This window comes from Euleptes europaea, chromosome 12 (assembly GCF_029931775.1).
Source record: "Euleptes europaea isolate rEulEur1 chromosome 12, rEulEur1.hap1, whole genome shotgun sequence".
Classification (NCBI taxonomy): domain Eukaryota; kingdom Metazoa; phylum Chordata; class Lepidosauria; order Squamata; family Sphaerodactylidae; genus Euleptes; species Euleptes europaea.
In genome coordinates this window covers 64307931-64884371 of record NC_079323.1, presented here as the reverse complement: position 1 = coordinate 64884371, position 576441 = coordinate 64307931, and the positions used below count along the sequence as shown (strand labels likewise).

At 44.5% G+C, this 576441-nt stretch overlaps 11 protein-coding genes and 2 pseudogenes across 16 annotated transcripts in view; 8 read left to right on the top strand and 5 right to left on the bottom strand.

Moving 5' to 3' along the window:
• Window positions 1–19102: 19102 nt before the first annotated feature.
• Window positions 19103–59542, top strand: LOC130485130 (cystathionine beta-synthase-like). The gene is made up of 15 exons (XM_056858241.1): window positions 19103–19278; window positions 27594–27700; window positions 34542–34676; window positions 37034–37113; window positions 43104–43235; window positions 43616–43685; window positions 43886–43977; window positions 44085–44210; window positions 44658–44742; window positions 46929–47034; window positions 48229–48303; window positions 50700–50834; window positions 54636–54744; window positions 55892–55976; window positions 59358–59542. The coding sequence occupies exons 1-15, from the start codon at window positions 19103–19105 to the stop codon at window positions 59540–59542; spliced, it is 1698 nt and encodes a 565-aa protein (XP_056714219.1).
• A 20015-nt stretch (window positions 59543–79557) lies between these two features.
• On the bottom strand, window positions 79558–113872 carry PKNOX1 (PBX/knotted 1 homeobox 1). 4 transcript variants are annotated; one of them, XM_056858335.1, is made up of 12 exons: window positions 113753–113872; window positions 100267–100368; window positions 95111–95241; window positions 93635–93806; window positions 92090–92260; window positions 91703–91780; window positions 89694–89793; window positions 88956–89053; window positions 87900–88028; window positions 85469–85545; window positions 84049–84218; window positions 79558–80013 (listed from the first exon to the last, which is right to left on the bottom strand). In XM_056858335.1, exons 2-12 carry the CDS (start codon window positions 100315–100317, stop codon window positions 79802–79804), a joined length of 1389 nt encoding a protein of 462 aa, XP_056714313.1. In that variant the 5' UTR covers window positions 100318–100368; window positions 113753–113872; the 3' UTR covers window positions 79558–79801. The 4 variants fall into 4 exon arrangements, with proteins under 4 accessions (XP_056714313.1, XP_056714314.1, XP_056714315.1 ...); XM_056858336.1 differs by having other exon boundaries at window positions 95111–95238; XM_056858337.1 differs by lacking the exon at window positions 91703–91780.
• Window positions 113873–174485: 60613 nt separating this feature from the next.
• WDR4 (WD repeat domain 4) lies at window positions 174486–204791 on the top strand. The gene is made up of 11 exons (XM_056858240.1): window positions 174486–174595; window positions 177894–177956; window positions 178710–178856; window positions 179742–179898; window positions 181476–181588; window positions 184821–184881; window positions 186364–186462; window positions 189583–189647; window positions 192340–192523; window positions 202593–202662; window positions 204613–204791. The coding sequence occupies exons 1-11, from the start codon at window positions 174486–174488 to the stop codon at window positions 204789–204791; spliced, it is 1248 nt and encodes a 415-aa protein (XP_056714218.1).
• A 26185-nt stretch (window positions 204792–230976) lies between these two features.
• On the bottom strand, window positions 230977–330339 carry PDE9A (phosphodiesterase 9A). 3 transcript variants are annotated; one of them, XM_056858116.1, is made up of 19 exons: window positions 330256–330339; window positions 309259–309329; window positions 304084–304161; window positions 302996–303039; window positions 276866–276920; window positions 274526–274596; window positions 269173–269257; window positions 255169–255250; window positions 253840–253914; window positions 250654–250740; window positions 248910–249014; window positions 247442–247524; window positions 243514–243670; window positions 242167–242280; window positions 240348–240452; window positions 237494–237622; window positions 236841–236936; window positions 232193–232273; window positions 230977–231412 (listed from the first exon to the last, which is right to left on the bottom strand). In XM_056858116.1, the coding sequence occupies exons 1-18, from the start codon at window positions 330322–330324 to the stop codon at window positions 232223–232225; spliced, it is 1557 nt and encodes a 518-aa protein (XP_056714094.1). In that variant the 5' UTR covers window positions 330325–330339; the 3' UTR covers window positions 230977–231412; window positions 232193–232222. The 3 variants fall into 3 exon arrangements, with proteins under 3 accessions (XP_056714094.1, XP_056714095.1, XP_056714096.1); XM_056858117.1 differs by lacking the exon at window positions 302996–303039 and having other exon boundaries at window positions 330256–330333; XM_056858118.1 differs by lacking the exons at window positions 274526–274596; window positions 302996–303039; window positions 309259–309329; window positions 330256–330339 and having other exon boundaries at window positions 304084–304099.
• An 18516-nt stretch (window positions 330340–348855) lies between these two features.
• SLC37A1 (solute carrier family 37 member 1) lies at window positions 348856–393277 on the bottom strand. The gene is made up of 20 exons (XM_056858239.1): window positions 393190–393277; window positions 391034–391115; window positions 388738–388864; window positions 385156–385234; window positions 374710–374845; window positions 371522–371598; window positions 369380–369546; window positions 368906–368943; window positions 368335–368418; window positions 367848–367994; window positions 367504–367594; window positions 366083–366145; window positions 362532–362617; window positions 362191–362239; window positions 361358–361431; window positions 359167–359245; window positions 355373–355470; window positions 353040–353092; window positions 352022–352208; window positions 348856–348861 (listed from the first exon to the last, which is right to left on the bottom strand). Exons 1-20 carry the CDS (start codon window positions 393243–393245, stop codon window positions 348856–348858), a joined length of 1779 nt encoding a protein of 592 aa, XP_056714217.1. The 5' UTR covers window positions 393246–393277.
• Window positions 393278–413796: 20519 nt separating this feature from the next.
• RSPH1 (radial spoke head component 1) lies at window positions 413797–437803 on the top strand. The gene is made up of 9 exons (XM_056858677.1): window positions 413797–413877; window positions 414942–415055; window positions 415146–415251; window positions 415636–415726; window positions 417432–417567; window positions 419202–419267; window positions 434449–434623; window positions 436398–436520; window positions 437742–437803. Exons 1-9 carry the CDS (start codon window positions 413824–413826, stop codon window positions 437801–437803), a joined length of 927 nt encoding a protein of 308 aa, XP_056714655.1. The 5' UTR covers window positions 413797–413823.
• A 3387-nt stretch (window positions 437804–441190) lies between these two features.
• On the bottom strand, window positions 441191–468011 carry UBASH3A (ubiquitin associated and SH3 domain containing A). Its single transcript, XM_056858533.1, has 14 exons — window positions 467893–468011; window positions 465875–465928; window positions 464343–464529; window positions 458486–458684; window positions 457978–458147; window positions 455156–455364; window positions 452630–452747; window positions 451521–451629; window positions 451010–451132; window positions 448706–448798; window positions 446217–446361; window positions 444585–444691; window positions 441739–441845; window positions 441191–441328 (listed from the first exon to the last, which is right to left on the bottom strand). Exons 1-14 carry the CDS (start codon window positions 468009–468011, stop codon window positions 441191–441193), a joined length of 1878 nt encoding a protein of 625 aa, XP_056714511.1.
• Window positions 442665–442936, top strand: LOC130485358 (protein S100-A6-like; annotated as a pseudogene).
• Window positions 468012–471610: 3599 nt separating the features above from the next.
• Window positions 471611–507832, top strand: TMPRSS3 (transmembrane serine protease 3). Its single transcript, XM_056858132.1, has 14 exons — window positions 471611–471628; window positions 476499–476643; window positions 477032–477043; window positions 480561–480668; window positions 484464–484580; window positions 485562–485685; window positions 488679–488804; window positions 496115–496158; window positions 497659–497824; window positions 501217–501386; window positions 502811–502906; window positions 503544–503686; window positions 505575–505727; window positions 507775–507832. The coding sequence occupies exons 1-14, from the start codon at window positions 471611–471613 to the stop codon at window positions 507799–507801; spliced, it is 1449 nt and encodes a 482-aa protein (XP_056714110.1). The 3' UTR covers window positions 507802–507832.
• LOC130485019 (dnaJ homolog subfamily A member 1-like) lies at window positions 493176–495240 on the bottom strand (annotated as a pseudogene).
• A 12490-nt stretch (window positions 507833–520322) lies between the features above and the next one.
• LOC130485126 (trefoil factor 3-like) lies at window positions 520323–537296 on the top strand. Its single transcript, XM_056858238.1, has 4 exons — window positions 520323–520389; window positions 522187–522333; window positions 535196–535342; window positions 537233–537296. The coding sequence occupies exons 1-4, from the start codon at window positions 520323–520325 to the stop codon at window positions 537241–537243; spliced, it is 372 nt and encodes a 123-aa protein (XP_056714216.1). The 3' UTR covers window positions 537244–537296.
• A 4135-nt stretch (window positions 537297–541431) lies between these two features.
• On the top strand, window positions 541432–563985 carry LOC130485125 (trefoil factor 2-like). The gene is made up of 6 exons (XM_056858237.1): window positions 541432–541553; window positions 542415–542532; window positions 545075–545221; window positions 557808–557963; window positions 559478–559599; window positions 563962–563985. Exons 1-6 carry the CDS (start codon window positions 541500–541502, stop codon window positions 563983–563985), a joined length of 621 nt encoding a protein of 206 aa, XP_056714215.1. The 5' UTR covers window positions 541432–541499.
• An 11564-nt stretch (window positions 563986–575549) lies between these two features.
• Window positions 575550–576441, top strand: part of LOC130485124 (trefoil factor 2-like) — a 5580-nt gene continuing 4688 nt past the window's right edge. The window contains exon 1 of the mRNA XM_056858236.1: window positions 575550–575679. Coding sequence (XP_056714214.1) covers window positions 575550–575679 — 130 coding nt within the window. The remainder of the gene's footprint in view (window positions 575680–576441) is intronic.

Sequence of the window (576441 nt, the reverse complement as noted above, 5' to 3'; positions counted from 1 at the left end):
CCCACCTTGAGTTCCCACCCTGGGGACTGATGCTTATCGGCCTGGTCTTTGTATTTGCGCTTGGCCCTTTCCAGGTTTTTCTGCAGCCAGGGCCAAGTGGTCTGCACTACTTGTACCCAATCTTGGACCTCCTGCACCCCCTCGAGTTCAGGAGTGATGTTGGGGGAACCAAAGGGCCCAAAGTCCTTACCATAAACCACTCGAAACGGACTGAAACCTGTGGAGGAATGGGGGGCATTATTATAGGCATATTCAGCAAAAGGTAACAGGTCTACCCAATCATCCTGGTGATAATTGACATAACACCTGAGATAACATTCAACTACAGCATTGACACGTTCGGTCTGGCCATCAGTCTGGGGGTGATAGGCTGAAGAAAGTCCTTGCTCTTCCACCCCCATGACTTTCAGGAAGGCTCTCCAGAATTTGGCAACGAACTGGGCCCCTCTGTCGGAGAGGACCTTTCTCGGGAACTGGGAACCAACTTCAGCCTCCTATAATGAAGCATAGCAATGACCTGCTTTTGAGAGAAGTGGGGACAGAGATACCTGGGCAAGTCACCCCTTCCCCTGTTCAGCAGCTGAGTGGCAAATAGCTGTCAAGTTCTCCAGCCAACCTGGACAATTCCCACAAAGCCACTCGCTCAGACTGACAGGTGAGAAGCAGGTAAACTTTATTTTAGAAGCAACAGGTACAGCTAAGGCAACGTGCAGGTTCAAAGCTGCTAATGACGAGCCAAACTACAATGCCTACACTTAAAGCATTATTTCATTTTTTTGAAGTGCTGGTGTCATTCAAATATTATGACAAATAGAGGTTGTCCATTGGGTGCAGTGGAACACAGGCAGGATGGTGCTGCTGCACTCGTCTTGTTAGTGGCTTCCTAGAGGCACCTGGTTGGCCACTGTGAACAGACTGCTGGACTTGATGGGCCTTGGTCTGATCCATCAGGGCCTTTCTTATGTTCTTATGTCCATGTCAGGCACTCTGGGAGGGATGACAGCATGGTATAGCCCTCTCTCAGATCTTGGAAGCTAAGCTGGGTCAGCCCTGGTTAGTATTGGATGGGAGACCACCAAGGAATACCAGGGTTGCTATGCGGAGGAAGCCAATGGCAAACCACCTCTGTTAGTTTCTTGCCTTGAAAACCTCATAAGGGGTTGCCATAAATTGGCTGCGACTTGACGCCACGTTACACACACACACACACAACAGGCACTAACGTAGCGTGTTGCCAGGCTCATCTACTTGACTTGTTCCTCCAGTGGAGCACAGAGTGGATTGAGTGCTTCTGGGTTTGCAAAGCCTTTAAAGCTCTAATTTGTTGTGGTGTCTGAATAAAAGTATTGGGCAAATTGGCATTCATCTCCTACCCCACCCCCAGATTCTAAACCAGGATTAAACTGAAGTTTAGAATCCTAGTTTGTAGGAAGAAAATGAGTTTCCGTTCACCCGTGCATCTGAATTTGGATGTCACAGTAACATCAACAGCATTCAACACCCGGGGGGTGGGGTGGGGTGGGGGTGAGGGGAGTATGCATTCCTGCCATTAGCCAGTGAGTGTGCCTAATACAAACTCATGACTTCAGCCCGTGTTACGTTTTAGAGAGGAATCCTATGCAAAGTTCCTCCAGTCTGGGCTACAAAGTATATCCGTAGCCCAAAATGTTGCTACAAGGAGAAGTCAGGTGTAGTGGTGGATCTACTATGAAACAAATGAAGTTTAAGCTTCAGGGCCCCGAATCCCGGAGGGGCCCTGAAGCAACTTTTTTTTAATGACTGGGTTTTTTTCCACAATATTGATGTTTTTTTTTTAAGTGTTTGTTATTAAAATAAGGCTATTTTAGTGATAGAATCGTAAGCCAATGGGTTGAAGTACTTAATATTGACCTTAGAATATGCTCTAATACCCATTTCATATGGCCTCAAAATGTCCCTGTCATTGGTCAAATTTCAACATTTTCTCGGGGGCTTGCAGTGCCCGAAACCCCCAGCTTTAAGGGCTCACTGAGTTTGCCAGAATCTATTCATACCCTACATTTTGGCAGCTAGATCCTCAAATCCTTCGTTGGTGTATGGCTTAATAGTTTTATACCTCAGCCCTTCAGCTAGAGACAATCACAACCATAAAAAGATATCTGAATTCTTAATTCAGGCTGCACTCATCTCACTTATGCATTTTAACACCAAAAATAAGATTTTCACCTCTTTATCCTAATGAGCCCCCTCTGATAACCTACCTCTCTATTAGAGAATGAACCAATACACCTGCCACAGAACAACCCCACTGAAGAAGATAACAGCGGTTACCCAGACCTCATTGCTGGTGGGAAGGGGCTCACTGTATGGCCCATTTTCAAGGACACCACCCCACCACCCTGTTCTCTGCCATTTGGGCCTCGAGGTCCTTGCAAGGGCAGCAAGGCCCTATTGTTGCTGGGTGTTAAGGGCCCCCCATAACTATTCAAGCTTCAGGGTCCCAAAAGTGTAGGTCTGCCACTGGTAGGGTTGCCAGGTCCCTCTTCGCAACTGGCGGGAGGTTTTGGGGGCAGAGCCTAAGGGGGTGGAGTTTGGGGAGGGGAGAGACCAATGCCATAGAGTCCAATTGACAAAGCGGCCATTTTCTCCAGGTGAACTGATCTCTATCAGCTGGAGATCAATTGTAATAGCAGGAGATCTCCGGCTAGTACCTGGAGGTTGGCATCCCTAGCCACTGGTCAGGTGTCATCGCATGCTTTCTGTATACAACCTCCCCCCTCCCATTACAATTACTCAATGAAGAAGCCCAGTGAAAAGGAGGATGGGACAGATTTTTTTTCTGGTCATCTCACAAGCGTTTATAGGTTGAACTGACAGATTAAAAAGTTGTCTGCCCTCTTTCACCTAACTGCTTGTACGTGAAACAACATGGCTAAATTGAGCACAGTGTGTTCTGTTCTCTACTTGCTCTGTAGATAAGTAGAGGACTTCACCCTACAACAATCTTTTCATAATAAGTATACCCTTAGAAATTAGTTCCATGTCTTCACCTTTGTTTTCTGTTGCCCCAGAAGGTCAGACCAGAACCAATGGGTTGAAATTAAATCAAAAGAGTTTCCGGCTAAACATTAGGAAGAACTTTCTAACAGTTAGAGCAGTTCTTCAGTGGAACAGGCTTCCTCAGGAGGTGGTGGGCTCTCCTTCCCTGGAGGTTTTTAAGCAGAGGCTAGATGGCCATCTGTCAGCAATGCTGATTCTGTGACCTTAGGCAGATGATGAGAGGAAGGGCAGGAATGTTTGCATCGGTATTTGGCTCTCAGGGCCCTTTCTTGCATGCCCAGAGTAGTGCCGATCACCACTTTAGGGTCAAGAAGTAATTTTCCTCCAGGCCAGATTGGCCAGAGATCCTGGAAGGTTTTTGTTGTTGTTGTTGTTTTGCCATCTTCTGGGCATGGAGTAGGGGTCACTGGGGGCATGGAGGGCAGGTAATTCTGAATTTCCTGCATTGTGCAGGGGGTTGGACTAGATGACCCTAGTGGTCCCTTCCAACTCTATTATTCTATGATTCTATGATTCCCTTATTGGCTGGCCGGGGAGAGAACATTTGAAAAGATTACATCACCTTTTCCTAATATTTCAAGAAACTGCTAATTCAAGCTGTAGTTAACATAGAAAAGGAAATTTGAAATTGATTGCCAAAATGACCAATTTGACAAACATTTTAAAATCATTCTTTGATATGGGCAACGTTTTATCCTCAAAGCCTGAAGGCATTTTCACAAGCAGTGCTAAGAAACCTTTTGTGGGTTGCAAATCTTGCAAATGTTGTTAATATGGGATATAAGTAGAAAAGAGAAGCGTTCATATCTCATGCATAGTTTGCTTGATATATAGTTCAACATTTAAACAATAGTTTTCAGGAGTACAACGTGTTTTTTTTTAACTTGAAACATTTCTATCCTGCATTTAAGTGCCCCACAAGGCTCCATCTTGACCTCTGTGCTCTTTAACATCTACACAAAACTGCTGGGTGAGGCCCATCTGGAGATTTGGGCTGGGTTGAGTGACACTCAGCTCTATCTCGTGCTTCCAGCCAGTCCTCAGAAGGCCACAGGAACCCTGAACCAGTGCCTAGAGGCAGTTTTTGAATGGATGTGGGATAATATACTGAATATAATATACTGAAGGTTAATCCTGACAAGATGTATGTACTACTGGTGAGCAGAAGGTCTGATTTAAGCTGTTACCTGTTCTGGCCGCCCAATGTTTTAAATTGTTTTTATGTATATTTTAGCTCTTGTTTTAATTATTTTGATGATGCTTTTTGTTGGTTTTTATGGTTTTAAAAGATGTTTTATTATGTATGTTTTTAATTTGTTAGTCGCCTTTGTGGTCTTTAAGAGGGCAGAAAGGTAGAGCAAAATTTTTGTAAAATAAATAAAAATAACAATTTGTGGAAGTGATTAGGGTTGCGCAGAAGTTGAAGCTGTTCCGATTGGAACTGAAAGGGCTTCGTCTAGATCAGCCACTCACTGGAAGGCCAGCACCTCTTTAACATATGGTTGTGCACACTTGTTATACCGAGGCATGGTAGTGTATCTCGATGATATCCTTATCTATTCCAACTCTATGGACAAGCATGTTGCTTTGGTGAGGGAAGTGTTACGCCTCAGAGACAACCAACCAGCTCTATGCTAAAGCATCCAAATGTGAGTTTCACCAAGAACGATTGACATTCTTGGGTTACATTATTTCGCACCAAGGTCTCACCATGGACCCTGCCAAAGTACAGTCAGTAATCGATTGGGATCCGCCCTCAACCCGCAAACAAGTGCAGCAATTCCTAGGCTTTGCCAACTTTTATCGAGGGTTCATTCCCAATTTCGCCCAAGTAGCACTCCCAATCACTGACCTACTTAAGACTAAGGGAAAGGGGACTTCGTCCACGTTACCCACAGCAAGAATCCTATAGACTCCCCAATGCCAAGCCGCTTTCGAAACCCTTAAACAACTGTTCACCTCTGAACCCGTGCTAAAACATCCTGATCCTGAACTCATGTTCATAGTACAAGTGGATGCTTCCGATGTAGCTATGGGAGGTGCTCTCTTACAACAGGGTAAAGATGGTTTATTACACCCCTGCGCTTATTTCTCCAAAAGGTTTGCGCACTCTCAGCTGAACTGGCCCATTTGGGAAAAAGAGGCAGCCGCTGTCTACCATGCCCTCACTACTTGGAAGCAATTCCTTGAGGGTTCCAAGGTTCCCTTTGAAGTTTGGACAGATCACAGAAATCTGGAGGCTCTCACTGGAACCCGAAAACTGTCCGCGAAGCAGCTCCGCTGGGCTGACTTCTTTGCTCAATTCCGTTTTGTGCTCAAGCATGTTCCGGGGAAACAAAATGTGCTGGCAGATGCCCTGTCCCGGCTTCCCCAATACCCTACCAAAGTAGACCGCCCCACTGAATCGCTCTTTTCCCCTGCTCACAGGGGAGTACTCCCTACTCTAGCGGTCCAAACCAGGTCACAAACCCGACTCCAATCCCGCTCTGAGCCAGTCGGAATGAACACTCAAGGGGGGAGGACTTCTACCAGAGACTCAGGTCTGACTCCCTCTCCTGCTCCATCCGCTCCTCCGACGCCCAAGCCCCCGGTCAAGCTGGTTGTTCAACCCCCCTCCTCGCCTCCGGTCTCCCCTCCAGCTCAGCAACCTGACCATGTCCCGCCCACCTCACAAGGTGAAATGGATCTACCTGCCTCTTTCCTAGACTCTCTTCGTTCCCAATACCAAGCAGAACTCTCAGCTCAGACACTTCCCACTTCTCTACTGGAACGGGGTGGTTATTGGTACAAGGACTCCAGATTATATGTACCTAAGGGGTTACGAAAGGGAGTCCTACAACTAGCCCATGGAGCCAAAACCGCAGGGCACTTTGGTTTTTTGAAAACGCTTCACTTATTACGCAGGCAGTTTTGGTGGGCGGGCATGCGTGCCGACGTGGACTCGTTCATCCGCAGTTGCCCGATATGTGCCACCGTTAAACGGGCCCAAGGAAAACCCATGGGACTATTGCAACCGTTAGAAATCCCCTCCAAGCCTTGGGAGGTAATTGCTATGGATTTTATGACTGATCTCCCTCTCAGCGAGGGGAAAACTGTTTTATGGGTTATTACCAACCTGTTCTCGAAACAGGTGCACCTCGTCCCGTGCGCAGGTATTCTTTCCGCCCCAAACCGGCCCGCCTCTTTGTGTCACATGTCTTCCAATGTCCCGCTGTTATAATTGATCTCCATGCAACAGAGATCAGTTCATCTGGACAAAATAGCTGCTTTGGACTCTATGGCATTATACCCCACTGAAGTCCTTACCCTGCCCTCCTCAGGCTCCACCTCCAAAATTCCCAGGTATTTCCCATCCCAGAAATGGTAACCCTATTGAACATATACATACAGTGGAATGCAAAGAGTACGTATGACCCTTCCTTAAACGAAGTCTGATCTTTGATCTTAACATGTATGTGTGTTCTTAGCAGCATGCGACTCTCCAGGGTTCCAGACAGACAGATGTTTCCCAGCTGTATTATGTGCAGTGCCAGATTTACGTATAAGCTAAACAAGCTATAGCTTAGGGCCCCACTCTCTTGGGGGCCCCCAAAAAATTTAAAGGAAATAATAATTATTTCACTATTACTATACTTCTTCTTAATTGTATTTCAGTTCAACAATTACTTTGATAAAATACATATTTTGTTATGTGCAAATGGCTTTAGATACCTATTAGGTCCATAAATTACCATATAGAATATATTCAACACAAAAAACAGTGACAATTTCTTGTTGACAAAGGACAGCTGGACATATAAAGGGCCCCATTACCTTCAACAGCTTAGGGCCTCATCAAACCTAAATCCAGTCCTGATTATGTGAGATTTCTTCACTGAAGATTCCAAAGATTCAACTAAGGACTTTCTACATATAAAATATGTGTTCTCCACTTAAACAATGGCAAATCATAGGATGAAGTGCAGTCATTTCCTTGTGTGTGTGTGTATTTCACTCTACCAATGAAAAACGTTATGGCCTGGATCCATCAGTAAATGGTATGCTTCCTTTGTGTTACCAGGAGTTGCATGTCCTGATTCATTAATGCTGTAGTTTGGCGTGCAACTAGATATGAAGAGTTAACAGGGGCAGAGACAGTTGAGTGGGCCCATTTTCTCAGAAGAAGGCAAAGTGTTAAACATTTAAGCATCTGTGTCCTGTCATAGCTGAGCAATGAACAACGGTATTTAGAAATAGGGAAAGAGCTTACTTGTTCATATAACATTAGTTTACAGTATGTAGAATTTGTACTTGTAGAAACATTTCCACCCCCACTTAGGCTCACAATTGAAGATGGATTGGCTTTACACAGTGAGGCAGCTTATCCCTGGGGTATTCTTCACGGTGGATTTTGCTTCGGTTTCGAATCGGAGCAAACAATAAACGGATTTAAATAGCTTTTTCATGGCAGCGCAGATTCTCCCCCCATCCCGAGGCATTTTCAATTTTTCACGGGAGAAACAGCGCACTTCTCTGTGCTGCTTACGTCTGCTGCCGCTCATGACTCACCGCTCCAAATCCGCCTAATCCCGCCCACTCTTCCCATGATCCTGTGTGTGTGTGTTTGGGGGGGGGGCATCCCGAGAGCAGCAGATCCAAGCCAAAAACCCCATCACCCTTCTGAAGAGGGGCAGCCAGTCTGCTTTGGGTCTCCCTCCTGCCGGTGCGATGCTGTTAGAGTGGCAACTCCCCCAGCCAATCACTGTTCTTGGGGGAGGAGAAAGGAGACGTCCCGGGGAGCGAAGCAAACATTTTTTCATGGGCATCCGAGCAAGAAAACGCTTTTCTACTGGAAAGTACGGCTCAGAAGTGGTTTGGATTGCCTCTCTTTTAACCCGGCTTATTTTGCTCAGGGGGGGAAAACACGGATCTGCAGTGAATAACCAAAATTTGCCTCCGACGCAAGTCAGCATCGAAACAGCAGCAAATCTCCGTGAAGAATACCCCAAAGTGATTTAAGTCCAGAGAGTGTAGCACTTGTGAGCTCCAGGCCTGGGAGCGCAGCTGCCCTCCAAGGTTGTTATGACTGCTTGCTCTCCATTGGTGTGATAACTGTAATCTATCGTGGGAATCAGGCTTGGCTTGGTATCCAACTGGGCCTTTGGTTTTCTGTATATGTTCCATCCTGCTCGTTCCCCTCCCATTAGAGTCCTTGTACCTTCCCCTGTAAGTTCCTGCTACTCACCTTATGCTTCCCAAATAAACCAGTTTCTTAGAATACCCTGTCTGGACGTTTGGTGATTGGGATTCAACAGGTGAACTCAGACCTTACACACTGGTGTATGTAAATCCTGGAACAGTTATCTGCACTACAACTGTAGTTCTATTGAATTATATCTTGGAGTCTTTGGCCCTGCTAGAACATAAACACAATGGTTTCAACAGCAACCTAGGCAAAGCTGGTGACCACCTATAGATGCAACTGTTGGAAAGGGCAAGTTTCATTTTATATGTGCAAAATGTTTGCCTGGAGTCAATAATCTTTGGATCGAGTTTACAATAAAAAACAATGAGGCAATCTGTTTCCCCTTTCCACTTGTCAAATACATGAAATGAAAGTAAAAAGTAGGTAGTGGTACTTTTGCCATCAACCAAAAAATTGCCATGATTTTACACACTAAATTGTATGCACCAGAGTAAATAGAGGCTCTGGTGTGTCATTGGTAGGAATTTGCTGCCCCCCCTCTCCCACATGAAAGAAAAATATTCTTCAAAATGTGGGACTGTAAAGAGTACAGTTTCATGTAAACGTATGCACTGTTGGGCGTTACAAATGAATACACAACCCTGTCGGTGTATGTGTTTTCTTTTTCAGGCAGGCTTCAGAAAATCATACTAAACAATGCTATTAAACAGCTTAAGGCGTTGTAAGGTCTGAGTTCACCTGTTGAAACCCAATCACCAAACGTCCAGACAGGGTATTCTAAGAAGCTGGTTTATTAGGGAGCATAAGATGAGTAGCAGGAACTTACAGGGGAAGGTACGAGGACTCTACTGGGGGGGAAACGAGCAGGATGGAACATATCCAGAAAACCAAAGGCACAGTTGGATACCAAGCCAAGCCTGGTTCCCATGGTAGATTACAGTTATCACACTAACAGAGAGCAGGCAGTCATAACAACCCTCTAAATAACACAACCTTGGAGGGCAGCTGCGCTCCCGGGCTTGGAGCTCACAGGCGTACATATACAAAGTGTTCCATTTAATCTTAAATAATTGTACTTCTCTGATTTATGAGGAGCCCTATGAGGAGCAGTTAAAATGCTTAGAGCTGTTAAGCTTGGAAAGAAGGTGGTTAAGGGGAGATATGACAGAGGTCTATAAAATTATGCATGGTATGGAGAGAGTGGACAGGGAGAAGCTTTTCTCCCTCTCTCATAATACCAGAACATGGGATGATCTGCTGAAGCTGGAGGGTGAAAGATTCAAAACAGATGAAAGGAAGTATTTCTTCACACAGATAGGATGCTGCTGGAGTAATCTTGTTTGGGGGCTTCCTAGAGACACCTGGTTGACCACTGTGTGAACAAACTGCTGGACTTGATGGGCCTTGGTCTGATCCAGCAGGGCTTTTCTTATGTTCTTATGATTTCAGATTATGTCCATTATGTGCCTCATTGAAACTTTCTAATTAGGTTTGTTTCCTTATCTCCTGTGCTTTCAACAGCTGCGTAGCAGTAAAAATGCAGCAGGCAAAGCTTCCCTCCATAGCAACTCTGGGCTGAGAATCCTTCAACTCTGGAATTTATGCCTACTACTCTGCAGTTAAAAGCACAGGAGCCCTGCCAGAAACAGGTGGCTGCCATGTTTCTATTGTATGAACCTCTCTAAGCATGTGTTTTTTGTCAATGAAAAATATGCATCCACTCTCTTCATGGAACACCAGGGACAATGTGATAATTAAGTGTTTGAGTCACATTCTCTCATTTCCTCCTCCACAGCTACCAATCCTGCAATATGTTAAATTTACAACATCAACTTGGGGTGTAACAGTAAGATAAGAGTTATATAACCTTTTAACACTAATTTTATTGTTATCTATCATGAGATTGATGTGAGCTGCTTTTGTGGACAGAGAAAGTGTGATGGGTGTTGTAGCAACGCATCCCCCAGGGCCCTGGAAAGTCTGCTTACACATTTTTCTATGAATACTGAAAAAACAGACACAAAAAAGTAAAAACTAATACCAACCTATCAGACTGAAGAGCTTTGTCTTATGCTGAATTATATTTGGAGTTGCCCACATTTCATCCAGCCTCTGCAGCTGTTCCTTTAAGAACAGCTTGATGGGTTGACATTAGCAAATGCTAATGTTTATTCCCACCTAGAAAAACAATTAACCTTTTAATTTCTGCAGGTCAAGTGGCCTTCCCCTGTCATCTACACTGTACCCCAAGCAAGCTGGGGCTATAGGGGGCAACCTTGGGAGAAGCGTCCCTCCCCCTCCTTTTGCCGACCAACAGCCGTCAGTCGGCGAGAGGAGGTCCAAAGGACGCTGCAGCACCCCTGCAAGCAATGGCCCCAGGAACACCCTCAGGGAGGGCCGTCCTATGCCGCGCCTCCATGGTGGGGCCCCGGAGCTCCCGAGGTCCACAAAAATGTCCTCAGGGGCTGCATACGGCCCCCGGGCCTGAGGTTCCCCATCCCTGATCTAGACACAATACTCGTATTGATGCAGCCCAGAATTGCATTGGCCTTCTTAGTCGCCATATCACACTGTTGACTCATGTTCAGTTTGTGGTCCACTAAGACTCCCAGATCTCTTTCACATGTACTGTTGTCAAGCCAACTCTCTCCCATCCTGTACCTGCGCCTTGTGTTTTTTCTGCCTAGGTGAAGTACCTTACACTTCTCCCTATTGAAATCCATTTTATTACTTATGGCCCAGCTCTCCAGTCTATCAAGGTCATTCTGAACTCTGACCCTATCCTCCCGGGTATTAACTACCCCTCCTAACTTGGTGTCATCTGCAAATTTGATTAGCATGCTCTCTATCCCATCATCCAAGTCATTTATAAAAATATTAAATAGTACCTGTTAAGTCTGCATGCTTATATGCCCCCTTGGCTGCCTGCGGCCACTCCCCCCCCCAGTCCATGATTGGGGGGGGGGGAAACCCCAGTAGCCAATGGAAACATACAGTTCAGGAGCCTTGGGGAACACCAAGCTGCCCAGGATTTCCCCTGATGCAATTACAAGAATCGTTACTCCCTTGATTCAATCACACACACCCATGCATACATAACAACAAGGAACATTATTCCCTTGATTCAAACACACACACCCATGCATACATAACACCCCTCCCTCCCAAGTCCAAGCACCCCCCACCTAGCACACAAAGTCCTTGAGGTGGCTTAGGTGCGACCGAGCCCGCTGGGAACGGCGTGGCACTGGAGTGGGAACCGCGGGCTGCTCTTCGGGCGCTGGATCGGCTGTGCTGTCGGGGGCAGTTCCTTCTCCAGCATGGCCTGTGGGAGGGTCCATCATGCACCCTGGGGACTGGTCACTGGGGTATGGGCCTCCGATGCCATGGCTCGCTCGCTGTCTGGGCTGTCCGAGGCAGCTGGGGGCGTTGGTGTCTCCCGGACGGCAACAGGGTCGGGCAAGTCCACCAGGTGGTGTTCCAGTTGGTCTAGGTGCCGCTGCAGGACTTGCCCTTCTGGAGTGGCGACCCTATACAATACCGGCCCCATCGCCTCCTGGACTGTGGCTGGGATCCAGGCTGGGCCAGCTCCATAGTTGCGCGTGTAGACTGGGTCCTCCTGCTCCAAGAACCTGGGGGCAGCAGCAGTCTCCCGGCCTGGGGGCCAATCTGACGTCAGGTCCGGGTGTAAGCAGTCAAGCAGGGTCTTAGGCCGGTGCCCCATCAGGAGTTCTGTGGGACTCTGACCCGTGGCTGTGCAGGGCATGGTGTGCTGGGTCAAAAGGAAGTCTGCCAGCCGGGCGTCCCAGTCCCCATAGACCAGTCACCCCAACACGTCCTTGGTTGTTCGCACTATTCTTTCCGCCTGGCCATTGGTGGAGATCACATGCCGAATTAGGTTCCCTGCAATAAAGTCCCAGAACTCGGCAGACGTGAATTGGGCCCCATTGACCGAGACCATGTTGTCCGGCAGGCCGTGTGTGGCAAAGAGCTGGCACAGCACCCTGATGACCACCCGAGCAGTCATGGAGGTGTCGGCCACCACCTCCAGCCACTTGGAGTAAGAGTCCACTACGATGAGGAAGGTTTTGCCTTTGAATGGCCACGCGAAGTCGATATGTATATGGGACCATGGGTCATGTGCTGACTCCCATCGTTAGACCGGGCTGCGCGGCATCTCGGGCTGCGACTCTTTGCAGGGCTGGCAGCGCTTGACCCACTCTTCCACTGTGGCGTCGATACCGGGCCACCAGACATAGCTCCTAGCCAGCGCCTTCATGCGGACGATCCCCGGGTGGCAGGCATGCAGAGCCTCCAGGACCCTGGTGTGTAGTTTGGCTGGGATGATGACCCAGCTCCCCCAGAGCAGGCACCCTTTGTGGACAGACAGCTCGTACTGGCGGGCGGTGAACAGTGTGAATTCAGCCTCTGGCCGGGCCACCGGCCACCCCTTCCCCACCCAGTTGAGAACCCGGGTGAAGACGCGGTCCTTCGCGGAATGGGCGGCGATGTCCGAAGCATGGAGCAGTGGCTCGGGCAGGGTCTCCAGCAGCAGCACGTTGTGGGCCGGGGATGGGTCGGGGTCGGACCCCTCAACAGGCAAGAGGCTGAGGGCATCCGCGTGACCGATGCTCTTGCCGCGTCGGTGACAGAGCTGGAAGTCGTACGCGTTGAGGAAGATGGACCACCAGAGCATGTGGGGGGACAGGATCTGCGGAGTCTGGTGATCCGGTACGAACAGGCCCAGGAGCGGCTTGTAGCCCGTGACGATGGTGAACAAGCGACCATAGACGTAGTCGTGGAATTTCTTCACGCCAGCCATGACAGCGAGCGCCTCCTTATCGATCTGAGCACAAGGGAAGCCAGGAGATGGCTCACAATGGGCCATCTGGAGGGCCTTGTTGCGTGCTTCTGGAGGGCCTTGTTGATGGTACATTTGTAGTGGGCACAGATCCGGACCTCGCCGTTGGCCTTAAGTGGCATGACGATCGGTGTCTCCCATCTGGCTTTCGGGATGGCCTCCAGGACACCCTGCGCGATGTGGCGATCCAGCTCTGTGTCGATCTTGTCCTTGAGAGCAAAGGGAACCCGGCGAGGCTTGAGGCGGGTGGGCGCGATGGATGAGTCGAGTTGAAGCCGGACAGGCGGACCCTTGTAGCATCCCAGGGGAGCATTCCACATGTCCTCAAACTGTCCCCAGACGGACTCGAGGTGAGCCTGGTCGATGTGCCTCACTCCGACCAGGTGGATTCCTAGGAGCTGGAACCATTCAAGACCCATGAGACCGGCGCGCTGCCCCTCGATGATGATGAGCCGGAACTTCTGCGTGAACTGCTTGTGGCAGACATGGACGGTGGCGATGTCCCAGACCGGCACCCTACGCTTTTGGAAGACCACTTTATTAGGTGAATGAGAACAGAACTGACTTACAGTGACCAGACCCCTGCTTATATGCCCCCCTGGCCGCCTGCGGCCACTCCCCCCCAGTCCGTGATTGGGGGGGAAAACACCAGTAGCCAATGGGAACATATAGTTCAGGAGCCTTGGGGAACACCAAGCTGCCCAGGGTTTTCCCTGATGCAATTACAAGGATTGTTATTCCCTTGATTCAATCACACACACCCATGCATACATAACAGTACCGGTCCCAGGACACACCCCTGTGGCACCCCACTGGTCACTCCTCTCCACGATGAAGTTGTGCCATTAATGAGCACCCTTTGGGTTCGGTTGGTCAACCAATTACCAATCCACCTAACAGTAGCAGTGTCCAGCCTACATTTTACTAGCTTTGTTTCAAGAAGATCATGGGGGACTTTATCAAAGGTTTTACTGAAATCAAGGTACACTACATCTATAGCATTCCCTTCATCTACCCTACTTGTCACTCTTTCAAAAAAAGATATGAGATTAGTTTGGCATGACCTGTTTTTGAGAAACCCATGTTGACTGTCAGTGATCACGGCCATTCTGTCTATGTGCTTACAGACCGTCTGTTTAATTATCTGTTCTAGTATTTTACCTGGTATTGATGTCAGGCTGACTCGGCGATAATTGTTTGGGATTTCTTTTTCCCCCTTTTTAAAGATGGGGACCACATTTGCCCTCCTCCAGTCTGCTGGAACTTCTCCTGTTCTCCATGAATTCTGAGATTATTGCCAGTGGTTCTGAAATCACTTCAGCTAGTTGGATCCAACACCCTTGGATGCAGTTCGTCCGGCCCCGGAGACTTGAATTCATTGAGAGTAACCAGGTATTCCCGTACTATCTCAGTGTCTATACTATGCTGTAGTATAGGACCATCTTCTCTCATACTATCCAGCCTTCCAGTTAAGATCTGCCTCTCAAAGCCCTGCTCTCTGTGCCCCCATCTTCAGATGAGAGTCAGGGCATTTTCTGAGGTGGCCCCTTGCTTTTGGAACAATCTCCCCTTGAGGGTCACCTGGCACCTATTTCACTTTCTTTAGGCAACAGGCCAAAGCACATCTTTTTACCCAGGCTTTTAATTAGGCATTGTAATCTTATCAGCTTCCTTAGGGCCGGCTTCTGTTTTATGGATAGTTCTTATGCTGTTTATTTCCAACTGCTTGTTTTTAATATTGCAGTGCTTTTAATTGCAAGCCTCCTCCAGGAGGGCACTGAAGAGGCAGCATACAAATGTCTTCAATCAATCAATCAAATGGTCTGGTGTGCTGCCATTTGGCTAGGGTTGCCAGCTCCGTGTTGGGAAATACCTGGAGGTTTTGGGGGTGGAGCCTGGGGAAGGTGGGGTTTGGGGACGGGAGGGACTTCAATAGGGTCTATTGACATTAGAGTCCACCTTCCAAAGTGACCATTTTTTCAGGGGAACTGATATCTGTCACCTGGAGATCAGTTGTAATAGCGGGAGATCTCCATCCACCACCTGGAGGTTGGCAACCCTATATTTGGCACACATGCCAGCGATTGCCAACCTTGGACTAGGACCCTTTTTGGCCTGTTTTTCTAGGGACTTGTTGTCTCTCGTGGCTGCAGCCCTGTCTGTCTAACTGTTACCACTTTGCTTTACCCCACAACTTTATTTGTCCATAGACTGGTATGCAGCAAGTCACTTCCCTTCAAAAGTAGAAGCCATATAATGTTGTACCCCCAAAGTTTTCGAATTACAGCATGGATTAACCCTCTAGATGTAGCACTACTTAGAAAAGCCTTTAACTTTCATTGAATCCTTTTTATCTAAGCATACTTGATTTCTGTTTTTCTTACAAAGCTATGGTCATTAAGCACGCGGAAGGCACATATCCGTAGCAGTCTACATAATTTGTCTCTCCTCCATTTTATCCTCACAACAACCGTGTGAGGTTGGTTAAGCTGAGAGTGTGTAGCTGGCCCAAGGTTACTCAGCAAGCTTCCTTGGCAGAATGGGGATTTGCACCTGGGTCTCTCCAGATCCTAGACCAATATTCTAACCATTATACACCACCCTGTCTGCAAGGCAACATTTAGTTCTTCTAAAACACTGGTTCCCAACCAGGGGTCCATGGACCCCCAGGGGTCCGGGAGAACTAAATTAAGGTCCACGAAACAAAGTTATAAACCCATAATAAATTAATATTTTCAATTAAAAGTTCTCTATTATAAAATATATATATTCAAATATTATTCTAAGTTTAATGTTTAACTAACAGTTATGATTAAAGTTTATTTTCAAAGTCTCGGAATTTTTATTTTCAAATTCTCAGAATTTTTATGTTGAACCTTGGGGTCCCTGCACGGAACAAAAAAGTCCTAGTGGTCCCTGGTCAAAAAAAGGTTGGGAACCACTGTTCTAAAAGGTGTTGCACTAATTATAAAAAATCAATAAACTAAACTATGCTTCTTTATTTAACAAAACATTCTTAAATCAATAACCACAAATAAACACATATGGCACTTGTCTGATCATTGTCACTCAAAAAAAGATTGTACACGGATCGTGAGTAAACATGTGATGCAAGAGAAGCCAATCACTGCTCTTTGCTCAAGACAGCTGATTGGCTCCCTGAAACGTAGATACAGATATAAGTGAGCAGTCAGCGGCTTTTGAAGCAGGAGCTCTGCAAACACCTTGAAGGGCAGGTGAGTATTTCTCTTTTCCAATAGCTCACTGTATACAATTGCCTTTTAATGGGTTAGGTAATATTTGTTTTGATTTTATATATATTAGCTGAAAGTTGTTATTTTGATTGCTATTTGTTCAGTGTCCTGCATATGTACAGATGGGTGAGATTTTAAGATAACCATTTTCAGTTCACGTAATTTAAAGATAATGCAGAGATTTTTATATTGCACTCAGAGCAACTTAGAAGAAGCAACTGGAAAAGTTTTCCTGGACAAATCCTATTTTTTATTATGCCAAGCCATTTTTATCTTTCATGTAGTACAACTTATGACTATTTATTCACAAAACAAGGACACATTTTTCCGCTTAAAGGAGACATACTAACATCTCCTGATTCAAAAATAGTTGCCTTCTATTATCACCAAAGCAACGCAAATATTAACCAAGGCCTTCTGTGAAAATATGTAAATCTGTGTCCCAATCTTTGGCCTTTGAAAGTTGGTGAAGTACAGTGGCAGGAAATTCCTTTTTCAAATCCCTCCAGGGCCAGGAAATTACTAGGTATTCTTTGGCAAGCTGCTGACTCTTAGCCTGACCTCCCCCCCATCTGTAATATGGGGATAACAAGACCCATCTATTTTACAGGTTTGTTGCAAAGAATGAAAAGTAGTAAATGAGAAACTTTTTAAACACAAGTTCTGTTGGGGTTGCCAACCTCCAGGTACTAGCTGGATATCTCCTGCTGTTACAACTGATCTCCAGCTGATAAGAGAACAGTTCACCAGGAAAAAAATGGCTGCTTTGGCAGTTGGACTCTATGGCAAACCCCACCCTCCCCAAAAACCTCCCACCAGTGGCTGTACAAATGCTAAGCATTTCCTCCCATTATTTTCCACCTTTGTCCTTCTACCATATCACGGAACATCTTGTGCTGTGTGTTTTAAAAATAATGTTTTTTAGATGCAGTCCTATGCACCCCCATTGTGTAAAGTAGAACTTTCTTCAGAATAAGTATGCATAGGATTACACTGTAAATAGCTCGATTACCTTTTTAAAAAATGGTTGAATATCATCCATCTAAAGTCCCTCCTTCATGAACAGAAGGGAACTTCTGCTCAAACAAGAGGGGTGTGATTTTTACATCATACATTATGTATCTGTTGTTCCCACCAGATATCAATTAGATTACTTTTCTGCATCATTTAAAAATGAACCTTTCCTTTGGGAAGTTTATAAAGAGCAGTAGAATGCATAATATGGCAAATCCCCCACTTCTCTCTGAACACAAATACATAAACAACAATTGGCAGGAACTTTACCCTCAGGTATCATTTGAAATTGCAACGTAGTAAATGTTTTCCTCAGAGGACAGACTGATAACCCAGAGCAATAATCAGCAAAGGCAAAACCGATCTAAAGAAGATGGTAAACCCAAGAAAACTGAATGCTGTGCATGTAGCAGCAACCAGATACCATCCTTTTGTTGTGTTTTTAATTTACTGTGTATCCTATGTATACTGTGTGTGCATTAAGTACTATCAAGTCACTTCCGACTTACGGTGACTCTATGAATTAATGACCTCCAAAATGTCCTGTGGTTAACAGCTTTGCTCAGGTCTTGCAAACTGAGGGCCGTGGCTTCCGTTAGGTCTCCCTCTTTGCATGGGATCAAATATCCCATGTGTGGGCCTGTCCTTTGCATATGAATAGAAGTCACTATGGTACATCCCCTGTGAGATTCTTAACTCCCATCCAAAAACAGCAGGAACTGTTCCTTACAGCCTTCCCCAATATATAAAACACCCAGTATGTAATTTTAAAAAACTCCTTCTGAAAGCAGCAGAGTGCTTACATTCAGAAAAATAAACAGGAGGGTGTTCCAGAAGGGTCTATGCATTACATATGTATCAACCAAGCATTGCAGAGTTCTAGGGACCTGGTAAATCCATTGTTTAAAAATTTCAGGCAATGGCTTTGATCTTACTTTGAATAGATTCCTAAACAATATTCTACTATTAGTGGCTGGAATGTGCGAATATTTTACTATCATTGGCTTGAGGGCAAAGGTGGGTCTCCAGTCAGAAATCCTCAGCTCTCCATGGCAGGACTGAGTGCCCCCTGGCCGTCTGGTTAGTGGGATGGCCATCAGCACTTCTTCATTCACACTGCAGTTTGGGAAAGGTAAGAAACGACAGCGTCTTCTCATGTTGTCCTTACCTTTTCCAAAACAACAGTGCAAATGAGGGGAAATCCTGCCTCTTCTTTGAGCCCTACGGAAAGAGCAAAAGATTTGGGAGAGTGATGGAATATCTCTGTCACTTGATGTGTGGTATGGATAAGATAAAAAAAAAAACAGCAGGAGTCACCCCTCTTGTTTCATGGTTTCGGTATCTCAGTGCAAAGAAGAGAAATATCTGCATCTCCCCCAATGCCGGAATACTTGAGGAGGGGAAGGGGTGGGGGTTGTTGGTGAGCACACACGCACACAAAAAGGCTGTCTGGCAAGCCACGCCCATATGTGTGGACTTTTAGCCCTAATGTTCAGTCCCAGGATCAACCAGCTGCACTGATGTAACAATGCTGCTCCACACTTTCCCCACATAGTCTAAATTCTGCATTGTAAAGGCAATAACTGCGGCTGTGTCAGGGACAATGGCTGAGCCACAGCTGGCTCCCCGAAGTAGCATCAAATAAGCACACTCCAACCTGTCCACCCTGACCTATATGCAAGAGTTCAGGAATTGAGAAACTGCTGAACAAAATGCTTGGTTTTTCTTCTTCTCTCTTTTTAGTTCACAATGGCGTGTGTTTTCACATCCAACAAAACAATCAGAGTCTGTCCTTTCCTCAATGGGGATGTGGAAAACCCAGAACCTAAAATTAACAGCACCTGGATTCATCCCAATTTGCCCAGCAAATGTACATGGAGACCTGGAAAATCCATCTCGGAATCTCCTCATAATTGTGTGCCTTTGTAAGTAGCAGCCATGTTACCTGTGCAGTCAGAAAATGTTCTCTCCACGTTGACCTGTACCTCAGACTGCAGCAGTTCCTTTGCCTATTACGTTGATCAAAGAGGATGTTCATAATTGGTTCTATGAGCATTTTTTGTTCAGCTTTGGCTTAGTGTTGCAGCATGATATGGATTCCATGGGGCTGGTTATACATCTGTGTTAAGCCACTGTACAATCACATGCACTGGTGTGAACTCCCTGGCTTTATTCAGACTCTTAGGGCTTGTCTCTATGGCAGTTTGTCATGTTCCTGTGTTCATGGTGCTGGTGGAATGAGATCATGATGCTAGCGGTAACATATGAGGTCATGGTGCTGGTGGTAACACTGATAAGCTTCTCTTAGGTTGTTAACATATGGGCATTAAAAAAAAATTCTCCCTCCTCTGTAGCGCCTTCCAGTCACGTGTTCAAAAAATTGAACTGAACTCATGGACCGATAAGGCACACTGGCGGGGAGAGAGAGACGTGGGGTCTGGTCTGCCTCTGCGGGCAGAGGCAGGAAGGAGCCGCCATCGCTTTGTCTTCCTCCAGTGGAGGTGAAGGGGAAGCTGGCTACCCCAAGGAGCCTGCTGCCCAAAGTCCCACCATCAGAGGCAGAGGTGTAGAGGTGGCACACGCTTCCAGCCGCTGCCTCCCCCCATCACCTTTGACTTACAATCGCCAGTTGTAAGTCAAAGGCAACAGGTGGAAGCAGCGGCTGGACGTGTGCACCGTTGCCGCCGGAGGAAGCCGCTGCCGCCGCACCTCTGCCTCTGATGGTGGGGCTCTGGGCAGCAGGCTCCTGTAAGGTGGCCTGAACCCCCTGGTTGGTGCTGGGGGGAGGTGCAGGAGTGGGGGGGGGGGAGAGAGGGGCGCATGATCAGGGAGGGGAAAGGAGCTGCTGCTGCCACTATCGGGCTGGCCAGTGGCCTCTTCCCACGGGGAGTCAACCCGGATGCCTAAACGCCCCGAGAAGCTCTCGCAGTGGCTGTGCCACTTACGGTAAAGTCACAACAAACCCGAAATCGGAAGGCACAGGGAAGTCCCAGAAGTGGCCGAGTCGATCATGCAGGCCGGAGACGACTGGGTGTGTTGACTTTTGAAGTTCACTACATGCCAGGAAGATTTGCTGGACAAAATGACCATGCGTGGATTAATGGTCTTAGTCTGAAACAAATAGTCTGTTATTCTTGGAAATTTACATGAGAGAGGAGTTCTACCAACCTAATTTAAGTTACACTGGGGGTACAGCAATATACAGCAGTGACTTGGTGTTCCTAAAGTTTACAGAGACAACAGCACTTGCACACAGCAGGTTCTTGTTGCAAACAGCTTTTGCCTCCTGTTCTTAGTGGAAGAACAGTAGCACCACAAACACAGTCGCAATTTGGGGTGTGAAATCCTCTTAGCTGGAAATAAATATCCAATTTAGTAACAAATTTTTCCAGCTAATGTTCTAGGCATTTTTCAAACCCAGTTATTATTTATCAAGTTACAAGGATCATACACTCCAGAAAGTGTAGAGAATTTTCTGCCTGGGACTATGTGACTTGACATAGACCAGTACGTAACTTAATGCTTCCTGCAATAAAACAAGTTAATGATAAGCATAAGTATCCGGAAGTCATTTCATTTGGCTTGTTTAAAGATAGGTTTGTCTCTTATGAGAATTCTGTGTGTTTAGCACACTATGTCCTAGAGAACAAGGACTCATAAATCCCCAATCCTACCTATCGAGCCTCAAGTTTTCAAACTTTTCATGGAAACACTTCTATTTCAGAGCTAACACTTCTTGATAGCACTTAGAATCACAGAATCATGGAAGGGACCACCAGGTTTGGAAGGGAGTTGGAAGGGACCACCAGGGCCATCAAGTCCAACCCCCTGGACAATGCAAGAAATTCACAACTGCCTCCCCCCTCCACACCCCTAGTGACCAGAAGATGCCCAAGATGCCCTTCCTCTCATCATCTGCCTAAGGTCACAGAATCAGCATTGCTGAAAGATGGCCATCTAACCTCTTCTTAAAAACCTCTAGGGAAGGAGAGCTTACCACCTCCCAAGGAAGCCTGTTCCACTGAGGAACCGCTCTGTTAGAAAATTCTTCCTAATGTCTAGACGGAAACTCTTTTGATTTAATTTCAACCCGTTGGTTCTGGTGCGACCTTCTTGAGCAACAGAAAACAACTCGGCACCCTCCTCTATATGACAGCCCTTCAAGTACTTGAACATGGTTATCATATCCCCTCTCAGTCTTCTCCTCTTCAGGCTAAACATACCCAGCTCCTTCAACCTTTCCTCATAGGACTTGGTCTCCAGACCCCTCACCATCTTTGTTGCCCTTCTCTGGACACGTTCCAGCTTGTCTACATCTTTCTTAAATTGTGGTGGCCAAAACTGAACACAGTACTCTAGTTGAAGTCTAACCAGAGCGGAGTAAAGTGATACCATCACTTGTAGATGTAACTTAAATAGCACGGGCATTTATGAAAAAGGTGCTAGGATAAAGATTTGAGTAGGATGTGTAAATGCTGGGCTGGTTTATTGCTCAAGTGAAAGTGCCTACTCTGATGCAGCCTTCCAGGAGCAGGACAAGCTGTAGATGTACTGGCAGTGGTGGGACATGTCACCTGGCAGATTTCCCCTCTCCCTGGTCCTGCTCGAGGTGGCAAAATGTCTTTAGATGACCCTGTACAAATCATTCAACTATTCAGTTCTGCACATAAGGACTGAGGGATTCGACTACTCACCAGTTGGGCTTCATGTTTATTTATTTATTTAAGGCCTTTCTCAGGGGGATTCTGAGTGAGTCAATACAATCAACAGGATGGGACATTTGATAAACAATGAAATGGGATTTGGGTTGTAGAACCAACCAGAAATCTAAAAAAACAGAACTGAAGCAAAACATAAGTGTTAAGATGACACATTAAATGATGCAAAATCACACAATGGGAACCAACCCACAGTAAAATATACACAGTTGTACAGACCACAGTCCCCGATAATTTATCCATGTAACTTAGTGAAAAACCCTCTTGATTAATTCAGTTTTGTACGGTTTGTGGAAAGCCAGGAGAGCGGGAGCCTTACTGACCTCCTCAGGCAGGCCATTCCACAAGGTGGGGGCCACAAAAGAGAAGGTGCATGTACTGGGGGCCGTTGTGGATTTTGCCCACTCAGGATGACTGCCAGCTCCATTACTGGTTGCATAAGCCATAAGCAATGCCTACTAGAAAAAAATAATAAAGTGGAAAAAATGAATAAAAGAAAAACAATAGAAAACTAACTAACTTCTGTATGCCAGCCATTTGACTACACACAAGGTTTCAGGATGTAAATTAATTTGAGAAATCAAAATTTTACATTTTTTTGTTTCAGGTCATCCCAGTTTTAATTCATGAAAAACATTTAAAATAATGGCAAAATATAGTCAATTGTAGTATATGGTTAGGCAGAACTCCTGGGGTTTGATAGGAACATTTAGACAATTTATAGAGGAGGTAGTTTTAGTATGACAAACAAAGTTACTATTACAAAATATTTTGAGTCAATTGTTAAAATGGTTGGGAAAAATCTAATAGTCACACAGAAAATGTTTGTCTTCATGACAAAACATTGAGTGATCAAATTTCTTAAACACAGATTTGATAATGATAGATTTCATAGAAAACTTTGGGGAAAGGTGGCATCAGGATTGAAACTACTGTTGTATTTTATGAATTATGATCAGTGACTGACAGCCCATTCCTGAGGGGAAGGGCTGCACCGGTGACTGGAGGCAGTGCTGCTGCGCTACCTCCAAAGGAGGTCCCCCCACACACACACACACACTGAAGCCGAAACCTTGCCCTTACCTGAAAAACCCATGCAACCGCTCCATTGGGTTGCACGGGGATACGCCAACTCATAGAATTATAGAATCATAGAGTTCGAAGGGACCACCAGGGTCAAAAGGTGGCGTATCTCCAGGTAAGGGCAAAGGGGGCATTCCTAAGCCGAAAGGGCTTAAGAGGCTGCCTAAAGGTGGCTCCTCCCCTGTCCCGGGATGGGAGCACCCCGGGAACGTCCCTGGAAGTGGTTAGACGCCAAGGTTCAGACGCCAAGGCTGTGCCAGCGTCCCTGGGCAGCGCTGCCACGGCAGCACCGGGAGGATGGTGTGCTGCCCCCATGTTGGCATCCGCGCCACCCTGGGTGGCGTAAGTGGCACGGGCGCTGGCGCAGGGGGTCCGGATGCCAGTACACCCCTTTCTGGTCTCCTAAGGACTTTCGTCCTTTTGGCTCAGGCATGGGCTGATAATAAAGGAATGTTTCATTTTTTGGCTTTTCAATGGAATGTTCCCCCATAAAATGCAAAACTAAATAAATTAAGAAATATAGACAGTCAAATGGTAACAGTGCTTGTCTGAAGCTTGTGCAGTTTGTGAACACTAATCATATACTTTGTAAAATAAAAAAAACAGTTCAACTTTTTTGAAAAACTGGTGTTCCAAGTGGATCAACATGGAGAGCATCAATAATGTATCAGATGCTATTAGATAGTGGCATCAGATAGATTAAAACATTGTTGACAGACAGATTTAGGACTAAAAATAGTTGATAAAATTGGGAAGTCTGTCTTTACAAAGGGTATGATAAGATTGGTTACTGCATGTCTGCCAGTGTTAACAAATAAAGTTATATCAAGGAAGCATCTGACGCTGGTTGGAATACAAAGAATAATTAGAAGTTAAATAAATATTGGAGATGGTGTGGGGATTCTAACTTGTGGGATTCTAACTTAATTTCTATGTTCTGAAGTTTTTTTAATTAAAAATTGTAAAGGTTTAATTTCAAACTAGAATGTTGATAAATTTATGGTACTAGCAATTTTAAGTATTTTCTAAGATAAAAATAAGAACACATAATAGAAAATAAATCAATTAATGGCTGCTGCTAGAGTAACTTCTGTGGACATCACAACTAAAACTCTTTTTGAAGAATGGGCATGAGAAGATACAATTTCCCTCAGTTATGGGGAAAAAAAGTCATTTCAGCTTAATCCCCAAACACTTTTCCTTTATCCCTTAGAAGCTCCTTGATCCATTGATCTTGAGCAGCATATATCTAATGTTTGAGGGCTATAAGGATTGATCCCAAAACACCATATATCTAATTTTGAACAGGGCCTCTGAATGTGGATCAAAACATCTGGAAAATAGAACCAGGGACAGGCAGGGGTGTTTTTTCTATTTACCTAGGAGGGAAAAAAATGAAAACACATGATGCACATAAGCACAAGTTGCAAAATTTATCAAATAGTATATATATTTAAGCCCCCTTTAAGCTTGAAGCACAGGTCAAACAGCCCTCCAGCTTCCCCTTTGATTGGCAAAGGCAGAGAGGCAGGAGACTAAAGAACATTGTGTCAAGAAACTTCGGTTCAGAGTTCAATTTCTGATTGTTTATACAGACACACCTCTTCATTTTCAAAGCATGTTGGCCAATAGCCAGAAACCAGCCCAATAAATTCATCTATTCAATAAGCGTCCCCCGCCCCATATACTTAACAGGTTAATGAATATACATTTTCTGTTGTACCTGCCATTTAAACATGTACTGAGATAAGAAACAGAATTTACTCAGTGGCTATTAATGTTGTTCCACTGGAATCAAGGCCAAGGAGGCAAATTGCTCTGGTAAATGATAGCAAAATTTGAACGGTTGAAAAAGTAAAATTGATAACTTCTCGCAAATTAGTGTTGTAGAGATAATTCTCTCTAATATCAAATCTTGTCTTGATAATTCTGTCTGATATAGGCTTACCAGGTCCCTTCGCTCCATTGGTGGGAGCTCTTCAGCAGTGCACAACGTGCCTACGTCACTTCCGGGTTTACTCGGAAGCGACGTGGGCGCTCTATCAATCTCTGCCGAGGTTGCTAGGGCGTCCCCGTCGTGCGGGCGCGCATGCATGCATTGCCGGCCCTCAACTGGTCAGTGGGCAGCCCGGTGGATTGGCAGGATTTTACACGCCACCACCGGGCACCTGGCAACCCTAGTCTGATATAACAGGCAAAGTGAACTATACTCCATTGAAGTTAATGAAACCATAGTTTATAGCAGCTGGCCTTCCATTCTGGGATGCAATATGTAAGAGATGGGCAAAGGGCTAAAGTTTACCTTGCTATTATTCTAAGGAAGTGATCCTTAATGCAGCCCACACAGCCCACAGGGATGATCTATTAATTGGGTAGGAGTGCCAGGCTCCCGGTGGGGCCTGGGGTCTCCTGGAATTACAGCTCATCTCCAGACTACACAGATCAGTTCCCCTGGAGAAAATGGCTGCTTTGGAGGGTGGCTTCTATGGCATTTTACCCCACTGAGGTCCTTGTCCTCCCCAGGCTCCACCCCAAAATCTTCAGCAGTTTCCCAACCTGGAGCTGGCAACCCTATGGGCCCTGCCCCCCGCCGGTGGCCATGAGGTACCCGCCAACCCTAAAATTGGGGGGGGGGAGATTTTAGGCATTCCCTTCTCCCACCTTGCTCATACTGCTCATCCCATTCAGGGAATTATGGGAGCCCCCTTGAGAGCCCTCATTAATACTGCATCTTACTGGATAAGTAGACCTTCCAAGTACCAGACAGCATCATAGCAAGAGGGTTACATGCAATTGGCTGTGAAAGACCTATGGATGACATTTAGGCATTTTTTAATCCAATTTTTTAAATGCGATACTGTTCCACTGGTATTGTCACATTGTCTTGTGACTAATCTTTAGCAAGCACAAGTATGCCTCGGAAATATTGCAGGTTTGGTTCCAGACCACCCCAATAACGCAAATATCACAATAAAGTGAGTCACATGGATTTTTTTTTGTTTCCCAGTGCATATAAAAGTTATGTTTATACTATACTGTAGCCTATTAAGTGTGCAATAGCATTATGTCTAAAAAATGTACTGTAATAATTAAAAAGGTTAAAATATTGCGAGAATTACCAAAATGTGACACAGAGACATGAAGTGAGCACGTGCTGTTGGGATAATTGTGTCGATAGACTTGCTTGAAAATGCAACATTTGCAAGGTGCAATAAAACGAGGTATGCCTGTATCTGCACTTACTCAGTTTATGGTCAACAGTATGTGGAGGGGCAGGGAACCTTTAGATTCCTTCCAATCTTTACATTCTTTTTCCATGTAATATGCCTAATTGCATCATATATGGGGGGGGGTTGGGAGAACTCATTTTTGTAATGAGCAAAGGGCGTGGGTGGGAATTGCATGCTATTATAAAGCATAAGTAGTCCAAGACTGTGAATAATATCATTTGATTCTTTATGATGAGTAAGAGTAGTCTTCGGGTAAGCAGTTGCATAGGCTCTAAGGGCCAAACTACATGTTATATTTTACACACATTTGCTATGGAGACTGACAGGCACACTGCAGCTTCAAGTCCTCAATGGCAACTCAGTATTAATAATTCTGTTTTGCTGGAGCTAAAAACAGGATCATATGTAACCCTGTTACATATGAGTAATACCAAAAAGGGAGTTTTCCCATTCATGTACAAAGAGCTTTTACCGTATTTTTAGGGTTGCTAACCTCCAGGTAGTAGCTGGAGATCTCCTGCTATTACAACTGATCTCCAGCCAATAGAGATCAGTTCACCAGGAGAAAATGGCTGCTTTGGCAATTGGACTCTATGGCATTGAAGTCCCTCCCTCCCCAAACCCCACCCTCCTCAAGCTCTGCCCCAAAAACCTCCTGCCGGTGGCGAAGAGGGACCTGGCAACCCTACGCAAAACCCTGGCAAATTTTACCACATTTCAGATTAGAGGAGAAAGCTTTTAGGGCAGACGGCATAACTCCAAGAAAGTTTGAGCAACCTCTCATTTTATAAATTAAACATGATTTTATTTTCCCTCAGCACCAATTTATGCATTGTAGCCATCTTGTGGAAGCTATTTTAAATGATCAGCCACCTATGTGCATCAAACCATTCACAGGCCATGTCTCAAACACCCTTCCCACATCACCAATAATCTCTCTTTTTTGGATTTTTGTGGTAAACAGCCCGTTTTGTATAATAAACAACTGTACAGAAAGCATTTATTGCAGTGTGGTACAATTTGAAGTGGAAACCCTACTCCTAGACATGGTTTGGATTGTTATAGTAACCAAGCTGACTCCTGACACGCAGTCTTTGATGCACACACATTTTGCACAGCACCTAATTTTTAAGCACTTTACAAAGAATAAACATTGTAGCTGTTGTTTCATCAAATTTCTTGAGTTTTTTTTCTCTTTCTCCTGTGCAGACCAAAAGAACCAAAGATTTTGTCAAATATTTTGGAGAAAATTGGACATACCCCTTTAGTTCGGATCAACAAAATTTCAAAAGCCTACGGGCTTAAATGTGAGCTCTGTGAGTATTCTTCCCTCCCTTCCTTTATCACATTTTCTGTGCTGTGTTGCAGACATTAATATAGAAGTGATGAGGTAAAGTACCCATTTAAGCATATAAACAATAAAAATTAACAATTAGCTGATACATGTGAGGGCCATCTGGTTTTGGCTCCTATCTGTTTCTATCTCTCCCTCTTTGAACTCGTACAAGCAGTTCGCACCTCTGTGTATCTTCCTGAGTTCCCCGCCTCGTCCTTCTTGCCCAGGTGCCACCTCTCCTCCCCTGCTGTGCCTTCTGCCTTCACTCCCTCGGGCTGACTCCGGCCTTGAAATGCAGATAGCCCTCACTGTCTCTCTAGGACTGTTTGATGTTTTATGCTGCACCGGTTTGCCTTGTAACCTCCCATGTCTCCCATGCGTGTGAACCTTCCTGCCCTGTAGTAGATAAATACTGTAACCCCGATAAGCTAGTCACTCGCAACTTTGAATCCATGAGCCTGTCTTCTCTATTTGAAGCCTTCAATAAATCTTTTGTTTCTGCATCCAAGTCTGAGCAATTGATTTGGCGAAGTTTGCCCAACTAGCTGGGGACTCTCACATTAAGTTGCGAGTCCTTGCCTCTTCGTTCTGCATCTGTACCCTACGGGACAGCTATGTCAGCCGACGAGGAAAAAACGACCCCTCCGGCCTCGCCGGATGGAAGCGGTGCCCCGGACAAGCCGGCCCCGAAAGACAAACCGGACCAGAAGGTGCCAGGTGCGCCCCGACCGGGCCCAGGACCGGGCACGCGTCCCAAGACCACCTTTAACACTTGGCTGGACTCGCCGAAAGGTTGGTCGCTTTCCCGGACTGAGGCAAAGCACCGCCGCTTGGCCTTAACGGGCACGGGGTTCGAGGACGACCCCGCTCGTCGGGACGCTCTGATGGATGAGGAGCGGAGACAGTGGCAGGAGGAGCGCCAGGTGATGGTGGAGCGCATAGATGCCATGCAGCTTGTGATGGAGGAGATGGCCGCTGCCATGGACGCGCTGAAGGTACAGCCCCCGCCGGGTAACCCTCCGGATGGGACACCGGCGGCTCCCCCCGCGCCTCCTCCCAGCACCCCGGCCCGCCGGGACTTGAAAATCACGTATGATGGGTCGGGGGACCAGTTGACCTTCTTCGTGGTCCAAGTGGACATTTTCATGCGGGAGCAGGGCAGGACCTTTACCTCCGAGGAGTCCCAGGTCCAGTATGTGGCCTCCCTCCTGCAAGGCGAAGCGGCCGCGTGGATGGTGTTACAGTACGAGCTCCGCTCCCCTGTGCTACGGAGTTTGGATGACTTTATGATCGCACTCCGTAACCGGTTCGAGGACCCGAACCTGGGGGAGCGGGCCAAAGCCGCTCTGATGCAACTACGCCAAGGGGCCAAGTCAGTGGCGCAGTATGCGAGCGAGTTCCAGTCTCTGTCGAGTCGGATTCTGGACTGGAGTGAGGCTACCCGGGTGCAGTTGTTCAGGGAGGGCCTAAACCCGGACCTGCAGCATTGGGCCTTTATGCAAGGCAACCCCCCTGACGTTGAGGGTTGGGTGCGCCATGCCGCCGATATCGAAAATCGGAAGCAGCTCCTGAACCTGTCCAAGCAACGTTCCGGCCGCGACTTCAAACCAAGAGGAGACAAGGCAGGTGGGATCCGGGACCCTCGCACCCCAGGCGGCAGCGGCCCCACGCCAGCGGAGCGCCGCAAGCGCTTCGAGGCAGGGGTGTGCCTGGTCTGTGGAGGAAAGGGTCACTTTGCCTCCCAATGCCCATCCCGCTCCGGACGCCCGGCTTCCATTCGCCCCGTCCCGAGCGAACCAGAGAAAGCCCCCGCAGAGGGTCAACCGCGACGCCGAAGCAACGCTCCAGGACGTCGGAGCACCCCTTCGGCACTGCACGCGCACGCCCTGGGTGAGATCGCCAGTTTGACCGGTCCATCGGGACCCCGGATTGCCAGTGCAACCTCTGACTCCGCCGAGTCACGGATTACAAATACCACGTCCCCCTCGTCCAGCGAGGAGGAAGAGTGGGATGTGCCGGCAAAAAACGCCGTCGGTCTGCTGTAAGGGGGGCTCCTCAGCAGACCGCACCGACCCTCGTGCAAGGAGCTCCACCGATGGTAAGCGCCCAGGAAGATAATGTTTATATTCGGGTTCACCTCTCACTACCCACGGGGGGCCCAGTTTTAGAATTCCCCGCGCTCGTGGACTCGGGGTGCGCCCGCACATTGATTAGCGAGGAGGCGGCCCGGAAACTGCAGGTCCGCCGCAAGCGCCTCCCGGGTCCCCTTCGTTTCTCCCAGATGGACGGGAGTGACTTTAAAAAGGGGCCTGTCACTCACCGGACCACCGCGATAGACATGACGGTAGGGGAGCATTGGGAACGGCTGTACTTTACCATTGCTCCCATAGTTGCCCCTGTAGTACTGGGAATGAACTGGCTACGGGGCCACAACCCTTCTATTGATTGGGTCAAGCGGACCCTTACCTTCCCTGAGGATCCCTGCGCCATGCATGACAGGGACCGCATGACCGGGACCCCGGCAGCCGCCCTAGTGGGTTCCCCAGGGCCCGTTTCCAATACCCCCAACCTACCCTCGGAATACTCCCAATATTCGGATGTGTTTGATGTGCGGGAGTGTGACGAACTGCCACCACACCGGGAGACCGACTGTGCGATTGAAATAGTTGGGGACGGCAAGTTGTCCAAGGGAAAGGTGTACCCCATGAGCCCCAGTGAAAAGACAGTGTTGCGGGACTACTTGGACACTAACTTGGCGAGGGGCTTCATCCGCCCCTCCAAAGCTCCGTACTCCGCCCCCGCCTTTTTTGTCAAAAAGAAAACGGGAGACTTGAGACTGTGTATTGACTTTCGGAGGCTCAACGCTGTCACGCAGTCTAACGCTTACCCCCTCCCTCTCATTCCAGACCTACTGGCACAATTGAAGGAGGGCCGGATTTTCACCAAACTGGATTTAGTGGAAGCCTACCACCGCATTCGCATAAAAGAGGGGGACGAACCAAAAACGGCTTTTTCGAGCTGTTTTGGCATGTTTGAGTATTTAGTCATGCCGTTCGGACTTTCTGGGGCTCCGAGTGTGTTCATGCAGTTAATCAACGAAGTGTTACATGATTTGTTGTTTCGGGGGGTGGTGGTATTTCTGGATGATATACTCATTTATTCTGAAACCATGGAAGAGCATGTCCGGCTGGTGCGGGAGGTCCTCCAGCGGTTACGGGACCACAAGTTATATGCCAAAGTGTCTAAGTGTGAATTCCACCAGCCTTCCATTACCTTTCTAGGCTATGTAATCTCTCACCAGGGGTTGGAAATGGATCCCGGAAAGGTTCAGGCGGTGCGAGATTGGGAACCCCCTACTACGCGCAAACAACTGCAGCAGTTCCTGGGGTTCGCCAACTTTTACCGCAATTTCATTCCCAACTTTGCGCAAGTGGCTCTTCCTCTCACTTCCCTTCTGCGCACTAAGGGAAAAGGTGCCAATGCCGCCTTGCCTTCGGCCCGACTGCAGTGGTCCCCTCCCTGCCAACAGGCTTTTGAGGACTTGAAGCTACTCTTCTCGTCCGAACCGGTCCTGGCCCACCCGGACTGCACCAAACCGTTTGTGGTCCAGGTGGACGCCTCCGATGTAGCTATGGGAGGGGCCCTCCTGCAGCGGGACGAAAAGGGCGCTTTAAAGCCATGCGCCTATTTCTCCAAGAAGTTTACCCAGTCCGAAATCAACTGGGCCATCTGGGAGAAAGAAGCCGCGGCAGTTAAGCACGCCCTCACTGTGTGGAGGCATTTTCTGGAGGGGGCAGAATTCCCGTTTGAAGTGTGTACCGATCACAAAAATCTGGAGGCTCTCAAAGGAGCTAGAAAACTCAACGCCAAGCAAATACGTTGGGCCCAATTCTTTGCCAAATTTCGGTTCACCCTCAAACATGTACCCGGCAAGGAAAACGCCCTAGCCGATGCCCTATCCCGACTGCCCCAGTACCGCAACGATTTTGACCGTCCTGTGGACTCTTTATTCACTCCTGAGCAAAGGGGAGAGATCCCGGGTTTGGCAGTCTCCACCCGGTCTCAAACCCGCCACCCCAGCGGTCCCTCGCTCAAGGGAATCCCGGAAGCTTTCCAGCAGCGCCTCCGGGAAGCGTCCCTACAGGAAGCAGAGCAGCAGACGCTCCCTTCCGGTATGGAGCAGTGAGAGTCCTGGTGGGTGCAGGAAGGGAAACTCTATGTCCCAGCCTCTCTTCGCAGGGAGGTTTTGGGACTGGTCCACGGGGCCAAGCTGGCCGGTCACTTTGGGTTTGTCAAGACGTTGCATTTGGTACGGCGGCAGTTCTGGTGGCCGGGCATGAGAGGGGATGTGGAATTGTACGTTCGCAGTTGTCCCACATGCGCCACCGCCAAAAACGGGGGGGAAATCCCAGGGCTTCTGAAACCTCTGGAGATCCCCACCCGGCCATGGGAGGTGATCGCCATGGATTTCATCACCGATCTACCCCCCAGCAGGGGCAAGACCGTACTGTGGGTTGTTACGGACCTCTTTTCCAAGCAGGTCCACTTTGTCCCCTGCGCTGGGCTCCCGTCGGCGCAGGGGTTGGCCAAAATGTTCGTCGCCCATGTCCTACGGCTTCACTCGATTCCTAGGAAGGTCCTCTCCGACAGAGGGGCCCAGTTCGTTGCCAAATTCTGGCGAGCCTTCCTGAAGCTTATGGGGGTGGGGGAACAGGGTCTCTCGTCTGCCTACCACCCGCAAACTGATGGCCAAACCGAACGGGTGAATGCCGTGGTCGAGTGCTATCTCCGATGTTATGTTAATTACCATCAGGATGACTGGGTGGACCTGTTACCCTTCGCTGAATACGCATACAACAATGCCCCCCACTCCTCCACGGGGTTTAGTCCGTTCCGTGTAGTATACGGAACCGACTTCGGCCCTTTCGGTGCCGCCCCCGTCTCCCCCGAACTCGAGGCAGTGCCCGAGATGCAGGAATGGGTGCAGGCGGTCAGTTCCACTTGGCCCTGGCTACAGAAGAACCTTGAACGGGCCAAGCGGAAATACAAAGAACAGGCTGACAAACACCGGTCACAGGGATGGGAACTCCGGGTGGGGGAACAGGTTTATCTTTCCACGAAGAATCTGCGTTCCCTCCGACCCTGTAAAAAACTCAGCGACCGCTACGTGGGCCCCTTCCCCATTACTCGGGTGATTAACGAGGTAACTGCGGAGCTGGACCTTCCCAAAACCCTTCGCGGGGTACACCCCGTTTTTCACATCAGTCTGCTCAAGCCGTTCGTCTCCGCTCCCCAGTTCCACCCCCCTTCTAAACCAGAAGTGCCCACTGTTGTGGGTGGGGATACCCACATGGAAGTGTCCAAGGTCTTGGATTCCAAGTGGAAAAAGGGAAAGCTGTTTTACTTTGTTCGATGGAAACATCTAGGCGCCGCGCACGATGAATGGGTTGCAGCCCCCCACATGGCCGCCCCCCGGCTCGTACACGAATTCCATTGCGCTTATCCCGAGAAGCCTCGACCTCCCGAACTCGCGGGAGGGGGGCCTTAAGGGGGGCAGAATGTGAGGGCCATCTGGTTTTGGCTCCTATCTGTTTCTATCTCTCCCTCTTTGAACTCGTACAAGCAGTTCGCACCTCTGTGTATCTTCCTGAGTTCCCCGCCTCGTCCTTCTTGCCCAGGTGCCACCTCTCCTCCCCTGCTGTGCCTTCTGCCTTCACTCCCTCGGGCTGACTCCGGCCTTGAAATGCAGATAGCCCTCACTGTCTCTCTAGGACTGTTTGATGTTTTATGCTGCACCGGTTTGCCTTGTAACCTCCCATGTCTCCCATGCGTGTGAACCTTCCTGCCCTGTAGTAGATAAATACTGTAACCCCGATAAGCTAGTCACTCGCAACTTTGAATCCATGAGCCTGTCTTCTCTATTTGAAGCCTTCAATAAATCTTTTGTTTCTGCATCCAAGTCTGAGCAATTGATTTGGCGAAGTTTGCCCAACTAGCTGGGGACTCTCACAATACATAGATGAGGTGCTAGCATATGATCCAACTGTACCTAGTTACCAGGAACAGTCCTGATTTTCTGGTACACGTCTCTAGTAAATCACTTTCTCTACACAAGATATCACATATATTGAAATAACAGGGAGAGAATCCATGTGCATACACTTCCTAGTAGATGCCGTGCTCATGAGCCAACAAATGCGTAGCCATGGGTGGGATGAGCATACATGTGCCAGCTCCCCCCTCTACGCATGTTGAATTCAACCCATCTAGTAGCATATTCTACTTTACCCAACTTCTATTTCACCCATATTTCTTGCCTTTTGGGGATGCCTTGTAAAACTGTGTGAATTGCTTGAGTTGTCAGTCTTCATGGTTTAGCTGCCCTTCCCAGAGAATTCATTTTCCTCTCATTCTACATTGCTGCCTCAACAAAAAACAATTTTGCACAACAAAACCTCATGAAATAAAGCATGCAAAATAGAATTTTGCTTATTTGCACATGGAAGTATTTTGGAGTGTTAACTGAACCCAGAGGTATGTTAGATTTTGGATACTTCCCCTCTCAAATGTATTGTTGTAAAAAGTCAATGATTTATTATTACCGGTACTTTTTTTCTCCACTGATTGAGAGTGACATCTGGTGGCTGTCTGAAGCCTCAACTTCACCCAGAAAATGTTTCCGTTTCATGCTTGACTACAACTGGATCACAGCCTTGTCTTTTAGACTGTTTCTAACAATAATTTTTCCTCTTGGGAAATCTGATAACAAAAATAAAGATGTACATCTCTAGTTCTAATTTGTGCTTAACTTAAAATTTCAGTGGCAAAATGTGAATATTTCAATGCTGGAGGGAGTGTGAAGGACAGAATAACTTTGAGGATGTTAGAAGATGCAGAAAGAGCTGGCATTGTAAAACCAGGAGACACGCTCATTGAGCCCACGTCGGGAAATACAGGTGTGTAAAAAGTTTTAAATGCAGGTAAAAGAAAATAGCCTTTTCTACAATTGTATTTTTAGGTGGGATATTATGATGGTATGGTGATAAAAAGGAGGGAATTTTCATGCATACTCTGGTTGTGTTTGTTTGTTTGCTTGCCTAAATCCCTTTTTAAAATCAAGAGAGATATGGGATGAATGGTGCACATAGCCTTAGAGGAACTTTTAAATATTTCAACATAGCAAAAGTTCACAAAACGAGGGGACATTGTTACAAGGAGAGATTAGCAACTTTTTAGGAAGAGCTCTGTGACTACCGTACAGCTGCCCATCAGTGGCAGTTAAGAAGTAAGGGCTCAGCTGCAAAATAATTTTTAATTTTTTTGACCTCTAAGGGGCTACTGGACTCAAATCTAGCTATCCTAAACAGAGTCCACTGAAACCAGTAGATGTAGAAAGGGATATTTCTGCTGAGAATTGTGCTATTTGTTATCTGCTCTTTTATTAATTTTATATTACTTGGTTTGGGTTTTAATTAGCAGCTATTGTATGAAATTTCTATGTTTATTTCTTTTGCTGCTTAGTGAGTATTGATTTTATTGTTCTGTTGATATGTGTTCTTCTTAGCCACCAGTGGAAAGGCAAGATGTACAGATTTTCAAGTAAAGAAATAGAATTAATAGAATTAACAGAGTTAATAATAAATAGAATTAACAATAGTTTCTCCTGGAAAGTAGACTAGCTTGAGGTTTTGTGAGGCCCTTGGCAACATCCCATCCCATGGCCTACTGCTCAGGAAACCTAGTGGCAATTGCACTCAGAAAGAGCTGTGGTTACAGCTCACTCACCCTCTTGTCTCCCTTATAGATGGCAACCAATCCCTTTAGGGTGTGGGCCTTGTCTGGTTGTTACTGCTGCCCAGAGAGAGAGATAGAAGGCTGGTCCTACAGCCATTGTCACTGCCAAAGTGATGAGTGACTGATGGTGGATTTCTGTACACTACGGTCAGATACAGATCCTTTTATGCCCATTGACTTGATCTGGAGAACCGGGTTTGATTCCCCACTCTTCCACATGAGCAGTGGATGCTAATCTGGTGAACTGGATTTGTTTCCCCACTCCTACACATGAAGCCAGCTGGGTGACCTTGGGCAAGTCACATTCTCTCAGCCTCACCTACCTCACAGGGTGTCTGTTGTGGGGAGGAGAAGGGAAGGTGATTGTAAGCCGGTTTGATTCTCCCTTAAGTGGCAGAGAAAGTCGGCATATAAAAACCAATTCTTCTTCTTTGTCAGGGGGTCTTAAGCAGAACCTTCTCAGGCTCCCGCCTTAGAAAGGTGGGATCTAAAAGGTCAAATCAACAGTCTCCTTTGCACTTTGTTCTTCTTTTCTCTCCTACGTACCAGTGCGGCCTGTTTTTCTTCCTCAAAAATCAAGGGCACAGATACACTTTGCCAACTTGCAAAAGGATAAGTTTAATATCTATGTAGATTTGTCTGACACATAGAATAGGTACAATTTGCTTCAGGAAACGCTGGCTTTTTTATTTTGTCTCTGCTTTGCTTGTGAGAAACAGGCTGTTTTTAAAATAAACATAGTTGTATATTATTATCCAGTCTTTGTGAATGCCCCTTGCAGTGAAAAATAACTATTCTTTTATGACTCTCAAGGACTCTATAGTTTGTTCAGGTCAAAGAAGCATGGGAGTTCTGTTCTATGAACACAGGGGAACAGATCATGAGCTTGTAAAGTGTAGGTGAGCTCTAATCCTGTCTTTAGCTCACAATTTTCTAGTTATTGTTTGTGCTCTGAGCCCTACTAATAAATGGGCAGGGCTTGAAATCAACCAATGAGAGCTAATAGCAAAGCATCCTACTTTGGCACCATCCTAGTTCTCTCTTCCAGTGCTCATCTGGTGTCCTATAGGACACCCAGCACAATAGATCTGTGCTCCATCTTGTCTATCCACAGCAGTGTACACTGGCACGGGAAGGTAAGTGAACTGTTTGTATTCTGATATGTTTCAGATTTTTCCACACATAACTTCATGAAGCTGCATTACAGCATTCTCCCACACAATCTTAAATGCTTAGGCTTACGTATTCTTATGTAATACTGATGCAACATTGGCTTTTACCATTATGATATTATTTTGACGCTAGCATGCTTCTTCCTGAAGCTCTCTCTTTTTGGGGGAGGTCATACAAGTCGAAGAGCCTTAGTGAGAAACCTAAGAAAGGACAATTGATTACATTTATTTAAGTGGTGGTTTACAGGCTGATCTATTTAGAAATACAACATTCACACATCTGCTTCTCTTTCTATGGTTGAGTAATTACTATTTGTGTTGCTTTGCTTCTCTCATTCATTCACTAGGAATTGGGCTGGCCTTGTCAGCTGCAGTAAAGGGCTACCGCTGCATCATTGTCATGCCAGAGAAAATGAGCATGGAGAAGGTGAGCGTCCTGTTCAATTTGACATGGAGGGCACAGCCATGGCACATGTCTGATTTGTACCAGCTGAGCTATCACGGTTTCAACCCCATTCCTTCACTCTGGGAGTTCTATTTCATGAGGCTGCTGGGAGATATCTGTGGATTATTGGCTTCCTAACAGAGTTATAGCATCCATACGTCCATAAATAGAAGAGATGTCTTTTTAAATCAGTTTTAAAATAGCAGTGTATATATGAGATTTGAGATTACAAATGGAAAATGAAATATATTTAGTTGGTGCAAGGACTATGCTGAACTATTGAACTGCTGAACTGTTGAACTCAGCTGTGCTGAACTGTGTTGAGCTTGAGGCTTTGCTCCAGGCTCCGTCATCTGTTTCTCCTATTGGACTTTGGCCATCCAACCACAGACTGGCGGGGTGTGTGTGTGGCTCCGGGTGGTTGGGAACCATATATAAGTTGGGGTGTTTTGCAGTTAAGTTAGTTTCCTCTTCCCTGTTAACTGAATAAAGTGGTTGCTGTTGGAACTCTGTCTCCGGCCTCCTGTGTAACCTATGCATACATAATACAGGTGACGAGGATGGGATTATTGAGCTGGTTGGCAGCTTGGCTAGTTCCACTGAGATCACTTCCAAGGCCAAGCCTTGGACGAGCTGAGATCACAGGCAATACTATGAAGGGAGACGCAACACAACCCACGATGGCTACTCAGGGCCTCGTTGAGGAGTTCAATACATCCACCCCTGATTTGTGTTCTGTGTCCAGAGTGTGGAACTTGATTTGTGTTCTGTGTCCAGAGTGTGGAACTCAACAAGATACACTCGATGGAAAAGATCTTGTTCTACTTGAAGGTGAACAAGATCACCAATGCTGATCTTAGGTTCCACAATGCAAAATGTTGGGCGTGTGGCAAGGTCAGCCACATTGCCAGAGACTGCCGCTCAAGGAAACCCAGGGGCAACACAAATTTTCCCACCAGGGAAGGCAGTGAGCACCAGCCAGCTCACTCAGTTGTTGCAGGGTACTATGGCAGTCAGGGAGCACCAAGCAAATGCCGGGGCACTCGTCAACGACTCATCTAGAGTGTGGAACTTAACAAGATACACTTGATGGAAAAGATCCTCGTAACCATCAAAATACAAGGCATCCCATGCGAAATGGAGGTTGACTCGGGGTCCACCCTCTCCATCGTCTCCACCAAAACATTCAAGCGTCTTTGTGCAAACGGGAGCACCTCGCCTGCAACCAAGCAACCTCGTCCTCACCAATTTCCAAAAGAGAAGAGTCCCCGTCAAGGGCATCGCCCAAATCAACGTATGCTACAAGCACTTCTCAAGTACCCTTTTCCTTGAAGTCATTGAGGGACAGTGTGCCAGCCTCCTGGGGCTCGAATGGTTCCAGGCCCTGGGGATCCACATGGTCGGTGTGAAGCACATCGACCACTCACAGTTCGAGGCTGTATGGAAGGAATTCAAAAGGGTCTGGAATGCACCATTGGGCTGCTACAAGGGCCCGCCAGTTAAACTTCAAATCGATCCGACCATCACATTAATGTGACTCAAACCCCGTTGAGTGCCCTTCGCGCTCAAGGAAAAGATTGATGCCGAACTGGACCATCTCATTGAACAAGGTGTCCTGAGCCAGTTCCCAATGTCAAGTGGGAAACACCTATCATCAAACCGCTGAAGTCCAACGGCAAAGTAAGAATATGTGCTGACTACAAGTGTACTATCAACAAAGCCTTTCAGCAGCATTCATATCCGGTGCCCATCATCAGTCACCTCCTCTCACCCCTGGCTGGGGGCAAAGTCTTCGCCAAGCTCGACCTCACACAGGCATACCAACAGCTTCCAGTTGATATGGCCTCTGCTGAAGCTCAGACAATCATCACCCATAGGGGGCGTTCCATGGAAACACCCCCAGTTTGGAGTCAGCATGGCACCAGGGATCTTCTAAGGCCTAATGGAAGATGTCCTGAAAGATCTTCCAGGGGTCATTCTCTACTTCAGCAACGTCCTTGTTGCTGGTGAGTCCAAGGAGGAACGCATTAATCGTGTTCGTCAAGTCGTTTCAAGGCCACCGGCCTCACTGTCAAGAGAGAGAAATGCCAGTTCGGTCTACCGCAAGTAGAATTTTTAGGATTCCTCATTCATGCTTCCGGAATCCACCCAACTCCTGCAAAGATCAAGGCCATCCACAACGCACCATCTCCAACCAAGACCAAGCGGGAGCTCCAGGTGGTTCCTCGGACTCCTGAACTTCTACCATTCCTTTTTGCTCAACAAGGTGTCCATTGCAGACCCCTTGCACCGTCTCTTTGATAAGATGACACCATGGTCCTGGGGGCATCGGCAACAGTCCACCTTCAACACTGTGAAGCAATTCTGCCATAGTCCAGTCTTCTGGTCTACTTCAACAAACGGAGGCCGGTTGTTCTGAACTGTGATGCCTCATCATGTGGTATTAGCGCCGTCTTGAGTCACAGGTTGTCAGATGGCCGGGAGGCCCCAATCGCCTACTACTCATGGACATTGTCTCTGACAGAAAGGAACTATGCCCAGATCGACAAGGAGGCGCTGGGAGTCATTGCAAGTATAAAAAAAAATCCATGACTGTGTCTACGGTTGCCCCTTCACCATCACCACAGACCACAAGCTGCTCCTGGGCCTCTTTGTTCCTGACCGGTGCCACATTGACCAGCTGCGGCACCGGCTTGTGGAACCCCCAATGGACGAGGTGGCCCCAGAGGCCTTACCTGAGCCTGAACTCAGGGAGAGCCCCCCAGCGGCTCCAACGCCAGTATATGGTCCAAACTCCCCTCTAGTGAACATAATGGACCGGGAGATCCCAATAGAAACCATAGGACCAACCATGTCATCTCCAACCAAGCCTACAGTGGTGGCCGCCAAGGGGTCACGCCACTCTCAAAGAACTCGGTCTCAGCTGAGCTACCTGTGGGACTATGTGTGCTGAAAGCATGTACGCTCGTTCTTAGGAGAGAGGGGTGTAATGTATTTAGTTGGTGCAAGGACTATGCTGAACTATTGAACTATTGTACTGCTGAACTGTTGAACTCAGCTGTGCTGTACTGTGTTGAGCTTGAGGCTCTGTTCCAGGCTCCATTGTCTGTTTCTCCTATTGGACAGTGGACTTTGGCTGTCCAACCACGGACTGGGGTGTGTGTGGCTCCGGGTGGTTGGGAACTGTATATAACCGTGTTGGCGAACCTATGGCACGCGTGCCCAACTTGGCACGCGGAGCCCTCTCTGTGGGCATGCGGCCGCCCAGATGGGCAGTGGGGGCTTTGAACCCCCCTTTCCCGGTTCAACCCCCCCTTTCCTGGGCGGCTGGGGCTTTGAACCGCTCCACACTGCCTGCAGGCAGCGTGGACCAGTTCAAAGCCTCCCCTTTCCTGGACTCTGGGCTGCGGGGGCTTGGTGTTGGCACTTTGGGATAAATAAGTGGGTTTTGGTTGCAGTTTGGGCACTCGGTGTCTAAAAGGTTCGCCATCACTGGTATATAAGTTGGGGTGTTTTGCAGTTAGGTCTCTCTTCCCTATTAACTGAATAAAGTGGTTACTGTTGGAACTCTGTCTCCAGCCTCTTGTGTAACGTATGCATACATAACAGAAAACATTATCTTCAGGTCATTTCTACAGAAGATAAACGCTTGCTAATACTGAGGCATTCGAAAATGTCAAAAGATTTGTGAGATAATAACTAATTATGTTAAGTGGACTGATTAACTGCTGCCATTTTAGCAGCTGATGTCGCAGAGGGAGTCAAATAGTTTTTCCGAGATGATGCCATTTTCTGCACTGGAAGAGGTAATAGGTAGAGGGGGGAACTCCTCAGATTGAATGAGTATATAATTGTATAGAGAGCCAGTGTGGTGTAGTGGTTAGGAACGGTGGACTCTAATCTGGAGAACGGGGTTTGATTCCCCACTCCTCCACATGAAACCTGCGGAGTGACCTTCGGCTAGTCACAGTTCTGTCCAAACTCTCTCAGCCCCATCTACCTCACAAGATGTCTGTTTGTGGGAAGGGAAGGTGATTGTAAACCACTCTGAGTCTCCTTAGAGGTACAGAAATGCGGGGTATAAAAACCAACTCTCCTTTTTCTTCTTAAAATAACTGAAATCCTACCAGAAATTTAGAAGTGTTTTTCCCTATTTGTGATCAAAATCTCAACCTCAAAGTGGCATCGTATTTGACACTGCAGAATTCTGAAACCGGACACAAACCAGAATTCCTAGGACAAGCCGAGTCTCATTCCAAAATCACCATTTCATTCTTTATGGAATAACCTATAGTGTAAATATGTTGAGCATTAGGTAGCGAGCTTTGTTTCATTTCAGACAGGCAAGTGTTAATATTGAGGTTAACCAGTTCAAGGTATGATGTAACCTGTAATACGTTAATCTAGCATTTGGTCAGTGAAGAGCATCCGTTGGAGACATGCCGCTTGTCACATACACAAGCAAATCTGCATTTTACTGTGCTTTCCATATATCCTTTGTTTAGTAGAGAAAGCACCGTCCTAGTTAACTTTTGACCATCAACCTGGAAGGATGGAGGGACAATTCTACAACTTAGAAATGTCTCGTGTTTAAGCTTAGTGCCTGCCAGAAGCATCTGGCAGTATAGGTAACTGTAGAGATGTAGAAAGAGTTTATTTGTTTTACTTCCCGTGAACCCTATCCCTGATTTAGTGAGTAAAGGTTGTTTGACTAAGACAAAAGAATTTTGTCTATTTTTGTGCGTGTGTGTGACTCACTATATTTTCATTAGGCCATAACCAAACGATCCAATCCTCTGAATCGGTAGCAGATACTAAGAAGTAAGGTTCAATTCTAACAAAATAACACTTGTTGGGATTCTACAACATTGTTCCTTTCCCACTCCTCTCCAGCCACTCGGCTGCAGCGCTCACTTCCACTGCCATTACAACTTATTGTCAGGCCTGCTTTCCACAGCTCTCAGCAGCCTGTCAGATTGTGGCTGTTTTAGTTTCGATTCCACCAGGTGCCTGTCAAGGTCGAACTTGCTAACTACTGAATTCCTGTTCCAGCGCTATCTCCCGTGGGAACGGCTCCTCATTAGGGGCCCGCCTTGACCCGTTGTGACTAGTACTTTCCCTTATAGGCCTGCACTGTGCTCCCAATTGCCATTCGTGCCAATGTACCTGTAGGCTCTGCATACCTGTATGTTTTCCAATAAATCAGCTCTCTTTTGGACTCCTTGTCTGTGGATGCTGTTTGTGGGATTACCATGGGGACAAGTGCTTACACTTATGCTTATTCAATAGCTCTTTGAAAAATAATGGTCCTGCAGAAGTGCTGGTGGCAAAGGAAGCAAGCGCCACAGCAGAGGTCATTCTCCACAGCATCCAGAGAGAAGCATGTGAGAAACACAGACATACAATCCAAGCCACTGTCTTCTTGTTCCCATAGACACACATTTTGTGACGGTGGCCTTTTATGCACGGGTTGTTTCCTTCACCGTCAAGCCCCAGCCTCGAGTACTTTGGGGCTTTGTTTTCATTTATGCATGTATTTTCCAACCTTTAGAAGTCACCTCCCTCTCCCCTCGTGTTTTCCCTATGTTTTGTGGATGCTGTTTTACCCCAAGTTTAATGTCTGCCTCAATTTGGGGTTTTCTTCCCATGCCCATTCTTACTTCTCCCTCCCACTTTTGTCTTTCCCCCTCATCCAGTCCCTCCCCTTGAAGCTGGAATACTATGAGGCTTCCTGCTCTCCCATAATTTAAAAGTTATCTTGTTTCTGTTTCGGATTTTGTGCAAACCTGGGGGTTGACCCAGGTTTGTATAAACATCCCCCACCTCTGTATCTGACCATAGTGTACAGATTTACTGATCCACATTTCGAGGTGCTGGTTCAGTGTCAGATACAGAATTTAGGTTTCATGTTTTAGGGTTGGAATTGGAGCAATGCAGAAAGTTAATTAAAGAAGTTGTTTTCCTTTGTACAGGTGGATATCCTGCGTGCACTTGGGGCTGAAATTGTAAGAACCCCATGCACCAGGTTTGATGCTCCTGAATCAAATGTCCGTGTTGCTTGGAAACTGAAAAATGAAATCCCAAACTCACATGTTCTGGACCAGGTAAATGTATTTGTTTCATTCCTTGTTGAATGGTGCATCCATGTATATCAGTTTTTGTGAAATGAATAACTCTAAAGAAAGGGAGCTGTGATAGATAAAATTGATCATCTGTGTTCAGAGGCAGTGTACCTTTTAAAAATAAATGTTGGGGATTAACAAAAGAGATGGCTCTGCTTGTCAGCTTCTTAGGGACATCTGGCTGGCCACTGTTAGAGTCAAAAGTTCTAAATCAGATGGCCCATTGACTTGACCCAGCAAGATATTCCTTATATTTTTATGAGATATTTTGTTATTTATTTGGCGGCTCTTTACAAATATGCATTTGACTCCTACTTGTTTATCAGTGACATACCCTTTTCTCTGTGTCTTTACAACAATAGTACCGAAATCCAAGCAACCCACTGGCACACTACGACACCACAGCGGAAGAGATTCTGGAGCAATGTGATGGTATCATTTCAACTGTTTTTTCCCAATATAATTCATTAAATATCCTTCTTAGTGATTGTGCTATTATGCAACACCCTGGTTATTGTTTTCCTGATCAATAAATCAAGAAGTTTTCTCCCAGTGTATACAAGTATTTCCTTTTAGAGCTCTGGAGAAGGTGTGTGGTGTGATCATTACTGGTTTTTTCACTTTAACTTCAGGCAAAGTTGATATGATTGTGGTTGGAGCTGGTACAGGAGGCACCGTCACTGGTATCGCCAGGAAGATGAAGGAGAAATGTCCTGAATGCAAAGTATGTCTCAGCCCCAATTCAGACACTGAATCAATATTTATTTTTAATTAATTTCCTATCAATTCTATTTTTAAGAATCTGATTGATACATTTATTTTCCTTTACAGATTGTTGGAGTAGATCCTGAAGGCTCCATAGTTGCTCTGCCCAGCTCACTGAACACAGCAGAGGATGCGACAATGGAAGTGGAAGGGATTGGACACGACTTTATCCCAACTGTCCTTGATAGATCTGTAAGTGGCAAAGTGATAAAGGTCAGGAGACAGAGCTGAAATTTCAGCTTACAGGTCAGGAGATAGAACCGTCATTTTATGTTTCCACAAGCTGAGACTGTAAGCTGAAATTTGAGGGCAGACTTTCAGGATTCTTTTTATTTGAAATCAGGAATGATCAATCTCTGGATCCTTATGAGACAAACAGCATTTCTGAGAATTGCTGATTCTTGGCATTCACCAGCCATACAAATTAAGATAAGTGTGGAAACATAAAATGACGGTTCTATATAGAAAAGCCTCATTGATAGGTAGAATTCAAATCCTAATCAGAATAGGTCAAATGGAAGAAAGATTCAGAAGTGTCTAATTTCAACTCTTTGAAAACTCTATCTGTCTCCAGCCTGTTATATTGAGTAGAGGTGCCTGACTTGAGTGCCTTAAACATTTTTTTTGTTTCTGTTGTAGGTGATAGATCAGTGGTGCAAAAGTAATGACACTGAATCTTTTCTTATGGCTCGCAGATTGATTAGAGAAGAGGGGTTGCTTTGTGGTAAGCATTGCTGAACTGATGCTTTCATTGATGCTCAGAACAAAAAAAAAGTAAAAGACAGTATTCAAATTTGTGTTTGTGCTCTGAGCATCAATCTAAATGAAGGAAATTATTTCCTGGGCTGATATAAGGACCTTTCCACACAATCCTTTCTTTAAACAATAAACCAGTGTTGTTATTGGCTTGAATACAATCCAGAAGACTTTTCTCTAGGCAATGTTTAAATTGTACAAATATTATATTTAATTAAAAAAAATCTAAGCCCATAAAGCTCAGCATTTGGTCACTTGGAAAATTCCACAGTCCTCCTCCCATCTAGCATTTCCATCGATATCCTGAGTACTGAATTAGAATGTAGAATTGCATGATGTTTGCTGGGTTGAATGGTACATGTGGTATAATTAGGGCAGAGAAATAGAACTTTCCGCCTGCACTATTTTTGTGACTTTCTAAATGTACTATTTTGATATTTTAAAAAAATATTCAGAGACTGGATTGTTACAGAAGAAGCAATAACATAAATGCTGAGTATTTAGAGTACAATGTTGAGGTATTCAACTAGGCTGAAGTGGGATCAGTTGTTTAATCATTTCGAAAAATATTGCAACCACAGAAGGCTGCCTCCTTCTCTTGCATCAATGGCCCATCTTTTCAAGAATCTTTGCTTTAAGCTTCAACTGTAAAAAGAGTATATTCTGTTCTATGGTGTTTTCTGATTCTCTGTTGTTCAGAAGACTTTAGTAGTAGGAGCAGCAGAGCAGGCTAATGGCATATCCCTTATGTCAAATGCCAGTTTGGTTCGAGGTCTTTTACATGCAATAAAACCAGGGAAGAGGATGTTCTTTGTACTTATTCTGATTTGGGACTATACTCATGGACTAAAGCAAAAAACAGGCCTTCACTATCCAGATGTTTAGAGAATAGAATTGTCCCTAAAATTAGATATGTGGTCACCTACATACAAACACACGAACCAATGTAAACATTAGGATCATGTGTCATTTTATTGGTTGGAAACATTATGTCTCTGTTTAGCTAAGCATTTATGTAATGAGCCATAGGGTGATGTTTAAAAATTGTTACATTCTTTATCAAGGACTGATTAAAATTTGACAGCTGCAATGTATAGGCTGAAAATCAGCAATTACCTGTTTAACCAAGTAGCATTTAAAAGGTTCTTATTCTGTGCATTGTCCTCCATCAGTGTGGCATTTGTCTGTCAGCATAGTTGCTGTCTGGGCCATAGAATATTTCATAAGAATGGGCCACTTGGTGTAGACCAAGAAACTTCAAAATAGTATGCCAGCTATTTGGACTGCCTGCATGGGTAAGTGCTCCTTGGTGACCACCATGATCAGGTACAGTAGTGGGCACTCTCACTGCAACCCCTGCACAGGGAAGCAAATCACCTTGTGCTGAATCAAAGATCTCTGCAGAGGTACTCACAGGAACGCTCACTGTCTAGGGAACTTGAGAATTTCAGTTACAACCAATGGAACTGATAACAATACACAAGCCATTCAAGGTCACATAGGCATAAAGGTTTTGAACAGGGCAGTGATCTAATGTGTCTATAAGTCCTATAAGACGTCAGGATCTTTAGTTTCTACTACCCTGATCCTCTGCCCATACACAGTGTTTGGGATTTGATGGGTCTAGGACCAGCAAATCTCCATGATTGTATTCTCATTGGTGATATACAAGCATCATGTCACTATAGAAAAAGTCCCTGTGCTTTCTAGAGACATTTCACTTATGAATGTAACAAAATTGTCAACATTTCCCCTCTTATCTTCCTGCTGTCTCTCTCCCAGTGTCTTTTTTCCTTTTCAGTCTGATCCCAATACCAGAAAGTTAGTTCAGGTGGGAGAAAATGCCCATCAATGTGTGATAAAGAGGAGGAATGAATATTCAGACTCTCCACGAGGCCCTTTCTACTCTTTACCTCTGGTCTCCACCTAATATATAAACAGGGCAGATCTTCATTTTAAAAGCTGGGTCTGCTGGCATCACATCTCGTTTAGCCTTCAGAAGTACCATGTAGTACCTTTGCTATACGAGGCCTTAGTTCTTAGAAGCCCTTTAGAAGAAACAAATTAATATTCCCCCATCTGTAATCTGTTCCACTGTTCCCTGTTGTTTCATTCCATGCGGGGTTACATGTCTGCTGACTTCTTTATGTACAGGAGGAAGTTCGGGCAGTGCCATGTCTGTGGCTGTGAAGGTCGCCAAGCAGCTAAAGGAGGGACAACGCTGTGTTGTCATCTTACCTGATTCTGTGAGGAACTACATGTATGTTGTCTTTTGTTTCTGCTTCCCATGTGTGACTGCTCTTTGCGAACCTGCAAAACGTATGCTGCTGCCTACCCCTCCACTCATATTACCAATAGTGAGGAAATTTGTCTGTAGAGAAGTAAGAAACTCCCCCCACCCCATTCCCATAAATGAGTTTGATGCTGGTCTAATCCCACTGATACCTGTGTAGAATTAGACCAGCATAAATGATTTGTCATTAGGTAAATGATTCCTCTGAAAAGAAAAGACTACTACTGTCAAATTATTATATGGAAAGTGTTGCTTTGAGAAGTCTTTGAGTGTCATATCAGCTGTTACTAATTTGAGTTCACAAAAGACGCTCAAACTAATGTTGTCTAGAATGACTCAATCTGAGTTATTATCCAGTTCCAGGTGATTATTCAAAGCAGGGTTAGTATCTATCCTCAGATAATCAAAAGCCACTCAATGAATGTCCACCAAAACTATTAGCTACCTAACCATTTTAGTTTTATGCTAAATTTTTGAAGTGGCTTTGAAATCACAGAAACCTCTGTAATATTTGAGTCTATGCTGTTGCCAGTTCAGGATGCACATTCCATATTTATGCAGATCAATGTGGGAGGGGATCACTTGTTACACAGAGATTGTGCCTTTTTGAGCACACTCTCCTTCCTGGCTGCCTCTAGTTATAATAAAATACAACTCTAATTAAAATACAACTCTAGTTCTAATAAAACACAGTATAAAAGACAAAAAAATATATATAACACATCCTGGGCTGAGGTCCATTAGATTAGTCCATCAAGGCCAAGGGCATCAGCCAAGGGCCGAGAGCCCTTTGGCTTGTACTCCTTGGCCGCGCCCAGGCTATAAATACCAGCAGCAGGAGAGAGAGAAACATTCGGGCAGGATGTCACAAGCTGGCAACCATCTTCCTATAATTCTTCTTCCTGCTGAAGGGAACTTAGTTCTCAGCTTCACTGCCAGCCTATTATTGAATGCCACAATCCATTCTCTGCATTTAAGACATACCATATGCATTCATTTTTTAATTTATCTCTGTTACATTGGGTGTTCTGAGTGTCTGAAGGTCAGTTAATGATAGTAGAGGTTGGCTGAAATAAAGAGGTAAACTGATATTGTAACGGGCGGCAGGGGGGTGCTTTCTCATGTTGCTTGATGTCTCCATCTTCTATTCTCTGACTCTAGGTCCAAATTTTTAAATGACAAATGGATGATCACAAATGGATTTCTGAAAGAGGATGTTCAAGACCATTATCCTTGGTAAAGTTTAGAATTACTTCACTTATTATTGTTTCCTAATAAGAAGAATAAGTAATCTGAATGTCATGCCTTTGGTCATCTGAAAAGCCATCTAGGCCAGGAGTCTCTAACATAGTGCCCATGAGCACCATGTTTGTGGCTTCCTAGAGGCACCTGGTTGGCCACTGTGTGAACAGACTGCTGGACTTGATGGGCCTTGGTCTGATCCAGCAGGGCCTTTCTTATGTTCTTATGAGCACAACAGCACCCGCTGCCACCTTTCCTGGTGCCCATCAAGTGTTTTTAGAGAGTGGATGGGGCCAGGTAGGACTTTTGCCTAGCAAGGCTTTTGATTGGCCATTGGAGATTTGATTGGTTATGCAGTTTTTAAAACATAGCTTAGGCAACAGTTGCCACCACTACACAAGTAACTTCACTGTGTGACTTAAGGTAAACGGTGACAGCCATTCTTTGGCTAGCTCCTACTCCTGTGGCAGCCAGTTTGTGGCTGACCCACCACTCTGTGTCAGAATTCCAAAGGTGCCCACAGGTTCAAAAAGGTTGGAGACCCCTGATTTAGGCAACTGTCTTAGCATGTGTGGATTGAGAGGTTAATGGTGGCTGATTTTATTTGTGTGTACCAGAGATAATTAGATGCCTGAAACCCTTGCCATGGTATTTTATGCTGTATTTGTATCTCAGATTTCTACTCAGGAAAGTGTACAAATGATACACATAACAATATAAAGAGACTCATAGCAATCAAAAGATACAAAAAATGAACATTTCTAAATCTTTTAAATATTAATCCCATTCCCCAATAAAATTAACATAACCCCCTGAAAAGAATAGCAATAAAAAACACATCTAAAAACCATACCCGCAACACTAAAAGCACAATGAAATCACAGAGAGGTGGGGATAGATAGATAGATAGATAGATAGATAGATAGATAGATAGATAGATAGATAGATAGATAATTTGCCGCCCTTGGCCAGATAAAGAGGTGGGGAAAGTGTAGGCAAAGAAAATGAGAAAGAAAAAGCAGGCAAAAAAAAAAAAAAACCTCAGAAGGCCCTTTACAACAAAGGATACAAAAGGTTAGCACCAGTTGACCTTAGGTTGGGCAGGGCTTTATGGTTTGGGTATTGCTATAATTAAATCCAGAAGTACCGTATTTTCCGGCGTATAAGACGACTTTTTAACTCAAGAAAACCTTCTCCAAACTCGGGGGTCGTCTTATACGCCGGGTATCATCTTTCCTCCCCGGCCTCCGCTTCAGCTTCCGCCTTTATGGGCTTCCCTCCCCTCTAAACCCCCCTTTAGCCCTGCCCTCCGTGGGCCGTCGGCTCAGTCCTCCCCTCGCCTTTAGCCTCGCCCTTCCCTCGCCCCCGTCCCCCTCTTCTTCCCCGCTCCCTTCTCCCCTCGCCGACTCCCCCCAAGAGCCACGTCCTGCTGCTTCGGGCTCCCACCCTCCCGCCGGAGCCCGGGGCTGAGCCTTGGCTACAGCCGGCGTCTCTGGCTGCGGGGCTCCCGCTGCCCGGGGAGGCTCCCTCCCCGCCTCGCCTCCAGGGTTTGCGCCGGCCAGTCCGGCACGCGCTCCTCCATGCTGGGAGGTCGGCCCCCGGCTTCCTCCCGGTCCTCTCGCCGGCCCCACCTCCCGGCGCGCTGCCAGCTTGTCCGCACGCTCCCGCCTTGCCTCCAGGGTTTGCGCCGACCGGTCCGGTCCGGCACGCACTCCTCCATGCCGGGTGGTCGGCCCCCGGCCTCCTCCCGTTCCTCCCGCTGGCCCTGCTTCCCGGCGCGCTGCCAGCTCGTCCGCACGCTCCTGCCTTGCCTCCAGGGTTTGCGCCGGCCAGTCCGGCACGCACTCCTCCATGCCAGGAGGTCGGCCCCCGGCCTCCTCCCGTTCCTCCCGCTGGCCCCGCCTCCTGGCGCGCTCCAAGCTCGTCCGGCTGCCCCCGCCCCCTCTTTCTCCCGCCCCGGTAAGTGGGGTTGTTTCCCCGGGAGTTGAGCCGCCCCAGGAGGACCGGGGGTGGCCGCGGGGTTGGGGCGCAGTCCCGAGGGCCGGCCCCAGGCCGTGGACTCGGGACAGTCCCAAACTCTATATTTTAACTATAAAAATGGGGGGTCGTCTTATACGCCCAGTCGCCTTGTACGCCGGAAAATACGGTATTTAGGAATGTATCCAGATGGGCCTTTTTGTGAGTCCCGCAGTGAACAGGTCTGAGGTGAAGGATCACTGGAGATAAGTTGTAATTACAGCGAAACTCTAACCCCTCTCCCAATATTGGCTAACCTAGTAGGACAACATTTAAATAGCAAAGGCTCCTGGGAATAAGCCCCACTTGCTTTTTAGTAGACCTGTTTAGGATTGCTCCCATAGACTCTGACTGCTGTTTGTTTTTTGTAATAGGTGGTGGAACATAAAGGTGCAGAAACTGAATCTCTTAGCTCCTCTGACTCTTCTTCCAGATGTGAACTGTCAAAAGGCAATCGAAATCCTCAGGGATAAGGGATACGACCAGGCACCAGTTGTTGCAGAATCAGGGCAAGTATCAGCTAAATGCATATAGTATCATCAGTCTCATGGATTACTGTACTATTGAGGAATGACAGTGACAACCAATATAATTAAAGACATCTTAAATAAATATTTTAATATTGGCCCAATACATAGGATTGCCAACCTCCAAGTAGTGGCTGGAGATCTCCTGCTATTACAACTGATCTCCAGACGATAGTGATCAGTTCAACTGGAAAAAAAATGGCTGCTTTGGAAGGTAGACTCTATGGCATTACATCCCACTGAAGTCCCTCCCCTCGCCAAACCCCACCCTCCTCAGGCTCCACTCCCAAAATCTTCCGGTATTTCCCAACCTGGAGCTGGCAATCCTACCAATCCAGCACCATAGCACAGTGCTGTAGGGTTGCCAGCCTCCAGTTGGTGACAGGAGATCTCCTGCTATTCCAACTGATCTCCCGGTGACAGAGATCAGTTCACCTGGAGAAAATGGCTGCTTTGGAAAGTGGGCTCTGTGGCATTCTACCCCATTGAAATCTTGCCCCTACCCAAACTCTGCCCTCCTCAGGCTCCACCCCTAAAATCTCCAGGTATTTCCCAACCCAGACCTGGCAACCCTACAGTGCTGACATGTAGAAAATCCCAAGAAACTTTAGAGAGCCACCCCCCACACACTACTTTTACCTGTGGTAAGGTTGCCAGGAGTGAAGGCAGCATGGTATAGCCCAATCTCGTCAGATCTCGGAAGCTAAGCAGGGTCAGTCCTGATTAGTATTTGGATGGGAGACCACCAAGGAATACCAGGGTTGCTATGTGGAGGAAGGCACTGGCAAACCACCTCTGTTAGTTTCTTGCCTTGAAAACCCCACAAGCGGTCGCCATAAGTTGGCTGCAACTTGACAGCACTTTACACACACACACACAAGGTTGCCTGGTCCCCCATTATAGCAGGAGACAACCCACCCACCCCCGGCTACCTGTTCTTATGCTCGCTGGCACCTGAAGCGGGCTCAGAAGGAAATGCTGGGGGGTGGGGGAGATTGGGATACGCACTGGCATCGTGCCAGTACGCTGACATCATTTCCAGTGTAAACCAAAAGTGACATAATGGATGCTTTAGACTTTACAAAAACTCTATGGAAGTGACGTCAGTACGCTGGCGTGACGCAGGCGCATGAGTCGTCACCCCTTGATTGCTCCTGGGGGTTGCCAGCTGCCACCTGCAACCCTGACCTGTAGGAATGCTCTGGCATGCACTAAGTGCCATTAGAATAAATGAACACCTCTTAATATTTCTCAGACCTCATTCAGCTCTTTCCTTCTGATCAGGCCTTGTGTATTTAAAAATGTGAATGGGTACATTGCCCTCAGAGAAGAAGAAGGGGTGCCTCTAAGGATCACACTGGAACAAAATGGGACTGAACTTTTCTTAGCCTTGTTTTGCCTCTTAGATGCCTACTCCCATTTGAATCTATCCAACCAGCCATCATTCAGAGGCCCTGATTCGGGCGTCCTGACCACGCAAGACTAGTTAAGTGGCAACCCACGAAAGGGCATTTTCTCGGTCACGGTGCCAAAACTTTGGAACTCCCTCCCCAGGACAGTTAGTTTGCCTCCTTCTATAGTGGTCTCTTCTGCCAGTGGATGAAGACTTGTTTTGTTTTGTTTTGTTTGGCATTCCCGTATTAACTCTTATTAGCCTTCCTCCCCGTTTGTGTGTAATATTTATTTACTTGTTTATTTATTTACTTATTGTTTATTTGTTTACTTATTAAAGGTTAATACCTTTCCTTTCCTTATGGTTCATGTGCTTATGTTTTATCTAATTGTTTTATATAGCCTCCTTGGGATGATAGATGTTGCAGTTTTCCAAATTAAAATGAGTCCAGGCTGAAGATTCTTTCAAGAAGTAAAACCTTTACCTATCTTTCAAACACACATAACTAATAACTAGGTTCGGTGGAGTTCTCTCTCCTGGAATAAGCAAAACATAAACGAGAAGAAGAAACTTCTAGGTCCTAATTAGTTACTAGGCAACATCACCCTTTAGACTTTAGAACTGAATTCACCCTCTAATTACCTCTCCACTTCTTCAGTGTGTGATGCTTTGCTATTGTTATTCCAGCACAGAGAACCTGAGTTGTGTGGAAAGGAAGCATAGAAAAGTTTAATTAAATAAATAATAAAAATATTGTCAGAAAAACAGAGGGGTGCATGGGGTTCCAGAGGGCCAATACATGTTTCGAAATCCACGAGTCTGCCATGTAAACTGTCACAAAGATATGTGCTGGCCTGGGAGTTCTTTGCTGGGATATTAATTCCCCAGCATGTACAGGCCCAATTTGGATCAGGATCATGGTGTGTAGGAAGAGGGGGCTTATGTCAAATGGCTCTGGGAAGCCACTATTTTCCCCACTTGGAAACTTAACAAGTACAATAAGCTTTCCCAAGAGGGCACATAGCAGTTCTCAGTCTGAATTGGATCTTGGAATTAAGTTCCCAGCTCAGAACTCCCATCTGTTGACAATATACAGGCCCACTATGTGGACTTGGTAGTATGTGAATTAGCCCCCAGGCTGCTCATCACAGCAGTGGTTTCTCTCAACCATAATTTCTGGAAACATAAGCCTTTTATGCATGGTTACTTTGTCTCAGGATTCTCCCGTGATCATCTCGGTTCTCCATTGGGGTTATGCATGATGTTCTCCTCCTTGGGGGCTCAGCTCACTTCTGTTGCACGACTTTCCTGGATTTTCCAATCCCTGTTTTATCACTCTATGAGGTTTTGTTCCAAGCTTATCTCAGTTACCGGAAGGTGCATAGTCAAGTCGTGGGTCGATCTTTCCATGCCCAGATACAACCCCGTTCTCCAACTCCTCCAGCCAGTCTTCAGCCATCCCCTCGGCAATGCCCTGGGAAGCCATACCAGAGATGGAGGCGGCCATGTAGCTGCCTCCTTCTCTGGGCACCCTTTGCCTTTCCCCCCCCTGCTGGTCTAATGGAATAGCGATATATCTTTAAATAATCTAAAATACTAATCAAATCGCAGAGAGAGGCAGCAGAGGCTAGGATCATTTGCTCGCTCACCCCCCCCCCATGGGTAACTCATCACCCAAATGCTGGGGGGGGGGGGACAGCGAGCGCCCAATTCTAGTCTCCGCTGCCTGTCTCTGCAATTTTGATTAGTATTTTAGATTATTTAAAGATATATCAATATTCCATCAGCCCAGCAGAAAAAATGGTGGAGGGTGCCCAGAGAAGGAGGCGTCTTTTCTAGTCAGTTTCAGGAAGTGTTCACAGACTCCGGGTCGAACGGAAAACTCCCCCCCCATAGCATCTTTTCTTGTCAGTTGTAAAGTGTTCACAGACTCACAGATCAGCGGAGAATCTCCCTCCCCCTTTTTTCTTTTCTGTGTAGAGCTGTATTTTTAAGGGGCGGGGACTCAGATGCTTATGGATTTTGGCTGGAGGTTCTGCAGTACTCCATTTTGCGAAATGGGTTGTGAAATGGCCACTCGTGGGTGGAGGGTGATGTTTTTATCACAGTAAGCACTACAGCCAATTACAAAGCAGTGTTTTCAAGGGGCGGGGACTCAGACACTTCCAGATTTCTGCTGGTGATTATGCAGTGCTCCTGAGACTCCCAGGACTTTCTTCACAACAAACCATACCATGCTTAAGGTTTTCAGATCTTGGGGTAGAAAAGTGTGAGACAAGAGAGGGACGATCCAGGGACATACTACCCGTGCATAAAAGGCCATAGTCTCTGTAGCATAAAATTTAACTGAATTAACTTCATATTTTCTGAGTTTTTGTATTTTCTTGTAGACTCATCTTAGGAATGGTAACTCTCAGTAGTATCCTCTCCTCACTCCTAGCAGGAAGTGCCCAGTTCTCAGATCCTGTCATCAAGGTCATTTATCAGCAGTTTTCAAAGGTACTGACCCTATGGGTACCGGTAGATTCCTACAGAATCCAAAAATGTGCTTGATTCCCCCTGCGAGCCTAATCCCAGGGAAGAGGATGGGGATGAGGGGCTGTGGCTCAGTGGTAGAGCATCTGCTTGGCATGCAGAAGGTCCCAGGTTAAATTCCCGTTATCTCCAGTTAAAGGGACCAGGCAAGTAGGTGATGTGAAAGACCTCTACCTGAGACCCTGCAGACCTGCTGCCAGTCTGAGTATACAATACTGACTTTGATGGACTGAGGGTCTGATTCAGAATAAGGCAGCTTCATGTGTTCATGTGATGCAGGGGATAGGGATAAAAAATGTGTGCGAGAGAAGAAGGGACATAAGAGAAAGAGATAAACCAACTGGTCAGAAGCCAAAATACTTGCTAAGAGCAATCAGGTACTTCTTGTGCCAGACCCATATCAATGGGAAGACAATCATTGTGCTTCCATTCAAGGCCTGAAAGATTTTATACAATATGGTCTGTATGTCTAAACAGCTTCAATGCATATGATGTCTGAATCAAAAAATGACTGGCTGTGCACAGAGTCCAAGTACAGCTGGGTATATAGAAAATGTGAAGGAGTAGGTATTGTGTGGGGGTGTGGAATGGCCTGATCTCATCAGATCTCGGTAGCTAAGCTGGGTCAGTACTTGGAAGGGAGACTTTTAAGGAAGACTCTGCAGAGGAAGGCAAGGGCAAATCACCACTGCTTAATCACTTGCCTTGAAAACCCCACCAGGCATAACTATAAGTCAGCAGCAACGTGACAGCACTTTGCACACACACACGCACACACACACAAGTATCGTGAGCACATTGGGCAATTCAGTAGGCTGTCATTCTGAAGCAAGATTTGCTGTTATTCTTACATTCAAAATGTCCTCACATGGAGAGTGACTTTGCTGCCGCAGCCTCTCAAAGGAGGTAGCATAAGAATTGGGTTTGCCATGCTGAGGCCCCATTAGAGAAAGCGGGGAGATGAGCAGTCTCAGCACCCAGCTATACATGACTTTTCCCACGCAGTTTTGGCAATGCGGCTGCTATGTGTGAAAAAACTTTGAATGTATGAACTGAGTCCTAGACATTTAATTATAACATGAATTGTTTTCTGTTTGGAACTTCTTTGCAGATTAGTTTGGATGACACACTTGGGAAACTTTCACATATCTTGGAAAATGATCACTTTGCTATAGTTGTCCATGAATTGGAGCAATGTAAGTGCAATCCCTCCCCCATATTTTAAAACAAAACAAAGCAAGAATGTAATCATGGTGACTTATGGTGGCTGCTACATGTTTGTCTTTCATCCATTACATTTAGGAAGTGGTTGAGGATCATGTTGAATGATCTATCAGAGAAGGAGGTTTTTTTAGCTGTGGAGCCTACAGAGAATGCTACATGATACACAAAAGGCATTCTCAGATAATAACTGAAAGTATAAGAAAACACACAGAAGAGGGAGTGATTTTTGGCTACCTAGTTCCTAGGGTTGCCAGCTCCAAGTTAGGAAATACCTGGAGATTTTGGGGGTGGAGCCTGAGGAAGACAGGATTTGGGGAAGGGCTTCAGTGCCATAGAGTTCACCTTCCAGAGAGGCCATGTTCTCCAGGTGAACTGATCTCTGTTGCCTGGAGATCAGTTGTAACTGCAGGAGATCTCCAACCACTACCTGGAGGTTGGCAACCCTACTAGTTCCCCAGTTGTTGTTGTTGTTTTTTTTGGGGGGGGGTTGGTTGACAGTAGGATTACTAACCTCAAGGTGGGACCTGGAGTTCTCCTGGAATTACAACTGATCTTCAGACTATACTCAGATCACTTTCCCTGGAGGAAATGGCAGCTCCACAGTGCGGACTCCACAGCATCACATTCCTGCTAAACTCCCTCTTCTCCCCAAACTGTCCTCCCCAGGTACCACTCTCAAATCTCCAAGAATTACTCTAAGCTGGCCTTTTTCCTGACCATAATAATAAAAGTCAATAGAAACATTGCTATTAAAATTGGCATCCATTTTTGCATCATTGGCATAAAAATAACATATGATGTATAGCTGCTGAAAAAATGGCATAAAATAAGCAAACAAGTGTCCCTTTGACTGCTTTAAAACAATGCAGTAACCACTAAACCACAAAATTGTGTGATGAATGATCAGTCTCTCCAATGATTGCTCACTACAAGTACCAGTCTTCTGAGTGGGAAAAGGTCAAAAGTTCATTTCCCGGTTGGAGAAAACCTTAAATCCAACCAGAACTCTCAATGTTGTCTCTTAAGAACTTTATTTAAAACCACTCTAGGTACTCTTGAACATATTAAATAAACCAGAATCACAATTATACAGAAAAAACTAGCATATGTAAATGAGGTTTGTATAAAAAAATGCATGTTATCCCTTCTGCTACCTAACCTGCATTTAAAGATAATGTGCAGTTTCTAAAATTCTTACTAAGCCTTGCCCAAAAAAGTCAAGACAGTCTCTCTGCAACTCAGCTTTGAGAAATTTGGGGCTTTTTTAGGGGTGTGGCTATCTTATATAGATGAGAGCCCCGTGATGCAGAGTGGTAAGCTGCAGTACTGCAGTCCAAGCTCTGTTCACGTCCTGAGTTTGATCCCGACGGAAGTCGGTTTCAGGTAGCCGGCTCAAGGTTGACTCAGCCTTCCATCCTTCTGAGGTTGGTGAAATGAGTACCCAGCTTGCTGTGGGTAAAGTGTAGATGACTGGGGACGGCAATGGCAAACCACCCCGTAAACATAGTCTGCCTAGTAAACATCAGGATGTGACATCACCCCATGGGTCAGAAATGACTTGGTGTTTGCACAGGGGACCAACTTTACCTTTATCTTATATAGACCCAATGGCATGAGCTTCACATGACTTTCTTAAAGCATCTAATTTGTTTCTCTATAGGCATAATGTTAGACATCTCTGAGTATTCCAAAGAATAATTGTTGCAAACTTTGTTCCATTTGTTCTGGAGTTTATTATGAACATAAAGGCATTGATTGATTCATAAGTTACACTTTTTGAGGCTGAAACTGTAGGTTTGCTGGAACAGTGGGAAAAAATGCATGTTTGAGGATTTACACAAGAACCTAAAAGCAAGCTCTCATGTTTACTGTGTCAAAACATCCTAAACATGGGGATTCAGGGTACAGCCCGTCAATTGCTGCGCTCCTTTCTCCGAGGTCGGGGACAGAGGGTGGCGCTGGGGGAGGTGGTGTCACAGCGGCACCCTTTCGTGTGTGGGGTGCCGCGAGGAGTGATCCTCTCCCCTTTGTTGTTTAACATCTACATGCGTCCCCTTGCACAGCTAGTTTGGAGTTTCGGGCTGGGGTGTCATCAATATGCTGATGACACCCAGCTTTACCTGCTCATGGACGGCCATCCGGACTCTGCCCCAGACACACTGGCCGAGTGTTTGGATGCTGTGACTGGTTGGTTGAGAAAAAGTCGGCTGAAGCTAAATCCAGCTAAGACGGAGGTCCTGTGGCTGGGCCGGGGTGGCTTGGGGTCGGGGTGCCAGCTCCCAACACTTGACGGTGTGCAACTGACATCTGCACCCGCCATCAAGAGTCTGGATGCCTCCTTGTCTATGGAGGGCCAGGTCACAGCCGTGGTCAAGGTGGCTTTCTTCCATCTCCCGCCCTGACTTAGCCACGGTGATCCATGTGATGGTCACCTCTAGGCTAGACTACTGTAACTCGCTCTACATAGGGCTGCCCTCGAGACTGATCCGGCAGCTCCAGCTGGTACGGAATGCGGCGGCGAGACTCCTTACAGGGGTCTTGCTCCGAGAACATATAAAGCCAGTGCTCTGCCAACTGCACTGGCTCCAGCTGGAGTATCGGATCAGGTTCAAGGTGCTGGTTTTGACCTTTAAAGCCTTACACGCCCTGGGACCCTCGTATCTTTGGGACCGCCTCTCCTGGTATACCCCCCGAAGATCTTTACGGTCGTCTGATAACAACTTACTGGTAGTCCCTGGCCCTAAGAGTGTGTGGCTGCCCTCCACGAGAGCCAGGGCCTTTTCGGCCCTGGCCCCGGCCTGGTGGAATGCTCCGTCTGGTGACATCAGGGCCCTGCGGGACCTTAAAGAGTTCCACAGGGACTGCAAGACAGATCTAGTCTTCCAGGCCTATGGCTGAGGATAGCTGCAAATATCATCTGCTGGCCTCCCTATTGCCCCTCTTCCTGTTATATTGTTGATGTCAACGGAGGGGTAACCGGCTGCAAACACCCAGCAATGTGAGTATGGTTAGGCGCCATTTGCAACTTTGTAAGTTTGTGTTTTAATTGGGATTTTAATGTTTTAAATTTAGATTCTTATTGTTGGTGTAGTGATGTTTTTTATATGATGTTACCCGCTCTGAGCCAGCTTCAGCTGGGGAGGGCGGGTTATAAATCACAAAATAAATAAAATAAAATAAATAAACAATGGTTTAAAGTTACAATCTGCAACAGGTGAGTTCTCAACCATGCATAAAAGAAACAAGAACACCAACAACAATCCTTAGCTTGGGGCTAAATGGATGTCTCAAGTATTAAGGCCTATTGTAGATTTCTTTTAATATACTATCTCACTTTCCTTCCTGTGTACCAGACAATGCAGATGGCAGCTCCTTCATGAAACAGATGGTGTTTGGTGTGGTCACAGCCGTTGACCTGCTCAGCTTTGTCACCCAAAAGAACAACGCTCTGAGGGTGAACAATGGAACACTCAATTCAGTGTCTTCTGGAAAAAAATTGTCCCTAGCAAAGTCAGAAAAAATGGCTGAGGACTTTTAAAAATTTAATTCTGGTCTAGTTTTCCAATATGGTTGTGTTTTCCATGTTAATTTGCCTAACAGTTCTTGGTTTATCATGTTTCATATAATTCTAAATGCCACCAAAAAGAATAATTTAGGATCAGGATGATCTGAAAAAAAGTTTTAAATTTAAAATAAGTTTCTATTTTGTCACAATGTTAAAATAAAATTATTGGAGCGAAAGTAGTAGAGGTAAACGAATTCTCCTAAGAAGTCTATCTGCATTGATTTCTATCTGACTTTCTGTGTATGTGTTAATGTTAACTGATAAGCACCTTTGAAATTCTGCTGGCAGAGCAATAAAGAACTACTTCTTATTACTAAAATTGCCTGAATAACATGTTGAGCAAAGGATAATATAATTTTCCAGTATAAGTAGAGTTGCCAACCTGCAGGTGGGGCCTGGAGATCTCTCAGAATTACACCTGATCTCCAGACTACAAAAATCAGTTCCCCTGGAGAAAATGGCTGCTTTGGAGGGTGGACTCTAGGGCTTTATACCCTGCTGAGGTCCATCCTTTCTCAAGCCCTGCCTTTCCCAGGCTCCACCCTCAAATCTCCAGGAATTTCCCAACCTGGAGTTGGCAACCCTAAGTACAAGAGAAGTCTGATCTCATACATTTTTTTTTGCTAGTGGATGTATAAGGTTTTTTGTTTGTTTGTTTGTTTGTTTATAGTCCACCTATTGGGGTTCGGGGTCCAGTTCCTGTAAAGGGATCCCCGATACTTAACTTTCCGCTACCAATTCAGAGGGAATGGATCGTTCCTCTTGAACTATAGAGAATTGGAGATCGCGCACACGCACAAAAGACACAAAGCGTTTGTCTTTGTAATAAACAATCTTTACTCTAACTCAGGGTAGGGTAAAATATCACTGGGATACAAAACAAATAATCCTGTCTACATTCTATGTTTCCTATACTTGCCAAAAGCCTTTTGGCAAGGCACTAAGCTTACTTATGAGTAGGCATCCTTAGCGAAAGGAGAGCCTCTCATCCTGCCTGGTTAGCAGTCGAAGCAAAAGTGTGCAACTGCTTTCTCTTCTAACAAAGAAATCGAAAGCAGTTAAACATGCAAAGTAGTTGTATACGTGACCCTTGGGCACGAGTGCAATGGCCACCAAAACTGACCACTTGGTCAGTTACAATATTAACCCTTAACTGTCTGACATGTAACAAAGCTCGCTATCTAATACCCAACACCACCTTTCTCACAGGGACTCAAGGCAGATTATGCATAGAAATGAATGAATGGTTTATTTGCATATAGCCATAGACCATTACAAACATATCAACAATGCCACAAATATATAATAAAAGGAAAAACACTAGGTTAATAACATGCTAGATTAATAATATATATACATAATAAAACTATGCTAAATTGATGTATACAGAGCAATAATGACTGAAAATTGCAGTCCTGAACGGCTAATAAGACCCAGCAACCATTAAAATCCACTCGAAGGGTCAGCTCTCTTAGCAACCATATTGGACCTTGTTTTCTTTGCCACCAGAGCATACAGAGAGGTCCTATATGAAACAAACCCATCAAAATTTACACATAGTAAGTCAGTACAATCAACAAAATGAGACATTCAGTAACCAATGCATTAGGATTTTAGAAGTCTAGAACCACCAGGAAAAAGAAGAAGCATGGCATAAGTATTAACGTGACACATTAAGTGGTAAAGAGATTACATAATAGGATGCTATTACAATAAGCTATACACAGCAGTATCGACCACAGTCCCAATCATTTATACAGGTAAGTTTGTACACCGGTTTGTAAAGTGCAACCCTATTGCCTGTGCAGAGAAGCCTTAAATAGCTCAGTTTTGCACAGTTTGCAGAAGGACAGGAAAGTGGAAGCTTTCCTGACCTCCTTAGGCAGGCCATTCCGCAAGGTAGGCGCCATAATGAAGAAAGCATGTGTACAAGCAGTTGTTGATTGTGCCCATTTGTAGGTTGGCACCTGCAGAAGTCCCTGCTGCCATAAGCGAAGTTATCATAGTGGAGCATAGGGAGAAAGGCAGTCCCACAAAATAAGAGGGGCCAAGCCAATGAAGGGCTTTGTATGTGATAGTTAATACCTTAAATTGAGCCTGGTAACAAATGGGCAGTCAATAGAGTGTCTGCAGAATGGGAGTAATATGCACGTTCCATCTAGCTTCTGTTAATAGCTGAGCTGTGGCATTCTGGACCAGAAGAAGAAGAAAAGACCTTTTCTGCTTGCTTGGCTTACTCCCGATTTCCACAAGCATTGGAATTGGTTTGGGCATGGTTGCTCCACTCATCTGCCCTCCCTGTATATTTTCACAGTTATGGAGTCAGTTAATTTTTTTCCTGCATGTGCCTTACATCATGAGGGTTTTCAAGGGAGAGTGCTGTTGTCATCATTGTCACCATCGATCGCATCACAGCAGCCCCCCCCCCCTTAAAAAAGAGCTCTAAAATATTGATGTAGCTTTCATTTTTAAAAACTTTTCCCTGGCGGAGATATGCCTTCGCCCTTATATCTCCACAAGGGAAGAAGATAGAGACTTACTTTTTTAAAAATGAAAGCTGGGAATTCAGAGAACCTGCTTACACTGTCATTACAACACTATATTTATATTTTAGGGGCATTTTTTAAAAAAGAACAAAAAACTGAAACCATTCATTTTCAGGGGTGTAGAGGGAGTGGTTTGATGATGATGACAGTCCAATCATTGAAAAGTGGACTGGGGGTGGGTGGGAGTGGGTGGGAGATAAAGAAAACGGACACAAATATTACGAGGAAAAAGCTGGCTCAAAATCGCCTTCCAGAAGAATATCAAGGTAAAAGTAGTTTCAAAAGAACCAGAAAAACCCTAGGGAGGAGGAGGAAGAAGAGAAGAAGCAGAAGCAGCAGTGAAAACTAAAGGCACAAAAATGTGTTTGGAAATTGAGGGGGTATACTGAAGCAGTATGGGGCCAGAACAGACAGAAAAAAACAATTTGGAAAAGACCTCAGTTGATCATGCATATATCCACTCCCTTTAGGCTCTTACACCTAACAACCTAGCACCAGCAGTGGTAGAACTGCCAGCTCCGGGTGACCCCTAAGGAGATCTGCTCCAGGCAAATGCATTGAAGTTCAGAGTTTAATCAGAAAAACAATAGGATGTTTCCAACCCCCTTTTAAAAACACCTAAATAAATTATAGATCAGTTCCTCAACAATAGTTCTGCAAAGGAGTAATTTAAAAACAGAAAAGAAAAAGGTGTTTGTAAGGCTTATCAGTGCAATCCTTTATTTGGTGTCGAGATCTGAATAATTGTTGACTGGGAAACATCCATGTAACTTTCTCCCTTCCCTCTGACCTCCATGAACTCTAAGCCAGACCAGCCAGATGCTGGAATATTGGATGAAATCAAAGATTGACAAAGATCAATATGATTTGGTTTTCAGTAATTTCATTAACAAAATGTATTTTGGTTCTTGTAGGTTATCCGGGCTGTGTAACCACGGTTACACAGCCCGGATAACCTACAAGAACCAATGAACTCTGACTGTGAAAGCCTTCGACAATAAAATGTATTTTGTTTAGTTACTTGAGAAGTTAATGTCCACTTGCCCATCCTTACTACCAGAGAGCTTTTGGCATCACGGTTTCTTCTTTGAATATGATGGGTTCTTCTTTGAATGCTCTGACATGTCACCAACATGTGTTGCAATCATAGCCATCTGGAAAAAGTACCACATTTGCGCTGAAGCAGTACAGTTATACTGAAGGGGCAGAGAATTCAAATGTCTGGTAATTTAGCCTTAAAAACACTGCTTGGTTGTGGCTTCACAATGCCTGCTTTCACATCAGATGGTCATCTGACTCCAGCCTAAGGTAAATAAATTAAATTGCCCTTTCTTGAAACCACATGTCGTATTATTCGTTTCATAGTAATGATCATGGTTGTTCTTTTGTGTGTGAGGCAAAAAACAAACAGAAGTTCATAGAGCAAAACACACAGACACATTTATATTCTTAAGTACGTAATACAAGAACTACTCAAGTGTCATACAAACCAGCTTTTTGTCTCTGGCTGGTATACTTGGAGAATTTCTTCCTGTTTGGCTTCTACTTTTTGGGGGAGCAACCAAACCATGCTCTAGTCTCTCTCCACTTGCCTTTTCCCTGTCCTCCATAAACGCTTTCTCAAACCATCTTTTCTCTGATCTTTTTGGGAAAGGCATAGTTCAAACTCATCATCATGCTGTCTGGATGGGAGCATGCACATTTTCAATAATCCACTCACACAGCTGCCATTTTCTGTCATCACCCCACACCCCCCAACTGCCTTTTTTGTGCTGGACCATCAGAGGGCTTTAAAAAGAACAGCTGGTAATTGCTATAGTACTATAACATTATAGCATTATGGAAATTGCTGGGGGGGTTTAAACTCTCAAAATGCCCTTTGGTGGTGTGATGGAGGGAAATGTGGTTTTAGCACAGCAAAGTCCAGATCTTTTCCTGAAGTTTTTTGAGGAAAGGGGACAGTTATGGGATGAATATTGAATTACACCTTTTATGGAATTGGAATTCCACTAAGCATTGTGCTAAATGCAATAGCCATACTGGCTATCAGATATTGAAGAAGCTATCCTCTGTACTTGGTCTAATCACTTTTTGATATACTCTCTTCTCAATCAAGTGCTTGCCCTATGAACACAGAAACGCTTTTGCATGCATCAAACATGTGCAAACTAGCAGTAGATCTCAGTGAACCAGGCGAAAACGCACAAAGCCAATCCATTGGTGCTCCCATCCATACCTCATAATCAGCACAGGATGGCCTTGTGGATAGGGGAAAAAATCCAGCAGGGAGATCTCCAGGACGATTTATGTAGGCAGGCACAGCCCATAAAACATGGTGTTAGAGTAAGAAGGGGGGAATTGTGCCTTTCCTTGCTGGGAAGCTCTCTTAGACCAAGGGTTCCCTTGAAAGTACCTTAGTAACCAGCTGCCACTGCTCAGGACCTCCTGAAAACCTGTAGACTGACCTGCTGAGAAGGTCCTCTCCCACACAGTACTAGAACAATAACAAAACAACAAATAACTAACCTGTTAGCACCTGTGATAAACCTGATAAACCTGCACCTCTAAGCCCAATCCTTTTGTAGGCATTTTTCCCCTATCGGTTGCATGTATGCAACTCCCTTCTTCCTACCAGGGAATGGCACTGACTCTCCCCAGGGTTCTCAATCTCGAGATTTGGGGGGTCAAAGTAGGTTTCATCTTGGACTCGACAAGATGGCGGCGAGGCGGTGGTGGTGAGATTATCTCCTTCAATAAAACTCGAATAAGGACTATTAGTTATCTAGATGGAAGAGAGTTGGCCCGGTATCAGGTGTTTTTGCAGTGTTGTTTCTCTCCTGCTAGGTGCTGAGAGGGTTGTACGTAGCATTTTTGGAGAAAGGAGATAATGTTGGCTGTAGACAAAACATTTAGCTGTGACAGTTAAGCTGAAAAGTCATTACGGGAGGATCCAGTTAATTATTTTGAGGGAACTTATCAAAATAACAAAATAACCATCCAGGCCTTGTAGGCTTTGCTTACAGCAACTATTTTAATTGAATGGTTAGCTTATCAGCATATAAGCATACTGAAGGTCTACTACGGGGTCATTTAAACATGTAAGAAAAACTGATGAGCACTCTCCACCTGCAGCCAAACAGTTAAAGATTGGTGATATCCCCCTCCCACATACACACACACACAAAAGACAACAACGACGCTCCTGCACAACTTCTTACACACAAGAAGTTCTGTATTCGCAGACAGATGGGATGATTTTGCTGTTACTGATATTGATATTGGTACTTATGGAGTGACAGAGGAAAACATTGTTGGGGTAAAGCCTGAATACCAAAGGAGTGAGGAAAACATGGTAATAGCAAATGACAACCTGGTTGACCTGATTTTGCTGATGGCCAGAACAATGGATTTTTTAATGTAAGGTGCTGGATTCATTGCACTGTAAAATGGACAACTTAATCAGCAAGGTCACTGAAATATCTAGAAAAGAGTCAGTTTTTACAAGCTGTAAGACGGCGGGGGGGGGGGGATTCCTTATCATCTAACCTTACAACCTCACCTTGTGCTAAAGGCATGGCCCAAGCCACAGGCTTAAAGACATAAGAAAAACAATCCAAGCTGCAGGAGAACTTGACCCAAAAGTATGACAGAGGGGTACTCTTCACGGAGATTTGCTGCTGTTTCGACGCTGATTTGCGTTGGAGTCAAATTTTGGTTATTCACTGCAGATCCGTGTTTCCCCCCCTGAGCAAAATAAGCCGGGTTAAAAGAGAGGCAATCCAAACCACTTTTGAGACGATCTTTCCTGTGGACGGGTGTTTTGTTGCATGGATGCCCATGAAAAAATGTTTGCTTCGCTCCCCGGGACGTCTCCTTTCTCCTCCCCCAAGAACGGTGATTGGCTGGGGGAGTTTCTGCTTGGAAAAGAATACAGCCCCTTTGGCTGCCTGCCTGCCTAGAATCCTGGCACTTCTCTCCCTCTGTCCCGGAGGCTGGCGGGCAGGAAGGCGGCACGCCTTCCCCACCCCTCGCCCGGGATGAGCCTTGGAGCTGGGCCCACACCTCCAAGCCCAGGGGGACGTCGGACGGACGGCTCCAGGGGGAGACAGGCGGGGCCACGTTCTGTCTGTCCGTCGGTCTGGGGGTGGTATGCGCTAGACAACTCTTGTTCCACTCCCACCAATTTCCAAAACGCTTTCCAAAACTTAGCCACATATTGTGAACCCCTGTCGGAAATCATCTTGCGCGGAAATGAGTGATATTTAAAGACATGTGACACGAACATCTTTGCCAATTTTTGCGCTGTGGGCAGTCCCGTGCAAGGGACGAAATGCACTTGTTTGGAGAAAAGGTCCGTAGCTACCCAAAGAACCGTTTTTCCTCGACTGGGAGGAAGGTCCGTGATACAGTCCATGGCAATGACTTCCCAGGGAGCCGAAGGCGTCTCCAACAGCTTCAAAAGTCCGGGTGGTTTTCCCACCACCCTTTTGGCTGTAGCGCACGTAGGGCAACTGCGAATGAAAGAGTCCAAGTCCATTCTCATCCCTGGCCACCAGAATTGCCTCCGTAACATATGCAGGGTCTTTACGAACCCAAAGTGCCTGGCTACTTTGGAACCATGGCCCCTATCCATCACCTTCCTCTGCAAAGAAGCAGGCACATACAGTTTATTTTTTTAAACCAAAATTCTCCCCTCAGCAGACTGGCAGACTATTTGCGGCTCCTTTCACTTGACAGGTTTTCACTAAAGCGACCTTAAAGGCATCCGGTAGCCCCTCCAAGGGGGGGGGGCTGTGACACAACTGTGGAAGAGGTCAGTACCCCCTGTGAGGTGGGGGACTCGGAAGGGCAGGCGGCCGTGAAATGTCCCATTCCGCCACAAATTAGGCAAGCCCCACTCTGAAACCGCTTCGCTTTCTCTGTTGCTGGAGCGGCCACCCTCCCCGGCGGCTGGGAGCCGCCTCTTGGGACTGCTCTCTCAGGCTGAGGTCCTGAGTCTCACACTCTGTGCTGCTTTGACAAGTTCAATAGCTGCCGGCGGTTTTCCACTTCGACCGCCAGTAGAATCCATCCCTCCAAATCCAAATCCGGAAGGTTGCCTTGCATAAAAGCCCAATGGAGAATCTCTGGATTAAGTCTTTCTCGGAAATACTGGACCCGAGTGGCCTCACTCCAGTCCACAACCTTGCTGGCAAGCAACTGAAACTCTCCAGCATACTGCTTCACTGTTCTGGTCCCTTGGCGAAGCTGAAGGAGAGCCGTCTTGGCTCTCTCACTCTGAAAGGGGTCCTCAAAGCACCGTCTAAGTGCCACCATAAAGTCATCCAGGAACCACAGAGCGCGGGAACGAAAGTTGAACTGCTGGACCATCCAGCTCGCCGCTTCTCTCTCCAGCAGTGAAGCCACATAGCGCACCCGACTCTCCTCCGAAGTGAAAGTAGCCCCCTGCTCTCTCATGAAGCCATCCACTTGTAACAAAAAGTAGGGAAGCTTTTCCCCAGAACCGTCAAATGAGGCTCGCAGCTCCCTCCATGGAGCTGGCAATTGAGGCTGGGGGGTGGGTTGTCCCGGCGTGGCAAGAGCAGGGGCACCAACGGGCGTGGGTTGCTGGAGTTGCAGCGTGGCAGGGGCAGGGGCACCGACGGGCGTGGGTTGCTGGAGTTGCGGTGGAGCCAACTGCCTCTGATGAAGGTCGGCCACCTCCTGCAAAAGTAGAAGTCCCCGCAACCCCGCCACCTGCTCAACCAGCTCCTGGTTCTGGTGCCGGAGATGCTGGTCTCCGGCACTTATGAAGGCTTGTTCATTGTGTCATTGTGTTCATTGTGGCTTGTTTGTTTTAAAACCTCCTCACTGTTAATTTCATTGGATATTCTGTTGCCCCTACACCCCAGAGTAAAAATGTGAGACTCCAGCTTATAAGAACTTATTCAACCTTCACTTCTTTTGGGCTACCATAACTTTACCAGTGATTGGTCAAATACATCCTGGCACACTCCACACATTATTTTCATAGCATGCGCACCAAAATATTGCCACTATTTCCCCAAGCTGGTCAGCATTTGGATTATGACGATGCTTCCCAGCCCCAAGAGAGTACTCTCAACAGCTCCTGCTAGCCAGCAAACTACAAAAGGTTGGTTTTGGTAAAATAATAATAATAATAATAATAATAAAAACTCAAATTTGGATGTCAGGGTGCTCACCCATTTACCTTATGCTATTTGCTAAAACCTTTACAGTTCCTGCCACTAGAGAAACCCCAGCGTAACACACCTTGTCCTGCCTGCCACCTACAAAACTCAGAGGCGGATTCAGATTAGCTAAAACCTTCAGGATAGTATACCCCAGTTATCCATAAAAAGAAGTTGTGGAAGAGAATATGCCCCAGTGAGAAAATAATTCTTCTGTAAGGCATAATTTTCCATTGATTTAGTGTAGTGTTGGAGCTGCTGGCTCTTCTTTCAGATCAATTTAAATCAAATAGCTGCAATTAAGCACCCCAATTAAGCACTCTCCCTTTGACACTCATAAAATAAAGTAATATTACCAAGTGATTAACCCCCCGCACTGTACTGGCCAATGAGACCAATGCAAAGCAGTTGCGAATGATGTTGTTCAAAGCATGAGACCTAATTGGACACACCATGGCCAAGCAGAGGAGGCAGGAGGTGCAGTTAAGTATCCCCCATCTCTTGGGAGCAGGTGGTTGCCGCTGTGTCTGCATCAGCCTTGTTTTTGAGACTGTCCCTTTCAGGAGCAAAGTAGGTTGGCCGATGTCCTCACAGCAGCCATGCCTGGAGACAGGGGCAGCAGTAACAGAGCACGCAAGCCAACAGGCTTCACTCCACCGGCTGGGCTATGTGACCCTGATTTCTTTCTTGGTTCCCATGTTTAAAGCTCATTAAAGAGAAACTAACTGTGTTAATGAATGCTACATTAGGTCTGTCCCCTCTCCTCTTCAGTATTACTATGTTTATGTAACTTGTTGTACATTTTTAGAAGCCCATTTTGCTGAGGAAACAGGTTGAAGTTGAGGTAGGGTTGCCAACCTCAGAGTGGTGGCTAGAGATCTCCTGGAATGACAACTGGTCTCCAGACAACAGAGATCAGTTCCCTTGGAGAAAATGGCTTGAGCTTTTTTTGTGAAGATGTTATTCTAGTGTTGCTCAGCCTTTACTTTGATAGGACGCAGAGAGAGTCTTAAAAATATCCGTACATTTGAGATTTTCCCTTGTCTTCAGTTTTCAGTCTTGGGTCCACAGGAAGTTGTGTAGGGTTTAAGGACTCCTTCAGCGTCTTGTTACCACAAGGAATTCTGCACAGGCTCTGAGAAACCAGCTACAGCATAGGTATCATGTTAACTTAGTTCAACTGTATTGCTTTTCATTTGAATATCTCTGTGTTGTTGCTGTGTGCTTTCCCCTGTATTTTCCCACCCGCTTTTGAATCTAACCCCCTTTCCCTTTTGTTTTCTCTTTTTACAACAAACCTTTATATAAAGACTTTTGGGGGGGCTTCACATAGTACAATCTGTTCCTCTGGGGTATTTCCTTTAATCTCTCCCCCATGTGTAGGGTTGCCAGATGCCTGTTAATGGTGGGCAATTGCCCGCCAATTAACAGGCCTGCCCGCTGTCCCTCAGCTGGTCGGCGGGGAAGCAGGCCAGCTAAAGGGTGTGGACAATCCACACTCTTGTGCAGTGTGGATTAATTCATCTTAATAACCATAGAGTCCAATTGCAAAGCGGCCATTTTCTCCAAGTGAACTGTTCTCTATCGGCTGGAGATCAGTTATAATAGCAGGAGATCGCCAGCTATTACCTGGAGGTTGACAACCCTGCAGGCCTGCTTGTCTAGGCCAGCAGAAGTGACCACAGCATGCAGACGAGAAGACAATGAAGTCTCTCATGGCAGTTACAATATTGCCTCTGCCCCTCTGTAAACTCTAAACCAGAAAGCCAGGTACGAAAATAACAAAAAGATCTTAGTATTACCAAATATTATGGGCATAATTTAGGAATCATTTTTGTTAGAATAGCAAATGAACAAAAATTGATTTTTCATTGAGCGATTTCATTTATTCATATCTGAATTCTAACTCTGGGTTGGGACATTCCTGAAGATTTTCTGGTAAAGCCTGGGGAGGGTGAAGTTTTGGGAGGGGGAACCTCAGCAGGGTAAAACACCACAGAGTCCACCATCCAAAGTGGGGTTTTTTTTCCCTCCAGGGGAACTGATTTCTGTAGTTTACAGATCAGTTGTAATGCTATCAGATCTCCAGGCTCCACCTGGAACTTGGCAACCCTACTGAATGCACACCTTAGCTAGAAGTTAGGTTAGGGATAGTTCCTTTATATATTACTTTTTAAAAATAATCGGCTGAAAAGAGGGAAGAATTCCCAATATTGGAATACAAATGGTAAAAGTTCTCCAACTGACAGAGTGCATTGCAGACCCAGGGCTAAATGGGAGGGAATGCCGACGCGCTGAAGTTATAAGTGAAGACATTAATGAGCAATTTCATGCAACACAACTTTATTAAACAACAACATACATCATAGTTTATTAGAAGAAGATTGATAGTTTGGAAGGTAATAGGCCACAACTATTATTGGAATTGGCAACAGCTGCGACCCCTTGTGGCACAGCATGAACCATGTGTCAGGTGCCAAGGCCGACCCCAATGCGGCCTGGTGTGCCAACCAGCCCACAGCGTTCCTGCTGAGGGCAACCCTTGCGGGGACCAAGAAAACACCAGGACGATCGTCACTGGGTGTTTACCCGCTGCTTGCCTGAGTTAGGAAAGCGACCCCTCCAGTTCGCTTTTCCCCCCAACTGACACATTTCCATGCCTATCCGCCAAAAAGCTGTGCTGGGCCCCCAGACTCACAGGCTGGTGCAGCGTCCGCCACCACTCACAGCTGAAGCCAATTCATCAGCCCCCCCCCCGATGTTCTGTAGCCAGAGATCCATGCCCCAGCTGGCGAGGTGCACACCGTCCCAATGGTACAATGCCGCCAAGCGGAAAGAAATGCCCCATTGCCGGATTACCGTTCCGCCCAATCTGACCATCGCTCTGCCAACTGCGTTGGTGACCTTTCTCCTTGCCACATCGATACGCCTGACGTTGCGGGCACCTCTGCCTTTATAACAGTTATTTGTGGAGAAACTGTTTGTGGGTTTTCTGGAAGCAAGTAGCTTCCAGAACTGCTAGAAACTGGTTGCTAAACAAGAGGGACTCATGGTCTGATCCACCTGTGAAAGCAAGCTGCTGCAGGAATGTCTTACGTGGATAGGGAATCATACATATAATTCCCCTTCCTAATCCAACGTTTGGACTGCATGAACATAGGTCACATCCCCTTTGGGAAGGTGATGGGATTTGGGGGTAGAACCTGGGGAGGGTGGGGCCTGGGGCAGGGTGGGACATCAGTGGTTATAATACCATAGAGGCCACCCTCCAAAGCAACTATTTTCTCCAGGAGAACTGATCTCTACAGTCTAGAGCAAAGCTTCTTAAACTGTGGGTCGCAACCCCATATGGGGCCGTGTAACTGAATGTGGGGATTGCTCAAAATTTGGCAACGGTAAAAGGTTTCTTTAATAAATGGTAAAATTATATGCATACCAAAGAATTGTGTTAAAATAAATTTATTTATGATTTATTATCAGTAAATGTTTGATTTGCATACACTAAAGCTGCTGTTAGCTTGGGGGTGACCTAACAGCTTGAGGGTGCTGACCTGGACGGCCCCAGGCTAGCCTGACCTTGTCAGATGTCAAAGTGAAGGAGGGGGGAGGGTCGGCCCTGGCTAGTATTTGGGTGGGAGACCACCAAGGAAGCCCAGGGTCGTGACGCAGAGAAAGGCAACACCAAACCACCTCTGAACATCTCTTGCCTTGAAAACCCTACCGGGTTGTCATAAGTCGCCTGTGACTTGACGGCACTTTCCACCACCACAACTGCTCTTTCGGCTGTCAGCTCCTGAAGCAACACAACGGTGTCGTAGCAACAGTGGGGACTATTGACAGAGGAATAACGCCACGAGAATCTTGCTTCTTTCCCACCAGTTTCCAGTCCAGAATATGCGTGCCTGCATGTTTCGTTGTCTTTCTTAAAAGCTTAATTGTCAAAATCAGCTGTGAAAAACAGTGTTCTGTTTTTGAATTAGTTATGCCATCGAATTTTTTTAAAAGACACTGACCTCAGTGCCATTTGACTAGACACTGACCTCAGTGCCATTTGACTAGTACATGTAAATGTCAAACATTTTACAAGAGGACCCTCAACAATATTTTATTTCAGGGCCTACATCTTCTCCACAAAGCTGCTACTGTTGTAGTAGGAGAGATTATTCTGCAGCCATTAAAGCTACCAATTGACTGGGGGCAGGACTTGCTGCCCTGCTCTTACTTGACTTCATTTAAATCCCACCTTTCTTCCCGGTGGGTCCCCAAAGCATCTTACATGGTTCTCCTCTCCTCCATTTTATCCTGACAACAACCCTGCGAGGTAGGTTAGACTGTGAGTGAGTGACAAGCCCAAGGACACCCAGCAAGCTTCCATGACAGAGCGGGGATTGGCACACACATGGATTCCACTCTGTTATTATCCCTGCTGAATTAAAAGACACTGTGGCTTCTAGGAGTAGGCAGCATTCACAAATACACGCTCCCGTACTATCGTTTTTAACTATTTTCCTGAAGTTACACAGGTTTATCCACGTTATCTGTCTCAGAAGCAACGCAACATTGCTAGAACCCCAGCATCTCCACAGCTAAGGGCAGAAGGGAGGCTTTGTTGGCTTTATGGAAACAAAGGAATTCAGTTGGCCATCAAAGCCCTCAAGTGATTGTGTGTTTCTCAAAGCAATTTAACTGGCCAGGCCGGGTCTGGAGAGCGGGGTGTTGGCTGGCTACTTGCTGAACCGACTGTCTTCTGTTTAAGAGCCACTATTGTACTTTCAACTGAAGTACAACATTATTTCTAAAAGGGGGGCGGTTTCTTAGATGCAACAAACCATGTCTGATTTGCTTCACAGACGTTACGTACAAATATGTTCTAAGTTTCTGAAGGTATTAACAGGAAATAAGAAATATCTTCGTTTTTCATAAATGTGTGTGTGTGTGTGTAAAGTGCTGTCAAGTCGCAGCCGACTTATGGCAACCCCTTTTGGGGTTTTCATGGCAAGAGCCTAACAGAGGTGGTTTGCCAGTGCCTTCCCCTGCACAGCAGCCCTGGTCTTCCTCGGTGGTCTCCCATCCAAATACTAACCAGGGCCGGCCCTGCTTAGCTTCTGAGATCTGACGAGATCAGGCTAGCCTGGGCCATCCAGGTCAGGGCTTTTTTCATAAATATGCAAGTTTTAAAAAGGACATCCAGTGAGGTGTAGTAGTGAGTGAAAAAGGTGATAGAGTTACGACACCCAAACCATATTAACAAAATGTACAACCCAGCAGAACAGAAATTTTCGAGCACTTGGAGGGTTGTAAATAGCTTTTCAATCTGTTCATTGCCTCATAAACTGTCAAACTAACTGCATGCCTATTAGTGGTGAAGGAAACACACTTTCTTGTCCCACAGCTGTTCCAACAAATTAAAATACTTGAGGCTTGTTTAGTTAAAGGAATTTAGGATTCACAAGCAAATTAGGATGTCATGGGACAGCCGAGGGAGTTTCAGAATGAGAAGTGAAAAGAGAAGCATTTTATACTCAAAAATGAGCTTTCCTAAGAGGAAGAACTTGGCCATTTAATTGGATGCCACTTCCCTAGGAAGCAAATATCTGTATGGTCTGTATGCCTGAATACTAAGAACTGCTCAAGGCAACCTTTGTAAGCAGTTTGCATTATGGTTCTCAGGGCACAGTGGGAAAGCACATGATGTAGCTAGCTTGCTGAAGCAAAGAATCATAGAGCTGGAAGGGGTCATCTAGTCCAACCCTCTGCTCAATGCAGGATCAGCCAAGAGCATCCCCGACAAGTGTTCATCCAACCACTGCGACTGCCAGTGAGGGGGAGCTCGCCGCCGCCCGGGGCAGCCGGTTCCACTGCTGATCTGGTTGGTGCCTGGGTAGGAGACTGCTGAGAAATGTCTGCTCATGTTGTCTTGAGTTTTACAGCAGAAGAAAGGAAGGATAGTACTGCAGTCAGTAAATGGCACAGGGGTTTGCGTTTCAGAGGGCAAAAGTTTGGAATCCCACAGTAACTGCCTAAAGACAAAAAAAGAGGGCAACAATCTCCTGCTGATCGGATAGCAGCTACTGTGTACCTAGGAAATGGAAAATGCTGGCATATAGAGATGTACCTTAAATATGGAGGTTCTTTTTAATAACCTGTGAAAATGAGCTGCCTCTTTTAGAAGACTGATATTCCTATCTTAATTATTTTGGAATAATACAGAAAGGAACTATTTTGAGCTAATCAGTTGCATAGTCTTTCAATAAAAATGCTTCCGTACAATTAAAACACAAAATTCTCAAGAATTTCACATTTTTCTCTCCTATGATTTGAATATGTATAAAGTAACATGCTGAATATTTTCCAAATTAAACAACATTACAAAATAAAACTTATTCAATGCAATTAATTTTTAAAAATCAAACCAGAATTGATGTGTATTCAGAAAACAGAAGCAAAGAAATCTAGTCGATACAACTGTCCTGAATCAAAGCAATTCCGAAACACACGCTCATTTTGACTTCAGAGATTTCATGTAAAAACACTTCAGTGAATATTTTTGCTGTGCTAAATGAAGTGTTTCCAAACAAGACAGTAAACAACAAAGCTAAGTTTAGCTGACTATTCAGAAATGGCTGCTTAGCACATCCCTCCCTGCTGTTTTATGTCTGGTGAATAAGTGAAGGGCACAATAAGCTGCCAATGTTTGCATCGCCTTCTGAATCCTCTTCTTGTTTAGTGCTCCTCTTGTGGGTTCCCCAGCATTTCTTTAAAAATGGTACTATTACTAACCTTCCCACCATTCTCTTGGACACCCCAGAAAGTATAGCTATTGTTCTTCATCTCGAAGGGTTTTTATTTTAACATTGAGTTTGTGTATTTCCAATATCATCCCTGAAATAAAATTCCCATTCCCCTCCCCTTTTGGCTGTTAATGGTATAATGATTGGGCTGCAGTATTACCCTGCAAAGACATGACATGCCCCCCCCCCCGAGTTTGCAATTCCATAGCACGAGTGCACAGCTACTATTGAGTTAAATGGAAGGATACCCAATCATGTGAACAAGAATGATGGGAATAGTAGCACCACGACAATGAAAATATTATGAAATGCAATAACAGAAAACTTCATCCACTTATGTAAATATATTTGAAAATTGTTATTTTGGCCACGATCCAACTGATTTTTGTGCTGATATCAATTTATTTCTATGGCACATCTGCAAAGTTACCCAGAGGACTCTGCTCTTGTTCTGTGCTTTCCTCATGGTTCACTGTGAACAAAGTTTATGAGAAGGCCTTGCTATGAAAAGGGTGTGCAATATTTGGACCATTTTAAAATCTGATTTCCCCCCAAGACAGATGAAGGTACCTAATATTAAACAACTCTTCCACCCACAACATAATTTCAGTTTAGTGTATTGTATTTAAAATACTAACTCACAGGTGTCTGGTAACTAAGAACATGAAAATAAATGTTTCAATGAAGCAGCTTCTATAAAATTCCATAGAAAGTAGCTTTTTTAAGTTTTATTGTTGAATAAACTAATCTGCACAAGTAGCAGGATCCCCACGGCTTCATTCCTGTGTTGTTGACTAACTACTGCACTTTTTCCAACTATACTTCTGCAGTGGAATAGCGGTTTCAAAAAATCCAGGGAGAAGCTGCACACCCACCCCACCCATTTCTGGACGCATGCTGTTGCAACCGCACCAATCAACTGCAAGCAACCACAGGAACGAACAGGAAGCACCTCCCTAAGTATAGCATCTATTGAAGCCATGGCACCTCCTAACCAAGGGCATACCAGGGAGCTCATTGGGCCTAAGGTTGCCTGTGCTGGTGGGAGGAAGGTCCCTGTGCAGCACAAAGGAGTAAATATCGTTTCCCATATGACTCTCTTTCATACTGCTGGCTAAGGCTGGATTATTTTGCCTTCACAGACTCATGTTAAATCCAAGCTAGAATACCTCCAATGTTCGCATATCTTTCCTAGGCAAGGTCTATGTCTAAGATAGTCCACTTCCCAATGTTTGTTAACAGCCTGGTTGAAAATATTTATAATGTGCTAAGTCTCCAGAAAGTAGTTTACTATGGAATATATCTTAGATGTTCAGAAACAACATTTCATTTTCGTTTTTGTGCAAATATCTTCTTGCATAAAAATTCAAAGCAGGTTTCTCTGCTTGGTCTTTATGAACTTATACCCTAAATTCATATTGCCAAGAATGCAACAGCACCAGCCAGCTGACATCCACATCACACAGAAAATGCTTTGTGCATTATGTTGTTCACATTCCATAGCTTGCTTCAATGATGGTAGCCCCACCACTGCAAGGGTTTGGTAAAAATGTGCAGATTCTGGTGGTGATAGCCCACTTGTGAGTTAAACTTCAAACAACAACACTGCCATATCAAATGAAACTACAGGACAGTCTTGGGATGCTGTTTTCTGCCTGCCTTTGCCCCTGGTCTCCCTGTTGTAGTGAAGAAGGCCAAAATTTTCATTCGCATTACTTTGTCCTTTTAGACATAGGGAAGAGTAACAAGATGTTGCAGTGTATCTCTTTCCTCAGTTTTTCCAATAATATCTCAGGCAGCATTCAGATAAGCTAAATCCCATTTAACTCAATGATTTTAAGAGGGCTACTAGCAGGTTCAGTTGCACATATTTGCAATGCATTTCTTTAGCTCTCTTTCTCTATTACTTTAATTTGAGTCTTAAAACAAATTATCCTTTGAATCTATTAAATTATACTATCATTTTCTCTTTAAAAAACATTTTGTAAACTCCCTTTGGAATACTTCCAATAGCACAGAATAGAAACAAGGGGCTAAAAATCAACTTTCACATAGTTATAAAAGTCAGTGCATTGATACAAATCTATTCTTTAAGGCTTTAAGTGAAGCGTTTCAGAACAACGGCAGCTTCAGGTTGCCATTCTTCTGCTGGCCACTTGCTGTAGTGTTTTCAAGCGCACAGAGTGCGAATGAGTTTTTCCTTTCTCATTTCGCAAGACTATGGAGATCCATTCCAGCCCCCACTGCCTGCTGCCATTTTATCTGGTGCTTGGGATAAATAAGACAAAGAAAAGGGCAGGTACTTTGTAGATCAAGGTAAACACTAAAAAAGCAGAGGGGTTGACACTGAAAAACATTACTAAAGTATTTTTACCCCTTTCGGATGGCCCATATCCTGCAACTCCCTAGGAGACATTAGTGCTAGTGTGGAGAATTTGTGATTTCCCAGTCAATCCACACGGCAAGGTGATTATGAATATTATGGGAGCTATAGGGAGCCCCTAGCAAGTGGAAGCATTTTGGCAAAAATTATGCTCTCACAGTAACATTTGGTTTCAGTCTGATGTAGGCAAAAAGAAAAATCTGATTGGTTCCTTCCAATCTCTTCATGACGACTTCAGAGGTAGCACCCTTCATTAAATCTCTCTGAAAAAAACAGGGTGAACAAAAGAGATCCTTGAATGCTTTGTGGAATTAAGACTTAAATCAAAGCGCATCTATAACATCCATCTGGAGATAGTTCTTTTGACGAAACAAAGATCTATTCCTAGCTTTCCTCCAATGGCTAGTTCTGATATGCCTCCAAGCTATTTTACTTTATGGGGGGGGGGGAGCTTTTGGTAGGGACAACATCACGTCCCACAGGATGCTTTCAGCAAACTCAAAAGGTAAGAAGACCGAAGAAAGGTAACTGTAGCTATGCTTAAGGTTAGCTTATCATCACTATTTTTGAGTGAACTGATACAAAGTCAGTATGCGGCATCAGGATGATCTGAGTACTGTTGTGTTAAGAGAAATCTGTTTTTATATCATCCAATACATTTCCTAAAATAGATATTAAAAGGATTTGAGAAAGAATTATCATTAGCATCAGAAAAACCCATCCCAGCTAAGAGTCTAGTGAGTCCATACAGTTGTCGGACAAGAAGTGTGTACTGCTGAGAATTTTCTCTTGATTCCAGTGAACATTACAGGTTTTGACTCATCAGAGTACTTATTCTTCAAATCTCTTGATACAAGTTCCAAATGAGACTAAAGTGTAACTGAAAGTTAGCTTACACAGAACACAAAGCAATGTTTTACAATATCCAACATCCCATTAAAGGAGCAGCCCCTTCTTATGCCAGTATCAAACCGGCTGTATTACTGTGGGATAGCAGAGATCCATGGGATACAGCACAGGCATGTTTATTCAATCCAGACAGTTTTCATAACCTTCCAAATAGGAGTACTAAACAAAAAATTTTCTCATGCTCAATACAGTCGTCTTCCCAATTCTTAGAGAATTTATAAAAATATTTTTAATCCAATAATCCTGGTAAGGTAAAAATAAGTGTTTTATAGCGAATGATGGACAGCATCACTGGCTACGAGTAGGGCTATCAGGCTACAACCTGGAGATTCTCCCTGTACCTTTAAATTCACCACTCAATCGGTAAGAGACAGCACCGACACATGTTGTCCTGCTTTACCCCAGTCCTTTGGTCTGACCCCTTCTCCCTGCAAGTGCAGCCAGCAGGGTTCCAGGCAGGCCCCCAGCTCAGGCGGCGGGAGGCAGGCAAAAGGACCAGAGGTGGAAAACATGTGGAAGAAGCTGTGCCTCATCCTGCAGTTCAGTAGCAACTTTACATGGGAGCAGGAACCTTGAGGATTCCACCTAAGAACTCTATGAGAGAACTTAAATTTATTTCAAATGCCATACATTCATTACTGGAACCACACATCTCCGCTTCCTTTTGCATGTTCGGTTGCCCACTTCCAACTGGCAGTTTAGTTTTGTTTGTTTGTTTTTAAGGTGCAGAAGCATCTTTCAAATCTACATGACTAACTTCATAAACAAAGCCCATACACTAGTTTGACATGCTTTACATTTACATTGTTAAACCACCAAAAGTTGTCTTTAAATGACAGCACTAATTGAAACTGCATAGTTAATGCAGGAGATTGGAAGTACTTTCATTTCTCCTATGAAGGCAATTTCATACATCACAAAATCGCAGCAGACTCCAAGATGTCAAGACAATAACAAAACTTGGGTCCGATGGTGACCGTATGGCCGGTACGTTTTTAAGTTCATGCTGATTTAAATTTTTAAAAAACTCAGCCATCAAAGCAATCTTCTCCTTGCTGTATGATTGCTGCAACCTCCCCCACTCAGTTGGGTTGATCTGGGATCAATTTTGTGACTGAGAAAGTTACCCTATGAAAATAATTGGGTGATATTGTGATCTTTTTTTAAAAAATTACTAGATTTACATTTTCAAAATTAAAACCAAAAGAACAACACATTTGAAAGAAGTTGCTGCACCTGCAAAGACACTCTTTAAGCTTACTATATGAAATACAAAAAAGTGCACTCTTCTATATCTACATATAAAACATATTAGAAATAAAACTTGTGTAAAATGTTTGCTGTGCAAACTATAAAAAGTCAGTGAGTCCATTGTTTTTCCTAAGCATATAAGTCACAGCTTTTCTTGCTTCCTACTGCAGAGAATCACTGTTATCCAAGACAAGACCACTGATGTTTGTGGTTGAGAGCTCTGCACCGTCATCTTCAGCGCTGTCCACAGATTCGTCCTCGCTCTGCCCTGCCATCATGACTTGTTGAACAGCCAAAGTGGTACCATCTGATGAAAGAGACTGGAGACTGTCTACATTCATGTTGACTGGTGCTGTAATTGTCACAACAGCTCCTAAAAAGGCAAAACAAATAAACAAAAAACAGGTCTGACTGAAGCAACAGTTCACAGTTTGAAAAATGTACTGCTCCTTTTCCCCCTTCAAAACTTTTGCTTCCTAACAAGTATCTAACTCACAATAGAAGACCAGAATCACAGATAAACATATACAAATAAATTACAATAACATTATACAGTTGTAAATGTCTATAGTTAATGATAAATACTCTTGCTTGCCAAAAAATTAAAACAGGGTTTCCAATCTAATGAGAGTTGAATTTTTTTATGCCTGTCCCTTAACCATACAAGTTCAGTCAATTTATATAATTTTATGATTTAAGGGACTTTACCAATCCATTGCGTCAAAGTCAGACTTTTCATGATCTTCCCCCCTTTTAGCTATGATCATTCTGGCAGCTATACATAATTTAGGCACCATACGTCTATGTCTATTGAGAACAAAGTCTGCTACCAAAAGCAAAAGTAACAGTTTCATCTCCTTCACAATCCCCTTTGATTTTCACCATTCTGAATAATTTGGTATCATCTGCAAACTTGGCCACTATGTTACTCATCCCCAATTCCAAATCATTTATAGACAAATTAAATAGCAACAGTCGCAATACCAATCCTTGTGGGACCCCACTATTCTACACACTTGATCTTAGCCAAAAGGCCGAGAAGCGATTGACCCCACTATTCACTTCTCTCTGTTGCAAGAACTGTCTGTTTATTCCTACTCCCTGCTTCTTGCCATTTACCAATTTTTAATCCATAAAGGGACCTGTCCATTTATCCCATGGCTGCTATGTTTACTCAAGAGTCTTTGGTGTGATACTGTGTCAAAGGCCATTTTGAGTTTAAGTATATAATGTCTACCAGATAACTCTGTTCCTCAACTTGTTAACCTGCTCAAAGAACTCCAAAAGGTTAGTGAGGTAGGACTTACTTTTGCAGAAGCCATGCTAATTTTGCCTCAGCAGGCTTTATACGTGTTTAATAATGCTATCTTTAATAACACTTTCTACTAATCTTCTTGGAACAGATGGTAGCCTAATTGGCCTATAATTCCCTGGATCCCCTTTGGACCCCTTTTTAAAAACAACATTTCTTACTTTCCACTCATCTGGCACAGAAGACATTTTTAGTGATCAATTTTATTTATTTACTTTATACACCTTTCTTACTGGGACTCAAGGAGGTTTACAGGATATAAAATAGTGCTATCAGTACAAATTACATATATTGGTTAGTAGATCAACAATTTCACATTTGAATTCCTTAAGAACCTTGGGTGTATGCCATCTGGATATGGAGATTACCGGTAATTTGTTTTCAGTTTGCCTAGCAATCGTAGAATGTAATCTCTTATCACCTCAATTTGACTCAATTCTTTGGATACCCTTCTCCAAAACAGTGGCATAGGAGCATGCCCATTTGCCACAGTGAAAATATATGCAACGAATTAATTCAGTTTCTGTGTCATTTCACTATCTTCCTTGAGCAATTCTTTAATTCATTTGTCATCCAAAAGCCTAATTGCCTCCCTAGCTGGTTTTCTCCTTGAGATATATTTGAAGAAATGCTTATTATTTGACTTATTGTTTGACTTCACTTTTTTAGCAATCTGCTTCTCAAATTCTCTTTTTGCTCACCTTACTGTCGAAATTCCTGAACCCGTGCTCCTCTACTCTTCATTAATGGAAACCTTCCACTTTTTAAAGGAAGCCTTTTTTCCTTTTACGGCTTTCTTGGCTTGGGTCATTAACCATGCAGTAATCTTTTTTAGACTTGATTGTACCTGTCCTAATTTGAGGTGTATATTCTATCTGGGCTTTTATAGGTGTAGTTTCAAATAGTCTCCAGGCATCCTGTAAGGATTTAATTCTCTCTTGTAGCTTCCTTTTGACTAGGGCCCTCATTTTCGCGAAGTTCTTTCTTTTGAAATCAAAATTAATTGTTTTGGACTTTGGAAGCAACTTTCCGTTGACATGAATGCTGAACTTAACAATATTGTAGCCTCTGTTCCTAAGTGGTGAAACAACATCTACACGTCACACCAGGTCTCAATCCCAGCTCTGAACAAAGTCCTGAGATGCCACACCGAGTTTGCTCCATGACCAACTGCTCCAGTGCACAGTCATTCATAATGTCTAGAAAGCTTGTTTCTATGACATGACTGAAGCACTCGTTTTCCCGGTCAATGAGTTTCTTCCCCTAATGTTTTGCAGCTTGACTCTTATCCCTCTTTAGATACAGAGCAATGCTGTTTCAACATGTCTGTGATGGACAGGCAAAGGTCCTGCCCCTTTCTATCAACCATTAATCCTCTCTATGCCTGTTTGGTGTGTGTGCAGAGGAACTAACAGCCAATCAGGACCCTTGGAATGCTAGAGGAGCCAGATGGAAGGGGGGAGCAGAGAAAAAAATCCACAAAACTGTCCATTTGAGTCAGGGACTGAGGCTCCTGAAAGTGAAATTGGAGGGATCCTTTCTCAGGAGACTGCTGTCTCAGAGCCTGGCTTTCACAGAAAGCAGGCTAATATAGTGAATGCTTTAAAAATAGGGTTAATGGCTCCATAGGGTTAGGCTAGGGGGATCCTTTCTCAGGACACTAAATAGGTCTCAGAGTCTGGCTTTTAGGGAAAGCAGACTAACTGAGTGAATTCTTTAGGGGAAGACTGTACCTGTCTCAGAACCTACCTTCTGGGGAAAACAGTGTAAAGATCTGGATTTTCTAGGATGAGCTCACACTTATTCTGTGGGATTCCTGAAGTTGTGGAAAAGCCAAAGATTCCCGTCAACAGCTTTAACTGCTCTCTGCACCCAGTAACTGTCAACTGAAACATTATAACTGAATAACCTCACAAATGTTGTGTGCTCACTTGTAAATCATTTCAAGCCTGTTTTCTGAACATCCTTATTCCCCTATCCCAGGATGTGAATTAAAATTCCTGGGTTAATGCCTTGTGACATCCTAGGGAGGGCAAGGCATTCCTATAATATAACCCATGCAGTAGTAGAGGGAAGGAGAACTCTAGGGCCATCATAACTGTACCAGGAAACAACCCTATTCAGCTCTGGTAAATTCTCTCACGTGTACTTAAATAAGTGCATTCAAAAGCCACTTGGGTTCAATCTATCAGCTGGAAGTTGAGATAGATACCATGCTGGTCATACATCACATCACACTACCTCTATTCACATGTAATTTAAAATCCCAGCCTTCACAATGTCCCTCCCTATTCTGTCTATAGACATGGTATCCAGGGAGAACACTGATTTTTCCCCATTCCACCAGGTTTCGGAAATGCCCAGTATATCTAAATTGTCATTTGGCACCAAGCAATTCAGCTCCCCCATCATGGCCTGAAGACTTCTAGCATTAGCACCTAGGCTATGTACCTCGTTTCCCACTCTAAGGATCTCTATCCCCCTTGGCCCTCAGGTTTTCCTCGCACGGCCCTCATTTACTGTCCCTACTGTCATTCTCAAGTTGGAAAGAATCATTCCAAACAGGAGGCTCCTCAATTCTTGCCAGCTTTCCCCAGGAGGTAGTTTAAAAGCTGCTCTGGAAACTGTTGTATGTGTAAATTCAGGTGCCAGCCAAAGGCAGCCTGAAGTTGCTATCTTTAAAGTTGCAAATCTATGCATCTTACTTTGGAGCAAGTTCTGTTCAGCCTGTAGGTTTTACTTGCAAGAAAATATGCATAAGTTAAGGTTGCAAGCATGTATCAGACCCAGGCACATTTAATTGAACCACTGCACACGTATGCTTGTATACATGATTGGAAGTATAATGCAGACAGGAGGGAAATACCCTGGCTTGGCATGTGTGCATCCTCCTTTACTTTTGGATGAAAAAATAAGGGCAATATAAAAGAAATGGTTGCTATGTTATGCCACTTGTTTTAATGTAGTTTGTACCAAGACACTGCATTCCATGTGTCCATTCAAGCTACATGCAAAATAATTTAACTGGTTTAAGAAGTTCCCTCAATCAGCAAAGACTAAATAAAGACCTTTTTATTTACTTAAAAATCTGCTCACCATCTGACATTGTAAGTTCATTTGAATGCTGAGCTACTCCTGATGCAATGGAGTCTGGCCAGAACCTTTGAACGGGTCGGTTTTGAGCTGTTTTCTTCTTTGTTTTTGGAGTTTCCGAACAACTGGAATCCAACATTGGCTGGAGAATTCGTCTTCTAGCATTGATAAACCTAAATATGGTCAACATGAAAACACCAGACAAAATTAGACCATCTCAACACTAACCAAATCAAAAATAGTTACCTCATTTTAGTATTTTTCATTAACATTTTGAATCATGAGAAGGGACTAGAAGTTTTTTTAGAAGAGGTTCTTGGCGTAATGAAAGTAACTTTTTAAAAATGACAATTGAGTTTCTGTTACTTCTTCATTGGTTTTCTTCTCTGGGTCCTTTCCCCTACTTTTGTGGCCATACAGCTGTACATGTGCAGTACAACCCCCCATCCCCCCACGTGCCAAAGCAAGCTGCATATCACTACTTGATGCATTTAGGTCATTTCCTGTGGCCCCAATTATTTCAGTCTTCCATTTCCCCCCACCAAAAAATAGGAGTTCTGTGGCTCCTTAAAGACTAAGAAGTTTTGATTCCAGCATCAACTTTCACTGCTAATAGCTGACTTTGTCAATATGCATACAAACACAAAGTCATAAAGGGGAAAAAATTGTGAACAACAGGGTGAAAGGGGCATGATGTCAGGAAGTACAGGGTGAAACATAATTATACAAAATTACAATATAATCAAGAAAAATACAAATAATTCTCAATAGCAGTAATCGGTGATAATATAAATTAATTTTACTAAGCTGGTTAACACTTGTAGCAAAGTTGAATAAAATTGTCAGTATGTCAACACAATCCTGTTAACTGAAAGCCAATGCAATGTAGTGGTTGGTATGTCAGACTGTGACTGAGGATGTGGATTCAAATGCTTTCTGTGACATGACGTCCATTGGCCTGGAGGGCGTGTTTTTAATGGGGAGAAGGGTTACCGAGGTTTTATTGTATTTTGTATATTTTAAATTTTAAATTGTAAGTTACCTTGTAATTTCACAGTGTTCAGGAAAGTTATGGTATAAATATTTCAATAAATAAATAAATAAAAAGTGGAGAACAAATGGGATAAAAATCTAAGAAAACAAGCAAACAAAAACATAAATAGAATTACACTTAGTATTACCCATTCTGCTCTGACATGGCCATTGTCTGTTTATACCCAACTCATATAAGACCAAATACATTACAGCAGCAAGCCTTGCAATGGCAAAAGAGTGCAATGGACACAATACCAACCACACCCACTTTTTCACTTGCACAAAAGACCATAGCAGAAGTCAGTAAACTAGTCTCCTGACCTTATTTCTATACGTCTTTTATATAGGTGAAACACTGCATCATATCCAAACATGCATTTTATCTTACCAGTTGTTAACCTGGAGTAATGTCAGATTTGTTTGTGCTGCTATCTGCTTTTTCTCATCTTCTGTTGGATATGGATGCTATAGACAAAAGGGAAAGGATATTTGGGAGGGAAAAAACTCTTATGGCCTTCAGGGTTTTTATTATATCTATAAACATACATTCAAAAAGCAACAATTTAGCATAAAGTTAATTTATCATCTTCTGACCAGCAAACTGATTGTTCCCATAATACATGTCACAGTATACCGGTAATTACTTTTAAAGTGTGTCTTGCTACTTCCCTTGTCTATACTCAATATGTTAGTTTTAGACTAACTACAAATTCTAATTTATTAATAAAATAATGCATCAAAAGTACTGTCAGATTTCCATTTCTATGCAATTATTTTTTTGCTGCTATTAACATATTAAAAACCAACATTTCATTACTCCTCACACCAATCTCATATGAATTCTGAAGCACTATAACTAAAAGATCCATAGGAGCTTGAATGCTAGAAATCTGAAAAGTAACATATCTCAGTATAAACAGCAACAGCTTGTTTCCCTCAAAGTTCCCAGGCATCTGCAATATTTTAAATGATTCCTCTAACTTTAATTTCCTAGTGCTTATTTAAGTATGTCAGTAAATTAATTCTCTTTCTTTGAATTATACTTTATTATTATAGATTTATCCTCTTCTGTTCATGATACATAGATTCACATAGTTCAGAACATATTTTTTTCTAATTTAAGTTTGATTCTGAATTGTCCTTCTATCTATCAATGGATCCTCTTCCACAGGTAAAAGAGCATCCTGCAGAGGAGGAAGGCTCCTTAGGCTTGAATAACAAGCTACCACTAGCTGAGCAAGTGTTCTCTCAAGAGAGTCCATCCTTCGAATGGCAATGCTGAAGAATGTCCTCTTGAAAGCATCCATTTTTCTTCAAACTAAGAAGAACAAACATCTAAAAACCAGCTGACCCATAAAGAAGTCATCAACCTCATAATGAAGTCGACTGCTAAAAGGTGTTTAGTTTAATGATAAGATCATAACCTTATAACAGAAATGTCACCATTATTAACCATGTCCAATTGAAAAAAAAATTCTCACAGCTGCCAGAAGCCCTGCTAGGCAGCATGGTTCATGTGTTAAAACTGGATTAATTACATACTGTTTTACACATGAGAAAGGATGGGTCATATGATAGAGATAAAAAACCTTGATAATATTTTTAATCCCACAGTTAACACACTTCAGAGGTCATATGAAATTTTTGCCTACAATTTTTGTTACAGGAACATTTACTGACATGAAGAGCTGTTAATATAGATTTTTTCCCTTTCATTGATCTTACATTGTATGTCTGATAGCTAAGAATGAACTATGCCTATTAAAGGTTATTGAATTGAATTGAAGCTAAGAATGGCTTCCCTATGCAAACAAAAAAAACCCCACAAGGTAGGGGCTAAATAGGGCTAATTCAAGATTTCTGAAAACCCAGGGGAACACGTTTGAAGAAGAATCTAACTTTTAAAAATGTATTAACAACTTGTTATATATAATGCTTAATCCATTTAAACTGAAAAGTCTGGTATTCAGTCATTCCTCTGTCCAGACAGGACATTTAGGGTTAGATCAAATGAACTGCAAGTAAAGCTCTACTGGCAGAATGAATCCTTCCTAGTTATTCCCACCTTCCCCCAACTTCTATGCTAGAATAAACTGCTCTAGAGGGTCGGAGGAGTCTTGAAAACCAGGGGCTGCAGCACAGAGAGCTGTGGTTTATCCATCTAGGTTGATGATTCCTCCTTACAGAAGCAGAGGTGCCTTCAGAAGAGTTGGGTAAAACTCAATAAGCAATCTACTGATTAAATTCTATATTCACAAACGTTGTTTTTTTTGTATTCATGTTTAAGCTACACAACAATATTTATATGATTCTTCAGGGCCTGTGGGTTCATTCCTAACAAGAAAATGTGACCACATATAATTTGGTTACAAGATTACAATGCACACGATGCCTGGATGTTAGGTTTTTTAAATCACATATAGTTCCCACCTGTACACAGATCACACTCACTACATCATGGGGAATACCTTTCACTCCCCTATGAATAGACTGATGGTAATTTAAATATAGTCTTCAAAAGGCTACTGATTAAGAGAACGCATGATAAATAACTCTAGGCAAAATGAAATAGAACAAAAATACTTCTAACATTTAAGAAGATCACAAGATCATGACATTTACAAAATGTGGGCTTGATTGAAGCCTGATAGAATTAATTTAATTAATTCTGAGTATGTCTGTAGAAGCTATTATAATATTTTAAAGGCTGAATATATGGCCTAAGCTTTTTCTTTCCTTATGTACCAATAATAATACACCAGAAGAAATTCTCAGAACAGTAGTGAACATGATCACCAGTCCCTGCAACCAAGCCTTACCCCTATGTGCTGGAAAAGCCACGACCTCATCACATTTGTAGCATGCTTTGGAAGAACCCCTCTTTTATTTTTTGATGACCCATCATCTTGATGCAAGATGCTTAAATCCTGGTTTAATTGTAACTGGAGCTGCACGAGATTGACAAATAGTGTATAAACCATTAACACAGTAGTATTATGCAATCGTTTAGATTTTTCCATAAAGTTTTTTGTAAAATTTGAAACTTAACAGTTGCAAGAGTTAGCACAAGCTTAGAAGTAGTAATGTCATTAAGAGGAGAAGAAAGCACAGAATTCCTAGGATTGCACCATTATAGACTGCTGGTAGGGAATTGTATGTTTGAACGTTCATGCACGTCAAACATTTCTATCCATGGAAAACTAGCATGATTTCTATCTTTGTTCCTTCCTAATGTGCCAGTTTTTTATATGCAGGGAATATTTTCTACAGGGAAGCATCCAACCTTCCAATCCCATAGAACAAGCGGCATCTGTATATATTAACAGAGGATGTTATTCCCTCTTCCACAACACTGGAGCAGCCTTCAGGATGGCATCCTCTGTTGGTGAAGGATCAAGATTGGTGGATTCCCCCTCCCCCAATACACACACACACTGCAACATTGCTCAAACATGATGTTTTCCCCCACAGGAATGGCTGGTAGTCCTTCACCTATGTGTAAGATAGCATGAATGCATTCAGGGCATTTCTGGTGTTCAGGCAAGGCTTGACTCTGCACTTTGTGGTTCAAGAGCCTGTTATGAGAAGCAGATTGTGGCCTTTTTCAGCTGTTCCCCAGATTGCAGCTCATTTGCTTTGATCCACAGAACCTGGTGGAAACCAGAGAACCATACTAGTCCATTCACTTAGGCTTGCCTTGGGTTCTGTTTCTCGGTCACATTAGCATGACAAGATGTTGGGGAAAAACATACACACACCAACATGGCCAAAATATAATCAGAAGGGTGTGTGTATGAAGGCAGAGCCTGTATGTTGCAGTGGTATAGTACCCTGAGGGGTGTGGAACATTGCTATGCACTCTGGATAGAACAGACCTGTGAATTCTGGATCCTGATGGTTCCAGGTGACAAGGCTTGCGTCACTACTTGACCTTGAGGTGTGACCACAGTCACTGGCTGATATACTGTACCACCTTCAAAACATATTCAAGCAATTATATTGTTGTAGACAATAACCTGGTAAACAAGAACCTGATAACAGGCACTTTTATGCATTAAACATTGTGAAAAGATTGTGATAAGCTAATTCACTTTTCAGGTAAAACGTGCTATAACAATGCAAAGTGACACAAGTAGCCTGAGCAAACTTATGACTTCCTCTTAAACAGATTAATGTATGTATAGCCTTCTTAATGTTATTCACATCACCTCACATCAAACTACATGATGACAATATTATTTTAAGAAAATGGCTACCTTTGCTTTAAAAAACAAAAACAAAAAAACAAGCGGCCCATATCAGAGACTGCAAATGCAAATAGCTTTCCACTAATGGCTCATTTCTCCTACCAGTATTCCAGCTCCATGGATCAGTACCACTATAGTTAGTTTTCAGCAAGAGATGGAATATTTTATTTTTCCAGAAAAATACTAAATACTCAGCATCAACTGACATGTATAGCTATTATCCTAAACATACCATGATACCTAGTTGCACAGCATTATGAATCTAAAATTATCTTCCCAATGCCAATCTTGGGTCATTTTATAACAGACTTGAAAACTATCTGTAATGAAGTTCAACATTTTGAGTTTTTGTTTAGTGCATCTTACCTGCAACAGTTGCCATAGTTACATTTCCCTGCTGCAATGCTGATGCGGGCACCATAATCCCTTGGGGACTGAGCGTACCTGTGATGGCACTTTGAATTGGCTGGAAACAACAACAAAAAGTATATGGTGTTAAAGAACAAGTCCTGGCATTGTAGTTGGCAACAATTTCAAATAAGAAGCATGAAAGAAAGTAAGCCCCATGACCAAGATGATGATGTTTAAAAACCAATGTGATTGAAAAGTCATAAAACTCACGTAAGAAGGAAGGTCAATGGCAGGAATACTTTATTAAATAATAAAATAAGTAACCTAAGAAATATGCTCTCTCTCTCGAGTTACTTAAATGTCAGCTTTCTTCCCAAAAATTGAACCATTCTATGACAAAGTAGAACAGACATGTGCATTATGGTTCATAATTATTAAAGCAACAGAGCTTGTGCCATTTAACACTGACCTGTTATAATCAATTCATTTGTATTTGCAGATTGACTTGAGTCAATGTGTGTGTGTGTGTATAAAGTGCCATCAAGTCACAGCTGACTTATGGCAACCCCTTATGAGGTTTCAAGGCAAGAGACTAAACAGAGGTGGTTTGCCATTGCCTTCCTCTGCATAGCAATCCCAGTATTCCCTGATGGCCTCCCATCCAAATACTAACTAGGGTGATCCTGCTTAGCTTCCGAGATCTGACGAGATCGGACTATATCATGCTGCCTTCCATCCCTGACTTCAGTCAATAGGACAACAGGATTAGACATTGTTATTCTACAGTAATTTATTTGTGTCTTCAGTTTTTTTTAAAAATGGAATACATAAGGAAATAACAAGGAAACCACATACATCTTTAGAAAACCCATAGAACCAATATTCTGTGCGAAATTCTAACCTTTCTAAACGTAATGTATAAATCTTCATCACTTTAAATATTGTTAAAGATTTCATCCTTTTCAATTGAAAAGGCATACTTTCAAACAACTAATATTTTTCACCTTTTGAAAATGTTGTATTTAAAATATTTTATGATTGTTTCCCAGCAATCAAATATCTGGATGACAGGCCTGTAGTTTTGGATTAGTAAACTGACAAGGGGATGGCATCACAACAGGAACTTGGAAGAAATAATTCTAAAAATATACCAGTATCTTAACAATCTTCATGGTAATCTTAATTCCCACTACTGAATTAATAAGCATAAATTGCCTCACTTGCTTCTAAGGGTCATAGTCAGAAGAAATTAAATTAATGTAACCAGATTTGAAAGATTGTGCATTTGAAATTAGAGTAATACTAATGGTGTAATCTCTTATGTCCAAGGAGAAAATCAAATTATTTAAAATGTATGACTTGTACTTTCAGCCAAAAAACAACAACAACACTTAGTTTTTTTGCCACTTAATATTACAGTCACTTAACAGCATGTTTCATAAATAGAGTATATCCATACCGATTTTTTTTACATTCTACTTCCAGAGTATTAAATGAAGAGAGAATGCCAGTAAGGATGACATTTTCAAGAATTATAGAGGTTATACGTGGAGACATCCCCCATTAAAATACCTCAAATAGTAGGACCTGAGACTTTGCAGAGCTATTCCCAACTGGAATAGACAACACTGGGATATTTTTCCCAATGGTCTAACATAGTATAAGGCAGCTTATATGTGCTATATATGTGTTCCTGCATGCCCTGTTCCCCAACACGGAGGCCAGGCCAAGACAACTGACTCCTGAAGTACTTGGCTTACAGCAGTCCATATAGCTCTTCTAAACAGGGACACCTTTGTACATGTCATATAGGCTAGTGAAAGTGTGGAATTTTATTTATAGAATTCTTTTGTGCCTGTGGCGGAGGGCAACCATAGAATGCTGTTTCTGTATATAGATCGCCCCTCACTTGAATGGGGCCATTATCTATAATGAGATGAACAAAGCCAACCCCCAAATTAGGCTAAGGATAACCTGCCAAAGAGGTGTAATGAGAACTGTGTCAATTTTGCTCTACTGCTCACATTTTCTGGTGACTCTTTCCAGGAAGACAGCTGCTCCAGCAAATCCAAGCTATCTTTATCATGTTTAAAGTTGCTGGACTGCAGACAAAGAGTTGACAGATTATAGTCATTCTTTCAGTATTACATTTCCATGTATTTGCCCATGAAGAAACCACACAAGGGAGACCCAGCAATCTTAATACAACCACAAAACCTTAACATTTCTGCTAGATTGCCAGTCACAGAAAATCTATTTGTAAATCATACAGCATACAAGCAAATCTAACTGAATAATTAATACAGCATTTTATATTTGGTTTAATATTTTAAAATCTACTGTTACCTATTCCTTGAAATGGGGCAAGTTATAAAAGAAAGATAATGTACTTCAGTTAACTTGAAAGGTACCTGGGGTTGTACAGGTGAATAAGGATTCCCAGATTCTCCACTCAGAAGAGTCTCACTATTCATTTTAGTTTTCAAACAGGCAATGTAGCGACTACAGAAATCCTTACAGAGCTCATTAACCTTTTCTAGCTCAAGCAGATGAATTCGGAGAACCTGAATTGCCTTTACCATCTAGAAAAGTGAAAGCAGAAAGAACTATGAAACAAACAAATACATATGGCATTTATAACATTGTAATGACTAGATATTATAATAAACGGTTGAGCTATTATTACTAATATTTTCAATGAGGATGCATATATACATTTTTATTTCCTACACTGATTCACCTTTAACATGGGAAAATGGGTACACTGGGTGAGTCAATGTGTGATGAACAAAGTTGTTTACTTCATGTACAAAAATTGGGAAGATGGAACGGGCCCTTCCCCTAGCAGCTCCCTAGGTCTCCAAGAAATCCTCTCTGAGGGGTCAGTAGATCCTTATAAACAAAATGCATCACAGTATTGGGGACTGCCATAAAGAGAGAGAATTAAGTGGAACTGCATTGCTTTTTGGTTTCTGCTGGATTTTCCACTGGATCCAACATAGTTTTTTTCCAACGAGCAGATCTGGTGATTATGCGTATGGTGAAGGAATCTGAAACAGATAGTTTCGTTAAAAGAAGTCAGTTGAGTTAAAAAGCTATTATGGACTAGAGTAGCTTCTGTCAATACCAAAGTACTAACAATTGATACAGATGGCAACAATTTTGTTTGAAGTGCTGCCCTTAAGGAGAATAATCAGTCTCTCTCATTCATTTTAAAGGGGTTTGAATAGATTCTATCATAAGCCTCAATAAAAGGAAAGACAACTTTAATGGAGGATTCTGCCAGAAGCACCTGCAACATCCTGCTAACTCTTAGAAACCTATAAGAGCCACTCGGACGTTTTAAAATTAAAAGCTGAAGGTGATAAACTGCCTGGGTATTGAGTGGTACACCTAGGAACTAAAAGATGTTATTTTATTTTAATCAAACAACCCTACCTGAGAGAACATTCCTATTTCAAGCCGAGATCAACCAAAGAAAAAGCTAGAAATAATGTCTTTTACACTGGGGTCAATATAAGCAGCTAGAAAACAAGTTAAATCTCAATTAACTCTTTCTAGTTTAATTGGTTCTTGTAGGTTATCCGGGCTGTGTGACCGTGGTCTTGGTATTTTCTTTCCTGACGTTTCGCCAGCAGCTGTGGCAGGCATCTTCAGAGGAGTGTTACTCCTCTGAAGATGCCTGCCACAGCTGCTGGCGAAACGTCAGGAAATAAAATACCAAGACCACGGTCACACAGCCCAGATAACCTACAAGAACCAATGAACTCTGACCGTGAAAGCCTTCGACAATATTTCTTTCTAGTTTAAATTTCACAATTGACCTTATTGAGCTTGCCAATTTCAACTGTACCTTTTTCCCAGGCAGAAAAACATAAATTATCTATGGAAAAACAAGTTCAAAACAAGCAGAAGGATTTACATCACTTGCTTCTCTAAAACATTATTTAACTTACTAAATTATCTGTTTCGGGATCTTCACAAAAAAAGGGTTTTCCTTCCTTCTCCTGCTTCCTGACAAAGTTTTCGATATCTACATCAAAGCTGGCAGAGGTTGTGCCTTCCGATCCCTGTGTAGATTGTTCACATTTTTCAAATAACAGTGCTAATAAAGGAAAGAGTGGATGCCTAGGAATAAAAGCAGAAAACAGGAACAAACTAAGTCTGTGAAAACTTCTGTGTACAACTCAGGAAGCTGAAAAATACAGCACATATGAAAAATTGCAGATACAGTAAATTACATTTGCAATTAATACACTAGGGATTTGGACTGAACATACTTTGTAATATCTGGCTTTCTCCTTACTGTGTGTCAAATTCTGCTAAACTAAACCTAGAGTTATTTTTACAGGCCTAGTTGAGCAATACATATTATTTACTAGTTTCAAAGAAATTAGATCGCTCGTACTATAGAGCCTTTAGGACTTTGTTCCATGACCAAAATAATTACAATCTATAACTTAACAAAATAGTATAAACCAAACCTAAACTAATTTTTTGACCATCTTTGATATCAAACACGTGACTAATCAATTTTACTATAAACAGTAACATATAAATATCTATTGGAAATTCAGTATGAAGCATAAAGCCTTAACCAGAGACATGAGTTTCAGTCCTGAGCAATTAAATATGCTCGTGCCCCACTGAAGCAAATGTGACTGAAAGTGCAATCCTATGCAGAGTTTCTCTAGTTTAATCCCATTGAAATCAAGGTTTAGACTGCAGTAACTCTGCATAGGATTGCACTGTTAATTGTGCACTGAAGCTGAATAAACAGAGAACCAAAAATAAAATGCTGTTACTAGATGTTGGTTGCAGACTTGGTTTGAAACTACTTCAGTGTTTAACCAAGTTTTTGAGGTTGGACCCTAACTTTTAAACTTACGTGACTTTCTGGCGCCTCCAGCCCAGCCCTTGCTATCTGTTCCTTAGCAGAATACACAGACGTTCTTCAACAGACTCTGGAGTGCATGCAGCCTGCCACAGTACTCAAAGACCTGGGGCTGGGGCACTAATCAGCATTATAAATGGTGATTGAACGAAGCCTCTCTGATCATTCATATAACCATGCACAGGGAAACACCAACCGAAGAAGGCAGCAGCTCTTCTCAGATCAGTTCAGGGTGATCTGGCAAGAGGGCAGGAGGCAAGCAGTCAACCCTGAAAATCCAATATGAATCAGTGAAGATCTTCTACATTTTTGGCTGCTAACACTACAATCTTAAGAACACTTTCCTGGGAACAATCCCCTATGAATAGACCTGAGTAGGATTCTGAGTAGAACTGCTTACAATTGCTTCCTAAAGGGAGAGCATACTCTCAAAATTCTGGACTTTTGCATGCAGGCCAATTCAGAGTTTGAGAACCACAATGCCTGCTAAAGAGAAAGATTTTACTTTTTGAATATCTAATCTTATCAGCACTTCTACCTGTAAATGGCCTGTTTGTCTGCATCCATCGGCGTCTGGGACTCTACTGGAGAAGGACTCAATCCCCCTGCATCTGCTTCCAGGCAGTTCGGATCTTGCTCAGTTTTTAACTCAGTTACTACTTGCATCTGCTGGAAGAGAGGAATGCTTTATATTACCAACTGCATAGAATCACTACTAAATGATCTGTTTTCTAAGCATCGAGAAATGCAAAAGTCTAGTTAAGTTGCCAGAAGGTTGGTGTGACTTGGCAATTATTCAAAAAGAACAAGCAGTTAACAAAAAACTCTTTTGATCCTTGTAACATGGGGGGGGGGGCGTAGTGATAGTGGAAAGGTCACTATGTTTGATTTCTATTCTTAAGAATAATGTATCATGGAATACAAATCTTTTTAAAAATTACATTAATAATAAAGTCCTAAATGTTGAGATATGCGTTTAAAAATTTTCATGATCAATTAGGTGAATACTGATATATATCTATCTAAATCTAAAGGTTGTTACCCGCCCTGAGCCTGGCTTGCCAAGAATGAGGGCAGGCTATAAATTTTTAAAAATAAATAAATAAATAAATCTATCTATCCATTTGTAAATATTTACAACATTGGTTCTTGTAGGTTATCCGGGCTGTGTAACCGTGGTCTTGGAATTTTCTTTCCTGACGTTTCGCCAGCAACTGTGGCAGGCATCTTCAGAGTAGTAACACTGAAGGACAGTGTCTCTCAGTGTCAAGGGTGTAGGAAGAGTAATATATAGTCAGAAAGGGGTTGGGTTTGAGCTGAGTATTGTCCTGCAAAAGTATTGTCCTGTAAGTATCAAGATAATGTGCTAATGAGGGTATGGTATGTTAATATGGAACCATTGTATCCTGAAGTGATCTGTTAATGTGTGTAATCCAAAACTAATCTGTATGGCTATTGTTGAATGTTGTCTTTGTCTGGAGGTTTTTCAGGGCAGGAAGCCAAGCCTTATTCATTCTTAAACTCTCCTCTTTTCTGTTAAAGTTGTGCTGATGTTTATGAATTTCAATGGCTTCTCTGTGCAATCTGACAAAATAGTTGGTAGAATTGTCCAGTCTTTCAGTGTCTTGGAATAAGACCCTGTGTCCTGTTTGTGTCAGTCCATGTTCAGCCACTGCTGATTTCTCAGGTTGGCCAAGTCTGCAGTTGGCCAAGATACTGCAGACTTGGCCAACCTGAGAAATCAGCAGTGGCTGAACATGGACTGACACAAACAGGACACAGGGTCTTATTCCAAGACACTGAAAGACTGGACAATTCTACCAACTATTTTGTCAGATTGCACAGAGAAGCCATTGAAATTCATAAACATCAGCACAACTTTAACAGAAAAGAGGAGAGTTTAAGAATGAATAAGGCTTGGCTTCCTGCCCTGAAAAACCTCCAGACAAAGACAACATTCAACAATAGCCATACAGATTAGTTTTGGATTACACACATTAACAGATCACTTCAGGATACAATGGTTCCATATTAACATACCATACCCTCATTAGCACATTATCTTGATACTTACAGGACAATACTTTTGCAGGACAATACTCAGCTCAAACCCAACCCCTTTCTGACTATATATTACTCTTCCTACACCCTTGACACTGAGAGACACTGTCCTTCAGTGTTACTACTCTGAAGATGCCTGCCACAGTTGCTGGCGAAACGTCAGGAAAGAAAATTCCAAGACCACGGTTACACAGCCCGGATAACCTACAAGAACCAATGAACTCTGACCGTGAAAGCCTTCGACAATATTTACAACATTCTCTGTATTCAGATATCTACATATCTACAGCTGTAGTCAGATCTGCAATAAACTGTGGTTTGTTTAAACTAGTTTGTTGCCCAAACCCTGGTCATCTAGCCGCTAGATTCTTTTTTTCTTTCTCCCCCTCTCTCCATTTCTTTCTCCCTTTCTCTCTCTCTCTCTCTCTCTCCCCCTCCCTTTTCCTCTTTCTCTGTTTTCCTTCCTCCCTTGCCAATCGACTGTAGGCTGCGCCCCCCTGGCGCCTTGTTTGCTGGGGCCCACCGCTGGCTGCCCTCCCGCCTGGGAGGGGGGAGCAGGGCCCCCCTGCAGGCCTTCTCTGTGTGGGGTTGCCAACCTCCAGGTGGTGACTGGAGACCTGGCAACCCTAGCCTCTCCCCCCCCCACCGGGAGATCTACACCTGGTATGGCCCCCGAAGGATGTTATAAATGTGCAAATGGCCCTTGGTAGGAAAAAGGTTCCCCACCCGATCTAGCACAATGCAGGAAATTCACAACTACCCCCACACCCCGTGACCCCCTACTCCATGCCAAGAAGATGGCCAAGATGCCCTCCCTTTCATGATCTGCAAGGTCATAGAACCAGCATTGCTGACAGATGGCCATATAGCCTCTGCTTAAAAACCTCCAGGGAAGGAGAGCTTACCACCTCCTGAGGAAGCCTGTTCCACTGAGGAACTGCTCTAAATTCTTCCTAATGTCTAGACGGAAACTCTTTGGATTTAATTTCAACCCATTGGTTCTGCCTAATATTGTGTTGGCAATGGCATCCATTGTTATTAATTTTATGAAACAACAGGTTGGAACAAGCACGTTTCCACAGGCACAAAACTCCTTCCCTCAGAGAATGTCCCCCCCTCCCCCGGCAGTAGCCCAAAATGCTCCACAAAATCTTGTTCCTGGGGGACCCGTCTCCTCCAGCTGAAGGACTTTGAGATGGCCATTTCTGGCTGCCATAGGAGAGAGCCAAAAGTCATACTGTGCTGGTGGAAGTCCTTGCACCATGGAAATGCTGTGCTGGATCCAACACAATGACTCTTTAGAAATAGAAAAATTTCACCCACATCAGACTGTGACACCTTATACTGGCAATATTTATAGTGAAGAAAGTAATTTCATTTTCAGCTTTCATTTTGGGTAGCTTCTGCTTGGAAAAGAAACATTGTCTTTTACGCTTAACATCTTTCATAAACATTTCTCATTATCTTTTTCTCATTGTCTGGTGCTATTCCATCTGTTAAGTTACCAGACTACACATGTGTGTGTGTGTGTGTGTGTGTAAAGTGCCTTCAAGTCGCAGCCGTTTATGGCGACCCCTTTTGGGGTTTTCATGGAAAGACTTAACAGAGGTGGTTTGCCAGTGCCTTCCTCTGCACAGCAACCCTGGTATTCTTTGGTGGTCTCCCATCCAAATACTAACCAGGGCTGACCCTGCTTAGCTTCTGAGATCTGACGAGATCAGGCTAGCCTGGGCCATCCAGACTACACATACATACCCAAAATACAAACTCAAGGATTTATCATCTAGAGCACGCTGCTTGGAAGCAAGTTTTCCTAAAATCAATAGGACTTGCTACCAAAGAAATACATATTGAATCAGGGTGCCAAATTGTTATTTTCACATTCAGGTTTTTGGAACATTTTTTAAAGCATCAGGAATTAACTTCAAATTTACTATGGAATGTGTATTGTAAAAGAAATGTTCTCTTTCTCCCCACCATAGCATTAAAATGCAAGCCAAATATAACTACAAATAATCAGATGCTGTAAGTCTATTATACTATTATAACACTTTCACTTAGAAAACATTAAACCTGATTTCAAAGCAGTTAAGCTTTGAATAACCTCAGCTCCATAAACACAATGAATATAAATAATTTTTAAAAATTCTGTATTGTTTGTTTTTCTGTATTTTTTCTGTGTTATAATCCAACTGGGTCCCCAGTGATGAGAAAAGCAAGTTATAACTACATGAATACAACAAACAAGCAAACATAACTCTCTGTGCTGTATTTGTGGTAGTAGTAAAGGAGTAGTAAAGGAGTTCAATTGACTTACTCCTAAATATGTATATTTGAAATTACAGCCTAAAATTAAAACTGAAGAATACATGCAGTGCTTTTAAAATATTGCAAATATTAATTATTTTCCTATGGGTAACATATAACTTGATTTTTAAATTCTTAACTATAGCATGCACTTTAAGTAACTAATAGATTACACCAATAAATTTGCAACAGACCCATAATAAATGGGAAAGAATTTTAGAGTCACCTAAAAGTTTGCTTATGGCCACAGTTACTGCTGACATCTATACTAAACCACAGAATTTCCCCAAAGGTCAAATAATATACCTAGCAAAAACAGAGGAATATGCCATCGAATTGCTTTAATGCTGCAGCCAATCTTCTTAGAGGCTGGTTCAGTCTGAATTGAAGAGACCACAGGGGAGGAAACAAATGCTGGCAACTGACACCAAGGTTTGTTCTTAAAGCCATTATGGAAGAGATGGAATTGGGATAATAAAAGAGCTTCCAGCAAATAGGGTTCCCAATAAGATTTTACAAATACATGGTCAATGAGTGAAACCAGGGATGGGTCAACAACAGGTACAGGCAAGCTTTGACAGTCCAGAGGAGGAGTGCTGAGTTTTTGGCAAGCCACACAAAGTCAACAACTCCGGCAGTGATATGGATATGCAGGTTAAAACAACGTTGAGGTAACGAAGTATCAAAAGCCCAACCAGGTTTGTTCTGTGAACAGAATAAAATCTGACCACCAAACCTTAGAAGCAATGAAGAGGACATAAGGACCTGCACATAATTCAAGAAGTATCAGCAAATGAACTTGAAGCACCTGGTCACAGTGAACTATTCAGACTTATAGCAATGGAAAGTGAGGACTATCCCCTGATAAAAGGGACCATTAATATAGCTAAAATTAACTACAATTGTGAAAGAAATCTCTGGAGAGGGGGGATAGACTGAAGTCAGAAACATTCTTGGGATGGATTCTGCAGCGGTGTTCTGCTAACAATGGCACTTTGCTTCCACACAAGGATCCTTCCCCTGACCCCAAGAGGCACTTCTACTGGCAAAAGGTAGTTGCACTGGAGGAAAGCACCACATTAGCATAATGGATCTTTGGGATTCAACCAGTTATCTGAAGGCAAAATGATAAACTTTGCTTAGCATGCCAGTCTAGTCCAAAAGGAATGTTTCTGACAATTCAGTTGCCTCTTACTTAACCTTCTACAAACAGCGCTAAAAAGAGAATGTACAACAATACAAGTCAATGGCACAACTTGGAAGTAGTTTCAAATGCAAGGTCAAAATACTTTAACCTGCTGCTATGCAGTGCACAGATGTCCTTACCTGTTGTCCATCTTGATAGTTGTCTATACTTAATGCCTGTGTTGCCATCATGGTTACCAAGGGCTCTTATTGGTCAAATCATCATATCTTAATTCAAATTTTCTGAGGGGAAAAACCTACAAAAATGTTAGCATGTTTTTAGTTATATACTGCGAAATACATGACTGAACTGTCAGCACAATATAAGCAAAATTTTGTTGGTGATTCCATTAAATTTAGATGTGTTTTCTATATCCACTCATAAATTTCATGAATCTTCTTGACAAAACCCAACAAGATAGTATTTTTTTAAGTCAGAAGTTCTGGAAACAGTATACAGGATAATTTTTTAATGTTATTCATTTGTTTTTATTCTTACAATGAAGTGCAGGAATGGTCAGAAAAATGTCCAACTGAACGACACTGGGCACTGCCACAGAGTATTGACTTAATAAAATAAAAACACCAAAAGGGATATAATTTATTACTACACTTTTATCCAATCCTTCCTCCAAAGAGTTCAGGGTGCTAAATATGATGCCCTACCTTCCTTTATCCTCAGAACCACACAGGGAAAGAGAGTAACATACCTAATTGGCTTTGTGGTTAACTGAGGATTTGAACCCAGGCCTTCTGCATTAAAAGGCAACATCCTAGCCACTCCTAGTTACTCTCAGGTATATGCCAAAAGTACCCATGGATTAAACAACATACTACAAGGCCTGGGAACTGGAACATTGTTTTTTCAGACTGCACACTCTTAAGGAATAGTTGATACTGGTTACACTTGCAAGACCAGATAGCACTCCTGAATACTCTTACAATATCGGAGAAGTGTTAAATTGCCCAACTTTGGGGGGGGGCGGGAATGAGGGAACACAAGGTCTTTCCTTTGGCTGTTCATTTATATTTACATTTTAGCACCTTTTCACTAAAATGGGACTAGAAAACCAAGGGGTAAAAAGTCCCAAAATGGGGGGGGGGAGGACAGGGAGCCCTGGGTCACCAGCCCCGCAGTGGGATTCTTTCATTTGATTTGAGCCCAGTGGCCATTTTACAGCCAAAGCAGAGAGGGACCCCCACACCAATTCGTTTCTGGCTATCTCAAAGCAGGAGTCTTGCACTGGCAAACTAAAAAGAACTCTTGCTGCTGCAACTGACTAGAGAGGATGCGTATGAGGCAAGGGGGGACGACAGCCAGCTCCATTCCCTGAGATCTTAAAACACTCACTACTAAAACTCACCAAAATGGCTTGTAGGGGAGGGATTGGATGAGACAGGGACAAGAAAAAATGGGCATGGAGAGAGAAACCCAAAGTTAACGCTATGCACAGAAATTGCATTGATCTGTGGCGATTTGGGCTCGGAGCAGACTTTAAATTCGTGGCAAAACATAAACCATGGAGAAAGCGTGAGGCGTGAGCAAAGTGACTTTTGAAGGTTGGAAAAATCATGCATAAATGGCCTAGGTGTGGATGCTAAATGCCAGCTAAAATTGTCCATAATAAAAAGGTCATGGTATTTTTCATGTGGAACGTGCACGTTCTTTCACCAACAGATGTTTTGACAGTTTCACATATTTCCTTGCATAAACACCACCGCTCTCACATCTCCATACCTATATTATTTCATGTCATTCACCAATGGTAACTATTAGGACCCTGTCTAAAACATAGAAATTTTCTGTATGCTTGATGGACAGAAATGTGGAAGTAGGCATCCTTGAGGTCAAGGACTGCCATCCATGCACCTGGAATAAAGAGTTCAATTATAGAAGGTAAGGAGACCATCCTGAACTTTGGAACAAACATTTATTTAAGTTTTTCAAATCGAGAGTGGATCGATTCCACAGCAGTGTCTTAAGTAGGTCCACCATCCTTTTTGTCCACCACAAACACTCTTGAGAAAAATTCCAACAGGGGGATCCATGGGGGTACTTGCTGAACAGCAATCCTTCAACAACAGGTCACTAAGCTGTGACATAAGTATGGGAAGCGCGTTGTTCCTAGCTAGATCAGAAGAGGAGTCCATCTAGTCCAATAATAGCAATTTACCCTACTCAGAAAGACTTTGCTCATGCGACATGAAGAAAATTAATACACTTGCTCACATGATGCTGGAGTGTCCCCATTTCAAACTCCAATGTGACCAATGGATCACTCCTATTTTAACTAAACTACTTGCTACCTTAATAGGTGATAAAATACTCCTTTTTTTGCTGGTGGAGAGAGATCCAAGTAAAACACTGGCAGTGGCCAAGTATCTCTCCACCACATTTTCCTTAAAGAAATAGGGGGGAAAAATCTCCCCATTAACTGCTCAAGACCAGTGGGTCATGGGATCTAGGAAGGAAAAGCAAGAAAGGAAAGCCTATGGCCAATCGTTCACTGGGAGAAAACTATTTATTCAAAATACCATGGCTGAAGTGTTCCATCCCACTTTGTTTTATGTCACAAAGCAAACCTTTGATCAGATTATGATTACTTATTACTATCTAACAAAGGTTTTATAGACTATCAACTATCTTATTTTAAACCAAGGAATAAATCAAGTCAACATACCACATTATTTTCAATTTATTTTACTAAAGAACCTAAAATGTCTCAATTAAAGAAAAAAATTGAAAAGTCACCTTAAGCCCACTTCTGCCTCACAAAGCAGAGGTAACATTATAGCTTCCAACAATTTCATCAAAACACCCAGTACATAGGTCCATTATGGTGTAACAGTTACCAGTTGGATTAGTAGTGGCAAATCTAAGTTCTAACCCCCACTTGGCCATGAAAATCTCTGGGTAACCTTGGCTGTCACTTTCTTTCTGGGCTGCTGTGAGGATAAAACACAGGGGATACCATAGCCCATTTCCACATGAGTTATTTGTCCCGGTTATTTGTCAGTGCTATCGGGATGCAGGTTTTTTTCTGCTTCCTACAATGTCCTGGTGCATTCATACACCTCTCAAAGTTTTCCCAGCTTTTCTCTGATCCTTCCCAAGCCTGCTTTGCAGAAAAGTTTCAAGACAGCAGCAACACCTGTATGGCTTCTGTGTGGGTGGGAAAATATGGACTGTCCTGGTCCTGCCCACAGGGCAGCCATTTCCTCATCCTGTTGGGGGGGATTTTTTGTTTTTAAAATCAGCAATTGAATATTATTATAACATTATAACACTCTGTGTTTCAAGTTCTCTGAATTTCCAGCTTTTCATTTTTTAAAACAAGTCTCTAGACCCTTTTGTTGCCAGAATACAAAGGAAAGGTGTTTATCTCCACAGAAAGGGACCAGAGACTTATTTATTTAAATAATAGAAGCTGAGCATTCAGGGTGCTTGAATGTCTGGTATTTTGCCCATTTAAAAAAATGAAAAAGCCCTGGTGGCACAGGGAAGGGGAGGGAAAGTTCAGAAGCCTGACCCCTGTGTGGAAAATACCAACATATACTGCTCTCAAGTTCTTGGATGAAAGGAGGTCTACAAATGTAGATGGATAAGGCAATTGGTTATCATTTACTTTGCAATAATGTCACATAACTTAAGCAGCAGTCGTTACTTCTCTGTAGCACTGTGAACTTCTGTGAGATGTAGCTTGAACACTGGAGTATAGACTACTAACACTCAAGATTGGTTTCATAATTATACTGTTCACAATTTTATTCACATTTAGTTGATTTCTGATGACATCTTTTGCCAGTACATCGTAGCATTCAGAAACTGGTGTGAACTTTGACAGCTCCTTACTAAGGGGTAACAGAGCAACAGTTTTACCCTAAACATTATGCCAAGAGTAGGCTTCACAACATGCTTCCATCCTGTATCTGTTCTACCTCTGGATAATTTCTCTGCTTATTACTACTATTTCCACTGCATATCACTACTACTGCTGCATATAAAGATCTTCAATACCATGCAGATGGCTAGAGCAGTCATTGAAAAAGCTGATTACCTCATGAGAGGGTGTCTGTCAGGCCTGGCCTGTACAGGAAATGCCAGGCAAGGTCTGACTGAAGATGTTATGCTTACTGCAGGTGCTGGCCAAGGTCAGCTGTAGCAACTGCAAACTTGTGTTTTGACTCTTGACTCTGTGTGAATCTTGCCTCAAGGGGAGGGGGGTTCTCATGGCATCCAATGCTTTTGATTTCATATATACCCTGTACCATGCTCTTAGTTCTCATTAGTGCCATCTTGCTTCTGGCTGCTGTAAACCTATGGATCTTCCAATGAATCAACTCTCTTTTGGACTACTAGTCTATGGATGTTGTTTATGGGATTGTCATGGGACAAGTGCTCACAGTGTCTGAAATTGTAGTTTCACATACCAAACACATGATTGGCACTGACAGAGTTAATAGTTCAGCGGTGGTGGGACTATGTCTGTTTCCCTCCATGAAATGTACTTTTGTGCTCACATACTGCACCCAGAAAGCCAGTCTTAATACTAAATTGTGTGTATGTATTAAGTGTCGTCAAGTCTATTATATTATAATAGGTAATTTCCTATCACCACATAAATATCTATCACTATATAAGACAATATAAAAGAAATTGATTTTTCCCAATTGCATTGTAAAACAGTGTTGCACTTCCCTGTAACTGCTGTCCACTGAGTTGCCTTCTGGGCAGGCACATATTGGGACTGTGCAGGCACAGGCCAGCCACTGGAGGATTTTTTCCAGCTTTTATTTAGCGTTATAGAAAGTTTAGGGGAGCCTCTCCCCTTCAGAGCGCGAGCGGCAGCCATTTTCTTGCTCAAACAATCACGTACTCCAAGGGAGGGGATCCTCTCTTCCCTCAGTTCCCCTGAGCCATCGCGAGCTGAACAGACAACTATACTACTACAATGGAGAGCTCACAGCAGAGCAGGAGGGAGGGAATATGTACCTGCACAGAAGACAACTCAATGAACAACAGTTACAGGTAAGTGCAACACTGTTTTCATTGTCTGTCTTCGGTGCAGTCCCATGTTGGGAGACTATAAAGTTACTCACCAAGGTGGAGTGATGCTCTCATTGGAAAATAGAGTGCAGGACAGCTTTGCTGACTGACATCTCCTGTCTTGTCCACAGCGTAATGTCTCACAAATGTGTCCGAATATGACCAAGTTGCTGCTCTGCAGACATCTGCTAATGGGGTACCTTGAGCAAAGGCAGCGGATGCTACTTGTGCCCTCACAGAATGAGCCTTTCCCTAGAGTGGACATAGTTGCTTGGCCTGAATGTAGCTCAGCTTGATTACAGTTGTAAAGCACCTTGAGAGGGTCTGTGAGGACATTGATTTTCCTTTGGAGGGGCCCGGATAGCAAAGGAATAACTGTGGGGATTTCTGAAATGGCTGTTTTGGGTAAATAATATAATAAAGCTCTCTTAACAACTAACAAGTGTAAAGTTCTGTGTGCATCAGAACTTGGAGAAGGAAAGAATATAGGTAGGATGATGCCTTGTGAAGGTGAAACTGGGAAACGACCTTTGGTAAAAACTGCACTCTAGGTCTTAAAATTACTTTTTCAATATGGAACGTAATAAATAGGGAATCAGTTCTCCGAACTGCCTATTCTCCTAGACATTGTGATAGCTACCAAAAAGGTCACCTTCACAGAGAGAATCGAAAGAGAGCATGAATCCATTGGTTCAAATAGAGCCAGCATAAGTTGTGATAGGACTAACAACAAAGACCATTGTGGAACTATAGGGGGCATAGGAGGATTCTAAGATGTTCTCTTGAGAAACAATTGGGACAACTGATGGGAAAACATATCATGGGAAGCAGAAATGGCTGCTAAATGTACTTTGATGGCACAGAGAGGGCTGAAGTCTTAAAGACAGGAGATACTAAAAAACCAAGGGAAGGGGACGATTATTTATGAGGAAGTAGCTCTAAAGGAAAAATGTATCCATTTACTAACATAAGACGAATTAGTTGCAGGCTTCCTTGTGCTGAGGATAACCCTGGATACCTGCTCCGAAAAACCTACAAAGGAGGGTTCAGTAGCCAGACAGTTAGGTGTAGCATGCGCACCTTGTGATGGAGCATGAGGTCCTTGTGTAATAACTCTGCACTTATTGGTAAGTGTATGTAAATCCCCTTGGACATTGAAAGCAGGGTCTGGAACTAGGTTTGTCTCAGCCAGAATGGGGTCAACAGTATACACCAATTCCCCTCTGTCCAGATCTTGGCAAGGACCTTTGTTGGAAAGGGGGGGGGGAAGGCAAAAAACAGGGCTTTCATCCACTGGAACTGAAAAGCATCCTCTATCCCCCTGCCCTGGAACAAAACTCTCAAGATCTGGTATTATTTCTGGTGACAAACAAATCTACCAAAGGGAAAACCTATTGGGTAAATATAGGGAGAAGATACTTTGTGGCAATGGACTATTTGTAGTCCAAGTAACCCATTCTGCTGAGGATGTCAGGCCTCATGTTGTTGGTACCAGCTATGTGAATGGCGTGTAATGTAGCCCCCAATGAAATTTCTACATAGTCATAGCCTCCCTGCAAAGAGAAAGGGATACTGTGTCCCCTTGTCGATTGATATAATGCATTGCAGTTGTATTGTCTGTTTGTATCTGTACAACCCGTCCTAAGGCTAGAGCTTCAAAGGAATAGAGGGCATAATGAATAGCATGTAATTCTAAGATATTAATGGTAATCCCTTCTCGGAGGATAACCAAGTGTCTTGTACAGAATGGAAACCACAGTGAGTCCCCCAGCCTTCTAAGGATGCATCAGTAATAAAGGTTACTTGTGGGAATGGCTGAATGAAGAGAACTCCAGCTAGGATGTTCTCATCCTGCAACTAAGCTAACTGTTGAATTATATGTGCAGAAAACCTTTGATTTTGTGAATGAATCAGGGGATCAAAATTTCTCAAAAACCAGTTCTGCAATGGGTGCATCCCAGGATGAATAAAAATCAATGATTTTTTAAAATAAAAAAATTGGATTTAAAAAAATTTAAATCGGATTTTAAAACTTTAAATCAGTTTTTTAAAAAATTAAATGCTTTAAAGGCAATTTAATGTGCTAATATTACAAAATTCACATTTGTTTTCCCCCTTAAGTGAGCTTGTGTCAACCCCCCAGAAGGCAATCTTTACTTGAATAACGGCCACTCTGCTCTACAGGGTTAGTTCTCATATAAGTATGCATATACCTAAAGTTTTTATGAGCTAATACAACATTGTACAATTGCTGCCATTTCTGTAATATATTACATCTGAAGTAATAATATAACCAAGCTTGTATTTTAAATTTCAGATTGATCTATGAACAGGATCATTAAATCTGAACAGGCAAGCAGCAGTTCATATTACAGAATGAATGTTAATCTATTTTTAAACAAGCTTTAAAATTTGAAAGTATTTTATGACATGTTAAAGTTACCTTTAAAAATAAAATTTTGAGTAAGAAAGTTTTCCCGAGAAATTAAACATGTTTTATATTCCCTAGTTTAACAACAGTATCTTTAATAAACATCTGATGCCAACAGGCTTAAGGAAAGGTTGAAAACTACTTGAAATAAATTTATTAGTGGAATATCTATAGACTGAGGGGGTTACCACACTTGTATTCCCAGCAATGTATTACGAGTTTGAAAATGTTATAAAAAACATCACTTTAAAAGGGTTTTTGGATACCACGGCTTATAAATGGTTGGAAGACATCTTCACAGCTAAAGGGGCCAAACAAAGTGCGAACAGTATTTTTATAATGTTTTCAAACTCTTAATACAACGGTGGGAATATACAGCAAGTGTGAACAGTATTTTTTATAACATTTTCAAACTCTTAATACATTGCTGGTAATACAAGTGCGTTAACCCCCAATAACTGCATTAAGTATAGCCAAAGAAACTCTTGACCATGGTCTTATAACCATTTGCCTACAGTGCTGCTAGATCATACAATCAACACAAGATGGATCTGCTAAACCAGATCCTAAGCAGTATCACCTCTGGGCCATCTGAAAAAAGTGTAATACTAGCAACACTGCCATTTCCAGGCTAATGGGACCAAGGCACAAATGCCATCCTTCTTCCTGCAAGTTGCACCAAAGATGGGATCAAGCCTCTTATGCCTCAAAGAAATACCTTTGGCTAGTGTGGTGTAGTGGTTAAGAGTGCCAGACTAGGATCTGGAAGATCCAGGCTCAAATGTCCACTCGTGCCATGGAAGCTCGCTGGGTGACCTTGGGCCACTCACATTCTCTCAGCCTAATCTACCTTACAGGTTTGTTGTGAGGATAAGATGGAGGATGTAAGCTGCTTTAGGTCCCCATTGGGGAGAAAGGTGGGGTATAAATGAATTGATTAAAAGACTGCAGTCCTATTTCCCAGAAATGGGGCCATCGCAGGAGTCAGGCCCAGCCTCATCACAGTCAGGAAAAGGACACAGCCACTCTGAGGAGCAGGCCACAGTTTGGGCCCAGTTTGGGCTCACCACCGTGAGCAGCTGAAGCTGGTCCAAGGCTGAGAAGAGGGGCGAGGTGAGGAAAAGCAACTTGTCAGCCTTGCTCCTGGCCTCCTGATCACTGCACCAGCCCACATAATAGACCAGACAGCAGGCCAGTGAGGAGGGTAGTATCAGTTCTCTCCTACGGTAGGAACTTAAACTTGTAAACAGACTCTACATACGTTTAAAATGAACAAATCAGCCATCTTAAGTGATAGGCTATTTACAGTGCAATCCTAAGCAGAGTTTCACCCTTTTAAATCTATTTAAGTCAGTGTGCTTAGAAGGTTGCAACTCTGCTTAGGATTGCACAGTTAGAAATCATTAGATGTTATTGGTAAAAAGGGGTTAACTGGTATCTAAATATTTTTACTGAATAATTCTGTCTAGGCTAAAACTACTGCCACTTATTTTAGGTCCTATTCACGGAAGTCCATATTCATGAGTTTAAAAGTACAATGATCCAGCCAAGGGCTCAAAATCAAGAAAAGGTAGCTCTGAAGCAAGCTCTTCCTCTTAGAGGCTGCACAGGTATTCTCTGATGATAAACAGCAATCTGGCAGTGTTGGATATACCAGTGCAGCAGTATGGCGCTACATCTCAGCTTGTCCAGTTTGCAGTAGCACCCCAGACATCAGTCACAAGAACACTCTTACAATTCTGTTCTAAGCAGCGAGGTACAAACTGCACTGTCAGAAAAGTAAAATGTTCAAAAATATTGAAACAAAACAGAAGTCAAGGGGCTAACATTTATTCCAGTGTGACATTTTGTGAGTCAGAGCTCCCTTTCTTAGATATAAAGAAAACAAGAAAATAATTTCCCTCATTTCTGAAGCCATGGGGGGATTTTCTCTCCAAAAAAATGGAATACTGGGGGGAAACTGAAATCCTTTTTTTTTTTTGCCACCAAGTCACAGCTGAGTTATGACGACCCTGTAGGGTTTTCAAGGCAAGAGACATTCAGAGGTGATTTGCCATTGCCTGCCTCCGCATCACAGCTCTGGTATTCCTTGGAGGTCTCCCATCCAAATACTAGCCAGGATCAGGGCTGAGTGTGTGTGACTGGCCCAAGGCCACCCAGCAAGCGCTAGTGGGGATTCGAACCTGGATTTCCCAGGTCCAAGTTGGATACCTTAACCACTACACCACACTGCTAACTGAAATACATGCAATGCTTACTTGCCTATCAAAGCTAAAGTTGTTTTACTGCTTTAACAACATTAAAATACATCATTTATACCTTAGAACAGGGGTCCTCAAACTAAGGCCCGAGGGCCGGATCCGGCCCCGGAGGGCTTTTGTCCGGCCCGGGGACCAAGGAAGCCAGTCCCCCCTTGCCCCCCTCCCCAGAGCTTTTCTGGGCTTCCTGGCTGTGTACGCACAACTGGAAGCCTCCCTCCCGCCCCAGTCGCCCCCTTCCCTGCTCCCTCTCCAGCCCAAAACCTCTTTCCTGGGTACACAAGGCATCTTGCTGCTTCGCGTGCCGCCCGGTCGCCCCCTTCCCCCTCCCAGGCCCAAAACCTCCTTTCCTGGGTGCGCGAGGCGTCTTGCTGCCTCGCACGCTGCCCAGTCGCCCCCTTCCTGTCCTGGCGTTCCTGTTTTGGCCACAGTTGGCAGCGTTCTCACGGCTCGGGGCTCTCTCTCCTCCTGGGGGTATCCTTGTGGCCTGGAGGTAATTGTAGGGGCCCCTTGGGGGGGGGCTGGGCATATCTCCAGGGAGAAGAAAAAGACTTGTGGCCATTTATGCACAGGAGGTTTTGCCTTGGATTTGCCGCTCTCCAGATGCACATTTTCCCCATCCGAATTCTCAGAACTCAAAAGTAAATTCCCCACCCCCACCCCAGGGGAGAGTTTGGAGAATTCGGATGGGGAAAATGTGCATCTGGAGAGCGGCAAATCCAAGGCAAACCCTTCCATGAATAAATGGCCTTGGTTTTTACATGCCAACTTTCTCTACCACTAAAGGGAGACTCAAATTGCCTTACAATCCCCTTCCCATACCCTCCCACAACAGACTCCCTGTGAGGCAGGTGGGGCTGAGAGAGTGCTAACAGAGCTGTAACTTGCCCAAGGTCAGTCAGCTGGCTTCGTGAGTAGGGGTGGGGAAACCAACCAGGTTCACCAGATTAGCCTCCGCTTCTCACGTGGAGGAGTGGGGAATCAAACCCGGTTCTCTAGAGTCCCTGCTCCCAACCACCACTCTTAACCACTACAGGGGGAATGCCCGGGCTTGTAAGGAGGATGCTTTTCCGGAAAGCCCCCTCGCGCCGCCTCCTCCTCCCCCGAAACAGTCCGGCCCCCAACAGTGTTTGAGAGACAGTGAACTGGCCCCCTGTTTAAAAAGTTTGAGGACCCCTGCCTTAGAATGTAAGTTTGCACTATATGGGATACTTGTGAGGTTTCAAAAGTATAAATGTCTTAGTTTTCTACAACCATAATTGTACGTATACCCAGAGCTGCAAACTGCTACTTCTTATGCTATCTTAGGACATGTATCCTAATCTTGTCATCTGAGAGGCAAGGAAAAATAAAAATTGAAATTAGAAAAGAATATTTTATAATAATAAAAGTATTATTTGGACAGAAACGGTCACTACATGCATAGTTAGATATGAAGTAATACTTTTGATCATTGAAAACATTAAATTGTTTAATAATGTATTATTCAATTACATAATTGTTGCCAATTATATTTAAACAATAAATATCTCCTTGATGTCATGTCAACAGTAAATAAGAATTATAGTTACCTAATGGCATAGGTGGTCTTACATGAAATGTACCATGCTATACATTTTGAAAGGATAAAACCGTCTTTTAAAAACATTTAATTCACTCCAAAAGGGGAAAGACTTCATAGGAGATTTTCTCCCTGTGCTACACCAAATTTCCTAGTGTTTCAATCAGAATTGAAAAAGGTGCTTGGAAAAACATTTTCTAAAAAAAAAAAAAGCCCAGTTATTATTGGGCCTTCCAGTGGTTCCCAACCTTTTTTTGACCAGGGACCACTAGGTCTTTTTTTTCCAGTGCAGGGACCCCAAGGTTCAAAATAAAAATTCCGAGAATTTGAAAATAAACTTTAATCTTAACTGTTAGTTAAACATTAAACTTAGAATAAAATTTGAATATATATTTTTATAATAGAGAACTTTTAATTGAAAATATTAATTTATTATGGGTTTATAACTTTGTTTTGCAGACCTTAATTTAGTTCTCATGGACCCCTGCGGGTCCACGGACCCCCAGTTGGGAACCAGTGCTCTAGACTCTTATACTAATTATTTGTAAGGCTGATCCAAGGAATAACAACATTTCTAACAGAAAGCTTAGCACTGATGGCTTATATAGTTTTTCCTCCTTATGACCTGCAAACTTCTATAACACCTCACTGTTCGGCCTTTTCTACCCAGAATTAGCATTATTTTGATTTCTTATTTTAGCACAGAATGCATATTCCTCCACGTACATAATCACTGCAGACAAGAGAATTGGTCCTGCCGAGGTTTTGATTTAAAGGTTTGTTGTCAGCTTGGTGAGGAAAACTGACAAGTCTTTAGACTGTAAATATCTACAGCAAAAACTGCAGTGTTGTCATTAATACTTTGGAACTTAGTCAAAAGATTCTTGGCATCCTGTGAGTACATATAATTTTGGTTTCCCAAAACTGATTTGATAGGGTAAAAGTATCTACAGATGCTTTAAAACGCAAAATGTGTGTGTGTGTGTATATATATCTATATCTATATATCTATATATATCTATATATATATATCTATATATATATATATATATAATTTATATATAATTTAATTGCTTGGTTTCTTGGCTCAGTGCATGTGAACATTAGATAACACTTTCAGTATTTTATCCAAGTTTTCAATTATCCATTGAATGATGCAGCTTGAAAAGATGTACGGATCCCTATCATCCAGCACAATAAAATGGGTGAATTTGCTTCTGCCATAGTACAAATCCTTCTCCATCACAAGCAGCTCATTTCCCCCGCTGACACACTTGAAAATGCGATGTTTGCCACTAGGACGACGGGGCCTTTTCTCCGCTCTCCGTGAGAAACACGGGAGTCCGGCGGTGCAGGCCGCGCGCCGGGTTCATCCCAAAGTTTTAGCGCCTTCTGCCGTTTATCGCGGGCGCTCCGGGAACACGAGGACACCCGTGCCCGGTTCTCACGCGGGTTCCCAAACGAGCACGGAAAGCCAAGGCATCAGCAACGCCCCGCGTTGATTGGCCACCACGAAAAGGGCACGACGACACAGACACCCCCCCTCCCCAACCCCCCCCCACCCCGTCGACGCTCCTTCCCCGTTTCAAATACGCGTGAGAAGATCGACAGGGAGAGAAGCGCAGCTGGGGGGGGGAGGGGGGGAGGGGGGCTTCTTCTTCTTCTCCTCCTCCCCCGCCCGCCCGCCTTCGCGTCCCCTACTGAGCGAGGGAAGCGGCAGCCGAGGGGCCGCCAGCCCCACTCCGAGAGCGGGCAGAGAAGCCGGGGCGGAGAAGGAGGGAGCAACAGCTGCGCTCCGACCCGCCCGGCTTCGCCACTGTCGGAATGTCCCTGAAGCCCCCCCCCCACTCTTTAAATGCTGCCTCCCCCATCTCCCCCCCCCGCTTCGCCTCGCGCCACATAACAGCTGTTGCCCTTTTCTCCCTCTCCCTCTCTCTCTCTCTCCCCCCTCAACCTACTCCACCCCCTGAGGCGCGCGACACCCGGCCGCCTTCCCTCCCTCCCATCGCGCGCGCTTCCTCCTCCTCCTCCTCAGGCAACGGCCAGTCGGGCGGCTGTTCCAGAAATTTCCTCACTCCCCCCTCCCCTCTCTCTCCTTCCTCCCGCCCGCCGACGCCCCTCACCCCCCCCTCCGAGTAGGTTACGGTGCGGATGCCCCCGCCCCGCTTTTCAGTGTGGCGGGTTCGCCTGTCGCCCCCCCCCCTCCTGCCCCACAGCCCCGGGTCTGTTGGCGCGCCTCAGCCAAGACGGCCGGCCGTGGCGGCGGGCGCGCCGTGATGGATGGCTGGCTGGCTGGCTGGCTAGGAGCGGGTTTGAGTGACAGCGCTTACCTGGGTGCCAATCTTCGTCACACTGACAAGCGGCTGCAGCAATCGGGACCCGCACCGCCACGAGGCGCGTCACCGCGCACACACGGCCGCGTCCAATCGCAGGGCGCGCCTGCCCAGACGACAGCACGCTTCCCGACACGTCTCATCAATATTGAGCAAGGGAGCGGGGCACGTAGCCGCTGGAGGTACGCCCACCTCGGCGCAGCTCTTGCTGGAGGGGCGGGGCGCAAGCCGTAGCGCCGCCCCCTCGGGCCTGGGCGCGCGGCCGCGCCAGCCGCATGAGGAGTCGTCAGGCGGGCGGGAGGCTCCGGCCGGCCGTGGCCCGACGCGCTTTCCCGAGGCCCCTCGGAAGAGGTGGCGGGGCTGGAAGCGGGACCGGGCCGCTCCTCCGCGGCGGCGAAGGGAAGGAAAACCCGCAGGCTGCGTGGCTGGGGGTCGCGGGCCAGGCCCGGGCTGCGCGTGACGTCACCGGGCATCGGCCGAGGCGAGCCCGAGGGACCCGGGGGGGCTGGGCGCGACGGGGGGGGGGCTGGGCGCGAGGGGGGGCGGGAATAATAGCTGGGTTTTTAAAAAAACCAATAGAAGCGGTTAATAAGTACGGCTGCAAAGCCTGCAATCCTATGCACGCGCTTTGGAAGTAAGTATAATTATATTCACTGTGACTTAACTTTTGAATAAACCTCCCTAGGATCCCACCGTAAGCGACTCTTTATTGTGAATCGTGTCTGTCTTTTCTTTCTCGGGCCGCTTTATTGTCTATAAATCTGCCTGTGTAACATTGAATTGGACCCCTAACTATATTCTTTCGAGGGGGAAAAGGGTGGGTATTAATAGCTAAATATCCTTTGCTTGTGAACTCTAAAGTGAGATCTTGGATTTTTGTAGGGAAAGTTGCAGTCCTAGCTGTCTAAAGTCACTCATTGCTCCTTTTATCATGTTTGGAAAGAGTAACTGGTGGAAAGAGATCGATGTGTAAATTCGAAAGAGTAGCAATATGTTAATAGACTACATTAGCAGCCAATCCTGGCTGTTACCGCACTAGGTATTCCCAGCGATGTATTAAGAGTTTGAAAATGTTGAAACTAGGGAAAAGGGGAGAATTGAAGGAATCATTGTGATAATGTACAAGATCTGGGAATAATGGAAGGTTACTTTTTATTCTGATCCAGAATGTAAAACTTTATAAAACATGAAACTTTAGAATGAAATTAATGCTAGGATTAGTATATGTTAACGAAGGATAATAATACTTTATTAAGAGGTAGATGGAGGTGATGGGGAAGTCGTTTTATTTTTATGTTTAATGGTAATTAAGACAACAATTAATATAATTGTGATTGTGATACTATTTTTACATTGTTGTCAAAATTATGGAGAATTTATAGTTTTAAAAAATCAATAAAAACTTATTTAAAAAAAAGAGTTTGAAAATGTTATAAAAAACACTGTTCGCACTTTCTATGTATTCTCACTGATGTATTAAGAGTCTGAAATGGTTATAAAAAATACTGTTCGCACTTTGTTTGGCCCCTTTAGCTGTGAAGACGTCTTCCAACCATTTTTTAGCCGTGGCATCCAAAAACCCTTTTAAAGCGATGTTTTTTACAACATTTCCAAACTCTTGATACATCGCTGGGAATACCTAGTGCGGTAACAGCCCGTTTCACCAGATGCATGAAATAAACAAATGTGATATCTATAGATGAGGCTCCTAGCCAGAGATTGTGGTGGTGGTTCCGAAGGGTAGACTGAGAGGGGGGCAATCATAAATAAATAGAAATGGTAAAAACAAGTAATCTAGGATAGGATGTTTGGTATTTAACTTAAGTGATTCCTAGAAAATAGAAAGTGTCAAATAGTCCTAGATCATCTTTGTGCCTTTGCATCCTTCTCTCCCCCCCCCCAACAAAAAAACTCCCAGTTGCTCATTGAGCAAATAGGTTTTTAAATTGCTTTCATAAGTAAAAGGGCTAGAAGCTACATTCTTCTGCATGTTACATGAGTATGCTGTCTTCAAAAGCTCATTCACAATAATCAGTTTGTTATTGAGGTGCTTCTAAGGTTTTCACTGCTACCAGATTTGAAGTATTTATATGTTGCCATTCTGCAGGCCTTCAAGGTGGCTTGCAATCAGGGGAAAAACTTAGATGTAGTAAATACAATAAGATTTTTTAAAAACAAAACAGGGATATAAAGGTGGAGGGGCAGTGAATATGTTCTCTTACTACAGCTGTTACACATCAAAGGATCCTCGGTGGCCATAAGGGAATAGCCTCTGTCCCCAAAATGTGCCACCCAGCAACCAGGGCCAGATAGTATTGGATTTTTTGTTGTTGCTGGGAGGGGTGAAGCTTTTCTTCACGCAGGCAGAAGGATAGTCTGCATCTCCTGACTGCAGTAGTGAATGATGAAAGCACCGGGGGTGGGGGTGAAATGTCTGCTAACCAGAGGTTAAGATGTTTTTGTGACACTTTAAGACTGACACTTTGCGCTTGGTAAGCTATTTTAAATGTGTATGGGAAGAAAATCCATTGTTCAGCTAATGATATTTTTGTACTGGAGCAGGCAGCTGTCACCCCTGGATGGTTCTTTTGATCTTGGTGAGAAAAAGACAAATGTTGCCATCAGCAAACACCCTCTAAAAAAACCCACTGAGACCTGAGTTTGTATTCAAAAACACTTTTTCTGTATGTACAGTACTGAAGTAACAGAGTAGGCAACATGTTTACAAAACAGACATAACATAACAGCATGTGAAATATATTCAGTTTTTAAATAGCTCACTATTGGATTCATTCCCAGTCACCAAATGCCAGTTCAAATGAAAAAGGTCTGGCATTGCCTTTGGAAAATGCTTGGACTTTGGCGAATCTCCAGAGGAAAGGAGATCAGCAGCAGTTGCTGTGATTGCCTTTCCAGGCGCCCTTGACCTTAGGTTGTATACGGCTGGTATTTCAATGAGGGGGCTCCCTGTTGATCCCAAGGTTCAGAAAGGATGAAAGGAGAGAAAAGCAAGAGAGGGGAGTTTGCACTCCTCAGCTAACAATTGCAAAACTCCATGAACTAAAGAGGTACTGACAAGAATAATTTATACATTTCCTCTTTTATTTAATTCTGCTTCAGCACACATGATCCTCCTGTAATTCTCAGCAAAAATAAAACCAGCCATGCGTTGGAACAGTTGTGTAGCGCTGTTTAACAGGTGGTGCTAACTTCTGCTTTTGTATCTTTCAGTTATAGGGTGAACAGAGAATGTTCAACATTTACAATGAATTGTTTCAAGAGGTGCTTTCCTGCATATGGAATGTATCTTCCATTTGTGGAAGAGTTGTTTTATACCTTGTTCCGCAGAGCAGAATGAGAAAATAATAAAATCCAAAGATGTTCTTACTCTTGTGCAAGCAGAAACACCAGAACTGCAATGGGACCTAAGGCACCACATAAAGCTCCTGCACAAGTGCATTACTCCTGTTTTCTTTCCACTTCCTTTCATAGTGCTTTAGATCCAAACTTATATTTTGAAATGTAGCGGTAATATAAAATTAACTACATTGTTTCACTAAAGCATTCGTTCTTAAGACAAGAAAATCTGATTAGTGTCAGGGAAAGTGCAAGTATTCAGTTTCTCCTCCTCCTCCCTACTATGTTTGTCATTCAACTGTAATCCAGCCAAATCTCCCACTATTCCATCAGTACGTACAAGGGTTCTCAGATTCAGTTTTTAAACTGTGCCAGATTTAGATGGATGGGAGTTCTAGGGCAGTAATGAATTAGAGGCCCTCTTGTCATACAATGATCCTTCTCTTTTTGCTATAGAAAAAAATAATGGAATGCTGGATCTAGATAAAGGAGTTATGTTTTAGCTCTTCCTGTTTCCTGTCTGCTCCACATTGTCATTAGTGATGAAGCCTCCTTTGTGTTTGTGTTAAGTGCAGTCAAGTCGCTTCCGACTCATGATGACCCTATGAATCAATGTCCTCCAAAATGTCCTATATTTGACAGCCTTGCTCAGATCTTGCAAATTGAGGGCTGTGGTTTCCTTTAATGAGTCAATCCATCTCTTGTTGGGTCTTCTTCTTTTCCTGCTGCCCTCAACTTTTCCTAGCCTGGCTGTCTTTTCTAGTGACTCTTGTCTTCTCATAATGTGACCAAAATACAATACCTTCAGGTTAGTCATTTTAGCTTCTAGGGTCAGTTCAGGCTTGATTTGATCTATAAGCCACTGATTTTTTGGGCAGTCCACGGTATCCGTAACATTCTCCTCCAACACCACATTTCAAAGGAATCTACTTTCTTCCTATCAGCTTTCTTCAATGTCCAGTTTTTACACCCATACATAGTAATAGGGAATACGTTGGCATTAGTTAACTTAATCTTGGTGGCCAGTGACACATCCTTACACTTCAGAATCTTTTCTAGCTCCTTCATGGCTGTCCCTTTAGCAGCTGGGTATTCACCATCGTTTTTTAAAGCATTAGTTTCCTGAAAAATATTCAAGTGAAATGAAAAGTATTTTATTTTCTCTATAACCTTTCCCTGGTGTCAGCTCTTGACCCAATGAACCAGAAATCACCACAGAGACAGTCAGAATCCAAGCAGATGGCTTTTACTGGTCAAATAGGTAATACAGTGCATATAGAATAAGATGACAGCTATGAGGGTCTTGCTCGTTAGTTGGCAATATAAGGCTTGAAAAAGGCGGGTGATTATAGAACACGCAAAGCATAAACAGAGCACACTTTCCCAGGGATAGCGTTCCCAGGCATTGGTATGTGAAGCTGTCCTTGAAGTCTGGACGGTTCAGCAAAGGAACAGAGGCAACAGAGAAACCGAGATAACAACCTGACATCCTGCTCCCCTTAAGGCCCCCTCCCATCCTGCAAGGGGGCCGATCTGTCTGGGTAGGCAATGTGAAAGGCGTTGACGAGCTTGGGGGCGGAGACATCTCGTGCGCGAACCCACTCGTCATAGGCAGGGGGGAAGTGTTTCCAGCGAACTAGGTATTGTAAAATTCCATGGTGAATACGGGAGTCTAGGACCTTGGAGACCTCGAAATGTTCTTTCCCCCCCACCATTATGGGCTGTTCGGGAGGCAGTCCCGGATGCCATTGCGGAGAAGCAATATGGGGTTTCAGGAGGCTGATGTGGAAAACGGGGTGCACACGTCTTAAGGTTTTGGGGAGAGATAGTTCCACCGTGACAGGATTTATGATGCGAGTGATGGGAAATGGGCCAATGTACTTAGCGTTGAGCTTATGGCACGGTCGGGTGGAACGCAAATTCTTGGTGGATAGGTAAACCAGGTTACCTACTTGTGGGTCCCCACCGGGGGACCGATGCTTATCGGCTTGCGCTTTGTATAAGCGCTTGGCTCGGGCAAGATTGCTAATCAGCCAGGGCCACGTAGTGCGGAGGGTGTGTGCCCAAGAGGCAATGTCGGCATCCCCCTCCCCTTCCATATCCTCCAGATGGGGGATAGGACCGAAGTCCTGTCCATATATTGCATAAAACGGGCTGAAACCAGTGGACTGATGTACAGCATTATTGTAAGCATATTCTGCAAAAGGTAACAGTTCTACCCAGTTATCTTGGTGGTAATTGACATAACAGCGCAAATAGCATTCAAGTACAGCATTAACACGTTCGGTCTGGCCATCCGTTTGGGGATGGTATGCACTAGACAATCCCTGCTCCACCCCCACCAATTTGAGAAAAGCTTTCCAAAACTTTGCAACAAAGCTACTGCCGCGGTCGCAGATTATTTTGCGCGGAAACGAATGTAGTCTAAAGACGTGACACGAAGAGGCGGGCCAATTTCTGAGCGGAGGGGATCCCTGCGCATGGAACCAAATGTATTTGCTTAGAAAATAAGTCAGTGATAACCCATAGTACAATTTTTCCCCCGCTGAGAGGGAGATCCGTCATAAAATCCATAGCAATCACTTCCCAGGGTTTGGAGGGTATTTCAAGCGGTTGCAGTAGTCCTGGGGGCTTGCCTTGAGATCGTTTGACTGTGGCGCAAATAGGACAGCTGCGAATAAAAGAGTCAATATCAGAACGCATTCCCCCCCACCAAAACTGTCTGCGCAACAAGTGAAGGGTCTTTAGAAACCCAAAGTGCCCTGCGGTTTTCATTCCATGGGCTAAGTGTAAGACGTCATTTCGGAGCGCTTTGGGTACATACAATTTTGAGTCTTTGTACCAAGAGCCCCCTTGTTCAATAACACCAGGAGGCAGGGTTTGATTAGAATGTTCCATAAGGCAGTGTTCCCGCAGGGACTTTATGAAAGAATCGGAGACGGGGAACCCCCCCCCCTCGTTCAAAATAGTAGTAGGAGCAGGTAGGGGGGTTGGCGAGGGGGAAACGCTTACGTGTTGCGGTGCGCAGACTTCAGGCGGCCGGGCGGCCGGTTGAGTTGGAGGAGTCGGAGCCGGAGCCATCGTGGTGTCCCGTCGCGGAGGTAGGAGAGTAGCCGGTAGGGTTGGAGGAGTTTGCCCGCTGGTGACTGTGTGTTGTCGCTGGGGCAGCGTTTGGGATCGGGTTTGTACAGCCAATACGGGCAGGGCTTCTCTTTGTGCGGGCGTAAAGAGAGAGTCTGTGGGCCGATCGAGTTTTGCTGGGTATTGAGGCAATCGGGAGAGAGCATCCGCGAGAACGTTTTGTTTTCCTGGGACATGCTTCAGGACAAAACGAAACTGAGCAAAGAATTCCGCCCAACGTTGTTGTTTTGCGGATAATTTATGGGTTCCTGTGAGAGCGGCCAGATTCTTGTGATCGGTCCAAACTTCGAAGGGGACTTTGGACCCTTCCAGGAACTGTCGCCAAAGGGTAAGAGCATGGTGAACAGCTGAGGCTTCTTTCTCCCAAATAGGCCAGTTTAATTGGGAGTGCGCAAACTTCTTAGAGAAATAAGCGCAAGGATGAAGGAGACCATTAGGTCCTTTTTGCAGCAGGGGCCCCCCCATAGCTACGTCGGAGGCATCGACTTGCACAATGAACATTCGATTAGGGTCTGGGTGCCGTAGCACCGGTTCTGATGTGAAAAGCCGTTTGAGAGCTACAAAGGCGGCTTGGTATTGATCAGTCCACAGTATTTTAGCGGAGGGCAATGTGGCAGAGTTTTCTTTACCTTTGGTTTTTAGAAGGTCAGTGATGGGCAGTGCTATTTGGGCGAAGTTTGGAATAAATCCGCGGTAGAAATTAGCAAAGCCCAGGAATTGTTGTACTTGCGGTTGGAGGGAGGTGCCCATTCGAGGACGGAACGGACCTTGTCCGGGTCCATGCTAAGGCCATGGTGGGAGATTATGTATCCCAAGAAAGTTATTTTGCTCTGGTGAAATTCGCATTTAGCCAGCTTTGCGAAGAGTTGGTGGGTGCGTAGGCGGCGTAGAACTTCTCGGACCAATGTGACATGCTCTTCCATGGTTTTTGAATAAATGAAAATGTCGTCTAAATAAACCACTACTCCACGGTATAGCAAATCATGAAGGATTTCATTGATGAGTTGCATGAAGACCCCCGGGGCCCCTTTTAACCCGAAGGGCATCACAAGGAATTCAAACATTCCAAAGCAGCTAGAGAAGGCAGTGAGAGGTTCGTCCCCCTCTCGGATGCGGACGCGGTAGTAGGCTTCTACTAGGTCCAATTTCGAAAAAATACGTCCTTCTTGTAGTTGTCCCAAGATATCTGAAATTAGTGGTATAGGATAGGCGTTGGTTTGAGTAACTGCATTGAGTTTTCGGAAGTCAATGCAGAGGCGTAGGTCGCCCTCCTTTTTTCGGACAAAAAACGCGGGGGCTGAGTTGGAGCATTCGATGGGCGAATGAACCCTCTGGCAAGGTTTTTGTCCAAAAAGTCCCGAAGCATAGTGCGCTCGGAAGTGCTCATTGGGTAGATTTTACTTTTGGTTAATGTGCAGTCTTTCACCACTTCAATTGCACAGTCAGTAGCCCGGTGAGGGGGTAAGGCATCACATTCTTTAATGTTAAAAACATCCGCGAAGTCGTGGTATATTTCAGGGACGGTTGGTGTTGATGGGATCTCGGAGAGTAATGCCGAGGCGGGTGGAGACAGCATCGCAACTTGCTGTCGGTGCTGATCGCATTTAGGGTTGTTAAAGGAGATTGTGTTCGTGTCCCAATCGATACTGGGACAATGACCTTTAATCCAGTTAATTCCCAGGACCACGTCGAATCGAATAGGGGCTATGGTAAAGTCGATTTGTTCCCAGTGGGAGCCAATTCCCATCGCCACCCCTATAGTGCGATGATCAACTGGACCCCCTTTGAAATGGCTCCCATCCATTTGGGCAAATTGGACGGGGGCTGGTAAAGCCTCGGACTCGACTTTGAGTGCTGCAAATGTGGCTGCGCTTATGAGAGTGCGACTGCAACCAGAGTCAATAAGTGCTTTAACGGGTAGTTGGGGGCCACCTTCGTGATGTTGTAGAATGGCGTCTACATAAACGGTGGTTTCTACTTCCTTTACTTTGGTGGGAGCTGTCGGTTTAGCAGGAGAATCTGCAGAGGTCTGTGGAGACGCTCCACTCACCACAGACCGGAGCCGTTTTTTGACAAATCAAGGGGAGATTCCAGGTTTAAAGCCGGAGAAGTCCATGGGTTCTCTTCGTCCGAAGAGGGAAAGTTGTCCCCCAATGGGGCACTTGTAATCCGAGACCCGGCTGGGTCAGTTGATGCAGGCAGAACGGATGAGTCTCCAGCGTGAAGTGCAGAGGGTGTGGGTCTTCCCGGCGCTGCGCTGCGGGTGGCCGCGGTGCCTCTGCGTTGCGGTCGTCCTCTAGCTCGAGTTGCCGTGCTGGGACGAAAGGGTTCAGGGCGGTAAGGGCAGACCGCTGCAAAGTGGCCCTGTTCCCCACAAATGAGGCAGGCACCCCTTTGAAATCGGGTTTCGCGATCCTGGAGTGGACGCGTCGGCTTCCGTATAGCGGGGGGTGGTGCCTTGGGCTGGGGCTTTGGGGCGCTTTTCTCCTTGTGTTTTTGGCAGACAAGGGAAATAAAGCGCCGGCTGCTTTCTACTTCTTCGGCTAAGAGAATCCAACCCTCGAGAGTGTCGGGATCGCCCCGCATGTATGACCAGTTCAGGACGTCAGGGTGTAAGGCTTCCCTGAAATGGTGAATTAGGGTGGCTTCGGGCCAGCCCACAATTTTGCTCGCCAGTCTTTGAAATTCATCGGCAAACTCTCGGACTGGAGTAGAGCCCTGTCTTAGTTGTAGCAGCTCGGCTTTAGCCCGTTCCCCCAGAAAGGGGTCCTCAACCTCCTACGTAAAGCAGTCATGAAGTTGTTGAGGGAACGGATAGAGCAGGATCGGGTGTCGAATTGGAGCACCATCCAGTCGGCCGCTTTGCCTGTCAGAAGGGAAGCTACGTAGCGCACCCGGTTGTCCTCGGTAGGGAACAATTGTCCCTGTTCTCGCATATAACTGTCCACTTGATGCAAGAAACAGGGTAGGGCTTCAAGAGATCCATCATACGTAGTTTTCAACTTGAGCTGTTTCCAAGGATCGGGTATGGGTTGACCCGGTTGCACAGGCTGACCCGGTTGAACAGGTGCTCCGGGTGCAGGTAGAACAAGAGCTCCGGGAGGTGGAGGTGGTGCAGGAGGTTGGACTGGTCCCCCCTGACCCGGGACGGGCTGTGCTTGGGCTATCAGGGCTTGCTGCAACTGCCTGTTGTCCTGCAGCATTTGTTCCATTAGCTCTTGGAGTTGATCGACACGGTCGGATAACTCTCGATTCTGGGCTCGTAACAGGTGAACATCCTCTCCTGGGCCGCCAGTACGATGGGGTTTACTTGTCCGGAAACTCGTGGCCCATTGAGAACTGTCCCCATATAGGTCCTCGTCTGCAGACTCTCCGGAGTCTTGGCGTCGGTCTGCAAGGCGGCGTGCGCGTTGGGTCGTGCGCGACGGGACAAACACCGGGGGGAAAAAAGATAGACCTAACGGAGGGCCGCTCTTTCCAGTGTCCTTAGGGCGACCGCAGGTCCGCGCACGATCCGCAGCCAATTGTAACTCCTTATCCCTTGCGGCTTGGGCTTCGGCCGCCGCCTTAGCCGCTTCAGCAGCTTCTTTCTCCTCGAGAACCTTTCGGGCTTCGAGTTTCAGAGCTTCAGTTGCGGTAACGTGCGGTAAAAGTTCTGTTTCCAGGAGTGAGAGTATGGGGTCGGGTTCCCCGCCCAGCAATGGTTGTATCCGAACCGCGATAGCGGGTGCGTCGGCCCCAAACGTCGAGGCCAAACGTTGGGCCAAGGTGGCTACCGTAGTATCCTTTGTACAATCCGCAAAGAGGAGGGCCGTATGGACAGCGACCCGCTTGGCTTCAGCTTGACAACTAGCTGCATCGGGTATCAGGGAAAGACCTGAGGCTCCTGCCATGGTACCTTTTCCCAGGGTAGTAGGGGCCGTGAATGGGAGAGACTCATGGGCAATAAGTTCGTCCAATAATCCGGTTAGTACCTGTAAGTCCTCAGTTGCCAGCCGAGCATCATCCAGCAACTGATCGAAATCCTGGAGATCTAAACGAGTATTAGTATCATCCAAGGTTAACATCCAGAGAACTTTCACTAGAGATTGCCACTGTGTCTGTACTAGTCCCTCCAAGCGGCAAGCCTCTAGAGTAGTCCTAAAAAGTTCAGCGACTATGTCCTGTAGAAGGGTAGGATCCCCACATGAGGACTCCAGGGTTCCAGGGAGTAGTAGTCCCGGTTCACTCGGAGAGTGACCTCCTAGCTCCTATCCGAGTGGCAGGCGAACCCTCCAGGGCTCTAGCCTGACTAGGGGATCGTTGAAGAAGAGTTGTAGGGATAGCTGTCATAATGTCAGCTCTTGACCCAATGAACCAGAAATCACCACAGAGACAGTCAGAATCCAAGCAGATGGCTTTTACTGGTCAAATAGGTAATACAGTGCATATAGAATAAGATGACAGCTATGAGGGTCTTGCTCGTTAGTTGGCAATATAAGGCTTGAAAAAGGCGGGTGATTATAGAACACGCAAAGCATAAACAGAGCACACTTTCCCAGGGATAGCGTTCCCAGGCATTGGTATATGAAGCTGTCCTTGAAGTCTGGACGGTTCAGCAAAGGAACAGAGGCAACAGAGAAACCGAGATAACAACCTGACACCTGGGCTGATTTATTGCTTTACTTTATTATTATTTTAAACATGTATTAGCCACCTTTCCATCTTGCAACACACAACATAAATAAAACAATGGTTATAAAATACTAAAAGACAACAGTTTAAAATCTCAGTTGGGACTGCCAACAAATAAAAACTAGTCAAGTGAAGTCCTGAATAAAACTGTCTTCAGCAATCTCCTGAAAATTGAAAGTGAGGGGGCCAGGCACAGGTTGCTCTGTAATTGTGGGGCTGCTCTGAAAAAGCTCTCTCTGGTGTGCCAACTGGACAAGCTTCTTTGATTGGTAGAACAGTCAGGAGGGCCTCTCTGATCTTAATTCCCAGGCAGGAACATATGAGAGAAGATGGTCCTTCAGATACCCCAGTCCCAGGCCATGTACGGCTTTAAAGGACAAAACTGACTCCTTGAATTAGGCTTGGGAGTGGATCAGTAACCTGCGTAATTGCTGTAGTATTGGGGTCATATGCTGGCCCTAACCAGCAGTCCAGTCACAGCATTGTGCACTAGCTAAAATTTTCAAACACTCTTGAAGGATAGCCCCAAGTAGAATGCATTGCAATAGTCCAATCTAGATGTAACTGAGCAATCCTGAAGAGAGTGGGGCTGAAGGGGGTTTGGAGCCGGTGTGGTCCCTGTGCCACTGTGTCAGGCTGCTATCTCGGTTTCGTTATTGCCTCTGTCTCTGTACTGTGTTGTCTGCCCCCCAAGGTCGCATACCTAGGCCTGGGAACTCAGCTCCTGGGAAACTGTATTCATGCGTGTAATCTCCCGCCTTGCCTGCCTTATAATATCTCCCAGCTAGTGAGCCTCTCAGAGCTGTCATTTTATTCGTTTGCACTGTATGCCTATTTGATCAGTAAAAACCATCTGTTTGGACTCTATATGACTTTGTGGTGATTTCTGGTTCTGTGGGCCAAGGGCTGACATTATGACAGCTCTCTCTCATCTTCACCGTTCTCCTAGCCAGGCTGGAGCCCAGGGGGGTTCGCCTGCCACTTGGATGGGAGCTGTGCAGCTCTCCAGGTGATCTACTACCCTGGAGCCCTTCTCAGAGGATCCTACTCTGTTACAAGACTTAATCGCTGAACTTTTCCGGACGACCCGAGAGGTTTGCCGCTTGAGGGGACTGGTACAGGCGCAGTGGCAATCTCTTACAGGACGTCTCTGGATGTTAACATCGGAGGATACTGATGCTCGTTTAGATCTTCAGGACTTGGACCAATTACTGGACGATGCCCGATTGGCGACTGAGGATTTACAAATATTAACTGGACTTTTGGATAATCTTATTTCTCGACAAACTCTTTCTACCATGGCGGGAGCCCCGCCGGAGGGTTTTTCCCTGATCCCGGATGCGGCCAGCTGCCAGGCTGAGGCCAAGCGAGTCGCTATTAGCACCGCTCTTCTCCTTGTGGAATGTACAAAGGACACCCCGGTAGCCACCTTGGCTCAAGTTTTGACCCCGACGTTTGGAGCCGAGGCATCCGCACTGGCGGTTCGAGTACAACCTCTGCTGGGCGGGGAACCTGACCCCATACTCTTGCTCCTCGAGACAGAACTTTTGCCGCGTATTACGGCAGAGGCTGCCCTAAGACTTGAGAACGCCAAAGTTCTTGCGGATCAGCAAGCCGCCGAAGCGGCTAGGGTCGCAAGAGAGAGAGAGGCGGCGGAAGCAGCCAGGGCGGCTGCAGCAAGGATTAGGAATCAGGCGAACGTGGACACGCGCCCCAAGGACTATGTACTGGGACTATCAGGTCTAACTTTTTCCCCGGCGTTTGTCCCGTCGCGTGCGACCCAACGCGCACGCCGTTTGGCTGACCGACGTCGAGACTCAGATGAGTCTGAAGACGAGGATTTATATGGGGATAGCTCTCAATGGGCCACGAGCTTCCGAACCAGTAAGCCTCATCTTACTGGTGGCCCAAGTGAGGAGGTTCATCTTTTACGAGCCCAGAATCGGGAGCTCTCCGACCGTGTTGATCAACTCCAGGAAGTAATGGAACTTATGCTTCAAGAGAACAGGCAATTACAACACACCCTGATAGCTCAGAGACAGCCCGTTCCGATACCGGGTCAGGGGGTACCCGTACAACCACCCGCTAATGTGCCTGCTCCACCCTTACCTCCTGGAGCTCCTGTTGCTCCTCCGCCCGGACCACCCGTGCAACCACCTGCTAATGTGCCCGCTCCACCCTTGCCTCCTGGAGCTCCTGTTGCTCCTCCGCCCGGACCACCCGTGCAACCGGGTCATCCCGCGCCCGGCCCTTGGAAGCAACTCAAATTGAGGACTACGTATGACGGATCTCTTGAGACTTTGCCTTGTTTCTTGCATCAAGTGGACAGTTATATGCGAGAACAAGGTCAACTTTTCCCCACGGAAGATAGCCGGGTGCGGTACGTAGCTTCCCTCCTGACAGGCAAAGCGGCTGACTGGATGGTCCTCCAGTTTGACACCCGCTCTCGTGCGATTCGTTCCCTCAACAACTTCATGACTGCCCTGAGAAGGAGGTTTGAGGACCCCTTCCTGGGGGAAAGAGCCAAAACGGAACTCTTGCAATTAAAACAAGGCTCTGCTACAGTGCGGGAATTTGCCGATGAATTTCAGCGACTGGCAAGTAAAATTGTAGGTTGGCCCGAGACCACCCTCATCCATCATTTCAGGGAAGCCTTGCATCCTGACATTCTGAACTGGTCTTATATGCGGGGCGATCCCGATACCCTCGAAGGCTGGATCCTATTAGCCGAGGAAGTGGAAAGCCGCCGCCGCTTTATTTCTCTCGTCCGTCAAAAACACAAGGAGAAGGGCACCCAAAAGCCTCAACCCAAGGCACCACTGCTCGTCCCACGAAATCCCCCACGCCCGCTCCAGGAACGTGAAGCCCGATTTCAGAGGGGTGCCTGTCTTACATGCGGAGAAATGGGCCACTTTGCAGCCGTTTGCCCACGCCGCCAGGAATTATTTCGTCCCAGCACGACAACCCGCGCCCGAGGTCGTCCACCACGCAGAGGCACCGCGGCCACCCGCAGCGCAGCTCCGGGAAGGCCCACACCCTCTGCACTCCATGCCGGGGACCCAGCCTCCCTGCCTACTTCCAACGACCCCGCCGGGTCTCGGATTACAAGTGCCCCATTGGGGGACAGCTTTCCCTCTTCAGATGAGGAAAACCCTTGGATTTCTCCAGCCTTAAACCTGGAATCTCCCCTCGACTTGTCAAAAAACGGCTCCGGTCTGTGGTGAATGGAGCATCTCCACAGACCTCTCAGGATCTTCCTATCAAACCGAATGCTCCTACCAAAATCAAAGAAGTGGACTCCACCGTCTACGTGGATGCAGTTTTACAACAACTTAACGGAGGTCCACAAATCCCCGTCAAAGCACTAATTGACTCCGGTTGCTGTCGCACTCTCATAAGTGAAGCCACGTTTGCTGCACTCAGAGCCGACTCAGAGGCTTTACCCGCCCCCGTCCAATTTGCTCAAATGGACGGGAGCCAATTCCAGGGGGGTCCAGTTGGGGTGGCAATGGGAATTGGTTCCCACTGGGAACAAATAGACTTCACTATAGCCCCTATCCGATTTGAAGTGGTCTTGGGAATTAACTGGATTAAAGGACATAGTCCCAGTATTGATTGGGAAACAAACACTATCTCTTTCGCTAGTCCCACCTGCGACCAGCATCGGCAAAACTTCGCTCTGCCATTTCCGCCCGTTCCAGCATTAACCTCTACTGCCCCAGTACCACCAGCTCTACCCGCTGTATACCGGGACTTTGAAGATGTCTTCGACCTTAGGGAATGTGATGCCTTACCCCCCCACCGGGCCTCAGACTGTGCGATTGAAGTAGTAAAGGACTGCACATTAACCAAAAGTAAGATTTACCCTATGAGCGCTTCCGAGCGCACTGTCCTCCGGGACTTTTTGGACAAAAACCTCGCCAGAGGGTTCATTCGCCCTTCGAATGCCCCAAACTCGGCCCCCGCGTTTTTCGTCCGGAAAAAAGAAGGCGACCTTCGCCTATGCATTGACTTCAGAAAGCTCAATGCGGTTACCCAGACCAACGCCTATCCTATCCCATTAATATCGGATATTTTGGGACAATTACAGGAAGGCCGTGTGTTCTCTAAATTAGACTTGGTGGAAGCCTACTACCGAGTCCGTATCCGCGAAGGAGATGAACACCTCACTGCCTTCTCTAGCTGTTTCGGAATGTATGAATTCCTTGTAATGCCATTCGGATTAAAAGGGGCCCCGGGGGTCTTCATGCAACTCATCAATGAAATCCTACATGACCTTCTATATCGTGGGGTGGTGGTCTACTTAGATGACATTCTCATTTATTCGAAAACTATGGACGAGCATGTGACTCTGGTCAGAGAAGTTCTACAACGCCTGCGTAACCATCAACTGTTCGCTAAACTAGCTAAGTGTGAATTTCACCAAAGCAAACTCACGTTTTTGGGATACATCATCTCCCACCAAGGTCTTCGCATGGACCCCGCCAAAGTCCAAGCCGTTCTCGATTGGACTCCCCCCACCAACCGTAAGCAAGTACAGCAATTTCTGGGATTTGCAAACTTCTATCGGGGATTCATCCCTAACTTCGCCCAAGTGGCTCTACCCATTACGGACCTGCTGAAAACTAAAGGAAAAGTAAGCTCGGCTGCCTTGCCCTCCGCAAAAATCCTATGGACTGAGCAATGCCAAGCCGCCTTTCTGGCCCTCAAACGCCTCTTCACTTCGGAACCGGTGCTACGGCACCCAGACCCAAATCGAATGTTCATTGTGCAAGTCGATGCTTCCGATGTAGCCATGGGAGGGGCTCTCCTCCAGCAAGGGCCGGACGGTCTTCTTCACCCTTGCGCTTACTTTTCAAAAAAATTTGCGCACGCTCAATTAAACTGGCCCATCTGGGAGAAAGAGGCCTCTGCAGTTCATCATGCACTGACCTTATGGCGGCAATTCTTGGAAGGGTCTAAAGTACCCTTTGAAGTTTGGACCGATCACAAAAATCTAGCTGCCCTCACGGGGTCCCATAAGCTATCGGCGAAACAACAACGGTGGGCGGAGTTCTTTGCTCAGTTCCGTTTCACCCTGAAGCACGTCCCTGGGAAGCAGAACGTTCTCGCGGATGCCCTCTCCCGTTTACCACAATATCCGGTAAAACTCGAAAGACCCACCAACTCTCTGTTCACCCCTATGCAACGTGGGGCCCTACCTATGCTGGCTATGCAAACCCGATCCCAGCATCAGCACACCTTCCCTAACTCGCCAGCTCCGCCAGCCCAACCGGCTGCCCAGCCGCCACCGCAACAGACCGGAGTTCCCGCCCCTCCTACCCCTCCGACCGCTCAGCCGCCTGCAGTCTGCGCGCCGCCGCACGTAAGCACTAGCCCTGTAACTGTTTCTCAGATCTCCATGACCGACGGGGGGGCTCCCTCCAAAATCCCCATCTCCGAATCCTTTTTAACTGTCCTTCGGGACCAGTGCCTTTTAGAACGTTCCGCTCACACCCTACCTCCTGGTGTTTTGGAACAAGGAGGGTCCTGGTACAAAGACTCAAAATTGTATGTACCCAAAGCTCTCCGGAAAGACGTTTTACATTTAGCTCATGGAGCCAAAACAGCTGGGCACTTTGGGTTTCTGAAGACCCTTCACTTATTGCGCAGACAGTTCTGGTGGGGGGGAATGCGTTCCGACATTGACTCCTTCATCCGCAGCTGTCCCGTTTGTGCCGCTGCGAAACGATCGCAGGGCAAACCCCCGGGACTGCTACAACCTCTTGAAACGCCCAGCAGACCTTGGGAAGTGATTGCTATGGACTTCATGACTGATCTCCCTCTCAGTGGGGGTAAAACTGTGTTGTGGGTTGTTACTGATTTGTTTTCTAAGCAAATACATTTGGTTCCATGCGCAGGGATCCCCTCTGCTCAGAAACTGGCCCGCCTCTTCGTGACGCATATCTTTCGTTTACATTCGTTTCCGCGTAAAATAATTTGTGACCGCGGAAGTGGTTTCGTTTCTAAGTTTTGGAAAGCTTTCCTCAAGTTGGTGGGGGTGGAACAGGGATTGTCTAGTGCATACCATCCTCAAACTGATGGGCAAACTGAACGTGTCAATGCTGTACTTGAATGTTATTTGCGTTGTTATATTAACTACCACCAGGATAACTGGGTGGAACTGTTACCTTTAGCAGAATATGCCTACAATAATGCCATGCATCAATCCACAGGTTTTAGCCCGTTTTTTGCTGTGTATGGACAAGATTTCAGTCCTATCGCTCCTACGGATGATATAGAGGGGGAGGGGAACCCCGACATTGCCTCCTGGGCACACGCCCTCCGTACCACTTGGCCCTGGCTCGTTAGCAACCTCGACCGGGCCAAACGTAAATACAAAGCGCAAGCTGACAAACATCGCTCCCCCGGGGGTGATCTGCAAGTGGGTGCTTTAGTTTACCTTTCCACCAAAAATCTCCGTTCCACCCAACCGTGCCATAAGCTCAGCGCCAAATTCATTGGCCCTTTCCCCATTACTCGGGTCATAAACCCTGTCACAGTGGAACTGGCTCTCCCCAAATCCTTGAGGCGTGTGCATCCTGTTTTCCACATAAGCCTCCTCAAACCCCATGTTGCTTCTCCACGGTGGCATCCGGACCCACCGCCTGCGCAACCCATCATGGTGGGGGGGGAAGAACACTTCGAAGTCTCCAAGATCCTTGACTCCCGTATTCACCATGGCAATCTGCAATATCTAGTTCGTTGGAAACATTTCCCCCCTGCCTATGACGAATGGGTGCGCGCACGGGATGTCTCCGCCCCCGACCTCGTCGACGCCTTTCACATTGCTTACCCGAACAGGCCAGCCCCCTTGCGAACTGGGAGGGGGCCTTGAGGGGAGCAGAATGTCAGGCTGCTATCTCGGTTTCGTTATTGCCTCTGTCTCTGTACTGTGTTGTCTGCCCCCCAAGGTCGCATACCTAGGCCTGGGAACTCAGCTCCTGGGAAACTGTATTCATGCGTGTAATCTCCCGCCTTGCCTGCCTTATAATATCTCCCAGCTAGTGAGCCTCTCAGAGCTGTCATTTTATTCGTTTGCACTGTATGCCTATTTGATCAGTAAAAACCATCTGTTTGGACTCTATATGACTTTGTGGTGATTTCTGGTTCTGTGGGCCAAGGGCTGACACACTGTTAGTGCCACTTGTGCCGGCTAAATTAGCACTAATGCTGGCGCTGGGCCACTTATGTTGGTGTACCTTGCAGCAGTGCCATACATGGGTGCTGGTGCAGCTGCAGTGATTCACTGGCTTGCTCCTGTGCCCCAGGGGGTGTTCCCGGGGTCCCTAAGCCCTTTCACCCTGGGAATGCCCCCTTTTGCCAGTGTGAACCTACGCCTGCAAAAAGGGAGGTGTAGCCCCGTGAAACTGAATGGAGCAGTTTCACAGGGTTTTCAGGAAATTACATTTTTGGTTTGCTGTGCTGAGGCAGCAAACTGCTCAGTAGGCGGCACTGTCCCTGGGTCTGCCCCAACTACCTCCGACCTTAGTATTGTGCTGTAAGGCATAGATCACTGAACCAGGAACAGAAGCAGCTGATGCACCAGCTGAAGCTGGGCGAAAGCACTCTCAACCACCACAGCTACCTGGTTTTCTAAGGTGATTGCTGTGTCAGGCACCACTCCCAAGTTGCAAACCTGGCTTTTCAAGTGAAGTATAACCACATACAAGACAGGAGAGATCTCAAGTCCCTGGCCTGCCTTTCTACTAACCCAGAACACCTCTGCCTTGTCAGGATTAAGTTTCAGCTTGTTCACCCTCAACCAGCCCATTACTGACTCCAAGCACTGGTTCAGCACAGTGTTTCTGTTCTGCAATAACATCCTCAGAATTAAATGGAATAAAAATTTAGAGCTGATACTTTATTCTGAGAATACCTGTAAGCTATAATTTATCTTTTAATCACCACAAGTGAGGAATATTTGGAGATTATTTACAGGGTTATTGCTTTGCAAAGGAACCTTTTTAGCCATATGATCTTCCCTTTTTCCTTCTCCAGGGTCAAAGATGAAATTGGGCACTTCCATATGAACAGTGCTGTTTTTGTTTTTTCTTAGGAACATGTAAGAAGACTTGAACATCACTTTCTGGGTTGAGGAGAGCATGAGGAGTACTCCCATAAAGAGTATGGGGTTTAATTGAAAGATGTGTTGCATGTGCCACAGTTTTTTTAGCACAATGACTGTGGTTCATTCTAGTAGATGAGGAAAATTACTTCAGTATTGTTTACAAGTGCCCTGACCTGGATGGCTCAGGCTAGCCCAATCTCGATCTCGTCAGATCTCAGAAGCTAAGGAGGGTCGGCCCTGCTTAGTATTTGGATGGGAGACAATCAAAGGAGTACAGGGTCACTAAACAGATGCAGGCAATGGCAAACCATCTGTTAGTCTCTCACGTTGAAAACTCTATGGAGTCGCCGTAAGTCAGCTGCAACTTTACAGCACTTTACACATACATTTTTACAAGTTCCAATCTGTAAATAACCTGGTTTATAGCCTAGTCCTACATTCAGTGCAGCATTGATACAGAAAGTATACCTGCTTTGCAGAAAGGACTTATGTGACAAAAACTCCCAATAAGGGGCAGAGAGCACTAGAGTCCTTAGCAAGCCTACTATAAGCTATCAATCCCATAGCAGTGTGCCGCTGATAGGAAAATAGACAGCCAACCAGCATATGCTGAGGGAGCCATGCTTCCCTGACATCAGGTTGCTGCTGCACATATGCAAAACACCAGGTGGGGTGAGAGGGAGTATAGCATCTTATGTTGAAAGCAGCACCGTGTTGTGACCAGAAGGAACCCTAGAGTGAATATACTTCTGAGACCTCTGCAGATGTGGGTTTGAGGCCCTTTCTGTAACCAGGTGTACAAACAGGTGTACAAACAGGAAAGGACAATAGCCACTCTAGTCATAGTATTCACTCTTCTGTAAATCACTCAGTAGAGCCAACTTCAATAGAATACTCAAGCTCTCTCCCAAACAAGGGTTCAGGTCTTGGGAGTACCATCGTTTTGTTGGATAAGTAGAAAATCACATTCCCTGAATGGAAATCCCTCAACCCACAAAACACTACATTGGATCCAAGCCTGTGTCCCCTATGGCTGCAGCTCACTTTGTGGGAATCCCACATAGTAGAGATGTCTGGTACCCTATGTGAGATCTTGTTCTAGTGTTGCTCATTTGAAAGTGTTGTTGCTCCTGAATAAGTGAGTTGCAGCCTTTTCTTTGGTTTTGCCGTTTCTCAGGCTATTGCTGGCCAAAAGGTGAGAGTTGCCTTCTTCTCAGCAGGTCCTGAACTGTTGACCCCATGTTAATACATGGATGTCTTTCCCCAGTGAGTGATTGGGAAGTTGACAGGACCACTTGTGAATATGCAGTTTGTGTTCCCTTTTTACTGCCCCAGCTTCTGCATTCTCACCTCCCCGCTCCTGCTGCAGGTCCCGCCTCCCCACAACAGCATTTCAAGGGCATTTTGTGTTGCCAGGGGAGGAGGGAGGCAAGAACTTTGTTTGAAACACTGTGCTGAATCCAAGTCATTGGGAAACTACTGAGCTAATATGCTTCCCTTTCCTTGTAAGATATTTGAAATTTCAAAAAGTGGTATACATCAATATTTGTTGGTTATTAAACTTTATGTTGTGTAGGAATACATGCAGGAATTGTTCTTGTGTTATTTTTAAACAAAGTGGCACAGTATGATATTTAAAAATGACTTAAACTGGAGCTGCAAGAAAATGACTTTTCCAAGTTTGTAAATAAAACTTAGAAATATTAATCATCTTGAGAATTTATCAGTGGCTTATTTTGTTTCATTTGGCTTAATTCTTTTCAGGTAAAATGAGTCATTTTTATCCATAACCTCATAACACAACTGTCTCTGCCAACTGGAAAATCTGCTTAGCTTCATTTTTTAAAATTTCATTGTTTTGTCTAATTTATTTGACATTTTGTCCATGGAATGTGTACCAAAATGTTACTATGGAAACATATGGAGCTTGAGAAGACCACATCTGGAGTCAGGTTTATAGATCTAATGAGATAATCCTGAATTTCATTATGAATGATTATGTATTTAATTTGACAGTCTGCTTCAAGATATCTCTGGAAAAAGAGGTAATGAATTCTTTTGGACAAACTCTAAAGATATGTTTGCTGTGTCATCAGCTTCATAATAATTATAGTGTTTACGGAGCTGAGCCACTCTGTTTCCAGTTTCTAATTCTTCACTTCGGAAAGAACTTTAGGTTATCTTGAGTATCAAAGTTGAGTTGTGTCTATTTTTTTTCTGGCTTGGAATGGGTCACCAATTTGAAAGGTCTCAGACTTTTGAGAATCTGTTTATCCTGTCAAGGCCAGCACGTAATGTATTGATCACCTATTTCTTGGTACCATCACTCCAGCTACATTCTTGCACTAAAACCAAGAAGGTAATTATTGCAGACTGCAGTTTCTATAGGTCTCATAATTCTGCTGTAGCATACTAAGTGTGTGAAGGGGTAACACGAATTCCCCTTGTGATAGTCTAATACATGTATGAGTCCATCCAATCCAAGCAGTGCCCATATTTGCCCTTGTGATGCTTTCTTGCAGAAGAAATGACTTCACGTTGATGTATTTCCTACCATCCCTCTTCATTTTCTCTTGGTGTAAAGCTCTGATTTATTTAGTTTAGAAGTGAAGAAAGATTTCTCCACATAGTTCCATAAGTAGGAAACAGCAGTAAATAAGATGTTACCGCATTAACTTTTCCATGAAAACCTAGGTGTGAACCAAGGATGTAGCCTCTCTGGACGGGGGGTGGGGAGACAAACACCAGTGTCACTACTAGCCAATATCATCCACTAGGGCAGTGATGGCGAACCTTTTAGAGACTGAGTGCCCAAACTGCAACCCAAAACCCACTTATCACAAAATTTAATCTGAATACTGAGGTTTTGGAACAGTTTTCTCCTGGGAAAAACTCACTGTGCTTGTAAGGAGTATGCCCTGGGGATACGGTTGCTAACTCCAGGCCGGGAAGTTCCTGGAGATCTGGGGGACAGTGGAGTTTGGGGAGGAATTTCAGCGGGGCATAATGCCATAGAGTCCACCCTCCAAAGCTGCCATTTTCTCCAGGGGAACTGATCTGTGTAGAGCGGCGGTCGGTTGTAATTCCGGGAGATTCCCAGGCCCCAACTGGAGGTTGGCAATCGTGTGTGTGTGTTAAGTGCCTATGAATCAAAGTCCTCCAAAAAGTCCTATCTTTGGCAATCGTACCAGGGGAGGAATCCCTGCGATGGCAGGAAAGCAAGGCGACGTTGCCGTGTTACCTCCAGATCGCCCACTTACTGCAGCCTCGGGAAAGTTGGCCAGGCTGCGCAAGCAGCAGCAGTTCTGGGTGAGAAGCGAGGGCGGAGGTTGCCCCGGCGGGACTCCTCCTCCGAGGGCAGGGCCGGGGGCGGCGCAGGCTGCCGGAGTTAGCTCCAGTCTCGCTGCCGCTCACACCGTGCGGGACAGACGCTGGCGGCGCAAAGCAGGAGTGGCACAGCGGCTCCCGCTCGAGGAGAGCCCGGACATGCCGCCAGCCATCCCAGCGCCTGGGGGGGCGGCTGCAGCAAGGTCGCCCTGCACTGCCGAGGGGGAGAGAGAGGGAAGCTCGCAGGCGCCCCAGAAATGGCGAGAGGACCCGGGGAGCTCAACTTTCTCCCCCCCTCCTCTCGTGGCTGCCAAAAGAAGAAGAGGAGAGAGGCTGCCTGGTGCAAGAGCCGGGGCTGCGGGCAGGGGTCTCCACCATGAGGCAGCTCGGGGGGATCCCTCCCGCCGCCTCTCCTGCTGCTGCTGGGGCTGCTTTTCTGTGCTGGGGCAACAGCGCGCGTGCCCACAGAGAGGGCTGTGCGTGCCCTCTCTGGCACACATGCCATAGGTTCGCCACCACTGCACTAGGGACATTTACCCCTAGTTCCTAAAGATTATCTTAACCATGGGCATGAAACAAAAGATGTTCACTCCATAAAATTATGTTTTAGAAGGGTGTAATCCTGGTCTTCAAGCTAGAAGCATACCATAAAAAACATTGTAAAAAGATAGAATTCCTGAAAAGCCTGGGGTAAATACAATATATTTTTGCTGGTGCCTAAGGGAGCTTCTTAAACATGTCTACTCAGAAATAGGTTTCATTTTATTCAATGAATCTTACTCCCAGGAAAATGTCCTTAGCATTGCCACATGAAGGAGAGTAAGGTAGACACCATGCCAGGAATATTCCTTGTATATACTGTTGTGATGAGTACCTTGATTAACTTTCTGGGAGAACCTGATCTTAGAGAAAACATTCTTTCCCAGGTACGAATCAATAAACTGGTTTCAGGCTGAGAGGAGATGAGTTTTCATTTATGCAGTCAAATAAGAAAGAGATGACTATTTGTCTAACTGCCTGGAAGAGGTAAGAAAAATGGCTATTTGGATATTCTGAGCTGAGCATACAAGTTTGGGAACATGTGTCTTGGTAAGATGGGAGAAAGGTGTAAGGCAGCACATGTAGTGACTCAAACCCCATTTCAGGATAGGTCAGAGTGGGAGATGAAGGGTTAAAAGGCCCGACACACTATAAGTGTGCAAGCCAATAACAGGATTGGGAGAGAAATGAAGTCTGCCTTGATCAGCCTCTATTTCAAAGTTTCAGCAGGCTTGTGTTCATTCCATGGGAAGAAAATGCCAAGCTAACACCAGTGACATGAGCATTGCAGTTAACTCATGTTTTAGTATTTTGATAGCGTTTCCAGTGTTCTTGTGCTGTAGTGAACCAAGATTATATTTTAGTAAAAAAAAAAAAAAAAAAAGGTGTGTGTTTCTTTTGTCTTCTAAAGGTCTGACTGTGTTCAAAGGTGTCAGCCAGGCTGCTTGACCACACTTAGACCAGAAACAGCCAATGCACACATATGTACCCTCTGTGCCTGAAGTCTTGGAGAGCAAAAGAAAGAGCAGAGATGGAGTGAGGCATGCTACCTGTACAGCAGGAAGGGAGGTGGCAAGCCCTCTCACACACAAAACCTTCTCCACAGTCTTGTGTGAGAAGAGCGAGGAAGGGGAGAGGATTGTTTACACATACAGTGGAAAGTCTTTGTGGTGTACAAAGTTAAATTGTATATAAGGAATCAAACGTACATTCTTTTAATAAAATTCAATATATTCTCTTACTAGGCACTTATATATAGTGAGGATATGAATAAAACAGCAGTGCTAGAATAATCAACTGGAAACATGCCAGATTTTGTAATGGTTTCACAGACAGCACAAATTATCTGAGCAGATGTATACTTGGTTCATTTTGTCAACTGTAACCAATATAATCCATAAATATCCCAAAATATCTGGAACTATAGTCATAAAATACTATTTGCATGTGCTTTCTAGTGTTGTACACAGTAGAGAATTCTGAGTTCCATTATAGTGCTTCTGTCTCTAGGGCTTATTTTACATAATTCTGCTTTATGAGCAATCTAAGTGAAAACAGTCAAACAAGGGGGGGGTGCTACACAGCTCCATGTAACGGGAATGTCTCTAGTCATAAAACCCAACGTGTTTCTGCTTCCCGATATATATTTTTATAGGAAGATTAAAACAAGCCCACTCATGGTATCTAGTTTAATTTTAAATAATTCACAGAGATCTACTTTCCTTGCCTTTTTGAATAGCCAGAAGTTTTTCTTGCAACTTCTTAATAAAGAATGGAGTAGTATTTTTACTGGTGAATTTGAACCAGCTAAGAACTCGGAAGTTCAAAGAAATAATACTTCACCTGTTTGGCCCTGCAGTTCCTGGAACAGGGACCCCCAGTGAGCTGCAGAAATATGTGACATTGACAATAAATAAGCACTGAGTGTGATTCAGCAAAACTTCCACAGAGCTACTTTATCCTACAGGGGAAGCAACTGTCATAGATCCACTCTGTCTGGGGCCAGTTTAATGTGGCAAGCACATGTCAAGGTGGTGATCACGCGCTAGGCGCATTACAGTTTCATAGGGGTTAGAAATAAGAGCTCAAAATACGGGGGGGGGGGCATGTGTTCCTCCTTCTGTTCTCCTGAAAAGCAGACTTCGATAAAACGTTACGGGGTTAATAAGCCACTTTTTCTTGTAAAGCATATGCCCTTCATGCTGGTGTCCATTCCCCCCCCCCCCCACTACGGCTCCCTCTTTGGGAATATCAAAACGCATTCTGCTGCCAGAATTCACTGGCACTGACTTAGCCTAATGCTGTTACAGGGCCTGGAACAGCTGCAGCAGTAATACATCTGCAAGTCATTTGGAAATGGAATAGAAACTAACCGTTATATCACTTTGTACCTTATATATTAGTGTATTACTGCTAGCAATATTTCAGTTTCAGCACAATAAGCCTTCTCTCTCAGCTTAATTGTATACATTTACCAAGTATTTGGAATCGCCAGTGGTTGGTATAGCCTCAGACATAGTTAACTCTGAATAGTCCCAATTACAGATGTTGGGTATTGTACAAGCATTTGGGATTTTTATGTTGAATCAGTATAAGAAGAGGAGTTGGTTTTTATACCCTGGTTTTCTCTACCTTTAAGGGGTCTCAAACCAGTTTACAATCACCTTCCCTTCCTCTGCCCACAACAGATACCTTGTGAGGTAGGTGGGGCTGAGAGAGTTCGGGGAGAACTGTGACTAGCCCAAGGTCACCCAGCAGGCTTCATGAGTAGTAGTGGGGAAAACAACCCAGTTCACCAGATTAGAGTCCGCCGCTCATGTGGAGGAGTGGAGAATCAAACCCGGTTCTCCAGATTAGAGTCCTAACCACCACACCATGCTGACTCTCCTAAATGGTCTATAAAGAGATTCAAACAAAGATACATTTACCTGTAGGATTTATAAGCCAACTGCATGCCCTAATCAGGAAACTTCTCCCTATCTCCCCTTTTGAGTAGGTCCTTGTCCTATTTTCTAATTATACGCCAGATCAGTTAACATATGCCGTGTCAATTTTGTTCTACAGAAGCCCAGCTTAAAACTGCACTGCTGGCTAGCACCACTTTAGGTCCCCACAACCTACCATTGGAGGACCCCCCCCCAATAATCTCATCCTCTTGGTAACATACATAGATTTATTGGGACTTACCTTTGTTGTGAGAGGTCCATTTAACTTGACCTGTAAAACAGGCCCTCCATCAGCATACCAGTGCCTCAAGGAGGAAGATGTATTAGAAGTCTCTCTGTGTGTGTGTGTGTGTGTGTGTGTGTGTAAAGTGCCATCAAGTCGCAGCCGACTTATGGCAACCCCTTTTTGGGGGGGTTTCCATGGCAAGAGCCTAACAGAGGTGGTTTGCCAGTGCCTGCCTCTGCACAGCAACCCTGGACTTCCTCGGTGGTCTCCCATCCAAGTACTAACCAGGGCCGACCCTGCTTAGCTTCTGAGATCTGGTGAGATCAGGCTAGCCTGGGCCATCCAGGTCAGGGCATTAGAAGTCTGAGTCAACGCTAATTATACTAAAATTCAGTGCATTAATGACTGGCACTGGAAATTTCCCCTCTCCTCAACCAGGTCAATGGTGGTTACAGCTGTTCTGTTACAAGTACAGTTTATCTTATTTTTTTTTAGCCTGAGAGATAATAAGCTACGCAAAACGTGTGTTACAATGCAGGTAATGCCATTTTGTACAAAGAGAAGGGGGCATTTTAAGCACAGCATGGTCCACTGAGAAACCTTCCCCTGCAGCTATTCTCTCGCCACTTTTCATCTCATGGTGCTCCAGTGCAAAAGAAACCCCTAGCAGGAGAGCAAAACGGCAAGGAAGGAGTAGGTTCAGGGGACAAAAATACAGGCATGGGAAAGAGTTGGCACCCCTTTGCACTTTAAATGGCTCCCTCCTGTCCTCCTTGCTCACTTTTCAGCCTGAGTTACAACGCGGGAGGCAGGCACTACCACAAAATTCCTCAGGTTCAGAATAGGAGGAAATATAAGCATGACAAATTATTATTATTATGAGGCAAATTAACTGTAATGGCATCCCACAAAGAATTCTGGTAACAGATGCTTGATGAAGAGAATTCTGTGTGACAGGTCTCTGAAATGTTATAACTAGAGTTTTCAAAATTTCCAAAGGAGAGGGAATAACTGTTAAGCCTACAACATATGTGAGCTATATGGCGTTTACCACATTCTACCTATCAGATGCAGAAATACTTCATTTTTGATACCACCGTTTCTTTTCCTATACACATACACTCATCTCTAGCCGCCCCAATGTTATAAATGCCACATAAAGATGCAACAAAATGTTTTCCTGCCTCAAAGTGCTCTCAATCAGTGACTACGGCAAAAGACAACAGATGGGGAAAAGGAAATGAGGCAGAGGCCATCATTTCAGCAGCTGCAACGGCGCTGCCAATTTCTTTTGTACTTTTGATTAAGAATTGTTTCAATGTTCTATTTTAAAACCCTGAAAATATGAGGAAGTTTCTAGGTTTTATCTTAGATAACAGCATAGCAATAATGTTCTCGCATGCTATCGCATAAACATTACGCACAGAATTTAATCAAATGGTTTCCATTGTATCAACTGCCTGTGCTACATTAGAAGACATTTTCAAGTCTACTTTTACAGAAGGCAATTATAGTCTACTTGCAATTGGGAAAGTAACTCGATGAAATTGTTTTCCTTCTCAGTAAGCTCCCCATGCGCATTCAGATTCCAAACTACTTGGCAATTCAGTTTCCTTGGTGTGTTATAAAACCAAAGCATACCTCTGTTTTTATAATCCAAAACAACAGAGAGTGTACGTAATTAAAAAACCCCACATTAACTGTAAGAATGGCTTGTTATGAGGAGGGCTTTCAGCAGGGTTTGAGACTGCTACATCTTTTTGGAAATTGTGTTGCAGAATGGAGCAATTTAATTTGCAGTGTTGTCTGGGTGAAATTGGAAACCAGCCCAGTCACCACTTAAGAATGCAAGGGTTAACTTTCTGGTTTCATGGAAATGCCATATCATAGCGACAGCATCTATTTTTTAAAAATGCCATTCCTACTTTCCTATAAAGTCCTGATAAAAGTTTGTGGTAAGAAGGTGCACAGCTGTTCTAGCTGCTGTGAGAAGGTACAAACAAAACTCACCAATTCCAGGCTGAAGATAGACTGTTCAGTTCTGAAGATTAACCCTTTGCCAATTTTAAAACACTACCAATACAGACATGAATGCAGAATACATTGGTGTGTTGCCTTGGCAGAAATACTGAATGCACAAGCATCTTGCCTCAAACATATCCAGAAAAGAGACAAACTCTTTTCATGCTCTGCCAAATGTAACCACAGCTCTGGAAATAAGAACCTATTTTGTTAAGGCTCATGTTACCATCATGGAGTTTCTGTGAATCATTTATCAGATGCAGCATGGCACAAAAGGTAAGAATAATGTGAAAGTCAGTAAAAGCCCTTATGGACGTCGTTTGGGATCCTAAGCTCCTTTTCTGTTTGCCAAAGGCACTTCCACTTTTGAAGAGGAGGTGGGACAATTGTCACTGATCCCCCCTGCACTGCAGCCAGGGATCCATGGGGCACACCCTCAGGGGGGTATGGACAATTCCAGCAGCAAGGGGGAAGTTACGGTTTATATAGCCCTGTTGATGTAGCATACAATCCAAGCCTTTGCTTCTGAACAGAGGTGCTAAGAGAGTCAGCCTGGGCCCTCAAACAAAGGTGTCCTCTGTTCCCATTCCCACCCAAATACACAAGACTTGCCTAGCTACAGAGTGACCAGGGCCCCTGGAATTTTGTCCCCTTATTCTTTCTCTTGCTCCCTCAATAGCCATGCTTGGGAAAACATTTGAGACAATTAGAGCTCTCTGTGGGATGAAAAAGCTTGGCGCAAAATACGCAAAAGTATTTCTGGACAGATACAGAGTAGTTTATTTAATGTCCTCCCAGCTTCATAACAGTATTCCCTTTGGCAGCACTGGAATGCAAAGCATAAACTCTGAAATCAAACATTAATTTGTTTATTAGAGTGTTTTCTATATATATATTATTCCAAAACAGGGCTTTAGAACTAGTTACGTTATCAGCACACAAATAAATTGAAACTGTAGGGTTTTTTTCCATTATTGTATTTTATTCTTCTTTATAATCTATAATTCTAAGCAGTGAGTGGGAACAGAAGGAAGGCTTGCTGTGATTCATACATTCTAATATTATCTTGTTTTAGATATTCATATCCTGATCCATTAATTGTTCCATGTAGAACAAAAATCTATTGATTAAGTAATCTAGACAATCTAGTATTTCCACTCCTCCACATTAAGCATATGTTGGAAAGAAAACATGCCAATGCTATACATTGCTATGCAAAGTAGTATTTTAAGACTTTCAGACATAGCTTGCTAGATATGAGCTCTTTAGCCATTTACCTTAAACAGTGCATTATCTTCACTTATTTTGTTAGCAAAAGTAGATGAGGTCTTGTAAAAAAACAAACCCTCTTGATGTAGCAGCTTTAATAAGATCCAATATCGGGGCTTACAAAACCAAAACCTGAAGCTGCAATACGTACTATAAAGTGCAAGCTACTTAGCTTTAAAGAATGGATTATAAACTTCCATGCTTTGATCAAGCAAGTTCAGCTCAAGTCTAACCCTAATGGTAGCTAACATAGAAGGTGAAATCTTATCAAAACAAGAGCTAAGTTAAGATATAATATTTCAGCATGGGAGCTGTCTTAAAAACAAGGGTATCTTTACCCAGTGATGCATTTTACATTCATCTACTGGAACAAAACACACTAACATTTGAGAAACACATTTATATTTTTATCTTAAGTGCTTGGCAGTGCCTTCCTAAGCATTGGCTTCAGTGGCCTAGAAGGGTTAACCCTCCTCAGGACTGCACTTTTAAACTACTTATGAAACTTTTAAATTAATTATAATAGCCTTTGTGATGTGCAGGCTAGTTAAAATAATATTCTCATTGACCAAACTTTCAAATTACTCTAAATGTAAGGAATGGAAGCATTTATGTTCTGATGTCGTAACATTAATTAAAAGTAAATCCCGTCATAGGATACAAACAGATTTCCTACTTATAAAACTGTTGAATTCTTATTAAATAAAAGGAAAGTATATGTATTCTATCTGTTAATTCCTCATGTCTGCATTCTTGGGAAATACCCAGTTCTCAAAGAATCTTGGTAAAATACAGGTTTAACTTACTTATTAAAATGGGATTAACCAAATTCTAAAATCACTATACATTGACAATTATTGCTAATTCCTTTCACCTTAAACAGCAATGGGCTTGCCAGGAATGATATTCACAAATGTGCCAAAATAGCTTGCTTTTAAATCAAGAATTCTGAACTGAGATACTTGTTTTGCTCATCATAAGGGCACGCATCCTCAGCCCTAACTCATTGTTCGCTGGGCATCTGAATTATTTTTTTAAAGTTTTTTGTAGGTGCTCTTGTGTGCTAATTTAAAAATGCTTATGTTCAGGAATGCATACGTTATGATTTTTATTCCCAAAGATTTCTCATGTACAGTTGTATACCAGTACTTGTCACAATTTTAAATAGTAACTTTTGAACATTCATAATATTCTCCAATTAAATTATGAGACCAGAAGAATATTACCAGGTGCCAGAGAACCATCCTCCAAGTACAGCTCAGTATTTCAAATTAGGTACATTTGTTACACTTGAAATATTAGAACTTCAGCTCCCATCACTATCAGACAGATAATCTCCTTTCCCGTACAATTTAAATGAATATTCCTATCGGTGCCATCCTAACCAAAGTTACACCCTTCTAAGCTCACTGACTTCAATGATGGTGTAATTCTCTTTAGGACTTCACTGTATATTGCTCTACTTGTTTACATACTGAATCCCTTTCTTTAATAGTTTGGACCTTCATTTAAGGTCAGATGCAGAACCCATTTTTGTGTGTTTGAGGATTGAACCTTCGAACTCATACCCTTGTGACCAAAAACAGTGTTTCAGGGCATGTGAGAACCACAGTTTTTACAAATGGTAACTGGTCTACTAATCTGTGCTCCAATACTATCACAATAAAAATGTACACTATTTCATTATTAAAAGCCTTTAAAATTCATCAGGTAGCAATAAGATTGCTAACAGTGCAATTCTATGCAGTTACTCCAGTCTAAGACCATTGAAGTCATTAGACAGGAGTAATTATGCACAGGACTGTACTGTAAATATACATTTTTATTAAACACATATTGAAAATCTAGAATGATTTGAGCAAAGGTGCTTTCTCCATAAGAGTCCACCACCACCCCTTTACAAAATTTATGTCAAATCTAACTAAAGCCTAGCTGTACAGGCATGCTGTTAACAATACACATTAGCAAACAATGAGAAATAATTGTGTACTTCAACCAAAAGCTTTCAAGGTAGACCGCCTTGCAATTTAGATCAAAAAGTTCAAATATCACTATAATAAAGTCTGCCCCCACATGGATAATGAAAGGAATACACAGTGCCCATCACAACCAAGAGATGGGGGTGTCTACTTATATGGGGGGGGGGACTCCCCAGGCATGAAAAAAAACACACACCCAACAGCTAACCAAAAGGGGAGAGCCTAAAAGAGCAGCCTGATAAGTATTGAAAATGCTCCAAAAGGGACAGAATGAGAGCAGCTAGTTAAAAGAAAAGGAAAGGAGGAGAAAACATAAGCTGAAAGAATCCTGAAAGGGGGAATTTTGAGGGGTGGGCTGCCAGCTTGTTAAAACTAAATAGATGGGCAACTAAGGACAGCCTTAATCATCTCAGAGTTCACTTGTGAAATAACTGATCACCAGCAACCTCATTTACAACTGTTTATTATACAGATATTACTTCCTTTTCAGAGTGATTCAGTGCCTAGGGGATATTCTTCCAGACGATGGCTGAGGCAGCCTGAATTTTGAAAGCTCGACATCATAATCCACAAAGGTGAAAGGCGTATACTCATGATGTTGCAAGTTCTTGTAGGTAGAAATGTCAATTGCTTCTTGAGCTGTTTCAGTTGGTGCCATAACTTCTACAGAGGAAAAAAAAGATTAAATGCTTGTGAATCCAGGGGCAAAAAAAAAGAAGAGATAGACAATCTTTCTGGCAGAGGGGAGATTACTTACTCATTCTATAGCTGGAGAAAGTTACTAACTACTGATAGTTTACATAAGAAAAATGAATCCGTATTAAAGAAGAGAACCTGAACACAAAATAATCTTAAATTAAATATGATAAATATGTATAAACCATGTTACAAATGACACAGAACATTAGCTTCTATTGATTTCCTTGCATGTTCCCAATCAGGAATACTAATGCTAGGATTCAAAGGCAGAATGTGCCCAAGAGACACACCCATCCAGACAGCATTTTGCTTGTTTTTGTCACAGTAGTTCTCTGTGCGAAGAGCCAAGATGCTTTGGAAGTGGGCTTGTTTGTCTGGCAGTAGGAACCGAGGCTGTAAAGCAAAGCTAACTACCCACACAGGTCTCTTCTGCATGACATGTTCTGCCTTCAGGTTCCAAGGTCCCTGGCTACAATTTTACATGCTATGTCATACTGCAACTCTAGAGTCTTCAACCGGAGGTGGGTCTGCAGTTCTTCACCATCCTCCTTTGGTACTCAACCAGGATCACAAAAACTGCCCTGTCATGCAATGAGAACACCAGGATTGCCATGAAACATTAAGTGGTGTCCCTTAGGTTGTATTCACTTAGTTCATTAAAGTTCTTTAAATTGTCCACCAGTTGCAAAGTGAGAAAGCATTAGCATTCCAACCAATCTAAATGGCTTGGTGTCTCCAGAAACACTACTTTCCCACCCCTTGCAAATGGAGTGTTATTAATGAACCATTATTAATGAAGGATTTTATGCTTTCGAATCTTATTTAAGAATATTGTCGAAGGCTTTCACGGTCAGAGTTCATTGGTTCTTGTAGGTTATCCGGGCTGTGTAACCGTGGTCTTGGAATTTTCTTTCCTGACGTTTCGCCAGCAACTGTGGCAGGCATCTTCAGAGTAGTAACACTGAAGGACAGTGTCTCTCAGTGTCAAGGGTGTAGGAAGAGTAATATATAGTCAGAAAGGGGTTGGGTTTGAGCTGAGTATTGTCCTGCAAAAGTATTGTCCTGTAAGTATCAAGATAATGTGCTAATGAGGGTATGGTATGTTAATATGGAACCATTGTATCCTGAAGTGATCTGTTAATGTGTGTAATCCAAAGCTAATCTGTATGGCTATTGTTGAATGTTGTCTTTGTCTGGAGGTTTTTCAGGGCAGGAAGCCAAGCCTTATTCATTCTTAAACTCTCCTCTTTTCTGTTAAAGTTGTGCTGATGTTTATGAATTTCAATGGCTTCTCTGTGCAATCTGACAAAATAGTTGGTAGAATTGTCCAGTCTTTCAGTGTCTTCGAATAAGACCCTGTGTCCTGTTTGTGTCAGTCCATGTTCAGCCACTGCTGATTTCTCAGGTTGGCCAAGTCTGCAGTATCTTTCATGTTCTTTTATCCTTGTTTGTATGCTGCGTTTTGTGGTCCCGATGTAAACTTCTCCACAGCTGCAAGGTATACGATATACTCCTGCAGAGGTGAGGGGGTCTCTTTTGTCTTTTGCTGATCGTAGCATTTGTTGTATTTTCTTGGTGGGTTTAAACACTGTTTGTAGGTTATGTTTTTTCAAAAGTTTCTCCATCCTATCAGTGACTCCTTTAATAAATGGCAAGAATACCTTTCCTATGGGAGACTGTTTTTCTTGAGTTTTCTGATTTTTGTTTGGTTTAATGGCCCTTCTGATTTCATTCTTGGAGTAGCCGTTTGCTAGCAGTGCGTGATTTAGATGATTAGTTTCTTCCTTGAGAAACTGTGGTTCACAGATCCGTCTTGCACGGTCCATTAATGTTTTGATTATTCCTCTTTTCTGTCGGGGGTGGTGGTTGGAGTTTTTGTGTAAGTAGCGATCTGTGTGAGTTGGTTTCCGGTAGACCTTGTGACCTAACTGAAGGTTTGATTTACGGATGACAAGGGTATCAAGAAATGGGAGTTTACCCTCAATTTCCTTTTCCATGGTAAACTGAATGTTTGGATGGATATTATTAAGATGGTTTAGAAAGTCCATTAATTTTTCTTCACCATGGCTCCAAATGGTAAATGTATCATCTACAAACCTGAACCAGACTGTAGGTTTGTAAGGTGCTGATTCTAATGCTGTCTTTTCAAAATATTCCATGTAAAAGTTTGCTATTACTGGACTGAGTGGACTAATAGCAAACTTTTACATGGAATATTTTGAAAAGACAGCATTAGAATCAGCACCTTACAAACCTACAGTCTGGTTCAGGTTTGTAGATGATACATTTACCATTTGGAGCCATGGTGAAGAAAAATTAATGGACTTTCTAAACCATCTTAATAATATCCATCCAAACATTCAGTTTACCATGGAAAAGGAAATTGAGGGTAAACTCCCATTTCTTGATACCCTTGTCATCCGTAAATCAAACCTTCAGTTAGGTCACAAGGTCTACCGGAAACCAACTCACACAGATCGCTACTTACACAAAAACTCCAACCACCACCCCCGACAGAAAAGAGGAATAATCAAAACATTAATGGACCGTGCAAGACGGATCTGTGAACCACAGTTTCTCAAGGAAGAAACTAATCATCTAAATCACGCACTGCTAGCAAACGGCTACTCCAAGAATGAAATCAGAAGGGCCATTAAACCAAACAAAAATCAGAAAACTCAAGAAAAACAGTCTCCCATAGGAAAGGTATTCTTGCCATTTATTAAAGGAGTCACTGATAGGATGGAGAAACTTTTGAAAAAACATAACCTACAAACAGTGTTTAAACCCACCAAGAAAATACAACAAATGCTACGATCAGCAAAAGACAAAAGAGACCCCCTCACCTCTGCAGGAGTATATCGTATACCTTGCAGCTGTGGAGAAGTTTACATCGGGACCACAAAACGCAGCATACAAACAAGGATAAAAGAACATGAAAGATACTGCAGACTTGGCCAACCTGAGAAATCAGCAGTGGCTGAACATGGACTGACACAAACAGGACACAGGGTCTTATTCGAAGACACTGAAAGACTGGACAATTCTACCAACTATTTTGTCAGATTGCACAGAGAAGCCATTGAAATTCATAAACATCAGCACAACTTTAACAGAAAAGAGGAGAGTTTAAGAATGAATAAGGCTTGGCTTCCTGCCCTGAAAAACCTCCAGACAAAGACAACATTCAACAATAGCCATACAGATTAGCTTTGGATTACACACATTAACAGATCACTTCAGGATACAATGGTTCCATATTAACATACCATACCCTCATTAGCACATTATCTTGATACTTACAGGACAATACTTTTGCAGGACAATACTCAGCTCAAACCCAACCCCTTTCTGACTATATATTACTCTTCCTACACCCTTGACACTGAGAGACACTGTCCTTCAGTGTTACTACTCTGAAGATGCCTGCCACAGTTGCTGGCGAAACGTCAGGAAAGAAAATTCCAAGACCACGGTTACACAGCCCGGATAACCTACAAGAACCTTATTTAAGAAGTTTTGCCTCTCTCATGCTTTGACTGGGAGTCCAACTACAGACACAACAGGAAATAGAGAAAGGTGGAAAGAGCAGTGTAGATAGCAAAGAAGTTTACTGTAATTTAAGCTTAAATTTAAAAAAGAGCCCCGTGGTACAGAGTGGTAAGCTGCAGTACTGCAGTCAAAAGCTCGGCTCACGACCTGAGTTCGATCCCAACGGAAGCTGGTCTCAGGTAGCCGGCTCAAGGTTGACTCAGCCTTCCATCCTTCTGAGGTCGGTAAAATGAGTACCCAGCTTGCTGGGGTAAAGGGAAGACGACTGGGGAAGGCACTGGCAAACCACCCTGTAAACAAAGCCTGCCTAGAAAACGTCGGGATGTGAAGTAGCCCCATGGGTCAGGAATGACCCGGTGCTTGCACAGGGGACCTTTACCTTTAAGCTTAAATAAGCAAAAGACTAGGATACGTCAGAAGCAACTTGATGGCACTTAACACACATACAATGTTAGTTGAATGTTAGCCACACATGTATTGTATAATAATTCTCACACCTGCAATCAAATTTGCCTTTCAATTATATTAGCATAAGCTTCAAGTAGTTCTATCGGGCTTCACTGAATTACACTTTAAATACAGCTGAATTACAACTATGCCAATTACACTGATTCTGAACTGGAAAGTGTGTGATCTAGAATCAAACACAATCCAGGCGTTTTCAATATCTCATTTTATCAATGCTGAGCGCCGCACTTTCCCCCGTTATTAGTGCCCTCTGCTGGAAGTACAGAGGTCCAACATTTGAGAATAAACTTGTGTTTTGACTATAAGCTTCCTGAGAGAATGCATTTCAATTCGATGAATTAAAGATGCTTCTCCTGTTTCAGTCAACAGCATTCTCTACTTTCTAAAGCAGTTTAAACAAATTAATCTTGCAATTAATGTCAATTTTTTTTATCTTAAATAGACAAACTGAAGAAAAAAGAAGGTCTGCTAGTAACAATCATACTGATTTGTTGAAACCAAGATGGATAAACAGACAACAAGGACAAAATACAGAAGGTGGTTTGGATGAAAGAACTTAGACTTCAAAGTAACAGAAAAGTAATGAGATTTTATTTGAAGGACTTGACGTTTTACTGACAATAACTTGTTGGTGGTCCCTGGCCCTAGGAGTGTGTGGCTGTCCTCGACAAGAACCAGAGCTTTTTTGGCCCTGGCTCCAGCCTGGTGGAATGCTCTTCCTAGTGACATCAGGGCCCTGTGGGACCTTAAAGAGTTCCACAGGGCCTGTAAGACAGAGCAGTTCCACCAGGCCTATAACTGAGGGCAGTCGCAAATATCATCAGTGCTGGCCTCCCTACTCCCCTCTCCTTTCCATGGTTCTGATTTGTGTATTTCATGCTTTAAAGGGGGTCCTGCCTGCCAGTTATATCTCAGGGGGCATTGTATTAATTTTGTGCACCATCTATGGTTTTAGCAATTGTAGAAGAGCGTGATGCAGTAACAGGAGAAATTAGTCACATTATTGAAAGACAAAGAAAAATAAACTACTTTCCAAATGGCAAGATTTGCTGCCGCCATCATGAAGCATAAAAAGATGATGGGGCATGCTGACCATATCTCTAACCCATAATTGCTCTACTCTGAGTCACATGTCATCTTTTATTTGTCTCTGAATTGTATGATCTTTCCTTCCTATTATTAGATATATATATTGAATGATGAATTTGTATTTGCATTTAAACATAGGAAATGTTTAATTTTTTAAAAATTATGTTAAGTTGTGTTACTATTTTTAATGTTATTGATTTTATTTTGGTGGAATTTCTACCTTGTTCTGTATTGTTGCTATGGCTTAAATTTGCTAATGCAATAAAGACTTGATGCTGCTGCTGATAAATGTATACTATGTTGATTTTATTGTTGTTACCCTGAGCCTGGTCTTGGCCGGGAAGGGCAAGCAAGCAAGCAAGTCAATTGAGACCCCGTATTCTAGGAGGGTTACATGACCAAATGAGCACAGGGAGTTTGGGTAACAGGGTTCTGCAACTAGTGAAGAACAGAAAGTCAAGGCACATTTTATGAAAACCTCTTATAATCTTACTGCTAAAAGCTAGGCTCTGAAGCAACTTCTTTGCTAGCCTGGAGGCATGGTTTCCCCATCTCTTCTCATGATGTAAAGGGTTTTCCTTGTGATCAGCACAAAGGATCCAGTTTCTACTGCTATCAGAGCACAGCAAGAAGAAAGAAAGAGTAGAGAATATTGGAATTCCCAAAGACAAGCAGCTGTTAAGCCTGAGGGCAAGCAATGGACAGGAAGAGAATGCAGAAGAGGTTAACTCAATAGCTTCATTGTGCTTCCAGTAAAACTGGGACAAAATTCTGATTTCAATAAGGCAGCCATTTCAGTTTCTCCTATCACTAACAGGATTCATATAGAAGGTTTAGGAACCAGAAAATGAACAGGAAAATAAAATAAGTAAGCCGTAAAATTTAAGGCATTCCAAGCAAAGAGCTTTGCTGGGATCATCTCAGAGCACTAAGCCTTAGAACAGAGTGGAAGGGATCCCAAAATATTTTCAATAGTCGGGTATCATCAAGCATAAGGCACTCGCTCATGTAAAGCCCTCAGCCCTTATAGACCAGTGGAGATGAAGCAAGATAAAATGGTACCCTGTGCAATGCTTTGCTCTTCGCCTTGAATTCCTGTTTCCAGGGTGATTTCTTCCTTCATGGTAGTTTCCACCACAGGTGCCGTGTCATCCAAAAGCTCCTCTTCCACTTCCATGCTATCTCTTTCTTGTGATGCAGCATCTTGTCCTCCACTTGCTGCACTTTCTTCCTGTCTCAGCAAAGTCAGACTTTGTGTCATCATGCTTTGTTGTTGCGTTTTTGACGATTTACTAGGTGCTGCTCCATGAAGAGACGTCTCCAGTTGGTTAGCAGTAAATCTTTGACTCTCTGCAGTTTGAATCTCTGCAGGGGTTATTACCAAGTCCGTGCCCTTTAAATGTGTTTCTTTAGATGTTTGTTTTGTGGCATGTTTCACCAATACTGATTGTAACATCTTATCTGTTGTTTGACACACTCCCCTTTCTTTGATTGGAGGCTCAGTGATTCTGGGACTGTATCGAGGGGCATAGTTATTTTGTGGTGTAGGAATGGGTTGTTTGCTTGTATTTTTATCCTCAGAAGAGATGGGAACTTGTCTTGGAAACACTACCCCCTTGTCCTTGATTGGAGATGCAGTGATTATGGGACTGTCAAGGTGCTTCTCAGGTGCATGGTCCTCCTTTTGTCTTTGAAAAAACTGCTGTTCACGTGTTGTATTTTCCTTCACTGTTCTCTCCTCAGACGAGATGGGACCCCGCCTTGGAAATGCTATCTTGGTTTTCTGAGTGTCTTTGATGACATTATCTTCCTCATCAGACTCAGAGCTGGAACCTGATTCAGAGCTTGATGAAGAGGATGACTCTTCGTCTGGCTTCTCACCTGAGCCTCCTGTTGAGGAGAACCCAGGCTCTCTCTCAAGAGGAGGAAATATTGGTCTCTGAGGAAATGTTACCAATGTTTTACTTGCCCAGAATTTCTTCAGGTCTTCATCTGCTAACTTTACAGTTTCTTCAGGTATAGTGCTAATTATGTTCTTGCCTTTATCTGTAAATTGTGGGAAATAATTGAGAAACAGCTTTTAAAGGATATTAAACTGCTGTTTTGGTGTTCAACAGCTTGGGGCACTCCTGCAATGCCATTACACCTACAGAATGGTAATGAATAGCATCATACCTGAATTTACACTTTCAAATATGTTAATATGGAATTCTGCTTTAGTTTGTTTCTTTTTAAATGACCTGGTCTAAACACCATTTAGAAGCAAAATTTCACATGCTTCATAAGCTGATACCTGCTGCACTGCAGACAAAGTGTATTCTTTACTTGCCAATTCACAAGAATTCAGGTTGTATATTGTCTCTGTTGTCTCAGACTGCCCGTGAATTTGAGCATGTCAGAAATACCCTATTCCAGTCTCTGAAGTAGAGATTGAAACACCTAACTCAAATCAGATTTGTGTTTAGTACGGCTATATCCAAGTACCTCACTGTATTAAATGTGTTATGGGAAACTGATACAATCATACAAGGCACCTCAGCCCCAGTGCAGCTTACAGCAACTGCTCTTGTGCTCTGCTGTGCATGTTACCTTTTTATATACTGAACTCATGGATGCTAATGTCTTGCTTTTTCAAAAGTAGTCAAGCTTTGTTTAAAGTATGTCTTTTGGTTTTTAACAGCTGCTTTTTGGGTTCTCTGCAATCCATTTCTTGGTCTTGTAATGTTGGCTGTAAAGAAATGTTAGTTGTCATCAAATTGGTTAAACTACACTGATCCTTGCTTTGTAAGACAAATGCAAAGATTGCCTTGCTGGATCTAACCCAGGTCAATTTAGTCCAGAATTCTGTTTTCCACTACAGCTAACTATATGCCTCTGGATTCCCACAAGCACTGCATGAAGACAATAGGCTTCTACTGTATGTCTCCTATCGGGTTGCCAAGTAGAGTTTGCAGGTGGAGCCTGGAGAGGATGACGTTTGGGGAGGGACCTTAGCAGAGATATAATGCCATAGAATCTGCCCTCTGAAGCTGCCATTTTCTCTAGGAGACCTGATTTCTGTGGTCTGGAGATCAGTTCCAGGACAACTTCAGCCCCCACCTAGAAGTTGGCAACACTCGTCTCCTAACACTTGATACACAGAGATTCCAATAGCAATTGATATACCGATCTTCCATTAATTTAACATCACCAAATGCATATTGTGAAAGTGAATTTTAGAAGCTAATTATGCAGGAATCTTTCCTGAAGTACTACAAAGTCACTCTACTAAGCTCCAGAATGGGGATGAGCACCAGAAGTAAGCAACAATAGAAGAGGGAGTGTGAGGGCCATGTGTCTCTGACTCCCCTTCCCCTTTCTTGCTTCCTCTATCTCTGTTCCTTTGAACTCGTAAAAGCAGTTCACACCTCCCTTGCCTTCCTGGGCCCCGGCGCCTCATCTGCCTTTCCCAGGTGCCGCTCTTGCCCTCCCCTGCTGCGCTTCCTGCATGCACTCCCTCGGGCCGAATGTGGCCTTGGGGATCTGATAGTCCTAACAGTCTCTCTGGGACCCGTTTGATGTTTTGTATTGCACCAATCTATCTTGTAACTTCCCACGACAGAAGGGCCTGGTAGTAAATATATTCTGTAACCCCGATAAGCTAGCTCACTTGCAACTTCAAACCCGTGTCTGTCTTGTACTATCTGAAGCCTTCAATAAATCCTTTGTTTCTGTATCCAAGTCTGAGCAAGTGATTTTGCGAAGTTAGCACAGCTAGGTTGAGACTCTCACATTAAGTTGCAAGTCCCTGCCTTTTCGTTCTGCATCTGTACCTTAAGGGACAGTAATGCCAGGCAAGGAGGATACCTCTTCCCCCCCGGGTTCACCGGATAAACCCGAGGTCCCGGAGAAACCGGACCCTAAGGAGGAGGGTGCCAAGCGGAAGGTACCCGGTGCCCCCCACCCAGGACCGGGCTTGGGTACGAAGCCCAAGAACACCTTTAACTCCTGGCTGGACTCTCCTAAGGGCTGGTCGCTTTCCCAGACAGAGGCGAAGCACCGCCGCTTGGCTTTGTCCGGCACGAGACTCGAGGACGACCCCGCGCGTAGGGAAGTCCTGATGGACGAGGAACGGAGGCAATGGCAGGAGGAACGCCAAGCCATGCTGGAGCGTATGGATGCCATGCAGACCGTGATGGGTGAGATGGCTGCCGCCATGGACGCGCTGAAGGTACAGCCTCCCCCCGGTAACCCCCCAGATGGGACACCGGCGGCTCCCCCCGTTCCTCCCAGCGCTCCGGCCTGCCGTGACCTGAAGATCACGTATGATGGGTCGGGGGATCAGTTGACCTTCTTTATGGTCCAAGTGGATATTTTTATGCGGGAACAGGGCCGGACCTTTACCTCTGAAGAGTCCCAGGTCCAGTATGTGGCCTCCCTCCTGCAAGGCGAAGCGGCCGCGTGGATGGTGTTACAATACGAGCTCCGCTCCCCGGTGCTGCGGAACCTGGATGAGTTTATGATTGCGCTCCGAAACCGGTTCGAGGACCCGAACCTGGGGGAGCGGGCCAAGGCCACTCTAATGCAACTGCGCCAAGGGACTAAGTCGGTGGCGCAGTATGCGAGTGAATTTCAGTCTCTATCGAGCAGAATTCTGGATTGGAGCGAGGCTACCCGGGTACAGTGCTTCAGAGAAGGACTAAACCCGGACCTGCAACATTGGACCTTCATGCAAGGTAATCCCCCTGACGTCGAGGGCTGGGTGCGCCACGCCGCCGATATCGAGAATCGGAAGCAGCTCCTGACCCTGTCCAAACAGCGCACCGGCCGCGACTTTAAGCCGAGAGGGGACAGACCAAGCGGTACCAAAGATTCCCGAACCCCAGGCGGCGGCGGCCCCTCAACAGCCGAACGCCGCAAGCGCTTCGAAACCGGGGTGTGCTTGGTGTGCGGAGGTAAGGGCCATTTCGCCTCGCAATGCCCGTCCCGCTCCGGACGTCCGGCTCCTCCTCGCCCAACCCCGACCGAACCGGAGAAGATCCCGGCGGAGGGCCAACCTCGACGCCGAAGCGGCACTCCTGGACGCCGGAGCGCGCCCACCGCGCTACACGTGAGCGCTCAAGATGGAGCCTCCACCTCCACTGGTCCATCGGGACCCCGGATTACAAATGCAGCTTTTGACTCGGCCGAGTCACGGATTACAACTACCACGTCTCCTTCATCCAGTGAGGAGGAAGAGTGGGAGATGCCGGCAAAAAACGCCGTCGGTCTGCTGTAAGAGGGGCTCCTTAGCAGACCGCTCCAATCGTTGTGCAAGGAGCTCCACCGATGGTAAGCGCCCAAGAGGATAATGTGTACATCCGGGTCCACCTGTCTTTACCCAAAGGGAGGCCAGTGTTAGAATTCCCCGCACTAGTTGACTCTGGGTGTGCCCGTACCTTGATTAGTGAGGAAGCAGCCAAGAAATTACACGCCCAACGCAAACGGCTCCCGGGTCCTCTCCGTTTCTCTCAAATGGACGGTAGTGACTTTAAAAAGGGGCCCGTCACTCACCGTACCACTGCGGTGGTCATGGCTGTGGGAGAACATTGGGAACGACTGTACTTTACCATCGCCCCCATAGTTGCCCCCGTAGTTTTGGGGATGAATTGGTTACAGGGACACAACCCCTCCATTAACTGGGTCAAACGGACACTCACTTTCCCCGAGGACCCCTGCGCAATGCACGACAAAGACCGAGTACTTTCCGCCCCGGCCGCCGCGTTGGTGGGTTCCCCCGAGCCCATCCCCGCTACACCCCATCTACCCTCGGAGTACTCCCAGTTCGCGGATGTGTTTGATGTGAGGGAATGTGATGAACTGCCCCCACACCGAGAAACCGATTGCGCAATTGAGATCGTGGGAGATGGCAAGTTGTCCAAGGGGAAGGTTTACCCCATGAGCCCTAATGAGAAAGCGGTGTTGCGGGACTATTTGGACACTAACCTAGCGAGGGGCTTCATACGTCCCTCCAAAGCTCCGTACTCCGCCCCCGCCTTTTTTGTCAAAAAGAAAACGGGTGACTTGAGACTGTGTATTGACTTTCGTAGACTGAACGCTGTCACTCAGTCTAACGCTTACCCCCTCCCTCTCATTCCAGACCTTCTAGCGCAATTGAAGGAAGGCCGAATCTTCACCAAACTGGATTTGGTGGAAGCCTATCACCGTATCCGCATTAAGGAGGGGGACGAATCCAAGACGACCTTTTCGAGTTGTTTTGGCATGTTTGAATATTTAGTGATGCCGTTCGGACTTTCAGGGGCTCCGAGTGTATTCATGAAATTAATTAATGAAGTTTTACATGATTTGTTGTTTCGGGGGGGGGGGTGGTATTTCTGGATGATATTCTCATTTATTCTGAAACCATGGAAGAGCATGTCCGCCTAGTGCGTGAAGTCCTCCAGCGACTGCGGGACCACAAATTGTATGCTAAGGTGTCAAAATGTGAATTCCACCAACCCTCCATCACTTTCCTGGGCTATGTGATTTCCCACCAGGGGTTGGAGATGGATCCCGATAAGGTTCAGGCGGTACGGGATTGGGAACCCCCCACCACACGCCGGCAATTGCAACAGTTTTTAGGGTTTGCCAACTTCTACCGCAACTTCATTCCCAATTTCGCACAGGTGGCTCTCCCCCTCACTTCCCTTCTGCGCACCAAGGGGAAGGGAGCGAACGCCGCGCTACCCTCGGCCCGATTGCAGTGGTCTCCCCCCTGCCAGCAGGCGTTCGATGAGCTAAAATTGCTCTTTTCGTCCGAACCAGTATTAGCCCACCCGGACTGCACTAAACCATTCGTGGTCCAGGTGGACGCCTCGGACGTGGCCATGGGAGGGGCTCTCCTGCAGAGGGACGAAAGTGGGAGTTTGAGGCCGTGCGCCTACTTCTCCAAAAAGTTTTCTCAGTCAGAAATTAACTGGGCTATTTGGGAGAAGGAGGCGGCGGCGGTGAAGTATGCCCTCACCATCTGGAGACATTTTTTGGAAGGGGCAGAGTTCCCGTTTGAAGTGTGTACCGACCACAAGAATTTAGAAGCTCTCAAGGGGGCTAGAAAGCTCAACGCCAAACAGATTTGGTGGGCTCAATTCTTCGCCAAGTTCCGTTTCACCCTCAAGCACGTCCCCGGGAAGGAAAATGCCCTGGCTGATGCCCTGTCCCGACTCCCCCAATACCGCAATGATTTTGACCGTCCCGTGGACTCCCTGTTCACCCCCGAGCAACGGGGGGAAGTCCCAGGTTTAGCCGTTACCACCCGGTCCCAAGCCCGCCAACCGGGTAGTCCCATGCTCAAAGGGGTCCCGGAAGCCTTTCAACAAAGGCTCCGAGACGCGTCTCTGCAGGAAGCGGAGCAACAGATTCTCCCCGCCGGCATGGAACAGCGGGATTCCTACTGGGTGCAGGGTGGAAAGCTTTACGTCCCTCCGCCTCTCCGAAAAGAGGTCTTGGGACTAGTCCACGGGGCCAAACTTGCGGGTCATTTTGGTTTCGTAAAAACCTTGCACCTGATAAGGCGGCAATTTTGGTGGCCAGGCATGAGAGCTGATGTGGAACTATATGTGCGCAGCTGCCCCATCTGCGCCACTGCAAAGAAGAGGATGGGAAAACCCCCGGGACTTCTGAAACCCTTAGAAACACCCACCCGACCGTGGGAAGTGATCGCCATGGACTTTATCACCGATCTACCTCCTAGCCGGGGTAAGACGGTCCTATGGGTGATCACGGACCTGTTCTCCAAACAGGTCCACTTCGTTCCCTGTGCCGGACTCCCCTCGGCCCAGGGACTGGCCAAACTGTTTGTTACTCATGTCCTGAGGCTTCACTCGATTCCCAGAAAGGTCCTCTCCGACAGGGGGGTCCAGTTCGTTGCCAAATTCTGGCGGGCCTTCCTGAAACTGATGGGGGTGGAGGAGCAGGGACTCTCCTCGGCTTACCACCCCCAAACCGATGGTCAAACTGAGCGAGTAAATGCCATGGTCGAGTGTTACCTCCGATGTTATGTCAATTACCACCAGGACGATTGGGTGGACGATTGGCCTACAACAACGCCCCCCACTCCTCCACTGGATTTAGCCCTTTCCAGGTGGTGTACGGGACGGAATTCGGCCCTTTCGGCTCCACCCCCGTCACTCCTGAGCTCGAGGCGGTCCCGGAGGTCCAGGAGTGGGTGCAGGTGGTTCGGTCTACTTGGCCCTGGTTACAAAAGAACCTAGAACGGGCCAAGCGCAAATACAAAGAACAGGCCGACAAACATCGGTCCCCGGGCTGGGAGCTCAAGGTGGGGGAGCAAGTTTATCTCTCCACCAAGAACCTGCGCTCGCTCCGGCCCTGCAAAAAGCTAAACGATCGGTATGTGGGCCCTTTCCCCATTTCCCGGGTAATCAATGAAGTCACAGTGGAATTGGAGCTGCCGAAGACCCTTAGGGGCGTTCACCCCGTCTTTCATATCAGTCTTCTCAAGCCTTACGTACCCGCTCCCCAATTCCACTCCCCACCCCGACCAGAGGTTCCGACAGTAGTGGGCGGGGACACGCACCTGGAAGTATCCAAGGTTTTGGATTCCAAGTGGAAAAAAGGGAAACTGTTTTACTTTGTCAGATGGAAACATCTGGGACCTGCACACGATGAATGGGTAGCAGCCCCCCACATGGCGGCCCCCCGCCTCGTTCACGAATTCCACTGCGCCTACCCTGATAAACCTCGTCCTCCCGACCTTGCGGGAGGGGGGGCTTAAGGGGGGCAGAATGTGAGGGCCATGTGTCTCTGACTCCCCTTCCCCTTTCTTGCTTCCTCTATCTCTGTTCCTTTGAACTCGTAAAAGCAGTTCACACCTCCCTTGCCTTCCTGGGCCCCGGCGCCTCATCTGCCTTTCCCAGGTGCCGCTCTTGCCCTCCCCTGCTGCGCTTCCTGCATGCACTCCCTCGGGCCGAATGTGGCCTTGGGGATCTGATAGTCCTAACAGTCTCTCTGGGACCCGTTTGATGTTTTGTATTGCACCAATCTATCTTGTAACTTCCCACGACAGAAGGGCCTGGTAGTAAATATATTCTGTAACCCCGATAAGCTAGCTCACTTGCAACTTCAAACCCGTGTCTGTCTTGTACTATCTGAAGCCTCCAATAAATCCTTTGTTTCTGTATCCAAGTCTGAGCAAGTGATTTTGCGAAGTTAGCACAGCTAGGTTGAGACTCTCACAGGGAGGTTGCGACTTATGAAAAAATTGGAGGTGGCAGCAGCAGAGGACCGGTCAGAGCTCCACAGTCTATGATGCGTACTGCTCAATTGTTTACCATATTTCAAAGGCTGCTGGTGGTGCAACTCTTGGACTAAATACTGCTTTACTGGTGTAAAGCAGGGCAGCCAGGTACTTGGCTATATATAAGTCACAGCTAATTTATAGTGACCCCGTATATATATATGCCGTTAAGTCACAGCTAATTTATAGTGACCCCGTAGGGTTTTCAAGGTAAGAGACATTCAGAGGTGGTTTGCCATTGCCAGCCTCCACATCACAACCCTGGTATTCCTTGGAGGTCTGCCATCCAAACACTAGCAGAGTTGGGGCTGAGTTTGTATGATTGGCCCAAGGTCACCCAGCAAGCTTCCATGTCGCAAGTGGGGATTTGAACCTGGGTTTTCCAGATCCTAGTCGACACCTTAACCACTACACCGCGTTGACTCTCGACAGCATATATAGCAAGCTACAATGTCCCTCTCTGAACTGGATGTTCCTGTTGCACTAATGATAGAGCCTCTCTCTAACACAAGCAGCATCATTCCACTGGTGTAAAAGGGCCCTGTGCGAGCGAGACACACCTCTTCTGGCAGCAGAACACTACTTGTGTTGAAGGAGTCCAACCCTTTATTGCGACACATTATGTTTTCAGTACTTCACACTTCAAACTTTTTTACAGTTGATTTTCTGGAACAGGCATTTTTACGATGACAGGAAAGCCTCAGCAATGGATAGTTAGGTGGGAAAGAAAGACTACAGATACAAGATTCAAAAAATATAGAAGATCTTTTAACAAACCCTAGAACAGTTACTCATTTTCTGTTAAGTGAATTCAGAAATGTTGTAAATACCTTCAGCAACATACAATAGGATGGGGGGGGGGGATCAGCAGTTGCCTAATAAAAAAAAACCTGCTTATATATAGAACACAAGATCTCCAGGGAACAGATTCCACCTCAACTTTGCCCATGCCACACTAGTTGTCTGTATGGGCAGCTTGTTTTCATAAGGAGCAACAGTTAATAGTATAAGCCCTCCTATTCAGTTTGCAGTGGCACAGTGTAGCTTAAGGTTTGCTACCTCATCAGTTGCTCATGAAGCCCTAGCATCCATGGAAAAATAGAAGAATCAGAAAATCAAGACTGCAGAGTAGGCCGCTACTCTGACTGAAGCCAGCCCCCTGACTCTTACTGGTGCTGTTCATGCTCTGCTGGCCGGCCCCTGACAGCTTCCTCCTGGTTTAGCATCTTGCCACATGCCTCCTGAACACAGATCCACTATCTTTAGCTCTTTATTCAAAAGCTGCTTGAATCATTCTTGGGTTGTTCTACGCATCATCTATATCATAACTTTTCTCGTGGAGAATTAGAGATTTGAGTTTTTAGATCTGAGAAAATTAAGATAGTTCTGAGGTGCCCCCGTACCAAGCGCAGAAGGCAGGAAACTTAAACAAGAGTTTACCTCAATGGTATTAAGGAGGCAAGCCTGCATGAAACGCCACCAGAGTGGTGCGCATGCTGAGAAGTTAAGAGTGTGGAAGAGGGATGAAACTGTCGTTGAGAAGCATTAGCACTGGGCAGCAGCATTAAAAAACACAAAGATGGAAGATAATATTTACAAGCATTACCACAGACTTGTTCAACTTTAAATTATTAATCGTCAAATTATTGTTGATGTTAATTAGGGTCTGAACAAAACCTTTTATCTTAAAAGTCACTGGCAGCAATCCTCTGTGCAGCAGCACTGAATGCCCCAGGGCTCCCCACTTAACCTTTTCTCTCTCTCGGCTGCTACCAAGTTGGTTCTGCTGCAGGACCAACTAATCACAACAGGTGACTGGAGAGGTATATACATATGTTGCTTAACAACAAAAAGCAAAAGTATGGTATGTGACCAATCTGATAGCGAACAACAGCTCCGAAGAGCAGAACCTGTTGCAGTGGCAGAAGCTGCCACTAAACACACAAGTTTCATCTTCCAATAACAATATCAGCAACAAATTGTTCCTTCATCGTTGCCAAAAGAAGAAGCGTGGTGTAACTTCATACCCATTCTACAACTATATATATAATACAGAATATGATAAATGATTCATAGCTTGTGGAGAACTAAGGTAGGGACAGGCTTCTGGTCCCTCCCTGCCTTGATCTTTGAAGGCCAAACAAGATTTGAGGGGGGGGGGAAACAGTACTTGTCAAAACAGTAATCAGGAGCTGGATCCAAAGCTTCGATTCTGAAAACAATGGACCCTTCCGCTGGTAGAATGGGAATTTTGGATCCAGCCTATACTATCTAGTGTTATAATTTATTCTAGAAGTAGGCAAGAGCAAAGATTAGTAGCATAAATGGCATGCAAACCATTTTGTATCTCAGACATATTAACAAAATATTAACAAATGGGTTAAGAACACAGATTGTAGAGAAACACATTAAAGTGAGAAAATACAGCAGTTGCAGCATCTGGCAATATGTGGCTACCAGAAACAAAGAGATGTGGACCGGCCAATGTTTTATGTGGTGATATTTGTATGGAAGCAGCTCACTTTATTTTACTGCATATAGTAGAGCTGCTCTCTTTCAAAACTTCTACTCTGTTAAACAGAGTCAAATTAAGGGATTTGAATACCCACAAGCTAGCAGGCAGGAAATTGATCTTTAAAAATAAAAATAATAAATCAGGCCTTGATAAAACTACTTCAGATCTAGGAGCCAGACCAAAAATTGAGAAGCCAGACTCATTTTTCACCAGCCCAAACATCGCCTACTTTGTACTGCATAGTGAAAGGTGTTTGGAAGCAATGATGTGTGTGAGTTGTTCATTTTAATACATGGGAGGATGGGATTTCTGGGGGAGGGGGGAGACACAGACACACAGCCCTCCAACCACCAGTTCATTCCACCCAGTCAGGCTTCTCTTTGTTTTGTATTTAATTTCTTTTCTACACGTGAGATTAATAATATTGGTTAATAAAAAGCTGCAGACGATGCCTGCTTACTTGAGAACAAGCCCTATTAGGTTTAGCTTATTTCCAAAACCAAGCACAGGACTAGCTTGACAAGTCAAAAAGAGGATAGGGAAGGAGGACTCCTACTGACAGTGCAATCCTACACAAAGTTACTGTAGTCTAAGCCTATTAGGCAGGAGTAACTCTGCATAGGAATGCACTGTAAGAAACATACAACTTGTTCAGGCTGTATTCCAACCAAAGAAATTGCTTTCTAAAAAACTATCTTTCTATATTTGCTCTTTGATAAAAGAAGGCAGATGCCAAACTATTATTATTGCACTATAAATCCGCATGGTGCTTTCCAGCATAAAATTCAGCAGAAAAACTTAGATCTTTGCCCCAAGGAGCTTACAATCTAAAGTCACACAGTAGGAGAGGCAACAGAGAGATGAATAGAAGGAAAGCTGGAATGAATAGAAATTCACAAACAAAATACAAACCCTAACTGTGCCTGATAAAGAATCAGTGAAAGGCACTATTTAACAAAATTAAACAACGCCAATCTTGCAAGGTAGTCTTATCGAATAATTTTCAAGGGAGAGCCATAGAGCGCCAGGATTTCTCACAGAGGTTCAGGGATGGCTACAGACACATTTAGCCAGGCGGGAGAGGGATCCGAGCATGTTTTCAGTGTGCGGTGCACACGAGTGTTGCGAAGGCGTGTTTTCTTTTGTGGTAGCGTGTGACCTATCCTCGGTCACGTCTCGATGAGGGGGACCAAGGGGAAGCATTCCTGGATGGGGGCAATGCTGCTGCTCAGAGTTGGGGGTTGGTTGTACATGGGGAGTGTGAAAAGGCAGACCCGACAGGGCGTGCCATATATTGTTCAACTCAGGACGACCCCCTCTATCGCATCACGTGTCTTTTAGAGCAGTTTAAATGCGCCAATACGTGCCGAGGCTTCTGAGGCCAGGGTTTTTAAAAAGGGGGAAGCTGAGTTTCTGGTATGTTCAGCTGCATCTGTTTGTCTAATTGTGCTATGGAGGATAAGCACCTGCATGAAGAAATGCAACCTGTAAACGCAAAGGTGTCACAGAAGGTGAAAGAAGAAGAAAAAACGATCTATGAAGAAATGAGGGCACCACTGGCAAACTTGAGCACTATGAATGCACAAGGAACTGTTACTAAAAATCGGCCTGAATGTGTCCGCTTCTTAGTGAGATGTAAATACATACTGTAACAAGCCTCCCATACACATCTGAGCATAGCGTTGCTGGATACTAAGAAAATTCAACTGCATTCCCTTCCTTGTACTTCCCACTATTTGGAGCTGTTTTTAGACTTATCTTTAAATTCTGCAGTCTTACACAACAGGGACCATGGGTGTTAAATGTGAGCTCTGATGTCTACAGCATTTGTTCTCCACGGTTGGTATTCCTACATTTGGAGTGTACTGGTGTTATGGTTGTTATTGATCAGATAAAATATCATTAGTGTTACTACTTGAATATTTTTATCTTATAAATGGTCTTAGAAGAATGATTTTAAAACAAAATGTGGTACTTTAGTTTATATAAACAACCTGTGATACAGTTCTTTATATATAATTTTAAACGTTTATTAAAACATATGAAATACTATCTCTGCAATTACATTCAGTGTTAAAGCTTTGAACCTTTACATTCCATAGATCATAAAACTAGCAAAACCTCATATATGAGTTTATGAGAAGCATCTATTTAGAACCTGCAGCAACAAACAACAAAAAGGGTCTCTTACTTTTTGTTGAGCCTTTTTTAGAATCCCCTGGTGTGGTACACAGAGAAGCAGTGGAAGGTAGACTCCGAAGACTCCATTCTTGCAGCTTTAAAATCTACAAGAATCAGGAAAGGCTCTTAAGTTTCCCCCTTTTTAATACTTTATAAAAGCACAGTGTAGACTAGGATAGTTAAATCAGAGGAATGAGCAGCAGTGGTTAAAAAACATACCATTCAGAAGTGCCTTTCACAGTAAACTCTACAGAGGAATCTGAAATGTTAACTGGACAAAGGTTGTGTTGAACAGACATACTACCTGTGCCTTACTCAAACTGCATATGTACAAACATTTAAGAGACCTTAGTTTTAAATTGGTGTGTAGGTCAGAATGTCACAGAACAACAATGCTTTCATCAATACTTTTTGAATTTTCAACATGGGCCCATCTGTGGGTTCTTAATCTGGAGACTGAAGCTATGAACAAAGAAGATGGGATAATAGAAAGATCTAAGAAAAGCTGTAGACTAGCATAAAAATCTGAAATCTAATAGAATAATCCCCAAGTAACAGAAGCAGCACCTGTAACTTTAAGAGAGGAATGCCCTATTAGTGTCTATGGGGGAGTTGCGAGGCAACCACAACAGCATTGCCAGTTTTCAAACTTTTTCTGTCAGTAAAGGGTAGGGGGGACCCCTATCCCAGGCTATTTCGGTCTCCCCACCCCTGTTCCTCTCCCTCCTGCTCTGGAGGGACCACTCATCTGGGCTAGGGCCAACATCAACCACTAGCAACTTGCACAATTCACCCAGGTGCGGTGGCAGCTATCAAATGACTTTAAGCCATACAACTCACCTGCGCCCAGCAGCCTCTGCACAACTTGTGAGACCTGGCCATCCCGGTAGCAAATCATATGAAAAGAACACCTCTATGCTTAACTGACACAATCACAAAAATCAGCATAGGAAGCCAAAATATAATAAAGTCTCCTATTTCTAACAGTAATTTACACATGCAACAAAGAAAATGATGGTCCTATAGTGCACAACTTGCTGAAACAATTTAAAGTCCAAACAAATCAAGGGATCTACCCCAATCCATCTTGGGTCCCAATCAGTCTTTGGTCAGACTTGTTGCTTCACAAGGCGATCTCTATGCTGTATATATGGTCTTCTAGAAACATGTACCGTTTCATCATCCAACTTCTTCAGTATAATGTAGAATCTGCCATACAAGAGCTCATCATACAAATATATAAGTGATGCGTGACAAAGCAGCAATCAGCTTGCTGATCACCGATTGTACAATGTATAGAAGACTGTCTATACAAGATCGCCTTGTGAAGCGGCCAATCTGACCAAAGATGGATTGGGACGGATCCCTTGATTTGTTTGGACTTTAAATCGTTTCAACAAATTGTTTCAATAATACTACCATCATTATTTTCTTTGTTGTATGCGTAAAATCCTGTTAGAAATAGGAGACTTTATTATATTTTGGTTTCAATCCTGGTAGCAGCCATCACACAAATCGCCTGAGTGACTTGCTACTGCACAACTTTTGCAATTTGGCCAGACTTTTCCAAGAGAGAGGTGGCTAGGAGAGGTGGGGAAGCTGAGAGCCAGTGCAAACATAGTGGTTAGTGTCAGATTAGGATCTGGGAAACCTAGGCTCAAATCCCTACTCTGCCATGGAAGCTTGCTGGGTGACCTTGGGGCAGTCGCCTTCTCTCAGCATAATGTACCTCACAGGGTTTTTGTGAGGATAAAATGGAGGAGAAGAGATTGTTGTAAGTTGCTTTGGGTCCCCATTGGGGAGAAAGGTAGGATATAAATAAAGCAAATAGATAGTGAAGTTGAAGACTGGGGAAGAAGATAAAAGAACAATTGGTTGGTGAGTGGGAAGGAGAGAAGGAAGCTGGGAAAATGGATACAGGGACTGCCAGGAGAGGAGGAAATAATGTTTATTTAATCTGAATGAGGGCAGCCAATAATAACCCCTGCCTTAAAATGGCCCCCTCCACATTTTTGAAAGCTTGGTGAGTGCCAACAGAAGTACTTGTGGGCACCATGATGTCTAAGTGTACTATGTTGGGGAACCCTGCATTAGGCAACGAACATAACTTAGACCAGATACCCATAACTGCGTTATGTCCACTCTAGTTGGCTTCCACAAATTGACAGGCTTTTGTGGTTTCTCTCTTGCTGGTTCAGCTGCTGATACAGCACCGCGGCAACAGGGCTTCCACATGGCTGATTTCCCTGCAGATCTCCTTCCCTAGTCCCTCGGCAGTGGCCATCCAACCCCCGGTCACTGGTTTTTTTTCACTTTTTAAATATCAGCAATTCTCCCCTCTCCCTAGATTTAACAGCCACTGGCTATTTATTTACCATTTCACTCTTTTTTTTAAAAAGGGTGGGATATGAAAATTATTTTTTCTTGACAATATAGAAAGGTTGCCACCTCTCTCCAACAATTCACTGTTCTACTTGACAGCAGATAACACAGTATCTGCTTCTCTGAAAGTGTTATTAGCTGTTTTATCCAGGGAATATTCTCTTCCCCTCCATTTGCGTAATATCAGCAATTGAATTATAACAACATAAGCAACATTTTCTCTGAATTCCTTGCTTTCATTTTTAAAAACACAAGTTTGCAGCTCCTTTCGTTGCTTTCCCCTTATCGCCACAATGGAAGGCCTTGGAGACTTAAAAAAAAAAGCTGAGAATTCACAAAACCTGTTACACATGTTGTTATAACAATATTCAATTGCTTATTTTGAAAAAAAGAAAGAAGAAGCAGCAAGGGGAGAAAATGTCTGCCATGTTGATGGGAAAATCCAAAATTTCCCACCCAAACAACATCCACCCAGGCTTTACTGCAAACCTTCGCAAAACTTCAGAGCAAAGGAGGTTTGAGAAAGAGCACAGAAAAGCCAGGAGAACCACAAGAGATGAATGAATGTGGCATGATACTGTAGGGAAACAGAAAAAAGCCCATTTCTGAACAGTACAGAAACCAGGGTAGATAATTCATGGCCCCAGTTCCTGGAACGGGTGTTTGTTGCAAAGTGAAGACTATGATATCAGCAACAGCAGAAGCCACTTCAGTCTCCCAGTATAAATAAGCACAGCAGCATCCAGGCAAAAACATTTACATTAGAAATCCAATATTCTAATATTCCAATCCTTTATTTACTTACTTGGTGAAAGAGTTATTTTTAATTGTGTAATCTGCTTAGAGGGATTATACAATTAAAAATAATGTAGCAACAGCAAATTTAATACAGCAAACCAACAACACAAACTGCACTACAAAAATCAGAGAGTGACATATTTAAAACAGCATTAAACAATGACCAAGGCAATGAAAACTACCTAAAATTTCACAGATGTTAAAGTATAACTCCATTTCCCTTACAGGATTCCTGGTCATCTAAAGCTCCGACCTTGAAATGCAGTGAGCCGAGGGACAGAGTCTAGCAATTAAGTGTGTGCAGCCTGGTGAGGCCGTGAGGGAGCCTAAAAGCACTTGACGGGGACAGAGGGCCAAGCAAGTCATGGGAAGAGCCTGGCTGCACAACCACAAAATGTGCCACATTCAAGAGGGCGGGGCAATCTCTCAATCTGAGAAATTACTTCTTCACCCTCAGGCCCGGAGAAAAAGAAGTAAAGCTTGGGGCCATACTCTGAGTTTGCAAGAAAGCAGGTGCGCGGAGAGATGATTCTTGTAAATAAGGGATCATATCATTATGATAAGGCAAGAGTCACTGGAAAAGACGGTCATGCTAGGAAAAGTTGAGGGCAGCAGGAAAAGAGTAAGACCCAACAAGAGGCGGATGGACTCCATAAAGGACGCCACGGCCCTCCGTTTGCAAGACTTGAGCAAGGATCTCGTAGGTTATCCGGGCTGTGTGACCGTGGTCTTGGTATTTTCTTTCCTGACGTTTCGCCAGCAGCTGTGGCAGGCATCTTCAGAGGAGGAACACTGAAGGACAGTGTCTCTCAGTGTCAAGTGTGAAGGAAGAGTAATACATAGTCAGAAAGGGGTTGGGTTTGAGCTGAGTCATTGTCCTGCAAAAAGTAACAAAGGTAATGTGCTAACCATTGTCCTGTAAGTATCAAGATAATGTGCTAATGAGGGTGTGGTATGTTAATATCTTGAAAACCTCCAGCCTAACAAAGACTACAGTCCACAATAGCCATGCAGATTAGCTTTGGATTTCACACATTATCAGATCACTTCAGGATACAATGGTTCCATATTAACATACCACACCCTCATTAGCACATTATCTTGATGCTTACAGGACAATGGTTAGCACATTACCTTGGATACTTTTTGCAGGACAATGACTCAGCTCAAACCTAACCTCCTTCTGACTATATATTACTCTGACTATATATTACACTTTGACACTGAGACACACCGTCCTTCAGTGTTGCTCCTCTGAAGATGCCTGCCGCAGCTGCTGGCGAAACGTCAGGGAAGAAAATACCAAGACCACGGTCACACAGCCCGGATAACCCACGAGAACCAATGAACTCTGACCGTGAAAGCCTTCGACAATATTTTGAGCAAGGCTGTCAAAGACAGGACATTTTGGAGGACGTTGACTGACAGGGTCGCCATGAGTCGGAAGCGACTTGACGGCACTTCACACCTCCTTCAGCCAGAGGTTGAACAGTAGCGGGGCTAACAAGCAGCCTTGACTGACTCCCTTGAACAAGGGAACGGGTGTAGTTAACTGGCCTTCCAATCCAGGCGCAGGGACACAGCCCACCCCGTCAGTTACCTGGAGCGCCGCGCGACGGCCACGACGGGCCAGAAAAGAGGACGCCATGTTGGCGCCCCGCCGAAACCGCCGCCCCTCGCCCGGCCGCCGCCCACGGAGAGCGCATGCGCATGGGCAAGGCCTCAGGCACAAACCCCGCCCAGGTTCCCCGCTGCATCCAATCAGCGCCTCTCACCTGTGCACGCGGTTGCGCTTAGAGGCGGCGTTGGCGGCGGCTCGGGAGAGATCACGTGACAGGCGAGGGGGAGGAGGGCGGGGGTTCGCCCCGGGGGCAGAGAGACGCTCAACGGAAAACTGAGGTGATGGGGGGAGGGGCGGGGAGGGTGACGCCCGAGAGGGGCTCTTGTGCCCCGAGCCTGTCATGAGGGCCAGCTCTGGGGATTTGCCTCTCTCTGGACGCGCGTTTCCCCCAGCTGAGCTCTCAGACCTCTGCCTGGGGGCTTGTGGTTGAGCTTTGGGGATTTGGATGGGACACGTGTGCCTCGAGAGCACTGGTTCCCAGCCAGGGGTCCACGCACCCCCAGGGGTCCGCGAGAACTAAATCAAGGCCCGCGAAACAAAGTTATCAACCCATAATCAATTAATATTTTCAATTAAAAGTTCTCTATTATAAAATATATATGTTCAAATATTATTCTAAGTTTAATGTTTAACTAACAGTTAGGATTCAAGTTTATTTTCAAATCCTCTGAATTTTTATGTTGACCCTTGGGGTCCCTGCACCGAACAAAAAAATCCTAGTGGTCCCTGGTCAAAAAAGGTTGGGAACCACTGCCTAGAGAGTGGCCAAGCCAAGCCGAAAAGCCCCACGCGCCAGTGGCCTCAGTGGTCAAGAAACGAGAAGTTTGTCGCCCACGAGCGCGGCCGCCCCGTTTTTGCAAAGCCTGTTTTTGCAAGTCGGAGCCACGGCGCGGTGATCAAGGATCTGCTTTGTGTACAAAAGGTCCCAGGTCCAGGCCTTGGGGTCTCTGGTGACCACGATCAGGTGATGCCAGAAAGAGACCCGAGCCTCTGGGAAGGCGGTCAGGGGAGACGAGGCCAACCTGCACTCAGTCGAAGGCCCCTTAATAGGGCCCAGCATCGCCTTGGCTCTTCAGGCAGACCCGAAGACCAGCGCGGTCCTGGACACACATGAGGCGTGTGGGGATGGGGGTTCTGGCCTCTTTTCCCCAGGCGACTTCTTTGCCTTCAAAGGCTGCAGACCGCTCCGTTGAGGGGGGGAAATCGCTGCCACTACAAAGGCATATTTACTGGAGAAGAGCGAGTCCTGAGATCGGAATTAGGACAACTTCTATTGCTGTAGAAATCTTCCCATTTTTGAGGTACACCGAACTCTTCTTCAGCCGAAATGGAAGGTTGACTACGTGTACATGCAGTTAGATTGGGCTACAGATTTACAAATCGTCCCTGCTCCAAAGTACAAATTATGATGATAATAATCAATTATAACTCCTGGTATGATGTGTCACATTTTGCTCTCCTTGGTTAATGGTGTGGAAATAGAAATTTTTTAAAGGCGAATAGAACTGATTTGGTTACGATACTGTATTAAAAATTAATTGCAATTCTGTTTCTTTCAAAGAAAGGCAAGCTGTAACCATTAGCACGTATTTGTAGATAAATGATGTAGCCCAAGCATGTTTACTCAGAAGTATTGCTGAAGAGCCCCGTGGCACAGAGTGGTAAGCTGCAGTACCGCAGTCCAAGCTCTGCTCACGACCTGAGTTTGATCCCAACGGGAGTCGGTTTCAGGTAGCCGGCTCAAGGTTGACTCAGCCTTCCATCCTTCCAAGGTCGGTAAAATGAGTACCCAGCTTGCTGGGGGTAGAGAGAAGATGACTGGGGAAGGCACTGGCAAACCACCCTGCAAACAAAGTCTGCCTAGAAAACATCGGGATGTGACGTCACCCCATGGGTCAGGAATGACCCGGTGCTTGCACAGGGGACCTTTACCTTTTTAAGTATTGCTGATTTCAGTAGATTTCCTCTCTAAGGGCACAGGATTTCGCTGATGCGTTCTATGGGCACTTAACTGGGAGTAAGTACCACTGAGCATAGTGAGACTTGTTTCTGAGTAAACAGGCATTGGTCAGGGACAGGGTAAAAGCCGGAATGGGCATTAAACAAATAATAGTACAGAACAATATTTTAGAAATCAAAGCACGGAAAGGGTGCACGTTTATTAACCCTTTCCAGGCCAAAATGCCTCCGGAACACCACGGAAGGGCCCAGAATGGGCATTAAACAAAAAGAAGAGGAGGAGGAAGAAGAGTTGGTTTTTATATGCCAACTTTCTCTACCACTTAAGGAAGACTCAAAATGGCTTACAATCACCTTCCCTCCTCCTCCCCACAACAGACACCACGTGAGGTAGGTGTGGCTGAGAGAGCTCTGAGAGAGCTGTGACTAGCCCAAGGTCACCCAGCTGGCGTCATGTGTAGGAGTGGGGAAACCAACCTGGTTCACCAGATTAGCATCCACCGCTCATGTGGAGGAGTGGGGAATCAAACCCGGTTCTCCAGATTAGAGGCCACCACTCCAAGCCACTGCTCTTAACCACCACACCACACCGGTGTACTGCAAAAAACAGTGGTATGCCTTAAAGAGACAGTCTAGAACAATATTTTAGAAATCAAAACGTGGAAAGAATGGCATTTATTAACCCTTTCCAGGCCAAAATGCCTCTGGAACACCTCGGAACAGGCATTAAACAAATAATCGTAATGCCAAAAGAAATAATAACTGATGTTGACTGGAGTTTTTAGGTTTGGGCACCACAATGTTGCATGATGGACATTTGTGAGTTCAACCACTTCAGTGATGTTGGAGTACTTCAGTGTTACAGGAGGTCACGAGCCTGAGAACACATTCCGGCGAGTAAGCCCCACTGAAATAAATGGGACTTCTGAGTAGATCTGCTTAGCATTTCTCCCAGACATGTCTGCACACAGTATTTGGCCCTTGGTGCTGTTAGGAACTGTTTTTCCCCCTGCTTCCCCACTGCATTATGGTGCATTTGCACCCAACCTGGGGTTTCCCCTGCTTGTCTCTTCTTTTTCCCAAACCTGCTTTGATTCAAATTTGTGGGAAAGGTCTCAGCAAACCCTGGATGGCTGTCACGCGAGTAGAAAAGTTTGGATTTTGCCAGTCCAGCCCACACAACAGCCCTCTTACCTGCTCCTGTCCCTGGCAGCAGTAGTTCCCTCCCTCTGGCACCACAAATCTTTTTATCAGCAAATGAACATCATTATATCATTCTTGAAGGTTCTCTGAATTTCCAGCTTTCATTTTTAACAAGTCTCTAGCCCTTTTCATTGCAGAGATATAAAGGAAAAACATTTGCAACAAAGGTAGCTAGACTTTTTGTTTGTTAAGAAAGCTGGGAATTTGGAGAACCACAGAGACACACTGTTATGTTATAATGATCTATTCAACTGATTTTTTAAAATAAAGATGCATGTTCTGGGGGCATTTTGGCCCGGAAAGAGTTAATAAATGCACACTATGTGTTCTGATTTCCAATTATTGTTCTGGAGTGCTTTTAACACATTCTGCTGTTTTTTGTGATATTATTTGTTTAATGCCCATTCCGGGCAGTTTTGTAGCATTCTGGAGGCATTTTGGCCTGGAAAGGGTTATTAAATGCACACTCTTTCCACATTTTGATTTCTAAAGTATTGTTCTGGAGTGTCTTTACGGCATGTCACTGTTTTTTGTGGTACTATTATTTGTTTAATGCCTATTCCAGTCCGTTCCGGTTTTTACCCTTTCCCCATTGATCCATGCTGCAAATCTGAAATTAATGAACATTTTCTTGAGAATAAGCCTTATGCAACACACAACAATAAATAGAGTCCTTGTAATAATTAGTGCTGCACTGCTAAATATACCTGGCTATAGATCTTATCGACATCAGTGTTACTTCCTTTTGGATTAATATATTTAGGATCGGAGCTATAGTGTAAAACTAAAAATCTGTTTTAGAAGACCGAGTGAGCGTCGCCTATTTTCCCTGCTGCTGCGACTACTTATGCATTCTTCCTCCTTTTCTACCAGTTTTGGCATCGTTCCTGTTAAGGAACTCATTCGCTAGATGACATGTGCATAAAAACAGAGGCTTTTCTTGCTCCCCCAGGACCAGATGCTTATTGCAACTGAGCGAGGCTTCCAGCACTGTGCCGAATGAGCTGAAAAAGGAGACGGTCGAAAACGACCGGTATCGGGCGAAAATTTGCCGCTCTCTAAATGCCCATTTCTCTCCAGCCAAATTCTCAAAACTCAACAAGCCCCCGTGCAGAGTTCTGAGAATTTGTCTGGAGGGAGATGTGCATTTAGAGAGCGGCAAATCCAAGGCAAAACCTCCCGGGCGTTTTCGCAGACGTGTCCAAAGAGGCTCCACTCACGGGCACTTCCGGGATTAAGCGCCCCTTTAGCCACCAAAGCACGGCGCAGACCGCTCTCGCAAGTTTCAGTTTGATGCCGGAAGTCGTGCGGAGGAACTCTCCGAGATCCTTATTAGCTTCCGGGTGAGTGGGTGGGGCCCGCGCCTAGCGACGTGTGCGCACGCGTGGCTCCTCGGTTGCCCATGGAGGCGGCGGCGGCGGCGGTTGCCAGGCCGGGGCTCGAGCTCTGCGGGGCCTGGATGGTGGTCCGAGGGGGGTGCAGGCTCCTCGCTGCCCGCTACAAAGAGCCCAGGTGAGGGAGGGGGGAGTCCCAACGCGGGCGGTGCACGTGAGGATGAGTCCGCGGAAAGAACGGCCTCGGTTCGTTTGGACCGGCCTGGCGAGATCCGGGTCCTCTGTCCGAGCCGGCTCTCACGACAGGGGGTGGAGGAGCGTTATAGTGCGTTCCTGAGGAGATTTACTCCAGTCTAAGCCCATTGAAATGCATGGGCTTAGACTGGAAGAACTCACCTTAGGCATGCACTGTAAAGGTCGATTGCTTTAATCAAACAGATGGAGCTGCCTGCCTTATACCTGGGCTGGGGCTTAGTGGTAGAGCCTCTGCTTGGCATGCAGAAGGTCCCAGGTTCAATCCCAGGCATCTCCAGTTAAAGCACTGGTTCCCAACCAGGGGTCTGTGGACCCCCGGGGGTCCACGAGAACTAAATTAAGGTCCGCGAAACAAAGTTATAAACCCATAATAAATTAATATTTTCAATTAAAAGTTCTCTATTATAAAAATATATATTCAAATATTATTCTAAGTTTAATGTTTAACTAACAGTTATGATTAAAGTTTATTTTCAAATTCTCAGAATTTTTATTTTGAACCTTGGGGTCCCTGCACCGAACAAAAAAGTCCTAGTGGTCCCTGGTCAAAAAAAGGTTGGGAACCACTGAGTTAAAGGAACCAGGCGAGTAGGTGATGTGAAAGACGGGATGTACTAAAACGAATGACAAGTCAGCAACTCTTTTTGTGCTGTGATGTATTTCAATGGAGTCAATGCAAGTCAACCGACACTCTCTTCTCCCATTATCTTCAGCGGGCTGGGCAACCTCTCCCATTGCTTCCAATGGGCTGACTTGTCATTCGTTTTAGTACGTTCTGTGAAAGATCTCAGCCTGAGACCCTGGAGAGCCGCTCCTGGTCTGAGTAGACGATACTGACTTCGATGGACTGATGGTCTGATTCAGTATAAGGCAGCGGCATGTGCTCATGTGTAGACCATTAGTGGATCTAGCTCAGAAAATGCCTACTTTCTAAGATCCTTTTTGGATAACTATACTAAATATTAATCTTTCATATTTTCTGCCTTAATGTTCACCTTTGGAAAGGGTGTGTATGAATGTGCTTTGTGTGTTCTGAAAATATGTTAGACTTAGATTGCAGGACATGCAGGCCCTGCCTCATTCTGAGTGGAACCATCTTTCTAGAGCAGTACTGCAGACATGATTATGCAGCCCACACTTCAGAGGTGTGGAGTACATTATTTCCCATATCTGCATTTGGATTTCCCTTTAATTTGGTGATACTGTGTGGTAGAACTTTGGCCTTCATTACACATAAAGCATTTGCATTACCTCAGATCAGTGGTAACTTGAAAACACTCTATTAAAAACTGGATTGTATAATAAAGCAAGAATATATCTTTTTAAAAAGAAAAATTTTCTGTTTAAAAAGAAAAACTTTCTGAACCCATAAGGTTCAATTATCCATTATGTTATCCTTGTGCTCTTCCGAAGTCCAGAGCTGCCAAGAGCTACCATGAGCTCCTGAACAGAGATTCTCCACCTGCCCCCCATATGATCCTGATCCAAACTAAATATCATAACAAAACAAATAATTTGGCTCACAATTACCATGTATTTATAGTAATAAAGGAATCGGCCTGTCTGTTCTTCTGTCCATTTATGTCAGCATAACTCATCAGAAAATAAAGCTAGGAGGCTCAAAATTGGCCACCAGCTTCAGGATGATCATGGGAGTTCCAGGGCCAAAATTGAAAGGCATGAGAATATCCTGGCCAAGGTGAGACACCCTGCATGCTATTTGCAGTGGATGCTAAGGCCCTCTGTTTGTGGCACATATAACACATCAGACAATAATGCTACATGTTTGAAAACTGGCCACCAACCCCAGAATGATGATGGAAGTTGCAGTGCCAAAAATGAAGGGATTTGGAACACCCTGAACCAGGAAATCTTTCCAGGTTTCATGGAAGGTTGCTGGGTGACATACTCTCAACGAGACCTACCTCACAGGGTTGTGAGGATAACATGGAGGACAGAACAACGCCACTTTGGGTCTCCACTGGGGAGAAATACTGGATATGACATTTTTTTATAAATGTAATTTTTAATAACCATATCATTTGTCCTGTTAAAGTAGCCTTTACAAAGGGCTATTAGATCTTCCACCAACACAACAATAATGATAGAACTCCCAGTTCAGGCACTGGGTTTCTATCTTCTGTTCCACATGTATAACCACAAAAGCAGATCAAGGTTTCATTACCATGCATGTAAAGAGTGGAGGAAGGGGGAAGAATCCTTTTACTATTTTATTAGATCTTGGGGAAATATTAACTCCCCACCCCTTCTGTTCATAATATTAACAAAGATTTGCAACTATACTACTACTAAATACGTTCTGTTGCCAAGCAGGCTATGGATGAGAAGGAGTTGAGACCAAGACTTGAAAATAAATTGGGGGGGGGGATGGAAAAATTAGGTGGAGAAAGAGAGATGAATGAGAAAAGTGTGGAAAACATTAAATGAATGAGAAAAATTAAAATAAAAGAGAGGTTTTATCTTGCTGCAACACACTATTGCTTTGCAAGATCTGTCTGAGTTGGGTGCAAGGAAAGGAAGAAGGAAAGGTTGTTGGAGACAACCTTGTTAGCAGGCTGCAGGTGGGCAACTGCTGTAACAGCCATCAGCCTTGCTGGCTTGTTTTACTCCAGTGCTGGCTTGGTTGATGGGTTTAGCATGATTTGTTAAGCAAGTTTGCTTCAGCCTTGCAGAAAGGAGAGTCAAGTGGATAGTCAGAGAGTGACTTTTACTGAGCTCAGACTAGTAGCTGCAGTCATAACTGCATTAAAAGGAAAAGGACTGGAAAGGCATTTGGCTGGCAGCCCTTCCCTCATCCACTAAAAGACTTGGGATTAGCCACGCCTTACTGAGTTCCACTCTTGGGAAGATTCCCAGGCACACAGAGAGCCTATTTGAACTGAATATAACATACAGTTAGGCCTGGTGTTCAGTAAAGACATGGCCATATCTCATTACTTTTTCTGTTGATCTGGTAACCTCTTGTCTTCTAATACAAAAGCCTGAAAAAATACACATGGCATTTTTACCTTCTAAACTATGCATTTGGTCCTACTATTTTCCATGTTTCCTTTATTAAGATATACAAGATAGTAGCTTACTATTAATTTTGTAGCTTTGGGGCTCAAAAGGTATGGAGATAAAGTATTTGAATACCAAAGCACTACTGAATGCTCTTCCCTTAGAGAAATATTGATGTTGTATATATCTTTAATTTCTAGCCAAGATGATCTTTTCATATACGATTGTACCACTGCAGGCAAGAAACCTCAGGAAAACAAAGGGTAAAACTGTTTAAACTCTTTATACTAAATAACATGTGTATCATAGTTCTATTTATCCAGATACTCTGGGGAATGTATGCCTTTAAAATAGAAGTTGCTGGTTGCAGGTGGGAAGAATCCTTGCCTACTATTCTAATGTATATCTCTTCTCCACCACCGGGGTGCTGGATAGAATACAGAGTAGAAAGTGGAAAATATACAGATATAGAAGAAATACGTGGAAGAAAGAGTCTTCCTAATTATAATTATATAAATGTATAGGCTAGTTCATGGCAAATATTCTATACTGAAAAATCTTAATTACCTGAAAGTTCCTAATTGGCAGTGTCCTTTTAGATCTTATGTTCTCGGTTTGTATAGGCTGGGAAGGTCAGCATAAATATTTATACTCCAAATCTATTAATAAATTTTAATTGGCAGCATGTTACTTAATACTGAGTCGGAATGTACTGGCAAATCAATAATGGGTGCTTAATCAAAACTATTCAAAAATTCCTGCAACTGACCAAAAGTGTGTGTTTAGTAGGGTCATATACTTACATGGATCTTCATGATGTTGTCTCCTTGATTGTTGATGTGTTACGTAGATAAAAAAATATAGGCCAGAACTGAAAAGCCTGCATAGCTTCATGAACACTGGGTCTTTTGCTAGCCCAGGGCTGCTGGTTCCCTCCACTTTCAATGTGTGTCACCTTGAAATAATTGTGCTTTAAAATCCCGACACACACACAATCTTTCTCTGCTTGTTTTTAGAGAGGATGGAAAGTCAGCAGTTAAATCAAGTGATACTATCCTTGCCTGTGCATTTTCTTCACCTGGAACCTACTTTGCTCTGACTGATGACAACAAACGCCTGATTCTTTTTCGTACTAAACCTTCCTGGGAATGCTTGAGCGTAAGGTATGGAGAGGAAAGCAACTTGGAAGAAATTTTGTACCTTTATTTTCCCATCTCCTCAATATTCCTTGAGTTCTCCAGGGCCTTCCTTGTTTTCTTGTTCATGAGTTTGATTGTGCAGTGGTAGAGTGGAAGTGTGCAGACAAAAGAAGATGTATTTTTTCCATTCCCTTTTTTTCCTTTCTTGTATTGAACAAGTGGTAGAAGTTTGGGGCTTGGAAAGTGGGATGTTAAAGAAAATGCTGCTCGTGGAGTTTTTTCAATTTTTACCATCACCGCCCAATAGGTTAGGCTGGGGAGAAGTGAATGGTCACAGCTTGAATGGCTTGGGAGGCATCTGAACCCAATTCTTCCTGATTCAAATCCTGCACATTATACCTCACAGGCCATCTTTTCCCAGGTTCACAATACTCTTCTCAGTTTGTAGAAGGATTAAACAAGTGATTATTTTTTTGAAAGTTTAAAAACAACCCCCCCCCCAAGAAACCGCTATTCCTTGAGCTGTATTACAACCTGCTTTTGAAATTTTGGTTTGCTATATACTGCAGAAAGCTTCTGAAGAAGCTCTCTGTAATCCTAGTACCAAATATTCATTGTGTCATTCAGGTTGAAAGGATTTTTCTTTCTCCTGTATGAAGAAAAATTAATTTTGATCACAGGCGGTTTGTTCTATTGTAATATTTGTGATGGTTCAAATTCAGGGTGAATGTCTTCTTTCTTTGCTCCAGTCACTGCACCCTTTCACAGCTAATGCATGCTGGGGTGGTCCTTCCCAGCTACAAATTTAGTGATCTGTTAGATCCTGAAGTGTAAATGTAACCTAACTATAAAGTCCACCTTTCTAAAGAGGAATTTTTGAAACCGACTTGAATCAGTTCTTCTGTTCAGACTTGTCACTAGAAGATGCACTTCCCTGATTATAACAGCAGCAGAAGATAAGATTCTGGTTGCTGACAAATCTGGAGACGTCTATTCTTATTCAGTAGCTGAACCAGAAAATACAGGAACAATTGAACTTGGGCACCTGTCTCTTCTTTTGGATATGGTATGTTTACACAGCTGCTGTTTCAATACTTTCTTCATTTAAAGAAAATGTTCAGTCTTTTCATCAGTGGCCTCTGACTAGAAACACTACACTGAAGAGAACACAAAATCTTCTGAACCTCTTACAGTGTACTATGACTTTTGGTACTAGATAATCTGAGCTTTAGACTCCCCACCCCCACCCCCAAGACAGGATACTTCTCTCCCCCCCATCCCCTATATTTATAAGATTTGAACCATTTCCAAAGGGTGATTCATACATACAGGGTAGCAGCCTTTCCCCTCTCTTAATTGTTCCTGGTCATCCTCAGGTGTGAGATCATTGTGAACTGACCTATCCATGCATTAGGATGATTGTGGTAGGTAAAAATAGTGCAGCTGTGATTCTGGAGTTTGTTGCCATCTACTGTTGGTTCTCTGTGCACTGATCAATGTATTCCCATCTTCTGCAATGTTGGAGAGTAGTGAGAGAGTAGTGTATAGTCCCTAAAGAGGCATCTGCTCAGGGCCTTTCTTGGAGGTCAGATGACTCAGCAATTAAGAACATTTGATGCTCTTATTTTCACATGGAACTGAGTACTGGGAACCTGTTGGCAGTCTGTATGCTTAGTGGTCATCAGCTGTTCTAATAAAACTACTCTTATCTGTGATGCTCTTGGAGGCATCTCATTCTAAAGTATGTCCAGTTATCCATATGAGATGTGATAAGCTTACTGTAATACTTAATAAGTCTCCCTGTTGAGAATTAACTTGCAGCCCAATCCTAAGTATAGTGCCCATTTCCTTAGGAGCACAGTTCGTTGGTGGGATGAACTACAAAATAAGCAAGCTTCAGATCAGGTTGTAACAAGGGCTGGTTCAAGCTTCTCGGCCACCCCAGCAAGGCCCGTGTTTTCAGAGGGACTGGTGAATAGGCCCATTTTCCCGTGTCACTCCTGGAGAGTCTGTGACCCCCTCCAGAGGCAGCACCACTGAGGTCCAACCTGGATCTGACTGTAGGCAGCATTGGTGGGGACGGGTACCTCCTCCTGTTTCTGTGTCACAGCCCTCCCCCCCCGACCCAGGAGATGGTGACATGGGTCTGGGAGGAAGCAGCAGGTACAATTCAAGCCCTTCTCTCCCCTCCACTGATTTAGCACCCCAAGTGGCTTCTTGGGTGGCGAATTGGCCGTGACTGTAATTCTGTGTATGAGGTTTTAGCTGCTTCTTTAAAAGTTAGTTTATCAAAGTTATTAAGCTTGGCTACTTATCTGAATTTCTTACTGTAGTTATATTATACATTCAAATAAAGTTTTAATGTTTGGTAGTCATGAGGTGGACAAATAGCTATTGATAAGCTTTTCTAAATTGGAACAATTAGCTCCTTTTCTTGCCATCAATACAATATGCATTAATAACAGAGGTGTTGGGGGGGCAGGCTGTTAATTTTTGTGAGCTTACTTTCAAGACTTCATATACAACAATTTGAAAGTTGAGAATAATGCTATAAGTGGTAAATGTGTGATCACTGTAAATACCAGTATGCATGCCCAAAAGTCTTCTGGACTGTTTCCATGATGACCTGTTTTGAATCACTAGGCTTTGAGTCCTGATGACCAGTATATCTTAACAGCTGACCGAGATGAGAAGATACGAGTTAGTTTGACAAGAGCACCACATAACATTGTATCCTTCTGCCTGGGACACAGAGAGTAAGTGTCATTATAGAAACTCTCCAACCTCGTCAAAAAGGGAGGGTCCTGTTGTGGAGAAGAGGTAGGAAAGCATATTTAATTTAAATGCTCCCTAAAGCTTTTCAGCCCTAACAGCAATTTAACTGTGAATAAATAAATAAATTTTATTTGCGGCTAGTATGCCAGATAAAACAGGTAAAACAGAAACTGACCATACAGAATAGATGTTTACAACCAAGGCCAACAAAATTAGGAATCACCCAATTCTACATTTCCACAGATTAAGGATGTACATTAAGGCGACGTAGCTTCATTGCTACTGCACAGTATTTTGCAACTTGGGTGGTGATTGGTGAGCTGTCTCCCAGCAGAAACCTTTTGGCCCATTCACCCTCATCACCAGAGCCTATTTCCCTAATCAGTTTCAGTACCTTTATTGGCATACCAAGGGCAATCAAAAAGAGTAAATGTACATCATTTTACCTCGCCTCTTAATTACATCACCAAGAAATTTGGCTACAGATTCAATAATCTCAGAACTTCTGGAGGATAACAACAAGTTAATCTTACTATCGTCGGCTTGATTAGCATAGTTTGATAGAAAAGGATCTAAAAGGGCACTATTTCCCTAATCAAAGGGTCAGTAATATTGAAGAGGGCTGACTTGTAGAGGGGACATCTAAAAAATACATGTTCAATGGTTTCCAGCTCCCCTGTGTTACACGGGCAAAGTCTCTCCACCCTGGGGATCTTCTTAAATCTCCCTTCTAATATGGCAGATGGTAGGGCTGCACATCTGGCCAGTGTATAGGCCCTTCTATGTTCCTTTCCAGGGAGTATAAATATGCAGCTGGGGCTAAAATATACCTGGAATGTTGAGGTGCTATAAATGCAGGGGATCTCAAGAGATCTGTTTGACGCTCAGTATCTTTGACTCTTTCATTTATAGTTAGTCTAGCTTGGTCCATACCCATTTGCAAAAGTGCTGACGGAGGTAATTTTGCTTGGCCCTCAGGGTCAGTTTTCTGCCCAAGCAACCAAGGTACAGGAAGCACTATAGAGGCCAGCAGTATGGGAGAAGGCAGCTGACATGTCTATCCTCACCCCAGTTTTATCCTCACAACAACCCTTGTGAGGGAGATTAGAATTATAGAAAGTAACTGACCCAAGATTGCCCTGTGAGTTTCAAAGGGAAAACTTGGACTGTAACCACTATGCCACACTGGCATTCAAACAATAAAAAATCCCAGCTTTGTAGGTAAATGCCCCCAGCCTGCAGAGGATGGCCAGGAACTGAGCATTTCTCCCTAAGCAGCTGGGTTTTTCCTTACTTCCTGCTGATCAAAATCCTTATTGGTGGTGCTCTTCTCAACTTTGATTTATTGACCTAATTTGAGGCTTGATAACAAGTGTATTTGTTTTCCATCAAATAATCTTTTAATTCAAGCCTGCTGTCGCTTCCTTCTGTGGGCTTTTGATCTTGCTTATCTGGTTTGTAAATGGGATTATTAATAGTGAAAAAGCCATTTTGATGTTCAAAAGAAATTCTTCTGCTCGTGTTCGCTTTTGTGCCCAGGCATTCAGTTCCTTCACAAATGCACACTGAAGTGATTGTTAGGCTGCAATCCTAAGAACACTTGCCGGAGTAAACCCATTGAAGAAAGTGGGACTTATTTCTGAGCAGGACTGCTCAGGATTGCTCCCTTAGTCTTATTTGATTCAGTGCTCAGATCTGATAATAAAGTCAAATGGAAGTCTGCCCAAAGACGTCTGCCCAAAGAAAACCACCCCTGCTGTTTTGGTCCCTCTGCTGGGTTTGCGGTATCCTTTTTTGTTACCTGGTGACAATGGGCAGCTGTTCACATGGAAGTTGATTTATGTGTTTGCATTGTATTTGTATTTATTATTTAGTTTATTTAGCAAATGTTTATGTCACCTCTTTAGGGAACCTGCCCAAGGCACCTTACTAAAAGAAATATAATGGAAATAAAGCATTAAAAGTGATTAATTAAAATCCAGCATTACAAATCCAGCCAAAGCATTACAACATAGGCCACGGATCACCAACCTTTTTGAGTCTGTGGTCACCTTTGGAGATCTGACACTGTGGAGGGCACAGTCACAAAATGGCTGCTGCAGGAGGCGGAGCCAACCACGAAATGGCTGCCACAGCTTACCTTCAGTCACACAGTGAGGATCTTTGTGCTGTAGGGGCAACTGCTGCCAAAGCAACATTTTTTTAAAATCTCCAATGGCCAATCAAAAGCCTTGCTAGGCAAAAGCCCCACCTGGCCCTGTCCACTCTCTAAAAACACTTGATGGATACCATGGTGCCTGTGGGCACCATGTTGGGGACCCCAACCTAGGCCATTGCAGAGCTGCAAGTAATATTCTCAGACCCCTTAATTGAAACCTTGGGTGAACAGAAAAGTTTTGGCCTAGTGCCTAAAAGAGAATAGTGTAGGTGTCAAGGGAGCCTCAAGGGGAAGGGTATTCCATAAGCATGGGGCCCCTACTGAAAAGCCCCATCTCTGGTTACCATCTGCCTGACCACTAAAGGCGGGGGCAATGAGAACAGGGCTTGAGAGCTAGATCTTAACTGCAAGCTGGACAACATGGGAGGAGGTAGTCCTTCACTGTATTTGTTTGCAGCTTCTCCATGTTGCAGCTCAAGCCTGACTACTTCTCCATAGGCTTTCTGTAGCCTGGATTCAGGATTTCCTCCCCTTAGCTCTGTAGCCCCTCAGCTGGTGTCAGGCTCATAGGCTAGAAGGGAGAATGGGTCGTATGTCTGCCTTTCATAATGCTGCTCTGTGCAAAATAGGGCAGCACTATGGAGAGCATACATGTAGTTCTGTCGTCTTTTTGATGGCCTTATGGTGGCAATGAATACATTGGGGGGGCAGTTTTAACCTCCACAGCAAGAGGCTGGATGAATGCTAAATTACACGGATGAACTTTTTTAAAATACTGATCGATGCCAAGCAAGTGTCATAGAAACCAAGGTCATCCATTCCTGCTGTATTTAATTATGTTACCTTTTAATGGACTTATTAGTAAGCCAGAGGCTAGCAGAACACTTATTAGCACAGTAACTGTGTTTCTGGGTAAGTATTTCCTTACATGAGAGATAAGATACTAACCTAATCCAATGTAGAAATTTCTGTGTTGCTATGGTGATGTATAACTTCATATGTTACTATCTTTGTTTGCCTTTCAAACAAATGCTGGATTTTTCCCCCTCCTTTAGGTTCGTCAGTCGAATATTTATAATACCAGACTATCCAGATCTTCTCTTATCAGCTTCTGGGGTACGTATGAGCTTTTTTAAATCTGGAGTTTTAGTCAGCTGCTTTAAAATCACGTGTTTTGCAGCAAGAAAAAACTACTTGAGTTTGCATATATACAGTTTTCTATATAAGCAAAATATTATGCAGCGATTTCCTCTGTCTCCTGTGTTATTCCTGGGGAAAATAATTTGAAAATGATGAAGCTGCTAGGATGACTTCCTGAAACCAGGGCAGTCTTACAGCGCATTCCTGACCTTTAAGGGTGAAAGCCCTTAGGAGGCCAGGAAGGTGCTGCGCCGGCGTTGGGGCCCTCCACGCCGGTGTCCGGCCTACTTATGTAAGTGGCCCCAACGCCGGTGGGGAGGGCCAGACGCCCGTTGTCAGGCACCGCCACAGCAGCGTCCCACCAGGCATCCCACCGGTGTAAAGGCCCATGCCGGCATCCTGGGGGGTGTCCCAGGAGGCGTTCCCAGGTTTTCTGGGGAGGTGGGGCTGCCTTAAGGCAGCCTCCTGTCCCTGTTCGCCCTGGGAACATCGGCGGTGAGAGGAGCAAGGGTGTGCCAGCTTTTTGCTGGCGCAGCATCGCTTTTCTCAATGGGGTGAAAAGGTCCTGTTTGACAAAAAAAAGCCTATAAAAGCCTTTTTTTTTTTGGTCTTTCGGCGGTCATGGTACAGCTTAGGAGACGGCGCAGTGATGTCTCCTCCCTGCCGTCCCCGGCCGCCACCAGTGCAAGAATGGGCTGTTAGTGATTCTGGGGCCCTGAGCAAAAGTCCAGAATGGGGCCCAAGAAGTGCTGATTTAAGGAAGGAGTGGCCCTCTCCCTGTGCAAAGCAGGCATGTGGAGTGGCTGTGTGGTGGGGTGCTGCCTGGATCGGGGAGGGGGGGGGCATGAGCTGCAGCAGTAGCCTGCCTGCCGCTCTTCTTTCCTCTTCCGTGTGGGGTTGAGAGGCCCAAGGCAGCTGCCCAAGATGCTGCACGGCTAAAATGGCCCCTGCTTGAAACTCGGGTTGCAGCAGCTGAGACACAGGTGCAATAAGTTTGACTTAGAAAAGAGCAAGAATGCAGTAGCACCTGAAAGACTAACAAAATTTCTGGCAGGGTATGAGCTTTCGTAAGCCACAGCTCACTTCTTCAGATACCATTAAGTTTGACTTAGTTTGAGATACAATAAGTTTGGCTTGGTGCAAGCAGCTACTGTGGTCGTCTTATTGCATTTCTGCTTGTGCAAGTGGACATTTTGCACTGGACTCAAGTCCCTGTCTTGTTTTCATCCTTGAAACAGTCCCATAAGCCAGGCAGTGTTGTTATCCCCACATTCTTTCTGTCTTACATTTTTATCCTGCCCTTTCTGCAAGGAGCTCAGGGCAGTGTACCTGAGTCTCCTTCCTATTGTGAAAGTCACTGTGAATCTTGATCATAGCATGCAAATGAGAGTGAAAGCTGGACCAAGGATCGCCATACCTGGAGTGTTAATTATCAGCCTGTTTGTTTTACTTCCTCAGGACTGTACACTGAGGCTTTGGGAGTACAAAAGTGGGAAAGAAGTCCATTGTTGCCACCTGAATAATTTGGATGTACATGAGGCCACCAAAAATGAGAAGGTAATGTGACTGTATGTTTTCTTTTTTTCTTTCTCTTTGCTTTCACACTAGCTGCCGTGGTTTGAGTTTAAACAAGGAGGTTTCCACATGGATGTTTTGCTCCCCCTTGGCTTCCTTCAGTGCTGTTTTCAGTACTACCCATGTGACACAGTCCTCTATTCATCCTGTTTCTGTGTTTTCCCTCCTGCTTGTTTGCAGTCTTTCCCAGAATTGTTTTGGCATGATCTTTTTTTTGGAAAGATCGCAGTCAAAGCAATTTGGATATCATGTGGATGGAAACTTTTTAAAGTGTAATAGCTGTATTGCTGTAGAGTATAATATTGTAACAATGCATTTGTTTCAGCTTTCTTGCTCTCTCTTTTTAAAAGTAAGTCCCTTTCCTAATGGAGTTATAAGAGGAAAAGTACTGGGCACATGTTTCTCCTTGCAATTCCTTAACTAAATGGTCTAAAGACTTACTTTTTTTTTTTTAATGAAAGCTGGGAATCAGTATAGTATTGCAATAGACTGCTATAATGCTATGGCTCTATACCTATTACCAGTTTTTTTTAAAAAGACTGAAAAAAGTCCTTTGGCAGCTGGAGGAAATGGCAGCCACAGCAGGGCGAAGTGAGGAAAATGGAGGGAAACGTCTGCGTGGATGTTTTGTTGCCTCTACGTTTGCAGCAGCAATGAAAGCTACCCAGAGGATCATCTGTGGAAGCAGCCCAAATGTTAGGTTGAGGAAAATTTCAAGTTAGAAGAACTCTGACTCTGGTTAGTTATGGTTAAAAGGTAAATAAAGCTTTTAGCTGGCTTCAAACACCAAAATTGTCTCAAATCTAAAACTCTTTATTAAGTTTTGAAAAATACCATTGGTCTAAAAGTGAATATCTTTAAAAAATCAGGAGCCTGCCACTTTAAAAAGTTGTGCTTTAAATGTTTTTTAAAATGTTGGTTTGTATATATTGTATAGGAGTACTTTTTCTTGAATTGTTGTTGGGTTCCCCACAGTGAGGATATTCTGAATGAACTCTTATGTGACAGCAAGATAAAAATAATAAAATGAATTTTTTTTTGTCTTAAGGTACCGCAAGACTCCTATTCCCACCCCCCCCCCCCACACACACACTTATCCGTATACCTCTGATGCTTGCCATCCTACTTAACTAAGGGAACTGTGAGTCTGAGAATAGTGGCTGCTGCCATGAAACTCCCTGTTAGGTAGTTGGTCTCTGTGTTCTCTCTCTTCCTGCCCCTCACCCACAGCCTGAATGTGTTGTGCTTATTGTGGGAGCTAGCTGTGTTAATGGATATTGTGAATATTCTCTCCTCTGTTACAATTAGTGGTGTAGATTCTGATATAACTGAACCGAAAATATACCTGAAAAAATACCTTATCAGTATTTAAGTATCTTCAGCATTGTAAATATATCTTGGAATTTTATGGGAAAGCAAAAAAAAAAAATGATCCCAAAAATCCCTGAAATATTTGAGATTTTCCGGGAAGATCAGGAGCCAGTGTTAGCAGGCTCCCGGGGCTGATTTGGCTTTTTTCACCCCTTCCCTTTGTTTTTGTGTCTGGGGGGAGTTCAGTGGGCTTATCAGAGTGCTTCTGTCAGTTTCAGGTTTCTTTGTCAGCTTCAAGAGGGTTTTTTTCCTTTGCAAGAGTTGCTTTGTGTTCTCTTTGCAGTTTTTACAGTGTCGCTCAGTGCTTGGGTTTGTTCTTCTCTGGAGGCACATTAGGCTTGTTGAGCTTGTTCTGCCAGAGTGCCCCTGGGTTCTGCTGGGCATTCTGCACATTGCCATTTGTTCTGTTGGGCTAGCAATACCTCCCCCCAATCCATTGCTTGGATTTGTTCTGCTCTGGTTTGACATTAGTCCTGTTGAGCTTGCACTGCCAGAGTGCCCCTGGGTTCTGCTGGGCATTTGGTACATTGCCATTAATGCTGCTGGGTTTGCAAAAGTGCATCCCCACCTTCAGTTTCTGCTGTAGAGACTCTCTGGTTTGACATTGGTTCTGTTGGGCTTCCATAGCCACCGTGGAACAGGGGTTCTACTGGGCATTCTGTACATTGTCATGGGTTCTTCTGGGCTTGCTGTCAGGAGCAAGCCATGAGGCTGGTATGCGATAGTGTGATTGAGCTGCCTCCAGGTGCTGTGGTGCTATTCTATCCAAGGCCAGTCTGTACCCTGTGTTTAGTCTTCATAGATCCCCATACTGTGGGAAATGCCAAGTACTCCTTCCTGCCTCTGGGAGGGGGGTTGCCTAGGTTACCAGTTATCTCCTTTTGCTCTTCCATATATGCCTGTGCCTTACCTTTGCCCCTTACTAGTGTCCTTTTGAAATATGGCTTCTGAAACCTGTCGATTATAACCAATAAAACTGCTTTCGTGGACTTGCCGTCTGCTGGAATCTGTTTATGGGTTCTCCGCAGGGCTAGAGCTTACACTTGCAAAAGTGCCCCCCCCCCCCCGAGATTCCAGAGATTCTCTGCTTTGATTTTGGTTCTGTTTGGCTTGGCACATTTACTTGTTCTACTGGGATTACTGAGTTCTGCAATGATTCTGTTGGGCTTGTTGTGTTGGTTCTTCCATGTGTTGGTTCTTCCATGGGAAGCATGATTTCTGCCTAGAAGCAGCTTGGAGGTTTTTCCTTTTTTCTTTTTCCACCATAGGAAATAATGAAGGATGGCTGTTCAGTGGCCCATAGAACTGGACCCCTTGGTCCAATCTACTTGGAATTAGGGGGTTATTTAAATAATAGGCACCAACAGCACCCCTGCAATTTGGTGCCACTAATTTTAAAAATACCCCCTAGCTCCCTGGAAAGATTCCCCGTAGGAAATAACGGAGCCAAAAAATATCAGAAATCCAGGTAAAAAAACAACAACAACCAGATCCGAATACCATACTGGTATTTGGAAATCGGGAATATTGATATTTTTCGGGTCATCATGACTGCTATTATGATCACAGAGTATTTCCTGCATCAAAAACAAGCTGTGGAACGAGCTGTAATTTGTTTTAGCATAAGATCTTGGACTCTTATCTTCTGTTTTGCTACCTTTCCTTCTTTCATGCTGCCCCTCCCCACAATCACTTGAAGATTCTAATCACATCCTCTTTCCCTCTTCTCAGAAATATGCAGTCTCAAGAACAACCTATTCTTGTGAAGGAAATTACATTGCAATTTTATATGACTGGTAAGAGAAAAAAATTAGAAATGATTATCTAAAATTACTGTGGAGGCAGTAGACAGCTACATAATTTCACTTCTAGTTATGTCAAATTTCTTTCCACATAACATTATTTTGAAAACTGTGCTGTCATGAATTTTTTAAAAAGAATGTGGTATTCTCTTTGTACTTGTTAATGATATTTTGCATGAATAATATGAAGCCCCTTTGAATTAATACAGTATAACAAAGACTTATAGTTGATTATAGGTAATGCTTCCATTATCTTGCCTCTGTCGACGACATGTCTGTGGCAGATAGGGAAACTGGAATACAGCTTGTTCTCTTGTGCATGCTTGAGAGCTGCTGTGCCATGGGGTGGAAATTATATTTGCCATGATTTCTTGTGATAGTCAGACTAACCTCTGCAGTTTCTTTGACTAGAAAACTCAGATATTCTGAGTTCTAACGAGGTTCTAGAGCCCCGTGGCACAGAGTGGTAAGCTGCAGTACTGCAGTCCAAGCTCTGCTCACGAGCGAAGTTCGATCCCAATGGAAGTTGGTTTCAGGTAGCCGGCTCAAAGTTGACTCAGCCTTCCATCCTTCCAAGGTCAGTAAAATGAGTACCCAGCTTTCTGGGGGTAAAGGGAAGATGACTGGGGAAGGTACTGGCAAACCACCCCATAGTCTGCCTAGTAAACCTCGAGATGTGACCCCATGGGTCAGGAATGACCCAGTGCTTGCACAGGGGACCTTTACCTTTAATGAGGTTCTGGGATTGCTTGTTTCTTACCTCTGCTCTGGATCCAGTATAACCACGTAAATCCACCGACCAACATGATGCTAGAATCCTCTTTTGGAGCCAACTGAACATTCATTTTTCATGTGTGCAAACTAGTTGCTTTTGAAGAGTCAGCAGCGAGCCATTTAAACAGTATTGTCGAAGGCTTTCACGGTCAGAGTTCATTGGTTCTTGTAGGTTATCCGGGCTGTGTAACCGTGGTCTTGGAATTTTCTTTCCTGACGTTTCGCCAGCAACTGTGGCAGGCATCTTCAGAGTAGTAACACTGAAGGAGAGACTCTGTCCTTCAGTGTTACTACTCTGAAGATGCCTGCCACAGTTGCTGGCGAAACGTCAGGAAAGAAAATTCCAAGACCACGGTTACACAGCCCGGATAACCTACAAGAACCATTTAAACAGTCTTTGAGATTAAAAAGTTGGAAACCTGGATGATGAGGGATCCAAAGAGCTGGCTGCCCCCACACTCTCAGAGTGACAGATGGTAGAACTCAGTGTTTAGAATTTCTTCATGGCTTCTCTGACTTGCTGGTAGTGAGTTGAATCTTGAACTTTCTACAATCTTAGCAGGTTTACTGTAGAAAAGGTGAACACAGTAAGTGTACACGATGCCCTCCCTTGTCAGTTGCTTTAGATCTCTCTACAGCAGCATTCTGAGATCACCCTGTCAGTGTCATGAACTTGTGCACCCCCACAAATGGTTCATGTCGTGGAGACATGGACCACAGGGAATGACTTCCATGAGCTTCTGCAAAGGTGACCGTGTTGTATGTCCCATCCCACTAGAGACACTCTAGATGTTGTGAAATTATGTATTTAAAGTATTTCTACCCCACTCTGTTTTGGTCTAGTAGGTCCACAGAGCTACTTAGAAACAGTGGCAAATCATGAAGTGGGGTCCAGACAAAGTTGGCAATTTCCACTTATTCTTGCTGAGTGACACCAGAGGGGTCCACTTCTGGTTCTTGTATCCCCTAGGAGCAGCTTTTGTGGTGAGCAGTGAGCAGTGAGCTTTAGTAGGAGGGGAGAGGCATAAAAAAGCAGTCTATAATTGGAAAATTTAGTCTGGACCCAACCCATGATTTGTAAAGACTTCAACAGGACCAATTACAGTGATCTAGCAGTATTTATAATCCATTTTTTAAGGTAGTCTTCACACACTTCCGAAATTTGAGTAGTGTAGTATTCATTTAGGGAAGGTATTCCTCAACTCTGGTGTTGTCTTGTGTTATCTCCCATCAGACTTTTGATGGTGAGACTACCTGGATTGGGGCTGCAGAAAACGACCTAAATATTTATGTAGGTTCCATATAGGAGGAACTGATCCTTGAAGTGTCCTGATCCTAGACCACCTGTGGCTTTAACAATTTAAACTAGCACCTTGAATTGTGCTCAGAAATTATGTGTCCCTGTTAACAAGACAGCTGTATTTTAGACCAATTGTAGTTCCTAGCATTCTTCAAAGGAAGTCCCATGTATGGTGCATTGTAGTAGTCTAATCAGGAAGTCATAAGGACATGAATAGCTGGCCATATTTTCATGTACAGATGAAGAGCATAGCTGGCAGAAAGTACTTTTGGCAACTGCTACCACCTGCACATGTCAGATCGTGGAGAACCCCAAGCTGTCAGCCTCAGTCTTCGGGTGGAGTGTGGCGTTATTCAAAACAGACTAAGTACCTGTTCCCAGATCAGTCCCAGCCAGCCAGAAGAACCTTTGTCTTTTCTAAATTGAACCTTAGTTGGTAGGGGGAGGGGGAAGTTAGTAGGTGGAAAGGGAATCTGATAATTAAGGTTTCTAATGGTTTCACTTGTTATGCCATTGTTTTCACTCAGGACTTACTTTTAGAGCAGATAATTTGCTACTTTAAAGTAAAATCCCTAATTGTATTCGGTAGTGACTGCGGTTGTTTTAAAAAAGTGTTCCCACAGTATCCATCTTCCAGCTTGACGCTGATGCACAGAAACTCCTTTGCAAACAACATATCTCCTTGAATCACCAAGGCTGGGACGTTGCATTTACGGAAACTGGTGGGCTCTGGATTCTACAAGAGGATAAGGAAACACCACTTCTGTTGTACCAACCAGTGGATGGACAATGGCAGGTGAGAGAGCTTTTTGGGTGCAATGAACTGCAGACTTGTCCTGCTGTAGGGTTTGGCACAGGGTAGGAAGATAAAGAGAATGCTGAATGGCAGGATGCTCTCATGTAATTTCCATGTTAACTTCGGTGATTTGTTGGACATATATTTTGCTAGTCCTGATCAAATTGATTTAAATCATGATTTAAATCATGCTTTTCTTGCTGGTATAATCTAATATTTACAACCAGATAAAGGTTTCATTTTCAGAATAATAACTTTTCAGATTAGTGTTACAGTTATATCAAAAAATTACTGATTTGGTTATAGTATTAAAAATACATAGCTAGTTCACCTTGCGATAATTTTATAATTATCTATCTCCAGTTTCCATCAGGCCGCCAGGCTTTGCATTTCTTTGTTGCAGTGTTTACATTTTGCATGCATGCCTGCCTTACCCATACGTAGAGGAACTTCATAAAATATTCATTAAAATGGGTCTCTTTTATTGCCTGCTGCCATTATAGATTTTTTCTTCCAGGGAGAGAATACTATGATAAAACTCAAGCTATACACACAAAGATCCCAAAGACTTGTGGAGTATTCTGCTCAAAAGGTTTCACTTTCATTTTTACTGCTTACCCCTCCCTTCTCACACTTAGCTCCTTGTGCAGATCTATTCCACTCCAAACAATCTTCTATTCATTGAACTTCTTGAAACTTAGCACTTAAGAGGTAAGGGGTTGATTCTGTGTGCATAAATTTGCAAAGGAACAATGGGATCAAGGTCTTTTTCTCAACTCTGTTTATTTTTAACATTTTTGCTGTGAAGAAGAGGCATGTTATCTCTGCAGACACAAATTCACAGTTTTGAGAACTGCAAAACCAAGCATCTGTGATAATCTTCTAAATGGAAAACAACATTGTGCATGGATTAATGGAATTTACCAAAAAAATTAAACATTGCATGAATATACAGCCTCAAGCTACATAATTTAAAAATAATTGTTAAATCATGATGAATAACCTTTGGACTATAATGTAGCTTAAATATAAAACTATATTTAGATAGATTTTTACTCAAAAAGCATTTTATTAAAAAAATCCAATTTAAATTTTAAAAATCTAATTTTCTTGATTTAAAAAAAAAATATTGATTTTTATCCATCCTACCAGCTAGGACTGGATTTAGTAATGGCAGTGACTTGTGTATCTCATTTTTTCTTCCCCCATTGGTATGCTGTGGGTAGAACAGCAACAGAATCTGAGGTAAACTTCTTTTCTACAGAATACTACAAAGCTATATGTTCAGGTATGTTTAGCAGGAGCTTAATAAGGAGCTTAATAGCTTAACATTTGGAGGCTGTTGTTTTCCTTCAGACAGTAGATCTGTTTGGTATGCTAAATGATTGTTGGTGGAATGTTGTGGGTGGAAGCTATCGCCTGCTAGGTATGAATTAGGATCAGTGGGCTTTCTGTAGACTTCAGTCTGGAGAGTGGAACCCACTGTAGTAATCTCCACTTTTAAAAAATGGATACTGGATTCATCAAAAATCATTTCAAATTTTATGGTGTTGTGAATTGTATTAATGTAATGGCTGAACTGTATGAGGGATTCCCTGGGTCCCTTCCATATCATGAAAATATCCAGGAACCTCTTGTACATAATAACATGTTTATTATAGATGTTGTCATTTCCAAGGATGTATTTATTCTCCACTGTGCTGATAGGTTACAGGAATCATAGAATCCTAGAGTTGGAAGGGATCACCAGGGCCATCAAGTCCAACCCCCTGCACAATGCAGGAAATTCACAACTACCTCCCCCCTCCACACCCCTAGTAACCAGAAGATGCCCAAGATGCCCTCCCTCTCATCATCTGCCTAAGGTCACAGAATCAGCATTACTGACAGATGGTCATCTAACCTCTTCTTAAAAACCTCCAGGGAAGGAGAGCTTACCACCTCCCGAGGAAGCCTGTTCCACTGAGGAACCGCTCTAACCGTTAGAAAATTCTTCCTAATGTCTAGACGGAAACTCTTTTGATTTAATTTCAACCCGTTGGTTCTGGTCCGACCTTCTTGAGCAACTCGGCACCATCCTCTATATGACAGCCCTTCAAGTACTTGAACATGGTTATCATTTCCCCTCTCAGTCGTCTCCTCTTCAGGCTAAACATACCCAGTTCCTTCAACCTTTCCTCATAGGACTTGGTCATTAAATAACCTTTCCTCATTGGACTTCGTCATAGGAGAAGGGCATTAAATAAATCCCACCCGGAGCATGAGCCCAAACTTAGTGAAAGAAGGCATGCACCATTTTGAGCTTAAGGGCAGTTCTTGTGAGGTTCTCCAGCCAACCTTGGCAATCCCAAAAAGTCATTCGCTCAGACAGGCAGATCTAAAGCAGGTAAACGTTTATTCAGGAGTCGCAGGTACAGCATAAGCAATCCACAGGTTCAAAGCTGCTAATGACCATCCAGTCTACAAAGCATAACTTTTAAGCACAAAGCAATCCCAGGTGCAAGATCAAGCAGGCCTGGGAATTGGGAGATAACAGTGCCTGGTGGGAAGCAGGGAGTGAGCAAGCCATAACACTGAAGTTGCCTGCTTGTGACTTAAGGTCAGAGCAGGGAGGAAAGGCAGGGAGCGGGGATAGTTTGAACAGCTCAGGGAAACAAAACCGAAAGATGCTCTTGAACAGAAATGGGCCTAACTCATGTCAAGAGCCTGCCTGGACCGCACGACTCCTGACTCCTGACATTCTGCCCCCCTTAAGACCCCCCTCCCGGTTCCAAGACAGATGAGGTTTTTGAGGGTAAGCGTCATAAAACTGTAGTACCAGACGGGGCGCTGCTACATGCGGAGCTGCAACCCATTCATCATGTGCTGGCCCCAGATGCTTCCAACGTACCAGATAAAACAACTTTCCTTTTCTTATTTTGGAATCCAAGATCTTAGAGACTTCTAGATGTACCTCTCCCCCCACTACAGTTGGTACCTCGGGTTTAGGTGCTGGATGGAACTGGGGAGCTGCTACATAGGGTTTGAGGAGACTGATATGAAACACTGGGTGAATTCCCCTGAGGGCTTTGGGAAGCCCTAGCTCTGCAGTCACTTCGTTGATTACCCTGGTGATGGGATAGGGACCCACATACTTGTTACTGAGTTTTTTACATGGTCGTAGGGTCCGGAGGTTCTTGGTGGACAAGTAGACTTGATCCCCCACCTTAAAATCCCACCCCCGGTAACGGCGTTTGTCCGCATGTTCCTTGTACTTGCGTTTAGCCCGCTCCAGATTCTTCTGAAGCCACGGCCACATGTTCTGGACCACCTGTAACCAGTCCCCCACTTTGCCTTTTACCCCCTCCTCCCGGTGTAGGTCTACGTTCCCAAAGGGACCAAAGTCTCTGCCGTATACCACCCAGAAGGGGCTGTACCCGGTAGACGAGTGGGGAGCATTGTTATAAGCATATTCAGCAAAAGGCAATAGATCTACCCAATTGTCCTGATGATAGTTCACATAACAGCGTAAATAGCATTCCAACACTGAATTAACTCGTTCCGTTTGTCCATCAGGCTGAGGATGGTGCGCCGAAGACAACCCTTGCTCTACCCCCATTAGTTTCAAAAAGGCTTTCCAGAATTTACCCACGAATTGAGCCCCCCTGTTGGAGATTATCTTATGTGGGAACGAGTGATGTTTCATCACGTGTGTAACGAACATACGTGCTAGCTTCTGGGCTGTCGGTAAACCCGTACAAGGGACAAAATGCACTTGCTCAGAAAACAAGTCCGTCACCACCCACAATACTGTCTTCCCCCTGCTGGGGGGAAGATCCGTAATGAAGTCCATGGCAATGACCTCCCAGGGAACTGACGGGACTTCCAATGGTTTGAGGAGTCCCGAGGGTTTCCCCATGAGTCTTTTGGCGGCTGCGCAGGAGGGGCAACTGCGCACAAAAAGGTCCACATCTGCTCTCATGCCCGGCCACCAAAATTGACGTCTCAATAAATGTAAAGACTTGACAAATCCGAAATGTCCTGCAGTTTTTGCCCCATGCACCAACTCCAACGCCTCCCTCCGAACAGTCTCCGGGACACACAGTTTTTCCCCATGAAACCACAACTCCCCCCGGCGAGTGAGAGCTTGCGGGAGCATTTGGCTCCCCTGTTCTTGGCACGCGGCTTCAACAACCCTCGCGCGGAAGGCTTCCGGGAGTCCGCTTGCTGGGTCCGCCGCTCGGCTCTGAGCCCAAGTAACTACGACTAACCCAGGCACCTCCCCCCGTTGTTCCGGAGTGAATAAGGAATCCACTGGGCGGTCGATTTGACTGCGGTACTGGGGAAGACGGGACAACGCATCTGCCAAACAATTTTCCTTTCCTGGAAAATGTTTCAGGACGAACTGGAATTTGGCAAAGAACTCTGCCCAACGAATCTGTTTGGCCGACAATTTTCTAGACCCTTTTAACGCCTCCAAAATTTTGTGATCGGTCCAAACCTCAAATGGGACGCCAACCCCTTCTAGAAAATGCCTCCAGAGAGTGAGGGCATGTTTCACGGCTGCGGCCTCCTTTTCGCAAATGGGCCAGTTGAGCTCGGCTTGGGAGAATTTCTTAGAAAACTATGCACAAGGTTGCAATCGTCCACCCTCACCCATAGCCACGTCTGAAGCGTCCACCTGAACAACAAAAGGTTTCTCACAATCAAGATGTTTCAACACGGGTTCAGATGTGAACAACTGTTTTAGCATGTCAAACGCTTGTTGGCATTTGGGAGTCCAAAGCAACCGGGCGGAAGGCAACGTGGCTGCAGACCCCTTCCCTTTGGTCCGCAGCAGAGAAGTGAGAGGTAAGGCAACCTGCGCAAAGTCATTTATAAAATTGTGGTAAAAATTAGCGAAACCCAGAAATTGTTGTAGTTGCTTCCCACACCACTACTGCCCGAACCTTTTCTGGGTCCACGGCAAGACCCTGCTGCGATACTATATACCCCAGAAATGTTATCGCTGACTGGTGAAAGTCACACTTGGAAACCTTGGCATATAACTGGTGGGCCCGCAGCCGACTTAACACCTCCTTCAGCAGAGCCACATGCTCGTCCATTGTCTGGGTGTATATTAAAATGTCATCTAAATAAACAATCACTCCTTTAAACAACAAGTCATGTAACGCCTCATTCATCATTTGCATAAAGACACTCATGGCCCCAGTCAATCCGAAGGGCATCACTAAATATTCAGACGTTCCAAAACAACTAGAAAAGGCAGTCTTGTGTTCATCTCCTTCTCTGATCCTAATGCGATGGTACGCTTCCACTAAATCTAGTTTAGTAAAAATCCGACCTTCCTTCAACTGAGCGAGCAGATCTGGAATGAGAGGAAGGGGGTAGGCATTAGTCTGCGTGACCGCATTGAGCCTGCGGAAATCTATGCAGAGTCGCAAATCACCATTCTTTTTCTTCACAAAGAAAGCAGGTGCCGAGTGAGGCGCCGAGGACGGACGTATGAACCCCCTAGCCAAATTGGTGTCCAAATAGTCTCTTAACACCCCTTTTTCCTTAAGGCTCATGGGGTAGATTTTCCCTTTTGAAAGTTTGCCCTCCCCCACCACCTCAATTGCACAGTCAGAGGCTCGGTGGGGGGGCAATTCATCACACTCGCGCACATCAAATACATCTGCGATCTGTGCATATTCCTTGGGGAGTTGAGGCGGCGGAGCCTCTGCTGGCGGATGTTCTTGCAAAGCGGCTGCTTGTTCTCTGAATGCCACCTCCCTCTGCCGGTCACACTGGGCCTGCGAAAATGTAATAGTCCTTTCCAGTCTATGGTAGGAGTATGACCACGTAGCCAGTTCATTCCCAACACTATGGGGTACTTAATAGTGGGGGGCTTTGGTAAAATGGAGCTGTTCCCAATGCTCCCCAACTCCCAAAGTGACCCGGGCTGTTCTACGCGTGACCGGGGCCCCCTTAAAGTCACTACCGTCCATCTGGGCAAACTGGATGGGTTCGAGCAACTCCACCCTCTTTACCCGTAATTCACATGCAGTCTCTTCAGTAAACAAAGTCCGAGCACAGCCTGAATCAACTAGCGCTGATACTCGTAACATGGGTCCCCCCCGGGGTAACGCGAGGGCGACCTTAATGGACACATTGTCTTCATGATCGCTTACCATCACTGGAGCTCCCTGCTCAAGGTCCGGAGCGGCCTGCTGTGGAGCTTCCTTTACAGCAGACTAACAGTGTTTTTTGCCGGCGGGCTCCACTCTTCCTCCTTGCTGGAGGAAAAAGAGTCTTTATTTGTAATCCGCGGCTCCGATGAGCCAGTTGCTTTTGGCTGTTCTTGGATGGGTTGAAGCTGAAGAGCCGTGGGTGTCCCCCATCGTCCCGGCGGGGTGCTTCTGCGGTGTGCCTTTCCCTTGGTGTACGCCTTCTCCGACTCCACAGCTGTGGGCTGGACTGGGGCCGTTTTGTCTGACCGGAATGGGCAACGAGCGGCAAAATTTCCCAAGCCTCCACAAACGAGACAGGCACCACTCTGGAAACGTTTAATCCGTTCCGCCACTGACAGACCCCCTCCTTGCAAGGGCCGAAAGTCTTTAGGGGCGCCTGGCCTGTCTCCACGGGGCTTGGCCTCCCGCGCGGTACGCTGCTTCAAGAGCTGCAGAAGCTGCCTACGGTTTTCGATGTCGGCTGCATGTCGCACCCATCCCTCCACGTCCGGAGGATTCCCTTGCATGAAAGCCCAGTGCTGCAATTAGGGATTGAGCCCCTCTCGAAAGTACTGTACCCGGGTGGCCTCGCTCCCGTCCAGGATTTTACTCAAGAGCAATTGAAACACGCTAGCATACTGCACCACCCACTTAGTCCCTTGGCGCAGCTGCAAAAGAGCCGTCTTGGCCTGTTCCCCCCGGTGCGGGTCTTCAAACCGGTTACGGAGGGCTATCATGAAGTCATCCAAATTTCTCAAAACTCGGGAGCGCAGTTCATATTGTTGCACCATCCACGCTGCCGCTTCCCCCTGAAGCAGCTATGCAACGTACCGGTATTGAACCCTGCTTTCGTCCGAGGTGAAGGTTGCACCCTGTTCCCGCATGATCACGTCCACTTGAATTAGGAAATAAGACAAAAGGTCGCTCGTCCCATCAAACGTCACCTTCAACTCACGTCGGGTTGGAGGCGCTGGACCTGGCTGCCTCGGCGACGGTGGCTGGACCGGTTGGCTCACAGGAGCCGCCAGTTGGTTGTCGGGAGGATGAGGCTGCTGTTGCCGCAAGTCGTTCAACTCATGCCACATATCTTGCATCAAGGTATGCATGGCATCCATCCGTTCCGCCATCTCCTGTTTCTCGAAGCAGAGTTGCTGGCGTTCGTCCTCCCACTCGCGCCGCCAGTCCGATTCCCTACTGGCCGGGTCTTCCTCAAACCCCTCAAGCATCCCAGAAATCGCTGGCCTCCGGCACCTACTTTCCGCCCCCGACCCCATCCAAGGTCGGGGAGAATCCATCCAGGATCGAATATGAGAAAACAAAGGTACCGCACCCTTCCTGGTGCCACTTGGTTTCTCCTCCACTGGCTTGTCCCCCTTCGAGCCAAGATCGGGCTCGGCCGGAGGCACTGTCTTCTCCTCCTCCTCCTTGTCGTCTCCATCCCCCGCCATAGCCACCCTCACGTTGGGTTGGGAGCGGAGAACGGAGCAAAAAGCATTAGCAGCTTAATGTGAGGTTCTCCAGCCAACCTCGACAATCCCAAAAAGTCACTCGCTCAGACAAGCAGATCTAAAGCAGGTAAACGTTTATTCAGGAGCCGCAGGTACAGCATAAGCAATCCACAGGTTCAAAGCTGCTAATGACCATCCAGCCTACAAAGCATAACTTTAAGCACAAAGCAGTCCCAGGTGCAAGATCAAGCAGGCCTGGGAACTGGGAGATAACAGTGCCTGGTGGGAAGCAGGGAGTGAGCAAGCCATAACACTGAAGTTGCCTGCTTGCGACTCAAGGTCAGAGCGGGGTGGGGAAGGCAGGGGGCTGGGATAGTTTGAACAGCTCAGGGAAACAAAACTGAAAGATGCTCTTGAACAGAAACGGGCCTAACTCATGTCAAGAGCTTGCCTAGACCGCACGACTCCTCAATCCTGACAGTTCTGTTGCCAGTATTCAGTCAAGATTAGTCCCACCACTAAGCAATGAGGCAGCTGCCTTAATTGGCATAGACTGGACATCAGTAAAGGCTGCTTTTTTGGATATTCTCCCTGGGATTGGCCCTTCCTCCAGTGATTAAAAACATGCACCACAGCTGTTTTGCTCTGCCTTGGCGTCTTTACAGCAGGGCACTTTGGAGGGACCTTCATGTAATGTCATCCTCTGTACATCCTGTGTGCGCGTTTTTCCTCGCTTCGGTGCTGTCTTTCCCAAATCTGGTTAGATACTGTCCTTTTGGGGAGATCACAGTCAAAACTCCTTTGGATGTCATGTGGATGGGAAAGTGATCATTTAAGGTTTCGTCTACATCTTATGTCAGTCTCTGCAGCACCGGGGAGAGGAGTTGGGAGGCTTAAAAAAAATAGTATTAACACTATAGCAATACAGCTGTTTCAGTGTTACAAAACCTATTGCAACAATGTACTAGTTCCTCTGAGATAGGGTAGGGAGAGGAAGGAGCCAGGGTAGGATGCTCAGATAATCTCTGGGGCGGGGGGAGACAGGGCAGGGGACGGCACCTCATCACCCGCCTAGGCACAGCAGGAGGAAGGCAAGCGTTTCTCCGAAAAGCTGGACCAGGGAGTAAAGCAGAGAAGTGCTGCACTTTTATGTGCTTCACCTGAATGGCAGCTGACAGGAGACAGTGCAGTGTTTTGCTCTCTATCCCAGTATCTCCCCCCCCCCAATTCCCTTCAGCAGCCATCTGGGTGCCACACAACCAGGTCAAGAGCTTTTACTCCCTGCCCCATTCCGAGAAGTGCCTGACTTCCTCATTCTGTACCTGGGTGGCTGCTGGGGGCAGGGGACAAAGATGCCTGGACCAAAAGTAAAATGCTGCACATTATTTCCCCCTCCTTGGATTGCTTCTCTGTGTGTGACAGAGAATGATATTCCCCTTTGGACTACTAGTGCATCTGTTATTTCTCCTCTCCCCTTGGTGGTCTTAAGTGTGTGTGTGTGTGCTAACCCCTCCCCAGGTTGTCTTCTGGATGTGTTATTTCCCAACCACACACACATACTTGGCTCTGCCTCTTGCAGCAGCCCTTTTGCGCTGGTGTCCATCACCTTCTTTCAAAATGCGAAAGGTGCCTTCATGCTCACAAAGCTTGGGAACACCTGCTTTTGCTTGCAGAGTTATAGGGATAAAGGAACTGGCCGAACAATTTCTCCATGTAACTCCATAATCAAAAGAGCTAGAAGCTGATTTTTTTAATGGAACCTAGGAACTTGTTCATTGTTGCAATAGATTGGTATAATGCTGTTATGATATAGGTTTTATTTATTTATTTATTGTTTCAATTTAATATCCTGCTCTCCCCGGCCAAGACCGGGCTCAGAGCGGCTTAAAAAGGTAAAGGTAAAGGTCCCCTGTGCAAGCACCGGATTCCGACGTTTCCAAGGCAGACTTTGTTTTGCGGGGTGGTTTGCCAGTGCCTTCCCCAGTCATCCAGAGCGGCTTACAGGGGAATAAAACCCATTTAATCGATAAAACCTTTTAAAACAGCATTTAAAATAGCCCTAAAAGTCCAATCCTAAAACTACTTTGGTGCCTCTAATTGTAAAAAGGTCATAATAATACTTAATCTTGGGAAGGGGGAGAAGAGGAATTGTGGCAGGGGCTGACGTTGCCAGGTGAGAACTTCAGAAATCACGTAAGCCTTTGTCACAGTCCAAGTGGCCAGCCCAACTTTGCCCACTACTATGAAGTAGTCCCAAGCCCAATACTAGGCTGTGGTGATCGAGAAAAAATAGCGGCACCTCTTTTTATCTGAAAGTATGAGTGGAATGTCTGTTCTTCTTTGATCTTTTCCCCCTTTATAGAAGGACACAAGGCAAACCTAATTGCTTTTTGATGGTTTCCATAGATTTAATTTTTCCCCTTCTTTCAGCCTGTTATTGAAGAGGAAGGCTTGATAAAAATGTCAAAATACGTGCGCAGCAACTGGACAATGTTTGAAGGTAAGCTGTTAGAGTTCAAAAGTTGACAAGGCACTGTTTAAACGGAGTTTCAGCCTGGGATATATTCATTGCACAGTTTGCTTATAGCGGACTTTCAGGTTTGTTTCTGCCTGGGAGTGCTGGTCTTCAGGAGGCCTCGTCACCAGATACGGAGTTTGGTTTTTACCTATCTTTGTGATTTGGAAAAGATTCATTTAAGTTTCAGCCTCCATGTGTAAGGAATGTTACAGGGTGAAGGAGAGTGGATGTAGAATGGATTTTAGTTGAATCAGTAACTTTCAGCCTGTGTGCCAGGGGATCTCCTGGGCTGTCTTGGAAGGTTGTGTTCTTCAACAGGAAGACCAGTATTGATGATAATCTTCCCTGCATTGCATCCTCCCCTCTGCTGTGGACCTTTCCAGTTTCAGTGCCAGGAGAGTATTCTGGGATGCCCACTCAACTCATACAGAGAGGCTGTTAGGCCCCGCAGGCCTGCTTCTCCCTCCCGCCCCCCGCCTTGTGGACTGAGTGTGTGTGTTTACAATGTACCCTAGAATCCTCAGCAGCATGTTGGGGTTGCTGCGGCAGATGAGTCACTGTAAAAAGGGGTTCCCTCCTGTCGGGAACTGTGAGGACTGCTGAGCTACAGAACGTTGACTCTTCCCGTTTGGCTTCTCTGTTTTTTTTGTGTTAAATGTCACCTTGAACCTTTGGAATCAGGTGGAACAAAATCCAGCCAGTCCAAGCAGTCCAGAAAAGAACAGTTAAATAATCTGACCACATTAGAACACAAGTTACCGCTGAGAACATTTTTTCTAGATAGAAAATGATAATGTATTGTTGCGATCTAAAGTGTCTCAGCAGCTGGGGAAAGAGGAGCTATTACGATTACAGTGATTATTGCAGCTAATTAACACGAAGGGGCTTGGTTGATGAGTCCTAATTAGTGTCTTTACCCCAGTGGGAAAAGGTGGTTATCTCCATCTTTTTCTTGTCAAAATTTTAATAGCTCTTCTGTCTGGCCCCTTTCCCCCTGCTTATAGTCCTTCATCGAAGAATCTCAACATGTCAAAGAAAAAAGTTGAATATTGAAACCTTCGTTTGAAGCAGATCCAACATAGCCATAATATTGTCCAGTCAAGCAGAAAGGCTAATGTATGTGTAGATTATCTACTGAGGCATATCTGTTTCCCTTATTCCAGTTCTGACTTCTGTATGGCTTGCTGAGCAAAGTGCCAATTAATAACATTTTAAAAGCAAGATCAATCTTGCCACTTAAATTTGAATCTTGCGATGGTCACCTCCCAGTTGTCTGTCTTCATGGTTCATGCACTTTGCTGGCATGACAGGTACATCATTAGTAACATCTTCAAAATGTAACTAAGCACATTCACACAAAAAATCATACACTCCTTAGGTAGACCAAGTATGGTGGGGTAGCGAGAGTTCTAGACTAGGGTCAGGGAGACCTGGGTTCAGATTCACACTCTCCAGTTCTTCTTTCTATAAGAAAAACAGATAAACATATTGTTCCAAAATCTTCATTTTTAAGATTCTTGCATAGAGAACTTTCGAAGCTAGCCCATACCCACCACCATTACCCCTCCTGCTTTCCCTTTTGGTTATGTGTTAATTGGTTCTTTCTACTCTGGCCATCTGCCATCCTCCCCTGCTCCTTCAGCTACTGCCAGGCTCTTTATCCACTACTCTTTAGGAACTAGATAATGTACTGGAGCAAGTAGGAGGATTGGCTGTCACTTGCATAGTTAAGGGAAATGGTCACTGCAAGCAAGCAAGCAAAAGGCTAGTTGCATGGGATGCCTTGAAAAGGCAAGTGTTCTTTTTTCTGTTGTATGCAGAAAAGAAATCTGTCCTGATTTTAAAAATAAAATTATACATTCTTAACCTGCCTTAAACTTCAGCATATGCTAGAATGCCAGTTTTCCATTTTTGTATTTTCCTTTTTTACAGACTCTGTTGGCAAAGGAGGCTGCTATCAGAATCTCTACAAGGCTTCTTTTGATAACATGGCTGTTTACCTGCAAAAGAAAGAAGAAAGACTGCAGCAGCATGAGAATAAAAGACAGGAACTGCTGCATGCATCCAATGGACAGACAAAAAAGGTCAAAACCGAAGGGCCGTACTCGTGATTTAGTCGTGACTTGCAAAAGGCATCAAGAAGCTCTGAGAACTTGAATGGTTTCCTGGGGCTCCGTGAATAACAAGTTTTGCTGCCTGTCACAGCCTACCATCAGAGATAATACAGATAATAACAGAATTAACCTGATTACTGGGATGTTATCCATCTTGTTGAACACAATTATGTACTGTGTACATCATTTCATAAACCTTGCCCCAACTTGGATATCATCGGGTATGGCAAGCTGAGAAATTTCCTCTGCCAAATCCTGCTGAGAGTCCCTATTACATTTATTTCTGACATGTGCCACCAAGTCCTAATGTGTGTTAGAGGAGTCTGGAAATGGGGTGGGAAAGCCTAGAGGCCAGCAGAGAGTGGTTCTGTGTGATCCTCGTGGTCCTCCTATGCATTGAAGGGGTGGAAGCATCAGATCTTCATACTAGTGATTTACTTATAGAATCAAATGAATATCATGATCTACTGGACCAATAATGGAGCTGACAACAGGGCAGTCTTTTCTTGAAGAGATCTCTCCATCTCGTGGTTGATACTATAATGGGGGGTATGGGTTTGTTTTGGGGGTTTTTTTAGTTAGATTTTGTTGTTTATAATATATGGGGAAGAAATGATAAATAACAATTTGAAGTCTGTTTTAGACTATAAGTAACCACCACAAGCTTTCATTCATTCACTGGAAAGCCTTAATTTAGTTCTGCTTAAGGACTTGATCCAGCCCTCCATGAGAAGCCATGGTTTTGACATGCTATAAAATGTGTCAACCCAGTGTTATCATTTAAAGGACTTGACTTCCATGTGAAAAGCAAGAATGTACCCGAGCAAGATCTTGTTGTGTGTTACGTGTCTTGGTGATAAACGTTTTTTTGTTTTGAAGACAGAATAATTTTAAAACAGCTAAGAGATAAACTAAATTATGTTCTGAGGACTAAACCATTGCAAGTAAGCAATCACACTAGCTACTTTTCTGTTTGAAATCAGTGAAACTATTGAGTCTAATCTGAAAAATTTAAGTATAATCAGGATGGTTCTTTTTTGTATTCCATACTGCTACTGCCTTTTAAGTCAGGGGTTTGAGTCAACGTACTGGATTTACTTATCCAGAGGGCAGAATCCAAAAGAACCGCTTGAATAGCTGTGTGTGTCCAAGGTGATCTTGTGCAAGTCTGATTCCCCCCTCCCAGATAAAAGTACAAACAAAACCAGAACCGTTGGGTATGCCCCTTTTGTGATGCCAGACAGTTTTAAATCGGAAAGAGGAAATGTGCCCATCTTCAGCTTATAAGTGTGTTCATGGTCGCTTATTTATTTATTTTTAGACTTGCATCCCGGCCGAAGCCAGGCTCAGGGCGACTAACATCCGATAAACACCGTAAAATGCAATAAAGACTGGATGATACTTGCCAAATAGTTGGTTCCAGTGTGAATCACAGCCTGTTTTGATCAGCTGTGGCCCAGGCAAAACTAAAGGATAGCAAGACTGTGGTAATAATGAAGTGTTGGGCTGCCCCAACTCTATTACTATGTATACTTCCAAGTATTTAGCTGAAGGTCCCCATAGGCATTCTTGATGCAGATAGAACTTGTCATTATCTGCTCCGCTGATAGAGCATTCACCCACGTGACAGCAACTTTTCGTCTTGAATATGTTGGTGTCTAGTAATGTTGAGAATAGGCGGAGGAATTCTCTCTTTTCCTCAATTCAAGTTGCTTCAATTACATAGTCATCAGAGTAAACAATGCACTTCAGTGAGCCTTCAAATTATCATTAAAAAGGTTGTTTAAATAATTAGTCTGTGACCATGGTATAGGGTACGGGTTTTCCCTCTTTCTATTGGTTGTCATTTGTATCAGGGTTACCGTATTTCTAGTTAGGTGCTCCTAGTACATGTGGCAAACCGGTGGATCCTTGTTTGGAAAAAATAAAGGGTTTATAATGTATACCAGTCCTCTTTGTGTTGTGTGTGTGTGTGTCCCCCCCATTTTTACTCCAGCGTTCTGTGTCCACATAAGAGAACAGAAAACAGCAGCTAACTTCTGAATGTTGTACTTGTATGGACATGTAAAATTCAACTTTAAAAAATCCAAAAGTTTTATTAAAACAATATTGAGCTCCAGATACAACTTTGAAAATGGGTTCTAGATTCTGCATCAGGTAGGAGCTGTTTGATCCAAGGATTGGATTCCCACTGTTTAGTATAAATGACAGTTTTGAATTTGCTTTCTGCCAAGCAGCAGTTTGCACCTTCAGGTGTTTCATCCATACACCAGATGCTTAGCTTGCTATTGCCTAAAAAGAGAAGTTAATCATTACAAGTTCCAAGTGGTAGTCATTGGGGGTTACTGCACTTTGTATTCCCAGTGATGTATTAAGAGTTTGAAAACGTTATAAAAAACATCGCTTTAAAAGGGTTTTTGGATACCACGGCTTATAAATGGTTGGAAGACGCCTTCACAGCTAAAGGGGCCAAACAAAGTGCGGACAGTATTTTTTATAACATTTTCAAACTCTTAATACATCAGTGGGAATACATAGAAAGTGCGAACAGTATTTTTTATAACATTTTCAAACTCTTAATACATTGCTGGGAATACAAGTGCGGTAACCCTGATTCTTCTGATGTTTCCCCAACTGCTTGTTTTGAGCAACCACTGGCATCTCAGGAACATCAAATACCAAGCACAAAGGGTCTCTAATGCACATAATTTAGGCATAATGTTCCAGTCCTGTAGACAGGCTTGCATCTTTTAGATGCATCTTTTAGATGCTTGTGCATTACCTTTAACTTCCAAGTTAAGGAGCTGGCTTTAGAACAAGATCTTCTAGGGTACATATACAGTGAAGGACACTATTTTAAAAAATAGTAGACAGTTACACTGAATAACCTTGTTTGTTGATAATACATCTAATTAACTGGTGGGCTTTTAAAACAAACATTAAAAACTGCCACCATCTACAATATTTGAGGCAAATGGTGGTTCAATAAATAGGTGACATTAAAAGAATCTGGGACAGTCTGTGTATCAATCAACAGGGGGCTTAATAGTTCATTGTGAGAGTCTATAGAAACTACAATAAAATAAGACATGAGCAACTGTTTCAATACAATTGTTGTCACGGGACAAAGCCTGGCAGACAGGATTTTCCGAAATCTGCCTTCAAGTAGCGCAGATGGCAAAACATTAAATCTAGCCAGAGAAATGACTCTACGTTGAAAGGGATCACACAAGTGAAATAAGTATGGTGAGGGTTGGTAAACACCAAAAGGTACCCCTATATTTAATGGGGAACATGTTTTATTAGCAGCACTATTTAGATCTTGAAATCCTATATGTAAAAGTCTACATTTTATCCTTTGGAAAGCTTCAGCCTCAGTAAGCATGAGCTTACTGAAGTCAAGGCCAATGGATTTAATTTTGGTCTCAGTATATTGAAACCACTTAGAAGCATGTGACTCCATGAGCATGTAACAAATAAGGGAGGAGGAGTCTGCCTTAAAGTGGAGGCATAACCAGAATTTTACAGTCATGAGCCACGCTCTGGTTTCAAGTAACATTTGGCACTGGTCCAAGCACAATGCAGCATGTGGGACACAATAGGGCATACCCATTATTTTTCTGAGGAATTTGGCTTGGGTGCGTTCCAATGAGTGTTCCGGTGCACTAATCCAGATGGGAATACCATAGAATAATTCTGCAATGACTTTGAGAGCAGCAGGAATATATTGATTCCCTCTATTGAAAAAGAAATGAATAATTGCTAATGAACTGAGTTCTGCTGATTTAGCTGCAAACTTATAATACCAGGACCTTAGAATTTACATAATTCCACACCAGACTATTTGCAGTACAGTACTCATGGCATCGATTTAGTAATCTCTTAGACCAACCCTTGAACACGACAATAGTACTGCATCGTCAGCGTAAAGTAACGGGAATATGTAGGAAGCTGAGTTCGGGATGGTGGCCCTGCTTAACTCCTTTGTTGATGATGATTTTAGGAGACAGCTTGCCCAGCGGCGTACACTTGACCTGACAACTTGTATCGGTATACAACCTTCTGATTAGGAGTACTAATCCCTTGTTGATGTTCATGATCACTAGGCTATTTCATAATAGGTGTCTTGGGATGGAATCAAATGCTCCCTTCAAGTCCAAAAAGGCTGAATATAACTTGGTGTTGGTTTTCCTGGAGTACTTATTAACCAGATGTGCAAGTACGATGCAATGGTCTAAAGTGGATTTCCCCTGGCAGAAACCCACTTGTTCAGGGCCTAGAATCTTATATTCTGCCATCCAGGCTAAGAGTTTATTCAAAAGATGTTTGGCATAGAGTTTCCCTACAATCAAGAGGAGACTGGTGGGTCTAAAATTAGCTGGAATTGTATAGTCTCCCTTTTTATGTATAGGCACCAATATCGCTTTGGTCCATGCCTCTGGGATAGTGCCAGTTCTATCCACCCAGGTAAACAATTGAGCCCACCAGTTGGGGTCTGCTTTAAGTACTTCAGGGCCCAGGGCATCCGGGCCAGGGGCTTTCCTCAGTTTAATATGTTGAATTAACTCAATTATTTCTTCCGGGGAAACGCGGCCACTCTGGTGACTTAGCTGGATGGTGGGGGGTAGCAGCTCATTCCCACCTGGTCCATCCTCATGGAATACTTCTGCAAAGTACTGGTACCAATTGCTAGGTGAGATGTTCGACATATTCGGGCCTCTGGGATTAAGTGCCCCAGAAGTTAGGGACCAAAAGGCCCTCAAATTGTTGGAGTTTTTGGCCTGTAAAAGGTTTTCCCGTTGCTTATTGGTGTAGTCCCTTCTCTTATCTCTGATAAGTTGATTCAATGCATTCTTCAAATTGAAATATTCTATTGGTAATGGGGCATTTCTAGAATTCCGATACTGACAGTAGATGTCACAGATGTAAATTTTTAAAGCCCTGCAGTCCTTATCAAACCAGGTATTCGTAGGAATTTTTCTTAATACTGTCTGCCCCTTGTATTGCTGTTTTGCTGACTCACCTATACATGTAATTAAATTTTCATAAGATTTAACAACTTCTCTGGGATCCTTTGAGCAAATTATGGTATTTCTGTACTCAGATAATTTTCCAGTTTTAAATAATTGAAGTATCTGATAAATTACATCTGGGGACCAATGAATTCTTGGAGAATGGCCTCCTATGACAAAAAAGACTGTACACCTTCCACCCCTGCATGAAGGGGACAGTGTGAGGTTGCAGGTGCATAGAGATAGGTACCAGCATCGGTCATAGAAAGCAGGGCTGAACTGCGCTCGTACACCATCAAAACATTGCATGGTAGTGTGTATAGGAGGAACAGGAGGCATTTAAGAAAAGATTGCTCCTCTGTACCCTCAGCTTCTGCTCCTATCCCTGATCACGTTGACTCAGGCCTGACCCCAGATGATACTTTGAATCGGACAGAGGAGGAAGATCATAGCGATTCAGTTATGCTCCCATCACCAGACGATAACTCCCCACCTGAAGGTGTGCGAACAAAGAGTGGATGGCTGGTTCGGTTGCCTGCTAGTTCTAGGTTTAAAAATCATGTTTTGGGTTAGTGGTATTGGCAAACCCCAGCAGCGGGTTTAGTGCTGCCACTCTCTGACCAGAACAGAACAGAACAGAAGCACCTTTATTGGCATAAACATCATAAATTACATAAGGGTCAGTGGTCAAAGGCAAATCTCCTCCTAGTAGCATAATAAAGAAAGTTCGCAACCGAGTCAATAATAATCCTATTCTTTGTTACAATAAGCTTATGGGTTTTACCATAATCCGATTGCCCCTTGAGCAATTGCAAGCTAGACTGTAAATAAATAGTGCGAAGGTTCTTATAGAATTTACAGTGTAGCAAAACATGCTCATTATCCTCAATTTTGTTTATCCCACAAGGATGTTGGCGTATGTTAGAAAGCGTTGCAGCTCTACAGGCGAGTAAGCACAGAAGACTCAGCACGTAGTACAAAAGTGCTCTTTTATTCACAGTGACAGAATGCTCCGCTTGGTCATCAACTCTCCACAACCCACAACCCAATACATATATAACACACCTATATACATATCTGGCATAGTCTCTCAGCCAATCACCTGTTGGCTGCCTTGTCTCCAGGACTATCTAGCTCAGTCCAGTACAAGCCAGTTTTTCTGCTCAGTCATTGAGCTGTCATGTGACACCACCAATCACCTGGCTGTCACATAGATCTTTTACATCTGCTTGCCATCTGCAGTCTCATGTTCCAACACTCCTCCTAGACTGACATAGCAAGCCCCAATTTGCTTCTAAACAGTTCAAACTTTTCAGTAGGCAAACACTTGGTAAAAACGTCAGCAATATTTACATTTGAAGCACAATGTTTCAGAACCATTAAACCATTGTTTACCGCTTCCCTGACATTTTGGTATCTTATTGTGATGTGTTTACTTCTTGTTCTAATACCTTGATATCCAGCCAATTGCTGTGCTGCAGTATTATCACAGTAAACACTTACAGGCATTTCACATTCAAGATTTAGGTCTTTAGCCAGTTGACTCAGCCATTCCAGCTGAATCTCACTGTCGCTTAATGCAGAATATTCTGCCTCACATGTGCTGGTAGCTACATGAGTCTGTTTTAAAGACTTCCACATAACCAGTGCCCCATGTAAAAATAACACATACCCAGTGGTAGACTTTCCTTCTTCTCTCTCTCCCCAACTGGAGTCACTATACACTGTGATTGTTTCCTCTGCATCAGCCTTTAAACACAACCTGGCTGAAGCTGAGCCTTTTAAGTATCGCAGCACCCTTTTTGCTGCATTCCAGTCTTTCATGTATGGACATGCACATTTCTGGCAAAGCAAATGTACTGCCATACAAATGTCTGGTCTTGTCCAACATGACAGATATAACAATGAACCCACCAACGATTGGTATTGATTTTTGTCATGGAATACCTTATCATCCACCTCTTTCACATACCCTGTTGTCATGGGAGTCTCAGTGCTTTTTGCCTCTGTCATTTTAAATTTTTCTAGGAGCTGTTCAATCTTTTTCTCCTGGCACAATTCAAAATATCCTTCTGGGTTCCTGGTAATTTCTACCCCCAGATAATTTTGAATGTCACCAAGATGCTTCATTTTAAACAGTTTTCCAGTTGCCTCCTTAAACCAGTTTAGTTGTTCCTTTGTATGACACAACAAACAAAGATCATCAACATATAAAAATACAACACAGTCAGAGCCCTTTACACATTTGGTAAACATACAAGGATCAGCAACACCTTGCTTAAACCCAAGATTTGCCAATGCTTCACTAATGCATTGGGACCATGCACGTGCACTCTGCTTTAATCCATACAGAGCCTTATGCAATTTTAATACTCCTTGTTTACCCTTGCATTCAAACCCAGGGATCTGCTCCATATATATCTCTTCACTTATTGTTGCATTCAGATATGCAGTGGTGAAGTCAAAATGGTGCACTAACATGTTATCTCTGACAGCTTTACACAATGCAGCTCTTATAGTATCAGCCTTCACAGTGGGAGCAAATAATTCATCAAAGTCTTGCCCTTCAACTTGGGAATAACCCTTAGCCACAAGCCTGGCCTTACGGAGTATCTTCCCTTCTGGACACTGTTTGACTTTGTAAAGCCATCTGCACCCTATGGCTTTTCTCTGAGCTGGCAGTTTTGTTATAGAGAATACCTTATTCTCTTTCAGGGAATCAAACTCAGTTTGCATGGCTTCTAGCCAGGCCTCCTTTTCCCTGCTTTCCAAAGCCATTACCTCCTGAAAACTCTTTGGTTCTTTGACCTGTACATGATTTACATCAGTAGTCTCAAAACCATACCTCTCTGGGGGAATTCCTTTAGTGCTCCTGCTTGACACCCTAGGAATCTGCCTCCCCTCTTCAGCCCTTGGTGATGAAGCCCTCTGAGGAGATCCCTCCTACTTCACCCCATCTGCATCCTGTGAGAGATCTGTCAATGGTAGCCCAATTTCTTTTTGGCTCCTCCTGTCCATGAATTCTGGCCCAGTTATTTCCCTCACAAAAATTCGCAGCTCTGCTGTAGCTGAGAGAATTATGCTCATCAGCAAACCTGTATGATTTCATGCCAGACTGATACCCAAGGAAGGTTAGTTTCTTAGCTCTCGCTCCTCCTTTCCTTCTCTTGGATATTAGCACATCAACCCAGGCTTTTGTACCAAACACTCTGAGGTAACCTAAGCTAGGATCCCTCTGGTACAAAACCCTATAAGGTATGTCTTGTATGGACCTGGTCCAGATCCTGTTGGAAACATAAGCGGCGGCCTTGATTGCCTCTGCCCAGTATGTCATTGGCAACCCTGCATCCTGCAACATGGAATACATTTTTGTTTGTAGCATTCCCCCATGTCGCTCAGCAACACCATTTTCTGCTGGCACCGCCACGTTGGCAACTCTGTGCCTCACACCTTGCACCTGTAACCATTTCTTAAACTCATTTGACATGAATTCTCCCCCAAAATCTGTTTGGAGAGAATCCAAGGTACATTTAAGCTGTTTCTGTACTCTTTTGGCCCAATACTTAAATGTTTCAAACACCTGTGACTTCTTTTTCAAAGGATACACCCAGGAGAATCTGGTGCAATCATCCACCAGAATCAACGCGTAATGGTTACCTGAGTGACTCTCCCTGTAGGGGCCTATGACATCTGCATGCACTACCTTTAGTGCAGTGTCTGAGAGTCTCTCACTATGCTTAGCCACTGGGTAAGCCTTAGATTTGGAACTTTTGCATACCTCACAATCCAGGTAGTTCCCACACTCTTTAACTTTTTCCTTCCCCAGTAAGGCTAGCGTTTTCTTTATGGTCTCATAATTTGCATGAGCCAACCTTCTATGTAGCAGATGTATGCAATTGTCATGGGGGCTCTTATTAGTTATCATTTTTGCCTCCACATGCCTATTTTCTACCACATACACATTATTACACATTTTCCCTGTAAGAAGCACTTTCCCACCTTTGGATATCTTACAAGCCTTGTCTGTAAATGTTACAGTATATCCAGCCCTGTCAAGGGCACTTACACTTAACAGATTGTTCTCTAGTTCAGGGACACATAGCACCTTTTTAAATGTATAGTTCAAAGCTGGGAACCACACACTCCCCTCACGTGTCACCTCAGAATTCCTTCCATCAGCAAGGCTTACATGCGGCAAACTTGAGTCCCGTGTGTCTTTTAAAAGTTCCTGATGCCGGCAAATGGTCTGTGACGCACCAGAGTCTAAAATCCAGACACCGGCTGTGTCACTGTGCTCAGTCAGCACCAATGATGCCTTCTGACCGCTCACAAACTCACGTGACGACTGGTCCCTTCGGCTTTTCTTCCTTGCTTCTGGGCAGTCGCGCTTTAAGTGATTTGTTGCCTTGCAGATGTAGCAACGTCTGACCCTCAGAGCCACGTGCTGCTGTAAATCACCCGGCTTTCTCTGCTCCGCATTCCTCTCTCCGCCGGCAAACCTCCGCGTCTCCCGGCTTGGCAGGTTTCCCTCCGGCTTGGCAGGCTTCTCAGGATTTGTTGCAAGCAATCTCTTCTCATGGCCCAAAATTCTTCCAACAACATATTGTAGAGTCAGTTTATCAATTTCAACCGACTCCAGAGCAGTAACTAACATATTATACTGCTCAGACAGAGAGCTCAGGAGTATATAAACTTTATCATCCTCCTGTAGAGTCTTCCCCCTCTGCTCCAGCATTTGGAAACATTCAGTCAGTTCATTTATATGGTTTCTCACAGGAACTGACGGCAAAAGAAAAGTTCTGTACAAACGTCTCGATATGGCTATCAAAGAGCCAGCTGTTTTTTGTACGTAGACCTGAGATAATGAGTTCCAGGCTGCTTTCGCTTTTAAAGCTCCCGTCACATGGACAAGCTGGTCGTCAGCCACGCTCAGCACTATAATTGCCAGTGCTTTCTCATCTTTCACCACGTCCTGCGGCGTCTCAGGATCCGGGGGGTTGGAGACATAAATCCACAGTGCCTCTCTTTTAAGGTAGTGTTGCATACGTAACGCCCACACATTGTAGTTGGTAGAAGTGAGCTTCTCCACAAGCAAGGACATTGCAGCTTGAGCCATAATTTCTCCCGCTCCCTGCTGCTCCTGCTCCGTGTCGCTCTCCTCCTCCGCCTCAGACGCACTGCTGCTGACAGACCTGCTGGGCACCTCTTCTGCTCCGTCTGACTCAACCTCAGACATCCACTCGCCTTCTGCTCACTACAGCCCTTGTTCCACAGATAGTACCTCTGCTCAGAACCTCCAGGATGTAGCGCAGTTGAGCTGTTCTGGGCCCATAGCCCTGTTGGCGTATGTTAGAAAGCGTTGCAGCTCTACAGGCGAGTAAGCACAGAAGACTCAGCACGTAGTACAAAAGTGCTCTTTTATTCACAGTGACAGAATGCTCCGCTTGGTCATCAACTCTCCACAACCCACAACCCAATACATATATAACACACCTATATACATATCTGGCATAGTCTCTCAGCCAATCACCTGTTGGCTGCCTTGTCTCCAGGACTATCTAGCTCAGTCCAGTGCAAGCCAGTTTTTCTGCTCAGTCATTGAGCTGTCATGTGACACCACCAATCACCTGGCTGTCACATAGATCTTTTACATCTGCTTGCCATCTGCAGTCTCATGTTCCAACAAAGGACACAATCACTCTCTGACTATATTTAGCAGCATTTGGACTACATCGCCCACATCAAAGTGAAGAAGAGGGATGTGGTATATTTACTGTGATATAGGTGTATAATGGTACAGTCTGCTCCTCTCCCATTATCTATAGGAATTAGTTAGGTCCCGCAGGGCGGAGCTCTTGTTACCAGTTTCTAGTTTTAGTTGATGTTGCTGTGAGCTGTAGCAGGGGCCTGTTGGAGTGGTTGCTACACAAGTAAAAGCTGTTGGATGGACCCAAAAGTGCGTACTCTTGCCTGATGCTGTATACCTTAAAAGGGGATCATTACAGAAGCTAGGGGTACGGGACCTCGTGGCAGGTAATTCCTAAAATGACAGTTGGAGGTGGCACAGAGCGAGAAAAAGAAACTCCTCCTCTGCCTTCCCTCCTGGTTTTAATACCTGCACTCTAAAGGAAATCTTATTTCTTAACAATGCTGGTTCCCATTTTTTAGTTGTCATTGAGCACCTACAGTGTTTTTCCATTTGCTGTGGCTTAATTACTGCATGCTATTTTCCAGAGACACCTGAGCAGAGCGCAATGTTTCTGTCTAGCTATCTTATTTGCATCTGCTTGTTGATGCTGAGGGATGGCATTCTGTGTGGGCAAGTTCCCATCTTACCAACCTGGCATATTAATGCAGAGTCAGACCGAAATGGAGTGAGTAAAGCAGACAGGAAAAAATGTGCCAAGCACCAGAGGTTACAAGGCATTTATCTAATAACGTGTAGCTACTCCAGAGTTTTAAAAAACAGTGGTAACAACAAAGGTTCAAATAACATGCAAAACATGTATTACAGTATACAAATAATGAGCAAACGCAAAAAGGAAGTTGATAATATAACACAAAACCACAACAGTATGAGCAAAAGCAAAAACAAAAGTGTGGATAATACAACACAGAACCACAACAGTGACAAAGGTTCCAGTATAGAATTAGACCCAGAAACCCCCTGGCGGGGGTCGTGCAGGTTTATGAACTTAGGTAACATGTAAATAATTGGCACCCTAGAATGCTCATTAATCAAAAAGGAAGAACAAGGTTTGTCAATATATCCCAAAGCTAAACCCTCATAGACAGTAACTTTAATTACTGAAAGAATGTGCTTAGTAGGGTCATTTTGTATAGGTTTATAGAAGGTCTCATCTGAAAGTTGTCTCTTAACTTCCTGTATATAAGCCCTAGTGTCCTGCATATTATTGTGTAGCTGCATTAAAAAAAACAAAAAACCTTTCTTCTTTAAATAAAAAGTGTAGAGAGGCAAATCTGAGAACTGAAATCATAGAAAGGAGAAAACATTAATGGCCTCTTCATGCTGTAGTGACACTCAGAGTGATTTTAATGTGCTTCACATACAATACTATGATTGCAATTAACATATCTAAATCTGCCAAGGACATTAATGAGAGACACTTGAATGCAGCCAATTAACTGTTAACTTGTCCTTCATAATTCCTCTTCACTTGGGCAATTTAACGAAGTTTAATATGCTCATTAAGGAAATTGTCAATCCTGTTTCTGTTCAGAAATTTGAGCGCTGATGTGTCAAAGCACTCGGGTGAATAAAAAAAAGCCCCCAAATTATTAAATATTGAAAACAATTAATTCTCAGGCATAGATGATACATATGGGCTCCAAGTTTTAAGAGCAAAAACAATAAATTTAACTACAGAGAATGTGATTCCCTTATCACTACCAGCCAAGAGAAATAAAAGATGAAAATCATGCAAGCAGACAGGAAAGTTGGCAATAAGAGGTGTTATAAAGCAAGTGGAATATAAACCACAACTAAAGAAAAAATGAGTAAATGATTCAATGTCTGCTCTTCCACATGGACAAAATCACTGGGCTAGAGGGACTCCAGCAGAACAGCCACAGTTTCTGTCCAAGTTGTGCATTTACCCGGGGTTAAAAAGAAAAGCTGACGATGTACTGGGACTGTAAAAAAGTTAAAATACGGTTGCTGAACAGGAAATAAAGGGGCTGAAAAGCCCCACCGAAGTGCAGAACATACTCTTTTGGCATCCTGGTTGGTACTATCCTGATCATACTTCCTTAGCAATTCAATGTAAACCAAGTATCCAAAAAGGCCAGACAAAAATTGAGACCTGCAGGAAATGAGGCCTTTTGTAACATCATTCCTACAGCTACCTTTTAATTAAAAGCTATTCATTGCTTCTGAAGGTCAGTCACAAAAGGTTATCACAGTTCAGTGATTGGACAAATGGCTGTTGTGGTCTGGTGAAGTGGAAAAGCTGCTTGCAGAATTCTGAACTTGTCCCCTGCCTGTAGTGAAATGTCATCTTCATTAAGGGGTTGGAACAGGGGAGGAGCAACTAAAAGGAAACCGGACGTTAGAAGGAGACCGATGAAGAAAGAGAAGCAGGCACTAGGGAGGAACTGTTGACCTTTTCTTTATGTTATAGAAGTTCAATATATACTTTGTTGTACCAATACCTGAAGTTCCTGGCATTAATAAGACACTGCCCAACTAGGCTTATGACAGTATTACATTCGAGGAAATTGCCAGAAGACTTCAGGAAGTAATTGATGATGCTTTGAAGGAATGTAGGCCCAACCACCTCCACGAACTCTTAACAACTAACATCAAAGTACAAAGATCCTCTTCTTGAGCAAGTTGCTAAAGTTAGTGGTAGCCATGAAGCTCCAGGCATCCCTCCATTATCAATTAATAGACTATTTCAATACTGACTTGGTTTTGGATCCAAAATGGTTTTGTCTGCCCTGATTAATGATCTTCTTGATAGATGTTGCAGTTTTGAAGATAAACCATGAGTCCAGGCTGAAGATTCTTTCAAAAAGTAAAACCTTTACTTAACTTTCAGACACAAAGAACAGATAACTACATTGGTACAGTGCAGACCTCTCTTGGTCTTCAGCAGACTGAGCAAGCATCAAAGAAAGGAACAAGCAAAACAGAACCCAGAAAAAGAAATGTCTAGGCCCCAATTAGTTACTAGGCAACATCACCCCCATCTATTGAATAACTCTGCAAGTAAATTAACCTAATTACCCCTCCACTTCTGCAGTATGATCCATTGCTATTGTTACCCTGACACTTCTTCAGGAGAGAGACAACTGGTGTGCAATCCCATTAATTTTCCTAGACCTCTTGGAAGCTTTCAGTCCCATCAACCACAGTATACACCAGGTGGTTTTGTTCCTAACTGGTTGAGGAAGGTGATGCCGGGAGATAGTTGCTCAACCTTTTTGTATTAATGGGTTCCTTCAGGCTTTGCGCTATTTAACAGCTACAAGAAACCACTGTGATATGTTGTCCGAACATTTGGAGTGAAATTCTAATTGTCCTTTTCAGCCAGTTCAGGTGAGGTGATAGATGTCCTGAACAGAGGTGGTAGTGGACTGGAGGGAGGCTCATTTAAGAAATATTATCTAAAATTCAGAGAAAATACTGTTGGTTGAGAAAATACCTAACCAGGGATTGATATATCAGACAGTCCTAGATAGAATTTCATTCCTCCTAGATAGGGTAGGTTTGAAGTTTAGAGGTGGTATTCGATCTATGTCTGCAGATGGTGATTCAGGACTTTTCTGTGGCATGTAATACTTTCAAGCCAGCCTTGTTCAGTGAACCAGTGGCATCCCTTCCCAGAAAATCGTTCTTTGATCACCTCAAAATGAGGCTACTGCAATGAACTGTCCATATGGCTGCTTCTGAAGACTGCTTGGAAGCTTCAGCTGGCCCCAAATGCAACAATGGGGCTGTCGAATAGAACTGGTTACTAGGAACAGAGCTAAAAGATTTCCACTGACTTCCAATTTGTTTCTAGAACTGTGGTAGAACAGCCCTGCTCTGACCTGCAGGCCGTATTCCACCATGCCCTCAAAGGATCAGCCAGGATCGAACGCACGAACGCTCTTCCAGGATCGTCCGTGCGTTCGATCCTGGCTGAATCCTGGCTGGAACAGGGAAGAAAGGAGGCTAAAGCGACCGTGCGTTTTCGCCCTTCGACTCCGGCAAGAAGAGGAATGGGAAAAGCCGAGTTCGTTTAAGATTGAAACGGGGTTGAGCCGAAAAGGAATGAGGTCACGTGCATTTTCAAAAACTTGATCCTGGCTGAAACAGGGAATGAAGGAGGCTAAACCGACCGTGCGTAACTGACCCTAGAGAGGCTTTTATCTCTCTGTTCAACCAGTGCCACCACCTGGCCTTTGGAGGAATTGCCAGTGGGAGGGCCAGGACTCCCAGGTTCCCTTCCAAGTTCCGAGGCCTTGCCCCTGTGTGCCCCACTATCCAGCATCTGGTTATCATGGGGACAGCTTACTGCCTTGTGCACCACTGGGGAAGTAGCCACTTGCCAACTGACTGCCCCTCCCCTTCCTCCTGGTGCTCCTTTTAAAATAGCGTGTCCAAGACGGTGGAGGCCTATGTGGTACAGAGAATTACTATGTGGTACTGTGTACTATGTGGTACAGAGAATTACCAGTATCAAAAGTTATAAAATATTTATAAATGTTCACAAGCACAGCACCAGTTTGAGCAAGAAACTTGCCTCCTTTCAGCCTTCAGAAGAGGAGGACACTGCAGAGTCAAGGCTTCTCTTGAAATGTGGTACAGGCAATTTTCTAGGTTTGCCAAGAAGTTGAGACAGCCTTGATAATCCACCTTGAGTCTCAGTGAGAAAAGTAGGCTGTTCATGGGCCTAATCCATTGAGAGGCATTACACATGCAGCTCTGGATGTGGGTGTTGCTTCCCAAAGACATACCTTTTTTGCAGCTCTGTAAACCTTATTTATGTCCAAATTGCTTTTGCTGGATCAGAACATCTATGTTCAAATCCTTCAATGTGAGCTGGACTCACAGACTAGTGACTTACCACTCCAGTCAGCAAAGTTTGGTGTCTTCTTGCAACTTCATAGCTCGTTTGGGGAGTGGAGTGTGACTTTTTACAAGTGAAAACTACCGTATTATGTTTCTACTTTCCCAATAAACCAATCTTCAGGAAAGCTGTTACCATTTGTCAGTGTCCTAAGAAACCAATATTGAAGTTGTTATATTGGAGAGAAGACCGCCCCCTCCCCACATTCAAAGAATTGAGGGGAGGGGCGCATTTTGTCTGCGGGCGCGAAAGGAGAGCCAGTCCTCTTGCATCTTTGCCTGACGTGGGGAAGAGGGCGGGCCTGGGGGAAAGGGCTTAAGAGCGCCGGGGTGGAAATTTCCTCCCTCTTTTGGAAGCGGACGGAGCAGACAGTCAGTCGGAGGAACAGAGGAACTCACACCCGGACACGTGGCTAAGTATCCGAGCGAGGGAGAAAGGCGGGGGGGGGGGGGCATCCGCGTAGTACAGTCCTCCCAAGGGGGTGGCAAGCATCTGCTTGTGCACGGAGGGTATCAGCAGCTCCCGCTGTCCGCACGCTGCTTCGCTCCTTTTGTTTCCTCTGCTTTTAAGGGTCATATCCTTTGTCCTGTTTAGGAAGCCGGGTTGCGGACGGGCTGCCCGGCAACAGGGTCCTACTGCCCCCATTGTTAAGGGGCTGGTGGCTTAGCTTTTGTTTCTCACTCACGCACGTTTTAGAACAGAAACTTTTGTCGGCTGCAGCATCTGCCTCCTGCTTCGCGCACGTTTTTGAATCGGAAGCCCCTGCATTCCTTCTCTGACCCCTCAACCTCTGGCCTTACCAGCCATGGGATCAAGGAAAGGCACACAGCCCTCACAGGCCATAAGGTCTAAAAGGGCACGTAAGCCTACGCTGAAAGTGCTGGAGGGGCAGGCTGCTGGCCACGTGGCCCGGCACATCCAAGCCAGAAGCACGACCGCCCGGAAAGGGAAGCGGGGCGGTGCTTTTCAAGGAGTGAGTGGGGTGCAAGGAATCGTGGGGCAAGGGAGGCCGCCTGCTCGGGGTGGGGCCTCACCAAAGGGGGCTCATGATTTAGAATCCATTTACCAGATTGTGTCCGTGATTGCAGGACGTATGGATGACATTGCAGGGCGTATGGATACGCTGGAGCAGGGGAATGCCAGTGAACCCAGGGAGGGCAGTGAGTCTGCCCCTGCACCAACAGGGGAGAGCTGCTCTCCACCCAGGCTCCCGGAATCAGGTGAGTTCCCAGTGCACACACAGTCACGGGCCACAACATCTACTGGGGAGTCTTTAGTTAATGAGCAGGCAATGGACTTGCCACCCCCTTACCAGTCAAATGAAGCACTGCCTGCCTTGGGGCCCACACAGTTCTCTGGGCGGGGGCGGCAGCCTTCTCGCCAGCCTGCTGCCACTGCCCAGGATCCAATGTCTGTGGTCAATCAGGTTTGGCAAGGACAGCAGGCCACTTGCCCCCGGGGGACGCTGGACGGGGGAGCCACAGGGCCCGCTACAGTGGCTGGGCAGCCTACTGCTGCAGCTACACTTGGCCAGGGCCCTCAACCTCAGTTGATGGCACATGGGGAGATGGGGCTTCCTTTGGGATCCCACCTTCCCCAGGCCCTCACAGACAAAATACTTAGAGGGGAATATGTGGATATGTTTTCACTCCTGAATGGGGATGAGGAGCCAAAAGGGAGAGACAAGGAAGGGCATAGAGATGACGATAAGTGGCGGAGGAGGAAAGTGGACCGCACTTGGCCCAACTGGCTGGTAGGTTACCTTATCTATCAGGGGGTGATTGTGCGTGAACAGCCATCCAGGGCCTTGGCCTTGGTCAAGTATCTGGACATCATTAATCGTGCTTATAGCGAGTTCACGGGCCAGGCTTGGCTCCAGTACGATGAGAATTTCAGACTGCGAGCGGCTCGTAATCCGGCACTTGCTTGGGATGTCCCGCAGGGTGAATTGTGGATGCAGTGCATGATGCCTGCAAGGGCTGTGCAGGGTGAGAGGTCCCACAGCGGACACCTCATCGATCGCGCTCCAAGCTCTAGGCCCCCTGGGGGCCAGGCGGTTCAACCCCGCTTGCTCTGCTGGGATTTCAGTTCCACCGGCCGCTGTGATCATCGCCCCTGCAGATACAGACATGAATGCCCCATCTGTAGGGAACCCCACCCCGTCACTTCCTGCCCCAAGGGCCGACCCAATAGGCGGGGTCGAGGGGACCGGGGCTGGGGTCAGAAAGGAGGTGGGGGAACTGCCACAGGTGCTGCTCCAAAAGGCGCCCAGTCCAATTAAAGTTCTCGAACTCCGGCGCCTTTTAGCTGCCTACCCGAGGGACTTAGACGCACGGTATTTGCTGGATGGTTTTACATATGGTTTTCGGATCCCAGCGGTGGGCCCTAGGGCTCATAGCATGGCCAGGAACCTGAAGTCATTAACTGGGATGGAGGGTATAGTTAAAACGAAAATTGATAAGGAAGTCAAGGAAGGCAGAGTAGCAGGCCCGTTCAGTGACTTGCCCCTAAAAAACCTGCGTATTTCACCACTGGGTATAGTCCCAAAGAAGGCTCCTGGGAAGTTTAGGCTGATACATCATCTATCATTCCCAAAGGGCGGATCGGTGAATGATGCCATTCCCCAGGAGCTTTGTTCGGTCAAATATTCATCCTTTGATAATGCAGTGCGTTTGATACGCAATTTTGGAGAGGGTGCACTGTTGGGGAAGTGCGACATTAAGTCTGCATTCCGCCTCCTCCCCGTCCATCCACTTGACTTCGATCTCCTAGGTTTCTCATTTCAAGGCAAATTCTATTTTGACAAGGCATTGCCTATGGGCTGTTCCATATCATGCGCAGCATTTGAGAAATTCAGCTCCATGCTGGAGTGGGCAGTTAGGGTGCTTTCTGGTCTATCAGGTGTAACACATTATCTAGATGACTTCCTTTTTGCCGGCCCCCCCGATTCGCAGAAGTGTTTGGAGCTCATGCAGCGATTTCATACATTGTGCCAGGGGCTGGGAGTGCCCCTGGCCCACGAAAAGACTGAGGGCCCATCCACCAAACTGACCTATCTAGGTATCGAACTGGATACCGTGGGCCAGCTTTCGAGGCTGCCAGTCCAAAAGCTTGCTGAGCTACGGGGCCTCGTGCTTAAGGCTAAGCGGGCAAGGAAAGTCACGCTGCATGAGCTCCAATCCTTGGTGGGACATTTGAATTTTGCATGCAGGGTAGTCACGCCGGGGCGTGCCTTTTTGCGTCGCCTCTGCCGGGCCATGGCCGGCGTGCGGGCCGCCCACCATAGGATACGGGTCACTTCTGCCATGCGGCAGGACCTTTGCATGTGGGCCCATTTTCTGGAAAGTTACAATGGGGTATCTTTCTGGAGGGAAGACCTTTTGCTCGAGGCAGAACTTCAGGTGCACTCTGATGCAGCGGGGGCCCATGGGTTTGGCGTTTACTTCCGGGGCAGGTGGTGTGCCGAGCGGTGGCCAGCAGAATGGAAGGCCAGTGACATAATACGGGACCTCACTTTCCTAGAATTTTTCCCAATGGTTGTGGCAGTTCACATCTGGCCGGAGGCTCTAGCCAATCATTCAGTGCATTTCTGGTGTGACAATCAGGCTGTGGTCCACATCGTTAACACACTGTCCTCCCGCTCCCCTAGAGTCATGTCTTTGGTGCGGGCTTTTGTACTACAGTGCCTCAAATATAACATCCTCTTTTCAGCTCGCCATGTTCCTGGAATAACAAATAATTGCGCTGATGCACTATCCCGTTTTCAGATAGAGCGCTTCAGGAGCCTGGCCCCTCTAGCCCAGGAATCACCAGAGGAGATGCCCGTGGCACTGTGGAGTCTTGGAGGGGTGAGGCCTGGCGTGCCATAAACAACTCTTTGGCTCCGCGTACTCGGAATGGCTATGCCAGGAGTTTCCGGGCTTTTGAGGAGTTTAGGGGGAAGGAGCAGCTACAGCTGGCTTGGCCTATACCGGTGGACCACCTCATGCAGTACTGCGTCCAGCTGCACGACACAGGGTACACGGTTTCCACTATATCTGGCCGCCTGTCAGCTTTGGCATTCTACGCAAAGGCAGCCGGGAAGGCAGACACGACATGCGACTTTAGGGTGCGGAGGATGCTAGAGGGGTGGGCCAGAGAAAAGCCAAGGAAGCCAGATGCCAGGGCCCCTGTGTCCCCTGAGTTGCTAGCAGGCCTGTCGCTGGGCCTAGAAGCGCACTGCGCCTCAGCTTTCGAGGTCAAACTGTATCGTGCAACTGCCCTCCTGGCCTTCTTTGGGGCCCTGCGGATTAGTGAAATGTTAGTGCGGTCCAAGTGGGATCGATCAGGCAGGGCACTGCATATGCGGGATGTTTCCGTAACGGCCACGGGTTTGGCGGTCACGCTCCGAGCATCTAAGACTGATCAGAAGGGTAAGGGAGTGGTATTTCAATTGTACCCCTGTGCATCAGTGGCCATTTGCCCCGTGCAAGCCGTGCAGAGCTATGTTGCAACACGGGGACAGGGATCTGGGCCTTTTTTCCAGCATGCCGATGGCAAGCCACTTACTAGGTACCAGCTCTGGGCGGTGGTGAAGAGAGTTTTAGCCAGCCTGGGAGCCCCCCCTCACCTTTTTGGTACTCACTCATTTCGCATTGGGGCTGCCTCCACAGCGGCCACTCTGGGACATGGGGATGAAATGGTTAAGGCAGTTGGCAGGTGGCGATCAGCAGCCTTCAGGTCTTATGTCAGGCCTTTGGTCGCGGTGGCACAGCTACAAGGAGTGGGTCCGGGGCAGGGATCCTCTTTGCCGGCACACTGACATTTTGTCTTTACAGGCTGCCAGCGCAGGAGGAGGCGGGTGCTCATCTGTGGCCACAGCATTATCTTTTGGGCTAGCCGCAGGGCAGCCACAGGGGGTTTCGGCACGCAGCTGGGTTTAAGCGAAACGATGCTGATTGCATGGCTGGGCAGAAGGGGCATGCAGTGGGAACAGTTACTGCCAACCCTCCACGATCACCTGAAGGCGTCTCACCCACCTCAAGTAATCGTCATCCACTTGGGCGAGAATGACATGGGAAAGCGGCCTGGAAAGTCTATTGTTTTGCAAGCCCTGGCGGATTTTGAGCACCTGAGGGCCCTGGTGCCCGGCGTACGGTTGGTTTGGTCAGACATGCTCCAGAGACGGGTCTGGAAGGGCGCATTGGCCCCAGGGCACCTGGAAAGGGCTCGGGCAAAGGTGAATGGTGAAATACGGCGTGCAGTAGTCTCGGGGGATGGCTTGCATATTGCGCATCCGGAAATCAAGCATTGCTTTCCACACCTATACAGACCTGATGGGGTCCATCTTTCAGATGCAGGCTATGACATCTTCTTGAGGGATCTGCAGCGGGGCCTCCTGGCAGCCTAGAGGGCAAGTGGGGGCTGGGGGCGGACAAAGCATTGGGCTGATCCGCCCCCGTGGCGGGAGCAGTGCGGGAGAAAGGTGGCTTCATGGTTCATTTTACAACTCCGGTGAGCACCCTGAGGCATCACTTGGGAAGATGAAGGAGTAACCCTCAAACCAGGACTGGGGCCTCGGTGCCTGGCAGGGAACTGGGACAGGAACTCCTTGAGGGGTGCCGCTATCCTTTACCTATAGACCTCACGGCTAGGGTGGATTGGACGCGGCACACCTCCCTCGAGCACTAAAAAGGCTTGGCAAGGAAGAGCGGGAGCCGTACCACATGTGACGGCTCGGAGCTCAGAGCCAGGGTGGGTCTCGCCCTTAGAGCGGGGATGCAAAAGCAAGAGGAGGCCTGACTCTTCAGCATCCCCACAATGGCCCGCACTGCAGTCAGTTATTGGGGATATTTTGGTTTTGTGCGCTGCAGATCCCTATTGAATGATGAAATAAAGTTGGCCCTTTTATTATCCCAGCTCTGGTGTCGGCTCACATTATTTACGCATCCGCGGACAAGACCGCCCCCTCCCCACATTCAAAGAATTGAGGGGAGGGGCGCATTTTGTCTGCGGGCGCGAAAGGAGAGCCAGTCCTCTTGCATCTTTGCCTGACGTGGGGAAGAGGGCGGGCCTGGGGGAAAGGGCTTAAGAGCGCCGGGGTGGAAATTTCCTCCCTCTTTTGGAAGCGGACGGAGCAGACATCCCACCCTCCCTCTCCGTGTTTCAGAGTAGGCGTAAGCTGGTCGCCCGTCTGGGGGCCGGGTAGGAATTTTTTACCCCCCAGGCACCATTGGCAACTAGCCAAAGGGGTTTTTTCGCCTACCCTGCTCTGAAAGTGGTAGGTAGCATGCGGGAGCAGTGCGGGAGAAAGGTGGCTTCATGGTTCATTTTACAACTCCGGTGAGCACCCTGAGGCATCACTTGGGAAGATGAAGGAGTAACCCTCAAACCAGGACTGGGGCCTCGGTGCCTGGCAGGGAACTGGGACAGGAACTCCTTGAGGGGTGCCGCTATCCTTTACCTATAGACCTCGCGGCTAGGGTGGATTGGACGCGGCACACCTCCCTCGAGCACTAAAAAGGCTTGGCAAGGAAGAGCGGGAGCCGTACCACATGTGACGGCTCGGAGCTCAGAGCCAGGGTGGGTCTCGCCCTTAGAGCGGGGATGCAAAAGCAAGAGGAGGCCTGACTCTTCAGCATCCCCACAATGGCCCGCACTGCAGTCAGTTATTGGGGATATTTTGGTTTTGTGCGCTGCAGATCCCTATTGAATGATGAAATAAAGTTGGCCCTTTTATTATCCCAGCTCTGGTGTCGGCTCACATTATTTACGCATCCGCGGACAAGAAGAAGAAGAGCTGGTTCTTCACTTAAGGAAGAATCAAACCAGCTTGCAATCACCTTCCCTTCCTCTCCCCACAACAGATACCCTGTGAGGTAGGTGAGGCTGAGAGAGTTATAATACAGCTGTGACTAGCCCAAGGTCACCCAGCTGGCTTCGTGTGGAGTGGAGAAACCAACCTGGTTCACCAGTTTAGCCACCACTGCTCTTAACCACTACACCATGCTGGCTCTCACACCACGCTGGCTCTGTTCTGATAGTAGCATCTTACACAGATGTAAAAGACATGGTACCCAAAGGGTTGCTGTATGTTTGTACACATGCATGCTTCCTTGTTGGAAAATAACAGACACATTTTGTCACCTAAAGTATATAATATAATGACCATGATCCAAAGAAAAATGTGTGAATTCTAACTGCGTAACCCCACTACCAAAAGCAGATTCAACTGAGATGCAGCACAGTAGAAAGAGTTCGCAAATGCTAGGAGTTGACAAATGCTAGGAATACAGTAACATTGAAAATGATTTTTTTTATTCTACTATTGCTTATTCTATTTCCATGTGAAAAATAAATTACAATTGTTTAGAAGACTTAATAGCAAAGTGGCAAAGCTACAGATATCTGTTGGCAGCTCCCTTCCTCCCAAGGGCAATGCTCAGTAGGTCGTCAGGCAGTGACAGAGAGTGTGTGAAGCAGGAGATATTTCCTAGGATGGATCTATATCATGTGTGAATATCAGAACAGCCGGAACAACATTAGTGATGAACAGGAATGGATGAAAATGGGATATAGCTGTCATCCTCCAAAATATGTCACCGAGCTATCACTAACGGAAAAATTAACATACACAGACAAATACAGGAGTGAATAAAAGATTGCAATTCCAAAAACATCTTGTCACAGTTACAAGTGAGGAGATTATTAATCAGTGCTAGAGCACCAAGCATTAGTCACCGAGGTCCTTTGGAAAGGGAAGCCTGAGTTGAGCAAGATAGTTCCTGTTTTGTGTGGAAGAAAGTCTGGCTGCCCACCTACACATTTCTTTTTCAAACAGAACTTTACAGCTTGCCGGCATATGGCTTGGGTACATGTGGCCTTCAAACATGAGCTCTCCTAGCACAGCGCCTTCCTTGTGTACTACTTTGTATTTATAGCTCCACCTAAAGAACAGGGTAAGACAACCCTCTGTGGAAATTTCTGCATGTTTTTGAGTTAAAATTTGCCTTCAAAGATTGGTACACAGCGTGGTGTGTTTCTTACACTGGTGTCAGATCATCAGATCCAAGGGCTCTTGCTCTTTCTACAAACCCTGTGGTTTTATTCTGTCTTTGGTTTCAGTGGAATTCCATCATAAGAGCATTGCCGACCTACTTATGCCCATCTCTCTCACACTCTCAGCCATTTCTTGACCCACCTGACAAGCCAGAGCGTCACTACAACAGTCAGGGTTCCTTCCAAAACCCTTAATTGTAACTTTACAACCACCTCTCCTTCCAAGAAATGGGAGCAGGGACACACAGCCTCTTCCTCAGCCCCACCTACTTAGATCGGCTCCTTCAGCCCTTTTATATCTCTCCTTTCCAAGCACCTTATTGCTGGCTAATGCAGTTTCTGCCATGTATTTAATATACTTGTATACTGCTTCAAAGTGGTTTTCAACACAGTCCTAAAACCATGTAAAACCCAGAATACAGACACTGATCAATACCACACCCTGAGAAATGTGTGTGTGTATAAAGTGCCATTAGGTCGTAGCCGACTTATGGTGACCCCATAGGGCTTTCAAGGCAAGAGACTAATAGCGGTGGTTTGCCATTACATTCCTCTGCATGGCAACCCTGGAATTCCTTGGTGGTTTCCCATCCAAATACTAACCAGGGATGACTCTGCTTAGCAACCAAAATCTGATCTGACTGGCCTGAGCCATCCAGGTCAGGGCAGTCCTGAGAAATATCGTATGAAAACCAAGTTTTCATCAAAGATCAGATCAGCCAAGCCCCGTGGAACTTGTTTCCTTGCATGGGTCCTGATGTCCGTTCTGTTTCACTCCTCTCTTCCTCTATCTCCACACACCTTGTGGTTTCATGTACATATCTTCAATAGGATACAGTAGAAGGTTCACATGGCCAGCAAATGGACTGATGCATATAGTCTTTGATGTGTATTTGAATACTGTCATGTCTACACTTTATCACAGTGTAGACATGTACTATCAAGAATTAGGCAGAAAGGGGAAATAGCACTAGCTTTAAGATTTCTCCACCCTTGCATTTACTGCAAAACTTAAAGATGCAAGAACTGAGGGTCTGAATTCTAGTTGCCAGGAGCAAGAGAACTAATGATTGGCAGTGTATATATTCTAGGCTTTCTGTGTGAAACAACAATTCATGCATCAATTAGTCTTCTGTAACTAGGAAAATGCATGTTTTCAGTTAGCTACATTGGTCCTGACTCTCATTGTCCAACGCTGAAATGAATACCACAAATACATGAACATATGGAATTGCCTTACATGGAGACAGGCTAGTGGTCCACTTGTCTATTCTGACTCTCCAAGGCCATCCCCAGTCACACAGTCTGAGATTCTTCTAACTGCCAGTTTCAGGGATTAAACCTTTTATTTTATGCAGACAAAACATGTGCTCTACCTCTGAGCTATGTACCTATCACTCCGTCAAGAACCACTTAAGCATATCATTCATACTGTTCATTATAGGAACTTTAGTTATACAAAGTATCCAGTTAACCAAATTCCCAACAACTCATCTCTATGCAAACTTAACACAACTTAGAGAATTGTAGCTAGCCAAGTATTTTAGCCACAACAGCTAAGAGTCTGGTAGCACTTTAAAGATTAACACACTTTCTGTGGCATAAGCTGTCAAGAGTCAGAGGCCACTAAACAGAAAAGTATGTTATATTACCATGCAAAGCACTCTGGTTTGGCTGCTGAAGACTAATATGGCTACCTTTTGGGATCTCAGCATTGATGCCCCTAAACGAGTTAACAGTGATGCAGAAAATGCCAGTATAACAACAACAAAAGAGCTTTGTTGCAACTTTATTTATTGCACGTACCCTGTTTTTCCTCCATAGAGTGCCTTGCTTGTTCCCATGTGGTGGTCTCCCAGTTAGATAGCTTATAGATTCAAACTTGCTAAGCCTCAGCATTGGGTTTGCTTCAGATTTTTTCCAGATTATAGAATCATAGAATCATAGAGTTGAAAGGGACCTCCAAGGTCATCTAGTCCAACCCCCTGCACAATGCAGGAAATTCACAACTACCTTCCCCCACATTCCCAGTGACCCCTACTCCATGCCCAGAAGATGGCATCCAAAAAAACCAAAAAACCTCTCCAGGATCCCTGGCCAATCTGGCCTAGAGGAAAAATTACTTCCTGACCCCAAAGTGGCGATTGGCACTACCCGGGGCATGCAAGAAAGGGCCACAAGAGTCAAACACTGATGCAAACCTTCCTGCCCTCCCTTTCCTAAGGTCAGCTGAAGTTCTCTCAATGCTGAGGGGTCAGGCCATAAGAAAGCCTTAAGCCACATATGTCATCCTGAACTGCCATCTGTCCCCTCAGTTATCCTCAGAGAGGTGTGGAAGAGTGACATTTCTGGCAATGAGAAAAGGCAGCAGGCTACAGGAGGTAGCTTGAAGGTTTGGTCCTCCATTTTCCATTCTTTCCCTAAAAGCTCTTTCAGGGAATGGTTGCTGACCAGGGAGGACTGACTTATGGTCCTTCCACATGGCCTGCTATCAGTTTTTGTCTGAGTCCTTAGCAAAGTGAAAGGAGACATCAACTAGGGTAGAGTCTAGCTCCTAATGTCTATATAGACACAATGAGATTATCTGTTGTTATTTTAATGGTATACAACATGACATATAAATCTTCCTAAAACAACTGTCTTAAAAGTACAAATTCCTCCAATATGTCTGCACAGAACAAGCAGAAGCAGTTTTTCAAAACATATAAAACCTACAAAAGAGAATAATTACAGCAGCCTTTTTTGGTATAAGAATATATTATTAAGACAACTTTAAAAATAAAAAAATGTACAACAGCAGAGATTCCTTATAATTTGCATCCATACGGATAAATGCTAGTCTTTTGATAAGGAACTTGAAAAGTGCTTATGGTAGTATCAGCTGTCCAACCTCATCCTTTGTCAATGCCGTGCTGTCCCATAATGCTCAGCTGCACTGTCTCCCAGCATGGACTTGGCAAACCTCTAAAGGATCTTTGTGTCCATTATAGTGCTGGAATTAAAACACAAACATCATTAGACCCACAGAACGTGTTCTTATCTACCCAGAATTCTTGGCAGAACTCAGATGTGCTGATTCAGTATACCTGTTAGCCACACAGAAGAGCTGTGCTAATCCCTTTCAGATCATATTGCAATCAGATATATGACAGGATTGGAGCAGGTAGAGGAGGCATAGTCCAAATGTAAGACTGATGTGCAAGCTCTTGTACAAAATGGTGCTACTTTTTTTGCACACTGTGCTTACATACTTTCAGTTTAGCTACGAAAGTTCTTGTGCTTACATGTTCAGTAGGAGAAAGAATGGGTTGGGTCCAGACTAAATGTTCTCTTCAGTGTCACTGGAACAGAACATTCCTCCCTCCCCCATCCATCCCTGCACAAATACAGCCTACTGATCTCCCTGAAATGCTGCTCGTGGGGGTCATGGGACCTTCAGGAGCAGCAGGAGAGGCAAACTGGGGATTTGCAGCTGAAAGAACTGGTGGAAATTACTGCACCCCTTCCATTAATGGAAAATTTAGTCTAGATCCAACCCAATATATTTTACTGTTACTGAGAGAGAATATTCTGCCAGTAAGAGGACTCTATAGAACTTGGGATCTTGTACATGATCACTAATGAAGAGCATCAATCAAGGACTGATGACCCCTGTGCTAAGATCTAGAATCTTTTTCAAATAACTGAAGAGGAATATTGCATTCCACCATCTGGAATATTTAAAAGGTTGAACAATTTGCTGTGATTCTTAATGTGAAACAACATGCATTACCTTGATGTGCCCTGTCATTTGCTTTGCTTCTTACTTTCCCTTTCCTTCTGTGGCCAAACTTTCATTCTTCTTCTTCTGTAACTAAAAATAAGAGCAGAGTGGAATTGCTGACTCACTGACAGATGAATGGCAGCTGGTGCCTTGGTTGAGTCATTAGGCACAACCTGTACATGGTCACAGCATGAGCGCCATTTATTCTAATGAAGTTTTTGATGGTTCTTGTACAGGTTTCTCAAAAGCCAGTGCAGGTTATAAAGTATCAGGGCTTGGTGGGCAGCAGCTATTATATTTCTTTCTCTGCAGCTTCGATGCTCTGGCAATGGAAAAATCCATCAACCCAACCAGATTACATTCTCTCCAATCTCTCCCCATAGGTGGTAACAGAACAAGAGCACAGCTGGTATGCTTATCCCACCACCTGGGCACCGGACATCCATCTGCAGGCTTAATGTTTCAGCGGGGAGTATACATGGAGAATCCAATCAGCATAGTCCTGACCAGACAGCTGATTCTTGGAGTTTATTTGGATTATCTATGCTGTTTAAAGCTACACATCTTGAATAGTGCAAATGCCATATTCAACCATTACACCAAAAATGGACATCTACAGGCATGCTGGATAGGTGGGTGGGAAAATGCACAATCAAGCATTGCCTCCACTGGGACACTGAAGTACGGTAATGATACTTAATGTTCCCAGCATCCTATCAGCAATTCCATAAACCAAATGATCTCATAATTCAGGCTGCAGACAGTTGTTGCCACTGTACATTCATGCTCATTGTTATTCAAGGGTACAAGTTATCTTTGTCATATTGTGTCAAAAGTGTTGATAGAGGAATTGATCTGTACACTCATCCCACTGTCTTATTATTCTTATTCTTAATTACTGTTTTCACAACAAAAGTCATAAACAGCAAGATTCGTCCCACTATTGTCTGTCCACAGGTTTCCACAGGGCTGCAAAAATCTACAAAACATATTTTGCTTAAAGAAAAGAGCAGGATGAAAGAAATTAGTGTGGACTCTGCAGGATATCGTGCATTCTGCCACTTGCAACCCTCTTAAAAGCCATTTTCTGCCTCTCACCTTACTGGGGTCCAGCAGCTCTCTCAATTACTTGTGAATTTCACCTCTGAGACAGAAGTCAGAAAGTCTGTTTCAGCAGGCATACTTGTAATAGAACATACATTTGAATTCACTGACACGCTTCAAAGTTCCCATTTTCCTAGATCTATTCCTGTAGTTACAATGTAATTTAAGTGTAATGCAGCATGCTCCCACAATTTGGGAGGGGGAAAGTTTCCACGCAATGTCATGCTCTTTCTGAGTATGACTCCTAGGCCTTTATGCAGGGACATTTCCCTATGGTCACCCCTGCCGACTGCTTTGGGGCTTCCTTTTGATTATCTGCCTCTCAGAGGTCGCCTCGCTCTCCCCGCGCGTTTTGCCCATGTTTGCCAGATGCTGTTTTGGCCAGAATCTGGAAAATGTGGGCAATATGCGCAGGGAGAGCGAGGTGACCTCTGATGGGCGGATAAGGCACGCATAATCAAAGGGAAGCCCCGAAGCAGTTGACGGGAGTGACCGCAGGGAAATGTCCCTGCATAAAAGGCCTTAGGGTTCCCAGGGCTTTAGTCTTTGTGTGCAATCCTGGGGGGGGGGGAGGGGGCAGAGCCACACAGGAACCAGTGTGAACCCTACGCCGACATCCATGCCGATTGTGCCATGCAAACTGGCACGGACACCAGCATAGGGCAGCTTACGCCGGTCCCCCAGGACGAAGGCAGCAGCGTGGTGCTTGGGCGCTGGCGCTGCCTCCCGCCTTGTTGTCCCAGCATATCCCCCCATGCCGGCATCCTGAGAGGCATTACCAGGGTGTTCCTGAGGGTGGAGCTGCCTTCAGGAACCTAACCTCTTTTGGCTCGGGATCACCCCTTCATGCTGCAGTGGAGCTACGCCAGCTAAACAGCTGGCATAGCCTCGCTAAAGTCAATGGGCAATTTTGACGATTTTCTGTTGTCATCTGAATTTCTATTCCTTCTTGGCTGGGAAGCATCACAGGAGGTGGCACGGCTACACTGCTCCCGGTTGCCGTGTTTCTCCCCCCCCCCTTAGGAATGGGCTGTCCGAGTCAGAGCAAAAGAGGTTTTTCTTTGCTCTGGTTCAAAGGAGGATGTATGGAGTGCCTGTGGGTGGAGCATCTCTGTGGATGCTCCACTCACAGCCAGTCTGGGGAAGGAGGCACAGCCTTCAAAATGCTGGAGCTCACCTTCGCATGTCCCCCCCTTCCAGTCCTTTAATGGGCTTCTTTTCCAGCACCCAGCTGAATGGCAGTGCTTTGAGCAGCATGGCTCAGCAGTGAAGGAACAAAGAGGGGTAGGTAGGCTACAAGGAGGCCTAGCACAATCATTAACAGGTCAGTGCTTCTGCGATGACACAACAGAGGAGCAGGGGTGTTGGAGGCATGGACAGCAGCACAGGACAGGGCACTGTCCCCACCTGCCTCCACGCCACTTGCTGCGGCTTCCATAGCAGGGGGGGCTTTTCCAGGCCCCTTGTGGAAGCAGCCTCAGGTACCTTTCAAATGGCTCAATTTGGCCTCTGATGGCAAACATATATTTTTTAAGGTTTCACACATCTTAAGGATAAAATGTAGCCAACCCCCCCCCCCCAAAAAAAACCCCACTGGAACAAAAAGAGTTCTGGAAAACCTTGGTTAAAGCTTCATTAACTGTGGGAGGACAGAGTTTTATCCTTAAGGAGTGTGAAACTTCTTTAAAAAATCTGTTTGCCTTCAGAAGCCAAAGTGGGTTAAAGAGCCCACATGAAAGAGACCTATGGCTGAAGCCCTGTGGACATTTAATTGGAAGTACAGTGTTCTTGAATGCATTGCAAGAGAGGCTTGAGAATTTCCCTTAGCTCTCTTTTGCTCTCCTTTCCAGTTCACAACATTCATGCTCAGGAATGCAATTTTTCATTTGAACCAGCCTAGGGGCTAAGGAGCCAGAGAGCTTGTTGATCTGAACCAATGCCACCCACACACATCAGTGCACGGCAACAAAAAGCCTTCTTTCAACATTACTGAGCTGGTCAGTACATTTTCAGCATGGCTAAACTGTGTCAATTATATACACTGTGAAGTCTCATACCCTCTCCTCCACAGCAACCACTTTGATTGGAAAACAGATCTATCAAAGTTTAAAAACAAAAAACCTTTTCACACACACACACACACACACACACACAAAATACCTTGTCTGTCATGCACAGCAGAGTTATTGGAAAGGATGTAAGTGAATTGGCTTGGCCTGGTAAAGAGCATTCACCTTTATGCACCCAAGTACTTTATAAACTTCACAGATTTGGTAAAATACTCCATCTCTGCAAGGTCTTGCTCCGTCAGCATGAATCTATAGCAATGCAAAATTCTTCGTCAATCGGTGTGCTTGCTGGGGCTGCTGGGGCCTCCTGTTAATTCCAGAGGCATCTCACTGATTCTCAACACTTTTTATTTAACCATTATTAGGAAGCTGGGTTTTTGGATGCCATGACAACACTTGGACTGGCAGGTAGCAGAATGATTAATTATCAGGTTTGAAAGCCAAACACATGCAAGAAGACAGTACCCAAAGTCTAGGTAAAATTCAGTGTTATGATTGGACAGGGAGAAATGGAAATCGGAAGTGTGGGCTGGCTAGAAGGATTAGGCAGAATGCCACTAAAGGATATGGGAAAGGCAAGGAGAAGAGGCTTTCAGGATCCTGGTAGGAGATGGAGAGCACAGAAGGGCATGGAGGAGAAAGACAGATAGGAGACAAAGCGGATCCTGAGAATTTATTCTTCATAACCTGGTTGCAAAGGCGATGAAAGCCTGCGGGGCCACTGTCACTAAGGGGAACTCTTGATGCTGTCTAATACCTGTATATGACATTCCCTGGGTATGGAGGTATGGAGGAGACTAAACCAAGCATACCTGAAAGGTATGGAGGAGACTAAAAAGGCCTGATGAAGACTGTCCATTGTCCTTGAAAATGCTGCATCAGATCAGCCACTGACTAACCCTCAACAGCCCCCTCCCTTTTATGATCCATGGGACTCGAAGGCCCTTTATGCTTGGTAATTAGCAGCGTGTTCCAGGCTGAAGTGCCCCGCATATTTTTTTTATTTCTTCTTGCTGAACTGTCATTCCAGACGTCACTTTTCTTAAGAGCCCCTTTAACGCAACCTTTTGTATTTGCTCCACCCCCGCATCGAAGCATTCACTGAAGGAAGCATGCAGAATCACAGTTGCGGCTTAGCTATGCAAATTAATATTGCTAATGACTATTCATTTGCAGGCGAGTGGGGGTGTGGAATTTGTTTGACTTTCTCCTCTTGCATGGGGACCATGAATAGACATTTTAAAGGTCGGATTTTAAAAAATCAGCATTGAGCGAGGAGCAGAATTGACCCTGCAAAAATGGCCAAAGATTGCGCACATTTCTTTGTATGCAGAGTTTTTGGAATCATGTCCCTTTAGGTCTCATGTGTCTTGCAAGAATGAAGTCATTACAGGAAAATTCCCAGGGTCCTGGTTCATGCATGGAAGTCTGCACACAGCCCCTTAGGTCTTTGAAGAAGGAATCCATGAAGGAGTCCCTCTTACCTCCTTCATAGTGTCATCTATTTGCTTCAGCTCCTCATAGCGGTCCCTGGATTCCCACAGAGGTTGAAGCAACACTTCTTCGACCTCTGGAAAAAGCTAAAATAAAGCAAGAAAGATCAATGAAAATTTCTTCTCAAGAGGTTGTGTTTAAAATGTTTATGTGATAAAAATAGATCAAGTTAGTATTATAGATGTATGATGGTGTTTTTGTTTTTGCAGCCTAAAATAAATGTAACCTTTTCCAAATTCTAACTGAAATATTAGTATTTCACCTGATTACATTTCAGTCGTCTTAACCCTATGAATGTCAATCCATTAACATTATTAAGTCAGTTATGGTATGGGTATTTGACTATGAATCTCATTGAAATAATTCAGATCCTTTTAAGTAAACATGGATATGATTTGGCTGTAAAGCTGTATACTTGTGTGTAAAACAGAAGTTCTGAGGAAAAAGGCGCACACTCTTGTGTGTGAGATAAAAGGGAATGTTTCTTTTATGATAGTATCCAGTTCTTATACTTACATTAAAAATAATTTAATATTTTAAATGTGTTACCAATTAAACAGGAACATTTTTAGATAATCCAGAAGTTTTGAATTAATTAGTCCAATTGATTTAAGACACCAAACACTTATATCTCACAGTTTACCTTTGTTATGGTTTCAAACATTGGAATAAGGACAAACTTCAGGAAGCCAATCTGTGCTGTAGGTTTGGTCACTGTGTCTCGGTCCATGAAAGGGGCCACAGGAAGGCCTTCAGACTTTTCCCGGTCACTCTAGGACAGGACAGAGGCAGCAAATTCCTTATGGTAATTCTCACAAGTGGGTAGTGAAGACAATAAATTCCCTATCAATTGCTACCAGTACAATCCTAAGCATGCATACTCGGGACATAAATCCCATTGAGTTCCATGGGACATACTGTCTCATAAGTGCACGCAGGACTGCAGCCCGTATCACAAGACATTCCAGACATCCCCAGCCCCTCTTCATCATACAACAGAAAGTGAAAGTCCCAAGGCCGGTGTCCATGAGAAGGTGGACAGGACTGTGCACATTTTAGGGCTATGGAAGGGGAAATAATAATTCTCTACAAAACTAACCCAAATTTAGCAACAAGAAAAATGGGATTCTACAGCATTAATACATTATGGACATTAGTTTTCTAATTTTGAATGTTTATTATAATGTTAATCACAGAGAGGGACAGAGTAGGATGCCAATTCTTAGTTAAGAAATTTGGTATGCCAATAAAGGTATTTAAATTTGAAATTTAGTTAGGAAATTTCTGGAGATTTGGGAGTGGATCTTGGGGAAAGTGTGGTTTGGATAGCGGAGGGACTTCAGCCGTGTACCATGCCACAGAGTCTAATCTCCAAAGCAGCCATATTTTTCAGGGGAACGGATCTCAGTTGTCTGGAGATCAGTTATAATTCTGGGTGATTTCCAGAACTATAGTGGTTGGCAACACCCGGGCAGAGTCATGCCAGAATGTGGGCAGTGGAGCCTACATCATTAAAAAAAAAAACCCTGCAGATATTCATATTAATGCTGGATTTACCAATGCTGGGGTTAACCAGGAAATGGCAATGCTCTAGCCTGGAACATAGAAGGCAAGAACAGAGGAAAGTGCTCCTGAGCAAGTGAGGAGTACATTTTCTTCACTAATGAGAGATCACACTTGGATGAGATTTCCCTCATACTGAAGTTTAGCAGAAGGGCTTCCAAAACAAATGATGGAGTTCTCAAAGTCCCAGCACATCTTTTTCTCTTAGTCGATGCATTCCTGTCCTTCATGCAGCATTCCTACATGATCCACTCTCCCTTTTCTATTACTCCCTTTCCAAAGGAAACTTTCTTCAGAAAGAGCTAGATCTGAGTCTGGTAGCACCTTAGAGACCAGCAAGCTACTGTGACTGACAAAGGAGCTTTGACTCTTGAAAGCTTATACCCCAAAAATCTCGCTGATCTCTAAGGTGCTTTTGGGCTTGAATCTAGCTTTTCTACTGCTGACCAACATGGCTACTCTGTGAAACTTTACTCAGAAAAGTCAACAGTTTCCAACTGAAAAATTCCCCTATATAGGAGTTATTCCAGAGGGGGCTGACCTGGCAGTAACAGTGCCGCCACTGGGTAAGGGAAGCCATAAGAAAGAGATGCCTGCGTTAAGTTTCAAGTATATGCAAATAAACCTTGCTGAGGATACAGCTGGTGTTTAATAATGTTTATGCAGAAGTAAGTTCCAAGTTGTGGGTGGGGTGGTTCTCTTGATTCAAGGTGGGGCTGTTGTGTGGAGGAAGGGGGAGCTTTAACCCATTCCCTGCATGCTGCTATGGAGACATCAAGTGGCCTTCCAGAGCTGCTATGTGTCCTGTTACTGCCAACATAGAAGAAAACCTCTACATTTCCCCAAATGGCAAAGAGTAGCTCTGAGAGCCTTTTTTTTTGGCCTGGAGAATCGCACTGGGTGTGTGTGTGTGTAAGTATTAACCCAGGCTTTGTTGCAGTCCTGTTCCAAATTGGGGGACACGGCAGCTTTTTCCAATAAGCCACACACACAAGATCTTGTCTAATGTGTCCCTTACTTCCAAGTATTTATACTGTTTTTCCAAATATGGACCATGTTCAGACACTGGAGGGATGAGCAGGATAAAGTTACTTAGACATGTTTTTCTTTTGTCTAAATGGGGGGGGGGGGAAACACTGTTAAGGTCAAATGAATGAAGGGCAGCCTCAACACTTTATTGAGAGCTGTCGCTTTTTCACTGGTCTGGTCCATGAATATAGCTGATGCATTTTCCCCACATAAGAAATCACAGAAGTGCCTACTTGTACTTCCTGTCACGATTCAGCTTTGCTTGGCATTGGGCCAGCTGCCCCAGCTTGTGTACACACTAACTGATTAGCATGTGGGAGGGCCACTTGGCTGTCATTGTGATTTTTGTTGTTGATTCCTGTAAGGAACCATTGGAAATCCAGTGATAGCAGGCACCATAAGGTGTTTTTTTCATACTAATGAGATTGTCCTTTTGAACTGATCAGAGAGCTTTTTTTTTCTTCCTTTCTTTTTAAAAATACTATTCCAGTGCTTGGCCTTAGACTTAGTCATGAACGTTTCAGAGCAATCTATGCAGATATAAATAATGCAAACCTGACCCACTTAGCGCTGCTCATTTAATTTTCTACAAAGCCCTTTTGGGCTTTGCTCCTCTTTACATGCTGAGTTAACTTGCAAAAACAGCCCTGTTAGAGAGAGCAAAGCAGCAATCTAGTGACATTTGCATTTCTAGACTGTGATGGTCTTTTTAGGTTACAAATTACAGGTGATTACAGCTGCTTTTATTTGGTGAACATTATCGCATAGACACACTTCCCTGACTTTTCAGAGAAGGTGTTCTTTCATTTTGGTGGATAGAGCATGTCAGACATTGTTACCTGATGGCTTTCAGTTATAGGGCTGAAAGAAGAATGATTACATTGCTACACAAGATGTACTCTTACCTGCATAAAATACTCCTCTAATAAGCAGTCTACCCATGGTTCGGCGACTTCCATTGGGCGTACTTCATTGGAGATATCGCAGCATTTGATCAGTACCATCTTCAACTGAAAGCAGGAAAGCACCATGGTTAAGAGAGCTACCATTTATCAGACTTGGTTTCCTCCATATCACAAAGGGATCAGAGAAACAGGGAACTCCAGTCCTGATCAGCTGAAAGCAATGAGGCATCTGCTATTGATCTCAGTGGAATATTGTTTGCGCTCATGTTGCACCCACACATTGTTGGAAATTGCACTTTTGTTGTGCTTTAGCCATCATTTGTGACTGGATTCTCTTATCCACACAGGAAAATCCAGACTTGAATTATTGCTGTAGCTCAACAATAGGGCAATATCCAACAGTGAGTGGGTGTGATCTTCATTCTCCCCATCTAGAACTCCATGTGTGCTCTTGCTGATACATGGTGCTCCTGGATCGGTGAGCTGCTCCTTCTAATGTGAAGGGGACACTCCTTGTGGGCAGGTGAGGCCTATGTGCACAATGGAGGCACTCTGCCCACAGCAGGTAAGTATTATTATCTATATCCTACTTCTAATTTGCACTCTTCTGCCTGCTATAAGGGTGATATTTGAATTTGACATGCATGGTTTCTGTGTTGTCTGAGAGTTCACAGATTTGCAGGAAAAATTGTCACCATATACCATAAATATTTTCCCTCACCACTATTATTTATTTAGAAAATTTATATGCCACCTCTCTCTAGAACCTGCTTGAGGTGGCTTACAAAATAAAACACAATAAAACCACAAAACAGGATAAATTCAATAACATTAACTAACTGTAACCCCCCCCCCCAAAAAAAAACCTCAGCCATATAAAATGCAGCCACAGTATATAGGCAGCATATAACATTAACAGCCTAAAATAATCCTCATAAAATAGTCTGAGGACTATCTAGCCTTAGAAGCAGACTGTAAAAACAATTTTAAAAGATCAAACCCCTTAGTAAAAAGCCTAGGTAAAAAAAGCTTTTAAAAAGCTTAAAAGAGAGGAGGGCAGGTGCTGGGCAAGCCTTAAGTGGCACGGCATTCCACAGGAGACTGGCCGTTAGTGAAAAAGCCCTTTCTGTGGTCATCCCCCACCTAGGGCTGCAACACCTGGGGATTTTAGGGATGGGGCCTGGGGAGGATGGGGTTTGGGGAGAGCAGGTATCTCAGCACAGTATACTGTGTGCAGAATCCATTAACATAACCAGAGAAGGGAATTGTGGTAGGAGCACAGAACAGGGAGGGCGAAATGCTCATTCCTTAATCTGGATTGCTTTATACTCAGCACCTAGCCTTCAATTGCAAATATTGAACTTCAGATTCACAGCTTGAAGCTCCTTTCCCACTGTGACCTTCAATTTGAAGACATTCCTACATATGATTTTTCTGATAGTACCTTTAGTTTATCTCCAATGAAACACGTTTCTTATGAAAATGGAGATTAGTCCTTCCCCCAACCCTGAGTGTAGTGCAAAGGGAAGAAAATTTGCCATTTTAGATTTTTCTTTAAGAAACAGGAGTGTGGTGCTTATCAGTCATACCATTCTAACTAAAATTGGGAATCAGGAAGATGGGTGACAGTCCTACATCCATGAGAAATTGGTGCCAAAGATAAGAAGAATAGATGCATTCATTCATTTAGAAAACATGTCTCACCTTTCTGTTACAAATAATGCTCAAGGCACATAGATTGTTCTTTTGAAACAGACAAATCACTGCATTTATACTCATCGTATGATGAAAACATACCAAGATTGTCTGATGGTCTTACTTGAGTAACATGCTCTTCATTTGAATAGTCAAAATTGTCCAGTATTTCCTTGAAGGAGTCCATTATTTCAGCATGTCTTGCCATGTCTGTTGCTAGGATTAAAGTAATTATTCCCTGTGCAAAATAAAAACACCGTAAATTTAAAGTGGAAATTCTACCTTGCACCTCCTGATTCTCCCTTTCAAAAGCTTTTCCACCATATATCTTTTTGGACTCAGGGAAAGTGCCGTGGGGACACCTCATAAGGGGGGGAAAAATCTGAGAAAAACTGGAAAGCCTTAGCATCACTGGGTTCAATCCACATATAATTTTCAAAAGTTCAGTTTGGCCATTTTTGCATGGTAATTAGCAGCACGTTCCAGGCTGAATTGCCATGCAGATTTTTTTGAATTTTGCAAGCTGAACCATCATTCCGGAAGTGACTGCGAAACCGACACAGATGAACAAAGGAGCAGGTGAGTGGGGGTGGGGGGAATTTCTCCTTTTGCATCGGGACTGTGAATAGGCATTTTAAAAGTCGCATTTTTAAAAAGAGCTTTGAACGAGTATCAAAACTGACCATGCATAAAAACTGTCACATAATTAAGCCTATGATCTGTGAACGCTTATTTTACCAGGTTTGGCTGCTTTTCTCTGGCAATAAGCAATCTTTTGTTTCTGAAATGAGAGGTGCTGATGTTTAAGACTTCCCAGAGCAACACTGACCTGAAAGTCCTTCCTCCTAACCCCAGCTTTTGACAGGCTGTAATTCCTCTGTAGTGTGTGGGTGTGTGCATGTTTTACTTTGTATATGCTTGAAAACAATCTTGTTTACTGTTCCTTTATATGTCCCATAGTTAAACACAGGCATTTAAACAAAACAGGTTTCAGGACTAAGCCCAAATAAACACTAGCACAAATTAAGCCCTGGAAATATCCACTAAAGAGAGGAATCTATCAAATACTGATACATACAATATGTAATATACATGGAAGAGAACTTTATCATAGAATCACAGTTGGAAGGGGCCATCCAGGCCATCGAGCCTAACCTCTTGCTCAATGCAGGATCAGCCTAGAGCATCCCTGACAAGTGCTTGTCCAGCTTCTGCTTAAAGACCGCCAGTGAGGGGGAGCTCACCACCTCCCTAGGTAGCTGATTCCACTGTCGAACAACTCTTACTGTAAATCCCCCCCCCAAATCCAGCCAGTACCTTTCTTCCCGTAATTTCAACCCATTACTGCTGGTCCCGTCCTCTGCTGACAACAGGAACAGCTCCCTGCCCTCCTCTAAGTGACAGCCCTTCAAATACTTAAAGACAGCAATCAAAAAAACTTTGTCATAGCCTTTTGGATTGTTACCCCTACCTGCCTTATCCGTTTGAAGTGTTCTTGATCGATACTGGAAAAAATGTTGCATTCTGGCTGCGTAAGGATCTGGAAAGCCACAGCACAGTGATGGTTCTCAAGTGGGGAAATGTCATTGTAGCGCACAGCAAGCGCTGTTCGGGCATTAATCTGGTACCTGCCATTAAAAAAAAAAGACTTTTAAAAGAATGCATTAGAAATCCCAACTCCCGAGATGTCACACTTCTTTGTATTGTGAGGCCCATGTGGGTTTGCTCCAGATCCCTCCCCCAGCCCAGCACTTGGGTCTCTTTAAAACTATGCTATAGCCATTATTACAGCTAATTGAATAACGTGGTCTGGATATAATGAAAGGCACTCTTATATGGAAAACACAAGCATGGCTTGCTTACTGCTTTTGCTGCAGCAATTGCCTCCACAAAAAGAGAACCTGCTTGTTACACTGAACTCAGTAATGGGAACTCTGCGGTGAAGGCAATAAACAAGGCTCCAGCTCTCCGTGTCTGCGTGTTTACACAATGTGTTCCTTCCTTGATTCCTGGTCCCTGTCTTTTTTATTATTGCTTCTGGTTCTAAGTCTTTATATTATTTACTGTAACATTTTAATATGAATAATGTATAATATAAAGCAACATATCAAGAACATATAAGGAACGGATATAAACGAACTATGGTGATGGCGGCAAGAGTGGTGTATGCAGTGAAATGGAAAGCAGGGAAATACCCAGATTTAGATGAATGGATTAATAAACTAACAGAGTCCACAACCATGGCACAACTGACATCTTTTATACATAATAGATCAATTTTAGAATTTCAGGAAAAATGGAATTTAAAAAAATTATATAGCTAAAAATTTGGAACAGAATTAAACTCAATTAAAACAGAGTAAGAAAGATTTAGGTGATATATGTCTAAAAACAAGTAATAAGTATATTAGATGTTGAAAAATATGTTGAGAACAAAGAGTAAGGTAATTCAAAGAAGTTGATAACTGAATGAATGGTAAGCTCCATGTATATTGTTATATCGTGTTTACATTTTAATGTTTGTTTGTGTTTGTTAAAAATAAAACTTATTTTTTTAAAAAGAATAATGTCTAATATAGAGAGGGATATAATTATGGTCAGGGCTGTAGTTAGTTATAATGACACAGAATATGTGACACAGAATATTTGAACATTCTTTGTGAAGTATTTTTCAAAACTATTTTCAAAAGGCAAAAATTCTAGCATAATGAGGTTCAGTGTTATTTATTCTAGACATCCATAGTAAGAGGGATAGGAAGAAAGTTGTAGATTTTTTTCTTCTGTGCCTCAACTATATTTGGCAAAGAGGATTTTTCATTATGTATTTATTCTATGCCCTGACTTTGACGGCCCAGGCTAGCCTGATCTTGTCAGATCTCAAAAGCTGAGCAGGGTCAGCAGAGTCAGCCCTGGTTAGTAGTTGGATGGGAGACCCCTGAGGAAGTCCAGGGTTGCTAGGAATAGGCAGGTGACAGCAAACCACCTCTGTTCATTTCTTGCCTCAAAAACCGTACAGGGTCACCATAAGTCAGCTGAGACTTGATGGTACTTTCTACCTCCACCATTTGTTACACGCATATTCTGCTCTTCCTCCAATGAGCTCAAAATAACCCCATGAGGTAGGTTGTTCTGGAGAACTTCAGGACTTTGCTGGCATTTGAACTTCAGTTTCCATGGCAAAGTCCAATGTTCAAGCCAGAACACCACACAAAATACCACAGAATAGCAGGTGTGCCCCAGGCAGACGCCAATATTTCCCATTTCACAGGACTCTGGAACCATATGCAAATATAACCGCATCCTGCCCTTTTAGCAGACCTGTTGCAGTACCAAGTGTTTGAGAAAAAGAAAAGTATACAGCAAATTTTCAAACTCTCTCAAACTTTAAATCTATATCAGAAGGTTTGTATACCCCATTTCAGTATTTTACCATTTCAGAATTTCAGAATTCCCAGTACTTAGTATTTTGATGTCAAATGCCACACTTGTATTAGTGACATTTTCCAAGATGATGTCAAGAATATGTTCTCCTATAACATCTGTGCAATTGCTTTGCTACTATAAAGTAGTTCTAATTGTATACAGTGAAAGCTTCTGTTTGTCAAGCATCACTATTTCCTAGACAAAGTGACTGTGCACAAATTTCAGGTTAGCAAGTACGCTGCCTGCATAAGACAGATACATGGTGTTTGTCTCTCAGAGAGTGCACTCAGCAGGGAGTCACAATTGGCCATGGCTTCTCACCGGGGAATTTTTCACGGAGATTTGCTGCTATTTCGACGCTGATTTGCGTCGGAGTCAAATTTTGGTTATTCACTGCAGATCCGGCTTTTCCCTGATAGAGGTATAAAAGCCGCGTTATGTCAGCGGCAAACCAAACCACTTCTGAGCCGTACTTTCCAGTAGAAGCGCGTTTTGTTGCTCGGATGCCCATGAAAAAATGTTTGCTTCGCGTCTCCTTTCTCCTTCCCCAAGAACGGTGATTGGCTGGGGGAGTTTCACGCTTGGACAAGAATACCGCCCCTTTTGCTGCCTGCCTAGAGTCCTGGCACTTCTCTCCCTCCGTCCTGGAGGCTGGCCGGCGGGCAGGGGCACGCCTTCCCCGCCCCTCACCCGGGATGGTCTTGGAGCTGGGCCCACACCTCCAAGCCCAGGGGGACGTCGGACGGACGGCTCCAGGGGGAGACCGGCGGGGCCACGCCATGTGCTCCTCGCGCGCTGGGGGTGGTGGTGGTGGCAGCTCGGTCTAGGGCAGCTGGACCCATGGGGGGATGTTCAAGGGAAGGAGCTGTTGGCCCCTCTACCCCAAAGGGGAGGGGGGATTTTTGAGAAATCGGATTGGAAAAATGTGCATCCTGAGAGCGGAAAACCCAAGGAAAAACTCCCTCCCATCACTCTTCTGAAGAGGGGCGGCCAGCCTGCTCTGGGTCTCCCTCCTCTCTCTCGATGCACTGTGGCCGGATCATGGCTGGCGCGCAAGCCAGGGGCCTTCTTTCCTCCCCCCCCGCCATTCCCACTTTCAGCTAAACACTTCTCTGGGCACATGGATGCAATTCCTGCCCCCCCCCCCAATCCTGTCTGTCATTAAAGGACAATGGGTTCCACACCTATAGAAAATAGAGGGAAGCTTTGAGGAAAGCGCTGCCTTGCCCCCCCCCCCATTTGGAATCTGACTGTTCCCAAAGCAGAACAGAGCGAGGGTGGAAGAAAAATGGAGGAGACCAGAGGGACTGGTGCTTGTTTTTTGCGCTGGGGCTGGTGAACCGCACAAGGTAATCTGCTGGGCGGAGTTGGGGCGGAGTTGGGGGCAGGCATAAACAATGAGCTTGTTGGAAGGGGAGGCCTCCTGCAAAAGGGACAGACCAAACGGTTGTCAAATACAGCATGCTTTGTTCCCATGAAAAACCAAAACTACATCGAGATTGACGGGGATAAATCGCGGCCATGAAAAAAACATTTAAATAGGGTTTTTTTTTGGTCCGTGGCAAGAGAGCATCAAAATCTTCCGTGAAAAATGCCCCACCATGTCTACACTTGGTAAAATAAACATGCACATCTGCTTCATATCTTATGGAGCACACAGCGGCTACCCGTTCACTCTGTAACATGGCTCTAGAACTATGCTTGTAAATTGCTAGCAGACAACCATCAGGTAACAGTTTCTTCGTGATAGTTTGATCGTGCCCATTATGCATTGTGAGAAAAAGCCAAATCCAACCACTTAACATCTTAGTATTAACCATGAAATAAGCATCAAGTTAATACTAAAGTGCTCTCAGTTAATTTCAGTCGGCTTTAGACATGTTCAAGTATGTCTTGGATTGCAGGCTGTGTTTTGGTCTGCATTTGCCCAAATACACGGTGTATGACTAACTGTCCCTCCCCGAAAGGATACATACGTGTTGTTATATCCTGGGTGATCCAGATCATGACACACTGAGGCTGTCATTAGCATTAAAATATCAATTTGGGAAAGTTTTACCTAAGCAGGACAAAAGAAATGCATTCTTACAATTTCCATATAGTTTTCACAATAAAGCAAAAACACATTTAAACACCGAGAAAAATGGTTTATAAAACTTCACAATACCTACATTTATTGCAGTCAAGGTTCACAATGGGGGAAGTTGGGTAGCAGTAGCAAGTTATTCAAGCATGTCTCTGATATATACTTAACAGCACAATGGAAAGAAGAAGTTGGCTTTGCAGTGGAGTAGGTTTACTTAAAGACAAAATATAACTTAGTTTGTGAGCAGTCATTCTAAGGTATGTGTGAACACATGAAATTGCCTTATTCTGAGTTAGAGCATTAGTCTCTCATGGTTAGCAAAGTCTGCTTTGATTGGCAGAGGCTCTCTCAGATAGAGGGCTTTCAACTGATCTTTTTACCTGGAAATTCTAGGAACTGAACCTGGGACCTACCACATGCAAAGGTCTATGGCTCTACCATTCAGCCATGGCTACTCCCCAACCATTAAGTTGCCGTAGTGTTAAGACTATTGGTCTATCAAGCTCTACTCTTAACTGGCAGTGGCTTTCCAGGATCCCAAGTAGAGTCTTTCACCTACTACCTCATCCTTTTAACTGGATATGCTGAGGATGAAACCTGGGGCCTCCTGCATGTAAAAATGATGCTTTTCCACTGAGCAACAGCCCTTCCTTACTATTTTTCTAATAAATTGGTAATGGTATGCAGTGTTACTCAAAGGCACTCAGGTAGGATTCAAATCAGGCCTTGTACCATCTGGTTGGAAGCCAAGGTGTTTTTTCCCTCCTCTGTATTTTGAGCCAGTTGGCCATCAATAAGATGTTACAGGGGTAAACAAAATCATGATGTGGCCTTGCTGCTTTTCATGAGCTCTCAGTTGTGTATCTCTGATTGACAGATCAGGATTGCTGACTCCCTTTCAACTCAATTCACCATCTGATTCACTCACTGAATGTAAACCAATTAATTGACTTCAGGAGTAATTACTCCTACCCAACTTCATGGATAAAGGAAAATGATTCTGCATTACGTCTTTCAAAGTCAAAGTAGCTACCACAGCTGGGGAAAATTATTGTGGTCAAGAGGACATGGATTTCATGAACTGGCAGGGCACATGCTTTGTAAGCAGAAGGTCCAAGGTTTAAACCCTGATGTTTCCAGTTAGATGATCTCAGGAACCAGTTGTTGGGAAAGATCTTTCTGTGCTTGATACTCTATAGAGCCGCTGCCAGCAGTCAAAGCAGACAATACTGAGCTAGATGGACTGACTTGGTATGAATGCAAATCCAAGATACTCATGATGCTTTATAAATATAAATCCATTATCTAGTAAAACCAGGGGAAATAGAAAGAGCTGAAGTGGCCAGAGAAAGACACACCTGAAGACTGCAGAGTGAGATCATGCTGTACATCATCTGGGTGACACAGAAGCAATGTCGAAAATTATGGAATGGATTGCTTCTGTAATTGTCATGAATGCACAGCTACAAAAACAAAGAGGAAAAAAATGATAAGAAAAATAAGGACGATACCAAACCCCAACACACAAATTTTGGAAGCCCATTGCTATGCTCTGTTCTGCACAAAACTTTTTTTTTTAAATGCAGAATCTTCCTTTAATGATTTGTTTGCTGTTGCCCTCTATTGGATGGTTTCTTCTGCCTGCAGTGACATCTCCCTTTGGGTATTGTTAGTTTGAACCAGGCATGAGAAAGACGAAGCTGCTTTATAAGTTTGGAGAGGAATGGTTGAAGCGATGGACTGGTACTTCCTCATTTTGCTCTCCTTTCTTTAAAAGGGGGATTTTGCACATCTTCAGGGACAGATGTGTAAGTTCCCTTTGCACAGTACCTGGGAGAGCAAAAAGTCACTTGTGTATCCGTTGTTCATTGCACCTCTGAACTTGCAAAGCCATCCAGTAAGTTGGCAAGTAGAGAAGCCGAGGCTACAGTAAGGAGGACACTGAGTCAGAAAGGGAGGGGGCAGTAGCTTTAGGGTTGCCAGCTCTGGGTTGGGAAATACCTGGAGATTTTGGGGGTGGAGCCTGAGGAAGGCGAGGTTTGGGGAGGGGAGGGACTTCAATTGAGTATAGTACCATAGAATCCACCTTCCAAAGCACCATTTTCTCCATGTGATCTCTATTGCCTGGAGATCAGTTGTAATAGCAGGAGATCTCCAGCCAGCACCTGGAGGTTCTTGCTGGTTTCTGGTCCCCCCCACTTTCATTATTTTAAAGATGCAGATAAACTCTGTTCTAAGGAACATAATATGGAGTTTCTGGAATACGTGGGAGATATGTTGTTCTTCAAAGAAATTTAGACTTCTGCCTCTGCATAGAAAAAGATCTGTCCTCTGTCACAGGGTTACAGATGAACACATTACACACTCATGTTCCCATCTTCTAGCAATTTCAAGGAACAGGAAGACTAGTCAACAGTCATAACAAGGGAAATAAAAGGCAGTGCTTGGTTTCTACTGAGCAGTATTCTTAGGAGAGCATGCTTGGTTCCCCCCTCCCCACTGTCCCACAGACTTTTCTTGTTTTTTAATGGTGCTGCTTCCATTTTATTTCCATTAAAGTTTTTATTTTTATCACATATATATGAAAGCGCGGGAAAATGGTATCATCTGCTCTCTATAAAGGTGTTCAGTAAGCAGCATAACTGATACATGATTTCTGCTCACTTGGGTGAACTGGGGCTGCCAACCAAGGCTTAATAGAAACACCTCAAAGTAAATATGATGTAAACGGATGTAAGGCATGGAATGGCCAATGAGGCAACAGGTAGAAGAATTTGGAGGAAGCGGGGATAGATTTACGTAGATGCTATTTGAGCCAGGTCCTGTCATTCAGGTGCATCTGCCACTAAAGAGCTAATTGAAGTTGTTCACTTCAAGAAGGTCCTGGCACATCTCACATCTCAGATCAGTTCTGGATAAAGACAGAATGGCAATTCTTAAGTCTGAAGAAGACACTTGTGTTATAGTCTGGGACATTTTCAGGGATTGTTTAGTATTCTTTAATTTCAAGTCCCTTAATTTGCGCATATGTTTTTGCAAGGGTCTAATTTTTAATATCATACATATTTTAAAAACTTATACAAAATCCATGGGAAATCTTACCAGCCACCGTTTCAGTATGATAGGGTTGATGTTAAAGTCTTTCACTAATCCTAAATCATGATACATATGTTCTAAACAGCTTAGCATCTGAAACAAAAAGAAACATCAGGTTATTTTTACATGACTACTACTGTTCTATATTGAAAATACTTTGTATATGTATTGCTTGGGAAGGGAGACCCAGTTTCAAATCCCTTCTTTTCCATGAAGATCCCTGGGAAGCTTCAGCAGTCAGGATGATTAGCAAATTAAGGTTGTGCATCCCCTAAAAAGGGCAAAACAAGGCCTCAATGGGGCCATTTTGTGCCTGTAAAAAAGCACAGCTGCAGCCCAAATCTGAATCAAGCCTCATTTGAGAAATGAGCTCCTAATAGGGAACTTGCTGGTGCCATTTGGCAGTCTAGCTGCAAGTTAGGGTGGGGAATCCAGACCCAACCTACGAAAACACTGTAACCTTTGAAACACCATTGATATGTAGTCGTTGCAAATGTGAAATACTTTTTCAGCCTCATTGCAACAGAAGCAGACTTTCAGTGCAGTCCTGCACAGACTTTACTGCATAGAATTGCACTGTTTGTTTTTCAATAATTAGAGAAAATTTAAGACAAATTATTTTTCTTTATTAATATAATGTTTACGTAATGTTTATTATATTAAGATTTTGATTTTATAGATAAGATTTTGCAATTTACAGATAAGAAAAAAATAAAACAGTGTATTTTATTTTATTCATTTGTATCCCGCCTTTCCCCCCAATGGGGACCCAAAGCAGCTCACACTGTTCTCATCTCCTCCATTTTATCCTCACAGCAACCTTGCTTTAAATGCACAAGAATGCCCCCCCCCCGACAATAAAAACAAAGTGGCAGCAGAAGATAACAGAAGTTGGCAACAAATGCACGCTAAGCCTACTAAATACATGTGCTCCTGTAATTACGTTTATCTTGCATTCTTCATGCAGGAAACAGAACTGAATATCTGCACATTCCAGTACTTAAAATGCACAGGGAAAATATTATGTTAAGACAACAGACAAAAGGCATGTATTTCTCTTTTTGAGAACTGTATTCTGAGCATGCAGCTTTTTGGCTGCAAATATGGGCACTTTTTATGTCCTAGGGTTGCCAACCTCCAGGTGGAGGCTGGATATCTCCCGCTATTACAACTGATCTCCTGGCGACAGAGATCGGTTCCCCTGGAGAAAATGGCGGCTTTGGCAATTGGACTCTATGGCATTGAAGTCCCTTCCCTCTCCAAACCCTGCCCTCCTCAGGCTCCACCCCCAAAGTCTCCAGGTATTTCCCAAACCGGAGCTGACAACCCTGCCTATCACAAGTCTTTGCTGTTGTTGTTTTTTGTTTATTTTTTAAAGTCACATTGCCAGGGAGGGGATGAGGGATCGGAGGAGGAATGAAACATGCTTTTTTGCCAGTCATCTTCAAGAATGCCATTATATTACCACTTTGCATTAGAACAATACTACAGAGCTGTGATTTATAATCTTATTCAAAACACATGGGAGGGGCTGTGGCTAGTGGCAGAGTATCTGCTCGGCATGCAGAAGGTCCTAGGGTCAGTCCCTAAAGCAGGGATGTCAAACATATGGCTAGCGGGCCGGATCCGGCCCCTTGAGAGCTCTTATCTGGCCCATGAGCCAGCTGAGGCTGCCACTCCCTCCTCCAGTCCCAAGCCCAGCCCGACCAAGTGACATTTATGTCATATCCGGCCCTCATAACAAATTAGTCTGACACCCCTGCCCTCAAGTCTCCGGTGCAAAGGTTCAGGAAGCTGGTGATGTGAAAGTCCCTGAAGAGCCACTGCCAGGCTGAGCAGACAATAATTACTTTGATGGACTGATGGTCTGATTCAGTATAAGGCAGATTCATGGATCCCTGTATCTCACAAACCTAGGTAAGTGCTAAGATAATTGAAACAACTCATACAAACTTCAAACAAACAAGATGATAAACCTACCAGAGAATGCCACGTGACACTGTGTTTATGTGATTACTTCTCAACAAAAAGGCTACATAAGGGGAGCTAGTAGCCAGTGTGCTTCTAATTACCCTGTCAGTGCCATACACAAGGCAATCTATAGAAACGTGTTTCCATTACATCCAAAAATCCATTTGCAATTATCATCTGTCAACTATTTTGGGGAATGATCTAATAAAGTGTAGTCCATTTTTTAAAACAAATGTTAAGAAACTGCATTCCTTAGAGCTACAATGTCACAGGACAAACCTTTCACAGACATCTCCATTAATCTAACAAGCTTTAAAAATAACATATTTGGCAAATTCCAACCTGCATTTGCCTATGCGTATATGCACAGCCAGAAATCTGTAGTGTAGACTCGGATCTGTTTGAAACACATTTGCAAACACAATGAAGGAACTATGTCAATTTATCAGATCGTAAAAATAAAATATTTTTTCACATTCCTCTTTATGTATTAGTATACTGACCAGCCAGTATACTTTTGTAGACTCATTCCAGTTTAGAAACACACTGTAAACATGTCCAAACTACATCAATCCAGCAGCTCTTTAAAGTAAAATGTGTTGAAACAATGGGCATACTTTTGTGTGTAGACATTGTGCGTCCATACAATATGGTGGCCTGAAATTAACTGTTTGCGCAAATCGCTTGAAAGTGAAAGGAGAAAAAAAAGGAGAAAAATATGAAATAAAGCATGCCAATGTGCTGGAGATAGGTGAAAGGCCATTCTGAAAACCAACTATGCTTCAGAACTTCAAAGAAAATTTAATATTAAAGCGGAAAATTCTTCTTTTGCTGCACTGTTGTTGACTGCAGATGAAGAGGTAAAGTTACTTGATAGGCTCCTAGCACAGGCTCTTTGCTCATCTATTGTCTGAATGTCCCATTATTTACTTTGAACAGGGAATTGCTTTTAAACATAGGCACAATAGGCCGCTATCCACAGGGCCCTGTCCAATCCTTATCCTTATTCTGCAAGATATATTAATTTACAGAAATCTCACTAGCATGGCTCTTCCCACAGACTCCCTCTCTTTGAAAAAGAGCTGGCATTCAGCTGCAGCTTTTCAAGCCAGTTTCCATGGCATCCACTTGCAGGCACTCATTCTCAACTGTTCAGGAATAGGCCCACAGAATAACAGCCACAGTCAGTGTTAAGGTTTTGTTTACACAATAAGCCATTACCTCATTGGGCTCCCATAGCCAGACGTCAAAAGTTGGTTTCCTAAGAGCTTCAATTGTCTCCTGAGAAAGCATGTACTGTAGAGAAACCAAATCATTGTTATTAGTTGCTTTTATCCTTGAGGTCAGCCATTTGGGTAAATGTCACATTCAGTGCAAGTTCTTCTCTGTTTGAACTAGAACTCACTAAAGGTCTAGAACCTGGTATTTCTTTTAAATGCCTGGGATAATTCCTGGAAGTTCTAAGAGCCTGCCATCAAGGAACTACAGCCACTTCCATGAAATTGGAAATTTTAGCACTGACAGTACCTCGGGATGGGGTGGGGAGACATTGTTATAAAGTGAGGTGAGAAGGCCCCGAAATGCACGATGTCCAGATAAAATAAGAAAGGAATGCATTCTATCAGGCTATCACAGGAGGTGACAGAGAACATTCCACACTGTTGTCCAAAAAGACTAGATGTTGAATAAAAAGTTGTTGATAATGACTAGGAGTGGACTGGAAAGTTGAAATGGCCCTGGAGCAAACTTAGTTGACTGGCCCCATGGTGCTACAAGCTCTACAGACAGTGGCTATTAGCTCGCCCTATCCTTCCCTGAACACTGGTGATAGTGTGAGAAAGGGAAGGTGGTGAACTAACACTAGGGTTGGAAGATCTGGGTTTGGAAATATCTGGAGATTTTAGGGGTGGAGCCTGGGGAAGGCAGGTTCAGGGGAGGAGAATGACTTCAATGGGGTATAATGCCATCGAGTCCACCTTCCAGAGCAGCCATTTTCTCCAGGTAAACTGATTTCTGTCACCTGGAGATCATTTCTAATCCCAGGAGATTGGCAACCCTAACTAACACCCATTAGCATTGTAAATGAAGGGTGTGAGCCAAGTGGCCCTTGGGGCTCTGGCAGAGTTGTTAGAGCTTGGTTCTGCTTGCTCCTGGCCACCAGCAGCCATCTGGGGCAGGGGCACACTGCTCCCCCCCCCCTTGCTAAAGACAAGATGGCGGAGATCTGTTTGTGAGAGACCTATAGAGTTGCCAGGGTGCAGTTGGCAATGTCCAGAAATTGGGGGTCAGAGCCTGGTGTGTTGGTATTGCACCAGCGTGCTGATGTCACTTTTGGTAACAACCACAGCTGATGTTTTTAGATGCTCTAGCATTTACAAAGACATGTAAAGTGTTCAACACATGGAACAATGCCAGCACATGCTAACCCCCCCCCCCCATTTTCTCCCACTAGCACTTCAGGTAATGGTAAACAAAAGATGTTGGGAGTGATTAATGTGATAATCTGCTCTGTAAAATGATTTTCTGAAAAGAAGACGATTCTTATTGTACCTTGGGATAGGGTGGTATATCCCTTCGGGGTATCAGCTTCTTGTTTTCATCCAGAAAGCTATATTTACAGGGACAGTTGGTCCTGCATATAAAACAAAATCCAACCCTCAGTATTTAAACAACAACTTTATATTTTGGAGAGTACAAATGAATGTATTTGTCATCTGATAGCTATCACTAAGGGATCAATTACATTTCCTGTGACCTTTTTCTTTTACAAATGTAGCATCTCTGGGGCATATCACAAGAAAGGAAGGGTACTGTATTACTTACTGCTCCTGCCTTTTTCTTATTGAGAATCCCTATCCCTGAGCTTCTGTTACTTCCCAGTGGAGAAAAATATGGATACCTGTAAGATTTCCACAGCTGGTGTTAAAGCAGCATAGCAACAAGAAAATGGCAGGAGATGAAAGGGTTAATAAAGTTTCCTGCAAATCATTCTCCTCCTTGACAAAACAATCCTAGAGGCTTCATTTGCAAAAGAAAAAACAATCCTTTAGAAAGCCAAAATATGTCATTGAGCCCTACATACGTCCAATCAACAAAACGGTCATTAGATCAAGATAGCCAAACAAGAAACGCCTGCAGTTATTCAGAAGACTATCAACAGTCTAGATAAAGTTGTCCTTAAATCTTAAGGACCAATTTATCACCTACAGCAAAATTCAGCCCCCTCCCTTCAGCATCAACCAATCATGACTTTTCTGTAATAAAATGTCCAAAGGGTATTTGCCTATTTCTGAACAAGATTTTAAGACCCAAGTCAATTGCAACTCCTGTTGATTTATTTAATAGGCATTTTCACATATGCAAATACATTCAAATCACAGAGGAAAGACATTGTAGAGATTCAGAAATCCTCCTTTTTCTACAGCACATAGCAATTACAGAAAGCAATCTTAAATATAATCAAAAGTAGTTGAGTGGGCCTTCTACTTGCATTTAAACACCAATTTGTACTGCACTGTACTCATTATGCTGTAACAATATATTAATAATTTATATGTGTGTTTGAGGGCAGGGACCTGCTTTTATATGAGATCTATTCATGTAATCATTGTAATATTGTTGGGATGGGATTGACAGCCAGTTTTTTTCACATACTGGAATGTACAAAATAGCTCCATGTGGTTTCCTTCCATGTGAGAAAAAAGTATGAAACCTGCTGTCAGGCGGCAAAAAACGCCGCCGGTCTGCTGTAAAGGGAGCTCCACAGCAGGCTGCTCCGGACCTTGAGCAGGGAGCTCCAGTGATGGTAAGCGATCATGAAGACAATGTGTTCATTAAGGTTGCCCTTGCGTTACCCCAGGGGGACCCGTGTTACGAGTATCAGCGCTAGTTGATTCAGGCTGTGCTCGGACTTTGATTAATGAAGAGACTGCACGTGAATTACGGGTAAAGAGGGTGGAGTTGCCTGAACCCATCCAGTTTGCCCAGATGGACGGTAGTGACTTTAGGGGGGGGGGGCGGTCACGCATAGAACAGCCTGGGTCGCCTTGGGAGTTAAGGAGCATTGGGAACAGCTCCATTTTACCATAGCCCCCACTATTAAGTACCCCATAGTGTTGGGAATGAACTGGCTATGTGGTCATAGTCCTACCATAGACTGCAAAGAACGGACTATTACGTTTTCGCAGACCCAGTGTGACCGGCACAGGAGGGAGGTGGCATTCAGAGAACAAGCAGCCGCATTGCAAGAGCATCCGCCAGCAAAGGCTCCGCCGCCTCAACTCCCCAAGGAATATGCACAGTTCGCAGATGTATTTGATGTGCGCGAGTGTGATGAATTGCCCCCCCACCGAGCCTCTGACTGTGCAATTGAGGTGGTGGGGGAGGGCAAACTTTCAAAAGGGAAAATCTACCCCATGAGCCCTAAGGAAAAAGCGGTGTTAAGAGACTATTTGGACACTAATTTGGCAAGGGGGTTCATACGTCCGTCCTCGGCGCCTCACTCGGCACCCGCTTTCTTTGTGAAGAAAAAGACTGGTGATTTGCGACTCTGCATAGATTTCCGCAGACTCAATGCGGTCACGCAGACTACCCCCTTCCTCTCATTCCAGATCTGCTCGCTCAGTTGAAGGAAGGTCGGATTTTTACTAAACTAGATTTAGTGAAAGCATACCATCGCATTAGGATCAGAGAAGGAGATGAACACAAGACTGCCTTCTCTAGTTGTTTTGGAATGTTTGAATATTTAGTGATGCCCTTCGGATTGACTGGGGCCCCGAGTGTCTTCATGCAAAGGATTAATGAGGTGTTACATGACTTGTTGTTTAAAGGAGTGATTGTTTATTTAGATGACATTTTAATATACACTTGGACTATGGACGAGCATGTGGCTCTGGTGAAGGAGGTGTTAAGTCGGCTGCGGGCCCACCGGTTATATGCCAAGGTTTCCAAGTGTGACTTTCACCAATCATCGATAACATTTCTGGGGTATATAGTATCACAGCAGGGTCTCGCCATGGACCCAGAAAAGGTTTGGACAGTAGTGGAGTGGGAACTCCCCACTACTCACAAGCAACTACAATTTCTTGGTTTCGCTAATTTTTACCGCAATTTTATAAATGACTTTGCGCAGGTTGCCTTACCTCTCACTTCTCTGCTGCGGACCAAAGGGAAAGGGTCTGCAGCCAGGTTGCCTTCCGCCCGGTTGCTTTGGACTCCCGAATGCCAACAAGCGTTTGACATGCTAAAACAGTTGTTCAAATCTGAACTCGTGTTGAAACATCCTGATTGTGAGAAACCTTTTGTTGTTCAGGTGGACGCTTCAGACGTGGCTATGAGAGGGGCGCTTTTGCAAATGGGTGAGGGTGGACGATTGCAACCTTGTGCATATTTTTCTAAGAAATTCTCCCAAGCCGAACTCAACTGGCCCATTTTGGAAAAGGAGGCCGCGGCCGTGAAACATGCCCTCACTCTCTGGAGGCATTTTCTAGAAGGGGTTGACGTCCCATTTGAGGTTTGGACCGATCACAAAAATTTGGAGGCGTTAAAAGGGTCTAGAAAATTGTCGGCCAAACAGATTAGTTGGGCAGAGTTCTTTGCCAAATTCCAGTTTGTCCTGAAACATGTTCCAGGGAAGGAAAATTGTTTGGCAGATGCGTTGTCCCATCTTCCCCAGCACCGCAGTCAAATCGACCACCCAGTGGATTCCTTATTCACTCTTGAACAATGGGGGGAGGTGCCTGGGTTAGTCGTAGTTACTCGCGCTCAGAGCCGAGCGGCGGACCCAGCATGCGGACTCCCGGAAGCCTTCCGCGCGAGGGTTGTTGAAGCTGCGCACCAGGAAGAGGGGGGCCAAACGCTCCCGCAAGCTCTCATTCACTGGGGGGAGTTGTGGTTTCATGGGGAAAAACTGTATGTCCCGGAGACTGTTCGGAGGGAGGCACTGGAGTTGGCGCATGGGGCAAAAACTGCAGGACACTTGGATTTGTCAAGTCTTTACATTTATTGAGATGTCGATTTTGGTGGCCGGGCATGAGAGCAGATGTGGACCTTTCTGTGCGCAGTTGCCCCACTTGCGCAACCGCCAAAAGATTCATGGAGAAACCCCCGGGACTCCTCAAACCATTGGAAGTCCCATCCGTTCCCTGGGAGGTCATTGCCATGGACTTCATTACGGATCTTCCCCCCAGCAGGGGGAAGACAGTATTGTGGGTGGTGACGGACTTGTTTTGTAAGCAAGTGCATTTTGTCCCTTGTACGGGTTTACCGACAGCCCAGAAGCTAGCACGTATGTTCGTTACACACGTGATGAAACATAACTCGTTCCCACGTAAGATAATCTCCAACAGGGGGCTCAATTCGTGGGTAAATTCTGGAAAGCCTTTTTGAAACTAATGGGGTGGAGCAAGGGTTGTCTTCAGCGCACCATTCTCAGACTGATGGACAAACGGAACGAGTTAATTCAGTGTTGGAATGCTATTTAAGCTGTTATGTGAACTATCATCAGGATGATTGGGTAGATCTATTGCCTTTTGCTGAATATGCTTATAACAATGCTCCCCACTCGTCTACCGGGTACAGCCCCTTCCGGGTGGTATACGGCAGAGACTTTGGTCCCTTTGGGAACGTAGACCTACACCGGGAGGAGGGGGTAAAAGGCGAAGTGGGGGACTGGTTACAGGTGGTCCAGAACACGTGGCCATGGCTTCAGAAGAATCTGGAGCAGGCTAAACGCAAGTACAAGGAACATGCGGACAAACACCTTTCCCCGGGGAGGGATTTTAAGATGGGGGATCAAGTCTAATTTTCCACCAAGAACCTCCGGACCCTACGACCATGTAAAATACTCAGTGACAAGTATGTGGGTCCCTATCCCATCACCACGGTAATCAACCAAGTGACTGTAGAGCTAGGGCTTCCCAAAGCCCTCAGGGGAATTCACCCAGTGTTTCATATCAGTCTCCTCAAACCCTATGTAGCGGCTCCCCAGTTCCATCCAGCACCTAAACCCGAGGTACCAAATGTAGTGGGGGGAGAGGTACATCTAGAAGTCTCTAAGATCTTGGATTCCAAAATAAGAAAAGGGAAGTTGTTTTATCTGGTACGTTGGAAGCATCTGCGGCCAGCACATGATGAATGGGTTGCAGCTCCGCATGTAGCAGCGCCCCGTCTGGTCCAACAGTTTCATGACGCTTACCCTAAAAAACCTCAACCTGTCTCGGAACCGGGAGGGGGGTCTTAAAGGGGGCAGAATGTCAGGAGTCAAGAGTCGTGCAGTCCAGGCTGGCTCTTGACATGAGTTAGGCCTGTTTCTGTTCAAGAGCATCTTTCAGTTTTGTTTCCCTGAACTGTTCAAGCTATCCTCGCTCCCTGCCTTCCCCCCCCCTGCTCTGACCTTGAGTCACAAGGAGGCAACTTCAGTATTATGGCTTGCTCACTCCCTGCTTCCCACCAGGACTGTTATCTCCCAATTCCCAGGCCTGATCTTGCACCTGGGATTGCTTTGTGCTTAAAGTTTTGCTTTGTAGACTGGATGGTCATTAGCAGCTTTGAACCTGTGGATTGCTTATGCTGTACTTGCGGCTCCTGAATAAACGTTTACCTGCTTTAGATCTGCCTGTCTGAGCGAGTGACTTTTTGGGATTGCCGAGGTTGGCTGGAGAACCTCACACCTGCATTCTGACTGCATAACCAAACCCTCAAGTTTTGAAGTTTCAGATTTCAGTGGCTCCGATGCTATGAACAAGTTCCTTGCATACTAGATTGTCTGTGCTATGATGAGCATTTTCTCCTGTGCTACCATTTCCATTTGCACGAGGGATCACTGAAAATCATTGATCATATGCAAATGGAAGTGCCACAGTGCAAGACAAAGCATCCTCTATAGCAGAGACATCTAGCGTGTGTGGAACTTGTTCATAGGCTCCAGGCCACAGCAATTTCACAAAGCATCAGTCAGAACTTGCAGTTTTTGACAATACAAATAAGCACCCATCCTGGAAATTTTTTTTACTGCATCTCAGCTTCCCTTTCTCTTAGATAATTTGCTTTTTCAAAATAATGGTGATTAGAAGAAACAATAGATGATAATGGCTTCACAGAGTCAGGAATTTGATAATAGTGGATTATCACAAGGAAAAGCATATGATCCAGCATGCTAACTGATCCATTTTTTAATTGTCATAAAGTTTAATATTTATGTAATAGCCCAGCCAAATGTCAGCCCTCAGTGGCTCAGAACTTCCTGATATAAAAAAATGCCCATCTTGCTTCTGATTCAGGATTTCCCTCAAATTCAAATTTATTTACAGTCAAAGACCAGCAGAATCTGATACAATACCAAAAAAGTGTTAAAACTGTCTAATATTATTAATACAGTAAAATAACAATTCCCTGATCTAATTGCATAGGCTACTAGGCGCTACTCCAGCATTACAGGCATAGTCATATCTATATATATATACATACAAATATGTATGCCTACTTGGAGTTAATAAAGATTACGTTTAAATACCCATAGAGCTCTATACAGAGAGTACAGTTAATAAAAAAGATAAATTTAACAATTAATAGTACCTTAGGCCAGAGGTTCCCAAATCGTACTCTGTGGAGCTCTCTGTGCTCAGCAAAACATCTCCTAGTACTCCATGAAGAGATTGGAAAGAAAAATACTTCTGTCGTTCGGTTTAGTATATAGGTGCTAGGTAAAAGTTAGTGCTCCATGACAAATTTCTCTCCTGAAAAGTGCTCCATGACTCAAAAAGTTTGGGAACCTCTGCTTTAGGCCACCTTCTTCTGTCTCATTAGGCATGCCCATGCGCAAAATCTTGTCACCTTAAGGGTAGTTTCATTATCACAATTGGCAAGAAGAAGGGCAGTGTAAAAAGAATTTGGTCTGCCTAGACAGCTGTGCAAAATTGGGTTAATGTACCTGGTTCTGACCTCCTGGTAAAAGCGACAATGTGATAGGACATGTTCAGTAGATTCTACCTTGCCAGACTGGCTGGGGCAGAGGCGCTGTGCAGAAGGGGTGCCCGCATATCTCCCTTCAATAAGGGCAGATGGGAGTGCATTAAATTGGGCTAAGGTAAAGGGTCTTCGTTGCTTGGGAAATTCTAGTATGTAAAGATAATTTGAAGGAACAAAATTTCTATTACGATCCTTCACTGCTGAAAATGAGTGAGCCCGTGATCTACCCGCATGAAGGGCGGTTTCCCATAGCATTTGTTTAATCAATGCTCTAGCTCAGTGGTCGGCAAACCGAGGCTCCTGAGCCGCATGTGGCTCTTTGGCCCCTTGAGTGTGGCTCTGGGCTGCAGGATCGCGGCAGAGAAGCCACCTTCCCCGGGCGCGGTGGGCGCGGGGAGGGGGTGGCTTCCTTTGGCGGAGGATTGGGGCGGCGCGGCGCGGCGGAGGAGAGCCTGGCGTCCCTTCCCCGCCCCACCCAGGATCTGCGTGCACGCAGAAGTCCCACAAAAGTTCTCCATCTTTCCGCCAGCCCAGAGCCACCGCCGCCGCGCCTGGGGGGCGGGTCTTTGCAACGTGCTGGCCCGAGCACCGGGGAGAGGGAGGGAGGCCCCGACCCAGCACACACCCCCCCTCCCCCACCTTCCTCACCTGCAAACTCCAGCGCGTCGCCCTCGTGGCCTGCCCTTCCCTTCCGCCGCTGGAGAATGCCAGCGAGAGGGGAGGGGGGGAGGACACCCCTCCGCCTTCCTCCTCCTCCTCGGAGCCCGAGGTGCTGAGGAGGGGCGGACGGGCAGATGGCAGTCCGGCTGGGGAGGGAAGGAAGGAAGGAGCCCAGGCAGCAGCGGTGAGGAGGAGGAGGAGGTCGGGGCCCGGGGGGGGGGGAAGCCATGTTTGATTCATGCACATTTTCCCCATCCAGAGTCTCAAAACTCTGCGGGGGGGTTATTGGCCATTTATGAATGGGAGGTTTTGCCTTGGATTTGCCACTCAGATGCACATTTTCCCCATCCAGATTCTCAAAACTCTGCGTGGGGGTTATTGGCCATTTATGAATGGGAGGTTTTGCCTTGGATTTGCCACTCAGATGCACATTTTCCCCATCCAGATTCTCAAAACACTGCATGGGGGGTTATTGGTCATTTATGAATGGGAGGTTTTGCCTTGGATTTGCCACTCAGATGCACATTTTCCCCATCCAGATTCTCAAAACTCAAAAATAAGCCCCCCTGCAGAGTTTTGAGAATGCAGATGGGGAAAATGTACAGTGTTTGTCAGTCATTGTCATGAATTAATTTTATGGATACCTTACTTACAATTTAATTTTTATCAATAAATAAGATCACTATTAAGTATGATATCAAGTTTTATTCAGTGTACCTATAGTTTAATTAAGACTTAAAACTTTAATTAAAGTTTATTAAGTTAATAAACAGTGTACCTACCCATATAGTTTAAGAAATTTGGCTCTCAAAAGAAATGTCAAATGTTGTACTGTTGATATTTGGCTCTGTTGACTAATGAGTTTGCCGATCACTGTTCTAGCTCTTTGGTACCCAAGCTGTAATAAAGCTGTACTACTATAGCCAATATGATGGAGTTGGTCCTCTATTGCTCTCAACCACCTTGATGGAAAATTATCAGCAGGAATTAATGAAGTTTGTCAGGGTGGGGAAAGATTTAGCTTAAGCCAAAGGCATGTGTTTCTAGAGATGCCAGCCCTGCTTCTAACCTAAGCAGGGTATTCGGGATACAGCAAGGTACTCCAAATAAGGATCTGAGAAATTTGGACTGAATTATTTCTAGTTTATGATAGTCTTTATATAAACATATCTGGGAGCCATACATGAGTTGTGGAATCACCTTATGCTGAAAAACCTTCAATGCACAAGGTATGCGGGAACCCCCTTTTGTAAAAAAAAAAAAATCTTAAAATTGCTGTGGCTGATCTTTGGGCCACCTCAGATACGTGGGATAACTGAGCCAAATTATTGGAACACTGCACCCAAATATTTGAACATTTTAACTTGCTCAATCTTGTGACCATCAATCTGCCATCTATGATTGGCGATCTTTTTAGAGAAAACAATTATTTTAGTTTTTGAAAGATTGATTGTTAAGTGTTCCTCCTTACAATAAGCCGTGAGTGCCCGAAGGGCTCTTCTTAGTCTCACTTTGGTGGTAGAAAAAATGACAGTATCATCTGCATATAGTAGTGTGGCAGTAGATCTGTTTGCCACGCTAGGAGGGTGAAAGTCAGGGTTGGATAGAGACTGAACCATAGAGTTAATATAAAAATTATAAAAGAAGGGAGCAAGAAGGCACCTTGTTTCATGCCTCTCCTTACCGGGATCATATGGGTTAAGTGACCTTGGGGGTTGCATCTTACTGACAAATAGTTATTATAATGTATTGTGCGAATAAGGAAAAGCAATCTACAATCTATTGTGAAAGCTTACAGTTTTGACCACAGTCTGTTGTGTGAGATGCTGTCAAATGCCATCTTGTAGTCAACAAAGGCTACATAAAGAGCCCTTTGTGGCCTGGTGGTATATTTCTCTACAAGGTGGCGTAAAATCAGACATTGATCCAATGTGGAACGGCCGCTTCTGAAACCTGCTTGTTGCAAACTGATCCATAACTCATAATAGTTTAACTAATTAATTAGTTAATTGATTGATTAATTACTGTATTTATAGTCTGCCTTTCTCACTGAGACTCTAATTTGATAACATTCCATACAAAGAATGCAGGTTGGCATAATCAATATCAAGAGACATTTAATGAGCAGTTAGTCTTGCCAACCTCCAGCCATGGGGGAGGGGTAGAGTTCTTCTGGAATTGCAACTGATCTCCAGATTACAGAGATTAGTTGCCCAGGAGAAAAGGGCTGCTTTGGAGGGAGGGCTCTATGGCATTATACCCTGCTGGGGTCCCTCCCCAAACCCCACCTTCCCCAGGCTCCATCCCCAAATCTCCAGGCATTTTCCAACCTGGAGTCAGCAATCCTATGAGCAATGTACTAGAACAAGGATTGCCACCATCTGAATGAGCATAGCATACCAGGCATGATACAGAGTGTGGCTATAATGAAGAAAATGGCATTACATCTGTAGAAAACAATGAAGTGACAATAGGGTAATACATGCAGCAAATGGATAATCCTATACACAGTGGCAGTCCATTTCCCTTTATAAAGTGCTTTCCTGAACTATTGTTATAGTATAGCCCTATTACCGTTATAGAAAACATTTCCTGAACAACTCCATTTTACATTGTTTGCTGAATGACAGGAGCACAGGAACCTCTGGGAGCCCCCTCACATGCTCAGACAAAGTGGGGCCACAACAGAGAAAGTACATGTATGGACAGCTATGTCTTTTTCAGTAAAATATGAGTCCGTCCTCCCTTTTTTATAGAATTTTGCATGCTTTCCCAAATGCCCTCCATTTTCATACACACAAAGGATCATAACTCACCATAATGTTACACAGGCTCAGCTTGAAAATGCCCCATAGGTTTCCATGAGATGTAATTATTGTCACTAGATAAGGTAACGTGTTTACCATGCTCTAAAGAAGACATGTTCACTGGCCAAACCAGTCAAGACTTTAGAGTCTGTGATCAGATCTCTATATTTGTAAAATACTATAAATAGTGCCCTGTGTGTATAAGGAGGAGGTCAAGCAAGCAAAACGTCCTTGAGAGATTTAAGAATGTGGGGACTAAAAATGAAAAATTATGCAAAGAAAGGTCTAGGCTGGGCCTTTGATGTATTATAGTTTACCTCTTGGTATGAGGAGGGCAGGTTTGCTTAGCAACTCCAGGATCAACTATTTTTTGCATTAAGTCAACATTTGTTTATGCTCTAGGCTGGTGGTTCCCAACCTTTTTGGTATGGTGACCCACAAGTCAAATTTACTTTGTACAGTGATCCATCCAGGGTTGGCCCAAGGTTTCTTGGCCCCCATCAGTTCCAGCAATCCATTTTCTACAGTACCCAACCAGATGTTTTTAAGAAATCAACAAACATCACAACCAACAAAAGGTGCAGCTGTCCCACTATTAACTCCAAGTAAGTGGGAGTTCATCTCTTCCTCTTCCACCAGCTGTTCCAGAGCAGGAGTTTGAGGATGTGCCCTCGAAGGGTTAAGGAGATACGTGAAGATGGCAGATGGTGCTGAAGTGGTGAGTGGCTAGAGGTTTGGTGCAGTACATCTCAGAGAGATACTGCACCGAGGTTGGTGAGGCTCTGTAAGGGGCTGGGCAAGAGTTTGAGCTGCTGAAGGAGCAGCACCGACAGAGCCCCCATACACACATGCCTCTTTCTATCCATGCTTTTCCCATGGCATGCTGAACAGCTCCCATCTACTGTCCAACCTATCCCCATCCACTTCTTTCAGGTACTACCATGAAGTTACTAGTAGTTACCCTCATTGTTGTCGTAAAGAGGGAGGAGAAAATGAAAATGTGAGAAATTGGCAAGGAGGAAAGAAAAAGAAGGATGCAAAGGACAGGAGCCACCATTAGGGTAGGGCGGGCTGATCTGCAACTCACTGTTGGGTCCCAGCCCACGAGTTGGGAAACACTGCTCTAGGTTTCAAACTACTGAGCAACAGTTGCCTGGGAAACCAGAAGCTACATGTAATTGTACTCAGTAAATTCTGAAGAGGTCTCTTTTAGGATCAAAGGCCACACACACAAGGAATAGCCTTTACTGTCCATACAAGGGAATAAACGAATGACTCACAGCAATCCTGGAGTATATAAACTGTGTGTTCTCTGCTGTGGAGTCTTCGGTTGGCTGCCAATGCAAGAGCCATCTGTTGAGGCTGGAGATGGTTGTGGTTGGGATGTAATGCAAGTTGTAGAAGTTGTATTGTTTTAAGTTTGGACTCTTTGCTCAAATAAAATGCAAAAATAAAGTTGATGTTTTACATTGATCTTCATGAAATGGAAGAAAGAGGCGGGGTGCGTACCTGGGTGTAAAGACATGCCAGGGGAAATAGGCTTCAGTGGTTTCCCCGGAAACAAAGGGAGAAAAAACCAGTCACAAAATACACAAGTTATTTCAGGTGTTGCACATAAGTATCTGGGTTTGAGTTGTTGTTGTTGTTTTAATTAACTCTGCAGGCTCAGTAGATTATATATTCATAGGTTTACTCAGATGTCCCCAATTTTGGAAGGTATTGTGTCCTGTGCATTGCCAACTCAGAACTGCAGGAATATTCCACCCCCAAGGCTACATTGTCAGTGGCAAGATTTGTTTCAGTCCTTATATCCCTCCAACACTAGATATATGCTGCTCAAGATCAATTGATCAAGGAGCTTCTAAGGGATAAAAGGAAAGGAATATTCCACACCATGTATAACCAGCTTTTACATTTTTGTGGAAAAAGTGAGAACAGGTTTCCTCCCTGTGAAAAAGAGTTTAATGTCTCACTGGCTGTACAGGTTTCTATATTTGTTTTTAACAGAGGGAGAGAAATATTCTAAAAGGGAACTCTGCACTTTGGTTTATTTATCTTTTAAATGGTAATTACAGAACTGAGAGGTGACTGCACATTAGTCAGCAGAGTTAGAACCAAAATGAAATGCCACCTGGTATCTTGACAGGTAATGATTAAGGATGAAGGAGCATCCACTGCAGCTTTTGTTCTTTGGAAAGAAGGATTAGCTACTTAGAATAACCAGCTAGCTATAATTCTGAACATGCAGCTTACTATTTTGTGAAAGAGAGAGAAAATAAACCTTCTTTAGCAAAAGACTTTTCCAAGCGACCCTAGTCTTCCCTGATCTCCCCTTACTTACTCCTGCCATTACAACCCATCTCCTACCCTGTTGCCTCTTCCCAATCTCTGACCTTTTCCCCATCCCTGCCTTGTCAACTCTAATATGTGCTGTAAGCGTGGGTCCCTACGGACCAGTATGCTTGTCACATTTCATTTCCTTTCTTTTTATGTTTTGCCTCCACACTGTTCTGGTACTAATCTTCAAGCATTGTCAGTGCAGTTGTGCTTCCTTCTCCAAGAATTGCAGGCTAGGGTTTTCAATAAAGAATAAACATTCATAAATAAACCTATGCATCCTTAACCCCCCACTCCACCCCCAATGATGCAGGTAAAAAATAGGAAATGCAGGAAAACCTTGAAAGGAAATCGTGAAGAAACTAGGTTTTAGAACTGTAGATTAATTTCTGCTGTAACTGACAAAATTATCTAGTAATCTAGATACAATTTCTTTATCAGAACCTTTGTCTTAAAAGGATAAAACAAAACAAATAATGTAGAGAAATCAGAGAAGGACAATAGCCTGGTTGGTGTCAGAATAGAATCTGGGAGACCCAGGTTCAGATCCCCAATCTGTCATGAAACTTGCTAGGTGAACTTGGGCCAGTCACTCTTTTTCAGCCTAATCGACCTCACCGGGTACTTGTTGTGAAGATAAAATAGAAACGGGAAGAACAATGTTGTAAGAAACTTTGGATACCCACTGGGGGAAAAGCAGGTATTAATATCTAAATAAACAAAGACCAATTGCACAAATGTTTAATCTATTGAGTAAAGTACAAGGTTTTGTGCAAGAAAGCTCAAACATGGCTTGAAGTGCAAACAAGTGCAAACATGGCTTGAAGTGATTCTCTGCAGCAGATGATGTGAAGAACTCCTGGTATAGATGCATCCTAAACCTATGAGAAGGGACCTTGTGGTGGGACTCTGATTCCACTGGAGAAGCCATGACAGTTAAACCTTTTGAAGGCCGCAGTGCCAGTCCTCGAGATAACCCCTCTTTAGGAAGCTTCCAAAGAGCATTCAACCCCTCTCATTTAACAGCAGCTGTAACTGTCTTAGCTGCCGGTGTCCTTGTCCTAATGCGGATTTTCAGTGGCAGAGAAGCCTCCATGTTTCAGTTTATGCAGCCTACCATAACGAAATCTGATTGCTTCAGCTGTTGCTTTAATTACAACTCTAAGTTTGTTAATATATCACATGAGTAGATTGGTGTCTTTTCTCAAAAAGGAAATACCTCATATTTGGGTAAAATATAACATGCACATTCTCTCATAGTACAAGACTGTAACTAGAGGTGCTGCTATGTGTATATTGCGATATTCTCTGTGATTACACTTCATATCTGAGCAGTCTCTTTAAAATAAGAGGCTTTTACCAAACAAATATTTCTCTTGGCAGAAGAATTTTTTGTTCTGTGCATAAAACTAGGGCCAGAATTTTTTATTACCGGATGGGTAAACAGAAAGAAACCAAGATGTTAATCTCTCTCTGAGAGTTATTTTTCCAGTCATCTGGAACAAAATGCTTTAACTATTAACTTGCCATATATTCTTAAAGAAGCAAGTCTTTTCTTCATATTTAATTAGCTGCCTATAGCCTTATGTTTAAAATGTCAGAATGTTATAAATTACAAATAAATTAGTTTATTAAATTGCACCCTTGGGTGGGAGTAAACCCAACTGAACGGAGTTTAATTCTGACTAAATATGCTTAGGGTCAAGCACTAGGAGTTTAACCCCCCTCCCCAAATTCTCAAGAGGTAACTTTAACCCCAAGGACAGGAAAAGATAGAACTTACCTGCTGTTCCTCGCTGCCATTTCATCTCTCATCTTTTTAATATCACTCTTGCACTTTTCAATCTCCACTATTTTCAATCCTTCCACTGTCAACAAAGTGAAACAACAGGGGGGTTACCATGGAGAAGCCCGGAGGATCTCATTTCAGTAATTGTGCAGAATTTCAAAAGGCCTGGAACGGAGGAGTTACCTAGTGCCTCAGTGGGTCTTTTGGTCAGAAACCTGCTTTTGGACAGGCAGGCACTGCTGGCATCACAGGTCTTTACAAACTATCAGGATTTCAGGAGATCACAAGAACAGTTACCATAGCTATAGCGGGCATGCCACAACATTCAGCTGATCTGCAGCTTTTCAGTGTTTCCCTCAGAACATGAGTAGATCAAAGCACTAGACAAAGCCACTGCAAATGTTAATATGAAGCACTATACTGTGTGGAGACAACCTTCCTTTACCAGTCTTAAAACAATCCTCTAAATGAGACAGGAACATAGCATTTCCTAAATATCCAGGAGGAAACTGTGAAAATCCTAGCTACATACTAAGCAATCCCCAAGGGAGAAATAATTTCAGTTCTCTTTATTTAGACCTGGTCTGCACATGCTACTCTACAGATTGTGGTAGAATAGTCTATATGCTTCAGACTACAGGTGGAGGGAAGCACATTTTGGAGTGCTCTGCTGCATACACAAAAGTCTCTGCAAGTAGAAAACTAGCAAAGCAAGTTGGACTAGAATTTTGTTTCCTTAATATCATCTTTTTAGTTGCAGGGCATTTAAAAACAACAACATGGGAGGGCATTCAAAAATGTAATCCCTCACAGCTTTGAAATAGCATAATCTATTCCATCACTTCAGCATTCTGTTGCATTTGTTGACCAGGTTAAAGTGTATTGTGATTCTGTAAATATTAACTACCGGTAATCAAAAGCTGTGTTTGAAACTAGCACTGTAAATGCTCCTCTCACTAGGTAACATGTTTGATTTGTTTAGGCTGCAAAAGATTGCATTTCATGTGCATTGAAAGCTTAACCAGTCCAAAGATGTGAATGCCTCCATCCTCCTCTCTCTCGTATTTGCAGTCAAGAACCTAATACAGAATCATTTTTATGTACAGATCATTTGCAGTGGGAACATTTCACAGCCTACTGGCTTGCAGTGCTCACTGCTTGTGCACACAAGCTGATGTTTGGGAAAATCCAGAGAATTTAAAATTGTTTAATTGGTTTTCATTTGCTCTTAATATAATAGCAAATCTGCTCCTCCTCCTTCCGCACCATACAGCAGGCAAATCAAGCAGAATTGCCTCAGCAGTGGCACTAGCCATTCATATTGGGTGTGGTGGGGGGGCGGAGAGGAAGCAACAGTTTTTGTAATATGTGCAATTGCAATTGTTAGCTTTGTGTGGGTGAATGAAGAAAGGAAAGAAGAGTAGGATGGAAAGCCTTGACAGAAGAGAAGCACGGTAGCCAACTTGAATCTGACCTTGGCATCTCAATATTCCTTTGCCATTAAACATTTGGGTGTGCTTGTAGAGTAGAACTTTCCCTCTTCTACTGCAGCTTGTGCTCTCTGAAATGCAGGGGGTAGGGGAGGAGGCCCTCAGAATGACCTGGGGCCACAACATGGGGGTCTGCAGTGGGAAGGGGCAGTTGTCAGAAATCCTCTTCTTTCACACAAGCAGAAATGCAGCTTGTACCAGTGGAAGAGGAATTAGGATCTTGCACCTCTGTGCATGCACTGAGCTATTTGTCCTTCACTGAAATGAATGGAGACCACGTATCAAGCCATGACATCATTCCCTGTAGCTATAATTTGAATAACTTTTAAAAGCTGCAGTTTACACACTGTACAGTTATCCCCTACCAGAATGCTTTTGTGAGCAGAGCCTCCCCAGTCATGTGCTTCAAAAAAGACATGCTGTCTAAGAAACTTGTGAGGTTTAAGAGGAAAGGAACTGGCACGGGCTGTGGGCAGAGGCAAGACAAGAACCATGTGGTTTTTATGAATATAGTGTTGGACTTGGACCAGGGATACTGGGATCTCTGCTCAGTCATGAAATTTACTGGATGAACTACAGCCAGCTGTGCTCTGTCACACACACTTTCTCCATCTAACCCATCTCCCATAGTGGATGTGAATTGAAAGGCTGCTTTAAGTTCAAGGAAGGAAGGAAGGAAGGAAGGAAGGAAGGAAGGAAGGAAGGAAGGAAGGAAGGAAGACAGACAGACAGACAGACAGACAGACAGACAGACAGACAGACAGCTTTCTCTTTTAGCCAGAGAGACAGGTGTCCCATATGCTGAATCCTGTTTTGGCATCCTAAACTTGTAGCTGTTGCATCTCAACTGTGGGTGAAGTCATACTATTTCCCTTTGCATATGCTGGCTGCAGTTCTTTGAGTTTCCTGGATTTGGAAAGCAGCTGAGGGGGGAAAGCCTGCAGCTGCTAAGTAACCATACTTTCCCTTTTCTCGTATCTGCAAAAGCAGCACAGAGCCTGAAAGGACAATTCTTGGAAATCAATGGGAGGAAGAAAGTGGAAGAGGTGTATATCAAGAAGGACATGTGGGGATAGATTGCAGCCTTTGATAATGATCCTCAGGCATCAGTCCTGTGCATAATTAGTAATATTCCCCACAGGGGAACTTACTTCTAAGCAACATGTATGGGACCTGACTATATTAGTGCAATCTTATGCAGAGTTACTTGATTTCAAGGGGCTTAGACTGGATTGCACTATAAGATATCTGAGCCTGGTCTGGGGAATATGAGCTCCACAAGTGTACAGGTTCAAGCAGGTAGCGGAGGTGAGAGATAAAAAGCGTAGTCAGAACACAGTCCAGGGGTTGAAGCACAGGTATTCAGTAGTCCAAGGGTCAAAACAAGTAGGGCAAATCCAAAAGGCACAAGTCAGGTCACAATCCAGGAGGTCAAACACACCAAGGTTCAGAATGAATCAAGAAATGATGGCAGGCACATGAGGGTTGTGGACGAGTTGCTTCCACATTGGCTCACCCTTTCCTGGCTGCTTTTATCAGGAAAACCCTGCATTACAGAAATCTGGTGGAGGGGAGAGAATCAGTGGGATACTGTCATCCCTGGTTACAAACTGTATAGAAATGACAGGGAAGGGCGTACTGGAGGGGATGTTGCTATGTATATCAAGGAAGGCATAGTGTCTAATAAACTAGAAACCATAAAAAGGGCATACTCGTCCACAGAATGCTTGTGGGTGACAATTCCGGGCCCCAAAGGTAATTTAGTACTGAGGACGTTCTATCAGCCCCCTGACCAAAAGGCTCAGGGTGATCTTGAGATGGAGAATGAAATCAGGGAAGCATGTAAAGGTGATGAAGTAGTAGTAATGGGAGACTTTAACTACCCTCATATTGACTGGATAAATGCATGCTCCAGAAAAGCCAAAGAGATAATTTTTTTAGACATCCTCAATGACTGTGCCCTCGAACAGTTGGTCACAGACCTAACCAAAAGGGGGGGATCCTGGACTTAATACTCTGTGGTGCCAGTGACTTAGCACAGGATGTGGATGTAGTTGAGCCAGTTGGCATTAGTGAGCACAATGGCATCAAATTTAATTCATATGTAAGTGGGAAAGTGCATAGGAAATCTCACACAATTACTTTTGACTTTAAAAGACTTTAAAACTTCTTTAAAATGAGAAACCTGGTAAAGAGGAAGTTGAAAAGAACAGTTAGGAGGGTTAAATCTCTGGAAAATGCTTGGGGGTTACTCAAGTCCACATTACTAGAGGCTCAGCTAGATCGTATACCGCAGGTCAGGAAAGGTAGTAATAAGTCCAAGAGGTCACCACCACGGCTAAAGGGTAAGTTGAAGGAAGCTATTAGAGAAGAAAAAAGGCTTTCTTCAGAAACTGGAAGGATTGCCCAAACGAGGCAATCAAAAGCAAACACAAACTTGCACAAAGGAAATGCAAGCAAACAATTAGAGATGCAAAAAAAATAAAAGATTTTGAGGGGCATATTGCTAAACACATCAAAACAAACAATAAGAAATTCTTTAAGTACATTAGGAATAGGAAACCAGCTAGGGAAGCGGTTGGACCATTGGATGACAATGGGAGTAAAGGAACACTAAGGGAGGACAAAGCAATTGCTGAGAAACTGAATGAATTCTTCTCATATGTCTTCACTGTTGAAGATATAGGGCAGATTCCTTCTCCTGAATGGAGGTTTTGGGGAGGGTAGAATAAGGAACTGGGGCAAATAGTGGTAACAAGGCAGGAAGTCCTAGAACGTCTAGACAAACTACAAACTAACAAGTCACAGGGACTAAGGGGATAGTCAGGTAAATGTGCAAAACTAACAATGTATCAAGTACCCAACCACTGATATGAATTTGTTTCCAACACTTATAGTAGTGTATTAAAAAAATCTATGTATTATTTTGTATTAGAAGGTGTTTATTTGTAAGAATTGTATAACAAATGTAAAATATAACACTAATTGATAACCAGTATAAAATGTATGTTTAAGTATATACCAGTATTTTTTTGAATACACTACTGTAAGTGTTGGAAACAAGTTTATATCAGTGGTTGGGTACCTGTTGATACATTGTCAGTTGGACTGAGGCAGGTAGGCACTGCTGATATTAGCGGTGTTCAATATGGTCGATCACGGTTTGTTGACCTCCCGCCTCATTGCCCTTGGAATCCAGGGGGTTGCTTTACAATGGCTCTCCTCCTTTCTCCAAGGGCTCCAATGGCTCTCCTCCTTTCTCCAAGGGCAGGGACAAAGGGTGGTGCTAGGTGAATGTGGAGTATCAGAGGGGTTGATACTCTCCCCAATGCTGCTTAACATCTTGCCCCTTGGTTGGGTTGGGTTGGGTTGCCATCAATATGCAGATGACACCCAGCTCAACCTGTTGAGGAGTGACCAAGTGGAATCTATGGCCTCCTAGTTGGTTGTCTGGGGGCCATGGCAAATTGGCTGAGGCAGAGTTGGCTAAAATTAAATCCATCTAAGACAGAAGCTCTGTGTCTTGGCCATTCTGCAGTAGGGCAGAGGCCTTAGCTCCTAGCTCTTGATGGGACACAATATGTTTATGAAAAGGGTGGATTGGAAGAAATGGGTCTGTACATGATCTTTTCTGTACATGATCTTTTCAAATATTCATTCTAATCAGATAATACAATATGTAAAACTAGAAGCTTATTTTAAAAAAAATATTTTAAGCCCCCTGATAATATTATGCCTCACAAAACATAAAGGCAGAACAAATACTCATAAAATGAAATACCCCCTCATGTCTCATACCTTCTTAACTTTACACAAAACAATTCCAGGTTTCAATTAGGGGGGGAAATGACACTCACATTCAACTCTTTTCTCCAACATTGCCAAGTGATTAGCTACTTCAGTTTTCAGTTCATTGATTTTAAATACCCTGGAGGGGAAAAAAAGACCTCAAGTGGGAATGCAGCACTTATTTTTATAGCTGCACAATTAAGTAATTTTATTAGAAATCTGAGCCCCTCATTCTCCTAGTGAGAAAACATACCCAGGACTTTATATGAATTTAAAGATATCTTAAAAAAAAAAAACCATCTGTGACGACACCTTAATAACAAGCTGCTGCCCTGGTCTAGCTGTCTGATGAGGGTTCCAATGTGCAGCTGGAGTTTACTCAGCCCACAAGCCTTTCACATTCATTTGAACGTAGGAGGAAGCTTTGAGCATGGAGCTGTCTGCTGTGAGGATATGCAAAGCTCTCCATTAAATGCCTGGCAAGGGTTCTATTTGTGTTGGGTGCAGTGGAAGACCTACATTTTTGGGATCCTGAAGGTTGAACTATTATGGGGGTCCCTTCGCAACCAGCAACAATAGGGCAACATCCTACAAGGTCCACAGGGCCTTGCTGCCCTTGCAAGGACCTTGAGGCCCAAATGGCAAACAAAAGGGTGGTGGGGTGGAGTCCTTGAAAATGGGCCATACAGTGAGCCCCTTCCCACCAGCAACGAGGTCTGGGCAACTGCTGTTATCTTCAGTGGGGTTGTTCTATGGCAGATGTATCAGTTCATTCTCTAATAGAGTGGTAGAAGGTTATCAGAGGGGGCTCGTTAGGATAAAGAGGTGAAAATCTGATTTTTGGTGTTAAAATGCACAAGCGAGACAAGTGCAGCCTGAATTGAGAATTCAGATGTCTTTTTATGGTTCTGATTGGCTCTAGTCAAAGGGCTGAGCTATAGAACTATTTAGCCATGCACCAACGAAGGATTCGTGGATCCAGCTGCCAAAATGTAGGCTATAAATAGATTCTGGCGAGTTCAGCAAGCCCATATAGCTGGGGGTTTGGCCGCTGCAAGCCCCCAATAAAATTTTGAAATCTGACCAATTACAGGGACATTTTGAGGCCACATGAAATGGGTATTAGAGCATATTCTAAGGTCAATATTAAGTAGTTCAACCCACTGGCTAAAATAGCCTTATTTTAATAACAAACGCTTAAAAAAAACTCCATCGGTTTTGTTAAAAAATTCACTCATTTTTTAAAAAAAGTTGCTTCAGGACCCCTTAAGATTAAGCTTCATTAGTTTCATAGTAGTTTCATTAGTTTCTGGGCTGGGGTCTTAAAGATTCTAAGCAGTGTACATAAATGCTTACTCTCTTAATGTAAATGTCTGATTTTGATTCTTGCTGAACTGATAATACTTCACCTAATGATGTGTTTATGCGTGTGTAAAGTACTATAAAGCCACAGCCAACAGCCAAGTCACAGCAAGGGGCTTTCAAGGCAAGTTAGAAGCAGAGGTGGTTGTCCATAGCGTTCCTCTGCAGAGTCTTCCTTGGTGGTCTCCCATCCAAGTACTGCCCCTGCTTAGTTTCCAAGATTTGATGAGATCGGGCTATACCATGCTGCCTTCCCTCCTAATGCTGAATCTACACTACATTAATTTTCAGTTGCTTGCAGTGATATTGAAGTGTTGAGTTCTTATGGTCTCAATCATTGGTTTTCAGGTTTTTAGCATCAGAGACCCTTTCATGTTGACTTGTCTGTCAAGGAGCCATTGCATATCTGCCATGGAATCCCTGCCTTTTGCAGAGGGTTCTGGGAAGTTTCTAAACTACACACAGGTCCAGCCTGTTGGGCCTCATTGTTGTTCCAGATGGAGTGAGAGTGAACCCTGGCACACCTCTTAACAGCTGTTAAAATGTGCAAGCTGTCTTCCCGAGGGAAGTGTTTCTACCACTACTGTCTTCTTATGGAAGAATCCCTAAGAGTCATCTGAAGACACAGGGGCCACGCACAGTCTGAAAAATCACTGGGATAGAACAGTTTTACAGGAGTGGAAAAACAGGCATCCTTTCCTCTCCAACAATGATTGTATCCATATAGGTGAGGAGTTTATTTTCTCATTTAAGTTAAAAGATGGAAGAACAAAGTGCAGGGGGATTCTGTACATGGTTACTCAGAAGTACATCTCTGTGGGTTCCGTGGAATTTTCTCCCAAATAAAGGTGCACATGATTGCATTAGTTCACATTTGTCTTCTTGACCAGTCTGTGTAAATGTCTCTGTGATTTAGGCATACCCTATTTGGTTCACTGAATAACCCCCCAAAAGCAGCAGGACCTATTCTAAAATATGCTATTCAGAGCTTGTTTTGTACAAATCTATACAAGACAATATCATAAACAACCTTGTAAACATTTTACCTTGAGAACTGTTCAACCACCTGGGCCAGCAAATTCTGGATCAATTCCTCTTTTTCTGTAAAAACACATGCAATAAAAAGAAAGCCATGAGATAATTATAAGAATATGGAAGAGAACAAATTCCAAATTCTACACTAACAACAAGACTCAAAAATATATATTTTTAGAAAACATAAGATTAGCCATTCCCTGCAAATCAATGCTTGTGAAGAGTTGCCACTGTGAAGAAGATCAAAGGTTTGAGTAATCCAACATCTTTTTTGTCATTGGGGTAACCGCAGGTGTTATGCAAACCTATAGAAAGGGGTCAGATGTTTGTTGATATTAAATTATGCTCTGAAGAATGAAGATTGATAGCCTTTATAAATCGTTTTCTCAGCAGTACAACTACAGGTGTTCTTTTTAGTCACACAATGGTCACTTTGAAAAGGAAAAAAAATTACTTCAGATACTGTTATATTTGAAGACTCCGTCTTCTTGGGTAACACTCTAAACCAGGGGTGGGGAACCTTTTTTCCGCCAAGGGCCATTTGGATATTTATAACATCATTCGGGGGCCATACAAAATTATCAACTTAAAAATTAGCTGACCAAGCCCAAAGCAGGCAGCTGCCCCTGATGACACCCCCCGCTGGTGTGGGCCCGAGTGGGAAAGGGTTAATACAATTTATTGGGCGGTCCTAGCAGCTCCATAGCTAACAACTCTTCTGCAAGGGGGGAAAAGGGCTCCTTTTCTCAGCAAAACAAACACCACCTTGAATAGAGGCTGTTCCTGTTCGCGGGAGGGGAACGGATCGCCAGTCTTAGATCCTTCTGAGCTAGAGATTTGCCAGGACCCATGAAGGGCCAGACCAAATGATTTTGAGGGCCTTAAACAGCCCCCCCGGCCCTGACGTTCCCCACCCCTGCTCTAAACTAAATTGTTGTTTTTTTCTTTCAGTCACAGATAAAACATTTATTTTGAGCCACCAGTCCTCAAACTTTCATTTTGTTAAAGTTCTAGTTATTTGAATCCACTATGTATTTCTCCAAGTACTCTTCCATTTCTGCAACTCTGCATAAAGAGCATTCTTTTTTATACAAAACTCAAGATAACAAACATATTCTACCTGTAGGAAAAAAGGATGCATTCTGCCAGTATTTTGTGAGGGTGGATGGGAAAATAATAGCAAATTTGCAAGTCATTTTGCTGTTATTTTCTTTAACATCCTCACAATATGCTTTTAACCTGTATACTTTGATAAGTCAGTGAAACACATTTTCATTTCTCCAGCTGATACATAGTACCTGTTCATTAATAACTACTCAAACTTATTTAAAAACAAAAAGAGGAGGAAGTGAGAGTGGAAAAAAAGGAAAAATATAAAAAAACTCAAAGCTACTTATTTTCCATGCCTGGAGACAATTAGGACAAATACTAATATAATGAATATATACTCACCTACTTAAAAAAGTGTATTTAATACTAGTCAAAGTGAGTACAAAACCTGACAAAATCAATTAGTCCCCTTTCTAAATAAGAAAACTGGTTCAGTAAAACAGGGAAACGCATAGCACAAAATGTACAGAGGGGTTCAGTCCACAGAATTTTGGATTGGAATATGAATTCAAATTCAATCACAGCCAAGATTGTACTGGACAAATGTCTCCCAGTCTCCGTCAGTGGGGCGAAGGATCCAGAGAAATGCAAGCCAAAATCACACAGGTCTGCAAAACTGAAAGAACAATCTATTTCAAAAGACTGTTGAAAGGATGAATGAGGTTATTGTAAAATGCCTTGCAAACTTACTTCAAAATAAGTTATAAGGGCCTTTGACCTCATTATAGAGACAGCAAGTCCTCATCTAAAAAACATACGATTGAAGTAGCCACTATAAAAAGGGCACCAAACATATTGCAAAGTATATTTCAAAATGAAAGTGAATAGCTTGAAGTGGGAGTGGGAGGAAGTATTAGACAGAGCTCGGTAGCTTTCAGCTGTGTGTAGAACACTTGATATGTACTGATTATGAGAAAGCCAGTGTGGGGTACAGTGGTTATAGTGCCTGACTGGAACTTGGGAGAATAAGGGTCCAAACCCCTACTCAGACAGGAAGCTTAATGGGTGAGTTACTCTCTTTCCAACTTAATGTTCCTCCCAAGGATGGGGTGGGGGACAGAAAAGCATGCCTGCCACCATGATCTCCATGGAGAAATAGTGGGATAAAAACATAAGAGTTTGCAGTCATAATAATACTAATAATAAACTTTTATTTATATCCCACTCTCCCCCGATAACACCGGGCTCAGGGCGGCTAACTTAAGAATTAAATACACATAATTAAATACATATTAAGTTGCAGGTTTCCACTTTAATTGGAAGGCACTACAGAAATGCCAGAGGACAGAATTAATCTTCAGAACTATCTTGGTGAACCAACAACAATCTAATGTTCAAGAAAATCACAGAAAAATAAAACACCAACTTCCAAGATGTATGATAATTAAGCAACTGCTTTAAAGAAGGATTGGGGAATAATTATGGTTGATAATAGAAGGGATGCATTCAGCGGTGTGTTGAGTGATCAAAACATGCTGATGAGCAGAATAATATCAAGACCGAAAGAAATACTGCCCCTCTGCTTGGCATAGGTTAGATGATGGCTACATCTCTGTGCGAACATCTGCCCCCATTGTTTAAGTAACCTTATTTGACAAAGCATTAAGGATTCAGAAGAGAGTAGATGAGTGTTCTTCCACCCCTGCCACTTGTAATATGATCCATACTTAAAATGGCTTTTAGCAGTGCAGGATTACTCTGGAAATGACATTGAGGCTTCCTTACCAGTGATAAGCAGGGCTGGAGTGCCTTGCCTTAATTCCAAATAGCTTGCCTGTTCCCTCTAGCAATGGATATTCCCTGACACCACGCTGAAACAGCGGTCCATTTGTTCCCCACGGCAGCATGGAATTATCAGTGCACCCAAAGATGAGGGAGGGAAATTTTGCAGTTGTATATTTCATCAGGAAAATTAAATTCATACACGCAATGTTTACTGATGAATCCAATCACCTACTGGGAGCAAGGACATTTATGAATGCCCATGTCAAGCCTTCCCCTGGCCTCTTAGGCTTCTGCAACCTTGGAAAATCCCCCTGGATCTCTCTCTGATTTTCTTTGCACAGGAAAAAACACCCCAATTATAATGGGAAAATATGCTTTGCTTTCATACAGATATGAAATGTACAAAAGCCTGTTGCATAACAAGCATAATAAACATTTATACACAGTGGTGTTCTTTTTAAAAAAATAATTTTTTTATTTTTTTTCCAAATTTGTTCATATTCAATTACAAATATCCATTAACAAATTATACAGTATACAAAACTTTTTCTTATCATAACTAACATATATATCTTTGACTTCCCCTCTCCCCTCCTCTGTCTCTTTATTATCATTGTTGCTCTCTTTGCATCTATTGTCTAATTCTTTATAATAAATCACCCATATCATTTACTTGTAAATATAATTAATACATATATTTTCTTAATTATTTCAGCATATCTGAATTAGATCAAAATATATCCCTTAATATCACAATTAAATTCATTCCTACAATATTTTGTCCATGCCTCCCATTCTGCCACAAATTCAATGTCTTCTTTTTGATTTATTAATGCTGTAAGTTTTGCCATTTCAGCTAGTTCCATCATTTTATCTATCCACTCAGTCTTATTTGGTATCTCGGTCATTTTCCATTTCTTAGCATAAACCAATCTAGCGGCTGTGGTGGCATACATCAAAAACGATCTCTGAGTCACTATGGTATCCGGTATTATACTTAACAGCATCATCTCCAGTGTTTTAGGGATGTTTTGTTGTAATATCAACCTTAATTCATTATAAATCATATCCCAAAAATTCTTTGCCTTCTCACATAGCCACCAAATATGATGAAAGGAACCCACTACTTCTTGACATTTCCAACAATTTGGTGACATATTTCCATACATTTTGGCTAATTGTTTTGGTGTTAGACACCATCTATAAATCATTTTATATATATTATCTCTCAGTGATTGTGAACACATATGTTTCATGTCCTTTGACCAGAGTCTTTCCCATTTATACATATGGATATCATGTCCCAAGGTCTGTGCCCATGTTATCATCGTTGGTTTAACTTGGTCTTGTTCTGTATACAAAATCAATAACATCTTATACATTTTTGATATTAAATGTTTATTATTATCTAACAACATTCGTTGAAAAGATGATTTATCTTTAATAAAGCCTAACTTCATATCTTGTATAAATACAGACTGTATTTGATGATATTGAAACCAAGTGATGTATTCCTTCAGTTCTTCATATTCTTTTAGGGCATATTTATTGTCCTTCCATACCAGTAAATCTTGATAGGTAAAAAATTGTACTGGTCTCAATGGTCTCAATGTCAACATCTCTTGCGTAGAGATCCATAATGGTGTTCTAGGTTCCAAAAGATGTTTATATTTTAGCCAAATTTTAATTAACGAAGATTTAACAATGTGATGCTGAAAAGCTTATGAATTTTAAGTTTGTCATATCATAAATAACCATGCCACCCATACCCATTGTCATAGCCTTCCAAGTCCAACAATCGATTATTTTTTAATTGAATCCAATCTTTTAGCCATACTAAAGCTGATGCTTCTGCATATAGTCTGGTAAAGCAAAACCTCCTCTTTCTTTAGAGTCAACCAAGTATTTATAGGCAATTCTAGACTTTTTCCCTTGCCATATAAAATTAAGCAAGTCCTTTCTCCAAACATCAAAGTATCTAGAGTGTTCCACTATTGGTAAGTTCTGAAATAAAAAAAGTAACCTTGGTAGAATGTTCATTTGGGTTACTGAAATGCGGCCCAGTAATGAAATGTTTTTATTGGACCATACTATCATATCTCTTTTAACAGATTCCTAAAGTTTCACATAGTTGTTCTCCAGTGACACAGTGGTGTTCTCAAAACATGGAGGTGCTCCGAGTCCTCCAGCATACTGCTACAATGACAGCTGTTAATTGTACAGTACAACACAGACTCCCTTATGCTATTTATTCGCTGAACACCTGCATCCAGCTGGAGAGACTCTCTCATCTGCTTTGTCTACAGAAGCAGATTAGGAAGCAAAGAAGTGAACTGCTGCTGCTCAGTTGCATGATGGTTAGCAGTGCTGAAAGCCAAAATGAAGTAGATGTTTGCTTCCCATATGGATTGCTTGTATGTTATAATTTACATTGATTTCTATGCTACTTATCCCCTCCCTCAACAACTTGCATAACTTTGTTTGCAATGGTTTGATTACATTTCAAAAACTTACTCTACATTTTAAGCACCACAGTTGCAAAGCCAGCAAATGTTTCATGCCACATTGTGTCAGTTCGTGCTGATTTAAGACAAACTTGGCTTATTGTTGGGGGTCTGTGATTGGATCCTTTCAGGTAGCTTGACCTTAAAAAAGCATCTGCTGGTGGGGACCGCAAGCTCGATCAGGGCCGTGGTGGTTCTTTTTTTAAATAAGCAGTTTCTCTACGCAAACTTACCCTGCCCTCATCATGGCTGCAATAAGCCCAGGAAGGAAAACAAGACAGGCAGCACAAGGTGCTTGTCTGTTTTGTCTAAAAGCCTAATGGAAGTCCAGGTGGGCAATTTCAATTGCAGTGGGAAAAGAAATAAACTTTTCCTTGCCCCAGTACCACATTCTAGCTCCCCCCTTCCCACACATCTGCTTTTTAAAGATAAAATAAACACCGGGGGCCCAGTCATAAGTGCACATATGTGAGCATATTGCATCAGAATGCAATCCATGCAGTTTGTTCAAAGCGAATCCTTTGAGTTGGAGAGAGGATTTCTGTTAAAGCCAGGTGAAGATTAGAGTTTGGATGGCTGATATGTTCTGACACTTGACTTTCATGTTCTTTCTTCTATTAGAGTATTTCCAACACATTCCTTGGGTGAGAAAACTGGCCCTATACGGTCAAGTAGCATTAGTGTATTTGACTACAGAGATGAGTAGTTTGGATGACAGAGTCCAAGGTCCTGGAGTGGAAGAAGAAGGCTTGCAAAGTATCTGTTGTAGCTCAGTTCATTGTTGAAAGAATGGAAAGTTGATCTTGCATTCATTAGAGGCAAGTGCCTCAGAATCCCTTAACTGACTTCACACAATTAAAAAGTGTGAAGGCAAGCACATCTCACATAAGAACTGCCTGTTCTGGATCCAACAAAGGATCCAATCCAATCCATCATTCCAATAGAGGCTAGACAGATATCCCAGGAAGCTCACCAGGAGAGCAAATGGAGATTGCCTTCTCACTTGCTCCCCAAAAGTTGGGAATCTGATTAATACTGCCTCTGAACACAGGCTATAGATGATTAAAACCTCTTCTTTTAGACAGCCATATTAATATACTATAATATTTTCAATAGTTTCTAAAATTAAGAGTCCCACTGTACTCTTAATATGAGAACAAAACTAACACCTCAGTTCTCTATCTGTTTTTTAAAAAAATGAACAAACAAACACAGCAACTGGATTCCAGCAAATTTTGAGTACTGAAACTAATGGCTGTACATCACCTTCAGCTTAATTGTGTCATGCATCAATACACTGTGTTCTATTTTGTGCACACTTGCTTAAGAGTAAGTCCTATTGTGCTCAGTGGGACTAACTTCTGAGTAAACAGGCACAGGACTAGAGTGACTCCAAGTTACTATTTTAACTGCCCATTTCCTGATGACTATAAGAAATTAAAGTTTAAACGAGCCAAATGCTCTTAAGTCTGGTTTTTATACTGCAAACATAACATTAAAACTAGTAGTCTGCCCTATTTGTTCTCTATAGTCTTAATGTATGTAACAATACAAAGAAGACATCAACAAAATGAACACCATAAAGCATGCATTTCATCCAAACTACATTTTCCTAATGTATATAAAAAGGTAAATTGCTATTTTGTTTTGTGGTTTTGGCAAAGATTTGACTTAAGATTTGAATCATTTTGACCCTAAAATGGAGCAATCACTCAAAACACAAAATCCGAGCGGTTCCTATAAGATCCTATTTTATTTCATTTTTATTAAGCAGTCCCAAACGGCAACAAGCAGAACAGTAAATTAAAAGATTAGTTCTAGTCAAGAAAATAACTTTCACTTATTGAAGAAAGCAGTTTCAACTTCTGCTGGAAATCCAGGGGCAGAAACTAAATAAACAACACATTTTAAATTAAAAATAGCAGGAAAGATTTGTTGCTGCTTACCGTATGCCAGGCCAACGCAAACATAAACTCTGAAACCTGTGGAGCCCAAATCCATTACCTCTCAGAACTTTGCCAGTGGCTGAAGCAGACAAGAGAGTGACAAGGTCCTATAAACATGATGGAATAAAAAGGAAGACAAAACCCACCCCTAAATGTTCCACTTTCTTTCCCTCTCGCTGTCAAAACTCACTCGAAGTACTAGCACATTCTGATCCAGAGACCAGTCAACTGCAGCCTGATGTTTATAGATGTAATAAAAGAATGAAGACATATGTTTTTATAACCCCGGGAGTACAGTAAAGATATATGACTAACAAAGGCAGTTCCTCTTGTCTTAAAGAGACAAAGGTCCCTTTTCCCCAGCATTTACATTAACTCTTTACTTCATTCCTTGTCTCCTATTGCCTTCTAAGAAATGGGAATAATTTTTTCTACTACTGCTACTACATTTAAATGCCCTTTTGATTCTGCAAAATGATTTTAGTGAGGAGAGGAGATCAGGGTTGCCAACATTTCTTCTTTTCTGCAGTGTTTTTTTTACCAACTATGTGAAAAGAAGCAAAAATTCAACAAGTGAAGCTTTCTCTATTTGCAGGCTGGGGAAACCTTTGCTGGCACTGCTATTAACCAGACAAGATTGCTGCCAGAAAATGGTTGGGAAACCTAATGAAATTAGTCACCATTTTTTCCATGTTAAAGCCAGGGAACTGAGAGTGAATTCTACAAAGCCATGTGAATTCCTGGCAGATGTCCACCCAGATCTAAGTCAAACTCCCAAGACCAAGGTGTACACTCCTGTAAGGGTCTGTAAGCTTTTGCTTTGTGTGTCCCCCCCCCCCCCGGGCTCGTAAAAGCAGTCCAGGCCTTTTGCCTTTCCTTGGTTCAGGCGCTGCGTCCAGCAGGCCCCAGGTTGGAATGTCTCTTCCCACCATCCACCTCCCTTGCTCTCTCCGACTCCCTCCCACCAGCTATGGCCTTGGTGTGTAGATAGCAATAACGAGCTTCCTGAGATCTTTGATGTTCCTGTACCATGCACAATTATCTCGTAGATTCCCATAACATACATTTGACATCTGCTTCCCTGTAGGGGTTATAATTCTGTCTTTGTGAAATTGCTAGCACTTGCAACTTTGCCATTGTAAGGCCTATACTAACCTGAAGCTTCCAATAAAGTTCCTTGGTTCTGCATGACCGTCTGAGCAAGTGATTTTATGGAGTTTGCACAGGGAGGTTGGGAACCCTCACATTAAGTTGCAAGTCCTCTGCCTCGTTGTCCTGCTCCTGTACCGTTCTTGGACAGCTATGGCAGGCAACGGGGATGACAACGACAAGAAGGACAGCACCGTACCCAAGCAGCCCGATCCGGCCCCTTCGGAAGGGAAGTCGACTGGGAAGACGCCCAGTGGAGCTGACTCGGGATCGGGTCTGGGTACAAAGCCCAAGTCTACCCGCTTGAATACCTGGCTGGAGTCTCCCCGGGGTTGGTCGCTCCCGCAGAGCGACGCGCGGTCACGATGGACTGCGGTTCACGGGTTGGGGTTCGAGGACGATCCCGCCCGAAAGGAAGCCCTGCTGCTTCACCAGATGGATGAGGAGCGGCAGCACTGGCAGGAGGAGCGCCAGGAATTACTGGACCGGATGGATGCCATGAACGCGGTGATTCTGGACATGGCTCAAGCCATGGACGACCTGAAGGTACCGACGCCACCCGTGGCTCCGGCGGATGGAGGGCAGCAACCAGGCCCACCGGTGGCTCCTGCACCTCCCATCCGTCCCGCTCCACCGGCCCGCCGAGACCTGAAGATCACGTATGACGGGTCGAGTGACCAGCTGACGTTTTTTATGGTACAAGTGGACATTTTTATGCGGGAACAGGCCCGGACCTTTACCTCAGAAGAATCCCGGGTCCAATACGTGGCGTCTCTTCTACAGGGTGAGGCGGCCGCCTGGATGGTACTGCAGTATGAGCTCCGCTCCCCGGTCTTGCGAAGTCTTGATGACTTCATGATCGTCCTTCGACACCGTTTCGAGGACCCGCATTTGGGTGAGCGAGCAAAAACCGCCTTGCTACAACTGCGTCAAGGGACTAAGTCGGTCACGCAGTATGCAAGCGAATTTCAGTCACTCTCGAGTAAAATTTTGGACTGGAGTGAAGCTACCAGGGTGCAGTATTTCCGCAAAGGTTTGAACCCGGAATTGCAACACTGGGCTTTCATGCAAGGTAACCCTCCTGATGTTGAAGGGTGGGTTCGTCACGCCGCTGACATCGAGAACCGAAAGCAGCTGCTGCTCCTGTCCCGGCAACGCACCAGACGGGAGACCAAGACCCGTGGAGACAGGCCCGGCGGTCCGAAGGACTCTCGTCCCCCCTCGGGGGGAGGACCATCCGTGACCGAACGCCGCAAACGCTTTGAGAGCGGGGTGTGAGGGCCATGTGTTTCTGACTGCTCCAGGCTCCTCATTCCCACCCCTTTGAACTCGTAAGGAACAGTTCACACCTCCCCGTGCCTTCCTGGGTCTCACGTCCCATCTATCTTGCCCAGGTGCCAGCTCTCCCTCCCCTGCTGCGCTTACTGCCTCCACTCCCTCAGGCCGAGTCCGGCCTTGAAGTGCTGATAGCCCTCACTGTCTCCTTGGGACTGTTTGATGTTTTGTATTGCACCAATCTGTCTTGCAGTTTCTCACAACAGGAGTGTGAACCTTTTGCCCTGTAGTAGATATATACTGTAACCCCGATAAGCTAGTTCACTTGTAACTTTGAATCCGTGTCTGCTCATATCTTCTGAAGCCTTCAATAAATCCTTTGTTTCTGCATCAAGTCTGAGCAAGTGATTTGGCGAAGTAGCACAGGGGATTGGGACTCTCACATTAAGTTACAAGTCCCTGCCTTTTTCGCTCTGCACCTGTACCGCACGAGACAGCGATGCAAGGCGAGGAGGATCCCACTACCCCCCCCGGTTCGCCGGACAAGCGCGAGGCACCGGTGCTTCCAGACCCTAAGGAGGAGGAAGCCAAGCGGAAGATACCCGTGGTCCCTAAGCCGGGACCGGACTTGGGTACGAAGCCCAAGAACCCTTTCAACTCCTGGCTGGACTCCCCCAAGGACTGGTCGCTCTCACGGACCGAGGCGAAACACCGCCGCTTGGCTTTATCCGGCACGGGACTCGAAGGCGACCTCGCACGAAGGGAGGCCCTGATGGAGGAGGAACGGAGGCAATGGCAAGAGGAGCGCCAGACCATGCTGGCACGCATGGATACCATGCAGGCTGTGATGGGCCAGATGGCAGCCGCTCTGGACGCGCTGAAGGTACAGCCGCCCCCCGGTAACCCCCCAGACGGGGCACCGGTAACCCCTCCCGTCCCTCCTAGCGCCCCGACCCGCCGTGACCTGAAGATCACGTACGATGGGTCGGGGGATCAGTTGACTTTCTTTTTAGTCCAAGTGGACATTTTTATGCGTGAGCAGGGCCGGACCTTCACCTCCGAGGAGTCCCGGGTCCAGTACGTGGCCTCCCTCTTGCAAGGCGAGGCGGCAGCCTGGATGGTGCTGCAGTACGAACTCCGCTCCCCTGTACTAAGGAGTCTAGATGAGTTTATGGTTGCTCTCCGGAACCGGTTCGAGGACCCGAACCTGGGGGAGCGGGCTAAGGCCAACTTGATGCAGCTGCGCCAAGGGACAAAGTCGGTGGCGCAGTATGCAAGCGAATTCCAGTCCCTATCGAGTAGGATCTTGGATTGGAGTGAAGCCACCCGGGTGCAGTGCTTCAGGGAGGGATTGAACCCGGACCTGCAACACTGGGCTTTCATGCAGGGTAATCCCCCTGATGTCGAGGGTTGGGTACGCCATGCGGCAGACATTGAAAATCGTAAGCAACTACTGAATCTGTCCAAGCAGCGTACCAGTCGCGATCTTCAGCGGCGAGGGGACAAACCAGGCGGGCCCCGAGATCCCCGAGCACCGGGCGGCGGCGGCCCCTCGGCCGCTGAACGCCGCAAACGCTTCGAAGCGGGGGTGTGCTTGGTATGCGGAGGCAAAGGCCACTTCGCCTCGCAATGCCCGTCCCGTACCGGGCGTCCTCCTCCGCCCCGTCTGACCGAGCCGGAGAAAGCCCCGGCGGAGGGCCAACCTCGACGCCGGAGTAGTGCTCCCGGACGCCGGAGCGCACCCTCGGCGCTGCACGCGCGCACCCAAGAAGAAGCTTCCACTTCCTCCGGTCCATCGGGATCCCGGATTACAAATGCCACCTTTGACTCCGCCGAGTCACGGAATACAATTACCCCATCTCCTTCGTCCAGCGAGGAGGAAGAGTGGGAGATGCCGGCAAAAAACGCCGTCGGTCTGCTGTAAGAGGGGCTCCACAGCAGACCGTTCCGATTGTTGTGCAAGGAGCTCCCCCAATGGTAAGCGCCCAAGAGGAAAATGTGTATATCAGAGTCCACCTTTCCCTAGCCAAGGGAGGCCTGAGATTAGAGTTTCCCGCCTTAGTTGACTCCGGGTGCGCCCGGACTTTAATGAGTGAGGAAGTTGCCAAGATGTTACACGTCAGGCGCAAACGGCTCCCGACCCCCCTCCGTTTTTCACAAATGGACGGTAGTGACTTTAAAAAAGGGCCGGTTACCCACCGCACCACGGCAGTGGTCATGGCCGTTGGGGAACATTGGGAAAGACTTTATTTTACCATCGCCCCCATTGTAGCCCCCGTGGTGTTAGGGATGAATTGGTTGCGAGGACATAATCCCTCCATAGACTGGGTTAAACGGACGCTTACTTTCCCCGAGGACCCCTGCCTTCTACACGAAAAGGACCAGGTATTCTGCACCCCAGCCGCCGCGTTGGTGGGCTCCCCGGCGCCTGTTACCGCTCCGCCCCAGCTACCCTCCGAATATGCACAGTTCGCGGATGTATTCGATGTGAGGGAATGTGATGAACTGCCCCCACACCGAGAAACCGACTGCGCCATTGAGATTGTGGGGGAAGGCAAGCTGTCCAAGGGAAAGGTTTATCCCATGAGCCCTAATGAGAAAGCGGTCTTACGGGACTACCTGGACACCAACTTAGCCCGGGGTTTTATCCGTCCGTCTAAAGCCCCGTATTCTGCCCCTGCTTTCTTCGTCAAGAAGAAGACAGGGGATTTGAGATTGTGCATTGACTTTCGCAGGCTGAACGCTGTCACGCAGTCTAACCCTTACCCCCTCCCTCTCATTCCAGACCTGCTAGCACAATTGAAGGAGGGCCGAATTTTCACCAAATTGGATTTGGTGGAAGCCTACCACCGCATCCGTATCAAGGAGGGGGATGAACCCAAGACAGCCTTCTCCAGCTGTTTTGGCATGTTTGAATACTTAGTCATGCCGTTCGGACTTTCTGGGGCTCCCAGCGTATTCATGCAATTGATTAATGATGTATTACATGATTTGCTATTTCGTGGGGTGGTAGTGTTTTTAGATGACATTCTCATTTATTCGGAAACTATGGAAGAACATGTCCGTCTGGTGCGTGAGGTTCTCCAGCGGCTTAGGGACCATAAATTGTATGCTAAAGTGTCCAAGTGTGAATTTCACCAACCTTCCATAACATTCTTGGGGTATGTCATCTCTCACCACGGTCTGGAGATGGACCCCGACAAGGTTCGGGCGGTTAAGGATTGGGAACCCCCCTCCACACACCGACAGTTACAGCAATTTCTGGGGTTTGCCAATTTCTACCGCAACTTTATCCCCAACTTCGCCCAGGTGGCCCTTCCCCTCACTTCCCTCTTGCGCACCAAGGGAAAAGGGGCAAACGCCGCTCTGCCTTCCGCCCGTTTGCAGTGGTCTCCTCCTTGTCAGCAGGCCTTTGATAATTTAAAACTGCTCTTTTCGTCCGAACCGGTCCTGGCCCACCCGGACTGCAACAAACCTTTCGTAGTCCAGGTGGACGCCTCGGATGTAGCTATGGGAGGGGCGCTGCTGCAACGGGAAGGCGGCGGCGCCTTACGGCCGTGCGCCTACTTCTCTAAGAAGTTTTCCCAGTCCGAGATTAACTGGGCCATTTGGGAGAAGGAGGCGGCCGCAGTCAAGCATGCTCTCACCATTTGGAGGCACTTCCTGGAGGGAGCAGAGAGTCCATTTGAGGTGTGGACCGATCACAAGAATTTGGAGGCTCTCAAAGGAGCCCGAAAGCTCAACGCGAAACAAATTCGTTGGGCTCAGTTTTTTGCCAAATTCCGGTTCACACTCAAACATGTTCCCGGTAAAGAGAATGCCCTGGCCGATGCTCTGTCCCGACTGCCCCAGTACCGCAATGATTTTGACCGTCCGGTGGACTCCGTTTACCCCCGAAAAACGAGGGGAAGTCCAGGGACTGGCCGTCACCACCAGAGCGCAAGCTCGCTCGCCCGGCGATCCCTTGCTCAAGGGAATCCCAGAGGCGTTTCAGCAGCGCCTCCGGGACGCTTCCTTACAGGAGGCGGAGCAGCAGGCTCTCCCTTCCGGCATGGAGCAGCAAGGCTCCTGGTGGACACTAGGGGGAAAACTTTATGTCCCGGCGCCTCTCCGCAAGGAGGTGTTGGAATTAGTCCACGGCGCCAAACTTGCGGGTCACTTTGGCTTCGTAAAAACCCTACACCTTGTAAGACGGCAATTTTGGTGGCCTAGCATGAGGGCCGACGTGGAACTGTACGTGCGCAGCTGCCCCACCTGCGCCACGGCCAAGAAAAGAATGGGAAAGCCTCCCGGGCTTTTGAAACCCTTGGAAATCCCCTCCCGACCCTGGGAGGTGATAGCCATGGACTTTATCACCGATCTGCCTCCCAGCCGGGGCAAGACGGTACTCTGGGTAATCACGGACCTGTTCTCCAAACAGGTCCACTTTGTGCCCTGTGCCGGGCTCCCCTCGGCCCAGGGACTGGCCAGGTTGTTTATCACCCATGTCCTCAGGCTTCACTCGGTCCCCAGGAAGGTTCTCTCCGAAAGGGGGGTTCAGTTTGTTGCCAAGTTCTGGCGGGCCTTCCTAAGATTGATGGGGGTGGAAGAGCAAGGACTCTCTTCGGCCTACCACCCGCAGACCGATGGGCAAACCGAACGAGTGAATGCAGTGGTTGAATGTTACCTCAGGTGTTATGTCAATTATCACCAAGACGATTGGGTTGACCTGCTGCCTTTTGCTGAGTATGCGTATAACAATGCTCCCCATTCCTCAACGGGGTTTAGCCCTTTCCAGGTGGTGTACGGGACAGACTTTGGCCCCTTCGGCTCCACTCCCGTCACCCTGAACTCGAGGCGGTACCCGAAGTTCAGGAGTGGGTGCAAGTAGTCCGGTCCTCTTGGCCCTGGTTACAAAAGAACCTTGAACGAGCCAAGCGTAAATACAAAGAGCAAGCAGACAAGCATCGCTCCCCGGGGTGGGAACTCAAGGTGGGAGAACAGGTTTATCTCTCCACAAAAAACCTGCGCTCTCTCCGACCTTGCAAAAAACTCAATGATCGTTACGTGGGTCCCTTCCCCATATCCCGGGTGATCAACGAGGTCACGGTGGAATTGGACCTTCCGAAGACTTTGCGGGGCGTCCACCCCGTCTTCCATATTAGTCTACTCAAACCCTACGTAGCCGCTCCTCAATTCCATCCCCCACCCAAACCTGAACTGCCGACAGTTGTGGGAGGGGATACACACTTGGAAGTGTCCAAGGTCTTAGACAGCAAGTGGAAAAAGGGAAAACTGTTCTACTTTGTCCGATGGAAACATCTGGGTCCTGCGCACGATGAATGGGTTGCAGCCCCCCACATGGCGGCCACATGGCGGCCCCTCGCCTCATTCAGGAGTTTCATTGCGCTTATCCGACCTCGCGGGAGGGGGGCCTTAAGGGGGGCAGAATGTGAGGGCCATGTGTTTCTGACTGCTCCAGGCTCCTCATTCCCACCCCTTTGAACTCGTAAGGAACAGTTCACACCTCCCCGTGCCTTCCTGGGTCTCACGTCCCATCTATCTTGCCCAGGTGCCAGCTCTCCCTCCCCTGCTGCGCTTCCTGCCTCCACTCCCTCAGGCTGAGTCCGGCCTTGAAGTGCTGATAGCCCTCACTGTCTCCTTGGGACTGTTTGATGTTTTGTATTGCACCAATCTGTCTTGCAGTTTCTCACAACAGGAGTGTGAACCTTTTGCCCTGTAGTAGATATATACTGTAACCCCGATAAGCTAGTTCACTTGTAACTTTGAATCTGTGTCTGCTCATATCTTCTGAAGCCTTCAATAAATCCTTTGTTTCTGCATCAAGTCTGAGCAAGTGATTTGGCAAAGTAGCACAGGGGGAAGAGGACACTTTGCGAGGGGAAGAGGACACGTTTGCGGGGGAAGAGGACACTTTGCCTCTCAATGCCCTTCCCGACCTGGACGTCCGGGACCGTCTCGTACGGCAATGACCGAACCTGAGAAGCCCCCTCCTGAGGGGCAACCTCGCCGCCGGAGCGGCGCACCGAGCCGACGGGGCTCACCCTCGGCAATGCATGCACGCACCGAGGTCGAAGCCTCGGGCACTTCTGGCCCATCGGGGCCAAGGATTACAAATGAAACCTTTGACTCATCGGAGTCACGGAGTACAAATACCGTGTCTGCTTCCTCCAGCGAGGAGGAGGACTGGGACATGCCGGCAAAAAACGCCGTCGGTCTGCTGTAAAGGGGGCTCCTCAGCAGACCGCTCCGAACGTTGTGCAAGGAGCTCCACTGATGGTAAGCGCTCAGGAAGACAATGTGTATGTAAAGGTCAATCTCTCGTTGCCAAAAGGGGGGCCCATGTTAGAATTTACGGCCCTAGTTGACTCGGGTTGTGCCCGCACCCTGATAAGCGAAGAGGCTGCCCGACAATCGCGAGTTAAGCGAAATCGGCTACCTGAACCCATCCGCTTTTCCCAGATGGATGGCAGTGACTTTAAAAAGGGGCCTGTTACTCACCGCACCGCCGCGGTCGTCATGGCCGTAGGGGAGCATTGGGAACGGCTTTATTTTACCATTGCTCCCATTGCCGCGCCCGTTGTTTTAGGGATGAACTGGTTGCTGGGGCACAATCCTTCCATAGACTGGATCGAGCGGACGCTCACCTTTCCCCGCAACCTGTGTGAATTCCATGATAAAGACCGAGTGCTTCAAACTCCCGCAGCCGCCCTCGTGGGGGCCCCTTCTATCAAAGCTTCCCTGCCCCAGCTCCCCAGCGAGTATTCCCAGTTTGCCGATGTGTTTGACGTGCGGGAATGCGACGAATTGCCCCCCCACCGGGAGATGGACTGTGCTATTGAAATAGTGGGGGATGGCAAATTATCCAAAGGGAAGGTCTACCCTATGAGTCCTAATGAAAAGGCGGTGTTGCGAGAATATTTGGACACCAATCTAGCGCGGGGATTTATCCGCCCGTCAAAGGCACCATACTCGGCCCCCGCCTTCTTTGTCAAGAAAAAGACGGGAGACTTAAGACTGTGTATTGATTTCCGTAGACTGAATGCTGTCACTCAGTCTAATGCATACCCCCTCCCTCTCATTCCAGACCTCGCACAATTGAAGGAGGGCCGAATCTTCACCAAATTGGATTTGGTGGAGGCTTACCACCGTGTCCGCATACGAGAAGGGGACGAACCAAAGACTGCCTTCTCAAGTTGTTTTGGAATGTTTGAGTATTTAGTGATGCCGTTCGGACTTTCGGGGGCTCCGAGTGTATTCATGCAATTGATTAATGAAGTACTTCATGATTTATTGTTCCGCGGGGTGGTGGTTTTCTTGGACGATATCCTCATTTATACGAAGACCATGAAGGAGCACGTACAATTGGTGCACGAGGTGCTGCAGCGGCTGCGTGAGCACAAACTGTTTGCTAAGGTTTCTAAATGTGATTTCCATCAACCCTCCATCACTTTTCTGGGGTATGTGATTTCCCACCAAGGCTTAGAGATGGATCCCGAAAAGGTTCGGGCGGTAATGGAGTGGGACCCCCCCCACCACGCGCAGACATTTGCAGCAGTTTTTGGGCTTTGCTAACTTTTACCGAAACTTCATCCCTAACTTTGCCCAGGTAGTGCTCCCTCTCACTTCGCTCCTGCGTACAAAAGGGAAAGAGGCGGGAGCCGCCTTGACCTCTGCTAGGTTGCAATGGACTTTGGACTGCCAGCAGGCTTTCGATACGCTCAAGCGGCTTTTCTCGTCCGAACCCGTTCTCGCGCACCCTGATTGTGAAAAACCTTTTGTGGTCCAGGTCGATGCTTCTGACGTTGCCATGGGGGGGGGGGGCTCTTGCAACGGGACGAGAACGGTCAGTTGAAACCTTGTGCCTATTTTTCCAAAAAGTTCTCCCAATCCGAAATCAACTGGGCCATTTGGGAGAAGGAAGCCGCAGCTGTTAAACACGCCCTCACCATTTGGAGGCATTTCCTGGAGGGGGCAGAGATCCCTTTTGAAGTTTGCAGCGATCACAAAAACCTGGAGGCCTTAAAAGGGGCTAGAAAGCTCACCGCGAAACAGATTCGTTGGGCAGTTTTTTGCCAAATTCCGTTTTGTCCTGAAACATGTGCCAGGGAAGGACAATGCGTTAGCGGATGCTCTTTCTAGGCTCCCCCAATATCGCAATGACTTTGACCGGCCGGTAGATTCCTTGTTTACCCCTGAACAGAGAGGGGAAGTCTCGGGACTTGCAGTAATCACCCGGTCCCAGTCCCACCGCCAGGATTTTCCTCCCCTCAAAGGAGTCCCGGAGGCTTTTCAACAGCGGCTCCGGGATGCTTCTTTGAGGGAGGCGGATCAGCAGGTTCTCCCCGCAAATCTCGACCGACAGGGCTCCTTTTGGTTGCAGGGGGGTAGGCCTTATGTCCCCGAAGTACTCCGAAAAGAGGTGCTGGGAATGGTCCACGGGGCAAAACTTGCGGGGCATTTTGGGTTTGTGAAGACTGTGCATTTACTGCGGCGTCAATTTTGGTGGCCAGGTATGAGAGCCGATGTGGAGTTATACGTGCGCAGCTGTCCCATTTGCGCCACTGCCAAAAAACGAATGGGAAAGCCCCCTGGACTCTTGAAGCCTCTGGAGACTCCGACTATGCCCTGGGAAGTGATCGCCATGGATTTTATCACTGATTTGCCCCCAAGTCGGGGAAAAACTGTACTGTGGGTGATAACAGACTTATTCTCTAAACAGGTTCACTTTGTTCCTTGTGCGGGGCTACCATCGGCCCAAAAGTTGGCTAAACTGTTTATTAATCACGTGGTGAAGTATCATTCGATCCCGAGGAAGGTCCTCTCCGACAGAGGGGCCCAATTCGTTGCCAAATTCTGGAGGGCCTTCCTAAAAGTCATGGGGGTGGAGGAACAAGGACTCTCTTCAGCCTACCACCCCCAGACCGATGGTCAGACCGAACGTGTCAATGCTGTGGTAGAATGCTATCTACGGTGTTATGTCAATTACCACCAGGACGACTGGGTAGACCTACTGCCTTTTGCTGAATATGCCTATAATAATGCCCCCCATTCCTCCACAGGTTTCAGTCCGTTTCATGTGGTTTATGGAAAAGACTTTGGGCCCTTTGGTTCTCCTACCATCACTCCTGAACTTGAAGGGGTGCAGGAGGTCCAGGATTGGGTACAGGTGGTGCAGACCACTTGGCCCTGGCTGCAGAAAAACCTGGAAAGGGCCAAGCGCAAGTACAAAGACCAGGCCGATAAACATCGGTCTCCGGGGTGGGAACTCAAGGTGGGAGGGCAGGTTTACCTTTCCACAAAGAACCTACGTTCACTTCGGCCTTGCAAAAAGCTTAGTGACAAGTATGTAGGTCCTTTCCCCATCACCCGAGTGATCAACGACATCACGGTGGAGTTGGAACTCCCCAAGTCTCTTCGAGGGGTACATCCAGTGTTCCACATCAGCCTACTTAAACCGTACGTCGCTGCCCCTCACTTCCACCCCCCCCAAGTCCGAAATTCCTACGGTTGTGGGGGGGGGGGAATCGCATCTTGAAGTTTCTAAAGTATTGGACTCTAAGCTGAAAAAGGGAAAATTGTTCTATCTGATCCGCTGGAAGCACCTGGGGCCCGCCCATGACGATTGGGTGGCCGCTCCCCATGTGGCGGCTCCCCGCCTGGTTCGAGAGTTTCACTCTGCCTATCCTGACAAGCCTCGTCCACCCGGACTCGGGGGAGGGGGGCCTTAAGGGGGGCAGAATGTAAGGGTCTGTAAGCTTTTGCTTTGTGTGTCCCCCCTCCCCTGGGCTCGTAAAAGCAGTCCAGGCCTTTTGCCTTTCCTTGGTTCAGGCGCTGCGTCCAGCAGGCCCCAGGTTGGAATGTCTCTTCCCACCATCCACCTCCCTTGCTCTCTCCGACTCCCTCCCACCAGCTATGGCCTTGGTGTGTAGATAGCAATAACGAGCTTCCTGAGATCTTTGATGTTCCTGTACCATGCACAATTATCTCGTAGATTCCCATAACATACATTTGACATCTGCTTCCCTGTAGGGGTTATAATTCTGTCTTTGTGAAATTGCTAGCACTTGCAACTTTGCCATTGTAAGACCTATACTAACCTGAAGCTTCCAATAAAGTTCCTTGGTTCTGCATGACTGTCTGAGCAAGTCATTTTATGGAGTTTGCACAGGGAGGTTGGGAACCCTCACAACTCCATAGTGCCTGAAAATTGTAGGCCAAGGCTATAAGCCACAAGCCTATTTTTATTTTATTTATTTCAGTATTTTTATCCTGCTTTTCTGCCCCATAGGGACCCAAAGTAGCCCACTAAATACAAAAGATACATTTTTAAAAAGTGAAAAAGGGGCAAAGTCCAAATAAAACTCACAATACATCATACTGCATTCTGGGCTAATCCCAGATCGTCAGAGTTACACTTTTCTGAACTTCATTGTACTTGGAAAGATGTAACTCTATTTAGAATTGCACTGTTAGGATTTCAGGCTGTGAGCCATGGGCAAAGAGCCAAGGGCCAAGACCCCTTTGGCTCTTGTCCTTTGGCTCACACCTCTGGCCACCTGTGCCGTGCAAGGAGAGGAGTAGAAGCTATGAACATAGCACAAATTTAGCCACTTGCTTTTCTATAGGAAACTCACAGCGAGTCACACATACCTTTTTTTGGATGTGGAGATTTACCGTATATACCCGTGTATAAGCCGACCCGCGTATAAGCCGAGGTGCCTAATTTCTCCCCAAAAATGGGGAAAAATTAGGCACCCGCGTATAAGTCGAGGGTCGGCTTATAACCCCTCCCCCCCCAGCAGGCTTCCCTTATCCAGAGGCAGGAGGTGGCGGCAGGGGACCCCCAGTGGCCCGGGAGGCCCCGCAGGCCGCTCCTAGGCCGCTCCAGGCCGGGCGAAGGCTGTGGCGCCCCCCCCCCCCGCGGCCCAGGAGGCCTTCCCAGGCTGGTCCTGGCTGGGGGGAGCCGCGCACGCCTGGCGGGAGTGGTGGCGCGCCCCTGCAGCGGCTGTAGGAGGCCCTCCCAGGCCGGTGCCGGCCAGGAGGAGCCGGGCGCGCCCGGCAGCGATCGCGCCCCGCCTGGCAAAGGCCCTCCGAGGCCGGTGCCGGCCAGGAGGAGCCGGGCACGCCCGGCAGCGATCGCGCCCCGCCCGGCAAAGGCCCTCCGAGGCCGGTGCCAGCCAGGAGGAGCCGGGCGCGCCCGGCAGCGATTGCGCCCGGCCCTGCAAAGGCCCTCCCAGGGCGCTCCTGGCCGGGGGAAGCCGCGCTGGCCTGTCGGCGATGGCGGCGGAGGTAAGTTCCCCCCTCCCTCCTCCTCCTCCTCCCCTCCCTCCTCCCCTACCCTACCGTATTGACCCGCGTATAAGCCGAGGCCGACTTTTTCAGCCCTTTTTTGGGGCTGAAAAACTCGGCTTATACGCGAGTATATACGGTATGTCACTGATCAGCGTACTCTGGCTGTAAAACCCTATCAAAAACTGATGCATAGGGAATCTGGGCTTCACTTTAAGTCTTTTCATCCATTGAGAGGCTTAGAGGCCGTAGTTGATTTTATAATAATGAAGATAAGTGACGTTTATTATGTACAGAGGTAGATAGATGGATAGCTTTACTTCTAGAGAAGCACAAAGCTCAGTTGGTTAGGAACAGTTCAGATCTTGAATAGTTACAGCTTGATGTACAACACTAAGAGGGTTACAAGATACAGCACAGCACTTAGTTACAGCACAGACTCTTCAGTCTATTCGGTAGATATTTATGCCAATAAAGGTGATGACTGACTGATTGATATTCAGTAAATATTCAGACTTTGTTCAGTATAGGTTACACTCAGCGTGGACTCGGTTTACCCTAGTACAGGAAAGAAGACCCTACAGATCTCTCTTCCCTGGAGGATGCCGGATAACAGAGGTTTATCCACAACCTCCCCCCTTGTTCTTCCCTCCTCAGATTTGCCCACACCTTGTGGAAAACAAATATTTCCCCAAAACACTAGTTAGGAGTCTCCCTATTTCAGGAGCCGCCTCCCACTCTGTGACGGATGAAAGGGTTGGTTTGTTTTTCTCTCCACCCCAGTCTTTCCTTTGTCACCACTCAGGCTTGGTTGATGTAAGCTAGGTAATATGTGAACCCCCAGGTTCTAAGAGTCTCTACGCACAACTGCACAGTTTGGGAGCTCAGAGGCAAAAAGATCCAGATCTCCTCCTTCCCTCCCTCCGAGAAGACTCCCTGTCAGCTCACCAAACGCCGCCCGCTGCCTTCTGGTATTGGCTGACAGAATCCCTCAGACTCAGAGTCTACATTTAACCCTGTATCAGACACATATGGACCCTATGATAATGTTTTGTTTTGTTTCCCCACAGACTGCATTCTACAAATGGCTACCTGAACAGGCAACATCTGGCCCACACATCTTTCTTCTTGAATGCAGAGAAATGGACAGTGAGAGTCAACTTGCTATTAGCTCACACAGGATGCTTTTCTAGTATGATGAGTTTTCTTGTGACATGTCTGGATAGGAAATTTGCTTAAGGGAGCAATGCTTCCTAGGCCAAAGCGCTGTGTGGGGAGATTTGATGCTGTTTCCTCTCCACATGGGACAGACCAAAGCAGAGGCTGCTTTGAGGGCGTGCAGTGGTTTGTGGGGCATGCGCTCACTTCAAGCACCCTGCCCCCAACTCCTAAAGCCAGCCCCTGACATCCAGTTAGACCCTTTATGTTCACTGAAGTCAATGGGCCTAAGAAGGGTATAATTCTGTTTAGGATTGCAGTGTAAGATCTTGGGTTGCAAGGTCAGCAATACATCCTTTTTCTAGATGGTACAAACTTTATTTATTGTTCAGTCTTATACCCTGCCCTGATCTGTGGCCAAGGCCGGGCTCAGGTTGGTTCACAATCAAAACTACAATAATATATTAAAATAATTAAAATCACAAAGTTTGTCTAAAGACAATAGATTCCCTTTCCATTTTAACACAATAAAAGTATAACAAATGGTGCTTACTTGTAGCGTAAGACCCCGAAGGGCCTCCAAATACCCAGAGCCCCCTAATATATCAGTTTATTAAACTAAGTGGGGGTAGGGAGGCCAGCATAGATGACAAGTTGTAGCTGCCCTCAACCCATAGGCCTGGTGGAATAACTCCGTTTTACAGGCTCTGCGGAAAGCTTTAATATCCCCCAGGGCCCTGGTCTCATTGGAAAGGGGAGTTCCACCAGGCCAGGGCCAAAAACACCCTAAGCCCTGGTTGAGGACAGCCTTACGCTCTTTGGGCTGGGGACCACCAGATTTCTATTATTAGAGGATCGTAATTCTCTCTGGTGGTGGTGGTGGGTGTACCAGGAGAGGCAATCCCGAAGATATGAATCTCTCTCTCTCTCTCTCTCTCTCTCTCTCTCTCCCTCTTCAGATAAATAATTACAACACTGTGTTATAGGTCTTTTTCAACAACCCACTGAGGGTGATGCCTAACATTTAGTTCTAGAATTTGATGTTCCCACATCCAGTGAGAAGGGAGATGCATGTCTTTATAGCCACAGAGTTCAGTACAGATTTATGACGGACAAAGGATACTGCAGAAAGCACTGGACACATGGCATGGAAGTGTCTTATTACAGATGGGACCCTCAGGATAATACTGTGACATAAAAGACCATTGTGTGTGTGTGTGTGTGTGTGTGTGTGTGTGTGTGTGTAAAGTGCTGCCAAGTCTCAGCCAATTTAGGTGACCCCGTAGGGTTTTCAAGGCAGGAGTTGAACGTTGTGTGTGTGTGTGTGTGTGTGTAAAGTGCTGCCAGGTCTCAGCAAATTTAGGTGACCCTGTAGGGTTTTCAAGGCAGGAGATGAACAGAGGGGGTTTGCCATTGCCTGCCTTTGCATAGCACCCTGGTATTCCTTGGTGGTCTCCCATCCATATACGGACCAGGGCCAACCCTGCTTAGTTTCTGCGATCTGATGAGATTGGGCTAGCTTGGACTATCCAGGTCAGGGCTTTTTCAAAAGATGAACCCCAAATACTGACTTAGGGCACTATCAAATATGTGTCCTTCCTGCTTTTGTAGATCTAAAATTCATTGTGTCCATTTTTTGGCCATGACCATATAATTGCCTCTCAAAATATTCCTAGATACAGGGATGTAACATTTTCACAAGCATTTATTTTGGCAGATTGACTTCTTTGCGGGAGGGGGTTCACTTTTTTCTTCCAATATTTTTCAGTGAACTGCAGAAGATTTACACCGTTGCAGCTAATATGTTACAGCTGCTGGGTAAGACACAGCTTCTCCATGTGGCTATGTTTTGCATAGTCACACCTTATTTTGTATGTAGAACTCTCAGCAAGGTTTCTGGACTGACGTCAATGGGAGCTCTTCCCAGAACAAGCGCATGAAATTCAATAGAGATTCATGCTGTGGATACAACACCTGCAGTGAGGAATAAAGAGGAATATTTGACCTCCTTCACTGAAGGCCAAACTATGTCAGCATTCAGACTTGGACAGCAAACAGATCTGTGCTAAAACACCACAAGGAACCATTGCTGTTGAATATGTAACACAGCACGTTCCCCAGTTATGTTTTCCCCACAAAAATAAAGGAAGAAAATCTCGACAATGGAAACACATTAATAGTAATTGTGTTATTGCATAACTATTTATTTGCATGTTGTTAAAGTGCGTATACCCAAGGACCCTGTAGGTCTTCAATAGCGACCTTGTCACATAGAATAGACAAAATAGACTGTATTGGTCTATTCCATATTGGAATAGGCCCAAACTATATATGGCTCTCAGTGTTCCTTGCTTCCAAGTGTGTATGTTCTCTCTCTCTCCCTCTTTCTTTGTAGCAGCCTTGTGAGAGCCTTGTTTTGATCAAGAGTGCAGATCAAGGTGAGGGGAATTAATGCTTTCTTGCCTTCATGGAGGATAGGTCCATCAATGCTTGATGGCCATGAAGAATAAAGAGAACCTCCATAGTTAGAGGAAGCTAACCTCTGAAGGTTTGTGCACGGAGGCAGCATCAGGGAAAGGCCTCAGCCTCTATGCCACGCTTGTTGGCTTCTACAGCAATTGGTTGGTCCTTGTAGAAACAGGTTGCTGGACTAGATAGTTAGAGGAAGTGCTTGAGTACACATGTAAACTGGCTTCACAATGTACTCCTGAACCTCAAGGGGTCTTTTGTCTGTGCTTGAAGAGAGTGCATGCTTTGGCTATACCTCAGGGACAGACTCAGAATAGTAGACAGTGAGGAAGACAATCCTTAAATTTAATGTTTATTGAAGATTAACAGAAGGAAAAGGAAGAACACGCAGGTGTACTGAAAGAGCAATATAAAATACTAAATCTGGGAAGTTACTGAAATGCAAGTAACTAGATGGAATACAAAAGTCAAACAAGCATTTGGGGAATAAGAAACAAAAAGCAAATCAGATGATTCCTAGTAAAAGCCATCCCAGTTGTCCCAGTCCCTAGTGATAGCCACCTCAGGTCTGCCAAATCCCTACTCGAGACAGGGTATCCCTCACCCCAAGCTCCTGTTGCCTGCCACCATTCCAACCAGGGATTAAAAAAAAGTCACTGGCATCAAGTCTAATGTCTCTTCTGGCAAACCTTAGAGTTTCTGGCAGTTGCTAGAGCTACTGCCGTTGCTTCCAGTTTTCACCCGGAAATAATGTCAACACGCTCATGCTGCTGCCCCCCCCCCCATGTCCCTGCCCCCAACCCTCCTGCTGGGAGTGCACATGGCTGCACACACATGCCACTTCCATTTGGGGGGGGGTGCTTGAGTGCTAAAGTCTCCCATCATAATGCAGCGCTTCTGGGGGTAAACCCGAAAGTGACGTAATTGCATTGGCACGGCTGCGCATCCAGGATCGCCGCCTCAGCCCTGCCCCAAAAACCTCTTGCTAGTGGAGGGGGGGGGGGACCTGGCAACCTTAATGTTACCATTATTACTACTGCTACTATTTTATTTGTATCCTATCTTTCTGTTGAGGAACCAAGGGTAGAGTACAGAAGCATCTATCCCCCTCCCATTTTATCCATACAACATCCCTGTGAAGTAAATTGGGCTGAGAATCTGGCTCAAGGTCACTCAGAGGTTTTTCATGGCGGAGAAGAGGGTTTGAACCTTGGTCTCCCCAGTGCTAGGCCAACCCTCTAACCACTGTGCCACAATAGCTCTTTAAATACACCAGGCACTTCACTGTTATTTGAAATCAAATGATTAGAAAGGTCTTCTGTTGTCTGAAGGCACTTAACATTTTCTGGACTGAATCCCCTAAAGGTGAAACATTATTCAACAACCCATTTAGATACAAAGTTACAAATGTTAAGAAATGTGATAAATATTCACATTTTTCTAAATAAAAATTTAGCAAAATAATTTTTTTAAATTGTGGCAACAAGATAAAAATGTGGCTAAAAACATTTACCGTTTAATTGTCCAGTGGCCACAGGTATTACTTTGTATGGAGTACTAAGAGAGACAAAAGAAAGACTGTTAAAGCACATATTTTGCAAATGCACAGCTGCCATGATGATGCAACATGAGAGGAAGGACTAGAGCTGTACTCTAACTTGTTTTCAATGTTTAGCCACGGAAAAGAAGAGTGCACATTGTTTGCAAATCCATATCCCTGCTGACACATAAGAGGATCTTGCCACTGTTTGAACAGTACTAACAAACTCTCCATTCCTGCAGCTATTAAAAGACCACAGCAACACATTTTCTGTTTGACAGCCTCATGGATCAGACTGGGAAGGAAGTGGTGAATAGACTTTGACTTGGAGCATCAACAACTGCAGAGGGAAAACAAGGCCAAAGCAGGCCATTGAGGGGCCTGGGAAAATGAAAAGGAGCTCTGGGAAAATGGAAGGTCCTTAGGCTATGTGTTAATGAGTGCGCACCTCCAAAAATGTCTGTGTGTGCAATTATGCTTTGGTTTGCTTCTACTAGTTGGCAAAGAAAGCCTGGTAGGATAAGGAACTACGAACTCTCTTGGCTGAGTGGGATGGAAAAAGACATTTTCACATTAACTACTTCTTGCAGTGATTTTTGTTTTACTCAGATAACTATAAATGCTTTAATAATATATATTTTAATTAAACTATATATGCTTTAATAATATATATTTTTTATTAAAGGCCCTTATTGATTACTGAGTAATTTTTGCTGTGTCCCCCTCTACATTGTTTTATTCCAAACAAGCACACAGATTAGGGTTGCCAACTCCAGGTTGCAATATTCCTGAAGATTTTAGAGGTGGAGCCTGGGGAAGGGCGGTGTTTGGGAAGGGGAAGGGCCTCGGCAGCGTATAATGCCATAGAGTCCCTCCCTCCAAAGCATCCATTTTCTCCAGGGGAACTGATCTCTGTCATCTGGAGACCAGTTGAAATTCTGTGAGATCTCCAGGCCCACCTGGAGGTTGGCAACCCTTACACAGACATACAAATTCACAAATTCTGCAGCTGAATAAGCACTGCTATTTTTCTGAGCTTAGTTCTAAGACAATGTGCCTACCTTTCTGAGTTTGCTGGCATAGTAGGATCAATAGACACCATGCAGTCATCTGCTGTGAAAAGTGAAATGGTTGTATTCCTGAAAAACAATGGTTATTTATTTATAGAAATATTAATACCCTCCCCTTTCAGCTCAAACAGTCCAAATGGCAACTATCAAATAGTAATTAAAACAATTTAAATCTAACATCTGAAAAAAAACCCAAAGAAGTAATAACAGAAGATAGCATAAACAATCTGAGGCAACAGAAAGAAAGAAAAAGCCCAAGCAAATTCAGAAGGAGTAGGGTCATAAGTAATACGAGCCAAGGAACTCAACAGTTCTCTCAAAAGGTTCTCTCAAAAGAACTCAAAAGATTCAGTTTTGACCTGGTGCTAGAATGTCACCAAAGAAGTGGCAACACAAAACTCCCTGGGGAGGGAGATCCACAGTCTGGGCTCCACAGCTGGGAAGGCCACCCATGAACAAATGTTGCCAGGTCCCCCCTGGCACCTGCGGGGATGGGGGTAGGGTTGCCAGATCCTGGTTGGGAAACTCCTGGAGATCTGAGGATGGAGTCTGGGGAGGACAGGGACCTCAGTGGGGTACAATGCCATAGAGTCCACCCTCCAAAGCATCCATTTTTTCTCCAGGGAAACAGATCACTGTACTCTGGAGATGAGCTGTAATTCCGGGGGATCCCCATGTCCCAAATGGAGGCTGGCATCCCAGCCATGAACCCGTAAGGGTACAGTCACATGGAGTAAGCTTAAAGTTATATTTATTTAGATCAGGCTATGACTTTCTCCCAAGTTCATACACCACATCATATACTGGGTGATGGAAATTGGGGAAGAAAAGAAAGAAAACAGCTGAGATGTCAGTATAGAAGATTCAGAACTAGAGTAGGAATGCTGACATGAGCCCACTAACTGAAAACACACACATCTGTAACTGTACTCTGGACAATTTCCCACTTTTGCTAGCATGTATTTTCCAGAAGATACCAGAATCCTCATTTATGCATTTATTACCCTCTTCCATCACAGGGCTTTTCTTTTTTAAAAAAGGGAATGTCTAAAGCAGAGGTTCCCAAAATTTTTGAGTCATGGAGCACTTTTCAGGAGAGAAATTTGTCACGGAGCACTAATTTTCACCTAGCACCTATATACTAAACCGAATGGCAGTAGTATTTTTCTTTCCAATCTCTTCATGGAGCACTAGGAAATGTTTCGCGGAGCACCAAGTGCTCCACGGAGCACAGTTTGGGAACCTCTGGTATAGAGCATTATTAACATACTCTACTGCTGCGATCTACTAGTTCTCAGCTTTCATTAATAAAATGTAAGTCTGTAGCCCCTTTGGTTGTAGAATTACAAGCAGAAATATGCAGCCTGCACTTTCCCTTTTATGCCTTCACAAGGAAAAGGGCTTGGTACTTTATTTTAAAAAATGAAAGTCGGGAACGAGTATATTGTTGCAATAGATAATTTTAACATTATAAAGTCATAGCAATTTGTCAATTACCTTTTTTTAAAGCCTGAAAATGCTCTCTGGTGCGGATGAGGAAAATGGTGGCTGTGGAGACTGAGGTATGGAAAATAGCACCAATGTGGGTGGGACCAGCAAAAATTGCATACCTTCACATCCATATGGTGGCCATATGTACTTTGACTGTGATCCTTCCAACAAGGTTGTACCAAAACAGATTTGGGAAAAATCACAGCAAAGCAGGGGGAAACACAGAAGCAGGATGAAAAGTGGACGACATAGTATGGATGATCCTGAAAATATTGCTACTGTAAAGAACAAAACATCAGTGTGGAAACAAGATTATACTGTGGGACAGAATAGATCCCCCCTGTCCTGTACCTCTTTTATAAAGAGGTTCAAAGCATGCCCAGGTCATTTTCAAAGCTTGAAGAATAGAATTAGCATTGTATTTTCTTTCCTCTGGGGCTTGATGACATTATGACCATTTTACTTCACACCTGCAGCATTCTTCTGAATGCACAGGCTGAACAGCATCACCAGCCAGAACGTATATCCATTGTCATCTTTGTGTTACAGCCAGCATTCATTCATGCAGGATAGGAGACACGGTTTCTGGGTCAGCAGTCACAGTTGCTCGGTAGGTTCAACTTATGAAGCTGTCTTATACCAAGTCAAACTACTGGTCACTTTAACTTTGCATTGTTTGCTCTGCCTGGCAGTGGCTCTCCAGAGTCTTGGGCAGACTATAAAGTCTTTCCATCCCAACACCTGCTATTTGAAACCCTTTTAAAGGCTGGGCCTGGGATAGGGTTGCCAGGGCAGAGCCTGAGGAGGGCAGGGTTCGGGGAGGGACTTCAATGCCATAGAGTCCAATTGCCAAAACTGCCATTTTCTCCAGGTGAACTGATCTCTATCAGCTAGAGATCAGTTGTAATAGCAAAAGATCTCTACTCAACATCTGCCTCTTCAGGCAATATGAAGAAGAAAATATATAAGTCTGATGGACTATACTAAGAATTAATGTTGGAACTTTTATATTACGGTACTATTGGTGGTACAGTTTTGCTCACACTTTTTTCACTTTTGTTTGCCTATAGGGTGGTGGTTTATAGTTATATATAGTATATGTAGTTTGGAATATCTTTAATTTATAGTCTTGTTGTGTAATATATTGTGGTTTGAAACCTTTTGAGGCTAAGTGCTGGTTTTTTGAGTGCATCTACTGAGTACAGTACAGGTGTTGTTACTTGTTGATAGTACCTGGAGATTGGCAACCCTAGACTGGAATCTTCTCCATGCAAAGCATATGTGCTCTACCACTGACCACAGCCCCCAGTGCAAGCCCTTGATCCTCTGACTTGACAAATTAAACTGCGAAGGACTGACTCCCTTTTGGACATTTGCAAGCCTGCATTTGTGTGAAAAAATCTATTTAATCTGGCTTTCAACAGTTTGTGAATGGCTTAGATTGTTAAATAAAGCCTTTAAGGCAACAGAGTGGAATATTCAATAGCTCAGGCTGGTGACGTTGCTTGACCTACATAAATGGGGAAGAGCAGATATATCCAGCATCAGCAGCAAAGCAAATCAACTTGACTGTACAGCAGTCTTGTAGAATTTTATGGGTCACGCTTTTTAATAAGGTGCAATTTATAAAAAGGTTAACATGAGATGGGTGCAGGCTGCACATGTGCATAGCATGTGTCCTAAGAGAGTTATAAGGATATTAGAAGCATGTTCTCTATATAATAACCCTGTTATCTGCAAGATTCTGTAACAATATTATTAGCCATTAATGAAGCTGTTTGTAATTTATTAACATTTTCCATAATGTTTACAAATTAATCTTTAAGATTTCATTTCATTTCATTAACTTTTATTGGCATACCAAAAGCAGAGATAAAACAACAATATACCTCCAAAGGGCAATACATATAAGTTACAAGTCGGGTTAATAAAACCTTTCTTGTTCTTTAAGAACTCCTGTAAGAAATTCAGCCATGGCAGCCGTAATTTTAGGATCATGATCACTCAAGAGAAATTTGCATTTTACTTCATTACTCCTGTATCTCTTGTACTGGAGCAAAGTAAATAGCAGTTTATCCTGCAGAGTCACATAGAAGGGGCAATCTAAAAGGATGTGGTCAATTGTATCCAACAAATTTAAACCGCATGTGCATAAGCGTTCATGTCTAGGGATCTGAAGGTATCGGCCTAAGAGGATCCTAGATGGGAATGCGTTAACCCTAGCTAATAGAAAAGCGCGGCGTTGAGAAGGTATCTCTAGGTTATCTAGATACCTAGCCATTTTACCCGAACCATTATTAAGGCCTAGGGCCACAGGAGAACAGATGGGGGGAAGAACTGAGTTAAAATTCTGCAATTCTACATCAAGGAGATGTTGCTTGATTCTTTTGAAGATGTAAGATTCATTGACCAGAGCAAGATTATCTAAATCAATTCCAATTTGGCAGAGTCTAGATCTAATCAATATGTCCCATGAGAAATAATGAAGTTCACTTTTCAAAAGATATAAAAGGGAACCTGGCTCAGTTTGAAAATATAATTTGAGCCAATATCTTATTGTTTGAATCCAGGCTTTGGTGGCAATCAAGTTTTGCCCGGTTTCAAGACAAATTGTAAAATATGAAACACATTTAGGTATCCCCAATATTTGTCTAAGAAATATGGCTTGGATGTTCTCCACTTCTTGATAATCTTTAAGATAAAGTGTGAATCATTTACAGCGTAGGTGACCCAACCCTCCAAGTGTACTTTGGGAATAGGAGTGAACCAGCCAGCATAATCAAAGAATCAGCTGGTTACAAACAAGTTCTTTATTTTCAATATGGTGGCTATAGAAGGGAGTTGTGGGTGCATTCTATATTCAATTAAGTCAAGGGTAATATCCCCTAGATGTTGATAGGGAAGGGATTGCATCTCTACCTCTGTATACCTTGTTGAGAGGATTCTGGGCAGGAGGGGGCAGCAGAAGGCAAGGGGACTATGTGGTGGCAAACTTTCAACATACATTGCATCCCTAAGATCCATATGGGGGAAAACAGATAGTAAACCTGTCTCAGTTCTCCTTCCAGAAGAACTGTACAATTGTCACCAAGCTTTCAGAAGTCATGCCCCCCAGTGTTATTGTGCAACATAAATCTACTGTGCTACATATGTCACCTGAGATCAATAACAAAGGCATTTTGTCCAATTTTTAACATTTAGGATAGATACCTGCATCGTATTTCAGTACTTCATTTTGACTTTTATACTTATTGTACCACTCATGAAATAAATCCTATTGTGCCACCCTAAGTGGAGTCACACCATTCTAAACTCATGGTGCAGGGAGATACATGATTGGATCTCCCCAGCAACTTTTCCAGATGAATTACAGCCACATGGAGAAGAGGAACCTGCGCAGTTTTGAATTTCAAAATGTCATGCTGTTACAGCCTTTAGGAAAAGGACAGATAGTAATCTTTTCCCTCTGAAGGTTAATAACAGTGTGCTCTTCCACAATTTTGATTAGAGCAACTGGGTTGGTAACGAAGGGAGGGGTTTGTAATTTGGCTTTAAAAGGCAAAAGGAGATCTGTAATCTCTATCATGTCTAGTTTGACCCCTAGAAACAGATAACAACCTCAACATCAATACCACAAACAAACAACAGAAGTGCATTCAAATAGAAGGTAATTACCTTGGTAGACCAGTTGCAATGCAGAAGAGTTCCATAATGTCTCTTGAGTTACAGTATTTGCTGAAGGCCACCTTTCAAAGGAAAGTAAGTATGGCATGAGTTGACATAATAGTATTTAACTTAATATAATTCTGGCCCCAATATTAACTTTCCCTTTTAATGTTCTTATTGTATTTTCAATTATGTGAGCAAACAATAAATATTTGCCTGAAACATATAAATAGGGGAGTGACTGAGATTAAACACTCAGAAAACAATTCCAGGGGGGGATAGCCGTAGCATCTTGAAGCCTAACCACATTTATTTCAGCATAAACTGGAATAACTATAATGCACGACAATCTATAAAGTAGCTGTATTTCAGCTCAATGTATCTGGGAAGATAACTTCTACTTTTGTGCTACATCTATCTACTAAGCAGATTTTATTTATGTATATGAACATCATATAAACTGGTTATGGAAATTAGAAGACATATGTGTAGATTTTAGCAGGCACATTATCTGTAACAGATAGATTAAAACAATGTGATATTCTTTTGAACATTTCTCAAAATGGCACCCACGCAGGTTGAGACATGAGAGAAAAGAGTATATAGATTATCTCAAAAGATCTCTGGGTACCATTCACTCATAACCCTATCAGATTTGAAACATAATTCTGTGATAAAGAGAAAATGGAATAAAATAATAGGGGTTATTTTAAGGAAGAAGGGTAGGAAGGAAAACAGAGGGACTATAGTGCAATCCATACCTTCCATTTTTTCTGCGATATTTCTTAGTTTCCGCATGTTATTCCATCTAGTTTAGATTGTTTTCTGCTTTCAAGCGCTAGTAAATCTCCTTTTTTGTACCTTTTAACAAATTTTCTAAAGTAATATTAGTAGGGTTGCCAGCTCCAGGTTGGAAAATACCTGGAGAATTTTGGGGCGGAGCCTGAGGAGGGCGGGGTTTGGGGAGGGGAGGGACTTCAATGCCATAGAGTCCAATTGCCAAAGCGGACATTTTCTCCAGGGGAACTGATCTCTATCGGCTGGAGATTAGTTGTATTAGCAGGAGAGCTCCAGCTAGTGACTGGAGGCTGGCAATCCTAAACATTAGCCCTCAGAGCTTCCTGGTCATCACTTTTCAGGGAAACCATATGTCTGACATGTAATTGGGAAGGATAGTTGGGACTAGACTAAGCAAGATGCTTCTGAGAGATGCCCATGATGATAAGTGGTTTGCCTGCAGCAGGGGAAGGAGTCAAAAGCTTTGCTCATACATGCTGGCTGGCAGGCCTGCAGGAATGAGGGGAAGGAATAAAAGTAGAGAACCAAACTTGGCCTCTTCAGTGATATCCTGCTTTTCTACCCTCATGCTGTGGGGGTGACAGCAAGGATACAGATAGGTTCACGAGAGATCGGTGAACACGAAAGGTCTGATCTTTGCTTTCTGTGATAGAGAGAGCCACTGATTTAAGATCTTAGATCTCTTAGATATCTTTATTGTATTAAAAATGAATAAAAACTATGAACACACTATGCATAAGCCTGACTTCTCTGCATCCCACTGTTGGAAGCATATTATCTTCTGACCATGTTCTGATATGGGAAATCAGGTAGACTGGGAGAAAAATGCCAAAAAGAAATGGAGTAGAGAAGGGGCAGAGTTTAGCTTCGTTTGGCCACGTGTTCCACTTTTGTAAAAAAAGAAAAGAAAAAAAGAACCCCTCCTTCCCTTGAGAATCCTGTAAAAGGAAGTAAAAGCTTACTCACAGGCCACTCCATGCCTCCCTGTGCCCACTGGGCAAACAAGAATTTTAATTGCCTAAAACTTTGTCCCTGAAACTGGACGATGGAGTCCGTTGGGTAAAGAATTCAATACCTGATAATATCATCCCAGTTGGGATGTTTACCATGAAGTGTATTTGCCATTGAAACTGGTAAAGATATCAATTGACACACCCGGTTTAAAAGAACTAGACTCAAGATTTTAAAAAAGGCAAATGACCCAAATCTGACTCTTCCTTTTTGGTGCATGCATAATTTTTAAAGGTGAAGAGCAAGGGGGTTGTTTTGATAACCATAGGGCCAGATTCTGGAAGTGCTCTGTAGCTAAGACCATAGTTAGATAGTAAAACAAAATCTGATTCAGATCTGCTTGAAATGTTAGCAAAAGTAAACATCTTAGCAAATGGGGATGTGAGGGATTGCAGGAACAAACTGACAGGCTGACAGAATGTTACCAATCTGCTACTGGCGCTAATAGCTGATGAATGCAATAAATGGGGACCTGATGTGATTGCTGTTGAACTTAGAATGAACTTCTGAAACATGCTGGGCTATTGAGCCTTGAAATCAATTACCATTGAACAGAACAAATGCAAGATAAGTGGGATATGGCAGTATAATTGGGAACAAATGAAAGTCAAGTTAGCTTGGTTAATAAAGACTGAAGCTGGGAAGACATAATGAATTTAACAGACCTCTCTCTTTCCAAGCAATAGGAGATTATGGCTAAGCAAAACCATGGCACGTGATAAATATGTTTTATGCCAATAAAGGAATGATGATGAATATATGATTTTTGTTATATGATTTTTGTTATACTTATGTCGATGCTATGGTACAGTTTAATGAAAGTTTGTTAGTCTTCTTTTACCCCAGGATTCTACAAATGGCCAAGGTAAACAGACGAGTTCATAAAACACTCATTTCATTTTGATAAGCATCTCAAGATATAAACTGCAGGATTATTTTTTAAAAATTAATAATAATACAGTATAAATTATCTTTTCCTTTGCTATCTGATGTTCTTCAAAAAGGCAAAAAAGGAAAACAGCCTCCTGGAAAATATTTGTGATATCTCTGCTCTTTTTGCACAGTATCTAGCCAAAATGTATAACACCACTGCTTTTCATTGGGAGTATCTGTAATGCAGAGGAACCATATTTATTTTAAAATTTGTATGACACTCTTCAAAAAGCTTAGAATGGATTACAAAACACAGATGCACACTGTAAAGAATCCCAACTTTTAAACCCCAATTCACCAAAGAGGGGTGGGAGGGAATGGAAAGACTCAGCCAGTGAATTAACTACAAATACTACCAAACAAACAATATCAACTAAATGCTCCCTCAAATAAAACTGGTTTGCAGGCCTTAACAAAGGCTCGAAGTGACGAGGCATTCCTCAGCCTCAGGGAGCTCATTGCACAATGTGGGAAAGGAGTAGGGATGCCACCCTCCAGGTGGGACCTGGGGCTCCCCCCCCCCCGCCAGAATTATCGCTCATCTCCAGACTACAGATATCAGTTCCCCTGCAGAAAATGGATGCTTTGGATGGTAAACTCTATGCCATTGTACTCCACTGATGTCCTCCTCAGGCTCCATTCCCAAATCTCCAGGAGTTTCCCAACCAGAATCTGGCAACCCTACCTGCCCCCCCACCCCATCCCCTGCTGGTGGCCAGGGTAGACCTGGCAACCCTAGGAAAGAGGCAATGGTAAAATCTCTTGCAGGAATATTTGTCAAACAAGCTGTGAAGTAATGGACTTACAAACCCTCCCTGTTTTTATGGGTTGGTTCCTGGAAGGTTGGGAAACCCCATGGCCACCCTAAGTCTAGGGCTGTTCAAAAAAAAAATTAGGTAAAATTCGGATTCGGCAAAATTTAGCCCGTTTTTATTCGGGAAATGTTGAAGTCCGAACTCCCCCGATTCAGATCCATGGAATTCGGCACTAAGTTCGGAGTTCGCGAATAAATTTGGCTAGTTAAAGCCATTAAAAACACATTTGCGCCTTTCCACGGGTCCAGGGGGGCATTTTTGGAGGTAGAGGTCCCACACTTTCAGTGTAACTTGAGGGGACCTTTTTTGCAAGAACCCCCAAGTTTGTGAAGATTGGGTCAGTGGGTCCTGAGTTATGGGGCCCGGAAGGCCCCCCCATCTGCCCATTGCAATAAAGCCATTACAAACACGTTCGCACTGGCTTTCTGCGGCTTGGGGGGGCATTTTTGGAGGTAGAGGTCCCACCTTAAGGGTAGAAAAAAACCTTGGGCATGAATGCCGGCTAGGAAAAAAAACTTTGTGCACTTTAAAAGCTAAGGACAGTCTGAGGGGGTGGGAGCGATTTTATATAACGTTGCAAGGCATGATGGTAATAGTACAATGGCGCAGAAAACATAATCTTTCCCTGGTTAAAATCTTTTTACTTTCAGGCGCTTATACGGCAGAACTGGCAACCCCCCTCCCCCTCAAACCAGTACAGCTTGGCTCAACTCCAAATAAAGGCAAGTGGGCACCAAATCCCCCCCCCTCAAGCCAGTACGGCTCGGCTCAACCACCTACAAAGACCCGAGGAGGAGGCAGGGTGGTTGGCGTGCGGAGGGAGAGACTCACACGCACGCACTGCTGCATGGACTGAACTCACTGGCCAGGCCACAGGCAGAAAAAAAAGCAGAACGCAACCTCCGGCAGAGGCGAGCGAGCACAAACACACGGCAGAACAAGCAACCCCCCCTTTGGCTTCCCCCCCACCCACAGAAACTGCTTCCCCCCTTACACAGAGAATCTGCTTACCCCCCCACACACACACATAGGAGAAAAAATATAGAGGAAAACCCCCCAAAATCAAACTGTGTGGATGTCTTCCAGCAGGAGCAGGCACGAGAAATAAATCCAATCCAGTACTATTCCAGTAAGCAGGAATTGGGATCTTTCAGAGTCAGGAGCAGCACCACCAAAATGGAAGGAAATGAGTTCCAGACTCGGGATGGGACGGGAGGATGGGTGTTTTTATACTCTTCTCCTGGCCAATTCAAAAGGGAGAATCCCTGTTTTGATTGGCCCGGAGAAGACCCAGCTTGCCCACCATTGGCTGCGGGAGAATGCTGCTAGTTGCTTACTAACTGACGGTTATGCAGCTGATAAGGAGCCCCCTGAATTTGCAGAATTTATTCAGCGATTGCCCGAACTCGCCGAATTTGGCTCGTTGTTTTCCTGCCTTTTTTTAAAATTCGGATCCATCCGAACTGAAAACCGCCGAATTGGGGGAAATTTGGTTGTTTTTCAGTTTGGATGGAATCGAATTGACAGCCCTACCTAAGTCTCCACTCAGCAATGCCACCCCTTTCCCTTGCTTCCTTGAGTTACAAAAACAAACTGGGTAACAGCCACTGCAAAGGAGCCCCGTGGTGCAGAGTGGTAAGCTGCAGTACTGCAGTCAAAGCTCTGCTCATGACCTGAGTTAGATCCTGACAGAAGTTGGTTTCATTTAGCCGGCTCAAGGTTGACTCAGCCTTCCATTCTTCCACGATCAGTAAAATGAGTACCCAGTTTGCTGGGGGTAAAGTGTAGATGACTGGGGAAGGCAATGGCAAACCACCCCAGAGACATAGTCTGCCTAGTAAATGTCGTGATGTGATGTCACGGTGGGAGAAAAAAGAGGGGAATAGAACCCAACCTAGAAAACAGAAGTTGGGTACCCAAGGTTGGGTGGGATGAAAAAAATATAAATAATGGAAATACATAATTTTTTAGAAGCGCTATGTCAAGATTGACATTATTTTTTAAAAAATGTTAAAACCTCACAATGGCATTTTCTGAGGTTGATATCTGTCACCACATGCCAAACGCTTTTTGGCCTATATGGCCTTCCTCAGTGGTCTTTTTGAAACCCATGTAAAACATGCACATATATTACAAATATATTTACATATACAGGCAATATAAAACAGACCAGGCATGTAATAGGTTGTATATATTACCAATTACACCAACATCTGGTAAGATTGTTTTAAGTTTTTATGCTGGGCTGTATATGTCTCCCATATAAGCCATGTGCAAGTATCAACCTAGTTAAACAACACTGGAAACAGGAAGACTGGTGTGGCTTTATGTAGCTTGTGTAACCCTTCCCACACTCTCTCTGATTTTTGTATCCCACTTCTTTATATCACTTCAGATCTGTAATCCCATTTGCTCTTAGGAATTCTGACATCTCTTAAACCAGAAGTGCTGTCTATTTTCATGCTTCCCTCAGTACCAACAAACTATGCTGCCACTAGGATCATTCTGGATCCTCACTCATTTAAAAAAAACCTTTATGGTAACAAAAACTGATCTGCACGAATGTTACTCCTGAAACCATTCATCTCTAGCCGATAGAGATCAGTTCACCGGGAGAAAATGGTTGCTTTGGCAATTGAACTCTATGGCATTGAAGTCCCTCCCCTCCCCAAACCCTGCCTTCCTCAGGCTCCGGCCCAAAAACTTCCCGCTGGTGGCGAAGAAGGAGTTTAGAGTTGGATAGAAGTGTGAATCTTTCCTGACACTCTCTCAAAAAGGCAAGCTGTGAATGAGAGAGAGAGAGAGAGAGAGAGAGAGAGAGCACAATTACACAACTGTAGTTTTCTGTTGTGGAAATAATATTTTGAACAAGTATGAAAACAGGTCATTGATTCAATTGAAGACTTTTAATATTATCCATTCACGATAGTGCTCCTGAAACTTGGTATGAGTAGCTATTTATGAACAGAAGGCTATTAAGTTTATTCATTATATTATAAATAAATGACTGTCTTGCCAGAGAGTGTTGCACACCCTGAATGGTGGCATGGATCTAAGCTATCCATGCTACAACCTGTGCCAAAAGAATGGGGGACATTTACAAGTCTTGCAAGAAACCTGAGGTCAACTCAGAGGTGTTTTGTGGCTTAGTAAAAACCTAACGGCCTTGACATGGATGGCCCAGGCTAGCTGATCTCATCAGCTCTTGGAAGCTAAGCATGGGAAACCACCAAGGAAGTCCAGAGTTGATACACAGAGGCAGGCGACGGCAAAGCACCTCTGTCTGTCTCTTGCCTCGAAAACCCTATGCAGGTCACCATAAGTCAGCTACGACTTGATGGCACCATCCACCACCAGCAAAAGCCTCGCTGCCACAGAACATGGCACTTGGGCCTTGAGAGCATGTGTTGTCAGCATGAATAGAAAGTAATATAAGAACTTTTGATAGCTGTTTAGAAAAGGACGTTCTAGTAGGCACAGCTTTTCATACCTCTGCATGACAACCGGAGGCAGACTGGGACCTTAAAACAGCCTTGGTGCAAGCCGAGTCAAATGGCCCCGGTGGTGCTGGCAATGCCATGGCCTTGGTCTGAGCCAAGAAGCCCCTGCAGTAATGCCCACACTGCAGGGGCCACTTGGCTCAGTTTGCTCCTGACTGCTAGTGGCTCTCAAGGAAACTGACCCTCTGAGAACTTTCCCAGTAAATTAAAGGGTCAATCAGTCCACCCTGGGATCCAACACAGTTCAAAGTACAGCCTCATAGCACTATGTTTAGAATTTGACAATATTTTATTGCAATTAAAAGAAAAAGGAAAGGTGAAGGACATTGAGTTAGTTCGACATTTGAACCCATAGGCAAATTCAAGGTTTCATTTGTATTCATACCTGGAAGCTAAGTCAAGCTTTCCTCAAGCGAGTCTGACTTATAGATCGTCTAGCTGCAGCTGAAGATTATATTATACTAGATGTCAGGGTCTAATTCTTTGTGTCGTTTTCCAGGGAAATGCAACCCCTAGTCCAGGGGTAGGCAAACTCATTAGTCAAAAGAGCCAAGTATCAACAGTACAACGATTGAGATTTCTTTTGAGAGCCAAATTTCTTAAACTTAAACTATATAGGTAGGTACACTGTTTATTAACTTAATAAACTTTAATTAAAGTTTTAAGTCTTAATTAAACTATAGGTACACTGAATAAAACTTGATATCATACTTAATAGTGATCTTATTTATTGATAAAAATTAAATTGTAAGTCCCTGCCATTTCCCCCTTCCCGTCTGGAGTCCTCGTCTGGAGGTCTGGTCTACCGCCATAAAAGCCTATTGGTAGACCTGGCCTCCGGCTGAGTCCCATTGGGAGGCCAGGTCTACCCATTGGCTTTCTTGGCAGTAGACCTGGCCTCCGGAGGCCCTTAGAAACCAATTGGTAGACCTGGCCTCTGAAGGGGGACTTTTCCCCCTCCTCGGAGTCCAGATCTACCGCCAAGAAAGCCAGTGGGTAGACATGGCCTCCCAATGGGACTCAGTCGGAGGCCAGGTCTACCAAAGGAAGCCCGCCCCGCCCAACAGCTGATAGGCGGGGGGGGGGCAGGAACAGCCGAGCCGCCCGCCCAGCAATCGCGCTGCTAGAGGGGAGGCTTTAGCCTCACAACCATCAAGGGCAAGGGAAAGGGGAACCTGGCCATTCTCCACGGCGTGGGGAGGGAGAGACAGCGTGCCCGCTCACCTGCTCTCTTGCGCTCTCTCTCTCTCTCAGGCGCACCGGCTCCGCATCCCGGCTGCCGGCGTGAGTGGGCGCGAGAGCAGGGGCTCCGAACCAAGTTCGGAGAGCCGCACTCAAAGGGCCAAAGAGCCGCATGCGGCTCAGGAGCCGCAGTTTGCAGACCCCTGCCCTAGTCTAATCCTAGTCCCCACCTCCACCATACACATTCCATTTCATACCTTTCTGTTACTAATGTGCTGGAAATAATGCAAAACCATCAGAATTACAAAACAGAAAATATGGACCTTGAGTAAATGCATATGCCATTAAAAACTTGGGGTTGGGTCTTTTTTTTATATATAAATTTTTTTATTTTCTTATTAAGTCACATTCAATTTCAATATTGTCATCTTCAGAGTTACATAAAATAAAACCATTTCAAACTAATCAGCCTAATCAGTATTTACTTTTCTTACTTCCCCTCTCCCCTCCTCTATCAAATTAATATCTATATAATCCCCTCTGTATTTGTTTTCTAATTCATTATAATTTATTATATCATTTCTATAAACTACATATAATCATCCTATATACTTTAATTATTGAATATTTCATCCTTTCAACATTGATCAGTTGAATTTGATTAAATCATAGCCTTTAACATTTCCCATATTTAATTTGTTTCTTGGCCTCCCATTCTCTCACATATTCTTCATTGTCTTTTTGATTTACTAAAGCAGTAAGTTTATCCATTTCTGCTAGTTCAAACATTTTATTTATCCAGTCATTCTTGTCTGGTATCTCAGACATTTTCCATTTAGCTGCATAGACCAATCTTGCAGCAGTGGTGGCATATATCAAAAAAGATCTTTGTGTCAAAATATGTTCTGGTATCATACTTAACAGTATCATATCCGGTGTTTTTGGGATATTTCGCTGTAAAATTAGTCTTAGTTCACTGTAAATCATATCCCAAAAGTTTTTAGCTTTGTCGCAAAGCCACCATATATGATGAAAAGAACCAACTTCTTCCTTGCATTTCCAACAATTTGGTGACATTGACTGTACATTTTGACTAGTTTTTTTGGTGTCAAATACCATCTGTAGATCATCTTATATATGTTCTCTCTCAATGATTGTGAAAGCACAAGTTTCATATCTCTTGTCCAAAGTCTTTCCCAATTATTCAATAAAATATCATGACCTAATGTCTGTGCCCAAGTTATCATCATAGGTTTAATTTGATCTTGTTCTGTATATATTGATAACAACATCTTATACATCTTCGAGATTAAATGATCATTATTCTCCAGTAAAATTTGTTGTAATGTAATGTTGATTTATCTTGATATTGAAACCAAGTTAAATGTTCTTTAAGATCTTCATGGTCTTTTAAGGCACATTTTTTATCTTCCCAAGTTAGGAGATCCTGGTATGTTATAAATTGGGATGGTCTTAGTGGTCGTAATGTTAACATTTCTTGTGTAGAGATCCATAACGGTGTTCTAGTTTCCAACAGATGTTTATATCTTAACCAAGTTTTTATCAATGAAGATTTTACAATATGATGCTGAAATGCCATGTGATTTTTAAGGTTATCGTACCACAAATAACCATGCCACCCAAATCTGTTATTAAAACCTTCTAAGTCCAATAAACATATATTTTTTAATTGTATCCAGTCTTTTAGCCATACCAAAGCCGATGCTTCCGCATACAATCTAAAATTCGGAAGAGCAAACCCTCCTCTCTCTTTAGAGTCAACCAAATATTTATATGCAATCCTAGATTTTTTCCCTTGCCAAATAAAATTCAACAAGTCTTTCCTCCAGATGTCAAAATGTTTTGTTTGTGTGATTATAGGTAAATTCTGAAACAGAAACAACAGTCTTGGTAAGATATTCATTTGTATTACTGATATACGACACAGAAAAGAAATATTTCTGTTGGACCATGATGTCATATCTTTTTTTATCTATTCCCAAAGTTTAACATAGTTATTAATTATTAAATCCTTACTTTTGTTTGTAATCCAAATGCCTAAATATTGTATCTTATTCGTCTTCTCCCATTTAGAAATACTCATGAAGTCTTTTTGTTCCTCTTTTGGGAGATTCTTGAACAGTATCTGAGTTTTATCTTGATTAATCCTGAATCCAGAAACTTCACTATATTGTTTCAGTAATTCCATCAGGTTATTTATAGATTGATTCGGGTCATCTAAAATAAATAACAAGTCATCTGCAAAAGCTCTCAATTTAAATTCTTGTTTGTTTACTCTTAAGCCGTGGATTGCTTCCACATCACGTATCTTACTACATAGAGTTTCCAAAGTCAAAATAAAAAGCAAAGGAGACAGTGGGCAACCTTGTCTAGTTCCTTTTTGTATCTCACAAGTAGCAGATATTGATTCATTCACTAGTATTTTGGCTTTTTGCATATTATAAATAGCATCAATCCCTGTTCGGAATCTAGCTCCAAAGTTCATCTTTTCAAAAACTTTTTTCATAAACTCCCATGAAACCATATCAAATGCTTTTTCAGCATCTAGGAAGATAAAAGCTGCTTTGTGTTGATTATTTTGGTCATAATATTCCATTGCATCTAATAAAATCCTCAAATTGTCTTTTATCTGTCTTCCAGGTACAAAACCCGCTTGGTCTTCATGTATCAAGGTTGTTATAAATTGCTTCAATCGATTTGATAATATAGAGGCATATATTTTATAATCCACATTCGATAAAGAGATTGGCCTATAATTGGATACTCTTTCTGGGTCCTTTCCAGCTTTATGTATTAGTGATATGAAAGCATTTGACCACCTCTCTGGAGCCTGTCCCGAGTCTAATATTGTATTACATACCTTCAAAAAAGGATTCTTCAAATCATCTTTAAACAGTTTGAAAAACAAAGCTGTAATTCCATCTGGGCCTGGTGTTTTATTTGTCTTTTGTCTAGATATTGCTTCTTCTATTTCTGTTGTAGTGATTAAAGCATCCATCACCTTATGTTGTTTGGAGGTTAGTTTGTTGAGATTTTGATTTTAAATGAAATGATATCCTTTTAAAATTTAAGACTGTGAAACACCAACTTAATTTGGTGGTAATGGAAGAAATGAATAAAAACTTGAAGTATGCGAACAATAAATCTCAACAAACTAAATCTCAAAATTCTCAAATACTTGTCCATTTTTTTTCCAGAGATAGAATCCTTGTGGTACAGTCTAGCATAAAATGATTCAAACTCTTTCTGTATATCTGTTGTAGTATGGACTACAGTCTGAATTTTATTTATTATGTTCTTCTGCATGGAATATCTCAGTTGACTTGCTAGAAATTTTCCTGGTCGATTTGTAAATTCAAAATATCTTTGCTTCACATACTTCAAGTTTTTATTCATTTCTTCCATTACCACCAAATTAAGTTGGTGTTTCACAGTCGTAATTTTTAAGAGGATATCATTTCTCTGGTCTTCTTTTGCTTCTAAAATAAGTTGTTGTTCTAAATTTTGTAATTCCCAAAGTATTTCATTTGTTTGCTGTAGCTGTTTTTTCTTCCATGCTGAATTCTTCTGAATCATAAACCCTCTCAAAACAGCTTTAAAAGCATCCCAGACTGTGTTTAAAGTGGTTTCTCCATTCATGACGATCTCAAAAAAGTCCTTAATTAACTTATATATTTCTTTTTTTATATTGTCATCTCGCAGAAGCCTATCATTTAACCTCCATCTAAACGCTTGTCTATTATTCCATTGAAAAGAAACCGGGTTATGATCAGAAAACGTTATAGGGATTATTTGTACCTTACGAAGTTGTGTAAATATAGATTTGCTCACCCATATCATATCAATCCGAGAGTGTGAGTTATGTCTTGCGGAATAAAAAGTGTATTCTTTCGATGATGTATTAATTGTTCTCCAAATGTCTTGTATTTAAATTTCTCAGTCAGCTGAAAAAATGTTTTTGGAAGGCAGCCTTCTTTATCATCTTTGGCCTTTGTTTTTTTGTCCATTGCACAATCTATAACTCCATTAAAGTCACCCAGTAGCAATATTTGTTCTTCAGCATGTTGTAATAAAATGTCATGAAGCTGTTTGTAGAATTGTGCTTTACCCTCATTTGGTGCGTAGATCCCTACCACCAACGTTTTTTGGCCTAAGATTTTAGTTCTTATTATAAGTATTCTGCCCTCTTCATCTTTATATACAAATTCTAGGGCAAATGAAGTATGTGCATAAATGACGAGTCCTTTAGCCTTTGTATTCGATGAGGCAATAAAAGTTTGCCCCAAAGTTTTTCTTTCTAGGTATTTTTTGTCCTTCCTAGAAATATGAGTTTCCTGCAAACATATTAAAGAGTACCTTTGCTTTTGTAAAAATTTAAAAATCCGTCCTCTTTTCACTTTTTCATTTAAACCATTTACATTCCACGAAATAACTTTAGCCATGTTGTCAAAGTATTAAATTTTAAAAACCTCCTTCTGCTCCTTTCAATGAATCCTCTTCTTCTTCTTTACTGGAGTCTTGTTTCTGCTCTGATGTTAGACCTGTAAGTTCCTTCCTGTATTTTCTCAAAATTTTTCCAACATCTTCTTTTGTTGTTATGGTAAATTTCTCTTCTTTATAAGTGAATGCCAAACCTTGTGGTAGCAACCATCTGTATTTTATTCCACTCTTTCTCAAAGTTGTAGTGAAATCCTTGAACATATTCCTTTTTGTCATCAGATGTCTTGGGATATCTTTTAGAAGTATTAATGCATTGCCTTCCACAGTTACTAGGTCTTTGTAGTGTTGTTGCATTATCATGTCTTTCATCCTGATGTCATAAAAAGATATCATAACATCCCTTGCCTTTGCTCTCCTTAGGTTTGGAGGCAAAGGCATTCTATAAATTCTGTTAATAGTTTGATCCAGTTCTTGTTCATCTATGTGGAATAAAGATGCTAATATTTTCACCAGTGATTCTCTTGTGTTACCTCAATCTTCAGATAAATTTCTCAGACGTAAGTTAGATTCTCTGACTTTCAGGTCCATCATAGCTAATTGGTCTTTCGTGGATTCCTCCTGTGTTTGTAGCTTATCCAGTTGTTTTTCATGACTTTCCACTTTTTTCCTCACTTCTTTATGTTCTTCAGTCATTTTCTTAACATAAATATCCATTGCCTTCATGTCAGCTTGCAATGTGATAACCTGAGTCTTCATCTCTTGCACTTCTTTTGTTACATTGTCCATTTTACCAGCTAACATCTCTGTTAGCTGGGTCATTTGTTTTTCCATTTGTTTAGTGAAAGTATCAGATTGTTTGGCCAAAAGCTCCTGCATCTTTTTTTCTTGCTTCTCCATTGTTGTATCAGTGGAAGGTTTAGGTAGTGCAGGGCTATGCAATGAACCAGATCGTTGCCTTGGAACAGACATGCAAACCAGCAGATCCCAATTTAAAAGCAGATCTCCAATTGGTTGAATCTTCTATTTATGGATAGTAGTATAGCCTCCCAGCAAATTCGCCTTGTTTATTTATTTTTTGGCCTCCAAATTCCTGTAAAAATCAAGTTGGAAGAATCAAGGCACCATAGAGTACAAGGAAGCTCTAGCTCGGCTTCTAGGACAGGAAGTAGGAAGTACCGCGGACCTTCTGTCGTCTCCTTTCTATGCTCAGAGCTGTAGGATGTATTTACCTGCTGCACAGGGAGACACACTTCTGGTCCTTTGGTGTCGCTTTGCAGCCAGCGTTCTCTGTCCACAGCCAATTCAGGATGCCTCTATCTTACAACGCAGCCAAAATTCTTTACAGAGGAAGCCATTACTTGGAGGTGGGCTTTCTGTAACTTCCTCCTTCTTCTCCCGTTTCCCATCATTTTATTGGAGGACGGTATGTCAATTTAAAAGACTTTTGTTTAGTCTATTTTAAACTTTTCTGCCGCTTTATTTTGAAAGTTTAACAAAGTCCAGTTCAATCATATATTGAAATGGGAGGTTAGGTTTCCAATTCTATTCTTTACTGAGTTTCATTAATTTTCCAAAAAGAAATCAGAGGGGGTTCTTGGCACTCACTCAGATTGAGGGTGAGGCTTTCATTCCTTTAATTTCATTGCTTGGTTGGTATTGGGTGGGAGAGAACGAAGCCTCAATCTGAAGAAACATCTACGGCGATGTAATCCCCTCAGTCCGGCGGCGCCAGCATCTGAACCTCTGGGAGTCTTAATTAAGCACTCTCGAAGAGTTCAGGAGTCGAACCGCTCTTCATCAGCAGCAGGAGCATTCCTGACACCAGTTCCACTTTTTAGGAATCGGGGGGGGGGCACCTAAGCCCCTTTTATTTGATGTTTCTTGGTTCTCCGCCGGAGCCCCGGGAAGAAACTGTGCTTTGGTCAGCTGACCCACAGGAAGTCCCCGGTTGGGTCTTGTTAGCTAAGTAGGACTTCTTACTCAAATGGAGGAAGACATCTCACAGGGCAAGGGAATCCTTGGATCTAGCCTCTAATGCAGATTATAGTTAACACTATAATTATCCTATTTGTGAACTCAGTCTGTTCATGTACAGATGACTGAGAAGGTAAACTGGAGAGTTTACAAGATGCAAATTGGCCTGTGCTGAGAAACCGGGGAGGTTCAAACAACATCCTGTCCCAAGCACTCCAGGTAGAGGTTTGTGATCTCCAAGAGATCACAAATAGTGCTTGTGTGATACCTATGAACTGGCTGAAGTACTGCAAGAGATGTTTATGCAGAGAAAACACCTGACTTGCTTGACCTGCTGTACTCTTGAGACATCAGAATCTATTCTGAAGTAGGACTGAGCACGAGCAGCTGATCTTTACCTCTTTCAGCCCATTCCTGAAAATTTGGGCTGAAAGTCTTTAGGAGGCGGTGTGACCCTGCCGCCAGCGTAAGTGCGTGTAAAACCGTGATTACACGCACTTACGCTGGCGGCGAGGCCAGTCCCGCCGGCGGCTGAGCACCGTGGGCCCGCGCCTCGCCCCTCCGCCGGCACTGCCTCTCTGTGGCGCAGGCCACGGTGTAGAGAGGCTGCGCCGGCACAGGGGGGGCAGGCCAGGGGGGAGGAGCCATTAGTTAGGCGGCTTCCTACCCTGGTTTGGCTGGTTACGCCGGCGCTGGGAACTGCGGTGCTGAACGGCGGTACTTTTGAGCAGGCGCAGCCTCGCTGTTTTCAATAGGGCTTTTAGCCCCAGTAAAAAAAAAAAAAAAAGCCGCGAAACGGCTTTTTTTGGGTTTACGGCGTGTGCAAATCGGCCTAGGAAGAGTTTTGTGCCTCTTCCCCACCGACTCCGCACACCGTTATTTCAGGAATGGGCTGTAAACCATTGTAAGGTTCAGTTGCCGTAGCCAAAGCGTGTCCTGCTTCATCTTTCTTCTGAATCCAATCCAAGGTCCTGAAATGACCTGAAGAGTTTTGGTTGGCTTGGGGTCAAGGAAAGGACAAGGCCTGTTGCATGCATCTCCTGACTCTATGATGCAGCAGATGACCGAGCATATTCAACTGACCTCTTTTCCAACTCTTACCCAATATTATCCAGCTCAAGAGTGAGGAGGAAGGAGACTCTTCTCTTTTTTTGTCCTAGACATTGACAGGAGGTTGGCATAGTTTACTTTCTCAGCCTTTCAGGTGGGTTTTCCAAATGCTTACTTTTGTAGATTACAAAGTGTTCCAAACATACTATGTGTTTATAATTTCTGTGAGGGCTGGAATTAACAATGTTGTGTCCGAATTTTAGGAACTGGTTAGTGGCCCCTTCTTCAGAAATTGTCTCTGTTAGAGTGAGTTGTGCTTCATGACCATTTTCTCTTTCCAGATCCATTCCACAAGACCTGTGGACTAACTTAGCCCATATACACATGACACATATTTTAATACTTTCCCTTCTATAGTGAATTGAACTATACCATTTTAATTGTCAGGTGAACAATTTCTAATTGGATCTATGCATTCATACCGTATTTATATATAATATTACTCAGTTTTAATCCTTGCATGTGTACAATTTGTGCCAGCATCCATTATAGTTTTGCTATTTGAAAAGAAATCCTTTCAAAATATGGGATAATGGTATAAAGAGGATTTTATCTCACTATGGGGTCAAGCTAAAGCTTAGAATTCACATAATGAGTGCCCTCCAGAGACCACTTTCCTTGAAAGATGAAGGAGTGAATTATTCTAATTATATCGTTGTGTAGAGAGAAAAACAATATCCTGTTTTACCCATCAATGAACCCTGACTAAATGAGATAGAATCTATACCTGCTCCTCCCAGGATTCATCCCCTGCTGCCACCATGAGGACAGAATTTAATCACTAATAAATGAAATGGATAGTATTTGTTCAGCAAGCCTTTGTTTACCATGTCTTTTAAAACAATTGACCCTTTTCCAAGTTTCTTCAACAATACAAGTGCTCTTTAGAGACAAAACCAGATTATTTGTGTGTGTGTTTTTCTCCCTAGCAGATCAGGAAAAAAAATTAATTTGAAAATGTTGTGGAAGGATCTGTTAACAGTAAATACAACATTTTGTACATGTAAATATAACATTTTGCTACAAGACAAGCCCAAGGAAAATGACAATAGAACCCCTCTGGTGGTCATGTACAGCTCACAACTCAAGCCAGTCCAATGTATTATTAACTATCTACAACCAATGCTGGATTGTGACACTTCCCTCGCTAAGGCACTGGGGGGCCGGCCCTTTCTTGCTTATGGACAGCCTGCTAAACTAAAACAACTTCTCACCTGCAATGATAAACTACTTAACAGTAACATGGACTCCGGTACCAAGGCCTGCAACAAACCAAGGTGCCAATTTTGCTCTCATATAGACTCCAGCAACCCCATCACTGGGACCAGCAACATCAGCCGTACTATCTCAGGTTCATACTCCTGTTCATCTTCTAACGTAATTTATACCATCACATGACAGCAATGCCCTTCCACCTTCTACATTGGACAAACAGGCCAGTCCCTGTGACAAAGATTAAATGGACATAAGTCTGACATCAGAAAACACAACATTCAGAAACCAGTGGGGGGACATTTTAACGTTCCAGGACATTCAGTTGCTGATTTAAGAGTAGCAGTTCTCTTACAAAGGGATTTCAAAGGGAGATTAGAAAGAGAGATGACTGAATTACAACTAATAATGAAGCTCAAGACAATGCATTCTCCTGGACTTAATAGAGATCTGAGATTCCTGTCTCATTACCAATGCTAATTTCTCCAGACCTACTACCCCTCTGCATATCAAACCTAATCCAATCATGCCTACTAATGTCATTTACTTGTTTTTGACATTTACATTGCCATTGTGTGTCTAGTTCACTCTACTCAAGGATGGTTTAATCACATTCTAGCTGTATCTGAAGAAGTGAGCTGTGCCTCACGAAAACTCATACGCTGCCAGAAATTTTGTTAGTTTTAAGGCGCTACTGTACTCTTGCTGTTTTCTATTTTGTACATGGTAAGCTGGACAACGAAGAAAGCTGACAGGAACAAAGTAGACTCCATTGAAATGTGGTGTTGGAGGAGAGTGTTACGGATATCGTGGACTGCCAAAAATCTAATCAGTGGGTTATACATCAAATCAAGCCTGAACTGACCTTAGAAGCTAAAATGACTAAACGGAGGCTGTCGTATTTTGGTCACATTATGAGAAGGCAAGAGTCACTAGAAAAGACAGTCATGCTAGGAAAAGTTGAGGGCAGCAGGAAAAGAGGAAGACCCAACAAGAGATGGATGGACTCAATAAAGGAAGCCACGACCCTCAATTTGCAAGACCTGAGCAAGGCTGTCAAAGATAAGACATTGATTCATAGGGTCGCCATGAGTCAGAAGCGATCTGACGGCACCTAACACACACACACACAAGAGGTCTTAGAACATTGCATTAGGGTTTAGAACATTTTTGTAACATATCCTTTGGTGAAATGGAGAAGGTAAGAGAATGTTCATATAAATCTGTATCACTATGTAACAGGGTGTAAAAATGTCCAGATACCCATTTATGTTAGTAATAAAGAGCTGATGGCAACAGAGATATTACCATCTGTGCAGAGACAAAATATTAGAAGTGCTGACATTCTGATTTGGAACAACTTTATAAATCATCATCAGTTGTTAGTATTATACCACCAATCGATTTCCTGAGGGAGGAAACCCTTTCAAAGTGTTCTAGCTCCCACAAAACACCATAAGGATCACCAAGGAGGGTCAGGGCTTGATACCAGGTTCTTCAACAACATAAAAAGGCTAAATTAAGCACTGGCAGTTGTTGAAACAAGTTGCCTTCTTCAGAGCTATCTGGTCCCGCTAGTCCTTTGCCATGAAACTAATCTTTCTCATATGGCTTTCACCTTCTACAAGCATCCTGCTGTTGGTTTCCATTGCCCACTATCTTCTTCCTGTCTGTGTGGTTTCGGTGTGTCCTCAGTAGATTTCATTCTGTTCCTATGGGCCTCAAGAGGCCTGCACAGGATGCTGATTAATATCTGAGATAGCCCACTACTGTGAAAATGTATTTGCTTCGTTTATACCTCACCTTTCTCCTCAACGGGGACCGAAAGTTGATTACATCACTCTCCTCTCTTCCATTTTATCTTCACATCCACCCTGTGAGGTAGGTTAGGCTGAGTGTGTGTGACTGGCCCAAGGTCACCCAGAGAGCTTCCATAGCAGAATGGGGATTCAAACCTGACTCTTTCAGATCCTAGTCTACCACTTTAACCACTACACTGAAGTAGCTTTCATGGCTGAAATGAGGTAAGACGCTTGCTGACGGTAAGCATAGTATCATGGCTGTAATGCCCATAGGTCTTTCTAGAGTACATTGCATTTGCAAAAGAAAGCCCAAGTTCTTGTTTTTTATGCAGGGAATCCTGGTGATGTTTACCAAGGTAATGCTGCTATTTCTCAGAAATTGCATTTTCCCTACACCAGATTGAAATATTGAATGACTGGTAAAATGTAATGTCACCTCTTGCAATCCCAATTATTGCAAGAATATCTATGGATTATCTTGAGTCCAGTAGCACCTTAAAGACTAACAAAATTTCTGGCAGAGTATGAGCTTTCGTGAATGAAAGCTAATGCCATGAATGAAAGCATGGCATGAAAGCTAATGCCATGCCAGAAATTTTGTTAGTCTTTAAGGTGATGCTGGAGCTGGACACTTGCTCTTTTCTACTGTCTGATACAGACAGACATTATCATTGTTTATTATATAGATTGTGCTTGAAAATGACTAATACACACTAGATCACTGCCACAGTTATCCACCCCCCACCCCTCCCATTTTGAACGCCCTGGCACATGTTTTAGTTTATTTCTGCCTTTCCTCACTGTGTGTTGGAAAGCTTTGCACCCCTACTGTCCCTCCCTTCCCCAACCACAAGGCTGTTCTCTGTCAGCTAAAGTACCTCCAAGCATTTCCATTTCATGGCCTAGGGAATATAACATACCTGGAGCTGGACAGAGACTACGGCTACTTCAGAACTTACAATTAATTACACACACATCTGGAAAAACCCTTTGTGTGACACATTTGCAGACAGACAACCGCTTTGTATTCAGGCAAAAGAGTTTATCCTAAAATTAGACTTGAGGGCTAATTTAATACACAAGAGGAAAGTGATGAATACACAAGCTGCAGTTCCCTCTTTTCAAAAGGGACAAAAGAACATTGGGAAATAATGACTTGGAATAGACACTCCTCCATAGATGAACATGTTTGGATTTGAAAAGTCACATTCAGTCTTAACACCCCCACCCCCACCCCCACTGCTTATTATAAACTCACTTCAAGAGCCTGGAAGCCATTATATGTGCAAAAGTACTATCTGATTCCCTGCCCTTTTGAGTGTTATATTAAGGTGCCCCTTTGGTTTTGGAGGGCCAGCATGGTGTAGTGGTTCAGAGTGGTGGACTCTGATATAAAGAACCAGGTTTAATTCCCCACCCCTCCACATGAGTGGCGGACTCTAATCTGGTGAACCGGGTTTGTTTCCGCACTCCTCCACATGAAGCCTGGGTGATCTTGGGCTAGTCACAGTTCTCTCTCAGCCCACCTAACTCACAAGGTAGAGGGAGAGGAAGGATTGTAAGCCACTTTGAGTCTCCTTAAAAGGTAGAGAAAAGCAGGGTATAAGAACCAATTCTTCTTCTTCCCATCACTCCATACTCAAAGTTATGATAGAAGTTTAATGCTCCCTATTTGTGTCGACATACAAGGTGGCTTGAAAACATTTGTAGGCACTACAAGAAATGAAACATCAAAAGCATGTTTACTTCCCAACTACTTAACTCTTTCTTCTCATCATTCTAAGCGTCTGCATCTTTAAAAATGTTTAACGTTTTCATTCTGAACTACTGACAGAGAAACTGACAGGACAATCCCCCAAACTCCTGTGCAACTTTATGTTCACATTTACACCAGTGCACACAATAATTGTCCAAGCTCATAAATGAAGAGTCACTCAATGTGTGCCGAATCTCTGCTATTTAACTCCCGTCTCACAAGAGTTCCTTTACCATTTTTTCATAGTCATTTGCCAAACAGAAGAATGTGCAGGAATGAGAAAATACTTGTAGTTCAGGGCGGCTTCACAGAAGTAGCAATGTTTGTAGCTGATGGAAGATGCAGTTATAGTTCACAATACAGAAAAGGGGCAAAATGCTGGATGGGGAATCCCGTTTACTACAAATACAATTGGATCAACACATCGGTGGGTAATAAACAATAAAAAGTACCTTTTGAATCCTTCCATCGATATCCAGGTAAACACACTTGGGCCGGTATGTTGACGAGCTGGATCCCATCTTTTCTCAGACTGGTTTTGTTAGTTCTACGGTCGGAATCAGAGCCAGGTAGCCTAAGCAGAGTCACCGGTGCCTGATGCACGCGTGTCTTTGCTCTCCTCCATACCACAGATTCAAGCTATGACAGTCCCTCCTCTAACATGCCGGCTTGCATCATCCTGTGCCTTCCTGCCACCTCCTTTCAGGTTTTCATTCCCGTGACTCCAGCAGCCAAGCCTCCGAATGCCCTCTCGATTCCCATAGCAACTCTCCTTTGCTTCAAAGCTGGAAGCCTCTGGGCAATCAATGTGTAGCACTGTGCTGCAAAGAGGGGTTTGATTAGCTGCTTTTGACACACAAGACAAAACACCACTTTGCACGGAAGAAATTATCTACATTTATCCCGCAGTCAGCATCAGTCATTCTTATTGAACAGTTTCAACATCCAATCCCGTTAGCAACGTGTCTATACATTTTAAAATGTGTCACAACCTCCCAGCTGCACTAGTTGCTGAGTTGACAGATTTTTTTTTTTTAAAGGGCACAGTATATAACAGGAGGTGGAATTATCCTCAGTCATTCTTCTTTACAGAAGCTTCTGCTTTAGTAGTAAAAAAATTATAAAGGTTGCAGTACTAGATAGATAGATAGACAGACAGACAGACAGACAGACAGATAGATAGATAGGATATTTTAGGAAAGACTTTCAAAAATTGAATTCCTCCTCTGTTTCTGCAGTTCCGGGTCCTAAACACATTCTGCTTACATGGAAAAAACCTAACATGTTTATGCTGATAGAGTACATCACCCATAAGCATTTAGTTTGGAAGAATGGGATGGAATGCTGCACTAGTTTTGGCTCTAAATGAACTTCAAATGTCCTGGGCTGAATGTCACTCAAACTACATTACCACCTGCCTCCAGGATGTGGGAAACTCACCTGTATGGTGAACTGCAGGCTGTTCTCCCTGACTTCTCAAGGAACACCCCATCAGACTGGCTGAAAGAAAATTTGGGGGGGAAATGGATTAACTCTCTTTCAGGCCTCAAGTGACTGGCAGTTTGTAGCTTTAAGAGAGAAAAGTTAATGCTAGGAGTGTGCAGAGGCTGGTCTCTTAGTTTTCATTGTGGTTTGATTGTCAGGTATTATTCATTTTGTTTCTTTATTACAATATTTCTTATATGTTTCTCATTGGTTTCTATGGGACATATATTTAAAGATGTAATCCCACCCACCCACCCAATGTGACCAAAGTTTTCTGGAACTGGGCCCTTCACCCTAGGGATTCTACCTGCCAAATTTCAGGAAATTGAGTTAATAGCAAATAAAAGTAAAACTCACTTCTGGCTAAAAACATCTTTGTTTTCCAGCTAATTGGGATGATGTCTCACTGACTGTATCCCTTACTCCAAGTATCTTACCTCCTGAATTGCAGACAGAGAAGATAAAGGCTTCCAGTTTTAAATGCACATTCCTGATTGCAGAACAGGTAGAGGCAGATGTTTGGTATCTCCACAAGGCAGGAAATATGATGGGATCAGCACAGAGAGGCCTTTGGCACCTCAAGAAAGCCAGAGATAGAGTTACATAGGAGGCACAAAAGCTTAAGTCTGACAACCCAAGGAAGCAGCGAGAGTTACAGAGTGGGACAGCAGAGGGCATTTACTGGTTTGGAGGCAGGAAGTGGCAGGGATGGGGGGGCTGGTACTGGGTGCCCTGAGAAAAGTAAGTAGTATGGTAGAACAGGCAGAGAGGGTTGCACTGTTTAGACAGTGAGCATGAATGCTTGGTAGAAAACCACAACTGGTAGAACAATACTTTGTGGAAATGAGGAAATATACATGCACTTCAGTAAATCACACTAAGGGGGGGGGGGAAACAATTTTTCCCCAGTATTTTTTGTGTTCAGGTTTATTAACTATTAAATTTTTCAAAAAATCCCAAAAAAGCTGGATTCCCCCCCCCCCCCAAAAAATCAAGTTAATAAACCTGAAAAATAGTGAAAAAAATAGCCCCACTGCCTGCAGGCTCTGTGGAGTCAGGTTTTGGGGGCGGAGCCTGAGGAGGGCTGGTTTGGAGAGGGGAGGGACTTCAGTGCCATTGAGCCCAATGGCCAAAGCGGCCATTTTCTCCAGGGGAACTGATCTCTATCGGCTGGAGATTAATTGTAATAGCAGGAGATCTCCAGCTAGTACCTGGAGGTTCTTGGTATTCAAGAACAACAGCATGCGGCTCAATCACAATAAAAACCACTTCAAACAGATACGGTACTGAGACCTTCATTCAAGTTATGCACCAAAATACAAAAAAATATATATATATCCAACCAAAGCAAAGAAATAACAGGAATTAAAGTTCATTCCCTGTTCATAGGAGAATAGAATATTCCAAGTTCATAAGCAAAAATTCAAACCGAAATAAGTCAAACCAGTACCTGGAGGTTGGCAACCCTACTCCATGTGGAGGCAAGCAGCTTGGAGAGGAAAGCAGGGGTGTTCCTATCCATGCCACCCGCCTTCTCCAGACTCCGGAGGAGGCTTGCAGCATGGATCTGAGTCTGCAAACCGGTAAGTAAGGGGGGAGGGAAGGGAGGAGAGGGGAGGGGAGGGAGGAAATGGCGGCAAGCCGAAGTGGCCCAAATAATGCTGAATAAATTTGGTATTGTTCCAGGTCCACTTTTTCGGCCGCCATTTTTTTGCCGCCATTTTTTGGCTGGTAAAAAAACAACTGAAAAATACAAAAAAGTATTTTGGGGAGGTTTATAAAAATATGGTATATTGGTATGCACAGCCCTCAATCACACATCATATAACTCACACGATCTGTTTTACCCGGCTGATTGGAAATGTATTGGAATTAATTCCCTTTATCAGAGGATATGGATCATTTGATTATGGCTTAGAGTGAAAGTCACATTAAATCTGTGAGCTCCAGGCCTGGGAGTGCAGCTGGCCTCCAAGGTTTTGTAGCTCAGAAGGTTGTTATGTCTGCTCGCTCTCTGTTTGCATGATAACTGTAATCTACCATGAGAACCAGGCTTGGCCTGGGATCCAACTGTGCCTTTGGTTTTCTGTATATGTTTCAACCTGCTCTTCCCCCTCCCATTAGAGTCCTCGTACCTTTCCCTGTAAGTTTCTGCTACTCACCTCCTGCTTCCTGAATAAACTAGCTTCTTAGACTACTCTGTCTGGATGTTTGGTGATTGGGATTTAACAGATGAACTCGGACCTTACATTAGGACTCTAATCCTCCTTGTTTTTGCTTTACGTTCTTCTTCTTTTTGTCTGGAATGTGGTTAGTATCCCATTCCTAATTTGCATGGCAACAGCACCCGACTTCACTGGCTCCTCTTTGGAAGAGGACGACCGCTCCACCCGGGACAGCTGAAGGCCTCTACCGCTCGAGAAATCCTCTGACAGCTCCTGCGGGAGGAGACCGGGGATCAAGTCCAGAGGGTGGCACACCGGCAACGGTGCGAGGAAAGGAGGAAGGACACCAGAGCCTACCTTTTGAACCAGTATCGCTGTTTAAGCAACATTAACGGCGGAGTTACACTGGAGGGGGAGACCCGGCTAGCCCAGGAGGGAACTTCCCTACTAAAGCAGCTGGTCGCGCTCTCGAGGATTTGTTGGACAGTCCTTATTTATGGGCCGCTATGGTGGAGGGCACCGGGGGCAGCAACCGCTTTCAGTTGGAGGCGAGAAACGCTGCTGCCAAAATTGTGTTGCGCAGGAACTATCACCACAAGTGGTCACGGAAGCTCAAGTCCAGCAACTGTTACAATCAGACTTTGGTTCGGCTTCTGGGGGCTTGGCGCAGCAAGTGATGCCGCTTCTTACTAACCTGGATGAAGTGAGATGGCTTCTAACTCCTCTTTTGGAGCAACTCTTCAGGGACACCGCCATGGCTCAAGCGGCAGAATGGGGAGCGGCATTGGCTAAAGCAGAGGCCCGGATGGCGGAACTGACAGCAGCGCGGGCCAAGACGCTGAACGACGCGCTGACAGCCAAAACTGCAGCAGAAGCCTCTACTGGATTGACAAGCTTTGGAGCGCGATCCAAGGACCTTGGGCAGCAGGGTTCGGGACAGGGACCGGGAGAGGAGGACTTTTCATTTTTGCTCTCTTCCGATTGGTCCTTTTTAGCCCTTCCCAGACACCTAGCTCTTCGCCAATGAGCTACTGTTCACTACGCCCTGACACAAGACATTTGCGAATACCCGGGCGAGGAGGATTCAGACAGGGAGGATGCAGAGGACTGGAATGCCCCTTTGCACGTTTCTCAGGGTTGGTATGGCGGAGAAAAACTACCGAAGACTGGAATACTCAATTTGGCGTTTCTCAGGGCCGACGCGGAGGGGGACCAGCAGATGAAGTTTCTCGTTTGCGCTCCCAGAACTGGGAACTACAACAACAAATGGCTAAAATGCAAGAGCGAATGGATGTTTTGTGCCATGAATTGGGACGGTGGCAACAGCCTCAAGTGCTTCCCCAACCGCAGGTGCAGCCGCCTGCAGTGCCGCAGCCAGTGGTGCCGCCACCAGTTATCCCTCCACCGGGAGCACCGATTCTCCCGGGGGGACCCCAACCGGGTCGCCCCGGCATACCACCTATAGGGCCCAGTCCACAAGTGCCTCCGCCGGGCCTGCAGGGGTGGCCAGGGGGACTTCCTCCACCGTGGCAGTATCCACCGCCTCGTCGACATGCTTCTCTGAAGGACCTACGAGTAACTTTTAACGGTGCTGCAGAAACCCTATCATACTTTTTGCACCAGGTAGACAGCTTTATGAGAGAGCAAAGACAGTGGTTCCCCACTGAAGACAGTCGTGCACGATATCTGTCCTCCCTTCTGCAGGGAGAGGAGGCAGATTGGATGATCCAACAGTTTGATTCACAGGCCAGATCCATACGAACCCTAAATGGCTTTATGAGGGTGCTGCGAAGATGATTCGAGGATCCCTTTCAAAGTGAGAAAGCTAAAGCCGTCATCCTTCAATTGCGTCAAGGCACCAAGTCCGTCCGGGAATATGCCGGCGAGTTTCAACGCCTAGCCAGCCGAGTTACGGACTGGAGTGAGGCCACCCGAGTGCAATACTTCCGTGAAGGACTGCATCCTTCAATTCAATTCACCATGGTGCCCAGCATCCACTATGCAGTGGTCTTGGGAGTGAATTGGCTTCAGGGACACAGTCCCACTATAGATTGGGCAGCCGAAACGCTCGAATTCACCCAACCACAGTGTGAACGGCATCTAAAAGAAGTGGCCGTCCGTGATCCTGCCTTGACGGCAAAAACTACTGATCCACAGTTACTACTGATCCCCGAATACCGAGACTTTACAGATGTTTTTGATGTCAAGGAGTGCGACGTACTACCCCCCCCACCGCGAAACGGACTGTGCCATTGAGGTGGTGGGGGGAGAATAACTAACAAAGAGTAAACTTTATCCAATGAATCCCAAGGAAAAGACTGTACTCAAAGACTTTATTGACAAAAATCTGGGCACGGGGCTTTATCCGCCCCTCCACTCCCCCCCATTGCGCCCCTGCTTTCTTTCTGCGCAAAAAGACAGGCGACTTGCGACTATGTATAGACTTTCACAAACTCAATGCAGTTACCCAAACCAATGCCTACCCCATCCCCCTCATCCCGGACCTACTGAAAGAAGGGCGCATTTTCACCAAACTGGACCTGGTAGAAGCGTATTATCGCATCCGTATACGGGAGGGGGATGAGCCATTAACTGCCTTTTCTAGTTGCTTCGGAATGTTTGAATACCTTTTGAAGTCCTTTGGGTTAAAAGGAGCTCCGGAAGTGTTCATGCAAATGATCAATGAAATCCTTCATGACTTGTTGTTTAAGGGGGTGGTGGTTAACTTAGATGACATTCTCATCTACTCCAAAACCATGGATGAGCACTTTACTTTGGTCAAAGAGGTTCTGCAACGCCTCAGAAAAAACCACCTTTACGCTAAGGTTTCCAAGTGCGAGTTCCATAGAGAGGAGCTAACGTTTCTGGGCTACAGGATTTCGCACCATGGATTAACCATGGATCCTGAGAATGTACAAGTGGTGGTAAACTGGTAACCACCAACCACTCGCAAACAGGTGCAAAGATTTCTCGGTTTTGCTAACTTTTACCGGGGTTTCCTCAGCAATTTTGCACAAGTGATGCTTCCAATTACTGATCTCCTGAAAACCAAGGGGAAGGGAGTTGCTGCTACCCAACCTTCCGCTAAAATAGACTGGACCCCGGAATGTCAGGTAGCCTTCAAGACTTTGATACATTTGTTCACAACTGAGCCGGTGCTGAAGCATCTGGATTGTGACCGCTCGTTCATTGTCCAAGTTGACACTTCCGAAGTTGCTATGGGAGGGGCCCTATTGCAAGAGGGGGAAGGCCTGTTGCACCCCTGTGCTTATTTTTCAAAGAAATTCTCCCAATCTCAACTCACTTTGAGTCTTTAAGCATGCCCTCTGTTCAAAGACTGGCTCATTTGTTTGTGACACATGTTTTCAAATATCATTCGTTCCCGCGCAAGATAATTTCTGATCGCAAGTCAGTGTTCGTAGCCAAATTTTGGAAAGCATTCCTCAAGTTGGTTGGAGTGGAACAAGGGCTATCAAGTGCGTTCCACCCCCAAACGGATGGACAAACTGAGAGAGTTAATGCTGTACTAGAATGTTACCTCCGTTGTTATGTGAATTATCACCAGGATGACTGGGTTGACCTGTTACCTTTTGCAGAGTATGCGTATAATAATTCTGTTCATCAATCTACTGGTTTCAGCCCCTTTCGCATTGTCCATGGCAAAGAATTTGGACCTGCCAGTCAGGTGGATGTGTCGGGGGAGGAGGGGGGCGCTGAGATATCGGACTGGATTCAGACCATCCAGTCTACATGGCCTTGGTTGACTAAAAACTTAGAACAGCCCAAAAGAAAATACAAAGCCCAGATTGACAAGCATCGGGCTCCTGGCTGGACCTTCAGGGTGGGTGATCTGGTATATCTTTCTACCAAGAATCTACGATCCCTGCGACCTTCTAGAAAATTGAGTGAGAAGTACATTGGACCTTTTCCTATTGCTCGGATCATTAACGAAGTAATCGTGGAATTGCAGCTTCCTAAAACGTTAAAGAGAACCCATCCAGTGTTTCATGTTAGTTTGCTGAAACAGTACGTGCCGGCGCCTCAGTGGCATCCAACAGATCCCCCAGAGGTCCCTGAAATGGTGGGGGAGGAACACTGTGAGGTGTCCAAAATTCTTGATTCCCGTATACATGGGGGGGGTAGAGTACTTGGTTCGTTGGAAGCATTTTAGCCCCACCCATGACAAATGGGTTAAGCATCGTCATGCCTCCACCCCTCGCCTACTGCGTCAGTTTCATGCCTCGTACCCGGATAAGCCCGTGCCATCGGATGAGAGGGGGGCCCCTGGGGGGCAGAATGTGAGCTCCAGGCCTGGGAGTGCAGCTGGCCTCCAAGGTTTTGTAGCTCAGAAGGTTGTTACGTCTGTCGCTCTCTGTTTGCGTGATAACTGTAATCTACCATGAGAACCAGGCTTAGCCTGGGATCCAACTGTGCCTTTGGTTTTCTGTATATGTTTCAACCTGCTCTTCCCCCTCCCATTAGAGTCCTCGAACCTTTCCCTGTAAGTTTCTGCTACTCACCTCCTGCTTCCTGAATAAACTAGCTTCTTAGACTACTCTGTCTGGACGTTTGGTGATTGGGATTTAACAGGTGAACTCGGACCTTACATCACAAGCACATCTTTACTTACTAAAATTAGGGAAAAGGTTCACTGGGAGGTTAAAACAATAAATCCTTACTACATAGCTAAGTTTCCTAAACTTGCCAGAACTTCTGGCAGTTACTAAGCTTATACACGTGGCATTTCTAAAAAGAAATTGAATTGCCACTCCAGTCTTTCATCTTGAGATTCAAAAGTAACTGGGTACTGCTTTCTCTTCTACGCAAAGGAAAAAGAAAAAAGCAGTAAAATGCAGATTGCTTGTGTATGTGACCACAAGCATGTTTGCAATGATGCTCTCGCTGACCAGTAGCTAATCGACACATTCGAGATTACATCACCTTCTAGAACTGGTCAGCATCTATACAATCAATATTAACCCTTGTCTGTCTGACATGTAACAAAGCTCGCTATCTAATACTCAGCAAACCCCTTTTTGAGCTTTTGTTGGATTCAGACATACAAGCATAATGCATCACGTAAATATTCAAACTGTTGTTTATGCAGTGGCTTCATCAGAATGTCAGCCACCATCTCTTTACTTTCGCAGTACTTCACATTTATAAGCCCTCTTTCTTGTTTGTCCTTTACTGAGTCAATTTTGAGTCGAAGAAGTTTTCTTCCCTTCTTGGCATTCTCGCTCTTCAGTAGAGCTATGCATGCTTGATTGTCCTCAAACATTGTAACAGGTGTCAGTTCTTCTATTCCAAAATCATGTAATAGTTCAAGTATTTCTTCCAGTTCCACACATGTGTTGCTGGCTGCTATGCATTCAGCTTCCGTTGAAGATGTTGAGACAGTTTGCTGTTTTTGACTGGTCCAGGCGATTAGGTTTTCTCCGAAGAAGAATAGGTATCCACTTGTAGATTTGCTGTCTGTTTTATCTCCAGCTAAATCAGCATCCATGTAATCTGTCAGTCTTGGCTCACCATTTGGAGTTATTTTCAATTTCAAGTCGATAGTTTTCTTTAAGTATCCTGTAAGGTGCTTTATTGAGTTCCAATCATATTCTCTAGGTGCGCTGGTCCAACTGCGGCACTTATGTCTTGTCTACTAACATTGCTCAAGTATAATAGTTTTACAATAGCTTCTCGGTACTTGTGATTGTTGCTCAGTAGTTCACCTCCTTCCATACTCATATATGATGGGTCAAGTGGGGTGTTTTTAGTTTTGCACTCCTTCATGCGACCAAACTATGATAGCCTCAGTTTGGTCATTCTAACTTCTAGGGCAGGGGTGGGGAACCTTTTTTCTGCCAAGGGGTATTTGGATATTTATAACATCATTTGTGGGCCATACAAAATTATCAATTTAAAAATTAGCCTGCTATATTCAGTCAAACATTTAGCCAAGTGGCACAACTGGAGACGTCTCTGAGTGTTTGCTACGTAGTTTCTCCATGACCCGGGTGGGAAAGGGTTAACACAGTTTCTTGGGCAGTCCTAGCAGCTCCATAGCTAACGACTCTTCTGCAAGGGGGGGAAAGGTTCCTTTCTCAGCAAAACAAACTCACATCCACCTTGAATAGAGGCTATTCCTGTCTGCAGGAGGGAGCGGATCGTCAGTCTTAGATCCTTCTGAGCTAGAGATCTGCCAGGACCCACGAAGGGCCAGACCAAACGATTTCATGGGCCTTATACGCCCCCCGGGCCTGACGTTCCCCACCCCTGTTCTAGGGAGAATTCAGGCTGGATTTGATCAAGAACTCATTGATTTGTCCTTTTGGCAGTCCTTTTGGTAACTGCAAAACTCTCCTCCAGCATCACATTTCAGATGAATTAGCTTTCTCCTTGTCAGCTTCCTTAATTGTCCAACTTTCACACCCGTAAACAGTAATGGGTATACTACAGTATGAATCATCTTGATTTTGGTCACTAGCTACACACCCTTAACTTAAGGCTCTTTTCTAGCTCCTTCATGACTCCCTTCCCAGGCTCAATCTCCTTCTGATGTTTTGGTTGTAGTCTCCCTTTTGGTTGATGATGGAGCCAAGGAATAGAAAATCTTGAACAATTTCAATTTCTTCATTGTCAACCTTAAAGTTGTGTAATACCCCAGTAATTGTTCCTTTTGTCCTCTTGATGTTCAGCTGTAATCCTGGTTTGGCACTTTCTGCTTTAACTTTCATCAATAGTCATTTCAGGTCTTCACTATTTTCTGCCAAAAATGTGGGATCATCTGTGTTATGTTCAGGGCCGGATTTAGGTTTGATGAGGCCCTAAGCTATTGAAGGTAACAGGGCCCTTTATATGTCCAGCTGTCCTTTGTCAACAACAAATTGTCGCTGTTTTTTTGTGTTGAATATATGATATATGGTAATTTATGGACCTAATAGGTATCTAAAGCCATTTGCACATAACAAAATATGTATTTTATCAAAGTAATTGTTGAACTGAAATACAATTAAGAAGTAGTACATTAATAGTGAAATAATTATTATTTCCTTTAAAAAAATTTGGGGGGGCCCAAGAGAGTGGGGCCCTAAGCTATAGCTTGTTTAGCTTATACGTAAATCGGTGTCATGGGCCCTGCCTTGGGAGCTGAGGACTCGGAGGACTCTGAAGCTGAAGTGGAGGAACAGGTTGCCTCTGGACCTCCAGTACCTTCATTGCAGTCAGTAGCACAGGAGCCTGAAACAACTCAGCAGGAACCACAGCTAGGCAGAGAGATGGAACAAGGGCAGACAGATGCTACTCTTCCCCCAACCCCTGCAGCTGAGAATGCCAGCCCTCCAAGCTCACCTGAACCTGATAGGCATATCAGGACTCGGCAGCGTGTGATTTTGCAGGGTAAAAGGAGAAGTGCTCGCTTGGAGAGGCTAAGCAGACAGAGAACTGGTGCTGAGTCGTTTCAGGATGAAGCCTAGCTTGGAAGTGCACTGACTGATAAAGGCAGTGCAGGCATGCTTTCACTTTGTGGAAACAACCATGCAGTTTCTCTGTGTTCCTTCTACTGCTCATGATTGATCTTCCCGGCCGTGGACTCCTGCCTGCTTTGACGACGCCTCTGACTTCTGACCTTGGTAGATAGCCTAATCTTTGTTGCCTGCTCCGAAAGGGGCTAGATACCCCCCCCCCGCATGTCTGAGGACTGCGGGCACCGCCCAGCCCTTGACCTATGCCGGCACAATCGGGCATAAATAACTTACGTTGCATGGGCGATGCACGAGACCGGAGATGGAGTTCCAGCAACAAGCTTTATTGAGAACAGGAAGAACAGAACTGGAGAACTGTGCTCAGATCCCCTGCTTATATGCCCGCTTGGCCGGCCGCGGCCACTCCCCACAAGTACGTGATTGGGGGGTTGGACCCCAGTAAGAAATAGGAACATACAACTCAGGAGCCTGTGGAAATCCAAGCTCTACAAGCTTGGTTTTCCATGCTACATACATAACAACAACAATCTGCATATCTGAAATTGTTAATGTTCCTTCCACCACTTTTCACTCCACCTTCATCTAAATGTAATCCAGATTTTCTTATATGTTCTGCATATAAACTGAAGAGTTTTTTTGCTATAAGATTATTTGAAGATGACTATACAGGGCTCTTTCTGCAGGATAGCCATATCTGAAAAGAAGTAAAAGGCATTCTGACTTGCTCTGGGAACATTAGTCAGGATATTGGCACATTTCATACTGGACTTCTGGGAAATCCCAGCTTATGGGCCCAGCGGAAGACTTAATAATTGGAACTTTCTCCAGCTTCCTGGCAGGCAAAATCCTCAGCAAATCAAGGAATAAGAGCTGCTGGGTCACTCAGAGAGGCCAGCCAAGAAAGGAGAAGTGCTCGCTTGGAGTACCCCCATTACCCAAACGTCAATGGGTAGCAAGGTTAGAACTGAGGGCAACAATTTGGACCTCAAATAAGAAGACAGTTTAGCACTGTCAGCTCTAAAAATAGCATATTTTCTTTTAAGGTTCAGGAAAATGAGGCGATTTCATAGCAAAATGTAAGGTAATATTTAAGAACCACAACTATTGCTTTCCAAGTGGTTGCCAATCCTGGTGATAAGGTTCTGTGATATAAACATTTCCAGGAAATCTTCAGATGGAAACTTGTGTTTTCAGAATAAAGACAAACAGCATCCATCCAATATTTAAGCTTCAGTGAGGCAAAACATTAACCTGGGGGAAATAACAGTTTACATTTGGGCTTAGCAGGTGAGCTCCTTTCCTTCCCATAGGAAATCAGGGAAAGACATATAAAACACATGTTTAAAATTTTAAGCCCAGGGACTCAATTAAAGTTGACCCTTTTGTGGATTCTGAGATATAAGATGTTATGAAGCGCACCAGAGAATCCCTGAGACTACGACAGCTGTTTTATTTTCACAAGGAAGAGGACGAGCTTGGAGAGGGCAGAACATTTCAGCTTGGAGGTAGCCACTTGCTTACCTGCCAGGAAGACAGGATGGATGACTGTAGTAAAACATGATCTGGAGTATGGCAATGTGACCTACGTGACATTTAACCAGATTGGGGAAAGTTTTGGGGTATCTCCCACAAGGGGCAGGTTCCCTAAATCTAGACTGGAGAAGGTTCCTGCCAAAGCAGGCAGGAAGGTTTAAAAGGTGGAATCTTCCTTTGTTCTTTGTTCAAGAACATTTTCGAAATGCGGTGACACTCACGCTGAGACCCAGACTCCTCTGCAAGGGAGCAGTTGGGGGTCTGGAGTGTGTTTGCTCCATGACAACCAGGCAGGTCATCAGAAGTAAAAACAGAGTTGCACTTACCTTTAACTGTTGTTCATCTAGTGGTCATCAGAGATCTTTCCCATAGGGGGATTTTTTATGGAGCTTTGCAGCGGTTTCACAGCCAGTTTGTGTTGCTGCAAATTTTAGGTTATTCATGGCTGCTCCGATTTTTTTCGGATTGAGCAATAAAAGCCACGTTATAACCGGGGCAAGTCAAACCACTTTTGCGCCGTTCTTTCCTGTTGCTGCGCAGTTTTCGGCTCGGAGCTCCATGAAAAAAACTGCCTTTGTTCCTTGGTTTGGAACAATTGTCCCTGCCCATGCCGGCTAATTTCTTCTCCCCCAAGAATGGCGATTGGCTGGGGGAGTTTCACGCTCGGACAAGAATACCGCCCCTTTTGCTGCCTGCCTAGAGTCCTGGCACTTCTCTCCCTCCGTCCTGGAGGCTGGCGGGCAGGCAGGCGGCACGCCTTCCCCGCCCCTCGCCCGGGATGGGCCTTGGAGCTGGGCCCACACCTCCAAGCCCGGGGGATGTCGGACGGACGGCTCCAGGGGGGGACAGGCGGGGCCACGCCATGTGCGCCTCGCACGGTGGTAGCAGCTCGGTCTAGGGCAGCTGGACCCGTGGGGGGGATGTTCAAGGGAAGGGGCTGTTGGCCCCTCTACCCCAGCAGGGAGGGGGGATTTTTGAGAATTCAGATGGGAAAAAATGTGCATCCTGAGAGCGGAAAACCCAAGGCAAAACTCCCTCCCATCACTCTTCTGAAGAGGGGCGGCCAGTCTGCTCTGCCTCCTCTCTCTCGATGCACTAGGGCCGGATCAGGGCGCAAGCCAGGGGCCTTCTTGCTCTTCCCCCCCATGCACACTGGCTGGATCGGGGCCGGCGCGCAAGCCAGGAGCCCTCCTCTTTCTCACGATGCACTGGGGCCGGATCAGGGCCAGCGCGCAAGCCAGGGGCCTTCTTTCCTCTCCCCTCCTGCCATGCACACTGGCTGGATCAGGGCCGGCGCGCAAGCCAGGAGCCCTCCTCTCTCTTACGATGCACTGGGGCCGGATCAGGGCCAGCGCGCAAGCCAGGGGCTTTCTGGGGGGAACATACTCTGGGAAATTGCTTTAATGCAAGAGGTTTACAGTGGCCATTTATGCACGGGAGGTTTTTCCTTGGATTTGCCGCTCTCTAGATGCACACTTTTCCCATCCAAATTCTCAAAACTCAACAATCAGCCCCCAAGAAGAGTTTTGAGAATTAGGATGGGGAAAATGTGCATCTAGAGAGCGGCAAATCCAAGGCACACCTCTTGAAGCGGCACAGGTTGGAGCTGCTACATTCCCACTTTCAGCTAAACACTTCTCTGGGCACATGGATGCAATTCCTGCCCCCCCCATCCTGTCTGACATTAAAGGGCAATGGTTCCACACCTATAAAAAATAGAGGGAAGCTTTGAGGAAAGCGCTGCCTTGCCCCACCTCCCAATTTGGAATCTGACTGTTCCAAAAGCAGAACAGAGAAAGGGTGGAAGAAAAATGGAGGAGACCAGAGGGACTGGTGGTTTTTTGCGCTGGGGCTGGTGAACAGCACGAGGTAATCTGCTGGCCGGAGTTGGGGCGGAGTTGGGGGCAGGCATAAACAGTGAGCTTGTTGGAAGGGGAGGCCTCCTGCAAAAGGAACAGACCAAACCATTGTCAAATACAGCATGCTTTGTTCCCATGAAAAACCAAAACTACATCGAGATTGACAGGGTAAATCGCGGCCATGAAAAAAAACATTTAAATCAGGGGTTTTTTTTGGTGCATGGCAAAAGAGAAGCAAAATCTACCATGAAAAATGCCCATAGAGAGGCTTTAAGGTGGGCAGCACTTTCTAGCCGCTTCTTTGGTGTTACAGGGCACACACTTTATATTTCATGGGGACATGGCTTTCTCACAGACAATGAAGACACTCTGCATAGGAGTCATTCTTGGCCATTTTTCCATTGCTTTTCTTACACTTTTTAAAAGCGCCCCTCTTTTCACTGAATTTTCCATCAACTCAGAAATCATAGAATGAACCTACATTTCTTTTCTCCATGGCGGCAAAAGAATTGAGGGAAATAACACCCCCCCCCCCAGTCACATTATGGTTTGGGCAGGAAGGCTGGTGCTACCCGAGTGGAGGGGGAGCGCTCTTGGCAGAGCTGACAATTCTAGAAACTTATAAAAATCTCCATGGCTGGCCTGTGCACATGCGTAGTCCCCATGTGGGACTGCACAGAAGCCACACAGATGAACTGTCTTGTAAGCTAGCAAGACTTAAGTTTTCATGTTACTTTCCTTAGATCTGTAATGACTGGACTTGATAGCTATTTTCCATGCATGAGCTCTAGCTTGATCTTTAGCAATAAATTTATTTCCTGCTTTAGCAGCCTGCGTGATTCTACTGTGAACGTAGACAGATCATGAGAGGGAGGGCAGCGTCAGTGCTTGGCTCTCACGGCCCTCTCTTTCATGCCGAGAAATGCTGATCGCCACGTTGGGGTAAGGAAGCAATTTTCCTCCAGGCCAGATTGGCCAGGGATCCTGGAGGATTTTGGGGGCCATCTTTTGGATATGGAGTAGGGCTCACTATTAAGAAAAAAATTTGGAGTATGTGGAGAGAATGCTGGAGGAAGCCCGGAAATGAAGACACCCTGATTCTGGGTGATGTTTGACATTGATTAATTAAATCACCACCCTAAAGGTCTGCAGGTAACTGGGAAGTTTACAATATGTTACTTGAAAATCTATTTTTATATAGTGTACAAGACTGACAGCAGAATAAAATGTTTAAGATGTAGTAGAATGCCAGTAAATATCAGGGACAGGAAAAGGAAAAAGATCTTTTAAAGGTATAATTTCTATTCAAGGAAGTTCTAGTTACTTTTTAAAGCCCTAAACCAGGCCTTGACAAATTTTCTTTGTCTGTAGGAGCAATCCCAAAAATTTAGGTGCCAGACTCATTTTTCAGAGCTGTGTATATTAATTGCCATATTTTCTAATTACTGCTACCACAAAACCTAATCCTAACCTCTTCACAGTTTCTCATAATTTTATTATAGTTATGACAAAAGGGTTGTATCTTTCCCCTATTTCTGATAAATCTATTATTGTTTTAAAATTCCATTTAATTAACAATTGGAACCAGTACAAATAGCAACTGGTTAAGAAATGATTCCCTGCTAGATCCCCTGGGCCTCTCACCAGCTTTTGATGCTATGGATCCTTATATCCTTTTGAATTGCTTGGTGGAGATTTATTTGACTAGTTTTAATCTTTTCTGATTTCAGAAGGTGATGTTGTAAGACAGTCCCTTAGCCACTGATCTATGGGTTATGCAAGGTGCCATCTCATCTCCTTCATGAAACCATTGGGAGAGATCTGGAGATTTATGAATGGTCACTAGTACACAGATGAGACTCAACTGTATCTCTCTGTTTGATCAGGATCCAGGGAAGGTTGGATGATTGTGACTGAGCATTCAAGAATGATCCCAAACCGTTAACCTGAACAACAAAATAAAGTTTGACACTCTCATGAACTGTTACTTTTCCATCATCATCAGTCATACCTGGCTTCAAATCCATTGTTTTTCACCCTAATTCTAGTCACCTAATTTTAGGCACTTAATAATGGAAGTCATAGCTCATCTGCATAATATGATGAAAGGAAGAAACAAAGCTGAGTATCATCACACAGATCCTGGGGCTGGAGGAAGGATTGGAAGGGAAACCGTTGTCTACTTGGTATTCCTCAAGTTTGAGCAACCCCTTGTACCATATCTCACACTGAATTATAACCAGTGGCTCAACAACCTGATGTTATGCCAAGCACATATCAAAAAGCCAGCGATAACTGACCAATTTATAATGATTAGCAGACACAGCCCTTCCCTCATTTATCTCCAAAAGTGAACTCCCTCAAATCATGTAGAAAGTGGGGTGGGGAAGAGATCCAAGCAGCAAAACAGCAGCATAGGTGAAGGGTGCTGAACCCATACTTTGCCTGATTCCCCTTCCCAGCCTTTCCCCTTAAGTGCTGCCCCAGAAGAGTGAAAGGAAGTACTATTTGAATCATGGACTCCTGGGATTCTCAGCGAACTCAGCTCTTTGCAGACAAAGGAAATAGCCAGGCTGTAGAAGAACAATAGTTCTCCACTGATGTCTGAGGAACAACATTTAGCTAGAGTATGTAGACTATTCCATTACTGTGCTAGATTTATATAGCAATTCGTAGGCAAACCGTCTGAAAAGATTACAGATTGTATAATTGTTACTATTTTAGATAGCTGTGTTAGATATGTAGAGGCTCCTCATAGAAGAACTAGCCATTGTGTGTGCTATTAAGCTTCCTGGACTCTGCAGATTTGTTGAATCCAAAGTTCTTCATACAAAGTTCTTCATTACAAGTTCTAATACCAAACATATACTTCATTTTAAGAATATTAGTTATCCCAATAAGAGTGCGTAACAAATGAGATGAGAAGAATCCATACTCTTTTTAAGAGGACATATGCAATCAAACCATATAAAAGATTATTGAGTACTCAAAATTGTGTGGAGAAATTCAAACCACAAATGTCAGATTGTTCCTTAGAGTGTACACGAACCCACAAAAGCTCATGCTTCAATAAGGTGCCTCAGAATTCTTGTTTGCTTTTCTTCAACAGATTTGACACAGCTACCCCACTTGCAATAGAGGTGCTATTGTAATATTTAAGGACAAAATATTACTTTTTTTGTTTTAAATAAAATCCAGTTTTGGAAGTATTCACAAATAAGGCAATGAAACCTTTTCCAGCCATTTTGCTGCTCAATAACCACACACTTCAAGTTATCTTTGCGCCAGGAGGAAAGATAATGAGATCTCTGCATCTTTTTCCCCTGCAGGGAGAAAGCAGATTGTATAGCGAGATTCTGAGCCATAACAAAGATGGATATGAGGGTATACACACACAACTGTAGGAAAGGATGCTAATTTTGACAACCTGACTGGAAATGAGGGTCTTGGGCTCCTGTTACATCTCTGTTCCTTGGCATAAATATTATGAGTATTGCAAAAAGAATAAGAAACTAATCCACAAAGGAACCATTTACCTAAATGTAATAAGTACACATTAATAGTACACACATTGAAACTATTTATCTTTGCACATCATACAATATATATATTTTCTTTAAAAAATTTATTATACTGAAGCAAGCTTCACACTGAAAAAGGATTTTACAGTACAATCACAAAGTGTACTGTGAGAAGTTGTACTATTTGTGCTTTTGGGGGTTAATATATAAATATCTCTTTTTCTTTGGTAAATATCCAAGTTATTTTTCTTATATGTAATTTGTATCAAATTAAGGTTCTTACCCTGTAGAAGATTTTCACTATAGTTATGATGACGAAATGGAAAATACTTGATAGTATAATTAACAGTGCATTCCTGAGGTTTCAACCTGAAACCTCTTAGGAGGCGGTGTGACCCCACTGCCAGCATAAGCGCATGTAAAACCATGATTACACACACTTATGCTGGCGGTGAGGCCAGTCCTGCTGGCGGCCGAGCGCCACGGGACCGTGCCTCACCCCTCCACTGGCGCGGCCTCTACATGGCGAAGGCCATGTAGATTTTCTGGTCTATGACTGCAATAAATTATTATTATTATTAAATCATGTAGCACAACATTTACTTTAGACATTATATCCAAATGAATATCAAGGCACATTTTCTTTGGCTTGGTTCTGGCATAAAATAGCCAACAGCTCCTTTCTCTTCTTTGAGAAAGCTCACTATCCTTAGATATTGGTATATGTGCAAAATAAAAACGAAAAAAGGAAGAGGGAGAGATGAATTCCTAAGCCTTTTTTCAATATGTGCAAAACTGGTTCAGAAAACATCGCTCAAGTCAAATGCAAAAGAATATTCTCACAAAGGCCACAATCCAGCGAAACATGTGCAACGGGAATCTCCTTCCCTTTACGCACAACAGCATCCTTCACAGAGGAATAAACAGGCTACCTGGATCACAGTTTAAGTCTTTAAAAATAATGTTTTTTATCACACATAAGGACTGTTCTTCTTGTCTGGAAGTCAATGTTCTTTAAACCTAGAAAATAAAGAAAAACATCAGCAAGCACGAATTGATATATATTAACAAGAGATTGTAGAGGAGGCAACACATCCCTGTCTGCTAAAAACTAAGAGGCTTTGCAATAACTTCTGGAGAATGTTTAGTCGTACACTTTGGCACCTGTTCAGTGAGAAGGAATTCGACAGCAGGTAAGTTAAAACAGCTTTCTGCTTGGCCTCACTTTCCTTATTTGATGCAAGGAGGACATCATCAAAAAGATATTTTTGGCACACCATAGCAATCACAAGGGAACTCTAAGGTCATTTATGAAGGGGTAGGTAGACTCACATTCACCCCGTCTGACTCGGTTGTTCCTTGAAGTACCGCATGAGTTTTCCGTTCATTAGAAATGACCTCACACCCAGCCCTCGCAATGTCTTCCCATTCCTCTGTTAACCTGACTCTTCCCTCTCCCCTGAGCTCAGTCCGGCTGAAATCTCTGTGCAGAAGGCAAAGTACAGGACAAAGAAGACACTGTCCTTCAGTGTTACTCCTCTGAAGATGCCTACCACAGCTGCTGGCGAAACGTCAGGACAGAAAATACCAAGACCACGGTTACACAGCCCGGATAACCTACAAGAACCAATGAACTCTGACCGTGAAAGCCTTCGACAATATTAGGACAAAGAAGATTGGCTTCTCTCATAGCCAATCACAAAGCAACGTGTAAAGAGGCAGGGATTCAAATGCTTCCTGCTTCCTCAGAGCTCTTTCTGAGCAAAGGAAAGGCTTTTTAAAACTGAGGCTTGGATTTCTCGCCCCCCCCCTTTCTTTCAGATTGCTCGGTTTTTTGTTTTTTTTTGTTCTTAAAATGCTTTTTTATGCGGCAATTGAGGTTTTTTGGGGGGGATTTTCTCTCACAGTGAGCACTGCAAAGTAAGCCAATTACAAAGCAGCATTTTAAGGGGTGGGACTTGATTTGAGCTTGGTGGTGCAGAGATTTCCAACTGGAAAGTGTGGGTTCAGCCAGCAACAAACCTCTGGTAAAACTCCCATGCATAAATGACCTAAGATAATTCTTCTGAAAGCTGGAGGTAGAGTTGTAGAGATGCTACAGTAAGGAAAAAAAGTATTTGATCCCCTGCTGAATTTGCCCGTTTGCCCTCTGACGAAGAAATGACCAGTCCATAATTTTAATGGTAGGTCTATTGTAGCTGTGAGAGACAGAATAACAACAGGAAAACCCCCAGAAACCCAGAAGACAAAAATCAGAGATTGATGTGCATTATAATGAGTGAAATAAGTATTTGATTCCTTTGCAAAAGATGACTTGGTACTTGGTGGCAAAACCCTTGTTGGCAATTACAGAGGTCAGACGCTTCTTGTAGGTGGCCACCAGGTTTGCACACATCTCAGGAGGTATTTTGTCCCACTCCTCTTTGCAGATCCTCTCCAAGTCAGTAAGATTTCGAGGCTGATGTGTAGCTACTCGAACCTTCAGCTCCCTCCACAGATTTTCGATGGGATTAAGGTCTGGAGACTGGCTAGGCCACTCCAGGACCTTAATGTGCTTCTTCTTGAGCCACTCCTTTGTTGCCTTGGCCGTGTGTTTTGGGTCATTGTCATGCTGGAATACCCATCCTCAACCCATTTTCAATGCCCTGGCTGAGGGAAGGAGGTGCTCACCCAAGATTTGAAAATACATGGTCCTGTCCATCGTCCCTTTGATGCGGTGAAGGTGTCCTGTCCCCTTAGCAGAAAAACACCCCCAAAGCATAATATGTCCCCCTCCATGTTTGACGGTGGGGATGGTGTTCTTGGGGTCGAAGGCAGCATTCCTCCTCCTCCAAACACGGCGAGTTGAGTTGATGCCAAAGAGCTCAATTTTGGTCTCATCTGACCACAACACTTTCACTCCTCTGGGTCATTCAGATGTGCATTGGCAAACTGCAGACGGGCCTGTACATGTGCTGTCTTGAGCAAGGGAACCTTGCGGGCTCTGCAAGATCTCAGTCCTTCACAGCGTACTGTGTTACCAACTGTTTTCATGGTGACTATGGTCCCAGCTGCCCTGAGATCATTGACAAGTTTCCCCCGTGTAGTTCTGGGCTGCTTCATCACCGTTCTCATGATCATTGCAACTCCACGAGATGAGATCTTGCATGGAGCCCCAGACCGAGGGAGGTTGACAGTTAGGGTTAGGGTTGTCACCTTCTCACCAAGCTGCTTGGCAATAGTCTTGTAGCCCAGTCCAGCCTTGTGCAGGTCTACAATCTTGTCCCTGACATCCTTGGACAGCTCTTTGGTCTTGGTGGCTAGTTTGGAATCTGATGGATTGGTTGCTTCTGTTGACAGCAGAACCCTAACCGTAACCTGGCTGGTTGATAGGGGATCAAATACTTATTTCACTCATTATAATGCACATCAATCCCTGACTTTTGTCTTCTGGGTTTTCCTGTTGTTATTCTGTCTCTCACAGCTACAATAGACCTACCATTAAAATTATGGACTGGTTATTTCTTCGTCAGAGGGCAAACGGGCAAATTTAGCAGGGGGTCAAATACTTTTTCCGCTCACTGTATTACTATGGTACACATTTGTTCTCTTTTTTCTTCCCACGTTCTCTGATCAAACTTGGCTTTGCAAGTTTCTGTAGTGCTTTAAGCGATACCCATAATAAGCCACACCAAGCAGTGCAATAGTGCTAGTCACAAAAGATGTGTTCTGCTATCCACATTTCAACAGCTGAAGCCGTTTCAAACAAACAGTACAAGGTTACCTTTACCCCTCTTTCCATTCAAAACACTGTCCTGCCTTTGGTTTTGAGAAATTGACTAGACTCTAAACTGCCTGAAAACCTAATTTTACTCTCATGTTAATTTTTATGGAACTGTAGGAAAGGCTGCACTGAGGAGTAGGGAGGAACTAATAGGCTTTTCTGTCTCTTCTCATTCTTAACTGTATTGTTATCACACTACCATACCGGATTTGGACTAGTGCCATGGTAGCATTAAGGGGAAAGCTGTTCTCATTGCTCTTCAAAATGATCAGCTGTATACAGCCTAAGTTCTCTAAGGCCCAAACTGTTTAGGGGTGAAAAGCCCATTCCTGAGCCTAAAGGATGGAAGTCCTTAGGAGGCCAGGAAGGGGCTGTGCCGGCGTTTGGGCCCCCTATGCCAGAGCCTGTGCCACTTACATCAGCCAGGGTGGTATGGATACTGGCGGGGGACCCCAGACGCCATCCTCCCAGTGCTGCCACGGCAGCGCCATTCAGGGATGCCGGCACAGTCACGTGCCAGTGTCTGGACTTCCGTGCACTGTCCTCCCGAGGGTTTTCCCAGAGCGTCACCGGGCCAGGGGAGGAGCCGCCTTTAGGTGGCCTCCTAAGCCATTTCAGCCCAGGATCATCCCCTTTCCCTTACGTGGAGATACGCCACCTTTTGAAGTGGTGCATTCCCCGTGCAAGCCAATGGAGCGGTTCCAGGTAAGGGCAAGGTTTCAGACTCGGGGGGGGGGGTGGACCTCCAGTCACTGGTGCCTCCAGTCACCGGTGCAGCCCTCCCCCTCAGGAATGGGCTGGTAGTTAGTCAGCACCTTGCAGTGTACTTGCAAGCCAACATAAACTCAGTGAAGAAGACACCGTATTGGAGTATGGACTTTACAAACTCCCTACAGCCCGTTCCTGTCAGGAGTCAGTTCAGTGTGCTTTGTGCCAGGTACGGACTCAGACAGATACGGGCCAGTTCCAATTTAATTTCACAGGTTTGTAACTCTTTTGACCTTAGTGGCATAAGTACTGCAAGGCTCTGATCCAAGGAAGGTATATGAGCATGGCTTGGAGGATAGAGAGAAGTGTGCTGCAAAGGCTGTATTCACTTGGCAGTGTCAAAACCATTGCTACCAAAGAAAAACAGCTCACTGAAGTTTAAAAATCAGGAAAAGAGCTGCCAACATACATAGATTTTAAGACAATGATTTTGAGAAGCTAACATATACCATGGAAGAAATAACAGTAAAACGTTTCCTCCAGCAGTTGTGAAAAATGAGTGTATTTTATTTATAAAAATAGCAAACATGTTGTTTTTTTTCGGTAAGAGAACAGGAATCAAAATAGAGAAAATAAAACAAATATCCAATTGTTACTGCATGGAAAGACATGTCAATTCAAAAATAAAATGGCCTTTTGCCACACAGAAATCTGAACAAAAACTTACAGAGTCTGATCCATCCCACAGCGAAGTTCTTTTCTTATAAGACGGAGTAAGAACTGTACAAATGAAATATCCAGTCAAATAACAGAGGGGAAAAAAGCCACATATAAATTATTCTTTCAAATCATGATGGTTTTTTCAAATAATGTAGCTTGCTGAACACCTAAAAACATGCTAAAAATCCAAGAAGGGTTGGCAGGAATGAACGCCCCTGGAACCTTCACAAGGACATGTATACAAAGCAGCTCCTGCCCAGAAATGGAAGAAGCAGTCTGGTTATGCTTGCATGCCAAGGACAACTTTGGAGGGCAAATGGCAGAACTCTGTATTCTAGGCACAGGGTGCCATGGCTCACATTGGGTCTGAAGTTCTTAGTGAGGACTTCGGCAAACAAACAAACGGTTTGTAATTCCTTGACTGAAATTATCTCCATTGTAAGTACTGGACATACATAAAATGGATTTTGCGTGGTTAGCAGATTGCTTTGTAACATACATGTGATATATCACCAATTAATCCATTAGCCACCCAGGATACATACTGTGATGAACCATGTACTATTAAATAAACAAAAGTGCAGGTGTAGGTTGCTGAAGAAGACAGCAGAGGGAGTCCAAGTCAACTGGGAAACTGGTTGGCTTCTCAAGTACATCTCTCTGCAAGTGCCGTTTACCTTTTCTATCCCTCTGATGTCAGTTCAGCATTAGATTCCAGCAATGTGCACAAGCTGTTGCAGAATCAGTCTACATTAAGTCCAAACTGAAAAACAGTGGTCTTGAGCAAAGCATCTGAAATAATACTATGTTGGGCTTAGTCAAAACAGGGGGCACATGTTTGCAAATATTTTTGCCCCCTTGAACAGCTTCTCACCTCTGGGTAATTTTGGGTGTGTGTGGGATCAAAGACCTGCCAGAAAATGAGTGTCCATCTACAGTGGGACCAACATTTCCTGCCTCATTTCAAATGGACTTTTGGTGACACCATATCACAAGTTAGCAGTAAGGGCAGGAAGCACTGATCTTATTTGTAACATGATTGCTGATGTGACATGTGAAAGAAAGACAGCCATGAATAAAATGGTGCCAAACCAGCAGCAAAGGGAGAAGGGGGAAACAACTGCTATGAACAACAAAAATGGGTACACTGGAAACATCTGAGAGCATTTTTGGAACAGCCCAAATATTAGGTACAAATGGAACTTGATTTTTACCAGTTGGATTAGACTAGACATCCTATCCCTATAGGTACAATTGCTGGATGGGGTGGGAACATAAAGTAAGGTAAACACCCGTCCAGTTCCTCATCACATGCAGGACCCGTGTATTGACTGAAGAAGCCGTGAGAGATGCTCAAAAGCTATTTAAGCCACACATTTCCTACCATCACACTGGATTGGATCCTATCGCTTATTTCTGCCAGTGCAAATGGAAGTGAGCATTTCCCTCCTGATCTTCCCTTCCCACCACAAACACCCATGTCACACGCCTGGTGTTGTCCTGGGGATCACCTGAACCCCAAGGGACAGCATTTCAGGGTGTGCAGGTATGACAGATGTCTGTTCTGTGAGCTGAACTCTCTCATAGATCACTGGATCCAACCTATTTTATTTTAAAATAGGGACAATTTCCTCCCTCAAGAACAAGGGAAATTAGATCAACTCCCTTAAAGATTATCACATCTATTTCAGTGGGCAGGGGTCCCAAAACTTATGCAAGGAACAATGTCATGTAATTAAAACTAGGGGGTGCATGGGACAATGCAGATTACAGAATTCCTATGAATCACATAATTGTCCCAATGAATCACATAATGGTCCCAATACCTCCCTTATACAATTTAACTACAATGACATATATCCCATATAAATAGCATTCGTGTACTGAAATAGCTTTGGTAAAATGAGACTGTATAAAACTAATTAGTAGTACTGTACACAGGGAGATCAATTTAACCGTACTGTAATAGTATCCATAATGCTGTTTAGGCAAAAGAAAAAAAAATACAGTCTTTGGCACTTAACTGTTTTTCCATGATATTGCTAACACAGGAAGCATTTTATGGGTCAAAGATTGCAGTCCGTTTGGTCAGATATACTTTTGTTACCCAGTATACTTATTAAAATTTCTTCTGATGAGCGTGCATTTTCAGACAGAACACATTCCATAAACCCAAGTGTAGCGAAGCTGTAATGGCTCCTGTGTAATTTAGAGTGTTCGATTTCAAGTCAGTGCCCCCATTATGGAACTGACCTAGATGACAGATTATTAAATTGATGTCCATACTTTAAATAAATGAGACCAAGAGGTGCAGAAGTGCTATGGCACAGTTTGACTTACAAGTAAGGCACAGGCATCTGCTACCATCAGCATGTAAAACACATTGTTCCAACCAGTGTGAGAGAGGAGACCAGCCAACAGAGGTCCTAGCGCAGCTCCTAAAATAGAGTATACATACACTAAACCAATACAATTCAGGAGACAATACATCTTAGAAAGCTGAATGCCTAAATTAACAAAACATCCACAGACTAATAGCGTATTTGAGGAAGGCTTTTATATGTGTCACCACTGCACCTTTCTCTTTCAATGGGGCAACACTGCAGTACCAGTAATTTGCTGGTGGATCAGTGCTCTCCAAGAAGCACAATATAAAGCTATAGCTTTTGGTCTTCAAGAGTGGCCCACCAAGAGTCACACATATGAGTGGTTGGCCTGGCTGATGGGACATTCTGACAAGCAGCAACAAGTACTAAAAAGTAGTTGAAGGTATACAGTAGAAGGAAAGGAATTCTTCTCCCTCAATTTGGAATGTAAAGACCAGCTACTGAGGTGCCCTAGGCATCTGGGATTTGAGTGGAGAGTGTATGTGTGTGTATACCACTCCCAACGAGCCACTGTATCAGAAAAGCAAGAAGGTTTCTCCTTTGAGTAGTGTCACACATACAAACTGCCACGGATGGGATGGAGTTAGACCTCCACACCTTGCACCATGCTCTTTTATCATCACGGAGCAAAGACAGTCAAGGTCTGAACATTTGACATTTACTAGAAAGATGTCATCTCAAATCCTGTGCCTGAGAACTTCAGGAGAAATTGGTCACTCTTTGAACAATGGAAGAAAATGCAAGTGTCAGAGTTTGTAAATGAAGGATTATGTTGCCTGAGTTGGATATATTCCTCTACTACAGTGGTTCCCAACCTTTTTTTGACCAGGGACCACTAGGACTTTTTTGTTCGGTGCAGGGACCCCAAGGTTCAAAATAAAAATTCCGAGAATTTGAAAATAAACTTTAATCATAACTGTTAGTTAAACATTAAACTTAGAATAAAATTTGAATATATATATTTATAATAGAGAACTTTTAATTGAAAATATTAATGTGTTATGGGTTTATAACTTTGTTTCGTGGACCTTAATTTAGTTCTCACGGACCCCTGGGGGTCCATGGACCCCTGGTTGGGAACCAGTGCTCTATTAAGTACATCATCAGTAAGTACATCATCATACAAATTCACGCATAATTCAGACTCCCTCATTCTTCCAGGGGTCAGACTATATTAGCTACTGTTTGCTGACATTCTCAGATGTTAACAACAAATCCCAAGCATTCAATTTCCTGTAAGGGCAAGTCTGGAAAGAGATAAAAGAGCATTAACCATTATTTGAAGCTGCTTAACTTTAGGATAACTTCTGTGCCTTTGTTATGGTAAACCATTGGTTCTCGCAATGAGTTTCCAGCAAAACAGTACTAAGCTATCAACTATTTATTATTATGTCTTTGGAGGCAGGAGAAATCCACCCAAATCACACATTATTGTACCTCAGATATTCAGGAAATAAAATTGATTTTTTAAAAAGCTAAGACATCTCTCTATCTCTTTAAACAACATTAAGCTAAGGCACATATAGACTCTAAAGTATAAATCTCCCCTAATCAAATTATTGACTTTTGGATTTCTCCCAGTGATCCAAGAGACTGTAACACCCATCTGTTTCCTTGAGAACACAGTTGTGAAAGTTGCCGAACAGTGTCATTGATTTACAAATGAATCAAACAAGTGTTTTCTTCCTGCCATTATAATTCTCATGATTAATGGACTAGCTCTTTGTTGGGATTCACACAGAAGAGATTCATTCAGACATTTCATTAAGAAATATCTCATCTACAATGATAATTTCTTGGTCAGTTTTATGCCTATGTTGGACTGTGAGCCTAAAATATTTAGTTCAGTGCCTCAAATGTTTGTGTCTTCTGTAGTCAATATGATAAAAGATAATTGTTTGTGGCCACAATGTTCGTTGTGTATGATAGAATAAACAACCTAATCACTGGTGGGTTTTGATGCGGGAGGATTCTACTAGGCCTCAGCCCAATCAGTGAGATTCATAATCCTTTGGAAGAGGTGAGTGGTTAGAGACATGAAACTGGTAGTTATAAGTCAATATCATGTCTAAACCCAAACAACGTATAGTAATTAAGACTGATACTACAGTGCTCTAGCATTTTAGTAGGTAGTGGAAGAACAACCAATTTTTAAGCAAGTCTACTCAGAAACCTACTTAAGTCTATTCAATGGGGCTTATTCCTGGGAAATTACTTTTAGGAAGCCATAGTGTGAATTTAGTCCCAGTAGGTGACCTGGAGTAACTAGTTCTCCATCTAAACCAATTTACTAATGACCCTTTGGAGTTCCAGTGGGGTAAAGACTCTCTAAGTATAGTTGTTCAGGTACCGTGTAAAAAGGACATGAGATCACAAAGGCACAACTCCTAAAAGAGAAGATACACTGAGCAGATCAAGGGGTGGAAGGGATTGGAAACTAGGCGTATGTATAAAAGCTCCCCTCCTGCCACTAGAAAGAAAGAAAACTTATTTCTCCATCGCTGTGGTGAATAATCCCTTAGCAATGTAGACATCACTGAGGGAGAGGCGTCAGGAAACGCAAGAACTACACATGCACACACACTCTTACTGGATTACCTTCAGCTGATGCATACGTAAGCATCGGCAACAGTCTACACTCTGTTACCTTTATCAACTGCTATCAAAGAAGAACTAAGGAACTATGAGTCTAATTTCTGCACTGGAAAACAGACTGAGTAAATAGGTGCTAGGAACAGTATGGCTATTTATGCAGGGGTATTTAGTTTGCAGTCCCTGCTGGACTGTTTTGAGGCTTCCTTTGCATTATTCATGATTTTACCGACCTTCAGACGTGACTTCACTCTGGCCTCGTTCTTCCCCTGCAGTACTAGGATCCTGTTTTAGAACGAATTTAAATACTGCTTCGAGGCAACGGCTACGCAAATCCCCCCCCCCAATTCCATGCATGACTCTTAACTTGGGGGTTTCTCTTCCCACGCCCATTTTGGCTTCTCCCTCCCATGTGTCTGTCCCTTCCATCCAATCCCTTTCCTCAAAGCAAAGCACAAAAGAGGGAGTTAACCCTTCATGAAATGTGCAGGAAGACACTGAAGAAGGCTGCAAAGGTTGGAAGGCAGCTCCCGGTAGGGAGCTGTTGAAAAAGGGTGGGGAGGAATACACAGCAAAAGCACACACAGTCCCTTTAAGAGCTGACCTTCCCCCTCCAAGTAAAGTGCAGCAAGGCTGCATTTTCAGGGGGAGGGACTCAGAAGCTCCGTGATTCACTGAGGATGCCTAATTAATCGCAAGGTACTCCTGGAATTGGGGTGGGGGGGAACCCTCATGCATATGATGTTTGAGAATTTGGAGCAGAAAACTGTGCAGCAAACCAAACACAAACTTCCCCTGCTTAAATGACCTATTTGGGAGCCAGCATGGTGTAGCGGTTAAGAGCGGTGGAGTCTGATCTGGAGAACCAGGTTTGATTCCCCACTCCTCATGAGTGGCGGAGGCTAATCTGGTGAACTGGATTTATTTCCCCACTCCTACACACGAAGCCAGCTGAGTGACTTCGGGCAAGTCACATTCTCTCAGCTTTACCTACCTTACAGGGCGTCTGTTGTGGGGAGGGGAAGGGAAGGTGATTGTAAACCGGTTTTAGTCTCCCTTAAGTGGTAGAGAAGGTCAGAATATAAAAACCAACTCTTCTTCTTCTTCTATGTCTTCTGATCTTAAGGAGCATGTATATGGGGAATGATAGCTTACCTACAGAACCTGTTCCATCGATGATGGCTGTAACCGTAGAAAGTGCTCTTGCATTTCCCTTTAGACTCTTATGGGTACCCTTCAAGAAAAAAACCAATCATTTCTCCTTTACATTTCTTTTATCCTTTTTCTCCCCTCCTTGGAAACATATTGAAAAAATATTACTAAATAGATGGAACTGAACACTTTCAGGATAAGCGGTCTGTGTCAAAGAGGGTCTATATATTCTCCCCAAAATATCAGAAATAAATTGCCGTTTCTAAAACCCTGTTGGTTTCAAACAATTATGTGTGCACTAGAACTTTTGAAGATTTTTGAGGTGTTTGCATGAAAGCTTTTAAAATGGTTCAAATCCCCATTTTGCTGTGGAAGCCCATTGGGTGATTATGGACCAGTCACATACTTTCAGTCTAACCTACCTCACAGGATTGTTGTATGGGTAAAGAGGAGCAGAGGAGACTAATGTAAGTTGCTTTGGTCCCCACTGTGGAGAAAGACTGTAGTTTTCCAAGGTAGAGGCTTCTGGGGGCGGGGGGAGGAGATGGGGGGGAGGAGATGGAAAACTTAAGACAGAGGGGCAGATAAAGGTGTGATGGCAGTTGGGTGGGAAGGAGATAGAGTTGCCAACTCCAGGTTGGGAAATTCCGAGATATTTGAGGGGTGGAGCCTGGGGAGGGTGGGGTTTGAGGAGGGGAGGGACTTCGGAAGGGTGTAACGCTATAGACTCCACCCTCCAAAGCGGCCATTTCCCCCAGGGTAACTGGGACTGCCACCCTCCAGGTGAGGGCTGGAGTTACACCCAGAATTAGAACTGATCTCCAGATGACAGAGATTAGTTCCCCTAAGGGGAACTGATTGCTGCAGTTGGGAGATCCATTGTGATTCCAGGAGAGCTGCTGCTGCCACTGCTGCTGCTGTGTGTGTGGGGAAGCAGATTGGCAGCTGGGAGGGTGATGGGGAGCAGAAAGAGAATGATGGAGTGGGGGACAGAAAGAAGAGACAGAGTGATGGGGGGGAAGAAAGAGATAAAGTGACAGGCATGGAGGAGAGAGTGTGTAAGAAAAGGGGTGGCAGGAGGGAGAAAGAGTGAGAGACCGAGAGAAGTAGTAGGAGAGGGATCTTGGCCATCTTCTGGTCACTGGGTGTGTGTGTGGGGTAGTTGTGAGTTTCCTGCATTGTGCAGGGGGTTGGATGAAGAGAGATGTAGATAAGCTGGAACATGTCCAGAGGAGGGCAACAAATATGGTGAGGGGTCTGGAGACCAAGTCCTATGAGGAAAGGTTGAAGGAGCTTCTGTTGCTCCAAAAGGTCGGACCAGAACCAATGAGTTGAAATTAAATCAAAAGAGTTTCTGTCTAGACATTAGGAAGAATTTTCTAACAGTTAGAGTGGTTCCTCAATGGAACAGGCTTCCTCGGGAGGTGGTAAGCTTTCCTTCCCTGGAGGTTTTTAAGCAGAGGCTAGATAGTCATCTGTCAGCAAAGCTGATTCTATGACCTTAGGGAGATCATGAGAGGGAGGGCACCTTGGCCATCTTCTGAGCATGGAGTATGGGTCACTGGGGGTGTTGGGGAGGGAGGTAGTTTGGAATTTCCTGCATTGTGCAGGGGGTTGGACTAGATGACCCTGGTGGTCCCTTCCAACTCTATGATTCTATAATTCTAGGGGGGAAAGCAAAGGAATGGGATAGCTCCTCCTGCAAGTTTCTTGCGGGTCCTCACTTGTTAAGATATAATGAACGGAAAAGGTAAAGGAGACAGAAATTATTTTGTATACTGAAAGTAAAAACAAACTGAAATGTTGAGAAGACATGAACTCATATATGGAACTTAACATGTACACACAGTTTAATTACAAGGTATCATGTTTGGTCTTTTACTTAAGTAATACTTTGAAAGCCACAGATAGTTCAGTATTGGTTTCCCTGTTTTTTCCTGTTGCACTAATCAATTTGTGTGGAAAGCAGCCCATCCTTGTAAGGGTTGCAAGAAACCCTAATAATTTTTAAAAGGGTATGTCCCTTCTATAATACTGAATGTAGGAGATATCTGCATTTTGATAGTTCTGATTTTCACTTGATTGTAATGGATGATCACATTAATAATTTTTTACAGAACAGCAGGCTGTCTTATTGAAGGGCCAATGACATAGCAGGGACTCTGAGTTACAAAGAGAACATAAAACCACTCACCAAATCAGCGGAGACAGCGGTTGTGATCAGTGCATAAGGACCGTTGACAAGAGCTCCACAAATGAGCAGCATGACTTGGAAGATGGAGGAAAAAATACACATCTTAGACATTTAAAATTTATGATGACCAAAATGTATGAAGTTTAAGACCAATTATGCAATGTGCACTTATTAAAAACAAAGTGTCCGTAAGATTACAATCAGTGCTTTCCAAAATAACTAATAAGATAAAAATATGGTCATCTCACAACAACAAAGAAGTGTATTATCCTTGGCTATACTTGAAAATAGTAACCTCGAATACAGTTTCACAGTGGAAAAGACTGACATCATATATTCAATGGCCACAGACATTTAGCTTATTAGAGCCTTGCAGACATCATGGACCCAGCAATCATGTCTGCTTCCCTGTCTCTTCTTCCCCTTCTGTAACTTGTTTTGAACCCAGAAGCGCCCAAGGCTAAAGGCAAGTGATGATGGTAGTCAGCCCATGTCATCATGAACTTAATTACAGCAGCACTTTAAAGATAAAAGGATACACTGCTATATGTAGCCAATTTTTAAACGATGAGCTGACTGCAGAGAGCCAAATTAAACTGCTGTGGCTAATCATGGCTCATTAATTATGCCAATCTCCTGGACAGAAGATTCCCGAGTGAAGAAATCAGAATAAAGTAATATCTGAACTGGCCTAGAAATATAACTAGGAATAACAATCTTAGCCTATTGTCCAGTCCTTTTGGGAATTATGAAATACACTCCTTGACATATTTTCTTAATCATTACAAATGAAAACTGAAATGTATAAAGTTGGCAGAAAATTGACAACTCACCTATGGTAGCTTCAAGGCCCTTTTTACTGACAGCAGAAAATACATATAGCTGGGATGGACACAAGCAACAAAGAGTTAATCTAATACCAACATGCTACTTTAGATTTTCAGTAATAAGAACTAGCTACCTTTGCTAGATATAAGTCTCTATAGTTCTGTATTATGCAGCTAGTGTGATCATTTCTAGGATTTCTAATGATTTCTATACAACATGTTTGGGGAAAAATCATAAGTTTAATACTTATAATAAAAACATGTTCACTATACCAGTACCACCTGGCAGAACTTATTCTGCTGCGTATAAGAGTTTGTATCACTTTAGAAATAATAACACATCTTACTGTGGGTGCTGCAATCAACAGCATTATGCCACAAGTTGATGCCCTTTTCTTTAGTCGGTCTGATATGATGCCTGCCAAAATTCCACCTGTAGAAAAAGATAACAGGAAGACTCCATAGAGTGCTTTATATATTCACAACAGTGTTAGAAATCCGTAACAGGCATATTTTCCTAGAATAAAATTAATTCTTTTTTTTAAAAGGCCCGTATCAATCACAAAACTAACCCCAATAACTTCAGTGTTATAACTGACCAAGACAAAATATATAATGAACATAAACTGGCATCTTCTCCTATGTTGAGCCGAGTAGCCGACTAGTCCCCGTTGGGGGGCAGTGGAGGTTGAAGATGACATTAAATGGAAACTGAAGAAATAATCAGCCACATATGTATGTATGTATGTATGTATGTATGTATGTATGTATGTATGTATGTATCACTGCTCATACAGCTGCAGGTTTGAGCAGAAAACAAAGCAACAAAAAATGCCTTACTTAGTGCTATTCTTCTGATATTTAATTATTGCCCCTTTAAATTTTGCCACAGAGTAACAGAATAATTTATATCCAATAATAGCCATGTCACCTGCACCCTTGTACTACCAGATGTCTCATTGGACATTTCAAAATTTTTAAATAAAGGAATAATTAAACTGGCCCTCAGCTCATTAAATATTGGACACTCCATGATAATATGTTTGATAGTTTCAACTTTGTCATGTGAGTATCTACATGTTCTACTTGAGTATGGCACTTTGTTATATCTGCCCTCCAGAACCGCTGAAGGAAGGACATTAATTCTTGCCAAAGTAAGCCCTTCTGAGCTTTGGTATTGTCAGGCAATAGAAATGCTTCGGCAGTTGCTTTGGAAGGGCAATACCCAAAAAGGATGCCGAGCAAACCCTACGAGCCCTAACAAATGTACTGTTAGAGTCCAATTCCTTTACTTGTGTTTTGATTAGCCAAGTTATTTCTATGGTCTATGTAGTCTTTACCATGTAATTTATAATTCCTAGACATATCATTTTCTTTCCCAATAAATGATCCCATTGGCTAATGTGTGCATTCTGCTTGTACAAGTCCAAGTAAGGTAGGCCTCCCCTCAGATTTTAGGATCTTAATTTTCCAAAGGAATGCTTTTATTCATGCCTTAGCCTCCATCGATAATCCACCCAATTCAGCTTTCAGCACTATGCCAGAGACACATCTAGGAGTAGCCAGTAAGCATCGGAAAAAGTTATACTGAATGTAGTCCATCCTCTCAGAGACAGCACCAATCAAAATATCTGCACTATACAAAAACTGATTGGAGACTTTGGCATTGTATACCTTTAAGGCCAGAGAACATATTGGCCTCCTGCTGTATAAAAGTATTTTACAGTTGTCCTCCCGACTTTCAAGTCAATATTCCTCACCAGGCACAAATGTGATTTCCATGTGAGGGATGCATCAAAATGGATTCCCAAGTATTTAAAATTGAGTAACCTGTTCCATAGATTCGCCTACTATATGCTATCTGAATAAACAGCCGCACAGGTCGTTTGTGATTATGCCAGCATGAAATCGCTAGTCCTGCACTCGCAAAAAGGCTTTCCTAAAGAGGACAGGTATAAGGGGAGGACAACAAATCAGCCCAGCACTGTTCCATCTGGCTGAGGTCAGAAACTGACCAACACACTCTATGAAACTGACCACATAAGCAGCCACATAGATTGTATATAGTTATTTCAGCATTCTTGCAAACAAAAAACTTCCATCTGGCCAAGGTCTCTTGCTGGAATGGCTTCAAGGGGAGGGGTTGGATGAAGGGGAAAGACAAGTGGGAGGGAGAAGCGAGAATGGACATGGGGAGAAAAGCCCGAATTGATAAGCATGCACAAGACCAACTTTTAATTAGGGATCAAGGCAGACTTTAATCTTGGGCTAAAACAACATCCAGAAAACGCAGGGAAAACACAAGAGGAGAGCGAGGAGACTTCTAAAGGTCGGAGAAAACGTGCATAATGAAAACAAAGCCCCAAAGTAGTTGTGGGGTCACTGCAATGGAAACAGCCCATGCATAAAAGGCCCATGTCACACACATGAATTCAAATTTTTCCACACTATTCTCTTTCTTTCTGTTCTGGTGGTTCTAGCTATCACGTTTAACACTGATTACTTCCAAATTGTTTCCCCCCTCAATGCTGAACTCTCTGTTTCTAGCCACTTCACAATTTTTACCTGTCAAAGTTTCAAGCGGAGCATGGGGGGGGGGGGAAATCACTCCTTCCATTCGTGGTATTTCTCTTTTTCTGACACTCCCTGAGTTCATTGTTATTTCCATCCAATCTTCAAGAATGTAACCCCAGGTTCACTGTTGATTACTTTGATTTTCTTAACTGCCACTTCCAGATTGTTACCAAATCCTATCATTACCACTCCTTCAAGATCCCCCAAGCCCTGTCTTTTGCTTCAAGATGACACTTGCTGCAAAAGGTGCCGTCTCCTTATTCTTCCTTTTATTTTTCTTGCTGTCTCAGTCCAGCAGCTGAGCACGTGTGGTCAGTCCTTTCCTCTGCCTCTTGCCTTTAAAGAATCATTTCACAAGTTCACTCTGTTTGGTGGATCTGCTCATTTCACCAAGGTAAGACTGTATAAATGCCTTCCAGTGTGATTTATCCACGGGACTGGATATGTGGAAGGCATCGGATCCACACAATACATTACCAATACCGCTTGCTCTTTACCTACCATGGCTACTGCTGGAGCATGGTATTTGGGTCTCCAGGGCAAAAAAGCCATAAAGATAGAGGGGGCTTGGTGAGGATACCCTTTATTGTGAGATTGCAGCTTACTAAAAAAGTTAGAGGTAGCAGAACAAAAAAGAAGTGGCTCTGCTGGGCAACTGTAAAGTTCCTGCTTTTCTGTGGGTAAAGCTTCAGCAAGAACTTAGAAGCAAATAGTCTAGATACATATTCTGGCAAAGAGGAAGGAAGAGGAAAACAGCATAATACAGCCCTTGGGGAAAGCCTGAAGTAGAAGCATATAAGCAAGTACATAAAAATGATCCACAGGGAATTGATGCATGTGGCACTTGAACCAAAACAAATGTCTGAATGAGTCTGTGGCTCTGGCAGTAGGGATTCCAGCCTCCAGGTGGGACCTGGGGATCCCCTGGAATTACAGCTCATCTCCAGACTACAGAGATCAGTTTCCCTGTAGAAAATGGATGCTTTGGAGGGTGGACATTATGACATTGTACCCCACTAAGGTCCCAGTCCTCCCCAGGCTCCACCCCCAAATCTCGAGGAGTTTCTCAATCTGGATGTGGCAACCCTACCCCCACCAGTGGCCAGGGGGAACTTGGCAACCCTATCTGGCAGTCAGCTTAGACAAAATGCTGGGATGATCCTGAGTCTAAGAGTGTAATTATGCAATCCTAAACAGACGTACGCCACTCTGAACCCACTGATTTCAGTAGTCTTAGACTGAAGTAGCTCAGCATAGGATTGCACTGTAAGACTATCAAGTTTAAAAACATGGAATTTAGCTTGAAAGTGATATGCAAACTCACCAAAGATTCCCCCGACATCAAATAGTGTGGAGAGATCACCTGCTTCTTTAGCATTAAGGTTATCTGCCAATGACAGAAAGAAAAATGATTGGTCTTTTAAAATGCCATGAAACTAGTCCCCCAAAAGAGCACTTTGAACAGATTTGCAATATGTAATAATCTTCTCCCTAAAATAGTTACATTACTGAGTGCAAGTGATTACCTTATAAATACAATACCATCCAAGATCCCTTCTTCCATATATTCAAATATATGGAATATATTTTCAAATATATATTCAAAATGGAAGAATATCCATTTTGGTTTATTATGAAGAGGTCCTGTGTTAGGTCCGATTTTGTGATGTACAAATATTTATATAAACTTGTTTCTCTCTCTTAAAAGAGGTACGGGAATAGTGCGCACCATAAATACTTGATTATGTATTCTTCTCCCTGGCACAAGTGCACCACTTTAACAGACAAGTAGAGCGCCTCTCTCTGGGAAGCAGCTCCTATGTAGTAATTTCAGTACGCAAGTTAATCACCATTTTCCATTAGGCCATTCACTCAAAACTAAGTTGAATGACAAGATAGCCAAACAAAAAAAATAATCATTCTTAGAACCTTTTGCCCACTATTTGAAAGCCAGCATCAAATTAGCACTCTTGTACTGAAACATGGTTCAGGGCATTTGGAGAAATGAGACTGTATAGTACTGTACACACTATCATTTTAGCATTGCTGTAAAACTCCCTGTTAAGAAATGAGACTGCTACTAATACACATTTCTGAACACAAATCAGCTAAGCCTTAGGCACAAGATGCACAGAGTAGAGTAGTGGTACTATCCTAAGCAAAGCCACTGCCAGTCAGCCAAGACTGACCTTGACAGATGAATGGTCTGATTCAGAATAAAGCAGCTTCACGTGTTCCCCACTATTACACGTTATGGCATTTGACATTTTTATCATGATGTGTACCTTTCTTGTTACTATATTAGTTTTCATAACTTGTTTTTTGAAACAACAATCTTCCTAGTTAATTGCCAAAATTACCACTGATAGCAAAAAGATTTCTTTTTTTTTACAGTACAGTAAAATGCACCGATATTATATTACCCCACTTGTCAGTCATTAAGCTTTATTTGATCACACATATTTCATTTTTCTTTTAGAAAATCTGTTTTATTTCTGTTAAATTTCTCTACATGTACCAAGAATTATAAAAACAACAACCCTGAAACACATTAGCAACATTGACATCCAAAATGTATAATTAGATTATAGGATTTGAATAATAGAAAAATCTATAATCTATAGATAAATCAAATGGGTTTAACCTCGCAAACCCCAGCAATCTGCTCTTAAATATTGTCTAAGATCATTTCTCAAATATTATTTTGAAATATTTCATGATCCTTCTATCCAAAAAGATACCTACCTACATTTGTGATATACAGAGGAAGCCAGAAAAGAAAAGTGTAGCTGACCAATTTTGCAAATAGCAGACACAGGGAGAATTCTACAACCCCCTATAAAGAGAGAAAGCAAAAATTAAAAGAAGGAACATAAAATTAAGAAATAGAGACCTGCATTATGTTTTGTTTTCTGCAATGGATGATTTGGTTTTCGCAAATAAGGCGTTTGAGAAATCAAACTTACCATCTTTTAGATGCTCTTCCCCCCCCTTGAGCTGAGCACCTCATATGATCCCAATTTAAGACAAGCAATATAAGTAGCTGTGTGCCTCCGTAGGGACTTGATAAAGATGGTGCACATACTCACAGGTATTCGTAAAGCTCCAGTAAAGCTTATAGCTGAGTGTCCATTTTCATAACCTTCACAGACTCCACTGTTATGATTGAGCGGCTTTACACAGTTCGCATTGTCTGACAGTAGACACTGCATCTCTGGATCCTGCTTAAGATGCCACTAAATTCAGTAAAAGCCAAAAACAGTATATCTTTACGAACCAAGCAATTAACATACCTTTGTGTATTATGAAAACAAGAATAACTTCAGATTTCAGTATGTTAGCTGGAACTGCATGCTATTTATGGTTTTGAAACAGTAGTGTTTTGGAGCTACTTATATTTGTTTATAGAACAACACAACTGAGAGCAAAATTGGTTTCAAAGTTAAAGCAAATACTTAAGCATGTTCTTCGCAAAGAACTGTACCGCCCCACCCCCCCTGCCCCCGGGTAGTATTTAGGTAACTTGCTTTCATATGGAAGGTGTGGAAAATCTAAATCTGAAAATATCTGCATTACCTGAGATCTGCTTGTTTCCTTAGTGCTTAATTTTGGTGTCTGAATATTGAATCTATTTGATCCATTCATGTAACTTTTTGAATTCTGAAAGACACATTTTTAGAGGAGTCAGAGTTGAAAAAAACCCAACTTGGCAGTAATTTATTATCCTCCAGTACATGGAATCTTTCTTCAGTGCAAAAAGCCTTCCTCGGATAGAAAGTGGCTCTTCCAACAGAATGAGATACCTTGCACTGGAGAAAGGTTCTGTGATAGTGGAACTCATTCACAGAATCAGGCCTCAAGATCACCTGCAAAGCTCTGGCAAGGTTTAAACATATTTTTAAAAAACCTGTAGCGATCTTAAAGACAGCCAAATACCACCTTTGTTATAATGAGTTAATGTTCACCAAGCAGCATGCTAACTTTAAAGTTGCACAGAACTCCTCCTCAAGACAAAAGATGTTTTTCCTGTTCTTGCTTTGAAACATGTTTTTCCTCCACCAGTCCAAAAGTCTAACTTTAAATCAGTATTGCAAAATAGAACCCAAAGAGAATACAATGTTTATAACACAAAATTGTTGTTATTTACATTGGTTGATGTACTTGCACTGTTTATATCCTCTGGATCTGAAATAAAGCATCAGAAAATAAGGCTATGAGAAATGCAGATTCGTTTTCCAAACATTGTGAACACATAGTAATTTAAATACAACTTATTTTACAAATAGGTTTGCTTCTTTTTGATATGTTGCAGTACTTAACGCCATGTCAAACTAAAGTCATCCATAGCCTTGTTTTAGTTCCTACAACCAGGAGGTAGGAATGAAGATTGGAATATTGTGCCCACTCTCTTGCCTTATTTCCCCTTCCCATACCTGCACATACTCTCTCTTGTTCAGATGCTGAGTCTCCCGAACTTTTAGCAAACTAGGGCAGTTGATTGACACAACAGACATCATACAACAAAGGTAAAGGCTAGAAAGAACATTGTTTCTTAATCACATATATTCTAACAGAGAAGACACTCAAGTTTGCATATATGCATTTGAACACGGACACTTACGTTCAATAAGAAACAGGTAGCATACTATTCCCATTACAGATATAATAACGCCAGGCACTACAAAAGACAGACCCCAGCAGGTAGATACCCAGGAGCCAGCTATTAAGGATCCCAAAATATTCCCCACTGAAGTGTGTGAGTTCCATAATCCCATTATAAAGCCTCTCCTATAATGAAAGAAAACAGGTTTCCATTAACCTTGTCACAGACATTAATAACCTTAACCAGGAAATTCTTAAAATACTTTAGAAGTTATGGTATGTCTAGGCAGATCTAATTGTGGGGTTCTAGTCAACCATTTCAGTATTACCACTTGCTGCAGTGCAGAATTGCAGGGTACTTCCAACTTTATTTATTTATTTTTCAATTTCTAGCTTGCCCCTCCCTGACCACAGTCAGGGTCAGAGTGGCTAACAACCATAAATACAATAAAATTAAAATGCCATACTATATAATTTATACTTAAAAACTTATTACTTTAAAATTCCAGATGGCACCCTTAAACCTTAATTATGATTCCAGAGATGATCAATCAAGAATAACTAGTTAAAAGGGGTGGTGGTGGTTAGGGACAGGAGCAGAAAAAGTACAAGGGAACAACTATAGGGATGAGGGTAGGGGTAGGGAGGCGGGTTAAGATGATGAAAAACCATCACTGTCCTCAACCATAGGCCTGTGTTGGTCCCCAACAAAGTCAAACAGACAGGAACTGTCACACTGTGCAGTATGCATGTCTAGCTATACCTGTGAGTAAATCAGGGAAATTAAGTAATATATTAGAGGCTTTTACTCAGGACACTTCCCAAAATCCAGCTGAGTGCATCAGCAACCAAATGGGAGAACAGGAGATTGGGTATGTGCCTGCCTATAAGAAAGCCCACTATACTATCATTTTTCACTTAGCACCTTAAAGACTAACAAAATTTCCTGCAGGGTACGAGCTTTCATGAGCCACAGCTCACTTCACACTAGTTTTAAACAAGATAGGGCTTCTACTTTTGCAGCCGTGTGTGTCTCCAGCCCTGAAAGATCATACCCTGCCAGAAATTTTGTTAGTCTTTAAGGTGCTACTGGACTCTTGCTCTTTTCTACTGCTAGTGATAGACTAACATGGCTACCCATCATTTTTCACTTAGGTTAATATACAAATGAAACCAGAAATGTATCTTTTGGGGTTTATGGATAGTCAGTTGGAAAAAAAATATGGATGTTTGCTCTTATATATGATTTCAGCAGCAAGAATATTATATGCGCAAAAAAGGAAACATCCATATATACCTACAATAGAAGAATGGCTTGTCAAGATGTTAGAATTAGCAGAAATGGCCAAACTGACTGCTTTGATCAGAGAAAATAACTTATCTACGTTTGTGGAAAATTGGAAACCATTTATGGACTTTTTGCGTAATACAGAAAAGACCAAATTGATGATTTGTGGGTAGCAGAATAAGAATGTAGGTATGATAGAGAAAAGTTTGATTTTTTAGTTGTAAGAATAATTTAAAAATAATTTTGTATATGTAGCTAGAGAACAGGTTGTAATTTCTGAATTAGATTTATGTTTGATACAAATGAAAATGGAAGTATCTTTTTGTCTCTGTGTTAGTTTTTTTCATTTTTCCCTTTTTCTTTATTTTGTTTATTGTAATTTTGTTAAAAATAAATTTAATAAAATGATTTTTTAAAAAGGAACTTGAACTTGAACTCTCTTAATATTTTACTGTTTTTATTATCCTAAAATAAACATGTAAGAGTAAAATTGTGAAGAAAAACAAAAATAGGTACACATGCATGTTACTGGTGAGGCTGACAAGACTGTTCAGAATCAGCAAATATTATTTATTTAATTCATTTGTACCGTCTTTCTTCCCAATGGGGAGCCAAAGCAGCTAACATCATGCTCCTCTCCTCCACTTTATCCTCACAACAACCCTGTGAGTTAAGTTAGGCTGAGAGAGTATGACTAGCCCAAGGTCATCCACCCAGCTTCCATGGCATGAGTGGGGATTCAATCCCATGTCTCCCAGATACTAGTCCAATTCTGTTAATCACTACACAACAGTGGTGTAAATATAACACAGTAATGTAGCATCTTGATTAAAATGTCCCCTATCCTAGACAAACAGATTATAGTAAGCTTACCTTCCTTTACCGAACCAATTACCAATGCAGGTAACCACACTAGGCCAGCCGGTAGTTTGCACCAACCCATTCGCTATCTGAAACATTTTAACAAAGAGTAATTATATTGAGACAACTCTCAATATTCCAACCACAGCATGCTATATTGTACCACAAGCCAATATTAAAAAGCATCTTCAAAGTTGTGTTAAACTTGTCACCAAAACTAATTTTATTACCGTACTTTTAAATACAGCATCATTTTTTAAAATAGCATACAAATACAGTGCATCTATTCAGCTCTTACCATCTCCTCATTTCTGTATTACTCAAGAATGCTTCTTCTTTATCACAACTTGATCTTCCTGGATGTTTCTGGAAAGCTAAGGTCTATTTTTTTGCTATTCAACTAAAGGAAGTACCCACAACCTTGAATTCGTCCTATATAGCTGCCTAAGGAATACCGTACTTCCCACAAACAGCTGGGCAGAGACTGCAATGCAAATGGATGTGGTAAGTGGGGAAATTGGGGGGAGAAATATTGATGCATGGAGGGCAGATAGATGATGAAATGGATGCTAAAGAGGAAATAAAACAGGAGTGGAAGTGTGGATGGGGACACTTAGAGGAGGGCAGGGAGCTGTTCCTGTTGGCATTAGAGGATAGGACTTGCAATAATGGGTATAAATTGCAGGCGGAGAGGTACCGGCGGGATATTAGGAAAACGTTTTTTACAGTAAATGTTGTTCAACAGTGGAATTAGCTACCTAGGAAGATGGTGAGCTCCCCCTCACTGGCAGTCTTTAAGCAGAGGATGGACAATCACTTGTCAGGGATGCTCTAGGCTGATCCTGCATTGAGCAGAGGGTTGAACTAGATGGCCTGTATGGCCCCTTCCAACTCGTATGATTTCTATGATTCTACCATACAGCAAGCTATGCATCCAAAGAGTTCTTGACATTATGCACTAACATCACATTTGTCCAAGGATTGTCTTCCATTCTAAAAATATCCAGCTCCATTTTGGGAGACCACAAAACTGTTATATGCTTTCTTTGCCTGTTACCTAAACACCACCCATTCTCCCCATTCCAACTCTGGTCACCTCAAAGATCCAGTGGTCAATCCATGAACTATTAAGCATCTTCCAAGGTCTTGCAGAACCTTTTCAGTTCCTTTGCCAGCTTTGGAAAGGTACAAATGAGAGGTTTTGTCCTTCTTGGACTAATGGTTCAACATTTCAGAGTGCTTAATTTTAATGAACATTCATTAGTGCAGACTGTGGAAAGCTCATCTTTTTACAGGTGTTCCTAATTGGGCTTTTAAGCAATCAGTTTAAGTCTAGTCTCTTGTAAATCATTAATTATAGTCCATATTACCAGATGACTATCCAATCCTGACCGTTTCTCTCATTAAAGTGTGTACATGAAGGTGCCTTTTTTTTTTTTTTGCTATTAGGTAAGCTTTTGCCCGTCGGCTCCTTGAAGCCTCGATCTTATTTTGGAAATAGACACTGAGTAACTAAAGAATATGTATGTCTTGTCCCTTTAGACCAACAAGGGATAAAGACAATCTGCTTTTCAGGCAGATTTAGAAATATCTTCTTTTCTATGGTTCAGCAATAGTTCTTCCAATAGTTCAGCAATGGTGACATCCAAGTGACCTGATTTCCAAACTGCCTCTAGAAATGAACCTTTTGTGCCTACCTGCACACTTAACAGGTTGAATAAGCACATACATGAGAAACTGAGGAAGCTCCAAATGATGAGAGGGAATAAATATAAACATATTAAATGCCCATTTGGAGCAGTAACAAGGGAAATGTCTCAAGAATCAAGGCTAGGAAGTTAGGAAGTTAGATACAACTCTTGCTTAGACCTAGGGTACCTTAGATAAACCTGTCCTGTCAACTATCCAAAAGAAATTCTTTAATTCCCTGCCCTTCTTCCCTCAGCTGCAAAACACACAAAAGAACCACATGTTCAAGTATGTATTTTTCTTCAAATGCAAACAAATGCAGTACTGTTATGACACATTTTTATCAGAGTAAGGGCAAAATGCTTCTAAATAGCTGCTGCAAAGATTAAATTTACTGGATTGACTACACCTCAAGCTGTATACAGAGAACAGGAAAAAACAGGATTCGCTCTCATGTTTACTTGCATATACAGTCCTCAAAAGTAAGGAAGTTATTTCAGTCTCAGAGGCACCCCCCACACCCCAAGACAGCCCTTACTAGGAAATGCAACCAGCTGCTACAGTGAACGTCAGGGAGCGTTGCTACATTTTAATGGAAACTAGAACTTGCAGGAGCTCACCAGCCATTGTCCTTGATTTATACCAGTGCTCCCCAGTCTCAGCAAAGAAGTCTAGAATACTGTTGGTTTGGGTCTGAGTGGCAGCTGTGGCAGCTTGCAGCTTACTTCTGGACTCCAGGTCCATTTACACACTGTCAACTCTATTTAATAGCTGTGCTTCTTAAATGATATGTATCACACACACATACCCCTATTCACCTTTAAATTCCTATTGGGTGTATTATTTGAATTGCTATGGTAATCTGCCATCGTGCCTTAACTAGCTAAGAGAATGGACTGTGACCTAGGAAATCTACAGTTCAAATCTTGCCACTGCAATTAATTCACAAAGATGGCCTTACACAAGCCACTGTCAGTCAACCTCAGTTATCCACCTGCAGTATAGGGATAATACTGTAATACTAGCCTAACCTACAGTGCTGTTTTAAGCATAGTAAGATAATATAAAAGTACTTTGAACATTGAAACATTGGCCCTACACCCTGGTTCTGATGTTATGTGTTTTTATTGAACTATTTTATAAGTTTAAATGTTTTTAATTGTTCAAATGTTTTTATATACACTGCCTTGGGGACCTTGATTGGGTTGAAAGGTGACATTATACACACACACACCATTAGCACATATATATGTTAATTATTATTGCAAAAATTATATTCATTTTTCATCAATGCATAAATAGAGCTTTCACGTCTTGATGCAGTATATCTCTGGGTAATAAGTTCTGACAAGGAGGGATAGCCATCACCATCCACAGACATTTAGTTTGCAGCTACTGGAAACAGAATGCTGACTAAATAGATTTTTTCTTCTGTTACATCAAGACAGTTCTTATGTTGCGTTGTATTTGAGAATTCAGGTAGACAGGAAAAGAAACACAGATGTGCCTACCTGAGCTGCAATGTAGAACCACAAGTTGTGTATATTACAGAAGTAGCCAAGTCCAAACATTGCAGTGAAGAGTCCACTGGCAAACATCCCTCCTGTGAGATAATATCGTATAGGCAAGCGCTCCCCTATTATACCACTTCAAATTAAAGCACAAATACATTAATTTGCAATGCATTCCAAACAGTAGTTTAACCATACAAATGTTATAATATAACAGGAGAATGCATTTGATGAGTTACAAAAAACAATACATTCAATCACTACAATTAGTTATAATCACTCAGCTTCAAGCCTCTGTAATGCTATTGAGGAACAAGTGTGAAAGACAGAAATAACAGTTTAAAATGCACAAGTATCAGGTTTTTTTGAAACCACAATCTGCCACGGAAACTTGCTGGGTGACCTTGGGAAAGTCACACACACTCAGCCTAACCAGTTGGACATTCAATGGATGTGTTCTGGGAGTCCCCTGTTGGAAAGTCTGTTTGTAGAGAATAAAAACCTTCTCCATGCTAGTGAAGAACCAGTGTGGAGTAGTGGTTAAGAGTGTTCGACTAGTACCTAGGTCTGAATCCCCACTTGTGCCATGGAAGCTCGTCGGATGACCTTGGGCCAGTCACACTCTCTCAGCCTAACCTATTTCACAGGGTTGTTGTGAGGATAAAATGGAGGAGATGAGAATGATGTCAGCCACTTTAGGTCCACATCGGGGAGAAAGGAAGGATATAAATAAATAAAATAAATATAAATAAATAAACCTATTAATGTAGACACAGAAAGGGTTTACAATCACATTACCACCTTCCAGAAGTACATTTTTAGTCCTCCAACAATCCATGTTTTTTTCAGAGGTGTACACGTTTGGCAAAGGATTTGTCACTCTCCTCTCTTAGCAAACCTCTCCTCCCTGTTAGCAAACACGGCATGGCTCCCTACACAGTTTCTTCTTCTTGGTTTGGAGTATCTGCTTGTACTACCATTTCTTTTACCCTCTCTGGTAAAATCTGAATGATGTCCATTTCACTGTATTGCTTATTAGAGGTCTTATGCTATTTAAATACATTGTTTTACACCATATAATCCGCCTCAAGCCTCAGTGAGAAAGGGGTGCTATAAATAAAGGAAATAAATAAAATATATCTTTTCATTTGAGTTTCAGTGGCATAAGGCCCCTCAAAGGCGACACTTCTGGTTGTAACCCGGAAGTGACGCGCGCACATGCATGCGCGTTTGCCTGAACTCTGCCCCAAAAGCTATCGCCGGAGGAGAGGGGGGAACGGCAGCCCTAGCAGTTTAGGATTGCCTTCTCTCATCAAGTTTGAAGGGCTGTGGTGACATTTCAAGGAGGAAATTATTAAAATAACAGAGGTGACTGTGGGGACTAAATGAAGTGGAGGCAGATTTCAAAGGGATCACTAAATGTTGGAAAACGCATTGATGATTTCAGCCTCAACTGGGAAGAAAGTTCAACTTCTCAGGGGACTTGCTTATCTGGTCTTATGGGAATAGAACAGTTTACAGTTATATCATCAATTGGTTTAGATGAGTAAATTAAATTAGCTAAAATTTTTAGAATTGTGGTTTAAAGTTTGTTGTGAATTGTTGGAGCTAAGGTGGCTTGTCATTTCTGTTTCTATTCAAAGGGAACACGTATAGTTATATTCCAGGGTAACTTTGATGTCTTCACCAACATGAACCAGAGGGCACCTGAAATCAGCAGTACTTGATTATCAACAGTTCTCTGAAATATGCACTCACAGCCCATTCCTGAAAGCCGCAGCGGCTGGAGATGGTGTGGCCATGGCGCTGCCATGGCATTTCCAATGAGGTTTTGTGGCTGTTGCGGGGGGGGGGGGGGAGAGTGTTTTTCATTTTTAAAAACCCCAAAATGGGGGGGGGGGAAGCTGCACCACCCAAAAAGTGCTGTGGCAATCTGTTAGGGGGCGTTCCCAGGCCAAAAGGGGTTAGGAAGCTGCCTAACAGCAGCTCTGCCCCCAAAAACGCCCCTGGGACACCGGTGAGGGACTTGCACCGGGAGAATGCCGGAAGGAGGCTGTGCTGATGTCCGGGGGTTGTGCTGCTGCGCAGTCCAAAGAGCATAGGAGTAAACTATGGGGGGGGGGGCTGAGGGGCTCGAGCCCCCCCCCGGGCAACCAGTGCCCACATGAGGGGCTCAGTTACAATGGTAGCTGAAGCACACTCCTGTCCTACACCTTCCTGTTGTATCAACATTACAGTTTCCATGATTCTTTGGAGCTTTGTTTCTGTTTGCTAGTATGTATTTGTGTGTTTGGTAAGAATTTATAAGCTGCCTTAAAATACCTGTTCCTATGGCCCAAACAAAGGATCTTGCCACTGAACTCTGCACGTTTGTTCTCAACCACAACTACTTAAGGTTTATACCTTCAAATCAGTGGCAGAGACTGATATAGCATCTGCATGGCTCTACAGTATGCCAACTGTATGCCAACATTTTCATGGCAGATCTAGAACAGCATTTTCTGAACTCCTACCCATTGGTACCTCTCCTTTACTTGAGATTCACTGATGACATTTTCTTTGTCTGGACTCACGGCAAAGAAGCCCTCAAAAGATTTCACCATGCTTTCAACAATTTCCACCCCACCATTAATCAACTATGAATTTCTCTGAAGAAGAAATAAACTACCTGGACACCACAGTACAGTACACATGAGGGACACACAAGCACCACATTGTACTGGAAACTAACAGATCAGAAAACATATCTACATGTCTCCAGGTACCATCCCAACCATATCAAACAGTCCATTCTCTACAGCCAAGCCCTATGCTATAGTCGCATCTGCTCCAACCCCAGAAGGGAGCAGCAGCGAGCATTTTTGAAACTATAATATCCTGCTGATATGGTAAAAAAGATTATTGGAAAGGCCAGAATGATACACAGGCACAGCTTGCTACAAGACAAACCCAAAGAAAATGACAACAGAACACCTCTGGTGGTCACATACAGCTCACAACTCAAACCAGTCCAATTTATTATTAATGACCTACAGCCAATGCTCGATTGTGACACTTCCCTCTTCACAGAAGAGAGGTTCTAATATAAAGCAAAAGCCAGGCTGACAGTACCAAGATACCTTGAAAATAACTTATGACTGGCTCTCTTACAATGTGGCAAAGGAAAAAGCATATTGTGACATCTGTTGCTTAGCAGCAAATGACGTGAATGTTCCTCTTCCAAACACATCAAGAGACAAGGATGCACATGAAACTTTTGTTCAAAATGTCTTCTCAAACTGGAAGAAGTCACCATCAGAATTCTAACTTGTACCATGCAGCTGTCCAAGCTATAGCCTCTGTTAAAGCAGGAGTAAATGTACAGAGCAAGTTTTCAGGCCAGCAGAAGCAAATGTGGGATGCTAGAAAGGCACTGCTGACAGTTTTGGCATCAGTAAGGTACCTTGGGAGGAGCCCCGTGGTGCAGAGTGGTAAGCTGCAGTATTGCAGTCCAAGCTGTGCTCATGACCAGAGTTTGATCCCGACAGAAGTTGGTTTCAGGTAGCTGGCTCAAGGTTGACTCAGCCTTCCATCCTTCCGAGGTTGGTAAAATGAGTACCCAGCTTGCTGGGGGTAAAGGGAAGATGACTGGGGACGGCACTGGCAAACCACCCCGTAAAACAAAGTCTGCCTAGTAAACGTTGGGATGTGACATCACCCCATGGGTCAGGAATGACCCGGTGCTTGCACAGGGGACCTTTATCTTTTTTAAGGTACCTTGCCTGTCTGGGCATTACAATACGCAGCCATGACAAGGAAAAGTCAAACCTGAAACAGCTCTGCTGCTACGTGCTGCAGATGTTCTACAGCTGAAATCATGGTTGAATTGTATGAACTACAAATGGATTTCACCTACCATTGTGAATGAAATGCTTGAGATCATGGCTCACAATGTTCTCCGTACACTCGTGAGAGAGATTTAAAGAAGTTGCTTATTACAATGCAATTGTTGATGACACCACAGATATCACCACACAAGAACAGGTTTCATTTTGCTTCTACATTGCTACAGAGGATATGTTTGTGGAGGAATTCTTTTTGGGATTTTATGAAACTGAATCCACCACTGCTAAAACTCTTTTTTCTATTTTGAAAGATGTACTCTGTTGCTTTGATCTTTCTCTTGACAGATGTCGTGACCAATGCTATGATGGAGCAGGCCAGCTTAGCCTAGCGGTTCCTTCGTCAAACCACGTCAGATAATTGTTTCTGAACAACCATTCTACGGTTTGAGCCCCACAGGCGCTGTCGCTATGATGGAGCATCAAATGTTGCTGGACATCTTAGTGGAGTACAGGCTCATGCAAAGGCTGAGGAGCCAAGAGTACTATATGTTCATTGTTTTGCACATGTGAACTTAGTGGTACATGATCTGTCAGAAAATATTACTATGTGTAGAAATTTCCTGACTGAGTTATCTGACATGATCACCTTTGTGAAAACTTCACCAAAATGTCTTGCTTTGTTTAAATACTTTCAGAAGGCAGAGAACATAAATCTGAAACACCTTCGCCCCACTAGGTGGACTGTTAGAGCAGCTTCCTTACAGTCAATGGCTTCTAATTATAGGGAGTTGATTCAGTTCTTTGAGAATGTATCGTAAGAAAAGCTGTACTTGATCAGACCAAGGCCCATCAAGTTCAGCCATCTGTTCACACAGTGGCCAACCAGGTCCCTTTAGGAAGCCCACAAACAAGAAGACTGTAGTAGCATCCTGCCTGTGTTCCACAGCACCTAATATAATAGGCATGCTCCTCTGGTACTGGAGAGAATAGGTCTGCATCATGACTAGTATTCATTTTGACCAGTAGCCATGAATAGCTCTCTCCTCCATGAACATGTCCACTCCCCTCTTAAAACCTTCCAAGTTGGCAGACATCACCACATCTTGAGTTCCAAAATTGAACTATGTGTTGTGTGAAGAAATACTTTCTTTTATGTGTTTTGAATATTTCACCCTTCAGTTTCAGCTGGTGACCCTGCATTCTAGTATTATGAGAGAGGGAGAAAAGCTTCTCCCTGTCCACTGTCTCCATACCATGCATAATTTTATAGACCTCTATCATGTCTCCCCTTAACCACCTTCTTTCCAAGCTAAACAGCCCTAAGTGTTTTAACCACTCCTCATAAGGCAGTTGCTCTAGCCCCCTGATCATTTTGGTTGCTCTTTTCTGCACCTTCTCAAGCTCGGCAATATCCTTTTTGAGGTGTGGTGACCAGAACTGTACACAGTATTCCAGGTGTGGTCTCACCATAGATTTGTACAAGGGCAGTATGATAGCAGCAGTTTTATTCTCTATTCCTTGTCTAATTATGGCCAGCATGGAATCTTCGGAGGAGAGAGGAGATCCTGGGGCAAAAGCAGATGGATATGTACAAAGTTTGTTGAGATTTTCTACTTTCTTCATGCTAGTTACTTCTGCTTGAGTTTGAACGTTTGGACACATTAAACACAACTGTTCAAAAATGTAATCTACAGTTCCATCAAGCAGAGCTTCTTCTTGCTTCTGCAAAGGAGTACAAAGCAACTGCGGAACAACTTTGAACAGTTCTGGTCACAGACAATGATGACAGCAAAAGACTTACCGTATTTTTCGCTCCATAAGACGCACCTGACCATAAGACGCACCTAGTTTTTAGAGTAGGAAAACAAGAAAAAATATTCTGCCGAATAAAGACCCCCGTCCGGTTTCCAGGGAGTCCCTAGAAGCCGGGCAGGGGTCTTTAAACTGCTCTGCGCTGCCTGCCTAGGCAGCGCAGAACAGTTTTACCTCCCCCCCCTTCCCGGTCCGAGGCTCAGCTGTTGGGCAGGGGCCCGCCCGGCTTCTAGAGACTCCCTGGAAGCTGGGCGGGGGGGGGGGTCTTGAAAGGCCCCAGGTTCAATCTCCGGCATCTCCAGTTAAAGAGCCCAGGCAGGTAGGTGATGTGAAAGAGCCCCTGCCTGAGACCCTGGAGAGCTGCTGCCAGTCTGAGTAGACAATACTGAATTGGGGGGGGGGTCTGATTCATTAGAAAGCAGCTTCATGTGTTCATGTGTATTTTGGAAGGGGCTGTGAGCTCAGCGGCAGAGCCTCTGCTTGGCATGCAGGAGGTCCCAGGTTCAACCCCCAGTGGCATCTCCAGTTAAAGGGAACGGGCAGGTAGGTGATGGGAAAGACCCTTTCTGCCTGAGACCCTGGAGAGCCATGGGGAGGGGGCTGTGAGCTCAGCGGCAGAGCCTCTGCTTGGCATGCAGGAGGTCCCAGGTTCAACCCCCAGTGGCATCTCCAGTTAAAGGGAACGGGCAGGTAGGTGATGGGAAAGACCCTTTCTGCCTGAGACCCTGGAGAGCCATGGGGAGGGGGCTGTGAGCTCAGGGGCAGAGCCTCTGCTTGGCATGCAGGAGGTCCCAGGTTCAACCCCCAGTGGCATCTCCAGTTAAAGGGAACAGGCAGGTAGGTGATGGGAAAGACCCTTTCTGCCTGAGACCCTGGAGAGCCATGGGGAGGGGGCTGTGAGCTCAGCGGCAGAGCCTCTGCTTGGCATGCAGGAGGTCCCAGGTTCAACCCCCAGTGGCATCTCCAGTTAAAGGGAACCGGCAAGTAGGTGATGGGAAAGACCCCTGCCTGAGACCCTGGAGAGCCATGGGGAGGGGGCTGTGAGCTCAGCGGCAGAGCCTCTGCTGGGCATGCAGGAGGTCCCAGGTTCAATCCCCAGCGGCATCTCCAGTTAAAGGGAACAGGCAAGTAGGTGATGGGAAAGACCCCTGCCTGAGACCCTGGAGAGCCGCTGCCGGTCTGAGCAGACAGTACTGACTTGGATGGACCGAGGGGGGGGGGGCTCTGGTTCAGCATAAGGCAGCTTAACAAGGAGGGGCCCGTGGCTCAGTGGCAGAGCCTGTGCTTGGCAGAGGCACTACTGAAGGTCCCATTACTGCCTTTTTCTTTTTTCTTCCTTGCCTGTAATTAAAACGGGCAAGGGAAAGGGGGGGGTGTCAGCTTTTAACTCCCTTCCTCTCCTGCTTTTCCTCCACAAGAGGGGATTCCTTGATCTGCAAAGGAAATGCTTCAGAAGAACCACTAATAAATATATATATATATATATTTAGAAATCTCTCTTGTCTCTCTCTCTGGTCCTGTCCCCCCCCCTTTCACACTCCAGTGACAAGTTTTAAATTGAGTCCACAGGGGAGATCCCTTCCCCACTCACCCCCCCATCCATCCCTTTTTTCCCCCAAGCCAGAGGCAAACCCCCCACCCCCACCTTTTCCCTTCAGTCCCAGCAAGAACCTCTCCTCTCTGCCTACCTGCCATTATGTGCAACCATCTTTTCAAGCCAGGCCTCCATCTCCCCCTCTCTGCAGGCTGCTGTGGCAAGGAGAGGGAGCCCTTAAACATGCCTGCCTGAAAAAAAAAAGCACCCTTGCCAGGATCGGCCCCTCCCTGGCTTTGCAGCACGCACTAGCCTTCTTGCTCAAGGCTACCAGCAGCAGCAGGTCTGTTTGCATGGGGGTGGGGAGGCGTTTTGCATGCCATCTTGGGGAATTGGGGGGGGGGAGAAATCTTTTCTCTCTTTCTCCTTTTGGCTATTTATTCATGGAAGGTTTTGCATTGGATTTGTCACTCTATAGAGGCACATTTTCCCCATCTGAATTCTCAAAGTTCTGCACGGGGGTTTATTGTTGAGTTTTGAGAATATGGATGGGGAAAAAGTGCATCTAAAGAGCGGCAAATCCAATGCAAAACCTTCCATGAATAAATGGCCTTTGTTTCCTGGTGGGGGCCTGCGTGCTGCAACCCTTGGAAACTATTCCTCCCCCCCTCCTTTTATTCGTGCATACACACACAAGGGGGTGGAAATACATATTTGCAGGCCCCGCTTGCAAGACACCGGCAGCTCAATGCAGCAGCAGCAACGTTGTTACGGCCCTGCAATGCCTACGCGGTGGGGATCGCCGAGGGGGAAGTGGGAGAGGGAAGAAAGGAAGGCCGGGCGGTCGGGGCGGAAAGGAAGGAGGGAGGGCCCGCGGATCGTCCCGGCGGCGGGACCCGGCCTCGCTCTTTGCCCACCCCGCCTGGTCTCCGTGCAGTGAGTGGGGGGGGGAGGTGGAGGCCCCCGGTTCAGTCCCTGCGGGGCGCCTCCGCTCCCTCCCGCCCCTGGCCCCGGCGAGCTCGGCGCTGCCCGGCCTCCGCCTCCCCCCCCCTTGCTGCACGGAGACCAGGAGGGGCGGGCAAAGTGCGAGGCCGGGTCCCGCCGCTGGGACGATCCGCCCGCCCCTCCCTCCTTCCCTTCCGCTCGCCCGGCCTCCGTGCAGTGGGGATCGCTGAGGGGGAAGAGGGAAGAAAGGAAGGCCGGGGGTTGAAGATGGTGGTGCTGGGGCGGCTCCTGCTGCTGCTGGGCTCCTGGGCGGCCGGCGCTGGAGGTAAGCAGACCCCCCACCCCCGACCCTCCGGCCTTCCTTTCTTCCCTCTCCCACTTCCCCCTCGGCGATCCCCACTGCACGGAGGCCGGGCGAGCGGAAGGGTGCAGCGAGTGGGGGGGGGGAGGCGGAGGCCGGGAAGCGCTGAGCTCGCCGGGGCGAGGGGCGGGTGGGAGCGGAGGCTCCCTGCAGGGACTGAACCGGGGGCCTCCAGCTATGCCCAAGCACAGGCTCTGCCACTGAGCCACGGGCCCCTCCTCGTTAAGCTGCCTTATGCTCAACCAGACCCCCCCCTCGGTCTACTCAGGAACGGGAAGCAGGGGAGGTTAAACTACTCTGCGCTGCCTAGGCAGGCAGCGCAGAGCAGTTTAAATACCCCGCCTCCCAGCTGGCTGTCCCGGCAGAACGCCGGCTTGCGTTCGGGTGCGCCCAGCCGGCTGGGGGGAGGGGCGGGGGTCCGCACATTCGCTTCATAAGACGCACCGACATTTCCCCTCACTTTTGAGGAGGAAAAAAGTGCGTCTTATGAAGCGAAAAATACGGTAGATTTAGAGAGTCCTACTGTTCCTAGGTGCAGAAAGCCTGCACGATATGTTGATGCCAGGTGTGATCCTCACCAGTTTCAAACTCCTAAGGATTTCTACAGGAAAATCTTTTATGAAATCATTAATATCTATAGTAGTTTACACAATCGCTTTTTCTCAGATGTGTCCCAACACATGAGCAAAACTGAAAGTTTACCATAGGACAGGACGATAGTACATACATTCTAAACTTTTACAAAACTGACTTGGATGCTTCCCAACTACAGTTTCATCAGGATATGTTTTTGGATATCGCAAGGGAGAGGAAAGTCAAACCTTTAGCTCTTTGCGATGTGATTGATCTATTCAGCGGAGAACAAGGAAAATGTCTGCCGCGGCTACTACCAGAGTTAGCTAAACTTATCAAAATAGCCCTTACCATACTTGTTCCCTCCTGAGCCTCAGAAAGGCCATTCTCATGCCTTCATAGAATAAAGAGCTTTCTCGGTCAAGCATGAGACAGGCAAGGCTCAATCACATGGCTCTTCCTCATGGTCATAAACAGATCTCTCCGGAAATTGATCTCAGTATTATAGCTAATGAGTTCATTCAAAGAACATCAATTAGAACAAACACATTCAGTGTCATTTAAAATACAAGGTATTTTGAATTGTTATATCTTAACGAGTGGGTTGTACCTAGATGATGCAATCTGTATAGGTTAACCACTAATCATACCAACACGTGACAACTACTGGATTGGGGAGGTTAAGTGAAATTGGGAAGGATAGGCAGGATATGGCAGGAGAGGATGCTTTTGGGAGCAGCAGAAGGGGTAGTAGGGGGCTAGGAGAATATTTGACTTTACTGTAATTTTAAAAATGTAAATAAAGAAATAGTTTGCATTGTTAATTAAAAGTTAAAATTGTATTTCAGCTGTCAGAAGATCATTTGTTAAGCCCCCCTAAATTTCTGGGGAGCCCCTCCCTAAATCCTCCATGGCCCTGCCTCCATAGATAGTGGCAATGGAGGCCCCTCCCTGTGATGTCACTGGCTCCGCCTATGATGTAATAGCAATGCCTCTGGCCCAGCCCCAGCCCACCCCCCAGGAAATTGAAAAGTCTACACTTCTGCCAGGGGGACTGGCGTAAGTGCTCCTACGCCAGTGCCCATGCCAGTTTGCACAGCACAAGTGGCATGGACACTGGTATAAGGGTCACACTGCCTCCTAAGACCATTAGCCCCACCCCTTCAGGAATACACTACCATAAGACAGTTGCTATTCCTACTACTTGTTCTTTAAAGCTAATGGTTTTTACTCCATATACTACAGATAGCTAAATCAATTGTTCATCCCTTCTATACACAATCTTTTCTATTTCTACTCCCATCTCAATCATCCTTCCTTAGAAAAATTCAGTGCAATCCTATTATTAACAAGTTAAAAAATATGAAACAGGATCTACAAAAAGAATAAGATTTTACCTCAGATACATTCCAACTGCATAAGCACAGAGGAATGAATAATCCAGTGCTCCCAGTAACTCTTTGTAGTTGCTCTTATCTAGGAAAAAATGTTTGTAAGTGTTCATGGAATTATACCATTTAAACCGGAAATAGCTTTCAAAGACAGTTATGATTTATTTTAAATATTTATAGCCCACCTTACCTTTTAAGAGTCAAGATAGCTAACAAAGCAGCAAATTACAACCAGTAAAAATAATATAACAGTAAATTAACTAGAAAGAAACAACATATGAGATAAAAACAAAACACAAGACAATACCCCGTGCACTTTGAAATAAAATAGTTTTATACAGCTTGTAAGCCATTCCAGAAGATTGGACCTACTAGAGAAAATTCTGTAGCCATACAGACAATCCTAAGAGAGGGCATCACAAACACAAGGCTGTTTGAAATGCACTGCTGGCACGTGAGTTCCTATATTGACAATACATAGGGCTTTTTCTGTGATCGTCTCACTGGTACTGAGTGCTAGAACTTTTGCTGGGGGCTCTCCCAAGTCTTGCGGGGGGGAATTGGTGAAAATTGGAGCAACCTTTATTAGTACTGACACTTTTTTTAAAACCCAAAAAAGCACTGATAATGCATATCAATATTTGGTGCATTTTCAACAGAACCTCCAGCATGAAAGCAAATTGTACTTAATCAGGCATTTGTGTAGTGCACCACATTTGTAACATCCATTACTAAATTAGATAGACGACCCATACTGTGGTCTAAAAGTGACTCTGGCTTTATTCAGTAGGAAATGGAACCTTGGCTTACCTGTGAGGGTTCCTTCTCTACTGAGGGAGGAGGACATCTTATCAACGGGTTTTATCGTCCTATGCTCAGGGAGGCAGGAGTTAAATTCTTCACTTCCCTCTCTCTGGGCTAGGTGCACCCCCTGCTTTCCAGTGTGACGACTTCCCAAGCAGGATAAAATTGAAGGAGACCTTGAACTAGTCACTTAAGAGAAAACATTGAGAACAAAAACTCAGAACCGTTAATAACATGAAAACTGTTAACACAAACAACATAGGGAAACGGATCGATGACCGATTCCGGATGACTTGCAGAAAGTCTTGCTTCAGCTTATTCGGATCCCATTCTTCAACTCGTATTTGCCTCATCTTCACCCAGGGCGGGCAAGATGTCCTCTTCTCTCAGTAGAGAAGGAACCCTCACAGGTAAGCCAAGGTTCCATTCTCCAACTGAACTCGGAGGACATCTTATTAGCGGGATCTTCAAAAGCTGCACATCACGGGTGGGTCAATCGTCTGCCACTACGTGTTGAAGAACCCTTCTGCCAAAGGCGGCATCCGAAGACGAGAAGGAATCTATTCTGTAGTGACGCGTGAAGCTGGAGAGGCTAGACCAAGTGGCGGCCTTGCAGATCTCTTCGATTGACGCTTGCTTGTTGAATGCGGCCGAGGTAGCCGAGCTACTGACTGAGTGTGCTGTGATCCTGACCAGAACTGGTATGCCGCTGTGTTGATAGCTAAGCTGTATGCACTGCCGGATGCAGTGGCTAATAGCTGAGTTGGACATTTTACTGCCTTTGTTAGGTGGAAATACCGAAATGAATAGAGCATCCGAGCGTCTAATGTTTTTGGTCCGTCGTAAGTAGATACGCAGAGCCCGCCGCAAATCTAGGATGCTTTTCCGTAGGATGGGAAGGACGAGGACAAAAAGAAGGTAAGTTAATTGGAAGGACGAGGACAAAAATAAGGATATCGTCCAGTTTGATTCCAAAGAGACGGTCGCCCTCGAAGGGGTAGCCCAGGAGGATTGATTTCGAGCCGTTGTCCGCTGACCATAGAGCCCGTCGGGTTACTGCGGTTGCTGCTAGGGCTCTGGCAGACAAGGTTACAGAGTCCAGAGTGGCATCCGCCAGGAAGGTCACCGCCTTGAGGACCCGATTTAAGCCATCCAAAACTCTTCTGTTGTCCTGTGGGACTAAATCAATTAATTTTCTTGACCACATAATACATGCACGTGACACCAGGGCTGCAGTAGCTGAAGCTTGGATAGAGGTCGCAGAGGCCTCATGTGCTTTTCTAGCGGCGCAGTCCGCCTTCCTATCTAGGCGTTCTCTTATATTGCCTGTCCTGTCTTGAGAGACCAGACCTGTGGAATGTAAATCTTGATACTGGAGCTTCTACTAAGGGGACTTGGAGTAATTTCTCCCCCCTGGGCTCTAAGGAGTAGAACTTCTTGATGGCAGTGGGGAACTGTCTGCCTGACAAAGGTCTTTCCCACTCTGCCCTTACCAGATTCTCAAAGTATTCAGGGAACGGGACAGAGCATGATTGGCTTCTCAGTCTGGCAAAGAATTCCTTATTGCCCCTGAATTTGGCTTTACTTTTGGTTGCCTCATTCTGTTCATCCTCATACAAATTCAGGGTAGCCATAACCTTGGAAAGAAGGGTCTGGTAGTCTTCCCCAGCAAAAAGGCGAGATTGCTGTTCCTGGGAAGTAGTTTCCCCACTCTTCTCCTTCTCCCGAAGAGAATTCGCCTTCCTCCCTCTCGCTTTCGTCAGAAGATGGCGGGGAAAGGCTGGGCTTACTAGATGGGGGGGAAGGCTGCCTAGCTGCCTTGGAAGACCTGGCATGGCTAGTGACTTTGGGGCCGCTTTGGCTTTTATGCTTTTGGCGTACAGAGACCGATGTCCCGGGGGAAGAGGCTGTGGAGCTGGCAACCTCCCTAAAAGAGGACTCCCCAGCCTGGGCGAATTCCTCCCGAAGAGCTTGCCTCATAAGGTCGATCATGGCCCGGTTGCCCGCACCTCCCACTGGCCAGGGGAATGGAGGGTTTGGTACGTTACCGGACCCGGCTGCTGCCTCGACTCCTGTGTCGTCCTTCCGGCAGGATCCTGAAGCGCCGGGATCCGACTCACCCTCGTTGCCCCCTTGGGCCGAATGGGGAGTTGCGGTGGCCATTTTCTCTTCGCGCGCCTTCTTCGCGCCGCTTTTCGCGCCCTCCTCAGTGCCTGTTTGCCGCCGTCACTTCCGCACTGGGCTTCGACCGACCGCTCTCCCCACGGTGTTTAGAGGATGCCCCTTGCGCCCGCCGGGGCAACATAAGTCCGGAGACTTGCTCTTCGTCCCCGGACATGAGCTCTTCAATAATCTCCTCCTTGCTGCCTGCCATTCCCCTCAGGGCTTGAGCGAGGGGGGGGGGGAGAGGAGAAGGATTCATGCCACAAACCTCAAAACTGAGAAGTGGGGGGAAAGGGAGAAGGAAGCAAACAAGGGATGTTAGTTAACAAAAAATGTAGAGAAGGAATAGATGGAAAAAAGAAATGAGGATTAGAAAGATACGCTAGCTGTAGAGCTTGCTCAAAAGCCTGCTGCTCCCTCTAAGGCAGGAGGAAAAACTGGAAAGCAGGGGGCACACCTAGCCCAGAGAGAGGGAAGTGAAGAATTTAACTCCTGCCTCCCTGAGCATAGGACGATAAAACCCGCTGATAAGATGTCCTCCGAGCTCAGTTGGAGAATGAAATATTTCGTGAAATAAAGTTAATTGTCTGGATTGTTCGAAAAACCTCTAGAACTACTCACCGAATGGCTCCCAACCACTGCCAGACTTATTACATGGCCTTTCCATAGGCTGATTGTGGGATACATATTTGTTGTAGTTGATAAGCTCAGTATCTTGTGGAATGGCACAATGCTTATGCAGTTCTCCCTAAAATAAGAAAAAAAAATAGATAACAAAATAAGCCCAGCACCCCAATGTGTAGACTTAGTAACAATGGAATTGAACACTGGTAACAAGATTGGGTTTACCATTAGCCCATGTCATGGGCCCTCCTACCTGCTTTTGGTCCTTGGTTGGTGGGAGAAATGTGGGGAATGATGTTGTGTAATGTGCCAATGTCTAGGGTTACCAACCTCCAGGTGGTAGCTGGAGATCTCTTGGGATTATAACTGATCTCCAGGAGACATAGATCAGTTCACCTGGAGAAAATGGCAGCTTTGGAAGGTGGACTCTATGGCATTATACCCCATTGAAGTCCTGCTCCTCCTCAAGCTCCACCCCCCAAGTCTCCAGGTATTTCCCAACCCGGAGCTGGTAACCCTACCAATGTCCCGTCTAGGGTTTCACCCCAAAGTGACAGCAGGACACAAGCTTTCCCTTGTGCTGCCTCATAAATTTCAGGGAGTGTTAGGCAATGGCGTGGCATCCCTAAGCAAAATTTCAAAATAAAGTTCATGGGCTTTTTTCAAAAGGCTTTTTTCAACTTCAAAACATTTTGAGAATTTTTTTAAGTTACTTGCAAACCGCCCCCCCTCCCCATTTTTATGTCTTCTTTAAGAAATTATGAGTTCCCCTGAGACCTAGTCTGGCTCTCAGGATGACCAATAATATGACACTTGGCAGAACATGAATCAGTGGTTGCCTTAAACCAGTTCATCCAATAGTTATACTATCTGATGCATGAGTGGCACAAGGAAATGAAGGGAGCAATTCGGCTGCTTGAGTGTTTCTAAAAGCATAATCCAAAAACACACATGCCGTGCTCCATCACAAACAAGATCCTCAGCTTTCCATCATTTCTGCATAATGCAATGGCTAATCACAGATACTGAATTTAATTTTTTTTGCTACTAGCTGCATATTTCTAAGGCCTTGTCACAGAATATTTTAAAAAACTATCTTCCATCCCTTGCTGTTTTTGACAGGAGACAATTATGGACAGGGCTAAAGATTGTCTTTTCTCCTCAACTGAGCCATAACGGCCCTAGAGTTACACCTTTCTGACCATTTACTTCAGTGGAATTGGAGTTCTGCAGAGTTAGTCAAGTAAACTAAGTGATGCTTAAGCCCCACTAAAATCACAAATAACTTGAACTGCTGACTTCAGCAGGAGTTAACTTTAGTTGGACCTCAGCCAATATTTTAGGGATGAATATGGGCAAGTGTTTGGGTGGGAGACCTCCAAGGAATACTAGTGTTGTGAAGCAGAGGCTGGCAATGGCAAACCACCTCTGAACGTCTCTTGCCTTTAAGCCCCCACCAGGGGTCGCCATAAGTCAGATGAGACTTGATGGCAAAAAAAGGGAGGGTTTAATGTGAATTTTCAATTGCTATGGTGATTCTAGTATTTCTGTTCCCTGTTGTGATTCAATTTTATTATAAACTATGCTGAGCTGAGACTGTTTTAATAGTTAAATTATTATACTATGTATAATATTCTAGGAACCTCACACTGGGTGTTTTGATGTGCTTGTGTTCATGTGCAGTGTTTGAAAGTTGAACTAGTGTGGTGAAAAGGGGGATGGAATGCTCTCCACTGCATTATGTTGATAGGTGTTTTTTTTTGCTGGATGGGGAAGATGTGTAGAATCATGAAAAAAAGAGATGCGAAAATGTGCCTCATTAACTACCATTGAGAAACTGAGTGCAAATGGTTGGGACATGGCCTGGCATCCCTACATGGATAAGGTTTCTCTACAGAATTAGTTGCCATTGATTGAAACTGTGACCTCAATGTATGATTAAGAATAATTTCCCAAGCTTTGCCAGCTAGTTCCAATATATTCTTATTTCTGCATTTGATCCACTAAACTATTTTAACATTATATTTACCTTGATATGCATATGACCTCATATAAACATTTTCACATATTGTGTATCTATACAGAGTTATGTAGAATCACTTGAGGTCTTTCGACAGTTTTATCACATATAGACTAATTAAGAACACTTTATGTAGCTTTGTTACCATACTATACGCACAGGTTTATTGCTTTGTTGCATGTACTACATACAATAATAACACTTGTAGGAAACGTAAAATATATTCCCTTGGTTTTACGTCAGCAGGATAAGGAAACAAGATTTGTCACTTACCTTAACTATACTGATTGGTTTCCTTGATAAGTGGAAACTAGCGTACAACATAAAAGTCAGGACAAATATGAAAGCCCTATACCTGTAACAGAACAAACATTGAATGTTTAGCTATTGTAACCATTTAACCTTTGTGAAACAGGATGCTGGACTAAATGGGCTTCTGGTCTGATCCAGCAGAGCTCTTTTCATGTTCACAGTCCTCCCTACAACACAGGATATGTCTTCGTTGTTCCTTGCTGGGGGCGGGGGGGCGGGGGGGAGATCAAGGAGGTACATCAGGATCACTGAGTGTTAGCTATTTTACCTATGAAGACGGTGGTGTGACTAGGGGGTGTGTGAGCACTGTTGCTAGTGTGGCCAATGCAGTTTCTATGCTCTCAGATCCTTGGATGTTTTTTTAAAAATATATTTTCTGCTGGGACAACACAGGATGCTGACTAGCTGTCCTGGCACTGCGCCAGCATCTGGAGCTTAGAGTGGCATGTGCCAAACTGTTAAATTTTGAAATGCCACAAAATTTAAAAAAAAAATTGAAACAGGTAATGAACACTTGTGGGTAAACTGCAGTTTGCAAAAGCAACAGCAGGGAAAGGCATTTGCTATTAATTAGGTGAGTGATCCTGATGTGCTGACACAATTCCCTCCTGCCCATCCCAGCACCAGCAGCTGAGCCTTCTCAAACAGCAGCCATAACTTAGAACCAGAAATCCCACAGTTCGGAAGTTATGTTAGAGCCACCAAAACTGCTTTGAATGGATCAGTCACAGCAGCTCCCAGGTATGAACCAGCAGTGCTACAGTTGTTTCGCAGCTTCTGAGCTGCGCAGCATTCAGAAACCAGGGAAGATTGTTTGTTGTCCCAAAGGAAGGAACAGCAAACACACTGGAAGATAGATATAGAATTCAATGAGATCCAAACACACTGGAAAAGCAGCAGATGTGAACAAGATGCAATTCAACAGGGCTAATTGCAGAGTTCTACACTGCGTAACAAAAATGAGGAACATGTATACTGGATGGGGATACAGTTCCGGGTAGCAGTGTGTGAGAACAAGATCTTGGGGTACAGGTCAACTGTAAGCTAAATATGAGCTGCAGAGGCAAAAAAGGCTAATGTGATGTTGGGGTGTATCAACAGAGGCATAACATCCACATCGCTGGATGTCATAGTCCTGCTGTACACTGCCGTGGTCAGGTTGCACCTGGAGTACAGTATGCAATTCTGGGGGCCTCACTCCAAAAAGACAGAATGAAGAGGATGCAGAGGAGAGTGATGAGGATGATCAAGGGCCTGGACACCAAGCTCTATGAGAAAAGGCTGAAGGACTTGGGAATGTTCAGTCTGGAGAAGAGGAGGATGATTGCTCTCTTTAAGTATTTGAAATGCTGTCACTTAAAGGAGGGTAGCGAGCAGTTAGTTCCTCTTGGCAGCAGAGGACAGGACTCACAATAACAGGTTTAAATTATGGATGGAAAGGTACCGGCTGGATATTAGGAAACTTTTTTTTTACTGTAAGAGTTGTTCCATAATGGAATCAGCTGCCTAGGGAGGTAGTGAGTTCCCCTTCACTGGCAGTCTTCAAGTAGCAGTTGGACAAACACTTGTCAGGGATTTTTTAGGCTGATCCTGCATTGAGCAGGGGATTGGACTAGATGGCCTGTATGACCCCATCCAATTCTATGATTCTACTTTTCACCTGGCTGCTATAGTGCTTGATGCACAGTGTGATGCGTAGACATTAGCAGGCAATGTTTAGCTTTGTGGCAGCTGTAGTGTATGAGGGGAGAATAAATTCACTGTGGTGGCTTTGTACATTGTAGATAGGCAAGAACAAATGAAAAGAAGTATTTATCCAGGGAAAGCACCTTTTTACAAATCCACATTTTAGTGCAACATAATGGTGTTAATCTTTTCAGGTTCAGAATAAAGCAGAAGCATTCATTTTCAGAATTTAAAGCATAATAATGACTATAGTGAATATAAGATTAGCAGTGTGATCTATGCAGAGTTATTCTGGTCTAAGCCAATTAAAATCAATGGGTTTAGGTTAGAGTAACTCTGCATAATATGCAATTTGAATATAGATTTGTTTAACGGGTAACCAGAGATATATCAGGCCAAATGGCCTTTTCAAAGCATACAATATAACTTACCACTGATCTCGTGTAAATGATGTGATCAAATAAATTCCAGGTGGAAGCTGAGCCATTTACTTAAGTGCCACTTTCAGATTTTAGTCCTGTCACTTGAGAATATTTCTTCCACTCTCAGCTAGTTCCAAGTTGCCAGTAAAGCAGATCTCACACTATACATCTTCCTTGATGCTATCAACCATCCCGGGAAGTGTCAAATTCTTCTCCCTAGCACAATTATTGAAAATGTTACTCTAGCCATGTGGTAAGAACATTTCTCAGTTACCATTGCCATTGAGACAAACATACAAAGTGCAGACATTAAACTGGAAATTTTTTACTGTTATTCCCAAAGAATTTCCAAACCTGACCAGTTTCATGCCACTACAAGAAACACAGAAAATAGTCTGCAAAAAGACAGCCATGAAAACATGGCATAGGATCCATTTATACCGTGACAATGCCCAACTGTTGCTTTCATTGCAACTGTGAATGCAGAGGCAATATCATCTACAGGATCAGTTGAGCAGTGAATTCCCGCCCTCCTCCATTTGTCCTGCAGCTTTCCATTCCTCTCTAGAGAATTCTGGACAAAATCTGCCTGCACAGTCCCACTTAGATCTCTACAATGAAAAAAGCTAGACACTTACTGTATAGAAAACGAAAGCTAGGAATTCAGAGAAACTAGTTGATAATGGCAATAAATCATTATAACTCATTGCACTGCAGCACAATAGTAATTACTGATTTTAAAAAGTGTCCTCAAAAATCTCTCCAGAGGTGTGGTGGGTGGGGATGGTAGCCACAAGGGGCTGATATAAGGAAAATGACACCAATGTGGGCAAGGCGTTCAAAAATGTACAACTTTCTGTCCAGAAGTCATGCTAATATGCTCGGACTGCATTCTTTCAAAAAAGATCATAGCACAGTAAGTTTGGAAAGACCAGAACCAAGCAGGTGGAAACCTTGAAAGAAGACATATGGATGCTCAAAAGACACTCCAATAATTTGGATGCAAAGTCAAGCATGTGAAAGCACTCACAGAAAGAAACTGAGTTAAATTGTGAGCACCTGCACCCTACCAATATTAAAATTACACATGCCCAGCGTCCCATGGATATATTTTATATATAAAAAGAATGGACCTATCTGCATAATGAAACTATGAGAAAAAACCTCTGCTGTGCTCATCTGGACACCAGGTCTCTAAACTCCAAGCAGTATATTGAATTTCTTTGGAGTACAACCAACCTGCTGCAGATATTTATAGCCTGGGTGTGGCTGCCATCTTTTTCAGCAGGAGGGTGTGAGCTCCAGGCAGCTGGCCTACAAGGTTCTGTTTCTCAGAAGTTTGTAATGATTGCTTTCTCTCCGTTTGTGTGATAACTGTAATCTACCTTGGGAACCAGGCTCGGCTTGGTAACCAACTGTGCCTTTGGTTTTCTGTATATGTTCTAACCTGTCTGTATTCCCCCCAGTAGAGTCCTCGTACCTTCCCCTGTAAGTTCTTGCTACTCACCTTATGCTTCCCAAATAAACCAGCCTCTTAGAATACCCTGTCTGGACGTTTGGTGATTGGGATTCAACAGGTGAACTCAGACCTTACATTAGGACTCTACTGCGCTTCCTTTATTCTCAAAGCCCTTCATCATTTTGTTTTTTTTCTCTTTGTTTTGATTATTGGGGGAAATGAGGCTGAAGCCTCTTCCCTGAGTTCTGCATGGCGGCAGCAGCTGAGTTCACCCTTTCCCCTGGAGGGAGGGATGACGGATCGTCCCAGAAGGGGAGACCCGGGACAGTTACAGCCAGAGAAGTGCTTCACCAACTCCTCCGAGAGGAGGTGAGAATACAGACCCTGCGCGCCCGAGAGGAGGCTGCGGGAAAGGACTTCCAGCGACCCACCCTGGAGGGAGATTCCTTGCGTTGGGCCGTGGGCTCAGGAGAGGCCGCGGGTGTGGGCTCAGGAGAGGCCGCGGGAGGTGGATCTAAGGCAACACCGAAGCCTAGACAGGAGTTCCCGAACTCTGTAGTGGAAGGAATCCTGCTAGCAGCGCAGTGCAGAGAGGTTGGGGGCGGTAGGGACAGACTATTGGATCGGTACCGCCGTGTGACTGAGAATGCAGCCAGGGGTAACGAATCTCTCCTGGAGGGCCCCGATCCCGTACCCTTATCCCTCATAGGAGAGCGAGTGGAGACGGCAGGTCCTACTCAAACCCGTTTTTGCCAAGAGACGGAACGATCGTTTGCTGAAGCGGTCGATGCCCGGGCCGCCGAGCTGGAGGTGCTGGCGGCCGCACAGGCATTCGGAGCACAACCCAAGGGTCCGGCGATGCCTGACACGGATGAGGGAGACTGGACGTTCTACTCGCTACCCTCATTTTATGACCTTCCGAACAGGGAGGACACAGACGAAATCCAACGTCTGCGGGCTCAAAACCAGGCGTTGCAGGAGTACATGGCTCGGATGCAGAATCAAATGGGTTTAATGGGGCAGGACTTAGGCGAGATGCAGTGGGTGCAAACTCTTGTACCGACCCTGCTGCAGCCTGGACAACCAGGTCAGCCAGGTGTGCTGTTCCAACCAGCGTCAGTTGGGTCGCAGCGGACCTCTGCTCCGCTCCCCCCAGCTCCACAGCCAGGAGCACCCCAGCCGGTGCCAGGATTACCGGGGGCGCCAGGACAACCGGGGTGTCGACGCCTCGAGATTTGGCACCACGGCAACCAAGAGGGCCGCAGCCCGGAGCGGGGGGACCCGCTCCGCCACCCAGAGGTGTGGGACCGATGCCTGCAGCGCCGGGACTACCAGGGGCGTACATGCAACCGTGGCCATAGCCCTTGCCTCCACCGTTTGCCCTGCCAATGACTTTTGATGGGTCTGATGAAACTTTTCCCTGCTTTTTGCATCAAGTGGATAGCTTTATGAGGGAACAGGGACATATCTTCCCCACGGAAGACAGTCGGGTTAGGTTTGTCTCGTCCCTCTTGGAAGGCACGGCGGCCGAGTGGATGATCCAACAGTTTGATTTCCAGATCCGATCCGTTCAGACCCTAAATGACTTTATGTGGGCGCTACGAAGACGCTTCAAGGACCCTTTCCGGAGTGAAAAGGCTAAGGTTGCCATTCTTCAACTGCGCCAAGGCACTAAGTCAGTCAGAGAGTATGCCAGCGAGTTCCAACGGCTCACTAGTAGAATTATGGACTGGAGCGAGGCCTCCCGGGTACAGTGCTTCCAAGAAGGATTGCATCCTGAAGTACTGTACTGGGCTTACATGCAGAGGGATCCACCTACACTCGAAGAATGGATTCTGCTCGCGGAAGAAGTGGAATGCCGGCGGCAAAACCTCTCCCTTTCCAGACAGAGAGCTAAGGGAGTGGAGCCGTGACTGGAGCAGGCAACCTCAAAGATGCCAACATAGTCGCCGCGGGGGACGGTGGCTCCCGTGACTGAGCAAGTCCAACGGATCCAGAGTGGCACCTGCCTCATCTGTGGAGTTGTGGGCCATTTCGCCGCGGTCTGCCCGGTACGATCTGAACGGCCAAACTTGAGCCCTCGCCAGGAGAGTCCGGAACGCAAGGGAGGAAGCAACCGTCGGAAAGTTGCCAGCAGATGCAAGGTGCCTGCAAGGTCTCCTGTCATGGACCTCGCCGTCTCATCATTTGACCCTTCCAGGTCTCGGATTATAAATGTTGCCATCCCAAACGAGGACAATGCGGATTCCTCGGATGAAGAGGAAACCCAAGAGGTTTCGGCCCTGAACCTGGTCCCAACGGGTGACCAGTCAACTGAACGTCCACCGCAGACCCTTGTACCCATACATACAAAACCTCCATTAATGGTAAGAGATGTGGAGGACACGATGTATCTCGACGTCATTCTGCAGCATTACAAGCCCCCCCCCCAATAACTGTTAAAGCGTTAGTAGACTCTGGGTGCTACCACACTTTAAAAGTGAAAGCTGTCGCCCTACCCCAACCCATTCAATTCACCCAGATGGATGGTAGTGGCTTTAAGGGGGGGCTGGTTAACCGATGGACAAAAGGAGTCGCCATGGGAATGGGGGATCACAGGGAGCAAATACACTTTACCATTGCGCCAGGCATTCGGTTTGCCGTAGTCTTGGGGGCAAACTGGCTATGTGGGCACGGTCCCACTATTGACTGGGTAGCAAAAACAATTGAGTTTGCTCAGCCGCAATGCGAACATCACCGAAGGGAGGTGGCAGTCAAGGTTCCTGCCTCGACGGCAGAGGTCGGGGGTGCTTCCAACATCTCCCAATTACCCCCCCCCCAGTATCTGGATTTTGCTGACGTTTTTGATGTTAAAGAGTGTGACGTTCTACCCCCCCACCGTGAGACGGACTGTGCTATTGAGGTGGTGGGGGGGGGGGAAGAAGCTAACAAAGAGTAAGATTTATCCTATGAATCCTAAGGAAAAAATGGTACTGAAAGACTTTATTGACAAGAATCTGGCACGGGGCTTTATCCGCCCTTCCACGGCTCCCCAATGCGCTCCTGCCATCTTTGTGCGCAAAAAGACAGGCGACTTGCGACTGTGTAGACTTTCGCAAACTAAATGCGGTCACCCAAACCAATGCCTATCCCATCCCCCTCATCCTGGACCCCTTAAGCCAACTAAAAGAAGGCCACATTTTCACTAAACTGGACCTGGTGGAAGCGTATTATCGCATTCATATTCGGGAGGGGGATGAGCCATTAACTGCCTTTTCTAGTTGCTTTGGGATGTTTGAATACCTTGTGATGCCCTTCGGGTTGAAAGGAGCTCCGGGGTTTTTCATGCTAATGATTAATGAAATCCTTCATGACTTGTTGTTTAAAGGAGTGGTGGTTTACTTAGATGACATTCTCATTTACTCCCAAACCTTGGATGAGCACGTTACTTTGGTCAAAGAGGTTTTGCAACGTCTCAGAGAAAACCACCTCTATGCTAAGGTTTCCAAATGTGAGTTCCATAAAAAAGAACTAACGTTTCTAGGCTACAGGATTTCGCATCAAGGGTTAACCATGGACCCAGACAAAGTACAGGCGGTGGTGAATTGGGAGCCGCCAACTACTCAATTTCGTTTTGTGATCAAACACATTCCGGGCAGGAAAAACCTCTTAGCTGACGCTCTTTCCTGGCTCCCCCAATACCCAGTTAAGGTGGAGCGCCCCACCGAATCCCTGTTTACTCCAGAGCAAAGAGGTATTCTACCCACCCTAGCAGTTCAAACGAGCGCTCAAGCGTGGCAAACCCGGACCGTAACTCCTCTCCGCCCACTGAGGGGGCTTCACCTCCTGCTCCTCCGCCGTCGCTCGGAGATGCTAGCGGTAACGCTCCAGCCCAGCCCCAGCAGGGAGTGAACCTGTCGTCCCGGAAGGACTGCACAGTTCCTTCCGTGACGTTTTGATCTGCGAATGCCAAGCAGAGATGAGTAACAATGCCCTACATTCTGGTCTTGAGCGACGGGGGGAAATGTGGGTGAAAGACACTAAATTGTACGTGCCTAAAGCTTTACGGGCGGAAGTGTTAGGACTTGCTCATGGAGTGAAAACCACTGGACACTTTGGTTTCATTAAAACGTTGCATTTGCTCCGTCGTCAGTTCTGGTGGGCGGGTATGCGTTCAGACCTGGACTCCTTCATCCGCAGCTGTCCAATATGCGCCACCGCGAAACGTCCTACCGTCAAGCCCACAGGGCTACTAAAACCTTTAGAAGTGCCTCAGGAGCCATGGGAAGTCATTGCCATGGATTTCATGACTGATCTGCTATTAAGCCGGGGGGAAACTGTACTATGGGTGATTACTGACCTTTTTTCCAAACAGGTGCATCTAGTCCCTTGTGCTGGCATGCCCTGGGCTCAAAGACTGGCTCATTTGTTTGTAACACGTTTTCAAATATCATTCGTTCCCGCCGAAGATAATTTCCGACCGCGGGTCGGTGTTCGTAGCCAAATTTTGGAAAGCGTTCCTCAAATTAGTTGGAGTGGAACAAGGATTGTCAAGTGCGTTTCACGCCCAAATGGATGGACAAACCGAAAGAGTCAATGCTGTACTAGAATGTTATCTCCGTTGTTATGTGAATTATCACCAAGATGATTGGGTTGACCTATTACCTTTTGCAGAGTACGCATATAATAATTCTGTTCATCAGTCCACAGGTTTCAGTCTCTTCCGCATTGTGCACGGCAAAGAATTTGGACCTGTAGGTCAGGTGGATGTGTCGGGGGAGGAGGGGGGCGCGGAGATATCGGACTGGATTCAAACCATACAGTCTACGTGGCCTTGGTTAACCAAAAACCTAGAACGGGCCAAGAGACAGTATAAAGCCCAGGCTGACAAGCATCAGGCCCCTGGTTGGACATTCAGGGTGGGTGATCTGGTTTATCTCTCCACCAACAATCTGCGGTCTCTGCGACCCTCTAGAAAGCTAAGTGAGAAGTACATCGGGCCTTTTCCTATTTCTTGAATCATTAACAAGGTAATGGTGGAGTTGCAACTGCCTAAAACGTTAAAGAGAATCCATCCAGTGTTTCATATCATTTTACTGAAACAGTACGTGCCAGCACCTCAGTGGCACCCAGAAAATCCCCCAGAGGTTCCCAAAATGGTGGTGGGGGGAGGAACACTGCGAAGTTTCCAAGATTCTTGACTCCCGTATCCATGGGGGGGGGGGGCTGGAGTACCTAGTCCATTGGAAGAATTTCAGCCCCGCCCATGACGAATGGGTTAAGCATCGTCATATCTCTGCCCCTCGCCTACTACGTCAGTTTCATGCCTCATATCTGGATAAACCCGTCCCATCGAACGAGAAGGGGAGGGGGGGCTTAAGGGGGGCAGAATGTGAGCTCCAGGCAGCTGGCCTTCAAGGTTCTGTTTCTCAGTAGTTTGTTATGACTGCTTTCTCTCCGTTTGTGTGATAACTGTAATCTACCATGGGAACCAGGCTTGGCTTGGTAACCAACTGTGCCTTTGGTTTTCTGGATATGTTCCAACCTGTCTGTATTCCCCCCAATAGAGTCCTCGTACCTTCCCCTGTAAGTTCCTGCTACTCACCTTATGCTTCCCAAATAAACCAGCCTCTTAGAATACCCTGTTTGGTAGTTTGGTGATTGGGATTCAACAGGTGAACTCAGATCTTACAGAGGGGGAATTGAGGGAAGATGGCTGCACCCCTAGAAGGCAGAGGAGCAGGCCCAATAATTATTTATACAAGTTACTGATACGGTCTTTCTAAATGGATTTAAGTATAAATAGGGTTGCCAACCTCCAGGTGGGGCCTGGATATCTCCCAGTATTACAATTGATCTCCGGACAACAGAAACCAGTTCCCCTGGAGAAAATTGCTGCTTTGGAGAGTTAACTCTATGGCATTGTACCCTGCTGAGGTCTCTCCCCTCACCAAACCCTGTCTTCCCTAGGCTCCTCCCACAAAATCTCCAGGTATTTCCCAACCCAAAGCTGGCAACCCTAAACAGAAAATCAAGTACCGCATATACCCGTGTATAAGCTGACCCGCGTATAAGCCGAGGTGCCTAATTTCTCCAACAAAATGGGGAAAAATTAGGCACGCGCGTATAAACCGAGGGTCGGCTTATAACCCCCCCCCCGCAGGCTTACCTTCTGGGCTCCTGGCGGCGGGGGCGGCCTTCCTGCAGCTGCAGGAACCCCCCCCCCAGGCTGCTCCTGGCGGCAGGAAGTGGTGCGGGCCCGGCGGCGGCGCGGCCTCCCTGCGGCCTCAGGGGGCCTTTGGAGGCTGCTCCCGGCCAGGAAAAGGAGGCGGGGGCGGTGGAGCAGTCTCCCTGCGGCCACAGGGAGCCTTTCCTGGCCGCTCCCGGCCAGGAAAAGGCGGCGGGGCAGCGGAGCGGCCTCCCTGCGGCCGCAGGGGGCCTTTGGAAGAGGCGGATCCGGTGGGGGCGGCCTTCCTGCAGCTGCAGGAGGCCCCCCCAGGCCGCTCCCGGCCGGGAAAAGGCGGCGGCGGTAAGTTCCCCCCTCCCTCTACCGTATTGACCCGCGTATAAGCAGAGTTCGGCTTTTTCAGCCCTTTTTTTGGGCTGAAAAACTCGGCTTATACGCGAGTATATACGGTATATCAGTATGGATAGGCTATATATTTACATTTGCACCATTCTGCATATTACTTTAAGACTCCTCAAGTTCTAGCTAAGTATTAAGTAGGTTAGGATGCAAACCTTGAATAGCCACACAAAGCAAACATACTGTCTGTATTTAGCAAGCAGGGAAGCCTACAGCCAACCCATAACAGAAGCAGAGAACACAGCAAAGTTTTACTCAGTTTTGAGGGAGAGGGGAAACCACCTTTTCTGTTATGACATCTATGCGCTTAACCAGGTAAAGCGATAGGCAGCAGGTCAGTGGCTTTTTTCAATTTGGAAATGTCTAGACAGGCCTGCTAAATTAATACACTATAATCTCGGCTGTGCACATTTCTTGTTATGATTTGCAGCTGGCAGCTTGCTGAAGTACAGAAACCTCAAAAAGAAGGGCTATGCAGTGGGAAGAGTATGTTTGGCCAGAACTGGACCACAGACTGCATTTATGTATAGGTCTGCCAACCTCCAGGTGGTAGTATTAAAAAAACAGCTAATAAGTGCTTACAGGAGTGTGGAATTCAAAGTATGGCACTTAAACAGAAATATCCAAATCAGGAAAGTCACAATACAAAACTTGCAGTTAGAATAATGTATTAGAACATTGGAAACAGAGCCACTTCTAACGCAACAGATATATCATTAGAACAAAGTTCCAAGACAAATACATATACAAATTGTGAGCATATGCCGGCAGCGCTCGGCTAAATTCAGTTCGTAATCATTGATGTACTTAACAGTCACTTCATACAGCACCGGGAACCAAGAGTAGAGTAGCAATGGAAATCCGGTAAAGTTCCATTTCGTATAGACTTTCTCAAGCCTTTTAATTGTTCTATGCAATATTCTGTGAAGAAATAGATCAGTTCACCTGGAGAAAAGGGCCACTTTGGAAGGTGGATTCTATGGCATTATACCCCACTGAAGTCCTTCCCCTCCTCAGGCTCCACCTCCAAAATCTCCAGGTATTTCCCAACCCAGAGCTGGCAACCCTATTTGTGTAGGGTATAACGCGAAACAATTTTGTTAGCAAATCATAGAATCATAGAGTTGGAAGGTACCACCAGGATCATCTACTCCAACCCCCTGCTTAACAACTACCTCCCCCCACATCCCCAGTGACCCCAACCCTCGCCCCACAATGCAGGATCCCACAATCAAAGCACTCCCGACAGATGGCCACCCAGCCTCTGCTTAAAGACCTCCAAAGACGGGGACTCCACCACCCTCTGAGGCAGTGCATTTCACCATTGAACAGCCCTCACCGTCAGAAAGTTCTTCCTAATGTTTAAGTGGAATCACTTTTCTATTAGTTTAAATCCATTACTCCGTGTCCTAGTTTCTAGAGCAACAGAGAACAAGTCATCAACATGACATCCCTTCAAATATATAAACATGGCTATCATGTCTCCCCTCAACCTTCTCTTCTCCAAACTAAACAAACCCAACTTCCTAAGTCGCTCCTCATAGGGAATGGATTCCAGACCTCTGACCATTCTGATCGCCCTTCTGGACACGCTCCAGCTTGTCAACATCCTTCTTAAATTGTGGAGCCCAAAACTGGATACAGTATTCCAAGTGAGGTCTGACCAGTGCAGAATACAGTGGTAGTATTACTTCCCTTGATCTAGACACAATACTCCTATTGATGCAGCCCAGAATTGCATTGGCCTTCTTAGCCACCATATCACACTGTTGACTCATGTTCAGTTTGTGGTCCACTAAGACTCCCAGATCTCTTTCACATGTACCGTTGTCAAGCCAACTATCTCCCATCCTGTACCTGTGCCTTATGTTTTTTCTGCCTAGGTGAAGTACTTTACACTTCTCCCTATTGAAATCCATTATATTGCTTATGGCCCAGCTCTCCAGTCTATCGTGGTCATTCTGAACTCTGACTCTACCCTCCGGGGTATTAACTATCCCTCCTAACTTGGTGTCATCTGCAAATCTGATTAGCATGCTCTCTATTCCATCATCCTGCCCTCCCCCAAAAAGCAAGGAGCAGAGCAGCTGCAGTTTTCCAGAAAACAGTTCCTGCAGAAAGCAGTCTTCTGCAGCTGCTTAAACCAAAGTAAAGTGATTCATAAGCATAATGCCTTTCAGAGAAAGCAGCTAATTCACATCCATGTTGCAGTAAGCTGTGTGTGTGTGTGTGAAGTGCAAAAGGCGTTAGAGCATCCTGATCCTGCACTTGTTTACTTGGATGTAAGCCTCACTTATCTGATCCCGAGTAGTTGTATTTAGGTTTGCAACTTTCACATCTTGTGTGAAAGCAGCAATTTCTTTTACAATAAGAGAAAAAGGTTCTATGTAAAAAATTTTTTAACAAACAAGAGGTCTATCCGCACAGTGTACAAAGTCAGCTAAACTGTTGGGGTTTTTTAATGGGCATCTCTTCTATGCCTTACAATTTGAGGGGCCGACCCAGCCAAACTGACAGAATAAGAAAAAACTATTCTTAAGAAGCTCATATTTGAAGGCTGATTCAGAGTTAATAATAACCCAGAAATAACGCCTATCTTGAGGGTAAATAAATCCTGACATTCACCAGACTTGAATCCATCTCAGTACATTTAATTTATTATAAATTATGTTACTGAAAAAAGTCTACAGTAAAGCTCCTTTATGGTCATACTCAAGGTTACTTTTAATTATATAGCATTACACTCAATATTAGGGCAGTACTTTCCTTACCTTTTAATGTCTGTTTTGGTATATATTGATAATTATGAACATGGAAGCAAAAAACAACCACCACCACCCTGTACTTTTCAGAGAACTGTCAGAAAGGTTTATTAGTGTTATGGGCTGCCACTTTCTCAAGTGGCAAGAAGTTCGCAGTCTTAGGCTTTAGTTTATTTTGGATGAGAGTGTACTGGAGGCATGGAAATATTTGTAATATTTATTTCCAAATATCCAGGCAGAATGGCAAACGTTTCCATAAGCAGTTAGCATTCCTGCAATAGTAGCAGCCAATTGAAAGTGGTACACCTAACTCAGGTCACTCCAGCTAAGTTCTCAGCTCCCCCACAATTCAAAACTGCAAAGGTCTTTTGTTTCCCAGACATACTCTGACAGAACGATAGTCTGGGCTACTCAACACCTACAGATAAGTTGCCTCTCCAGGAAAAAAAGTTATCTTAACCCATTATTTATTTATATTGGCATCTCTGTACCACTTTCTCCCCCTCCATTTTATCCTCAGAAAAAATCTATGAGGTCGGTTAGGCTGAAAGAAGGACTGACCCCCCCCCCCATGAGCTTCATGGTTCAGTGGACCCTTGAACCTGGGTATCCCTGATCTCCAACAAACTCGCTACCCACCACCCATCTTCATTAACTTCCATCGAAGGAAGGTTATCTAATGAATGGTTTATTAGTAAGCCACCAACCAAAGGATAGTAACATAAGAACATAAAAGCCTGCTGGATCAGACCAATGGTCCATCTAGTCCAGAATCCTGTTTCACACAATGGCAAACCAATTCCCTGGACTGCAAACAGGGCACAGAGGCCAAGGCCATCCCCTGTTGCTGCCTCACAGCACTGGTATTCAGAGGTGTACTTCCTCTGTAGATGGAGACTTCCCCTTCAGTCACCATGGCTAGTAGCCATTGATAAGACTTCTGCTCCACGAATCTGTCAAACCATGCTTTAAAGCTATCTGTCCCGGCAGTGAATTTCACAGTTTAATTACTCATTGAGTAAATATTTCCCTTTGCTTGTTCTAAACCTCAATCTCAACAATTTCATTTTGTGGCACTGAGATTTAGTATTATGGGACAGAGAGTGTAGTGAAATATAATCTTAATTAAGGGGTTGTAAGCTCTAGTCCTGCAGTCCCCTTAAACAGACTTCAGCAGACAACCAATCCACAAAAGCAGTTTTATTGGGTAGAATCAACAGGTTTCAGAAGCCATATTCAAAAGGACACTAGTAAGGGTCAAAGGCAAGGTACATAGCATATATGGAAGAGCAAAAGGAGATAACCGGTTACCCAGGCGACCCCCCCCCTCCAAGAAGCAGGAAGGAGTACTTGGCGATTCCCACAGTATGGGAATCTATGAAGACTAAACACGGGGCATAGACTGGCCTTGGACAGAATAGCACAACAGTACCTGGAAGCAGCACAATCGCACTACCGCATACCATCCTCATGACCTGCTCCTGACAGGGGTTGGAACAGGGGAGGAGCAACTAAACAGAAAGTTACAAGGAGACTGAGGAAGAAAGAGCAAGCAGGCACTAGGGAGGAACTGTTGACTTTTCTTTGTGTTATAGAAGTTCAATAAATATGTTGTTGTACCAATACCTGATGTCCCTGGCATTAATAAGACAGAGAGGAAAAGCTCTCTTTATCCATTTCTCCACCTTCATGCATAATTTTATAAGCCTCTAGGATAGCTTTCTAGCATCTTTTGCACCAGACAATATCATTTGTCTGCCATAAAAACTACAGCCATCCTTAATCCTTATTATTGTAAATATTCATCAGAAGGACTGAGGAAGGCAAGGCTGAGCCCATCATACCACTATATAGCTGCAATAACTAACAAAGTAGAGACATAACCCAGGACCCTATGGTTCCTGAGAGAGGCTGACTCAAGCAGTGTAGTTGATTGTATTAAACCAGGGAGACCTGGGTTCAAATCCTCAGCTCATTGCAGGAGCTTAGGCAAATTCCTTTCTTTTAGCCTAATCTACTTCACAGATAAAGGCCCTTATAATATACTTGATTAAAACCAACCAAATAACACAAGGCTAAGGTGCAACCAGGTACCAACTCTGTCCTGCATCCACTGAAGTGGGCAGAGCATCCTATACAAGGAGCAAACAAGGGGCTTTAAGATCATGCCTGAAGTATATTTTTTTGGGCCTCCCTCCTCCTTGTAACATCCTTCTTGATGTGAAGTATCAGTGGGGGACTTGAAAACTTGCATACTATATTGGGTTATATTGAGCAGTCTTGAAAACATGGGTCTTTCCTTCTGACCAACATGGCTACCTATGTTTTCTGCTTCCCAGAGTTGTCGTTAGAAGCCTGAGCCTGGCTTTGGCCGGGAAGAGCGGGGTAACAAATGGAAATAATAAATAAATAAATATAATAGAAGAATGGGAGACTCACAAATGTCACCCCATGTTCTTTGAAAGAAAGGGAACTTTGTATCTTTGTATCAAAGTTATACTGGCTTATTTGTTAGGGATTATTCTCCCACAAGTAAGCCCAATTCAAAGAGAACTTTTTCAATATGGAACCACTGTGGCCAGAATAATATACATTTCACAATGGAAAAACTCTAAGATCCCATCTAAAAACAAGCGGATTTACAAATTATTTAACTTAGCTTTGATGTCAACGCTAACCTGTTTGATGAAAAAACAGTCATTAGAAGACTTCAGGTGTAAATGGCAACCACGATACGACAAATACGCAGTATTGATGAATTTAGATAAGTATTTAGTATATTAACTTGAAATATAAAGTATGTAACCGATATACTAAGTACTAGCTTCCAACAGAGGAGGTGTTACCCTGTATTTATGAAGTGATCATATAGACTAAATTCTATATACTATATTACATAACATCATATATTACATTATACTGTAAAGGGTGCAGTCTAAGATAAACTGATCCTTAATTTATGTCATTATTGTATTGGCAAAAAGAGGAACTTAATACTTTTCTTTTTTTCCCCCATCCCTTTTTACTTTTGTACCCTATAAAATTCAATTAAAAAATTAAATGAAAAAAGTACACTGGATGATACACAGAGGACATTTTAATATGTTTGCTGGGAGTGGCTCAACTATAAACAGTCTGGGGCCACCATTTGACAGTGGGAAAGGTGGGATACTAATATTTTAAGCGCCTTACATTTTAAGTAAGTGTACAGTGTACCTATTTAACGTAAGAAAATTTGCTCCAATTTGAGGGTACCCTCCCAGCAGCTCACTGCGTGGAAAGTCCGTCCCTGACAGGAAAACGTTGTCCTCACATAACCCGCTCACAAATTGCTAGAGGAGCTTCTAATGCTTCCACTCCAGAGGGTGTCCTGAAGAAAGAAAGCTTCCCTTGCGGCGAGCGCAGCCCCGGGGGCCTCTTTTCTTCCCAGCCTGATCTCCACTCCCTGCCCTCCATCTGGAGTGCGCGCCAGACACCAAGCCGAGAAGCGTTTCTTCACGCAACGCATCGTTGAACGGTGGAACTCCCTGCCCCAGGATGTGGTGATGGCTGCCCACGTGGAAGGCTTGAAGAGGGACCTGTTCCTGGAGGAGAGGGCTATCCAGGGCTACTAGGGCAAATGGACGCTAGTCATGATGCCCGCCTGTCCTCTCCAGGATCAGAGGAGCAGGCCTGTTACATCAGGTGCGGTGGAAGACGGGCAGGATGCTGCTGCTGCTGCCGCCGCCGCCTTGCTTGGGGGTCTCCTGGAGTCACCTGGTTGGCCGCAGTGGGAAAGGACGGTTGGGCTGGGTGGGCGTGGCTCGGACCCAGCGGGGGCCGTTCGGAGGTCCCTGAGAAGCCCCCGCTCCCGCCCCCGCCCCCACCCCCGCGGCAGGTGCGACGAAGAGGCCGGGCCCGCCCGCGCGCTTTCCCGCGCTTTCGCGCCCGCCGCCGCGGGTTCTCTCTGCCGCCCAGCAGCGGGCTCGGGTCCTACCTTGCCGGGACGGCGGTCAGCGAGAAGAAGGCAGGCAGGCAGGCAGGCAGCCGCCCCCGCGCCCCGCTTCCTGGCCGCCTTCGGGCACCACTTCCTGGTGCGGCTGCCGGGCTCTGGGGCGCGGCTCCGCTCCGCTCCATCCAAGCCGAGCCCGTCCTGACGTACCGCTGATCATCCCCGCGGGGCAACCGGCTCGTCTGGTCGGGGCGGGGGCGGGGGCGGCCGGGCCCGCAGGCCTCAGGGGGCGAAACCGCCCTCAGGCAGAGAGGGCGAGACGAGCCGGCTGTCCCGGGTGGGGGGGAGGGGGGTGATCAGCAGCACGTCAGGGCTGTGGCGGGAGCGAGAGAGAGAGAGCGGAGCCAGCGAGTTCCCGCCTTCTGTCCTGAAGCAGGGGCCCACCCCTCCCCCACCCCCCCTGAAACGCCTCAGTTACCTCAGTTGCCCCAGAGAGTCACTCAGGAGAGGTTATCAGGAGCAAAAGATTCTTCTATTAGGCCAATGAAAGAAGCAGCGCGCGTGGAGAATGGAGGCCCTTAAGGCCTCAGAGCTGTTGCCCACCCAGAACAAAAGGCATACATCGTGTTTTATAGACGTTAGGACTGACAGCAATAATCACAATTACGTCGAACATCAGAGCCAATACATATTACATATTACTCTTTGCCCACTCTTTGTTCAGACTTTTACTGAACGGGTACGACCCAGAAACTACAGAAATAGTAGCCACGTTTTTGAAGCAAGCTCTAATGATAAACATCAAACAAAAAATATAATAGCTGCTATTCCGGTTACTTGTGGACACTCGTTTTCTATGTATACCTTATATTCACTGTACTCCGGCATACCTCATTTTAGTCATATCTATGGCTACAGATTGCAATATTGATGTTTTATCATTTGCCAAATTCTGGAATACCTTGTACGATTTGTTATGCCAATAAAGGTTTTTGAATTTGAATTTGATATTACAGTCGTATAGGCTCTCATTTGCATGTCCTGTGAGAGTGGGCTTAAGGCGTTCACTTTAGGTCACTGGTTCCCGACCGGGGGCCCGTGGGCCCCCAGAGGTCCGCGAGAACTAAATTAAGGCCCGCGAAACAAACCCATAATAAATTAATATTTTCAATTAAAAGTTCTCTGTTATAAAAATAGATATTCAAATATTCTAAGTTTAATGTTTCACTAACAGTTATGATTCAAGTTTGTTTTCAAATTCTCTGAATTTTTATTTTGAACCTTGGGATCCCTGCACCGAACAAAAAAGTCTTAGTGGTCCCTGGTCAAAAAAAGGTTGGGAACCACTGCTTTAGGTGGCCATAGGAGCCCTTAATGAAGAACCGAAACCAGACATTCTTTTCTGACACTTCTGGTGCCGTCGATCGTTTGGTTTTAGGCCTTGTTAAGGAGCCTGGCTGTACCAGGCCTGCAGGATGAGCTCATGGACACCTGATCGCAATGGCTGCCGGCTTCTGCTAACTCATATTCACACACTAGTCAATATGAACCAAAGATTAGTTCTCTTGCCCCTTATACATGGGGCAATGCCTTTACATATGTGTGCAGAATAGATATGGGCCTGATGCTTATGCTCTCATACCTGAGCATAGCACCTTATAATCCTGTGAGTGTTCATACATGTGAAAGAATATATGTTTTCCCATAAATGAAGTTTATAGGCACTTCACAACCCCAAGGCGAGCGCCCCCGTCTCCCTCCCCAGTCCAGGCTCTGCAGAAGGGGCAGTCGGGCACGCGGCGGGCAGAAACGGCGGCAAGTACAGCCCCCCCCGTGCAGGTACTTGCCGCCGTTTCTGCCCGCCGTGCGCCCGACTGCCCCTTCTGCAGAGCCTGGACTGGGGAGGGAGACGGGGCACCATTGAGGCCAGCTTTTCCCGCTGCTTGAAAGCACGCCGCTTCTGTCCGCGCCGACTGTTTACACGGCCCCACCTCTAACTGCAGAGAGGCCCCCTTCCCAGTCACTTTGCAGACCCCAGGCCGCAGCTATGGAAGCCTGCAGGTGTGAGATACCTGGAGTGGAACAGGAAATAACACAGTAGGCAAGGGCACGCTCCTGTCAGCACTGACTACCCTGCCATCAACCCTGACACCTCTGGGGTTGCGTGGGGACACGGCCTGCCTCCTTTGTTTCATCCAGCAGAATACATGGCATACTGAAACCCTGGGGGCCATTATATTCCCTTTTGCCTCATGAGTTTATTTTGTTGTTAGTTAGTTATGCTACTACCAAGTACATGTCATAAGCATCACAGAAGAAATGTTTGAACACAAACATTCATGAGCCTAAATATTGTCGAAGGCTTTCACGGTCAGAGTTCATTGGTTCTTGTAGGTTATCCGGGCTGTGTAACCGTGGTCTTGGCATTTTCTTTCCTGACGTTTCGCCAGCAACTGTGGCCGGCATCTTCAGAGTAGTAGATGCCTGCCACAGTTGCTGGCGAAACGTCAGGAAAGAAAATTCCAAGACCACGGTTACACAGCCCTGATAACCTACAAGAACCAATTCATGAGCCTGTCTGAGTCCACTTTTGCAGTTTTTAAAAATAAAATAAAAAAGGCTGCAGTCCTTATTTGGGACTAAAGTGCCACTAAATGAGACTGACTTCTCGGTGAACACACTTGGGCCAAAGATTCAAGCAGCTGTTTCATTCAGAAAGTCCACTAGATTCAGCGGAGCTTGCTCATAAGTAAGTGTGCACAGGACGGCAATGGTAAGAAAGGAAGAGAAACACAATGTGGTTTTAGTTGAATTATTCCTCCTTACTGGAGGGACAAGGACTGCTCTATCTCTCTTTAGCTGTATGTTATTTCCTGTCCATTTAAGGTTAGATATGCTGACAAACAGGTTATGCAGGGAAGCAAAGTTCAAGGTAGGGTTCTACTCACCCTACAACAGGTCTAACTGTGTTTGGAGGTTTCGGAACAGACAGTCCTTTGAAAAGCTTCCTTTCTTTTATGGAGCTATGCATCTATACAGTGTACCTATACACAGGAAATAAAATCCTTCCCTGTTTACTGGCACGTAACAACAATAGTGAAGAACCTTGCCATTATACTAGAACACAAAATGTCCCTTAATTCATGGCCAGGATAATACTTAGTATTTACATTTCAAGGTTCCTCCGTGACTAGCAGTGCAATCTTATGCAGAGTTCCTCCAGTCTAAAACCATTGATTTAGATTTCATGAGATGGCGTGTAACTTTCTTTGCGTATGTTATCTAACAATGCAATCCTAAAAACACTTTCCTGGGAGTAAGTCCCATTGAGCATAGTTGAGTAGGATTCTGAGTACACTTGCTCAGGACAGCACTGCATATAATCTTTGCCATGTTTTTTCAAGAAAAAACAAGCATTAGTACAAATATGTTTGTCAGCTGAACTTTAAACCAGGTACTTCCAGTTCACAGATCTGCCATTTTTAATTCAGCAAATCTGTTTGTTGGTTTTAATGTTTCTTGCTGCGTGTCATTTTATTTTATTACTCTTTTATGTATAGTAAATTGGTTTTAAAAATTTGTATTGTGATCTTAACTGTTTTAAAATTAGCTGCTCCAGAAACCAGTCTTCTCTTTGAATGCCTCAGATAAATCTTGTGACAATAAATTTTGTAAACTGATGATGAAAAAATACTTTTTATTTCCTGAATCTACTGCAAATCAATTTTATAGGGTAACCCTCAATCATAGAGAAAGAAAATGGTTCTACTTTACTCTTACCATCTGTTTTCACCTTGCATAATAGTATAAGGGAGCAATCCTAAGCAGGCCTACTCAGAAGTAAGCACTACTTTATTCAATGGGGCTTACGCCCAATAAAGCGTTTTTAGGATTGTAGCCTAAATCTTTCTTATGTCCCCACTTAATTATCATTTTTCCAACCTAAAAATGTGAAATGTTTTATAAAATGAGAGTCCAGTGTCACCTTAAACAGTTAACAACATTTATTTCAGTAAGTTTTCATGAGTCACAGCACACTTCCTCAGATATGTGGAGGGAAAGCAAACTGGAAACTCTATTTGAAGGGAAGATTACAAGGTGGAGAGGGGATGAGAAAGATGCATCCAGGATGCATATTAAGAACATTTGTAGCACGACTTTTTATCCTACTTTGTTTAAAAACAGACATATTCAAAACCCTAATCTAAATAGGGACTGAAATATTATAAATTCTGCAAATGGTTGACATTACAATCTGAGAAGGAATAGTGAAAATGAGTTTCCAAATTGCTTTTTGTTTGTGATTCGTACTTACAAACCAAACTAATCAAACTTATATACCAAATTCTAACTTTTAACTTCTCAGCTGTTTTCTTTTGCCTATAATAACAAACAGCACAACTACTTTTTTTGAAATACTCCAGAGTTCAGTTGCAACAGCCAACAAGGAAGCAGTCCCATCCAGTGGGCAAAAGAACTTTCTTTCGGCATGATTATTTTAAAACACTACAATAAAAGGTAATATGCAGTCGTATCCTTATTTATTAAAATGTGTGCACTGGCACTTCTACAACTCTTGCCCCACAATTGGAACAGGAAGTGATGTCTGTGTTTTAAAAAAGCAACCTTTGAAAAAAGTAAACCTTGGAACATCCTCCTACCACTCCTTAAAACAGGGTGATAAAAGATTACAGAACCCTGAATGAGATGACACCATGGTTCTGGACCTTGGCTATCACGAACATTGCTTCAAGACCGTGTTTTCTATTCCGATCGCCTTTCAGGCCAAGCGATTTGCGACTCGCGAGCATGCAGCTTGCCCCCCATAATAATAAAAAAGGAAAAGTTTCAAGTAAACGTGGCCTTTGACACCTCCTCAGTCATTGGCTGGCCTGCAGTACTATCATAAAGAACCTCTTCCTCCACGCTGCAGTGACAAGGAAAACTCTTTAATACTCGAGTGAACTGGTTCTTGTAGGTTATCTGGGCTGTGTGACCGTGGTCTTGGAATTTTCTTTCCTGGCGTTTCACCAGCAGCTGTGGCCGGCATCTTCAGAGTAGTAACACTGAAGGACAGTGTCTCTCAGTGTCAAGGGTGTAGGAAGAGTAATATATAGTCAGAAAGGGGTTGGGTTTTAGCTGAGTATTGTCCTGCAAAAGTAATGTGCTAATCATTGTCCTGTAAGTATCAAGATAATGTGCTAATGAGGGTATGTTATGTTAATATGGAACCATTGTATCCTGAAGTGATTTGTTAACATGTGAAATCCAAAGCTAATCTGCATGGCTATTGTTGAATGTTGTCTTTGTTAGTCTGGAGGTTTTCAGGACAGGAAGCCAAGCCTTATTCATTCTTAAACTCTCTTCTTTTCTGTTAAAGTTGTGCTAATGTTTATGAATTTCGATGGCTTCTCTGTGCAATCTGACAAAATAGTTGGTAGAACTGTCCAGTGTTTCAGTGTCTTGGAATAAGACCGTGAAAGCCTTGGACAATATTCGAGTGAACATTTCCCCCCCTCCCGACGGGTTCTGCTGCCGTCTGTAACAACTGCAGGACGTAAAGACATTCAGTGCTGACTTTTCATTCATTCTGGGAATATCTGCACCCTTGTTGTTGTTGGGTCATCAGAGGCGGAGAGCAGCAGTGCAACGGGGTGTGGGGAGAGGCGGCCCCGCAAGCTTGGCCGCGCGTGCGCGCGCACCCCGGGCCCCCCTCCGGCCCGCTGCCTCCCGAAGGGGCCCGTGGCGCAGCCGCCGGCCACCGCCGGACAGGGACCGCATTCCCCGACGGCCCCGCTCAACGCAGTTGCCATAGCGACAACGCTTCCCTAGCGCCGCCTCCGCAACGTTCCTGGAGGGGCGGGCTCCGGCGAGGACGCTGTTTCCATAGCGACACCCCCATCCCCGCCGGAGTCGACTGGGAAGCATGTCGGATCTCGGCTCGGAAGAGCTCGAAGAGGAGGCAGAGAATGATTTGGGGGTCAGTGGACGCGGGGGGGGGGGGAAGGGGCGCCAGCGCTTAAAGGGGAGGGGGATACAGCAGAGTGGGCAAAAGGGCGAAGGCATGGCAGCATGCTAAAACTGGATCCCCCCCCCCTCCCCCGGGAGGTTCACACACATTTGCACGATTTCAGAAACTTTTTGGAACAAATACAGACCCCAGCTATTAAAAGGAATTTATTGAAGGGAAAGATGTTAATGCTGATCATTGGCATGCAGAAGGTCCCAGGTTCAATCCCCGGCATCTCCAGTTCAAGGGACCAGGCAAGTAGGTGATGTGAAAGACCTCTGCCTGAGACCCTGGAGAGCCCCTGCCGGTCTGAGCAGACAATACTGACTTTGATGGACCCTCAAGGGTCTGGTTCAGGATAAGGCAGCTTCGTGTGTTCATGAATACATGGTGCTTCGTTTCAGATCTTATCCTCAATAAGGATAAGTTGTAATGTCTCATCCCTCCTTTTCAAAAGTACCCATTCTTCCGTTCTAGTCTTAACTTGCCCACCTTGGCAAAAGGCACACAATCCAAATTATGTAAAGGTGTGAATTCAAAATGTTGGTATGCAAATATGCTTTGTGATTTATTCAAATGGAATAATGTGGAGGTTGTGGTTATTGAATTTTGCGCATAATCCGAGATGTCCTGATAAGGCACACTTTACTTTGAAAATTTTGTCTTAAGATCCTGACTGGGTATAAAAATTGACATAGAAAGGCTTACTTTAAGTCAACTAATTGTATAACTTACCTACATATAATCTTATTCAACACTGCTGTAGCTCAGGATCCTACACTAAAATTATGCACCTCGCATCCAAATAAAGTTGTACTGTGTGCCCTATCGAGGATGTTTGCAATGCAATCTTAGCAGAGTTACGCTCTTCTACATCCATTGAGGTCAATGAGATGTTTGGAATAAATAATAACTGATTTTCACTATTCAGCTGTTTTTATAATAAGCTGAAGTATTATTTGCCTCTGAGGCATTTTCCTGAAATATCAGCCTCTTTTAGCTGAGAAGGTATCTATCTGATCCACTTTAAATAGGAATATGAAGGGGAACGCAATGAAGCTGGTGAACGACATGGACATGGGAAGGCCAGATTGCCCAATGGTGATACCTATGAAGGACAATATGCAAATGGTAAAAGAAATGGACAGGTAAGACATAGTCAGTCACTTAGCTAATGTAGGCACTGCAGCAAAACAAACACGACAATGAATAAGAACTCTCTACATTGTATGTTTCAGGGGCAATATAGATTAAAAAATGGTGCACGCTACATTGGGGAATACTATGACAATAAAAAACATGGAAAAGGCACCTTTATTTATCCTGATGGATCCAAATATGAAGGTAAACTGCATTTTAAAAAATGTAGATATCATTGTGGGGGGTTTGATAGTTATGGGTCTGTTCAACTGTTTGTGTATGTGTGTGTGAGAGAGAATGAATAAATGAAGAATTAAATGGTGAGAAACTGGGTTGACTACTTGGTTTGTGTTGATAATAGATTACTCCAGTTTTAGTGTAGGATTATTGTGCTACAGTGTGATTTGTTCTAGATCTCTTGGTCTTGGTTTTTGGGGGGTTTTGCTTCATTGTATAACACTGAGCACTTTTTTCTGTGTGGATAAATTAATTGCATGATCAGGCAGTCAAGTGAAAGACTTGAGCACTGTGGCTTATAAAGAAATGCTACCATGTTAATGTGCTTGCTTCTATGGGTGTTAATTGCAGGAGAATGGGTGGAGGACCAGAGGCATGGCAATGGCGTTTACTATTATGTAAATGGAGATACCTACACTGGAGAGTGGTTTAATCATAGCAGGTTTGTTTTACTGAGGTTTTGTTCTTTTATTACATATGAACTTTAAATCAATAGAAAGTAAAAATTGTCTTAGCAATTAAGAAGGTCAAATATCACAGTTAAAAAATCTGTTTCAAGTCTCCAGGTAAATTATTAGCCATGACTGTTAAGGAAAGCAACAGTTGCTCCCATGGTTGTTCACAACAATTCATGTTCAAACAAGGCTGAGGGACTTGTTCAGTCTGGAGAAGAGGAGGTTGAGGGGGGACATGATTGCTCTCTTTGAGTATATGAAGTATTGTCACTTAGAGGAGGGCAGGGAGCTGTTCCTGTTGGCAGCCGAGGATAGGGCTCGTGTGAAGGTACTCCTTCCCTTTTGAACCCTCACAAATTTTTCTTCTGCTGTTACCAATAACTGAGGGTTTTTAGTATTTCTTAAACCCCACATTTTGACACCTTTGTGCAAAGAGAAAGCTTCTTTTTTCTCCCCCCAGGTGAAATTGAGAGGCTTAGAGGCTGTAACTGATTTTATAATAATTAATATATATTGAAGTTTATTATTTATAGAGAGGTAGTTAAATTGATTGTTTTTCTTCAAGAGAGGCACAAAGCTTAGTTGGTTACGAGCAGTTCAGATCTTAAATGGTTACAGGCACAGTACTTAGTTCTCAGTACAGTTTCTTCAGGTTATTCAGTAAAATACTCAGATGTTGTTCAATATATTCATATACTCAATATACTCAGGGGGGACTCAGTTTACCCTAGCACACAGAATACCAGAGAGTGGAGGTTTATCCACAACTTTTCCCACTCCTCAGATTTTCCTACCTCCTGTGGCAAACAAATCTTTCTCCCCCAAACCATTGAATCAGGAGTCTCCCTATTTCAGGAGCCACCTCCCGCTTAGTGACTGAAGAAAGGGATTTTCCTCTCTCTACCACAATCTTCCCCTTGTCACCATTCAGGTTTGGTTTATACATGCTAGGTAATATATGAACATCCAGGTTCTTAGAGTCTCTGCACACAACCGCACAGTTCAGGAGCTCAGAGCTAAAGGATCAAGAACTTCTCCCTCCCTCCAAGAAGACTCCTGTCCGCTGACCAGACTCCACCCACTGCCTGCTGGCACTGGCTGACAGAACTCCCTAGTCTCGGTGCTTACATTTAACCCCGTATCTGTCACAGCTCACAATAACGGGTTTAAATTATGGGCGGAAAGGTACTGGCTGGGTCTTAGGAATTTTTTTTAACAGTAAGAGTAGTTCAGAAGTGGAATGGGCTTCCTAGGGAGATGGTGAGCTCCCCCCTCACTGGCAGTCTTCAAGTTGGACGATCGCTTGCCAGGGATGCTTTAGGCTGATCCTGCATTACGGTAAGCAGGGGGTTGGACTAGATGGCTTGTATGGCCCCTTCCAACTCTATGATTCTGTAAATCTAATTTTTTAAAAAGTCTTTGATATTTTACACTGACATGTTGAAGCATTTTTCTCCAAAAATATTTTGGATTATTAAAAAAGCGTAAGTGGTTATCAGAACAACTTATTTTAGTTCACTGGAGGATTAGCAAGAACATGACAGCAGAAGTATTTAAATCAATTGACAGTGTCATCATGTGAGAAAAATAAGTCTGTTGCTCAAAGTCAAGGTTAGGATGGTACTTTTCCCCACCTGTTTACTATGAAGCTTCCTTTGGAATTTTAACAAAACTGTTGTTTTCTCTCTGTAGGCACGGACAAGGTACATATGTCTTTGCATTAACTGGTTCCAAATATGTTGGCACCTGGGTAAATGGTCAACAGGAGGGAGCTGCTGAACTTATTCATCTAAACCATAGATATCAGGGGAAGTTTGTGAATAAAAATGTATGTATGTTTGAAATGTATTGATTTTTAGAATATCTTGGAAGACATTACTTGTTACCTTTGTTTTTAACTGAGATTATAGAGCAAACTCCTGTTTATTTTGTATTTTTAAAACCCATACATTATAGTTGTGATATGTAGAACATCTTTGTACACGAGGAGCCTCATGTGAGTGAGGGTTTGGTGGTGGGAGCAGTTCTACTTGTGCACAGAAAAGCTCCTGCAGAGATTTGGATTGGCTTGAGAGTCAGGGTGAATCTGTAGGAAGACCTCATATAGTTGCTGTGCCATCTTTATTCCACTATCATATGGAAATGGAATTGAAACAGTGGTTCCACATGACAATTAATAGTTTGATACCTCTCCATTAAATCTTGCAATATCCTCTCCCCACAACAAGCGCACATGTGGGCAGCCTGCCACTGATCAATGGAGGGAGGCTGATACCAAGAGACAAAGTTGTGTGGATATAATGGGCAGAGATGAAGAATGTATCTAAGTAAGGGGTGGTGGAGGAGGGTCACCTGAAGTTCTTACAAGGCTGAAAAGACTTTGTCCTGCTGATTGTGGGCCACCTGAAGTCTACATTCTGCCATTCCAAGATACTGCTGGCAAAGCATGGAAGTAGGCTGAGAAAGCTGGGCAGACAGAGCCACTCCCCTTGCTCAAGCTGCCTTCCCTCTTCTCCGCCATGCACCTTCAGCTCTCAGTTCTTCCAAAGTTTGCAACAGGTAGTTGTGTGTACTTGCATCCTTGCATGTGTATCTGATTTCTTTCTGCTTGGGTGTTTGCTCCAGAACCATTATCAGACAGATAAGCTAATGTATTTTTTCTTTTATTTGATACATACGCCAAGTGCATTTAAAACAACATAAAAGAGGTCCTGGAATTGTGATTATTGGAAAAGATACTGCATTTGAGCACCCCCCCTCCCTGCCAACCACACCTCCAGAATTTGCGCTGCCACCCATACCACAGCAGCTGCTTGTATTCCTTGCTGAAGTCTTTGTTAGGGCTATGTTCAGCCGAGGGATGACTAGTCCTGCTTCTAGCAGTTAAAGGGACATGTCACTTGCTGTTGCTTATGTTGTTGCTAGTGAGCAACCAGATCAGTCTCATACTCAGCTGGGCTCAGAGGCTGGTTCATATTAATCTCTTCCACTTTCTCCTGAGCCACTCCTTTTTCTTCAAGTTAGGGATGTGCAAAAAAACCCCAACAAAAATCTGGTAAAATTCGGGTTTGGGTTTATTGGGCCTGATTTTTTTTCCAGGAAATCCTAAATACGCTGAATTCACATACTGGTAAATATGGGAATTTGGTTTATTTTCAGGTTTTCCAAAAATATTCGGCCCTGGGGGGCATTTTTTTGAGGTAGAGCCCCCAAATTAGGAGGGTAGCTTGCAGGGACTCTTTTTGCAAGAACCCCTAAGTTTGGTGAAGTTTGGGTCAGGGGGTCCGAAGTTATGGGGTTTGGAGGAGGTCGCCAAACAGTCTTCTTTGAATGATGGGACAATCAGGAGGGCCTCTCCCTGTGATCTTAAGTCCAGGGCAGAAATATGATTTGAGGTGTTTTGTATCTTTAGGATTTGCAGTTGTTAGAATATTGTTATTTTTTGTTTGTTTTCTTACACAGCCAGTGGGTCCTGGAAAGTACGTATTTGATATTGGATGTGAACAGCATGGTGAATATGTTCATGCTGTAAGTATTATGAAGTCGTATGACTTCAATTACACTTATTTGTCTTTTTTAATATTTTTTTTATTTTTTCCCAAAATTATTGAAACAAGATTCAACAATTAATAAGAGCAAACATTAAAATATAAAACACAACATGTTTTGTTGAAAATACATATATATACTTAACGACTATAAGGACTTCCCCTACATCTCCCTCTATCTTGTCATAAAGTTATAATCTCTTTTGTATAAAATTCTAATCCTGGTTGTATCTAAAATTGATTAAAGTATAAGTTGTTACTATTTCAATTTAGTAAATTTATCATCTTTTCAAATCTACCATTATACTACAATAGTTATTACAGATCAACTAAAAATATTATTTCATAATAAAAAATGGATTAGATTAATTGATAACCATGAAGCTTTCCCATTTGGAGTTCATTTTCACAGTAACTTCTCCATGCCTCCCATTCACCCTCAAATTGAAAGTTTTCATTTTGATTTATCAAAGCTGTAAGTTTCGCCATTTCCACTAATTCCAGCATTTTTAATATCCAGTCTTTTTTGTCTGGAATTTCTGATGATTTCCATTTTGCTGCATATATTAATCTTGCAGCTGTAGTGGCATAAATCAAAAATTGTCTCTGTGTTATGACAGAATCCAGTATCATATTAAGTAGCATCATTTCTGGTGTTTTTGGTATGTTTTTTTTGTAAAATTAACCTCAGTTCATTATAGATCATGTCCCAAAAGTTTTTGGCTTTATCACATGTCCACCACATATGATGAAACGAGCCAACATCGTTGTTGCACTTCCAACATTTCGGGGACAGCGATGTATATGTTATTGTTAATTTTTTTGGTGTTAAGAACCACCTATACATCATTTTATAGATGTTTTCTCTTAAAGATTGAGCAAGTATGAGTTTCATATCCCGAGACCAAAGTCTTTCCCATTTGTTTAGCAAAATATTATGGCCCAGTGTTTGTGCCCAAGTGATCATAGTAGGTTTTATACGGTCTTGTTCACAGTAAAGTTCCAATAATAGTTTATATATCTTAGAAATTAAATGGTCATTTGTTTCCAGTAAAAGTTGTTGGAAAGTTGATTTATTTTTTGAGAACCCTGTTTTCTGGTCTTGAATAAAAACTGAATTAATCTGGTGATATTGGAACCAGGTCAAGAGATCTTTAACTTCATCATAATTTTTCCGTGAGCATTCATTACCATTCCATTTTAAGAGGTCTTGATATGTAATAAATTGGGCCGGTCTCAATGGTTTTAACGTCAGCTTTTCTTGTGATGAAACCCATAACGGTGTCTTCGGTTCAAGAAGATATTTATATTTCCGCCATATTTTAAATAGAGAAGATTTAATCGTGTGGTATTGAAATGATGTGTGTATCTTGACCTTATCATACCATAAATATCCATGCCACCCACATCTATTATCAAAACCCTCTAATACCAGTAATCTTAAATTTGATTAATTATTCCAGTCTTTTAGCCATACTAAAGCAGCCGCCTCAGCATAAAGTTGGAAATTAGGGAGTGAATTACACTTATTCATCTGATGCATTTTATGTCTGTTGGCTACACTGTGATTAAAGCAATAAATTCGGTTAAAAAGTATGACCTTTCTTTTCTATCATCCATGTATCTCAATATGGCCCTATCCGTGGATACTTAAATCTGGAAATTGAAGCTAAGAATGGACAAGACAGGTCTTTCTACAAACCTGAGAAAATCCCCAGGCTTGCAGAAAAATCTGAAATCTAACCAAAAAATCTGTTAGAGCGGGTAGCCCCCCCAATAATACAAGCAGTGCCTGTAGCTTTAAGAAATGAATGACCTCTCAGTGGCAGCTGTAGCTGTTAATAAGCAACCACAACAGTATTGCCAGCCTTCAAGCATTGGTTTCTGTCCGTAAAAGACAGTGAGAGGGTGCAATGCCATTTTTAGGGCTGTTGTGGCCTTTGAGGAGGTATTCATTGGGGCCAGGGAAGAGAAAGAAGAAATAGTGGGGGAGGAAATAATAGGATGCCCCCCAAGCAGAGTTGCCAACCTCGGGTGTTGGCTGAAGACCTCCCACTATTACAACCGATCTCCAGGTGACAGAGATCAGTTCACCAGGAGAAAATGGACACTTTGGAAGGTGAACTGTGTGGTATTATACCCCGTTGAAGTCCCTCCCTTCCCCAAACCCTGCCCTCTTCAGGCTCTGCCATTAAAATCTCCAGGTATTTCTCAACCCAGAGCTGGTAACCCTGCCCCTAAGTCCTTGTGAGTTTCCCATTTGATGAAGTATGGTATTAACAATTCTCATTTCTAATAATTCTAATCCTGTAATCTGGGCTGTGTTCCCCAGTCTTTTGTGGGAGATGAGGTGTTCTGCAGATTTTGATTAGCTTGTTGCAAGGCCATGCCTTTCTCTGACTCTGTTGGGTTGACCTTTGCAAAAAATGGAGGGTTCTGCGCAGTACTGGAGTCCCTTCCTTCATTTCATTTGCCACCTCCTTATAGCCCTCCAGTGGTAGCACAAGATATTTCTGATATAGGTAACCAGAGTTTTATATCTTTGCATGTGTGCTTTTCCAACCTTCAATAATGCCTACACCATAACAGTGCAATCCTAATAATCCGTTCCTGGGAGTAAGCCCCACTGACTAGACTTTGGTAAGATTCTGAGCAAACATGTTTAGGATTGCACTGTCAGTAGGGCTGTTGAAAAAAAAATTCGGTATAGTTCGGATTCGGCCGAATTCGGCCTGTCTGGATTCGGGATATGCCGAAGTCCGAACTCCCCCGCTTTGGGTCCGTGCAATTCAGCGCGAATTCAAAGTTCGGGAAAACAATTCGGCCGAATAAAGCCATTAAAAACACAACCACGCCTTTCCAAGGCTCCAGGGGGGGCATTTTTGGGGGTAGAGGTCCCAAACTTTCAGCAGAGCAGGAGGGGGTGGAATTTCCCCTTTTGCATCGGACTGGGACCAGGCAAATGCATTCTTTAAGTAACCATTTGAAAACCAGTTTTGAGCAAGCATCAAAATAGACCTAACCGATTTTATGAATGAGGGAAAACCTGAGGACACACATCTGAAGCCCCCCCTCAAACCAGGGAGAGAGAGACTTGAGGGGGCACACACACCCCAGGCAGAACGGGCGAAAGCCCCCTTTGGCTTCCCCCCCACCCACAGAAACTGCTCCCTCCCCCCCCACACACAGACTCTGCTTCCCCCCCCACACACACACACAGAAAAATTATAGATTAAAGCCCCCAAAGGGTCTTACTGTGGCTGTCTTCTGTTCCATCAGGAGGGGCTGGGAGGAGGACTGGGTAATCCAATATAATTCCATTTAAGCACAGAAGGTTTTGCCGCTCTGGAGATGCATACAGTATCGGGTGATCCATTCATCCCAATAGGGAAAAGGGGAAAGCCCATATCTCGGGACCCCCTGACCCAATGTTTACAAAGCATGGGGGGTCTCTTACGAAGGCTCGTCTGAAGCTATGCTGAATGTTTGGGGGCTGCACCCCCAAAAATGCACCCCTGCAGCCACGGAAAGAGAAAAGGGGGGAGCCCATATTTTTGCCCCCACTGAACCCATCTTTACAAAACGTGGGGGGTTGCTTAAGAAGGCTCGTCTGAAGTTATGCTGAAAGTTTGGGAGCTGCACCCCCAAAAAAGCGCCCCTGCAGCCATGGAAATGGAAAAGGGGGGAGGGAAAAGGGGTGGAGCCCATATCTCGGGACCCCCTGACCCAATGTTTACAAAACTTGGGGGGTTTCTTAAGAAGACTCGTCTGAAGCTCCGCTGAAAGTTTGGGGTCTCTACCCCCAAAAATGCGCCCCCTGCAGCCACAGAAAGGAGCGAATGTGCACAAGCACCCCCCCCCATGAGGATTTCTCTCACTCTCTCTCTCTCCCTGGCCCGGCCGTGCAGCAGCTGATTCCTCCAGTACTCAATCCTGACTGATTGGCCAGAACAAGACCCAGCTTGGCCACCGATTGGTCGGGGGAGGAGAATGCTGCTTACTGACGATTATGCTGCTTACTGACGCCCCGAATTTGCCGAATTTATTCGTGAACTCCCAAACTCGCTGAATTCGGCTCCCCCGGTTTCCCGCCATTTTTGAGTTCGGTTCGTCCTGAACTAAAAACCGCCGAATCGGGAAATTCGGCTGTTTTTCAGTTTGGGCCGAACCGAATCCACAGCCCTGTCAGGCTTTCATTCTGATGATTTGTGTCTTTGACAATAATGCAATCTTTCATTCTGTGTAGCCATTAAAAGTAGAGCCTCATCCTCTGCTCCCCAGACAGAAAGAGGAAAGTTTGTCTTTCCAAGGACATTCGTGCTCTAAACTTCCTAAAAGAATTGCAGCCAGTTCTTTGAACGTGCATCTGTTTTATCATGCAGTCTGCATGTAAAAACAGTAGAGTGATATAACATTATGTGGTTGTACAACCACTTCTCACAGCCCATTCCTGAGGTTTGGGGGTGAATGTGGGTAGGAGGTGCGCAGGGCCTAACGTCAGCGCAAGTGGCACTTGCGCCGTCCAGAGAGGGCTTGGACGCCAGCGGTAGAGGAGTAGGCTGGTGGTGGCAGTTGGTGGACAGGGAAGGCATGGGGGTGGCGGCACAAGGGCTGCGCCAGCGACCAAGAGGCACAGAAGCAGCCTCCAGCAGCCAAGGGGCGTTCCCAGGGCTTTTCTCGGTCTAGGAGGATTCCAAACCCTTTCTGCCGAGGAATGCCTACTTTTGGTGGCGGAAAGTTATGCCAGATATTAATCTGGGGCGGCCCATAGAGCCCCATGCACTCTCACCATCCAGTTGACTCTGCTCCTCCCGAAAGCCCCACCCATCTCTTCCCAGCAGCTGTGGAATCTGACTAGGAGGCTGACCAATGGGGCCTGCCAGGAAGTTGCAGCACCCCTGTGGGGTGGGGCATGGAAGGCGAGAAATTCCCTCATAAACGGCACTTCGAGGCCTGATGATCTCCTACATACCAACTGTTCCCTGGCCCCACTACATGCCCGTCCACTGCAATGGATGTTGCGACCCCACCAGCTCAGCATTGCACACAAGGTCAACAAATCAATACTTCTCACATCAGAAGTAAAGAGGAGCCTTCACTGGTGGACTCAAAACTCCAGTCTCCTCAAGGGCAACCGGTTCATCCTACCAGAACCGATACAGATCTATACAGATGCCTCCTTAAATAGGTGGGGTGCCACGACTGGAGTTTTAATAACCCAGGGTCTTTGGACCCAGACAGAAAGAAGTCTCCACATCAACATTTTGGAATTAAGAGCCCTTCCTCAGTTTCTCTCCTCCGATGGGCGGAGAAGAATCTCCTACACATCAGGGCCGAACACATCCAAGGGATCCAGAACATCAGGGCAGATTGGCTTAGCCGACGATCAATAGACGAAGGGGAATGGTTGATTTGCAGCACGGCCTTCCAGATGATCTTGGAACACTACGGTCCTCTCCAGGTGGATCGCTTCGCATCTTCCCAGATTTTTTACCAGGTTCTTCCACCCGAGACCGGAACAGACCGACGCCCTCCTATGTAGTTGGCCACAGGGGATCTTGTATGCTTTCCCCCCTCTTCCCATCTTACCTCAGGTTCTCCGGAAGATTCAAACAGAGAGAGCAGCAGTAGTACTCGTCGCGCCGGACTGGCAGTAGTAGTACTCACGGTAGTACTCGCCGCCCCTGGTACGCACACCTGACGGAGATGTCCATCCGAAGCCCCTGGCATCTACCATTGATTCCGGACCTTCTCCAGCAAGGGCCCATCCACCACCCCGATCCTGGATGGTTCAAGCTAACCGTCTGGATGTTGAAAGGTTCCGTTTAACCCTGCTGGATCTATCCGAGAAGGTCATCGCCACCATCCTTCAGGCTAGACGCCCTTCCACCAGGCGGATTTACGATTACACCTGGCATACATTTGCACTATGGTGCAAAAGAAAAGGCCTGTTCCCTCTCTCTGCCCAACTACCATACATTCTTGACTTCTTACAGCTCAGAAACTTAGACCAGGTACCCTACGCAAACAGGTGGCAGCCTTGGCTTCAGTCATACCCGTTTTGGAGGGTCATCGGCTGGCCTCTCATCCACAAATCAAGGCATTCTTACAGGGAGTGACTCAGTCTAATCCTCCACCCGTTCACCGTTTCCCTACCTGGCGCCTCAACACCGTTTTGCAGGCTATTCTAAAGCCTCACTTCGAGCCATTGACAGAGGTCCCTCTTCGGTTCTTGACCATGAAAACCATTTTTCTGATCGCCATCACTTCAGCGAGAAGGATGTCAGAACTCAGAGCACTTTCCATCAACAGAGACTTCTGTATTTTTCATAAGGATAAAATCACACTGCGACTCGACCCTACATTCATCCCAAAGGTGAACTCAACTTTCCATAGGCAGCAAGAGATTCATTTGCCTTCATTCTGCCCAAATCCTTCAAACCAAAAGGAAAGGGAACTCCACTACCTCGACGTCCGTCGGGCACTCAAAATTTATATCCATCGGACTGCTCAACTTCACCACTCAGAAACCTTATTCATCTCAACTTCACCACCGAATAAGGGATTAAAGATGTCCAGACAATCCTTGAGTCGCTACGTTAAACTCTGCATCACGGAGGCATACTGGGCAGGCAAGCTCCCCGTTCCGGCCGGAATAACAGCCCGCTCACTCCGTAGCGCAGCTAGTACAGCGGCATTTCACAAACAGGCCTCTCTTGAAGAGATATGCAGAGTGGCCACCTGGTCGTCCATCTCTACCTTCATCCGACACTATCGGATTAACACACTGGCATCCGCTGAAGAGGCCTTCGGCAGAAGAATTCTGCAACATGTCATTGAGGAAGACAGGGAAGTCTCTTAATCCCACCCTGAAAGTTAGCTCTTGGACATCCCAAGCTTGCAAGATGCCCTTCCCTCAGAGCGGGAATGTAGCCCTGGTACTCACCGAGAGGGTTCTTTCCACTCTGAGGTAGAAGGGCATCTTGCCCCACCCGATGAGAACAATACAACACCAAGGGTGGCTTGCTAAGCAAGGGATGCTACCAATCAATTAGTCTTTCTCGTGTCTTCTTCCTGGGCTCTGGCTCGTTGTGTTCCGTTTGTCCAGTAGTCCAGTGTTCTGTTGTTACCCAAAGTTTGTTACATGTTGTTCACATGGTTGTCGTGAATTACAATAGTTACTTTTCAGAATGTTCCTGTCTCCGTCTTAGCTGGTGAAGTAAAGTGGAAGCTGAGGGCTTTCCCCCCAGAGAGACAGGAAGTTTGATTTAAGTCCTGCCTCCCCGAGAAAAAGGGCGGGAAAACCCAAGCTTGCAAGATGCCTTTCTACCTCAGAGCGGAAAGAACCCTCTCGGTGTGTACCAGGGCTACAGGAGCCACCCCTTCATTTGCATACCACCCCAGCTGACTCTCGGAACGGCAGAACACCCACCAATCTGCAGGCAGGTGAACGGCATGTGAGGCTTGTTTGCAAGGTTCCTGACACATACACACTCTACCTGGGCCACCCTACTTTGACCGGGTCCCCCCTCCAGACTGGTTGGCTGCTAGTTAACAGGTGCAGGCAATCAGCTGTGGCTTTTGCCACGGCCACTCCCTGCTCGTCCGCAGTCGCCCTGCTTCAGCATTGCATGGCCGCGGGAATACCCATCAGATCATCTGGCCTATGTCCCTGGCACGGGCTCCCAGGCCCAGGCCACTAATGCTGGCGTAGAGCCAACTATCCGTCCATTATGCAGAACGCAACTTACGTGCGAGGCCCTGGAACCCGGATATCTGCTGTCAACTGCCGTGTGTCAGCCAAGCTCTACGGACATCATCAACCTGCACTCTCCCCCTGGGGAGGGCTCCCCTCCTTTGTCAAGAATAGAGAATCACCTAGTCTCGCTAAAACCAAGGCGTGTTCTTGCAGGGTGGGTCCCCATAGGTGTTGGTTGTCACTGTGGTGGGATGGTCCCATGCAACTCTCGCCAAGAGGCCAAACCACCCTCACATGGGTATGCTGAGGAAAGCACAGGGGGCTGGGTAGCTCATGGGGGAGAAAGGCCAATGGGGCCAGCCAGGAGGCTGCCATGTCCCCCTAAGTGTGGGCCTCAATGGGGCGGACTGCCCCTCTTAAGCATCCCATCAGAGTTGACACCTAGGCTTTGGATGTCGCGAGTGGTGAGGATGAGCTGGCAGCCAGGAGATAGGGAGGAGGAGGACCTCGTGGCTGGGGGCGCTGTTGCCCTCTGGCACCCAAGGGAGGCCCACCCGCACTCCCTCCCAGAGAGGGGTCTGGGCCCATTGCCCTGGGTGGCCAGCACCTGCTCGCCAGTGCTCTCTGAGGACGGGGCTGCCGGGTCACGTCCTCCAGACTGTCACTCCACTGCCACACGCCGTCTGGACAACCAGGCAGCTCAGCCTGGAGACGCCATTCCACGGGTGGCAAGCCCGACTAGGGGGTCATCAATCTGTCCCTTGCCTTGCAGGGAAACATGCCACCTCTCTATGGGTTCTTGAGCTATCGCCCAGTGCCACACCCTGCGCCGATGGAGCTGCAGGGGCTATTTCTGCTGGGCTGGCTCGTCTTGTCTCCAGACTGTCCATTGACCACAAGCCATGCTAATGCTGGTGAGCCGTCATCCAGATCCCACTCCAGATGGGCAAACCTCGACAACCAATCCCCGTCTCGCAGGGCAGAGGCACGTGTCTGGCTAGCAAGGTGGGGTTGGGACTGGAGCCCCAGGGCCCCCTCCTCGAGGCATGGACAACCTCTGTGTCATCTGTAATTGCAGGAGTGGAGACTGGTCACCAAGAGATCCCTTGCCCTCTTGGCAGTGCCACACCCCGGCCAGAAGTTTGGGGCTGATGGCTGACAGTCCTGCACATTGCCAGGGTGGGCTGGTTCTCGAGGGCCACAGGTCGACCTGGGGGCCTCCCTGTTTGGCCCTATGGGTGCAGGTCCTCCCCCAGGAAGGCGGTTCTGCCAGAGCCTCAACCAACCCTGCAGTGGCAGCCAGTGACTGGGATCCCTCCTTCCTGGACCACAGCACTGGACCACCAAGCAGCATGGCCACCAGTCAACTGGGTTACCACTGACGGAGGACTGACCATGGCTCCTGGGCTCCTGGGCTGCGTGGCTGCTATCGGTGGAGAGCCCTGGATGGAGCTGCTAGCATCTTGGAGGGTGCCCCGGACGCCACCTTAGGCAGCTGTGAAATTTTGCTCTTGCTCCCCTCAACCCCCCTGCCTATTCTCTTCCCACTCCCCAAGCCCCCACTCCCCTCAATAAAGCACTTGTTGAGCACAGCGTCTCTAGTCACCTCATTTGTTGATATGGGAGCTGGGCGGTGCAGGGCTGGCCTGCAGCCCAGGAAGGGCTGATGGAGCTGTCCCCGGAGGTTGGCCGCCCCTGTGAGACAGGCCGTCTCGGAACAGACTGCGCAGGTAGGGGCTGGGGGTGGCAGGTTAAGAGGAGAGTCCCCCACTGGGGGGGATTAGTGGTGATGGGGTGCCTCTCTCTGCAGGTGTGGCTCCTGTTTCTGTGACCCTTGCAGCTCCTGTCATCCAGAGTCTTTGTGACCTGGCCCTCACAGAGCGGCAAGCTGAGGCTGGTCGAGTGGTGCTGGAGTCGCTGGCCATCCCAGGGTCTTGTGGCCCAGCAGGCCCATGGTGGTCAGTACCTGTAATCTCAGGGAGCTCATTGGGGGAGGAAGGTGACGGACGGCAGGGCCGCCACCCCACCATGAGCCGCTTCACAAGTCCCCAAAGGTGGGGCCAGACCCCCCAGCGATGAGGGGAAGGTGGGCCCACCCTCGGGTCTTGTGCTTGCAGCCCCCACCTTGCTCAACGCATCCCACCAACCTTCTCCTCCATGTGGGCTGCGATTGAGAAGGAGCACCTGGAGGCCAGGTGCAAGTGGTGGGAGACGACCGACCGGGCTGATAGGTGGATGGAGACGTTGGCCACTAAGGTCACTGCCTCCAGGGGCCACCTGTCAACAATGCTGGAGCTGACCTGCACCATCACGGAGTGTCAGGCAGGAATACTGTTCCTCGTGCTCTTCCTTCTATTTTCCTTGGCTGCGCATGCCGCCACAACCCCCTTAGGAGCCCTCCCAGCTGCGCCATTGCTACACCTCTCCCTGTCCCGGCGCAGTGCCTGGAACCTCAGGAATGGGATGTCAAAGTGATTCTGTGAGTTATATGTAGGAACCAAGAACATGATCATGGCTCTTCAAGGTCATATAGTTCTTAGTTCCATTGATTTTTCTAGGAAGTTCACATGTTCAGACTGTTTTTGCTTTGGCTGGGTCATGCTCTAAAATTTGCCAGATGCTGCCCTGGCCTAGCCTTGTCTTGGGAGGCAGACTTTTCAGAGGACAACTACCTCCCAAGTTGAGGCTGGGACAGAGCAGACCTTGATACAACTGGAGAGTAGTTATTAATATAATACTCCTGGAATTAAATTGATATATAGGATCTGACAGTATCCTGTGGTCCTGCTTCAATCCAGGAAAAAAAATTAACTGTCATATAGGTTTTCCAGTCATGCTGTGCACAATGTATATATGTGTGTGTGTGTGTGTGTGTGTGTGTGTGTATGATGTGATATGATTTGATTTCATTATTTTCATTATTACTCATAATAATTTCTCCCCCTTCTTCCCACTAAGTGCCAGCCAGACTATGCTTGGGGGTCACTGCTGCCACCAAGTCCAGTCAGACTAGGCAGGGGGAGGGGACAGGTCAGGAGTCTCTCTCCCTCTCCATCCACCTCCCCCAGTGCTGTGGATGCGCTTTCTGATGCACCTGAGGTGCTGTACCTAGGGTGCACCAAGGTGACGAGTCCTGGGTATGTAAGAGTTCTTAGCTTCATATTCCTATAATTGAAGCACATATAAATTAGTCGTTTAAGCTTAGAGTTTTGCTTTAATTTTGCTAGCAGTTAAACAAATTATACTTTTAAAATATGCAACTTTGATTTCAGAAAAAACAAGTTTCATATTTTTCCATGGTGAGAATTAAAATTTGCATTTATAGTTGAACTGCATTTGCACCATGCTTGTTAAATTCAGGGATTCCTGTAAATGTTCACGTCTCTGTCCTGCAGGATCAGAAGACATTATAAATTATGTGTACAGTTTTCAGAACCTCATAAGTGCATTTTCCTAATGTATTTCATTGCTGCAAGCCTCACTGTACTTCATGCATGCAAGTTCCCTTCCTTTGAAAAACTTCCATTTTTTATGCATATGGTTTTTTAAAAACTTTTGTATAGTTGAATTCATAGTTCACATTGATTTCTTTTAACAACTTGCTTAGCTGATGCAAACCGAGAACAACAGAAGAGGCAGCACAGAACTGCCATCTGTTCAGAGCTATGAGAAGCAACCAATCATTGAAGCCTTTATCTTCAGGGAGTCTAGAATAACAGAGGTGCCCTCTGGCTTTTAAGTGGTGTGCTGCATGGTTTGCTTGCATGTGACATAAGTTAGAAAGTCATTTTGGGGAAAAATACCTTTTGGAATATTAGTTTCTGTAGTTTTTCTCTGCCTTCTAAAAGCATGATTATTTTTTCAGACTCTGTTCAGTAAAATTGTTTTGAATATTTTAGTATTTTTTTTCCTTAACAGAATTTTTATTTTTGCTGTATGCGTTCATAGGAAAATAGTTTATTGTGGTCATTTATGCACGGGTACTTGGACTCATGTTCACCCCCTGTCTGACTCGGTTGTTCCTTGGAGTTCTACATGAGTTTTCCGTCCATTAGAAATGACCTCACGCCCAGCCCTCCATTAGAAATGACCTCACGCCCAGCCCTCGCAATGTCCAGGTCTTCCCATTCCTCTGTTAACCCTAGGCTTGCCAGGGCCCATACCTCCATCGGCGGGAGCTTTGCAGGGCTGCGGCCAAGGTGTGCAATGCGTTTCCATAGAGTTTTATGGAACTCTATGGTTTCCATAGAGTTTTAGCTGAGGTTGCCAGAGCATCCGCATCGCTTCCGGGTAAACCCAAAAGTGACTCGCGCGCTGTGGGTGCACGTGCATGTACACAGCGCCCTCCGGCCCTCAGCTGGTCGGCAGGCAGCACGATGGATTGGCGGGACTTTACCAGCCACCACCGGGCACTTGGCAACCCTAGTTAACCCGATTCTTCCCTCTCCCCTGAGCTCAGTCCGGGTGAAATCTCCATGCAGAAGGCAAAGCACTCACAAAGCAGTGAGTAAAGAGGCGGGCATTCAAATACTTCCTTGCCCCAAAGCCCCTGCCAGCCTCCACTGCCACCACCTGCCCCAACCCCAGACAGAGAGTGTCCCACTGCAAGGGAGAGAGGAGCCTGCTCTTCTTTCCTTGCCCCCCATTTGAGGGGGGTGGAGCTGTGGGACACTGGGGCCCCTCCCCATGTGGGGCTGTGACAGCTGTCCCTGTTGCCCATTGGCTAACAAGCCTCCCCATCTGTATGATCATCTTTGGGTGCCCCCGCCTCCTGAGATCGGGTGGGTGGCAACACTGGTGAGTGCCTTCTTGGTGGTGGCACCAGAGCTCTGGACCTCTCTCCTCAGGGCGATTCATAGAGACAGAGAGTTGGAAGGGACCACCAGTGTCATCTAGTCCAACCCCCTCCACAATGCAGGAAATTCACAACTACCTCCCCCCCACACTCCCAGTGACCCCCCTACTCCACGCCCAGAAGATGGCAAATACTTCCTGCTTCCTGGGAACTCTTTCTGAGCAAAAGAAAGGCTTTTTAAAACCGAGGTTTGGATTTCTCCTCCCCTTTCAGATTTTTTTTTTACTTAAAATGCTTTTTTATGCGGCAATTGGTTTTTTTGAGGGGGGATTTTCTTTCACAGTGAGCACTGAAGTAAGCCAATTACAAAGCAGCATTTAAAGGGGAGGGACTTGATTTGAGTTTTGGAGATGCTGGTGCATAAACTCCCAACAGAAAAGTGTGGGTCCAGCGAGCAACGAACCTCATGTAAAATTCCCATGCATAAATGACGTGTCCCTGAACAACAAACCTCAATATATTTTGTACCAATTTGTTGAAACTTCTGTTTCTGCAATTTTTTTAAATAAAAAATGAGCAATTAGGTGAAAATTGTAATGCCAAGCATATAGTCCCAAGATGCAGGAAGATTTAATAGAATGAAGGGGACCTGAGGATCTCAAACTTCTGTACTACTCTAATATATACCAGTCAATGTCAAAGAAATATTTCCCTATGTACAATGAGGCAGAATCCTGGTCCACAGGAACACAGTAAACAGCATTTGTTTAATATTGCATTAGATAATGTGATGCAGATACTGGTATCCATTAGCTAAGGCAGAAGTAACAGTTACTCTGATCTAAACATATTGAGTTCACTTGGACTTACTTCTGCCTAAATATGTGTATAATGGGATAGTTTGCTGTACCATTTATTCCTTAGGTTTGTACCAACATACCTTCCATTAACCAAAAGGGAAAAATAAGTAGGTCATTTATACTTAGGTCATTTATGCATGGGAGTTTTACCTGAGGTTCGTTGCTCGCTGGACTCACACTTTCCTGTTGGGAATCTGTGCACCAGCAGTCTCCAAGCTCAAATCAAGTCCCCGCCCCTTTAAATGCTGCATTGTAATTGGCTTACTTTGTAGAGCTTACTGTGAGAGAACCCCCCCCAAACCAATTGCTGCAAAAAAATTGCTGCTAAAAACAACAACAACCAATTGCATTTTAAGAACAAAAAAGGAAGCAATCTGAAAGGGGGGGGAGAAACCCAAGCCTCAGTTTTAAAAAGGCTTTCTTCTGCTCAGAAAGAGCTCAGAGGAAGCAGGAAGCATTTGAATCCCTGCCTCTTTACATGTTGCTTTGTAATTGGCTGTGAGAGAAACCAAGCTTCGTGTCCGTGCTTTGCCTTATGCATGGGGATTTCACTTGGGCTGAACTCAGGGGAGAGGGAAGAATCGGGTTAAGAGAGGACCGGGAAGTCCCAGGAATTGTGATGGTTGGCAGCAAGGTCATCTGTAATGGATGAAAAATTCATGGAACAACTCCAAGGAACTCATGGAACAACTCCAAGGAACAACCGAGACAGACCGGGGGTGAATGTGAGTGAAAGTACCCATGCATAAACAACCTTACTTTTTGTAAGTTCATGGAAGACTTCTAAGCAAGGCAATGAGCCTGCTGTTTTTATGTGTAGTGGAATCCTTACCATACTGAAATCAGATTTCTATGTCTAAATATAATAAACATTTACATTTTTATTTGCATTCTTACCCTTCATTCTAAAGTTTCAGAAGTTCAAACTTTAGCAAGAGCTAGCAAAACAGTAAGATTCAATTCCCAAGTAAGAGAGAGTTGTGCCAACCAAATGGTTAAAGTTTGATAGAGATGCTCCAACATTTATGAACAAATTCAAAACAACAACAATAATTGTGCATCATGAGAAAACAGGCACTAGTGCATGGGATGTAAGAGAAGCACACTGTATCATGAACACTGACATTAAAACAGACACTTTATAACATTATTGCAAGACAGATCAGTGCAAATGCTGTTTGGGAAAGATTGGGGTTATTCCACACGAAAATAGTGCTTCATCTAAGAGCATTCTAACATCAGGATTAAGGAATACATTTATTAAGGATTATTTTTCTTTGTTCTGAAATGTAGTAGTGTTAATGAAGTTATGCCGAGCTCATGCGCAACAAACAGATGTTGCTTGGCCTTGGAGGCTTTCCTTTTCAAAAGCTCTGTAGTCCAGTATAAGTTAGTTCTAACTAACTCAATTTCTCTTTAACTCCTGCCTTTGTGTAGCACAGATTTTCCATCACCAAGCTGGTCCTTAATTCTTCTCTATACTGGATTGCATTGTGGGTTCATAGCTTGATACTTTTTTAATATAAATGGAACCAGAAATTGCATTTGTAATGACTACTTCTGGAAGGATGAACGGTCATGATAATTTCTGTGTTACTCTGTTTGAGGCTACGAGAACAATAAAACTAGTCCGTGTATAAAAACCGCTGTTTTGGCATAACCTGTGTATTGTTGAGGGCTGCTTGGTGACATGGGGGTGTCTGGGACTGTATGAATTCCTACTGAGGCAAAAAGCAGATCTCACATGCAGGCTTAGTCATTTTTGTTCCATTCAAATTGCTATGCTGGATATTTATTTGCTGTGTAGGACAAAGGAGAGGAAGAGGAGGAGGAAGAGGTTTTGATACCAACGGTTCCAAAGTGGAAAGCAACAAAAATTACTGCCTTAACCCTTTGGGCACCTGAAGAGCCTCCTCCTGCTGCAGAATCGGCCATTGTAGCAACAGGAGAAATTCCTCTACCTGAGGAGCTGGAGTCTTCAGGTTTGTCCTTTGCCAAAGAAGCAATCCTTCAAGCACTGTTTCATTGCTTTCAATGAGTCTCCTGTATGGAGTAATCCATAATCAGAATCTGAATCCAAAAGGGGATCCATAGAGAGATTTAGGGGACTGATGGAGGATGGTGGATAAATGAAACATTAAAAAGGTATTTAAAACCAGGGGGTGGGGGAAATAAATTCTCAGACTATGGGAGAACTTTTGCAAAAATATTTGTTGAACATGATAAAACATATACAGGAGACTTATATCCTAAACAATGTTATGCCCTTTGAAACGATAACTTGTTAGGATTTGTGGGAAATTCTTAAATTGAAAATCCAACTTCATCAGCCATCAGAAGATCCATTCAAAAGACAAATGAAATGCATGCTTAGATTAGGGGTGGGAGTCTTCCACCCGAGACCATCAAAACATTGAACTGAAGAGCATGCAGACTTCAAGAAATCTCATTACACACAACAGAACCCATACAAGAGAGAAACTGCAAACATTTTGAACCTGTAAGAAGAGATTTCATCTCCAGACTTACCAAGTCCTATGAGGAAAGGTTGAAGGAGCTGGGTATGTTTAGCCTGAAGAGGAGAAGACTGAGAGGGAATATGATAACCATGTTCAAGTACTTGAGGGGCTGTCATATTGAGGATGGTGCCGAGTTGTTTTCTGTTGCTCAAGAAGGTCAGACCAGAACCAACGGGTTGAAATTAAATCAAAAGAGTTTCCGTCTAGACATTAGGAAGAATTTTCTAACTGTTAGAGCGGTTCCTCAGTGGAACAGGCTTCCTCGGGAGGTGGTAAGTGCTCCTTCCCTGGAGGTTCTTAAGAAGAGGTTAGATGGCCATCTGTCAGCAATGCTGATTCTGTGACCTTAAGCAGATGATGAGAGGGAGGGCATCTTGGCCATCTTCTGGTCACTGGGTGTGGGGGGGAGGTAGTTGTGAATTTCCTGCATTGTGCAGGGGGTTGGACTTCATGACCCTGGTGGTCCCTTCTATGATTCTATGATTCTATACACATCAAAGAACAATCTAATACAAGCAAAAACCATGTAAATGCTCAGACTGTAGAAAAGCTGCAGTTAGAAATCACAGTACGTGATAAAATCCACAGAGAAGATAAACCGTAGACATAATTAGCCTGTGGAGAAAATGTCAGTACTTTTCTAAAAGGTTGTAACGAGCCATATTGGCCCACACAAAACCTAAAACGTGTAAAATAAAAGTAATAATGAATGTTTGGTGTCATTTTGAATCATCCTAATAAATTGTATTACATGGATTGTTTTGTTTTGTTTTGTAATGGTAGATCTAACCTTTTTGGAGGACTTTCATTCATAGGGTCACCATGAGTCGGAAGCGACTTGATGGCACTTAACACGCACAGATCTAACCTCATTAGATATAAAACAGCATATACTGGTGAGACTGATAGTGCATTCCTAAGGAGAGTTACTCCACTCTAAGCCCATTGAAATGAATGGGCTTAGACTTGAGTAACTCTTCTTAGGAATGCACTGTGAGAAAACCTTCTACAAATATTACTTTATTATACTCAAGAACCCAGGGGGGAAAGTTGTAATTACTCTGTGGGGGGCGGGGGAGCTTCAATTTGAGATTCTTGTTTCTACACATTAGATTAACTACAAAGGAGGGAAGTGTAGCAAATTCCTAATCTGAAGGGGATACATCCAGTTACAATATTCATAAAGCAGTATGTATTGCTTTTGCTCTTCCTAAAGTTTCCTTTCCCCCCATTTCAGTTGGTGAGGCTATTTTGGAAACTCCTGCTGATGCTGCTGATGCACCTACAGATGCAGCTGAGCCCAGTGAAATTACACCACCACCTAAAGAGCTTGAGGAGGAGGAAGACCAAGGAGATCAGGGTGAGAGAGCCAAAGGGAATGAGCAAATAAGGTGGCCAGTTTAATAAATGACCAGTAGACTCCGTTCATATTGGAAACATGATCCAGCCTTTGGCTGCAAATGTCACCCACCTAAAAGTCTTTCAAAGTTCAGTCTATCTGATCTGCTGACCCACCCCCTCTCCCAAAAGCAGAGGCCATCACTGGATGCTGCACTACCCGTGGATGCCATGCTGTGTGCTTCACGGCGATTCTCCCCTCTTAAGGCACCTACTGGCATATGGCTGTTGTGAGGAGTGGGGCCTTTGCGATGAAGAAGGCACCCGCAGTTGCTGTAACTGTCTGGGCTCTTTCAGTTCTGGGGTGCTTGTTTCTTGCATCAAGAGGCAACTTTAGCCTTTCTGCTGCTTGAGGAAAGAAATGAAAGTGTCTACCTGACCCAGTCTGCCCCTCCTATTTCTGCAACTTTTTCCTCCTCCCATCAATGACCTCTGCTGCCAAAGATGCCACCTCCTCTCCTTTTCTCCCATCTTGGGAAGAGTCTCAAAGATGGCACTGGTATCCAAAAATGGCTGGTTTTCTACGGCAGTGCCATCTTATTCAAGATAATGCCATTCTGGTGACATAACCAATTCCTTCAGGAGGCCAGCACCATCTTGCAGACTTTTCCCAGGTCAGGAGAAGAGGCTAAAGGAGGTGCCCAGGCAGCATGTCAGGTTACAGTAGGGGGTGGGGTGGGGAGAATGGAATTGGACATGGTGTTCCACATACACAGCCTAAGCCAAGTATTTCAGCCAAACTCATGGCTGAACTTGCTCTGAATCTTTCATCTGGGGAGGCAGAGATGTATTGTCTCTTGAGGTGAGTGTCGTGAGTAGTGTTGCAGTACTGTAGTGTTAGTACATAGCATAGTACAAAGCTTCCAGTTTTCCAGGGCAAAAGTGGATTTGAACTCTAAACACATTCATCTGTTTGCTCTTATCTTTGACCTGGGAGCTTCTTTCCAGGTTATACCTGCAGGGGTATACATTATCATTTCCAAACATCTGGTTTTTTGTTTAGATTTTCACAATCCCATTCCCCCAAAGTTATGTATAAATGCCTGTGTGACTTCTGTTTCTTCTCCTTCTTTTTGGCCTCATCTAAATTTGATTATAATGCTTTTTGGAGCAGTTATTATTTTTAAATGCTGTGCTTGCATATTGCCATCATTTTCCTCCCATTTCATTTTTTCCTCCACAGCTGCTGCTGGTGCAGAAGAAGAAAAGGAAGAGGAAGCAAAGGAAGCTGAGCCTCCACAGTAAAGGAAAATCAAATAAAAATGGCACACCAAAAATGGTGCCTGATCTAGTCCAGGCTAAGCAATTTTAAGTCCCATTTATTTCAGTTGTGAGATTTAAGCATGTGCTTAACTGTTCCTCTGAAATCATTGGGACTGAAAAGTGCTTAGTGTTGAGTGGACTGTGTCCATGCTTTTAAAATCAGTTTATTATATCAGGATGGTATTCTTTTACATTCCAATATCTGTTAAACTGTTTTGATTACACATTTTTTGGGATGCTTGGCATGAGTTTGGATGTTTCTGAATTAAAGATTTCTGGGTCTCTTTTATCTTTGGTACAGACTGTAATCCAATCTAGTTAAACTGAGGACATATTCAGATTAGTTGGTGTTGTTTGCTTTGTTTTTATTGGTTATGGAAATAAGTAGCCCACATGGGCTGAAATGTGCATTTAACTGAACTTTAACTTTGCCACTTTCTGCCCTATATTAACTGTATTCATTTGTACCCACATGAAGGATTTGATCCAGCAATCCATCAGCAAAATGCACCGGTGGATGCAGATTCTTGGCGTGTTCCCTTCTCTCCAGCAGTCCTTTCTGACTCCAGGAAAGTGTATTCCCAGGGTCATGGAACCCTTGTGAACGATAGGCTTGCACCTAGGAGACTGCACCGGGGAGGGACTGAAATTGTTCCTCTTCCTCCTTTTGTCAGGTGTTTGAATCAGTTTATATTGTGTCTGCAGGAAATCCCAGATAACCTGCAGGCCTCCACAGCAGGTACCCATAGTGTTTTCTCTCACAGTGAACACTGTGAAGTAAGCCAATTACAAAGCAGCATTTAAAGGGGAGGGGTGTAGACCATCTGCTTGACATGGAGAAGGTCCCAGGTTCAATCCCCGGCATCTCCAGTTAAAGAAACCAGGCAAGTAGGTGACGTGAAAGGCCTCTGCCTGAGACCCTGGAGAGCCGCTGCCAGTCTGAGTAGACAATACTGACTTAAGGGTCTGATTCAGTAGAAGGCAGCTTCATGTGTTCATGTGACTTGAGTTTTGAAGACTGCTGGTGCATAGATTCCCAACAGGAAAGTGTGGGTCCAGCGAGCAACGAACCTCAGGTAAAACTCCCATGCATAAATGACTTATGTCCCTGAACAACAAACCTCAATATCTTTTGTACCAATTTGTTGAAACGTCTGTTTCTGCAGTTTTCTTTATCAAAAATGAGAAATTCGATGAAAACTTTAATGCTAGGGCATATAGTCCCAAGATGCAGGAAGATTTAGAAGAATGAAGGGGGACCTGAGGATCTCGAACTTCTGTACTAGTCTAATATATTTCCATCTGTAGCATGTGAAGCAGCCCAGAACTAACTTAATTTCAGACCTGGTTTTCATATTTGTTAGGTCGTTTCATTTTTACTCTTTCCCACTAGATGTCACTATAGATTGTTGTGTTAAAAACTAGGCACTAGTTCTCAAACTTGTATCTGTTCGGCTTGGTTGTTCCAAAGCCAATACAATTATCTGTACGACTTTATTGTACCTCAGGCCTGGACTATACCAACCTTCATTTTCACCTACCATTTTGTGTACCTAGGGTTGCCAGGTGCCCGGTGGTGGCAAGCAAACCCCCGGCCATTTACCCCTCTGCCCGCCGACCAGCTGAGGGTTGGCAAGCAAACCCACAGCACAGAACTTGGGCGGGGCCAAGGAAGTGCAGGAGGACAGCGCAGGTGCGGCAGAGCCCTGCCCCAGCCCCCGCAAGTGTTGGGTGCCATTACGTGCCGCCGTGAGGAAGGACAGGTGCTACAGCAGCTTCCCCGCCGCCCGCAGCCCCAGGATACTCCTGCCACCGCCCCCAGCCACCCCGACACTCAGCTGGCCGGCCCAGCCCCACTCCCCACCCAGGCCACCAAATCAGCTCCCCAGGTGAGTGAAGAAGGTCCGCACTTCCGGTTGTAAACCGGAAGTGGTGCGCGCTTCAGCGCGTGCGATCCCTGAACTCTGCCCCCAAAGCCTCCCGCCAGAGGAGAGGGGGGACCTGGCAACCCTATGTGTACCCCATAGCTCCTGTTAAATTGGCATAAATCCAACTTTCTGTCAAGCTTTAACTTTCTCCACAGCTGTGTCAGGAGGGGATGTTCAAGGGACAAAGGAGAGATTTCAAGATTTTTCCTTGGAATAAGTATAGTTATCGAAGCCCATAGAAGATTAGCATGTTTTGGGGAAAGAGGGTCCTTGAGGGGCAAAGTGCTGCTATCCTAGGCTATCTTGGCCTGATTAAGCTCAAGACACTGGGGCAGGAGCAGAACAGAGGAGAAAAGAAAGAGAAAACTGAAGGGAAGACAGGCAATGGTATTTTTGGAATACTGAAAGTGATGTGAGAGAGGCATTGAAATAGTGTTTTTTACCAGTTTTATCTGATTTACCTAAACACCTTCCTAGACAAAAAGGACTTGTGCCTTATCCAGAATACCCTTCTATAATGGATGTGGGTGGGAGTGGGCTTCCTTTGAAAATAATTTGGAAACTGCAGCTGGTAGTTGCCTTCTTATTAGTAAGGGCAAGTTGCCAAGAATGTCTCTCTCTGTTTTGTATCACCCCAGCTGGTTGCCAGTCATTTACCAGGCCCAAAACACAGCTCTAGTCTTTAAAGCCTTAAATGGCTTAATCCATGGTATTCCCTAAACCAAGCGTTGCCTTATCCTGAACAGAAAGATTGGGCGGGGGGAGATGAAATTTGCTTTGTGTGTACAGAAGAGACAGTGTGAGTGAGTGAGACAGAGAGAGAATGTATGGGTGCACTATATTGTCTGATATCATGAGGATAGAGCTGAGTGTGGTTTCCTCACATGAATGCTTTCTCAGGAAATCTCCAACAGATAATTAACTGAAATATGAAATTAATATTATCAACAGAGCACAGTTATAGCAACAGCAAAACAATGCATCTGTTTCTCAAATTGTACTGATGGTAATTTAATGATGTTTTACAGCCTAGGCAGAGTTTCCTTCTAAGCCCATTGACTTCAGTGAGAAGGGTGTAACTATACTTAGGATGGCACAGTTAACAATTCCAAGGAAAGTGATGCAGGCAGCAATAGTCTACACTGATTCAATTCATTATTGCTAGGGTAGAAATGCAATTACAAGAGAAATGCTTAACTTTTATTTCTTTGTTGCATACTTGGCTCCATTGCATTCCTTGTTTTGGATGATCATAAAAATCTGAAAATGTTTTACTTATGCTTGAAATACAGGTGCCATAGGGTGTCTCACTATAAAAGCCAAATCCTGCATTCTACCATTCTGTTTTGACCAAGAATTCAGGAAAGAACTGTGGGCTGACTGTGAGATATTACTGAATATGGCGGGGGTGGGGGAGAGGGAATCCAGGATTATGTACAGTTCAGTTGTCCTGAAGGATAATTCTCCAGTTAAAGGCATCATTTGATCCATGAGTTAGCGTATTCACTGGAGGGCTAACCATTTGCCATCGTTTCTCCGCTTTAAATTCTTCACAGAAACACATGCCCAGTGATGGTATCTATTAAAGGAAAGAAGATATTGGGGGGTTGGTTGGTTAGTGAAGCAAGAAAGCCACATCATATAGCATGGCACCATGCTGGAATTGAATAGCTTTCATTACCCAAGAGAGTTTAAGGAGAAATAATTTGAGATTATTGTAAGGAATTGGTAAAGGATCAGAAGTACTTGGAATATGTGTCTGAAGAAAATAAACTTAATAGCACAAATTGGCTCATGGGATTTACTAATTATGCTAGGGGTTTCTTTCTTGAGATAATTTATTTAAAAGATTCCATAGGTCGCTAAAGATTCTGCAGGCCAATTTCTATATCTGAGCAGGAGTGTATCCAATCTTTAAGTATTATGCACAGAACGGGGATGGGACCATACATAAATCACAAAGATGCAATATCATGCTTTATGCCTTACCTTTCGAACAAGCTGGGCAAAGTCACCACTTCCCCTGGCAGGGAGACCCAATAATGGTTGAGTGAAGGAATCCAAGGATGAGCCATGGCCCACAATCAAGATGATGCCTATCATCAGAAATGTGGATTCTGAGTGTAATATATTCAAAGAGCAATCCTAAGCAGGTCTATTCAGAATCCTACTCAGCTCTATTCAGTGGGACTTACTACCGGGAAAGTGTTCTTAGGATACCACTGCAAATTTGATAGATATTAATGTATTAGAAAATCAGCATCGATTAGTGGCTGGATTAAAATCTTGTGGGATTCCTGGGTTAACTCTCCACTATAGCATGAATACAAAGGGTTTTACTCGGGAAATGACAAACACAGAAGAAATGGAGTTGCTCTTATAGTGAGGTGAGATGTAGCACAGGCAGCCAGGAGCTATAATGCAAAGTCTGACCGAATAATATCAATGAGAATTCATGGAAAGCCTATCAATATAACCATCATTCAGGTTTATGCCCCAAGTACAGAATTGATGAGGAAGACATTGAAAGCTTTTATGCAAGTGTCTAGGAAGAAATTGATCACACACCTAAACAAGATGTGTTGATAATCATAGGTTACTGGAACACAAAAGTAGGTAACAAAGCAGAATCAAATTTTGCTGGAAGATTTGGGCTAGGAGCATGAAATGAAGCAGGTGAGCAGCTCAGAATTCTGTGAAGACAATTTGTTCATTGTGAACACATATTTCAGGCAACCAAACCGATGATTATATAAGTGGACATCACCAGATGGCCAATATACAAATCAAACAGATTACATAATTGGAAGCCAAAGATGGGAAAAACTCTATTCTTTCTTCTAAAACAAAACCAGGCACTCAACATCTGCCCCCTTGCTGCTTTCTTGATTGACTTCTAATGTGAAATTGTCGAGATGTCCTGTCCCCTGGACCAAGCTCTTGTTCTCCTGGTTGCTGTTTTTCACAAGTATGCAGGTAAAGACAGTGAAAAGAACACCCTGAGCAAGAAGGAATTGAAGGAACTGATCCAGAAGGAGTTGACCATTGGGCCAACTTGAGGGATGCGGAGATTCAAGCACTGATGAGTGATCTGGATCGCAATAAAGACGACGTGGTGAACCTCCAGGAATACATGACCTTCCTCGGTGCAATGGCAATGATTTACAATGAGGCATTGAAGGGATAATCGTAGGTGAGCTCGGCTGGATCAAGGCAGCATGGCCTCAATGAACAGGAAGTGCCTCTGTAAGCAGTTTCGTGTCTACTAAAAATTGATTTTTGTAACACTGGGAGAAAAAAAAGCAGGTGCCAATTGTAGTACAGAGCATGAATTGTTAATATTGAATATTAGAATGAAGCTGAAGAAAGACACCAAAACATTCATAGTACCAAGATACAATCTAAGCAACATTCCTGAAGAGTTTAAAGGCTGTGTAAAGAACAGATTTGCATTACTAAGTTCAAGTGAATGTGCATTAGAAGAACTATGGATTGAAACCAGATATATTATCAAGAAAGAATGTGCAAAGACTATTCTCATAGCCAAAAGAAATGAAAAGCCTCTGTGAATGGCTGATGAAACTCTTAAAATTGCTAAAGATAGACAAGAAGCAAAAGTAAAAGGTATCAGAAACAGAATCAAAAATCTAAATGCAGCGTTCCAGCGACTCATATGTAGAGGCCAAAACTATTACAATAACTAGTGTCAAGAAATAGAAGAGCAAGAGTCCAGTAGCACCTTAAAGACTAACAAAAATATTTTCTGGCAGGGTATGAGCTTTCGTGAGCCACAGCTCACTTCTTCAGATACAGCTAGAAGATACACTGTGAAGTAATAGAACAACAAAAAAGGAAGAGCAAGAGATCTGCTCCACAAAATTCAAAAAATCAAAAGGAAATTTAAAGCACTGTTAAGCATGCTGAAAGATGAACACAGAAATATATTAACTGAATAGGCAAAAATGAAGAAAAGAGGGGAACAATACACTGAAGAGATGAAAGGATGACAGATTCCTTCCAAGAAGAATCTTTTGAAGAAGAACCTACAGTTTTAGAAAGTGAAATAAAAGCTGCACTGAGTACAATTGGGAGAAACAAATCACCAGGAGTAGATGGAATAACTATAGAGCTATTCCAAATCACAGAAATGGTGTCCATCAAAATCTTAATAAGAATATGCCAACAAATATAGAACACAAAACAATGGCCCGCAAACTGGAAATGCTAAATATACATTCCAATTCTGGGGGGAAAGGAGACATCAAAGACTGCAGCAATTTCTCATGTGGGTAAAGTGATGCTCAAAATCATACAACAAAGAAACATACATAGCAGTTACACCCCGAGTAAATGCTATGAACACCCGAGTTTGTATTAATCTTACTATATTATGCATTAGTTGTTTACTCAGGTGTAACTGCTGTGTATGTTGCTTTTCAGTTTGCTTTGTGGTATAATAAATAGTTGTCGATTATTAAATCATCTCTTTCTCCCCCTGCCCCCCACCCCCGATCTGATCTGGTCATCCAGTCACTTACTTCATCCCGCCCATGAACTCAGGAGGACCTAGAGCTCTAGGAAACTTTCCTGGACTCAAGATTCCCATGACTGCAGGCTAAAGCTACATTAGGCAAATATAGATGTTTTGGTACATTTAAGACTATAGGAAAAAAAGGAACATATAAATGAATTTTTAAAAGAATCAAATAAGTGATACATGGCTGGAGGCTGTTATTCTAGCACTCATAGGAGAGAAGTTCATACAGCACTCTTCTGCTGATGATTTTGTCACTATAGGTACAAAGTAGTGAAATCAAAAGTTACCATAAAATTACCTTCAGATGTACAGGAGCCAACAATCTGTTTTATGTTTGTTGAGCATCTGTTAACATATTCCTCGTAGCCTTCAGATGGCATCAGAGAAGAAAGAGGAAAATTACATCTGTTAACGGAATAATCCACTTGGTTAACATTTGTTGATATATAATAAACACGAAGTCGAACATTTCCAATCTCTGCAACACCACTGAATCCACTCAGTTGGCCTTATCAAATTTTCATTCTGTCTACAGCCAATTTTTTAATGCATTTGGAGAGCTTCTGTACTAGTGGGCTTCAGAGTGTCTGTGCCAAACTGCTGCAGCCACTGAAATGGTTGACAATTTCCCCCATATCTCCCCCCCCCACTATTTATTTTCTTCCTTGGCAGCCCCCACAGCCTCTCCCCTTTTACTGCTTCCTTCTCTCCTTCCTACCCACCAGCCAACCTTTAGCTTGCCCTACTTCCCTCCCCTGGCAGCTTCTCCCCAGGAAAAGTCTGGTCCAGTTGTGCAGTGGCTACTGGTGGCAGACTGGGCTACCACTGAGACTGGCCTGGATGTGTGGTTAATGAGCCTCTGGTGAGCAATGCTGGGCCTGTCCCTGGCGAGTCCTCCTCCACCAGGGGACATGACAGGGGAGCAAGCCTGACGTATACATGTTTTCATAGCATGCTGAGGCATTTTCTCTGTGCTGAGGAATTCAGTTTTCTTGTAAGGGTGTTATCTTCATAACACACACATGGTCAACTCAGCGCTTCTATTAAGTGAACAATTTACAGGGCTGGATCTTGCACTATGGGTATTTTACAATATAACTCCAGGAGCAAAGTTCATTACTACAACTAGTCCAATGCCTGCTGATGTTTCCTGTTCTGTTTGTGGTTTTACAAATTTTTGGAAATTGCATTAAACCACAAAATAGCTTTGCCGTAAAGAGTATTTCTTAGAAAATGGTGTGTGCTGCCACTAACTGCAGAGGATATGGAGACATCACACCTGTTTTTTTAACTGCAATTTCCCACAAACATTTTGATTACGTACAATATTCAGACAAGACGAAGAGAAGTCATTTTATCTATGTTTATCCTGTTTCAAGTAGTGGTTAGACAGAAACGACCACAAAGTCCACAAGGGCATAAAGGCAGCAGCCTGTGCCATTCCAACAGTTGTTTAGTTGGGTAGAGGGTTGCTAAAGGAAAGGGTTGCTATCAGACTCTTGTACCCAATCCTAAGACCAATGTTTAGAGTCTGGATCCTAGTTCCAGCACAGCCTTGTGCTACCTGAGGTACAGTTTACTCCATGCCTCAATTCAACCCAGTTTTGCCAGGCCTGCCTCTCACAGGATGCCACTAAAACTGCAAGATGGCATAGGATTAGGTTGCGCATTTCAGAATTAGGCTTCTGGTACCATTTAGCTCCTGAACCAAATAAACAGATGTGAGCAGTATACAGGATGGAGTCAGGAGAGTATATCAACCTTTAATTCACCACAAATTGAAGGCGTTTTAAGTATTTGGTTCAGTACTGTGTTGTTTCTCTTGGGTCAGTCATCATAACATTTATTTATTTATTTATTTATTTATATGTCTATTCATTTTTTATATTTAGGCACCATTCTAGTAAGTCACTGTAAATGTAGCACTTACTTGTATGTGGTATCTACACTGTAATTGGCCTCTGCCAGTTCCTTCCGTGTCATGAAAGAGGGAACAATTGTGTTTGTTTCCCATTTAGTCCATTCAAAGAGACCAGGTTCTATACGAATCTTAGCTTTCTGTTCTAGCTGAAGACCTGCAATAATAAAAAATGTTTTAAAAGAGGAGCTCATTCAAAATCCTAGACTTAGACCTGAGTCCTATGCTCAGTGAGTAGCTATTACTACTATCTGGTGTCATTTCAGCCTGTCAATGAATCAAAACATTCTGCTGTTGAATGCCACATCAGTGACCAGAAAAAAAGCTGTACTCCAGTACTTAATCCTAGATGAGAGGGCCAATCTGGCATGTTATCACTGAGACCTGGTTTGATGAGGACAGAAGGGTTAGCCTATCACCATTTTACTAGCCAGGATTCTCAGTACAACAGCAGGCTAAATCTAGGGACTGGGGTGGGAGGGAGTCATTGTAGTCTCTGTAATACCATCTCCTTTACTAGATGCCCTGTTCAACAGCCCCTGAATGTTGACATTTTGTATGTGGTGCTAGGATGGAGATACAGATGAAGTACTCTGCTGGTGCATAACAATCTCCCTTCCAGAGCTGTCTGAGCTGATCTTGGCATTGGTGTTGAAGATTCCCAGTTTTTTCTCCTAGAGAGTCAGTAAGCTAGAACAAGATAAGGGTTCTTTGTGAGCAGGATTCAAGTAGCACCTGAGACCACATGCTAGTTGACTGGGTCCTTCACAACTGGGCTGCTCCAACTGGGCAGAAATGGGATCTTGGTTGATCTTGGTTCATGCAGGAAATGGAGCAGGCACTAAGGAGCTGATTTGCTTGAAACCCTTTGACCAGCAAGGATCCCAACCAAAATGAAAGTAGATAGGAGGTTCAACATTGCAAAAACTTGTCTCATAATAGACCAGTTTCCAATCTCCCATTTTTAGCAAATGTCTTGGAGCAAGTGTTCACTAAATGGCTTCAGGGATTCTTGCATAAATGTCTGGAACTTTTTCAGTCTGGAGTCAGACCTGGTCATGGCACAGAAACTGCCTTGGTCACCCTGTTAGATGATCTATGCTGATAGACCAACATAGGAATTGTATATCATCTGTCCTGCAACTCTGCAGCTTTCAATTCCATCAACCATATCATTTTTCTGTACAACCTGGCCAAGATGAGCCTGGGAGAAGACTGGTTTTACTCGTTTCTTGAGAGTAGGTTCCAAAAGGTGGTGCTGGAAGAGTGCTGTTTGATCCTTGGCCATTTGAGGCACCTCAAATATCAGTTCTGTTCTCTGTGGGTTTTTAAAAAAAATCTACCTAAAGCTACTTGGAGGGATTTGGGGCACAGTACCATCAGTATGCTGATGACACACAGCTCTATTTCCTTGACACATTTCTTTTGCATTTAAATCCAGAAATGAAGTTGAGGTGCTGAACCAGAATCTAGGGACAAAGAAGACTGGATGAGAATATTAAACTGAAACTTAACAGACAAGACAGAAGTGCTGCAGGTGGGCAATAAAACTGATGTGGGAATAGGGGCTCTGTCTGTCCTGGATGAGGCAAAAATGCTCATCAGGTTTACAGTTTGTGGGTTCTTCTAGATTGCATATTGTCTTTGGACAAACAGGTGTCTGAGGTGCCTAGAGTACCTTTTACCTGGTATGTCTGCTCTGCTAGCTGTGGTAATTCCTGGAGCTAACATGCGGCTGCTGTGACACATTCCTTGGTCACATCCACATTCAATTCCTGTAATATGATTTATGTGGGGCAGCCATTAAAGATGGTTCAGAAACTTCAGTTGGTGCAAAATGTGGCTGCAAGGGTTATTACTGTGATGTGTCAGAATAATCATATAAAACCAGTTCTACTTCACATGCACTGACTCTCAATTTGTTTCTGAGTTCAACTTTAAGGTGCTGGCCTTTACTCTAAATGCCTTGGGTCCAGAGTTCCTGAAGGAGCATCTCCATCAGCCTGCCTGGATTTTGAGAATCATGCGTGGTTCCTTTCCTGCAGAAACCAGCCTTAACTGAAATTAATCTGGCTGTGACTCCTAGAAGTGCTTTTGTGACAGTTCAGCACATAAACTTAATTGTAGGCTCTTATTTCCAAAATAACGTAAAAGACATTAATGAATACTACTTTCTAAGCAATCAGGAGCTCCCCCAGTACACTTTCCATAAGTGATTCAAATCATGGAATACCCAATAACCAAACTGAACAGCCACATCAGGCAGAAGGTGACTTGATTTAAAGACGGTTTGCTTCCATTTTTGCTATAGTATCAAAGGCATTACAAAATGATGTACTAGAGGTTAAAAGGCATCCTTAGCATCTCTAGCGAATGCTTTCATAACCTGTAGGGAGAAAACTGTTTTCTTTAACAAAAATATGTTTGTTGATAACTCCAGCAAGTCACAGACCAGCAGAAGTAAATTCGAAACATTCCTCCTGTCGGAAAGACTCACCTACCTTCTAACACATGATGTGCAGTTTGGATGCAGCATAGCGCTGGGGAAGAGTATACACAGCTAATGTTCAGCTCCTTCTCCAGTAGGGCTTCCCCTGGAAGTGGGAAAGCATAGCAGATAATTCTTCCCAAAAAGAAAAAGGGAGGTATGCTATCTTCTCACACATACCAGCTTGGTTTTTGCTGCAGGGCCTGTAAAGCAGCTGTTCCGCCAGGCATATGGCTGAGGACAGCAATGGTTTTTAAATCGGTATTCCACCCAGCTGGCCTCTCTTCCCCCATTTTCTCTACTATGTGCCCGCAAATGGCCTGAAGTTGTTATGGCTGCTATAGTAGTGATGTTATTGACATTTTACGGCATCCGGTTTTATTATAAACATTTTTATGTAATATGGATTGTTTTAAATTGTTTTAGAGTGTTGTTAGCCGCTGTGAGCCTGGCTTTGGCTAGGAAAGGGCGGCTATAAATTGAATCAATTAATCAATTAATGTGGCATCCACAAATCTTACTTCCACTTGAACGCTTCTAATTTCAATACATAGTCTCCTAAATGAATTGTGTCAAATGAACACTTTTGGAACAAAGAAACAATGAGGAGAAACTCTTAAAATCTACAGGGAAATTTGACTGGAACATATAAATCTCATTAAATCTGCCCTAATAATGCCTGAAGATATTCCAGAAGGTTATGACAGCATAGTACATATGATTTCTATGAGTGTGGAATGGAACAATGTTTTTCACTGGGTTGTTTGGCTTCATAATAGCACTTTACTATCTAGGATATTTGAGGCAAAGTACTGAATGCCCAGTTACCCATGTAAAAGCAGTGTCCAGTGAGGCAGTAGTCTGGCAGAGTTTTGCTGTGGAGCAGTTAATTCCTTAACAGAAATGTGTTTTCTTTGGGAAAGTACATTGTGACATTAGACACCTGTAATCAGAACTGGGTTTAAATGATGTGGGGACTTTATGGAAGTTATGGAAAAAGAATGCCACATTTCCTTTCATAAGTTGTTTTACTGGTCAGTTTAGCAGGTGGCTTATCCAGATGTTGTACTCTGTGTGTGAGAGAGTGTTTGCATGGAATAATACTCAAAATCCTGCTTCAAAGGTGACTGATGAACTGGATTGGGTGGAAGGAGGAAACATAATTGCTGCAAGTGAATAAGTGTATTTCTGTTTGTCCTTTAAAAAACGGTATATGGTCAAATGGGCACAGGATGAAGCCACTTTGTTGAGGCCTCGCAGGTCTGGATCTGATTCGTGGCTGCAGAGGAGCCATGCATGCTGTCTTTGAGTTCCAAGAGGATTGGGGAAAGGTGAGATACAAAGTCTCCAAAAAACCCTTTTAAAAAAGCACCAGAGGCTCACAAAATGGCAAGGCATTGCTGTTAGTTTTCTTTCTAGGAAGGTCAAGGAGTGCTCCTGTACAGCAGACGTCATCCTCTAAAGTAGTAAAAATTGTTTATTTAAACTTTTATAAGCTGCCTTCCATTGAAAAAGGGCACTTGGCAGGAACATACAAAAATACTCTAAAATAAAAAAATACCCCAAATCTATAAAAATATCATCAATGAAACAGCACCATTTAGACACCAAATCAATAAAACTTTAAGCATAATAGCACATTTTAAAAAAATCAAACAAAATTATAGCTACAACTACTTCCAATTACCCAGGGGGAAGTGTTCTTGAAAAACCAGATCTCTGCTTTGTGCCTAAAAGCCACCAATACAGGGTCCAGGTGAAGCTCATTGGGAAGGGAATTCCATATTGTGGGTGCCACCACTGAGCAAATGTCCTTTGTGGTTCTCACTGACCCATTCCCTTCCTTCATTCCCACCCCACCCCCCGAAATATGCAGGTGTTACACAGAAGTAAGGATGACAGGGAGACCCAGCACTTGTGTAGCCATATTCTATTATTTGTCATGATAATAATAAAAATGAACAAAAGATTGAACCATGTGCGGAGGGGAAGCAAATACAGTTTGAATAGTGGGAAACTGATATCCCTACAACCAAAGTGCTGCATTGTGGGGAGACGTTTGGAGCCCATGCTGCACATAATCCCAGGACATCTGGACCCCAAGGAAGGGAAAAACAGAATCACCCATGACAGTTTCTTCTGGCAAAATGGCACATAAGGGAAGACTGAAGCCCCTCCTCCACCCTCAAAGCTCTCAGAGCACTTTGAAAAGGTGAGTTGTATTGGGAGACCCCTGACACAACTCTTGACAGTTGTACCATTTAGATAAGCCCTTAGAGATTCACAGTCCTATCCTCTGCTTCCTTGAATAGCTTACCTATGAGTCTAGACTGGAATATACCACAGTATGTTAAAGGAGGATCACATTCAAAGTTTTCAATGCTATCCTTGCGGTTTGGTAGAATAGCAGGGAAGTTGAGGTCTGGTCGATAATACTTGCCTGTAACAAAACAGAATGCTTTACTACTGATGCAGAAGCATTCATAGCCAAGTGCACCACTCCTGTGTCTTTCAGTGATTTTATGGACTTGCAGTACAATGACTACCGTTACAATCTCATTCATTTCCACAACAAACATTTTACCCCATGTTAGTTGAGGAATCATGATGTAAAAAACATTATTTCTGAAGCATGATCCTTTATTATTTCATGGTGACCCCATTTCAAGCTGAAAGAAAACGGGGGGGACTTGGATAGGGAGATCATTTCAATTCTCGAGTGGCATTTGTGGGAAGCAAGTGGGTGAATAATTTTTGTTGTTGTGTGCATTATTAACATAATTTAGTTATGCTTAAGTTCAGTTCATTACTCAGACCCCCAGTCTTACCATCTGAACTAAAACACTGCTGTAGCCAAGACTTCCCAAACACCTGATCAACCCTTTCTCCATGGCGCATAACCAATAATCCTCTTTGGTTGTCAGTTTTTGTAGAAAGCTGGAAGAAATTACATGACAGCTCTGCTTATTAAAATGATGTACTCTTTTAGCTAATCAGAAATTTAAATGAGCAGGAGTGGAATTTACATAGGGTCAGTGGCACTTGTATCACTGGGATAATTATGTAGCTTCACGTTGTGAGATACTATGCTGGCATAGCTGTTGGTAAGATCCATCAGGATTACTTTATCTGATGGCAGAATGAATTCTGTTCATGATAAGAATGTAAGAATGGCCTTGCTGAATCAGACTGGATATCCTTGGGAAATTCAGAAGTATGTTCGGTGTAATACATTGCCACTTAAGGCAGAATCAAACTGGCTTACAATCATCTTCCCTTCCCCTCCCCACAACAGACACCCTGTGAGGTAGGTGGGACTGAGAGAGTGTGACTAGCCCAAGGTCACCCAGCTAGCTTCGTGTGTAGGAGTGGGGAAACAAATCCAGTTCACCACATTAGCCTCCGCCGCTCATGTGGAGGAGTGGGGAATCAAACCCAGTTCTCCAGATCAGAGTCCACCGCTCCAAACCACCACTCTTAACCATTACACCATGCTGGCTTTTGAATATGGATGTTCCATTAGCTTCCATGGCTAATAGGTGCAAACATGGATGTGATGTTACATATCTAGATATGCTGCATAGCATCAATCAATGTGGATTTATTCTACTTAACCATTTTGGATTTTCAATTTCTTTTATGGTAATTACACTGAAAAGTTACGGTATCCTTTTTACATACATATGGATAAAATGTATTTATTCACCTGACATATATTGTACAAACTGACCATACAGTTTGGAGAATTTATTTTTACTTCTGAAAAGCAAGTTGTTAAAATCCCTAAGCAGTTCTGATAACACTATCTCTTTAATCTAGGACTCATGAGATGAAACAACAAAAACACAGTATCAACATTTACTTGTGCATAAACCTGTTTTACTGACAGTGGTGTTTGTGGACGTATCAAAGAGCATGATATTAAAAAGCTGGTTACCTGGAGAGTAAGCATTTTGACCACATTTCTCGGCATTAGACTCTGCTCTTTCGATTTAGTGTAAGGCTCAGTCTGAATCTTGGGAACTTGTCCCGATGATGGAATGAACACATATTCTCTGCAAGGGAAAGTTTTATGCCAGTGAAGGTGAGTGAAAAGAAAGTAAATGGTGAAGGATGCCAGACTCATGCTGCCTTGGAAGTCAAACTCAAAATCTATCCTGAATGGAAAGACGGTCACTCACATAAGACCATAAAAGGCAGCTCCTGTGAAATGGGTTCTGCCTGATGAAAAGTTATGCAGCAGTAAATCTGTAAGATTGGATCCAAAGGTGCTATTTTGTGAGCAGAAGTCAGTTCTACTCCCACCTGAGTAGCAGATGTCCTGCTTTGCAACCCACACTGTTCCAGCAGTCCCCTGACCCCCAGGTTGATACAGGGGCATGCAGAAAAGAGGGAGAAGTGGGAAAGATCTGTTCCCTGAGCAGTGTTCTCATCAGAGACCCTATTCTTAGTCTTTAAGATGCCACAAGACTCTGTATTGTTTTGGGTGCAACAGACCAACATGGCTAGCCTTCAGGAATCCAGCCCTTGTAAAGAAAACTAAACTCACAGGGATCCTTGGATTGACAATACTTCATGGATTATTGAAATAATCCTTACTCCATATACTCAGTGATAGTCTATGAACAGCATACCATATCATCTTTCCAGATTCCCAGTACCAGGAAGTTCCAGGGGCACCTTTAACAGGGCCATTTTCCTTATGAGGAGAGAAACATACACGTTGTGCACAGGAGAGAAGACAAGCACCTGGACAGGCCAAGCTGATCTCTGATAGCACTTTGTCTTTAAAGTGGTCTTTGTTCAGAGAATACTTGGAAATAAGTCCCTCTGACTTCAAGGGAGCCTGTTCTCAGGGATATCTGCAGCATTCCAGCTTCACAGCCTCATTGGTGTAATCATGCTTTGCCCTGGTGGTGTCAGGCAGGTTAACTGACCTTGTTCTTGCCAAGTCAAGCAAAAGCAAGAACCAGCAAAGCTGTGCAAGTATGCTCCACATTTCTTGGTCTGCATCTAGCTCCTTTATCCCATCCAGGTGCCCAACCGGTGGTGGAGGCAAGGAAGAAAATGGCAGGGGTCAATTTAGTAGAGGAAGCAAGAAAAGGGAAATTCTAAATAATGTCCAGTTAACGGTGGGCAGTTTTAAAAATCACTTGGAAGGGTTTTAATCTATTAAATAGTTCTGTTACTCAGTTAAACATTTCAGGCCTGTTTATTTCACATTATTCTGTTTCAATTAATTGCAAGGAGCTGCACAATTAGGGTTGCCAACCTCCAGGTGGTGGCTTGATCTCCTGCTATTACAACTGATCTCCAGCCAATAGAGATCAGTTCACCTGGAGAAAACGGCCACTTTGGCAATTGGACTCAATGGCATTGAAGTCCCTCCCCTCTCCAAACCCTGCCTCCTCAGACTCCACCCCCAAAACCTCCAGATATTTCCCAACCTGGAGCTGGCAACCCTATGCACAGTCCACCTTGGCTACCAGAAATCCTAGGGAGCCCTTGCATGTCCTTGGAACTTTCTTCATGAATTACCTACACACTTGTTGTGCTTGAGTAATCATACCTGCATCACATTCAGACATACACGTAAGCTACACGCATAAGCTGCTTACAAGCAAAACCACAGAAGCCGCTTCCCAGTGGCCCCCCCTTTCCTTTAGCACCAAGCACGCATGCACACACATTCCAAAGGCTGGAAACTTTCACATAAGGGAACGCTCCGACAGCCTCCCTCCCACCTATTCCTCCTTTTTGATACTTTCCCTTCGCCCTGCAAGGGAACACTCTGAACTGCTCAATAAGATAGGCTCCATTCATTAATGTAGCGAGGCTCACGCACGCGCTGAAGAAACTAATGACGTTGCATTTACAAACTAAAATTGGATGCTAAGAAAATGTATCATTGTATGGGAATGTCAAACGTCTATAAAACCTCTTGCATTTGCCCTGCCTCAGTGTGACAGGATCGCGGAGCTGTTTGTCTGGATCCTGGCTCACCCAGTTATGACTTCTTGGCCAATAAAGCAAGCTGTAATCAACCAACCTCCTGCCCTCATTGCTCTCATTGGACTCTATGAGAATGGGGGGAGCACATCACACTTTCAGTCTTGTCTTTACAATCATAAGGGTTAGAACCTTGTCTTCTTAAAAGATAAAAGGACAGATTTTCACATACTGAATTCTGCCCAGTGTCAAACTATGTTTTCCCTGCTACAGATCTGCAGAATACATATAGTACAGCCTATTGTATCATAATGAGGTTGTTGCGCAGGGCTGCTTATATGTCTATTATATTTTTTATCCAGCTCTTCCTCTAATGATCTCCAGGCAGCAAACACATGGTGAAGGATAACAGGACTCCCTTGGTTTCTTGTTATACCAGCAGAGACACAAATGCAATTCAATTAACAGCTGTGCACTTGTCTCATAAAGAAATCTGGAGTGGAATAATACTAACCTGTGCTTGACCCAGGTATCAGACTCATTGGCTTTCTCTGTGTAATTTTCAGGAAGAAATCCCCTACACCCAGTTCGGTGGGAGATGCCAATCACCCAGCCATCGCAAACTTCACTCTGTTGTGTTCGGTCAACATATATAAAATCCCCAGCATTTAGCATCAGCTCGTCAATATTCTGAGGTTTATACTGGAACAGTGCCCTCAAAACCTGATAAAAATACATTTTTAATGAAGACAGTAAAAATGAGATGTAGCTTGTTAAATCCCGGAATAAGCCAAAAGGGTGCTGCAAACTGTTAATTTCATTTGCATTTTCACTTCATTTGCAGCAGACTTTTCACAATCTGCAATGGATAAGAAAGTCATAAGCAAAATCATACAAAAGAAATCCTCACTGACTTCAACTGAAGTTAATAACAAGAAGACAATGTGATTTAGGCCACAGTGAGAAAGCAAGCAAATTGTATTTGTAAGGGGGGGGGGCCTTGGTGCTGAGTTGAAGACATGCTTCTGTCTATGAAGAATATGGGACAATTCACATGCCACACAGTTCATGTGATAATAATTGCAGTTGCCACTTGATGCTCTGATCACATGTTTGTGGTATGTCATCAATGAATCAAGTGTGTTATCATACTGGGAATCAAACAGTAAGAATCAAACAGTGAGAATCAAACAGATCTAATGTTTTCATCAAATGTATCTGCATCTTCAATTCTGGCATACTGGACATTGCTTTTGAGAGTAAATTAAAATATTCCTATGTAATGACGGCTAAATTAAATTTTCATTTGAGAAAGGTGGCAACTTCTAAGGTATTGCTAATTATGCTTATTAAAAAGTCAAGCAAATATCTTTAACATAAAGAAATTAAATATTGAAACATATTTAAAAAGAGAGAGAGAGATAGAGAGAGAGAGGCTTATCGCACCCAATCCAGGGAACGTTTCTGAACCCTTTATAACATGGAACATTCCTTCCTCCCCGCACCACATTTTCCCGTTTTGGTCATGAAACCGTTTTGGAAGCATATATCCCAAAACAGTTTTATAACGATTTTAAAACTTACCCCGTTCCCATAACGTTCTAGCCTTGGGTGCAATAACTCTCAGAGGCTTAGAGGACCCTTCCCTCTGCCCACGCCCGCTTTTCCCAGCTGCCTCTGACTCCTCCCCTCCTGGTCACACCTCACCTCACCTCCCCCTCTGGTCAATCTTGTGGTCACTCCTCTTTGATTTGCTTGGGTCCTCCATTTTTTTAATCGCCATCTGCTTTTGCTATCGTTGGGACAAAGGGAGGCTTGTTCGTTGAGACGAAGGGGAAGGGGTGGAAGAGAGCAGGCTACGGGATCCCAGGTGGGACCATTTCAGCTGTGCACTCCCCCGATCACATTGGGGAATTGTCTGCTCTCTACCTAGCCTCGATGAGAATTTCATGTTTTTGGAGGGGGGAAAAAACCCTTTCTTAACCTCCAAACCACTACAGCGAGCATTCCTGGCAGCCTCTGGTAACTGGAGAAATAAAAGTGTACGCTTGCAAGCTCCCCCCTTTAAACCATGATAACTTCTAGTGCACCCCCCTAATCTCTAGGCAGAAGGACTTTCCCTATTCTGCTTCTGGGTCCCAACTGATTGCAAGACCCCTCTGTTTTCCCAACCACCCAACTTCTAGGGCACACTCCCCCCCTCCCCATTAGTTTCACTAGTCGGTTGCAATGCAATCTGATTAGAGAGTTCTGTGTTTGGTTTGTGTCCGTGAGAGAACTAGAAGGCGTCGGGGGGAAATGTGAGCCCATCGTCCTATTGTCCCGTTGCACCGACGATCCCGCGCAGGTGCACCAAAATGCCGAGTGGGGAAGGTGGAGGGGAACCCAAGCAACGTCACGATTATGTGTTGCTCCCTCCATGCCCCCCTCTCTCTTGTGTGCGTGCTATTTTATTGGAGGTGCGCTCTGAAAGCAGACGTTTCAGAGACGTTAGAACGGGCAGGAGTGCAGGGGGGAAATTGGAACTCGCATCCAGGACAAACGCATTTCCTGGACTGGGTGCGATAAGCCTTAGAGTCAAATTGGTAGTTTATTATAAAACCCTATCTTTGAAACAAAATATGTGTACATTTGATGTGAACCAGTAATTTCCAGACAGTATTCTGGTCACACTATGGCTGAACTGCCAGAACGCCATGCAAAATAATAAATGTAATAATCAAAGGATCCAGTAAACCCTAAGAGCCCAGAGGAGAGGTTGCCTGCTGTATCTCTGCATGCTTTACTGTCTTGGCCTTCACTTGTTATAATCAGCTTCCACTCGGTAATCCTGCATTCAACAACTCTTGATGCAGACAATGCAGCAGAATTACTTATCCTGAGAAGAGGCAGCTTGTTACAATTCTACATGAGTCTGTCTCCAGACTAGCCTCTTTTCAATCAGGAGGAATACCAAAAGCAGTCATTCATAAATAACCACAGGAAGTGGACCCACAGGGGCAGTAATTTTTGCTCTTGCGCATACTAGAAGTAAATCTTTTGGCATAAAAATGTGAAATGTGCCTCCAACCTTAATTCAGAAAAAGTGTGGCATAGCCACCAAATTTTTTAGAAACATTGCATTGAATAATATTCTAGGGAACTTTGTCATTGGAAGCCTTTCCTCTGCATCAGTAACTGAGGATTCTCTAAAAACATATGACTATGATTCCATGAAGCCATACCCAAAGAAAGGATATTGTTCCTTTCCCCCCTACAGAACATAAAGTAATTCATTTCCAAAAACTTCTAATTCCTACTTCATTCTTCAAAGAGAGAGATATTTTAGTGATGTACCTGATAATGTACAAAACGCATGTCTCTAGAATACAGGGTCGCTATCCAGTGGCAACATTGTTTAGGATTGATTGATTTGGCCAGCTCTTCCAAAGTCTTTTGATGATGAGGATAAAATTTGTTGGCCAATGTAAGATGGAGCTGCTTCGTTGAAGGTTTCACTTGGCAATCTACAAACAACATAACCATCAAACGACATTGCAAAATGAGATTCTTAGATTATTCTCCAGTTTTTAAGATTTTACACAATTGGTTTGGGCCATTGTATCTCTAATACCCACATAGAGGCTCCAACCTGCTTATAAGAAGGGGTAGACTGATTTGCTTTAGTATCAGATAAACAGAATGCATGTGTAATGGAGATTTTCATGCAGGATTCCCACCCACCCCCCGCCCCTGCTGAAATGGCAAAGGCAGCCTTTGATCCTATGTACACACACTGGAGGTTTGAAACACACTAAGCCTAAACGTGACAATGACTTCTTTCAATGCACATTAACAGAATTACCTGCTAAGGTTGTTGCCTCTGAGGCAAATGCTGCAGCAAATGCTTTGATTATATTTGCTGGCCCATCACTAACAAAAAAGCCAATGTAGCTGCTGGATGCATGTAGGGATAGCGATATGACTGATGGAAAACAGATTGAAAATCTGTCACCAGCTCTCCTTAAAGCTTCATACAAGCCGTCAACCTTTTGGTCTTCACACTGAAAGAAAAGCAGTTGAATGCTTTAGGCTTTTAAAGAAGTCTCCTGCTTTGGACTGATTCATAAATAATGTACTATATATGTTTTAATAGCAAATTGCTGTTATAGATGGGAAGTATCCTACCTAGAGGAAGGAGAATTCCTTCTTCAGAAAAGCCACTTAAGTTGAAGGAAGCCTCGTTAGACTAGAGGAGGTCTTGAAATTAATGGGGTCGTAGAACAGAGATTCTGGGGCTGACCCTCAGAGGTGGTCTTAGCCAATGGATGACCCAAAGCAGCTACCCCTCACTGCCTCCGCCCAGCTACCCATGGCCCTGCACTATCAATGTAAAAGGGAAAAGAAGAAAAGCAAGTTCCCACTGCTGCTGCTTTGTTTGGGTCTCAGCTGGGTTGCCAAATATCTCACTGTGGTGGTAGACCTCCCACCAACAAACCCTGCTTCCCACCACCATTCTGTTGGCTGATGGGAGCAAAATAAACCAGAAGTGTTATGATTTAACATACATTTTCAGTGATACCTAGAGAGACATGATGTCACATCCAGATCATCGGGGCAGAGTAGATTTGTGTGCCCTGCAGGAGTACTGAGCGAGTTAAGCGTCAGTGTGAATTAGCAGCAGGGCAAGGAAGCCAGGGCACTAGGTCCTCATTCAATACAGGAAGGGTGAAGGGTGTAGAGGGCAGGACACTTTCATTTCCAGTGTTAAAACACCAAAAATAAATAATTAAAATACCTGCTATGAAGATAGGAAGCCAGCAGGGGTGTGTGTGTGTGGGGGGGCTATCCAGTGTGCTGCATGGAGTATCACATGTATGACTATCTGCCTGCTGGACAGAAGTCATGGGTGTGAGCTTGGTGTAGGGAGCTCCTGGCTCTCAAGGAGTGAGTTCACTTCCTTGAGACCAAAGTAGATCACCTGGATGAGCTGAGACAAGCAGAGAGAGAGAGGTTGGTAAGGACTCCAGGGATGAAATAGTCGCATCCCAGTCCCAGGGTGACAGCTCCCTGCCAGTCACGGATGATGGAGCCCTTGGTGAAGGAGGTCATCTCTTTGAGGTAAGGGGATGTGGTATCTTAGAAGGGACCCCTTCCTTGGTGGATGAACAGATATCCTCTCATGCTGAGGATATGCCTCTGAGGGGAGGGGGGCTTCTTGTATTTGGAGAGGCAATCCTTAGAAATGTAGACAGCTGGATATTTACCTAAAAGTCAGCTAAAGGATAATGTTAGAACTGGAAAAACATACTGAAAAACAAACTGCCTTGGTATTTTTAGATGCTGAGGGTGAAATTGGTCGTTTTTGTTTAAGGTTTTGGAAAATATGGACTTTAGAGAGGATTTCATGAAATGGATGAAATCAGTATATACATTGCAGATGGCACAAATAATTGTTAATGGAGAATGAACAAAATCTTGTGAGATACAGAAGGGCACAAGACAAGGCTATCTGCTGTCTCCTCTTTTGTTTATTCTGGTTCTTGAAATATTGAATAGACACAAAAGATCTGATGAGAGGATTGGAGGTATAAAAATTAAGAAGGAGACCTATAAGTTAAGAGCATTTGCAGATGATTTGGTAGTTATGTTGGAAGATCCGTTAAGAGAGCAGTTTCTTATGTCAAAGTTGAATGAATTTGGTACACTAGCAGGTTTGAAAATTAATAAACAGAAAATGAAAGTATTAACAAAAAATATGACATTACAAGACCAAATAGAACTGATGAAAAAAGGCTTTAAGGTGAAGAAAAAGGTGAAATATCTGGGTATTACGATGACAAACATGAATTGCATGTTATTTCAAAATAACTGTTAACAGACATGGAATGAAACTAAAAAGGATTTGACAAGGTGGAACAAACTTAATTATCATTGCTGCGGAGAATTTCTGTAATTAAGAAGAACATTCTACCAAGAATGTTATTTCTATTCCAAACAATACCAGTCTTGACAAATGATACTGTATTTAAGCAATGGCAGAAAGATATATCAGCATTTGTATGGCAAAGGAAGAAACCTTGGGTAAAATATAAAATCCTACAAGATGCTAAAGAAAGAGATTTAAAGTTATACTTTGCTGCCAGCTCCTTACTTTGGTTGAAGGAATGGGTTATGTTGAGAAACAGAAGATTGTTAGAACTAGAGGATCATGATTTAAGATATGGTTGACATGCCTATCTTTGGTATAATAAAGTCAAAGTAAATAAGGACTTTAATAATCAATATGTTAGGCAGGCAATCTTGAGAATATGGGATATATACAAATTTAGACTGTGCCAAAAAACTCCTTTGTGGTTATCACCAAAAGAAGCCTTACTTAGATGACAAATGATACATGAAAACAGATGGATAACATATCGGGATATGTTAGAATTTTCACAAGTGGATTGCAAAATGAAAAAGAGAGAAGAAATAATGACAGACAGGAATTGGTTTCTCTATGTACAATTACAGATAAATTTAAAATTGTCAAAAGCTCTTATGGTTTTGAAGATGGTAAAACTGAATTTGAAACAACTGTGTACAAGTGATAATCATGTCACTGTTAAAATGTATAAGCTCTTGCTGAGATATGAAATAGAAGAAGAACAAGTAAAAGACTGCATGGTGAAATGGGCTATTGATTTCAGATACAACATACAAATGGAACAATGGGAGAATATGGGTTTAAAGGGTCTTAAGTTTACTTTAAGTTCTAGTCTCAAAGAATATTTTTATAAAATGATGTATCGTTGATACTTGTCTCTAGATAAATTAGCTAAAATGTATAAAAATGTCCCAAATATATGCTGCAAATGTGAACAGCATGAAGGGACTTTACATTGCTGCGCTTCCAAACTATGCCGACAGAACTTCTTGCAGATCGCTTAAAAACAAACAAACAAATAAACACCCTGGCTCAACGTATTTGCCTATGTGGTGGGGCAGTAGAGAGCCAGCGTGGTGTAGTGGTTAAGAGCAGTGATTTGGAGAGGTGGAGTCTGGTCTGGAGAACCGGGTTTCATTCCCCACTCCTACACATGAGCGGAGGAGGCTAATCTGGTGAACTGGATTGGTGTCCCCACTCCTACACACGAAGCCAGCTGGGTGACCTTGGGCAAGTCACACTCTCTCAGCCTCACTTACCTCACAGGGTGTCTGTTGTGGGGAGGGGAAGGGAAGGTGATTGTAAGCCGGTTTGATTCTGCCTTAAGTGGGTGAGAAAGTCAGCATATAAAAACCAACTCTTCTTCTTCTTCTTCTTCTTCTTCTTCTTCTTCTAGATCTCCCTCATTATGTCTTGGCCTGTCCTTTATACATTGTTTATACAAAACAAGTTTTTGGCAAATATTCTATCTACATTGCAATCATCATCTCATGCTGATAGATTAATTTATCAGATAGGGATCCCTATATTTCCCCAAAAATGTCACTCTATGGCCTGGCGGCCAAGAAAATCAGAGAGAAGCAAATATAAATCATGGACAGCAGGATAGAATTGAATAGGTGTGTTTTAATGTTGGCTTTTAATGATGTTGGCTGGTATATTTTAAAATTGTTTTTACATTGTAATAGCCTATCTTAAACAATAAACTTGACCTGCTTGCAAGTACTGGGGACGTTCTATCAGCCCCCTGACCAAAAGGCTCAGGGTGATCTAGAGATGGAGAATGAAATCAGGGAAGCATATAAAGGTGATGAAGTATAAATAATGGGAGACTTTAACTACCCTCATATTGACTGGATTAATGCATGCTCCAGTCAAGCCAAAGAGATAAAATTTCTAGATATCTTTAATGACTGTGCCCTCGGACAGTTGGTCATGGACCCAACCAGAGGGGAGGTGATCCTGAACTTAATACTCTGTGGTGCTGCCAGTGACATAGTGCGGGATATGGATATAGTTGAGCCAATTGGCAATAGTGACCACAATAGCATCAAATTTACCTTATATACTCGGGTATAATCCGACCCGAGTATAAGCCGACCCCCCAAATTTGAGGCCAGAAAAGGGAATTTCTTATTGACCCGCGTATAAGCCGAGGGTCAATAAGAAATTCCCTTTACCGGCAATGCTGCGCTCTAAAATGGCGGCCACCATTTTAGAGCGCAGGGCCCCTGCCCCAGGTCGCCCTCCCGCCTGCCTCCCGGGCCCTCCCTCCCTCCCGACCCACCCCAACCAACCCCGACCCACCCCGACCCCAGTGCCATCCAAGGGGGGGAGGGGGAAGAGCCCCTGAACCCCCTACTTACTGGGAGACGCGGCGAATCAGCGGCGGCGGCGCGGCCTTCCTGGGCCGGCAGGAGGCCCCTCCAGGCCCCTGGAGGAAGGCGCCTGGGCGCGTGGGTGGTGGTGGCGCGGCCGGCAGGGGCCTCCTGTCGGCCCAGGAAGGCCCCTGCCGGCAGGAGGAAGGCACCCGGGCGCCTGAAAGCCGGCGGCGTGGCCGGCAGGGACCTCCTGCCGGCCAAAGAAGGCCCCTGCCGGCAGGAGGAAGGCGCCCGGGCAGGGACCTCCTGCCGGCCAAGGAAGGCCCCTGCCGGCTAAAAGAACGCGCCCGGGCACGTGGGCGGCGGCGGAGCGGCCGGCAGAGGCCTCCTGCCGGCCCCTCCAGGCCCCTGCCGGCCGGAGGAAGGCTCCTGGGCACGGCGGCAATGGCGGTAAGTCCCCCCCTCCCTCCCTCCTTCCCCCCTCTTCCCCCCTCCCCTCCCCTACCGTATTGACCCGCGTATATGCCGAGTTCGGCTTTTTCAGCCCTTTTTTTGGGCTGAAAAACTCGGCTTATACGTGAGTATATACGGTAATTTATATGTATGTGGGAAAGTGCCTGGGAAATCTCACACAATTACCTTTGACTTTAAAAGAGGGAGTTTCTCTAAAATGAGAAATCTGGTAAGGAGGAAGTTGAAAAGAACAGTTAGGGGGGCTAAATCTCTGGAAAAGGCTTGCGGGTTGCTCAAGTCCACATTACTAGAAGCTCAGCTAGATTTTATACCGCAGGTCAGGAAAGGTGGTAATAAGTCCAAGAGGTCACCACCATGGCTAACGGGTAAGGTGAAGGAAGCTATTAGAGAAAAAAGGCTTCCTTCAGAAACTGGAAGGATTGCCCAAATGAGGCAAACAAAAGCAAACACAAACTTGTACAAAGGAAATGGAAGCAAACAGTTAGAGATGCAACAAAAGATTTTGAGGGACATATCACTAAACACATCAAGACCAAAAATAACAAATTATTTAAGTACATTAGGAGTAGAAAACCAGCTAGGGAAGTGGTTGGACCATTGGATGACAATGGGAGTAAAGGATGTTTCTGATGATTCCTAGAACTGCCCTGGTATCAACTTCCAGTCAGTACAGGAGGCTATATTTGTGTTTTTTTTAATTATCAAATGTTGTTGTGCCCCCCCCCCCCAACAACTCTCTCACCGGTTGTCTAGCACTACTCGAGCACCTGGCTTCTAGCAGTAGTGGCTCCTGCCAACCTCACACAGGATAAGGGTGGTGGTGATAGTGGTTCTGGGGCCCTATCTTGGACTTTCCCAGGTTTCCAAAATAACTAAGACTTTCCCAGCTTGGCTTATAAGTTTTGCACATAAAGACTAGATAATAAAAATAGATCTGGTTGCATTATTGATCCATAATATCACTTCCATCATTATAATACTATGAAAGTCTGACTCACTGTAAAGAATTCAGAAAGGGTAATGTGTGGGAAAATTTCCTGGGCTTTGTTTTTTCCACATTGTCGTTTGGTTTCTTTCCAGAATTCAATTAGTTTGTCATTCAAAAGCCCAGTTGGGCACAAATACAGGGCATATTCCTGAGGAATTGGATCATCCAAAGAAGGATCATTGCAATGGGAATGCAACCTGTAAGCAAAAGGGCAACAGACAAAAACCAATAAAGAATTAACAGGGTCTGCAAGCAACAGGGTCTCCTAGCAGTTCCATCATCATCTTCAGATTCTCAACAGTAGGATCCTGTACAGCCTGGGTGGTGTCTGTTGCTATCCCACAGGGTTCTTCCCCTGCAGAAAATGGTCACTTTAGAAGGTGGAGTCTGTGGCATTATACCCCCCTGAAGTCCCTCCCTCCTCAAACCCTGCCCTTTTCAGGCTCCACTCCCAAAATTTCTAGGTATTTCCCAAACCAGAGCTGGCAAACCTACTTCCCCACTTCCCAGAACAGGTAAAGTTGGTACCTTCCTTGAGGTCTTCTGGCAAGGCTTTAAAATGGAGCTGTTTAATAGAGCCTTTGGGGCAGTTTGAAATTTATAGACAAAGATTCTGGCTTATCTGTTTTAATTTTTTGTTTCAGTGTTGCATGGTAATTGTTTTTATAAATGATTATTTTTGCATTCTATTTATTGCTGTTGTTACCTGCCTTGATTTGTGACTGTCAAGAGAAAGGCAGGGCATGTGTGTGTGTGTTAAGTGTCATCATGTTACTTTTGGCTTATGGTGACACTATGAATTAATGTCCTCCAAAATGTCATATTGTTAAAAGCCTTGCTCGGGTTTTGCAAACTGAGGGCCATGGCTTCCTTTATAGAGTCAATCTATGTTGGGTCTTCCTGTTTTCCTGCTGCCTTCAACTTTTCCAAGCATGATTGTTTTTTCCAGTGACTCTTGTCTTTTCATTATGTGACTAAAGTACGATAGCCTCAGTTTAGTCATTGTAGCTTCTAGGGAGAGTTCAGGCTTGATTTGATCTAGAACCCACTTATTTGTCTTTTTGATGGTCCACGGTATCCATAAAACTCTCCTCCAACACCACATTTCAAATGAATCAACTTTCTTCCTCCAGGGTCATCTTGTCCAACCCCCTGCACAATGCAGGAAATTCACAAGTACTTTCTCCCACACCCCCAGTGACACCTCCTCCATGCTCAGAAGATGGCAAAACAACAACAACAACACCTTCAGCTTTCTTCATTGTTCAACTTTCACACCCATACATGGTAATGGGGAATACTATGGCATAAATTAACTTGATTCTGATTGCCAGTAACACATCCTTACACAATCACTTAAGAATCTTTTTGAGCTCCTTCATGGCAACCCTTCCCAGACGCAGGGTATATAAATACTCTAAACAAATAAAGTCTGATGGTATCTTGGAGTATCATCTCCTGTGATGTCAGACTCTGTGGAGGAGAAAACCTGAGCAACGACTTAGATGTATGCAAGTTATAACATTGTTCCACCACACTCACCATTTCGCTGCCTCTTCTACTGTCTTTTGTCCTGTAGCTGCCAAAGCCTTTAGCCTAAGAAAAGTGCAATGAACTCATAGTTAGAAAGAAAGCCACACTCACATTTCAACTGTGTTTTCTTTCCAGATACTCAACTTCGTGGAAACTTTCTGAATACAACTTACAACACTGGCTAAATTAAGGTTCTGATGCAGAAAACAATTCTTCTTGTGTTTTATTTTTAGCAAGTTGTTAGCTTTTCCATTCTTTAAATGTTATGAATATCACATTTTTAATTGCTCAATTACTTGATTAACTAAGACTTCAACTTTTTAACATCTGTGCCTTGATTAATTGGGGACACCTTTTAAATTCTGATTATGAGCATGCCAGTAAAGTACACAAATATACAAGTTGCAGATTTATCAGATGCACAAGCTTAATTGCATTCACTGCAAAGCATTTGTGTGTAGGGTTGCCATCTTTTTTTCTGGCCCTGAACTTGTGTCTGGCACACAGAAGGAAGAGAAGTAAAGCTTTTTACATCATATTATCTGAATGCCAGGGAATGCTTTACCTGTTTCATTACTTCATGTTAGGTTATGGAACAGAATAATTAAAAGTGTAGCAAATCTATGCATTTCCAGGTTACATGCCATATGTTTTTCCCAGTGTAAAAATGTCCAAGTGTGAACATATAATTTAATTCTTATAATGAATATGCAAATTACCAAAGTCCCATATAAAAAGGTCAGTAAAGATCAGGAAAAAATCTTAAGATCTGGAATTTGGCACATTAAGATTTATATCCAAGCTATCCTCATCGACACAGGCATTGTGATGTCATAACTTGAGAACCATATTGTGGGAGAGGTTAATGGGGGTGCAGCTTAATTTACTGTTGTGTTTCTCGTAACATTTTCTTGATTAGCCTATTTTTGCACTAACTCAGGTCAGTAGAATTCCCTGGATTTTTATGGAGCACAGATCACTGTTATCCTTAGCAACTTGAGTTTTGCTTTCTGTTTCTCTTTGGTCCCATACTATACTGCTTCAGGACATTAAATCATCCTAAAACCTGTTTCTGCTAGCTCTTCCTTGGGAGACATTGTGAGTCTGTGGTTCAGACCTGTCTTTTAAAATTCTTTTATAATGCAGTAAGTTGCCGGTGCCATCATGGAAGGATATGGTTGGGCAACTGCTGAGACCCCATATCTCAGTAGAGGGGCTACTGCCAACTTCTGGAGCCCCCTGACTCTGCTGCACCTCTTGCTCCCTATTACCATCTGTTCATCCATTTTCTTATCTAAGGTATCTGGCAGTGACATATTCAAGGTGCTATCTCACTTTCCCTTTTCCTGCCCTGGAAATAGCTCAGACGAAGTGGTTGGTTGAGGCCGTGGTGAGTCCCATTGAGGGTGCCTTACTTGAGAGCCCTCATCTTTATCACTAATAATTGTCATCATCAATCACAATAAGATTTCCCAAGTTCCCCTGGAGGCTCCATTAATTCTATGATGCTTTTGCCTCAGCTCAGTGATTGTGCACCTGCTTTGCACAAGTTCAGTTCCTGGAATCTGCAGTAAAAGGTAATAAATAGGTGATGTGAAAGACTTCTGCCTGAGACCCTGGAGAGCTGCTACCGGTCAGAGTAGACAATACTGACCTTAATGGACCAATGGTCTGATTTGGTATAAGGCAGTTCCTATGCTTAGTTACTTCTAGGCTTCCATCCCCTCTCCCCCAAACCTTGTCTCCTCCAGGATTTGAAACTAGCTGCAGATGGAATGTTGAGATCTATTTCAGTTTAATATGTATAGACTTCTAAAAGGCCCAGAAGAATTTATTCCCATTATGTCTGACATGGGGGGGGGGATTTAGAATCCTCTTGTGATACCCAAGGAGACAATTAAGTGTCATTCCAAATCAGATACTAGAAATGAAGTATTCATATTCCCAAAGGACCTTTTAGGATTTTGGACTTTTATTTACAGACAGGAGACTATTTGTGACAGTGTAATAGTGAAAGAGGTACTCACGCTGTATGTGCAGGGACTCCAGTCGCCAAAAGTGGTTCCAGTAACGACTGGGACTGGATACTTCTGGTTTTGTACTTGTTCAAGATCTTGGCATAGAGTGTTGTCTCTGCCTCCGCCATCTCTTCTTTTTTCTTCTGTGAATGCATGTAGCCAAATGTACAAAGGAAGAAAGGCAGAGTCTGCTAAGATTAAAAAAAGCTAAACCTCAAAACCTCCTATAATCTGCTTGACACGAGCTGATATCCTGTTTTTACACCAAGTTGTGGTTCTTAGAATGATTACTGTAAGAAAGCTGAAAGGGAAAAAGTGAGTGCAGTGTTTTTTATGTACTAGCTGGGGGTGGTAAATCCAGTGTAAACTGCACATCACCATCAGAATTATCTACATACTTAAACTTTCAGTGCCAGTCATTTAATTATATCTGCATTTCCCAAATAAAGATTCTCTGTACCCAAATAGTACCTGTGTCAGTATGAATAAGATCATAGTAGAGGATGTCTGTTTGGTGGCCTAGTGAGAGCCTCATTATTAGGGTTGCCAGGTCCTTCTTGACAACTGGCGGGAGATTTTGAGGGTGGAGCCTGAAGAGGGCGGGGTTTGGGGAGGGGAGGGACTTCAATGCCATAGAGTCCAATTGCCAAAGCGGCCATTTTTCTCCAGGTGATCTGATTTCTATCGACTGGAGATCAGTTGAATTAGCAGGAGATCTCCTGCTACTACCTGGCAGTTGGCAACCCTACTCATTATGTTTAATGCAGACATCAGTTTTGAAAGACCACCTGCTACCAGTCTCAAGGAAGGGCTGAATATTAATCAGCAGGAAACAGAACTGAATGTTGATTGGTTGGACTTGGATGACAAGACACTGGTGGGTGAGTCCCGTCCTCCTTTCCTCCCTCTCTCGCCACCCATCCACACAGCCATCCAGGGGAAAAACAACCTGCCCAGTCCTGTTTTCTCACTTGCAGTTCAGCAGCAGAAGTGGAGATGCGGCGGAAATTCTGGCCCTCCTTACTGCACACTTTTGTCAATGAAATACTGTAGTGGCACCAGCGATGCAGGACTACTTCAGCAAGCCATAGCGCCCTCCACTTACCCCGTTGCGTATCCAACACAACTTATGACTGGAGACAGGAACGGTGAAGGTGGAGGCAAAGGTCTGTCTTGCTTCCATTACCCTGTGGCTCAAATTAAATCTTAACCTTCAAGGCCTGTCGCCTTTGATCTTGCAGGACAACTTCCAGTCCTTATGGCTTAAGGTGGTTTACAACAAAATAGAAAGGCTGGGCTTCTCTCCACTTTCCTTGTTGGCGCAGGGTAAAGATCAGGAAATATGCCTTCTGAAGCAAAGAGTGAATGACAGAGAATGTCAGATCTTGGGAGAGCACCGCTTTTCCTATCACCTGAAAAATCTAGGTACATAGTCTCCTGCACAGCATATCTTTCCCAATTAGAACTTATCAATCATAGGAAAGCTTTCACCCTCGCTAGGTGCCAGGTCTTATCATCGGCGGTATTGGAGGGAAGATACAAGAAGGTCCCTATAGCAGAAAGGCTTTGCCCTTGTGGGCCAGGGGATGTAGAAACTTCCGAACATGTCTTGATCCGCTGCTCATTCTACCAAGAAGTCCACACAAGGTTTCTTTCCCTTTTGTTTAACATTTTCCCTGGCCAACCTGATGTGTTTCTGGCTAAGAAGCTCAATAGATGCAAAACAACAGTTTACACTCTTGACTGCTAAATTCTGTGCTGCAGCTATTAAAATATGTCGTACCCTGACAGGATAAGAGTAACAGAAATACTTTATTACTCAAAATATTAAGAGGGTCACACCAAGTTATACGATGTTTAGATAAATTTTATTCATACATGTAATCTGTAATTTTAGGCTTACATTATTTGTAGTAGCAGTAGTAGTTGTTGTGGTGGTTTTTTTATTATCTGTTGTGGCTGTTGTTGTTTTTGCTGGTCAGTGACCGTATTAATAAATTATTATTATGCCAGCAAGCCTTAGAGTGCCTCCCAAATGGCTGTCAGTTGTTCCCATAGCCAAACTGGTAAGGGCCTTCAAAACAATGATTATGGCTGAGATCCAGAGATGTTCAAGCACAGCAAAGACCACATGCTTGTTGACTTGTAAAGGTCCCTTCCCGGTGTGCTGAACAGAAGCTTAGTGTTGTCAGCTCTGACTGCCGAGTTCACATGTTGGGGTTGTGGGGAAGGGACAATGCCATTCCAAAGCCTTCTTTCTCACCAAAGGAGAGGAGGAATGAGTGGAGTTTGCTGTGGCCAGCAGAAGGGGGGAACCAGATAGCCTGACAGGGCATGCCTTCACACGTGGTGTTGAGGACAGGGCAGAGGAAAGCCATTTAAGGGTCCAACATTAATCTTGGCTCCTTCTTTGGAAGCCAGGCAGAGCACGGCACCAGAGCAGCCAGCATCAGTCCTGCTCCTTCTCAAGCAGGTTACCTGCGCTGTCAGAGGTGACAACATTGGTAATCTATTGGAGAGTGTGCCTGTGATACGGGAATTCTAGGGATGAGGTTTCCATTTTGACTTTGTTTCTCTCTTGTGAGAAATGAATCCATGAGTTCTTTTTCCTGTGTCAAATCTTCCCATTAAAATGTCTGTATTTTCCAGTTAGGTTCTTTGCATCAACTGCACTTAAATATATATAAAGAGTATATAACATATAAGTGGCATAAAAGAGCAGGAAAATGGCATAAAAGAAACAGAAGAATCATCAGACCACATGTCATTAAAAAGAAATGAAAGTGGCCCTACAGGCTCATCTCACAAGGGATATTTTTATTTATTTAGAGAATGTTGATGCTGTCTCATCTCCAGAGATATGTTTAAAGTAAATAAATCATTTGACCTAGCCTCTAATGCACAGTAGGTGTCAGGCAAACCTCAACAGAAAGGACATTCCCAAGGCCAGATGCCACAACTGAAATAGCCCGATCTCTGGTCACCGCCCACCTCACCTCTGTAGGTGGGGCACAGCACAGAGGGCATGGTTTGAGAAGAAGATCTTAATTGGTAGGCAGAATGTCATATGTGCATCCCCAGGTGCTGGACGGAGCATTTCCTACACCCTCCAAGGTAATTTGTGGGCTCCGGCCACAGAAAAACATTTACATAAAGCTTTTTGTATTTATGGAACGCCCTCGCGAGATCCTGATTTATATCTGAAAACATCTCTTCTAAGTTTACGGCACATGAAATCTGCATGCTGCTCTGTTTCCAGTATTTCCAGAAGGAAGCTTCTCCTCTGTTACTGAAATGTTACATTATCATCTTTTAAGCTGCCTTTTGTTACACCTCAGGCAGGCCCTTCTGAATAAATGAAGAGAAGCAGTCTAATCGAAGCCGTGTCATCTGTTTTGGACACGGAGAAATGGTAAACATGCCCACCATATAGTTTCCTCCGAGATTTTTGAAAATGTTTGCAAATGCGATGTTACTTTCCCTGATTACTGTTAATTAAAGGAACTGCTGTCTTTTTACCTTCCTGTCCTTTGGAGTGATGCCATTCTAGGCTACCTGATACCTATGGACAGGTTGAATTACATCGACGCCAGTAATAATGCCTTCTGCTACAATGATTCAGCTAGCAATTCTGGATGGCTCAATGAAAATATTTCAGAAGCAGACTGTAGAATTTTTAGTTGGCTAATGCTTATCATGAAAAGAGAAACCAGTTTTACTTTGAAAAATGGCTTCACTGGAAGAGGTAAGTGGAACCATTGGGGGGTGTTAAACATTTCCCTTCTATTCCTCAATTGCATGCTGTATCGTGGAAAGCTGTTTCATTCAAGGGTGAGGTAATTCTCTCTAGAGAAACCTGGGCAGTGCCACTGGAGGTTGACACTTCTCTTTGACCTCACCTAATGACTTTCTTTGTATGGCTGGAATGCAAGGTCTGAGACATGTGTTGCAATTCAGGCGGTTGTATGCTTTACCCCTTCTGTCATTTCTGGGTATCTCTGTGAACATCCATTAATCTGAAGACCAGTTGTGCCAGAGCACATTTATTTTTGATATTGATTTCTTCGTACACAGGAGAAGTTCTAGGAGGATATTCCTAGAATAATAGACACTGAAATGTTGGTTTCAGAATGGAAAATCCCAGTGTATGGGTTCTAAAAATAGTACTATCAGGGCACAGAGGTGCCTGGAAATCTACCACCTGATCTGATTTTCCTATAATTTTAGATACTGGGAAATTTGTTTTGGTTGACAAGGTACATTGGTAGGGAAGGAGAGCAGGCTGAAAAGCATTATTCCTGTACACACAACATAAGCGCATACATAGGGTTGCCAATCTCCAGGTACTAACTGGAGATCTCCTGCTATTACAACTGATCTCCAGCCAATAGAGATCAGTTCACTTAGAGATAATGGCTGCTTTGGCAATTGGCCTCTATGGCATTAAATTCCCTCCCCTCCCCGAACCCCGCACTCCACAGGCTCTGCCCCAAAAATCTCCAGGTGTTTCTCAACCTGGAGCTGGCAACCCTATCCATACATGTTAAGATGCAGAGAGGGGGCTTAAAGTAAGTGGGGAAGAGAAGGGTAGAAACCTCCTTCCAAGATTTGCTTGGAGGTGCTGAACCTCCCCTAGGGTGATCAGACAAAAAAGGCTGCTGCTGAAGTCACATCTGACTGAAGAAGAGGTGTTGCACATTCTCTAGAACGTAGAAGTGATCTGTAGAGCCTTGGAAGTAGATAGGGGTGCCAGGTCCCTCTTCGCCACCTGTGGGAGGTTTTTTGGGTGGAGCCTGAGGAGGATGGGCTTTGGGGAGAAGAGGGACTTCAATGCCATAGAGTCCAATTGCCAAAGCAGCCATTTTCTCCAGGTGAACTGATCTTTATTGGCTGGAGATCAGTTGTAATAGAAGGAGATCTCCAGCTAGTACCTGAAAGCTGGCAACCCTAGAAGTGGAGCGGTCCTGTGGAGGGAGCAGCCAAGCTGAGGAAAAATTATGTATGGGGAGAAGCAAACAGAATTGAGGATGAGATTGGAGAGAACAAATTCTGGACAGAGTTTCTAGTTCTTCTGCTGTCATCACTATGTGTGTGTGTGCATGTAAAGTGCCTTCAAGTCACAGCCGACTTATGGCGACCCCTTTTGGGGTTTTCATGGCAAGAGGTCATCACTATACACAATATTAAAGTGACTGGTTCCCATAGGGTTGCCAACCTGCAGGTGGGGGCCCTTGTGTCCTTCCAGAATTACAACTGATCTTCAGACATCGGTTCTCTTGGAGGAAATGGCAGCTTTTCAGTCCTCCCTCAAAGACCAAAACAGGTCTGGAAAGGGCCCTGTCCCTCCCCATACTTTTTATTGATAGAAACTAAGGCTTCAACTGGACATACTGTTGTGGTTGCCTAGCTATGACCATAGAAGCCATTCATTTCTTAAAGTTATTTCAGGGGTTTTAACTCCCCCCAAACGTTTGCTTGTTTGTTTTAGATTTCATATTTTTCCCAAACCTGGGCCCTTTTTCAAGTTTGTGGAAAGGGCTGTCTTGTCTGTTCTTGACGACAGTCTTTGGATTTAGGTATCCACAGAGTTGGTCACATTGAGAATTAGATGTATTGATCGATCACCTAAGAAGTGCAACTGAAAAGTAAACAGCATTCATTATGTCCTGATCACTTTGCATTCTCCCAACTTAGAACAGTTCCAGGAGCCCTTGAGAAATGAGATTCCTTTTATCCTTTTATTCCATTCTTTATGCTTGTGGGCCAACTGGTCATAAGCAAAACAACTCCAGTACATTCCATAATACATAAATAACCATACATACAAAAATATAATATCTAAACAGTTAAAAAGAAATGAGACTCAATGTGCTGCATTCACTTCTACCTGCCTGCAGTCACCACAATGTGGGTATTGAGCCTAGGTTCATACAGCTTGTACATGTAGACATTCTGCCCCTGTGGTCAGGAATGCTATAGCATTGATTACGGGGGTAGAATTTGTATGCACACAGCTCAAGGTCTAATTTGTGATGGATGTGTGTAGATTGCAAGGGGTAGGGCCAATGCACTCAGTCTTAGGCAAGTCAGAGTCTGCACATGTGAGCTCACTACTCCTCTACATTTGGTGCCCTGAATATGCCTGTGTGGTGTGTACACTAGCAACAACCCAGCATTGAGTTAGACAAAGATATAGGCCATTGATTTCAAACAAGGTATGCTTGAACATCAGCTGGCTCAGCTCACTCCCAGCCCACCAGTACCAAAAAGGGAGCTAACCCCTCTATGGGGTGTTCGACTACTCTCTAAGGGCTCAATCCTATTTGTCAGGCTACTCCTTGTGAACAGCATGGTACAGTACGGAGATTTTGCACCACACTATACCAGTGAGGGGAGTGGCCTGAGAAACAGGGTAGGGCCCCTCTGTAGCCCCTTTTTCCTTTCACCATGCTGCCACTGCTACTCACTGCTCAGCAGCTCCTTGAGGCTAGGTCTGAGGCAAACAGGTTTGAGGCTCAGTCCACAGGTAGTCACAATAGTTTAACATGGCCTGCTTACCCGCCAATCCGATCCTCCACAATGTTTGCGGCATCTCTGTTTCAAAGGTCTGAAGTGCACCTAACTGGATTGGATCATGGCCACTGCCTTAATATTATTGCTTCACATGTTCCAGGGTTCTGGCTGAGGCTAATACATTGTTCTATCAGGATAAGAACTGGAAAATCCAAATGAGGTGAGGGTTTTTTTTTCCAGGAAAAGCTCTATGGGGAAGAAGTGGAGGATGGTAGGGTGCTCATGAATATTTCACAATGAAAAATTAGATTTTCCAGTTTGATGCAGGATTTTCTGTGAAGGCTGTCTTCCCTTGGAAATCATTCCGAAGTTTTCCTATGGTGGAACTGTTGGATTATGAGGGCTTTGTTATGCCCAAATCCTTGTTAATGTTAGCAGAGTGCACAAAGGCTATTGTGCACAGAGAAGCTCATCCAAACCTCTGTGTGTGCCAGGAACAAAATGGCTAGGAGCCTTTTTGTCTATTCAACTAATATACTTCATTTATTGTAGGAAATCCATTCCTGGATAGGATAAAGTATAGTTCTCTATCTATTCTAACTAACTAGGATGGAGGGAGATCCAGGACGTGCGTCCTTCCCTCATGGTGGCAAGATGGAGAAGAGGCGCCTGTGTGTGTGAGGAGGTGAAGAAGAAGCAGGAAGGAAGGAAGGTTCCTTAAGAGTAGCAATCTACACATCAAAGGGATAGTTCAGAGCTGTAGAGAAAGGATGCCCCAATGTCTTGTCCCCTCTATCTCTCTGACTCACTAGTCTTGTCCCCCTCTGAAGTCTGAGGTTAAGAGACAGCGCAAAGTCCTTCACTTCCAACAGGAACTACAGAACCTACCTATAAAATGTTGCCTCTGCAAACAACTCCTCTTTATTTCCATTATAGTTTTCATAGTGAATGCCAAACTGAAAGATTCTTTTGGTCAAGTTTGTAAGGCTCAGTGTGTCAGATGAGGGGAAGCTACATGAATCGCTCATTTAAACATCTTTTCTTTTGTTAAAGAATGTGGGGCGGGGACTCTTTGGAGTAATCTATGTGTCTCTCTAAGGAAGGCAAATTAATGACTGTGGTTAACAGCATCCTTGAATAATACTTCAGCACTAGTAGTTATAAATTCATATTTTCTGGACAATGGCCAATGTGATCAATGATCATGGTTCACATTCTGAAAATTGGGAGGATTTTGTAATGCATTGGTAATGTATTGTCTGAAAGGATATACTGCTTTCCCATTCAAGTTGAGGGCATGTTCAGAAAATGGCGCAGAACCACTGGTCCCTGTGGTTCAAATTTTTGGGCTGTTGCATTCCTTCTACTACCAGTGACCCACACTACTTACAAGAGGTAGTACAGAATGTGAGGTATTTCAAGCTGGTGCAGCTCTGATGCTCAAACAATAGTGGATGACCAGATCTGTTTGGTTCAGCACTGAACAACCTGAATGCCGGCCAAATAGATTCACAATTGATTCCCCCCCACCCAACAAAAAACTGTGCATGCACCAAAACACTGTTGATCCAAACATATGCTCATCTGTTAATGAACAACAAATGGTAATATTGTTTTTATATGATTTATATGATTTGTGACTGATTTAACTGTCTATGGCTGCTTCCACATGGCAGTTTTCCTACACTTTCCCCACTTCATTCCCTGCACTACCATTCCTTCCTCCCACTGGAGTGCTTTTCTGAATTTTTTAAAATCAGCAATGATGTTCTAGCCATCTATTGCTCAGACTACTACCTTCTCACATTTGCCAGATGCTTCCCTTATATCTCCACAACAAAAAGCACTATAGGCTAACTTAAAAAAATAAACCTGGGAATTCAGAGGAGGTGGTAGATGGTTGCAATAGATCTTTTGAATAGTGCCTTATTTAAAAACACTGTGGTGGGGGGGACGACCAATCCCATGTTGCAGTGAGGGGCAGAAAGCCAAGTACTTTGAGCTATAACAAGCCAGCTCTGAAAAGCATCTCTGTTGAACAAGGAGACAGCTATTTTGCCCTGATCTTGCAGTGTTTTTGTGTTTATTCTCTGTTGGGTCAGGTCCAAGAAACCGATTCTAGTCCTGGATCTGTTGAAATTGTCTCTGCTGTAGAAGATCAACTGCCAGAGGTAGACCTCTGTGTTTACTACAAAAAGTTGTTTTGCATACAGGAAGCAAATGAAGATTCCCATGCAAATGAAAACGGTGAGGATTTTTTGCTTTATACTATTAAATAGAAAAAAATGGCCTCTGTGTCTCTCCAAGCCTTTTTTAACCCCTGTAAATTATAGAGAAGGAATCCAATGCCTTAAAATCAAATGGATTGTACACTAATGTATTTCTCCTCTGCCCACAGAAATAAATTATTTCTCATATTTTGCTTCTGAAGTATTGGGCTTGGGGAAGTTTCATGAACAGGGAGACATCAGGAAAGCTGGGGGGGTTATAAAAAACATCGCTTTAAAAGGCTTTTTGGATACCACGGCTTATAAATGGTTGGAAGACGTCTTCACAGCTAAAGGGGCCAAACAAAGTGCGAACAGTATTTTTTATAATGTTTTCAAACTCTTAATACATCGCTGGGAATACATAGAAAGTGCAAACAGTATTTTTTATAACATTTTCAAACTCTTAATACATCGCTGGGAATACAAGTGCGGTAACCCCCTAGGTAAGACCAAGTGATAAAAATCCGACCATCCTTTTGTAAGAAAGATACCTTTTATTCAAATGTTGCGTTTAGGAGGTTTTGCCCTCTGTGCTCTAGGAGTCAAATGAAGGCAGACAGTACAAATAAAACATAGAACTTTATTAATTAAAGACTGATGTCTCTTTTGTTAGAAGAGGGCCCTGTGCCAAAAGGCACCTTAATGGAGCAGAAACATTATGAGCAATAGTTTAAGAGCCTTCAGTGCCATGAATAGATCAGTTTCTCTCTTCAGCCTCTTTGCACTGGTTACCATATCTCTTATGTTATCCTGCTGCCTTGAACATTTTTGTTGATCTACCATTTTACCTTTGTGCCTAAAGTGCAACCAGGCTGGGTGGTCCCACTTCTGCCTATTCTTCTGTCAGTTTGCCTCCTATTAGTCTGCAAGTGACCTAGAATTGTGTTTTATGAACCCTATATAAGTGGCTGGCACAGGCTGGTCAAAGGAACAAGATGGAGTGGGTGGTAGAGAAAGAGGCCACGAAAATGCAGACATCCTGGTCCTGGTAACACAGGCCACAACACTCAGCTAGTAGGCTGCTTTTGATAAGCCAAGAGTTGTTCAGGCCTTCTACATCTGATGGTGCTAAAATGAGGATTAGAGAGCATCTTCAGTCTCTGCAGTGGCATCAAATCTGATTTCCTGGATCGAAGCAGTTTTTTGGTTAGAATATTCTGGCACTGTTTGAAATTGTTAGTGTACATTGTATTTCTTTCTTTGTTATTTAGTACTTCTTGATCCTGGATGTTGTTGGACATTTCTGTTTGCTCAGAGTTGCAGAGTGACATGGGATTTGTCATCTTGAAGCTGTAGAGAAGTAACATCATTGTCATGCATATGTATTTGCTGAAAATCATTGTGGGATTCTTTTTTGTTAAGTGGTAAAATAAATAACATAGCAGTACCGCTACCTGAAGCGAAAATCACAGATGAGAAATGAGAATCACAGTTTATGGAGCAGGAGAAAGACAGCACAGGTAAACCACAGCCTATAATTATTAAAACCCCTTCTACTCTCACTCAGTGAGAAACAAAATGAGCATGAATCAATGCATTAGCTTTGCTCATTGCTCCGGCCTCTCCTCACTGATTCTTCCCATAAGGAGTGTTGGTTTGTGGCTGTCTGGTCTGGAGCTTTTTCAGTGGTTGCTCCAATGCTCTGAAATGCCCCCTGGGGGCGAGGGCTGTTCTTGCAATGCCTGTCTACTCTAAGCCCCCCTCCCCAATATCTTCCTGGTAATTGCATCCTGAGAAGGTGTTTTCTTTTCTTTTTTGCTACTTCTGCACTGCTGAATTTAAGAAGGAACTATGCAATTTTAAGATGTTATTAGTTACAGTGAATGCACAATCCATGTAAAAGATACACTTGATTTTTCTTTATATGTAATTCTCATGTTTCATTAAGTAATTATCATGTAATATTCTATGCATGTACAACTCAATGTGTGATTTAAACACCACATTTATCGAAGTAATAGTCCCTGTCTTCATTTGTAAAATGGACATGTGTTGGCTCATAAGAACAGGTGTGCACACACACATGCAGGATGTACATGCATTCATTGTATTGTGTGAACAGGACTAAGCAGCTTTGTACAGTTTGGTTTTGCCTTGTGAATATTGCAAAGCCACATAATAGGCAATGGTGGTCTACTATTATTTTAAATACAATGCAACAAATAAATAATACCAAATGATAATAAATGAGATTAAAGATGATTAAGTTAGATGTTTTTGTGCAAGACTTTCATCAAAACATTATAGGAATACAGAATGAGGGGATCCAATAGTGAGAAAACATTTCCACTTTGATCATCAAGATTCCTCTCAGAAATCTGGAGTTTGATATGGCTCTCAGCCATTTCAGAATAATGGCAGATTATGAATTGGCTGTCCAAAATTTCTGTATGGCCTGATCTTCATTATTCAGACCAGAAATTCAATATTCATTATTTTCACAGGCAACATTAGGTATATCTGATATCACTGATGGTAAATGTACTGAAGTACATTTCCCTGTGCTACACTGTGCTAGAAAATTAAGAATGGGACACAGTGCTATCTCAGTGAAATCTAGGGTGGAAGTATTTCTGAGTACACCCAGGATATGTTCTAGAAGCCATGCCAGAGGTGGACCTGGGTGGCTGCCGGGGGTGGGAGCGGGGGTGGGGGTGGGGGGAGGTCCACTAGGCTGCATGAAGCCTGCTGCAGATACTCTGAATGTTCCAGGGTGGGCCACTGGGTGGGGCCATCAGAATCCCCTCAAACTCTGATGGCCCTGAAAGCCAGTTTAGCACAGTCAGGTCTCTGATACGGCAAGATGGCAATGTTTTCATCTTCCCTCTACTGTATAGGAAGTCTTGGCATGCCAAGTGTTGATTTCTGGGTTTCGACAAAGCTTAATGGATCGGGCGATGCATTTTCCACTCTGCCAAAACATTTCAAAGTACATCCCAGTAGTTCTGATCAGGGTGATCTTAGCCGATGGGCAACTTGGGTAGCTTCCCCCCAGGCCCCACGCTGCTGGGGGTCTGTGACCACCCACATCTTCACACACCCAAAAGAGGCAGGAAAAGAAGAAGGCTCCCTTTGGCACTGCCTCTCATGCCCACCCTGTGTCCAGGGCTTGGGTCACCAGGTCATAGTGATGTGGCCACTTGTGCCCACCCCACCCAGGGCTCTGGCAGCCGGATCCAGGGCAGAGTTAGCAACCTGCTCTTTTGCCCCCACCCTGTGTGACCAGAGGCTTTTGAGCAGCCAGGATTCCGGCAGTGGGGCAGCTCTTGCCCTACGTTGCACAAGATGAGGGGGCAGGCCCCCCTTGCTTGGCCCTGACAAGAAGCCGGGTAGACAAGTTGCCCTGTGCTGTGTGTCACCCCCAGGTAAGCTCCCGGTTTCTTTTGCCCTCCTCCATCCCTCCCTCCCCCGGATAAAATGGCAGCCCTGGTTCTGCAGTGGATCTCTCTCAAGCTGATCCTTCCGAGTGCCTCTCAGGTGATGGAAGCCCTGGGACTCCTCATGAAGGAGGTGTGGCGAACCTGCCTCTTCCTGATCCTTCTCTGCCCCCACTGGTGTTGCTGCCCATCCTCTTCAGCCTTCCCTCCAAGGTGGTCCTAGCGGTGGTTGGCCCTGGTGTGGGAAGGGGTAGGTAGCATCAGTGATTCTGGGCCCCATCCTGGACTTTTGCCCAGGGCCCCATAATCATTGCAACTGCTCCTGGCTCTGATTATCTTTTGAAACAGGGTTACAAAGGGGCTGGGGGGGGGGGCAATGAGAAAGACATACTGTCTGGAAAGAGCTGGCATGCATAGCAAAATTAAAGAATGAACACTATGAATACTGTCCAGTGTTTCTAGTGAGGAAGCTTGTGTTGCACGGCTGCCATTTCTCACTTTTCTGTTTGATTTCCAGGAGAGATCCCCACACCTCAGTGCCATGCTTTAGTCCCATTCAGGCTGCTTCCCGTTATCCTTGCTGTATTACTCACCGTGATCATAGCAGTTGCCATTGGCCTGGGTTGTGAGTACAAATAACTAATTTATTAGGTTCTAAATTACCAGTCACAAGTTTGCATTTTTCATGAGTCTCCTGCTAAGAACAGGATCATCCTGCTGCCAAAGGTTTCATATTGAAATAAAGCAAACTCTCATTGCGAGATCTTTAAGACAGAGTCGGTATTTAAGATCACTGGCATAATTCACAGTATGAAGACTGCTGGAGCACTTTGGTCAAGGGCTGGTCTAATCATTATTACTTCCTGTGTGTCAGCCACTTCTCACGCTGGTTTTCGGCTGCCATTACCACACATGGAGGTTATTGCATTGTGCAGGGGGTTGGACTAGATGACCCTGGTGGTCCCTTTCAACTATGATTCTATGATTATGTACAAACGTATGGCACCCATAGGTAGGATTGCCAACCTCTAGGTAGCACCTGGAGATCTCCCACTATTACAACTGATCTCCAGGTGACAGAGATCAGTTCACCTGGAAAAAATGGCTGCTTTGGAAGGTGTATTCTATGACATTATACCCCGTTGAAGTCCCTCCTCTCTACAACCCCGCCCTCGATAGAAGATTCGATTCAAGATGGCGACAACTCACTAACTCTGTTCTCTGCACTTCACAAATTACTTTTATCTTGTTTTACCTATTTGCTTGGTTGCTGCTGCTCTTTGTCGCTGTCCTCCCTTATTGCTGGATGAGTCTGAACATTAGACAGTGCTGAGAAGCAGTCCGTTGATTTTATTCTGTGGCGTTTTTTCTTTCCCTGTGCTGAGAGAAGCTGGAAAGGGATGGCTACAAGACAGAAGTGTTGCTCTCTATATTTTGCAAGCTATTTTCCCCCCTTTTTTGGTCTTGCCTTGTGGCTGACTTATTTATTGTCTGCTGCTGTTCTCTCCCTCACTTGTGGATATTTCATTTAAACGTTGCTGGGAAGCAGTCCCCTGGTTTTATTTTGCAGCGTCACTTAAAGGGAACTGTGCCTGACTTTTAAGGATCAGGCTGCAGTTTAAAGTGGAACGCTTGAGAGTTATCCAAGGCACAATGAGTCAGCTGAAGGTAAACTAGTGACTTGTATAGTACTATAAAATCATAAACCCACTCAATTCCTCACTTATTGCTGACCAACTGACTAAGTAGTCTTATCTCTGGGATGCTGAAAATGGGGGCTGGTAAACGCCAGCTACAGCCAGGGGACTTAGCTTCACCTCCTGTTCAGAAGCAGAGGAAAACAGGAGACTGTTTTGCCACATATAATGCTACAGTAGCTGCTATCCCAACCTCAAACCATTTTACTCCTTTGGCAGACACTAGGACCTCACACAAGGTGATTGAGGGGGATTCAGGTAACCCGGTGCAAGAAGCTGAAGGAGCAGATGGAAATGTCCTGAGAACGTTTTCTCAGCGGACAGCCCAAACAGTGGATTTAATTTTTGCCTCTTGGAATCAGATCAGTATATAACTTGACCAACTCACCCAGACCGTTTCAGGACTGGTTGGTGTGGTGCAGCCCAAACCAACTCTGGCGGATTTATTGCTCCAAACTCAGCCCTGTTGTTTCTCTTCTATCCCTGCTACAAGGAGAAAAGTGAACCCTAACAGGAAGCCGCCAGAGGATCAAGGGACAGTAGGGTGTCCAGGTCCCTCTTTGCTATGGCGGGAGATTTTGGGGGCAGAGCTTGAGGAGGGTGGGGGAGGGGAGGGGAGGGGAGGGATTTCAATGCCACAGAGTCCAATAGCCAAAGCAGCCATTTTCTCCAGGTGAACTGATCTCTATTGGCTGGAGACCAGTTGTAATAGCAGGAGATCTTCTGCTATTACCTGTCTGTTTGACAATATGCCGGTATAAAGGGCTGATTCCTCCTTGGAATTCCAAGCATTTGGCCATCAATCACTTGAGAACGCTACTTCCAGAGGAACATCAATCTACAGATCTTATTTTGACAGAGCCGCTCTATAACTCAAATCAAGCAAAGAGAATTATACTTACTTTTAACAGTCCCAGAATACCCTTACTACTATTACAACAGAAATCCAGATTGAAACTTAAAGGAGTTTTCCCTATTTGAGTTTTTGCCAACACTGCCGTATCTGCTTTGTTACCAAAATATCAACATTTCAAAAAGTCTATATCTGCAGACCGTTCTCCTCAGGAAACACCAAAGGAGATACCACAACAGGATTTATTCCTCAGGAACAGTAGAGCATCCAGCATCTAACTCTGAGGGTCTTCAACTTGAAAATTCTCTTGAAGAGGACCTAATCAACTCCTTTTCTTTCCTCCCACCCACTGATCAATTAACAATCACAAATAGATTAGAATGCCTCAGACTCAAACTCCTGAAAACCAAAGAAACTGTATTAACTCAAGTTCCATCGTCATCACTAAAACCTTTAAGGCAGACTCTTCCTCCCTTATTCGTCACATGCTCATGGAGTCACATGCTTCTAAGTGGTTTCAATATACTGAGAGCAAAATCAAATCTATTGGCCTTGACTTTAACTCCTTGCTCATGCGTACTGAGGCTGAAGCTTTCCAAAGGATACAATGCAGACTTTTAGATATAGGATTTCAAGATCAAAATAGTGCTGCTAAGAAACCATGTTCCCTATTAAATATAGGGCTACCTTTTGGGGTTTACCAACCCCCCCCATACTTATCTCACCTGTGTGATCCCTCTCAACGTAGAGTCATTTCTCTGGCTAGATTTAATGTTTTGCCATCTGCGCTACTTAATGGCACATATCGGAAAATCCCTCTGTCTGCCAGGCTTGGCCCCCTGTGACAACAATTGTATTGAAACAGTTGCTCATGGTTTATTTTATTGTAGTTTCTATACTGAATCTCGCAATGAACTATTAAGCCCCCTATTGATTGATAGAATGTCCCAGATTCTTTTAATGTCACCTATTTATTGAATAACTGTTCACCTCAAATATTGGAGACGGTGGCACAGTTTTTAAAGTTTGTTTTAAAAGTCCGCCAAACAGTTAATTAGATGGCATTATCAACAAACAATGTTATTCGATGTAACTGTCTACCAATTATTTTTTAAAGGGCGCCTTTTAATATTTAATATCTCCATTCCTTTCATATCCTTTTGTATTGTGCTTTTCTATGCCAATAAAGGAATGATTGATTGATTGATTGATAGAAATGTCCTAACTGTTTGCTCATAGTTACTATACAACATTGAGCTGAAGGTCCCACAAGGAATTCTGGTGGGGGGAAGAATTTGGAAATCCCCCAACCCTCCAAAATCTCCCCTTCCAGAATTTCATAAACTGGGGCTAAACCTCTGCCCCATTTTCCCTTTTTTCTCAGCTGCTCTCAACTTTCTGTCTCTTCTATATTCAGTTCTCATCAGGCTGTTTTTTTGTTTTCCTTTACCTTTTGGTTTTACAAAGTCACTTTCTTCTGCATACTTGGCAAGTATGTGAAGACCCATACTTTGTCTGTGCTGCTGCTTTCATGATTGGCCTGGAGATCAATGATGGTTGCATAACATATAGAGATTGTCTGTCTGTCTACACATACACACGGGAAATCTCATTTATGTAAGCTAGGGTTACCAAAGTTGGAAGAGATGGCTAAACTTTGCAATGCTACTGGTTTTGAATGGTATTACAAATTAATGATTTAGCAGCATTGTGTAACAATTAACAGATTACTTTTCAGACATTATTAATATTAAGTTATGCTTTCATTAATTCACCCAACATCATTTGTGATCTATAATATTTTTAAAGTACTTCAAGGTAACCAAACCTTAGATCTATTAACATGGTCTGGTTTCTTCCGTTCTATCAGTATACTTCAACTGCATTGGGGGATTTCGGTGCAGATCGTCCTTTAAATGTATCGATCAGTCAGCAAGGTGTGACGGTGTCTTCAACTGTAAAGATGGAGAGGATGAGTATCGATGTGGTAACTTTGTTACGGTTATGGATCGATTATGAGGGGTAATAGTGCCCCTCAAAACAAAGTTTTGCCTTTCAGTTCAAAGAGTGCATTCAAAGTCTATGACTATTTGAAAAACAAAGAGTGCTCGCTCATTGCGCATGGCATTATTTTTTGCATGTACATTAGCTATTACTCCCTACCAACTTGAGTGCACATTGAGGGCAATTACCAGGTCCAGGGATTTTATTTTATTTATTTAAGTATTTGTAACTTCCTTTCCAATTGTTTTGGGTGGTTTAAAAGAACAGCATATACCATAAAGGGTGCCCCATGAAAGCATCAGTTACCCCTGTGTTAGATGATCCCAACTATTCAAAACATGGAATGACTGACTGTGACAAAAATCCCTGAAAAGTCTAACAGAAAGAACTGGAAAGATTTACTTTGATTTATCTATAGATGCACATCATCTACCAGTGTAACTAATGCCCTCTTTGTCCTATAACCAGGTCTGAAGCCAGATTGGAATGGGCCAAGGAATGATTATTCAGAAATGCTGAATTTTCCTAGTCGCAGCATGAGGATGGCTAAGATCCAAGGCTCAGATAGGATTGATTCAGGCTGCAATGGGGTTTATCCAAAGTCACAGGCATAGGGCTAGTTATAAATGTAATCCAAACCTGCAGCTATAAACATAGTTCAGTTACATGGAAAAGAAACAAATATACAGGACAGCACCCACATTGATTTATTTAGAATATCTGAACATTTTTATCCTACCTTTCCTCCAAAGAGCTCAAGGCTCTGTATATAGTTCTTCCCTCCTCACAACAACCCTGTGATGTAGGTTAGGCTAAGAGAGAATGAGCGACCCAAGGTCACCGTTTAGTGGTGAGGGAGGATTTGACTCCAGTCCCAGCCCAGCATCCTGCACCACGTAGATGGCAATAATGATCTGGTTCTTCCGTTAGCTCCTTACCACCACTTTTGTTTTGCATCCTATAGTGAGGCTGAGTGGCCAAAAGGCTGTGTTGCAGGTGTTTGCTTTTGGAATGTGGAGGACGGTGTGTTCAGATGACTGGAAAAGCAACTACGGCAGCATTACATGTAAATACTTGGGTTTCTCAAGGTACGGCATAAGAATAGGAATACAGGTCTTGCCAAATGATAATGGAATTTTTTTTAAAAAAATTGTTTTTTAAAAAGAAATTTGTGTCTGTCAAAATGTTGCTTATAAGTGAAGTCCCCCTTATTACACCCCACTGCTTGAACTACGACAGTGAGACCAGCTGGGTTGGTTTTGCCATGAAGTGCTTATTAACATCAATGACTTCCTAATCTGTAAAATTCTCATTTCATTAATTGCTTTTACATTTGAATGTTATTTTTGTTAGATGGCATAAAGTACATTCCTGACATGTGCCAGCGTCCAGGACCGCACCGGTGCAAGGGCCCAAAGTGCTGGCATCCGGGTGGCGCACGCCAGCTTTTGTGGCCCCAGCACTGGCGTGCAGGGCCAGACACTGGTTGCTGGCTGCTGCCATGGCAGCATCAGTCTGGGATGCCGCCAGAGCGTGCTGCCAGTGTCCAGACGCCAGCAACGGCCTCGGTGGTGTCCCGGGAGGCGTTCCTGGGGCGTCACGGTGCCGGCCGGGGGGCGGGGCTGCCGTTAGGCAGCCTCCTGAGCCGTGATGGCTCGGGAATGCTTCCTTTTTCCCGGCCGAGATACGCCACCTTTTAGGTAGCATATCTCTTGTGCAACCCTATGTGGGTTGCACGGTTTTTTGGTGCCGGGCAGAGGTTTTGGCCCGGCCGAAACTTCCTTAGGAGGTAGTGCCACTACGTTGCCTCCTAAGCTCAGTGCAAACATTCTGGTCAGGAGTGCATGGTTAGATGCTTTAGATGCAGCACAGGGTGAAATATGGGGGTATGACATGTGTCTGGAGGTGCAGGTGGGCTGGTTTGTACTTGTCAGGGTAGGAAGGTGATGGGCAAGACTGAAGGTGCCCAAGATTGAAAGGTCCTCTGGGGCTTCCTCTGGGCTGTGATGAAACTCAACTAGACTGGTCCAGTTGAGAATTTTGGTAATGTAATGACTTCGTATATGAGCTTCCCAGCTGTATGACGGTTCTAATCTTGCCTCAGCTATTAACTTATTTGGCACTCATAGGCAAGCTTTTATTTCTTAGCCTCAGCCCCATATCGGCTATCTGGGTATCATAATATGGATCCTCTTTTGTTTAATTTATGTATTAATGATTTGGCTTCCTCTCTAGCACTCTATTCGATACATGCCCCCCCTCACTGGCAGACCAAACAATACCGCTATTGTTTTATGCAGACAATACTTTGCTCCTTTCCCGCTCTCCAATAGGCCTCCATAAAACACTTAAGGCCTTCTCTGATTATTGTTCGAAAGAGAGCCTGTCCATCAATACCCAAAAATCTAAAATCATGTTTTTTTCCTAAAGCTAGAAAGATCCCTTTTTATAGCTGGAATGTTGATTGAATGTCGACCAAGTCAGACAATTCAATTATTTGGGTATTACATTCCAGGCTAATTTAAACTGGAAAATACATCTTTAAAATATTAAATTCAAAGCAAAGGTTTTGAGCAATGCCTTGGTTTTTCTATTCCAGAGGCGGGAATTATATACCTGGAGCAATTAAAGCTTTTAATGCCAAGGTGACTCCCCAATTACTGTACGGTATTGGAGTCCTGATTGATGTGGTTGATGAAGGCATCGATCAATCATTAACACAATTTCTCTGTTTCATTATGGGGATGCCGACCTGTGTTTCTGGGGTAGCCCTTAGAGCAGAATTGGGCCAGAAATCAATCCCTGGAGGCTCTTGCATGGCAAAGAGCCTTTCTATTATACCATAAGTCCTTGTGTGTAAAGAGGGTTTTTTAAGCCTTATTGGAAAAGATCAATCAGCATTATCTTGGGAAAATGTTATTGTTAATAGATTGCAGCAGCTGGGTTTTAACCCAAAGGAGGCATTCAAGATGAATGAAATTAAATCTAGGGTGACATCTCTTGATTTTAGCAGTACACAGGAGAGGGCATGGTAAATTTACTTTGTGGCTACTTGTGGTTTAATCCCTTCTAAGTCCATTCCACAATATGTCTTTCATTTAACAGTATCTCAATATAGAAGAGTGTTTATGTTGGCTAGGCTGAATGCTTTCCTGTCTAGGGCTCTTTGCAGGCATTCCCTATTCAGATAGAAGCTGTGTATGTAAGGATGGCCATATAGAGAACCTGGAACATATTTTGCTCTACTGTCGTCATTGGGATGATCTGAAAATATTTAGAGCAACTCTTACTTTATAAATTTTATCTCTCCCCACAAAGTTTAATTCAATGATTGTTATTTGGTACCAATAAAAGAATTACATTATTAGTGGCTAAAATTTTGTGGGTGGTAATTAAATGTAAAAAGGGGTAATTTGGGGGATTATATTAGTGTGACGCTGCTTGTGTCCTTTTGGCTGTTGAAGCAATATCATTTAAGTAAGATATCATAAGATGGATGTCCCTTAGAACATTGCTATAAACTAAAGACTGGAGATAAGTGAAGTGTTTCATCTGAACCTGAATGGTTTCCAAGAGGAGTGTGAGAATTTTTATTTATTTTTGCCCAAGCAAGCCTGTAGTGATTCAGAACAGAACTATATATTACAAAAGACAGAGAAATGGAGCCATATCATTTCTCTTCCCCCCTTTTCTGTATAACATGCTATATGTTTCCCCATCCCTGCTTGACATCGCTAGGGCTGTTGGGATGGGGAAGGGCATCATGTGACAGTATCATGTCAGGCAAACATTACAAAGAGCAGCAAGAGCTGCATGCTTCTTCCTCAGGTTCTGCCCCACTCCGGCTGAATTAGGCCATCTCTTTCCGTTTCCTGGTTGCACGTTGTTGTACTGATTTGTGTACATTTTAATTGTACATTTTAATTTAATATTGGGCTGATTTATTAATGTAATAATGTTTAAAACAGTGTTATGCACACTTTGGGGGGCATCTAGAAATGGCAAAGCATGGGGCAAATAAATGGGATTGATAAAATTAATGCTAATTTTTATTGGAATTTGCTATTTAATTCACTTGCAGCTTTGAGAGTTCAGGCTACCTCTCTGTGACTGCCATTGAAGATGAGTTTCTGAGGTACTTTGTTACTGCAAATCATTGGTTATCGCCTGATCAGGCAACATCTCCACAGAATGCAACTTTCTTGAGGTAGGTTTTGGATGCTTCGCTAAAGAGATCTACCTCTGGTCTAATCAGTGGAAGAGAACGCTTTCTCCTGGGATAGGACCAAGGAACGGCAGATTCTAACATTACAAACCTGCAAGTGAAACAGTGGCCATTAACGCACGTCCCCCCCTTCTCCCAGGGATGCAGCGAATTGGCGAGGTCTGCATGCACGTGCTTCGCGCAAGCGCATGGTGACCCCCTCCCCCTTGCACTACATCCCCGGGAGAGCCCTTGCCTCTGTTATGGGGACTTGAATGGAAGGCGCGCAACGGAGGAAGGGGCTCGCCCATGCATGTTGGGTGCCTGGGTCAAGTCTCTCTCTCTCCAACCCCCTGGGGGAGGAGAGGGGAAGCCAGCAGCAGGTGGAGGCTGCGACTGGGGAGTGCAGTGTGGGGGCCAGGGAGCCGCCGCCACTGCGGCGGCTCCCTGGTTCCCACACTGCGCTCCCCAGCCGCAGCCTCCACCTGCTGCTGGCTTCCCCTCTCCTCCAGCTCTGAGCGTGTCTGTGCGGCTTTTCCTCTCCCCCCCCCCACCCCACCTTCAGCCATGGGAGAAGAAAATACCTATGCTGGAAATAGTAGAAACTATAATAAATGGCAGCACATGGCTTCCAAGATAATATAATGTGAAATATACCAACTGGAAAAGAAAACAATATTATAGAAAATAATAATTCTATTTTTGGGAAAATCCAAAACACAACATATATTCATAAACATGGGAGAAGAAAGGCAAGTCGGAGGGCTTGAGAGAGGGGGCGGTGGCTGCGGGCCGGCTGCTGCTACAGCCGCCACCTCTCATGGCTGCGGGAGAAGAAACGCCAGGCGCAGGAGGGACAGAGAGTGGCGGGGAGCGCTGCTCAGCCCCCTCTGGGGCGGACAGTTTGGGGCTTGCGGATTTGAAAAGCGTGCGACGGGAGAGGGGCTGGTGCAGCAACTCTCTGGCCGTGCATTAATGGCCATTGTTTCGTGCTGTTTTGTAGCATCTGTGCTCCTGGCCTTCGTTGCCACTTCCTCGTTGGTAAATGGAATATCATTCAGCAGAACCTTTGGTCAGGTTCTAATTACAGGGGGAAAGTTGTTCGTTTCAGATGCTTTTCCATCCTATTCTAGAATAAAGCAAAACCCCACCCAGAAATAAAGGACATGGTCAACGTCCTTCTCCTTTCCCCCAATTAACCCTCAGTCATTTGCAAGTAATGCTAAGGGAGTCACAATAGATTTTGCTGTTATTCTCCACCTCCTATGAATGGGTCCAGTAACTCCATTCTTCCCCTGAAGTGGAATATTCCCAGGGGGAGTAATGATCAGGCATCCTGTTTTGTGCTCAGCATTACTTGTATCTTTTGAAGTCCAGAAGGGAATGGGTGAGGGGGGCAGATTTCAGCTCCATTATGACCCATGAGCACCCATATAGATAAAAGTAGGGTTGACTAATATGTGTACAAATTAAAGATTAAGTGTTGAAGCCATTGCCTCACTTCTACAGAAATAAAGGTTATTCTTACAGAATATTTTGAAGATGATGATGAAGAAGGAAGATAGATAGATTATGAATGCCAGCTCTGGGTTGGGAATTACCTGGAGATTTTGAGGGTGGAGCCTGAGAAGGGTGGGGAGGGGATGGGGTATAATGTCATAGAGTCTACCCTCCAAAGTGCCATTTTCTTCAGGAGAACTGATCTCTGTTGCCTGGAGATCAGTTGTTAATAGTGGGAGATCTCCAGCCACCACCTGGAGGTTTCATAGTGCCTTTTCAATCAACAAAATTAAATGTACAGTTTTATATATACAACAAGGCAAAATTCATAAAAAATCAAATTCAACAGAAATTAGCAATTGACTTGTGGTGTCTTTCTTTCATGAATTATGCATATATTGTCCATAAATGTCCTTGAGTCCAATTGGGTAGAACAGGATTCCGGTATCTTTGCCTGTTTCAATATTTCTTCAGCTACCCTGAAGGACATATATTTATGACGTCTGGATCCTCTCTCAGAACGTCCCTTGTATCCTCAGCATTTGTTTGAAATATCAGAATGCTGGTCTGTTGATAAATTATTTAAATAGAACTATAAATTAACATTCTAAGCATTGTAATATTAATTATTTTACACATATATAATATAATTACAATTATACTTACAATCATAAATGAATTTTCATACACAGTGACTTGTGTGGTGTCAACCCGACAAGAATCCTTTCTTGTTTCCAGTCAATTAATTCCATACAGGCAGTATACTTAAATGCTTACTGCATTACTCATTAGGATCGATCCCAGGTGCAGGTGTTAATTTACAAGAAAGAGGTAAGATCATTGGCCATATTTAACCCCTTAGGGGATATGCAGTCAAAGAGTTGCACAAAGCGTGCTTCCTGCTGACTTAAAATTCGTTCTATGTTAGATCTCTGGAACTTCTTAGGTGTTGCTTGCCAAACCGCAAAGAACTGAAAGTCACTATCTGTATGTTTGCACTTCAACCAATGCTCCACTAGGGGCGCTTCTAATACTTGATTTTTTATTCTGGACCTGTGCTCCCCAATTCTTAATTTAAGGGGGCGTGTGGTTTTTCCAACATAAATTAATTTGCACATACAAATGACTAAATAAATAACATTTGCAGAGGAGCAATTTGTAAATTGACGCAGTACATATGTGAAGCCAGTGTCTTCCCTTGTGAAACTCTTTACTGGGAGGGAGAACCGGCAGACTGCGCATGATCCACAGCGATGATGTCCAACAGCCCCTGTGGTGGGAGGTGCTACATTGAGATCTGTATGTATTAGCGCGTCTCTTAAAGAGCCCGTTCTTTTAAAACCAATCAAGGGTGGTATTGCACATCCTGCAATGCTCTGTACTATGTGCCAGTGTTTATAAATGATTCGTTTTATCTTAGTTGCCAAATGTGTAAATTGTAAAGAAGCTGTTAAATTCTGTTTATCACGTTTCTTGCAAGTAAAAAGAGTAGACCTATCTATCCCATCAGCTCGAAGGCGTGCACTATTGATGATATGTGGTGGATAACCTCTGCTCAAAAGGGTGTCTTCCAATTCTGATGCTGCTTTTATATAGTCCTCTGTGCGTGTTGCATTCCTTTTTAACCTTAAAAACTGGCCATAAGGTAAATTGTTCCTCATAAAGGAGGGATGATGAGACTTATAATGTAACAGAGCTCCCTTATCTGTGGGCTTTTTATAGGGAGCTACCCAAAGCTTTCCCACTGAGTCAACATTAACAATTACATCAAGAAATGGTAGACTGTCATGATCGGTCTGAAAATCAAACTGAATATGCTCATTGTATTGGTTAAGCTGTTCCAAAAACACATTACAATTCTCTTGATTGTCAAATAACATGATCAGATCATCCACAAAACGGCGAAAGAATAGAACATGTTTTTTAAATACCTCATTACAAAAAATAAACCTCTTTTCAAAAGAAATCATAAAGATATTTGCCACCGATGGAGCCGCTGCTGACCCCATCGCTACTCCCTTGATCTGCTGATACATCTCTTCACCAAACCTAAAATAATTGTTCTCCAGGAGTAGGTCCAGCAGATCCATTAAATAATGGGTCGGAGGTGTTTGGTCTGCTCTACTCGCGAGTAGTCTTTCTATAATTTCACGGGTCTCTTCTAAGGAAACATTAGTATAAAGAGCCCTTACATCCATGGTGGCTATTATTATATTAGGCATATTAGGAAGATTTTCAATATCCTTAATAAAATGCGTGGAATCCAAAATATAAGATGGTGTATCTGTAGAAAATTTATGCAAATGACTTTCCAGATATTTGGAGATGTGGTCAAGTGGTCCATTTATGCCCGAAACTATGGGGCGTCCTGGAGGGGGTATTCTCCCTTTATGTATCTTAGGCAAAACCCACACTTTTCTCTAGTGAATTCAAAAATTGCTATGCACCAGCAAAAATAACTAAGCTCAAATCCAGAAGCATCTCCCCGCCCCTTGAGAATTCTGCTTTGTAATTGGCTGTAGTGCTTACTGTGAGAAAAACATTCAGCACCCCCCCCCCCGAAAACCCTAATGCTGTGGTAAAATCAATTTCACAAAAAGGAGCTCTTTTAAAGGAGTGGAGGGTGGGGGGAGAAACCCAATCCTCGTTTTTAAACCCTTTTTTAAAAGCTGATTATACAAAACCTTTAATTTCACATCTTAACATGAATCATAAATACATGTGCATACTTAAGAGGGAATATAATTTAATACTAAACAGAAATCACTGAATACTAAGTGATTTGCACACAATACAATGACGATACACAAACTTTAAAACACACACACACACACAAAAACAGCCTGAGCAAGTTGGCTTCTGGATTTTCTCAGGAGGCCATATGGAAATATGAATGTCATCCTACTTGATTGAAGTAGCATTTACTGCTTTAGTTCATTAATCTGATTTAAAAACTACTTATTATTTAATATTACAGGGACAATGGCAAGTTTAAGAGTTGAGCAACTGCAGTCCTTCACTCATCCACAACTGACATACGATACAGGTAGCACAAGGGAACTCATGGGGCCTTCCTAACTTGTCTGGCACTGGGCGCCACCTCTAGGATGGTCCTCATCATCTTCATAAGCTTCTCCACTGTAATGGTGCCTTCTTTCCTGAGATGGGTCAAAGTTCACCAACTCTACCTGGTCCATGTCTTCAGTTTCTTCCATATTTTCCCTTGGAGGCAACAGCTTTTCCAATAGGCACAGCTTATCTGAAGAAAGGAAGACACTATCTGGAAATATTACCTTGAACTCAATAATCAGATGGTCTGCAATAGATAGGCATGCCCTCATTCAGCACACACTTACCGTATTTTTCACTCCATAGGACACACCTGACCATAAGACGCACCTAGTTTTTAGAGGAGGAAAACAAGAAAAAATCTTGTTTTCCTCCTCTAAAAACTTATCTTATGGAGTAAATGACGGCTGGCCGCGTGCGCGTCGGGATGGCGCGAGCTGGCATTCCCCCTCCCCGACGGCCAGCTGGGAGGCGGGCGGGGCCACACAGAGCAGGCTGGGCGCGTGCGCCGGCTCACACTGTCCCAATGCGCACGCTCCCAGCCGGCCTTGTACGGCCCCGCCCACCTCCCAGCTGGCCATTGGGGCAGGGAACACCTGCTCGCGCCGTTCCGATGCGCACACGCCCAGCCTGCTCTGTGCGGCCCCGCCCGCCTCCCAGCTGGCCGTCGGGGCGGGAAACGCCGGCTCGCACCGTCCCGACGCGCACTCACCCAGCCGGCATTCACTCCATAAGACGCACAGACATTTCCCCTCCCTTTTGAGGAGGAAAAAAGTGTGTCTTATGGAGTGAAAAATACGGTAATATCTCCATGCTTGACAATCTGACCAGGGTGAGAAGTAATGATTATGGTTCGATTATCCAGCATCGCAATAGGTTTCTGAAAATCACAGCGTGCCTCAACCAACTGAATATCCATGCTCATGACCAGGTCTTCACCCCATCTTGTAACGTCAGGTGGGGAACGTCAGGCCCAGGGGCCATTTAAGGCCCGTGAAATCATTTGGTCTGGCCCTTTGTGGGTGCTGGCAGATCTCTAGCTCAGAAGGATCTAAGACTGGTGATCCATCCCCTCCTGCGGACAGGAATAGCTTCTATTCAAGGCAGATGTGAGTTTGTTTTGCCAAGAAAAGGAACCTTTTTTGCCCCTTGCAGAAGAGTTATTAGCTATGGAGCTGCTAGGAACCCAAGAAACTGTGTTAACCCTTTCCCACCCGCGCCATGTAGAAACGTATTGGTCAGCTAATATTTAAGTTGATAATTTTGTATGGCCCACGAATGATGTTATAAATATCCAAATGGCCCTTGGCAGAAAAAAGATTCCCCACCCCTGTTGTAAACAAAGAATGGCCTTTTTGATCCAAGACAATGATGATGTCTCCAGGTTCCAACCCTGGTTCTTGGTCCCCTTCACCATGAAAAATTATCTTTAGACTATATTTCATTCCTTTATCAATAGGAACTTCCAGGATTTTCTTCTCTCTAACAATCTTCCTTCCATTGCAGCTTTTACACCAGTCCTTGGGACTGATGCGCTCTCCATGGGCCTGACATTCCATATATACCGTCTGAATTTGCTGAACCATTCCAGGTCCTATCTGGTGAATTCTTATTTGTATGCCTATCCTTCTGCAATTAAGGCAGCATTCCACGGCACCCTTCTTACCGTCTTGGCCTTCACATTTGTCACAAATCACATTCTTCTGTAGAGTAGGTTTTCATGTTGTTCCATTGTAGAGGTCTTCTAATGGCAACTGATGAACAACATTTTTACCTCTCCTCTCCATTTGCATTCTTCCATCTCCTCTAAAAAACATGTCAAAGATATCCATAGATGATCCAAAGTCACCTCTACTACCACCTCCTTTATAGCTTGCTCACCACCTTTATCATACATTTCTCTTTTCTTGACATCAGAAAGTACTTCATAAGCTTGAGAGATCTTGAACTTTTCACCCTTATTAGGATTCTTGTCAGGATGGTATTTCAGTGCCAGTTTCCTATAGGCTTTCTTCAGTTCCTCTTGGGAGGCATTAGCTTCACCCCAAGCATATCATAACATGTGGTCTTCTTCACTGTCCTAACACTGATATCGCACACTCTAGGCTGAGGTGGGGTGGAATCCGTCTTTAGCCTTCCCACCCCTTCCTCCATAGCAAGCCAAGCCTGGTCCTTGTTCATGGCGGCCTTTGACAGAGGCAGACAATCTCGACTTTTCTGGAAAGTTCTGAGCTGGTCTTAGTTTTTAAACCCATTTTTATGTGACAAAGAACTCCAGCTGGGAGATGAAAAACCAGGAAACATTTGAGTCCCCGCCCCCTGAAACGCTGCTTTGTAATTGGCAGTAGTGCTTACTGTAAGAAAAGTTCCCCCACCCCCAGCTCCACTCTCCCACACTTTGGATTATGCATGGAGAGGAGGACGATTTGACCTGGGCTGATCTCAGGAGAAATAAAAGAATCAGGATTTCACAGCAATGGGAAGATCTGGGATTTGCGAGGGCTGGCCATGAGGTCATCTCAACTGGACAGAAAACTCATGCATAACTCCAAGGAACAACTGAGTCAGTTCAAGAGCAAACGTGAGTCCAAGTACCCATGCATCAATTACCAGAATTAGTTCTGAGTGAACCTGCATAAGTTTTGGCTGTAACCCAAATTAATTTCAAGGTGTTTGGTGGTTGAAGGAACAAAGGGGACGTGGGAAGAAATATGTTTTACATTTTGTCATTTTTTTCATTTCAGAGACGAGTGTGCCTCAGGAAATGTGGTTGTCTTAAAATGTTTGGGTAAGTGCCTTGGGATAATAACAAAGCTAAATCTAACTTCAGTTTCCCAACAAGAGTTGGGGAAGGATATGAAAGCTGTAAGCCCAAGATCATAGAGAAGTTCTCCAGTGTCAAACCCAGGGTAATGAATGGAATTTGAAGTTGTGCAATAGAATGGTCGCTCCTATGTGTAGCAAAGGATCTTGTGCAGTAGAACTTCCTGGTGGGCTATGACTCTAGGCCATTTATGCAGGGGAAGTTTGTGTTTGGTTTGCAGCACAGTTTTCTGATCTGAATTCTCAAACATCATATGCATGGGGGCTTTCCCACCTGAAGAAATTCCAGGAGTACCTTGTGATTAATTATGCATACCCAGTGAACCACGGAGCTTCTGAGTCCCTTCCTTTGAAAATACACCCTTGTTGCAGTTTACTTGGAGGGGGCGGGTCAGCTCTTAAAGGGACTGCTCTCTGTCTGTGTGTGTTTTTGTGCAAAGCTGGGTATTTCTCCTCCCCCCTTTCTTCAGCAGCTCCCTACCAGGAGCTGCCTTCCAGCCTTTGCAGCCTCTCTCTAGTTGGTGTCTTCCTACACATTTCACCAAAGTTTCACTCCCTTTTTGGGCATTCTCATTTTTTTTTATTAAAAAAAACTTCCTCCACTGTCATTCTTGCCCCCCCCCACATGGGTCTCCCCCATTTCTCTCCTCTTGCAGAACCTTTCAAGGAACAGCCACCCACCACCCCATCTTCCCCCAAGTTCTTCCCCACACCCCTCCCTCCCTGATCCATCAGGCTGAGTTCTGAAACTGATTGTACTCACAGTGAAAATAAACAATAAACAGCCTCCTAGCATTCCTGCTTTGAGTGAAGGGGTTGGATGGGAGGGACAGACACATGAGAAGGAGAAGCCAGAATGGGCGTGGGGAGAGAAACCCAGTTAGGACTATGAATGGAAATGATGGCGATTTACCTTGTTCTTGCCTCGAAGCAGAATTTAAGTTTGTGATAAAACTGCATCCTAGAACCTCGGGGAAAGAATGAGGTGGGAGCGAAGTCACTTTTGAAAGTTGGTAAAATCATGAATAATGCCTAGGAAGCCTTGAAACAGTCCTGCAGGGATTGCGAGCTAAATACCCCTGCGTAAATGGCCAAACATTGTCCTGTTTACTATGGCAGTATCTTGCAGAAAGGTTTTTTTTCCAGTAAATGACATTTTAGAACTTACAGAAGATTTAAATGTTTATGGAGTGCTGCCAGGTGAGTTGAAAGAAAAGGGAGCAGTTACATTTGGAATTTTTGTACTCACCAGAAGTAAATATGGAGCATTTTAATGAGCTATGAGGAATGGATATTAGACTGTCTGTCTGACTCTAATAAGAGTTATTCTTAAGAGTTTTTTAAAAAAATTAAGAGTTTTTTTATTTAAGAGAGTTAAAAAAACATATATGCATATCTCACATGGATAAGACTTCATTATCATTGACACCATCTCCCATTTTGTTCCACCTTCTCATTCCCATAGAGTGTGGCAATAGATTCAGGTATTCCCCACGTATAGTTGGTGGAAACGCATCTTTGCCCCAACAGTGGCCTTGGCAGGCCAGCCTCCAGTTTCAAGGATATCATTTGTGTGGTGGATCTGTCATCACGTCATGGTGGATTGTCACAGCCGCTCACTGTGTTTATGAGTAAGTCTTCTTAGTTTGCTATGTTATCACAGTTTTGGTTGATTTACCTTGAGTGGCTTTGATTCATGGTACATTCAGATGAACTCTTGTCACATTTAGTTTCATTTCATATAATGACAATATTGAACTTTGATGCCTGGGTTATATATATGTTCTCCATTGTGTACTGTGGGCTCCATTTTTATTTGTTTTTCTTATGTAATGCTGCAAGGCATCCCTGCTCCCTTCACCCTCCAATAAATTTTATGGAGATGCCTTCTATAGTAATAGTATGGGAGCTGCTTTTCCTTGACCCCCCCCCCTCATGGCACTGTTGTGAATTTGAAAGACACAGACCCACAAGGGCAGGACCAATTGCACAAGGCTTTTCCACCAAATTCTTGCTCTGATTTCAACTGAGCAATAATTGTGTGGGAAGGACCTTTGTATTTGACCCTGGCTGCATGGTGCTACCCTTGGAAATGTGTCTGGGGTCGGCTGACATTGTGGCTGCTGAAGCGGCTGCAGGCGCATCATCTTCAGACTGAGGGTTGTCAGGTCCCTCTTCACCACCGGTGGGAGGTTTTTGGGGTGGATCCTGAGGAGGGCGGGGTTTGGGGGAAGGGAGGGACTACAATGCCATAGAGTCCAATTGCCAAAGTGGCTATTTTCTCCTGGTGAATTGATCTCTATTGGCTGGAGATCACTTGTAATAGCAGGAGATCTCCAGCTAGTACCTGGATGCTGGCAACAGTACCCGGACTCCAGCACCGAGCACAGTGAGGCAGACGCGGCCACCTCAGCCTACCGCCTGGCTGCACCTGCAGACGCTGCCCAGGAGGCTCAGGACCCGCTGGGAGGAGAGAGCCCAAATGGGGCAGCCCAGTACCAAAGAGTGGCAAGTCTCTCCCAAGGCAGCTGATTGGTGGGTAGGGGACTGCAGATGGGATGGAAGCTGCAGCAGCAAAGGAAGACAGGGCCAGCAAACCTGAAGGTGGTGGTCGCCACCACCGCTGCCCCCACTCCCCTGAACCCCTTCAGCAGGATGGGAGAGCAAGGGGAGAGAAGGAGAGCCCTGGGGACCCTGCTTACCTGCAGCAGGGGAAACAAGTGCTGACCGCTTGCCCACCTGCACTCGTGACCCTGCTGCACAGTGCAATCACCGCCCCTGCCCCCTCACAGCCAACAGCCTACCAGAACCACAGGCTGCCAGATTGGGGAAGGAATCAATGTAATGCCCATAACCGGCAAGGTCAGCTCCAGTTAGCCAAGAGGGAATGGCAAGGAAGTAACCAAGGCAGATGACTCACAAGAAGCCCCAGAGCAGGAGGCAGAGCAAAGGCCCCACCCTCAAGGACACTGGGAAGCATCAGGTAATGGGGGAAAAGGAGCACCTGGGGGAAAGGGTGGAGGGTGAAAGGGGCAGGTGATGGAAATTAGGGAAAGGGAAATAAATAGGGAAAGGAAGGGCCAGCCGAAGAGGATGCAGGACAAGAGCCTGGAGCCCAGAGAGAGAGAGCGAGCGAGGCAGAAGTCCAGGGCAGAGAAGATGCCAGAAACGCTTATCCAGCATTGCTGCCCGGTCTGAGGCTGGCCCAGCCACAATCAGAGGAAGGTTTTAGAGTTTAAGATAGAGATTGCTTTAGAGATTGCTTGTAACATGAAATATGTTTAAGACTTATGTCTGAACTTTTGTAACATTAAAGACTTTGTATCTATCTACATACATACATACTTTATATGTTAAGACTGTACATACATACACATATTTATATTTTAATTGAGGCACTAAATAAAAAGTACTTTTTGTACAATAAGTTGAGTCCTGCTTATTAGGAGTCTAACTGAATAAGATAACATACTTCTTCTCAGAAAGGGGTCGATTCTAAGGGCATAGGCACTGAAACGCACTGACCCGCTTCATGTCTTTTTCAAAAAGACGTAAAAGTGCTCCAAACTAGCTGTGGCTCAGTGGCAGAGCATCTACTTTGCATGCCAAAGATCCCAGGTTCAATCCCTGGCATCTCCAGTTAAAAGTATCTGGTAGAAGATTAGATGAAAGACCTCTGCCTGAGAAACGAGAGCTGCTCTCAGTCAGAGTGGACAATACTGATCTAGATCAGTGGTTCCCAAAGAGGGCAGTACCACCCCCTGGAGGGCAGTGGGATTACCTAGGGGGGCACTAGAGGTGGGCCCCTTCAACTGTGTTTTTTACTAATTTACAATAGATCAAGCTATGGCACCATGCTGGCAAATAGGTGGAACCTATCAGAATTTTTTTCCAGACTTTGAAGAGCTGGTACCATTGGATCAAGTTCATCAGTTTTGTTGACTAAATTCCAACTAAAAAGTTTTATTTTTATTTTGAATAGATGTGCAATTAATCATTACTGTTTTGAAATTTTATTGTTATTATCTTCTTTAGTGCGTCATGCAAACCCCTATTTTGAATAATGCTTTTTATAAGATAGGGTAAGGGGCGCTGGGGTTGAGTTTGTGGAACCAAAGGGGCGGTGGCCCGAAAAGTTTGGGAACCACTGATCTAGATAGTCAGTATAAGGCAGCTTCATGTACTGAGAATGAAGCAAGAGGAAAAATGAAGAACAAGGATAGCTTTGGTTCAGTGGTGGAGGATCTGCTTTGCATGCAGACGTTTCCAGTTTTAATCCTTGGCATCTCCAGTTAAAAAAATTATTTGGTATTAGGACATGTGAAAGACTTCTTCCTGAGACCTTATAGAGTCTCTCAGAGTAGGCCATACTGACATTGAAAGACAGTGGTCTGACTCTTCATTTATATTCAAGATTTCCTTTGCAATCAGTCACAGAAAATAATGTAGCCCTTGAATGAAGTATTAGTTTTTCAACCAAAGCAAACCAACCAGACAGCACATTTCCCCATATAACTCAGCAAGGACAAGGGCTACATACTTAATTTTTTTTTAATGGAAATTGGGAGTTCAGAGATCACAAGAATACGTTGTTAGAATGATAGGTTACAATAGTGCTATGGCAATTACCATTTAAAAATAACTAAAAGAGGAAAAGCTGATTGCACTGTACTGCACTGTTGTGAGGAAATACATTGATGCAACCTTTTGAACAGTCATAAATGGGTTGACAGTCAAACTGATCTTTGAAACAGCAGCAAAAAGGACATGAGCCAAACCAACAGGTATTCACGGAATCCTCCTCGTAAGTTAAAAAAACAAGAACTCATAACAAGCCATTATACCTAAGTCTTTTAAATTTGGTACTTTTATGATAGTTGTGGATGTGTGTCATTGCTGGACATGAGTGCTTGTGCCATAGGTGATTTGGCATCAAGGCCAAACATGTGTCATACAGCTTTGGCAGAGAATTTTAAAAGTTGAGAGGTACTAACATTTTCTCCTTCTAATGCATTTGTTTCAGTTTATATTTCCCTAGTGCTTGGAGTGTGCAAGTGGGCTTTGTAACACTGGAAGAAAACTCTGTTAATCCATACTTAGTGGACAAAATTATATACCATAAAAATTATAAACCCAAAACAATGAGGAATGATATAGCGCTCATTAAGCTGGCCAATCCACTTGTACTTAATGGTAATTTTAAATCTCTTACTGTTTCTTTCTTATTTCTTTTTCTTCTGTGTTTAACGTTAGATTCTTCTTGTCACTAATAATGAAAGAACTAGATCCGTGATATATCTGCACTGAGGATGAAACTTCTAGTGACATATAGAGGAGTTCATGCCCCAGCAATAAGACTAGGGTTGAAAACGCATGGCTGTTTGTCTTCCAAGTCTCTTGCAAATGTAGCGAATCTCTGTTGATCAAACGCACGATCGTCTCCCTCCTGCGGCACCAACCTACTTCCCTCGCAAAACTTCACCTGGTTTTACAAGCCCAGTGTTGTCCCTACTTAAAACAAAATAGCAAGTGCTTGCTGGTGCGTTTCATCATGCGGGTTGACTCCCCTTCCTTCCTTCTGGCACCCCTTCCTCGCCACCCCCTCTGCAGGCTCTCCCCCAGCCTCCGGGACTCTTCCAAACTGGGGGCCGGTGGGGTGGAGGGGCACATGGAGCCCCACCATTGGAAGCGTGGTGGCTCCTTCAGGCCCCCTTCTTCCTCGGCCCCTCGGCAGGTTTTCCACCCCACTCTGGGACCCTTCCAAGCCAGGGGATGCCTGGCCCCAGCGGCAGCAGCAGCAGCGGCGGCACCTTTCCACTCCCCAGACCCCGCACCTCTCTCTCTCCCCCTCTCCCTCCCGCTCCCTCCTCCTCCCCCCCCCAGCACCAGCTGGGGTTTCAGCCCACTTTCCAGCAGCCTGCAGCACAGACCACAGAGCCCCACTGTCAGAGGCGGAGTGGCGGCATCTCCTTCTGGCACCAATGCTGCACACTTCCAGGAGCCGCCACTGCTCCACATCTGACGGTGGGGCTCTGGGCTCTGGCCTGCTGGAAGTTGGGCTGAAACCTCAGCTGGGGCTGGGGGGAGAAGGAGGAGGGTGCAGGAGGCGGGGAAGAGGGGGAGAGAGAGAGGCATGGGGTCCAGGGGTGGAAAGGTGCCGCCACTGCAGCTGCTGCTGCCACCAGGGCCGGGCAGTGGCTTCTCCCGGCGGGGAAGGGGCCCCTTCTTCATGGCTAGGTCGCCATTTGTTTGTCCTTGTTGCCCCATGCGTTCAATTTTTTGGGATTGGAAAGCACGAGACAAAACAGGGACAAACAAATGACAGCCTAGCCACGTGTTAACTACCTAGGTCTCATAATGTTTTCTGGAGAAGCTATGTCAGCATGCAACCAAAATACTCAGCATATGATGCCACCTTGTATGCTGTCTATATGGTAAACCACTTTGGCACCACAGGTAACTGCCAGTGAGCTCTTTAGAGGAACTGTGGGTTTAAGTGTCATAAATATACACAGCCTATAAAACTACATTTTGCTGTCTTTTGAATATCACATAAGAAGATCAGATCTGTGAACTGCAAGTTTGGAGAGCAGGGTTTTTTTTTTGTTTTTACACAGGTTTTATAGAGCCAATTTGTCTTCCTAATTTTGGAGAATATTTTCCAGAAGGGAAAATGTGTTGGATATCAGGATGGGGAGCTACAGAAGAAGGAGGTAAGTATTTTAGCCTTTGAAACAAATGCTGACTTTTTATTAACTGAAAATCTTTCAGGTGTGAAAAGTCAAGACATACCCACTGTAACTGATTTCTAAATAAGGACGATTTCAGAGTGACCACAACACAGAAACAGACTTCTTAGTTGATATTTATGTAGAACCATCCCCCTTTACCCTCAAATTATGGTACTGGTGGGAAATTCCATGTCTCCAGAAATATTATCTCCCTTGCACCAACTGTTTCTTTACTTGTTTCTCTTGCTCCAACTGTTTCTTCACTTTCATTTTGTTTTGGTGCAGCCCCCTTTTTTCCTTCCTTCTCCACTTGGAACTTAACACATTTGGTGCCACTGATCTCAGTGAAATGGAAAGCATAAATAGCAGCTCTATATTGCAACCCATAAATATGCTTGTAGATAATGTCTTACTGTTTTAAAGCATTGTATGGGATAAATGGCTCATCCACACCTAAACAATGTGCTCTATTATTGGTTTTCTTCCATTAACAAATATATATGAAAGTGGGGGAGGGAGAATGACTCCTTAAGTTGCATCTGCTACTACACAGAGTTACTTTCTAAGAAGTGGTAGTTTTGTTAACATTGAATGGAGAATGTAATTTGTTTTGAACCAGGTGACACTTCAGAAGCCATGAATTATGCTGGTGTCCCTTTGATTTCTAACAAGGTGTGCAACCACCGAGAGGTTTATGGAGGAATTGTAGCTTCTTCAATGCTCTGTGCAGGTTATTTAAAAGGTGGCGTAGACTCCTGCCAGGTAGGAACATTGTTTAATTGTCATGTCCTAAAGTGCATTAAGTAGATTAATAGTAAACTAAGAGGCTCTATATGTAACAACATGTTTCAGAAAATCTGTTGAATTAACGCTACACTTGGACTGAGGATCTATTCTCAGTTTGTGGTGACTGTGAGAGAAAAGCCAGACAATGCTAACATAGCCCCAGCAGCCTGTAGCAAGGCACTCACACAAACTACTCTCTAGCACTTGCAGAATTAGCTCCAGAAAAGTTTTTGGTGTGTCACTGAAAAACAGCTTTGTGGGTCTTTTCAGGTAGGATGCATAAAACTGCTTTGGCCACAGTTGATGTACTCATATGTACTGGCTTTCCCCTGCAGATTCTGTGGACTGTCAGTCTCATCATAATAAGCCTTGAGAAGGGAAAATCTGAATAAAAGAAGATAAATAATGAAAATTGCTTCTGTGATCTCTTTTGCTGGATGAAACTTGAATCTTCCCTGTTTTGGAAAGATAGTATAATGAGACAAAATAGGCCTAAGGAGGTGCACAGATCTTCTGAGATCTGACGAGATCAGGCTATACCATACTGCCTTCCCTCCCTCCTTATCTACCTAACCATCCTAAAATCTAATCCACAGCCCTCCAATTTGCCAATCCAAACATCATGGGGAACCTTATCAAATGCCTAACTAAACTCCTGGCCACCAGGTGAGTGGGATTGCCAGATCCAGGTTGGGAAACTCCTGGAGATTTGGGGATGGAGCCTGAGGAGGACAGGGACCTCAGTGGGGTACAATGCTTTACCACCCTCCAAAGCATCCATTTTCTCCAGAGGAACTGATCTCTGTAGTCTGGAGATGAGCTGTGATTTGGGGGGTGTTGCCCAGGTCCCACCTGGAGGCTGGCATCCCTATGAATACTTGTTATCACCAAGTTATCCTCTAGATGTTTGCAAATCAGCCCTTTTACAACCTGCTCCAAGATTTTCCCTGGGACAGAGGTTAAACTGACTACCCTATAGTTCCCTGGATGATCCTCCCCTTTTTAAAAATTGGGACAACATTCCCCCTTCTCCAGTCATCTGGCATATCACCCGATCTCCAAGAGGCCTTGACGATAATGGATAACAGCCCTGCCAACTCCCCGGCTAGTTCTTCAAGCACTGTCAGGTGCTTAACACCAGCAGGTGGCAAACCTATTCAGTAACAGTATTGGAAAACTGCAGAGAAAAAAGGGATTAGTGGGAACATCCCAGACTATTCCTGAGCATTAAGGAGTGGCTTTTCAGGAAGTGTAGGGGGCTGCATATGGACGGAAAAGGTGGAAAAGAACCATCTGAAGAATTCATTCAGTTCATGACAGGGTTGGATGCAACTCATTCTTCTTCCTCTTCAAAGAAATAGTACCTATCTAATTATTTTCATTATAAAGTGAAAATGAAAATCTACCTGCCTGAAGGGATAGGTGAGAACAGTAGAGGTAGTTATGGGTATAGGCTAGTAGAGCAAGCAGGGATGTGTCATTCTGGAATGTGAAAGGTGGGTATTGTATGAGCAGGTACTGTGGGCTAAGCTACATAATATGTCCATGTCAAGGCGCACCCTGCCTTGGTGCGGTAACATAAACAATTGCACAACTGTAAAAAAAAACAGCTGGCCAAATAAAGGCAAAGAATTCCTCAAAGGGGATCACCAATCACATTTCCCCCCCTTTTTTTTTGCACTTTACAATATCTAATCGAGCAGAGAGAGAAAAAGCCCATTGCCTATTTGAATTTGCTGTCATTTTGAAACGCTTCAACTTCTTTAATAAATGCTTACAAACCTGATTTAATAAATACTCACTACATTATGAATTTTTCTTTTTTGAGACACTGACAAACACTCCTTTTCCTTGCATATTTCAGGGAGATAGTGGGGGACCACTGGTATGTGAAGTTATGCATACTTGGAAGTTGGTAGGAACTACCAGTTTTGGGGTCGGCTGTGCAGAAGAAAACAAACCAGGGGTCTACAGTCGCACCACCTCATTCCTGGACTGGATACATGAACAAATGGAGGTTTGTTTTCCATCTCTTTCTTTCCCCCAGAGCTCCTCACTGTATTCAGCACAGGTAGAGGAGTTATATTTTCCCCTCAACTATTTTCTGAATTGCAGCCCTGTAAGGTCTGAGTTCACCTGTTGAATCCCAATCACCAAATGTCCAGACAGGGTATTCTAAGAGGCTGGTTTATTTGGGAAGCATAAGGTGAGTAGCAGGAACTTGCAGGGGAAGGTACGAGGACTCTACTGGGGGGAATACAGACAGGTTAGAACATATACAGAAAACCAAAGGCACAGTTGGTTACCAAGCCGAGCCTGGTTCCCATGGTAGATTACAGTTATCACACAAACGGAGAGAAAGCAGTCATTACAAACTTCTGAGCAACAGAACCTCGAAGGCCAGCTGCCTGGAGCTCACAAGCCTCTCGGGGAGAATTTTTAGCTCCATTTACATGTGTGGAATGAGGAGAAAGAGGTTATTTAGAGCCCTAGAAATTCTGCTGCCTCACCTTGTGCTACCTATTGGGTAGGGCTGACCTGAGAACAATTGCTTAAATTCTGTGTTTATTAAGAAAAAAAATACCTGGGCCCTCAATTCCAAGGGGTTGAAGGGGGTGAAATATGGAAAACAAGCAGAATTTTTATATAGGTCAGTGGCCTTTTATGCACGGGTTGTTTCTATGGCAAACACCCCCGACTACTTCAGGGCTTCGTTTTCATTATGCACATCTTTTCTGACCTTTAGAAGTCACTTCACTCTTTCCCTGCGTTTTCTGGATGCTTTTCTGGTGGCATCCAGAAAATGCAGGGTGAGAGTGAAGTGACTTCTAAAGGTTGGAAAAGATGTGCATAATGAAAACGAAGCCCTGAAGTGGTTTGGGGGTGATCACCATGGAAACAACCCATGCATAAAAGACCAGTGAGTGCTAAAGCTGAACGTAAGTGAACCGTGGCAAGCATGCTAGCATGGCAACACCCAAATGTTTTCATCTCTCTTCATAGATAAGATAGCAGAAAATTTGATATGATTTGCAGGATTCTGTTTAAGTTTTTCCTGTGTGATTTTGCACAACAGATTGTGTGCAATGATTTCCCAGCCATGAGCTCTGGGGGCAACCGCTGTGTGGCTGCTAATAACTGCAGGTATCATGTAAGGCTTGTTCCAGGGTGACATTTCACATACCTAATGAATTCAGGGCATTTGAAGACCTTGCCATGTGGAAATGCCTGGTTTATCCAGCAGGGCCCAGGGGTAGCCGCTTGATACGGCACACACTTGAGGGATCATACGTAAAGTACTTTATTTATGGTGAGGATCTTGCCAGCATGAGAGAAGTGCATGGTTAACTTTTGGGAGTCACCATCTGAAAAAAAAAAAGGAATAAAACTTTGATTAGAAAGAATAAGCAGCCAATCCTAGCAACCCTTTCCTTATTAGCCAATTAGTTCCCACTGGCTGCATTATTCCCACAATGCTGCCTATAATTTATTTATTTACAGTTTATTTATTTACAGTTGTCATTAGGAGTTGTGCAGAATGCAGTTGCTAGCATGAGAACCTTGAGAGCACGAGAAGCCATTGGGCTTATGTGGCAGCCCTGTTTGTGTGAACTCCAGGTGTTTATGTGAACATTTTGATGCCTGTGCTGGTAGCAGCACTTTCTTGAGCCACTGCTATCAAAGACACTTCTAGTTTCATGTTGGTGGTAGCTCAAAACAGATCTGGTGCAATCCTGAGAACTAAATTTATACAGGAGGATCGTGTGTGCCACTGCATACAAATGGCACCTCTACATGGTACTAGCTCCAGCCATAAACGGGATGGGAAAACCAGATATTCAAGAAGAATTTGTGTGAGGGCAGCTGTTATTGTCTCTCTATTAGCCTTATGTGCTGAATTAAAAAACACATTTGGTTCAGGAATCACAGAATGATTTTAATTTTGTGGCACATTTTCCATAAAGTTTTCAAGATCACTTTCATAGTAAAGTATTTTATTTTCTCGCTGAGAAGAACTGATATTTTTATGTCTTAAAAGGTACATGCTTGATTTTCATTTATAGAGAGAAGAATGGAAGAGAAGAGGGTAGCATCATCTCCATCAACTCCTGGAAATATTTTGTAACAATCAACTTTTCATTGTATGCACCTTTTGCTATTTCTAACAGAGGGGTGGCTACAATTATCTTTTCTATTAGTCCCATCACTTTTGATGAGGCATTCTATCTCATTGTGACGCAGATAATTTATTTTGATGCCTTCACCCAGTTCATAGGAGGAAACATGCCTGCATGCCAAGAATCCTTCTCTTTTACCACACCTTTCTCTTGCATGCCGAGAGGAAAAAGGAAGATCCCACATGATCTGCCAAGAAGTGGAAGATGTGGAGGTGGAGTCTACTGAATGCCCTGCAGACTCCAAAGTAGTGCAGTCTGACATGGTCAATATTTGCTAACAACAGAAGGGGAATATGTACACAAATAAAATTGCCAGCCATTGCTCTCTGACTGTGATGACCTACCTCAAAGATCAGCAATTGCACAGCAATTTCCCTCCTGCCTCTGTTTAAACATTACACTTGTGGTGCTTTCTGCAGCATACATTGTTCAGCAGACTGGTTTCTTTCTAAAACTGAAAAGGCCAATTTTTAATCCAGCCTATCACAGCAGGTGAATAAACACGGTGTTGCTCTCTTGCACGTATGTATACAATGCAGTCCATAGCAGAGGTATACCCTTCTAAGTACATTGAAGTCAATGGGTTTAGAAGGGTATAACTCTTCATAGGATAAGATTTCTAAATTATGGTCAGTGTCTAATAGATTTGAGGAGTTTTTATAGATGATTGATTAAATTGACAGTGCTTGTTTTGCAGTCTTGAATGGCAAAAGCACAGAAGTTCTATATACCTGGACACATGATTATGGATATCTTGCTTATTATAACTAAGCATATTACAAAACACAATAAGGATTTTTTTAAAAAGAAGTATTCCAGGGCCAAATTGGTTTTTTTAGGGCAGGGGTCGCAAAAGTGCGGCTCCCGAGCCACATGCGGCTCTTTGAGCCCTTGAGCCTCTTTCCATGTCCGGGCCCGGCTGAGTAGCGAAAGGGGCGGGGGGCGGGAGAGAGTCTGCGCAGGAGGCGCTTGGGTGACATAGGAGCGACCACGTGCCGCTGCTGCTGGCGGGCCTGCTGTGGGGATTGGAGGTTCTTAAGCAGCGGAGGGAGCAGCCGCCGTTTTGATATTTGCACGGTAAGCCCACCCGCTGCCTCTTGGCTTCTGCTGTTGGCTCCTCGAGTCCCTCTTCAGAAAGGCTCGAGAGAAATTTTCATTGCTTTAGACGCGCTTCGCCCGGACGAGGAAGCCCCGCACAGCGCCTTTCTCGCTTGAGGCCGCCCGCAGCCCGGAGGGGAGGGGGAGGCAGAGAGCGAGCTGCCCCGGCGGCCGCCACCTCCCCCCTCCCTGCCGCGCGGGCCTCTCTTTTGGTACGGCTGCTCTCGCCCCCAGGGCTGCAGAGTGGGCCCAAAGCTGTGCTCAGGCCGCCCCTGGGAGGGGGGAGGGGGCTGGCGCCGTGGCCTCGAGGGAGGGAGGGAGGGAGGGGCAGTTGGGGGATTCTCCTTTCTCCCCCCCCCGTGGAAGCCGCCTGGGCGCGCGGCCCTGCCTGCCTGCCCCCCAGCTGGGGGGGGGGCTCCTCCAACCAAGCCACCTTGCCCGGGCACCCGCCTGCCTGCCCTTAATCTGGAGCCCCTCCCTCTGGCCAGGAGGGAACTGGCACGTCCGTGGCGGGGGGAAGGAAGGATGGACTGTGCATCTCCCCCTTGTTTGTTTGCATGGAACACACACAGATCGGGGACCTGCTGGCCTCTTCCTCTGTGCCTGGGATCCCTGGACATCTGGACCCTCGCTGGGTGATGGTGGTGGTTGGGAGAAAACAGTGGGCCTTTTTGTCTGGCAATTGTTAGCCCTCCCCTGGCCTATTACTACAGGTTTCCCCTCTTCCTGCTACTTTGTGCCTCTTTCAAAAGGAACCGGGGGTGGGTGGGTTTACACTCTCGACACAGCCATTCACCACCCCACTGTGCAGTAGGTGCTCTACTGGTTTCCACTTCTGCTAAATTTTAATTAAAGTTTATTAAGTTAATAAACAGTGTACCTACCTATATAGTTTGAGTTTAAAAAATTTGGCTCTCAAAAGAAATCTCAATCGTTGTACTGTTGATATTTGGCTCTCTTGACTAATGAGTTTGGCGACCCCTGTTTTAGGGCCAAGCAGCACAGGACTGTGGGGACCCATGACTGAATCCTGATGTATAACTTAACTGCGAAAAACACTGTGGTGCCCAATCTAGATTGGGTGTGTGGTGCTAGGGAAGATGTGTCTGCACTATTTCTCTAAGTGACAATCCCTGATTGAAAATCCTTTCTTCCAGCTGCCATTAGCTCAAGTACAGGAAAAGGGAGACACCCATTTTTAATGGAAAAGTGAGGAGAATAATTAAAAACTGGCCCCTCCTCAGTACCATGGCACCAGTCTATCTATATCCGCTCTCTCTCATCCATATAGGCTGGGAAAGTCTTGGAGATTTGGTGGTGCAGCCTATGGAGGGTGGAGTTTGCCCAGGAAAGGCAGTTCAGTAGGGATGTGCTACCATAGAGTCCACCCTCCAAAGCTGCTGTTTTCTTCAGGGGAACTGATGTCTGTAGTCAGGGGAACAGCTGTAATTCTGACAATTACAATTGATACAAAATATTGTCGAAGCCCGGATAACCTACGAGAACCAATACAATTGATACAATTGATAGGCAATTGACAATCCTACATCCACAGCAGTTCTCCCTCTCTATATGTAGCTAAATCACACATCGGGGGACGGAGTGGGGGATAACCAGCAACTCTCATGTATAGTTTGGCCCTCAGGCCAAAATGGCTTCACACATGCCCCCTGCCCATGTGGTTGCTTGAGCACTTGAGAAGGCATGGGGGGGGGGGAAACAAGAGTACTTCAGCCAGCTGCACTGTTTAAATCACTTTAAAATGGTGGCAGTGTCCACAGTTAGGAGTTATGGACACCACCACATCTAATTTGGTCCTCAGTTTCACAGACTTTACATTAGAGATACCAGCCTCCAGGTGGGGCCTGAGGAATCCCCCAGAATTACAGTTCATCTCTAGACTACAGAGATCAGTTCCCTGGGGGGGAAATGGATGTTTGGAAGGGTGGACCCTATGGCATTGTACCCCACTAAGGTCCCTGTCCTCCCCAGGCTCCATCCCCAAATCTCCAGGAGTTTCCCAACCTGGATCTGGCAACCCTGCCCCCCCCCCCAACTCCTGCTAGTGGGCAGGGGGAACCTGGCAACCCTACTTTACATAGGGCAAGACAGAGGAGCATATAGATGTAATCTTTATATGGCTTATGCTTAACTTTGGTAACTAATTGAGTAAGAGCCTATCTTGAGGCTTTCAAACAGGCTGCAGTATGTTTAAAGATGATATATGAAAATAAGTTGTGAAAATATAATGCATGCACTAAACATTTTTAACTAATGGAAATGTCCTTATGCAGTATCTTAGAAGGTAAAAGACTGCGGTATCCTCCCACATGCATTTTTATCGAACTATTGCATGTAGCTGCATTGCAGAACATCTGGTGTTTCATCTCCATTGTTTGTAGCACATTGTTAGAAGTTAGCCCGTTTCTTATTTTAAGATAGCAGGAAGTAAAGAACTAGTGAGTATTTCCCCAGCTGGAGATCATGACAATTTTCTCTGTGTAACTGGTTTTAGTCCTGTAAACTTGACAACATTATCAAGCTATATGGAATCCCATGGGAGTTAATGTTCTTTTGGATTTTGTCAAATTTCTTTGGTGGTCACAGCAACAATGCAGAACTTCTGGGTGACTGTATGTTAAATGCAGATGTATGGAACAACGACCTGACTTTGTGGGGGGGTGGGGTGGAAATTGCCCCAGGAGGCTGTATTTTTTAGTTAGAAGGGGAAGAGAAGAGCACATAAACATAAGAAAGGCCCTGCTGGATCCGACCAAGGCCCATCTAGTCCAGCAGTCTGTTCACACAGTGGCCAACCAGGGGCCTCTAGGAAGCCACTAACAAGACGAGGGCAGCAGCACCATCCTGCCTGTGTCCACCACACCCAAAATAATAGGCACGCTCCTCTGATACTGGAGAGAACAGGTATGCAGCATGACTAGTATCCATTCTAACTAACAGTCATGAATACCCCTCTCCTCCATGAATATGTCCACTCCCCTCTTAAAGCTGTCCAAGCTGGCAGCCATCACCACATCCTGGGGCAGGGAGTTCCACAATTTAACTATGCGTTGTGTGAAAAAATACTTCCTTTTATCTGTTTTGAATCTCTCACCCTCCAGCTTTAGCAGATGACCCTGTGTTCTAGTATTATGGGAGAGGGAGAAAGCTTTGCCCTGTCCACTCTCTCCAAACCATGCATAATTTTATAGACCTCTATCATGTCTCCCCTCAGCCGCCTTCTTTCCAAGCTAAACAGCCCTAAGCGTCTTAACCGCTCCCCATAGGACAGTTGCTCCAGTCCCCTAATCATTTTGGTTGTTCTTTTGTGCACCTTCTCAAGCTCTGTACTATCCTTTTTTAGGTGTGGTGACCAGAACTGTACACAGTATTCCAAGCGTGGTCTCACCATAGATTTGTACAAGGGCAGTATGATATCAGCAGTTTTATTCTCTATTCCTCGCCTAATTATAGCCAGCCTTTCTTTCGTCCATTTTTCTACTCAAAATCACCTCCAGCAGTTCTTCCCACTATGTTCTCACTCCACAGAGTTCCACGTACACGTTCATTCTTGCAAACATACTTCTGGGAGGCTATATATGGTCAGAAAGGAAAGAGTTAAGTACCCCTCCCCCCACTGCCAGTCATTTCTCCACTCAAACCCCCAGCCTCCCTGAGCTGCTTCTTCATTTAAAAAAATTAGGATGCAGTTTGCCTTCGGTGCAAAGGTCAAGATGACTAATCCACCAGTATAGATCATGTTGGAAAACAGACACTGGCAATAGTGAACACTTGTCTCCTGATGACAACACCTTTTATGTAGTTTGGGGAGGGGCTGTGGCTCAGTGGTAGAACATCTGCTTGGCATGCAGAAGGTCCCAGGCCAGGTTCAATCACTAGCATCTCCAGTTAAAGGGACTAGGCAAGTAAGAGATGCAAAAGACCTCTGCCTGAGACCCTGGAGAACCGCTGCTGGTCTGAGTAGACAATACTGACTTTGATGGACCCTCAAGGGTCTGATTCAGTAAGGCAGCTTCATGTGTTCACAATATTTTAACAATAAATATACTTATTTTGAAAGATGAAGTAGTCAATTCAACTCATAAGAGTCAAACAAATGAGACACTTACCATGTGATCAGTAGGCAACAAGGTGGTTCTGAGGGATGGGGGGGGGGGTCATTGTCAGCCTCTCCTGCTTTCCAGATTTTACAGAGCAAAAATTTCCATTCAGGCAACTAGCTTAACCCTGATCCTGCTTGCAGTCCAATGATCCCAGAATCAAAATCTGCTGTTGGTGTTGCCAGATCCAACTCCAGACACAGGCTCTTAACCACTCATGAAGTGAGTCAATTACGTTTTTCAATGAACCAATCTCTGGCTGTCCCTAATGAGCACTATCTAATCAGGCTGGAAACATGCAAAAGAATCCACTTGAGAAATGATTGACAAGTACAGCTCCAACCCAACACCAGAATTCCAGACTATTCTTCATGTGCTTCAAAAGCCTGCACCACTTTCCTAATGTTTAGACATAGCTCTGACTAGGAATCTTCCAAGTGTTCGAGTTGCGATGGAAAACGAGGCAAACTAAAGGAGGTGATGATTCATACATGGATATGAATGTCCATGCAGATTGGCTTCTTCCACGGCAATGAACAAATTGCTCTTGTTAGCTCTGTATGTGCACCAGACATCTTGCACTCATAAGAAACTGTTGGATTTGGGCGATGGTGTGTATTTCTGTTTCACAGTTCAGCATGATTATTATACAACAGCTCAAGAACTGCCAGCTCACTCAGACCACAAAGGAAAGCACCTGCGCTGTCATATGATTGTGTTACAAGAAGGATTTAGAAATGCATCACCTTTCAGACAAAACGGCTCTAGGCAACATTTCACAAGCAGCTACAACAAACACTGGGGCTTAATAACCATTGCACACTAATGTTGCACAAAAATAACTGACTCCTATTTTAAGAGAAGTCCTGGCTGATACATGCAATCTCTCCTGGGAACAATGGCTTCTTTTTAATATAATTTAATCTAAAAGATTGCTTTCAATATATGCAAACTAAAATCTTTTGTTTAACTTTAAGGAGGGAACTAGGTAGCTACAAGCCAGGCCCACTGCAAATATATACTAGACTTTGGGACTGTAAAGACCCACCTGGGATTCAGAACATGAACTTTGCTCATTACACATTGCAATAGATACCAATAGATACCATGATATTCAGTAAATTCAGTACATTCACCATCACGAGTAACCACACCAGGTGTAATATTTAGAGAGATGGCACATTGCAAAAACATATATATATAAAGCTGCCTCCTATTGAGTCAAACCATTGGTCAAGCCAGGTCAATACTGTCTGTTCTTACTTCAGAGTCTTTCACATCTAACCTAGATCCTTATAGCTGGAGATGCTAGGGACTGAACCTGAGACTTTTTGCATACAAAGCAGATGCTCTACCACTGAACCAGAGAACCTCCCTAGTTTATCAGTTTTACTTCTGAGCTTGGTAGAGTTCACAAACCCAGGCACTGACAGGAGCCCCAGCCATATAAAGAGGAAACGCCCTTAGAGCTATCAGAAAGCCATTTAGATTCATCTGGCTCCGAGAACAGACCATTTTAATAGATCCCATACTCCTGCAGTACCACAGTCCAAGCTCTGCTCACGACCTGAGTTCGATACCAACGGGAGTCAGTTTCAGGTAGCCGGCTCAAGGTTGACTTAGCCTTCCATCTTTCCGAGGTACCCAGCTTGCTGGGGGTAAATGGAAGATGACTGGGGAAGGCACTGGCAAACCACCCCGTAAAATAAAGTCTGCCTAGTAAACGTTGGGATGTGACGTCACCCCATTGGTCAGTAATGACTTGGTGCTTGCCCTTACCTTACCTACTCCTTCAGAGTCTTAGTATCCCCATAAGTCTAAGCCCAAGCAGATAGTGATCTGCATCTGACAAAGGAACTGTCACCAGTTCCACCACCTTTAGATCACCTTCTTCATGCCCAGAACAAAATACTAGAGTGCGACATGTACAATGTGTGGGACCAGTTATTACCTGAGACAGGCCCATGGCTGTCATGGAGGCCATGAAGTACTGAGCCACTCCTGGCAAGGCAGCCTTGGCATGAATGCTGAAGTCCCCCAGGACCATCCTCAACACCAACCCTGAGACCACCTCTGTGAGCTCTGTCAGGGAGATGGATGAGCAGCAGGAGGAGCAGTACACCAACACAATCTCAATCCCATCACTCAGTCCGAACACTAGGTGCACAGACTCAAAACCTGAAATGTCCTAAGGGCAACATGCTAGGAGAATTGAGTTGCTATGCACTAAAATGACACCACTTCCCTGCCTTCCCGGCCTTAATAGGGTTGCAAACTCCATTTTGGAATCTTTCTGGATATTTGGGGGCAGAACCTGGGGAGGGAGGAGTTTGGGGAGGGGAGAGAGCTCAGCGGATATGTGATTCCTTAGAGTCTGCCTTCTGAAGCTGTCATTTCCTCCAGGGCAACTAATCTCTGTAGTCTGGAAAGCAGTTATAATTCTGGGGAAACTCCAGGCCCCACCTGGAGGATGGAAACGCTACTGGCCTATGCTTATGCATCACCAAGTATCACAAGGAGCAGAGTTTGGAGAGCTTAACCCCTTTTCCTCCCCAACCAAGTAGCAATGATACATGCCCTCTCATCCATGGTTAAACCCTGGATGCCTGCTGTTTTTCCTATGATTGACCTGGCCTTTAGCATCAAGATTTTAAAGCAAGGCAGGTTGTCTATATGGTCACCAGCAACATCCTGGCAGGAAAAAAGAGCTAGAAAGTGCAACAGCTCACAAAAGTCTGCTGTCCCTTCCTCTAACCTGCATGTTCTCCCCCTACACCACAAGCTATTAATCATGGTGCCATCTCTCATCAATGATATCAAAGGGAAGTCAACTTTTCTTAAGTCAATGTATTTATGCCTTCAGTAATGACAGCTAATATATAAGCTACAGTCTAAAACCAGCAAGTTAGCCGGCTATATGTTTTTTAGTGACTTTGAAAAATTGAAATGACTGGTGGGGGGGAGACTTTCCCTCATGTTCTTAGAACAACAATGCCCCTTAGAATAACATATTTTCTTTGTTTTGCATCATTAGATGCTCCTTTGTGTTCAGATTGGGCCCCAGAAGAATGGTATAACATTTGGGAAGGAAAATACAATCCAGCAAACCAGCACTGGAGACCAAAATGGAGAAGACTTGCCCAGCTGCCATGTATTTCCCCTTGTTGTTCAGGTAAGAGGGCATGAAGAACATCCAAATGGCTGCAGAAGACCAGCATACTGAAGGTGACCAGCTTGGCTTCACTGAATGAACCAGGCAGTTTCCTGGCCAGAAAAGTTACTGTAAAACAGTCAGCAGCCAGGAAGGCTGTATAAAACGTGGTGACAGACCCTTCAGCGAGTATAGGTCAGAGTCTGGGAAGAAGGGAGAGATTACTAGCCAGATAGCACAGATTCCTACTTGAAAGGCCAGAAAAGGAAATGGGTTATGGAGTTTGCCGGGATCTTCCCCAGTCATTTCCTCATTGTATTTCCTGGCTTTGTGGTCATGAAGGCTCACCACCATCGTGATTGTTTTGGCCAGTATGGAAGAGATGGCAACAGAGAAAATGATGCTGAAGGTAGTCTGGTGGAGGAGGCTGGTCACCTTCCCAGGCTGGCCAATGAAGAAGAAAGAGAAAAGAAAGGAAAACTGCGGAGTAGGGCTGTTGAATTAAAAAAAATTCGGTATAGTTCGGATTCGGCTGAATTCGGCCCGTTTTAGTCATTTTAGTGCATAGCAACTCAATTCCCCTAGCACGTTGCCCTTAGGACATTTCAGTCTGTGCACCTAGTGTTCGGACTGAGTGATGGGATTGAGATTGTGTTGGTGTACTGCTCCTCCTGCTGCTCCTCCATCTCCCTGACAGAGCTCACAGAGGTGGTCTCAGGGTTGGTGTTGAGGATGGTCCTGGGGGACTTCGGGATATGCCGAAGTCTGAACTCCCCCACTTCGGGTCCGTGCAATTCGGCGGGAATTCAAAGTTTGGGAAAAAAATTTGGCCGAATAAAGCCATTAAAAACACAACCGTGCCTTTCCGCTGCTCTGGGGGGGCATTTTTGGGGGTAGAGGTCCCAAACTTTCAGAGGAGCTTCAAAGGACCCTTCTTGCCAGACTCCACAAGTTTTGTAAAGATTGGGTCAGGGGGGGCTGAGATATGGGCCCCGAAAGGGGTCCCCCCACCCTTAATGTGCATCTCTGGGCAGAGCTTGCCGCCCAAGCACAAAGCTCCCAGCCCCGACAAACATCTGATGAGAGCAAGGGCGGGGCAGGTGCTAAGAACTTTGCAAAGCAACACAACTGAAAAGCAACACCTTTGCAAACATGCAAAGGGCGGGGCAGGTGTGAAGAATTTTGCAAAACAATACAACTGCAAAGCAACACAAGCACGCAATGCAACACCTTTGCAACAGTGCAAAGCAACACCTGACACCTGGGAGTTTGCATACCATGGAAAGGGACAGAGGCAGCTAGCTATGCATAATGAGCAGGAGGGGGTGGAATTTCTCCTTTTGCATTGGACTTGGGACCAGGCAGATGCATTCTTTAAGTCACCATTTGAAAACCAGTTTTGAGCAAGCATCAAAATAACCTAACTGATCTTATGAATGAGGAAAAACCTGAAGAATAAAAATGAAGCCCCCCCTCAAACCAGGGAGAGAGAGACTGGAGGGGGAACACACACCCCAGGCAGAACCGGCAAAAGCCCCCTTTGGCTTCCCCCCCACCCACAGAAACTGCTCCCTCCCCACACACACACACAGACTCTGCGTTCCCCCCCCCACACACACAGAAAAGAAAAATTATAGATTAAAGCCCCCAAAGGGGTCTTACTGTGGCTGTCTTCTGTTCCAGCAGGAGGGGCTGGGAGGCTGGGTAATCCAATATGATTCCATTTGTATCCCATATAAGATCCATATGTATGCATCTCTCGAGGGTGATCCATTCATCCCAACAGGGAAAAGGGGAAAGCCCATATCTCGGGGGCCCCTGACCCAATGTTTACAAAACTTGGGTGGTCTCTTAAAAAGCCTTGTCTGATGCTCCACTGAAAGTTTGGGGTCGGCACACCCAAAAATGCGCCCCCTGAAGCCACGGAAAGAGAAAAGGGGGGAGCCGATATTTCAGCCCCCACTGAACCCCTCTTTACAAAACTTGGGTGGTCTCTTAAGAGGGATTGTCTGAAGCTATGATAAAAGTTTGGGGCCTGCACCCCCAAAAAAGCGCCCCCTGCAGCCACGAAAATGGAAAAGGGGGGAGAGGAAAAAGGGCTGGAGCCCATATCTCGGGACCCCCTGACCCAATGTTTACAAAACGTGGGGGGTATCTTAAGAAGCCTTGTCTGATGCTCCGCTGAAAGTTTGGGGTCGGCACACCCAAAAATGCGCCCTCTGCAGCCATGGAAAGAAAAAGGGGGGGAGCCCATATCTCGGGACCCCCTGACCCAATGTTTACAAAACTTGGGTGGTCTCTTAAGAAAACTTGTATGAATATCCCCTGAAAGTTTGGGGTCTGTACCCCAAAAAATGCGCCCCCTGCAGCCACGGAAAGGAGCGAATGTGCACAAGCACCCCCTCACACACACATGAGGATTTCCCTCTCTCTATCTCTTTCCCCGGCCGGCCGCACATCAGCTGATTCCTCCAGTACTCAATCCTGACTGATTGGCCAGAAGAAGACCCAGCTTGGCCACCGATTGGCCGCGGGAGGAGAATGCTGCTTACTGAAGGTTATGCTGCTTACTGACGGCCCCGAATTGGCCGAATTTATTCGCGAACTGCCGAACTCGCTGAATTCGGCCCCCCCCGGTTGCCCGCCAGTTTTGAGTTCGGTTCCTCCCGAACTAAAAACCGCCAAATCAAGGGAAATTCGGCTGATTTTCAGTTTGGGCCGAACCGAATTGACAGCCCTAGTCGGCACACCCAAAAATGCGCCCCCTGCAGCCATGGAAAGAAAAAGGGGGGAGCCCATATCTCGGGACCCCCTGACCCAATGTTTACAAAACTTGGGTGGTCTCTTAAGAAGGCTTGTCTGAATATCCCCTGAAAGTTTGGGGTTTGTACCCCAAAAAATGCGCCCCCTGCAGCCACGGAAAGGAGCGAATGTGCACAAGCACCCCCGCACACACACACAAGGATTTCCCTCTCTCTCTCTCTCCCCAGCCGGGCCGCACATCAGCTGATTCCTCCAGTACTCAATCCTGACTGATTGGCTAGAAGAAGACCCAGCTTGGCCACCAATTGGCCGGGGGAGGAGAATGCTGCTTACTGACGGCCCCGAATTGGCCGGATTTATTCGTGAATTCCGAACTCGCTGAATTCGGCCCCCCCTTTTCCTGCCATTTTTGAGTTCGGTTCGTCCCGAACTAAAAACCACCGAATCAAGGGAAATTTGGCTGATTTTCAGTTCAGGCCAAACCGAATCAACAGCCCTACTGCGGAGAGAGGCAGAGAATGTAAGAGAGATATCAGTTGTTGGCCTTGAAAACAGGAGTTTCCAGGAATTTAAGTAAGATTCCTCAAACAACAGCTGTCATTACAGATTAGGAAAGGGCAAAGGAAGCCAAGATGCTTCTTAAAGTTTCTTGATAAATAAGGAAAATTATAATCTTGGGGTGATCCTTGCCTCGTTTGGATTTTGATCTTCTGGACACTCATTACAATGACTGGAACCTGTCTGAGTTCGCTGGGAATCATACTCATGCCTCCCATTTACACGGGGGGCCTTTCCCCAGTGAGCTATCTGTGGAGACCGGGTTGCTTTGTGAAAGGTGCAGGTGTTTATTCCAACTACTGGTTAGTATCTGAATCCTTGGGAGGGTGGAGGGTTGTACTATCATAGTTGAGTGAACTATGGTTGAGTGAACTATGAGAATATGAAAATGCTGTGGCTAGAGTGGCCATTTTTCTTTTACTGAGTGTGGCCCTGACAAAAGGGAACTTGGTTTCAGGTGCAGACTTGAACACACCTCTCTAGAGCACTCTGAAGTATATTCACTATGGGACTCAATATCTGAGTCAGCTTTTTTTTAATCAAGAAAGATTAGTCAATTCATTGCTCAATGTGTTAATTTTAATCAAAAAGTGATAAAGAGATTGGACTGCCCAAAAGTACCACCTTAGGCAAATGTTCTTTGAAATGAACACAAAGAAAACCATATAAAGCAAAACTGTCTTGGGAGGTTTTAAACCCACAGGTTCACAGTCTTCCCAAGAGGCTGAGTACTGAAGACTGCAATGGAAAAGAAAATGCTCTGGGTTTTCACCATTGTCCTGATTGTAGGACTCAGCAATGCCTTGCTGCGTAAGTGCAGGTTTTTAGTTGTCTGGGATTTGTTTGTGTGTGTGTGTGTTATTTTTGGTGCCTTGTATACTGTGGAATATCAAGTAACATCAGCTAGACTACATTCACAGTGCCATCCTAAGCACAGTTCCACACTTCTAAGTCCATTGAAGTCAATGGGCTTAGAAGGATGTAACTCTGCTTAGGACGGCACTGCAAATTTCAGTACTAAAAAGGAAGAGTGCTATTTTTTGCTAGACCTGGAAGGATTACAGGACATTACTGGCCAGCAATTTAGAAATGTCTGCATTTACATAGTTTTGAAGTGGGATGACAAAAAAGAAGGACTGTGACAAAGAGTCTGCGTTCACACCTCACTAGAAATTGCACAATAGCAACAGTTCATAACTGGATTGCTTATCCACAGCAGAAAAAATCCAGTTGCAAATGACTACTACAGGGCAACGATCAGGAATATCCTGTGCTGTGTGGGTGAAGCCTTAGAATAATTAGGAAGGGAGCAGGTTTGCAGGGGCCAGGTGAAACTGGAGGCCCAATCTGCAACTCCCAAGTAGAAGCGACCCACACATTTTCAGGTTCCTGAGACACTCTATGAGACACCATTATCACAACTAGAAATAATGCTCTCTCTTTCGGAGAAGTTATCAAAATTTTAATTACAATTGTTATTATTGTTTATTTTAAATTTGTTTTATTTTTAAATTAAAAATGAGGAATATGCTGTATACTTTACTATATAATATTACAAAGGAAAGCATGTAGTGGGGTAAAAGTGTGTGTCTGCAAACTGAAATTTAGTACTTTTAGGTTCGGCTTGAATTTGGATTTGGTGTTGTGGTCGTACCCAGTATAACCTAAGGAGTAGGCTGTACTGTTTACATTATACATATGAAGTAGTTCTCCATATGTGACCGTCAGGTTTCATGCTGAAGGGGGCGAGAAAGGAGGTAGGTAGGGTTGCCAACCTCCAGGTACTAGCTGGAGATCTCCTGCTATTGCAACTGATCTCCAGCTGACAGAGATCACCTGGAGAAAATGGCCGCTTTGACAATTGGACTCTGTGGCATTGAAGTCCCTCCCCTCCTCAAAAACCACCCTCCTCAGGCTCCGCCCCCAAAACCTCCCACCAGTGGGGAAGAGGGACCTGGCAACCCTAGAGGGAGGGAAGAGAACTCTTTCCTCCGTCATTGCAAAGTATATTGCACTTGAAGCTGTCTTGCAATTGTCATGGGGAAAAAACTAGTTGCAGATTAATGTGAGTAAGAAGATAGGGAAAGTTTTAATTTAGCAGATAAAACTTCCCATCTTTATTCCAGGAAAAATCCCACCTGCTAATTTTTAAAAGGTAAAAGCACAAATGTTCAAAATTAAAAGCCATTTCTATCGGATCCTGAGAGGAAATGTTGAAATCTTTTCCCTATTTGCCTGCCTGCTGTAAGCCAATGTTGCACAACCTTCTCCAGTTCAAAAAATTTCAATGCAGCCGTAAGGGCTAGAAATTCACCATTAAAAAAAGAAGCAGATCTTTTTGAGAATCTAACAAGACCATGCAGGGTTGTACACAGGGGTTTCATGACACCACTTGCCATTTCAAACAATAAATGATCAGAATGCCACTTATTACTTTGGCAGTGAATGAACAAAAACCATTTCAATGCTATGTTATTGCAACTCAGATTGCTTTTGTTGAACTAATTAGCAGGATTATTATGAAAAGATTCAATAGCCACAGTTATTTGATTTGTTATCTGTTGCCTCACCAAAAACAGCTGTTGTGTTGTGCTTTGTTTTAAATAGCTGAAGGAGTATGTAGCGTCCCAGCAAAGTCGCGAGAAAACTGTGGCTACCCAGGCATTGGTGAAATAGAATGCAGTCAGAAGAACTGTTGCTTCGATTCGAACGTGATGGGTGTCCCCTGGTGCTTTAAACCGGATTTTGCTGATGGTTAGTATCCTCATCTGTGATTTACTTCGGGGCTTCAGTGTTTCATCAATGTCCCTTAGCTGATTACCTGCACATAATTAGATGAAGTGAGTTGTTTGCAACAAGAGCCTAAAATATTCTACAAATTACACCTTGGAACTTCATAAGATGAGCCCCAAATTGAGCTAAAGAAGTTACAAGCCTTTGTGTTATGCAGTGACTTTGTGATGTGGGACAAGACAAAGGCCATATAAATGTAAGCAGCATGTGGTTGGCTTATTTATACATACTTCTGTTGTAAAGAAGAAATCATACCTGAGGTCTTGATCCCATATATTAGCAAAGCATGAACTAGGGTTGCCAGGTCATAACATGGCGAAGGGGCCTGTATCTTTAAGAGTTCAACTCGGCTGCTGCAAATGTATATGCATAAACTCCACCTCTAAAGGTGAACAAGGAAACCAATTATGCAGGTAGGAGCACCCAAATGGGACAATCTAGGCTGCTTTATCCTTCTGGTCAGGCTCTACCTGGTAACATGTTGGGATTGCAATCTTTCCCAAAAAGAACAGACAAAAGCAGGTTTGTGAAAGAGTATACTGAGGATGGGGAAAGGATAACTGGAGCATGATGAGAGCATAGGGTTGCCAGCTCCGGGATGGGAAATACCTGGAGATTTTGAGGGCAGAGTTTGGAGAGGAGAGGGACTTCAATGCCATAGAGTCCAATTGCCAAAGTGGCCATTTTCTCCAGGGGAACCGATCTCTGTTGCCTGGAGATCAGTTGTAATAGCAGGAAATCTCCAGCCACCACCTGGAGGTTGGCAACCCTATGAGAGCATGCTGTCATGTGGATGCTCCCCAAAGGAAGTCATTTGATAACCAAAGCAAACATAAACCTCTGTGTGAAAGTAGCCCTTGGCAGTAAATCTAGGTTTCTTGCAATAAGCAAAATAGTCCATTACCTACCGGTCTGACATTATCACATTAGTCAGGATGCTTTAATGGAGACTTCAAGGCTCTTGTATTCTTCTAGGATTCTTCTGATGAACCCCATCTCAATGTAAGCTTAAAAAAACCTACATCTCACACTAAAACTAGATATGTCAAAAGCAGCAGCTGCAGGCTCCTCCTCTACTCGTCTTGCCATGTTTAGTAAACAAAATGCAGAATGTGACATCATTGTGTTGCAAATTTCCCCACCCTTACATGCTGCAGCCAATGAAGTGGAGGGAATGGAGGGAAGTCACAAAGTGATCACAGGTTTTGTATTCCTGGATCTTACCAGGGAGATAGGCACAGGTGCCTTGGGGCTGCCAGTTTTGGTGGCCGCTACAAAACTGCCGTAAGTTCTCTCTCGGACTTTCGTTTTCAATTGCAAATTATATTTGTGATTACTGCATAGTTTGAAATGGGATATTTAGAAAGTTCTTTGGGTGAGAAATAGGGTTGCCAACTGCCAGGTAGTAGCAGGAGATCTCCTGCTAATACAACTGATCTCCAGTCGATAGAGATCAGATCACTTGGAGAAAAATGGCCACTTTGGCAATTGAACTCTATGGCATTGAAGTCCCTCCCCTCCCCAAACCCTGCCCTCCTCAGGCTCCGCCCCAAAAACCTCCCGCTGGTGGCGAAGAGGGACCTGGCAACCCTAGTGAAAAATGAAATCAAATGTTGCTGCTAATTGCATTCTTTCCATTTCTCCATCTAGAATGTCTGCTATAAAATGTTTTCCAGAAGCCTGACAAGGTGTTACACAACGCTAAATCAAGCTAGAGCCACGTATCTACATGAAGTTGTTCACAAAGCATTGCGTCTTGATCCGTTGTAGCCTGACAACAGGGGCACCAGTTGAAACCCTGCAAAAGACTAAAGCTTATTAAACCATTTAAGCAACAGATGTAAATTGTCACTTCCCTTTCTTTTTTCTACTACTCAACACTTTGCCAGAGCAATAAAAAGCAATAAAAAGCCAAAGAAAATGATGGGGTTGGCTTCACCTTTCTTGGTCTTTCGTCAGCTGTTTTCTTTTCTCTGGAAAGCAGCAAGTTCTGCTTCCGAGTTTGTAAAGGGTATCAGGTGTAGAACATATATATGGGAAAGTGCACTTCACATGGAGATAACAAAATATACTCCAATTTGGTGAACTTAAATGTGATTATTTTTTAAATATGTGGGTAATTTGTTTGATGCATCGAGCTGTTACCAAAAGGGAACAGCTGAAAAAGTAATTGTGCACAGTGCATAACTTTCCCCATGATTCTTGGGTGAGGAAGCAAGCAGCCATGACTGACTATGAAAAGTAAGTACTTTTAAAATTCTCCAGGGGGGGAGGGTTTGAGATAGAGTCACCACATTTTCAGAGTAGCTTCAAGGGACTCTCCTTGCATGAACCCCAAAGTTTGGTAAAGTTTGGGGCAGGGGGTCCAATTTTATAGGGTCTCAAAGGGGTCAACCCCCTCCTCCATAGAGAAGCATTGTAAACTGCTTCTCTATTGAGGAGGGGGGCAACCCCTTTGGGACCCCATAAAATCAGACCCCATGACCCAATCTTAACCAAACTTTGGGGTTCATGCAAGGAGAGTCCCTTGAAGCTATCCTAAAATTGATTTGATCGCCTATTCAGCTTCGGGGAGATTCCCAGATTATGGTATTCGGTAAAATAAAAAACCGAATATTGCTGCAACAGCTAATTTCGGGTTTATTTTCGGTTCAAGTTTATTGATATATACAATCCTATTGTAGACTCAACTAATGTGCCTATGCTGAGCCATGCTATTGTAAGCTTCTGGGTTCAATTTAAGGTGCTAGTACTTAGTTGTAAAGCCCTTCATAACCTGGGATCTAAATAGTTGAAGGACTGTGTCTCCTGGCATGAACCCAACTGTTCCCTCCCTTGCATCATCCTGCAATCATGGAACTAGTATGGAACAACTGACCAGAGAGTACATCTCTGTTGGCCTTTAGATGGGCTTGTGAAAATTTTAATACAGAAGGCATTTAGCTACAGTTGTTTGAAACAGAGTTTGTTTGGCAGGGCAGCATTTCTAGTTTGTAATTTTTATTGCTGAAATGCTGCAATTGTTATTCTTGTGTTGATAAATTTCATTGTGGAAGAAACTTTGTGCTCCTTGAAAGATGGAGTATAATTTATAAAAGCTAAACAACTAACCCGATTGATAAAAATTGATGGAAAATGATTTTCACACAACAATAAACACTCAAGTAAAGAAACAATCAGCACACTGATTCCAGAGCACTCAGAAGCAAACAGCAACTCCAATGCCAGGGCCTTCTCAAGAGAGGGGAGGGGAGGAGAGCCTTTTACAAAGGACAAGGTAAAAAGACCAAGTGCTGAAGAATAGCCAAATTCAGTGTGAGGTGTTGAGCTAGGGTGACAAAGATTTTTTGTAGTGTGAGCAAAAAAATGAATAGTGCTCTTATTTGACTTGAGTGAACATCTTAATGGAGAAAAGACAGTAGACCGCACACTGCTTTGGTCCAAACAACAATTATAGCCAGCATTACCAGGAAGAAAGAAGTGTAGCACAGTGCTGAACGAATTAATCATTCACAGTGTAGCATACCTGATAGGAAAAGTTCCAAGTTCACATTCGTCATGGCGCAGAGTCACACCCAAGCAAACTTCTATCTGAGGAATATGTAGCAGAGATAAATCTCCAGAGGAGTGTAAGAGGTGTTGTGATAGTGGTGGGCAAGATTGCCTTCTTCTGAACTTTCTTCTAATCACCTACACAAATAAGATCCTTTCAACCTTCAACATTTTTATTGACTGAGTGGCACTATTGCCCATTTCTATGGGTCGCAGAGTGGTCACATACTAGTCTTCCTTCACTTGGCAAAATAATTTGATGGATCAATTTCTTCTGAATTAATTTCTAGGCAGAGTGATTGACACAACAGCTGCACAGAATATGGATTAATTTAAGGTTGGCTTGAATGATTCACAAGGGAAGAATGAGCCCACCTTTGCTTACAGAATCCTCCCACTAAGATAAATAGACCCGCCAACCATCTGCTATGTGATAATTTACCTGGGATATATACATATTTCAATCAAAATCAAAACAAAGGTGGAGTTATGACACAAAAATAGTCCTCCCTAGTTAAATATAATCCAGAAATAACTGAACAAACAGGTGAGTATAAAAAGTATATAAAAATCATTAGAAACAGATCTTCCATCTAGACCTCACAATTTTAAAACAACGTTTCAGAACAGAGAACTGCAAGTCGCCATGGAGCACAAGAGGTTCTTGTTATGGGCTGCTGTCCTGATTTTAGGACTCAGCAGCCTGGCAAATGGATATACCAAACTATGTGAGTGGAACTATTTCATTCTTCTTGACTAGTTTTGTGTGTGTGTGTGAAGTGCCATCAAATCCCTTCTGGTTTATGGCAACCCTATGAATTAATGACCTCCCAAATGTCCCATCATTTTTTCATTTTGAACAATCTCATCATAGGGTTATCGAAATAAGAGATGATCAGAAGTGGCTTACCATTGCCTTCTTCTTCACAGTACTAACCAGTGTTAGCTGAAGTGGCACTGCCATTGTTTACAAAAGATCCTTAGTTAATTATCATCTTTCATTACTGCTGCTGCCCAGTAGCTACTCTTCAAGGATTCCTCCACCCCATCACCACGGGAATTGCCAGTTCTCTTCTACTGATGTGGCCATTGGTTCCGGAAGGGGGTGGCTGCATCTTAGTCTGGTGTCTCAACTGCGACCATTCTGCATGAGTGACTCTGCTAGGAGTTTAGCCTAAACTCTTACAGTATTGCTCTCAGCTTCGCTGACATACAGAACAACCCTCAGCATGTTAAGGTGTGTTTCCAAGAGGGGGCTTGACTACTACAAAACTAATACGAAACGAATGGGGAGGGGCTGTGGCTCGGCATGCAGAAGGTCCCAGGTTCAATCCCCGGCCTGTCCAGTTAAAGGTACCAGGCAAGTAGGTGGTGGGAAAGACCCCTCCCTGAGACCCTGGAGAGCCGCTGCGGGTCTGAGTAGACAATACTGACTTTGATGGACCAAGAGTCCGATTCAGCATAAGGGCAGCTTCATGTGAATTTCATGTGGTTACACCTGTTTTTCACATGTTTTTCACTGAAGGGAAACTGTGAAAAGGAGGCAAAGGTGTCCCAGTATGCAGATGCCTTGGTCAGCATGCTGGCACATGTCCCACATGCATCTCCAGGTGTCTGGCAATATGTATCATTTTATAATCTTTATTTTGAGATTACGTAACGGGCACTTTCACACAGCCCAAATAATGCACTTTCTATCAACTTTCAGTGCACCTTAACAAGCGTTTGCAAGTGGATTTTGCCAGCTCACACAATAAAATCCACCTTCAAAGTGAAAATAGGTAATATGCAGCAAAATGGAAGGCAGAGAAATACCCAAATTTGAATGGATGGCTGAATAAGTTAACTCTATATGGCAAAATTAACATCCTTTATACATAATAGAACAGTTTCAAAATTTCAGAGAAAATGGAAGGTCTTTTTAAAATTATATAGCTGAAAATAGAAGAAGAAAGATTTACAGCCCATCCCTGAAGAGTCGCAGAAAAAAATAAAAGGAATTTAAAATATAAAAGAAGGAAAATGCCCACATAGAAAACAGAGAGGCTACACTACCAAAAAAAAGGTGGCATAGCAATGCTGCAGCGTGAGGGGGTGTTCCTGGGGCAAAAGGGGCTAGGAAGCTGCTAAAGGCAGCTCCACCCCCAGGAATGCCCCCCAAGCCGGCACAGGCTTTCTGTTCAGAGAATTCCCTGCTGGAGTGGCTGTGCTGGCGGTGGGCACCGGCACAGCTCCGCAACTCCCCGATGCTGGCGTGTTTGCCCCCAGGATGGCGTAAGTGCCCCTTATCCCAACTTAAAGGGGCACTTACGCTGGTGCGGTGTTACGCCAGCTCCTAAGGAGCTTCGCTCGCCTCTTCAGGATTGCAGCCTTAGGCAACGTATGTTTTATAATAAATATGTTATTAGATTTGAAGATATATTGAGAATATAGAGTAATGTAATTTAAAGAAGTGAACTGCTAAAAGGTAATTTTAAAAAGTAAGCTCCATATAAATTGTAATAATATGATTGTTTATGTTTAAGAAATAAAAATTTAAACATTTTTAAAAAGAAAAAATCCCCAGCCGGAAAAGAATGCCTGCTTCTAAGCCTTCAACTTTCATAGATATGATAATGTGTGTGTTGGTTTTGGCTTTCAGGGAAAACAAAATTAAGGCTGCAATCCTGAAGGGCGGGGGGAAATCTCCTTAGGAGCCAGCGTGACCTTGTGCTGGCATAGGCGCCACTTTATCACGGAATAACGTGGCACCTACGCCGGCGCAGGGGCAAACATGCCAGTGTCCGGGAGCCAAAGAGCTCTGGCAGCCCCTACCGCCAGCACAGCTGCTCCAGGAACTAATCCCGGAAGAGAGTGCTCACACCGGCATGGGAGCGGCAGTCCCAGGACATTCCCAGGGGCAGAGCTGCCTTTGGGCAGCTTCCTAACCCCGTTCACCCGGGGAATGCCACCTTGAGCTGCAATGAGGCTGCGCCACCTTTTTGGGTGATGCAGCCTTGCTTTGTTCAATGGGGCCTCAGTTGCAGAGGACGTTGTCGGCCCCTGAGGCCGCGAGCCTCCTGCCTTGTGGGCCAAATAGGGTTGCCAGGCTCCTCTTTGCCATTGGTGGGAGGTTTTGGGGCTGGAGCCTTAGGAGGGTGGGGTTTGGGAAGGGGAGGGACATCCATGCCATGGAGTCCAATGGCCAAAGCAGCCATTTTCTCCAGGGGAACTGATCTCTGTCGGCTGGAGATCAGTTGTAATAGCGGGAGATCTCCAGCTACCACCTGGAAGTTGGCAACCCTAGGGCCCAACCACCAGTTCTCCAGTTTCTCTCCCAGCCTGAGGAGAGAGCAGCAGAGACATGTGGAGGCAGCCCAACAACAAAGCACCAAGCTGGTAACCCATGCTTTAGCAACAGAGTCTAGGGTTGCCAACTGCCAGGTAGTAACAGGAGATCTCCTGCTAATTCAACAGATCTCCAGCCGATAGAGATCAGATCACCTGGAGAAAAATGGCCGCTTTGGCAATTGGACTCTATGGCATTGAAGTCCCTCCCCTCCCCAAACCCCGCCCTCCTCAGGCCCCGCCCCCAAAATCTCCCATTGGTTGCGAAGAGGGACCTGGCAACCCTAACAGAGTCAGATCACACTCTTTGCAGAATTGAGGCTCAAACAAGCCCTGACGGGATGAAGCCCATGAACAGTTGGGGCTTCTTCTTCTTCAGGATATTTAAGCCCCGGTCTAAGCAGAGCGCCTTGTGGCTCAATTGCCTTGCATGGCTCGTATGTTTCTGCTCTATCTGCAAAGCTGGATGCAGCTAAACCCTGACTGAAATCCCAAGCGAACCTTCAGATACTGGATTTTTCACATCTCCCGTTTCCTTCCCCATTAAGGATCTTTATGTTAATTGGCAGTTTATGATTAAGGTTAACATAAAGATCCTTAATGGGCAGTTTATGATTAAGGTATTAGAATATATGGGTTTTGGTGATAGTTTTAAAACTGCCATAAAAAGTATATATACACATCAAACAGCTAATTTGATTATGAATGGATCTTTATCACCAAAGATTCAAATTCAAAGGGGAACGAGACAGGGTTGTCCTCTTTCCCCTTTACTTTTTATTTTAGTACTAGAGGTTTTATTGAATAATCTTAGAAAATCTAATGATGTAGTAGGGGTAAGAATAGGGAGAAATCATTATAAACTTAAAGCTTATGCGGACGATTTAGTATGTTTTTTGATTGACCCGAATGAACAGTTTGACAAATGGAACAAAATACTGGAGGTTTATGGAAAGCTTTCAGGTTTTAAAATTAACAAGGCAAAAACAAAAATTTTGGTTAAAAATATGACTCTCTCACAGCAACAAACATTGACCAAAAAGTCGGGACTCAATATTGAACATAAAGTTAAATATTTAGGAATATGGTTATCAAATAATAATCTTAATTTATTTCAGGATAATTATGTGAAACAATGGCAACAATTAAAAAAAGATTTGATAAGTTGGGAAAAGATTCCTTTATCACTCTGGGGAAGAATATCAGTAATTAAAATGATGTTATTGCCCAAGATGCTTTTTTTGTTTCAAAATTTACCAATAGTGGCAGGCGTACAGACATTTGAGGAATGGAAAAAAGATATTCTGAGATTTCTTTGGGGTAAAGAGAGACACAGGATTGCATATAATAACTTAATAGAATTAAGGGAGACGGGAGGACTGGGATTACCGGATTTAAAAATGTATTACCAAGCGGCATGTTTCACCTGGATTAAAGATTGGATTCTCTTGGAGAATCCAAAGTTATTAGAATTAGAAGGATATAAGCTACGATTTGGGTGGCATGCTTATTTATGGTATGAGAAGCAGAAAGTGAATAAGGAATTTTATTTTCATATTATTAGGAAAAATTTATTATATGTATGGAATAAATATAAAGATGCTTTAGAAAGTAAAACTCCCGGTTGGATAAATCCTATAGAAGCTTTTATGCGAAGAGGTGCACATTTAAATTTGGACTGTGATATTTATAGAGAATTGATAGACTATAGAGATGGGGTATGGATATTGAAAACACGTGAAGAACTCCAATTAAAAGACTGGTTTATGTATTATAAATTAAATGATGTTTTTATTAAAGATAATAGATTGGGATTTAATCATACCAAATCTAATTTTGAGACAGTATTATTGAAAGGTAATAAAGGATTGATTGGTAGGATTTATAAAGTACTTATAGAATTGAACTTAGAACAAGAAAGGATTAAACCAGTCATGTTGAAATGGATGAGAGATCTAGGATATAATATTGATTTGGAAATTTGGGAAAAGCTTTGGAAAAATGAATTTAGGTTTACTATTTCGAATGAAATAAGGGAAAATTTATATAAAATGTTTTATAGATGGTATATAACCCCAGTTCTATTGAGTAAAATGAAAAAAGATGACAAAGCGTTATGTTGGAAGTGTGGTACTGATATAGGAACGTTTATGCATAGTTGGTGGTTATGTAAAAAAATTAGAAGATTTTGGCAATTAGTTATGAATGAAACTAACAATCTTATTAAAGTAAAAATCAAGCGAGATCCCGCTTTTTGTTTATTGGGCATTCCAAATAGAGAATTGGATAAAGCTGATAGAGTCATATGCCAATATAGTTTTGCAGCAGCTAGAATTATAATTGCAAAAAAGTGGAAGCAAACGATTAAACCTTCAATTAGAGAATGGAGAGAAAAACTATGGTTATATATGCGGATGGCCAAAATTACAGCATCTTTACATGGTAAAGACATGGAGGAATTTAAAATTATGTGGTCAAAGGCCGCTGCATATTGGGATAAATCGGCAAAAACGGATTTTAAAAATTTAATTAACGAATTATAGTATAACGTGATTTTAATTAATGTATAATAATGTGATTTTCTTTTATTAGTCACTACACCCCATCGGAAGTCCATTGGTGATGGGCACTGTGGTGGGTGGTGGATTTTTGAAGTAGGGCGTAATATATATTTCTATATGTATAACAACGTATGTGTAACAGAATTGTACGCTCTATCTATGTTTGTATTATTTTTTGTCTTTTTATTTTACTATTATTTTTTTTTTCTTTTTTTTTGGATTTATTATAAAAATCAATAAAAAAATTATAAAAAAAAAAAAAGGATCTTTATGTTGCTATGACATTGCTATTTTTGTTTGGGGCGAGTAGAAATATTTTAAGGTACTTTTTAAAAGAGAGATGGATGTCTTGCTTCATTCAGCAGGGCTCATTCTCAGCTAATTTGTATCTCACTGGTCTTTAATGTCCACAGAGCCCTTCAGGGTTCTGGCCAGGTTCCTGGGCTGTGGAGTCCTTCTGATTCTGCTTGCTCATTTTTTTGCATCGTACCCTAGTGCAATCTGCATAGATTAAATTAAGTAAAACCTGTTCTTTAATAATCCTGTCTAATTCATTTACTGTTTTCCCCCCTAGTGAACAATTATTATTCTGTTCATGGTATCAGGAAGCCAAGAAGTTTGTTTTGTTACAATATTTTGTCTGAATGGGGGGGGGTGTGCGATGGAATCGTTGCCTGGGGCTCATGGTGGCTCTGGGGCAATGGAGGTTCTGCTGCCAATTCCTTCCATCAACACCCCTGCCTGGCCCGTAGCCTCAAAAACCTCTTCACCCGGTCAGTGCAACCCATAGGAGGTCAGCCTTGTCTGCCTCCGCCAACCCTTTGGCTCCTCCCAGCCCTACTGCCCCACTCTGCCCTTGCAGTCTCCAAACTGTACTCCCAGGGTTTGCTGACCCTGGGTCTGCTGGGATGGCTGCCTCCCCCAGGAATTCGAAAGGCAGCACAAATGGCATTGAATCCCTCCCCGCCCCAAACCTTTCTCAGGCTCTGCCCCAAAAACCTCCCACCAGTGGCGAAGGGGGACCTGGCAACCCTCCTGCGGCTGCTGTCCTTGGGGCCTGCCGCTGCCTGCCGCTGGTTCCCTGCGGTGTGCTCTGCCTCCATTTCTCCAGCCTCATCTGGGTGACTTGGACTCCAGACGCCTCTTCCACCCTGCCTTGGGTCTCTGTGGGCCTTGGGTGGGCCCATTGTCTCCTGTGCTGCTATGTCTCTTCCCCACTGCTTCCCTGCATTTGGAACATGCAGCGGGGCAGGGGGTGTATGCTGATGAGGTTGTCACTGCTGCAGAGCCCACACCAGTCACCGGCCTTGTAGGTGAGTGTGTGTGTGTGTGTGTGTGTGGGCACTGCCAGCTCTGGGCAACTTTTTTGCTACTAAGAACTTGCATCTCGTTACCAGGGTACTGCATAATGAGGCACATAACATTGTGCCCCATTACATGTAGGGTTAGATTTAGCCTGTTTTTGGCTCAGTCTCAGCCACTTCCCTTGTTTGTTACACCTCCCATTACACCTCCCATTTCCAATGGTTTTTGTCCCATATTATTTTTGTTGGTTAAAGGGGACCCTTTCCTCCCTTTTTGTTCAGTGGGAAAACTGTTTGGATCCAACCCATAGAATGCAATGCAATCCCTATTCCCACTATTGGCACACAACAACTTTGATGCACACTACTAGGGCGAGATGAAGGCCAGAGAATTTGAAAGGCAGCACAAGGCTCTCTCACCCAGTTCCTTACCATCCATCTAGCCCTTCCAGATCCTGCCCTTTCAATCAGCCTTTGCAAACCCAGAGGAGCGTGGTGCACAGAATTCCTTCCCATCTCCAACTGTAGTAAGTGGTCAGAGCCTGAATATGAATACAATCTATCTGTGAGTCTCCTGAAGGAAGAGTGAACACACCTCCACTTCCCATTTCTAGTCATGCCAGCAATTCCTTAGGAATAGCACTAGCGAGGATTCACGATCGTTCAAAAAGAAACCTCCAGAATGCCTCAACTAAGCACCAGATTATTAATGACATTTTAATATTGTGATTGACAAGCAAAAAAAAAAAAAAAAACCCTCATCTATGCCGGGCATCACATTTTTTTTTTAAAGGTCACCCAAAAAAATTGAGCGGCTTCAAATCAAAGAGAGTTACTTGCGCTTAGTACCACGGAAGTAAGAGTAACTTTCTTTAGAGTGCTTTGATGGCATCTCTGCAGGATATGACTCAAAAATGGCCGGTGGTTGTGGAAATGGCTGGAATTAAAGGCATGACAACTCCTTGTCTTTCTAGAGCCTTCTGTTTAGCTAGACTGAATGCTAACCCCTCTATGGTTATGCAGGGCAGAATTTTGAAGATACCATATCCAGACAGGACCTGTCCTTGCTCTTCTGGCTCTATTGATTCACTAGCTCATGCCCTCTTGGAATGCCGCTTTTATGAGGAACTTCAATCACATTATATCTCTCCCCTTTTAACATATAAATCTCTGCCTCTGTGTCTGATATAATGCCTTTTTTACTAGGTGACAGGGATCCCAAGGCTACATTGTCAGTGGCAAGATTTGTTTCAGTCCTTATATCCCTCAAACATTAGATATATGCTGCTCAAGATCAATGGATCAAGGAGCTTCTACGGGATAAAGGAAAGGAATTAAAGGCAGATGGCCATTTTCTCTTGAACGTTCCCTTGACAGTCTAAGTGGGCTTGGTTTTCTAAGATTACCTTTGCTTCTCCATGTTGTTGTGTATTGCATGATATATATCATTCAAGTACAAGAAGGTCCAAAGTATTGCATGTCACAGAATCTTGCATGTCACAGTCTATTGAAATCAGTTGCTAGAGAGCAATACCTTCTTCAGTTGCTATTAGTTGGAAGCAGGAGATATAGATATCCCTGAGCCTTGGTAGGATAGAGTATTCCTGTCCTGAAAATCTCCAGACTAACAAAGACTACAGTCAACAATAGCCATGCAGATTAGCTTTGGATTTCACACATTAACAGATCACTTCAGGATACAATGGTTCCATATTAACATACCACACCCTCATTAGCACATTATCTTGATACTTACAGGACAATGGTTAGCACATTACCTTTGATACTTTTGGCAGGACAATGATTCAGCTCAAACTCAACCCCTTTCTGACTATATATTACTCTTCCTACACACTTGACACTGAGAGACACTGTCCTTCAGTGTTACTCCTCTGAGATGCCTGCCACAGCTGCTGGCGAAACGTCAGGAAAGAAAATACCAAGACCACGGTTACACAGCCCGGATAACCCACAAGAACCAAAGAGTATTCCAGTGTTCTGCACAAAATTCTGAAAATCAGACTCTAATATTCACAAACAAATTTTACATAGTATATTAATTCGCACTGTCTTTAACAGCCTCGGAACAATGCGCCGTTCAAGTGAGTGCCAGAGAGGACTGCGGCTACCCAGGGATCAGCACAGAAGAATGTAGTAACAGAGGATGCTGTTTTGATTCAAGTATTCCTAATGTTATCTGGTGCTTCTTTCCTAATAATGATCCAGGTATCAATTTCACTCGTATCCTCACTTTCGGAATGGTGTCAATTAAATTATTTCTGTTATCTCAGCCCTCAGGACAATTACACAATGGCCACACACCCCCTTCTGTACAACAGTTATTCACGGCAAAAAGATTCTGTAACTGGTGGGCCAGAAACATAACCTTCCACTTTGCAAACCACTGCCAGCTCTGCACACACTGTGGAGTTTTATTGTAATTAGCCCATGCTTCCAATGAGCTTTGAGCACTGAACAGTAGGACACCCATGTTGTTTCAGCAAGGTTTTGGCATGGGGCAACATCTAACCATGGACTTTCATGCAGTAGCATGCAGAGTTGCTGCTTCTATTCACACAAAGCCAGAGACTTTTTTGAGCGTGGACTGCTACATCTGGAAGAAAATAGTATCTACTACAGATAGGGTGACTGCTTTCTAGTGACGAGAATCTGTGACCAGATGCCCCAACAAATAATTTAGCTGCTAAACTAACAAGCAAGCAAAGTCACAGGATGGGGTGATATGCGTGTGAATCCAAGCCATATGGGAGATAGGATACGGCAGATACTGAAATGAATATATTTGAATATTTAAGCATATGCACATGTAACCCAACACATTGCTAAATCCATGCTTGAGAACCTGCCTGCAAATGGGGAGGGGTGTCTTGCAAGTTTGTAAATGACGCCTCCCTATAGTGAAATGCCCAAGTCTTATGTCCCAGCACATGCACAATATAATTCTTTGAAGTCATACTTCAAATGCTCTGTTCCTTACTAATTTTTAATTACATGCCATCATGAACAGCAGATGTCCATGAGCCAACATGGTGTAGTGGTTAAAGTGTTGGACGAAGATCTAGAAGACCCAGGTTCAAATCCCCACTCTGTCATGGAAGTTTCCTGGGTGGCCTTGGGCCAGTCACACACTCTAGCCTAACCTACCTCACAGGGTTTTAGTGATGATAAGATAGAGAACTATGTAAGCCACTTTGGGTCCCCACTGGGGGGAAAGGTGGGGTTTAAATAAGTCAGTCAGTAAGATGTTGCTCTCTTTTCATAGTTTAAAGACCTTACTTTCACCAGACTCCTGTTGAGTTATTGGAAAGCCAAGCCTTAAGGGGGAGCAATTCAGGGTATACCCATGAGAAATAAGCCTGAAACTATCCCTACAGATAAACCTGACCCTAAGCTCCCTGCAGTCCTAGATGGGTGTCTCAATCAAAGGTCCACAAACATTTTGACACTCTCAGCTCAATGATGACTATCTTGAGTTCCATGGAGGAAGAAAGCTGGGGGTGGAAAAACAAAAACAAGCTGCTGAGCCTAACAACACACTAGAATGAATTGATTTCTATTGATTTCAGTTCCTATGCATACTTATGGAGGTCAATACAGCTTACACCAAAGTACATTTTCATGGCATTATTAACAAACTACACCACTAATGCATTCTTTTCTTTTGTGCTCCGAGAAGCATTTTAATTTATAAACAGCAATTCCCATTGACTTTATACCATAAAAAGGCACTTTACAAGCAAGAAACAAGAATTCCATCAGAACAAAATTAAGCAGCATAGAAATATTCATGTCACAAATTCTAAAATAAAAAGAGTACAAGAGTAAAATATCATTTGAATAAATATTCTGAAATATTTCATGCTATAAAATAATCCTTAACGGCATTCTTTTTTTAAATAATCTTTTTTATTTTTTCATAATAAAAGGGGTACAGAAAAAAGAGAGGGAAGACAAGTTTTAACATGTCATTTGTTGCCTCTGTGCCCAGACTTATTCTTTACTTTTATCTCACCCCTCATTAGAACCTGATATCATGTTGTAAAACTTATACTAGAACCTACCACTAATGCATTCTTAATCCTGTTTTGTTTTCAGAATGCTTCTAAAATAAATGTGAATCAAGAATCTGGCTGTCTACTCTTATTGTTCCTCCAGAAGAAAAATAAAGTTGATTTTTAACTGCATCTACATATGCTCTTCTATTGATGATACTGCACATTGCTTCCAACAGCATATTCCTTCTGTACTCTGCCATACCTGAAAGAATAAAAGGATCAAATATATCTTGATTGTAATTTTTCTACAATTCAGCAGTAACTGGGCTTTAAGAAGACCAGCTTCCCACTAGTGCTCCCAACTCCCCACCATTTATGGAGCTGATGGATTCTCTGCTGTTTTGCGCCTGAAAGACTTCACAAATCAAAGGCCATCTTTGCACAGCCAGGGATGTGTACAGATTTGTCCCAGCCCCGATGATAAGCTGGTCATCCCACCTCAGTGACAGGAAGCCCGAATGAAGGTGAAAGTAATATAAATAATACTGCCCATGTTGTTCTGAGACAGATAATTCTTAACACTCCAGTGTCTGAGATTTCATGCTGGAGACTTAATAGCATTCCATTGCTTTCAACAGTTTCTTTCAGCCTGGCTCACACTGGAATCAAAGCCAGGCTAGAAAGAGAGCACTGAATGGAATGGAGCACAGGGATAGCCAGGAAGGTGGCAAGATATTGTTCTCCTTTGCCTGTGACCCCATTTTTGTTATGAATACACCCTCCATCCCCTGCTTTAGACATGAATGGGTAGATTTATGTATAAATGTGCATGCCTCTCCCTCCATCTTGTTTAGTTTTACTCTGTTGACTAGGGTTCACTCTAGGAAGCCTATGGTTAAATTCGGATGGGCTATTACTCAACAGTTTTCAAATATATGCCACCAGAGGAGAAGGTGGGCAATAATAGAGGTATTCAGCACCAGAAAAAAATATTTCATGTGTATTTGCCCTCACATGGATAGCCCAGGCTAGTCCGATCTCATCAGAATCTAAGCGGGGTTGGCCTTGATTAGTATTTGGATGGGAGATAGGGTTGCCAGTCCTCCCTCCGTCTGCAGGGGTGGGGCTGGAGTGGTTGCATGCATGTGCAGCCGTGCACGCATGCGATCCCCGCTCTTGAGCAGCTTGGAGGATTGGCAGGCAAAGCCCGCCGAAACCACCCACCAGGAAACTCTAGTGGGAGACCATCAAGGAACACCATTGCTATGCAGAGGCAGACAATGACAAACCACCTCTAAATGTCCCTTGCCCTGAAAAGCCTACAGGGTCACCATAAGTTGGCAAACAAATAATTCATTAAATTTAGAATTTTGAAGAATGTTTTGGAAGGTCCACCAAATCATGGAGACTAGTTTACCATGCAATATTTCTAATTTAATTGTTCACTATTTCTTACACTTTCAATGCTTTATAGAGCACTGTTGGGAAGTGCTCAGAGTATTACGTCAGGAAAATCTGGGTTCAAATTCTCACTAAACTGTGAAGGTTGCTGGGTGATCTTGGGCCAATCATTCTCCCTCATCCTAACCTAAATAAAACATAAAAGAGAATGCCACCTTGAACTGCATGAAAGAAAAGGTTAAAAAATGCTGTTGATGGGTTTCCTTTGTTACGATATGGATTACTTGTATCCCGGACTGGTCATGGCAACCCCAGTCAATGCGTGCCCCCACCTCTCCAGAGCAAGTGGCAAGCCAGAAGCTGCCTGGGAAGGAGCACTCTGTCATCCCGTGAGCCGGCAGTCAAGGAGCGGAGGCCAGGTCAACCCTCCAGTGAACCAGAGGGAGCCCACCGTTCGCAGTGCCCCCGTTCCAGTGGAAACCATATTGCAGGGAGCTGACAGCACACAAACACCGGCAGCACTCCCCCCCCCACCCCTGAGCTGATCGTCTTAATTAGCTCTGCATTAAGAGACGTTAAGACAAACAAATAAACACCATTCCTCCGGCTATGCAAAGGAATGTCTTCCCGGAAGTCGCGATGTGCAACCAGTGTATGAGCAGCAGAACCCATCAGTGAGAGCATCCTGATTCCCCCCAGGGTTGCGCAAACCAATGGAGATAGTATAGTCTACTAAATTATCATATCTCCCCACCCCGGCAGCCAGTCGTTAATCCTTTTGTCACCTTTTGACTTAGCTTGGGAACCGCGAGGGTAATCTCATCACCCTCCCCCTCGGAAAATAGTATAACTGGGGTCCTCAAGATCCATACGTTACCTTAGGTCTTCCTTTGGCATCCTTGCTGTTACTCTGTGTGTTGGGCTTTGCGTAGCTCACCCCCACTCTCCCCTCCCTGGGTGCCCCTCCACTCTGCCCCTTTTACCCAGTGTTTTTAGTCTACGGAATTTAGGACATCTCCTCTAAAGGACAGGTAACGTATCGCCCGTCATCACCTCCTGCCACATTGGCGACTGTCCCTCTCCTCCTTCCTTTTTGCTCTTAGACTCTGTATGAACGTGATTTTATGATTTCTGTATGCTTGTGTACATAACTAATTGATCAAAGTAAAAACCTTTAAACTGAACCCAGTTGCCTTCGTCTTTCCTATTGAATCTCGGATTGGACTCTCGTAATCGTTGGTTAAATGATCCCAGGTTATGCCCACTGCCGGTTATTGAACGCTAATTTCCCCAAATATTTCATAACCGAGCAATTAGGCTAACACCTTATGAGTTAGCATTCCTACCCATCCCAAGATGCTCGGTGCCACCAAACAATAGTCATGAGTCCAAGCCAGCTCAATCAGTTTCCCAGCTGAGGTAAGACTGAACCTGGGTCACCTATGGCCATGTTCAACCGTCATGGCTACAAGTGCTTGGTGCTTTACAGCCAGGAACTCACTGATTTCCCTTCACCTCCCCAACCCAGATGTGTGGTCTCTCTTTCATTATGCAGTTTGCAGAGCTCCACCTTTTTCAGGCAGGCATTTCTAGTTTAGGACAGATTGTAGATTTGAGGTCGCTTAGTCTTAATGTTATGCTAGTAGCTCAGCCTATGATCACTGCCTAGAAAATACATCCTAATCTTGCAGCTGAAAGGGAGTATCTTGTGGTTCTGTGAAAGCAGAGCTGGGGTTTGCACAGAAGAGTTACGCCCTGCCTGCTTTAGGAATATGTTCATACTGAGGCTTGTTACTTTAGAAAAGGAACAGAAGCTCTTTATTGTAAAACACACTTGACAGGAATGACGGAGTAATGGCTTCTTGCTATCTTTCTTGTTGGGTATTAGATAGCGAGCTTTGTTACATGTCAGACAGTTAAGGGGTTAATATTGTAACTGACCATTTGGTCAGTTTTGGTGGCCATTGCGGCCGTGCCCAAGGGTCACGTATACAACTACTTTGCATGTTTAACTGCTTTCGATTTCTTTGTTAGAAGAGAAAGTAGTTGCACACTTTTGCTTCGACTGCTAACCAAGCAGGCAGGATGAGAGGCTCTCCTTTCGCTAAGGGTGCCTACTCATAAGTAAGCTTAGTGCCTTGCCAAAGGTTTTGGCAAGTATAGGAAACATAGAATGTAGACAGAATTATTTGTTTTGTATCCCAGTGATATTTTACCCTACCCTGAGTTAGAGTAAAGATTGTTTAACACAAAGACAAATGCTTTGTGTCTTTTGTGCGTGTGTGTGATCTCAATTCTCTATAGTTCAAGAGGAACGATCCAATCCCTCTGAATTGGTAGCAGAAAGAAAAGTATCGGGGTTCCCTTTACAGAATATCTCCAGCCCCTATGGAGGGGGGGGGAGAGAGAGAGAGAGAGAGAGAGAGAGAGAGAGAGAGAGAGAGAGAGAGAGAGAGAGAGAGAGAGAGAGAGAGAGAGAGAGAGAGAGAGAGAGAGAGAGAGAGAGAGAGATCCCATTGCGATGGCAGGCCGTCCAGTTGCAATCCCATTTTATAAGGTTACTGTGCAAAGTGAAACACTGTTGTGCCAGCACAACATCCTGGCTGGACATCTCATTTCAGCACAATGTCACAGAGTCAGGGCGAACTCACACATGTCACAGAATTAGTTGTGCCCTATCTTAAGCACTTTATTTGTTTCCGTTACATTCATAGGATCTGGTCACAGGACAGCTAGCGAGCTGAGCACATAAATAATTTGGGAAGTCTGGCATTATGCCTGCTGCCTACACTCTCACATATAAACAAGGGCTTTGTTCTTTGTTCTTTTTAAACGAAAGCTTGCAATTTAGCTCCAGAATTATGTAACCTCACAGCCATTTGATTCTGATGTACGAACTAAGAGCAATTATTCAAAGAGCCTTTGAGACAGAAGGAGACAGGAAGTGCTGTGTTCCCCCAGCATCCATGTCTGTGGTTGCCAGAATGGAGCTACTTACTCCTAGCAACTCAACATTTCAAGTAAGACAAGGGTTTCTCTGACTTATTCTGTATATTCCTCTATGTAAGTGCCATATTTTGAATTATATTGAAAATATCTTTTTTGCTATTTGGAAACATTGAAGAAAAACAGATTTATTTGTGGATAAGAACATGCTAGTATTTTTACAGGCGTAAGCACTCAAGAGGAGAAAGGATCAATTTGTAGATCCTAACATGCATTTGTAGTGATTAGCATGTTTCTATATACAAAAGTCTGTGTGCAGGAATTCACGAAAGAGATCACTGGGGCAGAATTCATTGTAATCAACCCAATCAGGGTTGACAGAATCAACGATCTGCTCATGGACCTGATCCAGCAAGGATTGTGCAAATTGCTCTTGTTGGATTACAGAATTTTTGTTCTTCTAGGAACTATAAAGATACCTACAGTTTATTTTTAACTCTTACAATTTACTGGTAATTTAATTAAGGCGTCACATAGAAAATTGTTAACATTTTAAAGAGAACTTTTAAGTGTTGTTGGACTGTCTTGTGTAATTTTTTAAAAAGAATGGATTAATCTGTACATGAAGTCGACAGTAGTATGAGACCATGGTTCGGTTACCTGGGAACGTGCAGTGTGAGGACTGCGCTCTCATTGATTTCTGTAATACTTGCTTAAAACTGCTGATGTTTAAAGTGTAGCACCACCATGTGACAAAGATGTATTAGCCACATTTTCAACTGTGGGGCAATGTTTCAATATTGGCCAAGCATGAGAGCAAGAACTACATTTGCAATATTGTAAACAAACCCTTTTTAGAAGATAGAATAAGAAGGTTAGTGTAATAGTTGTGTTTAAAGCAATTTAGGGTTAAAGTTTCCCCTCCACCATTTTAGGTCAGTATCCTTGAAGTATACCAGCTGAATATAGCAAAGGAATACAAGTCGTGCTTGTTCCTGGCAGCCATGCTGTGGTTCGGCTTTGTCTGCCCCCAAAATGCAAGTCGTCCACCATGTAAGTATTGTTTCTCTATAAATCAAACAATCCAAGGTAAAGAACGAACATCAAACATGTTAACTTTAGGAATACGTACAAAATGGCTGGTAAGCAGAGTCAAATATAAACTGGCAATAACACAGAATTCTTTGGCAGGCTAACAGCCCATTCCTGAGAATTGGGCCGAAACTCTTTAGGAGGCAGGGTGACCTCGCCGCCGGCGTAAATGCGTGTAATCACACGTTTGCATGCATTCACGCCGGCGGCGAAGCCAGTCCCGGTGGCAGCCGAGCGCTGCGGGACTGCACCTCCCCCCTCCACCGGCACGGCCTCTCCGTGGTGCCGGCAACGGTGTGGAGAGGCCATGCCAGCACAGGGGGGCGGTCCAGGGGCATTCCGGGGGGAAGAGCCACCGCTTGGTCCGTTTACTCACCACTTTCAGCAACTTGCGCAGGGGCCGGAAAAGCGTTGCTGCGCCTGCTATTTAGCAGACGCAGTCTCGCTGTTTTCAATGGGGCAAAATGCCCCAGTTAAACAAAAAAAGCCGCGAAACGGCTTTTTTTGGGTTTAACGGCAATGGGGAAATGGCTTAGGAAGAGGCGCTTCCCCGCCGTCCCCGTACGCCTCACTCAGGAATGGGCTGTAAACCTTTTAAGATAGATCGTGATGGGTAACCGTGTTAGTCTGTCTGTAGCAGTAGAAAAGAGCAAGAGTCCAGTAGCACCTTAAAGACTAACAAAATTTCTGGCAGGGTAGGAGCTTTTGTGAGTCTCAGCTCACTTCTTCAGGTACCTGCCAGAAATTTTGTTAGTCTTTAAGGTGCTACTAAACCCTTTGAAGTTAGACTGGAATAACGGTGCATAGGATCGCATTGTAAATATTATTAGTCTCAGCAAATGGCAAATCAACACTAGAATTTTAAGCAGAGATTCACTCTTCTAAGTCCATTGAAGCTGAACAGAGACGTGGCTTTTTCCTGGAGACCAGGCACCCATTATCCAGTTTCAGTCCAAAATGCCAACTACTATCTCTATATCGACTCAACACATGTGACTAGTGTACCAGGCCATAGGCTGCCTACCAGCTATATATGGCTACCCATGTATTAATATATTACTAGTCAATGCTTCCCAAGGCTATTAAATTAAATAACTAATGTTATTTTTCCAAGCCCCCAGTAATTTTTGCGTTACACATAGAAAGTTGGAATGAACAGTTAAAAGGCAAGTGAGAACTGACGAAGCAGAGAACTGAACATATTATAAAGGATAGTCTGCTGAGGATATGGATGACAAATAAAAAAAGGTTAAACCCTACATCCTCACCATTGATGTCTCCAATAGAAGCATAATAGGACACTACAGAAAGAAGATGAAATGACAATATAACACACCAGATATGATTGATACATATGGAGAGATCAAAATGTGGCAGACAGTCAAGGAAGAGAATAAAAATATACAGTGGCTTACTTATTGTCCATTGGTATCAAGATTAAGAAAAGACTGTCCAACAACTGGTAACTGAGAGAATGGATGGAATTTGAAAGTTTGTTTACAAAGAATAAAGATCACTTGCTGGGTAAGATATATAAACTGTTACTTAAATATGATACAGAGTCTGAACAAATTAAACCCTTTATGGGAGAGGAGATCATGACACAACAGTGGGAACAGTTATGGACTAAATCAATTAAATTTACAGCAAGCCAAGCCTAGAGAGAAAATTGGTATATTTTTCTGCTGATATCTTATACCAATTGACATCGAGAAGATGAATAAGGAGCTCAGCAGTCACTGCTGGAAATGTAAGGAGATAGATGGGACTTTCTACCATACATAGTGAACATGCAAGAAGATCAAAAAGTTTTGGGTAGAATTACACTCTTAAAGGTGAAATTTGCATTGGACTCCAAAACCATGCTGCTGGGAATATTACTATCTGCTGTTATGAAATCTTCAGAGGAACTGGTGAAATATACGATCACAGCGGCAAGAATTGTTATTGCATCAAAGTGGAAGTTAGAAGAATGCCCAGACATTGAAGATTGGAGAGATAAATTAGCAGATTACTCAGTGATGGCAAAATTGACAAATCAAGTAAATAAAAGATCCTGCGAAGACTTCCAAAAAAATGGAAAATGTATTATTTACATGTCATGTACGGTTTGCATAGAGAGTAAGAAAACTTGTTAGTGTTAAGATTTTGTACTACAAACGTCAGTTATAAGGTTTAAATTTTATATGCATTATATTGGTGATGAAAAGGCTTAGACAGAATATATGAGTCAACATGACTGGATTGTCATGATAAAAAGGCAGATAGCAATAATAGTATTTTAGACTTTTATATTATATATAGAACTTACAATGAAATCATATGTATTAAGTGCACCCCAGCAAAATATGTGCTGATGTATTGTATTGTATTGCAAGGTGTTGTGATGTATTATGTTGTGTATGTGATAGTGTCATGTATTGTATGTTTAGCTTGTAGTATATAGTTAAAAAAAAAAGCAAGTGAAAAACAGGATGGAGCTAAGTATCTTCCATTCAAACAGATGCCTGCCAGTGCCTTAAGGATGTCAAAGACAGGGAAGACTGTGGCCATGAGGGCATCACTGCAGAGCAGTGCACAAGAAAAGGATGCTGCTTTGATGCAACAGAGCCCGGGGTGCCGTGGTGTTTCCATCCTTCTGGAGAGAGAGGTAATGATTCTTGACAAGCTGGTTTATGTGCCTGGGAAAAGGCGGCAAGTCATCCAACTTTGGTTTAACTTACCCAGGCCACAGAGACAATGCTTGTTGTTTGCAAAAGTAATTAGTGGATTGCCGAAGAATCAAGCCAACCACATGGCTCAGCTTTAGGCACAAGAAGAAAAATTTCCCAGGCAGGAATTACAGTTCCTAGTTGGGCAAACCTTGCAAAAATGCAGCTGGATTCCACAGACCTTTCCAGGTGCCTAAAAAAATCTAACAGATCCATTTTAAAATAAAAACTTTGTATTTATTGCAATTTTACAGAACAATATGCAAATGAGAAGAACAATATAATAAGGAGGTAAGTGAAAGGATGACAAACAGAAAACAACAGCAGCAGCAGCAACAAACATGTTCTTTATGGAAACACTGCATGGCAGCCCATTCCTAAGTAATTCAGGAGACTAACAGCGCATTCCTGAGATTTGGTGCAGAAAGTGCTTAGGAGGCCCACAGGGCCTTCCGCTGGCATAAAAGGCACTTACGCTGGCGCAAGAGGCCTGGACACCGGCATAAGTGGAGTTATGCCAGCGGCAGCAGGTGGCAGAAGGGGAAGGCACAGGAGTGCCGCTGCAAGGGCCACACTAGTTCCCGAGAAGTGCAGAAGTAGCCGGCAGCAGCCGGAGCATTCCCGGGGGCATTCTGCCAGCTAGGAGGCCTCCTAAGGCCCTTTCAGGCCAGGAATGTCCACTTTTGCTGCTGAAAAAAAATTGAGCTCCATTCAACCACTCCAGACCCTCATCTCTGCGCCACGCGAAAGCACTGCCCATCTCCGCCTGGCGCCTCTGGAACCTGACTAGGAGGCCAACCAATGGGCCAGCCCAGGAAGTGGCAGCACCCACACCCCCGGGGAGGGCCCTCAAAGGCAGAAACAGGTAAGGCTCGCATGGGTCGGCATGCTGCATGTCTGCGCTGGGGGGTTGGGTCTTTGCGATTTCCCCCCTCCAACTCCCAGCTCTCAGGGGACTTTGTGCATTGACCCCTCCAACACCCACTGCTGGGGGACTCTGCCTGGGCCACCCCTGGAAACTGGGGGTCGGCCGGCTCTCAGGCGGGAGTCTCCCAGGTGGTCTGTGACTATGGGCGGGCTCATGGCCACCCACAGTCACAGTCCACCCGGGAGACTCCTGCCTGAGAGCCGGCCGACCCCCAGTTTCCAGGGGTGGCCCAGGCAGAGTCCCCCAGCAGTGGGAGTCTGCCCCCCCTCCACCCTCTCCGCTGGAACAGCGGAAGAGCACACCTGCCCTTGCTCTAGCGAGAGCCTCCGCCAAACCCCTCGGGGAGACCACCGCTGATCCCTCTCTTTGCTTTTTTCTTGATGCCAAGGCTGGCCTGGCCAGGTCAGGGGCTTGGCACCACCTCACGGCCACTCTGCCTGTCCCTCACCACAGCTGCCTCAGGCCACCCGGCCGCCACTCATACCATGGTCGCCATCAGCCCTCTTCAGCCTCCATGGGCAGCCTGAAGATGAGCCAGCCACCTTTGCAGACCAGCCAAGGACCCGGGCCACCACCATGCTGCTCCCGGCAGACCCCTGGCCAGCCCACATGTCGCCCAGGGATCTGCCACCCGTACCCCTCACACCATTTTTATTGTTTCAGGTATCTCCGTGGGCCGCCATGTTGCTGGACCCCCTCACCGCTGTCAAATCGACAGGAGCCTGTCAGCGAGGGGCAGCTCTCACCGCCTCTATCCTCTGTGGCAACTCGTTCCCTCCCAAAAAACACACACCCGGATGCTGACCACAACCTCCATGCTCAGCCCTCCTTGTACTTCGCAGGTTGAGGGCAGCGAGGATGAGGCAACAGACAGAATGGCAGAAGACAGAGGAGGAGGAAGAGAGGGTGAATGGAGGGTGCAGCACGCAGTGGCAACTGGGGCTCAGCCCCCCATCCAACTGGCACAGGGGTCGGGGACATACATTCTGGGTGCCCACCAGCCGCTCCGCTGAGTCCACTGAGGGCCAGGCTGCAGGGGTGAGTCCCTTTCACTGCCACTGCCTGGCAACATGGCAGATGGGAGATCAGATATCTTGACCTGGCAAGCCCCTCCATGGCCAGAGAGGCAGGCGCGGGGGGTCATGGCTCTCTCCTTTGCCTTGCAGGGTTGGAAGTTGCCTGTCTACGAGTCCCCCAGTAGGAGCTCACGGCCGCACCCTCTGGAGGGCCGGCGTTTGTTTCTGCCCAGGTGGCTCATCATGTTCCCAGGCTGCCCAGACTACAGTGTCTCCACTGCCGACCTGGGGCTCTCAGGGCCACCCCAGTCCACCTGGTCAGACCAGGAGAACAAGCCCCCAACCCCAAGGTGGAGGCTGGTGTGGGGCCAACAAGGTGGGGCAAGGCCCGGGTGAGGGGCCGGGGTGGGAGCAGCTTGAGACTCCCAGGAGACCCCCACAAACTCTGTGTCCTTTGGTCTTGCAGGAGTGGCAAGAAGTCCCCACAGAGAGAGACTTGGCCCTTGCGGCCAAGTTGAACGCCGGCTGCCAGGTCGGGGCGGCCCTTATCCAGGCCCTTGTCCATCACCAGGGTGGGTGGCCCTTGCAGAGCCTCAGATATGCCTGCGGGCTGACAAGGGAGGCACTGTGGTTCAGCTCCCTCTCTCCGAAGTTGCTTCTGCCGGAGACTCCACCACCCATCCACTGATGACCAGTGACCGGGACTTCTCCCTTCCGCACCCCACCACCGCTTGGCCAAGTGACCTGCCATGACAAGGGCAGGCAACGGAGTCCCCAGGGGCTGAGGACTGACAGTGGTTCCTCGGCCGGCTGCCTGGCTTCGGTAGAGAGGGCGGGATGCAGGGGCCATGTTCATCTCAGCGGCCACCCCTCCCAGCACCATGGCCGGGGTGCCTCCATTCTCCATCTTCCCGACCCCCTTCTTGTGCGTGCTCCTTTTCCCCAAGCCCCCGGTGCCTCCCAATAAAGATGATCTCACTCAAGACAGCGTCTCCTGATTCATCACTTGGTGGCAGGGGAGTGGCGGGAAGGTAGGGGGCCACCACGGCAGACGCAGCACTCCCAGACTCCAGGGAGGGATGTGCATGCCCCTGGAAGGGACGCTTCTGCTGCCGTCTCCATTGCGAACAGCGCTTGGTGGCTGTTGTCTTGGGAGACTGAGGTTCAGCGGCTGGCCAGCTCCCACAGTGGCTGCAGAACAAGAACGGAGGTCGAGAGGGCATGGCTCGGTGTCACTGTGTTGGCAGCTCCCAGCCACCCTCACAGACATTTGCATGGAGACAGGGTCCTTTGCTGGCTGCTGGCAGCCAGCCGTACCCTCGTCATGCCACCCCTGCCAGCGGGAAGGATCCCCCTCGCTGCCCCCCTGTGCAGACAACCCCCAATTCCCCCCCAGGACTCGGGCCACCATGACATGTCAGCCTGCCGTGGCCACACAGGTGGCTCCACCACTGCTCATCCCAGCCTCATGGGATCTGGCCATCTTCCAAGTTTGAATGTCCCACGCCAATGAAGCTGGGATGCCCAGGGCCTGCATGGGCAAGGAAACAGCCACCTGTACAGATGTGTCATTCCTGTGTCTCGCCCTGGTGGCAGGATACTTTTAGGCAGACCCAAGTCGAAAAAGGAGCTGATGTAACTATCTGTCGGCCCCGCCCCATCCAGCAGAGGTGTGCTAGCTCCTGTGTGGCACCTCCAAGCTCAGACGCCAGCAGCCCCTGCCCCCTCTTCAGGGGGTCCAACTTTCCCTTGCTTGAAAGACAGAGTGAGCAGTGCCCCTCTCCCCATGGCCAACCCCGTCTCTGCAGGGTTGTCCGTGGCCCCCACCGCTGGAAACACCTGATGCGCAAGGTGGCTGGGAGGTGGTGGGTGACGGGTGCGGCCACTCATGCATCCATGGCTGGCAGCTGTAGAGGCACTGGGTGTTCTGGCAGAGGTGTGGGTCCTGGTGTGGGACCAGGAGGGCAACATCAGAGTAGTCAAGGGTGCATATGACATTGGGGAAGCTGAAGAGGGTTTGGAAGGTCGGCCGAATGAGTTGTGCCTCCACGGTGGGGAAATGGACATTGCTGCCACAGTTGGTGACCATGGCGTCCAGGAAGGTGCGGAGGCCGCGCCATGCCAAGGAGAGGCAATCCTCCAGGACATCCGGCAGCACTCCGTGGATGCTGCCAGTGGCCATAAATCACTGGGCCAACAGCACTTTGTGCCAGGCAGGGATGGACCTAGAGCAGGAGCCTGGCAAGCGGTGGCCACCTCATCGCGGTCCTTATGGAGTGCTGCCCTGTGCAGATGGAGGCAGTCCCGGCACTCGGTGTGCAGGAGCCATAGGGTGCTGAGCCGCACCCTGCACCTGCAGCCCTGGCATCGGTGACGCTGGCCGCGAGCCACCCACCAGTCCAGAGCTGCCAGCAGGTGGACCACTCGCGAATGAGGAAGGGTCGAGACACAGACGAGACACAGGCAGGACTGCAAGATTGCTCCTGGCGACTCCTCGTCAGCTACCCTGGCATTAATGACAAGGGAAGTTGTGGTGCTTGGTGTCAGCTCTTGACCCATCGAACCAGAAATCACCACAGAGACAATCAGATTCCAAGCAGATGGCTTTACTGGTCAAATAGGCAATACAGTGCATGAAAGGCAAGATGACAGCTATGGCTTGTCTTGCCCGTTATTTGGAAATATAAGGCAGAAAAACGGTGGGAGATTACAAAGCATAAACAGAGCATTATTTCCCAGGAGTGGCGTTCCCAGGCTTTGGTATGTGTAGCCGTCCTTGAGTCTGGACGGTTCAGCAGAGAAACGAAAGGAAACATCTAAACCGAGATAACAGCCTGACATCCTGCTCCCCTTAAGTCCCCCTCCCATCCGGCAAGGGGGCTGGTCTGTCCGGGTAGGCATTGTGAAAGGCGTTGACGAGTTTGGGGGCGGAGACATCCCGTGCGCGAACCCACTCGTCATAGGCAGGGGGGAAGTGTTTCCAGCGGATCAGGTATTGCAAGGCCCCATGGTGTATGCGGGAATCCAGGATTTTGGAGACTTCGAAATGTTCCTCCCCCCCCCCCACCATTATGGGTTGGTCAGGAGGCGGCTCCGGGTGCCATTGTGGGGAAGCAACATGGGGCTTTAGAAGGCTGACATGGAGAAAGGGGTGCACACGCCTCAGAGTTTTGGGGAGAGACAGTTCCACCGTGACAGGATTTATGAGGCGGGTGATGGGAAATGGGCCAATGTATTTAGCACTGAGCTTATGGCAAGGACGGGTGGAGTGCAGGTTCTTGGTGGAAAGGTATACCAGGTCACCCACTTGCAGGTCCCTACTGGGGGAACAATGCTTGTCAGCCTGCGCCTTGTATTTGCGCTTGGCTTGGTCCAGGTTGCTAATCAGCCAGGGCCATGTTGTACGGAGGGTGTGTGCCCATGAGGCAATGTCGGCATCCCCCTCCCCCTCTGATCCTTCTACCGGGGTGATAGGACCGAAGTCCTGTCCATACACCGCATAAAACGGGCTGAAACCTGTGGACTGATGTACAGCATTATTGTAGGCATATTCTGCAAAAGGCAACAGTTCCACCCAGTCATCTTGGTGGTAATTGACATAACAGCGCAAATAACATTCGAGTACAGCATTGACACGTTCGGTTTGACCATCCGTTTGGGGATGGTATGCACTAGACAACCCTTGCTCCACCCCCACCAATTTGAGAAAAGCTTTCCAAAATTTAGCAACGAAACTACTTCCGCGGTCGCAGATTATCTTGCGCGGAAACGAATGTAGTCTAAAGACATGTGACACGAAGAGGCGGGCCAACTTTTGAGCGGAGGGGATCCCCGCACATGGAACCAAATGTATTTGCTTAGAAAATAAGTCAGTGATAACCCATAACACAGTTTTTCCCCCGTTGAGAGGGAGCTCCGTCATAAAATCCATAGCAATCACTTCCCAGGGTTTGCTGGGTATTTCAAGTGGTTGCAGTAGTCCTGGGGGTTTGCCTTGAGATTGTTTGACCGTGGCGCAAACAGGACAGCTGCGAATAAAAGAGTAAATGTCAGAACGCATCCCCCCCCACCAGAACTGCCTGCGCAACAGGTGAAGGGTCTTTAGGAACCCAAAGTGTCCAGCTGTTTTTACTTCATGAGCCAAATGTAAGACTTCTTTTCGGAGCGTTTTGGGCACGTATAATTTCGAGTCTTTGTACCAACAACCTCCTTGTTCGATTACATCGGGAGGCAGGATTTGAGCAGAGCGTTCCATAAGGCATTGTGCCTGAAGGGAATTTAAGAAAGACTCGGAGATGGGAACCCCCCCTTTTTTACGGTGGAAGCAGGAGCAGATATGGGGGTCGACGAGGGGGAAGCGCTTACGTGCGGTGGTGCGCTGACTGCAGGCGGCTTGGCGGCGGGTTGGGTTGGAGGAGTTGGTGCGTCGGCTACTGCGTGCTTCCGTTGTGGGGGCAGTGTTTGGGATCGGGTTTGTACAGCCAGCACGGGTAGGGCTTCTCTTTGCACGGGCGTAAATAAAGAGTCTGTTGGCCGATCGAGTTTCACTGGGTACTGAGGCAGTCGGGAGAGAGCATCTGCGAGAACGTTTTGTTTTCCAGGGACATGCTTCAGGACAAAACGAAACTGAGCAAAGAAATCCGCCCAACGCTGTTGTTTCGCGGACAATTTATGGGTCCCCGTGAGGGCAGCTAGATTTTTGTGATCGGTCCAGACTTCAAAGGGTACTTTAGACCCCTCCAGGAATTGTCGCCACAGAGTAAGTGCATGGTGAACGGCTGATGCTTCTTTCTCCCAAATGGGCCAGTTCAATTGGGAGTGCGCAAACGTCTTTGAGAAGTAAGCGCAGGGGTGAAGGAGACCATCTGGTCCTCTTTGGAGAAGGGCCCCTCCCATAGCCACGTCGGAGGCATCGACTTGCACAATGAACATTTGATCCGGGTCTGGGTGCCGTAGCACGGGCTCCGAAGTGAAAAGGCGTTTGAGGGCTACAAAAGCGGCCTGGCATTGATCAGTCCACAGTATCTTAGCGGAGGGTAACGTAGCAGAGCTTCCTTTACCCTTTGTTTTCAGAAGGTCGGTGATGGGCAGCGCCACTTGGGCGAAGTTAGGGATGAACCCGCGATAGAAATTAGCAAAACCTAGAAACTGTTGTACTTGTTTGCGGTTGGAGGGAGGGGTCCAATCGAGGACGGATTGGACCTTGGCCGGGTCCATGCTAAGGCCATGGTGGGAGATTATATATCCCAAGAAAGATATTTTGCTCTGATGAAATTCGCATTTAGCCACCTTTGCAAAGAGTTGGTGACTGCGCAGGCACTGCAGAACTTCTCGGACCAGAGCGACATGCTCATCCATGGTTTTTGAATAAATAAGAATGTCATCTAAATAAACTACCACCCCGCGGTACAGTAAATCATGGAGGATTTCGTTGATGAGTTGCATGAAGACCCCCAGGGCTCCTTTTAACCCGAAAGGCATCACAAGGAATTCAAACATTCCAAAACAGCTAGAGAAGGCAGTGAGGGGTTCGTCTCCCTCGCGGATATGGACGCGGTAGTAGGCTTCTACTAAGTCCAATTTGGAGAATATATGTCCCTCCTGCAACTGTCCCAAAATATCTGAAATCAGCGGTATAGGGTAGGCGTTGGCTTGGGTAACTGCATTGAGCTTTCGGAAGTCGATGCATAGGCGCAGGTCGCCCTCTTTTTTTCGGACGAAAAATGCGGGGGCTGAGTTGGGAGCATTCGATGGGCGAATGAACCCTCGGGCAAGGTTTTTGTCCAAAAAGTCCCGTAGTACAGTGCGCTCGGAAGCGCTCATAGGGTAAATCTTACTCTTGGTTAATGTGCAGTCCTTCACCACCTCAATTGCACAGTCAGTGGCACGGTGGGGGGGGGTAAGGCATCACATTCTTTAATGTTAAAGACATCCGCAAAGTCCTGGTATACATCAGGTAGGGACAGCGGTGATGGGATATCGGAGGTTAATGCTGGAGCGGGTGGAGACAGCACCGCAACTTGCTGTCGGTGCTGATCGCATTTGGGGTTGGCAAAGGAGATAGTGTTCATCTCCCAGTCTATACTGGGACTATGACCTTTAATCCAGTTAATTCCCAGGACCACTTCAAATCGGATAGGGGCTATGGTAAAGTCTATTTGCTCCCAGTGGGAGCCAATACCCATCGCCACCCCTGTAGTGCGATGATCAACTGGGCCCCCCTTGAAATGGCTTCCGTCCATTTGGGCAAATTGGACGGGGGCTGGTAAAGCCTCGGACTTGACTTTGAGTGCTGCAAATGTGGCCTCATTGATGACAGTGCGACCGCAACCGGAGTCAATGAGTGCCTTAACGGGTAGTTGGGGACCACCTTTATAGTGTTGTAAAACTGCGTCCACATAAACGGTGGTTTCCACTTCCTTCACCTTGGTGGGAGCTTTCGGTTTAGCAGGAGATTCTGCAGAGGTCTGTGGAGACGCTCCACTCACCACAGACCGGAGCCGTTTTTTGACAAATCAAGGGGGGTTTCCAGGTTCAAAGTTGGAGGATTCCATGGGTTCTCTTCGTCAGAAGAAGGAGAGTTGTCCCCCAATGGGGCATTTGTAATCCGGGACCCGGCGGGGTCACTCGATGTAGGAAGGTTAGATGAGTCCTCAACGTGAAGTGCAGAGGGTGTGGGTCTTCCCGGCGCTGCGCTGCAGGTGGCCGCGGTGCCTCTGCGTTGAGGTCGTCCTCGAGCTCGGGCTGCCATGCTGGGGCGAAAGAGTTCAGGGCGATGTGGGCAGACTGCCACAAAGTGGCCCAGTTCCCCACAAGTGAGGCAAGCTCCTCTTTGAAACCGTGTTTCGCGATCCTGGGGTGGATGCGCGGGCTTCCGTGGGTTGGGGAGCGGTGCCTTGGGCTGGGGTTTTTGGACGCTTTTCTCCTTGTTTCTTTGGCGGACGAGGGAAATAAAGCGCCGGCGGCTTTCCACCTCCTCGGCTAATAGAATCCAATCCTCGAGGGTGTCGGGATCACCCTGCATATACGACCAGTTCAGAATGTCAGGGTGTAAGGCTTCCCTGAAATGGTGAATTAGGGTGGCTTCGGGCCAGTCCACAATTCTGCTTGCTAGTCTCTGGAATTCATCGGCAAACTCTCGAACTGGAGTAGAGCCTTGTCTTAATTGTAGAAGCTCCGCTTTGGCTCGTTCCCCCATAAAGGGATCCTCAAACCTTCTCCGTAAGGCAGTCATGAAATTGTTGAGGGAACGGATAGAGCGGGATCGGGTGTCGAACTGGAGGACCATCCAGTCGGCTGCTTTACCTGTCAAAAGGGAAGCCACATAGCGAACCCGGCTGTCCTCTGTAGGGAAGAACTGTCCTTGTTCTCGCATATAGCTGTCTACCTGATGCAAGAAACAGGGCAGGGTTTCGAGAGATCCATCGTAAGTAGTTTTCAATTTGAGTTATTTCCAAGGACCGGGCATGGGTTGGCCCGGTTGCACGGGTGCCCTGGGTGCAGGTAAAACGGGACCTCCGGGAACCAGGGGTTGAACAGGCACATTAGCGGGTGGCTGGGCTGGCACTCCCTGCTGAACTGGTACTGCGGCCCCCTGTGGAACGGGTTGTGCCGGGGTTGTCAGGGCCCGCTGTAACTGCCTGTTGTCCTGAAGCAAGCGTTCCATTAGCTCCTGGAGTTGATCTACACGGCCAGATAGCTCCCGATTCTGAGCTCGTAACAGGTGAACGTCCTCACCCGGGCCACCTGTACGATGAGGTTTGCTTGTTCGAAAACTTGTGGCCCATTGAGAACTGTCCCCATACAAGTCCTCTTCCTCAGACTCCTCGGAGTCTTGGCGTCGTTCTGCGAGGCGGCGTGCGCGTTGGGTCGTGCGCGACGGGGCAAATACTGGGGAAAACGACAGACCCAATGGAGGACCGCTCCGTCCGGAGTCTTTGGGGTGGCCGCCCGTCCGCGCCCGATCCGCAGCCAACTGCTGCTCTTTGTCCCTTGCAGCTTGAGCCTCGGCTTCCGCCTTAGCCGCTTCAGCAGCTTCCCTATCCGCGAGAGCCTGTGCGCTTTCAAGTCTCAGAGCGGCAGCTGCGGTAATGTGCGGTAAAAGTTCCGTTTCCAGGAGCGTGAGTAGGGGGTCGGGCTCCCCACCTAACAATGGTTGTACTCAGACCGCGACCGCGGATGCATCGGCCCCGAACGTCGGGGTCAAACGTTGAGCCAAGGTGGCTATCGTGGTATCCTTTGTACAATCCGCAAAGAGGAGGGCTGTCTGGATAGCGATCCTCTTGGCTTCAGCTTGACAGTCAGCTGCATTGGGTACCAAAGAAAAACCTGCCGGTGCGGCTCCCGCCATGGTACCTTCCCCCGAGGTGACAGGACGCCTTAGAGCCGTGGATGAGAGAGTCTCACGGGCAATAAGCTTATCCAATAAACCGGTTAGTATTTGTAAGTCCTCAGTTGCCAGCCGGGCATCATCCAGCAACTGATCAAAATCCTGGAGGTCTAAACCAGCATTAGTATCCTCCGACGTTAACATCCAGGGAACTCTCACTAGAGATCGCCACTGCGTCTGGATCAGTCCACTCAAGCGGCAAACCTCAGAATTAGTTCTAAAGAGTTCAGCTACTATGTCCCGTAGGAGAGTAGGATCCTCCGAGGAGGACTCCAGGGTTCCAGGAAGCAGTTGTCACGGTTCACTCGGAGAGCGCCCTCCTAGCTCCCATCCGAGTGGCAGGCGAACCCTCCAGGGCTCCAGCCTGACTAAAGAATCGATGAAGAAGAGATAGCTGTCATAATGTCAGCTCTTGACCCATCAAACCAGAAATCACCACAGAGACAATCAGATTCCAAGCAGATGGCTTTACTGGTCAAATAGGCAATACAGTGCATGAAAGGCAAGATGACAGCTATGGCTTGTCTTGCCCGTTATTTGGAAATATAAGGCAGAGAAACGGCGGGAGATTACAAAGCATAAACAGAGCATTATTTCCCAGGAGTGGCGTTCCCAGGCTTTGGTATGTGTAGCCGTCCTTGAGTCTGGACGGTTCAGCAGAGAAACGAAAGGAAACATCTAAACCGAGATAACAGCCTGACACTTGGGTGCGACTGGAGGTCGGGCCAGTGGCCGCGGGGGGGGGGGGGCGCTTCTGCCAATGCAGCGCCCTATATGTCCTCCGCAGTTGTCCTTCTTGCCACTACACCTCCTGATCCCACCCCACACTTCTCCTGGCCTTCCTCTCCTGCCCTCGCCCCCCCCACCCTCCCCGCCCCCGCCCCGCCCTTCCGAAAGCCCTGCCTGGCCTTGGGCTTCACCATGGTGGCCCTGCACCGCCGCCACCCCACACCTTGCCCTCTCCCTTCTCTTTTTGCTTTTATTTTCCTTGGCCGTGCGCATGCCACCGCAAAGCCCCTTAGGCCTCCCGGCTGTGCCATTGCTGTGCCTCTCCCCACCGCGGCCTCAGGAATGCACTGCAAGTTCCTTAAAGTAGGGGTATAACCATGCTGTCTCTTTTTTTGTAATACAACATGGTATTTGGAAATGGTGACGATTCCCACTTGAAAGTCTTCTCAATGCTTTGATAATTCCATACATGTTGAAATGATGGGGCAGCGTTAGAATAGTGAAACCTCACTGATTTTCTTTTTCTTCATAAACCAGGAAAGGATAAGCATATCAAAGCAGTGGTACACCCTTGATGAGAATCACATTACAACTATTTAAAGAACCTCAATGCTTCCGGTGTTTAAAAAATAAAATGACGCAGTCTAGTGGAAGGCACCCAAGTAACATCTGCACTTAAAAAACTGTGCTTGGCCACTGGATCATTGAAAGCTAGGCCTTTCAGTGGCCTCTAGCATAGATTAAATAGCACCTCAAAGGATCATAGTGTTGTGGTATATGGGTGGGTAACAAGATAAGAATGTATCAATGAGAACAGAATCCCCCCCTCTCACTGGCATGCTCAGGTGGTCCCCATTAGTCTCTCCTTCTGCTCTGGCTGCTGGAAAATCTTGCTGATGCCTATGTCCTTACCCCTGCCCCCAAATTCATACTACACTAGTGGTGCAATTGTAGATGCTGCTGTCTTAGAGTCAGGTCTGTCAGGATCAATACAGTCGACCGTGTCTGGCAGTGGGTTCCGAAGGTCTCAGGGCAGAGGTCTTTCTCATCGCGTATCACCTGATCCATTTAACTGGAGAGGCCAAGGATTGAACCTGGAATGTTGTGCATGCCAAGCTCTACCTCTGACCCATAGCTCCACCCCAGTTGTGGTGGGGCCTCATAATGAATGTGACCGTCCACATGGATTCATCCCATTATGGAAAGTCTTCCCACCTGCTCCAGGTGCATCTAAAAATCTGAGGCAGCCACATAGACAATTTTAGCATGAAAGGGCTGATCTATGTGATGGGACAACCACATGATCGTGGCAGCCACATGAATCAGCCTAAGGCATTGTCTATTTCCAATGCTTTTGATGGGTGGAATTTAAGCTAGCAGTAGGCTATGTCTTGGTCTGGACTGAATTCAACATGATATTGTCATTCTTAGCTGAGACTATTTCTTGCAATTGTTCCCAATAGTTTCACTTCAGTTTGCAAAGAAAATGTTCAAACATCAAGGAAGAATGGAATGTGGATATCCTGGTATAACATACAAGAGGTGCCGAAGAATTGGATGCTGTTACGATAGAAAGGCTTCTGATGAACCCAAGTGCTTCCACCCTCCGGTAAATGATGGTAATGGCTTTATATTGATGTTCTTTGGTTTTTCCAATGATTCAAGAAAAGAGTCACAGAGCAGCAGATACTCATACCACTAATACAAGTGAGCTGATATAGCAAAGGCAGCGGCGAATACAACAAATCCCTTCTTCTTGAATATAGCCACAAATGCTGAGGACAGGTTGACTGGGGGGGAGGGATTCCCCTGCTTCCTCCTATGCCCCGAGAGAGCACAAGGCATGAACACACAAAGCGGCATTATACTGAATCAGAACACTGGGCCATCAAGTCAGTACTGTCTACTCAGACTGGCAGTGGCCCTCCAGGGTCTCAGGTCTTTCTTTCACACCACCTGCTGCTTGGCCCTTTTAACTGGAGATGCCAGGGATTGACTGTGGGACCTTCTGAGTGCAAAACAGATGCTTTACAATGGAGCTCAGGCCTGTCTCAAAAGGCAGATAACGGTAAGCCAATAAACCTCCCTTCCCTGCTGTACAGGGGAGTCCCCCCGTGTCCTCAGAGTTCCAAACAGCCAGAAGAGGACTCCTATCAACGTGGTCGAAATAATGTGTAAACCAAGGTTCAAAATATAGGAGTGAAGCACAGTTCTATGACCAAACATTGGATTTCTCCCCTAAGCAGTAGTCCGTAACAAGCATTTTTATACTTCACATACTACTAGGGTTGCCAACTTCCAGGAACTAGCTGGAGATCTCCTGCTATTACAACTGATCTCCAGCCGATAGAGATCAGTTCCCCTGGAGAAAATGGCAGCTTTGGCAATTGGACTCTATAGCATTGAAGTCCCTCCCCTCCCCAAACCCTGCCCTCCTCAGGGGTGTGGGGGGCCCAAAGGGGGAAAACATACCACAAACCTCACAAGGCTAAAGGCTCCTGACATATTGGTTCACAATGCCTAAAGAGAGCAGCTGCCTCACCTTTTGTCTTTGACCATGCAGAATCAGATAGGGAGACTTTTTGGTTATTCAATGAATCAGTATTGATTAATAATAATGAATTCATTGTCACTAAATGCCACTTACTAAACTATATAATACTTTTATTTTGCTGATATTGTGTGTGTCAAGTCGCAGCCGACTTATGGCGATCCCTTTGGGGGGTTTTCATGGCAAGAGCCTAACAGAGGTGGTTTGCCAGTGCCTTCCTCTGCACAGCAACCCTGGTCTTCCTTGGTGGTCTCCCATCCAAATACTAACCAGGGCTGACCCTGCTTAGCTTCTGAGATCTGACGAGATCAGGCTAGCCTGGGCCATCCAGGTCAGGGCTTTGCTGATATTCCATGTAGGTAAATACGTTACATTAACAATTGACAGTGTTTTTTTGGGGGGGTGGGTGGGCTGCAGACGGAGGACCGTAAGGCTATGTTTTGACCCAGGTGACCTTCTCTGTGGCCCTGCCTACAATACTCATTTCCACTGGTAAGAAAAATGGAAAATCTGTTGAAATTACGGATGCTAGTAATACGGCTCACACTTCTAAACAGTGTCGCTGCATTGTCTAATGGATAGGAGTGCAAGAAAAGAATGTGGATACCCAGGCATCACGGCAGAGGAATGCCTTGCAAGAAGATGTTGTTTCAATTCATATGTTGCTAGCACACGATGGTGCTTCCACCCTCTTTCAGACACAGGTAATAGCAAAGTGATGTTTGCAGTAGAGATATGTATAAAATCCAGAAGGTCGGGCAGATGTGCAGGGAAGGCAGTGGGGTTGTTATAACCAATTACTCCAGTAAGTGCTTTTAGGAATGACCAGGAATGAGAATGGAAGACCCTAAAATGAGTATAATATCTTATTTACTTAACTGCATTGTGAAATTCATGAAATATGTGATTTATTCATCCCATAATAATAGAATTGGTGTTATTTGGTTTCTACCTTTTTCAGTACTGGAATTATATTTGAAGATTATTCTGACATGGCCTTTAACATGGTTTTGTAAGACAGCTCCTTGACCAAAACAAGCATACAATCCAAAATGGCAACAAAGACAATAGAGAGAAGTTGGGACAGAGACTGCAAGGAGAGCAAAGTAAATTCTGTTAGATGTTCTGGAGCTTGGCTTATTTTAAAAGATATTCATGAAGGCCTGCATTGGGAACAGAAAATTGCCAGCAAACCAAAGCCAGACTACTTCTGATGGGTATGAGCACTGGCACTTCTCATTAAAACACTGCTGGAAAGAAGGAAGAGAATGCTATCCACAATTAATGACTTGCTTATCAGGCTTATTTCAAAGGGAAAAAACTCAGCAGATATGTAGTACTTCTATGGAATGTAGTGGCACTTACAGTGCCATCCTAAGCAGAATTATATGCTTATGAGTCCATTGAAGTAGGGGTACACCTCTACTGTCCAAGGCTGGACCTTTCCCAGACTTACCCAGGCCACAGCAGGTCGCCCTGACCCAAGCCTTTGGGATGCCAACTGCTCCTTTGGCTGCCCCGACAACAAGAGAACTGGCATTGCCACGCCAGGCAATGCATAGCTCCTATACATAATCAAATGGTACCCATTCTGCCATGGAAGCACACTGGGTGACTATGGGCCAGTCACACACACTCAGCTCATAGGGTTGTTGTGCGGATAAAATGGAAAAGGGTGAATGTTGTAAGCCACTTTGAATTCCCATTAGGGAGAAAAGTAGGGTATCAATGAAAAAAATAGTAATGGTTTTGCATGAACACATCCATTGATAGATCCTCTTTGGCAGGTAAGTTGCTCTCATGCATAGCTGTCAACAAAAATTCCCACAAGAAAACAGAGTTGCAGGAAGTCATATGGGGCCATTTTCAAAGTATGGGTTTCAGCCTTTTACCATTCTATTAATCATAGAATCAACATGATTAGCCCAAGGTACATGGAATTTGATGTGAGGCATTTTCCTAGTACAACGTTCAAGCTCACCAAGGTAAAAACAACAAGAACAACAATGAAGGATGGATGAGCTGTAGTTGCTGTAAAATAGTTGCTTTGATGCCATGTTTCAATTGACATATTCTCATGAAATCATTGCATTTGTCATTTGGCTGGCTGACTATTGGCTCTCCTTTTCCCCTTTCCTACAATTGCATTTTGGGTCATTGTGACATCAGCCTTTTGACCAATTGTCTTGGTTCTTTATTTGCATGTTTAGACTAGTATGACATCATCATCTACTAGACCTCTCACTACTTTTGAACACCGAGGGAGTTCCCCAAGTATTTGAAGACCCCTATTTTGCCTGGAGTTAGCCTGGTTTTGTTGAAAATATTGTTGAAGGCTTTCACGGTCAGAGTTCATCGGTTCTTGTAGGTTATCCGGACTGTGTGACCGTGGTCTTGGTATTTTCTTTCCTGACGTTTCGCCAGCAGCTGTGGCTTTCAGTGTCCTTCAGTGTTACTCCTCTGAAGATGCCTGCCACAGCTGCTGGTGAAACGTCAGGAAAGAAAATACCAAGACCATGGTCACACAGCCCGGATAACCTACAAGAACTGGTTTTGTTGCTTTCGCAACTGGTGTATGTGGGGGAGCCACTTTTCTATTAGATACAGTGATGGGTTTGATTCACACTAGGAGCAAATGAAATCAGATTTGGGAGGGGTTGGGGTCAAAGCAGTAGGGACGAAGAATTCATATTCATCCCTAAAATAAGACCTTACTCACAGTATCAATTTTTAAAAATAATCTTCTGTTCACTATTGTAGCAGCATGACTACCCAATCCAGACAATGCATTTGCTTTTCTGACTCTCTTTTGTTTTAAGGACCTGTCAAGCAGTGTGCCATGTCCCCAAAAGACAGGGTGCAATGTGGGCATCCTGGTATCACTGATGATGAATGTTTGGAGAAAGGATGCTGCTATGAACATTTCCAGTATGCCAAAAAGATTCCCTGGTGCTTTGAACCTCTAGTAAAGCAAGACAATTTTACACTGTGAAGAAATGGACAGGAAGAGATTTATGCTGGCTGAAGAAGAGGCTTTATGGAATGAAGGGGCAGAGAATTTTCTCCTGAGAGGTTTCTTCCCTGGCCCTCTCACTCTGGCATTTGTATATAATTACATGAACATTTATTGTATGCTATGTCGTCTATTAAATTATCCAGTTTGGGGAGTCTGTCTGACTCTGGTTCCAACGTCTGTAATGGGAATCTTCCACATGCGGTTGCACTATCTGCCTAGAAGGGCATCCATTCAGTGAAACATGCTTTGATATTCAGCCAAAATAGCTCCCAATAACTGAAAGTGACTGATAACTGTGTTGGTTCTATTTCAGTAGAAAGATCTCATCTGAAAACAATCCCTTTGATCAAACTGATACATGCAAACAGCAGAATGTGGAAGGGAACCCCAGACTATTTCTTGATTGTATGCTTCCTTTATGTAGTATTGCTTCCCTGTGGGGTAGATTAGGCTGAGAGCGAATGACTGGCCCAAGTCTATCTAGAAAATCAGGATGCCCCTTGTCCTGGTCTGACATGCGAGCTTTTGTATAAATGGGGTCAGGTTTTTAAAATATTACATTAATGACAGGTTATGTCTAACTCAGGCTAATTACTGTGTGTGTTAAGTACCATCAAGTCACTTTCAACTTATGGTGACCCTAGGAATTAATGTCGTCCAAAATGTCCTATTGTAATAGCCTTCCTCAGGTCTTGCAAGCTGAGGACCGTGGCTGCTTTTATAAGTCCGTCTCACGTCAGATCTTCCTCTTTTCCTGCTGCCTTTGACTTTTTCCTAGCATTGTTGTCTTTTCCAGTGACTCTACTATGCTAATATTCTGCATGACACTGTAAGTAGAATTTCTGTGAGAAACTACACGCTTATGTTATATAGTAGAACAGATCAAAGATGGGCAAATATTAGTTTGGTGAAGTCTCTGTGCTGTGTGCTATATCTACCACCAGAGGGCAGACGTGAGATACAACACTTTCACCTACGCAATAGTCCTGGAGAATTGTTGTATAGTTATTTGAGGGACAGAGATAAAGTTAGTTTTGCCATGTGTAATCATGAGTATTTGGCACTGATACATTTGTTCAAGATACTGTATGTGTATTGAACATGGCTTCTCTTCAGAATTGTTTTCCAGCCTAATATGAGAGCCAGCGTGGTGTAGTGGTTGAGAGCAGTGGTTTGGAGAGGTGGACTCTGATCTGGAGAACCGGGCTTGATTCCTCTCTCCTCCACATGAGCGGCGGAGGCTAATCTGGTGAACTGGATTTGTTTCCCCACTCCTACACATGAAGCCAGGTGGGTGACCTTGAGCTAGTCACACTCTCTCAGCCCCACCTACCTCACAGGGTGTCTGTTGTGGGGAGGGGAAGGGAAGGTGATTGTAAACCAGTTTGATTCTTCCTTAAGTGGTAGACTTAATGTAACTTCCATTTGAATCTTCCTTAAGTGGTAGACTTAATGTAACTTAATGTAACTTCCATCATCAGAATCAGTACTCGATATGCTACTGAATAGTAGTTACTGGGCGGGGGGGGGGGGGGCATGGCAGAGAAAGGCTAAAATATTCATGTCTTGCTTAAGGACTTCCCAAAAGCATCTGACTGGACACTGTCCGAAAGAGAATCTTGGACTAATCTATGTCATGGGATGTCATGTGCCTCTGAACTGATGTCTACCCCAAGAACAAAGGACAGAACCAAATATTTACTACAACCTGAACTTCTTTGAAATTCTACAATGTAGCTATGAATCGAAATCTGTCCTTTCCCCCATGGCTTCATTATTATAAGACTCTGCCTAACTTGGAATCTTATTTTCCCCAACTGATTCATATTAGCTTGAGGAAAGCATAAACAACACTTTGATTATCTAGTATTCTGGAAGATTTGTCATTACACTGTAGACTGCACTATTATGAGTCTGCGTTTGGTAGCTGAGTTTTCCCCTGGCTATCTTTGGCTCTGCTTTTAACATTAGAAAGCAAAGAATGAAGTAGTGATTATACAGCCCTCTGTTCTCAACTCTCCCTCTCTTATTTGATTTCTCGTCTTGACAGTTTTTACGCCACGCTCTCTTCTGAGGGCCATGGCCATTTGGATTTGCTTTTTCATATTGCTTGATATAAGCTGTGGGACTTGCTGGCACAGCCATGCCTTGGGTGGGGTATGCAGTCTCCGGAGGTAAGGGTGGGGGTGGAGGCGTCACCCCCAGACAGAAACATAGGAGTGCAGATAAGCTTGTTATTGACAGACCAAAGATAACTTTTTCTGTATTGATGAGCAATTTGTTAGGTCCAGCCAACCATCACACCTAGTAAGACAGGGAGCAGATCTCAGTTTTGGGGCTCTACAGCCCTTTTTTTGGTCCACTTCTTTGTGATTTCTGTAAAAATAATTCGTAGAGGCAGAAAGAGCCGAGGGTGGTCGGATTTTTGGGGTGAAGAGACATTGCAGGGGGAGCACTAGCCAAAATGGGCCAAATGAGGGGAGCAGAGCATGATGGGTCAAGCATATTTGTGGATGGTGGCGAGAAAAGGGGCTGCAAAGCTGAGATAAAGCATTAGAAAAAAATTCTTTTAGAGCATAGGGCACTCTGTAAATAGACTGCGGACCTTGCCTTGTTTGACAGGGTATTTTAATCAGTCACAGTAAGGTAGAAGGGAGCTGCTGTTCGGGACGGCCCTTCCTATGAGAATGAGCAGTCATAGGTCTGGGGGTGAAGCAGGAGCCAGATTGCATGGCCCCAGTGAGGGCTTTCTTGGCTAGGCTTCTTTTTTTAATTTTTTTAAAATTATTTTCTTCATTTAAAATATCAACATATAAATCATTGTACTTAAAATTAATACAAATAATATCAAGCTATTAATCACAGTAATTGAACTTATAATGACTTCCCCCTCATTCCCTTCCATCTAAAAATAAATTGTGTATACCTTTGCTAACAAAATCAATCCCCATATTATTAGTTAATATATAGGTATCTTATCTTGGTAAAAATGTGTTAATTAAATACCTTAATATAACCATAATACAAAATATATATAAGAGATTAAATCAAAGAATATCCTTTAAATGAACCCATTGCGAATTGATTTTCACAGTAAATTCTCCACGCCTCCCATTCCCCCCAAAATTGTACATTATCAGTCTGATTTATCAAAGCTGTAAGTTTCGCCATCTCTGTCAAATCTAGCATCTTATTAATCCAGTCTTTTTTAGTCGGTATCTCGTCAATCTTCCATTTAGCTGCATATATCACTCGAGCAGCCGTGGTGGCATATATCAAAAAAGATCGATAAGTAAAAATAGTATCTGGTATCATACTTAATAGCATCATTTCAGGAGTTTTAGAAATATTTTGTTGTAAAATCGTCCTTATTTCATTGTGTATCATCTCCCAAAATTTCTTAGCTTTTTCACAAGTCCACCAAATATGATGAAAAGATCCTACTTCTTTATTACATTTCCAACAGTTAGGTGACATTGAGGGAGATGACTTTGCTAATTTCTTTGGTGTTAAATACCATTTATACATCATTTTATATACATTTTCTCTTAGTAATTGTGAAGATATACATTTCAAATCTTTTGTCCATAATCTTTCCCATTTTTGTAACATTATATCATGTCCCAACATTTGTGCCCAACTAATCATGGTAGGTTTTATTCGTTCTTGTTCAGAATAAATTTCTAGTATGAATTTATACATCTTGGATGATCACTTGTATCCAGTAAAAGTTTCTGTAGAGTTGATTTAGTCTTGGAAAATCCTGTTTTCAAATCTTGTAAGAAAACGAGTTTATTTGATGATACTGGAACCAAGATAAAAGATCCTTAATTCCTGGCTAGGCTTCTGATTATGCAAAGATGCAGAAACCTCTCCAGAGAATGGGCATCAACCGCTGCCGTGTCCCGGTCCGACAAGGTTGGTCTGTTCTACATCCTTTTGAAAGGCTGCCAGCCTTGTGAACTGATCTGCCAAATTGTCTCGGTTGGGCTTGACTTTCTCCAAGTACTTCCGAAAAGCGGCCTGCCTTTTGAACTGATCCCCCTACATGTCTTGGTTGGTGTTTGACGGGCTCCTACCATACACCCACATCTACCCCTAAAAGGGCTGAAAAGCTCTCCTCCCTTACAGTAAAAGATAGAACACAGAAAAGAAAAACCCAAAAGGGAAACATTCTTGTTCCCCACCCATTCTTCCCTTTTTCTCATGGGGGCACAAGAGGGGGGGGGCTGTTGTTGTTAGGCTGACCGAGCAGGGTAGAGACAATTATACGGAGAGCAGGGAAGGAAAGAGGAACAGCCTTAAGTAGTTTGTTTTTGACTACATAAAACAGCACACACACACATGCCAATAAATAAAGAACTGAGATTCATTAGGAGGAAAAATGGGACTAGATGCTGTTAAACAGGGAGGGTGGATAAAAAAAGAGGGGGTTAAAAAAAATTAGAGCTAGACTAGTTCTGAACAACCTTCTAACTGCGGGGGGGGGGGGGGGGTTTAAAAAGGACAGAGCGCCCGAGGCTTCTCAAAGGTTTCCGAAGGTGGCTGGGCTCCGCCAAGTCTGGGGGTTGCGTTTGGGTTTGCACAGCAAGGCATTCGGATTATGCAGATAAGGGGTTATTTGGGCAAAAAAAGGGCTAAAAACAGAAGAGACATCATGTAAAATTCACTTTTATTAACACTGAAGGTTCTGAAAAGGGAAGGGCTCGCTCACAGTGACCTTAAACCAACAGTTTTGGAGCGGCCCCAGTGACAAGGAACGAAGCGGCATTTAGGGGTGACCCGAGAATCAAGGCGAAGGTTTCCTCAGGAGGGTGGGGGTCGGCAGCTAGGAGCCGACTAAACCATGTCCTTAGAACCACGCAGAGCATTCCTAGATCCCCTAATATCTTAGGAGGCAGAGTGTGTACCCTCTGCAGGAAAAATAGCCTTGTCACAGAGACATTCCCCAAAAAACTCACTGTTGTGGTATGCACAACCATGCAGGCCAAACAAAAAGCTGAAGAGCACAGCAGAAGCAGCCCCTCTGTCCCCTTTTTAGAGAGCCAGAGGACCTGGGCTCCCATTGGCATGTTTAAACCATGCTAAGATATACATGATGCAATAGAGGGGGTTGGCCTGAGTCCGCAGACGCATCACAACCCTGTAAGGGTGGCTTTTCACACCCACCCCGTGTACCCCTACCCCCAATTCCCCATAGCAACATCAGCACCCTCCGGGAATGCTTCCTCTAGGTCCCTCTCATCAAGACAAGATCATAGACACATCACAGTATACCTCGAAAGAAAACAAAGCGCGCAAGCTGTGGTGTCAGGTTAGAGCAAGCGCGTACCCACAAGCCCCAAAACCCCTCCCTCCCAGGTAGGCGCATCTCTAGTGGTCCCCCAAACCACCCCTGACAAAACAGGGCGCTCTATGGCGTACCCTCTGAAAATCGTTGTTAAGACTACATGGCAGGGTCAGTGGGCGTGTTTTAAAAAACCCATTTTAATCACGGTCCTCGGACACTTTCTTTATTGGGTACATTGTGAAGGTGTGTGTGTGTGTGTTCTTGTGCTTGTGTGTGTTAGACACTAAGCCTCTCTCTCTCTTCAGAGGCATTTAGAAGTGGCAAGTTTTTATTTATTTCTCAAACTTCACTTCCAGGAAAAAAACAAGCCCCTAGCAGCTCTACCCAGGAGACAGAAGCCCCCTCCCCACTGTCCCACGAGCTGCCCCCATCTCAGCATTACAACAGAGGAGTAAAACAAGTCTCTGTCTCTCCCATGTAAGGATCAGTCTGAAACGGCCTTGTGTATAAACAGAGATTTCTGCAGTTCTTGTGCTCTGTTTTGCAGCTCCTTCACAGGCACTGATGCAGAGGACTAATGCTTCTAATCCCCTTGCCTGGCTGCCAGTCAAAAAAGGCTGTGCCGGTCTTGAGCAGACAGGAAAAGCAGAGGCGGGGGCTGCCGCAAAGACTAAACCAATCCTTTCCCGCAAAACTAAAGCAGTTTTCAAAACAGGGTTTTGCATTCTTCACTGCTGTCTCTGCCTGCTAGAATTCACAGAAGTGGCCATGTCTTGCCGAAGGCTTTCACGGTCAGAGTTCATTGGTTCTTGTAGGTTATCCGGGCTGTGTAACCGTGGTCTTGGAATTTTCTTTCCTGACGTTTCGCCAGCGGCGAAACGTCAGGAAAGAAAATTCCAAGACCACGGTTACACAGCCCGGATAACCTACAAGAACCAATGGCCATGTCTTGTTTTTCCTCCCTGAAAGAAACTTCCAACATTCGGGGAAGGAGGGAGGGAGTTCTCTCTCTCTCTCTCTCTCTCTGCATCTCACATTTTTGGGTGAAGGAAAGACAAGAAAAATATCTGCTTTGCTGCAGGAGACCCAGGGAAAGAGGAAAATGTCCTTGCTGGGAGATGGGAGAATACAGAAAGGGCTCTGTTAAAGATTTTTACCTTTGCATGAAAATACAGAACAAGCTGTGCTTTAGCCCCTGCAAAAGATAGATCCTTCTTGCAGTACAATAAAGCCTTAAACACCCTGCTGATGTGCCAGAGAGGGGAGGGTGGAATTGGGAGAGATCCACATGTCTTCCCATACTCAATATAGTTGCACAAAGCATCACTCTGTATTCTGTAATTTATCCATTCTCTGAGTTCTGCATAAACACCTTGAAACAAAGTGTCCCCAAGCATAACCCCCCTCCCCTTATAAAGCTTCCCTCATGCCTATGTGTTATCAGCTTGCTACATAGGCTCCTAAAAAAGACACACCCTAACTACCGCTAAGGAGAGAAGCAAAACTCTCCGCTGAAAAAATGCTCATTCAGTCCCCTTTTGATAGCAGTTTATATCAAGCAATATGAAAAGGGGAATCAAAACGGCCACGGCCCTCAGAAGAGGGTGTGGTGTAAAATCTGTCACAATGAGGATTCAGATAAGAGAGGGAGAGTTGAAAATAGAGGGCTGTATTAGACAGAAATTTTTAACGCTTTTTAGTTAATGTTTTTAGGTATTTAGGATTTTTGGGGGGTATTGACAGCCCAATTAAAATAGAGGTTATACAATAGTATACATAAAGTAAAATTTTTTACATTAAGTGTTCAATAAATATGTAAAAATTAGGGGCAATGCATTATAATAACCATTAAAATTAGCCTAATAATAATAGAAACCTATAGCAAATATTAGTTTTATATGAAACAGATGATTATTTTTTTGCTCTACAGTTAGATCAAAGTTTAGATGATTTGAGAAGGAAGGAATATGACAATGAAGATAACATCTAGCTCTTTGGGCACAGACATGTTGTAATATTTTTCTGTTTCTTTTCCAATATGTTTCCCCCCCCTTTTCTGTATCCCTATATATTAAAAACAATAACAAAAATTTAAAAAGAGAAAAAGAAAATAGAGGGCTGTATAATTACCACTGATGATCTATCAACTCTACTTTTGTCATGTTTCCCTGTTAGATGATAGTTTCAAATGTTTATACATTTGATTTGCTTTCTTTTAATTGTATGATTCTTTGTTCCTTTTACTAGAAATGATATTAATAAAGTTTAACTGAGCAGATGATCTCATCATGGGTTGAATTTGTGATGCATGCGAGCCTATTTTATAAAACTGTGCAGGACTGAGAGGAAGAAGCAGGCAGATCTGCTTTGCAGGCTTGCTGGAAGAAACAGCCTGCACTCTGAGTATGCAGTGAAAGTCCAGTTTGTGGGAAGCCTGGCCAGAGGGGATCTCTTCAGGTAATAGTTCTAATGCCAAAATCCCATACCTTCTCCTGAATGATGGTGTATTGAATGGTGGAGTTTATTATGCAAATTAACTCAGTCATGTGGAATATCCCCATGCCAGAATCAAAGATGTGCAGTGCTGTCAAGGAGACACTCAGCATGATTGAGCTGTAAGCCAAACACAAACATTATATCCCACCACATGAAGTGGCACCATACAGAAGCAGTCTTAATTGGCTCCTTGTGGTGTAATAACATGTGACTCCTTTGCTGCCTTCTCATTTATCTAATGGACTAGTTCTGAATCACTTATGCTGTGGGGTGTTCCCTATGTCAACATACCACCCAGGTCTCTTCCCTTTGAAGACCAGCTTCTGCCGTGGCACCTCAAGTGTCACCTTCCAGATGGACAAGTCCCTTCTACTTGAAACTGCCAGGGATTTTGGGAGGTAAAAGCTGAATGGGAACTCTCCCAGGAGAATTGTAAAGGCTGCAGTTAGAGATAATGCTTGCACAAGTGCACAACACCTGCTGTATACGTTTCCCTGCCTCTTTTGTAAGCATGCCAATAGCTGGGTGTGGGAGTCATTGGGCATTAAGGTGGTCGAATTTTTTTCAACTTGTCCAAATATTATTACTATGCTAGTACCATGCAAAGGGGTGGGTAGGGGTGGGAGATGATAGGTGGAACTTTCTCACTGTATCCCAAGAACATTTTCAAAATGGGATATCCCCCCTCCGCCGACACAGCTTGCCAGTCACGGCCAGTCAACAATCAGCACTTCAACTTATTTATTTATGACAAAATTTATATTGCATTTTTCTGCCCTTACAAGGGCCACTAGCACAACTAACAATTTAAAACATACAAGATAAAATTACATTATATAAACATTAAAATCACCCCTCCCAAATGTCCATCATGAAAACAATTTTAAGGCATTAAAAGAAGAGTTATAATGCTTACAAAACAGTTAAAGTACATGCAAAGCATTAGAACATTGGTTAGGAAGGAGGGATCATTGAGGGGATACCAAACCAAACAAAAATGTCTTCACCTGCTTGTGGAAGACGGCAACAGAAGGGGACAGACAAAGCTCCCTGGGGAGAGAATTCCAGAGCTTTAGTGACATGACCGAGAAGGTCCTCTCCTGGGTTGCCACCCACATGATCTCAGAAGGCAGGGCACCCGAAGGAGGGCCTCTGAAGATGACTGTAATGATCAGGTGGGTTCCTAAGGGAATAGATGACTGTAATGATCAGGTATGTTGGTCCCAAACCACATTGGGCTTTGAAGGTCAAGACCAGTGCCTTGAATTGTGCCACAAATATTTGTGTTTTTAAAGGTACTGGCACCAAAATTGCAGAGGAGCTGCTGATGTTTGTCCTTTAAATAACTCCCAATTTAAAGTGGGCCCCTGGACAAGGTGCCCCCAGCTGTGCTCTATTTTTTTTCCTATGGAGGAGGGGAAAATGTAACATCTGAGAATCTCCCCCATAGGAACGCTATTGAAGCCATTGCTGTGCTAAGCCCAACCAAAGTAAAACCTGAGAATCTGAAATGTGACATCTGATAATCTAAAACTATGTAAAATGTGAGAATCTGGAACTTCATGTAAAATGCAAGAATCTCACAGTAAAACATAAGAATCCACCAAAAAAACCTGTGAACCTGATGCAAACCACCTCCAGCAAAGAACAAACTTGTATAAAGCATCAAAAACACTTGAAAGTGACATAAAAACACAGGTTTTAAAAGTGTGGGGGAGGGGGGGGAACTGTCCCAGGAGACTGCAAATGCCAATTCCTGATATTCCTGGTTAATCCTGAATATTTCCAGAATTTTTCGTGACCTGGGTATCTCAAAAAAATTCCAGATATATTTGGGGAGCCAAATATATACAAAAAATCCTTTAATATTTTTTCAGGAATATTTTTGGCTCGGTTATACCTTAACACACTTCCCTAGTCCAGGAAACGCTGCAGCTGGCTAACCAGTCAAAACTGGTAACAGACACTCTTAGCCACAGCTGCCACCCTGCTTATACAGCAGTAGCCCTTGGTCCAAGAGCAAAGATAATCGTTCAAAAAGTTAGCAGTTGCATATTTTAAAAATAAATCGAGGCTTAATTCAGATTAAACTGTTTGTTGAAGGCCCCAATGCTACACTGCATACATATAGACGCATATTGACTTCTTAGAATCATAAAGTTGTCTACATTTTCAAGGAAGTGCACACGCCTAACAGGTGGCAGCTTATAGATAAGGGACTGTTAAAATACTTAATGATAGGTGAAGGCAACAGCCTGTACTGATAGTATAGAAGAGCTATGACACAAACTGAAAGATTTCTCCATTCTCCAGCCTACCCATGAAAACAATTACGCCCTTCATTTTCAATACTCTCTCTCCTTACAAAAAAAATGTGTTTCTGATTTGCTTTATGAGGCATTATGCTGCTTCTATAGCAACTGATATGCCAGGAAGAAGATGCCCAATGTCTTAACTAGAAGAAGCACAAGCAAATGTGCATGCAAGGATGTATCAATGACAGGCCAAGGCTCATTTCCACCTAGTTCCACCATTTGGCTTTATGTCCTGGAACAATGTAAAAATTATAGCAAGCCAGCCAGCTGATGCATTTGAACAGTTCACCAAATGATTGGCTGTCTGGTGGCCAGCAAGCAGAACATGAGTAGAAACAGAATGAGTACTTTCCCCACAAAAATACTGAGGGGCCACCTGACGAGAGCTCCTGAACCCTCAATGCAAAGAGGGGTTGGGAAGGAGCTGACTTGCATCAGCAGGTGAAGGGGAGAGCCGCATGTCATGGCGCTGTCTCCTGTGTGATGCAGCGGCGGGGGGGAAGGATGACAAAGCCATATAAGGGGCAGCATGTGCCCCACCCCATTCTCATTTTAATCCACCAACAAGCGCTGATACAAACCACATCCAACTGTGGATGGTGAGTTAGTATGCCAGCCATTGGGCTGTTGAGTGGTATCCCTTCATATCAGCTGTGAGTTGGTAAGCACTACACATAGTTGTGAAGTGGACTTGTTTGAATGGGATGCTCTTGGTAGCAGGAAGATTAGAAGCTGAGTGTCCTGAGAAGGTACAAAGATACTCTGTGTGCATGTTAAGTGCCATCAAGTCACTTTCAACTCATAGCAATCCTATGAATCAATGTCCTCCAAAACATGCGTTCATTAACAGCCTTTCTTGGTTCTTGCAAATTGAGGGCTGTGGCTTCCTTTATAGAGTCGGTCCCTCTCATGTTGGGGCTTCCTCTTTTCCTGCTGCCTTCAACTTTTCCTATCACTATTGTCTTTTCCAGTGAGTCTTGGGATCATCTGTCTTAGAATGACCTAGAATTAAATTGATCACTTTCAGACACATTCTATCATGATATTGTCAAAGGCTTTCATGGTCAGAGTTCATTGGTTCTTGTAGGTTATCCGGGCTGTGTAACCGTGGTCTTGGAATTTTCTTTCCTGACATTTCGCCAGCAACTGTGGCAGGCATCTTCAGAGTAGTAACACTGAAGGACAGTGTCTCTCAGTGTCAAGTGTGTAGGAAGAGTAACATATAGTCAGAAAGAGGTTGGGTTTGAGCTGAGTGATGTCCTGCAAAAGTAATGTGCTAATCATTGTCCTGTAAGTATCAAGATAATGTGCTAATGAGGGTGTGGTATGTTAATATGGAACCAATGTATCTTGAAGTGATCTGTTAATGTGTGAAATCCAAAGCTAATCTGCATGGCTATTGTTGACTGTTGTCTTTGCTAATCTGGAGTCAACAACAGTCAACAATAGCCATACAGATTAGCTTTGGATTTTCTTTCCTGACGTTTCGCCAGCAACTGTGGCAGAGTAGTGTTACTACTCTGAAGATGCCTGCCACAGTTGCTGGCGGTTACACAGCCCGGATAACCTACAAGAACCAATATCAGAAGTCAGTTTTGTGCATTTATTTGTGTCCTCCTCCTCTTTCTTCTATTTCTTAGGACCAAATTCAAAGATCTCTCCTTAGTTGGCAAGGCCCTGACCATGGCATGCAGTTTTATTAGATGAAACCGAGTCCCCTCCTGCTGGTATTAGTCCTAGAACAGAAAAACAAGCTGCTATTATTTCCCTTCTAAAATGCTAGGAAAATATTATCACAGATCCCCCAGTATCTTAGCTAATTGTTTCTTATGTGTCTATAAAAAGAAACTGCTCAGATATTTGGAATGCTGGCTAATGTCCCAATGGAGGTAATGAAAGTTGGACTGCCAGTGCCATTAATCTCTTCCATTTGCACTTATCACCCTGATATCACCACCACGTAAGCAAATAGTAGCTTACGTCCTCTAATCAAATGTGGAGAGATACTTGAGGTGGAGCATGGCTGGCAAATTGTTATCTAAACTCTGAACACAAACATGAATTATAGTATAAAACGAGCCCTCTTTATGGTATAAGGTACTGTTCTTGACTGAAGTTCATCCTTCCCAAGAGTTGGAAACTACCATGGAGCAAAAGGGGATCTGGCTACTCTCACTTATTTTAGTTTTAGGATTCAGTGCACTGGTTGAAGGGAAAGTACCTCCACGTAAGTACTTTTTCCTTTTGCATCTAGAGCTGCTTGTGAGGTCACAGAAGGAAGAAGGAAGTATCCTATTCAACAATTAATGAAGAATTTTATGGATGAGTGTGCCTCTGCTGTCATGGAACATAATGGCTAGCCAGCTAACAATGTTAAGAGAAGCAGAATCACATCCTTTCATCAATTGTAACAGATAAGAACTTGCACATTTTAACTGACAAATGTCTATAAAATATGGTAAAGAGGTTTTTTTTGCCTTATAATGAAATCTCTCTAGCAAAATAACCTAAATAATGATCTTCAGTTATGGAGGTATTTATTTGTTCACTTCATGTATACACCGACTTTATCCCCAGTGGCTCACAAGACTCATTTCTATAGCTACCTGCACCAGTAAAAAAGGTATAGGACCAAAAATGCCTGCATCAACTCAATATCAAATAATTTCTTTGGGGGTGCAGCATTATGAGAGTGCTTTGACATTGCAAGATGTCTCCAAGATAAGTGTCAGCATAATATGATAGGTTTGTGACTGAACTGTCACCACTGCCAGATGCAGCATAAGTGTTATGGAAACAGTTTGTGTAACCAAGAAATGGCTGCAAGAGGCTGTTGTGGGCACAGGAGTGGGGATGACTTGCCCATAGGCATTTTAAGGGTGGTATGTCTCCAAAATAGTCCATTACACCGAGACAATATTTAGTAGCAACTAAACATATGTGGAATTTGTGTTATGCTTTCTTTTGTAAGGCAATATGATTCTAGTCCCTATGATCTTGCCCAGATAGGTATTTATAGCAGGGAGTTCATGTCAGTTACTGGTGTACCCAAAGGGTACATTCCCTGATTTCAGCAGGCATAACTCTCTACAAATGGAATGCTTACCAAAGGATCTATGTTTTCATGGTCAGTGAATTCCTAATTGCTCAAATGTGTGGAACCGAGGGAAAGTGCCACTGATGCTTCAATAAGAGCCAGCAGAGACGTTATACAAATGATATGATGACTATGTACTATGTGTGTGTGTGATACTGTCATACAGTAACTATGTATGTGGTGTAGTGGGTAGAGTGGTGGAGTAGGATTTGGGAGGTGCAGATGGGAATCCTCATTCCATCATGATGGTTCACTCAGTGATTTTGGGCTGGTCACTCTCTAACCTACCTCCAAGCATCATTGCTTTGATGATAAAATGGAGGAGGAGTAAGAAATGTTGTAAGCCACTTTGGGTCCCCCCTGTGGAGAAAAGTGGGGTACAAATAACTAAAAAAATTTTTTTAATGATTTTGTTTTCAACAGCTGCATGCCGATGCCATATGAATCCCAAAACAAGGGTCAACTGTGGATTTCCTGGAATCACTCCCCGGCAATGCAGAAATGCCGGGTGCTGCTTCAGTTCAGAAGTCCCAGGAGTCCCCTGGTGTTTTTTTCCAGCTCACCCCACGTGTAATATATCTCAGTTTTTCTATTTTTGTCAATAATTAAGACTCCATCTTTAATGTTGTGTAATACAGAAAACCTACTAACATGCCTAACGATTGTTACCGAGAACACACCCTGTATTCAGCTTGGGTTACATTTTATTTGAACTGTGGGTTGATCAGTAGCAAAGTTCACCCCAGTTTGGAGCATTTGCCAGCATAGGCATGTAGGATAGGTTCAAACAGCAAACTTAGGTTTAAATAGCAGTATGGACCACAGTCAACCTACATCATGGAGAAGAGATGCTAGGCTTTTCTCCTTTAGCAAAGTCAAATCTTCCCTCTCGTGAGGCACCCACCAGCACTGTGTGTAAAAAGAGGATCCATTAGGCTGCCACATGCAGAGTAAACAGAACCCAAATTACAAAAGTGAATCCACTTCGCAAAGCCATTGGTAAAGTGCATGTGTGAATGGGGCCGTTACATTCCTACAAAAGTAATAACAGCAGGTTGGCGATTCAGAGGTGAGCCTTTTGTTTTGAATTCAACATTTTGGTGTATATCTGAGTACACTAACTTTGAGTTTTCAGTGCTAGCACTTTAAAAGATTGAGAAAAGGTCTGGTTGTGTAATGAAACAGAAGGGTAGCACCACACTAACAAGAACAGAAACGGCACAGACAAAGGTGGAAGACGCAATACTTCATATGAGAGAGAAGCATCGGATCCTGCTGGGAGGGATCCAGGTTTGCGGACCTGTGGGGGGGGAGCGGGGGGGACGGGGGGGC

Coding starts and splice junctions, on each gene's coding strand:
- LOC130485130 (XM_056858241.1), top strand. CDS start 19,103: ATGGCGTGTGTTTTCACATCCAACAAAACAATCAGAGTCTGTCCTTTC. Junction 34,677..37,033: donor GCCCACGTCGGGAAATACAG/GTGTGTAAAAAG, acceptor TTCATTCACTAG/GAATTGGGCTGGCCTTGTCA. Junction 43,686..43,885: donor GATTCTGGAGCAATGTGATG/GTATCATTTCAA, acceptor CTTTAACTTCAG/GCAAAGTTGATATGATTGTG.
- PKNOX1 (XM_056858335.1), bottom strand. CDS start 100,317: ATGATGGCAACACAGGCATTAAGTATAGACAACTATCAAGATGGACAA. Junction 95,242..100,266: donor ACTATCAAGATGGACAACAG/GTAAGGACATCT, acceptor CCTCTCTTCCAG/CAGATGCAAGTAGTAACTGA. Junction 85,546..87,899: donor GGCTTTTCCAGCACATAGGG/GTAAGGCTTGGT, acceptor TTTTGTCTATAG/CATCCATATCCAACAGAAGA.
- WDR4 (XM_056858240.1), top strand. CDS start 174,486: ATGGAGGCGGCGGCGGCGGCGGTTGCCAGGCCGGGGCTCGAGCTCTGC. Junction 181,589..184,820: donor TTCTGCCTGGGACACAGAGA/GTAAGTGTCATT, acceptor CCCCTCCTTTAG/GTTCGTCAGTCGAATATTTA. Junction 192,524..202,592: donor CAGTGGATGGACAATGGCAG/GTGAGAGAGCTT, acceptor CCCTTCTTTCAG/CCTGTTATTGAAGAGGAAGG.
- PDE9A (XM_056858116.1), bottom strand. CDS start 330,324: ATGGGATCCAGCTCGTCAACATACCGGCCCAAGTGTGTTTACCTGGAT. Junction 255,251..269,172: donor ATGGCAGCGAGGAACAGCAG/GTAAGTTCTATC, acceptor TTTTATATGCAG/GACCAACTGTCCCTGTAAAT. Junction 240,453..242,166: donor ATGAAGAGCATGTTACTCAA/GTAAGACCATCA, acceptor TCCTGCTTTCAG/TTGAAGATGGTACTGATCAA.
- SLC37A1 (XM_056858239.1), bottom strand. CDS start 393,245: ATGGCTCAGCTTCCACCTGGAATTTATTTGATCACATCATTTACACGA. Junction 368,419..368,905: donor GTGCAAGTACATCAACCAAT/GTAAATAACAAC, acceptor TGTGTCTTTCAG/AATTCAAAAAGTTACATGAA. Junction 362,240..362,531: donor TGTTGATTGCAGCACCCACA/GTAAGATGTGTT, acceptor TGTCCATCCCAG/CTATATGTATTTTCTGCTGT.
- RSPH1 (XM_056858677.1), top strand. CDS start 413,824: ATGTCGGATCTCGGCTCGGAAGAGCTCGAAGAGGAGGCAGAGAATGAT. Junction 417,568..419,201: donor GGAAGTTTGTGAATAAAAAT/GTATGTATGTTT, acceptor TTTCTTACACAG/CCAGTGGGTCCTGGAAAGTA. Junction 434,624..436,397: donor TGAGGAGCTGGAGTCTTCAG/GTTTGTCCTTTG, acceptor CCCCCATTTCAG/TTGGTGAGGCTATTTTGGAA.
- UBASH3A (XM_056858533.1), bottom strand. CDS start 468,011: ATGGCGGAGGCAGAGACAACACTCTATGCCAAGATCTTGAACAAGTAC. Junction 458,148..458,485: donor AGAGGCAACAACCTTAGCAG/GTAATTCTGTTA, acceptor TGTTGTTTGTAG/ATTGCCAAGTGAAACCTTCA. Junction 446,362..448,705: donor TGCACATCATGTGTTAGAAG/GTAGGTGAGTCT, acceptor TTATTATTGCAG/GTCTTCAGCTAGAACAGAAA.
- TMPRSS3 (XM_056858132.1), top strand. Junction 485,686..488,678: donor AAATACTTGGGTTTCTCAAG/GTACGGCATAAG, acceptor ATTCACTTGCAG/CTTTGAGAGTTCAGGCTACC. Junction 502,907..503,543: donor GGGAGCTACAGAAGAAGGAG/GTAAGTATTTTA, acceptor GTTTTGAACCAG/GTGACACTTCAGAAGCCATG.
- LOC130485126 (XM_056858238.1), top strand. CDS start 520,323: ATGGAAAAGAAAATGCTCTGGGTTTTCACCATTGTCCTGATTGTAGGA. Junction 520,390..522,186: donor ACTCAGCAATGCCTTGCTGC/GTAAGTGCAGGT, acceptor TGTTTTAAATAG/CTGAAGGAGTATGTAGCGTC. Junction 522,334..535,195: donor TAAACCGGATTTTGCTGATG/GTTAGTATCCTC, acceptor TGTCTTTAACAG/CCTCGGAACAATGCGCCGTT.
- LOC130485125 (XM_056858237.1), top strand. CDS start 541,500: ATGTCTGTGGTTGCCAGAATGGAGCTACTTACTCCTAGCAACTCAACA. Junction 541,554..542,414: donor CTAGCAACTCAACATTTCAA/GTAAGACAAGGG, acceptor CCACCATTTTAG/GTCAGTATCCTTGAAGTATA. Junction 557,964..559,477: donor CCACCCTCCGGTAAATGATG/GTAATGGCTTTA, acceptor TCTAATGGATAG/GAGTGCAAGAAAAGAATGTG.